This window comes from Talpa europaea (genome assembly GCF_964194135.1).
Source record: "Talpa europaea genome assembly, chromosome: 1".
Classification (NCBI taxonomy): Eukaryota; Metazoa; Chordata; class Mammalia; order Eulipotyphla; family Talpidae; genus Talpa; species Talpa europaea.
In genome coordinates, this window is record NC_140073.1 from 12723511 (window position 1) to 13300226 (window position 576716).

Below are 576716 nucleotides of genomic sequence, written 5' to 3' on the forward strand. Positions count from 1 at the left end.
AGTTAGCATCATTTTGTAGGGGACATATTTAGGAATGAAGTTACTGGGTAGAAGGAGGTAAATGGCACCATACTGTTTTCCAATATGTATCTTATATTTAATCTCCCATCATTGGGAGGATTCCTTTAGATTTTCTATTAAGGTCTGACTCCTCTACAGTACACTGTTGTTATTTCACAGGGTTTGTGGGGATTTGGGAGAGAAGTCTTAATGAAAGCTCCACTTCCTTTAATAAATGTTAGAATTCAGTCTTTTTTTTTTTAGAAGGTTTCCATTTTTATTTTTTTTTAAGATTTTTTATTTATTTATACAAGAGCTGGGGTACAGGTCAGAGGCATGCAAGAGTGAGAGGATTCACCAGAGACAGAGACAGGATCAGAACAGGCAGATGGACCGAAAGCACTGCTAAGGGGAGCAGCGGGCGAGACAGAAGTCTGCCTTGCCATTTGGGTATCTCCCTGGCCAGCTGGGAATTAAACCTGCGCTGCAGAGGCTGCATACAGCGTCACAACGCTGTGCTCAACGTGCTGCGCCACTGTAGAGGCCAAGAATTCAGTCTTTGAGTATATAACTTTCCCTTCATTGCTGTGGAAAAAAGGTGTAAAGAAAGAGACAGACTTTGAACCTTAGAGTGATGTCACTGCCTACTAGTTTTGTTGTTTCTTGCAAGTTACTTAATCTTTGTGAGCCTAGTATACTAAGTGGGGAGAATATCTTTCTCTCATGTAGTTGTTATTAGTACAAAGTGAATCAATTTGTTTAATTGATTTAATATGCACAGTGCATGATTCATAGTGTCTACTATCAAGGTATACATTCATTAAATATTTATCCATGATATATTTTATTTTAATCCAGGACTGGGAATGGAGATAAGCAAGATCTCTTCTTTATCATTTATATTTAGAATATCGAGAAATTGGGAAAAATCTAAATGTTCACTGTTAGGATTGGCAATCATGATATTTTGGTGTAGTAGAGTGCTATTCGAATAGCGCTCATGTAATAAAATATGAAGAATGTGACTATGTAAGAAAGTGATTGTGAGAGAATTATTCCTGTCTTTTTTGTTTTGTTTTGTTTTCCTGTCTTTTTTGATCTAATTTATATGCTGTATGTGCGTTGGGAAAACTCTAGAAGAAGCCAGGTGCATCTGCACTTTATTGTTCCTGACGGTGAAATGACACTGCATTCCTTATGCATTTTCTGTACTTTCCAGATTTTCTGCAGTTAACATACTATTTTTATAAACAGGAAAAAAGATGTCATCTAATAGCATAAAGTGATTAAAAATATTGACTATAAACCTTACTAACTAAAAAATGGTTTAAACTTTATAAAGAAATATTTTGTTCAGGGACTTAATTTTTTACTTTATTGTATAAACATTATGACTAGAGTTGTATTTGGCAGAATAAGGTAGAGAATTAGGTAGTATTGAGATTCTTCCATGCTGATTTTTTTCTAAAAGAAATTTCAGGTTAATAGTTGAAAGCATGACTTTGAAACTCTCTTCCCGGCCTTAATTTAAAAGGCTCAGCTCTAGTTTTATTCTAGTTTTATCATATATCTAAAAGTTTCCATTTGGGGAAATGTATCAGCAGCATTTAAAAAAATAAGAATATACCCTTGACTTGGACTTTTTGATGGACTTTGTTTTCTTTTACTTTTAAAATGTTCTTTTGATGGAATTAAATGTGCCTCTGACCAAAGAATGAGCTGTTTTGCTCTTGTTGGTGCATGGGTGATAAAATAATAATCTCAGGAAAGTCATTTTGTCTTATGACACTGTTTGATTGCTAGAGTTAATAGGTATTGATTTTTATCTGACTAAGAATTACTCTTAATTCTCTAGAGACTCTGGAAGCACAATGGGAGATGACAGTGAGTGGCTGAAGCTGCCAGTTGATCAGAAATGTGAACACAAGGTAAGACTTTTCCTGGGACTCAAATTTCAGACTCATTGGTTTATTTTGTCAGCAGTAAGACTTGTATTATAGAGTTTCCTAAAGGTGACACAGTACAACTGAAAAACAGTCTAGAGTTTGGACAGTTTCAGCAGGATGATTTCTCATGTTTGAATTATTGCATCTTTAATGCCAAATTATAAAGAATCAGTAACTAATACTTGGACACAAAGTGACATATATTTAGAGTGGCCTATTACCAATTCTAGATGGTGTTGGCAAAATATAAATCTTAAGTACTTACAAGGAATAGTTTATTAACTAGTTTTTCTTAAAAACAACCTGAATTTCTTAAGCTCCTTTTTTTGTTTCTGATCATGTGCCCTTTGTTTATTATCTGGCATAGTGTTTTCATCTCCCCCAATTGAGAGTTAATACTAATAATATCATTACATTTTGTTTTGTTTCAAAATACTTTTCTTTTAGCTGTGGAAAGCAAGGCTGAGTGGATATGAAGAGGCCCTAAAGATCTTCCAGAAAATAAAGGATGAAAAGAGCCCAGAATGGTCCAAATTTTTAGGATTGATCAAAAAATTTGTGACTGATTCCAATGCTGTGGTTCAGTTGAAAGGATTAGAAGCTGCACTTGTTTATGTTGAAAATGCCCATGTAGCAGGAAAGTAAGTAGTTTCCAACTATTGTGGTAAAAATCCCTGTCTGGTGCTCCATGGATTAATTCACGTTTATTTATGGATCACTGTCTTTAGTTACTAGCAATTTTAAAGGTACTAATCTTTTGACTTTTATAGCTGCTTAATACTTGTTTTTCATTCACTCTTTATCTGTTCTCAGTCTAAAGTGTATGTGATTCTAAAGAGGAACAAATTGGCAATCAAATCTTGAGTTTTTACCTTGGAATTTATTGAGGAAATGATTTTCTTTCGGCCCTTTTGTATAGGAATTAAGAGGCAAGATCTTTAGTAACTTTTAGAAAAGAAACTGAGGCTATGAAACTAATTACTAACATTTCACTGAAGACATTTGAGCACTGCAAAAAACTTCTACAAGAAAATCTGTGGTCATTAGACATTTTTATCTCTTGGGAGAGGTGATGGTAACTAAACAACCTCTCTTCTTCCCAGTCTGTTTGACTTGAGCTATAGATGATAGAGGTTTCTAGTCACCCTACCGTCCCCTACCTCATAAACCTGATTTTTCTAACTTTTTTTTATAGAGGACTTCCCTGAAAGACACTCTATTAATAAGAATAAAAAGGAACCCTTGGCTTAATTGCACAAATACTTGAAAAAAAATTAAAAAGCCAAAAAGAAACCAAACTAAAACAAAAATATGTATTTGACTTCTTTGGAGATTATAGCAATAAAGATAACCATTAATTTGTCAGTTTTATTAATTGGCATTGAATTACCCTTGCCCCTAGTGAATCTGTTGCTTTTTAGATTTTATTTTCCTTCTGATACCAGAAACTGTTTTGACAAATACTGAATGTAATCCCAACCTACACAGTTATTCTAATTTCTAGTAGTACAGGTTTTATTTAATTTAAAAGAAACTGAAAACAAGTTAATATCAAGTCTTACCAAGAGTCAGAAAGTCTCTTCTATTAAAAATAACATATCCATTTTCTCTGTGAAGAAATTCTTACGTCCTAAGAAGTGTTTGAAGTGATTTAAAAAAAAAAAATCAAAAAGGCCAGAACTTGGGCCTCCCCTGGTGGCGCAGCAGTTGAGCGCTGGGCTGCGAAGCTGCCCACAGCCTCTGCAGCGGCCACTGGCGAGGGGCCAACATGGTGCGACAGACCTCTCCTGCAGTGCCCGCTGCTCCCCTCAGCAGTATATTTTGTCAGTCTGCCTGTTCTGTTCCCTTCTCTGGCTCTGGTGAATTTCTCTCACCCTCCCACGCTTCCGACTGTACCCAGTGCTTGTATAAATAAATTAAAAAAAAAAAAAAGGCCAGAACTTTATAATGCTACTGTTGTAAAATAGATCACCTATGTGCTTAGAAAGGTTTGGAAGAATGGGTACCCAAAAGTTGAAACTAATTTTCTCTGGGTAGTGGGATTTCAAGGAATTTTTGGCTTTCTTGTTTGAATTTTTTACATTTCTAAACAGAAACTTTGGTTCCTCATCATTGTCTGGTGTGATATGTCTTAAACCTTTATGGTTTACATAAGCTTTTTTTTTTTAATATTCTTGATCATAAATTTAAACACTTGGACACTCATTTACTGAATTTGTAAGCTTTTTTTAAAGTGCTTATTCGTCCTCCTCCTACACCCCAGAGCTTTCCCCAGCTCTTTCTGGTAAAGTATTTGGTGTGGTTTTTCACAATCTGTATTACAGAACCACAGGAGAAGTTGTGTCTGGTGTTGTAAGTAAAGTGTTCAACCAACCCAAAGCCAAAGCCAAGGAGCTAGGCATCGAGATTTGTCTAATGTACGTAGAAATTGAGAAAGCAGAAGCTGTGCAAGAAGAACTCCTGAAAGGCCTGGACAATAAGAACCCCAAGATCATTGTGGCCTGTATAGAGACTCTGAGGAAAGCCTTAAGGTGAGACTTTCTCTTTTTACTTTACTTTTCTTAATTAGAAGTAATTACTTTACTTCTCTTAATCTTTACTTCTCTCAACTCACAGTTGAATTTGGGCTCCTGGTTTAAACAGAAACAAAAGCTGCCGAACTTGACTTGGCATGCCCCACCAACCAGAAAGTGACCTGGAAAAGCCAGTCATTCCTCAAGTGTGACACTTTGTTTGAAGTAATTTAGCCTTCAAGTGTGTTGCCTATTTATCTAAATCCCTTTCTAAGGAAGGTTGAGCAGGGTGTATTTCTGACATCACCCCTGCCGCGGACCAGCACAGCAGTAAACGATGAGGCCACCTCAGGGTTGAGAGAAGCGTGCAGGGTAGGGTGGTCAGGGCGTCGGCGAAAGAAATGACACACAGACACACTTCAAGAGTGAAAATCTGAGTGTAATTTTCTTTAAGTTTGTGACTAGTATATATATGTTTTCTAAAAGCACAGGAATGAATATCAAAGAAATTAGCTTGCTCGCTGGCTCAGTCTATCACTATCAGGGAGGTGATCTACATAACAAGCAATGACCATTATAGAAGAAAGAAGGAAGTTTAGAAAGACAAATAAGGGATTAAAGTTTGTAGTTATAGGAAGAGGGATAAGATTTTTAGCATTCTTGTAGTGGTTCTTGGTGGTCTGGTGGTCGTTATCGTTTGATAAGCTTCTGCCTTTTCAGGGAACTTCCCCTGCACTTTCTCTGCTTCAGGCTGTTCTCCCCCCCCCCCCCCCCCCCCCCCCCCCCCCCCCGCGCGCGCGCTGGTTGCCCAGCCGGATCTAGGGACCGTGGCGAAAGCCATTCCTAAAGATCACTGCGGGGGGAGGTGCAGCAGGTAGGGTTTTGCTGTTCTCCCCCTGCGCGCTGGTTGCCCAGCCGGACCTAGGGACGGTTAGCCCTAAAGGTCACTGCAGGGGGAGGTGCAGCACACCCCATATTAATAAATTGGCCTTTTTATGGAAAAGCTCTCGATAAGGTATTTAAGCAGCTCCTTTTTTCTATCAGTATCCTCAAGCATAAATTAATGTACTTCGAAATGTTAGCTAAAGATACCATTTGTTGGCTAAAGCAAACCTTTCATAGGTGCCTTTTTAGTAAAATAGAAGCAAATGCTGCAGGCCTTTAAACAGAAGCACAGTAATAGCAAATAGAAAATAACTTTTACTCTTATGTAATGTTATTTTCAACCCTAGAATTTCTTCTTGTTTGGCAGTGAAGTTTTTCATGAATGGGATCTCATTCAGGACAAGTAGCTGTAATTTGCTATGGAAATCTGAATTAGACAAACCACTAGTTTGTTCTGACTTGGCAGTCTTTCTAATCTGATATCCTGTCCCCAATACTATCCACATGAGATGCTTTAGAAAGCAGCTCTAGTGAAATCCTAAATGTATGTCCTATACAAGTGAAGATCTTTCCAACTCAAATCTCCTGTGATTGTATATGACCTACTTGTTGGTGAAAATGCTTCCTTTGGTGGCCAGCTCATGTGAAGTATCAAAGGTCTTATATTTTGTTAAATTATCCTCAGTTTATAAATCTTAAAATTTTAGATTATCTCTCACTTGATTTATAATGTTCTTTTATAAAATTTTACTTTCCCTTACATTCTTGTTTGATAAGTTTTTCCTTGTTTCTAGACTATTATAGTGTAGCAGATGTGGTGGGGTTTTTTTGGAGGGAGGACTTAATCACAATAGTCAGTTAGACCCATTTCTTTCCCCCTTTATTTGTAATAAAGTACCATGGTGTGTGTGTGTGTGTGTGTGTGTGTGTGCCAGTGTGTAAATTACATTAATTGGACTGGGTATCATTCCACGGGTTATTTTATTTTTTCCCACCATCATCCCTTCTGTCCTCTTGTCCCTTTCCCTCCCCCTCCCTATTAACCTCAGAGCCTCAGGATGTTTACCAGTGTCCACTGATTTTCAAAGGTGTTTTATATTTTATTTTGTCCCATCTTACTTGGTTCTTTCTTTATCCGAAACCATCTTAGAATCTATAATGGAGTCAGATAGCTCTGGGACCTTTGAGAACCTTGAAGTCAGAATGCTCGACCCTAGGCTCCAGAGTCTCCTCAAACTTTAGAGAACAAAAATATTCTATGGCCCCTAAAATGGACTTATTGAAGTCTTTTGTTTCTTCTGTAGTAATAGCGTTAGTATCAAAATTAGGTTTTGTTAAGGTATATATTTTCTATATGAACCAGCTCCATCTTTATATAGATATAGATACAGATGGATGTAGATATATTTCAGAGATAGTCCAGGATAGAGAAATACAAACATGAAATAATGTAATGTTGGGGAAAATGAGAGATCCCAAATGTTAGGTTCTTCAGGGACCATGATGAGTGCCCCTAAACAGATTGGTTTAGCATCACCATAACTTCTTTTCCTCCCGTCTTTAGCTAAACCAAGTTAAAGTGTACTTTTCTATTAAAGTAAAAAGGATTTAAAGGGAAATCTTGACTATCATCTAGTTTATTTTCATGTTATAATATATGTTTTTTAAACTGCTTACACAACCAGGTGTTTTGTTAAATATCACTTTCTAGGGAAAGGATATTCAGTTTCCTTCTTTAATCTCAGAATATGCCAGTAGTTTTTACTGAAAATCTCATTTATACACATGAGATAAATTTCTGCATATTAGATAATAGTTAAATAATTTTTACATGACTCCTATTGCAGAATATCAGTGTTTTTTCATAACTAAGTCCCTCTTGCTCCAGAATTTGTTATCCTAAATGTTAGCAGTAAGTCAGAAACCTAATTTGGGTGGTTGGGAACTTAAAAATATATGTGACAGAGTTATAAGGTTAAATGTACTACCTTATTAAAAGAAGCCAGAATGCAATTGTTTTCCCTATGGAGAACTGAAGCAAAGAGATTTGAGTTGCCTGGAGTTACAGTATAATAGCGTCAAAGTCAAGAATGAATACACACTACCAGGATTAATGATCTTTCAAGTTGCCACCTTAATTATCAGAACTATTAAAAGAGTTTATTAACACATTCAGTTTGCAGCAACATGGATGTAGCTAGAAGGGATCATGCTCAGCGAAATAAGTCAGAAAGAAAAGGAAAAATACCGGATGGTTTCACTCATAGCAGGAATTTAGAAAACCTAAATAAGGGACCAGGAAAAAGACTAATTAATACAAAGTAAGACTCAAAATCAGCAAGCAGCTATAAACCAGAGACACACTGCAGGGGGGGGGGGGGGGGGAGGACTAGCGTCAAAATAAGGGGGGGGTGCATTTTTATGGGGAATATAACCAAAATGAAAATGCATACATTGTGCAAAAATGAAAAATGATGTAAGAATTATATAAAATAAAATATTTTTAAAAGTTTATTAAAAATTTTCATTCATGTAAGTATTTATACTCATTTGTTTATATTTTTAAGCTTTTACATATATGTAAGTATTTACATACACATATATAAATATTACCCAAGTGTTGCTCCTTTATAGATTTGCATTATTCCTTGTCTGGTTACCTGGAAAGTTAGTTTTAAAATAATAATGTTATTTTGGACCCTAGATATTGAGTAATAGTATTAGAAGAATGATATTTACACATAGATGTGATTATTAAGTTCCCCCTTTTTTCTGTCTTAAAAATAACTTATATTATCCCTTTTTTGTATAGGTTTGGAATTCTGAGTGAAAGCTAACACTTTTACTCCCCAATCATTTTGCATGTTGACACTTTTTCCCCAATTTTTACCTATAGTGAATTTGGCTCCAAAATCATCTTGCTTAAGCCAATTATCAAAGTTTTGCCAAAACTCTTCGAGTCCCGAGAGAAGGCTGTTCGAGATGAAGCCAAACTAATTGCTGTGGAGATTTATAGATGGATTCGAGATGCTCTAAGACCCCCATTACAAAATATCAACTCTGTCCAGGTGAGACATATATTTGTTTTGGTTGTCTTTGTATAAGACTAAGATGAAAATATTTTCTTCCTGCCTTTGTAGTTGATATTCTGCCCTCACAAGTAATTAGTGTTTTTTTATTCCTAATTATGAAATCGGTTGATTTTGCTGAGCATAATGAACTGTGTCTACTCTTACTTTGACCTCTCAATTTAAATATCATGCATGCATTTGGGGTGATGCTAATATATTAGTGTTGAATCAATTGAATTTTAAAAATCCATTTATTGTGCATGTGGCAGGACTTAATATCTGTTTAGACAAAATATATTCTCTATATATTTCTGTTATAATTGGTTTTGGAGACTTGTGCAAATATTCTGAATTCATGAATTTAGAGAGTGTCCTAAAAGGCAGATTTTATTCTTCTAAGTGCTTAGTCATATAAATTTTTTTTTTTAAGATTTTTTTTTTTAAATTTATTTATGCATACAAGAGCTGGGGTACAGGCCAGAGGTGTGTGTATGGGGCGGGGTGGCGAGAGGATTCACCACAGACAGAGTGGGGAACAGAACAGGCAGATTGACCGAAGTACACTGCTGAGGGGAGCAGTGGGAGAATCAGGAGATGTCTGCTGTGCCTTGTGGGTTGCTCCCTGGCTGGCCAGGGATCGAACTCATGCTGCAGATGCTGTGGACAGCTTCACAGGTTACGTTTTAACCCCTTGTACCACCAGGGAGGCCCTTGGTCATATAAATCTTCATGAGTAAATATCAATTTGACATATAGTACAAAATGTATGTATTTTAAATTTATCTTCTCTTGTTAGAAATTGGGGTCTAATGTTAGCAAATGTAAATGTTAAGTATGTTCTCCTGTGGTAGAGATGGAGGCAGGCCTTAAAACATTTTATGATATTTGCAGTTGAAAGAATTAGAGGAAGAATGGATCAAACTGCCAACAGGTGCTCCTAAACCAACTAGGTTTCTACGTTCCCAACAAGAGTTAGAAGCTAAATTAGAACATCAACAGTCGACTGGTGGCGATGCTGAGGGAGGTAAGCTGCAAAAACCTATGTCCACTAGGCACATTCTGTAGGACTGCCATGGAATATAACAGATGTTGTTTGTAGAACTCGGATCCCTTCTGTATGAAGATTTCACCAGGGCTGTGAAAGAACTGGTAACTGTGGAGTAAAACCATCCATCCATTTTTTTTTTAAATTTTTTTTTTAATAGAGGCATGTTTTTCATTTGTTTGTTTGTTTGTTTGTTTGTTTGTTTTATACATGCACTGGGTACAGTCAGAAGCGCGGGAGGGTGAGAGAACTCACCAGAGCGGGGAGCAGAGCAGGCAGAAGGACCGAAGTACACTGCTGAGGGGAGCAGCGGGCGGCAGGAGAGGTCTGTGCACCATGTGGGACCCTCCTCCGGTGGCCGGGGAGCAGCCGGGAATCGAACCGGCGCTGCAGAGGCTGCAGGCAGTTTCGCTACCCAGCGCTCAACCACTGCGCCACCGGGGAGGCCCCCATCCATCCATTTTTACACTTTATTTTGTTTTTCTCCTGGAAGGTGGTGACGATGGTGATGAAGTGCCACAGATAGATGCTTATGAGCTTTTGGAAGCTGTAGAAATTCTTTCCAAACTTCCTAAAGACTTTTATGACAAAATTGTAAGTAAAAATAAATCATTTTCATTTAAATGAATATAATCAGAAAATGCTTTTTTGAGTCCTTTCCTGGTAGTGCACTCCCTCCTACCCAGATCTAGTAGACTGAATCAGTTTCTTCTTCCTCTTTCTTCCCTTTGTGTCTGTACCCATTATAGCACTTTTCTTTACATGATGTGCCAAAAACAAAAACAAAAAAACCACAAAAGACAAAAAAAAGTGCAATACATGTCTTGCCAAAAACCAGACTTTTTTTCTGACTTCTTCCTTTTCCTCATTATTTCTCCAATTTTATCTTAACATCTTTCTCAGATTCGTTCTCTTTTTTTTCATCCTACTGCTACTAGGATTTCTTGGCCTGTTGATATTTTTTGCCAGATAATTCTTTATTTTAGGCAGCTGTCCTGTTCATCATAAGATGTTTAACGTCTTGTCCTTTAACCACCAGATATTAGTAATACCATCACCCCCAAGTTAAGACAATCAAAAATATCAACAGACTTTGCCAAATGTACCTCAGGAGACAAAATTATCCCCAACTGAGAAACAGTCTTATCCCAGCCATCACCATCATCTCTTGCCTTGGTGTGACACAGTGGTCTTCATTCAAGCCTTCCTGTCTCTGCTCTTGCCTCCTTTCCATCATATTTCACAATATAATTAGAGGTGTCATTTTTGAAAATGTGAATCTTTCTATGTCATTACCTATTAAACCCTTCAGTGGCTTCCATGGGTTCTAAGATGATGTCTGAAATCATCCCGTGGCCATTTAGACTATCCATGGCACCTTTGAGTCTCCCACCTACCTTCTAGCCACATCTCTCATTGTTCTCACTCTCTGTGTTCCAATCAGACTGAACATGCCACACTTTTCTTTTTTTCTAAACTCTGGGCCTTAACATTTGCTCTTCTTTCTGCCTATAACATTCTCCCCTTCCTCCCCATTCCCCTCATAATACCTCTTCATCCCCTAGTATTTTAAGCATCACTTCTTAGGGGAGCCTATCTTTCAGCCTGAACTCGGTTCAGTCCTCTTACTGTATCACAAAAGCAGCCAATACTTCTCCTTTCATAGTGATCATGACCTGATAGTTATTCATTGAACATCTTCCTACCTCTGCTCTGAGCTCCTGGAGTATCCTGTGAACCTCTGTGACAAATAGATGTTCGATAAATTAAATAGAACTATAATCTCTTTCAGGGTGATAAGTCTCTTACCTTTTTTATATCCCTATTCAGTTCTTTTAGGTAGTGGCTATTCAAATCATTGAATGATTTGTGACCATAAAACAAAAGGATTATTTATACCCACAATCTGGAAAACTGATTTCCAAGATTAGAACAGTTTTGGTTGTTGGTTATATGATTGTTATTTTCTCATCTATTAAAGTTGCCACAAATGTGAAAAGCCCTCTCTCCGGTAGTTGTGCCACTGACATATACTAGAAACGCTTCCTAGCAATGTTTTCTGTTTAACAGCTACTTATAAACATTTGCCTAACAAATGAAAAGAAAAAGTCTATGGCATCTCATTCTGTTTACTTATTAGAGAACTTTAGGGCTATGAAATTTATGAAAAGATTTATTATATGAGTAAAATTTTTATGTATAAACAAAGCATTCTGAGTGGCAGCAGTTTTCCAGTTTTGTTTTTTAGCTAGCCTTAGAAAAAATTCTGAAAACAAAAAATTTATATCTTTGGGTTAGTAGCATGGAAGAAATAAACTTACTTTACTCTATTTTCTATTCTACAAGTGACTCAAGTTGTGTTTTGCAGGAGGCAAAAAAATGGCAAGAGAGAAAAGAAGCCCTGGAGGCGGTCGAAGTACTAGTGAAAAACCCCAAACTGGAAGCAGGCGATTATGCAGATTTAGTAAAAGCATTAAAGAAGGTAAATGTGGCACATTTCACCATTGGGATTCCAACAACAGATCTGGCCATTGAATTTATTTTCCTCAGTCCCTTTTTTTTTTTTAAAGATTTATTTTTATTTATTTATACAAGCACTGGGTACAGTCAGAAGCGCGGGAAGGTGAGAGAATTCACCAGAGCCAGAGCGGGGAGCAGAGCAGGCAGAAGGACCGAAGTACACTGCTGAGGGGGGCAGCGGGCGGCAGGAGAGGTCTGCATGCCATGTGGGACCCTCCTCAGGTGGCCAGGGAGCAGCCGGGAACCGGCACTGCAGAGGCTGCGGGCAGCTTCGCAACCCAGCGCTCAACCGCTGCGCCACCGGGGAGGCCCTCAGTCACTTTTTTTTTATCACAGTTACATTCCTTGTAAGGACCCACTGGTAATTGTTTGTTTTTGTTTTTCAGTTATGGGCATATATATATATATATATTTTTTTTTTTTTTTTAAAGATTTATTTATTTATACAAGCACTGGGTACAGTCAGAAGCACGGGAGGGTGAGAGAATTCACCAGAGCCAGAGCCGGGAGCAGAGCAGGCAGAAGGACTGAGTACACTGCTGAGGGGAGCAGCGGGCGGCAGGAGAGGTCTGTGCGCCATGTGGGACCTTCCTCTGGTGGCCGCTGCGCCACCAGGGAGGCCTATATAGGCATATATATTTTAAAGAATTGTTTAAATTGATTGTCCTAAGGTTAGTATGGAGGGATTGGTTTTCAGACTGCCTATTATCACTTTGCCTTTTATGTGTGCTATTTAATAATTCGTGCAAACCCCAAGAAAAAAAAAAGCATCTTGCTAACCTAGAACCAGATATTCCAATTTTATAATTCTGTAGGATGAGATATTAATTGGCCCTATTTAATGAGACTAACATAAAATATCAAGAATGTTTTTTCTTAGGTAGTAAGTGGATGTATCAGCACATAAAGCAAAAGATGTGGAGAGATGTGTGATCAATTATAAAGCAGTCAAGTACTAAATAAATATTTTTAGAAAACTCCTTTGGTATTGCTTAGTTTCAACCACATTGAATGTTGCTGGTAGATAGTTTTATATGTAGTGGCTCTTCATGGAAGCTGAAAGTATAGGTCAAAACTGTGACTATAGTTATGGAACTTAAGAACAAATTCTGAAGACATCTTGAATACAGCAAGGTTGAAAACTGTTTTGTTTGTTTCCTCAACCTGAAATTATAATGGACTAGAATGGTATGTGAAGCAGGGTTAATCTTTAATTATGTACATATGTAAGTACAGTAATTCTCATTGTTCATGGTTATGTTCTGTAAAGTCATCGTGAACACTGAATTAGCGAATACTGAACCACTACTCCAAGGGGAGATTCAGGGTTAGTGTCCTGGTCTAACCTTGATTTTCAAGTCTTGTGATTTGGTCACAAGATTTTCATCTGCCAACAGTATATAACGTGCTTTATTTTGACATCATTTTATTTAATATATATTATTGATTCATTAACGTTGAACTCACAGGCAAGAGCATTATAACTCATGCCTGGAGAAAACTTAGCTAACACACATTTTCTCTATAAAGCACATCTTAGTCTTTTTGCACTTAGGAACAGTAGACAGCTCTTCAGCACTGCACTTGGGGGCCATTTTAAACAGTGAAAGCACCAAAAGAAAAACATAAAATGAAAAAAAAAAAGCCACTAAAAAGATCATGAGAAAGCTGCTTGTTGACAGCATGAGAGCCGAAAGAAGCCAGGGTGTTGCTTTATTCAGTCTCAGCTAGGAATGTGCTCATCAGGCAGCTCAGCATTTTCACAGCTCTGTGCTAGTCTGTGAGTAACCAGAAAAGTGGCATGGTACTGATTAGGGGGTTAAAAATAAATTTTAACTAGAAGGTAAATTCACAAATATGAAATCCAGGAATGTGAGGATGGACTGTGTGTTGTCATAGTTGGCCTTCCTATGCTTTTGTCCAAGTGGGATTTGGAGAAGGATATGATTTGTCAGTCTTTATTCAGTCATCAGGCTTCCAGTTTGAAGAGCCACAGACCCAGGCAAGACTCATCAAGTGAGAATTACCCTGAAGGAAAAGATTTCATCAACCTGGAGTGTGGAAGGAAAGAGGAAGAGTAGAGTCCCTAGGAGTGGGGGAGAAACTGGTGACTTTGAAGAGAACTTCAAATTCTCTGTAAATTCTTCAAACAGAGAATTTTTATCAGGACTGTTATTGCTGTGTCACTGAATTCTCAATGCCTCAAATGCTTTTATTTTTCCATATTAATATTTAATTGGTGTTCTCTACATGCATTTTCTTAGGATATTAGCTTTTCAAATACCTGTGATTTCTATTGGCATATGGGTATAAATATAATCTCTCACTGTTCTACAGCGAACATCATGGATTTTATATTTGGGTAAACATAGGCAATGATTTCTCTGAGATCTAAGGTAGCAGGAGACACTTCTTTCCCTCTTCACATGGTAAGAGTCTGGTAAAGAAACTCTACAAACAAGTGTTAAAAAACTGGCTAAAATATTTAAAACAATGAAAAATTAACAAAACAAGCACTCTGAGCTGTATTAAAATACTAATGTCCAAGTCCCACCCCATATTCATTGAGCTGGGATTTCTTGGAATGGTGTCTGGCATGTTTTTGATTACCATCTCATAAAATCTAGCATCTAAAGAATACTTGACAGGGCCTCCCTGGTGGCGCAAGGGGTTGAGACACAGCCTATGAAGATATCCGCAGCCACTGCAACACAAGTTAGATCCCTGGCCAGGGAGCAACCCACATGGCGCAGCAGATCTTGCCTGTCTCGTCCGCTGCTCCCCTCAGTAGATCTTCCTGTTCTGCTCTCCACTCTGTTTCTGGTGAATCCTCTCACCCTTCCACCCCTGGCCTGTACCCCAGTTCTTGATGCATAAATAAATTAAAAAATCTTAAAAAAAAAAACTACTTGACATAATCTGCATATTTACACATGTCAATAGTTACTTCAATGTAGAATTGAATGGAATTTTTTTCTTTCCCAGACTTAGGGTAATAATTCGAGATTTAACAACATGTTTATTAGGACCCTGATCTCATCTTCTCATGAGAAAAATGTATTTGCCACAGCATAGAGTATGCTTTAGTAAAGAGAGCAAAAGCTTTGGAGTTAAAAGAGACCTACGTATAAATCATAGCACTAATATATGCTAACTCTGGGATCTTGAACAAGTTAATCTCTTTAATTTTTGAAATCTGTAAAATTGAGTACATCATAGGTCAGGAGTGAAAATTAAATAGGGATTATAAAACACCTGTAACATTATAGCATCTAATTTGTTTTTAATAAATGCTCATCTCTTTTCTTAATCCTTATTCTTTAGCACTTTGGAAGTAAGTGTAGGTGCCAACTAGAACTTCCTTGCTTGTTATGTGTTAAGTGTTGTTTAATTCAGGGGTTCTGGCATGAAGTATGCTACTTATGGAACTACAGATCTTACAGACTGGATGAAATTCATATTACTATGAAAGCATTACTTTTACCTGGGAAAAGAGTGAAATAGCAAGGGGACTTTAAAAAAGAGCACTTTTGGGCCTCCCCTGGTGGCGCAGGCAGTTGAGCGTGGCGCTGTGAAGTTGTCCGTGATGTCTGCAGCACCGGTTCGATCCCAGCCGCTGGTGAGGGTCCCACATGGCGCAGCAGACCTCTCCTGTCACACCCGCTGTTCCCCTCAGTGGTGTATTTCGTCAGTCTGCCTGTTTTATTCCCAGCTCTGTCTCTGGTGAATTCTCTCACCCTCCCGTGCATCTGGCCTGTACCCCAGTTCTTATATAAATAAATAAACAAACAAACAAACAAATAAATAAATCTTAATAAAAATTAAATAAAAAATAAAAAAGAGCACTTTTAACCCTGGCTGACCTGGCCGGTATACCACAGTAAAGTCTTAGCAGGAAGGAACCTGGGCATAGTCTGGCTTGTTAATTTGACACAGGTGTAGCTATTTAACCTGTGAGTTTAGATAAGTTCTGGGCTTTGTGTAATATAGTATAGGAGGGCAAGCATATAAACAATGCTGGAGAAGAATCTGCTAAGACTAAATGCAAACGTGGTGATCATTAGCTAAGATGGCAGCTGCGAGACCAGAAGTGCCCTCAAAGGAATGGCTGCAATGGCATTTGCAATTTAGAGTCCCAGTGGACTTCTTGAAGGTACTTCAGGGTACTTACAGCAGTTTTCCCTGGTGTTCCTTGATATATTAGAGCTGCTGCCCTGGTCTCTATCATAGATAAGTTGTCTTTTGACTTTCTCCTCCCCAAAACAAAGTCAGCAGGCCTCCATCTTCTCTGAGGTTATCAAAGTCACCTCATACACAGTCGTGCTAGGCTGACAGCCCAAATGGAGAGTTAGCAGTTTGAAGTTGTGGTTTTGCATGTATTTTATTGGTAGAACGTTAGGATAGGAGACTAAACATAATCAAGGGAAGCTCCCAAAGTTGGTATTATCAAAAAGAATTTTTCTTCCTCAGTAGGAAACAAAATTGGTTATCCATTGACTGAGTAGCTTTCAGAGTTCTTTTAAGAATAAATTTTCAGGGCCTCCCTGGTGGCACAGTGGTTAAGCGCTGGGTTGCGAAGCTGCCTGTAGCCTCTGTAGCACCGGTTCGATCCCTGGCTGCTCCCTGGCCACCGGAGGTGGGTCCCACATGGCGTGCAGACCTCTCCTGCCGCCCACTGCTCCCCTCAGTAGTGTACTTCGGTCCTTCTGCCTGCTCTGCTCCCCGCTCTGGCTTTGGTGAATTCTCTCACCCTCCCACACTTCTGACTGTACCCAGTGCTTGTATAAATAAAAAAATAAATCTTTAAAAAAAATAAATTTTCAGTTCTCTTCTATAGGGCTTTTATTAGTTTGTTTTCCTTTTGTTCTCCCTTTGTAGGTTGTTGGAAAGGATACCAATGTTATGTTGGTGGCTTTGGCAGCAAAATGTCTTACTGGCCTGGCAGTTGGACTAAGGAAGAAATTTGGGCAATATGCAGGACACGTAAGTAATACTCCTTTTTAGACACAAATCAATAACAGAAAATGGCAGTCTCCTTTGCTTTATACTTTAAAGCAACTCTTTGGCTAGGATCTTTATACATTGGGCAAGTAAATTTTTCACTTAAGTTTGATTAATATTCAGCATGATACCTCACAATATTTCACTATGTTGGTTGTAACTAAATTCATGAGCCTAATGTAGGAAATCATGCACTTGGCCTAAGGTATTACTTGAGTTGATTTGCTTATTATTTAACATCTTGCTTTGTTCTTACAACCTAATAGACAGTATAACAGGATAAAATATAACTTATGATAACCAGGACAGAATGAAAATGAGATTTAAGAAAGGCAATAAAAAATTGGAAGTGAGGCAGCTCTCTTGCCCACCTGTGACTATGCAGGTGCCTCTCTTCCTCCTTTTCCTAATAAACCTGTCCTTTTAAAATGTTAAAAAAAAACACACACACAAAACACTGGACATGAGATTGCTATCGTGTGTTTTATAGTGTTTTCCCTATTTAAAAAAATTAATAATTTACTTAGATTACATTATTGGTAATATATCAGTTTGATGTATTCTAAGAAAATCTGGAGACAATCATTGAATATAATATTGGTATCAGTTTCAACTGTTTGGTAACTTTTAGTTGATTGATATCTTTTCTTTAACTACAGCATCTGTCTTTTGTCCTTTAAATCTGGTACATAAATGGTTCAACATTCTGAATACTGACTTGACTGACTTTTAGGGCTTAACTTGCCAACCACTTGACCATTTCTGTAGATTGACTCAACAGTCTCCTAATAGTCCATAGTCATGTGTCAGTGTTATTTTATGAAGCTAATGTCTAATTGCATTTGCATTATGGTATTTGGAGCTTGCTTACTCATAGCATTAAAAATAATTTCAGAGAACTGAAAAAAAAGAAGACACTACCAAATAAAAATAAATCATGACTAGCTTGCTACCAGATAATAAAAACTAGGGGCCTATAAAACCCAGAGTGTTAGTGGTGGGTGCATTGTGGTAATGCCTGAGTGGGGAGATGCTATACTTTTAAAACACAAATGTTGTACACCAATGCTACCTCAATTGAAAAGAAATTTTTAATTAAAGGAAACCATAGACATGTAAATCATAAATTGGAGTAAAATTATAATCAATATTTTTATAGAATAGTATTATAAATTATCTGTGTGTAACTATAATACAGTGGCAATATATTAGCTTTTGGTCAGCTTTGTGTTACTTCATAGTAACACATATGTAACAGCATATTTTATATGGTAACACATAGTAACAGCATATTTTATACTTTTGTATTAGGAATAACTTTTTAAGTTAGAAAATGATTAAGACACATCTTAATAAATCTTAGTTGGATGATTATCTGTCCCTCTGATTTGTGATCTTATTCTGACTTTGTGACAGGTATAAACTGTCTTTTTGGCAGTATATATAAAAGAACTTTAGTTTTATATTCATTAAAATACTTTGATTTTCAAGTTTGTAACTAACTCCTGGCATTAAAATGTCTTTTATATTTTTCCATGGGAACCACATTCCTTCTTACCTGTACCACTTCTGAGAAATCTTGAAAATAAAAAAATTTTAGATGCCAGTGACCTTTGCTGTATCTTCCGGACCTTAAAAACAACTTTGATATGCCTGCTAACCACATTGCCTGGCACTCAGTATACATATTATGTATTCAATAAATATTTAATAAGTTAGTTTTTGCTTAAAAGATATAATTAAAAATATAAAAATTCTAACCACTGATTAAGAAAATATGTCTAATGAAAAAAAATGCTAAATTTCTGGTACTCTTTCTTTTTTCTTACTGTATTGAAGATGAGAATTATATACTGTACCTTCCCCCCATCCTAATTCCTAGTTGGAACCCTTTTGTCTAATAAGAGATGTTACTGATAGAAATGGTTATGTGGTTGCATATAAGGTATAAATGTAAAATAAAAAGGCTGAGAAGCACTGCTGTGGTGGAGTAGAATGAAAACCTTGATTGTTCCAGCATAAGATTCTTGTGCCTTTCAAGAAAGGAGGTGACTTTTTATTCAACTTAGATGTTATTTTTGCTTGCTTGTTTTGGTAGAGACAAACAGCTTTATTGAGGTATAACTTACATGCTGTAAAATTCACCCTTGTATATATTCATTTTTTTTGGCATCTTCACAAGGTTTATAGCTATGACCATGTTATCTAATTCCAGAATATTTTCATCACCCCAAAAAGAAACCCCAGTACTCATTAGCAGTCACTTCCCTATTCTCCCATCCCCTTAATCCCTGGCAATCATTATTCAACTTTCTAGTCCTTATGGATTAGACATACATATAAATGGAATCATACAGATATGGTCCTTTGTACCTGTTTTCTTTCACTTAGCATAATATTTTCATGCATCTTGTGGAATACATCAGTACTTCATTCCTTTTTGTTGCTGAATAATATTCCAGTTGTTCACTTTTGCAGGTTGTGCCAACCATTTTGGAGAAATTCAAAGAAAAGAAGCCACAAGTAGTACAAGCCCTGCAGGAGGCAATTGATGCAATCTTCCTTACTGTAAGTTGACAACAGAGTTTGTGGTTTGTCTCTAAAGTTTTGTCAGTGTAATATTTTAGTTGTTCTTTACAGCTGAGAAAAGCTTACTGACCACCTTTTCTTTTTACAGACCACACTCCAGAACATCAGTGAGGATATTTTAGCAGTAATGGATAATAAAAATCCAACCATCAAGCAACAGACATCTCTTTTTATTGCACGAAGCTTCCGCCACTGTACTGCTTCTACCCTACCAAAGAGCTTGCTAAAGCCATTTTGTGCTGCTCTACTCAAGGTATATACTGTCTTTGAAATTGGGGGGGAAATTTATACGAAGGCAAGATTGTATTTCTTATTATTTTGACTCTATATTGGTGTTCAACTGGATCTGGCCAAGTGTAGGTATCCAGTTTGGATTCTTTGAAGATCATTTGTGTGAGGCTTATTTTAGGTGGCAGGAGGAAACCTGCTGAGTGGAACACCAGAGGTTTCCTTAACCCAAAAAGAATTTGTGAAAGTGCAACTGTTAATTGGCACAAGAAAAGTTACACTTCAATGAATTGTCAAAAGCAAGTTCTTTATCCAGCAAGCATCAGTCTGAATTAAAATCAGTATTATTTAAAGGACTTGTATTAAGATTATTTTGCTTATTTCTGGATTATAGCACATCAACGATTCTGCCCCTGAAGTCAGAGATGCTGCATTTGAAGCATTGGGCACTGCTTTGAAGGTGGTTGGTGAGAAAGCAGTAAACCCATTCTTAGCTGATGTGGACAAACTTAAGCTTGATAAGGTAGGTTAGTAATGGGTTATAATGAAACTAGACAACAGTCCTGCCTCTGCATTATGGTTTTTCTCTTGAAAATTAAAGAGTATTGGTTTCCTTTTGGTCAGAATTTCTCAAGTAAAATAACATTTTTTTAATAAAGCTCAGTGACCAATCTGTAGAGGGGTATAAACAGTGCTGTGATATAAAATTGCTTCTGATATAAGACACACATTTGCTTCTGATATAAGATAGACATTAATGTGTATCTGCTGCCAAGAAAGCCTGGAAAAATTATCTTTTTTTTTTTTTTTTAAGATTTATTTATTTATTTATTTATTGATTTATTGATTTATTGATTTATTTATACAAACACTGGGTATAGTCAGAAGCGCAGGAGGGTGAGAGAATTCACCAGAGCCAGAGCAGGGAACAGAGCAGCAGACGGACAAAATACACTGCTGAGGGGAGCAGCAGGCACAGCAGGAGAGGTCTATGCGCCATGTGGGACCTTCGCTGGTGGCAGGGGATCGAACTGGCACTGCAGACACTGCGGGCAGCTTCACAGCTCAGTGCTCAACTGCTGCGCCACCAGGGGAGGCCCTGGAAAATTTATCTTTGTTGAAAAAGAAGCTACTCTGAATTCTCTTGTAGTTGTGGTTTAGAAGTGACTTCTTAATAATGTAGTGGCGACATTTCAAAGTTGGGCTTAATGATATTTATCTCAATTTTATTCTTCAGATCAAAGAATGCTCAGAAAAAGTTGAGCTCGTACATGGTAAGAAAACTGGTCTAGCTGCTGATAAGAAGGAACCCAAGCCTTTGCCTGGAAGGACTGCTGCTTCAGGAGTTGCAGGAGATAAGGACACAAAAGACAGTGCAGCACCCAAACCAGGACCCTTAAAAAAGGCACCTGCCACTAAGGTTAATAGATGACTTGGAAAGTAAAGTTTAAATATAGAATTCATTAAGGTATAGGGTCTGAATCTCGGGCTCATGGTTATTTCAATATTATACCATGTGATATGACCTCATTACCACATTCAAAATACAATAGACTGTCTCTTAATAGAGTACTCCAACAATCCATTTGGATATTTGAAACTTTAATAGAGGTAGAAATGTATAGGAGTATATTTTAAGGTATCAGAAACTATCATTAAATAATGAAGTAAAATGTAGCATCAACTCGGTTGTTCTGCTAATAATGTGCTGAATCATGTCACTGAGGCGCCATTATCCAGTCCAGGTCTTATCCCCGCTGTACAATGTGAAAGAAGGGAAAATGCCCAAGGGCTAATTTGGCTTTTCAACAACTTGTCCTGTGCACTATCTAAAGCTTGAAGTTATCTTACCCAGATGCCAAAAGTTTCATTCTCTTTCACTACTCTGAATCCCAGCCTGGATTTTTATCAGTTTTTACACGTGAAACATTTTACTACATAATCTTATTTAAGCATCATAACAACCATTGAGATAAGTGTTTTGTGACCCCCTTTTTCCAGAAAAAGGAACTAAGACTCATAAGGTTAAGTGTCCTGCACATGCTGTTACATTTACTCTGATATTGTTATTGTTTACTTTGTCTCCCCACACTGTGTTATAAACTTTAAAGGATAGTGATCCTGTCACTGCTTGATCATCAGTGCATAGAAGAGTTTCTGGCATATAGCAGGAGCACACCATACATTTATTGAACGACTAGTGTTGCAGAACTGGGATGTGGACTAGCCACAGTGTCTAGCCACAGAGGCTGTACACTGTCATTCATATTGTGCTGTCTCTGCGGCACTCTGTCCACAGTGCAGGGAGTTGGCAGCTGTTTTTTCCTTTCTCACTAGTCCCGCCTCTCTGTCCAGATTTTTCTGCCAAACTCCATTTTCTTCTTATCTTGCTGACCCCTTCCATGTTAGCTGGCGTTCTCTTATTTGAATTCTTACTAGGAATTCTTTAAAAAAAAAAAAAAAGAAGAAGACAACCTGCTTAAATTACTATTTTGAAAAGATAAATAGAACAGTAACAGCTTCTAACCTACTGAGCCAATAAACATGTCTTTAAAAAAAAATTAATTGACGTATCTCTTACACTACACAAGAGTGCTATTGAGGAAAAGGTCCAGAGTATAGAATTTTCTATTTTCAAAGTTAGAAAACAATTAAATCTCTCTTCATGAGTTTATTTTAAATCAACAAAAAATTACATTGCTGATATAAACCAACCAATGGATAATATTAAAGGTTTCCATTTGATTAAAAACTGGCATCTCAGTTTTCCTTATCAAACCTTAAAATCTCAGAATATGCTCAGGGCAACATTGATTACAGAGCAAATCTGGATGTTGAAGACTAATTTGTAGTCTAGAGTTTGTAGTGCAGATACTTGCTTAACGAGTATCCAAAATAAGTAGAAAGAATGACATTGAACAGTGATATATGTTACCATGCTGTTGTGACTGCTGTTGACTGTGTACTGTGTGATAAACAATTTTTCTTATAACCTTTCAAAACCAGGGTGAAATAATGTTTAAATCAAGATATTTAAGTAGAATATTAGCAGGTGGAATCCACTTGGACACAATGAAACTGAACAAATAAGTTTATTCCAAGTTTGCAAGGAAAAAAAAGATTGCAAGATGGGTCATTATTAATATTAAAAAATTTATTAAGGGATATATCAAAAGAAATTTGATTCCAGACATGGAAAAGGAATATGGTAATTTCAGCATATCTCCTTGCTGATAATTCTTCATTGTTTTTGTTGTTTTATTAATCTTAGCCACATAAAATGATGTATAACATAATTAAATATACAGAGAGATAAGAGCTACAGATAGCAGTGGACATAGCAAACCAAACGTGAGCATTTTGCTTTATAATTATGAAATACTAGAAATTCAAAGTGTGAAATAAAGTGAGAAATGCTACCATGAATACTGTTCTACGGTTAGACAAAAGAATAATGAAGTGTAAGATCCATCAACTTTGAAAACCCAAGCAAATCAGTTAAAAAACTACTTGTAGAACAGTAAAAAGTTTCTTTTATAGAACAATAAAAAGTTATCTTCAGCATGACTAGAACACTCAGAGATGGCCGTGTCAGCTGCTCTTTTCCTTCACAAATGTGTCCTACAGTGCACCATAATATGTTCTGTTATTGGGGTAGATGTGTATTGAGTGCATGTCATTACTTAGAAACTGTCTTGATACAGGAAAGATTTAGGGATCCTTAAAAGCATAAGGACTTAATTTCTCAAATTAACCTGTAACTGTAGTATAACTTCAGTTCATCTTTTTAAATTTCTGTCATTAACTCATTCTGGTTAGAGGTTCTTTAATAGGACATCTGCAGCAGCACTCCTTCTGCCCACCTGTGCCTATGCAGGTACTTCTTTTCATCAACTCTCTCCCTCCGCAGGGCAGCAGCTTCTTGCCTGCCTGTGACCTGTACCCTGCCGGGACTTCTCTTTACTGACCTCCTTCTCAAAGGCCACTCTCCTTAAGGCCGCCTGCCTGCAACCATGCAGGCCTCTCTTAGCAGACCTATCCCTTTCTGAGCAGCTCTTCTGCCCGCTGGTGTCTATGCATGTGTCCTATATTCTTTTGTCCCTTTCCCTAATAAACCTGCCCTTTAAATATTAAAAAATATATAATAATAGGACATCTGCAGATTCCTGGATAATGGTCTAGAGGGAAACTGTCTGCCTTTAAAACTGCTAAATTCTGTGGACATAAAAAAAGTATTTTCTAAACAAAATTTTAAGATGTCTCTGAGCTGAAAAAAGTTTAAGAACCTCTGTCCTAAATCCTTAAATGGTTTTGTTTGTTTGGTTTTTTTAATTGGTTTTAGGCTGGCGGGCCACCTAAGAAGGGGAAACCAGCTGCACCAGGAGGTGCAGGGAGCACTGGAACTAAGAACAAGAAAGGATTGGAGACCAAAGAAATAGTAGAACCTGAGCTCTCGGTCAGTAGTTACAGTATGCCTCCAACTCACAAGCTGCGGAAATTTGATAACTCTGGGAAGATTGAGTTTGTTGTTTGCTGAGTTCTACCACATATAGTGAATAGATAACAGTTACTGAAACTGTGCCTTTATGGTGGCATGATGGAAGCCTAATGTTTTGTATCTTACAGCTAGAAGTATGTGAGGAAAAAGCGTCAGCTGTCCTTCCCGCTACCTGTATACCACTTCTAGACAGCAGCAACTGGAAGGAAAGGCTGGCTTGTATGGAAGAGTTCCAAAAGGTGAGTGTAGAGGGATGACTTGAGTGTGAAAAAAATTAGAAACAATTAAATCGGTCAATGAAGGAATTGTCCTAATTGCTGTGTTTTATAACCAGTGAACAGCATCCTGTGTAGCCCTCATTTCCACTCCCTCCCTCTTTCAGAGGTAGCCATTTATTTGACTTAGGTGTATACCATCCCCGTGGAATTAATCATTAACCCTGTAATTCTCTTATCCTCTTGTTTTACTTCAAGGCTGTTGAACTGATGGAGCGAATGGAAATGCCATGCCAGGCATTAGTGAGAATGCTGGCCAAGAAACCTGGATGGAAAGAAACTAACTTTCAGGTATTTTTATTTATTTATTAAGATGGGGTTTTTTTTTTTTATTTATTTTATGCATATACAATAACTGGAGAGTAGGCCAGAGGTGCAGGGGGGTGAAAGGATTCACCATAGACAGAGTGGGGAACAGAACAGGCAGATCTACTGAAAAACACTGCTGAAATACATGCAACCCTTTGCACCACCAAGGAGGCCCTGTGTGTGGCTTTTGAAGATTTTATTTTTGTGTAGAAGAACTGGGGTGCAGGCCAGAGATGCAGGGGGTGAGAGGATTCACCAGAGACAGAGTGGGGAGCAGAGCACACAGATCTACTGAAATACACTGTTGAAGGGAGCAGAGGACAAGCCAGGAGACATCTGCTGGGCCATGTGTGGGTTAGTTTCCTGGCTGAAGATTGAACTCAGGTCGTAATGGTGATAGCACCAAGACCCCATGCTGTATTTTATTTACCAACTCACCAGTTGATTTGTGTCATTTCCACTTTTTGGGATATTGTGAATAATGTTGCTGTGAAAATTTGTGCATAAGTTTTCATGTGAACACATTTCAGTTATTACTAGGTCAGATGGTAATTTTATGCTTAACTTTTTGAGGAACTGCTAAACTGATTTCCAATGTGATGGCATCATTTTATTTTTCCACCAGTAGTGCATGAGAGTTCCAATTTGTCTACCTGTTCACCAACACTTACTATTTAAATATTCAACAGGACAAAGGGAAATATTCACTGGCAAAGAAAACCCCAGTCCTATATGTCTGCCATTGTCACATTACATACATATCAGAATTTTTGATTCATAAACTTTCCATGTGTTAACATTGAAAATATTTGAAAACATTAAATGGTTTGTTTTATTTTCTCTCTTCACTGTCAATTATATAATTTAATTACTATCAATTAAAGGATAAAAATTATTTTGCTTCTTTAATATTCTGATTTTAGTTTGGTTGTATTCTTAGCTATTCCTGTTGTATCTTCAGGCTGTTATAAAAAAATAAGTAAAAAAAAATAAGCATCTTTGGCTTACTTATAACTTATACTTATTCTTGTTTCAGGTGATGCAAATGAAGCTTCACATAGTTGCTTTGATCGCCCAGAAGGGAAATTTTTCTAAAACTTCAGCTCAGATAGTTTTAGATGGCCTTGTAGACAAGATTGGAGATGTGAAGTGTGGGAACAATGCAAAAGAAGCTATGACAGCAATAGCCGAAGCTTGTCTGTTGCCATGGACAGCAGAACAGGTTAGTCACACAACTTTTTAAATTTTTCCCAAATTTTTATTTACACTTCCTAATTGAACTTTAGTTCTCATCTTCTCAAGTAAATCATTTTTGATACTTTTTTATTTTTACCTTTAATAATATACTGTTGCTTGATAATAAAAATTTATCTTAGTCGAGTATATTCTATTAAACATGAGAATAATATTCTCGTAAGATATTTTCGTCTATAGGCTCAGATGAAAAGTTGTAAAATAGTCCAGAAAGTTTTAATACTATTGTCTGTTACCTCATTTTCTGATGTAAGTGAAATATTTTATTTCTAAGACATTCTTGCAATTGTTTCAGCATCAGAAAAACCATGCTTATCTGCTTCTGTCTAATTTCATGCTGAAAAATATGAGAGATAACACTGATCTGTTGTGCTTTTGCTCCTGCTGCAGGTTATGTCAATGGCCTTCTCACAGAAGAATCCTAAGAATCAATCAGAAACTCTGAATTGGCTATCAAATGCAATAAAAGAATTTGGTTTTTCTGGGTAAGTCAAAAATAAATCAAGTACAGAATAATTTACTGTTTACCAGTCTCTAATTGGTGATTATATTTGTCAGCCTTCTCTGCTTATTTCTGAGATGCCAGAGTTGGGCTAATGTATGTAAAATAAAACCATTTTGTTTCAAAAGTCTTTATTGGCTTGTGCATCCGCATTTTGATATCCACTAATACTATGAGTTGCTTTTCCTCAAGTGTTAATAACTGCCCCCGTAGAAAAACCAACTCCAAGGATTTCTAGTCAGATGAAAATTACTACATATAATCACATTTGTATAGACTCCTTTAGTATACATAGGTGAATTAAAGATTCTCAGAGACCCTGCATAGAGAAGATTTTTTAATTTTGTTTAACTCACCGTTTCCCTAACTTACTTACATATTGAACACATTTGTTTATTTCGTTCAATAAAATTTTACAGTGCTAACTTTATGCTAGGCACTTGCTAGATAATAATTCATTTGATGAGTTCTCATAAAACCTATTCTCATTTTATAGATGAGGAACTAGGGAACCAAAGCTGAAGTAATCTGCCTAAATCGGAGCTTGGAAAAAAGAAAAACCAAGATTTAATTCCAGGCATTCTGGTTCCAAGAGAAAATACTAAAACTGCTATACTGTACTGTTCCACACATGCTGCTGCGTTTTACAATGTCCTTTAATATCTTGTAAAAATGTTTGAGTTTTACCAAATGAAGAACTACTATTCTAGAAAACTAGTTATTATCTGTGGTGTACATAGTTGAGAGTATGGTTATAAATCTCTTCTTGATTGTATAGTTTTTGACGTAAAACCAATCTCTTGGCATGACCTAAGCCAGGTGAAGAATATTTTCCTTTTGAATAAGTTGGAAACCATTCAAGAATTTTTCTTTAAAGATTTATTTATTTTTATATAAGAACTGGGGTACAGGCCAGATGCACGGGAGGGTGAGAGGATTCACCGGAGACAGAGCGGGGAACAGAACAGGCAGACTGAAGAAATACACTGCTGAAGGGAGCAGCGGGCGAGACAGGAGAGGTCTGCTGTGCTATGTGGAATTCTCGCTGGCCGGCCAGGATCGAACCCGCACTGCAGAGGCTACAGACAGCTTCACAGTGCAGTGCTCAACCGCCTGCGACACCAGGGAGTCCCCCCATTCAAGAATTTTGAGCAGAAGAGTAATAGGATTGTTCCGACTATAGTTAAAACAGATAGTGAATGTCCAGGATAGAAGCAGGGAGACCAACTAGAATAGCCTATTGGGGGCCTCCCCTGTGGAGCAGTGGTTGAGCGCTGGGTTGCGAAGCTGCCCGCAGCCTCTGCAGCGCTGGTTCAATCCCCGGCTGCTCCCTGGCCACCAGAGGAGGTCCCGCATGGCGCTCAGACCTCTCCTGCCGCCCGCTGCTCCCCTCAGCAGTGTACTTCGGCCCTTCTGCCTGCTCTGCTCCCTGCTCTGGCTCTGGTGAATTTTCTCACCCTCCCGTGCTTCTGACTGTACCCAGTGTTTGTATAAATAAATCAATAAATCTTTAAAAAAAAAAATAGCCTATTGGAATAATACTGTCAAGAATGTGTATTTTTGAAAGTAGACTAACTAGGATATTGGACATAAGAAAGCAATTAGAATGATATGAGGCTTTACTAAAGTAGGGGAAATTGTGGGAAGAATATGTTTTGGGTTGGATGTGGACTATCAGGAATTTGATTTTGACAGATGTAGGACATATATTTGACATACAAATGCAAGTGTCAGAGAGGCAATTGAGTATAGGAACCTGGAACTCAGGAGAGAGATCATCACTGGATTTAGAAGTAGTTAGCATATTGATAGTATGTATTTTAAAGCACATTTTACATGAGTATTGAAAGAGAATAGATAAATTCCAGGGGAGCCAATTCCAGACTGTGGCTTTATAAAATTCTATGAAGTGTTTGGTAGGGTTCTTTTGTTTTTAATTCTGAATGTTATTTCTTCTAGATTGAATGTAAAAGCTTTCATTAGCAATGTGAAGACAGCTCTTGCTGCAACAAACCCAGTGAGTATATACAGCATATATATAGGAACAGGACAGTCATCTTTGTGGTTCTGTTTTGATTTAGAAAGTTCTTTTTGTTCTGACAGGCTGTGAGAACTTCTGCTATCACTCTGCTTGGTGTGATGTATCTGTATGTTGGTCCGTCTTTGCGAATGTTCTTTGAGGATGAAAAGCCTGCCCTCCTTTCCCAGATAGATGCAGAATTTGAGAAGGTAAAGATTCCAGAATGTACAATCCATTGATGAACTTGGAAATACTCATATATTAGTTAAACCTTTAACCCTTTGGAATAAAGAATATGTATTTGCTTTTATAGCACTGGAAAGAGTACATAAGAAATCGATAGTTGTCTGAGAAAGAAAACTGGGCAGCTATGGCAGCTATATAGGACAGGAGATTTTCTGCCTTACATCCTTTTGTACCTTTGGGATGTCAAATATTTTGAATATATTACCTATTCAAAAAGTATATTCAACATAACATTTTTCAAAATTTAAAATAAAGGAACTTGACCCTCCTTGAATAAACTTCCTAGTCAGAATTGCTAAGTGTTAGCATAAGCCTTTAATTGTGTTGGACATACAAATCAAAACACAAATTCATAATTGAGAAGTCATAGTCTAATGTATAAAAATACCTTTTGCCATGTAGTCTCAAAATTGGAATCTAAGTGGGAATTAAATTGTTTACGCTCTAAATATTTTTTTTTTAAGATTTATTTATGCAAACAACTGGGGGTACAGGGCAGAGGTGTGAGGGGAGGGTGGGAGGATTCACCAGAGACAGAGCGGGAACAGAGCAGGCAGAGTCACTGAAAGACACTGCTGAGGGGAGCAGCGGGCGAGACAGGAAAGTTCTGCTGCGCCATGTGGGTAGCTCCCCAGCTGGGGATCGAACTCATGCTGCAGTGGCTGTGGACAGCTTCATAGGTTGCGTCTTAACCCCTTGCGCCACCAGGGAGGCCCCTAAATATTAAATATTATGAAGGAATATGGACATTTGGTACAAGCACCTTTCTCTAGCTTGTTTCCGCTCATATTTGTCAAAGTCATTGGCCTCACTGATTTATTTGTTCTTATGTAGATGCAGGGACAGAGCCCACCAGCTCCAACCAGAGGGATTTCAAAGCACAGCACAAGTGGTACAGAAGAAGGAGAAGATGGGGATGAACCAGATGATGTGGGCAATGATGTTGTTGATCTTCTGCCAAGGACAGAAATCAGGTAGGTTTTGACCTGTGAAATGATTTATTGTACTGAATTCTTAGGTACCTTCTCAAGAGTAACCGCATTCTTTTAGGATCTGAAATAAAGGGTTCTTTCTTCTGGTTTTTGTTTTGTTTGTTTAGTGATAAAATCACTTCAGAGTTGGTGTCTAAGATTGGAGACAAGAATTGGAAGATCAGGAAAGAAGGCCTAGATGAAGTGGCAGCCATTATCAATGAAGCAAAATTTATCCAGCCAAATATAGGCGAACTTCCAACTGCCTTGAAGGGTCGACTCAATGATTCCAATAAAATCTTGGTACATATAGTATATGCCTTTTCTTTTTCTCACTCCTCTCCTCACTGCAGAAAATTCTTTTTCAATGTCATCCTCACTAGCAAAAAAAAAAGTGTACTTTATTTATTTTATTTACCTTGAACTAGAAATAACTGCCTTTAATTTCTTAAATGTACATCAAGATAGACGGCAGGTTTATTAATCAAATTTTCATGAATCTCAAATTTGCTCTTTTCAGAAATCCAATATTAAATATATTTACATAAAACCACTTGTAAAGCGCATGCCTGACTTCTGATTTTTCAATTTAGATTTTTATGTCAGGATTTTTCTAAACCAGATTTTACCTTATAAAATTGTGAAGCAGTATAACCTCTGGTTTAGAATTTTAATACTCCAGTTTTATTAGAATAGCATCATGACATACTCCTCTGTCTCTTAACTGCCTAATGCCTTGACTACATAGCAGTAAACTTGAAAAACATTGACCACAGCTTGCTCATGGGGCTAATGTAAACCTTTTTACCCTTCCCATTCAGGTGCAACAGACTTTGAATATCCTGCAGCAATTGGCAGTAGCCATGGGCCCCAACATCAAGCAGCATGTGAAGAATTTAGGCATCCCTATCATCACAGTACTTGGAGACAGCAAGGTAAGCCTCTTTTCACCACAGCTCCATTCTGGAATAGGCCACCATTCTTGGGCTGTGGTTTCTATGCTGATTATGACATCATTGTTTAAAGTATTGATATAAAGGGTGAATATAAGGGCCTCCCTGATGGGGCAAAGGGTTAAGACGCAACCTATGAAGCTGTCCACAGCCTCTGCAGCACAAGTTCGATCCCCAGCCAGCTAGGGAGCAACCTACATGGCACAGCAGGCCTCTCCTGACTCGCCCCCTGCTCCACTCAGCAGTGTACTTCAGTCAATCTGCCTGTTCTGTTCCCCACTGTCTCTGGTGAATCCTCTCACCCCCTGCACCTCTGGCCTGTACCCCAGCTCTTGTATGCATAAATTAAAAAAAAAAATCTTGGAAAAAAAAAATAAAGGGTGAATATAAATATCTGAATTTGGGGTCATGTATTTATTTTTTCCCTGAACTATAGTATCAGGGTATTGCAGGTTCTTCTAGTAATTCAGTAAGATATTTGCAGTTTTACAGTTGTAAGCCCTGGACTTACTATTTGAATATCTCTTTACTTTGGCATAAATTCTTTAATTTAAGGAATTAGGATATGTTAACTTTTTTGTGTGTCAAATTGTGCTCATTTATGAATGCAAATTGATATAAAAACATACATGTTCAAATCCTAACATATAAGATTATATTCTTTAGCAGATAACCACAGACATAAAACCCCTCAGAGACTCATGAAACAAAGCCTAATAGTTTATTCACTGTACTTGATATTTTATGCCCAAGTTACTGTTTTGCCCATTTAACTGAGTACAAGTGCCTTACAAGCAGAGTTTTATGTTTCTACTTTTTTTTTTTAATCTATGATTTTTTTTTTTTAATAGAGGCATGTTTATTTATTTATTTGTTTGTTTGTTTGTTTGTTTTGTTTACACATGCACTGGGTACAGCCAGAAGCACGGGAGGGTGAGAGAATTCACCAGAGCCAGAGCGGGGAGCAGAGCAGGCAGAAGGACCGGAGTACACTGCTGAGGGGAGCAGCGGGCGGCAGGAGAGGTCTGCGCGCCATGTGGGACCCTCCTCCGGCGGCTGGGGAGCAGCCGGGGATCGAACCAGCGCCGCAGAGGCCGCGGGCAGGTTCGCAACCCAGCGCTCAACCACTGCGCCACCAGGGAGGCCCACTACTTTATTTTTGAGTTAGAGAACTAGCTTCTCTTCAGAGAAGATGGTGCCAAGTAGGTTCATGTGAACCACAAAGAAATTTCCATTGTTTACAAATTAATAAGCTTTTCACTCCCTACCTGTAAGCCATAGTTGATGTTATTTTTTACTAATTTTCTTCTCCATTCAGAACAATGTTCGAGCTGCTGCCCTAGCAACTGTGAATGCTTGGGCAGAACAGACTGGCATGAAGGAATGGCTGGAGGGAGAAGATCTTTCTGAAGAGCTCAAAAGAGAAAATCCTTTCTTAAGGCAAGAGGTCAGTAGTACAAATACCATAGAAGCCCATGCTTCACTCCTGCATTTACCTTCACAGAGGCTTGACCTACTTAATAAATACACATGTACAAATAGGATAAGTTCATTATAAAACAGTTAATAAAATAAAACAATTTCCTGGAGCTTTTGTTATTCACATGCTTCTTTTTTCCTTTCATGTGCTTTTTTTTAATTTATTTTTTTTTTATTTTTATATTCCCCATACAATTGCAACCCCCTGATTTGACCCCAATCCCTCGTTTCCCTCCTTTCATGTGCTTTTTTAATAGACTTTTTAAAGGACTAAACTTTTGGTGGAATTTTCTCTTTCATGAGATCTTAAACAGTAAAATAATAGGTTTTAATCAAAATATAAATGTAGAGTTCAACTTTAGAAACCTATTAGTGTAGTCCAGCTTGCCAGCAGGCTAAACAAGAAAAAATCATTCCATTTCAGTTGACAATGAAGTTGGATTTGAGAAAAACGAACACCTATTCATGATTAAAACTCTCAACAAGTTAGTAGTAGAATTAGCTCAACTTGACAAAGAACATCTACCAAAAATTCTACAAATAATATAATACTTAATGGTAAAAATAAAGCTTTCCCCCAAGACTGAAAATAAGGGAAAGATACCTACTTTCACTAGTATTGCTTAGCACTACAGTAGTGAAAGTTCTAGTCACTACAGTAAGGCAAGAAAAAGAAATGAAAGGCACATTCTTTGGGAAAAGAATAAATAAAACTATCTTAAAATTGCAATAACCTGACTATTTGTATAGAAAAATCCCAATCTGTAAATAAGCTCCTAGAACTAATAAATGAGTTCAGTAGGACTGCGGGCTACAAAATCAATATACAAAGATCAGTGTCATCTCTTTATAATATAATGAACATGCAGAAGCCAGAATTTAAAACACAATACAATTAACCACCAAACCAAAGAAAGTGAAATTCTTAGATATACACTAAAACAAATATGGAATATTGTAGAATGCTAATGAAAGAATTCAAGGAAGACCTAAATAAATGGAGAGACATGTTCTTGGATTGGAAGATTCAACATAATAGAGATGTTAACTCTCACTAAATTGATCATTAAATTTAATGTAAATCCTATCAAAATTCCAGCAAGTTTTTATAGACAAAGACAAACTTACTCTAAAAATCTCTTTGGAAAGACATGGGCCCTAGAAAAGCTAAGAAAAAGTAAGCAGCCTATCATATATTATGATGTTGCTCATATGATCAAGACACTGATGTGGCAGGGGCAAGATAGACCTACAGCCCATGGGGACAGAAGGGAGAACCAGAAATTGACCCACAAAAATAGGACCAACTAGTTTTGTTGTTTTTGTTTTTTTTTTTTCTTTTAGTGATAAAATTATGAACAACTAGTTTTTGACAATGTTAAATTCACTGGAGGAAGGACAGTCTTTTCAACAAATGATTCTGGACAATTGAATATTCATAGACAAAAAAATAAACTTTGGTCTAAACCTCACATCTTATTCAAAAATTAACTCAAAAGCAATCATGGACTTAAATGTAGACTATGAAAGTATAGACCTTTTAAAGGGTAACAGGAGAAAATCTTCAGGCAATAGAGGTAGCTAGCAAAGAATTCTTAAAACTTGACTCAAAAACTACAGTTCATAAAAGCAAAAATTAACAAATTATGCCTCATCAAAATTAATAACTTACAGTACAAAAGACCATGTGAAAAAGATGAGAAGATAGTCTACAAAGTGGGAGAAAATATTTACATATGATACAGGACTAGTATCTAAACTATATAAAGAACTCTTAAAAACTCAACAGTAAAAAAGATCTAGTTAGAAAATAAACAAAAATATGAACAGGTATTTCATTAAAAGGTAATATGCAGATGGTAAATAAGCCCATGAAAGATGATCCAACATTATTTGTCAGGGAAATGAGATATCACTACACAACTACCTGAATTGCTAAAAAAAAGGTGTCAGCACCAAATGCTAGATATGGGGAAACTTGAGCATTTTGCCAATAGAAAATGTAAAATTGTACAGCCCTCTAATAAACAGTTTGACAGCTTATTATTAAAACTAAACATGGGCCTTGCTGGTGGCGCAGCAGTTGAGCACTGGGCTGCGAAGCTGTCCACAGCTTCTGCAGCGCCGGTTTGATCCCAGGCGGCCAGTGAGGGTCCCAAATGGCACGCAGACCTCTCCTGCCACACCTGCTGCTCCCCTCAGCAGTGTATTCTGTCAGTCTGCCTGTTCTGCTCCCCACTCTGGCTCTGGTGGATTCTCTCACCCTCTTGTGTTTCTGACTGTACCCAGTGCTTGTATAAAATAAATAAATAAATCTTTAAAAAAAAAAAAACTAAACCTGAAGTTTCATGAAGAATGACCCAACAGTTGCAATCTTGAGGTATTTCTTCTAGAAAAATAAAAATGAAGGTACACGTTAGGAATGATTATACAGAAACTCACAGCAATTTCATTCAGAATAGTTGAAAACAGGAAACAGCAGAGATACCCTTTGACAAGTAAGTGTTACACAAACTGTTGTATGTCTGTGTATATAATACTAGTTAGTAATAAAGGAAATGCATTGTTGTTTGATACATGCAACTATTTAGAGAAATCTCTAAGGAATAATGAATTATGCAGAGTGACAAAAACCAAACCCAAACACTTATATACTGTGTGATCCCATTTATATATTAACATGTTTGAAATGACTAAACTTTAGAAATGGATAACAGATTAGTAGTTACTAGGGATTGGGATGGGATGGAGGATCAGGGAGGTAGCTGTGGCCATAAAAAGTATGCCAGACAGTGTCTTGTGATAGAACTATTCAGAATCTTGGTTATGGTGGCTATTGTACTAACACATGATAAAAATTGTATAGAACTGAATACACATATTTACACAAATAAGAACAAGTTAAGCTGAGGTAGTCTGAATAAGATCAGAGAAATGTGATGTTTGTACCCTGGTTGGGATACTATAGTATAGTTCCTAAAGTGCTGCTGTTGGAGGAAATTGAGTGTGCCTGCAGTCTCTGCATTATTTCTTATAATTGTTTGTGAATCGACAATCATCCCAATAAAAATTTCGATTAAAAAATAAAATTAAGGGGCCTCCCCGGTGGCGCAGCGGTTGAGCGCTGGGTTGCCCGCGGCCCGCGGCCTCTGCGGGGCCGGTTCGATCCCCGGCTGCTCCCCGGCCACCGGAGGAGGGTCCCACATGGCGCGCAGACCTTTCCTGCCGCTCGCTGCTCCCCTCAGCAGTGTCCTTCGGTCCTTCTGCCTGCTCCGCTCCCCGCTCTGGATCTGGTGAATTCTCTCACCCTCCCGCGCTTCTGACTGTACCCAGTGCATGTATAAACAAAACAAACAAACAAACAAACAAATAAATAAAAACATGCCTCTAGAAAAATAAAAAAAAAAATTTTTTTAATTAAGAATTCTTTTAGGGGGATGGGGAAAAAATGTAGGGTTAAAAACAGAACTGGTAGAATTTGTTATTTTCCAATCAAATAAATGTTTTGGGTTTTTTCTCATTGAATAGTTCTTAGAATTAAAAAAAAAGTAAAAAGTAGGTGAAAATTTTTCATATTTAAAATCATTAAGAACTATTAGAGCTTTATAATTTATTACCCAAATGTGATCCAAAGAACTATGTCTTTGTCTTAAAGATGATTGTCATTGCATATTTATTTAAATATAGTTCGTTTTTGTGGTTGAGCGGGCACAGTTCTTGAATAATGGAAATTACTGACTTTGTATAGGAAAGTTGTAGTGTAACAGCAAATTACTGTTTCGTACTGATAAAATTATTAAACCTGAGATCAATGTCAGTATCCACTTGAACTGTGTAACTCGTCTCTATTTCTTTTGGCAGCTTTTGGGCTGGCTGGCTGAGAAACTACCCACTCTGCGTTCCACCCCCACAGACCTGATCCTTTGTGTTCCTCATCTCTACTCCTGCCTGGAGGATCGTAATGGAGACGTGCGGAAGAAGGCCCAGGACGCCTTGCCATTCTTCATGATGCATTTAGGATATGAGAAAATGGCCAAGGCTACTGGGAAACTAAAGGTACTACTTGCTGCTGCTGCTAAATGGCTAAAGACCATTTAGAAAAATACTTAACATAAATTTATATAGACAAAAGAGCGTATTACTTTGTATGACTTTCACGTTGAAATCCCAATGAAAGCAAAAATAAAATATTAAGCAGTAGAGAGCTTCTAAAGAATCTACCGACTGTGCAGGGATTAAAAACTGTGACCTTCTAGAATGGTAGCTAATTTAGTGTGACTTCATAATGTATGTTACCTCTCTTCTACTGGGTGCTGCCTCCCTTCATTGGTATTTCAAAGTAGGAGCTCAATGATTTGTTTGACAGCAGATCTCTTTGTGAACACAGCATCAGTGTATCATTTATGTGGCTTATTCTGTTATATTGTCTCCCTAGCCAACTTCTAAAGATCAGGTGTTGGCCATGCTAGAGAAAGCCAAAGCTAACATGCCAGCCAAGCCTGCTGCACCTGCTAAAGCAAGTTCCAAACCAATGGGAGGGTCATCTTCAGCCAAATTCCAGCCTGCCTCAGGTAACTCTATTTCAAGGGGGTTAAAGGGGAAGGATATAGCCCAAGGGAATTCTAAAAAGAAATCCAGTTTTCATTTTTTATCATAATTCCTCACCACTTATATCCAAAGCCCTCCTTCCTACTCTTCTTCCTTACCCTTCGTTTACAAACATTTGTCAAGTACCTGTTTTTTGCCAGGTACCTTGCTGATGATTGATTTGGTTTCCAAGTCCAAAAAGGAGTTTGGAGTAGCACATTGAAATGCTCCTGAAAGCAAGTGTTCCGTTCTTATTTTTAAGGTTTCCACAACTATTTTCTGCTATTGGATATTACAGTTTGCAGGGAACTGAGGCCCTCCAGCTTAATCCCCTTTATTAACATATGAGCGCATCCATAAAGGTTAGTTGACTTGCACAAGGCCAAATAGCCAGCCAGTGCCTGAATCAGCACAGAATCCAACTTACTCAATCACAAATGAGTTGTCTTCTCTTCTAGACTTAGAACTTACATACATTCTGTTTGGTGGGATAGAAATAGCCAATGTAAACTTAGAAATTTTACGTGGTAAAACTGTTGATATCAAAATATATATTCAATTGTAACATTTATTAGAATCTTGCTATGTAGTTAATACTGAGTATCAAAGATGACAGGCCCTGTCCTTAAGGAAGTATCAATCTAGGTTTATTTAACTTCTATTTAGAAAATTGTTTTAAAATAGCAGTTTAAATGTTGAAAAAAAGGAAAAGTAGCTTTATTGAATTAATTTTTTGAGGTTATTCTTATAGAGAAATTCTGGGAGAAAAAAACAATAAAACGCTATAAATTGATACACTTAAGATTGCAGGGTTTTTTAATCATTATATACTTACCTGCCCAGAATATGGTATTTGAGTTTATATTTATATTCCATGCTTTTTATCTCAAAGCACCTGTTGAAGATTCCGTTTCCAGCACTGTAGAATCCAAGCCTGATCCGAAAAAGACCAAAGCTCTAGGAGTTTCCTCTAAAGCAAAGGTACAGTAATTCTGCATACTTGGATTTTATGCAGTGAGTTATTCTATTGGGAAAGACATATTATGTATGAAAGAGCATTCCTACTCTTGATATTATAAATTATTAAAGTTTCTGTGGCTCATTTTTAATAAGGCCCTCAACATAGACACACCTGCTCTCAGGAGCTGCTGTCATAGTATGTGTCATGCAGATCTTTCATGAAAATTTGCAGGAGTGAAGAGAAGGAAATCATTTAGCTCTGGCAGAAGAATCATTGAGGCTGATTGTGATTTGAGGAAAGGCAGATGATAATTTTCTTCAAATCTGTCTGTTTAGTTGTCATACTAGCAGGATCTGACTAGTCTGCAAGGAAATACCTTCTGTCCCAGCACCAGCAGGATTGACTTTAATGCATCACCAATCTTTTTAGCCCTTATGGAGAGTTAGACAATTTAAAGAAATGTTTTCTATACTTAACTTTAAATAACCCCTGGGTATTTTTTTTATTTTAATTAAGGTTTGAATCACTTCAAATTTTCAGTTTTCTTTCCATCTGATACACAGACATTCTAAATCTTGGGTTATTTTTAAAACCCACTTTAGTAACTTAAGCATTTTAAATGTTTCTAGCAACTTTCTTTAGAAATGGGTTCAAAGGGTCTCTAGGTATAGTGATAAATATACATTTATATATGGAAAGATAAACTTTCTCAACTAAGTGGTATGAAAATTGTGAATGCCATTCACAAATGTTATTAATATGGAAAGCTAGAAATAACAGAGGATTTCAGGAAAGAAAAGAACTATCCAATAAACAAAAATAGTCTGTGACCCAGAGCAAAGGTAGAAAATAGTGGCTTTTCCAACTATAGTACCAGTACAAGGACTAACCAGCAGCTACTTTAAGAGTGTTACGAGGGGGCCTCCCCTGGCGCAGCGCTTGAACGCTGGGTTGCAAAGCTGCCCGCAGCCTCTGCAGCGCCGGTTCAATCCCCGGCTGCTCCCCGGCCACCGGAGGAGGGTCCCACATGGTGCGCAGGCCTCTCCTGCCGCCCTCTGCTCCCCTCAGCAGTGTACTTCGGTCCTTCTGCCTGTTCTGCTCCCTGCTCTGGCTCTGGTGAATTCTCTCACCCTCCTGCGCTTCTGACTGTACCCAGTGTTTGTATAAATAAATAAATATCTTTAAAATAAATAAACCAATGTATCCCCTTTTAAAAAAAAAATGAATGTTACGAGAATTCCTAGAAAACCTGTACAAAAGCATAAACAGAACATATGCAAGATTCTAGGCCCCATCTATTTCTTTCATGTGGAAAGTGTAGAGAGGTGTTGCTGGCTTATATAGGGCCCTATTATTAGGCATCACCATCACCTTGATGAGGAGACGTAGCCTCACTAATTGATCTTCCCGAACCTTGGTTGTAGAGTGCACAGGGGAAGAAAGTGCCGAGCAAAACCAGCTTAAAGGATGATGAGGATAAGTCCGGTCCTATTTTTATTGTTGTTCCCAATGGAAAGGAGCAAAGGATGAAAGATGAGAAAGGATTAAAGGTAAGGAAAGAGTTAAAAGTCTTCAGGAGCTTTTTTGCTTGTTCTGTTAATCAAAAATAATTTTGCTACCTGAAATTCATATCACAGTGAAATATCTGATAATTAACTGAACCTTTTGTTTTTCAGTTGTCTTACTATTTCACTAACTACTTTATAAGAACACTGTTTCCTACAAAAGACACTATAGAATGGAGCTATTGCCTGTTTTAATCCAAAGAGATTAAAAGGTTTTTTTGTAATTTAAATATTAAAGAATGGAAAGTATTAATCTTTATCAACTATACATATGTAATAGGCTACTTCTTTATTCCTTCTTGTATCTGATATCTTAAAGACAGATTTGGTGACTGTTTGCCTTGTTCAATCATTTCTCTTAGGATATTTTGGTTTTTTAGGTAAAGTATTTTTACAAAATATATACAAACAGTACAAAAAGTGTAGAGTATAGTATGAAAAGCCTGTCTCCCATTCCAGTCTCCTTCCATGAGGAAGATCATATTACCAGTTCTTTTGTGTGTATGACTCCAGAAATACTAATATTCCATACTGATACAGTCATGTATGTATAAACATATAGACCATCTTTTATGCAAATGGAAACATGCCCTAATCTTTATTCTCTATCTTTACTTTTCTCTTTCAATGGTATGTGAAATACCTTAAAAATCATTCCATATCTGCATGTATATGTGCATTCATTCTTTTTTTTTTTTTTTTTAAATAAATTTTATTGTTATATTCCCCATACAATTGCAGCCCCCCCATTCTGACCCCAATCCCTCCCCTCCCGCCCCCCTAAAAGTGTCTCTGGTTCATAGTTTTTTGTTGATTTTGATTTTCACTATCTTATAGTTATTCATTTTCCTGGTCCCTTATTTAAGTTTTCTAGATTCCTGCTATGAGTGAGACCATCCGGTATTTTTCTTTTTCTTTTTGGCTTATTTCGCTGAGCATGATCCCTTCCAGCGCCATCCATGTTGCTGCAAATTGCATGTGTTTATCTTTTTTGAATGCTGAGTAATATTCCATGGTATATATGTACCACATCTTCTTGATCCAGTCATCTATTTTTGGGCATTTGGGTTGTTTCCAAAGCTTAGCTATTGTAAACAGTGCTGCTATAAACATAGGGGTGCAGGTGTTCTTTGGAATTGATGTTTCTGTGTCCTTTGGGTAAATACCTAGGAGTGGAATTGCTGGATCATATGGAAGCTCTATGTTTAGTAGGTCCAGAAATCTCCACACAGCTTTCCACAGTGGTTGGACCAGTTTGCACTCCCACCAACAGTGCAGAAGAGTTCCTTTTTCTCCACACCCTCGCCAACATTTGTTGTTGCTAGTTTTTTTAACATGTGCCATTCTCACTGGTGTAAGATGGTATCTCATGGTAGTTTTGATTTGCATTTCCCTGATGACAAGTGATGTTGAACATTTTTTCATATGCCTGTTGGCCATTTGCATTTCCTCTTCAGAGAAGTTTCTTTTAAGCTCTTCTGCCCATTTTTTGACTGGATTATTTTCTTTGTTGTTGTTGAGTCTCATCAGCTCTTTGCAGATTTTTGTGATCAGTCCTTTATCATTAGTGTTGGGTGCAAAAATGTTCTCCCAGTTGGTGGGGTTTCTCTTTGTTTTTGTTATTGTCTCTTTTGCTGTGCAGAAGCTCTTTAATTTGATGTAGTCCCAGCTGTTTATCTTTGCCTTCACTATCACTGCTTTGGGTGATGTGTCTGTAAAGATGTCTTTGATGTGCAAATCACGTAGTGTTTCGCCTATATTTCCTTCTATATATTTTATGGTTTCAGGTCTTATGTCTAGTTCTTTAATCCATTTTGAGTTGATTTTTTTTTTTTTTTAAGGTTTTTTTTTTTTTTTTTTTTTAAATAAATTTTATTGTTATATTCCCCATACAATTGCAGCCCCCCCATTCTGACCCCAATCCCTCCCCTCCCGCCCCCCTAAAAGTGTCTCTGGTTCATAGTTTTTTGTTGATTTTGATTTTCACTATCTTATAGTTATTCATTTTCCTGGTCCCTTATTTAAGTTTTCTAGATTCCTGCTATGAGTGAGACCATCCGGTATTTTTCTTTTTCTTTTTGGCTTATTTCGCTGAGCATGATCCCTTCCAGCGCCATCCATGTTGCTGCAAATTGCATGTGTTTATCTTTTTTGAATGCTGAGTAATATTCCATGGTATATATGTACCACATCTTCTTGATCCAGTCATCTATTTTTGGGCATTTGGGTTGTTTCCAAAGCTTAGCTATTGTAAACAGTGCTGCTATAAACATAGGGGTGCAGGTGTTCTTTGGAATTGATGTTTCTGTGTCCTTTGGGTAAATACCTAGGAGTGGAATTGCTGGATCATATGGAAGCTCTATGTTTAGTAGGTCCAGAAATCTCCACACAGCTTTCCACAGTGGTTGGACCAGTTTGCACTCCCACCAACAGTGCAGAAGAGTTCCTTTTTCTCCACACCCTCGCCAACATTTGTTGTTGCTAGTTTTTTTAACATGTGCCATTCTCACTGGTGTAAGATGGTATCTCATGGTAGTTTTGATTTGCATTTCCCTGATGACAAGTGATGTTGAACATTTTTTCATATGCCTGTTGGCCATTTGCATTTCCTCTTCAGAGAAGTTTCTTTTAAGCTCTTCTGCCCATTTTTTGACTGGATTATTTTCTTTGTTGTTGTTGAGTCTCATCAGCTCTTTGCAGATTTTTGTGATCAGTCCTTTATCATTAGTGTTGGGTGCAAAAATGTTCTCCCAGTTGGTGGGGTTTCTCTTTGTTTTTGTTATTGTCTCTTTTGCTGTGCAGAAGCTCTTTAATTTGATGTAGTCCCAGCTGTTTATCTTTGCCTTCACTATCACTGCTTTGGGTGATGTGTCTGTAAAGATGTCTTTGATGTGCAAATCACGTAGTGTTTCGCCTATATTTCCTTCTATATATTTTATGGTTTCAGGTCTTATGTCTAGTTCTTTAATCCATTTTGAGTTGATTTTTGTGTATGGTGTGAGGTGGTGGTCAAGCTTCATTCTTTTGCATGTAGCGACCCAGTTTTCCCAGCACCATTTATTGAACAAACTTTCTTTGCTCCAATGCATATTCTTTGCTCCTTTGTCAAAGATTAGTTGACCATAAATCTGTGGGTTTATTTCTGGATTTTCTATTCGATTCCATTGGTCTGTATGTCTGTTCTTGTTCCAATACCATGCAGTTTTGATGATTATGGCTTTGTAGTATAGTTTGAAGTCTGGGAGTCTGATGCCTCCATTCCCTTCTTTTTTTTTCAGGAGAGCTTTGGCTATTCGGGGTTTTTTGTGATTCCATATGAATTTCATCAATAATTGTTCTATTTCTTTGAAGAATGACATTGAAATTTTGATTGGAATAGCATTGAATCTGTATATTGCTTTTGGAAGGATGGCCATTTTAATAATGTTTATTCTTCCAATCCATGAGCAGGGGATGTCTCTCCATTTCTTTGTGTCTTCTTCTATTTCTTTTAACAGTGTTTTATAGTTTTCTTTGTATAGGTCCTTTACCTCTTTTGTTAGATTTATTCCCAAATATTTGATTTTTTTTGTTTCAATAACAAAAGGGATGGTCTTTTTGATTTCTTCTTCTTCAGATTTATTGTTTGTGTATAGGAAGGCTACTGACTTTTGCGTGTTGATTTTGTATCCTGCCACTTTACTGAACTGATTGATGAGTTGAATTAGCTTTTCTGTGGAGTTTTTGGGGTTCTCTATGTATAATATCATATCGTCTGCAAATAGTGATAGTTTGACTTCTTCTTTTCCTATTTGGATTCCTTGGATGTCTTTCTCTTGTCTTATTGCCCTGGCTAGGACTTCCAGTATTATATTGAAAAGCAATGGTGAGAGTGGACATCCTTGTCTTGTTCCAGATCTTAATGGAATTGCTTTCAGCTTTTCACCATTGAGAATGATACTGGCTGTTGGCTTGTCATAGATGGCCTTTATGATGTTGAGGTATGTTCCTTGTATCCCAAGAATTTCAAGGGCTTTTATCATGAATGGGTGTTGCACTTTGTCGAAAGCTTTCTCAGCATCTATTGATATTATCATATGGTTTTTATATTTCTTTTTGTTGATGTGTTGGATAACGTTGATTGATTTTCGGATGTTAAACCATCCTTGTGCCCCTGGAATGAATCCAACTTGGTCGTGGTGAATTATCTTATGGATACATTGTTGGATTCTGATAGCTAAAATTTTATTGAGGATTTTTGCATCAGTGTTCATTAGGGAGATTGGCCTGTAGTTTTCCTTTTTTGTGTTGTCCTTGTTCGGTTTTGGTATTAGTGTAATGTTGGCTTCATAAAACGTGTTTGGTATTGTCCCTTCCTTCTCAATTTTTTGGAAGAGTTTGTGAAGGATAGGCACTAATTCGTCTCTGAATGTTTGGTAGAATTCATTTGTAAATCCATCAGGTCCTGGGCTTTTGTTTTTGGGGAGGTTTTTTATTACCATTTCAATTTCGCTAATTGTAATTGGTCTGTTTAGGTGTTCTATTTCTTCTTTATCTAGCTTTGGGTGATTGTAGAGTTGTAGGAATTTGTCCATCTCCTCTAGATTGTTGAACTTGTTTCCATATAACTGTTCATAGTAGTTACTGATTATTCTTTTGATTTCTGCTGTGTCCGTTGTGATTTCTCCTCTTTCATTGATGATCCTGTTTATTTGTGCTTTCTCCCTTTTTTCCTTTGTGAGCCTGGCTAGGGGTTTGTCTATTTTATTGATTTTTTCAAAGAACCAGCTCTTGGTTTCATTGATCTTTTGGATTGTTTTTTTAGTTTCAATTTCATTTATTTCTGCTTTGGTTTTTATTATTTCTTTTCTTCTACTGGTTTTGGGGTTTTTTTGTTGTTCTTTTTCTAGATCTTTGAGCTTCGAGATTAGGTTGTTTCTTTGCGTTCTTTCTTGTTTCTTGATGTGAGCTTCTATTGCTATATATTTTCCTCTTATTACTGCTTTTGCTGCATCCCATACATTTAGGATATTGGTGTCCTCCTTGTCGTTCAATTCAAAAAATTTTTTAATTTCTTCTTTGATCTCCTCATTAGTCCAATGGTCTTCCAGTAGTGTGGTTTTTAATCTCCATGAGGTAGGAAAGTTCCTTGCCTTCTTTTTATGGTTTATTTCTAGTTTGATGCCTTCATGGTCAGAAAAGATGGTTGATATGATTTCAATCTTGGTGTATCTGTTGATGTTTGTCTTGTGCCCCAGTATGTGATCGATCCTGGAGAATGATCCGTGTGCGCTTGAGAAAAATGTGTACTCCATTTTTTTGGGGTTTAGTGTTCTATAGATGTCTGTTAAGCCCAATTGCTCTAGGTCTTTATTTAGAGCTTTGGTTTCTTTACTTATTTTTTGTCTTGTTGATCTATCCATTGTTGATAGTGGTGTGTTGAAGTCTCCCACTACGTATGTGTTTTCTCTGATGTCTGTTTTCAGAGAGGACAACAGTTGTCTGATATATTTTGGTGCTCCTTCGTTTGGTGAGTATATGTTAATGAGTGTTATTTCTTCTTGAAGTATTGTCCCCTTGATCATAATGTAGTGACCCTTGGGGTCTCTTTTTATCTTTTTGAGTTTGAAATCTGTTTTATCTGATATAAGTATAGCTGTTCCTGCTTTCTTTTTTGGTCCATTTGCTTGTAGGATTGTTTTCCATCCTTTAACTTTGAGCCTATTTTTATCTTTTGTAGCTAAATGTGTTTCCTGGAGACAGCAAAAGTTTGGGTTTTGTTTCTTAATCCAGGCTGCAACTCTGTGTCTTTTTATTGAAGAGTTTAGTCCATTTACATTCAGAGTTATTATTGATATGTTAACATCTGTATTTGCCATTGTGTTTGTCTTTCCTTTGATTTTATTTATTTATTCTTTTAATAACTTTTTTTTTTGGCCTTCTTTCATTGTTATTCGTCCCTCTGAGGTTCTGACTTTAGGACTCCTTGTAGTATTTTTTGGAGTGGGGGTTTAGTTGCAATGAAATTCCGGAGTTTCTGTTTGTCTGGAAAGGTCCATATTCTTTCTTCAAAGAGGAAGGAGAGCTTTGCGGGATAGAGTATTCTTGGTTGGCATCTGTTTTCTTGGAGTCTGTTGACTATGTCCCTCCACTCTCTCCTTGCCCGTAGTGTTTCTTCGGAGAAGTCTGATGTCAGCCTGATTGGTTTTCCTTTGAATGTTATCTGTTTCTTCCCTCTTGCCAGCTTCATTATTTTTTCCTTGTCCTGGATTCTTGGGAGCTTTACTATTATGTGTCTTGCTGTATTTTTCCTTTCGTCGTGGAAGTTTGGTGTTCTTCTTGCTTCTTGTATATCAATTTTCAGCTCCTTCTTCACATTTGGGAAGTTCTCTTCAATTATCTCTTTGAATATTTTCTCGGTTCCTACATCTCTCTCCTCTCCTTCTGGTATTCCTATAACTCTTATATTTCCTTTCCTCATGGAGTCAGATAGTTCCCGAAGTCTTTCTTCGTTCTTTTTCCTTCGTACTTCTCTTTCCTTTTCTGTTTTGGTTCTTTTTATTTCTATGTCTTCAAGATTACTTATTCGTTCTTCCATTTCATCTATTCTGCTTTCATTGCTTTTCCCAGAATTCTTTAGTTCTTCCATTAATTCTTTGATCTCCTGCATTTCTTTTACTTCCCTCTTTAGGGACTCAATTTCTTTCTTCTGACCATTGTTTTCCCTCTCTAGGGACTCAATTGCATTCTTCTGATCGTTGATTATTTTTCCCTTATCATTGTTTTCCTTTATGACTTCTGTTAGTTTTTTAATCACGGCAATTTTAAATTCTCTTTCTGGAAGGCTCAGAAATTCTTCCAAGTTATTGTCTTTGCAATCTGGGGGCTGGCTTTCTTTTTGTGGTGTGCTTTTTCTCTGGAGAGTTGCTAGGTTGCGTGTGGTTCTTCTCTTCCCTACTGTCTGTTTTCTAATTTGCCGTATGCGTTGGGACACTGTGTAGTTGGGACTGGCCGGCATCTTGGGTGGGCTTCTCTGTTCCCCTCTGGTTCTTCCAGGAGTCATCTGTCAGTTTCAAGCAGTCTTTACTGGAGAAAGGTCCCTGTTCTAAAATGCCGATGTGGGGACACACTCCCCTGTGCGCCTGGTCTGCCCCGGCGGTGGGTTCCTGCTCCCCTCTGGGCTTGGACTGCAGGCCAGAGGGGGTCTGGCGTGGGCGAACTTCCCCCGCTCACCTCTGGCTCCTGAGGAAGCCTTCTGCAGGTAGTCTTTACTGAAGAAATGTCCCTGTTCTAAAATGGTGATGTGGGACACACTCCCTGCGTGTCTGGTCTCAGGCACACTCTTCTGCGCATCTGGTCTGCCCCGGCTGTGGGTGCTCGCTCTCCCTGTGGGCTCAGACTACTTGTTCGGAAGGGGCCCGGTGTGGGCAAACTCCCCAGCTGGCCACTAGCTCCTTCAGGAGCCTCTGCTGGCTTCAAGTCGCTAGGTGGTGCCAGAGATCTCTCCTAGAGCCCTTGGGGAGCTGTTTTTCCACCCCGTGGGACAGGGAGCAGAGCGGGGATGGTAGGGTACACCTCAACGGCTTTGGGGTGCTGTGTCTGCCTTGTGCCCCACCGTCGTGGGGAACCCACGCCCCTAATTTCGTGCCCCGGGTCTCTGTTCCAAAGCCCTCAGTTCCAGGACGCGGGCTGTAGCCCAGATCAGTGGGGCGGGAATGGCGCCTTTTGAATCCTGCTCCCCTGCCTGGGCGCCTTGTTCCTGCTCACTCAGGATGGGCCTCCGCCGTCTCCCCCTAATTTCGTGCCCGGGTCTCAGTTCCAAAGCCCTCAGTTCCAGGATGCGGGCTGTAGCCCAGATCAGTGGCGCGGGAATGGCGCCTTTTGAGTCCAGCTCCCTTGCCTGGGCGCCTTGTTCCTGCTCACTCAGGGAGGGCCTCCGCAGTCTTCCCCTAATTTCGTGCCCCGGGTCTCAGTTCCAAAGCCCTCAGTTCCAGGACGCAGGCTGTAGCCCAGATCAGTGGCGCGGGAATGGCGCCTTTTGAATCCAGCTCCCTTGCCTGGGCGCCTTGTTCCTGCTCACTCAGGGAGGGCCTCCGCAGTCTCCCCCTAATTTCGTGCCCGGGTCTCAGTTCCAAAGCCCTCAGTTCCAGGACGCGGGCTGTAGCCCAGATCAGTGGCGCGGGAATGGCGCCTTTTGAATCCAGCTCCCTTGCCTGGGCGCCTTGTTCCTGCTCACTCAGGGAGGGCCTCCGCCGTCTCCCCCTAATTTCGTGCCCCGGGTCTCAGTTCCAAAGCCCTCAGTTCCAGGACGCGGGCTGTAGCCCAGATCAGTGGCGCGGGAATGGCGCCTTTTGAATCCAGCTCCCTTGCCTGGGCGCCTTGTTCCTGCTCACTCAGGGAGGGCCTCCGCCGTCTCCCCCTAATTTCGTGCCCCGGGTCTCAGTTCCAAAGCCCTCAGTTCCAGGACGCGGGCTGTAGCCCAGATCAGTGGCGCGGGAATGGCGCCTTTTGAATCCCGCTCCCCTGCCTGGGCGCCTTGTTCCTGCTCACTCAGGGAGGGCCTCTGCCCTCTCCCCGCAAGCCTAGGTCGCAGGCGCGGGGACCTGGGCAGCTGCGATCTGGTCCGGATCCGCGCCGCTTTCCGCACGCAACCTTACCGGGCGGCCGGGGCTGTGTGCTGGTGCTGGTCTCCTCCTGGGGGGCGTGGCTCTCTTTAATGGCGCCTGGAGCTCACCTCCGCGGCGGATCCTGCAGGGTTCGCCTCTCCCATTCACGGGGTGTGGTGGCTGCAATAGTTCCTTTCCACTCACAGTCCCACTTGCTGCGTCCGTTTTTCTTGTTGGCCGTTTTGGTTTGTTGTTTCCCTCCTTTCTGCCGGTCGGAGAGTGCCGACTTTGTGGGCGGGGGAGGGGAGCAGGGTTCTGCGCTTCCCTCCCTTCTCGTCCTCTTTTATGGCAACTTTCTTCTTCGGGCAGTTTGCTGGAGTAGTCCGTTTATCTTCCGTGTCCCAGTTCTCACTGGGACCTGCCGCTTTTCCTCCCTATTAACTTTTTTTAATGGGAGATCTTACTCGCAGAGTCTCCTCGCCGCCATGTTGCTCCGCCCCCTCCCATTCATTCTTTTTATTTTTACATTATGTATGTGTACCTTTCTCATCCCAACCCACTGTATGTTGATCATTTAAGTTGCTTCTGGTCTTTCACCATTATGAACTGTATTGCCATAAGCATCTCAGAATGTAGTTTCTATGCACGTATGTGAGTAAATTTACTTTAAATTCCCAGAATGGTATGTACATTTTAAATTCTTCCTTTATTAGAAGTGTACCAACAGTGCCCACCATGTTATACAATAAACTAGCATTGGTTTTTCTAGTAAGAATTGCTGTTCCTAGATTTTTGGAGTTATAGCTTGAGAGTACATTTTGCATTCATATTTAATTACAAATTAACCTTTAATTTTAAAATAGCCTATGAAATTAATTCCTGCCACTGCTTGAAATAGAGTTCTCTACCTCATTTCAGTTGAACACTTTACAGCCCCTTTTCAAACTGGCATTTTTCAGGTGCTGAAATGGAATTTTACTACTCCACGGGATGAATACATTGAGCAACTAAAAACCCAGATGTCTAGCTGTGTGGCAAAATGGTTACAAGATGAGATGTTTCACTCTGACTTTCAGCATCATAACAAAGCCCTTGCTGTCATGGTTGATGTAAGTTTGCAATAGAATATGTATATATCTCAGGCAAGTGAAATTGCTGAGCCAATGAAATAATTAGAAGTTTGCATGACTTGAGAAGGAACTGGAATACACCAATTCTCTTTTTTCAGAGCAATTTTGCTATTACAGAATCAAGACTGTGTATCTATACTTTCAGGTCTTAAATGAAGGTTTAAAAATCTCATTTTCTTGGGGCCTCCCCGGTGGCGCAGCGGTTGAGCGCTGGGTTGCGAAGCTGCCCGCAGCCTCTGCAGCGCCGGTTCGATTCCCGGCTGCTCCCCGGCCACCGGAGGAGGGTCCCACATGGTGCGCAGACCTCTCCTGCCGCCCGCTGCTCCCCTCAGCAGTGTACTTCGGTCCTTCTGCCTGCTCTGCTCCCCGCTCTGGCTCTGGTGAATTCTCTCACTCTCCCGCGCTTCTGACTGTACCCAGTGCATGTATAAACAAAACAAACGAACAAACAAACAAATAAATAAATAAAACATGCCTCTATAAAAAGAAAAAGAAAAAAATAAATAAATAAAATTATTTAAAAAAATCTCATTTTCTTTATGACACTAGTAAAATTCAAAAAGTAGTTGCCTAATAGAACTTAAATTTTCATAGTCATTTGTCGATTTTTCTTGTTTTGTTTTAAGCATTTGGAGAGTGAAAAAGAGGGTGTCATTGGTTGCCTGGATCTTATCTTAAAGTGGCTTACCCTGCGGTTCTTTGACACCAACACAAGTGTTCTAATGAAAGCTCTCGAATATTTAAAATTGCTCTTCACCCTGCTAAGTGAGGAAGAGTATCATCTCACTGAAAATGAAGCCTCTTCCTTCATCCCCTATCTCATCCTCAAGGTAATGTGGTATTCGTATCCTGGAAGGCTGCTTAAATTTCCAGCTGACCTTAGTTCTTACACTTTTGTTCCTCTCCTCTTTGATTTATTATAGGATGATACCTCCCCCTGCTCAGTCCCATGCCCCTTTTCTTTCAAGATGTAGTGATAACATGGAGTGGGGAGAGAAGAGGGAGGGGAAGGGGTTGCTATTCAGAAAATGCCTTACTCTTCATTATTTTCCTGTTGGCTAGGTTGGAGAACCAAAGGATGTCATTCGTAAAGATGTCCGTGCCATCCTGAACCGGATGTGCCTTGTCTACCCAGCCAGCAAGATGTTCCCCTTCATCATGGAAGGAACCAAATCCAAAAACTCCAAGCAGAGAGCAGGTGAAGCAACAATTTAAACTGAGTCTCTGCAGCAGTGACCTCTAAAAGAAAGTGTCTGTATGAATGAGGAAATGTCTACAGTGTCTATGTGGTTGATTCAAACTTTCTCATTTGGACTGTGAGAGTGATGAGTTGCACACTGGTGGAGCCACAGTATCAGGTGATACAGGCATCACTCAGTACCACCCTGGTGACAAAATCAAGTGCACAGGGGCCATCTGACTCACAGGCATCCTACTCTTCCAAGAGCGCTTGTTTTAATATCATTGTTTCATTGTATGCTTTGTAAGAAGATAGTAAACTAGGAAAAAATCTAGACAGAATCAGAACAAGCCTTTTGAGTTCTTCTTGTGTACCCAGGGAAATGTATCTAGTGAAGATAATTCTCTATACCAAATGTGTGTTGAGTCTCATTGACCCAGCATTTTTCCCCCATCAGAGTGCCTGGAAGAGTTGGGTTGTCTGGTTGAATCTTATGGCATGAATGTTTGCCAGCCAACCCCAGGAAAAGCCTTAAAGGAGATAGCAATTCATATAGGAGACCGTGACAACGCTGTACGCAACGCCGCCCTCAACACCATCGTCACGGTGTACAATGTGCATGGCGATCAGGTGTTCAAGCTGATTGGAAACGTAAGTGACTTTCCTTGAGCAGTGTCAGCATATTGTAAAAAGAACTGCAGGATTGTGAAGGTTTCGGGTTTCTTCCCACTCCGCTCAAGCTAAATTTTTACTACTTTTTGTTAAACTCAACCCATCAGTGTGTCATAGAATCCAGATAAACCCTTGAGGGTGTATGACATTCTGTGTTTTACTGGAAATCAGATTTTCTTTACTGAGCATTCTATCCATCAATTTGCTTTAGAAATGAGCTATTTTTGAATCAAGAAATCTGAGCTAGTCTAGGATTTAAATTCTGCCTGACAATGTACTCTGTGAGTTTTAATACGTTTTAGTTTTAGTGAACAAGTACTTACTTGTATATGAGCAATACTGGTTCCAGTCAGGTCAAGAGAGTCTTGAGCTACAGCCATGAGCCAGATTGTGCAGGCACATGAGATCTCAGTTTCTGCTTCTCACATTATGAGAATCAGTCACATTAGGGCTGCTCAGTTCTTTACTTCAGTTACCTCTTAGTAGCACACATATTTAGAGTGTGCTTGAATACTTTGATTGTATTCGTGTGATTAATTGTTGCTGCAGGCTGGTGAAGGAGATCAAACAGAGGGGGACTTGACAGATGAACAAAAGTGAACCTTCTTGCCCATAGTCACACAGCTAGTTAGCGGCAACATAGCAGAACTGGGAAAGCTTCCTTTAATGTTTAAATTTTTTTTCTGTAGCCGGGCATGCTAATAAATTAAATGTGGCCTCTTTTTACAGCTTTCTGAAAAGGATATGAGCATGCTGGAGGAGAGGATTAAGAGATCAGCAAAGAGGCCTTCTGCTGCACCAATAAAACAGGTGGAAGAGAAACCTCAGCGCGCACAGAGCGTAAACTCCAACACCAACATGCTTCGCAAGGGCCTGGCTGAAGACATGTCTTCCAAACTCAAGTATGTAGATGGAGATAGTTATCTGAAAGCATTTTTTTTGGACTTTGCCTTGGGTGCTCAGAGCTTATCCTGTAACGTCTTGAGTTCCTGTAGCCATTATCATGCATGACAAAGTGTCTGGGTAAATGTCTTGTAACCAGGTGTTTAATCCTTCAGTCTTCATTGTCTTTGTCTTTGTCTCAAAGCCACTTCTAAATAGTCTTGTGCCTTCTTTCACTGCTTTTCCGTGGACAGAATTATGTATCGCACTTATAGGATGTAAGTACTGCCTGCTAATTTCTCATTAGCAGGGCTCTTATATCTTTCTAACTTCTGACTCGGATTCATCCCCTCTGGAGGGTGACTGTTTCAGTTTATAACCAGGGTAGATGGTGTCCATGCTACGAATCAAACCTTCACAAGAGTCCACTGGCTAGCAGAAATGGCAGTTCAGTGTCACATGGCTAAAATACTGGTTCACCTTCTTCCCTGTGTTATATTTGGATTTCCTGTTTTTCAGATAAGGCTAAGTAAAAGGCATGCAGCCCAAATTGACTTAGGAACTCAAAATACTGCCTTTTGAGCAACACAGCTCTGTTTTGGGTTGTATCATGAATATAATTGTAACCAATTTGGATTTGGAAACTTTTAAAGTAATTGGGTGCAGTGCTTTCCTTGGTCTGTCAAGAGTGACTATTCCTATATAGAGGTGACTGACTGTCCCTCAAAGTATAAAATGTACCGTATATTGCATGGAATGATGCTTATGATTTAAAAAAAAAAAAAGTAAACACTGGTTAATTTAATGGAAAAGAGCTAGCCAGTCAAGATTTTTCTTAAAATTTGGACCAGAAGTAGTGAGCTTTGAGTCAATGTAAGTTTGCTTTATTAAGTAATTTTCTGCCCTGTCTAGAGTGGCAGCACAAAGTTTATTGTCTCTTTAATAAACTAGAGAGAATACTTATCACTTGGCAGGTACTGTAGACACAAGTTAGAGTTATCTGCTCGCTCAGGTACCAGTGTTTCATGAACCAGTGCTGTTGCCCGTTGAAGGCACTTGCTTAGATGCAAGGATTTAAATCTCTCAGGGGGGCTGAAACCAGAAGTTGTACATCTGTCTTAAAGCTTGGGGGCAGTTGGCAGTGCTCCTCTTGCCCTTTGGTTACGAAGTCTCTCCTAGTTCAAGAGCCTCTTTTTGCTTCCCCTAGTCAAGCCCGAAGCATGAGTGGGCATCCTGAAGCAGCCCAAATGGTTCGCAGAGAATTCCAGCTGGATCTTGATGAGATTGAGAATGACAACGGCACAGTGCGGTGTGAAATGCCAGAACTTGTTCAGCACAAACTGGATGACATTTTTGAGCCAGTCCTTATTCCTGAACCCAAGTGAGTGAACCTCTATAAGCGGTGTATGACCATCAGAGTGCATATGTGGAAGGAGTGTGCTGTGCAGTTAGAACTCTTCAGAATGTTTCCGGTCTAACTGACAGCAGTTAGGCCTAGATCTAGTGGAGAACTGCATGACTCCTACTGCTGGGTGTTTGTGATAAAGACTGAATTTTCTCCTTTACTATGTGATCTAGGATCCGGGCTGTTTCTCCACACTTTGATGATATGCACAGCAACACAGCATCCACAATCAATTTCATTATCTCCCAAGTAGCCAGTGGTGACATCAACACAAGCATCCAAGCGCTGACACAGGTAATGGGGGTGCTCCTCAGGATTGTAGTTCCATCGGTGATTCCATCCACCAGTGTAGTTCCATCCACCGATGTAGTTCCATCAGTGGAGACAGAGGCTGCTGAAGTGATGGTGATGGGCTGCATACAGGTCCTAGGATTCAGGATGCCAGGCAGCACTGAGCACTGTCCTGACTGACAAAGTGTACAAGGGTAAGTCACAGTCATCATTTGCCTCGTAAGACATAGCTCTAAAGAGCCTGGCTTTTTTATAATTGCATGGATTCACCAGAGGCCAGAGATAATAGCAGGGAGTAAGCAGGGACCAAATTTCCTGGAATTCATTTAGAGTTTGCTGGGTAGAGAGAAATAAGTGAATGAGAAGATATCAGGTATTAATAACTACTATGTAAATATAGCTCGAGTGGGATTATGGGAGAGAGGAACTGAATAGTTACTCAAATTGGTAGGCAGACCTACAAAGGCTCTAGGGTAGGAAATGAGCCCATTCTAGGAAACAGCACAAGGCCCATGTGCCTGGGACATTGTGGGCAAGGGAGAGATTGGTACAAAGATTTGAGAGTTAGAGACCAGATCGTGTAGAGCATTAAAAACCCCAAGGTCAGTGGTTTGAATTTTAAGTGTTAGGGGTACCATTTGAGGTTTTTAAGCAAAGAGAAAGAAGTCACTTGTTTTTTAAAAATCATTTTCTTCCCCTTCTCTTCCTACTGGTCCAGTCCTAAAGCCAGTAGGTAGGTAGAGTAAGGTAGGCATCCATTTCATGGCATGGGAGTGGGGAGCTTTAGCAAGATATAATGTGATGGTCTCAGCGCCCAAGGAGGATGAACAGGATGTCTGTGCAGCTCTCAGTCTGGTGTGGTAGTCAGACCCAGCCAGGGTGATGTCCACATGTGCTGGAGGGGGTGCAGTGGCAAGTCGGAGTCTCAAATTGGGAATCAAAGCCCAAGCAGAAGTGGGCATATGCATGGAGAGGGGCTGGTGGCAAAGATGGGAGATTAGTTACATAAGAGGGATGGAACAAATAAAAGGAAAAACAGGAGCCAGATTTCTCACTGTCAGAGGAAGGTATTATAAATATGGAAGGAAAGCAAAACAGAATGAACTCTGGTGTTGGGCCAGAATTAAACAGGTCAGTCAGTATGAACTCATGGTTTACAATATGTAGATGTAGAACTTAGTATCAGAGAGAGAGAGAGAGAGAGAGAGAGTGTGTCTAAATGTATATTATAGGCCGTATATTATATATAGGTATATAATATACATATACTCCCTTGTTCTTTTCACTGAGAGAACCTGAAAACAGTGACAAGTAGTCCCAGATTCTTGGCTTCTGAATAACCAAAGTCCCTTATTGACCTTATTAGAGAGCGAAAATATAAATAAGAATGAGACAGGAACCAGTATAGCTGTGGAATACATTTGCATCCCATGTTTCTGATAAAAGAATAACACCTACAGTAGGGCCTCCCTGGTGGTGGGAGGGGTTAAGATGCAGCACTATGAAGCTATCAGCAGCCACTGCAGCACGAGTTCGATCCCTGGCCAGGGAGGTGACTCCCATGGCACAGCAGACCTCCTGTCTCGCCCGCTGCTCCCCTCAGCAGTGTAGTTCAGTCATTCCTCCTCTTCTGTTCCCCACTCTGCCTCTGGTGAATCCTCTCTCTCACACACACACACAGCCCCAGTTCTTGTGTGGAGTTCTTATTCACTCTTGAGAAAGAGAAGCCAATGGAAAAATGACCAAAGGAGAGGAATAGTCATATCACAGAAGATATCCAGATGACCTCTAAATACATAAAAAGATGTCCTGCACACAGAAGTGCAAATTTTAGTAACAGTATCACTTTCAAACCATCAGAGTAGCAGAAAGTAAAAACTGTAATAAATATACAGGTGGAAGAGAGGCCGGGACAACAGTGCTGTCATACATTAAAAATGAATTATTAGTGCTTTTTAAGCAAAAGCAGTATAGCCAAAATACCAATATAGGACTTCCCTGGTGGCGCAAGGGGTTAAGACACAACCTGTGAAGCTATCCGCAGCCACTGCAGCAGGAGTTCAATCCTTGGCCAGGGAGAAACCCACATGGCTCAGCAGACCTCTCCTGTCTCTCCCGCTGCTCCCCTCAGCAGTGTATTTCGGTCCTTCTGCCTGTTCTGCTCCCTGCTCTGTCTGGTAGATACGCTCACCCTCCCACCCCTCTGGCCTGAACCCCAGTGCTTGTATAAATAAATCAAACTTTAAAAAACGGAGTTTTAAAAAAATCAATAAATAAAAATAGAACTAGGCCTTCCTGGTGGCGCAGCGGGTTGAGCACAGTGCTGTGAAGCTATCTGCAGCCTCTGCAGTGCGGGTTCGATTCCCAGCCAGCCAGGGAAATTGCCACATGGCAGGGCAGACCTCTCCTGTTGCACCCACTGTTCCCCTCAGCAGTGCTTTTGGCCAGTCTACCTGTTATGCTCCCCATTCTGTCTCTGGTGAATCCTCTCACCCTCCCACGCCTCTGGCCTGTACCCCAGCTATTGTATAAATAAAAAATAAATCTTTAAAAAATAATTAAAAAATAAAAATAGGTCTATTCCTCTTGACTATAGGACTTTTCATAAATTTATGTGGAATTAGAATAGCTAATGCAAAGAAGTGTATATACTGTAATCTTGTAGAAGGAATAATACCACATATGTAATTATATGCAGTCTATGAAAATTAAAGAATATATACCAGGTTGTTAATTACCTTGGGAAAAGCGGAATACGCTCATACACACACACACACACACACACACACACCCCAAAACACGTTTTTCCCCTGGTGTGTGTATTGAAATAGCATTGTTAAATAGTTCTTGTTATATGAAAGTGAATGTGTTTATTGAGTATACATGCATAAGGGGGTAAATGAAGTAAGACCACTGGCTTCCCCAACACCAGGGGGTACCATTCACATTGTAGTCTATATAAGTGGTGCCTCCTAGAGGTGACTGTTGTGAGCCCAGCATGAAAGGATGGGTTGACCTGGTTGTCTTAGGCTGTTATTTTATGAAGATTGACCTGGTTGTCTCCTGGTATAATTTTATGTAATCATAAAAACAAAGATCGTTTTATGTAGTAAATACAAAATGCATGTTTTTCCCATAGTGATATCTAACCATTAGAGGACAACCAATGTACCAAACTAAAAAGAACACTGGACCAGGATGTGGGAAACCTGAGTCTTGCATTTGGACTATTTTCTGGTCTTTCTCAGCCTTGTTTTTCTCATTTGGTAAATGGAGATCTTACTCTCAACCCTGTCTACCTCTCAGAGCTGCTGGAATGATCAGTCATATGATGTTATTTTTAAAAAAAAAAAACTTTTTAGTAAATTGGACATCCAAATATGGGGATGATTATTCTCTAAACTAGACAGTGAGCCTCTTAAAATAGGATTTGCAGGTAATTCACCTAAACCATATCTTACCAGAAAACATTGGTTGAATGATTGAATCCGTGAGGACTCGCATTTTATGTACAGTGACTGGACTTGTTTCAAGATGAGATATTGGAAGTGCTTTGCCTGTAAATATAAATGGTATCCTTTTAGTGCCTTCTGCTACTTAGAAAATACGTTGAATTTTTCCCTATCAGATTGATGAGGTCCTGAGGCAGGAGGACAAGGCTGAAGCGATGTCTGGTCATATTGATCAGTTTCTCATAGCCACGTTCATGCAGCTGAGACTCGTGTACAACACACACATGGCAGATGAGAAATTGGAGAAGGATGAGATCATCAAGCTGTACAGCTGTATAATCGGCAACATGATTTCGGTAAGGCGCCTCTGCAGATCATGAGTTCTTTCAGTCCCCCCTGCCCCGCCCGACTCCCCCCAAGACTCTAAAGCCTGAGTCAGTGCAGGTGTTCCCGTGAGTCCCATGTCACTGTGGAATTTTTACACGCAAGCTGCTGACCACTTCCACTGGATATTGGGCAACACTCTGGCTTACTTTACTGTTAGGGAAAATGTAGGATGCGTACAAACTACCTAGAAGTTTGTTTCCTCTCAGTTTCTCCATTGGGCAAGATACGCCCTCGCTGGCTTTTCACAAATAACTGCTCAAACTAAAAGTACTTGTATAACAGTGGGCCTCCCCAGTGGCGCAGGGTTGAGCGCTGGGTTGCGAAGCTGCCTGCAGCCTCTGCAGTGCCGGTTCGATCCCCGGCCGCCGGGCGAGGGTCCCACATGGCGTGCAGACCTCTCCTGCTGCCCACTGCTCCCCTCAGCAGTGTACTTCATCACTCTGCCTGTTCTGCTCTCCGCTCTGACTCTGGTGAATTCTCTCACCCTCCCTGTGCCTCTGACTGTAGCCAGTGCTTGTGTAAATAAATAAATAAATCTTTAAAAGAAAAAAAAAAGTACTTGTATAACAGGTAGGAAGAACACCATTTAATTTGGGCTGTTGCTCAGGGTTTGTGGCAGTAAGGTGATTTTTATTTTTACTAATCCTCTGAATTTTTTTAATACAAAATAAATACTGCTGAGTAGAATATGCTGCCTAAGTTTTCTTCCTTGCTCTATTAAGTTTCATACTCTCTAACACAGTTCTGATTGGATAGCTGTTTCAGATTGAGAGCCTGGCCCGGGAGGCCTCCACTGGGGTCCTGAAAGACCTGATGCATGGCCTCATCACCTTAATGCTGGACTCTCGAATTGAAGATCTGGAGGAAGGACAACAGGTGATCCGCTCTGTGAACCTCTTGGTGGTGAAAGTTCTGGAGAAGTCAGACCAGACCAACATCCTGAGGTATACCTGTATTCTCCACATTAGCACCTAGACAGCCTCTTTTTTTCTACCCATAGAACCAGAAGTTACTAGATCAGTTGTAACTTCAGATTTGACTAAATTTGATTTATTATTCTCTTTCTCATGAGCTAAAGTCATTGCAGCCTGAGGTAGCAGCTAAGCCTGATAACTCAATAAGCCAGCCAATATTAAGAATTTTCTAAAATGGGACTATATAAAGTTTGTCAGTTTCTTCCTCTTCTATGTGCATTTCAGATACATTTCTTTCAAAACTATCAGAAACAATGAAAAACAGAGTGGCAAGTCTTATCATTTACCAAGTGGTAACTTAATGAAGCTTGAATGATATTTGTATTCTTAATAACTGAATGCAAGTAATCAGAAACAATTCCTGATCCATGAGCTCTCAATTTATTATATGGAAGGAAAATATTTACAGTTGACCTTTTAGAAATACAGGTTTAAACCTTATTAATGCCATTGATTTGGGTTTGTTTTTCCTAGTGCCCTACTTGTTTTGCTCCAAGACAGCCTACTAGCAACAGCCAGTTCTCCCAAATTCTCAGAGCTTGTTATGAAGGTGAAGTTGAAATGATTTGTTCTTTTTTCAAGGATGCAATACTTTGTTACAGTATGGGGGGAGAGAAGTTGGGTCTAAGACAGATTCACATCAACCTGTGAAATAAGGTTGGTCTCTTTTCCCTTCTTGCATTTATATCCCAAGCTCAGGCCTAAACGGTTCCTGGCCTCCAACAGTGAAAAGGAAGGGCTGCTTTGTAAATATTCACCAATTCCCTAGACTCTACATCAAAGAAAATAAATAAATCTTTTTAAAAAAAAAAAAAAGTTTTGATAAGACAAATTGCTTTTTGGGAAAAAAGTATGTATAGCCCTACAATATTTTGGTCTCTGTGCAAGGCCCCAAATGAACATATCTATACTCCTACATGTTACTACACTGTGGTAGTATAATATTTTCTCTTTGGTTTGGTTAAACAGTGTGAACTACTCTACTCTCAGGTACCAAGCGAGCCCAAGAAACAATTTCCAAATGTCCGCATCCTTTAAAGCCCTGGTCCCTAGAGAATGTGAAGGAGTGGAAATTAGATGGATTAATTGTCATACTTTAACCAGTGACATGGTTGAAGTGAGTAAAATTATTCATGTTTTAGCAGCTGAACTTGAAAGATAGGGTGTGCCACGTTTATATCCCTGACTACCTTTTAGAAATGCTTAGGGAACATGAATAGAGACAGAAATTGTCCTTACTCTTCAGTTACCCCTTCTAACTTTTGTTTCTTTTTTCAATAGTGTCTCTGGAGAATGGTTCGACTATTGCCTGATACCATCAATAGCATTAATCTAGATCGAATTCTTCTAGATATACACATTTTCATGAAGGTCTTCCCCAAAGAGAAACTGAAGCAATGCAAAAGTGAATTCCCCATAAGGACCCTAAAGACGCTGCTGCACACTTTATGCAAACTAAAAGGGCCCAAGGTGAGTAAGAACTACAACTAATCCCTGCGGGAGCTTGAGAGAACACCGTGGAAATGGCCTTGCTGTTATTTGAATGCGCATGTGTCTCCTTCAGATCCTAGACCACCTAACAATGATTGACAATAAGAACGAGTCTGAGCTGGAAGCCCACCTCTGCCGGATGATGAAGCACAGTATGGACCAGACTGGGAGCAAATCTGATAAGGAAACGGAAAAGGGAGCTTCTCGAATAGTGAGTCCTGACCTGAGAAAGTTTGAGGAAAGTGAGGTTGCCTGGAAGTGGTCTTGTGGAAGGTGTAAGCCACCGGGGCCTTTCTCAGGACCTGAGGTGAAGGCTCTGGGTGGGTGTAATCACTGTCCTGTGGTGGTGCTGTAACATTTCCACCCCGAAATTTTCAGATACAAATTAGTTATAACAAGGTGCTTCTTGGTCCCTAAGGACAGCTTCTGCATCCATGCCTAAGTCACTGATCACCAGCTAATCTACTCTGGGCTTTATTTAATCAGGGAGGAAGGGGCCAGGTCCTGCCTCACCGCGTTTAGTTGCAAACCTGAGACTGCAGGAGTCGATCTTTCCACTCGAGAGCCTGCAGCGTTGTTGCTTCTCTGCTGTTGTAACAGACCAGTTAGGTCTGGATTTTGAGATTATTTTCAGTTCTTACCCAACTTTTGGTCCCCAATTAACAGTTCAAGTCTAACCAGCCAATCCTTCCTTGTCTTTCAACTTTTTTCAGGATGAAAAATCATCAAAAGCCAAAGTGAATGATTTCTTGGCTGAGATTTTTAAGAAGATTGGCTCTAAAGAGAACACCAAAGAGGTGAGGAGGAAAAGGTTGCGCCAAATAGGACTCGCTCTATGGAATAAGGTCTCTAACATCCACCCCGATCTCTTTTTCTTGTTAACCAGGGCCTAGCAGAATTATATGAATATAAGAAGAAATATTCAGATGCTGACATTGAACCGTTTTTGAAAAATTCCTCACAGTTCTTCCAGAGCTATGTTGAGAGAGGCCTTCGAGTGATCGAGATGGAGAGGGAGGGAAAAGGCCGTATTCCCACTTCATCAGGTATGATTTCTTCCAGTAGCTCTGGGAGTAAGCACCAGTTTCCAGTCAGTGGGGAGGGCCTGATTGGTTTAGTCTATGTCAGTGCACTTCGGTGGTACATGGTGATCATCAGTGGTGTTCACACTGGTGTAGACAAATGGTCAGCTCCTAGCCATCTGACTTGACCCATCTTCAGTGATGAACAGCGGTTCACACTGCCCTTGGGACAGTTTCTTCGCCTCACTCTCAGGTGCCTCCTCCCTCCTGGTTGTTCCTTCTTGGTCTCTGACTGAGTCCTTCCCCTGAACTTTTAATGCCAGGGTCCCCTAGGGGTCAGTCTGTGATTTTCCTTTCTCACCTCATTCCTCTAACTGGTCTATCTACTCTCACCACTTTAAAGATTTATTTATTTATGCATACAAGAATTGGGGCACAGGCTAGAGATGTGGGGGGTGAGAGGACCCACTAGAGACAGAGTGGGGAACAGAACAGGCAGAGCAACTGAAATACACTGCTGAGGGGAGCAGCAGGCGAGTCAGGAGAGGTCTGCTGCGCCATGTGGGTAGCTCCCTGGCCAGGGATCGAACTTGTGCTTCAGTGGCTATGGATAGCTTCATAGCTTGTGTCTTAACCCCTTGTGCCACCAGGGAGGCCCTACTCTCACCACTTTAAATACCATCTGCATGCCAGCAAGGCCCATTTTTGTTTTATCTCTAACTCAGGCTTCCTTCCTGATCAGCAACTAATAAATTCTGGATGACACTTCCACTTGGGTTTCCAGTAGGCATTGTAAATGCCACATGTCAAAAAAGGAAGCTCCTGACACTCCCATTCTTCTCCATCTCAGTGGATGGCACAAATCCTCCCAGTTTGCTCTCACCCAGAGTTTTTGGTCTTTCCTCTCTGTCAGAGAATCCTTTTGGCTCTAGCTGCTAACTCAGTGCAGAATCCACCCACACTCCTTCCCTTGCCACTGCCCTCCTGTCTGACCACTCCACTTCTATTCTGACCTATGGTAAAACTTCTCAAATATTTTCCAAAGGATCTTCCTTCGACTCAGCGAAAACAAAAGGCTTTGCAGAGGTCTGTGAGGTCGTCCACACCCTGAGACCTCTGAATCTCATCACCTCCAGCCCCACCAGCCCCCTTGCTGTTCTGGGACACACTGGGCATGCGCCCTTTCTGGGCCTTCACGTTGGTGGCTTCTTGTGTGGTTTGCTCTTCCCCAAGAGAGCCTGTGACCAGCCCCATTTACCTTCCTCAGATTGTTGTTCAGATACCACTGTCTCAGTGAGACCTGCCTTTAAAACTTACAACCTACATCTCAAACCACTGCCCCCCGTACCCTAGTACCCACCACCCCTAACATACCATGTAATAAAAACCTCGAATGTATTAGGTTAATTGTCTATACCTGTCTCCACTAGAATTTAAAATTCCCACAGATAAAGGCTTTTGTCTCTTTTGTTGCCTAGTTCATAGACACTCAGTTGGTATTTGTTGAATGATAGGAATGAGTAAATGTCCTAACATTAAGCTGAAATGTTACTGTCCCCACAGTGAAAAAGCCAGTGTCTGAGACTCACTGCTCACAGGACCTAGAGACAAAAGGAAGATTTAGGTGCCAGTTATAGAAAATAGCTGTCCAGTGCCTGAAACCCCCACCCCCCCCAAAAAAAAGACTCAACTACAGAAGTTGCCTCTCACTGCACAGACCAGGGTGCTCACTTCTCCTGCATTTGGCTCCAAGTTCAGTGACACTCACTCACCCTCATGCCCTAGAATTTGTTTTCCAGTAAAACTGCCTTTGTGGCTGTCAGATTCTAATCATTTTCTTTCTCACAATGTGCCTTGCTGGGCTGAAGCTTTAGTTGAGTTCTTTCGTTTGCATTTAACACCTTCCTGAAGTGCAGGACACACCAAGGGGTCTCCTTTTATCGGTCCCAGAGGCCTTTTTGGTGATGTCCACAATTTAATTGTCATCTTTTGGCCTAAGCAGTACATTTGAAACCCGAGCATCTGACCCTCCTGGTTATTGACGGACGTCATGCCGCAGGATATCCGAGCATCTCTTACTGCTGACTTTTGTATCATTCCTTTTCCATCCTGACTGTTGTACTCATTCTTACATTAAAAATGGAATTTTTATGTAGAGTAGCCATTTTACTTTTCTGTTTACCATAAGGGAGTTTTTCTTTCCAATAGCTTATCTTTTTGGTCTATGTATTGTATTTTCATTAATATCAAATTGGGTACTTTAAGTACTTGGTTTTTTAATTGTTTTTTTTCTCAGAAACTTTGAAACTGTGATGGATTTGTTTGGTTTGGTTTTGCCTTGGCCCTCTCCCACTGGAAATGTGGTTCTTCACACGGAGGGCTGCAGGCACTCCAGCTCCCGGAGTGTTCTTGGGTGTTGGTTGGACACCTCTTTCCCACACTTCTTCATGTAGCCTTGAGCTCCATGTTCCTCCCTGATCCCAACCTGCTCTCACTCTCAAAGATATTTAAGTCCTTCAGTTCTTCAACTGGGTGGCTATAGGTGCAACGGAGGCTTTTGAATATCCAGGCCAGGGTGGCTGGAACACAACCCCGGCACAGCCCACAGCCATGGGGGTGGGTAACCCAGTGCACCTTCTGCTCTGCTGCAGCAGTGCTTGAAGCCCACACTCAGCTTACCCTGTATAGTTAGAGCACCCTTTGGCATCAACTCCAGATGGGTTCTTTGGATTTTTTAGTTCTCAGGTACAGTGGCAGATGAATCAGGACTGTCTAGAAGTAGTGTGTTGGAGCACATATATCTGACTGTTCTTTTTCTGTGTCCTGTCTAGGCATCTCCCCTCAGATGGAGGTAACGTGTGTACCTCCTCCCACAAGCACAGTGTCCGCCATAGGGAACACAAACGGAGAAGAGGTGGGACCCTCTGTTTACCTGGAAAGGCTAAAAATCCTCCGACAGCGATGTGGTCTGGATAATACAAAGGTACTGACTGCTCCTTCCCTTCTGTGTGCTCAGGGAGGGCGAGACAAGCCAGGCAGGGGCTGAGTGGCCTCTTGACCTGCTTCAACGGTGTCTCTTCTTCTCTCAACAGCAAGACGACAGACCTCCACTGACCTCTTTACTCTCCAAACCAGCAGTTCCTCCCGTTGCCTCCTCCACAGACATGCTGCACAGCAAGCTCTCCCAGCTCCGGGAGTCGCGGGAGCAGCACCAGCATTCAGACCTGGATTCTAACCAGACTCACTCTTCAGGAACCATGACCACCTCTTCCTCCTCCACAGCTAACATTGATGACTTGAAAAAAAGACTGGAGAGAATAAAGAGCAGTCGCAAATGAAGCTGCCTGTCCCCCCAGCACCCTGCAGCTTTAGTTTACTAAACTAGAAGTCCTCATAGTTTAAAGCGGCCCGGGCGGCCTAGTGTACACAACTGGTTGTATGTATCATACCGCGGATCTGGGGGAGGAGTCGCTGTGGCACAAGTACTTGTACATACTCCGCTTCTCCGTCCGCATCCTGCTCTAGAAGACTGTCAGTGTATTAGTGTAGTGTACAGACTTGTAAACAGCTGCACTCCTCTCAGCCCAGACTAGTCTCCATATCCTTTTTCTTTTTAATTGTTCATTTGTAAAGTTGTCTTAATCTTTCCTAGCTTTTAACTATTAGAAACTCTTAATAGTTTTCCTTTGAGTTTGTGAGCTCTTCTTCCTGTAGCCCTGGAGGGTCACTGTATTCTGTATGAATGCATGGCATGATACAACTAATTTAAGAGTCTTTTATAAATAAAGTTTGCATTAACTATAACTGTCTCTTAAGACGCTCCATAACTGGGCCTGCTCGGCGGCACTTTGTCATCTGTTCTCGGGTCCAGCTGGGGATTGAGCCAGTAGAGACAGGCTTGCCGCTGCGTAAGAAGCGCCCCCCTTTCTTGGCTCAGACTTGCTTTCTCTCCTTGGAACAGGAGGAACTGGCTTTCCCTGTTCTCCACGTGCAGCTTCTAGGGAACAAAGAAATCTCACGCTGCCCCGCCTTGAGGTTTTGGTCATGACTTCCCTCCGAGCATCATGAGGGCTCTAAGGAGCACTTAGGCTTCCAGGGGCTCACTGGGTCACCGTGGCTCTCACACCACGAGTGGATGTGGGGTCATTTGCTATAGATAGTATGGAAGAGCGTAGGCGCTTCCTGCCTGTTAGCACAATCACGAGTCCGCACCAATGGTCTGAGAGGACCTAACAGCTGAGGTGCCACCTCTGGAATAAACTCCACAGGCAGGAAGACCTGTCCGTACTAAGAGGCAGCCATTCGGTCTTCACTCTTCCCCTCCAGCCTCACGATGAGATGCCTCACCACATCCACTTACGTGCGTTCGAGGTTTCATTTCTTAGTAAAACATATTGCTCAGGCCTGCTAGCTGCTATATGCATAGAAATTCCAGGAAGCAACAACCCACTGATAGGCTGCTTGCCGGAGCCACAATTGGGAAGTGGCGAAGAACTGGTGACATGCCAGGAAGCAGAATAAAAAGAGCAGTGATGCACAGAGAGTTTACCTGGTTACGGCGCATTTTGCTAATTTAATCCTCAAAGTCAGATTAGGTAAGCCATATCATTGTATCCCTCTTACATAAGGAAAGCAATTTGGAGAGAGCAGGTGACTTGACCACAGTTCTCTTATGGTTGGAGCCAGAATATGAACCAGGTGGTCTGATGCTCAGGCCCACATCCTAACCACTATACGCACAATATTCTCAAATGAGGGCATTGAATATACCAGGCCTTTGGGGGACATAAATCTGATGTCACTTTTGGGACATGAGGCAGGACGCAGGAAGGTATGAAGTAAGTTTGAGGAAAGAGAACGTGGTATTACTCACTCTCTAGCTGCCCTCCTGACTTGTCTGCTCCTGGGAAAGCTCCTGACCGCCCTGGCCGCACAGTCACTGAAAGGCACAGGCCTCAGAATCTCCCAAATTCTACTTTGACTCTTCTTAGCTATATGGCCTTGAGCAAGGTAGCTCTCCAGGGCCAGTTCATCCACCTGCCTCTTTTAAGGATTACGTGAGCTCATCCGTTAAAGCCCAAGTCTGGAATATTTTCAACATTCATAAATTCAGGCTGCCGTTGGCCATCTTCCCTACTCTGTGCTAGGGGTGGTGTATTCTCCTAAATCCTGTTTCTCCAGTAGAACTACCTCTTCCTGAGTGGCCCATGAATAGCACTGGGAGCATGGAGGCTCAGTGATTGGGTCACTTTTATTGCGAACTCTAGTTTCAGGCATAAAACAAAAATAATAATTTCACTGCATTAGTTTCTGTGATTTTACAGTGAGGAGGCTAAAACATGAGGAGGCCCCCCTAACTTCCAAACCGATCGATGACCTTCTGTATCCACTTCTTCAGGCGGAACACATGTGTGTAGAAGCCATATTTTCCATCCCTGTCACAGCCTTCACCCCATGAGACGATGCCCATTTGATACCAGCGGTTGTTAAAGGGGCTCTGAGGAAGAAACATGGGGTTTCCGACAAAGTTCAAGGTCATGTCAGTATAATCCTGTCAGGCAGCAGTTTCTGAAAACAATTCCCTTCTCGTGCCCCTCCTCACCCCAGACATACCCACCAGCTCCTGGCCTGTGAGAAGCTTACCTTCATGACAAAGGGTCCCCCACTGTCACCTTCACAAGAATCCCCTCTTTTCTCTTCGCCAGGTTTATAACCTTGAGAGAGAACAGCAGTACTCAGGAGCACAGCTCGCACTCCAGCTGTGAGTGTCCACTTGACCCTTCTAGTCATCCCTGACTCTTCTCATTTCCTCGCTCATAGTCAGTCCTTCAACACATCACATAAGCTTTGTCAACGTGCACCCCAAATCCAACCACTTCTATCCCCTGCCACGTCAATATACTCCTTCCCTGACAACTAGTTTCCCCAATTCTACTTTTTTCCACTAACAATCCATTCTGTATCCAAGAAGCAGACTGTCTTTTAAAAAATACATTAGACTTAATCGGTAGTTGAGTATCATGGCCACTGTCTTCATCCAAATTAACATATACTGCACAAAATACAGAAACTCAGAACAACAAAAAAGCTATACACAGAGAAAAACCACATCTTCAGAACTAGAACTGTCAAACTTCAATTTAATATATTTAACTATACATTTAATACTAAACTGTGGAGATGAGAGTGGAACAATATAGATAAAAGAAGTAGTGTGACTGAATTGGGAATCCTGTAAATAACCCCAAATGTACAAAACGAAAAGATGGAAACTAAACAGGTCCATACAACGATACTATAGGAAAACAAAACAAAAGATTAAGAACACACCTCAGCACTATGAAACTATCTGCAGCCACTGCAGTACAAGTTCGATCACCACCCAGGGAGCAACCCACATGGCGCAGCAGACCTCTCCCGACTCGCCAGCTGCTCCCCTCAGCAGTGTATTTCAGTAGCTCTGCCGGTTCTGCTCCCCACTCTGACTCTGGTGAATCCTCTCACCCCCCGCATCTCTGGCCTGTACCCTAGTTCTTGTATACATAAATAATTTTTTTTTTTAAATTCCTGCTTGATGACTGAACCAAGGAGCCTTCCCTACACCTGGTCTCTTTTGGTCACCTGAGCTCATGGGTATTGACAACTTAACCAGTGCCTCACACCAGGCCTAATGTTGCCTATGCAAGAGCCCATCTAACCCCTACATGACGTCGGAAGAGAGGCTTTCAGCTCCGTTTTCAGGGGAAGAAACGGTGCCCACAGTCAGTGGCCTCCAAGTGACTGGAGTCAGGACTCACTCGCCTCAATCCCCTCAACCCAGAGTCCCTCTGCTTCCCTGCTGCCCTCGCAACCCCCGCCAAGCAGCACCAGGGGACTTGCCAGCACAGAACATGTTGTCCGTGATGCGGATCCGGGTGGAGGCCTTGCAGGTCGGCCGGTCCACGATGGGCAGGTTGACCACCTGCAGGACTTTGGGCTGCAGTTCCCCAGGGTTCGTTGTCCAGGTCTCCTTCAGGTTGCCCCAGCCTGTCACCCTCCCTTTGTATCCACTCTGGAGCAATCTTTGGGGAAAGAAGGCCCTGGTTAAGAACCCACCCCTCTGGGAGTCTCCCTTAGGTGAATCTAAAACCCCAGTGCAAAGAGAACTTTGGGGTGCACTTCATGAAGCCAAGGCCTGGCATGGGGTAAGAACTTCGGCCAGGCTCTCCAGGGTCAGAGTCAAGCCCAGAACCCTGCCCAGCCTCCTACCCCCACACCTGTTTGCTGTCTCCTTGTCCGGCAGGCACACAGGGTGGATGTAGTCGCTGAAGGTGATGGGCTTCTTGAGCTTCAGCAGAGCGATGTCCCGGTCCAGGTTCTCCCTCCAGTTGTACCGGGGGTGGATGATGAGCCTCTCCAGCATGGAGATCTTTTCAAAGCCTCGCTCATACCTGTGCAGACCCCAACAGGGAAGCTGGGAAGCTGTAGGCCCACCCAGTGCAAGGCAGCCAGGTCCCTGAGGGAGGAAACCACCTGCTGTTGGGGTCTGGGAATTAGGGTGAAATAACCAGTGGGTCACCAGTGAGGGGAGAGAGCTGGCTCTTGCCTTGGCAGCCCCCTGGCATCTTCTTCCTGGGCTGAACTTGCACAGGGCTTTGGAATCAACCCCTCAGGCAGATGGGGGAGGGACACAGGCTGTAGCCTGGCGCAAAAAGCCTCCACTCAGAGGTTACACCTGGGTGGGGAGCCGGGCAGGGAGCGAGGAGCACACCTGGGTCAAGACATGGCCAATTGGGCTTTCCAGTATCAAATGCTGTGTTTTCTACTGTGGGAGAAGTACAGATGAATCCCAAGTGTCTGGAGCCACCAGAGGTCCTCATGGTAACCCTGGGGGGCTGGGCCCCTGCCAGACACCCAAGGTTTTATACCTGGTGCGGGAGTGTTTGCCAATGCGCACCAGAAGATCATCTACAGTGAAGTTCTTGTCCCAAGGAGGGTACAGGAGGCAGTGGGCAGCCGTGAGGACCCAACGGTCACTAATGAGGCTGGCCCCACACAGCAGCTCTTGGGGATTCTTCCGGAAAAGCATCACCTGCCTGGGATGGGGAGCAGGAAGCATTAGGAGCTGGGAGACCACCCCGCCATCTGATCCAGCAGTAGAAAGTCTCAGGGCTAACAACAAATGAGACAGCTCTGCCTCCCGGGTCCAGGCCCAGTTTGACCTGGCCACCCTTGGGTCAAGACATGGAGAGGCTGGTTCCTACATTTTGCACCCGCAACCCCACCTCTGTCCCTCACCCCCAGCTTCTTGCAATCCAGAGTTTGCACAGCTGAACACAACTCTAGGCTCAGATGAACTGGATTCTAGTTCTGCGGTGCAACCCATTAGCCATGTCATTTAGGCAAGTCACTTAAACTGCCCGAGCTTCAGCGACGCCATCTGCACATGAGAAGTGATAACCCTAATCTCATCAGGTGATGTGAGGATTCAAGGTGATATGGGAGCCCAGGGGCGCAGCGCGCACCCCCACCCACCAGGGCGCTATGCCAGTCTCTGCATCCCAACCATGCACGATGCGCCCTTCAATGTAAGAGTCGAGAAGCTCCTGTTGTGTCTGGTCCTCCACTGACTTCTTCTCAAACAGAGGCCGTAGCCCACAGTCTGCAGAGGAAGCGGCACATGAGCCCAATGCAGCCCCCTCCCCTCCCCACCCCTCGCTCCAGGGCGGCCCTGGCGTGCCTGTCTGTGCTCACCTGCCTCCCCACTGCCGAAGGTCTTCTCATTGAAGAAGGGCTGAAACTCCTCCAAGGCGGTGCGTCCCTCTATGGCCGTTTCCGGTTCGGGGGCCAGAATGTCCTCCATCTCCTCCAAGGGCTCCTCTACGGGGAGCCGAGCACAGGCGGGAGCTGGGCTAAGCCACTCCCCACCCTAGACCTCCCCCAGCCCCCTGTGGGCCTTGGAGGCCAATTCTTGTAAAGGGCACAAGCGCATTCCTTGTGAAGAGCACAAGGCCATTTCTTGTAAAGGGTTACTAGCAAAGGCAACCTCCCCGGCCTCAGTTTACTCATCTGTAAAATGGGAAGGAAACCTGCCCTGGCTGTTTAATGGCAGGGTGGCATGAGCGCACGCGCATGCACACAGGCTAAGCCAGCACTCAGCAGAAGGCTCTGCTCTCCCCACCAAGCTTGGCCCTGCCCAGCCCTTCCCTCTCACCGCAGTAGTTGAGATCACAGTACTCGAAGTCGCCAGGCTGCCCCGCCACGTAGCACCATGCGCCCTCCTGGTCCCCGTCCGGGTTGCGGCAGAAGTTCTCCTCCAGCGGCACATCCGACCTGAAGTCCTGGTCCTTGCTCAGGGTCTTGGCCTGCGCACTGGCCCAGGGCAGGCAGGGCGTCCCGTGTGTGGTCACTGCCAGGCGGCCCTGGTAGTACCGGCCTCGCTGAGGCACGCATGGCTCCGATGACGGTGACTGCTTCACCGTGGGGTCTCTGGAGCGTGGGGTGAACTCCACAGTTACGCCCCCCTGGCCTGGTGGGTGAGGAGGCAGGTAAGCAGAGTGGGCGGCACCCGAGGAGGATCCAGAGGGAGCTGAGGCGCTGCCTTGCTGCCTTTCTCCCATCTGACCCCCTAACAAGCTCCCCAACTTCAGTTTACTTTTGCCCGTGAAAGAGTAATGTTTACTAAAGCTCTTCTTATGGGGTTGTTGAGAGATTTGAACCAAATATACACCTTATAGGGCCTCTCTGGTGGTGCAAGGGGTTAAGCATCACACTATGAAGCAATCCGCAGCCTCTGCATCATGAGTTCGATCTCTGGATAGCCAGGGAGCAACCCATATGGCACAGCAGACCTCTCCTGTCTCGCCCGCTGCTCCCCTCAGCAGTGTACTTCAGTCAGTCTGCCTGTTCTGCTCCCCACTCTGTCTCTGGTGAATCCTCTCACCCCCCACATCTCTGGCCTGTACCTCAGCTCTTATATGCATAAATAAATAAATCTTATAGGCCAGATATGGTAACCGGGTTTCACCTCCAGCACCACGGGTAGTGACTGCCTGCCTATTTAAAGAGGACGCTTTGTTTTTTACGGGGCGTGGCAGGAATGGTAGCTGAGGATGTCTACACTGACAGGGGAGACCCCGGCAATATAGCCACCGCCCTGAGTGTGGAGGGGGAGGGCCTGGTAGATGCCAACCGGTGCTGTGAGGACTGGTAACTTGCTCTAAGACAAGTCCCAGGGTGAAGCAAGGGACCAGTAGGGTGGGTGAAGGAGAAAGAACCAGCCTGATGTGTGGTAGGTTGGGGGTGGCACGGATTCTTTACCCCGCCTGGATCTGTATCCTTTGCAGACAAAGATGTGCTTCTGTACCTGCTGGCTTTGGCCTTGATCATGTTCAGTGGGTGGCGGGCAGAGTTGGCTGCCTATTCGCAGACAAGGCCTCAAAACACGCTGTGTGTTTCCGCTCATGTCATGCTGCCGCCGTTGCGCATTCAGCCTCCACATGTGGACCCCACCCGCAGAAGGCCCCAAGCTCTCCCGGGCCCATCAATTGAAACAGTCACCAGCCAGGCCCAGCCTACATTAGGGGACCCCACAGACACATGTGCAGGTGCAGCTGAGATCAGCTGAGCCCCCCTCCGCGAGTCGACCCTCAGACACATGAGAAATAAATGCTAGTTGGTATGTGCCCTGAACTGACACATCATGGGAAATAATAATCACAGAATCATGTGGGGGACGCTGGTTCCGAAGTGCTCAGAAAAGGTCTCATGGACTAAAATGGCTACTGGGCTTTCTGGAGGGAGGGATGCCTGGAACAGAAAGGGAAGTATCCAGGAATGTTCCCAATGGCTCCCAGGACTACAGTCTAGATCACAGGAGGAGACTTGAAGTCAGCTCCCTCTGGTCACCTGGGCTCACTGGCAAACAAGCCCGAAGGTGTCATGAAAAACCACGTCCTATTTGAACAGGGCTAGGGTCTTGCTCATCCCAGGCTGCTAGGCCCCGTGAAGACCCCTGGCTTTGGCCATGGACCTCTGGTCCCCTGCTCACCACACAGAGGCACGCTGCACTCCTCCCTTCGCACGGTGGGGTCTGTGGTGTAACACCAGGGCCCGGTGGGGCTGCTGTCTGGGTTACGGCAGAAGTTCTCCCGCAAGTCCGCCCCAGGGTGGGTGGTGGAGTTGACTCTGGAATAGGAAAGTGCTCCACAGGAGGCCATCCCCCGCCCCCCACCCCAGTGTCTCCTTACCCCCTCATCTCCACCTGCCAGCAGAGGGGCCTGCCCACACTCACTCAGGCTTGTGTGGGTAGCGACTCTTCCACAGCTGGCACTCGATGCCTGACCGGGTGAAGCTCACGTTCCCTTGGTAGTTAGCACCCAGACCTTCCACACAGCTACCTGCAGAGACCCCAGCCCAGGTCTTTTATCCTGAAAATTTGTCCCCTTCGGATTTCCAGCAGAGCTCTGTCTTCCCACCACTCCCCTCCAAGCTACCTCTGGCCCATCACCCTTAACATGCATTTACTGAGCCTCTCCTCTGCCCCAGTAGTTCTAGTTCTGGGATCCACTTAACAGCAGCCACCAAATAATCACTAAGTGCCAACCAGGTGAGAGGCATGAGCAAAACAAGACCATCACACGCTCAAAGTAAATCTCCTGGCTGGTGGGCCTCCCCGGTGGCGCAGCGGTTGAGCGCTGGGTTCCGAAGCTTCCCGCAGCCTCTGCAGCGCCGGTTCGATCCCCGGCTGCTCCCCGGCCACCGGAGGAGGGTCCCACATGGCGCGCAGACCTCTCCTGCCGCCCGCTGCTCCCCTCAGCAGTGTACCTCGGTCCTTCTGCCTGCTCTGCTCCCCGCTCTGGCTCTGGTGAATTCTCTCACCCTCCCCCGCTTCTGACTGTACCCAGTGCTTGTATAAATAAATAAATAAATAAATATTAAAGGGAAAAAAAGATGGCGAGCATTTAAAAAAATAAATAAATAAATAAATCTCCTGGCTGGAAAGGTGAAAAAGTGAACAAGATTCCTCTAATCTTGTCTCCCTATCCTGTTATCTTAATTCCTCATGCCTCAGGGCCTTTGCACATGCTGTTTCCTTTGCCTAAAATACTCTCCTGTTAGTTCATCAGCACATCCCACAAATCCAGGTCTACCTCTTTGGGGGGCTGTGGTCCCTGATTCTGTGGATAAACTAAATGCTGCTTCTGTGTTTTTGCGGCACCTTAAACAGAACTTTCTAGCCATAACTTTGTTTTGTATTTTCTATGAGATTGTGAGCTCCTTGACCTTCTCGAAATCCCTGGCGCTCACTCAGCACATTGCTTGGCATACAGCAGGGGTTTGGTAAAATATCTGTTGAATGAGTTATTTGACAAATAAAAGAGTGGCTGGTGATCAGAGTTCCATGTCGAGTGCCCATTCTCAAACTAAAGTTGGATTCAGACACTGTAGAAGAGGGAGATGTAGGGAGGGGCTCCTTGGAGGCTCAGTGCAGGTGGTGGCACACAGTGGTGGTTGCTCCAGGGGAATATGGCAGTGTGAGCAAGGGCCAGGAAGGAAAAAGAAACATGTAGGTGTGTTCAGAGAGGAGTTTGCTGTCAGAGTAGCTGGGGGGTTGGCTTCACAGTTAGTGCAATGGGAGGGGAAGGCAAGGCCACAGCTTGCAAGTTTGCCAGGTTTATTCCATGGGCTGTGGAGAAGCCTGTGCTTTATTCCAGGAGCAATGGGGAGCCCCTCGTGGTTTTGGAAAATGAGTGCAACATCATCAGAGCTCTGCCCTGGGGACAGAGGAAGGCCAGCTGGCTGGAGCAGGGACTTGGATGAGAAGGAGGTCTTACACGTGAATTCATCGTCCCTTCATTCATTCGTTCCTCCAACAAGAATCATCTTGCTGACGGCCAGGCGCCAGGCAGAAGACGCAGACGCGCCGGCAGGAACAGAAGCCAGCGGTCTCCAGCCCCGCACCACACCCCCAGCCCTCCCCGACTCGACTCCTTTCCCAGGCTGCCCTCGCGGCCTCCCTCCGCAGCCCCACATCAGCGCCTCACCTTCCATACATCTGTCGTGCTTTTCTCGAGGTTTCCTCACTGGCTCACAAGCTGGAAAAGATGCAGACACACCTTTCAGCGGGGAGTAGGCAGAGGATGGGCTGGGGTACAGGGTGGGCAGGAACAAAGGTGGAGAAGCAGGTGGAGACAGAGGGAGGGAGGGAGGAGGCTGGGGTGGATAACTGGATAGGCCAGAAGAGTCTCTGGCGTGGGTCATTCTCTACCTGGGGTCCCCAGGGCTGCCTTCCTGGAGCAAACCCCTCCCCGCGCTCACCTGTGTACTTGCCCCAGAACACATCCTGAAAAACAAGGGCGGAGCGTGAGACTGGGACTGGGCGCCGTTTTGTTTTGTTTTCCAGAGCACTTCAAGTCTTATGCCTTCTTCTTCCCCTCACCTGGCACACAGGGGACAGGTTCTGGGGAGGTTTGTGGCAGTTTCCTAGTTTTGTTTCCAAAAGCCTAGGCCCACTTAGGAGAAGAATATTTGAGGAGAGGGGAATTCCCTCCCTTGCCCCAAGACGGAGAGGGATTCCCCTGGGTGGGGTCGCCTGGAGAAGAGGGGGCATGGGACCCCGGCAGTGGGACCCAGGCAGAGCGCCAGGAAAGGGAAAGATGGTAGACCAGAACCCCACACCCCAGGGAAGAACAGAAGTAGCAAAAAAGCTGAAGCTGAGAGGCCAGGTGGCCAGAGAGCCAAGAGAGCAGATGTCCGAAGACAGCGGATGCCTCCTGGTGTCCTGGAGCCTCGCCTGAATCTGGGGCCTCGATGAAGCCCGGGCACTGGGGTGGCTTGGTCCTGCCACTGGGTGAGATGGGCCCAGAGTTGAAAGTATCAACAGATAAGTAGCTGTGAGGTTCCCCGGGCCTCGCTGATGACCCTAGAATTAGGTCCACTCCCAGGCCCTGGCCTCGCTCTAAGCAGCCAAGCCTTACCGTGGCGGTGGAAGACTCCAGGGCCTCGAAGGCCTCCTCCTTGCTGCACACCTCCTCCAGGCACTCCCGCTCCAGGTTGCCCTGGCGTACCTCCTCCAGGAAGCCGCTGTTGGCGCGTCGGACCCGGGCCCGCTGGAGCAGCGACAGGGCTTGCTGAGGGCCCAGGAACACTGCAGTAGGAGGGGCAGGGGACAGTGGCCTCAGGGAGCCAGGCTGTCTTGGCCTTCATGGGGGCAGGGAGCAAAGCTGGCCTGCCCGGCTGGCTTCCAAAAGGAACTGGCTGGGCTGGCAGCAGGACCCAAGAGGCTGCCAGCAGTAACCCACAAGCTCCCCTCTTTTCATGGGTCCCCTCCAGCCCACTGCACACAGTATAAGAGAAGCCGTGATTGTCCATCCAGCCCTGTGCACCCAGCTTCTAGCCTCAATGGCAACATAAGGCCCATGGTCTCTGGTGAGAGCCCAGCCCCTGGTGCCCTAGCACAGTCCACCAGCCGGTCCCAGCTTCCGAGCCCCCCTTACCATGCTGGCCATGCACAAGGCAAGAGAGGGTGGCCAGGGCCAGGCAGCCGGACAGCCACAGGCCACAGACGTGCGCCATAGTGTGTCAGCTCTGGGAACTCTGAGGGCTTGTCCTGATGCCTCTAAGTTAATATTTAATGAACATGAAGAAATCAGTTGAGAAGGAGAGGTCATTGGGTCAGGGCCATCAGGGACAAGTGGATAAATAGCCCACCCCCAACATCCGGGAGGACAGGTCCTCCTGGGACAGGGAGGGACAGGGAGAAAGTCACCAAGGAAAGGCCTGTTTGGCCCCCTCCCTGAGCCCATCCTTCCCTGAGACCTGGACCAGCTGGCCTGGTGGGGCCCAGGAGCTCTGCCTGAGGCGCCTCCCAGTCCTAACACAAAGTGGAGGAGGGTGGGCTGCTTTGATCTGTCTGCCTCCCTTTGCGCATCTGTGCAATGGCAATAGAGCTTTCTAGTGAAGACAAAGGTTATGACTGTAAAGTCCGTGAAATAGAGTAGATGCTTAACAATCGGTAGCTATGTGGATGTAAACTAACGGAGGTAGGTGTGAGCCCAATACACAGAGCTGGTAACAGAGGTGAGGGTGTGGCCAACATGACAGCCTCTCAGCCCCCGCCCCCCCCCTCCTCTGGGAGCTTGGAGGTGTGTTTGTGTAGCAGCCGCCTGGGAGGAGGAGCCAGGACCAGGCCTCTTGGGCATTTGTTCTACCTTTTCTCCTAGGTCCTTCTGCTGGACTGGGAATAGGGGCCTCCCCAAATCCCCGGGTCTCCAGGGCTAGGCCCTCATGCTCCTCCATCTGCCTGCCCTGGGCCAGGCCTAGAGTGGCCACTGGTCCCTCACACTCCTCGCCCAGCCCTGCTCCTGCCCCTCCCCCGTTTCCTATTTGCAGTGTGCAAGGTAAATATTAGTCCTGGGACTAATTAGAACAGAGGGACAAAGAGCAGGAACACAGTGAGCACAGGGTCTTGTCTGGCCATCCTTCGAGGTCTGGACTGCTGTCATGGAACATCACAGGAGGGCCTGTGCATGGGAGCGGAAGAGGGCGGACGGAGCCCTGGCACCAGCACCCCATGGAGCGGCTTCGGTCCTGGGCCCCATTCCTATGCTTGTATTTGTATTTATTTTATACATGTATTATATATATTTCTATTTTCTTTCTATGTTTTAATTTTTTTAAGATTTATTTATTTATGCATATAAGAGCTGGGGTGCAGGCCAGAGGTGTGGGGGGGTGAGAGGATTCACCAGAGACAGAGTGGGGAGCAGAACAGATGAATCTACTGAAATACACTGCTGAAAGGAGCAGCAGGTGAGTCAGGAGAGGTCTGCTGTGCCATGTGGGTAGCTCCCTGGCCAGGGATCGAACTCATGCTGCAGTGGCTGCGGATAGCTTCATAGTGCTACATCTTAACCCTTGCGCCACCAGGGAGGCCCTCCTCCATATGTTTTTAAATTGAATTTCAGCACTGGAATGGGAGGTCAGTCCTTGGGTTTGCCTTCTGTGGAATCAGAATCATGACTATATTCACCTCACAAGATTTTGAAAAACTTACCTAAGATCCGGGCCTCCCCCGGTGGCGCAGCGGTTGAGCGCTGGGTTGCGAAGCTGCCCGCAGCCTCTGCAGCGCCAGTTCGATCCCCGGCTGCTCCCCGGCCACTGGAGGAGGGTCCCACATGGCGCGCAGACCTCTCCTGCCGCCCGCTGCTCCCCTCAGCAGTGTACTTCGGTCCTTCTGCCTGCTCTGCTCCCCGCTCTGGCTCTGGTGAATTCTCTCACCCTCCCGCGCTTCTGACTGTACCCAGTGCATGTATAAACAAAAAAACAAACAAACAAACCAGCAAACAAATAAAAAAAAAAATCTTACCTAAGATCCTACTGGCCTCTTTGGAGACCCTTAATCAGGGTTGGGAACTTGCTGCATCCCTGGCTTGCTGGACAAGGCCGTTAACAGGCAAGGCCTGAGCCCGTGTCTTTAAGCTGTGTGCAGACATGTTCCAAAGCAGAAACTCAGTTTTCTGAACACTGGGAAGGTGAGGTTTGGTTATAAGTCTGCTTTCCTGGATTCCTGTGTGAGGGTGACAAACACACACCAGAATATTAATGGCAGCAAGTCTTTTTAGGGGAGACCTTTGCCAATGAGCGCTTCATTTTGAAGAATATGGGAGCCCACATGGACAAGGTAAATGCTGGACCCAACCAAAGGGCTCCTATTTTGTCATGTGCATGGCTGAGACCGATGGCTGGTGGTAGGCATGAGCGGTGACAGGAAGGAAGCGAGCAATGGCAAGGCCAGCAGGAAGACTCTAGGCCATTCTGACAAATTTGATTTTGTTTTTTCTCTTTTTTTTTTTTTTTTTTAATTATTTATTTATTTATACAAGCACTGGGTACAGTCAGAAGCGTGGGAGGGTGAGAGAATTCACCAGAGCCAGAGCAGGGAGCAGAGCAGGCAGAAGGACTGAAGCACACTGCTGAGGGGAGCAGCGGTTGGCATGTGGGACCCTCGACTGGTGGCCGGGGATCGAACCGGCGCCGCCAGAGGCTGCAGGCAGCTTTGTAACCAAGCGCTCAACCGCTGCGCCACCGGGGAGGCCCCTCTTTTTTTTTTTTTTAAGAGGCATGCTTTATTTATTTGTTTGCTGGTTTGTTTGTTTGTTTTGTTTATACATGCACTGGGTACAGTCAGAAGTGCGGGAGGGTGAGAGAATTCACCAGAGCCAGAGCGGGGAGCAGAGCAGGCAGAAGGACCAAAGTACACTGCTGAGGGGAGCAGCGGGCGGCAGGAGAGGTCTGCGCGCCATGTGGGACCCTCCTCTGGTGGCCGGGGAGCAGCCGGGGATCGAACCGGCGCCGCAGAGGCTGCGGGCAGCTTCGCAACCCAGCGCTCAACCGCTGCGCCACTGGGGAGGCCCTGTTTTTTCTCTTATCCTCACCTTTTGTGCCTGTGAGGAAGCATCTCAGAACACACCTGTGTTCTCTCTTGCTGCCATTCTTTGGATTCTATTTATCCCTTGTCTCCTTCAAGGTCTAACTTAATTTAGGGTTCTAAGTTTAGTGCTATGAAATAAAGCCTAAACTAGCCCCCCCATAAAATGTTTATAAGGTATCACGATACCTGCCACATAAGCACGTGATCCGCCGTACTGTTACATGAACGTGATTCAACTGAAACCTAACGTCCCCCATGAAGGGCCCTTCCTAACAGGCGCGCTGGTCAGAATGCTGCCACAGGAATGAGGGGCATTCAATAGTTCCATCCCCGCTCAGGGAGCTGACCCACATGGCACAGCAGACCTCTCCTGCCTCACCCCTTGCTCCCCTCAGCAGTGTATTTCAGTCAGTCTGCCGGTTCTGCTCCCCACTCTGTCTCTGGTGAGTCCTCTTATCCCTCATACCTCTGGCCTACACCCCAGTTTTTCCACGCAAAAAAATGAAAATTAAAAAAGACTTGAATAAAAACCCTGAAACTATAAACATATAGAAGAAAACATAGATGATAAGCTCTTTGACATGGACCTTAGAGAATGGCTTTGTGGCTTTGTCTCTAACAGCAAGGGAAATAAAAGCAGAAATAAACAAAAGGGACCAAAACAAACTAAAAAGCTTCTGTACAACAAAAGAAAACATTATTAAAAAAATAAGACAACCTATTGAATGGGCAACAGTATTTGCAAACCATAGATCAGACAAAAGGTGTAAGGCTCCATCTTGGACCTGTGGCCAAGAGTTGCCCTTCCTGGGAAGGTGGCCAGCTTCCCCGGTGTTTCTTTCATGAGCATTAACCTGTACTCGTGATCCATACAAAGATCTGTTGATCTTGGTAGAACAAAGATTGGTGTGACACGTAACCCTTCCTGCCCCCCAACATCTAGAGTCTTTAGACTCACACGAGAACAATCACACGTACCCTGTCAGGGTGGAGGGATGGGTCCTGCCGCCACCTTAAGTCCCACCAGACTTTCCAGTAAGTTGCTGCATTTTATTTTAGCTGCAAGAGCACTGACCTAAGCATCCGAAGAGCTGGTCTCAGTCCTGGTTCTCACATCATTTTCACTTGTGTTATCCCAGAAGCTTGGACAACGCTGCCCACGTCCATTGCCATGTCAGCCGGCAGCGCTGTCAGGCAGAAGCCCCACTAGTGCCTTTGAATATTCTGGCTTGATTCTGACCTGCACTGACAGCCTGATGGGGAGAAAAGTTCTCCAGCTACATGGCAGAGAAGCAAGTGGGTGGGAGCGCGCCAGGTTTGGGCTGGAGGATGGTTGTGGGGTGTCCCTAGGTCTCCCCAGCAACCCAAAGCATCCCCACGTCCCTGCACAGTTCTATATCAAGCAATGAGTAATTCCCTTGGGCACCTAACACTGGGTAGACATCGCCAAGAGGTCACCTGAGTTGAAATGACCCTGCCTAGAATAGGAGCTAGAAAAGAACCTTCCAGGCCTCATGCAGGTTCCAAAACAGGGCTGGCTGGCTCCAAAATAATGACAGTGGTGGTTTTTCAAGTTTTTTTTGTGATGTGGCTTTCTCGCCACTGAGGACCAGTTTCCTGCTGTTCTCCCTCAACTTGGACATTTTCAGAATGCCGCCTTTGCTGTTATTCAGCTAGGGCGGGCATCTGGCTCGTGCCAGTGGTAAAGCGGGAGACATGGGGCTGCTCATGGCACCATGCCCCGGTGCTGGATGCCAGAAAACGACACATTTCAATCCTGGCTTTGCCCACTGCATGGTCTCGGCCAGTTACTTATCTGCTCCCACCCTTAGTTGCCTCTTCTCTGAAGCAGGGACCACGGCACCCATTTTGCAGAACAGATGAAGGTTGGAAACAGAATGTACATTCTTCCACCCACTCCTCAAACTAATCCCATCTGGTTTCCAACTAATAGAAGTCAGCTCGCCAGTGACTTCCACACACTTACACCCTCTCAACAGCAATGGACACCGCGGCCCAGTTCCTCCTTGTTGAAACACTCTCATTGGCTCCTGCAGATTTTCTATTTTAATGGATGCTGAGTCTCCCTGAGCCTTCTTCCTCTCAGTGACTCTGCAGGGCCTCCTCCCCTACCACACAGCTTCTCACGAGTAATGCCTATTTCCAGCAGCTGACTTGACATTTCACCCAGAGCCACTTCAATTCAGCCCAAACCAAAATCATTGCTCCCCTCCCACCCCCATTACCTAGCTGGCTAAATCAGAAACCAGGAGGATTGTCTACCCTCCCACATGATGTAACAGCACAGAGCAGATCCGTGACTACTGCCTCCCTAACTATCCATCAGGAAGTGCTGGAGGAATATTTGTTGGATGAAATTTCTCCACACTTCTGCTGCTACCACCTCCTAACTGATTAACCCAAAGCTGCACCTCGTGTGCCAATGCACGGGCCGCTGGGCTCCTCAGACTTCAGTCTGATGGGGTCACTCCCCTGCTCAAGGCCCTTCAGTGCTCCTCAATGTCCTGAGAATACAGCCCAACTCTTGAAGGTAGGTCTGTGCCGTGTACCCCTGAACCTCTCCTCTCATTGTCGGCAAACGTGCTGATGCCCACCAGGTTCTCGACACAGGGCTCCCCACACCCCTTCCTCGACTGCTTCATCCATCAAGTCAGGCAGAAACAAGGGACAGTGGAGTGTTGAGGCTACATGGGTCTGCAGCTCAGCTCTGCCACTCAGTAGCTTAGTCACCTTGGCAGGATAAAGTTTTGTGCTCAGTCTCCTCGTTTGTAAAGTAAGACTAATGCTCCCCACCCAACAGGGTTGCTGTGAGGATTATATAGTCACATGGAGAGGCCTACAGTAAGAGCCAAGTGTTTATTATAATTATTCCTCATGGGTGGCTTCCTGATGGCTCAGGCCAAGTTACATGAGCCCATTAGTCACGTCCCCGGCACCCAGGCCTCTTCTCCAAACACTCATCTGGTGCAGTCTCTCCCAGAGACTGTGAACTCAGTGGGGGGCATCGCCTCTGACTGTTTTGGTCCCAGCTGCATCCCCAGCACTTCGGCAGTCCCAGCCAGCTGGGGTGCAAAACACAGGTGAATTTCCCACCCCTCCCCTCAGCAGCCTTTGGGCCCAGCACACGGATGGCTGGTGTCCTTTAGCGCAGAATGAAAATCAACCTCGCAGCTCTCAGGTGGTGAGAAAAGCTGCCAAAATAACCTACAGCCTGAATCAGAGATAAAGGAGCTGTGAGCTGAGCTCAGCGTCTGGCTTTTTAACACTCAAGTCACTCGTTTTGATTTTAGGGAGAGGAGCTTGTGGCTCAGGGAAACTGCCGGCAGTGGCCAGCCTCACACTAAGCAGGTGCAGGGCGGTAGCCAGTGACCCTCTTCCTCCCACGTGAAGGGTCACCCCCACTCTGTACGAACAGGCACCTGGGGGAGCGTCTAAGGAAGGAGACAGATCAAGCTCTCCTGGAAATCAATAAAAAGATCTCAAATCTGGGCCTCCCTGGTGGCTTAAGGGTTAAGTAGTCCCAGATCTGCTATCACTGTGAAGGCCTGAGGAAGGATTCTGCCAGGGAGCTACCCACATGGTGCAACAGACCTCCCCTGACTCACCCACTGTCCCCTTAGCAGTGTATTTCAGTGGATCCACCTGTTCTGCTCCCCACTCTGACTCTGGTGAATCCTGTTACACTCCCCCCACACTCCTCCCCGACCCAGTACCTCTGGCTTATTTTCCAATCTAGAAAAGGTTGACCCTTAGTGTCTTGGGAAACACTGTGGTGCTCCCTAAGCAGGAAGGGAGTCCTTTACCTGCTCCTCTTAAGAGACTCCTGACTCTACTAGGCAACGCAGACAGAAAAAAGAGGCAACCAGGCAGGAGCTGGAAAACACTAGTGTTTATACAGAGGGTGTCAGGGGCCCGTCTCCACCTCCACCACTTCTGCCCAGGTGCTGAAGCCCACGTCCTTCTGGATGAGCACCAAGCTGTGGGAGGGGCCTGGCTCCTCTGGCACTACAAAGCATTTCTCCTGACTCTCTGAGATGGCGACTGCAAAGACGTCCTGCACCGGGGAGCCATCCTGCTCACTGCCTGTGTCCAGCAGCTCTGGCTCGGTCTGCAGTAGCACCACGGTAGGCTCAGAAGCCGCAGGCGGCACATGGGACGGGCTGGACAGCAGCCCAGGTTGGTGACTGAGTTGGTGTCGCTTGAGGCTTTGGGGGAGGCTGTAGCCCATGCCACAGGTAGGGCAGCGATAAGGCTTGTCTGCCAGGTGGGATTTGAGGTGGCGCCTCAGCTTCGTAGCCAGCGTGTAAGCGCGGTCACACTGGGGGCACGGGAAGGGCCTCTCCCCCGAGTGCAGGCGCTCGTGAGCACGCAGGGTATGTGGGTCTCGGAGGGCCTTCCCACACACCGGGCACAAGTGGGCCTCCCCGGTGTGGGAGATGAGGTGGCGCCGCAGTTCAGGCAGCTGGGGGAAGGCATCAGCACAGTGCGGGCAGCGGTAGGGACGCTCCCCTGTGTGCAGCCGCAAATGCCCACGCAGATTGCCCCGCTGGCGGAATGCCCGGCCACAGTGTGGGCATAGGAAGGGCTTCTCCCCCGTGTGGAGCCGCATGTGGTTCCGCAGGGAGCCCTGGTTGGCCAGGGGACGTCCACACACAGGGCATGGGCACAAGGCGGGGGCAGCTGGCACCTGGTGGGTCTTTCGATGCAGCCGCAGGGAAGGCCGGCGGGCAAAGGCCTTGCCACACTGGTCACAAGCAAAGGGCCGGGCACCTGAATGAACCACCTGGTGCTCTCTGAGGTCCCGCCGGGTGCCATAGGCCTTGTCACACTGAGGGCAGGGGAAGGGCCGCACCCCACGGTGGCCCAGCATGTGGGCTTTGAAACTCTCCTCTGAGCTATAGCTCTTGCCACACTCAGTGCAAAGGAAGGGCTTGTGGCCCGTGTGCACGAAGGCATGCTTCTTCAGGTGGCACAGCTGCAGGAACGCTTTGCCACATTCCCCACATCGGTACCGGCGCCCCTGTTTTGGGGAGCTTTCCGTCAGGCCTGGAGAGTTCTGCAAGCATGCAGGGAAGCCGGGGTGCTGGTGTTCTCCAGCCTGCAGGGCCTCGGGCTCTGAGGGGGGGCCCTGCTCATCAGAGCTACACAGACTCTTAGTCAGATAAGGTGGTTGGGCAGAAGAGGAGGAACTGGCCTCAGGGCACTCTGGGCCCTGCTGCTCTGAGGTAGCCAAGCTGCTCGGAGGGTCAGGCGGCATCTGTGTCTCGGGTCGGTCCTCCTCGTCTGTGCTGTCATCCTGAGGCAATGGACCGAGGGGGTGGCTCTCCTTGGAAAGCAGGTCCCAGGTTTGGGTGTTACGTTCAGGGCTGACTGTGCTCTCTACCTGGGTGCTGGGGGTAGGCTGGTGACCAATATCTGCAAAGCAAGCGCAGGACATGGGTAAGCAGCGCTTGTAGCAGGTGGTGACAGCAGTGTCAGCAGGACATTACAGGAAGGCATCTTCTCCTCAGGCCCCGGATTCAGCACAGCAGTGACGAGATCTCTTCCCTGGAGCCTGAGCCCCACCATCTGTTTCTCCTCCTGGGGAAGCGCTCCCGGGAACCAAGTGCCCCAGACATCTCGTTGATCCCTAAAGCAGGGCCGCCCTGGAGTTCTCTTGTTTTCTCTCTGGAGACAGGCACGGAAGACGACCTGACACCACCACCTTCTCACCTTAGCTCATCTGTACGATAAAGGAAGCCCCATTCCCACACTGGGGAGAGGACACACGAGACTGGAAACCTAGTGCACAGCTCATTCCCTTCATCAACACAACCTCACTACTCTAAGAAACACACTAGGAAGGTAACAGTTACAGATCTCTCTCCTAGGAAGTACCTGTTCAAATAACATTTCAACAGTTGCAAGTTTCAAATAACCCTCAACAGGAAAGAACAAAGGGCCAAAACTCTCCTGCCTGAAAATTCTACCCTTGCTATGTCCACCCACCCTAAACTATTAGACATCATGATCTTTAGTCAAGCCTAACCAAGCCCCACCCCCACCCCCCACTGAAGATCCATCCTACACCAGACTTCAAATGGTCAATATTTGCCCCTCCCACTCAGAAAAGCTATTAAGATAGTAACATTCACTAATATCTTCTCGAGGAAGTGTAAGTGGTGAGTGAGGTCAGGGGGCAGGATCACTGCTTGCAGATGGTGGGAGCTCTTTTACCATTGCTGCTGGGCCAATCTCGGAAACGAACCAGCATGCAAAACAAATCCAGGATCCCCCCCTGAGTGTGGGGCCAACATTTTCATCCAGCAACTGGACCCAGATTGATGAGAACCTACTTTATGATAACTTCAGTGCTTCTGGGATCGCCTTACAAACCCCAAAGATTATGAGGGGACCCTGACACAGGCAACTCCAAAGGTTATGCCTTTATTAACTGTTTCATTTGCTGCTTCAGATGCAGCAATTGAGGCCATGCATGGGCAGTATCTCTGTACCCGCCCTACCACTGTGTCCTGTGGCTTCAAGGACTCCCAGGGTGAGTGCCATGGCTCAGCAGTCGAGCAACTTCTGGCAGCACAGAACCCACTCTCTGATTGCCGTCATCAGCTGTTTCCAGAAGCTCTTCCTCCACCCTTTGCTCCCAATCCTGTGGTGCCATTACTAGGATCTGCGCTTCCTCTAGCAGGCATGCGTCTTCCTGGCAACTTCCCACTCCCAGTGCTGCCTCCTAGAGCCCTTATAGCAGGGATACCCCCAGCCATGCCCCTACCACCTATACCTCCTCGGGCTGGAAAACATGGACCCCTACCAGGGACTGGACACCCCGGACATGGACCTTCATTCCTTGCCCATTCCCACTGGGGGAAATGCCCCATCCAGGAGTGTCCCAGATGCAGCTGGCCCATAATGGTGCTCATGGCTTAGGACACCCTTGCCGGGCCCCAAGCTCTGAGGGATAGCCACCATCCCAATCACTACCTGGAATGCCTCATCTTAGACCTCCTCCAATGGGCATGGTCCCTGGGGGCCCCCCGTTTGGATCGCTCATGGGTCACCCAGGGCCTGTGCCTCCACATGGTATGTGTGGACCTCCTCCACTAATGCCACCTCATGGATACATGACCCTCACCCTCTGGCTACCAGCACGAGCCTTTCCCTCTACCCAGACACACTCCCTGGCCTCCAGGTGCCCTTTGTGGCCCACTCAAAGGCCCTCTCTCTTATTATCTTTCCTCCTGTTATATTTTCCCACATGCTGCAGCAGACCTCTCCCACCTCCCCGCTACTCCCCTCACCAGTGTATTTCAGTCAATCTGCCTATTCTACTCCCCATTGTCTCTGGTGAATCCTCTCACCACCACCACCGGCCCTGTACCTCTGGCCTGTACCCCAGCTCTTGTATGCATAATAAATAAACCTTTAAAAAAAATCAAAAACAAATGCAGAGAAGGTAAAACTAAACTCTTCCTTTAAAAAAAAAAAAAAAAAAAGGGCCTCCTCGGTGGCGCAGCAGTTGAGCGCTGGGTTGCGAAGCTGCCCGCAGCCTCTGCAGCACCGGTTCGATCCCCGGCTGCTCCCCGGCCACCGGAGGAGGGTCCCACATGGCGCGCAGACCTCTCCTGCTGCCCGCTGCCACCCTCAGCAGTGTACTTCCGTCCTTCTGCCTGTTCTGCTCCCCGCTCTGGCTCTGGTGAATTCTCTCACCCTCTTGCGCTTCTGACTGTACCCAGTGCTTGTATAAATAAATAAAAATAAATCTTAAATAAATAAATAAACTTAAAAAAAAAAAAAAAGACTGGCTTTGTCTTATCAATAGGCTGTTGTGGTGCTAACTTGGGAATACAGCATTTATGACACACACCTGTGCAAGGTTCTGCTGCGTCCTCCCCAGGAGAGGCCACTTCCTGTTGTATAGCTGACTCCACTTCAGTCACCACAGCCATGGCTGCCTCCTTCTCTAGCTTGGGTTGGATGGGGCTCAGGTGTGCAGAAGGGGGCCCAGGCCGCAGAAGTAGTTCAAAGCCTGGCAGCACGGCCCAGCACACCTGCAAGTGGAGCCTTCCACTGATTCGCACAGGAGCCACGTTTCCCTCCTCCTCCAGCCTGCCCCGCTGCACCAAACTGCAAAGCAGAGAAAGAGTTAAGTCGGGAGACCCACTCCAACTGTCCCACCCCACTCTGAAAATCCCAGCTCGTGGGCACTCTGAGTCCTAAAAGATCCCATGCCTTTGGAACACTTAGTGCAAAAGATCTGGGTGGGGATCATACTCAGCTCCAGGTTCCATCTCAAGCCACAACAGAAAGCCTCAAAGGAGCATCGCTACTTCATACTCTCCTGTAACTTACCTGGTCCAACCCGAACTCTGCTCACAAGCACGCACGTCTCCCCATGGGCCTAGTGACGCGTCCTGAAATAAAACAAAACAAGTCCTTCTCCCATATGTTTCAGGGGGCAAAAATGGAGGAAAACAGAAAACAGATGAGACAGTCTGTCTGGTTCTGCCTCTACAGGGTTGTACTGTTTGATTTTTAATTCAGTTAAGACCAAATGACTGTCCCCTTCTTTCCCTCCTAAGGGTGTGGAAAATTATGACATCAAATACATTATTGCCTTCCCGTGAGTACTGAAAGGAGTAAGAAGGACATACAATATTTTTGGTACTTATGGAAAGAAATCCTTTACTGCATTATTTTACCTATTCCTCCAATCAATCCTGGAGGATTAAAATAAAAGAAACTGCAATGGTCGTTAAACTTTTGTTTAACACATGAGTTAAATGGGACCTTTTAACTGGTTAGGTGACCACTCTGGGATTTGAGCCCATGGATTTTGAATTCCAAAAAGTTTCTTTTCTCCTGACAATATACTAATCCAGCTTCTAGCACCTCAATGCCTAACGACTGCAAGTGAGGGGAACAGAGAGACCCCGAGAGAAGGGAAAGTCATCTTCCAGTACTTGAAAGACCCTGCTTTTTCTAACAAATTGAAGAGATACACGGAATGTTGCAAACTTCCAGAAGAGACAAAGGCCTCAATACCTCCTCCTGCTGTCTGCTCACTCCCTCGCCCTCCTGCTGCGAGGCAGCCTCCTCTTCCAGCGGCCCCCAGAGCACTCCGGGCTGCAAGGGTTCCCCGACACACCAGACCCCCAAGCGCTGTTTCTTCGCGAGGGAGGGACCCAGAGCCAAGCCCCGGGGAAGGCTCTTTAGAGCGAGAATGGCTCGGGTCGGCCCTGGGAGGAAATCTTTGAGGTCCTGTGCACCGCCTTCTCCGGAAGGGCTCCATCCTGAGTCCGGCCCCTGGAGCGGGTCGGGGGCTGCAGGGAGACAAAAAGACAGTAAGATCGGTCCAAGCGGTCGGAGGGTGGGGAAAGGTACAGGAGGAAACACTGGGTCCGACGAGGCCTCGTGAGTCGGAGGCATTTGCAAGGGCTCTAACCGAGTCCCTGAGAGGGCTGAGGGGCTCTTAAGAAGCCCCAGACATTCTGCGGGCATCGGGAGGAGGACCCCGGGCTCAGAAGGAAAGGGTCAGAGGAGTAAGCTGACCAGAGAGCGTCAGCGCTATATAACCCAGAGCCAAGGATCCGAGACCACGCAGGTCGCTCACCCAACTGCTGTCTCGCTGCCTGCAAGAACAGCTCCTCCGCCTCCTCCATCCCGGGTCAGCAGGCCTCCCCCCGCCGGAAGTGAGCGTCGCCTTCTCAGCTCCTCCCGGAAACAATCATTAACTTTCAAATTTCCCCTCAGGAACGAAACCTCCAAGTCAGACCTCATTAAGGGACAGAACCGGGAGTTTGTGAGTACCGGGGAGACGAAACTCTACCTGAGAACAATAAGAACCCAGGATTCCGGGGGTCAGTTAGAGAACCGAGTAGCCGGGAAAGCGGAACTAATAGTTCCAGGCGCCTCCGTCGGTAGAACTTCGAGTCGGACATTTCGGGTCGCCTTCCTCCAGCCGGGTACTGAGGCAGGCACGTGCGGAGAATTGGGCGGGGCTCCTGGAAAGGCCCCGTTTGGACGGGGCAGCGTCCCGGAAGTGGGTTGGAGGTGTGGCGGAAGTGGTTGTGGAGTAAAGCAACTGGGAGGGGGCGGTTCCCGTTCCTCCGGGGAGCCGGATGTTAGCTGAGCTTTGACAGGCGTGGCAGAGGGAGCAGTGCCGGACCTTGGTGAGCTGCGGGGCGAGGGGTCTCCCCGGGTTTGGGGGGTTCGGGGGGCGGGCAGGGAAAGGACTGGTCAGGTCGTCTGAAGGCACGGGGTCCGGTGGGGAGTACCTGCGCAGACCCGAGGAAGGGAGCTGGCTTGGGATGGCGCAGAGGAGCCTGGTCTTCCCCCTGTGGGGATACTGCCCCACTCCGGGTCTGCAGCGAGAGGACTGTTCTCCTTCGCTGCCTTTCTCCTACCTTCCCCGGAGCAGAACCCAGGTTATATCACTGTCGTCGAGCAGACCCTTGGAAAGGGGAAGTATCTGGCGTAGCGCTAATAACAAAAAATTGGGTGGAAGTGGTCTACCCTGCTACTTATTAGGCCACGGTTTCATCTCTGTTTCTTAGTCTGTGAAATGGAATGATTGTATCTAATCCGGGTTTTGTAAACCATGAAAGGCTATGCAAATGTGATTGTAGTTGAAGGTTTGGCAGTAGTGTTGTGGGATTTCCGTCCTAGGATCCTGAAAGGTTTGGCGCGGTAAAGAAAAGGAGAGCCAGGCTACATTTCTCAAAGGGAGAAAAAGTTTATTGCGCCCCGGGCGGACCTCACAGACCCAAGGTGGGGGTCAGTGAAGCCGCGCACGTTGTTAGGGGGAAGCAGGGTTTTATAGGGCGAGGAGAGGTCAGGTGGGTAGTTGGGCTCGTACGGCGGGAAAAGTTTGTAGGGCAGGTAGAGGTTCTTTGAGACGAGACTCCTAGGGGGAGGGGGGAGGCTCATTGTCTGAGTCCTCCAGACAGGTATCCGCATTCCTGCCCCCCTGGTGGGCTTCCTGGTTGGCTCCTGCATTCCGGCCTGCTGCATGGACCTTTCAGATCCCACCTCCAGAAAAACATACTTTCAAATTGTTTTCTGAGTTCTTTACTGGAGAGATTAGAGGAGAGGCTTTACTTTGTCCGTTTGTAGCACTTCTCTGAACCTTGCATATCTCAACAGTGACAGTCATTTTAAAAGTGTTGAGGGTTGACCTTAGATGTGGTTTAAAATTTTGACTCAGCTGTGTAGTAAGCAACTAGCTTATTTTCTCTCACTCTCCTCAAATTTGTAAAATGGACTTCATAATGCATGTTTCATTCGTGCTGTGATAAAGTTAAGAGATAATTTGTATTCAGCTAATGTCGCTGTATAGGCCCTTGACAAATGTTGGTTCCCTTCTTCACTCAGGAGATGAAATCATTCATTCATTCAACAAATGACTGACACCAATATGCTGAATAGATGAGAGGTCCTTAAACAGGGATTCCCAGAGGAATCCTGTGAACCCTAAAATTGCATGCAAGATTTCACGCATTTTGGGGAAAAGTTTATAAATTTCATCAGAATTTCAATGAGGTTCAGGATTTCTCAAAGTCAAGACCTCTGCCTACAAAGATTTTTAAAGGTAGATATTTTACCTACCAAGAAGGGAAAGATGAATCTCTGAATAGAGTATATTGCAGAGACTAGAGCAAGGTTTGTAGGTGCCTGGAGTCTTAGGCAGTCAGGATTCTTCATTTTCACACCTTTATGTTAGAATTTCCCTTATCCTCCCACTGTATGGGAGCTAAGCTTCTGAACTCATAGCAGGTGACCACTGTTGGATTGGAAGATGGTGAGAAGCTAGTCTGACTGGAAGGTGGAAATGACTGTGATAGTTACACTTTTAAAAGGAGGTAATAGAGCAGGAGGAGGGGTCAGTTCTGGAAGAACTGACACAATAGAGTTGCTACTGGAAAAGGGGAGGATTTCACGTTGTGCTCCCTTTTAGACAGTGATCCTCTCCCTCATACATATATCCTTCAGCTCTAGTTGCTCCTTCTAACCCTGTTCACTTCTGCACAAATTTTTTTTTAAAGATTTATGTGTATTCATGCATACAAGAACTGGGGTGTAGGCCAGAGGTGAAGGGGGTGAGAAGATTCACCAGGGACAGAGTGGCGAGCAGAACAGGTGGATTGACTGAAATACACTGCTGAAGGCAGCAGCGGGCGAGATAGGAGAGGTCTGCTGCGCCATGTGGGTCAGCTACCTGGCTGGGGATCAAACTCATGCCGAAGTGGCTGGTGATAGCTTGCTTAATGGCACTGAGACTTTAACCCCTGCACCACCAGGGAGGCCCTCTGCACAGATATTTTTGACTTCTGGAGAAGGGCATTCCTGGGAGGAGCCTTGGCTCTATAAGTGAGGAAATGTAGGTCGAGATAGAAAAAGGACTTGCTCACTTGGCTCTGGCAAGACTGTAATTCTGTTGTCTGAATACCTTGCCCTGTGCCAGTTTTCACTGCATCAGGCCTCCAGTGTGTGCAGAAAGACTTCTCTGAGATGGCTGTGGCAGGGCTGAAGGAGCATTTGCTGCCTGGGCAGTGACAGAACAGAAGGGACAGGGAGAGAAGGCTCCAGCCTGGAAATGATTCCTTCGAACTGAATTATGTGCCTGTTCCCTGCTGGAGGCCTCTTTGGGGAAACCCTCCTAGACTCCTGGTTGAATTGGGGGAGGAGCATGTAAATAAATCTGGGGTGGATCCCTCTAGAGGGAGAGAGGTTTGCCTGCATTGGAGGGATGGTTGAAGACCGGTGGGCGAGCAGGGGTGGGAGCCCAGCAGCTCTCACTGAGAGAAATGTATTCCAAAATAGGACAGGATCATTTTTCTGTGTTCTTGGGAAGGGATTTAAGTTTTGGTGGTAAGCAGGGATGGTGAATAAGGGTAGCAGATGAGACCAGAGGAGAGGAAAAGGTAGGGGATTTTTTGTGAGTATTTGGCTGCTTGGCTTTGGCTCAGTTGCTTGAGACAGCCTTTGCCACAGAATCAGTGTGGTTGCTCTGGCAACAGGGCGGTTGTTGCTAGGCACAGAGCGCTAGTTTACCATCCAGAGACTGCTGCTGTGACATGTACAGGAGGTTGTCACATTGCCTCAGAGCTCTGAGGTGTTCAGGGTCTGGATCCCAGCTGGCAGCTCTCCCCTCTTCTCCGCACCAGTTCTGGGTCTCGTCTGCACTCCTTATCTGCCCTGCCAATTCTCTGACCATATATGTCATTTTTGGGGCCCTAGGAATGCAGCCGACTTAGAGCAGCCTCTTCTCTGGAGTTGGATTGAGTAGATTGAATTGCAGCTCCCCCCACTTCACCCAGATAGCTTGTGATAGGAGAGGGCCCTGCTTCGGTCGGGCTGAGAGCAGAAGCTGCTGCCCCGGGCTCAGAAGGCCACATCCTTGAGGCCAGACCTCAGACCTGGGCAGACCAGTTTCAGAGCTGGGTCTTCTCCCCTCCCCGTCCTGCTGTAGCTGCTGGTCCCTTTCCCACCTCCTGGTTCTCAGCACTCTGCATGTCATGGAATTCCCCTCGCCCATGTGTGCCCCTCAATCTTTAGGGCAGTCTGTTTGCTTTCCCACCTTGTAATCAGCATCAGGAACTCCCACAGATTAGAGTGGGTGGGAGGCCTGAGGAGCCTACAGATTTTCCGCTGTCACTAGCAGGCAGATTCCATCCCCTGCTTCTGGTTCCTATCCTGTGGCAAACCCAGCGGGTTCCCTGGCCACGGCCTTTTTTTCTGGGCTCCTGTGGTCCCTAATGCCTCCTCTTCCCCAGGCCAGGAATCAGAGATGGAATAAGCTGGGGGCCATGGCTGACCTTTTGCAAGAACAGGTATTGGAGCATCGCGTGCTCCTTAGATTCTCGAAGCCTCTCTGCCCTGTTACTGCTGGGGCCTGGGGAGCTGCTGTGCTCTGTGACCACTGGGAAGACCCCTGTGACCACTCTACCTTCTGCATCAGGGACTGCATGGCTGAACCAGCTGGGTGGTGGGCATTGGGGGCCTGGCACAGCTCTTCCCTATCCAGCTGGGGGACCTAAAGACAGGCTTGAGCTGTGCCATCCTCTGCCCCAGCTGCCATTCCTGGCAACTTGCCAGAAAACTGTGGAGCCAGGAGAGTCGGAGCTTCATGAAACTCTTGGCAGAGATGAGAATTGTTGAGGAACAGGGGTGAGGCGGGGCTGGTAGCAGAAGGGCTTATTGAAGAAGTTAGAGGGGAAAAAGGTGTCACTGACCTGCCACCCCTACCCATCTCCCAGGTTTCTCTTCAGGTTGTGTGGGGTGAGGCTGTGGGGGACAAGTTTGAAAAATGGACCCGCTCTCAGAACTGCAGGACGATTTGACTCTGGATGACACCAGCCAGGCCCTGAACCAGCTGAAGTTGGCTTCCATCGATGAGAAGAACTGGCCCTCAGACGAAATGCCCGACTTTCCCAAGTCAGGTGGGCACTGCCAGACCTCAGGCAGCCCCAGGCACCTTCAAGTGGGAGACCCCCTTCCTGCTGAAGGGGCACACCGAGAAGGGAGGATGAGGGCCAGCAGACCAGCCCTGGGGTGGGGCTGGGAGCAGAAGGGGGGAGGATCAAGAGCACAATTCTCAGGGAGAACTGAGGGCCAAGGCCCCCAGATTATCCCCCTACTTTGCCCTATTCTTCAGATGACTCCAAAAGCAGCTCGCCAGAACCCATCACGCACCTCAAGTGGGATGACCCTTACTATGACATCGCCCGGCACCAGATCGTGGAGGTGGCAGGTGAGCACGGCCAGGGCCTCACCTTTTTCTTCACTTTCTTCACTCCTGGCTTAAGGAAGCCAGCCCCTCAGGCCGAAGGGGACGGGACTGGAAGCGGGTGGCGCCCTCTCTGTGGTCTGACCCCGACCCTGGGGCTCCTGAGCACTTGCACCATTCTTTAAAAATGACAGACTTGATTGTGAGGGCCACTTGGTCTGTCCCGCTGCAGCCACATTCTGACATGTGACTCATTGTCTTCGCTGGCTGATGCTATGTGGGAAGAGGCCGGCCTAGTGGCTTTGAGGTCAGCAAGCCCTGGGTTTGATTTCCAGCTCTGCTCTCTCAACTCATTTCCTCCACGCTGGGTGGTTAATTGTATTACACTAGTGATTGATATGTCGGGCTTAGCCCGGAGGTGGAACATAGCTGGCCCCGAATATGTGGTTATTTGCCTCCCTTCTCTTTGCCTTGATGTCACCTTTTCCAGTCCATCAGTAACCTGGGAGCAGGGAGATGCCAGTCCCTCCTGGGAAACCCCACCTCCAAGAAGGTCTGGAATGGCACGCCTCCTTCTGGCAGATGAGCTACCCTGCTGAGAAGGGGTGCAGAACCTCCCTCCCACTTCAGGTCACCCTCTCAGGAAGCTCCCACCCTTCTATCCACAGCGCAGGACCCAGAAGACTCCAGCAGCAGGGGAGGCAGCAAAGATGTTGATAACCTGGTTTCTACCCTTAGGCGCCTACTGCAGGAAAAGGAAACTGGAATGATAAGATCCTGGGTCTTTCCCCTAATGTTTGTCTGAGCCCAGGCAGCTGTAAGCAAGGGTCATCGCAGACGCACTGGGGTGAGCAAGGGGAACTAGGTAGCATATGACCCTGGAGCCCTGTGTGGTGTCGGCAGAGGTGAGCGTGGAGGCATCTGGCAACAGGAGAGCAACGGGGAGAGCCGCCTCTCCTGAATGTGATCTCAGAGTGGGGGGGGGGGGGGCAGGTGTGAGGGTTGCTCGAACAAAAGGGGTTTCCATGGCATCTGTGTCCCTGGCACCTTAGCTAGACCTCTCTCACCCTACAGAAGCAAGGGTTAGAGTTCTTTCTTGGTCTGACCCTGGCCTGGGCACAGGAGAGTCTCCTGTAGGTTCAGAACCTTCTCTCTCCAGAGATGGACCTGATTGGGGTGTGGGGGTGTCTGATGTGAAGGAAACTATCGTGATATCCTTCTGGTCCATGTGGCCAAATCACAAGGCCAAGCAGGAAAGGCTGCTCCTGGCCCCATGGGTCTCCTCTCAGCTGCAACATGTTTCTGTTTCCCCAGGGTGTGATGAGCCTGAGGGGGCCCAGCCAGGTAGGTGTGTCCATCCTGGCTCTCTGCACTTGGCCTCTCTGGGCTGTGAATCAGGAAGGGTTCTCGGTGGAGGCCCGGTGGGGCCAGCTTAATTGCAGCCCCACTCCCGGGAGTCGGGAACTGCAGTGCCTGGGAACCAGAAGAAGCAAGGATTTGTAGGAGATTCGATTGGCTGGAGATTCATCCAGAGCCCGAAGGAAAAGGAGCTCCAAGTAAGGGTGGGACCTTGTCCTTAGGGAGCAGAGGGAGCTGTGGGCTGGCCTGCATGTTGGCACCTCTATCCCGAGGTGAGGCCTGTTTCTGGGTCCCATGGCTGTGCCTCGCTGGTGAGAGGCGTTTGAATTGGCACCGCCAGAGTCGAGGCTGTTTGGTAAGACCGTGGTGACTGGGAGGCCAGAGAAAGAGCCCATGTTGAAAGGGCGGATGTCCCCAGCTCCTCTGCAGCCCCTGTTTCCCTTGCTGTGGCGGCTGTCTTGCCCCTTGGTCCAAGTTCTACCCAGTCCAAGTGGGTTCTTCCTAGCGTTATGCTGGTAAACATTTCACAGTTGGCCCTCTGGAAAGAAAAGCAAAGACATTTATTTGTAGATTCGTGATTTCTTCCACAGATTTCAAGCTACTGACGTGATGTCAGCGGGCTTGCAGAATTTCTGACAATTTAACAAATGTGTGAGCCTACTGGAGCATGGGGGCTCAGTCCCCTCCCCCTTCTCCTTGGTCAGCAGGTCGTGGGTGGGGCTGCTTCCCAGAATGCCTGCTGTTGCTGATTAACTCCCGGGCCCCTGGGAGAGTTCCCGAGCTCCTGATCCGTATCTGGGGAATGCACAGGCTTCATTCTCAGGCGGCTGGTCTTTTCCTGGTGCTTTCCACAGATGCTCCCCCCTCCTCCTCACTGAGCCCTTTCCCCGTGCTCTGGGGACTTCGGAGCTGCCAGCTACTCTCTTCCTGCAGTCTCCAGGGAGAGCAGGAGGGGAGTTGGCGTCCTGGTACATGCGCCCTCTGTAGCAGCACTCATCTGCCTGTTGTCAAATGCCCGAACCACCCCAGGACTTGGGCTTTGGGACTCCACTCCATCGAGGGCAGGGCAGTGCCTCAACCATAGGCCTGCCACGGCTCATTCGTCCTGTCTGGGAATCTCGCCAACAGACTCTCGCTGGCCCCCGCCCTGTCCTGGCTTCTTTCCACTTGCACGTATAGAACACTGTTCTGGAGTGAGGCCCGCAGTCAGCATTGAGGACTCAGTGAGGGAAAACACTCTCCTTCAGGGAACTTACAGCCAGTGAAGTGGTGCTCAGACCCGGTCCGAGTCTCTCTGAGAGTGTGAAATGTGGCCCTTTCAGCCTAGAAAAAATGTGCGTGTGTTTGTAATATTTTTCATGTACCATCATGGTACTGGGGGGTTTCTCATGCATATGGGGAGCCCTTGTTGAAAGCCCAGGTTTTGCCTTTACCAGGTGCCACAGCTGAGAATTGGAGCCACGGGCCCTGGCCCTCCCCAGCTGCCAGTTCCCTGTTCTGTAAATACCAGAGCTGTATGAGCTTAGAATTTCTGCTCTGCCAAGGTCCTTAAGCTACCCACAACGAGGGTGGTGAAGGTCAAGGGACAGGGATGCAAAGAACCTTTTGGAGTCCCACATGCTCCTCCGGCACTTCCCCCGCATCCTGGGTATTTCCCCTCCTCCAGGGGCACAGGCAGATGATGTCCCTCCCCTCACAGGCTGCTGGTAGTAACCCAGGGGTTTCTGAAACTCCAGATTATACATGAAGCTGAACTGGCCAGTCTCACCCTTTGTCGCTGCCCCCTGCCAGTGTGTGTTTCTCAACGGGGTCCGAGCCTATGGGTGAATCAGAGCAGGCCCCAGAGCCACACTGAGCTGGCGTGAGAGGAACCTGGGACATCAGAATCTAGGCTAGGGTATGAAGAAAAGCTTGTGGCACCTGCTCCTTCAAAATAGACCCACTGCTGGATGGAGCTGCACCTCACACAGCCTTGCACAGGGTCCTCCGCCTGGAAGTCTGGTGGAATTCTGTGCAAGGCTCTGGGAAACACTGTCTTAAGTAGTCTCATAACCTAGATGTCACACACACAGTGCCGACCTGTGGCCTGTGCAGGTTGCCGACACTTGTTAAATAACAAGACAGGTGCTGGATTCTGGGCCAGCACAGAGAGTCGAAGATGGAGAAGACCGAGTCTCTGCCCTCGAGGTGCTCTCAGCCAGTAGAGGAGACAGACTCAGGCCCAGAAGCAGCTACACAGGAGAGTCGCATGTCATGACGCAGATGGCTAGTGGTGTGTGCTGGCGGCCATGGAAAGGGGACTCGTAACCTGTCTAGGGAAAGGAGAGGACACAGCTTCTGCAAGGCAATTTTACCAGAGGTGTTATCCTAGAGAGGTGGGGAGCAGAATTGTCTACAGAAAACCCTATTGCATGAGAACCAGCAGAGGCTCGCTGGTCTAGACAGCACTGCAAGTGCCTCTGTTGGAGGTGTGCATGGAGAGTCAGCCTGGAGAGTGCCAGGAGCCATTCCAAGGAACAGGATTGGGGCCTGAGAATATATCTGGGATGCAGTGCAGGAGGGGGAGAGGAGTCAAGGAAGGACAGGCGGGTGTTTATAAATCTCCAGGGCTAGAAGTTGGAGTACTTTAGGATAAGAAAACAGAACCTTCTGGGATGTTGGGCCAGACCTCAAACCTTGGAGGAAATTCTTGGAGGGTCCTGGCTAGGCCCTGTCAAGGGCCAATAGAGGGTGGGCAGTGTTTTGGGTGGAGATGGGAGAGTTGGAGGGGCTGATTGAGAAGCTGGACATCAGATGGCTGGGAATAAGGTGCTATGTCAGGCCAGAGCACTGGCCAGGCTGCTCTCGGGGACTGGGCCTCCCTGCCCACACTCCAGAAGCCCCCTCCCCAGCCCAAGAACAAAGGGCCAGAGCCTTTGCAATCTCTTTGGAAGATTGCAAATTCTTGGGTGAAGCCGCCAAGAAGGATTATCAAAATCAGGGCCTGTTAAATATGGAGGAGACACTCAGCCAGCATGGGGGCTTCCCGGTCCTCAGAGGGGATGGAGGCAGACTCACCACATCTCCTGGGTCGTATCAGTGGGCTTTTTATTTGCCTGTGAAGCAGTGAGGATTTGGCAAGTGTGTGGTTTGGTTTCTGGAGAGGTGTGAAGGTGGAGATGAAGGATGTCTCTAGGCCATGGGAGTAAGGACCAAGCCTTGTCCCCATTGAGCTTTGCTTGGGGTCCCTGATCCATGCTGGCCCTCAACGGACATCTCCCATTGAGAGAGAAGTCACCTATGTCTTAGGAGCTCCCCAGCCTCATGACAAAGCCACATGGTGAGACCATCAAACAGTAGCTAGTTTTCCACAAACATCCCGAGGATCCTACACCCAGATGAGCATCTTCCCAAAGCACTACCAACTCCTCTGAACTCCATGTTCTTTAGAAAACCCCTAATGAGAAGGAATATAATTTTCAGAAATGTTCAGAAGTCATTTAGAGCCAAATGTGGTCAGAAATTTTAATAATAAAACCAGAAGATGTCGTCAGTGGTCAAAAATGAGGAGTGACTGTTAAGTTATCAGGCTGGTTTCCTCAATGCCCTCAGACTTGCTGAGAAGCTTTGAGAAACTTTTCAAACACATGCCACTCAGGAGGAGTGCTTCTAGAGTAAGCTCGGACTTTCAAGATGACGGGCAAGATAACTGGTTTAGTGGGTGTGGCTTTTTTTTTTTTTTCTCAAAGTGAAATTTACAAAACATAAAATTAGCCTTTTAAAAGTGTACAGTTCAGGGGTGTTTGTACATTCACAGTGTTGTGAAATCACTACTTCTCTCTAGTCCCAAAATTTCATCCATACCCACACCAAATCCCATATCCACAAGCCCTCAGTCCCCATTCTGCCTCTAGCGGCACCTGGCAACCAACCACTCATTTGCTTACCGTCTTCATGGGTTTGCCTGTTTTCTACAGCTCATGCAAATGGAACCATACTATATATGCCTTTTGTGCCAACTTCCTTCACTTCCCATGATGTTTTCACATTCACTCATGTGGCGTACTTCATCCCTTTGTGTAACTGACAAGGTCCCACTGCATGGGCCATTTTAATTTTTTTGAAGACTTATTAATGCATACAAGATCTGGGGTGCAGGCCAGAGATGCGGGGGGTGAGAGGATTCACCAGAGACAGAGCGGGGAACAGAACAGGCAGACTGACTGAAATACACTGCTGAGGGGAGCAGTGGGCAAGACAGGAGAGGTCTGCCTCACCATGTGGGTTGCTCCCTGCCCAGCCGGGGATCGAACTCATGCTGCAGAGGCTGTGGATTGCTTCATAGTGCTGTGCTCAACCTTTTGCGCCATCAGGGAGGCCCTCCACATTTTCTTGATCCATCCCTCCAGAGATGGGCATTTGGGCTGTTTCCATCGAAGGTGGTTTTTTAAAACTTACGTTATTTTTCATACCCCAGCTTGGTTAGCCCTGGGAACAACTGTCCTTCTGTCTTTAGGGACGTACCCTTGAGTGCATGTGACTGCCCTGAGGTCTGGCTGCATAGGCTGCTCTGACCCTGGACTGGACAGCGCGGCCTCCAGACCTAGCACCCATCAGTTCCTCAGCCCACTCTCTGCTCTCATCTTCTACCCACTGTGCTCCACCTTTCTCCACACCCAGGAGATGACAAGTATGGACGGAAGATCATTGTGTTCAGTGCCTGCCGAATGCCCCCGAGCCACCAGCTGGACCACAGCAAGCTCCTGGGGTGAGTGCCCATGGAGAAGCTTGGGGGGTCTGTGCCAGATCCGATAGAGCCTGATGGTTTTCCTCACCACCCCTCCTGCCTACGGCTACCAGGCCACCTCCCTCTCTGTCTCCTCTCTTCCCCAGCGGGAACTATTTACATTTGGAGGAGCTTACTGGGCTGGGGTTAGACCTGGTTTTCAGTCCTGCAACTTCTGTGTGACCTTGGCAGGTGTCTTGTGTCTTCATCGTAAGCCTCTTTTTTGTCCCCATGGGTGACAATAATACGGTGAGATACTAAGAAAATGCTTGGAAAAGTATAATAAACATGGTCTAAGTGTGATGATTAAAATGATAGGGTGCACCTGCTGTGATGCTGCTGATAATCATTTCATGAGTAATTAGTGCAATCTTATTTTCTGACAAACTTGGTGCCTGCCAGTGACTTCTACACCTATCTGGGTTCCATCAGCCAAATATACCTAATAGCTGTGGTTGATCTAGAAATTGCCTGCTGCCAGGTCAAAGGCTGATTGAAAGCAGAAGTTTGAGAGATAAGAGTTCCTCAGTGAGCCAGGCTTGGACCCAAGTCATAAATGGGACCTCCACAGAGGCCGAGCTGTAACCAGCTTCCTCTTCCCACTTCTCAGCATGCACAGTTCCCATCATGCCCTGGCCGGTTTAACACACTCCCTGAAATTGAAAATGTCCACTCTGCCCACATCAGCCTTTTAGGGTCCTGAATGGTTGTGGGGGAGAGGGATCAGAGACAGGCCAAGGGAGCAGCAGTAGGGAAGGGCCCAAGGGCTGAGTCTGTTGCCTTGTATGAGTTCTTTCTCTTTGGCCTCCTGAACCCTCTTCCTGCCACTCCTCAGCTAGGCAGGCAGAGGCTTGTCTAGGACCATCACGTGGCCCAGCCCAGAATAGTCCAAGGAGCCAGCCTGAGGGTGCCTGAGTCACATGCCCTCCCCTCTGACTAGGCAGGTGACAAACACCACATAGATAATAGTCTGAATGGGAGGAATTCAGGGGATGGGGATGGGAAGGCACCCAGTCTTTAGGAAAGAGCCTATGGAGGAGACTGCACCCACACTCTGGGACTTCCTCAGGCTTCAGGGAGCCCGCTGCATCTGCCCTGTCTGTCCCCCAGCCCTTCCCGGAGGCTCTGCCTCCCCCACAGGGCCTCCCCGTGTCCAGAGCAGGGGTCATCTCCTTTTGGATCTGCCCTGTCCTCTTGTTTTCAGTCAGGTTATGTCAGACTTGGCTTTTCCCAGCTGATGCACCCTGATCCGGGGGTTTGATTTTAAAAGTGCCTGAAGCTTGGATTCAGAAGACCCAAAAACTTCAGCTCTCTTACCAGTGGTGTGTTCGGAGACAGGTCTTTTCCGAACCCTAAAAAAATAGAAACTGTGACCATTTCAAAGGGTTGTTGTGGGCATTAGGGATGAGAACATACATCAAATGTCACCATGTGCATTTGTAGAGGATTGTAAATTCCAAGGAAAGTGACAGTATCGGTAACTATAAAAAACAGACTCCCGCAAATCCACCACCCAGAGAGAAAAGCGCTGTTAAGATTTTAGTTACACACGTCCCTTCTTTTTCTGTAGCATATATAGAACTCCCTGGCCAGTTTTCAACCTTATATAACATTATTATCTTCTGAGCATTAAACACTCTTCAAGGACATCCTTTAAAAACACCTTAACATATACTGTGTCTACAGAAATGTGATCAAATGTCTGCCACTTGAATTTTCAAAAATTGATCACACCCATATCACCTACACCCACAACTTCCCTTTGTTCTTCCAGTCACTACCCCAATGGGTAGGCGCTGTTCTGACATCTAACTTCACAGATCAGTTTTGTCTGCAGAAACATCCTGTGAGGTGGTCTATTTATAGACATCCTTTGATTTATTTAACCAGCTCCCAGTTGTTGGACAGTTTGCTCGCTGCTCAATTTTTTTTTTTTCCGTTATAAAACAAGCTACACTGAACAGCCTAGAATACAAACATTGTCTACTCACTTCTGATTCTTTCCTTAGGATAAATTGCTGAATATATGATTTTATAAGGTCAAAGATCATGAACTGTGAACCCTTTAAAGCTTCTGATAAGCCTCATTTTATTGCCCTCCAAAAGGCCATGACCGTATCTTCACAACAGGCTTTGCTGTTTTGTAGTTGCAAAGTACCATCTTTTGATATGATAGCTCTTTGCAAATTGTAACATGCTCAATGTGTATAAGTGATAAATAGTTGCACAGTTGGTAACAATTGGAACCATCATCATAACCCAGCATTAGCCGCTCCACATGCCCAGCCCAGACCCCACAGCCCACGTGTCTAGGTTGCCCTCTCTGGGTTAGGTCCGTGTGCATGTGGGTACTTAGTCAAATCCTTAGGCATTTCCCCAGGCTCCTGCCCAACCTCCCCTTAGAAGCCCTTAGCATTCCTGCTGCCTCGCCTCCCAGCCTGGAGTGCTAATCCGGTGGGCCTGCGAGATGTTGGCCAGAGGTAAAGAGGGTTTTCCGGACTCCCCTCCCTTCCTGAAATCCCAGCTCACGCCCTTCATACTTCTCCACTTCACATGGGCTCTCACCACCTCTGTGTGTGTGTCGGGATGGTTGGTTGTTGCAAGCAGGGGGAACCTGAGGTGTGGCTCTTTAGTTCAGAAAAAGCCCAGTGATTGGAGAAGAGGAGAGGACCCTCTGGCCACCCTGGTCCCCTCTCACGGACACAATGTTTTACAGTCTGTGCCTGGAGTTCAAGTGTAAAAGGCAGAGTGGACCCATGGTCAAGAATACAGGCTGTGGACTTAGTTCACTCAGTCTCCACCACCAGCTGTGTGACCTTGGATAAACGCTTGGCCCTCATTGCCTCACCTGTACAAGGAAAGCAAGAGATAGTTATGCAAAGAGCTTGGCAGATGCTAAAAGCTCAATATTGATAAGTGATGACTATATGGAAGGGAAATATTTCCTTTTTTTTTTTTTTAAAAAAAGATTTATTTTTTATTTATACAATAGCTGGGGTACAGGCCAGAGGTGCGGAAGGGTGAGAAGATTCACCAGAGACAAAGTGGGGAGCAGAACAGGCAGACCGACTGAAATACACTGCTGAGGGGAGCAGCGGGTGTGACCGGAGAGGTCTGCCACACCATGTGGGAATCTCCGTGGCTGGCTGGGAATCGAACCCACGCTACAGAGGCTGAGGACAGCTTCACAGTGCTGCGCTCAACCCTCTGCGCCACTGGGGAGGCCCCAGAAATATTCCCATTTTCACTGTAGGAATGTGAGGGCTCCAGTGAGAGTCCTGAGTCCTGGTCTGCTGACTTCTAGTCGGTGCTCAGAATTGATAGTTGTTGATGCTGCTATTCCCCTGCCCAGCCACAGCCCCAAACCTCCTCTACAGCATAAGACTGATTATGAAGCTGAATAGTCAGCCCAGGGGAGGAGAGTGGGGAAGGGCTGTGGAGTAAGCAGATTCCAGGGGCTCTGGGGTCTGTCTTAATGGGCCACACTTGTGTACGGGTGGGCTTGACAGGCTGACCTTGCCCCCTGAAGGTACCTGAAGCACACCCTGGACCAGTATGTGGAGAGCGACTACACGCTGCTCTACCTGCACCACGGCTTGACCAGCGACAACAAGCCCTCCCTCAGCTGGCTCCGAGATGCCTACCGGGAGTTTGACCGCAAGTGGGTTGGGCCTGGGGTGGGGCGCTTCAGGGCCTGAGGCAGGTGGCTCTGGAGCCAGCAGCTCTGCCAGGTTCTGGGCTCTTCTGCTTGGGTGGGAGCTCATTCCATGAGGCTGATGCCTCTGCCTGGGGAATCAAAAAGAATCTGAAGTCGAATGGCCTGGGACGAACTCCCGGTTTCTCTGCTGCTCGCTCCGTGACCTGTCAGGTTACCTAACTTCTGAGCCTCCATTTCCTAATCTGTAAAATGGGACCCCAGAGGCACTGTCACCACCCAGTCTTGCTGGGTTGTCAAATCAGAAAAGATACATTCGGAACCTGGCTCTGGGCTTCCCTACCTCCCTCACCCCTGAGTTCCATTCTGCCTCTGCAGGTATAAGAAGAATATCAAGGCCCTGTACATTGTGCACCCCACTATGTTCATCAAGACCCTGCTCATCCTCTTTAAGCCCATCATCAGGTGTGTAGGCTTGCCGCCCCTGCGACTCTGAAGCCAGTGCCTGGGGAGGCCAAGCAACTTGGGGACAGCCCAGGTTGGGGCTAAGGCTTCTGTTTGACTTGGGTAGGCTGCTGGGGGGAATGCAGGCCTACCCCCAACCCATGCCCTTGCCTCCATCGGCAGCTTCAAGTTTGGGCAGAAGATCTTTTACGTGAACTACCTGAGTGAGCTGAGTGAGCATGTGAAGCTGGAGCAACTGGGGATCCCTCGCCAAGTGCTCAAGTGAGACTGGGGTGGTGTGTGCCCAGGGACATACATGAACACGTGCATATTTGTTGGGGCAGGAAGGCTGAGAACCCCTGGGTAAACAGAGGAAGACAATACAATGACGAGAGATGGCGTATGGGTGAGAAGAACAAGTTCAAATCTCACTCCAGCCACTTAAAAGCTCTATGAACGCCCCTTGCTGAAGTGCTTGCTTTCTTGTCTGTAAGAACAGGGCTGCTAGGAGGAGGGAATGGCGTGCCTGTGTGTAAAACAGCAGTGAGTTCCTGACAAACAGGAGTAACAGTGACTACGGAACAGCCAGAAGGCCTGACCTTCCTTCTGTCCTCAGGCATGACGACTTCCTGAAATCCACACAGAAGAGCCCCGCCACAGCCCCCAAGCCCATGCCACCACGCCCCCCCCTTCCCAACCAGCAGTTTGGGGTCTCATTGCAGCAGTGAGTATGGAAAGGCGGCAGACCTGGGGCTGGCTGCTGGGTGCCGGGAAGGGCTGCGGCCTGGCTCACTGCTCTTGTTCCCACAGCCTCCAGGAGAAGAACCCAGAGCAGGAGCCCATTCCACTCGTGCTCCGGGAGACCGTCGCCTTCCTGCAGGCCCACGGTGCGTGCAGGGCCCTGCAGCGCCGTCAGCCGCCTCCCTTGCTGGCCTCCTGCCCCCTTAGCTGGTTTTCCCCTTCCCCGGGAACCCGCTGGGCAGCTGAGAGAGGGCCCACATGTACCAGCACCCACAGAGACCATTACTGGAACCCCCAGACAGAGACTGGGTTAGGGAGTTGACACAGTAGCCCAAAGCGCCAAGACTCACCAGCCCCACTGTTTCCCAGCTCTCACCACTGAGGGGATTTTCCGGAGGTCTGCCAACACCCAAGTTGTAAAAGAGGTGCAGCAGAAGTACAACATGGGTGAGTGGGCCAGGGCTGTGCCCAGTCCCCAAGGCCGGTTAAGACCCACGGGTGGGGGTGGTGTGGTGTGTGTGTGTATGTGTGTGTGCACGCATGCTTGTCACAGCAGAACTGGGGGCACGTGCTTGACTCTTAGGGCTTCTCTACCCTCTGCCCTGTGAACCAAGTGTCCCAGGCCTGCTGCCTCATCAGTTAGGCTCCCGGGGCCTGGGCACAGGTTCATTTGGAGTCAAGCAGTGACTGTGGCATGACTGGGGGGGGCTCACTCCACCCAGATAGCTTGAACCTGCATCCCTGTGTCACAGAGGAGGGGAAGAAGTCCAGTGCAAGAGGGGGCTCCCTGGGAGGAGAGGGCTTAGACCGGAGCTGAGGGTGAAGCCGGGCAGTGGGAGCTGCTGGCCTGCAGGCTGGTCCGGCTCCTCTCCACCCTCCTCCTCCCGCCCTCTCCCCAGGCATGCCTGTGGACTTCGACCAGTACAACGAGTTGCACCTGCCTGCGGTCATCCTCAAGACCTTCCTCCGGGAGCTTCCTGAACCCCTGCTCACCTTTGACCTCTACCCGCATGTAGTGGGCTTCCTCAGTGAGTGCCCCTCACCTCCCTCCTCAGCTCTGTGCTTCTGCTGGGTCGGGGCTGGACTCAGAGCAGGCGGGTTTGGCCTGGCTTCCAAGAGAAGCCTGGTTGGGGTGTCCCTGCTGGCCTCGGGTCAGGGCTTCCCAAACAGCGCGGCCCAGGGCCCCTGTAACCTGGGCCCCATTCGTCACAGACATCGATGAGAGCCAGAGAGTGGAGGTGACGCTGCAGGTCCTCCGGACGCTGCCCGAGGAGAACTACCAGGTGCTTCGCTTCCTGACTGCCTTCCTGGTGCAGGTGAGACCTGGGCCTCAGCCTCCACTGCTCACCTGCGGGACAGAGGAGGAGCTGCCACACTTGCTACTCCCCAGTGGTTGCTGGGCTTCCTGATGCAACCCCGATTTCCTCCACAGATTTCTGCCCACTGTGACCAGAATAAGATGACCAACACCAACCTGGCTGTCGTCTTCGGCCCTAACCTGCTGTGGGCCAAGGATGCCGCCATCACCCTCAAGGCCATTAATCCCATCAACACCTTTACCAAGTTCCTCCTGGATCATCAAGGGGAGTTGTTCCCTAGCCCTGACTCCCAGGGCCGCTGAGTGCAGCCCCTGCCCCTCAGCCCCCTTCTGATAGCCCCAGTTTGGATGCCCTCCTGGCTTCAGCCTAACAGGAGCCCGGGGCTCCTGCCATGAAGGGGCCATGAGGCCCCTGGGAGATAAAAACAGGAGCCAGCCAACAGTGCAGCTCCGCCTCCCCTTTCTGTCAGCCCACCTCTGGCCCTGGAGGCCTCGCTGTTACAAGACATTCCCTCGCCTTAGACTTCTCACTGCCTTCGTAGTTCCCTGCTCCTGCGGGCTCTCCAGAGCTGGCCTTGACTCGGCAGGAGGAGGACCAGCCCCAGCACCTGGTCTTCCGCTCTCTCCTGCCTCTCCCTGGCAACTGCAGATGCCAAAATCACTGCCGGCTGGGCTGGTAGCTGGGGCTGGGCCTCCCCCTCCTGACTGCTGGGGAAGGAAAGGCTGAGCTGGCTTGGGCTGGCCCTGCTGAGGGTACGTCTTGTCTGGGTGAACACCCAATGCCAGCACCACTTCTGTCCTCTTCCACCGCTCAGCCTTGGGATTTCCATGTCTAAGGAGTGCCAAGGCTGGAGTCTGCTTCCTATTTCTGACTCTTCCACTTGGCCTGGGTCAGCCTTTTACAAGTGGTCCTGGCCTCAGGTGTCCTAGCCTGCGGTTCTGCTAGGACTGGCAGCTTGGATGAAGCAGTGAGTCTCAGCAACCCTCCCCACAGGTGTCTGCTCTGACCTGTGACAAGCAGTTTCAGTTCCCCTAGACCTCGCCTCCCTCCCGCTTGGACAGCTCCTGGGCTTCAGGCTCTTGTGGACATGTCTGTGGTGGTCACACTGGTCCCAGCTCTGGCCTGATTCAGTGCCTCTGGATCTGTGGTGGCCCCTTTCTCCAGCTGGGGGCTCCTGGAGGGGCTGGCAGAGACTTCGCTAATGCCATCGGCCCCTGCCAAGTATGTTCCCACCACCTCCCCAGGGGCCAGGGAGCTCTAGGGCCTTGTCTTTCAGAAAACCCACCCCCAAGAATGAATGATATTCCTTCCTGGTGAATCCTGGGGACCTCCACTTCCAGTGACCTTGTCCCCTGGCCGCAGAGAAGTATCTGCACAGTGGCCCTGCCCCCACTGCCTTGCCAGAGCCTGCAGGGAGTGGGGGGAGCCCCTGCTGACCAGCCCGGGCTGAGTCCACCTCACTGGGCTCTCCCCCCAGGGCACTGGCTTGTCAGGACTCCTGGGCCCTGAAGGGGCTGCTGTCCTGTCAGTTCCTGTCTGTGGCCCTGGCCAGGCCTTTCTGCCCTCCTTTGTATATCAGGTGTTGCTCCCAGCCTCTTTACTGGGGATTCTCATGGGTCGTTGGTCTTCTGTCCCCCTGCCCCACGGGCCTGTGTACCTGGGGGAGGGTTGGTACTGTGAATCAAGTGTTCACACTCACTGACTTCCTTGGCACCAATCATGTACTTCACCTTTGCACTTTTTGTATTTCAATAAAAATGGAGATGGAGAAGTGGGCGTGGAGGTCCAGAACTGGGAGGGAAGGATGCTGAGGTGGTTGAAGAGCACACGGGCTGGGGCTGAGTGGGCAGAGGTTTTGGGTCATCTTCCATGCTTACAAGTGGGAGCAGTCACCATCCATTTTTGCACCCCAGCATTCTAGCTGGCCACCATGTGCTGAACCCCAAGACCAGGCCCTCCTCTGTTCCCAAGTGAGTGTGCTGTGGGCAACACTGTATGCCCAGGGTTGGAATCCTTCACCAGCTCAACCTGGTAGCAGTCACGTCACTGCCTAGATTGCTTAGCTTCTCTGAGGATCAGAACTAGCGTGTGTGAGGCACTCAACAGTGGCCAATAGTTGGGCAAAGTGATGGTCCCGGCCTCACGGAGCAGATCCTCCCCCTCCCCCCGAGAACCTGGGCTGTTTCCACCTGCTACCTTGTCATAGGAGGCTATGAAAGACCCTCTCCCTTCCCTCTTTCAAGCAGCTTTGCCTTAAAGGTTGAGGTGATTAAGTTTTTTTGTGTATTTTACCATAATTTAAAGAAGAAATGGGTTGTCACTGGGAGGGCAGGCCACTTGGCACAGAGAAGGTCGAGCTCCAGCTGCTGCTGCTGGCCCGTTGACTGCAGCCAGGAGGGTATGGTGGCCTGATGCGGGCCTGTTCTTTTTTTATCCTCATGATTCTTTTTCTCCTCAAGCAGTATTGTGAAGACGTGGTTATAAACAGTCTACAACAGTGGCCTTCATCCGGGTAGCATGAACAGAAGCCACCGGGAGCCTGGTTCTGCTCAGCACTAAGCTGGGCGATTGTTTTGAAGCGCGCAGCAGTGACCCAGGAAAAGCAAGTAGGGAGCAAGGGGAGCCGGAGACTGGAAAAGCTGTTTACTTGGGCTGGGCTTCTGGCAGGGCTTCTGCTGAGTGACTCAAAAGTCAGTTTTCCCCGGCCTTAGCAACAGCAGTCTCTGGGGTGGGGGGAGTGGAGGGAGATGTTTTAAAGGGGTAGTACATTCTTGTCAGATTTGGGGCAACTGAATTTAATTTTAAGGGGATGCCAACTGAAGGTGGGGACATCAGGAACAATCTTCACCACTTCTGACCCAGGGGCAGCGGCTCTCCTGACTGGCTGCATGGTCAGGTATCATGGGCAATGTCAAGCAGTTTACTAATAAGCAAGCGCTCCCAGGGCCCTGGTGTGGGCTGAGTTCTAGAATTTTCTAACTGGCCCCTTTCTGTCCTGGCACCTGGTTTCAGTCCAAAAGTGGGGAGGTCAACCAGCCAGCAGTTGCCTGGGTCTGTCAGGCAGTTAGTCTCCTGCCTCTAGAACTGACCCTGCCTCTGGGACATAGGCTCCCTTCCCGCCACTTTCAACACAAACCAGGAGGCAGGGACTTGAGTTGCCAGGACTGAGATATCTGCACTGAAGTCCCTGGGACCAGGCTGGAATAGCCTCTGGGGGCTCTTCTACTTTTCAGAGACTGCCCCAAGCCCTGGCTGTGTGACAGATCAGGGCAGCTAAACAAACTTGCATGGGCTCCTTCCTGCTGCTCACTCAATTAGCAGATGCCATGCAGCTCAGGAAGCCCCATACTCCCAGCCCAGTTTCTGCTAGAACATGGCAGACAGAGGGATAGAGAGTGGATGACGAAGGCCTACTTTTTTATGGAGACTTTTCTGTGGGAAGACACATGCACAACAACTTCATATACACTAGCTCACTGCATGTTCACATACAAGCCCCAGAAATGGCAACATTACAGCTCTCACAGGCTTCTGGACCAGACCAAGGAGAGGTGCACAGCCGGTGAGCAGCCAAGCTCCCAAATTCCAAAGGGCCTGATGCCACACCTCCCCTTCCAGGGAGCCTGCTGCTCCGGACCTATACAGAAGTGGGAGTGGGCCAGGGTATTAGACAACTTGCAGGACAGAAAGCTGTAAAGTACAGAAAAAATTTATTGGAAATCTCTTAATACATTGTAAAGTATAGCTCAATATTTCCAAACAAGGTAGGCTGGAGGACAGGGGACTCTGCCATCTGGAGACAGAAGGCTGGCCCCAGCCCTGTCCGGGGGTGCTGCAGGAGTCAGCCTAGGCCTCACACCTTTTATTGTAAGGGTTGAGGGGCAGGGCTGGCCTTGACAGTTGCTCTGCTCCTCCCAGGCTCAGCTCAAAGTCAGGGCTCAGCCTCCCTTGTCCTTTCACTGGCGGGGTCCTGAGAAAGGCTGCGGCCTGCAGGGGCCAACAGGTAGGGGTCAAGGAGAACTGTTTTGGACAATGGCTAACAAGCCTTTCCATGCAAGGCCTTGGAAGGAGGGCAGTGGCTGAGAGATTGGGGGGCAGTCGATCAGCAACCTACCCGGGGCCTTGGGGCTAAGTTTGGATTGGTTTTGCAGGCCATGGGTATGCTCCGGCCCAAAACTAGGAGGAGGCCATTTGGACACCACTGCTGGGAACATTTCTTTGTGACAGCAGAAGGCATGCACAGGCGGCTGAGCCAGCATCTGCGCCCGATCCCGCCCCTGGGTCAGCCTTGTAGGTGGGAACAGTGTCACATGCAGTTTATTAACAAGCAGCTGGGGCCGCCTGCTCTACTCAAGACCAGCTGCTGCCAAGGAGTGCCCCATGGGCCAGGAGAGATGGGCAGGCGGGCCTCATGTGCCTTGGCAGGACTACCATGTAGGTAGTCCCCTGGAGAGGGGCTGACGATCGGTGGGGAGGCTAGGCACTTGACTTATTCAAGTACAAGACCTGGAGACTAAGTCAGCGTAGGCCCAGCTCTGGTTTCTCAATAAGGAACCAATCCGACCAGTAAACCTCAGGGCAGGGGACAGACCTGGGAGTGAGGGACGATGGTGGCAGGTGCAGGTTGAAGAAGGAAACAGCCCATAACCCAGCCTGGAGAAACAGAACAGGTGCCCCAGAGGCGAAGCCAGTCTGGCCTCTCCAGGTGAGTTGGGGAGGGGTCACATTTAGCACCCAGGACTTCCCGGGCTGCCAGAACAGAGTCGATCACTTGGCAGAAGCTGAAGATTCAAGGTTCTCACCAAGAATATATAGGTGTCCAAGGTAAAGCCTGTTGTCAGTTCAAACGCAGTGGCCTGGGTGGTTCTGTTGCCCTCAGCCAGCCCATTCTTGGACAACGCCTTATACATATGGGAAGGAAGCTCCTCAGAGCAGCAACCCGGAACCTGACGAACCTCCACTGGAGGAGGCGCCGCCCCAGGAAGAGGCCCTCCACCTTCCCCAAATGAAAAACAGCTAGCCTCAAACATATTTTCTCTATAAAATATCTGATTTCTCTGAAAGTAATAAATATTTACTTGTTCTAGAACCAAGGAGCAGCAATAGGAGAGAGGAAAAAGAAGATTTGCTGTGACTCCCAACAACACAGGATTCTGCTGCGCGTGGCTGAGGAGCTGAGCACAGGCAGCCACCAGGGCCGCACGGCCCTCTGTCAAGGGACGGGCTGACAACCATCACAGGTGGGAACGGCCGACTGTGGAGTTCTCGTCACCTAGGGCAGGAGGCCTGTCACACTGCCAAAGATGCAGACACAGGCGCAGAGAGAGGAAAGAAGATACCAGAGCTAAAGTTAGAGACGACGCAGAGAGCCTTCCTTCCTCCTTCCAGCATGGTCTCCTTCCTCTTTCTGCCGCCATGCCTCTGGCCACCAGCTGGAATGTTGCGTGGTTGATGGTATGGCAGGCAAGAGAGGGGCCGGTGGTAAGGCAGACCCGGCCAGGAGGCTGGCAGCAGGACGAGCGATGACAGCCCATGTGGAGCAGCTGATGATGGCGCTGGAAGCAGATGGCCTGGCTGAGGGCCCTTTTGTTAGAAAGGGGCTTCCCATCTCCAAGGCCAGAGGGTGAGTTCTCTCAGGTGCTACTGGGCTTGGCTGCGGTCATGGAGTCTCCAGGAGGTGCAAGAGCGGGACTTCTAGGTCCCCATGGGGGAAACCAGTCTCCCTTCCACCCAGCTGGGAGCAGGATGAGGGATGGAAGCAGCTGATGAGAGGGAGGCTGTCTCCCGGGATCACAAAAAGGGGATGCTGCTGGTACTGGAGGACACCAACTTTACTGCAGGGTTTCTACAAAGGCATCAAATTCTCGGACATTCTTCTCGTGCACAGCCAGTTTCTCTGGTAGTGAGTCCTGCATGGGGAGGGAGAGAGGAGCTGCTTATTCAGGGAGGGGCCTGGAAGAGACTGCCCGCTCGGCCACCCTGAGCTGGCAAAGGAGCAAAGAGCTGGGCTCAGCAGTACTGGGCTGGGAGAGCAGAATGCAGGGCGCTGAGCAGCCGCCACACCTTCAGCTTCTAGGGGAGCCCAAGGGGAAAGAGGCTATTGACAGAACTCCTCATGCACCCAAGGGGGTCACCCACTTCGGTGAGAAAGAAAAGGACCCCACCACCACCAGGATGACAAAGCGGAGTTGAAGGTTCAATGTCTTTGGCACAGATCTCAGTGACACCAGAATAAAACAGTAAGTGTAGTGCTCTATTAATTAAGTTTACAAAAGGTCTGCACACCCCGAGCTGGGCCTCAGAATCCCCTGGGGCCCATGACCAAGGCATTTGCAGCCATTATCCCTCCCCCACCCCCACATGGGTTAGAGGAGATAAAAGAGAACAGTGAAAAACAGAAGAAACCAGAACCATGAGGAGTAAATTTAACTGTTCTCAATAACCAACTATTAATATAAATTTGCGTCTAGCCAGTCTAAAAGGAGGAAGAAAGCTCTCCATCCGCTGATGAATAACCAATACCAACTGCACCTGAAGAGTGCACCCATCCTGGAAGCTTTCCAGACAGGCACCAGGCAATGGGGAGAGGTGGGAAGCCCTCCTGCCTCAGCAACTATCAAGTGGCCCAGACACCCTGGACAGCCCTGGAGGCGCAGCGGCCCCGGCGTCACCTGCACTGGCTGTGGAGGCGCTGATGGTCACCTGTCCCAGCACATGCCAAGTGCGAGGCAAGGGAGTCAGCAGTTACGAGTCCAGACTCTCTCAGACACAGGCTCTCAGTCCAGACTCTCTCAGATCAGAGCTTTGTGTTGCCAGCTCCGTGTGCCCATGGGCACGGTATTTGTTCAGTGTCGGATTTCTCCTCTGTAAACTCAGATAATAAGGTACCGAGAACGCCTTGGTAAAGGTCACAATGACATTACTGCAGTTTTTATTGCTGAGCGTGCATCTCTGGTTAAAGCAAACCAAGGGCAGCTGTTCCCAGATCCCTGATTCCTGGAGCTATTCCTCGTATCTCAAAGTGAGAGGGGACATCCTCCGCCAGTGCATAGGGATCCTGACATCTTGTGGCACTGGGCACCCAGAATGTTTGGCCAAGCAGGGCACTCCTCTGCCGCCGAAGGCAGGAGTGGGAGATGGAGGCAGGATTAAGTTATCTAGCTAACCATGAGAACCGCAGCTGAGGGGATGAGCTCTGCTGGGAAAGGAAAGACCGGCATGGCTGGGGACCTTCCATGTCTTCTGCTCTGCACCACTGGCCTCTGCCTGGCAAGAGCTGCAGAAACCGACTGGCTCAGTGGCATCAGCAAGCAGAGGGCATCAGGCACAGAGCCACGGGAGTATGTAAACAATCTGCAGAGAGGACAAGGAAGTGAGCACACGCAGACTCACAGCAATGACTACCAGGCACCATGCAAATCTGGAGCATAATCGAAAGATGACAGTGGTCTCAGGGAGTCTCTTTTCTGTTACAGGGAAATGGAGGGTGTGGGAGTGAGTAAAGAAACAGGAAGAATTTTCTAGGCCTGTGGAGTAGGAATAACCAAGCGGGGAGGGAAGTCAAAGACGAGCAAGGTGGGGGAGTGTCCATACCAAGTCCTCAGCCATGGACTGTGCGCCGATATCTATCGAGAGACTGCTCAGTTGAGGAGGGTTCTGAAATTCACGATAGAAGGTCCCCAAGTCCATTGGAAGAATGTCGTCTTTAGAAAAAGCCGGTTTCTTCAAAAACAAGACAGATTCAGTTTAGCTTGCCTTGGAAAGAGGCAAACAGAAGCTATGATTAAGCCCTTTTCCTTCCAGGGATTATCCAAGAAAAGGCCCCCCAGGCTGACCTTCAGGAGAGAACCTGCCCCTTCATTACACCTGCCCCTTCTGAGCAACTAACTTCGAATCGTTCCTCTCCCCACTAGGTACATGTCCCCTTCCTTCAAAGGCCTTTTCTTCGCAAAGGGCCATCCATTTAGGCATGACTAGGACCGACATGACTACCACTAGGAAAGCCCAGGTGGAGCTGGATTTCACCCAAAGACAAGGCTAAATGCCTCGCTGCTCTGCTGGCAGACAACCTGGGCAGCTTCTCCACACAGAAACACAGCGCCACCCTATGCCCTATTGGCGCCAGCCCACGGGATCCCCATGAAGGAAGTCCTGTGGCACACAGTGGATCCCTCCAGGTTTTTTTTCCCCTTGGGGTGGTACAGGTCTCGGAGGTGATGGAACTTACCAAGTCAATCATGACGAAATCATCATGAGAACTGCCATTGCTGCCCCTGCTGGAGCCATTGGAGTGCAGGCTCCCCTGGAGAGGAGAGTCAGTCTCTGGGGAGTCGGGTGGATTCACCTGTTTCAGAAGAAGGCAGAGGGAGGGCCTGATACTGTGCACTGGGTGCAAGTGACTTATCATCAAAGGTTCTGTAAGGGACCATTGCTGGCTGCAAATCCAGGAGCCAAGGGACGTGGCTGGCCCCGCCAGGAAGGACGACCACTTACTGCACGGAGACTTTAGTCAGTGGTGGGCTCACCATGGGATCTGCATCCTCCAGCTCCAAATTCTTGGGAGCGAACATGGCAAACGGTACATCCAAACTGGTCAGGGTCACCTGAAGAGGCACAGGAGGAAGCATTTGTCCCACCCCGTCCGAGCTCAAGTGACTCCTGAGAAGCTGCCAGAAGCCTGAAACACCCAGAAGATCATGCTGCCCCCCAACTCCTGTCTTGTTGGAGGCCCCATTAAAGCTCACAGCACAAACAGGAGCTAGTTTCCCCAGCCTGAGAATTCAGCCTGGAAGCCTGATGCACAGTGATTCAATAACAACTGTGCTTCACTGGCGGGGCTGAGGAAGGACTTCCTGTAACAAGCCAGGCTGAGGGAATGGAGCTTCAGGTCAATGTGTTTGTACTAAGTGACGTCTAGTCGCTCTGCTGTGGAGGCTCACAAGATCATAGAATAGTTCATAACTTTTTCTGGAGAGACATCATGGGTTATTAACCCTATGCACAGAAAAACTCTCACTCACTCGTGTGCCCGCATACACACACTTTGCATGCAGTTCCAGTGGTGTCACAGGTTAGTAACCCTGAGTGTAGGACGTCACTACAAGGGCTCAGATATTTCCACAGCGACAGAAAAAAATCACCTGGTTGATGGGTTTGTTGACAAAAGCCCCTACTTTTCGGACAAAGATGGTCTCCAAGACATCATGGGGGGAGGCGCGTCCCTCGCTGCTGTTTGATACAGTTTCCGTGTCCTCGCTGGAGAAGAAAGGGGATGTTGGCACTCATTCTCAAACCAAAAAGGAGTCCTGAGGGGCTGCGGCCTACAGCAGGGGTTGCCACCCACCAGCCCACCCACATGGGAAGGGCCATATGTGGGGTGGCAGCATCGTCACCCTCCCCCCCTTTTTTTTAATAATAAATTTTATTGTTATATTCCCCATACAATTGCAGCCCCCCCATTCTGACCCCAATCCCTCCCCTCCCGCCCCCGCCCCCCTAAAAGTGTCTCTGGTTCATAGTTTTTTGTTGATTTTGATTTTCACTTTCTTATAGTAATTCATTTTCCTGGTCCCTTATTTAAGTTTTCTAGATTCCTGCGATGAGTGAGACCATCCGGTATTTTTCTTTTTCTTTCTGGCTTATTTCGCTGAGCACCCTCCCCTTTTGAATTCATAGCAGAGGACTACATTTCGTGGAACCACGTATTATTCACATGTGAGTGAAATTTAGTGTTACAATTGTGTGAAGCTTACGTAAAATTTATCTGAAATTACACTAAGCGCCATTTACCATGCATTTAGCACTCATATGTACAGGCAAGCTCTAGTAAACAACTCAAACTTTCATTATTCATCTACTACCTAGACAGACTTAAGAGTTCAGCTTCCTTTCTTTTTTTGTTCTGTTACTACAGTATAATGTAAAATTTAAGCCTTATCTGACGTAGGACATCACCATTATCCCAAGTCAATAGTCGCGCATTGATTCTTGCACAGTCAGGACTTCCCCTGCCCTGACTCGCTACCTGGGCCAAGGCTGCCTGTGCTCTGCACCATGTTACGTCTCCTTGGCCCCTCATCCCTCTCTCCCCAAGGTCTCTGAACCGCGTGTTCAGTCAGGCTGCTCTCCCTTCGTCCCTCCCTTCCAGCCCTCAAGACTGACTTAGAGTCCTGGAAGGGGGCTCCAAGGAGCACAAATGGGCCCATATACCGTGGCTGCCAGGCTAGCAGTCACCCCTTGCAAACAGCAGGCTACAGGAAGGGTCTTCTGGCCGAAACCAGGGGTTCAAGGTGAGAAGGTGGACTGTGCCATCCAAGTGACCAACCTCTGGACTCCTAAGACCTGCACTGAGGTAAGGCCGTATACTTCAGAACGCCCTACATCAGCTCCTCTGTTGATAGCTACTCTAACATGCCCTCGGGGTCAAGGCTCAGAAAATGAGAGTGTAAAATGACTAACAGATCTTCCTTTGATGATCCAACAGGGTGAGAGATGACAGGATGGAAATCTGGGAAGCCAGGAATGAAAGTAATTATTATTCCTGATGGACATCACAGAAAGATTTTCCCAAATGAGTCCCCTCCCACCACTCCACCGTGGGAATGAGAAAAGACTACCAGGAATTTCTATTATCCAAAAGTTCATTTAGGATGTGGTGGGGCAATCAACGTCATTATCTCTGGGGAGGGCAGGTCAGGTGAGGTCAAGACAGCCTCAGCTTCCCACGGGAGGACTCTGGGTGTAATGGAAAGAGAGTGCAGGCTTTCCATTCGGGGAACTAGTGTGTGCCCAGCTCTGGGGCAAGTTACTTAATCCTTCTAAGATCCTCTCATCTTTTACAAGGTGGTAACAGTGGCGATTTGTACAGGGTGAGGATAAAAGAACTGTCTATGTAATCCATGTTGCTATAATTTGAATTTAAAGACTGTATCATTTCTATAATCAGAAAAGACAAAGATTTAATGTAAAACATTTTTTACTGAGGGACAATAGTTGTTTCTCAAGGTTCTCCATGAGGCTGTTACATGGATGAAAAAATCAATCCTAACTACCGCCAGAGATACACTGAGGCCCCAGACTGCAGGGCTATGGTAAACACCCTATCCCTGTCCTCAGGAAACACTGAGGACCAATCGACTTGAAAGGAATAAATCTTGGGACAAGAGAAAAACATCTGAAAATGCCTTCACAAGACAACAGTGATGAGAGCCAAGCCCCCATGTTTGCTGTTAGCTGTGCAGCCCCAGGCCAGCGTCCTTACATACCAGCTGTGACCTAAGATTCTTATCAGGAATGTCAAGGATTCCACATTTTGGGTGTAAATGCCAAACCCGAGCCAATGCTGAAAGCTCCTTTTGTTGATACCAAATAAGCACATATGTCAGGGAGGCCAGGCCCTGGCTGGCCAGAGCAGCAACAGAACCGAGAGGCGAGCTCACCTGCTGGAAGGTGTGGCAGCACAATGGGCCCCATCGGAAGGGGTGTAGGTTGCCAGTCTCTCTTGGTCAGCCTGGGCACCGTGGGCAGGCTGGTTGGGAGCAAGGGGTACCCCACCTTCCTTCCCAGGAACCATTAGCTTTGGGGGAAAATGGAAAAATACAGTGAATCATGGCAGCATCAGGCAGGAGGGAAGCTCACGGCCTAGCATGATGGTATCCGCTTACACATTTTTCCATCACCAATGCTGCCACCAAGTGGGCAGGAAACCCAGGAGCTTTACCTTCTCTGGGACTCATTTCCTGAGAAACATGCGTGGCAATGACTATAGAGAGAAAGGAAAGAGGGAGAAGATCCCCGGGAAGCTCTTCTTTCCACTCTGAAGGGGAAGAGGTCCCTTCTGCACAGAGTCGCATCAGTCCTCCAAAGTTATGCAAGAGTTTTTAGCTTGAGAATACTTAGAAAACTACTGAGGTCACAAGAGGCCCCTCAGCTGCCTCAGGGCAGGGGAGGCAGCACAGAAAACCCCCTGGATTCTCCCCTTCTTTAAAGATACCTGGTGAGGGTGGGTGGCATTTAGGCCAGCAGCAAACACTACTGGATAAGCCAGGTCAGCTGATCCAACGCCCAGGGCAGCAGGCTGATAGGAAAGGCGAGAGCTTGAGAGCTAAGCAAGAGAAAAACAAAGAGGGGCAAAGGAAAGGAGGAGGAAAAACTAGGCAATCCTAGAGCATGACTAACGATCAAGGTCAGTGGAGGTAAGGGATAAGCCCAGCCCACATCCTCATGGGGCTGGGGGCCTGATGGAAGAGTTAATTAAAGACAGACCAGGCCGCGACATTTTACATAAGAAAATAGAGACTTATTTGTGGTGGGACAGATTCCCAGCTCTGGAGTCTCTCAGTCGCCTCAAAATGAATCCCCCCCCCCCTTTTCCCAGGGACTCAGCTAACTGTTTCAGTTTCTGGCCCAGCAGGTCTATAGCACACAAGCCCAGACAGAACTTTGAGTCCAAGTCATTGGTGTTTCCCAGGTCATTCTATTTTCTCCTCTGTCCTTCAAGTCCCTTTGAAATGGGTTTCTCTGATCACACCCTCCACCACTCCTGGGTATGGGAGGGTTCCTATTTATTTTAAAAAAGAAATACCACTCTTGGATTGTTTATTTGGAAAGAGATATAAATAACTCCATGTATGTTTCACATCAATGGGAGGAGGAGGAACAAATGAAAATTACTCTTTGGGGCTGCTGTGCTATGGCGTGTCCTGTTAAAAATCAATGACCAAGCCTCAGAATAACCCCCAGAACACTTGGGGACATTGAGATAGTGAAACCCGTTACTTTATTTACAGTGTTTAAATTAAAAATGCCATCTGACTACATCCCCGTCTTCCCATTGTGGACTCACTTGATGGGAAAAGGCCAGTCCTGCCATGGGGACCCTCAGGGTGTCCGTCACCACAGGAGTAGGGGTCTGAAAATGTGCCTTTGTGACAGTAAACACACACTGTGCACAGACACACACAGAGACAGGAGAAAGAAAAGAAGAAAAAAAGGGACTTGAGAAAGAAGTGAAAAAACTCTGGACGGGGCAGTAGCAACAGAGGCTGAAACGCACAAAGGTAAGTCAGGAGAGAAAGCCGCGCGGCCTTCCTGAAAGGACAACCGGGAAGGGTCTGAAGAAGAGATGTTTAGCCCAGGACGCTCCGCTACCTGCCTGTCCCCCTGATGAGCAGGTAGAAAACACAGCTGAGTCAAACTGGCATGACTTGCAAAACAGAAACCCGAAACAAGCATTAGTCTGTCTTGAATCAACAAAGCGTGGAAGGATGCTTGAGAATAGCCTCCAACAGTCAGGGCCTGAGAGCAGATGCTCAGTGTGCTGAGGATGAATGAGGACAAGGCTGCTAAGCTCATGTCAGACTGAAGACCTTTTTCTGGGGACCCAGAGTCTGCAGGGACAGGTTTAAACAGTTGACATTTGTTGGTTGGGACTGCAAAATGCTCAGGTATGTCTTCCTCTATCATCCCAGGGAAGATGAATGGGTATGTGCACTGTGCAGCCACAGGCACAGAGAATGTGTGTGTGTCCATACTCTATCCCAGATGGTGCAAGACAACTGAAGGGATAAAAACTGTTTGAAAGCGTACTTTCAAAACTTTTATGATCTCCAAGTTAATTATGGGCATGATGGTGATTCTGGGTCTTGCTGTTAATCTTTAAGACTAAGTAGTGAATTCATGCTTAGAATTAGAGATACAACCTTAAGTCACAGTAGCAGGTTAAAGGTCACATCTATGTCTTGATTCAAACTCTGTGTCCAAAAGATACAATGACCCTTATTTTCTTGGCAAAACAACATCACTTTAACATGTATTTACTGGACTCTAGCAAAAGCTCAAATAGAAGTTGTTGAACAATTATGCAAGTGCCTAGGTTAAACCAAAGGACTATTTCAACATTTACTGGAACAAGCAGACCTGATGGCTAGTGATTTTCCCCCTCTGTTCTATCCTCAAGGTTTAAAATGAGTATTTCTGCACCAAACTGTACCAGGCTTGCTCAGAGGTGCTCAGGGAGTACTGACAGGACTCAAGGGTACTCAATATTCATAAGATCTTGGTGTGAGCTACTTTTAAATCTCAAATGGCAAGTAATAGCATGAAAAAGACTCCCTTTACATAGGTTAAAAGACTTATGCAAACATCAGGTGTAGAAAATGCTTAACTTGCCTTTACTTTTGGTGTTGGGTCAAATTTCCACTGTCTCAGAGAAGAGCAACTGATTAATTAAAGCCCAGCCTTACCACCTCTCGTTTCTCCCAAGTCACAACTTTTTATGTTGCTTATGAATTGTCACTTGTAAAACAAAATAAAACTGCTTAATGAACATTAAATTCAAAATAGTCATTTTTATTGTCAAAAAAATCTACTCCCATTAATGTGCACTAGTAAGGAAGTGAGCTCCTCTCCCCCTCTTTGGAGCAGTGTTTCTTTATGTCAGTAAGTGTACTGGATGCTACCCCTCCCACAACAATGGTAACACTCAGGCCTAATGTACTTGTGGGGAGAAGGGAATAACCATTTTCACAATACCAAATCAAACTGTTTAACAATCTTTTTTAATACAGTATCTCAGAACAACCCAGGATGGAATGAATTCAAATTTTTTCTTCATTGAAAAACACATAATAAAAACTTATGAAAAGCTAGTTTGTTGGGTGCCCTAAATATGATGGTGAAAAGGAACCATGTGAGGTAATTTAATGGGAACAGAACTGAGCTAGGTCTAGAAGAAACTATCCAATGTGAAAGTCAAAGAGGGCCAGGCTGGACATGGTGAGCAGGATCTGCAGGCAATGAGGTAGAAGATGAATGACTCGGGTAAGAGATGTGCCCTGAAATTCAGTCAACTGTCAAAAATGACTGTCAGCTGAAGCCATCTGAGTATCATGTATGTTATACAAGACCACATTACTTCCTCCCTGGAAGTGGAGAACATTTTTCTGGAACCTCTTCACTATTGAAACTGGATTTGACACTAAAGATTGACTCAAGCGGAAAAGTTAATGGTTAAAAATATTCAAATAGAGAATAAAGATAGCAGAAATCTGTGTCAACAACTAAGAAAAACTGCCTTACTGTATGCTTGCTGGCATTTTATGCTAAATAATTATTGGTTCCTTCTGTGCTCCTTCCATTAGCAGGAATGGTATTTACCTCTTCAAAAAAGAGGGAGCTAGCAAGTTAACAAGTATAGGTCAGCGGGCCTCCCTGATAGCAGAATGCATCTGAAATTCTGTGACTGATTTTCCAGGAAATTTTAAGATGTCCCTAGGAATGTAAAGGTAACGTGTAATCTTGTGGATGAAGACTAGTTACAAACTAGATATACTGCAATTTACCTGATGGAGAAGACTCCCTCTCAGCACTTACAAGAACCTCCTGGAAATGGAGTGGTTGTGGAAACTACCACTCCCACCAAGAGACTGTATCTAAATTCTGATACCATTTTATAGGCTCCATATATGTACCAAATAATTATAGCCACCCCCTCCCAACCTGTTTCCTCCTACCTGTGATGGCGGAGAGGTGGAAAAAGAGGTGGTACACACTTCTTGAGAGTCTTCCACAGAAGGGTAAGTTACTCCAGTGTCCTCACCAGCAGTTCTAACGTGAAAGAAAAAAAACCCATAAATTTTCTGGTGATGGCAATCAGTTTCTGAAGGGATAACAAAGGCAGGTTAGATTAAAAAAGCAGTATGACAAGAATTGTTTCAGGTAGACTTCATAATGGCAAGAGGATATGTTAAGTCCTTGACGATTTTAAACATTTCCAGAAGAGCATCATCTTGGGGTATGACAACAGGCTTTTTAAAAACAAAACATCTTACATACTATGTGAGAAAGTATTGGCCAGTGCTGGGGGCCAGACTTAGGATCTCGAAGAATTGTTAACAAACAAAGTGCAGACTCTAAACACATGCCCATCCAACTTCACAAGTCCTCACATAAAGGTGGTATCTTTTCTGAATACACACTGACCCCAACCTCTAGAGAATTCTGTTTTCTGGGACCTAGGCCCAGAGACATTTGATTCTGATGTATAGCTGAACTGCGTGAGATGAAAACAATTTATTTTGCAAGAACATGCCACAAATCACTGTCACTCTTGTTGTCTCTAAGTAATCTGCCACTAAGAAAAGTCAAATCACTACTGTCAAAATGCAAAATGGGGTCTCCCCAGTGGCGCAGCGGGTTGAGCACAGCACTGTGTAGCTGTCCGCAGCCTCTGCAGCACGGGTTCGATTCCCATGCAGCCAGAGAGATTCCCATATGGTGTGGCAGACATTTCCTGTCTCGCCTGCCAGTTCTGCTCCCTGCTTTGTCTCTGGTGAATCCTGTCACCCTCCCTCGCCTCTGGCCTGTACCCCAGCTATTGTATAAATAAAAAAATAAATCTTAAAAAAAAAAAAGGAAACTATAAAAAAAAAATCTTAAAAAAAAAAAAAAAGATGCAAAATGTCCAAGAATTTCCTGAGACATTCTGTATACCCCAAATCTTGATGTACCTAACAGGCAGCAGCAAGAAGGGAAGCTAATTACTTCATTTCTTTCCATGTGGGGTATCCCCCCTTGCTACCCTCTGCCCACTTTTTCTTTTCCTTGCTATGGTTTAGAGGAGTGTCCTTACTATTCCTCACCTGTAATTGCAGGGATGCATGGGTGAGGAGCTGGGGTAGGGACGATCCACAAAATGATCAATGATAATGCCCATGATAGGTGGGGTCCTCTCAAACTGCCTGTAATACAAAAAGCAGATTACAGTATTGGTTAGACTGCCTTGCTAGCACCCCCTCACAAGTCCTCAGAGACCCCTGACCTTTTTATCTGTTGGCAGGAGCCAACAGAGCCTTGACTACTACATCCCTAACCGTAAACCAAGAACTCTATGTTCTGGACAAATTGGTTTGGAGACATGCAGATTCTCCAATCTGGAAACCACTTTTTCTTGATTTTATTCTTCTGAAGGGGGCTGATTTCAGCAGTGGCAAAGATGAATTATAGGCTGCACTTTGGGGTTTGTGGGGGAAAACCTTTAGAACAGTTCCTTTGAATTCCAAGGCTCTTCCTCACCTGGTGGACATGAATGCCAAGTTAATTCTGTAAGCACAAGAAAGAGTGATGGTGCCCACCGGTGTGCCCACTGTTCCAACACGAACTGTCTGGAAACCTAGGAGAAGAGATAAATTATTAGCTTTTTCCTAGAGAATACTGACAAGCCCCACACCACCATCCTCAGTCTGTCTTTCTCTAAATCAGTCTATTGTATAACCTCTAGCATTACCAACTTAGCAACTGAAGTGCAGCAACCTCAATTTCATATATACACACACACACATTTTTTCTTTCAATTAATACTATATTGACCTTATATTTCCACATAAAACTGCCTTCAAAGAGGTAAAACAACTGTTAATCCTAAAGCTTGCACAAGTCCTGCCCAGATGTGTCGCATGTCCAAAGAGACAGGGAAGGGGCACTAGGAGTCTGTCATACAAACATCTCAAGAAACAGCACTCCCACCCAAGCTGCCACCTCAGAACTAAGTTTAGAAAAGAGCCAGGGCCTTGCAGGTAATACTTCCAGCAAGCTCTCCTGGTTTTCCCCAGCCTCATTTCCAATTTTTCAAACATGTTGATGCTCAACATAAATGTGTAACAATCATTGTAGAAAATAAGAAGAACAGACAATTATATAAAAAGAAAGAATATTGAGTTATTGGAACTTCAGGAATCATTTAGATGTTCCCTGGCAGTTCTCTAGATCACTTACCTACCTTATATTTTCCTTACTTATAGTATAAATATTAAGGATATAAGTTACATGTCACTACAGGCATCATCCAAGTCCATCTGTAAAGACAGGAGAGCTCTTAACACTACAAATGATTTTCAGCCTTGATTCATACCTTCTCCTAAGCCGTTTAGCTGAACTTCCCCAAAATATATCCTATAGGGAAAAAAGAATAAATGTTACCTTTTTATTTTAAGGGCCTCCATAGTCAAAACACCTAGAAACAAAATAAACCAACCAACCCTCTTCCCTTATCTGCGTGAACACCTCCCCTAACGGCGTGATGATGACACTACTTCAGTTAAGCTTCAGGCAAGGGCATATATATGAAGATGATTAAAAAGTGAGGAAAATAATAATTAAGTGGAAACTGCTATTTAAGTTTCTTCCTCCTGGCTCCTGAAATGTGTTTTAATAGAACACCTACTGGGAAATAAGAATATATACATAAAATTAGTAAATGGATCTGGGAATACTATTAGAAAAAACTAAATTGTGAAGAGAGGTCTTTGACTATCTCTATGCTTACAACCAGTCATCCCAAAGGAAACTGGTTTAGAAATTTAAAAAATCTTGCCCATCATAAAGTTAGAGGCAAGACGATCTTGAATATATGAAAATATAAACATAGGAACCTTCTCATGAGCTCTCTGGGAAGACCAATCTACATTAGCAAAAAGTCTGAATTAAAAAATACTTAAAATGTATTTTTATGTTTTTTAAGTAACAGTTAAAAATTAACTACATATATGGGTTTATTAGATAAATAATAAGCTCCAGCAATGTACAAAGTCTTATGGTTAGATGTTAGGGAGGATATAAAGACAAATTAAGGTGAGATTCAGGATAGATCTTAATCTGAGGTCCCACATTTTACAGTCTGATGTGGAAGAAAAGGCATGTATAAAATATCTGAAATATACTCATACAAACAACTGAAAGCAGGGGTTGGCAAACTTTTAAAAGAGAACCATGTAGTAAATACTTCAGGCTTGAGGCTACACAATTACTGAGCTTTGCTGCTGTATTGCAAAAGTAGTCATAGATGGACACATAAGAGAATGGGGTGGCTGTGTTTTAAATAACTTTATAAAAACAAGTGAGGGCCTCCCTGGTGGCACAAGGGGTTAAGTCTCAGCACCATGAAGCTATCAACAGCCACAGCAGCATGAGTTCAATCCCCGAGCAGGGAGCTAACCCACATGGTGCAGTAGACCTCTCAGTCTCACCACTGCTCCCCTCAGCAGTGCATTTCAATAGATCTGCCTGTTCTGCTCCCCACTCTGTCTCTGGTGAATTCTCTCACCCCCTGCACCTCTGGCCTGCACCCCAGTTCTTGTATGCATAAATAAATCTTAAAAAAAAAAAAAAAGTAGGTGATCTGCTGACCACAGTGTACAGTCTTCAGCCACAGAGTGATTCAGGATTGATGTTAATAATGTGTTGCCAATCTGGTGAATTCTCTCGCCCTCCCGTGCTTCTGACTGTACCCAGTGCATGTATAAACAAACAAACAAATAAATAAAACATGCCTCTATTAAAAAAAAAAAAACTTAAAAAAAAAAATGTGTTGCCAAGAGAGAATCTACTAGGTATGGTACTTGAAATTAATTATGCTAAACATTTCCTTGGCTATACTCTGCATGCTAGGCAGGGGCTAGGCAAAAGTTTTCTTCAGAGAGAGTAAACAATAAAGTTTTAATTGTCTTGATGATCAAAAAAAATCATGAGTTTTCAAAGGAATATAATTCTACTGTGACATGATCAAATCTATACAATCCGGGGGAAAAAAGATCATACAGGTTAAAAGACAATATTATTCTTTAATGTTAACCTGTTAGAGCAAATCACTCTCTGGGGTCATCCACTCTGCTATGGTTTAACCTAGTTATTTGTACCTAAAAGCACTCCTAAATGATAAAACAGTGAATATTATAGTACTCTAGAGATACAAGATTTAAACACTAATATAAAAATAGACTAGGAATCCTAGTTAACTGAGCTGATGACTAGTCGTGCAGTATGGCTACTTATAAAAGAGCTTAAGTGAAGAGGACTTGGCATAGTAAATGAGATGAGTTAGAAAGTAACCTTTCTATTATATCTAAATAAAAGTCTAGTAATTTTCAAATGGAATACTCATCTTAAACCTAGGAAAATTAAAAGAGAATGTATTAAAGTCCTGGAAAATGCCTATCTTTCCATGCTCTAGTCTCACGTTTTCTGCTGTGTCCTCTAGCCACACTCAGTCTCTTTGACAACCAAAGCACAGCTCTTTCCCTACTCCCCCATTCTGGGCCTTGCCATCTGCAGCGCGCCTCACCTGCAAGGATCACTCTCCCTCAGTTCTACCTGCACTCTGCTGCAGGGTCTAGCTTGAATGTTACTTCCTCTATGAAGCCGACCTTATTTGTCTCTCCCATAACACACTTTCCCTTCCTGTATTCTACCAGTGCCTTTTCCCTGATACTGTTATGCAGTTCTCAGATCTTGCTTTTTATTATAATTAAACATGTACCAAACTGTTCCCCCCATCAGGTTAGAATCATTAGTGTCTCTGTCTAGTTCTTCCTTGCGCCTAGCACAATGCATGCATTAAAAAGGCACACAATATGTATGTGCTGAGGTGAAATACTCTGAGGAGAATATTTAAAGAACTACTGATCAGGGCCTCCCCGGTGGCGCAGCGGTTGAGCGCTGGGTTGCGAAGCTGCCCGCGGTCTCTGCGGCGCCGGTTCGATCCCCGGCTGCTCCCCGGCCACCGGAGGAGGGTCCCACATGGCGCGCCGACCTCTCCTGCCGCCCGCTGCTCCCCTCAGCTGTGTACTTCGGTCCTTCTGCCTGTTCTGCTCCCCGCTCTGGCTCTGGTGAATTCTCTCACCCTCCCGTGCTTCTGACTGTACCCAGTGCATGTATAAACAAACAAAATAAAGAAAGAAAGAAAACATGCCTCTATAAAAAATAAATAAATAAATAAAAATAATAAGAACTACTGATCAATTCTTTATGCCACAGATAATTAGTTAAAAACTGAAATTGAATTAGCTGTTAGAGAGAAGTTTTAACATTGGAACATAGAAGGCTATGGAATTCTCCCAAGAGAGTCTGTATTTTTGTGTCTTAAACTCCTTTTCCAGTTTTCAGTTATAAATCCGCTCCCCAGGAATCATGACTGTATCAATAAAAGATGATGAACTTGGTGGTTTTGGAAAGCCAAGACTCATAAGGGAGGATGGATAGCGACGCGAAGTAAAGCTATAGAATCAACTGTTTAACCAACCATCTGTCCATGAATTAATCAAGAACATCGGAATGCGGTCAGTGCAGGGTGATGTGGCTGATGAGTGAATCAAGAAGGTAAGCAGCTAGTTACCTGTACAATATGACATATTCGTGCCCCTGTTTTCTGGAGAGTCTATAGGCTGGGGTCACTCTAGTTATAGCAAGGAGGGACTTCAGCAGCAATGACAGTCTGTTGTACACCGTGTAGGAAACTTTAATTTCTTTATCACACCTGTGGAGCAAAAGACACTATCAGCATTTTCCTATTCAACTAACATAAAACAAAGAACAGAAATCAATGGGTATAGAAATATTTTAATGTTGCATGTAGTACCTGAGATTAATTTGGTAACATTATTCATGAATTCAAATAGAATATAATTTGCTTTGTAGTCCAACTATATCATTTAGAGACTATTACAGTCAACAGAGACAGTGGTATATGCAACACTAGAATGGTACGAAATTAAATTTATCAATAGAACATGTTCTGAACTAAAGGTTCAGATTGTCAGTTTATCAAAAGACTGTTGAAGGTAACCAAAGTTTCACTTTCTCAATCATTACACAAAGGCAGGTGACATCAGGACACCCAATAAGTTTTCTAGTTTTGAAGCAGTTACCTTTCTAGGAAATTAAGCAGCACACTAGAAAATAGTATTGCATATTGCAATTATATTACTGAACATGCAAACATAATTTGAATCAATGTGCTATCTTACTAAGATTGATCTCTAAACATCTAGCAGGAAATATGCAGAAAAGTCTGGTCTAAAATTTTGGACATATTCTGGCAATTAATTGTTTCCTATTTAAGAAAGAAAAATAATGCCCACACCTCACACTTATTACTGTTTGGTTTTTTGATGTGTTGCTATTTCTTTAATTTTCCTATAGACACTTTGAAAACTGAAACTTAAGGCAGGAAATAAGCTAATCTCTCTTGAAAGAAGAAAATAGAGAGGAAAATAACATGCATTTCCAATCCATGTCCAACCAAGTATGTGAAAAAAGAAGCAGTGAGGGGAAATCTTATTGGATGTCTGCCACCCAGAACAGACAAAACAGAGTCGTCATGTTACAAGAGTTCACAAGGGATTTAATCAGAGAACTATCTGTACTCTGGGAAAACAACAAATCCTTTTCAGCTCGCTCTCTATTCCTCTCCCTGTGGTGTCTGAGTCTCTCTCTGGACTGACACTCCCTCTGAAGGTCATCTCTGTGACTCTGCTGGAAGTGCAGCAGGAAGAAAATTATAGCAAAGACATCTTGGCTTTGTTAAGTGGTCAGTACACCCCCTGTCCTCCCAAACCCCCCGCCGCCCCACACCCCATGCTGATAACAAAGCCCTGCTTTTCACACAGCATCATATGCTTTACCCTCAGCCTCCCCGAGCAAGGACCCTAAGACAGAGCACTTACTTTTCATTCATTTCAAGACACCAAATCTCTAGCTCCATGGAATCTCCCTGTAGATGGGACAATTAAAAGATTTTTTTTTAGTATTTAAAAAAAAAAAAATCCTCTTTTTTCTTATGACACAGCACTACACAGTCAATATATTGGAAAGTATAAATAGCAAAAAGAAAAACGCAAGACATCTAATTATAATTCACTTCAATACAATCTGCTTTCTAAATAGCAGGAAGATCATATCATATATACTAATTTTGTCACCTATCTTTTTCTTAATATACAAAACATGGGGCCTCCACCAAACATGGTGGTGCAGGCGGTTGAGTGCTGTGCTGTGAAGCTGTCCGCAGCCTCTGCAGAGCCAGTTCAATCCTGGCTGGCCGGCGAGGGCCCCACATGGCGGGCAGACCTCTCCTGTCATGCCCGCTGCTCCCCTCAGCAGTGTATTTTGTCAGTCTGCCTGTTCTGTTCCCTGCTCTGTCTCTGGCGAATCCTCTCACCCTCCCACGCATGTGGCCTGTACCCCGGTTTTTGTATAAAAATAAATAAATAAACCTTTAAAAAAATATATACAAAACATGGATTTTCCTTATAATTGTTTTTGATGGTTGCATAGTATTTCATCATGTGACCATCAAATTATCCAGCTGATCCCCCATTGTTTTTTTAAAGATTTATTTATTTAAGGCAAATTTCCAGCATTAGAATTGCTAGTTCAAAAAGTACACGTTTCTAAGACTTTTAATACATATTTCCAAATTGCTCCTCAGCAAGGCCGACACTTTAAATGATGAACAGTTTTTCCCTCCAATTCTAATAAGATTATTTTTGGGTGACACCCACAGTTAAGACATACCTTAACTAGTTTCTCACTCAAAAGTTTTTTAGTTGTTTGATGTTTTTAGACAAGCTGTTCAGCCTCTTTATGTGTTACTCTAGACAGATTAGTGTTTATCATGTGGTAATGACAGTCATACTTCTGCATACCAGAAAGCTTTTTACTTATCAGTGGGAACAGGGTTATTCTTTTAGGTTTAGGAGTAAGCTTGAGTTAGCTTGTGGAGTAGAGAACTCTTACTTATTCTAGATCAAATTTAGATATGTGTCCTGAATCTAGATCTTTTTTATCATATTGCCATTTTTTAATGATATAATGAATTTTTAATTTCCTCCCAAAAAATCAAGGGATGACTGGGTGTTATGATATGTTCAAATTGGTGTGGTTTCTCCAGGACAAAAAGAACAATTTATAGTCAGATTTCATAGATGCATGGGAGAAGAAAGAGTTCTTTTCTGGGGATTCTTTTTGAACTCCTATGGATCACTACAGAATTCATATATCAACTGGCAATTCAATAAAAATGAATATGAAATTTTGTTTTATTTGTTAGTAAGGGTTTCATGGAATGAGCACTGACATCAATTATTCAACAAAATTCATGGAGGGCCTACGACATGCCATCCCAGGCACTGTGTCAGGCACTGAGGATGGTGAGATGATTATTTATATCTTCCCTCATTTCAAAAGGAAGCTGAAGAATTACAAAGATAAATCAGCTGTGGTATAACTGCTCACCTCAAGCGTAAAAGAGGTCAGAATATGAACAGGTAATGACTGCCTACTGTAACAATACATGCCTCCATTCTCACATGGAATATGGTAGAACAAAAAACATTTAAAAATCACAGTAAGTAATACTCTAGAAACATATAAACAAAGCACATAGGAAGTCTAAAGATAGTAGTTATCTCTAGATTTTCTAGAGATAAGAGATGAACAAAGTTATATCATCTATAGATGATATGTCTAAAGATGAAGCGAGGGGCCTCCCCGGTGGCGCAGCGGTTGAGCGCTGGGTTGCGAAGCTGCCCGCAGCCTCTGCAGCGCCGGTTCAATTCCCGGCTGCTCCCCGGCCACCGGAGGAGGGTCCCACATGGTGCGCAGACCTCTCCTGCCGCCCGCTGCTCCCCTCAGCAGTGTACTTCGGTCCTTCTGCCTGCTCTGCTCCCTGCTCTGGCTCTGGTGAATTCTCTCACCCTCCCGCGCTTCTGACTGTACCCAGTGCATGTATAAACGAAACAGACGAACAAACAAATAAATAAATAAAACATGCCTCTATAAAAGAAAAAAAAAAAATTTAAAGATGAAGCGAGAGTCTATTCCAAGTGGTTGGAATAATAAGTACAAAACCCATAACCTTCTCAAAGAAAGATGAGAAGTTCAAAGAGGGAAAAGGCAGGAAAAAGGCTGAGTTGGGGGCCTCCCTGGTGGTGCAAGGGGTTAAGCTTCAGCAAAGCAATCCACAGCTACTGCAGCCCGGGTTTGAGTCCCGGCCGGCCAGGGAGATACCCACATGGCACAGCAGACCTCTCCTGTCTCGCCCGCTGCTCCCCTCAGCAGTGTATTTCAGTGGATCCACCTGTTTTGTTCCCCACTCTGTCACTGGTGAGTCCTCTCATCCCCCGCACCTTTGGCCCACAGCTCTTATATGCATAAATAAATAAATTGAAAAGAAAAGAAAAAGGCTGAGTCAGACCACAGTGTGAAGAGCCTGGTGTGCCAAGCTAATGTCATCCTGGCCATAACCTTACCTCAGAAGTCTTGAGAGAGATCTCCACACACATAGACCTCCCGACAGCAGGGAGCTGCCCTGCCAGTGCCTTCTTAGCTTCATGTGTAACCTCGGGGATGTCTTTGATTGCCAAATTGAACTAGAAAACAAAAGGGACTTGTGTTAACCAATTTACAAGGAACATTATGGAAAATTAAAGTATGTTGTAAGACTGTGTATTGGGTAACCCAGGTATTGCTTGGACTCATTAAGGACATTCATTCACTTCTCTCTTCCTCTTAAGAGAGAGCCTGATCAAAGCTCCAAATTTCAGGTTGAAGAAAGCTAATTTTTTTTACCTATTACAAAGATAACAATGTGAGGCCTCCCCAGTGGCGCAGAGGGTTGAACGCAGTGCTGTGAAGCTGTCCGCAGCCTCTGCAGCACGGGTTTGATTCCCAGCTGGCCAGGGCGAGTCCCACATGGCGCGGCAGACCTCTCCTGTCTTGCCCGCTGCTCCCCTCAGCAGTGTATTTCAGTCTGCCTATTTTATTTCCCAGTCTGTCCCTGGTGAATCCTTTTACACACACACACCCACATCTCTGGCCTGTACCCCAGCTCTTGTATAAAAATAAGTAAATCTTTAAAAAAAAAAAAACACAAAGATAACAATGCTTTCTAAAGACCAAATTTTTTCACCTATCACAGCAGAAAGCCAGGAACCAAATGAACCAGGACCAGCGTTCGATAAAGAAGTTTCCAGGTAAATGGATCAAATGGAATTCAATAATTTAATGTTATAATTTAGTAATATCATAAAGTGTATCCCTTAATAAGGCACCTGTGATTTCTTGTAACAAATACCACAGTATTCCCTTTAGCAACGAACAGGAAATTTACCCAATCTGAACCTGTTGGGGAGGAAGATGAATGCGTACAAATCTTCTCACCAAGTCGAGCCTGGACGATCACTTGGACAGTCTAAAAAAAGAAAAACAAGAAAGCAAGGATGAAAAGGTTTAAGCTGATTTGTCTCCCGATCAAGTTAAAACCCTCCCAGCGCAGGATTTAAAAGATGCCAGTTATTACTATACTTCAGGAAAGGGCAGAATTTGAAACATGTAAGAACAGAGTGGAAAAACACTACACAAATCTATAACACGACAGACTTTCCTGAGGGTGTCGTGTCAACCAATTAGAGGACTTATAGTTTGAAGCTTGGGCTCTGTAATATTTTCACATGGCAGCAGGGAAATGACACATGGTAGCTTTGAGTTCCATAAAGAAATAAGTCCAACCGTAGGTTTAAATATTCACTGCCATCCACTTATATAATCATAGTAGACTTAAAGCTAAGCAATTATTCATGTGATTTGGTCCAAATGGCAAAAGTCTTCCAATTAATTTTACAACCAGAATCTACTGAACGGATTTTTTTCGCACTGTGTAAGTTGAGAGGAAGGAATGATAGGAGTGGAAATGATTTTTAGATTCAGGAAAATAAAACTTCTAATCATTCAAAATTCAGTTTTAATTTTTCATTACCCAGAAGGGAACAATAAATGAAAGCAAGACATCTCAGAGTCAGTTGATGCTTCAGGAAAGATGCCCAAAATGCTGTCCATTCCAGTCCACAGTCTTTGTTCCCATCTCAAGAGAACATTCTGTGCCAATAACCTGGCATAATAGCTTGACATTTCTGCAAACAGCCTTGCAAAAAAATTTTTTTGAACAAGTAGCTGTGGAAAATTGGAAGTTACTTTTTAGTTACACCCCCAGTACCGCCCCCAAACTTCACAGTTTAGTTTACAACAGACAGAAGTATCCCTTAAAATGGGCAAGCTGCAAGCTGTTATGCTATATTTCCAAAAAGAGAGAAGCAAGGAAGTTATTTCTAACAGTTTTAAGCTCAAGAGAATGGATATATTACCTTGAGGGCAAAAAATTTAATGAACTTGTCCAGGTCCTTTCTGTCCTGGGAATTGAGATCAGTTTCCATTGCCTATAGGAATCTAAAAAGGGGGGGGGGGGGGAAATGTTGAGAAAAATGTGACCAGTGTCTTTTAAAAGAGATTGCTACATCAAAATACACAGAGATGGTATTGTCTACTATCTGCATGGATAGTCATGTGGGAGAGGAAAAAAAAATTCCCCGACTAAAGATACCCAAGTGAAAAATATTAAGACACTATCTGAGGAAAATAAATTCCACCACACAAGGAGCTAAATCTAGGAAACAAAGACTGGATAACACATTTTAACCTGAATCTCAAACTATGAGCTTTAAATACAACGTACCTATTAAAAAAATTTTATTACCCAGTATATTGCAGACTAAGTTTTAACAAGGCAAAAATGGCAAAAACACAAAATCAGTTGGCTTATCAACCTTTAAAAGACCACTAAGTAAATATAACATTTGGGGGTTTATGAAACCCAGTTGAGAATCTAGTGATTTCGAGTCTCCAGAAAAATGCACATAGATAGAAACAGTGGATAACTTTAGGGGGGTTATGGATTTCATAAAGCACATCACAACCCCCCTGCAGACTGAAGCTGTTAGATGGGGCTGGTATGAGGAAGAAAGCATTTAGGGGGAGAAGAGCATGAACAGAGGGCTAATGGATTTGGAACTATTAAATGTTCTGGTTTTCCAAAGGACTGTATCTGGAGGGGGGAGGAGTAAGTCAAGCCAGACGAGAACCCTGAATGCAGTGTTAGAGCCTGATCTGCATCTAGTATCAGGAAATAGGGATCTCCCTCCCTCAAGGTTTTTGAGAGGAAGTAACACAGCCAGAATGCTAGCATCTCATGACTGGTGCTTTAGGCAGATTATCTTTGGTGGTATGAAGTAGAATAGTTCTGAATATGAAAAGCAAGCTGGGAAACCAATTAGATACCTGGCAATAAATTAGGCTTGTGATTAAGGTTAAAACTAGAACAGACATGATTTGAAAACAGCATGGATGGGAAATACTTTAAAGGAAGAGTTGACATGATTTAAGGACTTTTGGCAGAAAAAATGTAAAGGGGTGCCAGGGTTTTTAACTTGGGTACCTTGGAACCAAGTTTAATAGTGTTTCAATTAACAAAAACAGGGACCCAGAGGGAGATCTAGCTTTAAGAAAAGGTATGAACAGAAGGAGAGCGCTGAAACAGGAAATAATGCGTACAAGTTAAAAAAAACAACAACTTACTGTTCTTTATTGAGGTATAATTTACATGTAGTGAAATACACAAATCTTGAGTGTACAGTTCTATGTAAATACCAATACGACCACAATCTAGATTAGGTTACAGTCCATTTCCAAGAATCTAAAAGGCTTTGTATCTCCTCAGCTAATAACCCCTCTAAAAGTTAACCATTACTTTGACCCCATCACCAAAGATTCATTTTGTCTGTTTTGAATTTCTTATAAATAAAATCAAATAGTATTAACTCTTTTGTGTGCAGGCTGTAAGATTATCTATATTGCTGCAGGTGGTAGTTTATTCTTTTTCATTGCTACATAACACTCCATGTCCTCAATACAGTCATTCCTCACTTAACAATACTTCAGTTAACAAGGGATTACATATATGAACAAGACCCCAATAGACTATCATATCACCTAGGTGTGTAGTTGGTTATATCATATGGGTTTGTGTAATTACACTCTATGATGTTTGCATGGCAAAATCACCTAAGGACATATTTCTCAGATGTATCCCCATTGTTAATCAACAGTGAATGTATATCACACTGAAAAACTGAACTGTTGATAGACATTTGGGCTGTTTCCTCTAAATAGCTGTTATGTTCTTGCACAAGTCTTGGTGGACATAAACTGCTTATCAGAGGTAAATCCAGGAGTGTTAATATTGGATCATAGTTTACATATGTTTAGCTTTATAGACACTGCCAAATAGTTTTCCAGATTTACACTCATGCCAGCAGCATATGAGAGTTCCACCTGCTCCACATCTACACCACCACTTGGGAATGCTAATTCTTTCATTTTAGAGGTATGATAGTTATCTCATCTAATCTGCATTAAATGATTAAATGCTGACTGCATTTTCCCTATTTGCACCTTTTCATGTTTATTAGCTCTTTGGATATCTTCTTTTGTGAAGTACTAGGTTCAAGTTTTTTGCACATTTTACAACTTGGATTGTCTTTCTTACTGAATTGTAGGAGCTTAATGAGTATTAGATATAAACACTTTGTGGTGTATCTATTGCAAATATCTTTTCTCAGATTGTAGCTTGACTTCCTTTTGGAATCTGTTTATTTTCATGGGAGACTGAATATACTGACAGACAATGCCAGACAACATATATAAAAGAGAGCTCTAGGCAGCACTCCGTCTGCCCACCTGTGACTATGCAGGTGCTTCCTTTCACCAACTCTCTCCTGCAGGGCAGCAGCTTCCTGCCTGTCCATGACCTGTACCATGCCAGGACTTCCCTTCACTGACCTCCCTCAGCGGAGGCAGCTCTCCTCAAGGCCACCCTCCTGTAACCATGCAGGCCTCTCTCAGCAAACCTGTCCCTTTTGGGGCAGCTCTTCCTGCCTGCTTGTGTCTATGCAAGTGTCTTTTACTGTCCTATCCCTTTTCTAATAAACCTGCTCTTTAAATATTAAAAAACAAAAACAAAAAACCAGAGCTCTAACACAAGTTACAGAAGCCAGCCCAGGAAATAACTATTCTAGCTATTTACTAATATCTCCAGTAATTAGCTTAAGAAGCAAAACTACTAGTTATAGGCTGCCTACAGGTTTCCCATAGTAGAAGTACACATCTTCCAATCAGGAGATACCTGAAAGCCTCCCCTTTTTCCTATTATAAGGCTTACCACTGGTCTACCTGCTTTCCTTTGAGTCTCTGCCAAGTGGTGGTGGCTAATTCTCCCAACTATTAAAAGATCTGAACAAATGGCCTTTGCCTCTTCTCATTTGGGTGGTCTTTGTTTATTATTATATTAAAAACATCTTTATTAAGGTACAACTAACAATAAACAACAAATTGGAAGTGTGAAAACTAATAAGTTTTGACACATGTATGTAACTGTAAACCACCACCACAAAATAGTAAACATATTCAACACTCTCCAAAAATTTCCTCATGTTTCTTGGTAATTCCCCCTCCACCTTTCACGCCTGAGCAGCCTGCGAGATGCTTTCTACCACTACAGAGTTTCGTGTACATTTTCTAGTTTTATAAAAATTAAATCACACAAAATATACTCTGCTTTCTTTCGCTCAGCATAATTATTTTGATATTCAACTATGTGTGTTCTATGTTGATAACTCATTTCTTTTTATTGCTAAACACTGTCCTCTTATGGAGTCTTTTGATGAGAGGTTCTCAATTTTAATAAATCCAAATTATCAACCTTTTTTTATGGTTATTATTACTATGCTGTGTAAAAAAAAATTTTTTTTGCTGACCTCAAAGACATGAAAATATTTTACATTTTCTTTTAGAAGCATTGTTTACCCTTAACATTTAGATTCATTACCTAAAATTAAATTTTATATATGGTGTAAGATTAGGATTGAGGTTCATTATTTTTAGCCAATTGGTCCAGTTTATTTAATAGATCCAAGTCTGAAACTAATGGAAAAAGTAAAGGCTGATGTTAAAGTTGGAGACAGAGTGAATAATTTCAAAAAAGAAGAGTTAAAAAGCTATAGCAGTAGGTTAAATCATTGAGGGAATTAGAAAAAAGAAAACAATAAAGACCCTAATAAAATATCTGCATAAAAGAATCATAAATAGAAATGTTAGAACAAGTCAAAGTGATTTCTGAGCAGTTTTCATTGAAATCCAGGAGAAATAAAAGTTTCAAGACAGAAGAAAAAGACAGACAATGTAAAATTTGTGCAGAGGAAGCAAAACTTTTCCCCTACCCATTTTAGGATTTCAACTTTTGTTAATTTTTCTAATAGAAAGACAAATTAACAAAAGATAAAATGTTTCTTAACACTTGCAACATTTAATCACGCACTTAGGAGAAACCTCAATGAAAAGTAACTCAAAGTTCAGGTTTAGAACTGCAGGTTATATGGGGTTTCCAATAAAGAACAACAAATTTGTAGAGGAATGACAGGACAAAGGAAAGAAGTTTTAGGGACCCAAGAGCAGCAAATTATGGGAAGGTAAATACATGGGAAGAAACTAATGGAGTAAGGTTTGTTTGCAGATTCTTCTCTGGGCTGATAAAGAGTCTCAAGTAAAAGGAGACTCCAGTAAAGGAAGAATTTATATCCTGCCCTCCGGAAGAAAAGGGAGGGTAGAGAGGTTCTGCATTTGCTGCTTCTTAATTGCCTTCAGCTCTAAATAAGTCAAAGAGACATATTTGGGGATGACATATTCTGGTTTCCTTCATTCTCAGGAGGTGAGAAAAAGGCCACTGGGCTTGGCATTATGTTGCTAATGACTGTGAAGAGTATGGTTTCTCAGAGTGATAGTGAGGAATGGATTCAGTTACTTATGGGAAGAATTTAGGAAAAGCTCTCAAGCTGTTCTGTTAAAAGGATTTTCCCTGTAAAATAGGGATAAAAGAGCAAATTGATGGGGTTATGGGAGTGGGGATAGAAAACAATGAAAGAGAAATAAAACACCTGAGAGAAGAAATAACTGAATAAGATGCCACAGGAGAGTCCCTGTGATCAAGAATAAGTTAAAGCCTAAAGTGATCCAAATTATAAAGGACTGCTCTTCTGGGGCCTATTGTTTGAAATGTATACCCACCTTCAGACCTTCCTAATTTAGGTTAAAAGGAACACTAACTAATGAATGTTAAAATCAAGATAAAAAAGACCTTTTAAAAGGGTTAACCAATTCAAGGCCCTGAAGCAACACAACAGAGCTAAGAGTTGCTGGAGGACTGTAATGCCCTTATTTTACACTCAAGTGGGGAATTATGTTCCCACCACCAAAGCACCTACCAATGCAAACATTATAATGGCACAATGACTCGTGACTTTTTCTACCACTAGAAGCACTAAAAGGATTATGTAACCACAGTTATTTATTGAGCTAAAAAGGGTGAGGTCTCCAATTGGGAAAAAGTTCTCTCAGGCATCAGTGCTTGCTGTTCCCTTAGGCTAGTCCATCAATCAGTTAATTCATCTTTTACAATGTAAATGCAATATAAAGTTTACCCTATGCTTTGCTCTTTGCAAATTCCTTCTTTGAATGCACCAAGGAATAGAAAGGGAAATTTGATGCAAACATTAAAAAGTGATTTATGGGCCTCCTGGTGGCCCAGGGGTTAGTCTCAGCACTGTGAAGCTATAGGCAGCCACTGCACAGCTAGCTATAGGCAGCTCCCTGGCCAGGGAGCTAACCCACAAGGCACAGCAGCCCTCTCCTGTCTCGCCGGCTGCTCCCCTCAGCAGTGACTTTCAGTAGATCTGCCTGTTCTGCTCCCCACTCTGTCTCTGGCGAATCCTCTCACAGCCCTGAACCCCGCACCTCTGGCCTATACCCCAGTTCTTGTATGCATAAATAAATAAAAAATAAATTTTAAAAAAGTGATTTACAAATTTACAAATTCTTCTCTGTTTTCTGTCTGTACTGTACTAGGCAGTTACTAATCCTTGGAACTCTTTTTCTACAAAATCCTTTACATTTGCTTCATTTTCATTTCCATAAATACCACTGTATCCCTGTCTCATTTTTTATCTGGAAGAGACTCACTTGGTGAGTTACTTGATCTTTGCAGGGGATCAGGATATGGCATTCCAAAATATGCCACTTTGGCATGAAGATTATTTTAAGATGAAGACATTTGAGATTCAACAGATGTAGAAAGAAAACTTGAAGTTTTCTTTATCTAACTAAAAGGAAAAACTTCTGAGAAATGAGGACTACCATAAATTCCCATTTTGTGTTGGATTCTACTCCCAAGAGAGAGACCAGTAATAACCCATCATAAATGTCAGTCTTGAAGATGGAAAGACCATTGCACCTATATAAACAAATGCTAGCACAAACTTTCTTATCTCCCCTTGTTGTCTTAAAGACCCGTTTGTCTTTCCTAAAAAAAAAACCTATTTGTTCTTCCCATAAAGGTCTTATCTCCCCATTCCTTTCCCCCACTAAATTAGGCTTAATTCCTAAATTCTAACCACCATTTTGAATGCTCCTGTTGCAAATATTTTGCAGCCTTTAAAACACTCTCTTTAGTTATGCTAATCTGTCTTCAGTTTAATTCATAGGTGTCCCTCCCCCAGGTACTGAATTAAGAAGGTATAGGAAAGTTTTTCCCTCCCCAACACCTTCTTCTAAATCACACTGTTGGGCCTCCCGGGGGCGCAGCGGTTGAGCGCTGGGTTGCAAAGCTGCCCGCAGCCTCTGCAGCACGAGTTCAATCTCCCTGGCCACCCGGCGAGGGTGCCACATGGTACTGAATTAAGAAGGTATAGGAAAGTTTTTCCCTCCCCAACACCTTCTTCTAAATCACACTGTTGGGCCTCCCGGGGGCGCAGCGGTTGAGCGCTGGGTTGCAAAGCTGCCCGCAGCCTCTGCAGCACGAGTTCAATCTCCCTGGCCACCCGGCGAGGGTGCCACATGGTGCGCAGACCTCTCCTGCTGCCCGCTGCTCCCCTCAGCTGTATATTTCTCTCACCCTCCCTCCCGCGCTTGACTGTACCCAGTGCTTGTATGAATAAATAAATAAATCTTAAAAAAAAAAAAAAACACTGTAAACCTCAGGCAAACCACTGAAAGACTACTCTCTCTCTCTCTCTCTTTTTTTTTTTAGATTTTGTTTATTTATTTTTGCACAGAAGAACTGGGTGCAGGCTGGGGAGCGGGGGAGGATGAGAGGACCCACCAGAGACAGAATGGGGAGCAGATCAGACAGATCTACTGAAATACACTGCTGAGGGGAACAGCAGGCAAAACAGGAGAGGTCTGCTGAGCCATTTGGGCTAGCTCCCTGGCCGGGGATGGGACTCAGGCCATCACTGAGACTCAACCCCCACGCCACCAGGGAGGCCCTGAAAGACTAATCTTAATAAATAAAACATTATGTAATCACATTGCTCCTATGCTCCAGACCTTTCAGCAAACTCATTAATCTGAATTTTAATATTCCCCATGCAAAGTCAGCAGGATAAACAGGTGAACTTATTTTTGAAAAGTAACCAGAGGATTGCTGGTACTTTCCTTCAGGAAAGATCTTGGGCACTGAAATTGTAACAGGGTGGTCCCCAGGAAATGGGGAGGTTCCAGGTTTCCTGCCCAACCCAAGGAAGGGTGGAGATGAACAGGGAGAGAAGCTGCAGAGGAGACTGAGGAAGGAAGGAAGCAGGATGGAGCCAGAAGAGGACCTGCAGGAGGCACATGGAGCCGAGAGACACATGAAGAAACTGCGCTTGCCTTTTGGTCATGGACTGGGTGACACAGATGTAGGTGAGAGACCCGTGGGGAGGTGACAATGGCGGTTTTTGTCTTAATTTTGATTTTGCTCTTTTCCTTCCAGACTTGACTGGTTATTTCTGATCCTTTTCTGTGGGTCCCCACTGGAAGGTGCTTTAGACTTGTGGCAGGCTTTGGGGCCTTGCTCTGGGCCAATCCTGCTTGGGTGGACTTTTACCCACGAGGAGACAGGTAACTTTGGGTGCTTGATTTAGAAACTAGATTTGTTGTAGAGCAACCCCGATACAAAACGGGGTGCCTGACTGTGGGTCCTCACCCGCGCGCTTAAAAGGACTTATCAATGCTCCACTGCAGGCACACGTGAAAGGTTAATAAAAGGTTTATTTACAAGGGAAGGGGAAATGAGGAAATATACAGCTCTGGGAGAAAAGTGGGAGACAAAGTTTTAAATGAGTCCTACCCGATCCGCCGATCAGGAATCCCAAAATGGCGCTCTCAGAGTTGGCCGCCAGCCAGGAGCGGTGAAGCCAGGAGGTGAGCGATCGCGAGCCAGAGAGAGCCCAAGGCCCACATGTTTGGTTTTTATATCCAACCTGGCTACCCAACTCCACCCTCAGGTCCCAGCCACCCTCCCTTGGTGGTGACGGGATTTGTCTTTCCCAATGTCTTGAAGGCTTTAGTCTGGAGTGGGGGTGGGGTCCACAAAGCCTGTATGGGATTAGCTCAGGACATCATTTCCCCCTAACAGATTCTTTGTCTTTCTTGTATTGTTTACTAATTGTATTAAAGTTCCTTCCCATTAAAGTCTCATATGTTTTGTGTTGATGCAGCGGATGACAGAACCCATTTAGAGTAGGCAGGTTTGCACCCTCTCCTGTTTTGCACCCTGCTCCCCTCAGCAGGGAATTTCAGTCAATCTGCCTGTTCTGCTCCCCACTCTGTCACTGGTGAATCCTCTCACCCCCTGCACCTCTGGGCTGTACCCCAGTTCTTGTATGCATAAATAAATCTTAAAAAAAAAAATAGATGAAATTATGCAACCAAGAATCTACAGAGCTTCTATTCCAAGAACGTGCCAAAGAACAGACAATGCAAGTGCTGCAGGAGGCCCCAGATTGGGAGGCCATAGTGCTCTGGGGCTATGATTAAGTCCTGAAGCAAAGTCTGGTGGAGACAAGGACAAGAAGTGGATCCCTGTCACCGACCTGGACATGAAGATCAAGTCCCTAGAAGATATCTATCTCTTCCTTGCCCATCAAGGAATCTGAAATCATTGGTTTTTCACTCCCCACCCACCGCAGGGCCATCCTTTAAGGAGAAGGTTTTGAAGATTGCGCACCTGGCAAAGGCAGACCAGTGCTGAACAACAGATCAGGTTCAAGGCATTTATCATCATCAGGGACAACAGACAAGTTGGTCTCCATGTTAAGTGCTCCAAGGAGGTAGCCTTGGCCACCCAAGGGGCCATTATTCTAGCCTGGCTCTCTATTCTTCCTGTGTAGTTTGATCACTGGAGGAATGAGATCAGTAAACCCCACGCCATCCCCTGCAAGGTGACCAGTGCTGTTGCTCTATGCTGGCGGGTCTCCTCCCTGCCCTCTGGCACTGGCATAGCCTCAGTACAGTTATACCCAAGAAGCTGCCGCTCATGGCTGTACTGACTGCTACACCTCAATCAGGGCTGCACTGCCACCATGGCCAAAGTTGCCAAGACCACCTTTGATGCCATCTCCAAGATCTACAGCTACCGCACCCTGAACTCTGGAAAGGGACTATGTTCACAAAATCTCCCTATCATCTTATAAAGACCCACACCAGAATCTCCCAGCTATGGAACCAGGCTCCAGCCACCACATAGGTTTTATTCTTCCAACACATAGTTTTTATACAAGAGAAACAGGGAATTATATTTGGAGTTTTTTTTTTTTTTTTTTTTTTTAAGAAAAGGAATCTATAGGCCTTCTTCACTGACAATGTATGTACTTGACTTTCTTTGGACTCTGCAGAACCACTGCCCATATTAGCTACTGTCACCAGCATGTTATAATTATCAACATGACTGTCCATATTAAGGGTAGAGACTCCCTGATGGGGCAAGTGCATCAACTATGAGAAAACTAAGCCAAAGGAGGGTCTTTAAGGTCACCATTGAATTCAAGTCGAAGTCATTTTACCTCTGAGCATTCTAGTCTCTTAATTATGTTACAAACTCTTCCACAAGCCTTTAAATTTCTTGTCCTTTTCCTGATAATATGCTGAACATGTAAAATCAGAACTACGTACCTTCTTTATTAGTTATTTTTGCCCTTAGAGACATAACCCAATTACTATGTATAATTTCAGATATTTTTAGAAAATTCTATGTGGTTTCCACTCACATATGTTTGATTAAATTTATCAAGTGTCACCTTTTTCTAAAATGGCTTAATTAGGTCTAAGATATATTTATATATCTTAATGCTCCCACAAATACTGCTGTCCCTTCAAGCTTCATCAACACCTATTTTCGCAAGACTCACCACTTGTAGTTTTCCTCATTTGAGAAATAACCTCATTTAAGGCCTTTCTTCAAAACTAAAGGTATTTAATAAATAATGAAAACTATCTTGAATAGTAATTTCAATTTAGCAACATTCTCTGCATATCATTTTCATGAATAGAAATTTATAACAACAAATAACTGTTGTTGAGGTTCCAAATGTGTTTAGAACATGTACACTAAATGTATCACATTAAAGTGTTTGTAAACAATTATCTAAAAGTATAATAGGTAGGGCCTCCCTGGGGGCACAAGGGGTTAAGATGCAATCCACAAAGCAATCCACAGCCACTGCAGCACGAGTTCGATCCCCGGCCAGGAAGCAACTCACATGGCACAGCAGACCTCTCCTGTCTCGCCTGCTGCTCCCCTCAGCAGTGTATTTCAGTCTGCCTGTTCTGTTCCCCACTCTGTCTCTGGTGAATCCTCTCACCCCCTCCCATGCCTCTGGTCTGTACCCCAGTTCTTGTATGCATAAATAAATAAATCTTAAAAAAAATATATATATATATATAATAGGTAAGCAAAACTTAGTGCATATATACAATGGAATATTATTCAGCCTTAAAAAGGGAAGGAAATTCTGCCACATGAGATAACATGGGAATCTTGAAGACATTAAGCTAAGTGAAATAAGGTAATCACCAAACCACAAATACACTGATTCCATTTATGAGCTACTTAAGAGTAGTCAGATTCACAGAGACAGAAGTATAATGACAGGGACTGGGGGAAGAAAGCAAGGGGAGTTATTGCTTAATAGATGTTGTTTGTTTTACAAAATGAAAACTTCATGGACATCCGTGGTAGGGGAGGCTATACACCATGTATTAAATACAACTGAACTGTACTCTTAAAAATGGTTAAGAATAAATGAAAACATGGTTAAGATGGTAGATTTTATGTTGTTTGCATTTTAATGCCCACAAGCATACACAGGATACCATTAAATAAATAAATTGCTCTGTAATGGATATACTCACCAACACCCATATACCACACAGGAGATTCTACAAAACAATTCAAACATAAATGAGTAATCAACTAAGGGAAGCACTTAGCTGGAAGTAGATCTTGAATTTACTTTTACTGAAATGCTAATTTTAAATGAAAAAATTTTAAGAATCCTATTGAAATAGATAAAAACATTTATCTCTTCTACCCACACTAATAACCAAGGAGCCAGATGAAGAAGAACAGTATAGAGCATTTACATTTCCACACTGTAGTCTTCAGAAATCAGTGAAGTGATTAAATTCCAGCATTTGTCTTCCTCTGCCCATATTCAGCATCCACATTTCTTTACATTTTAGACCCACAACAAACTTGTGTTTAAGGAAAACAATTCTCACAGAGTAAAATTTGACTGCTTCCAGGGGTTCAAATACTGACTACTGTATTTTAAGGTTTATTTATTTATGCATACAAGATCTGGGGTACAGGCCAGAGGTGTGGGGAGCAAGAGAAATCATCAGAGACAGAGGGAACAGAATAGGCAGACTGACCGAAATACACTGTCAAGGGGAGCAGCAGGAGAGACAGAAGAGGTCTGCTGCGCCATGTGGGTAGCTCGCTGGCTGGGTATTGAACTGCTATAATGACTGGTGCTACAGTGGCTGGCTATAGCTTCACAATGCTGAGACTTAACCCCTTGCACCACCAGGGAGGACCCTGACTCTTGATTTTTTAGTGAAGTCAATTAAAAAAATATTCTCAACTATCTTTCCCAATCACCAATTAAAAGCACAGAAATATAAAAGCTATTAAACCCCAAAGGCAGAACACAAGAGGAAATAAGAAATGAAAGGTGTTGGGCCTCCCCGGTGGCGCAGCGGTTGAGCGCTGGGTTGCGAAGCTGCCCGCAGCCTCTGCAGCGCCAGTTCGATCCCCGGCTGCTCCCCGGCCACCAGAGGAGGGTCCCACATGGCGGCAGACCTAGTCCTTCTGCCTGCTCTGCTCCCCGCTCTGGCTCTGGTGAATTCTCTCACCCTCCTGCGCTTCTGAATGTACCCAGTGCATGTATAAACAAAACAAACAAACAAATAAATAAATAAAATAAAACATGCCTCTACTAAAAAAATTTAAAAAAAAAAAAAGAAATGAAAGGTGTTAACAAAATGTTAGGCAGGGAGGAGTGAATAGATTAAGCATGATAGTTTCAGTCCCCCCCCCCCATTCCTGAAAACATCATTTAAATGATAAAAAGGGGAGTCACTATAAAAAAATGTATAAACATATGAAGAACAGGCTCAGAGATAATAGCATCAAAAGAACAGATAACTGAATGACCAGAGCAGGACTGATAATACAAATCAGCAGTGGGAGTAACCTACACAAAGGAAGCTCTTCCAACCAAAGAACACAAGAAAAGCTTAGGAATTAGAGGGATCAGGTATCTGATCCCTCAGTTATCTCCTAAAGTAGAGAGACAGATGGAGCTGAAAACAGGAGGCCTGCTTGAAAATCCACAGAAGCAGCAATCAGACCCATTCATGGTCCTACACCCCTCTGTGACTCCCCTCAGGAAGAACTAAGTGTTCCTCCCTGAAGTTAGAACACTGGACTTCTGCTTTCTGGCAACACTGAATCAGTAAGATTATCAAAGTCTGCATGAGACATTCTCACTCTCAACTCCTGAGCAACTTCTTCCCTGGGCATGAAAACCACTGACAGTCATGTTAGAAGCTTACATCAAGAAAGTCTGGCTAGGGCCTCCCCGGTGGCGCAGCAGTTGAGCGCTGGGTTGCGAAGCTGCGCGGGGCCTCTGCGGCGCCGGTTCGATCCCCGGCTGCTCCCTGGCCACCTGAGGAGGGTCCCACATGGCGTGCAGACTTCTCCTGCCGCCCGCTGCTCCCCTCAGCAGTGTACCTCAGTCCTTCTGCCTGCTCTGCTCCCCGCTCTAGCTCTGGTGAATTCTCTCACCCTCCCGCGCTTCTGACTGTACCCAGTGCATGTATAAACAAAACAAACAAACAAACCAGCAAACAAATAAATAAAGCATGCCTCTAAAAAAAAAAAAAAAAAAAGAAATCTCTTAAAAAAAAAAAAAAAAAAAAAAAAAAAAAAAAGAAAGTCTGGCTACCCCATTCATACTTGAGCATGAGGGAACAAGTAGGGTACTTAGGGTACAAGAGTGAGGCTGGTAGTTAAAGGAAATCGGCCCTCCCCTTTATTTTTTCAACTGAAAAGAAACCTCAAGTGTCAATATACAGATTTTTTCCCCCAAGGACATTAAATTTCTCCAGTGAGGTCTCCAACCTCCCGCTGGGGATGAGATTTCAACTACTTTGGGTAAATACCAAAGGGTACAATTACTGGATCATATGGTGAGAGTATGTTTAAGAAATTTTTAAAGAGTCTTCCAAAAGTGCTATCCCATTTTGCCTTCCTACCAACAATGAAGGAGTTCCTGCTGCTCCACAGCCTTGCCATCCTCTGGTGTTGTTAAGGGTTTAGATTTTGGCCACTCTAGCGGGTGAGCAGTGGTATTTCACTGCATAGTTTCAATTTGCTTTTTTGCTCATGACATAGAAGGTAAGAATGTGCCATCTATCCATCTTTGGTGAGGTGTCTGTTAAGGTTTTATAATGGAGTTGTTTATTTTCTTGTTGTACTTTAAGAGCTTTTGCTTTAAGCAAATCACTAGTGGATGACAAAACCACTGGGTGAAAGTTTGTTGGCAAATGGGGTATTTATTTACACAATCATTCCTCAGATTACTTATTAATTACAAAGAGAAGACTGTGGACATAACACAGTGCTCAAAAATAACATAACAACACTTAAGAAATTGACTATATATATATATATATCCCTCTTGATGTGCGGTAGTAAGAGGGACCTATCACAGCTAAAACTGTAGCAGAAATCTAACTGTGAGGAAGCAAGCAAATGAGCTTAGGATATTCTGATAGATGAAGAGACAAGGTAATTTATAAAGCAATATGCCTGTACTCTTTAAAAAAATGCTATGAAGAAAAAAGTGAAGAACTGTCTCAGAATAAAGGCCAACACAAAGGTATGACAACTAAATACAATGCTTCATGCTGGATTTAAAAAAAAAAGTTCTATAAAGGACAGTATTAAAAAAAAAACTGGCAACACTGAATACCTAGTATATACTAGGTGACACTATTACATCAAGGTTAAATCTTCTTGAATCTGATACAATCACATTCTGTTCAATGATCTTGTTCTCAGGCAATGTATGTAACTTCTCTGAAGGCCTTAAGGCACCAGCAAAAAAAAAAAAGGATAAAAGTAGAACATACATATATTAATGAGTATATAACAGGAAGAAGTAGTGCAATGTGGAAAAGAGCCAACAAGGTGAATCTGAACAGTTCACTGTAATATCCTTGCAGTTTCCTGTAGATGTGACATTTTTCAAATTAGAAAAAAATTTAATCAACAAACAGAAAATCAGTTTTCATCAAATAGTCTACAACAATGTCGAGAACTTGGCTCATTATCACCCAGGATGGAAGTTTTCTAAACTTGGGTCTATCTCCTTGAACACTGACTTCAAAGAGAACGTTTCTAACATCTATATGATTGTTCTAAAAGTACTTCCAAGATCCCATCACGGGATATGCTTACCTTAGGGTGAAGTAGGCAGAATTCAATACACTGTGCCATGTAAACATGAATTTAAAACCTAAGGGGGGTCTCCTTGGTGGCACAGGGGTTAAAGACACAGCGCTATCCAGCTATCACCAGCCACTGCAACATGAGTTTGATCCCCAGCCAGGGGGGTGACCCACATGGCGCAGCAGACCTCTCCTGTCTTGCCCACAGCTCCCCTCAGCAGTGTGTTTCAATAGATCTACCTGCTCTGCTCCCCACTCTGTCTCTGGTGAATCCTCTCACCACCATCACCATCCCCCCACATACACCTCTGGCCTATACCCCAGTTCTTATATGTGTAAATAAATGAATCTTTTAAAAAAATCTCTTCAGCTCTTGTGTGGAGATTTCTGGACCTACTAAACATAGAGCTTCCATATGATCCAGCAATTCCACTCCTAGGTATTTACCCAAAGGACACAGAAACATCAATTCCAAAGAGCACCTGCACCCCTATGTTTATAGCAGCACTATTTACAATAGCTAAGCTTTGGAAACAGCCCAAATGCCCAAAAATAGATGACTGGATCAAGAAGATGTGGTCCATATACACCATGGAATATTACTCAGCATTCAAAAAAGATAAACAGCAACATGGATGGCACTGGAAGGGATCATGCTCAGTGAAATAAGCCAGAAAGAAAAAGAAAAATACCGGATGGTCTCACTCATAGCAGGAATCTAGAAAACTTAAATAAGGGACCAGGAAAATGAATAACTATAAGAAAGTGAAAATCAAAATCAACAAAAAACTATGAACCAGAGATACTCTATGGGGGGTGGGGGGCGGGGAGGGAAGGGATTGAGGTCAAAATAAGGGGATGCAATTGTATGGGGAATATAAAAATAAAATTTATTATAAAAAATAAATTAAGAATTACAAAGCAAAAAAAAAAATCTCTTCAGCTCTTATAGAAAAATAAAGTAGGTAAGTACAAACTGGTCAGGCTGCTAGGAATCATGAAAGTGAGCAAATGAGAGGCCAAATGTAGATTAGTATAGAGTAAATGCAGGTGAAGTGTGTAGGTAAAGATTTAGGGGCATTACTCTGAATATAGAGAAGGGGAAATAAAGTAAAGGGACTAGAAGCAGAGAGACCATTTAGGAAGCTATTGCAGTGATCCAGATGGGAAGGGGTGATAAAAATAGATTAAGGTAATAGTCAAAACAGAGAGAAAAAGGTAAATAATTTGAAAGAAAAAAATGAATAATATGGTAAAAGACTATATAAAATGACTCCCAATAGTATCTAACCCTTAAAACCTAAAAAACTGGGAAAAGATCACATCAATTACTGAAAAATATATATATGTTTTCAATTTTTTAAAAAGATTTTATTTATTTATGCATACAAGAGCTAGGGTGTAGGCCAGAGGTACAGGTTGGGGATGAGAAGACTCACCAGAGACAGAGTGAGGAGCAGAACAGGCAGACTGACTGAAATACACTGCTGAGGGGAGCAGTGGGTGGGACAGGAGAGGTCTGCTGCGCCATGTGGGTAGCTCCCTGGGCAGGGATCAAACTCACTTGTGCTGCAGTGGCTCCCAATAGCTACATAGTGCTAAAACTTAACCCCTTGCATCATCAGGGAGGCTCTATATTTTCAAATTTTCACAAAAGAACTTTTAAAAAAATGTTTTGAATTCAGTCTTAAGAGTTCAATACAGCAAATCAGGAATAAGAAAAAACAATTGAGTACAAGTTCAAATGCAAACAGAACAAAACAGTAAATTTCTCACTTTCAAGGCATCAGAGTTATTAAATTATAAAGATCCCTTTTTCCATTCAGAAAATTATTTTTAGCTAAATGAGAAACAGAAAAGTTAAAAAAAATTGTCTTCCTACCAAAGAGTTACAAAATTTGAAAATAAAGGAGTAATCAGAAATATACTCAGAGCTTTCGAAAAGATAGAAGAAAGCAGAAATGGCAATATTTATAACAGAATTCCAGGCCAAAAGAGATAAAATGAGATTAAAAGGAATATTATTGAGTAATGATAAAACAACGTATGAAAATACAATCGCTACAAACCTATACAAATAAGTTGCATACTAGTAAAATCTATGAATCAAAAATTCCTAGAGATACGAGGAGAGCTTCATAAAAGCAAATCTATACCTGAAGATTCAAAAGACCTCTTTAACAGGTGAAGTAGATATAAGTAAAAATATTAAAAATCTGAAGACTAAAACCAAGTGGTTTACAGGTATATATAGCATTTAATCTTTTTGTATTACATTCCTCATAAAATGGCGATAAACAATACCTACCCTACAAGGTTGTGGCAAGGATAAATAAATAAATAAATAAATAAAATACCTTCCACTCCCATTTGAGAAAAGAAAACTCTTAAGCTTAATAAGGTATTTAGAACTATACCTGAGCGGGCACAGCAAGTTCTAGAGTGGGTGCATTTGCTGAACAGTCAAAATTACCCTTGAAAAATTTCTTATATATTAGACTTGGGGCTTTGGAAACTCAAAAGTTAATGTTTTAGGCTTCTTTTTGCATTAAGGCTATGGACACTCTGCCCTGAGTCCTAAGTAAATGAAGTTAGATAGATAGGGGAAGGAAAGAAGATGGAAAAATAGAGATCTTGTCCCCACCTCCATACGGTAAATTCAGTATACTTATCAGCAGGAATCCACTGTGGCCAGTTGATTCTTAGTCTTTAAATAAAAGTATAGATGTGGAGTATAATTTTTCTTCAATTTTAATAACCACTATTGAGGAAAAAAATAGAAGAGTAGGTGGAAGTATGGTAGTGAAAGATCCAATGATTTGCAATTCTTATTAAAATTTGCCAGTCATTATTTTATATCTCTCAAAAGTTGCCATAGTCTTGCTATTTTACATCTAAAGGAGTACAATTTGAAAATGATGCATATAACTATATACATCCTATTATATAGATCAGTATATGTGACACTTGCTTAAGCACTTACTCATCACCCACTGTGTAATAAAAATATGGTTAAGACTTCAGATTTCATTCCACAAGCATTTGCTGAGCTGAAAAATGAAGTCCAAAGCAAAAAACAAAACAGAACAAAAAAATCCACCATGTAATTTAGTTGGAACCATAATATCTACGCAGGGTAAGGACTTAAAACAATACACAACGACCTGGAAGCTAATTTTTTTTTTTTTTTTTTTTTTTGTGGGACCCTCGCCGGTGGCCGGGGATCAAACTGGCGCTGCAGAGGCTGTGGGCAGCCTCGCAACCCAGCGCTCAACCGCTGCGCCACCAGGGGAAGCCCTGGAAGCTAATTTATGTAAAGGAAGGAACTATTTCTTATTTTTTAATGTCTCCCATTGAAAGTGTTTAATAAGTTCTAACTAATTTAAAATTAATTCTATTAATATTTAAATGAGTATAATGAGAAAAAACAGGTACTTTTTTTTTAAAAAATTCTCTCTTTGAGAAGGAAAAAATAGTAAAAGTGAAGGGTATGCAGAATTGACTAGGCTAGCTGAGAGAGTGAAAACTTGAGATGTTAGTGATAAACCCAAGAAGGTGCTTAGCCACTTACCCAGTGATTTATTTAATGAGAATGGATCGCAGATTTCCAGAGGTCCTTCCACGGCCAGTAATAGTCGTGAACCTTGGGTCCCTTTTTTCACTAGTCAACAGTCACCCTCACCTACACGCGGAGTACATATTTGGCACTCAACAAATCTTCATTGACTGAAAACCTACCTAACTCACATTGGTACCCAACCCGGAGTATGGCCCCACAAGTTACCTCCAAAAGGCCTTATGACAACCCAAAGAGCTGAGAGAAGTAGAGACGAAAGCTCTGAGGAGCTTTGTAAAGCCTGGGAACAAACAAGGACCAAAGGGGTCCACACCAACCCGACTCCCCAAAGAAAGCTCAGGGGACTTTAGCGTGGCTAGTCGGCTTTGACTTCAAAAGGAGGTACCCAACAGGCCGCAGATCCATAGCCTCCCACCCGGGGGCGCTGAGAAATCTGGGGGTATCCCCCCCAAAAGTTAGTACCTGCGAAGTTGCGACACAGAGAGTGACTCGGGACTCTCATTACGGAGGCTGGGGCCTGGGACGGGCCAGCTGCGCCTCCTGCCTGAGGGCTCCGCGCTCCGGGGCTGCAGTGACAGCACGGGTCGCAGATAGATACCTCAAGCCTCAGGAGGCTCCTGGTTGACAGATCCTGGTGTTTCGCTCCCAGGACTGCGCGAATTGTCCCACTCACGTCGACGCGAACCCAAGGATCCGCTTACAGTTCAAACGATCATTCCTGTCTTAAACGCAGCAGCCGGTCGCTTCCCGGCGCCGCCATCGTTAGTGTTTGTTTTCATCCGCTTCGGTGAAGGCGGGGGGAGCGGAGGGGGTATAAGGGAAACCCAATTGCCCAATATCATCCGCACTTTCGCGACACCAGGGACTCTTTATTTTTGACTCTTTGTTCTTCGAAATTTCAGTGAGTTTGAATTTATTTACACAAAAACCTTTCTCAACAATTTTTTCAAGAGTTTCAGCGGGAAAAACGTGTGTGAACGGGTCTTTGAAAGAACGACAACCTTTAAACTCTGTGTGGAATGTGCGTTGGCAAACCTCACGCCGCGGCGGCAGCGTCCGTGAGGACGCGGCGCTGGGCGGGCAGTGACGCAAAGGAGGCGGCGCCGCTGCTGGGCTCCGTGGCGGTTCGTGCGCTGCTGCGCGTACCGGAGGAGGGCCGGACCCGGCTGGGTGGGTGGCTGGGTGGGTGGGGAGTGAGGCTGGTTACCTGGCAGCCGAGGAGAGGTGGGTGACAGGCTTCGGCTGACTTTGAGTGACCGGCTCAGACGTCCGTATCCATTTCTAAAGCGCCTTTTCACAGGCGGCGGAGTCGCCTGAGAGTAGCTCTCTCAGGCTCTTCTTTCGTGCCCTTTCCAACCTGTCTGGTGCGTCTGGTCTTCACTACTTCTAGCTCTCAGCCTCACGTTTTGGATTTCTTGGGGTGAGGGGAAAGTCTGTTAGAACACATAATCTATGTCCATTAGGCTGGGTCGTGGACGGTTGTTTTTCTTTTGTCCCTCCCTTGTCAGACTGATTTAAGCACAACTTCCCTCCCCCCAAATACATATATTTGTCCCATATTTATCCGGTGGATCCAACGGGATCTAGGTGATAAAATTCGCTTTGACTAATCGCTTCCCTAGGTACTTATAGGACATGCAGCTGCTTTGTGACCTGTGTAGTTACGAGCAGATCTGTTTTACCCTGGCGTAATTTTCCCGTTGGTTCATTAGTCTTTGACTGTTGCTAGTCCAAATGCCAGGCACTGAGTGAGACTCTGACATTCATCTTCTGTTACCCTTCAAGCCCAAGCAAGCCTGTTGTACAGCCATGAGTTAGTAGAGAAAAGCCAAGTTAACAGGTGTAGCACCTTTTGCTTGAACAAAATGGAAATTTGAGGAAAAGAGTTGTAACCTTTGAGTCACTTTCAAGTCTTTGCTAGGTTTCTAATGTTTTTTTTTCTTTTAACCTTTACAGAGAGAAGATTATAAGTGCCAGAGCCAGTTAACTGATGGTTAGCTGCTGTTGAATTCTGACACTTCCTTAAATACCTTCTTGCACCAACATCTTCACTGGGAGGAATTCAGAAAAAATAGCAGAGGGAAGTAGAGACATCATTTACATGTACCATGGCTATACCAATAACAGTGCTTGACTGTGACCTCTTGCTGTATGGCCGAGGTCACCGGACATTGGACCGCTTTAAGCTGGATGATGTGACTGATGAATACTTGATGTCAGTGTATGGGTTTCCTCGACAGTTCATTTATTACTTGGTGGAACTCTTGGGAGCAAGTCTTTCTAGACCTACTCAGAGATCCAGGGCTATTAGCCCAGAGACACAGATCCTTGCGGCATTGGGCTTCTATACCTCAGGATCCTTTCAGACTCGGATGGGAGATGCTATTGGAATCAGTCAGGCCTCTATGAGTCGTTGTGTTACCAATGTGACCGAAGCCCTTGTGGAAAGAGCCTCCCAGTTCATTCACTTTCCAGCTGATGAAACATCCACGCAGGCTCTGAAGGATGAATTCTATGGGTTGGCTGGGATGCCTGGAGTGATAGGAGTGGTTGACTGTATCCATGTGGCAATCAAGGCACCAAATGCCGAAGACCTCTCCTATGTAAACCGCAAAGGTCTGCATTCATTAAACTGCCTAATGGTGTGTGACATCAGAGGGGCACTAATGACTGTGGAGACGAACTGGCCAGGCAGCCTGCAGGACTGTGCTGTGCTGCAGCAGTCTTCTCTCGGTACTCAGTTTGAAGCTGGAATGCACAAAGAGAGTTGGCTGCTTGGTAAGTTTGCAGTGTAAAAATATCTTTGTAGCCAAAGATAAATTGTTTAGCAGAGTAGAATAAAATAGGAGAGTCTGTAAACCTGAGTCTTAATCCTTTCCCTTTGCTGAGACTTTAGGTGAAAACTCTTAGAACCTAAATTTCTAAAAAGTCATTTGAAAAACATGTATTAGAATTTAAAGACCTAGTATTTGACCTAGATTCCAAGATGTGTAAATGAGAACCCATTCTGTTGCTTACATAAGAGGCGTGATTAAAAATAAATAAGTAAATTAATTAAATAAAAGAAAAAATTTGGCTTCGGGCCTCCCTGGTGGCGCAGGCGGTTGAACGCCACACCATAAATCTGTCCTCAGCCTCTGCAGCTCGGGTTCCACCCCGGCCAGCCCAGGAGAAACCCACATGGCGTGGCAGACCTCTCCTTTCTTGCCCCTCAGCAGTGTATTTCATCAGTCTGCCTGTTCTGTTTCCTGCTCTGTCTCTGGTGAATCCTCTCACCATCCTGTGCATTTGGCCTGTACCCAGTTCTTGTATAAATAAATAAAAAAAAACTTAAAAAAAATTTGGCCTCCCTGGTGATGCAAGAGGTAAAGTGTCAGCACTATGAAGCTATCCGCAGCCACTGCAGCATGAGTTCAATCCCCAGCCATGGCGCTAACCCACATGGCGCAGCAGACCTCTCCTGTCTTGCCCACTGCTCCCCTCAGCAGTGTATATCAGTACATCTGCCTATTCTGCTCCCCACTCTGTCTCTGGTGGATCTTCTCACTCCCCCCCCCACCTCTGGCTTGTGTGAGAGGATTCACCAGAGAAAGTGGGGAGCAGAACAGGCAGATCTACTGAAATACACTGCTGAGGGGAGCAGCTGGCAAGACAAAAGAGGTCTGCTGTGCCATGTGATTTAGCAACCTGGCCTGGGATCAAACTCAGGCCATAGAGGTGATAGCACTGAGACTTAACCCTTAGGACACCAGGGAGGTCCATAAAGTAACTTTTTTAGTTGTTTACAGAGTACAGTTGATAATAAGTAAAAACTCTTGACAAATTTTTGTATGCTTTTCTGATTCCTCTCCCTACAAAATGGGTGGAAGTGGGTGGAAGTACTTGGAAAAGATGACTATTGAAGCCACATTTAACAAATACTAAGACCAGTTTTGGGGTGCTGGGCCACATGCTAGGTAGGCACTCATGATTTGGGGGAAGTATACCCAAGGGAATCATGATGTGGAAATTGATTCCCTTAGTACTGTCAGTTCTTGAAAATACCCTCTAGGAAAATTTCCAGAAATTCTAACAGGAAAGAAATCTAGTTTAAAGATCCCTGAACTAGAACAGTATTTCACAATTTTTCAGATCAAAAGAGCCATTGGGGGAATTTATTTTAAATGTTCAAACTACAGAAATGAGAAAAAAATCTAGACATCTGTTTTTGAAAGGTGCCCTAAATGATTCATACAAATAGGTAAGTTTGGAGAACACTGTTCTCTAAAGGATGTGTATACAACGGTGTGATTTGGGGAAGATTGGCAGGATTACGTGGAATAACAAAATGTGTAAAATAAAATGAATGGCTGATTGTATCTTAAGAACATTTGATTGGTAGAATACTTCTAGATTTACCAAAACTGGAACTAGCTGTGACTCCCTCTCCCCCACTTTTTTTTCTTAGCATATTTTCTCCTTGGGTTCATGTCTTCACTCTCATCTGTCCCTTCAGAGTGGGTTGACTTATTCCCTATTTCTAAATATACCTGCTCCTGCAAACAATTCTGCCTAAGTTCTTATTTCTTCAACTCTAACTAGTCCTGTTAAGCAGCTTAGGTAAGATGAGCAAGAACTACTTGTGGATGACTAATCATGTAAGCAATTGTAATCTGTTTAGCAATTCTGATCCTAATTCCCTCTTGAGTGTCTGTCTTCTTGTGGTGCTTGGATTATAACCACCTAATGATGGAACATTTTATAAAAGGTGTATGTTAACTAGCTTGTCCTATTATCTCCCTACTTATACTGTTTTTTTAGGAAAACATTTAACAAATAATTATCATTTAGTGTCTCTGTGTTTTGGCATTCATCTTAAATGTTTATTGTGTTCTCTTTTACAGCATTACACCATAGTCTTAGTGACGCTGAGTCTGACATTAGCATTTAGTGACTAACTCCTCCTCCTTGCTTTAGCTAACACATCAAAACATGACTGAAGTGTATTTTGATCTTCTCATTTGTAAAAGGAGTTCAATAACATCTAACCTGGTAGACTTGGGATTGGATAATAAGAGTGTTTTATTTCAAAGTGCCTAATGTACCTGCTACATAGTAGCATAGGTATTATTTATTATACATTATTTACAACATCAGTTTATTAAATTCAGTATTTGATGAGAATGAGTTCAGTTAAAATAGGTTGTACTTAGGAAGAAACAAATCAGCTATATCAAATAAATATAAATATAAAACTTGACAATTTAGTAAGAATTCTTAGATATTTGAAGTTAATTAGCTCTTTTTTTTTAAAGATTTATTTTATTTATTTATGCATACAAGAACTGGAGTGTAGACCAGAGGTGTGGGAGGGAGGGTGTGTATGTGAGAGGATTCATCAGAATCAGAGTGGGGAGCAGAACAGGCGAATCTGCTGAAATACACTGCTGAAGGGGAGCAGTGGGCAAAACAGGAGAGGTCTGCTGCGCCCTCTGGCTGGGGATCGAATTCATGCCACAGTGACTGGTGATAGCTTGAAAGTGCTGAGACTTAACCCCTTACACCACCAGGGAGGCCCTGAAGTTAATTAGTTCTTTTTTTTTTTTTTTTTTAGAGACTACTGACTTTTATTTTATTTTTATTTTTTTTAAAGATTTATTTATTTATTTATTTATTTATACAAGCACTGGGTATAGTCAGAAGTGCGGGAGGGTGAGAGAATTCTCCAGAACCAGAGCTGGGAGTAGAACAGGCAGAAGGACCGAAGTACACTGCTGAGGGGAGCAGCGGGCGGCAGGAGAGGTCTGCAAGCCATGTGGGACCCTCCTCCAGTGGCTGGGGAGTAGCCGGGGATCGAACCAGTGCTGCAGAGGCTGCAGGCAGCTTTGCAATCCAGCGCTCAACTGCTGCGCCACCAGGGAGGCCCAGAAGTTAATTAGTTCTTAAAATGTAAGCTCTTAAAAGAAAAAAGTCCTATATATTTGGAAGAGTGCCTAGCATCCTCACTGTCTATAACTATTTATTGAACTTGTTGGTGGGTCAGGAACACAGCAGTTGTGGGAGCTGGTACTCCTGTGGCCTAGTTGGCTCAGATTTTTAGAGCTTGTGCCTCTGGGAGACACTTTGTCTGTCAGATGTAGTGAGTCAGGACAATTAAACAATAGAAACACTGTATTGTTGTATTAGGACATTGTGTCTTTTTTTTTTAAATCACTTCCCATGATCATTTGGTAAGCCATTTATGAGAAATACCTAGTGTGTATTATTTTAATTAACTAAATGATTTTATTTCCAACTATTACTATTTGCATCATTGTGTTATGCTGTCCTTGTTAACATGAAATTCTACCAGTTCCTCTGTTACAAGGTGTGGTTCTAGGAAAGCAGAACACCTGACCTCTGTTCTCTCTGTAGATACTGGGACTTTTATTCTTAACACTGTTAAGGATGATTATTGTGCATGAAATACTCTGAAGTCTTTGATTGCACTTTCAGACCTGATGTTGTAAAGGTTAGGTTAGATGTTTACCTTACAAGTATTTTGAGATTTCCTGCAAAATCCCCTTTCTCTCCTCTACTCTTACGAGATTCTGAAGACTGGCTTGCTATGTGATAATTTCTTACTGATCTTTGAATTTAAGAGTTTTATTTCCACCAGTGCCTTCTGCTCCTTCCTGCATTCTTTCAGAATTGGCTTTGCTCAGCTATCAGCCTTTTCCTCTGTTAGTTTTTAACCAAAGATATTCCCAGTTAAAGATTCTTGTCTTCCTGCTCAGGACGCTGGCGTAATTTCTCTTACCACAGCATTTCCCTCTTGGTTTTTCTGGGACACATAGGTTCCAGAAGCTTTTGCATTTTCTTATCAATACTCAGTATATATTCCTGGCCTTCCCTTTTTGTTCGTATTCAACTTATAATCATCTATGATTTCTTTGGGCCTTCCCCACAGGTGACAGCTCCTTCTTTCTCCGTACCTGGCTCATGACCCCACTTCACATTCCTGAAACTCCAGCCGAATATCGCTATAACAGGGCTCTTTCTGCAACTCACAGTGTGATTGAGAAGACTTTCCGAACCCTCTGCTCCCGCTTCCGCTGCCTCGATGGATCCAAGGGGGCACTTCAGTATTCGCCAGAGAAGTCTAGCCACATCATCTTGGCTTGTTGTGTCCTCCACAACATCTCCCTGGAGCATGGGATGGACGTTTGGTCCTCTCCAATGACAGGCCCCATGGAGCAGCCTCCTGAGGAAGAGTATGAGCACATGGAATCCCTGGACCTAGATGCTGACCGAGTCCGTCAGGAGCTGATCCTCACTCATTTTAGCTAATGTGGAAAGTGGGGAGGAGGGAGGCTTTCCAGGAGTTGTGACAGACTCTCCCCCTTACTGCTCCCCACGTAGTTCCATTCTCTGGCATGATTGTGTGGACACTTGTCATAAATTAACATTTAATCTGCATTTTAGAAGGGTTGGGACTCTGCCAGAGCGTCTCTCTTCATTTGAAGGTTTATTTAACTAAATCAGAACTATGACAGCAGTTCCCAGCTAGCCGTTGAACTCTAGGTCAAGCACATTCATGTGAAAGCTCCCTTTTGCAGACATTCATGGTGGAGCCGACAAAGTGAAAGCAAAGAGGGAAGCAGCATCTAGTCAGACACTTTTTTTTTGTTTCACTTATCTGGACATTTCAAGGTTTATTTGTCCTGAATTATTTCTATAGGTATTTTAGCTTGTCTACCTTGCTGCCTACATAGGCATAACTCGAGGTGAGTATGAAGAGTAGATTTAAATTGGGGGATAGTTTTTTGACATAAGAAAATGGTTACTAATCTGAGTTTGCAGCTTTACATTTTTAAGAGGTTAGGAACAGTCAGAAGTTCCTTTAGTTTGTCTGTGATCATTGGACTGTGATTTGGACCTACCTCCTGGGGAGAACATCAGGACTCTAATCTCTTATTTCCAACTCTGAGTAAGAGTTAGAGGCTAAATAGGTTTGAAAGTCCAATCAGATTAAAGAAGACAAGTCAAATATAGATTAAACATCAAGCATACACTTTACAAAGGATCTAAAGGCCCAACAGATTGATGGGCAAAGTATATTCCACCAAGGTTAAACAATGTACCTCTGAATAGATTATATTTCTTATTATCACGATGTTAGAATATCTGTTTAGCCATTCTGCTTAGAAATTAATTGTACAGAAGGAAGAGTTGGGGAGTAAAGAAGGCATGTGAAAGTGTTAAAAAGAGAGATAAAAGTAAAATTTCTTCATTCGAAATTAATTTTGGAATCAGACCTACTTGAATATCTTTATGTGCAAAGTGATGGACAGAATTTCTCAGGAAGTAAATAATTCCCCACCCAGTCTTATTCTAAAATTATACTGATATAAAAATAACCTAATTGGAATAATGAAAGTGTGAATTAGGTTTGCACATTGGTGCCTTTGCTGGAACAAAAAAGAGGCTTTCCTGAGGATTTTCTTGTTTCCAGTTTCTCAGCGACTTACCACGTGCCACCTCTGAACTGTCCTCTTGGATCATTTCCTACCTGCCTTTGGCAGTGTTAATCTGGTGATTTTAAAAGTAAAGAAATGAACAGCTGATGAGAGAAGAAATTTGGAAATCAACTGAGGGTGACTCACCCTGAAGATTAAAAACAATTAAGGATTATTATCTGTTGTTTATTTCTACTCTAAATGCTATTTCCCATCATCCTCCTACTCCATAAAGACGGGTCCATTTTGCAGGAGGTTGAACTTAATATGGACAATGGTGTCATTGAGATGAGAGTGGACAATGAAGAGGTGACTGTCACTCTATACCTGTGCAATTGAGGTGCCCTGTTACATTTATTTCCTTTTTAAAGTTTAACTTCAGACCCAAGCTTGCTTTGTCTACCTCATAAGGCATTGTTTTAATTCTCACAGTTTCCGACTCTCCTGAGAATGGGCATTTTCCCTACAGAGTTCTGGTTCTGAAAATTGCATGGGGATGGACTACTGCCACCCATGTATCATAAATGGTAAGGTAGAATGTGGTTATACAAAGTGCCTAGCATTTTAGTCTTAAAAACCTACAGTAAAGGAAAATTGTTTTTCCCCCACAATTTAATTCACTAGATGGTAACATGAAGCCTGAGGGGGAATTACAGTCTTGTATTTCAGAAGCAACTTGAAGTTTATCACTTGCACACCAAAGATAATTTCTAAGTACTGAATTCACCAAACATTGTCTGGCAATGATAAATTCTAGAGTCTTAAAATGTTCATACTTTTCAGTCCTTTGATATAGTTCACCACTGGAAATTTATCTTATGTAAAAAATTTCAAAGAAGAAAGAGCTCCTATCATTCTACTGTGAAGAATGACCTGCTGTTCTCAAATATCTCTCCTTCTGGGGTTCTATAGTGCTATACTGCTTCCGCCTTTACCATAAAAGCCCTATGTATGTACATTACTCCATGGTGTCATGAGATGAAAAGTCAGTAGAACTGCAACTGCCAAACCTACAACTGGCTCATCATTTTGGCTGCTCAAGGCCTAACTCTTCTTCCTGGACTTACTAATAAGATGACTCATGGTAGTGATACAGAGTTATCTCAGCCTAGGTTTCTATCCCCAGACTGCAGAAGACTTTTCTCCTAGCCCAGAGCCAAGATAAAGAACAGTCTCTTTCTCCTCTCTTGTTTTCCCTCCCTCTTTTGCCCTCTGTCCCAGGAAGTTTCCTCAGACCAGCATGTTTCAAAACTTCTTTTCCAGGTTTAGTCTTTCCAGATTCTTTCCATATGATTGACAATGGTCAGGTCTGTTCATAGAGTGACCAACCATTCTGGTTTGCTCCAGAGCCTTGAATTTTTACTACTGAAAGTCCTTTGTCCTGGAAAACCCCTTAGTTCTGCGCCAAGAGGGACAGTTGGTCACGCTACTTCAGAGGAAGCATCATTTTCCCTTCAAAAGAGTGTCTTCCCCTACCCCCTCAGAGAATCCTATGAGAATACAGTAATCAGGGCCTCCCCGGTGGTGGTGCAGCAGTTGAGCGCTGGGTCGCAAAGCTGCCCTCAGCCTCTGCAGCGCCGGTTCCATCTCTGGCCACTGGGCGAGGGTCCCACATTGCGCCGCAGACCTCTCCAGCCGCCCACTGCTCCCCTCAGCAGTGTACTTTGTCAGTCTGCCTGCTCTGCTCTCCCCTCTGGCTCTAGTGAATTCTCTAACCCTCCCGTGCTTCTGACTGTACCCAGTGCTTGTATAAATAAAAAAAAGAAAAATAGAAAAAAAAATACAGTAATCAACAATCAACACAGTCAGACTTACCACCAATAGTAGAATATCAGTCATACAGTCCAGGGTAAACTTTAGTTCTGCCAGCCTGGTTTCTTTTTCTTTTTTTGTTTTCTCCAGTGTGAGGATTCATGTAGGTTGGATGGAGGGTTTCAGTTCTTGATCTCTTGTGATCTACAGTTCTATCCAGAAAAACAAGCAGTAGCTTACTGTTACACTGAAGTTTAAATCCACCTTTGAAACACTTCTCTAAAGAAATTTATCTGTAGAGATGCACCTGTGGTTTCAGGTGGTTTCAGAGCAGTCCAATCTCTGCTTCTCAAATATCTCCATTTTCAGATGATTTTGGATTTATATTTGCATAAATTCCAGGTATTTTTCCCCAATACAAGTCTCCAGCATTTGAAAAACTGAAAACTTTATATAGCCTCAAAATTAGTTTCTTTAGTTTTTCTCATGGAGATCAAGTTTTCAAAATAATGCCATTATTTAGGCCAAATTTGAATGAGGACTGTAGACACTTAGGCTTCACAAGTCTCTCTCCTAGAGGGCAGTTTCACTAAAACATGTATTATAGGAGTAGAAACTCAGCTCTGGGATGACTGTAAAGAAAGAGTCTTTACCTGACCCTGATCTGGCTCCAGGAATGTGGCAGAGACTGTTTATTTACTTGTCACCAGTATCCATTTACCCCTAATTCTTACTGGACACATGGCTGTTCAGGATAAAGACTAATTCCCAGTTAGGTGTGGCTATTTGACTAAATCCTAGCCAGTGGAATATAAGTGGAAATGTCCTGTGCTATTTTCAAGATTATCCTGTTAGCTAGGAGACATGACTCTTCCCTTTCAGCTTCCTGCTGGTTAGAAAGCAGATATGATGGCTGAAACTTGAGCAGCTGTCTTAGATCCGGGATGAAAGCCACTTATGGAAGATGGCAAAGCAGTGAGCTAGAAGTCTGGTTCCCACACCTTAGCCTAGGCTGTATACCTCTGGATTTCATTTATATGACAGAGAAATAAAACACCTTGCTTCTTTAGTCTTTTTGTTTATGTGTGATAGTTTTAATCATAAATAATGAGGTTATAATTGCCTTTTCCCAGGAACAGTAATATCTATTACACAGAAAATGTTTGGAAGCAACAAACATATTCAGCAGTAGGGAGCATGGTCAATATATTCTCTTAGTGGAATATTGTGCAAATTTTAAAAATAACAATTAAAGACTTTAATGGGCAAACAATACAATGCAAAAACAATAACAATTGTATTTCAGCTTAAATTAACTTTAAAATGATAGTAAGATATTTCCAAATTCTGCATGGGAACATGGACAAATTAAGACTTTGTATTTGGGAAGCAGATTATTAATTAAATTCTTTTTTTTTTTTAGACTTTCATAGATGTTGCTATAATGTTTAGATCTTTAAAAAGTCCACTAACGGTGGTAAACAACAAAAGTCCTGTGTTTCGTCCTTCTATTTTGGATGCTGGTCTTACCCTGTATTATATATGAGTTGTTCCTAAAATATTTTCCCTGACTTAAAGGAGATTTTTAAAAAAATTACAATAAAATGTAGATACAGTTAATCTTCATAGGATGTGGTCTTTCACTTTAATCAAATTATACACTCTGTATCTGAGACTATCATCTCCTTTGCTGTTCAAGTCTGTGCCTTTCTTAGAAGAAAATAGGGTAGGCTGTTTTGTTGCTCAAATAACAAGTAATTCTTATTTGTAGTGATTTATTGAATTGTATTTAGGATGTACATATTAATCCATATTTGTGCTGAAAGTATTAATTTGTTTCTTGAGACGTCAAGAAACAGGCTATTGCCATGATAGAGGCTATTGAAAGAAAGAGGCTATTGCCATGATAAAAATGTCAACAAACTTTGTCTCAGCTTCTAAATCCAAAGAGACATTTGCTCATTATTCCTGTGGTTCTGAGCCTTTGTAAGAAACTAAAAGAGAAAAGCAGTAGTTGTTTTCTTCTGCTTTGAGGCCAGAGTAGACAATTCTGAATTTTCCCAGCATCTCTTTGCTATGCTTATGGAAACTAGGAGTTTTAGTATTCGCTTTGTCTCTCATCTTGAATTCTCCCCTATTCTCTCTCTGCCTCCCCCACCCCGTCCCGTGTTGTGTGTGTGTGTGTGTACATAGATGACAGGCACATATATAATACATGTACGTATATACCTATCTTTTATTAACTTCACTCTTATGTGAGGAAACTAACGATCATTTTGCTCAACTGAAATTCAATCAGTTGAAAGTGCTGGGAGTCCATAAGGTCGTCGACGAACTACAGACAACAAGTGTCGCGACGACTTAATCGTCAACACCCAAGAAAACTTCCACTTCTCCAAACACCTTTAAACAGTCCGCAACCGACACAGAAAATGGCAGAATAGGCTATTTTATTCCCAGGCTTAAGATCTGGGTTTGTTTATTTATGCCTGGGACGGGCCCCCGGTCTCGAGTTGGCGTGGAGCTGTTTTTCGGCGCTCGATTGCAATTCCTTGAACGACCGCTCGGGCGCTCTTGCTGTGCTGTCTGGGCTGTTCGCGTACTCGGTGATCTTCTGCGCCGTCTTCTTGCTTGATGTCTCCCGAGCGGCGGCGGCGCCGGGTCGAAGGCTGACTTCTCCGCGAGGCCCCGCGCTCAGGCTGCCTCCTCCCGCCGGTGGGGAGAACGGACCCTTTGCTTCCTTCTCGCCTCTGCTCCCTGTCCGTGGCTGCGTCCACCCGCTGGGCTGCACACCGACCCCCGCCCGCCGTGCAGGTAGGCCCGGGAGCGCCTGGGAGGCCCGGCTCGGCATCCTTCCGCCGGGGGTGAGGAGACCTTGGCGCGGGCGGGTGGGCGAGCGGGCGGGCCGCGGGGACCTGGCCGGAGGGGGAGTTGGTTGGCGGCTTTCGGGGGCGCGGTCGGAGAGGCGGCAGGGACCTGGGGGGGAAACCGGAAGGAGGTTGAGATGTTGGGGTTGCCGGGTGGGAATCCGTGGGGAGGGGGTGCGGGGTCTAGGGCGGGTGTTGGCACCCCAGGTGTGTGGGGGAAATCGCTTTCCAGGAACGGATCGCTTGGCTCGCGTTGACCCGCCTCCCTTTCCCCTCCCCTTCGCCCCAAGGCTCCGGGTGTCGTGACTCAGTTGCACTGGTGACCCTAAGTCCAGCCTTAGAGGGGACCCTTGAGTAGTTGGAGGCGTGTGGAACTAGGCCCTCTGGCTTCCTGGAGTGAAGGGTCGTGTTCTCTCCTTTTTTGGGTAGGGAAATTGAGGCTGAGATCTGGGACGTGACCTCTCCCCGCATCCCGGACAGATCTTTAAACACACCGTAAGTCATTTTTTTTTTTTTTTTGTCATTTACCGGCTCACTTATTTCCCCTTCCATTTTACCGGTCCGTTTATGCACACGGGGATTTGTCGTTTGCGATCCCTGCTTCCTGGGGATATAGATTATAGATTCTGTCACTGGCGACTTCAGAAGTAAAGAAACAGTGCAATCTTTTGGGAGGTTTTGCTTTCCAAAATCTGTGTCATTTCATCCAGAGTAGCAAAAACAGTTTTCTTTCTGTTTCTTGACGGATAATTTTGTTTGCTGTCAGTTTGCTTTCTAGTTGATACCTATTTCTTTACGTTCCCCTCAGTGGAAACCTTTCAACAGTAGTGTGAAGAGGTTAATGTCCAACAGCGAATGGTCAAGATTTTAAGTCAGATAATTGTCCTGGGAGACTTTGCTTTCTAGGAAGGATTCAAAGGAAACCCAACGACTCTTTTGGAACAGTTTTGTTATAACTGAGTAGTGATTTAGTTACTGCGTATACTAGCTTTTAAAAGACTGTGAGTAGGAATCATTTAAATACTGAAGTATTTAAATTGGAAGTTAACATTTTGGGAGCACCATTATGTTTTTTCTCTTTCCCAGCTTGGAAACTTTGGGGACTAAGTGTTCATATTCTTTTTATTTTCACTACATTCAGTTTCATCCTAATTTTTGTAACTTCTTTGTTGAAAAAAATAATTAGCCTAGAGGTCATTCTGGATTGTTTACGTAGAGTATAGAATCAATAAGAGAATGGTTTAAAGGGAGAGCAGACTAAATTCTTAGTCCTTGGATGCTATCTGTGCAGTCTATTAACAGTAGACTTAACAATTTTAGTATTCTCATATGAGTTTTGGAAAGATTATTCCTCCTCTAACTTATTTTTGGAGGGGGTGAGGTCAGCAAGGTTTAAATGAAGGGCCCTTGATCATGAGTGATTTTCTAGTTACCAGGACCTCAGTGTTCCCAGAAAGGGATTAATGAGTCTACGTAGGGAATTAGGCTAAGAATGTATGTTCTTTTTTTTCTTGAAGATTTATTTACTTATGCATACAAGAACTGGGGTACATGCCAGAGGCGTGGGGTGGGGTGAGAGGATTCACCAGAGACAGAGTGGGGAACAGAACAGGTAGATCTACTGAAATACACTGCTGAGGGGAGCAGTGGGTGAGACAGGAGAGGTCTGCTGTGCCATGTGGGTAGCTCCCTGGCCTGGGATCAAACTCATGCTGCAGCGGCTGCTGATAGCTTCTTAGTGCTGCATCTTAACCCCTTGCATCACCAGGGAGGCCCTAAGAATGTATGTTCTATGAAAAAGATTTTATTGTAAAAGGGAATTTATATCAGAGGAGAGAATTTAGAGAAGGAGATAGCATTGTCTCCCGGGGACTGATAGGTTCTGCATAGAATTTAGAGTTAGTATAGTAGCTCAGTGGCCTCTAATGAATGCTAAATAATAAATGGAGGTTGCTATGAGTAAACAAATAAATGTTCAGAACATTTTGTTATATTTCTGTAGGAAGTAATTAGCAGAGGCCTAATTTGAATTGAGGAGGACAAGAAATTTGGTTGTGGTGTAGTGAGGTCACAGGGATGGATCTTATCAACTTCTCCCCTGCTCTGTGATAGAAATTCACTCAACTTTTACCTTTTCTTAGTTAAATCTTATGTTCTGTCACTGTCAGATCAGATCAATCTCTTTTCTGGTATTTCCTTTAAGAAATATATGCAGGTTCAGAATATGTCTGAATTATTCGTCTTCTCTTTTATTAAGAAAGTTTGTGGGGATTGGGCTTCCCTGGTGGCTCAAGGGGTTAAGCACAGCATTGTGAAGCTATCTGCAGCCATTGCAGCACCAGTTTGATCCCCGGCTAGGGAGCTACCCACAGAGCGCAGCAGACCTCTCCCGACTCGCCAGCTGCTCCCCTCAGCAGTGTATTTCAGTCAGTCTGCCTATTCTGTTCTCCACTCTGTCTCTGGTGAATCCTCTCACCCCTTGCATCTCTGGTCTGTACCCTCATTCTTCTATGCATAAAATAAATAATTAAAAAAAATATTTATTTTTATACAAGAGCTGGGGTATAGGCCAGAGGCATGGAAGGGTGAGAGGATTCACCAGAGACAGAGCCGGGAGCAGAACAGGCAGACTGACCGAAATACACTGCTGAGGGGAGCAGCGGGTGCGAAAGGAGAGGTCTGCGGCGTCATGTGGGAATCTCCCTGGACAGCCAGGAATCAAACCGGCGCTGCAAAGGCTGCAGACAGCTTCCAGTGCGCCACCAGGGAGGCCCTAAAATAAATAAATCTTTTTTAAAAAAAGAAAGTTTGTGGGGATTATGGAAGATGTAAGCTTCTTTTTATTTCTTCTAGAACTTGTCTTGGAAAGAGTTATGTATATCACTTAAAAAAGAATAATTATGTAGATCATTTGAAAACAAATGATTATTTCTATTATTATTTTTTATTTTTATTAACAGTAATAACTTTGTTTTATACTGTGTAATTTTCAAAATATTTTCAGCATGTATTAGGGAACTTATAAAACTTGTATTCTTTTGATGTTCCTTTATGCATTTTGTTTATACTGAATCCAAACATTTATAGTGTTCAAGGATCTTCATGAATGTTGGCAATAACAAAAGATAAATCTTTTGTTAAAAGATATATCTCACCCTTGATGGAGTTATTTTGGAATGGGATGCAGTTTTTTTGCCCAGTGGTTTGGCTTACCAAAAACAAAACAAAACTCCATAAGTTCCTTTAATCATAGTCATTCTTGTTTCTTTTTCCAATTGTTCCTCATAAACCCAGAGAGAACTTTTTGTTTCTTGTCATAATTTTTGTTTGTACAGAAGTGCTATGGTACAACCTGTCCTGTGGTTTGGGGGTAATTCATATTTTATATTTTCAAATGCCTTCTCCCCATAAGTTAATCAGATCTATTATTTTTCTTTTTTTTTTTTTCTTTTTTTAAAGATTTATTTATTTATTTATACAAGCACTGGGTACAGTCAGAAGCATGGGAGGGTGAGAGAATTCACCAGAGCTGGGAACAGAACAGGCAGAGTGACGAAATACACTGTTGAGGGGATCAGCGGGCGAGGCAGGAGAGGTCTGTCGTGCCATGTGGGACCCTCGCTGGTGGCCAGGAATCGAACCAGCGCTGCAGAGGCTGCAGACAGCTTCGCAATCCAGCGCTCAACCGCTGCGCCACCAGGGAGGCCCTCTATTATTTTTCTTTTAACGAAGGTGAAATACGTTACCAATATATCAAAATTTTGTGATCAGTTATTGTCAGGTTGTATTTCTGTGCCCAGTAGTATGTGGCAGCCTGCCCAGTAATGTGATGTGGTGGTAGAAGCAGATTAAGGAATCAGGAGACCTGGGTTTAAGTCTTGGGTTTACCAGTTTACTAGCTGAGAGATCTTTGTTTTTTTTTTAAAGATTTATTTTATTTATTTATGCATACAGGAGCTGGGGTATAGGCTAGAGGTGCAGGAGGGCTGAGAGGATTCACCAGAGACAGTGAGGAGCAGAACAGGCAGACTGATTGAAATACACTGCTGAGGGGAGCAGTGGGGGAGACAGGAGAGGTCTGCTGCACCATGTGGGTAGCTCCCTGGTGCAGTGACTGCTGATAGCTTCATGGTGCTGAGACTTAACCCCTTGCACTACCAGGGAGGCCCCAAGAGAAGAATCTTGTACAAATTATTTAAGGATACCATAAGGAAGGTTACTCTCCTTTTTAGAGCATTTACTGTGTCATGTTCTTTACTGTGTTACTTCATTTAATACTTGTTAACAGTACGTTAAGTTAGGTATTATTTTCCCTATGCATACACAATTCAGAAAGAAAATTGACCAGGATCACACAGCAAGTATGTGGCAAGGCTGGGATTCAAATTTAAGACTTTGATGCTTTACTGAGTATACATTTAAAGAATGTGAAAGATAATACTTTTGTCATAATTCTTCTGTTGAGAAAAATTATATGAAACTACTTTAAAAAGATAAAGTGCTCTTAGAATATTAAAATCTATGTGAGTGATAGATGAATTTTAGGTGCTGCAAGTTTAGATGGAATGAAACTAAGGATATTTAACCCTTCCCTTCCTGTTAGTCCTAGTTTATGTGTCTGTAGATTGGTGTAGTATCTTTGCTCTCCGCCTCTTCATTTGTTGGTAAGAGTTGATAATCTCCACTTCTCCACTTAAACTTTTTCCTTTCTTTGTTGAGTATTGTGCTTTTAACTGAGGTGTGAAATACTTCTGTCAGACCTTTTGGAACTATTTCTTGATTGTGACTTTGCTTCATCCCTTAACTGTTCATGCTTTTGTTCATATAGCAACTATTTATTGAATGCTCATTAGATGCTAATACATAGGTAAGCATTAGTGTTCTTGCTCTGGCAGAGTTTATTCCAGTGGGGAGCAGAATTGTCTAGGTACCTAATAAATACTGAAATTCAGCCAGTGGTCTGAAGGAAACAAACAAGGATAGAGAAGGAGGAGGGGGCTGTGGGGCAAAGATAAGCCAACTACTGGGTGTTTGCAGGGATTATCATTTTCATCATGATTTCCTTAATCCATCTAAAAAGTTGCAATTGCAACATGCCATGATTCAGTGAATTAAAGTTCCCTCATTGCCATCACAGTGGGGAGTCTTCATTTGAGATTGCTACATATAGTGTTGTTACTTCATGTATGGTGACACTGGATTTGGCATAGTAAAGGATACCTATGACTTACAAATATCCAACATGTTTGACTAATGAGTTTAATTCTTTATTTCTAATGTGACCTGAATTAAATTAGTTCTCATTTATTAAGTTTTTCCAAATTAACTATTCTTTGGAAATTAACTTTGATGAATTTGAACATTGAATAAATGCCTTCAGGTACTCTTGTAGCAGGGAATATGCTGAAGTGCTTAGTTTATATAAAAGGAGAGACTTTGGAGAATTGTCCTGAAATTAAGAAAGGGAGAAGGCAGGCTGCTAAATGTGTATGTAATAATAACTGCAATTGTGTTTTGTACCTCTTTCCCAATAAATTAAAACTATTTTGTGAACATTTTTACTGCTGCTTATTGGGATTCTATTTCTTTTTTTTCTTTTTTTTTAAGATTTATTTATTTATGCATACAACAGCTGGGGTAAAGGCCAGAGATGTGGGGGGTGAGAGGATTCGCCAGAGACAGTACCGGGAACAGAACAGGTAGACTGACCGAAATACACTGCTGAGGGGAGCAGTGGGCAAGACAGGAAAGGTTTGCCTTTCCGTGTGGGTTGTTCCCTGGCCGGCTGGGGGTTGAACTCCTGCTGCAGAGGCTGCGGATTGCTTCATAATTGCGGTGCTTAACCCCTTGCGCCACCAGGGAGGCCCTGGGATTCTATTTCTGTCTGTAATATTAACTGAGGAAAATTTCACGTTTCATGATTTCATCATTTACTACTGGCTTCCCAATACAGAACCAAAATTATTTTGTTTTAGGGTTATATGCCAATGAAGTTCTGTTAAGTTGGAGAGAATGTTTGATTTGGGCAGAGAATTGGAGTATTTCAGTTGCTCAGTGAAACAAGATAGAAAAATATATTCCCAAACCCTTGAATAACAGCATAGTGGCACTGAATGTGGAGCCAGGCTGTTTGGGTTCAAATTTCAGTGCTGTCATTTACTAGCTCTGTGACTTAGACAAATTACTTCACCTCTCTGTGCCTCTCCTAATTTGTACAACATCATATAGTTGTGAGAATTAAATGAGTTAGTATATGTAAAGTATTTAAAACAGTAGATAGCATCATATGTGCCTGCTATTAATTATTATTAATATTATGACATGGTAAAGATTGTATCTTCTTTAAAAAGGAAATAAATAATTATGCTTAGATTGAAGTTTAGGGTCTTTTGAGAAAATTTGAATAGGAAGTAGGAAATTAAAGCAGAGTATTTGTCCCCCCTGCCTTTCAGCTCTTTTTAAATTAAAGTAAGAGGACGAGTCTTTACAGGGGAAGAGAAACCTAGAAAGCAACAGTGCCTGAAAGAGTTCCAAGTATAACATAGATGGCAAAATTTTGAGGATTTTGTAATAATATGCAGCAAAACAGCTATTTTAGGAACAGAAAAATTCAGTGCAAAGCAGGTAGAAAATGTCTAAGCTTGCATCTGAATTTTACTAGCTATTTGAACTGTAATTGATGCTTGAGGGATTTTGAAGAAGTTGATTAAAGGCAAGGAAAAGAATGATATTTAGGGAAAAGTCAAAGCTACCAAAATCACCTTTGGTCAACTTCTGGAAGAGTGAATATATTTTTTGCATAGTGGTAAAGGTTAGGAATGCAGTATGTTGGGGTTTTTTTTTTTGGTTTTTTTTTTTTTGTCTCTTAATTCTTCATGTCTTTATAAATTTTGAGTTGCTTCAGTCTTTGTCATGTTTCTATTTTCCTTTCTAAATCTCTAATATTCTTGCTCTGTCATTTAAAAAAAACTGTTTAATGATCATAGTGAAGCCTGAATTTTTCAATCATTTTCATTCAGTAAATTTTTACTGAATGTCTACCTCTGTGGCAGGTGGTAAAGATACCATAATAAGACTAATCATTACCAATACTTATTGGAGTGCTTTGTGCCAGGCATTGCACTGAGTGCTCTGTGTTTGATTCTTTTAATTCTTTTTTTTTTTTTAAAGATTTATTTATTTAATTATTTATTTGTTTATTTATTTATTTATACAAGCACTGGGTACAGTCAAAAGCGCGGGAGGGTGAGAGAATTCACCAGAGCCAGAGCAGGGAGCAGAGCAGGCAGAAGGACCGAAGTACACTGCTGAGGGGAGCAGCGGGCGGCAGGAGAGGTCTGTGCGCCATGCGGGACCCTCTTCTGGTGGCCGGGGAGCAGCCGGGGAATGAACCGGCGCCGCAGAGGCCACGGGCAGCTTCGCAACCCAGTGCTCAACCGCTGCGCCACCGGGGAGGCCCGATTCTTTTAATTCTTATAACAACCTTATGATGTAGGTGTTTTTTTTTTTTTTTAATAGAGGCATGTTTTATTTATTTGTTTGTTTATTTGTTTTGTTTATACATGCACTGGGTACAGTCAGAAGCGCGGGAGGGTGAGAGAATTCACCAGAGCCAGAGCAGGGAGCAGAGCAGGCAGAAGGACTGAAGCACACTGCTGAGGGGAGCAGCGGGCGGCAGGAGAGGTCTGCGCGCCATGTGGGACCCTCCTCCGGTGGCCGGGGAGCAGCCGGGGAATGAACCGGCGCCACTGAGGCCGCGGGCAGCTTCGCAACCCAGCGCTCAACCGCTGCGCCACCGGGGAGGCCCATGATGTAGGTGTTTTAATTCTACCCATTTTATAGATGTGGAAATTGTGGCACAGAGAAGTGAAGGAGTTTGCCCAAGGTCATAAAGCGAGTGTGTGTCTGAAATAGGATTTGAACCCAGACAACCAGACTCCATAGTCCCCTGCTCATAATACCTAAGTTATACTGATTTTTTAAAATAAAGATTTATTTATTTATGAATACAAGAACTTAGTACAGGCCAGTGGTATGGGGGAGGGTGGGCGGGGTGAGAGGATTCACCAGAGACAGAGTAGGGAACAGAACAGGCAGATTGACCAAAACACACTGCTGATGGGAACAGCGGGTGAGCCAGGAGAGGTCTCCTGTGTCATGTGGGTCAGCTCTCTTGCTGGGGATTGAACTTGTGCTGCAGTGGCTGTGGACAGCTCCATAGGTTGTGTCCTAACCCCTTGCGTCACCATGGAGGCCCAAGTGTACTGATTCTAAACTACCTTGAACAGTTCCAAATCCTCTGAAACTATTGCCACTATACTAGACTAGAGTGAAAAAAAAAAAAAAAGATGTTTTCCATGATCTCGTAGAGATTATAGTCCAGAGGAGAGACTGTAAACAAGAAATAAAACAATAAACGTGTAATTGTAAAGTGTGTAAAGTCTAGGGAACCTGAGTTATATTGGAGCTCTGGAGAGGATTTCTCTGAAGGAGCTGCGACTATTAGGATGAAAGGGTAAATTAAAAGGAATAGCATATATGAAAGCCTGGAGGTTGGAAACACCTTGGCACATTTGAGGTTCTGAAAGATTGGTGTGGCTGGAATACAGTGAGCAGCAAGAGAAGGAGATGGTCATATGATGAGGATAAAGACTTATCCCTGGTGGTGTAGGGGTTAAAGTCTCAGCACCATCAAGCTGTCGCCAGCCACTGGGGCTTGAGTTCAGTTGCTAACCCACTTGACACACAGCGGCATAGCAGAACTCGCCTTTCTCGCCCACTGCTCCCCTCAGCGGTGTATTTCAGTATATTTGCCTGTTTTGCTCCCCACTCTGTCTCTGGTGAATCCTCTCACCCCCCCCCCCCGTACCTTTGGCCAGTTCTTGTATGCATAAATAAATAAAACTAAATCTTAAAAAAAAAAAAAAAGACTTAGGCAGAATTGAGTCAATGGTTTTGGATTTTTTTCCCTAAGTACAGTTGGGAGCCTTTAAAGGTTTTAAGAAGTGTTGTGACCTAACATGATTTAAAAGATTACTCTGGCTACATTGTATACACTTTTTTAAATTTGTGAAAAAAATTAGAAAAGGTGAAAAGTTTGGAAAGAAGTGGAAGAGGTCTTATCTAGTAGTCCTAGTAAAAGATGGTGATGGTTTGGATTAGGCTGTAGGCAGGGGCAAAGTGGGGGGGGAAGTAGGAAGTTTCAGTAGATATTTCAGAATTAGGGCAGGCTGATGGATTGGATCTGTGGGGGGAGGGAGGTGTCAAGTCTGATCCCAGATTTCTGTCATGAGCATCTGGGTAGATGAAGTTGCCATTTCTGAGAGGGAAACATTGGAGAAGGAGCAGAATTTGACTACATTTGGGGAGTGGAATGAAGACCTCAATTTTAGTCGTGCTAAGTATGAGATGTCTGTGAAAACATACAAGTGGAGACATCAAGTAAGCAGGCTTTGATTTAATGCTCAAAAATGACGCTGGAAATAAATCTGGATGCGCCTAGCATATAAGTGGTATTTGCCACCCAAGGAAAACAAATGGGACCTCCTAAAGAAAAGGTGTGTTAAGTACTAGGAGGACAGTGCTCAGGAGCCAACTGCAAGGATGTAAGAGAAAACTTCAGAAACTGAGAGAGGAGCATGTTTCAAGAAGGAAGTGATCACCTGTATTTTGTTGGATTTAGCAATGGGGTGGGGAGACTACATGATCATAGCAACAATAATGTTCGAGGAATGTGGGGTCAGAGTAAAGGGTTTAATAAGTAGAAGTGGAGGAAATGGAGATGATCCATGTATTTTGATTATTAGCACTTCTTATTCTTCCCATCAGAAGTAATACTTGAAGTAAATAATACTTTAAAGCAATGCTTTAAGAAGTAATACTGGGGGCCTCCCTGGTGGCGCAGCGGTTGAGCACTGGGTTGCGAAGCTGCCCGCAGCCTCTGCAGCGCCGGTTCGATACCCGGCTGCTGTTCCCTGGCCACCGGAGGAGGGTCCCACATGGCGCGCAGACCTCTCCTGCCGCCTGCTGCTCCCCTCAGCAGTGTGCTTCGATCCTTCTGCCTGCTCTGCTCCCCGATCTGGCTCTGGTGAATTCTCTCACCCTCCCGCGCTTCTGACTGTACCCAGTGCTTGTATGTATGTATATATCAATCAATCAATCTTTAAAAAAAAAAAAAGACGTAATACTGGGCCTCCCCTGGTGGCGCAGTGTTTGAGCGCTGGGTTGCGAAGCTGCCCACAGCCTCTGCAGCACCAGTTTGATCCCTGGCCACCGGCGAGGGTCCCACATGGCACGACAGACCTCTCCTGCCGTGCCCGCTGCTCCCCTCAGCAGTGTATTTCGTCAGTCTGCCTGTTCTGTTCCCCGCTCTGACTCTGGTGAATTGTCTCACCCTCCCGTGCTCTGACTGTACCCAGTGCTTGTATGAATAAATAAATAGATCTTTAAAAAAAAAAAAAGTAATACTATAAGGTCTGCGAAGGGAGGAACAGTCCCTTTTCATTTTTGTGTCCTTGGCTGCTTAGACTTGGTGTCTCTTACCAGTAGGTTGTATTAAAGGAGAAAAGGGCAGCGTACTTTTTTCAGCATTGCTTTTCTGTCTTTTCCTCCTTACTTCATTGCTCTTTGTATTTTTGCAGTATTGGGTTTTGAACTTCATTCCTTACCTTCATTTTTTTCTTACTGCTTTCCTATGGCCATTGTTGCTATAGCTAATTAGCTGAGGTGCTTGATTTCTTTATCTCTTTATTTACTCACTTAAATTTTCATATAGAATATGGTATAATTTTGAGAAAGCTCAAGACTTTATTTTGGTTTCTGTTTTTTTTCTCATTTATATATTATTTGCCCAGAGTCTAATTGGCCACATTGAGATAATATTAAACATTTGGCTACCATTCTACCTAGTATTTCATGCAGCGATTTTTTTTGGGTAGTGCTAATCATTTTACGAATATTGTTCCCATTAGTTCTGCTGCTTTTCTTTTTTTAAGATAGTTTTTTGAGGTAAAATTCACATAACACAAAATTAACAATTTTAAGATGAAGTTATTTGTTATTTTTTAAAAAGATTTATTTATTTATACAAGCACTGGGTACAGTCAGAAGTGCGGGAGGGTAAGAGAATTCGCCAGAGTCAGAGCGGAGAGTAGAGCAGGCAGACTGATGGAGTACACTGCTGAGGGGAGCAGCAGGTGCAGGAGAGGTCTGCGTGCCATGTGGGACCTTCACCTGGTGGCTGGGGATTGAACCGGTGCTGCAGAGGCTGTGGGCAGCTTCTCAACCCAGCACTCAACCGCTGCGCCACTGGGGAGGCCCCTATTTCCCTATTTGTTATTTTGTATGTTCACAGTGTTGCACAATCATCACATCTGTCTAGTTCTAAACCTTTCTGTTATTCCAAAGTAAAACCTCAAGCGGTTTCTCATTATTCCCTTCTTCCAGCCTTTGGAAACCACCAATCTGAGTTCTCTCTGAAGGGATTGATATTCTGGATATTTGATATAAATGGAAACATAAAATGTATAATAACCTTTTATGTCTGACTCCTTTCACTTAGCATAATGTTTTGTAGGTTTATCTATATTGCAGAATGTACTGGTATTTCATTACTTTTCATGCCCAAATAATATTCTATTGTATGTATATATGATATGTTTATCCATTCATTCCTTGACGGTCACTTATACTGTTTTCACCTTTTGGATATCAGTCATAGTGCTACTGTGAGCATGTGTATACTTATACTTGTTCTCAGTATCAACCTAGGTGTGGAATTACAGAGCCCTACAGCAATGTATTATCGGTCTGATTTCTATGCTGAAGGAATCAAAACCAACATCTGCAGCTTCCATAGAGTGTATGATTTGTTCACTGGGCTTAGATTGGGATTGAGAATCTCTTTTCAGTATGTTTAAATTTTTGAGAAACTGAATTCTCCTAACATGCTGGCCCTATTTACATTTTACTGATGGGGTAATTGAGGTATTGCATCTGCGTGGTTTTAACTTACATCATTTTTCAGAACAAGTCAGTGATAAAACTGGGAATTTAAGAATCTTAATTATGTTTTTTGTCCAAGGTGACCCATTTAAAGCCATGTTGCATTTACATGAAGCTGTATGAAATGGACTTCCTATATTTCATAATCTCTTGAAGGAAGATTGTTCAGGTGGTGTAAAGCAGATGTTCTATTCCATTGAGGATGAGACAAGGGGGAATGTGTCTTAATTGCAACAGAAAGGCTATACGATTACAAATTAGAAAGACCTTCCTGACTACAGGATACTGAAATGTTACCAAGGGAGGTTGTGAAATCTTCCTCAAAGACTTAGTTAATATATTCTGGGATGATATAGATGCAGGCTTGTTTAGAAATTATGGAGATCACAGAGATGATTAAATGAGTTCCTGGTAAGCCCAGGACATAGTTGCTTGATGGTTAATCTAAAACAGTACCTCTGGCATTTTAATGAGTGTATTTTCATTTTCCTTACGAAGAAATAATAGCGTGTAGGTGAATTGCTTGAGGTTTCCTGGTAAAATAGGAAGCATTCTGAATCTACTTGACTGCCATGTTGAATGCTCAGTGATGTTTTTCTTATCTTTCATGGCTGTATGATGCATTATTTTTAAGATTCTTCCTAATTGTAGGGATCAAAGCCAACATCTGCTGCTTCCATAAAGGATGTGATCTGAGAGTTATTTGGTAGACTTAGGTTGGGATTGGGATTCCTTTTCCTATAAAAGTTGGTTTGGTCTCTAGCTATACATGTAGAAATGGGAACACATCAAAAACAGATTAAGGTAATAGATTCCTAATGATTAGGAGGGACTGGGTTAAAATTGTTTCTTTGAAAAAGTGCACATGGCATACATATTTTTGGTTTGTGGTACCTGGAGAAATAGAAGCCCAAAAGATAGGCAAATGAACATTAGATACTGAACATTAGAAAAGGAACATAGTATTCATTAAATATAGTATTAAGTTACCAGTTTCAATGCTCAGCTCAGGCAATCAGAATAACATTAATTCATTTACTTTATACTCAGGGTCTGCATTAAGGTATCTCATAAATGATCCCTTTCCATTATCAAAATTGTGCTTTGAAGTCTCTGGGTCATTGACTGGGAAGCCAAGTTGGCAGGAAGCATTACCATTGGTATCTTTAATGAGGATTTATTAGGCTTATTTATTTTAGTTGAACTGTGGGAGCATTTGCCCTGTCTCTGCGACTGAAAATGTCATCAAAGATACTTATTCAACTCTTTTGAATTTGCAGCAACTGTTACCTTTGCAGGATAATGCTTAGCCACATGCTGAGAATTTTATATTTGTTCTTCCATGTAATATTCATAACAAACCTATAAAGTAGGTGGTGGTATTTGTATTGCAAAGGACAAGAAAAAGTGAACTCATTGTTTCTTGCCAGAAGTTATGCAGATGGTGAATGACAAAGCTGAGAAGAAGACAAAGTCTTCTGTTTTAAGCTAGTGTTTTTCTTTTTTTTTTTTTTTTTTTAAATAGAGGCATGCTTTATTTATTTGTTTGCTGGTTTGTTTGTTTTGTTTATACATGCACTGGGTACAGTCAGAAGCGCGGGAGGGTGAGAGAATTCACCAGAGCCAGAGCGGGGAGCAGAGCAGGCAGAAGGACCGAAGTACACTGCTGAGGGGAGCAGCGGGCGGCAGGAGAGGTCTGCGCGCCATGTGGGACCCTCCTCCGGTGGCCGGGGAGCAGCCGGGGATCGAACCGGCGCCGCAGAGGCCGTGCGCAGCTTCGCAACCCAGCGCTCAACCGCTGCGCCACCGGGGAGGCCCTAAGCTAGTGTTTTTCAAACTGTGTTCCTTGGCGGTGCCTAAGGAAGAAGTTTTGAATCTCCCACTATACTAAAACCAGAGCAGCTCAGTTGTTTTTTTTTTTTTATAGTTTAGTGTTTTCACGTAAAATATATGTATATGAACACACATATATAAGTAAATAACATTGTTCATTTTTGTACAGTGTGTGCTTTCTCCTCTTAGGTGTAATCCCCATACGATTCCCACCACCAAGACATTACCATAGTCTCTTGTGCTCTTTCCCCCCTCTGTTTTGATCCCTCTCCCTCCCCTCCCCCTCATGTTTACATATAAGATTTTACTTGGAAAAAGGGTTTTGCGCTAATAAAAAAAAACAAAAACCTGCAAAACACGGAAGAATCATGAAAGAAAATTAGTTAAAACAACCTGAAAATTGAAAAGACAGCTAAACTACATAACTACCAGTTAGGAGCTTGTGTGAGAGTTTGAAGTGACTGTGTCACAGTCACATGTGCAGTGCCTTTTTTCTGTCCTTAGCGGAGTATTGTATAATGGGAAGATCACGAGCTTCTAGCCCAGCTTCTGGGTAGCTGTGGCATTTGGGAATACTTCCTTAAACCTGGTAGCCATGAATGTACAATGGATGATAATACCTACTTCTCAAGAGTGGTTGTAAGGGTCAGAAATAACATGTAAAATGTCAGTTCGTAGAAGATGCCCCCAAATATTAGATATTGCTAAGGTGATAATGATATTGTTGATGGCAGTTTTTTAAGGGCATGTTGACATTTCCTTCTCAAATGCCTGCAAAGCTTCTGTCACCTCAAGCATAGGCAGTCCTTTACCTCTGTATGTATGTACCTCATCATGAGTGCATAGCATTGCTTTTAATTTAAACTGCAGTGAAAATTCGTCTTTAAGTACTGCATGATTATTCATGGATGCATTTGTCATTGATGAAAGAAGAAAATAGTTGAACTTCATTAAATTCGTTTTCATTGGACTTAAAAGAAAGCAGCAGCAGTGGAAAGGAACCTCATACTATAAGTAGAGAGACCTCGGCTTTTTGTCTGAAAACTTCACTTAGTGAGTCTTGTAACAATGCATGAGTGATTTCACTTTAAGATCCTGTGGTCAAAATGATGTCTGAGTCAGCTTTAACCCTGTACTTCCATGATTTTTTTTTCATTGCCAAAAACTCCAAAAATTACATCACTGTTTTTGGAGGAACTTTATGTTGATTTGAACTGGTAAGCTTCCCTTCACATTTACGGAGCATGTCTGGTGCACTGTTTCGTATAGAAAAACATAGTAGATCTTTTGGCCAGGGATCAAGAAGGGAAATACTGACTTGTAGAATATCAGAGAAGAATTGTAACTGCTCTGAACAGATATAAGGAAGCTAATGTGTGAGGTTATCATTTGCTTTTGGGAGGATAGCTGGATTCTCCAAACCATAGCACTTTTTACTTCCTTGAGGGAAACTCTTGCCACACATTTTAGTGCTATAATTACAGTTACAGTGTATTGCAGTTGCAGTCTCTCCACTAGGCTGAAAGCTCTTTGGGGTTGGAGGTCTTTCTGTTGTTTGTTTGTTTGTTTCCCCCACCTCTCTGCCCCTGACACAAGTAGGGCTTGCCATACAATATAGTTTCACCAAAATCTGCTAGATAGGGAAAAAATTTGAATCAAAGTCAGTGGGCATATTTAGAAAATGACTTGTGCCTAAACACTTGTTAAATTTGTTGACTCTAGAGTGTACAAAGAATTAGCACTTGAAAGTGATAGTAGCTATTTTTACAAATGGATGTTTAGAAAATTAGCAGTAATACATCTTGCACTTCCTCTGGAAGGAGGAGTCCATTTTCAGAGAGGTTTGTTTGCTATACCTTGAGTACATGAGAGAATTATCCCCTCTTTCAACTGTAGAGAAATCATTTAGTATTTCTTCCTCCATAGGACTACAGAATAGATCAAAGGGGGGAAACATAGAGGGGAGTGGGAAGATCTTGCATTTTTATAGATCTGTAGAATGTGATTTCTATACTGCACTTGCTCTCTTTTGTACTCAGTGAGTATGGTTGACTCAACTATTACACAGTATGTTAGTATGGAAAACATTTGCCAGGTTTGCCCCAGTGAGAAAATATTCTATACCTGCTATCCTATTTGGTGTTTAAGGGTTTTTTTTTTTTTTTTAAGATTTATTTATTTATACAAGAACCAGGGTACAGGCCAGATGTGCAGGAAGATGAGAGGAGTCACCGGAGACAGAGTAGGGAACAGAACAGGCAGACTGACCGAAATATACTGCTGAGGGGAGCAGTGGGTGAGACAGAAGTCTGCGCGACATGTGGGTTGCTCTGCAGCCAGCAGGGATTGAACCAGCACTGCAGAAGCTGTGGACAGCTTCACAGCACTGTGCTCAACTGCCTGCGCCACCAGGGAGGGCCCCTAAAGATTTTTCTTAAGCCTTCTATGATGTTACGGGTGGAGATGGTAGACTGCACAGTAATATATAGCTCATATCCCATTTTGATACATAAAATCAAATCTGTTATACACAGTAATGCATAGGGAGTTTGCATGCTTATCTCAGGGTGGGAGTTAGAGGAATTAGCAGGGAGACAGACTTTGCTTTACTTGTTACAAGGAGCATGTGTTACCTTTAGTTAACTTTTTATATCAGACAATTAGAGATTTACATGCAATTGTGAGAAATAAAATAAAGACCCTGTGCACGTTATACCCAATTTCCTCATATCATAACTTTTTTTAAAAGATTTTATTTATGCATGTATGCAAGAACTGGGGTATAAGCCAGAGGTGCTGGAGAGGAGTGAGAAGACTCACCAGAAATACAATGGGGAGCAGAACAGGTAGATCTACTGAAATACACTGCTGAGGGGAGCAGAGGGCGACACAGGAGAGGTCTGCTGCGCCATGTGGGTCAGATCCCTGGCCGGGGATTGAACTCATGCCTCAATGGCTGGCAGTAGCTTGTTAGTGCTGAGACTTAACCCCTGCACCACTAGGGAGGCACCATATCATAACATTTTACAAAACCATAGTATACTGTCACAACTAGAATATTGTCATTGATATGGTCAACATACAGAACGTTTCCATTACAACAAGGATCTCTCCTGATGCCCTTTGATAGCTGCTCTCATACCCCAAGTTACAATGATCAGACAATACAGTGGATAAAGTTGCAATAAGGCTTTGCCCAGAGATTCAAGGGAGGTGGCCCATTATCAATTCCTTCAGCCCCATCTGTGTACTCTGATAGCTACTAATACTCTTCCTTTGTCATTTCAAGAATGTTATATAAATAGAATCATATAATGTATAACCATTTGTATTGGCTTTTTTCACTCATCTTTTTTTTCTTTTTTTTTTTAATAGAGGCATGCTTTATTTATTTATTTGTTTGCTGGTTTGTTTGTTTGTTTGGTTTATACATGCACTGGGTACAGTCAGAAGCGCGGGAGGGTGAGAGAATTCACCAGAGCCAGAGCGGGGAGCAGAGCAGGCAGACGGACCGAAGTACACTGCTGAGGGGAGCAGCGGGCGGCAGGAGAGGTCTGCACGCCATGTGGGACCCTCCTCCGGTGGCCGGGGAGCAGCCGGGGATCGAACCGGTGCCGCAGAGGCCGTGGGCAGCTTCGCAACCCAGCGCTCAACCGCTGCGCCACCGGGGAGGCCCTTTTTCACTCATCTTAATTCCCTGAGGGCATAATTCCCTGGAGATTCATCCAAGTTACATATATAAATAATCCCCTTCTTTTTCATTGCTGAGTAATAGTCCATGGTTTGGATGTATCACAATTTGTTTATTCATCTGCTACCATCCCCCTAACCCCCAGTCCTTGGCTATTATGAATATATTTACTATGAACTTTTATGTACCTATTTTTGTATAAATGTAGGTTTTTCATTTCTCTGGAACAGATACCCACAAGTACAGTTGCTAGATTTGTGTAGTTTGTATTTCTCTGTATAGGAGAAAAAAAATTATGTGGTTCCTTTTCAGAGTACTCAAAAACCTTACATTCTCAGTGCACATAACTTATTTGCCTTGATTTCTGGTGCTTGCTCTGGCATCAAAGCAATAATAATAATACTACAGTTTTCGTCTCTTTTATCTGATGATCTGTCTCTATATTACAGATTTTAATTAACACTCACAACCCACTAGGAGGCAGGTAATGGTTAGTTCTGGTGAGGTTAGCTCCTTTACAGATAAGTAGGTTGAGGCATGGATATCATGGGATTTGCCTAAGATTATAGCATGAGTTATTGTGTTCTGGCTCAAGTTAAGTTAGATTTATTCATTGTTTCTCATTTTCCCTGTCTCCTGAATCAACTCTGTATAATTATGACATTCTAGTTATCAGAACAGGAAAGGATTTTTTTTCTGCATCTGAGGTTTAATGTCTGTTATATAGTATAGCATAGTATAGTATAGTGGTTAGAGCATGCACTTTGGTAATTGATTTGGTTTTTAATTTCTTCCATGTGGACAAATCATTTAGCCTTTTAAAGCCCCAGTTTTGTGATTTGTGAAATGGGGATAATGATTGTGTCCTGTGAGGCATATATGAAGATGTGTGGAAAAGTGTTTTGTACTGCCACGTATATAGGATATGTTTAATGAATGTTAGATGAAAGTATTGTTTTAAATATATTTTGTAGTCTTCCACTAGTCTTTTATCAGTTAGAAGATAAACAGATAAATATTGGGATTTTTTTAAAGATTTATTTATGCCTACAAGAACTGGGGTACAGGCCAGAGGTATGGGGGTGAGAGGATTCACCAGAGACAGAGTGAGGAGCAGAACAGGCAGATGTAAATGTACTGATATACACTGCTGAGAGGAGCAGCAGGAGAGGTCTGCTACTCCATGTGGGTCACTTCCTTGGCCGGGATTGAACTCATGGGTAGTGGCTGTGGATAGCTTCATAGTGCGGCATCTTAACTCCTTGTGCCACCAGGGAGGCCCCAATAAGGATACGTTTTTTGAATGTGATTTTAATTTCAGTCTTATATCAAAATATATCAACATAGAAAGTAATGTTGAATTATATTTATTGTACTATTAGTTTGTATGAAAATTTAAAGTTTCTTCTGAGTTAATTTTATTTTTTCAGGCTTATAGTCAGAGAAAAATAAGAAGTGATTATAAATTATTGCTGTCTCCCTTTATCCTGTGCCCTCCAAAGCATTACTTAATTCATTTTTTTAAAGATTTATTTATTTATGCATACAAGAACTGGGGTACAGGCCAGAGGTGTGAGGGGTGAGAGGATTCACCAGAGACAGAATGGGGAACAGAACAGGCAGATTGACTGAAATACACTGCTGAGGGGAGCAGTGGGCGAGTCAGGAAGGCCTGCTGTACCATGTGGCTAGTAGCTCCCTGGCTGGGAATTGAACTCATGCTGCAGAAGCTGTGGATAGCATCATAGGTTGCATCTTAACCCCTTGTGCCACCAGGGAGGCCCTACTTAATTCATTTAATATGACACTTAGTTGTCATAAAACAAGGAACATCATTTAATGTCTAGAATAACCAAGTGTCAGGGCTTAGAGATCATCTAGGGTAGTTCAGTCATTTGACTGATGGCAGAGTCCAGAGCAAGCAGGCGATGTAAGATCACAGAGGCAAAGCAGGAATGGGAACTCATATCCCCTGAATTTTTCTTTTTCTTTTTTTAAAGATTTATTCATTTTTGCATACAAGAGCTGGGATAGAGGCCAGAGGTGTGGGGGGTGAGAGGATTCACCAGAGACAGAGTGGGGAACAGAACAGGCAGACTGACTGAAATACACTGCTGAGGGGAGTAGCAGGCGAGACAGGAGAGGTCTGCTGTGCCGTGTGCGTTGCTCCCTGGCTGGGGAACGAACTTGTGCTGCAGTAGCTGTGGATTACTTCATGGATTGCATCTTAACCCCTTGCGCCACCAGGGAGGCCCATATCCCCTGAATTTCATCTGATAGCACTAAATATTTGATGGTGGATGAGTGAAACTGTTAGTGCCTGACTGAAGGGTACCCAGGAACTCCACACTGTTAAGGGGTGCACACAGCCATCTTCCCAGCCAAAGACAAAGGAAACAAACTCTTCATGTGAAATATTTTTAATAGAATTGGTGTGCCTAAAGAGAAAGAGAGAGAATAGAATTTCAAACACTAATTTCCCAGTAATACTCAAAAAATTGCCTGTACCATTATGGGCAAGTGCCCAGCTAAACAGGATTGGCCTAAAGTGGGGCTGCTGAGACCTGAAAGCTTGCCACAAGTCCAACATACCTCTGGCAAGGGTTAGGCAGAGAGCTGGGAGTTACCCACATGGTGCAGCAGTCCTTTCCTGACTCGCCCACTGCTTCCCCTCAGCAGTGTATTTCAGTCAGTCCACCTGTTCTGTACCCTACTCTGTTTCTGGTGTATCCTCTTACCCACCGCACTTCTGGCCTGGTCCCCGGTTCTTGTATGCGTGGATGAATAAATTTTTGAAAAAAAAATATGCCCACATAATTCACAATGAGTTCAAGATTGTGGCTGCATTGTCTCTGTGGGCCAGGAGCAGCCTCTCCACACATCTCTCACCCCTGTGTCTCTTCCAAGTGTTTCTACATGTCTCTCCTCCATGTGTCTACTCCCAGCAGTACTAGGGTACAAGCAAGAGAGTAGACCTGTCTGATTCCAGGTTACTTAGGTCCACCTGGTCCACCCCTAGTTCCTAGTAGCTACCCTATGCGCATGGAGGTCCAGTTCATGGCATATTGGAACTTGTAGTCAAAGGCAGCTGCATGTAAGTGGGGGTGGGGAAAATGGCGCTACTTCTCTGCCCCTGTTCCTTTCACTGAGTTGTATCTCTGACAGTTAAGTGGAACTCCCTACAGGTCATGGTTCTTCTAACTGGTCAACCAATAAGTGATTTCCACATTATGGAGCTATTCAGCTGAGGGAATCGAAGGGCAAAGAATTCACCAATGGAAACCTAGTTATTTATCTCTTTGGCCTGCTTGTGCAATGCCTTCTTGTACCTGTATCAGGAGAGCAGCTGCCCCTTGTCCTTGTGAAGCTCATGCTCATGCTCCATCTCATGCTCCTGGCTCTTGCTGAGCATCAAGTTCAGATTCTCTAGCATTTTGACCACCAGTGACATGAGTTCCTTGACCACCTCCTTGGCTTAGCACTGGGTGAGGTGCTCAAACTCATTGTAAATGGATTCTGCCAGGCTACACACCAGCTTTGACATCAGCACTACAGCCTGAACTGTAGTGATGCTAGCATATTGCGTGCTGCTGCCCTTGTCCGTCTGGATCTGCATCATTGCAGCCCATCACCTTTGTTGCAGTGGCTGCTGTTCCCCTCCCCCCCCCATTTTCTTCCTAGCACTTATCAGTACCTGAATGTATCATCAGTTTTTAATTACACAAATAACCATAGAAATAACCATAGGAATGTTATTGTACACTGTAATTTCTTCAGTGCCTAGAATAGTGCTGAGTACATAGCAAATGTTCATTAAATGCTTGGTGTATGTCTATCATTGATTATGCATCTTTCTCTTCCTTCTTAGCTGGGAAACATTACTGGCAGGGTAGAGGAGCATCTGGACCTTTGAACCAAAGTGCTCTGCATGTAATAATTTGACTTCTGAAGCCTTGAGGGAAATTTTTCCTTTTCCTATTCCAGTCAGCCAAGAACCTGACCTGGACTGACTCTAACACTGGAGAACACTGAACACAGTATCTACTGAACTCAGTAGTGAGAGTCAGGCTCTGATACTATGTGAAGGAAAACCTGAATTCAAATCCTGCTTTGGCTGCTGATTTCTTTGGCAAACCTAGATGAATTTTTTAACCTCTTCCATGTTTTGTTTTTCTTAAGTGTCTGGTGAATTATCTCTGATGTCCTGGTGCTTGTGAAGATTGCTGGGTTAATGTTCTCAAAACTTTTTAACAGTACTGTTGCTGGGTGTTGTAGGGGGTTTTCCAAGGACTATTGGGGGGAATGTGGTCCTCCCAAGGAGGAGAGTTGAACTCTTTGTCCTAAAGTCTGGAGATAATAGAAAGATGTGATCCTTCTGGCTCTGACTCCATATCAGCCTCCCCAGTACTGCTAGTGGATGAAAGGATGTTGCTGCCAAAATCATCAGGCCTGTTTGCCTGAGGCATCTGGGGTCACTTCCCACTTCTGGGGTTAAGCTGTTTTCTTCCATCCTAAGCTACTTTTATTCCTTTGCTTACTAGTAGAAAATCTCTTGCCGGTTTTGTGCATTTAAGGGTTGCCTTCCTGGATTCATTTCATAGCTTTGGACTCAGAAATTGAATTTCACTTTCTTCTTGGTCCAGCAGCTTCCTCCTTGTTCCTCTTTGAATTTTCAGGTGTTCTTATGTTCTCAGTGCACTGATTCCTCTCGAATAGTTTGCAGGTAAATTTAAATCTGTTAGCATACTGGGTGCCCAGGGACCCCCCCCAGAAATGGGGTGCACACTCTAAAAGGGATCTTGCTATCCACAGCATAAGGACAAAGGAAGCAGACCCTTAGTATAATAGATCTTTAATAGAATTGGTGTGCATGGAGAGAGAAGAAGAAAGGACATTCCAAAAAAAAAAAAAAAAAACTCCCAAATTACTTATTCCCTTGTGGGCAAATGCTCAGCCAAACAAAGTTGGCCTGAAATGGGGCCACTGAGGCCAAAGAACTTGCCATAAGTCTAATGTATCTTCTGGCAGGAAACCAGAGGAAAGGGATTCTGAAGCGGTCCCAGAAAGCTGGGATAAAAGGAGACACAAAAATATAAATCAAGATAACTGCTGCCGTTGTGAGCCTTCTTGCGTGCCTCTCACCCTGTGTCTCTTCATCTTTCTCCTCCGTGTGTCTCCTTTCCAGTAGTACCAGGGGACAAGTCAGGCAGCAGGGTGTGTTTGTCTGTCTGTATGTCTGCAGTAGAGGTGCAGGTTCTATCTATTAAACTAGCTTTCGTTTCTGGACTTTTTGCTTCTTATAAAGGGACTGTGTATAATTTTTATGGTATTGGAATTGATTGTATGAAATTATTTGCTTTCAGTTGGTCTGATGATTACTTAGAGGTACTCTCTGATTCTGCTTTCTAGTCACTGAAGTTTTCCTTGCACTTTCTTAGAACTGTAGGTGCCAGACATCTTTGTGTGAACTCCCATTTATTGTGTACACCAGTTATTCACAGTTAGTAATCCTGCCTTTAATATTTGTTTTTTGTAATCCATTTCTTCTCAAATACTCCAAGGACATTACTCCTTGAAGGTAGAAAGACGGTGTTACTACTTTCAGTTTATACATGGAGGAAAGCTTCAAATTCAGCAAGTGTCCAAGATTGTGGAACAACTCAGTGGTAAAAATCAGATATTGACAACTTCTTACCTCTTAGTCTTACCTGTACTCATTAAATCATATCATTTTTAATATCTTGAGAACTTCATCCTTGCTCTGAGACTATGTACTACCCCTGTACTTTGTTCTAAATATGCTGTTTCAAATAGGATTAAAAAAGTGTTGTTTCCATCTCTAAGGTATGTCTTTTTTAAAATTCTCCCTCTGCCTTCTATGGTAGTGATGGGAATGGATTTACCCATTGCATACTGTGTTGCTTCATGGTTAAAGACATTTGCATAATGAAATGACAGATTGAACTTAGGTTGATAATGATAAAGGGTTTTCTCCTTTTAAAGATTTGACTTATAGATCCTTTTCCAGTTCATAGGCATGATGATTGGGTGTTCACGCGGCTGTGTGAGATGTGCCTCCCTTAAACCTTATTACGACGTCAGCACATTACCCTTCTGATGTGGAAAAAAAAAAAGATTTGACTTATAGAAATTGAATTTATGACCTTGAACTCATCAGCACCACCCCATAACTGACCATATGTATTTTTTTATCTAGATGTTTCTGTTTGAATGTGGGGGTTGTTTTGAGTTTTCCTTGTAACTTTAAAATGTATACACATACTCATTATATTCTATGCTAGGTGCTGTGCTAGGTATTGGGACTATGACAGATATGGTTTTTGCCCTCACAGAGTGTATAGGCTAACAAGGAAAAAGAGTTCCAACAAGGAAAATGACACTAAATAATGTTTTAGTTATCTCTTGCTGTGCAAAATCAACCTTTAATGTGTGTTTTTTCTAATACTACCAAGCAAGTCTCCCAATTCTCAGCAGTGACTGCATTTCCCACAATCTAACTCAATTCTGACACTAACTAGAGATGGCATCAGATCCCACAGGCACACATGTACGTGTACACACATGCACACATGCATGCACAGACCTGGCTCAATTTGAGAGCCTTCACCTGTCCAGGTCGCCTATGCCTCTGATAGATAGCAGGTTCTTGAGACCTTTTCCTTGGGTATGATTACTTGGCTAGAATGGCTCAAACAGCATTTAACAGTTTATTTGAAAAGATACAGATGAATAGCCAGGTGAAGAGGCTCACAAGGTGAGATCTAGAAGGGTCCCAAACATAGAAACTTAGGTCGCCATGAAACTGGGTGCATCATCCTTCTGGAATGGTGCTCACCAACCGGGAACTTCATTGAATCTTGTTTAAAAGTTTTTATAGAGCTAAATCTGCAGGCTCCCCCAACTCCATTCCTTCTCAGGACAGTGGATGAGGCTGAAACATCCAACCCTCTAATCACTTGGTGATTAGATATCTGGTGACCACCCCTTCCTAAGACTATCAAGTGGTACCACCCCAATTCATCTCCTTAGCATAAATTCCAAAGGGGCTCTTGTAAAAGACAAAAGACTCCTCTGTTTGGTGATTTCAAGGGTTTTAGGAACTCTGCCAGCAATGAGGATGAAGACCAAATATATTTCTTATTATAAATCACAGTATCACCACCACCTCAAGATTTGTGGCTTAAAACAATAATTTTGACTTGTTTGGATGGTTCTCCTGCCCTAGGTCACATCTGTTGAGGTTCACTCTTTGTTGGCTTTCAGCTAGTGGCTGGGCTGAAAAGGTGCAACAAAGGTACAACTCATTGGTGTGGATTCTTTCTTGATAGTTTTCCATGTGACTTCTGTCTTTCTAGGTGATATCGTATTCATATATTAACCTCTACATGGTCACTCTATCCAGTAGGGCATCCTGAATTTCCTTACAGCCTGTTCACTGGCTTTTAAGAATGAAAGTGGAAGCTGCCAGGCCTTTCTTCCACCACATACTGTGATCACTAGAAGTCACAAAGTCAGCCCAGATCCAAGGGGAGAGAAATACATTCTTAACTCTTCATAGGTAGAGCAGCATGGGGATAGAGTAGGAAGGAATTGATGATGCTATCTTTGGAGAAAATCTGCTAGTGGCAGTTAAAGTAAGGTAATTGTAGAGAATTACTAATTTAGGACCAACTCTAGCAGTGCAAGGAGGTCACTAATAAATCTATCTGCCATGAGGATGAAACACTGTTGGCATGAGACTATATAGTCAAGTGTCGCTAAATGGCGTTTTAGTTACATATACAAAGGTGCTGTCAGTGGGCTATGCCATCCATATAACCTCGGTGTTTAGCAACCTATACTATCAGTGTGCTTCAGAATATTAGACAAGGCCAAAAGCAGGTTTACATCAGGAGTGAGAAAATGAAAGAGCTAATGTTAGTGGGCAGATGGAGTGGCATCCTGAGACCCCCAAACTTGCACACTCTCAAGGGATTCTGCCATCTGGCACATAAAGACAAAGCATACTGTTAGTGCATAAAACCTTCAGTAGAGAACTTCAGTAGAGAACTTAAACAGAATTAGTGTGCATAGAGAGAAGAGAAGAAAGGATAATAGTTTCTAATGACACACCCAAAGTTATCTCTCTCCTGTGGGTGAATGCCCAGCCAAACAAGTGTTGGCCCAAAGCAGGGCCACTGAGGCCCCAAAAATTGCCACAAGTCTAAGGCACCTTCTAGTGGGGACTCATAGGAAAGGGGCAGAAGGGGCAGGCAAGTCTGGAAGGAAAAGAGCAAAATCAAAGGACAAGTCATGATAAAGGCTGCCATTGTCAGCTTCCCCACAGGTCTCTCACCCATTTCTCTTCTGAGTGTTGGGAGAAGAATATGTCCTGAATGAACTCCACCCACTGATGTTTTATGGATTCCACTCATCTCCTGCCAGAGAAATCTCGGGGTCAGAGGACTGTGTATCCCATCAATGCCATGCATCTGGCATGACTCTTGACTTCCTGAAGGGAGAATTGCTGGGAGCTAATAGTGGAGTCAAGCAGCCAGGCTTGGTATAAAAACAACTTGTGGGCTTGTGCTATCCTAGTTTTTGCCTGCCTTCAGCATGCCCTTGGGGTCCCAGCTCAGCGGTTCCAGTAGGACACAACCACCAATTAATATCTCTCTCCCTGGGTTCTCCCTCTTTTCATTTCCCTTTGTAAATTACCTTTATATGTGTGCCTGCAGTTGGGTCTTGCTCTAGGGTTTTTTTTTTAAGTGCACAAGTGAGCTCCTGGTGCAAGTCCAAGGCTGAGAAGCAAGCGCAACTTATTCTTCACATGTCTTTCTACCCCATGTGTCTCCTCTAAGTCTCCTCTCCCAAGCTCCACCCTTCATTAGGTGGGGCAGGGAACATGGAACCTCCTCTTTTTGATTACACTGTTACACAAAAAGTCAGAAGGATAAGAAAATTTGTTGACCAGCTTTTGGCAGCGTTAGGGGGCAGGTGCCATGTTCTCTGCCCCCACTTAGTGCAGCTGCCTTTGACTAGCTAGTGGGAACCATGCGCAAAGCTAAGCAGCCAAATGGAGCTCTATAAGTGGAAGGAAGCTGGCTCTAGGAAGGACAACTCTTCCTTCTGTGCCTGACTTGCATCCTAGGAATGCTGGGAATGAGACATGGAAGAAGACGTGGAGGAGAGACACGTAGAGACAGATACTTGGGAGAGACCCATGGGTGAGAGACACTGACAAAGGCAGCAGTTAATCTTGATTTGTATTTTTGTGTCTCTCCTTTTGTCCCAGACTTGCCTGCCTCCGTTTACTCCCTTCCGTGGATCCATTTTGTGCCAACCTTGTTTGGCTGAGCATTATCCACAAGGGGATGGGTAATTTTGGGTGTTTTATTGGGACACTAATATCCTTTCTTCTCTTCTCTCTCTGTGTACACTAATTCTATTCAAGTTCTTTTACACTAAGAGTCTTTGTCTTTTTTTTTTTTTTAAAGAGTCTTTGTCTTTATGCAGCAATTGCAGGATCCCTTTTTAGAGTGTGCACCCTGTTGTTTGGGGTCCCTGGGTACCTCTCAGTCACCTGCTAACAGCAGGATGCCATCTGTCCTACCAGTAGATAGGCAAGACCATGGTGCAAGCAGAAACCACAAAAAATACAGTGACCAACCTGTATTCAGTCTTTTTTAAGGTCAACCTGGCAGCTCCACTTTGCCCATAGCTCTAAACAGCCCCTTTCAGGGAGTTGGGTGGAGTCTGGAAAACTCCACCTTTTACCACTGAGTTGGCTGTGAGTGCCACCCACCCCCTGGGAGGTTACCTCTCACTGTTCCTCTTACACCATGTCATTTGTATACCAGCAAAAATCATCTCATGAACATTTCTCAGAACAAATCCCCGTTGTTAAGCACACTTTATCTTCTCAGGTGTGTTTATGTCATATTTCCTGTTTGGCAAAGTATATGCACAGGTTTGACAGTATGCAAAATCACATTCTCTGTTGATTACAATTTTTAGATTCATTCACTTGTTTAGTGTACTCTTAGAGGTACTGCATGCAGTACCAGGTTGATGCATGGAGTGGATAGAGAAAGCTGTTCCAGCTCCTTGATCCAAAAATCCAATTAGAATGCTGTCCTTGGGTAGAGAACATATCAGATAGTAAACTGCTAAGAACACATACCGCACTTGATCTTAGCCAAAAGACCAGGAAGCAGTTAGATTTATGTTTTATTCTAGTTGCTAGACAAAAGTAAATTCACTGTGAGAGAACATAACAACCATACCTCCTGTTTCCTTGTAGATCATTTTTCTTATATTGATGGAATTGCACATATATAGGGTAAATAAAAGCTGAATTTCATGATATAATCTCTTTTTGGTACTCTTATCAAATTTAGAGTTATTTCGGGTTAAACGTTTGAAGTCCCTTTTTCTCTCAAAAACTGAACAAATGAGTTGCTGTTGTAGGGGCACAGAAAAGAGACCAAAAAACCAAAGGGAATTTAATAATAACGTGTGTTTCTTCTGTATACATGGGAGAAACCTAGTAAAACTGAGTTAGTTATTCACTTGGGTCACCATCTTAACTAACCTCAGCCAAGACAAAGGACTGGGGAAAAAGGGCAGGGGAGGAAGAAGTCAGTTCAGGGAGGTAGCAGTAAACAGGCACAGCTGGTAAGCAAATTTAGTTCTGTCTTCTGTATGGGTAAGAGTTGAGGTTAGATCTTCCCTAAACAGTGAAGGAGACTACCTTACAAGTAGAGATTTTCCTTTATACACATGTAAGTGTCTCTTACAAGAGCAACCTCTACTCAGCCTTCACAGTCCCTCCTAGGAAATAATACTTTTTCCATTTTGTGGTGGCAGATTTTTGTTCTCCCACCTTGTAAAGAAAGGAGTAAGATTTTGGTTGTTTTTTTTTTTTTTTCCATTTGTCCTCAGCATCATTTAATTTTTTAACATTTGAGGAAATGAACATTAAGAATGTAAGGCAGGCAGATTCCCTATTGAAACACTGATTGAGGGTCTAATACATGAAATCGTAGAGAGGGGGTATAGGAGGTTTTTATCTCAGGCATTAGGGAATTTTCTGAGTAATCTGATCCCGAAACTCTGGAACCAAACTGCTTGAATTGAATCCTGAATCTACCACTGATAGTGTGATTTATGTTCTCAGGGGCTCATGCACCTGATGGGTGACTGTGAGGATTCTAAATTATTTACTCTATGTGAAGGATTAAGGGCAGTACCTGTGATATGAAACATACTATAAAAGTGTTAGTTGTTAAAACAGACAATTATAAACCAGAGACATCTGCAGGGGAGGAGGAGGGAGAGGGATGAGAGGGAGGGAGGGAGGAGCACACAGGACTGTGGTGATGGTGCACTGGTGCCTTGGAGAAGGAAATTCTAATGGGGACCCAATATGAGGGGGTGGGGGGAAGCAAATATTGTCTAAAAAATGTAAAAATGATCAATGTTAAAATAAAAAATAATTTAAAAAATTAAACCAAAAAAATAGTGTTAGTTGTTAATTATCTTGTGGCTTTATTTCATTTTGTAAAGGTACTAGTGATAAGATCTTTTATATGAAATAGTTTGGAGAACTCTGCAGTGGGTGATGAAGGGGAACCACCCCAAAATAAGTCTTTGACATAAGCATTATTTTAGACTGGTTATTTTTGAGAAACAGCAGATTGGAAAAGCTCTAAAAACTGAATAGAAGTTACCCTTTTGTAAGAGTTATTTCTATGTATAACTTAATATGTAAGTGGAGGTAGCCACATCTGTTTATCTCTTATCAGTGGAGAAGACAGCAACCTTCTTAACAACCATACCCTTGTTTATCGTGCCTTTCCTGGTACCATTCTGTATCTGACCTTCGCGGTCTCCCTTAGTGCCCTTTCTCTTTAGCTGAGGGGCTATTTTGGCCAGTTACTCAGTTTTCCTGTGTTTCTCCCATTGATACAGGAGGTAGACATGTTTTAAAATTTTTGTTTTTCTTCTGCTAATTTGTCTTATTACAGGGGTGTCTTAGCCAAGAACTTAGAAGGGTGGAGGGAAAATTATTTTTTCCTCTCCTATGATAGCCTCATTTTGCTTAGAAAAATTTATCTTAAATTTGCCTGATTGTTTATAGAATTTTGTGACTTAGAAATTTTTATTTTTATTATTGCTGGGATTCAGTCAGCCAGTCTGATTGCAGGACCCATACACCACTATGTTGTGCTATCTCTAATTTAGAAATTATGGACTTAAAAAGTAAAACCAATATTACTTAAAATTTCTTTATCTAGACTTAACCACAGTTAGTGGTTTGACATATATCTTAAAAAACTGTCACTGGGTTAGAGCCTCCTTTACTGGTATGGGTCCAGTCACCTGCTGCTATCACTGGGGCAGCAGGGTGGGACAGAGGCCCGTTACTTCTGAGGTGGGGGAGTCTTCCCCTTTCCTTGGGAGGCTGAAGGCCCTCCAGTAGGAGGAATACTGTCTGCAGCAGCTCTAGATGACAAAGAGCAAATCCAGGAACATTATTCCCTATTAAAGTCTCCCAAAATAGAAGCTCATCTCCACCCCTTTCCTAGTAGTCCCTTTCCTCAGAATGTCAGGGGTGGAGTGCAGACCAAGGCACTGCAGGGGCACCCTCCCCTCTGGCTTGGGCAGTGTCAAGACGCCAGGGGGCAGAATTAGGCCCCTGGTCTACCCCCAGCCCCTCCAACGCTTGGATATCTATTTTTCTTTCTTTTTTCTTTTTTTAATTGAGCTAACATTTGTTTACCTCCATGTTTGTGTTTTAGAAGCATAAGATCTCCCCCTTCAGGTGGCGCCATACCGCACCCACCACCAAAGCACCCGCAGTCCTCTCCCTGTGCTCCCTCCCTGTGTTCTCACTACCCTCCCCCCAGCCTCAGTTCCCTGTTGTCCGCTGTCTAGGTGGTTTTTAGTTTGGCTTTATCTCACCCTTTGCTTGGGCTCTATTTTACAAATATACATGGCACCATCAGGTATTTGTTTTTCCCTCTGGCTTGTTTCACTTAGCATCATCTCTTCTAGCTCCATCTGCCTCCGCAAGAGTGTAGGATATTTTCTTTAGTAGTCTGAGGTTGATTCTAATCTAGGATCATGCAAGAAGAGTGGTATAAAGGCAGGTATGGTTGCTGGCTCTGGTGCTTACATTTTGTACTGGTATCATTTGAAATGTCCTGAAATGCCCTGAAATGCCCTACTGAAAGTCCTATTTAATGAAAACAAAGCCGCCAATTGTAGAAAACCTTGTGTGTTTACACCCACATGGAGTTTCTAAAGAGTACTGGGCCACTTTTAGGCCTCTAATTAAAGGCCTGACATTTTGTAGTTAATTTTCCCATTGGGAGAAATTTGCTGATACAAGTGATCCTAGGTTTAGTATTTTCTTTTCTTTTTTAAAGTTAATCTTGGGTTAAATTCTATATGTTATGGAATATATGTTGGTGTTACATAGTTAATTTGACTCTCATACTTTGACTGCATGGGCCTAATGAAGTAGGAGAGAGATGGTTATTCAAAAAAACAAGGGTTCAATTTTAGCAGTCCCTTCTAGGTCTGATAGTTTTCTGATTCACACCCCTGGAATGCTATTGGAAGGGAGAATTTAGGGACTGAATTATTAACCAGATTTCACATTTAGCTCTATATCTTTGGTTCTGGTTTTTTTATTCATTTTACTTATGTGTAGAGGTAGCCCAATCTCAGGTTATTTTGCCATACAAATACACTTTATTTTTTCCAAGTACTTTTACTTTGTTGTTGGGTAATACCCTTTGAAATGTTTCTTAGAAATCTGCTACTCTTGGGAATTATGGCATCATGGGTCTCTAGGGTTTTAATTGGCCATATTGTTTGGTAAAGAAAACCACCGTGAACCCCCAAGGGGTTTCATTAATAATGACAACCACAACAGCAAAACAATGTCAACACTCACCCTGTCTTTTCTAACTAGAGCCTCACAACTACCTGGATCAGATATTGTGATTCCTGTTTTATAGAGGAGTACTCTAAGTCTCAAAGAGGTTGAGTAACTCTAACTTGTCTAAAGTCATATATCTACGTAGAGTACACTTGGGGGTAGAAGATGATCAAATTACAAGGGAATCTGTAAATCTAACTTGTAGTTCCCACTGGGTGATGGTGTACTCTCTGGGTGATTTTTATTAGTAGTTGTTAAGTATAATTATAGCTCAGAGTTTAGCAGAGAAAATCTTTAAACATGATTATCTTCCCATATTTTTAGAGTGATCAGTCATATTATGGGGAGATGGGGTGCAAATGGGCAGAATCTTGCCAGTGTTGTTGTGCGTATGTTCCAATTGTGTCCTTGTGGTTCTACTTGTGTAAAACTTTTGGTGGTCGAGAATTGATTCAGGGGACTGTGTAATGGCATCACAAAGACTATTCTTGGCACCCTTTGTCTCAGTCTTTTAGGGCAGAGTGGGAAACTTGTTTCTTCTTCCTTTTAAAGAAGAGAAATGAAAAATACACTTGACTGGCACTTCCTCCTTTGTGTCAGGCCTGTCTGACTTCACTTTGGGTTCGCTCCTTTTGTTCCTTACAGAGAACAAAGTAAAAGTCTCTTTTTAGGTGACTGGCCCAGAGTTTATCAGGAGAGAAGTCCCTTATCTTTTTAAAGAAACAGAACAAATATTTTTCTTCAGACAAAAGAGATACTGTGCAGTTGTTTTGGTCCCTCTGACTTCTTGCCATGAGTCGGTCAAACTTTCTCTTGTTTGAACTTTTAGTGTGTTTAGGTTCTGGGGAATTGATCTACAAGCTCTTTGTTAACCTGAGCAAATAGTTTTTTAGCATTTTCGGATAACTTGTATTTGTAGCAGTTCTTTCCTCTTCTGACTTTGTAGGAACTTCAGGTTGCTTTACAGTTTCATATTTGTGACCTATATTTTCTTCTTTCTTAAGTTACACGGAGTCAGCAGGTCAGATTGTTGTTGTTTTCCTTAGGAATTGGGCTGCTACAGTTTCCACCCCGTGTTACAAGATTACAAATAATTTAAATGTATTTCTTGGAACATACTCTTATGTTGTGCTGTTAGGACAAGGGGCCCTCAATGCATGTTACTTCTGAACATCTCTGTATTAAGTAAAAGAGTTACAAGATAAAAATACTACAGATTCAATAAAAGGTCAAGGAACTATATTTCGGGCAACTTCCTGGTTGGTAATTGTTCAGTTGTGGCCATTTTACTAACAGACTTTTGATCCAAAACTTTAATGAGTTGTCAGGGTCACCAAGGATATTATTTCCTTCCAGTTAGTTCATTCTTAGTATCTTCAGGAATTTGGCCTGCAGCATGTTACATTACCGTCTAATGAGGGGTGAGAACTGTGGCTTTGTCACTCCTTAGGGCCGTTTTGTACATGTGACTAGGAACTTGGAGTATTGTCTAACTGTAGAATCTTTTTGACTTTTTACATTTTAATATCCTAGGGAGAAAACACATTTTCAACAAATGGCTATAAATATTTTCCTTCCCTCTGTATTTGGATACATCTTTTCAGATTGCAGCCTTTCATGACATATAAAGAGCCAATTGTTGCTTGACTTGTTACAGTATGCATTTATTACTTTTTAAATTTGAAAAGTGAAAAGAACACTCCTTCACTAATTATTAAGTCATTTGTAGTCCTACCACCCAAAGATGACAACCACGGTTAATACTTTTTTGTTTCTTTTGTATCATTTTTCCCAAGATCTTAAAACATAATTGGGAGTATACTGTGTATATAATTTTGTATTTTGCTTTTTTTAACTTAGCATATATTTTTTCCACATCAGTAAATATTTAAATGAATAAATTTTGAGTAGGCAACACATTTACTTATTTCAAAATTAAAGTGACATAAAAACATGGAGAAGTTTTGCTTCTTTTTCTTCTTTCATCTTGTCCTTTCAGTACCCAGTACGTCACTGTAATTTCTCCACTTATATAAACGGTAACATCACTGTATGCCTTGCTTTTTTCCCTCTTAACAATACATCTTGTTATCAGTATCCAGAGAATCTTTCTCACCATAGATGAGTCATGTATTCTCTTTAAGAGGGACACTTGGGTTGTCCCCAGTTTTTGCTATTACAAAACAATAAGGTGGAAGTAGTAATTAAAGGGAAAAATTAAGCATTGCCCTGCCTCAGTTATTAAGGGAAAGTTCTATTCAGAAAAATGCCAGCAAACAATTGTAGAAATAATGATGAAATTAGAAATCAACATTTTTCAGCTCCCAAATGAAATAACTCAAGAAGGAGTCAGTGAACACTAAACCATTAAGCAAAAGGTTGAAGAGGAACAGAATATTCACACAGTGCCAAATATTAGGTACAGATTGGAAATACACCTTTATATGGAGAGTTCTGAGTTTTACCAGCTCAATCAAGTGATCATATTTTGTCAAGTGATTATATAATTTACCAGGTCTCACTAAGAGGAGTGGTCCGAGGATATGTGCTCCTGATGTGCTGCCACATGTAGCCATCACGAGATACATAGCATGGCCTGTAAAGTATGCTTGTTAAAAGCATTTCACCTAAATCTAGTCAGGATTTTATATCTAACCTTCTGTTGCTTGGAAATACAGATAGAGGTGCAACTAACTGGTACTCTGAGGAAACAGTAAACAAAACTAGAATGTAAGACCTTCTATAAGCCAGCTGTCATGTTTTCTAAAAAAGCTAGTATCGTAAGTATATAAACACAAGTAATCAAAATAAAACCTGGAGACCATTTTGGAATAAGAGAGACTAAAGAACATAAAACATGCAAATTCATTGCTTGACCCTCGTTTGGATTTTTTAAAAGCCAACGATTAAAGATAATTTTGGGAGGCCCCCCTGGTGGCGCAAGGGGTTAAGTTTCAGCACTATGAAGCTATCCCTGTGGCATAAGTTCGACCCCTAGCCAAGGAACTGACCCACATGGCTTAAGTTTGACCCCCCCACCCCCACCCCCCCCCCAAGGAGGTGGGGGAGCAGCAGACCTCTCCTGTCTCACCCACTACTCCCCTCAGCAGTGTATTTCAGTAGATCTGCCTGTTCTGCTCCCCACTCCATCTCTGGTGAATCCTCTAACCCCCCCATACCTACACCCGAGCTCCTGTATGCATAAATAAAATAAATCTTAAAAAAAAAAAACAAACACACAACAAATTTGAACAGTCGGGGAAATTTGAATAAGGCCTGGGTATTAGATAATAGTAGGTGTGATGATGGTATTGTGGTTATTGGGCAAAATGTTCCTGGGAGGTACACAGCGAAGTTGTAGGGTTAGAATGTCTTGACGTCTACTGAAATGGCTCAGAAGAAAACAGAAAACAACCTATATATTTAGCCATATCTTCATCCACAGAGATAAAGCAAATTTAACAAATATAGTAATTTTTGAGTCTCAAGTAGTGAATAATGAAGCCATATGTTTATTTTAGTATTTTTCAACTTTGAGTTGAAGAAACTATGCTGAAATTTACAACATTTACATACATATTCTCTTAAACATTTTATTAAGCCACATATCCCATTGTATAGAGGAGCTGCAATTCTATTTGTATTTTACTGCTAGCTAATGTTTCAGTAGAATTTTTGTTTATTTTGGGATATAATTTTATTCTCTTAAGGCTTGGGTGGATAAGAAAAAGGACCTGAATTTCCCCCCCTTTCTCTTTCCTCCCCTCTGGAATGGAAAAAGAGTATTGGAATGTGGCCCTAAAGTTCTTAGGCACTTACTTTAGGTAGGATGTAGAATTGAAGCTGCTGTATAAGAGTCATACCTCTAGTAAGAACATTTTAAGTGGTTACCTGTCCTTCAGTTTGGAGGCTGCTTAAGTGAAAATGAGGGGTGCCAGCAACTAGGGAGGCCATGTAGCACAGAAGGGGGAAGGTAGGCATTTTGCTTTATTTCTGACAAGTTGTTTAGAGCTTTCTTTTAGTAGCAGAAGTTCTTCTGCCTGGTAAAGCAACAGTAATAGAATGATCACTTTAGAGAGTGGTCTGTTTTTTCATACGAAGCTGAGCTATGGAGGATGTGAGAGTTTTGGAAGAAGGGTCTTTTCTGAGAAAATATCATTAAATATGGAAAGAATGCTTTCTTCTTTGAGCTAGAATGACATTTGCAGTAGAAGCTTTTCTAATTGCAGAATAGATATTCTTTGACATATTACTCTCTGTACCTTAGATTTCCATGAGGACAGCTTACAAGGACGTGAATGGCCTCAGTTTAGCTGTATTGGTGTGCGGAGCTATTGTTTGCTCCTTCTTTTCCTGTGACTGGTGTGACAGTGGCCCCTGAACACTATGAAGGTTGTTCCAGAGAAGAATGCTGTCCGGATACTCTGGGGACGAGAAAGGGGCACTCGGGCCTTTGGAGCTCAGCGTCTTCTGCAGGAGTTGGTGGAAGATAAAACCCGGTGGATGAAATGGGAGGGCAAGGTAAGAAAAATGTTTTGTTTAAAACAAACAAAAATCAGAGACATCCTGCAGGGGAGGAGGAGGCAGAGGGTTTAGATGGAGGGCGGGAGGAGCATAGGGGACTGTGGTGATGGTGCACGGGTGCATTGGTGAAGGAAATTCAATGGGGACTACACCTAGGTGGTGGTAGGGATGCAAATATTGTTTTAAAATGAACAATAATTAAAAAATAAAAAAAAGAAATGGTTTGTTTTTTCTTTTGACGTAGGATTTGTAGGGGTTATAGTAGAATGGGTCTCAGAATGGGTTAATGACATAGAATTTGGCATGTAACTTACTTTGTGTAGGACAAGATAAATCTAACTTGGGAAATACTTCATAAATGTGGAAGAATTTATGGGCTAGAGGTATCTTTTTCCTAAAGGTAATTTAGATTTGTCTCTCTCAAGTTGTAAGTTAGTCATTGTCTCCAATTTTTAAGCTTACACTATGAATACTAATCCAGAATAGTTTGTATCTTTTGAGAGATCTTTTGAACCATAGTTTATAAATAATGTATTTAACTATTTTCTTTTCCTGCTAGAGAGTAGAACTGCCGGATAGTCCACGATCTACCTTTTTACTGGCCTTCAGCCCAGACAGGTACCTACTACTCATATATAACTTGACCTAAGACTTGTGACAACATTACTTTCTGTAATTAGGCCTAGCTTAATCTTGTAGTTAGATCCCTAAAGACTCTTTAAGTCACCATGTGTGAACTTTGTCAGTGTTTCAAAAAAGGAGAGAACTAATGGGAATAAGTAAAGGAAATTATGAACATTGAAGATCAAAACTTGTAGTTTTTTTTTTTTTTTTTTAAGAAGAACTGGGGTGTAGAGGTGTGGGGGTGAGAGGATTTACCAGAGACAGAGTGGGGAGCAGAACAGGCAGATCTACTAAAATATACTGCTGAAGGGAGCAGCGGGCGAGACAGGAGAGGTCTGCTGCACCATGTGGGTTAGCTCCCTGGCCAGGGATTGAACTCAAGCTGTAGCAGTGATAGCGAGAGACTTAACCCCTAGGTCACCAGGGAGGCCCTAAAACTTACAGTTTTTAAATAATAATCGTTTACCTGTGTAATATAGGCCATCAGTGGTGTGATAGTTTTTCCAGTTGGAAAAAATAAATCTCTGAAGGTGATATGGGGGATAGAGTGGAGAATCCAATAGCTTTTAGTGGCTTGTAGATATGCTGCCTAATACCCAAGGTATAGTTTCTTTCATGCTGGGATGGGGAATCAATTTTCTATGTCGTGAAAAACGGAATAAGTATGTTATCCTCTCACATGCTTCATAGTCACTTCATACCCTTTGATTCCATAGGACTCTCTTGGCCTCCACGCATGTGAATCATAATATCTATATCACGGAGGTGAAGACTGGCAAGTGTGTTCATTCTTTGATTGGACACCGCCGTACTCCATGGTGTGTCACTTTTCATCCCACCATCTCAGGCCTTATTGCTTCTGGCTGCCTAGATGGAGAGGTTAGGATTTGGGATTTACATGTAAGTATTTTTTTTCTTTGGTATTCAGAAGCAGAGACTTGTTTATCAATGCCTTCTTAACTCTGAAGGAGAAACTAGTCAGGTTCATAGGACTACATCTGGGTAATGGTAGTCTTTGCCCACTGAACTGATAGGAAATCTAGCCAGCAATCCTTTATTCTAAGAGGAGCACCCTGTTGAACTATCCTCCACCTGCACATTGTGACAGAGTACAGGAAGCTCTCAGATATGTTCAGAATGGGGTTCTGTTCTCTTAGAGCAAGGACTATATTATCCTCTAAGCATGATGCTTCTGGAACTGGTGACTGGCTAGTGGGTTGTTGTGCACTGCACCATGTCATGCACCACTTGTGAGGCTTCACAGACTTCAGCAACAGGAACTGTGCAGATAGATGCTCATTGCTTATGAGTTGTAGATGACTTGGAGAATTAGCTGACAGTAATATTTTTCCTATGAATTGGTGATTCATGCAGATCACTGATCTTCAGCATCACTTTACAGAGGACTTATTTAAGTATGCCCTACAAGAAGTCAGTTTCCCTTAAAATTGACATCCCAGCCTTCTGGCAGCTTGTAACTGGAGAATATTTGGGATTGGTTCATTTGTAGGGTGGCAGTGAAAGCTGGTTCACAGATAGCAACAATGCCATTGCTTCTCTGGCTTTCCACCCTACGGCTCAGCTCCTGCTGATTGCCACTGCCAACGAGATCCACTTCTGGGATTGGAGTCGGCGGGAGCCCTTTGCTGTGGTGAAGACAGCTAGTGAGATGGAACGGGTCCGGTGAGTGCTCTGCCCAACAGTCTTATCTGGCGTAGGACTAACATCTGAGGACACTTACACCTGCTGTCACCTCAGGAGATAGATTGTTATCCTGCCCAGGATAGGTGGTTGCCTCTAAGGCTTTTTCTACTTTTTAAATAGCTGAGCAGTCAGCTGGGAAACAGTTCATTGTGTTTATTTTAGCTGTTCCTTACTGACCTCATCTTTGTTCTCTGTAAGTCAGGGTTATTAGAACCTTTTTTAGGTTCAAAGCTATCTGGGTCTGGAATAGAACACTTTTGGGAAACCTGAAAGGTGTTCAGGTGGTATTTTAAATAACTTGGTAGATGATTGCTCATCCCTGGTTGTCTGTATTTAACAAACTAGAAGATGGAGAGGTAAGTATGTATCAGACTGGCTAATTGATACTTACCTAGCTGGCAAGATCCAAAACACACCTTGCCTGAATTTCAGTCAGTGCGTTATCAACTCTTGGTCTTGTAGTTGGATATAAGTAAATTTTCTAGTCTCACTCAGTATCACTTGATGCTGAGACCATTTGCTGTCACTAGAACTCATGCTTCTTGCTAGTGCAGCCACTTACGTGACAGAGTATCTAACCTGTGGAGAGTATGGGCACGTCCTGTGCTTCCCTGTTAGGATGGGCTCCTTGAGGTGAGCAGAGATTTGCTTAAATGTAGCTGCTTCCTGGAGTGGAAGTTTAGGTGTTTTTTGACATTACTGTATTTCTGATACATATTCCCTTGTTCTGGCAGTTGGAGGTAAGGAGATAATAAGAATTATGGAGCCTTGTTATTTTAATCTCTGAAAGTTTGAAAGGCTCTAGCATGAGTGAGTACCTGAGTAATCTCACAATTACTAGTAACGATTGCTATAAATTTTAACACAGGTTTCTTCTTCTCAGTTAACATAATTTCTCTATATGTTTCCTTGTCTCTTCTTTGTTTACAGTCTGGTGAGATTTGATCCTCTTGGACACTACTTACTCACAGCAATTGTTAACCCCTCCAATCAGCAGGTAAGTTAGCCAGCAGTTCAACTCCACCTAAACTGTGAGTTCTTTTCTAAACTGGTGCTTTAATTCAGATTATATTGCACTTTAATTCTCAATGCCCAAGTATTTCTTTCCAGTCAAGATTTAAAACTGACTTCAGACTGTATTCAGAGTTCCAGCAATAATTTTGACAGGGCAGTTAATTTTGAACCTTCCCTCACACCCAGCCCCCAGTGATGATCTCATTAGAAGTAACCAGGGAATGGTGGATAGCTTGTCATTCCGTGTGCCTCTGGCTGGTTGACATTTTGCTTCCCCTCACTGGCTTCATGTTGTGGAGATGCCGTTTCTAAGAGAATTGGTTTGCCAGCTGTACACATTTAGAAATGCTGCTAATTGGAAGTGAATAATTTTTTTTTTTTAAAGATTATGGTTTTTCTTTTGCTGTTCTTTTTTTTTTTTTTTTTTAAGATTTTATTTTATTTATTTATACAAGCACTGGGGTACAGTCAGAAGCGGGTGGGGGAGGGTGAGAGAATTTACCAGAGCCAGAGCGGAGAGCAGAACAGCCAGACTGACGAAGTACACTGCTGAGGGGAGCAGCGGGTGGCAGGAGAGGTTTGCGCGCCAGGAAGTGAATAATTTAGTACCATATGATGATTCTGAATCTAGCCAGTTTTCAGTGCTTCAGGGGTAGGTAGTTATTACCTATCTCTATAGGTTGTTTTCCTTGGATGATTATAAGAAGTTAGTTTGTCTTGATTTACCTGGAATTTCTACTTAACTGCCTTGCTCCCTGCTTCACCTTGGTCCACGTTACAGGGTGATGACGAACCAGAGATCCCCATAGATGGAACAGAATTATCCCACTATCGTCAGCGTGCCCTCCTGCAATCACAGCCAGTTCGCCGGACGCCTCTTCTTCACAATTTCCTGCACATGCTGTCCTCCCGCTCCTCTGGCATCCAGGTGGGAGAGCAAAGCACAGTGCAAGATTCTGCTACCCCCTCACCCCCACCGCCTCCCCCTCAGCCCTCCACGGAGCGCCCCAGGACTTCCGCTTACATCAGGCTCCGACAGCGGGTCAGTTACCCCACAGCTGAGTGCTGCCAGCACCTTGGGATCCTGTGCCTTTGCAGCCGCTGCTCTGGCACTCGAGTTCCTTCCCTCTTGCCACACCAGGACAGTGTCCCCCCTGCTTCTGCCAGGGCTACTACCCCTTCCTTTTCTTTTGTACAGACCGAGCCCTTCCATCCCCCGGAGCAGGCCTCATCAACGCAGCAGGACCAGGGCCTCCTGAACCGGCCGTCTGCCTTCAGTACAGTCCAGAGCAGCACTGCCGGCAACACGCTCCGCAACCTCAGTCTAGGTCCCACCCGCCGCTCTTTGGGAGGCCCTCTGTCTAGCCACCCTTCTAGATATCACCGAGAAATAGCTCCTGGACTGACAGGATCTGAGTGGACCCGGACAGTGCTCAGTCTGAACTCCCGCTCTGAGGCGGAATCCATGCCCCCACCCAGGACCAGTGCCTCTTCGGTGAGTCTGCTGTCTGTGCTAAGACAGCAGGAAGGTGGCTCTCAAGCATCTGTGTACACTTCAGCCACAGAAGGGAGAGGTTTTCCAACTTCAGGGTTGGTGGCTGAGTCAGATGGAGGGAATAGTTCCAGCCAAAACAACTCAGGCAGCATTCGCCATGAGCTTCAATGTGACCTAAGGCGCTTCTTTTTGGAGTATGACCGACTTCAGGAACTGGACCAGAGTCTGAGTGGGGAGGCCCCCCAGACCCAGCAGGCCCAGGAAATGCTCAACAATAACATTGAATCTGAGAGGCCAGGCCCTTCCCACCAACCCACCCCACACAGCAGTGAGAACAATTCTAACCTGTCGCGTGGCCACCTGAACCGTTGCCGTGCTTGCCACAATCTGCTGACTTTCAACAATGATACCCTGCGCTGGGAAAGAACCACACCTAGCTACTCCTCTGGTGAGGCCAGCTCCTCCTGGCAAGTGCCCAGTACCTTTGAGGGCATGCCATCAAGTGGCAGTCAGTTGCCACCTCTTGAGCGGACTGAGGGCCAAGCACCCAGCTCCAGCAGGCTGGAGCTGAGCAGCTCTGCTAGTCCGCAGGAGGAGAGGACTGTGGGGGTGGCCTTCAACCAGGAGACAGGCCACTGGGAAAGAATTTACACCCAGTCCAGCAGATCTGGAACTATATCACAGGAGGCCTTACATCAGGATATGCCTGAGGACAGCTCTGAGGAAGATTCACTCAGGAGGTAAGCAGGAGTTTTCCTGTCTTCTCCTGCACCCTTACTTTTCTCCTTAAATCTTTCCCTTCAAACCTATCAATGCTGAGGCTGTATCTGGAATCTCTGGGACCCATACATCTGGTTCTGACCTCCCTAATTTTGGTCGCATCTTCTTGGAAAATCTTGTTCTGGTGGCAGAGACGGAATAGGGTTAAGAGTGTGAGTTTTGGCTCTGCTAGTTCCTTTTCTGGTTAGCTCATGGGACCTTTAACCTTAAAGAAGAATGTACATTAGATTAGAGAGGCATGAGGAGGTAGAGCTACTGACTTCCTCTGTCCTGCTTTTTGACCTCTTGGAAGGATTGGTATGTACAGGCCTTATTGTGAAACATGAAAATATCCCAGAGTGCCTCAAAATAAGTAGTGAAAGAGGACCCTTCTTGGAACAGATTAGTATGATTCTTCTTTGATTGTGTTGCTTTGAACAACTATGACTATGTTCACCTCTTAAACCTTATGTTTTATGACATTGTGGCTTGACAAAGGGAAAAGCAAAAAAGTACATATATATGTATGTGTATCAAAGAAAGTCCTTTTTTTTTTTTTAAGACATGTAATTTTGGACAGCAAGTTATTTGCTACATGAAGATTCTTTGAGTGAATCTTCCAGATGGACTTTCACCCTGGGGTGGAGAAGAAGAATTCATAGAAGGAAGGCCTCTCCATACACGGATTGGCATACCAGGCAACTCTTTCATGGAAGCAACAGAGTGGGTGTAGCTAATCGCCCACCACATGTTCCATGTATGGCTGTGTGCGCATCTATCTTGATTTATTAGGGACTTCTTTCTGTAATTTTGTAAAGGTCAAATCTAGCGTAATCACCAACTCCCAGAATATGCCTGTTGGATCCAAACAGCATATTGCTCTGCATTACATCCTCTGCTGAAGCAACTGAAATTTCTCTGACATAAGCTTCTAACAAGGGTGGGAATATGGATTGTGCACATAATGTACTTGTTATTTTGGGAGGATGCTTTAGAGAGTTACCCAGTTAATAAATATTTGTTGAATGGTTATAATTTTTCCAGCACTGCCCTAGGCACTGTGGGGAATAAAGAATAAGCATGGTACCTGGTCTTTACCCACTGGGAAGATACTGTTATTGTAGAGACAAGGCTTATTTACATGAAATTATGTCAAAAATGTAGATGACCAAATGCTTCCTTGTATGGTACTGAGAAAATGAAATCTAATTTTAGAGAAAGGGAAGTATCAAAGAAGGCTTTGCAAAATTAAGTCTTGAAAGATGAGTCTTTGGAGAGAGAGAGGGGAGAACTTTTTATTTTAGGAGAAGAGCACATACTCAGGGAGAAAGGGCAGGATGGATGTGAGCTAGTAGGCAGTTGCTGAGGAGAATGGAGGAGAACTTGGTTGGAGGTGAAAGATAGAAGTGTACTGTAGGTTGTTAACTTTGCCCATGTGATTGAACCCAGTTCTGGATTAACATCTCCTAAAGTCCTGGCCTTGGAATATTTTGCCTCCTAGAAAGCCCACCTCAGAAGCCTGGGACTCTGTTCTGCCTCTTTGTCAAGAGCGGTGAGAAGGCAGCAAGCACAGAGCCTAACGTGCAGTAGGCATTCAAAGTTTATTAAAAGCAGCCATAAAAGGATTGTCATCAATTACTACTCTAGAAGCGTACCAGTGCCTGTTTCCATAGTATCAGTGGACTTCAGTTTAGCTTTTGTCCATCCAGTTCTAGCAATACTTCCTGTGTGCTATTCTGAGACACCTGAGTGGTTTAAAATAAATTCTTTTTGATAATAATTACAGGTAACAACTATTGAGGGCCTGTTATATGTCAATAACCATGTTCTTGCTTTGCATTATTTATTTCCATGCAAGGCACAATTTCCCATTTTATTTTTTTTAAAGATTTATTTATTTATGCATACAAGAACTGGGGTGTAGGCCAGAGGTGCGGGTTGGTGGGGGAGAAGGGGCGGCGAGAGGATTCACCAGAGACAGAGTGGGGAGTAGAACAAGCGGATCTACTGAAATACACTGCTGAGGGAAGTAGTGGGCGAAACAGGAGAGGTCTGCTGCGCCCTGTGGGTTAGTTAGCTCCCTGGCTGGGGATAGAATTCATGCTGCAGTGGCTGGCAATAGCTTGATATTACTGAGACTTTAACCCCTGTGCTACCAGGAGGCACACAATTTCCCATTTTAACAGTTAAGGAAAGTGAGACTCAGATGTTTTCTTGTCAAAGGTTCCATAGTAGGTTACTGATTGGGTATTTTAACTGTTCCTGCAGGACTAAAGATTTTTGCAAGCCACTGTCCATGGTGTATTTCTCAATGCAATAACCTTGTTTTTTAGGTGAACCATTTGCATTTATTGTTTTTCTTTAAACTTTTTATTATGGTCATCTTCAAGCATATAAAAATGAAAAGGATGATAAAGGACTCTTATATCACCTGACTTCAAAGGTTATCAGCATTTATGTAGCCAGCTGCCTTTTGTCTCTATCCCTTATCCACTCTTACCATCCAGCCATCATATCATTTCATCTGAAATACTCCAGTATGTTTTTCTAAAGCAGTGATAGAAATGTTCTGTATCCTATCCTATAAAGTAGCCTCTAGCCACAAGGGGATTAAGTATTTGAAATGTAGCTAGTGTGATCTGAGAAAGTTTTAATTTTTTTTTAGTTTTAGTTAATTTAGATGTAGTCACTTCTTAATAAAGTAGACCATTTAAAACCCAGAAATTATTAAAGATTCTACCAAAAAAATTATAGACCAAAAGTATGTGTTTCTAATTTAAAGTGCAAACATTTAAAGATGTGTATTGTAGAAAATGAAGTCCCTTGTCATCTAGATGTAAAATTTTATGTGTTTTTTTTCTTTTAAAATATACAAATGGGCCTCCCCGGTGGCACAGCTGGTTGAGCGCTGTGCTGTGAAGCTGTCCTCAGCCTTTGCAGCATGGGTTTAATTCCTGGCCGGCCAGGGAGATTCCCACGTGGCATGGCAGACCTTTCCTGTCTCACCCAGTGCTCCCCTCAGCAGTGTCTTCCGTCCATCTGCCTGTTCTGCTCCCCTCTTTCTCTGAATTCTCTCACCCTCCTGCGCCTCTGACCTGTACCCCAGTTCTTGTATAAATAAATAAATCTTTTAAAAAAATATACAAATTACATATGTTTCATTATAAAGTGGTATGTTAAAATAATTATTTATGGAGTCACTTTCAGATCAGTTAGGATGTGGTATACTGTGAGAAATGACAGACCTTTCAAAAATGAGGTATGTTGTAAAATATTCACAATACATACCCTTTAAAGAAGACCCATCACCACATCCTAGTGTAAGTTGCTAATACAGACAGGTGCTAGTCCCCATCTTCTACCTTCTAAGGCCCCTGTTCTCTTGCCTGTGAGCCAGCTCTTGCTTAGATTTGCCCAGCAGGTGTCACTATTGGGCTGTTGCCGCCACAGTGCGAGACTGGCAGGGAAGAAAAGGTGTCATTAGTGTACGTGTAGTCTACTCTTAGGGAGAGGGTTTGTTTTATTGGCCTTGTTGTGGGAGATAGACTAAGGAGGCATGTTTTGATACCTGGTACTGCTGATATAATTACTAGTGTTTGCAAATAGCATATTAAGCACAAGTGAGTATTTCCGTATAGCTCTGTGTTGCCTAGGGGTAGTAATCAGAACACAGTTTGTCTCCTTTTGCCTGTGGGCAATGGAGGGTGAGCTGTCTGTGTAGTCTGATTCCAGCTGACAATTTTTAACTTGGCTGGCAGACTCTGCTTTACCACGAGAAACTTCTTTTTAGGGTTTGATATCCCAGGACCTAGCAGAAAAAGATCAACATATTGTAACTCCTAAAAGCAGGAGTCCCTGTAGCTTTGAAAGGTTGGTATTAGGAAAAAGAGAAACTTTTTTAAATGACATCTTCAAAGTGGAGAAAACCTAGCGTTTACTTAGTTCAGTCTCTCTCTCACTCTCTCTCTCTCTCTTTAAAAAAAAAATAGATGAGAAACCTCAGATACAGAGAGAGGTGCATATAGCAAAGGTCAAATTGAAACCCTGGATCCTAAAGAGGTTGCCCTTTTCTTCACTTCATTTGAAATTAGTACTTTTATGCAGTAGTTTTCTCCATGCAAACCTCTGCTGCTCCTATAGGTCTTAACTTAGAGGGCTTTTTGTCTTCAGGCAATTTGTAAGAGATTGGAGGTCTGATAGACTGTTTTCTCTGGGTAAAACTGTAACCAGCACAGTATTTTTAGGGAAACAGGAGAAATGCTCTTTTGGTTATTTGTCCATAAAATGGAATTGATTAGTCCTTTTAAAGTGATTCCAGTTAGGGAAGTTCACTGTTAAGATCCCAACAACGTATAACTCAAAATTGGACTTAATCTTTCGTAATTGAAATGTTTCTGCACTCCTTCTCGAGATAGGTAAAGACCTTGGACTTGAGGTATTCAAGTAAGACTGAGTGTGTTGTGAGAACTGGTGTCTTCTGATCTTTACCTTCCTGTTATAGTTGATGAAGATTGGGGAACATGTTTACAGTGATAGCATAAAATTTGGCCCAAAATGTCAAAGGTTAGAGTTAGAACCCTCATTAGAATTCTGAGAGTGAGCAAGTGAGTGTGTGTGTGTGTGTGTGTGTGTATGTGTGTGTGTATGTGAATTTCTTTGGAGTCTGAAGCACTCTGAAGCCTCTTCAGACTTTGTAGGCCAACAAACTTACATAGAGATTCTTCAGGGATTTCTGAGCAGAAACATCAATGGAGTCAAATAAATGGATATGTCTGCAGAGCTTGTCCTAGGTCCACAAGAGGGAGAAAGCAACCTAAAAGTTTGGGAAATACCAGTCTTCTCAGCTTGATCATCATAAGATTTTATATATCTGAATCCCACCCAGTTTCTTTGGGGAGGGGATTATACCCAATTTATTCAAAATGTAGTAGCGCTATCCCCTTTCCTATTTGCCCAAATAATTACTTCCTCTTCTTTGCTGCATATGTACTAAATATAGATACTTCCTTGTGATATTGCACCCAGGACACAAAAGTACTTGTTTCCTGTCCTAGTTGGTGAGCTCCCTGAGGGCAGTGTCTCTGTATCCCTAGTGTAACCTTGAATACTGCCTAACATACAGTAGATGCTCAGTGTTAGTTGAATTGAACAAGTGGAATTGAAATGATATCCCTTGCAATTTTCAGTTTGCAATGTAAATCCTTTTTGGCTTTTTTAGTAAAAAAGGAAAAAAGACTCATTATATCACATCCTTTAGTCTAAGGGAGAGTCTAAGGGAATAAGTACTTGTTGAATTAATGAAGTAGCATTACCTAGAGTTGGATGTAGAAAACACCACCATAACTTGAGCTCATGTCACCTAGAATTTTTTTCTCTAATGTGTTGTCTGTCACTAACTTCTGTATTGGTTGTCCTGTAGCCAGTAGTAAGTCTTATGCACCTGGTCACCTGTCCTTAATAATAACTTGGATGACTTAGGGTCTGCACATTCCTTAAATGTTCTGGCATCATGTATCGTCTCCTCTTGAGACCATTTTGTTGGTCTTTGGCTTGCATCTCAGTGACACTAATATCTTTGCCAGTCAGTGCTGTTGTTTTTTTCCCTTCCTTAATGACTCTGAATCTGAATGATGGTGTACTTGGTCTTGGTAAAGTCCAAATTTGATGTTAATAAATCAGATTAAATGGGATGATTCTGTTTGCTGTTGGTACCTTATGTTTCTTTTTGTTTCTGAGGAAGGCTTTCATGGAATTTGCTTGATACAAGTAGGATGTTTGGGATTTAAGAAAGTGGATGTTCTTTTCTTTTTTCATTTTGGGGTCTGAGCATTGCTAGATTGCATCTTTTTTTCCATTTTGGGATAGTTTTAGGTTCTTTTTTTCCCTGGGCAGGAGGCAGTATTCCTATATTAAGAGGGTTTTGCTTTACCTCTAGTTAATTTTGCACTTAAACAAGTGGTAGAATTGTTAATTCTGTTCTTACTAAGCAGTTTAGTATTTGAGGACAAAGAATGAAGAAGAATCCTTCATAGGAGAATCTGTGGTCAGGGCAGATCAGGATTTATTCCTCCTGGGAAAAGAGAAACCCAGGTATTGAGAAATCAAAAAAAGGAGATAAAGCTGATGGTAGAATTAAGTCAGTTAGTTCTAAGAGAGGGTAAGGGAAGCTGGAACCCAGAGCGGGAACCAAGGAGTTTGTAGATGGGCTGCCCCATGCGTGGCTCTTAATTATAACCCTGGGAACTGGGTTTGTGAAATTACCACTGTGCCCAATTCATTCATTCATTCATTCATTCATTCATTCGCTTGACAAATATTTACCAATCACCTACTGTGTACCAAATACTATTTAAGCACCAGCAATAAGTCTCTCATTCTAATGGAAGAGAGAAAACAAATCAATAAAATAATTCACTATGCTAGGGGGTGCTGGGTGGAAGTATGCAGTGTTAAATAAGGTTATCAAAGGAAATCTAATAAGGTGACATTGGAGCAGAGACCTGAAGGAAGTAAACCCTGTAGACATTGGGGGCAAGGGCATTCTTGCATCTTGAGAAAGGCAAATGCAAAATCCCTGATACACTTGACTGGAGCACAGCATAGGATGGAGTGATAAAAGATGAAGCTAGAGGGGTAATTGGAACCAGATTATGCAAGCCCTTCTAAGCCATTTAAGGGATTTTACCTCTTATTCTGAGTGATTGGGAAGCCATCCGAAATGGAGTAGCATGATTTCTTATATTTTAAAAGGATCACTGTGGCTGCTAATTGAGAATAGACAAAAGAGGCTCAGCTAAATAGGGTAAATTAAACTAAGGGCAACATCACACATTTTTAGATTAATTTGTGTCTTGAGTCTGGTGAAAACCAGAAGGGAGAGAGTCAGTGATTGTGTCAGAATTAGAAAGGCCCTAAGTATTTGGATGAACAGTTGCTAAATAAATAAAGAAATCTTAGCAGATGTATCTGTAACAAAGGCTTCCCTTGCTCCCCTTCACCAAATATGATTGCATGTTATTGAAATTGAGGGAGTGTCTAGTCCAAAAATTGTATAGTGAACAAGGCATCATAAATGAAAATTTTGAAATGCCTATTTGTTTCCTACTTACAAATTCATTTATAAAAAAATCAAACTTGGCCTCCCCTGGTGGTGCAGGCAGTTGAGCGCAGCACTATGAAGCTGTCCGCAGCCTCTGCAGCGCCTGTTCAATCCTGGCCAGCCGTCTGCGCCCGCTGCTCCCCTCAGCAGTGTATTTCAATCAGTCTGCCTGTTCTGTTCCCCACTCTGTCTCTGGTGAATCCTCTTACCCTCCCGCGCATCTGGCCTGTACCCTGGTTCTTGTATGCATGAATAAATAAATCCTAAAAAAAATCAAACTTTACAGAGATGTGTGATATAGAAAGTGAATATCTTATGCAGTGCTAACCATTGTCAACATTTTGTACTAACTCCAGGATTGTCTTTGCAAATGAAAATAATTTTTCTTTATTTGTAAAAATGGAATCATGCTAAATGCAGTATTTTATTTTTTACATATTTCACTTAATAGGTCATGGACATTTTCCTATGTTGGTGTGTATAGATCTGCTGCATTCTTTAAAACAATGGCTTAAATGACCAAAACCAGCAGTTGGGTGCACCATAATTAATCAATACCTTGTTGATAGAATCTGGATTGTTTATGTTTTTTTGCTTTCACAAACAATGCTATATCATAATCTTTGTGTACTTGTGCAGGTGTTTCTATAGGATGAAATTTAGAAGTGCAGTTGATGGAGCTGAAGAGTATAAACACTGTTAATGGTAAATGAAAATGTATCATGCTTCTTATCACTAATTTATGAAATATAAAGTGCTATTGTTAGGCCTCCCTGGTAGCCTAAGGGTTAAATCTCAGTGTTATCACCGCTACAGCCTGAGTTCTATCCTTGGCCAGGGAGCTGACCCACAGGGCGCAGCAGACCTCCCTTGTCTCGCCTGCCGCTCCCCTTAGCAGTGTATATCAGTAAATCCACTGTTCTGTTCCCCACTCTTCTCTCTGGTGAATCCTCTCACCCCTTGCACCTCTGGCCTACGCCCAAGTCCTTGCATGCATACATAAATACATAAATAAAATATTATTTTCTAGTTCCCATTTTATTTTAGTGAACATAATTTTATAAATATTTACACTTTGATGGATTGGGACTCTTAATCCTATTTTCCCCCATAAGGTCTTAAGTTTCTCAGTGGTAAATTCTACCACTGGGTTTTTTAGGATCCTACTCCTCAATATTGAGCACTTCTTTTTTATTAATTCTAAATACCTGCTACCTAGAGGTGTTTATATGCTTTTATTCTCCCACAACATTGTATGAGGGAAACATGACCTTGTTCTATCTTTGACATTCACTCGCTCTTGTCTTTGGGTCACTTAGTCTTCCAGGACTTGTTAAAGGATTAGGAGAACTGGGCATCTCTTGTCCCATTGTAAGGCAGTAACATTTAGATATTGCTTTGCCTTCAGGAGTAGTAAGCTGCCATTTCTCTTCGGCAATGTAGAGATGAGGATGAGGTGGAGAAGTACTACTGCTGTTAATCTTTTATTAACCTTCGCCGCTCACCTTTCCAATTAGGTCACTGTATTTGAAAAGCCTCCTAGACTTCTGAGTGATCCTTTCTGTATGTATACTTTAAATTAGGGCTTGGCATACTTTTTCTATAAAGGGTAGATAATAAATATTTAGGCCATAAAGTCTCTGTTGGAACTGTTGAACTTTGCTTAGCATGAAAGCTGCCATAGACAATATGTGAGCGTGTGTCTGTGTGTCAGTAAAACTTTACTTATAGACACAGATGTGATTTTCATGTAATATGAAATAGTCTTCTTTTGGTGTTTTTCAGCTATTTAAAAAAAAAATTCTCGGGCCTCCCCGGTGGCGCAGCGGTTGAGCGCTGGGTTGCGAAGCTGCCCGCAGCCTCTGCAGCGCCGGTTCGATCCCTGGCTGCTCCCTGGCCACCAGAGGAGGGTCCCACATGGCGCGCAGACCTCTCCTGCCGCCCGCTGCTCCCCTCAGCAGTGTACTTAGGTCCTTCTGCCTGCTCTGCTCCCCGCTCTGGCTCTGGTGAATTCTTTCACCCTCCCGCGCTTCTGATTGTACCTAGTGCTTGCATAAATAAATAATAAATAAATAAATCCTTTAAAAAAAATAAATAATAAAAAATAAATTCTCAACTCGTGCCCATATTTGGGCAGCATGCCAAATGTGGCCACTAAGCCATGGTTTGCCATTCCCTGCTTTATGTCAACATGATTTGGATGAGAGTCAGGTGCTGCAGTAACAGAAACCAATATGATAATGAAGGCCTGGAAGAGGTGTGTGTGTGTGTGTGGGGGGGGGGGCTCCTGCCCTTGCTCTCTCTCTACTTTGGATTAGATGTCTTATTGATTCTTATGGCTGCACAGAGTTACCAGTTTCCTGCATATGTGCCCCGAAGCAGGGTTTTCCAGGCTCACTCTATATGTGTCTCGGGAATTATTTGCCAGTGTGGAGGCTAGCCTTATGTAGGGAAGGATGTGTCTCCAGGTCCTCTAGGCAGTGTGCTTGACTTACAGCACTTCCCCCATTGCAGGTCAGATGAGCACCTGTTAGGCTGATCTAAATTATCCCCCATATCCTCTCTCGGGGACTGAATGCTGTAGAGCAGGCTGTGTGCAATGTATACACATTGAAACCTTGAAAAGATGTAATCTCTTCTGTCAGCTCTCCATGCTGGAGTGCTACAGGGACTACACTGGGATCTATATATGTGCTGTAAATACATTGGGAGCAATTTCCCATGTGTTCATTGTTCCCCCTTCAGATCCCCTCTTTCCTGTTTCTGTTCAGAGTAGCGCTCTACAGGGTGCGTTGGAGGTTTTGCTAAGACAATAACACCAGGTGTATGGGGTTCTGTTTGCATAATACATTTTGCTTATTGTAATCGGTCCTAGCCCATTAGAGCTGTGCAGGTAGCTTCTCTTCTTCCTGGATTTCTTATATATTTATGGGAAGGAGGAGTATCTACCGCATCTCATTTCTGCTCCTCCTTGGGAACACTCCTGGGAATGTGTTCACGAGTGAACTTGACTTTTATGGCTGGGCTTGTTAGATTAGCCTGAAAATCGCAAAGTAGCCCTTAGGTACCTTTATTTGGTCTTCACAGTGTTTACAGACATTTCAACTTTTTTCCACATAAATCCAGATTTCTGGATTCTATTAGGAACATGATAAGATCTACCTTGTATTCCCACCTAATAACAACTGGCAAGAGTTGAGTGATTTTTGCCGCTTTATTAAGAGCATGGACTTTCTTTGTGTTTTTGTCTGGATTGGCTTGTTTTGCCCATTTATATTCCCTGTATAATTCCAATTTTATGTTGGTGACCATGATGATAGGTCAAGCAAAATGTGTTGATTATATGTAGACAAGGATTTCCTCAGTGCCCTTACCACTTGTCTCCACCAAGGGTGACAGTGGACAGTGCAGTACCCTCTGCTCCACCCCACCCATTCTGCCTAATTCACCCAAGGGGGGGCTCCCCTGCTGGCTGTATGCTGACAAGCTGACTGCCCCCTCACCTGAGGAACTGCCTGACTTTTTAATAGCAACAATTAACAGACTCCTGTTTCCAAAGAAGGAAAGTGAGGGTGCCAAGCTTATTTGCTGGCTGGGGCACACTGTAGGGAGCAGATCTTTGCTATGTCAGGTATTGCAGTACGAAAGCAACTTTCCTTTAATGATGGACTGCATAAAATCTTGGAGAAGGTCCACACGTCTCCCTGTGAACAGAATACCATGGATAAAGGGTGGGTTCTGTGAAAAGGCTGCTTGACTTGTGTGTCACCTGCCAGGAAATTAAAATCAAGGTAGAACAGGAGTAACAAGTTGTAATAATACAGAAATCAAAGGCTGAAAGTATGACTTTGTCATAGAGAATTGCAGCTTGTTAACATTATGCCCTTTTCCTTTGCTGCATCAGAGGACATGAGAGTGAATCTTTCTTGCTGCTTTTACGTTTTTCCTCCCCTATACATATTCACATACCTCTCTCAGTTTCCTCTGTTTCCCTACTGTCTCTTTGGATCTACCTCAGCAAGGTGACTTTTGTCCTTTCATTTCTTTGTTTTGATGGCAAATGTAGCAAACCTCCCCTACCTCCCCCTTGAGGAGGTTCTTTTCCTTATGTGAATTAAAAAAAAAAAAACCACAAAAAAAAAATGCAAACATATAAATTTCTCCTCTTAACAGATTTTATGCCACACTACTGTTAGTATATACATAGTTGTACAACAGATCTCTAGAATGTCTTACATGAGTAAAACTATATTCACTGAACAGTTCCCTGTCTTCCCCTTTCTTCATCCTCTGGCAGCCATCATTCTATTTTCTATTTTTATAAATTTGATTACTTTAGATACTGTATATAAGTCGAATCATGCAATATTTTTCTTTTTACAATTGGCTTATTTCACTTTGCATAATGTCCTTAAGGTTCATTCATGTTGTGGATTTTCTTTTTGCAGGCTGAATAATATTCCATTTTATGTATATACTTCATTTTATTTATCAAACATTTAGTTTGCTTTTACATTTGGGATATTGTGAATAATTCTGCAGTAAACATGGTTTTACAAATATCTCTCTGAGATCCTGCCTTCAATTCTTTTGGATCTATACTCAGAAGTGAGATTGCTGATGCATGTGGTATAGTTTTTAGTTTTTATGAGGAATCTCTGTACTGCTTTCCATAGTGACTGCACACTTTTTTTAATCCCACAAACAGTGCCCAAGGATTAGGTTTATCCACATTCTTGCCAACATGGTTATTTTCTTTCTTTTATTTTAATAAAATAACTGAGACAGAAACTAAGAAGCAATCCTATTTATATTATAATCAAAAAGAATGGAAAACTTAGGAATCAACTTAACCAAGAAGGTGAAAGACATATACTAAAAACTGCAAGATACTGCTGAAAGAAATTAAAGACAAAAATATATAGAAAGGCATCTGTATTATTTTAATAGGGATGAGTTGTTCTCTCTCTCTTTTTTTAAAGATTTATCTATTTATGCATACAAGAGCTGGGGTACAGGCCAGAGATGCAGGGGGTGAGAGGATTCACCAGAGACAGTGGGGAACAGAACAGGCAGACTGACTGAAATACACTGCTGAGGGGAGCAGCGGGTGAGACAGGAGAGGTCTGCTTCACCATGTGGGTTTCTCTTTGGCTGGCCAGGGATCGAACTCCTGCTGCAGAGGCTGTGGATTGCTTCATAGTGCTGTGCTTTACCCCTTGCACCACCAGGGAGACCTATGTTCTCTCTTTGTGTTTGGATTTGCAGTTCCCTGATGACAAGTGTTGTTGAACATCCTTTCATTTGCTTGTTGGTCATTCATCTATCTTCTTTGGATACATGCCTGTTTAAATCCCTTGCTCATTTTTCTAATTTTTTTTGTTGTTGTTCATGAGTTGTAAGAGTTTTTATATACATATATATATATTCTGGATGTTAACCCCTTATCTGATAGTTTGCAATTATTTCCTCCTCTTATATAGATTCCCTTTTCATTCTGTTGATTGTTTACTTTGTTGCTTATAAATTTTTTAAGTTTGATTTAGTCCCATTTGTCTATTTTTGCTTTTGTTGCCTGACTCTTGACATCCTATCTAAGAAATTATTGCCCATTGATCATGAAGCTTTCCCTGTGTTTGCTTCTAGAAGTTTTGTTATTTTGGATCTTACATTTAGTTCTTTAATCCATTTTGAGTTGATTTTCTTTTTTTTTTTTTTAAGAGCATGTAATATTTCATTTTTTTTAAAGATTTATTTATTTATTTTTACAAGCACTGGGTACAGTCTGAAGTGCGGGAAGGTGAGAGAATCCACCAGAGCCAGAGCAGGGAGCAGAGCAGGCAGAAGGACCGAAGTACACTGCTGAGAGGAGCAGCAGGTGACAGGAGAGGTCTGCGTGCCATGCGGGACCCTCCTCCGGTGGCCGGGGAGCAGCCGGGGATTGAACCGGCGCCACAGAGGCTGCGGGCAGCTTCGCAATCCAGCACTCAACCGCTGCACCACCGGGGAGGCCCTGATTTTCATATATAGCATGAGATAAGGGCCCCTGTTCATTCTTTTGCATGTGGATATCCAATTTTCTCAGCACTGTTGAACAGAGTACCCTTTCCCCATATATAATCTTGGTACCCTTATCAAAGAACATTTGACCACATATATGTGAGGGTTTATTTCTGCATTCTCTTCTGTTCCATTGGTCTGTATGTCTGTCTTTATGCCATTACCAAACTGTTTGGATTACAGTGGCTTTGTAATATGTTTTAAAATCAGGAACTGTCAGACCTCCAGCCTCATTCATCTTTCTTAAAATTGTTTTGGTTATTGGGGGCCCTTTGAGAATCCGTGTAAATGCTAGGATTTTTTTTTTTTTCTGTCTGCAAAAAATGCCATTGGGATTTTGATAGGGATTGCATTTAATCTGAATATCGCTTTGGGTGTAATACAGACATTTTTTCACAATATTAAATCTTTTACTCTGTGAACACATGTCTTTCTATGTATTTGTATCTTTAATTTCTTTCAGCAGTGTTTTGTAGTTTTTAATATATGTCACCACCTTGGTTAAGTTGATTCATAAGTATTCTATTCTTTTTGATGATAATATAAATGGGTTTGTTTCTTAATTTCCTTTTCAGCAAATGTAACCCTTTTAAAATGTAACCCTTTTAAAACAAGAGGAACTTTTTCTTTGAACTTTTCCAATCTAGTGTCTTCCAGAATTCAACACTCTTTTTTCTCTACCTGCTTTTATTTCTTTTTACATGTTTGTTTGTTTGTTTTTTAAGATTTATTTATTTATTTATTTGGGCCTCCCTGGTAGCGCAAGGGATTAAGCACTGTAGTACATAGCAATCCGCAGCCTCTGCAGCATAAGTTCGATCCCCAGCCAGCCAGGGCACAACACACACGGCACAGCAGACATCTCCTGTCTTGCCCGCTGCTCCCCTCAGCAGTGTATTTCAATCACTCTGCCTGTTCTGTTCCCTACTTTGTCTCTGGTGAATCCTGTCACCCCCCACATCTCTGGCCTGTACCCCAGCTCTTGTATGCATACATAAAATCTTTTAAAAAAAAAAGACTTATTTATGCATATAAGAACTGGGGTATAAGCCAGAGGTGTAGGGGGTGAGAGGATTCACCAGAGACAGAGTGGGGAGCAGAACAGGCAGATCTACTGAAACACTGTTGAGGGGAGCAGCTGGCGAGACAGGAGAGGTCTGCTGCGCCATGTGGGTTAGCTCCCTGGGCAGCTGGGGATCTACTGAATCAGAAACTTGGGGTAGGGGGGCACATAATCTGCATTTTTGACAAGCTCTCCTGGTGATTTTGGTGGACACTAAATTAGAGCACACTGTTTTAAATCCTCTAGAAATGCTTTTCAACACAACTGTCACTTTCTCTCAGAATCTCTGTAGGTTCCTTTTCCATTACCTTTACTTTTTCTTTTGTTCCTGTTTTCATGTGATGTCATACTCTTTTAACCCTCATCATCTCTTTAGGTTCCCTTGCTTTTCTATTCTTGTATTCTCATAGAAAGATGTGGCATTGAGCAAGACTGGATTCAAATCCTGACTCTACTATATGATCTTGGGCAGGTTAAGTAGCTTCTTTTAACCTCAATTTTCTCAGTTGTAACGTTGTATTGAAAGTTCAACAAGTTAAATATCAGTTACTTTCACAAGTTTTGGGGCTCAAGTAATGCCAGTTCTTTTCTCCCTTTTGCCATCATTACTCTTAAAAAAGAGAAGAAAAATTCCTTCCATGATCTATTTCCTGCAGGTCATAAAAAAGTGAGGTGTCTTGTAAAGAGAAGAAATGACTGGTTGTGATAGGGCTGGTGCCAGTTTCTTCAGTTAGTCACATGAAGCAGACACAATGAGGTTCTGTTTTATAAAGTTCAATAATACAGGAAGTAGTTTGGTCCATAGCAAAAGAATGGGATGTTAATGTTTATTTTCCATCACTTTTTTTATAGTGATTTGTGTAGGCAAAACTAGTCCTGCATCTTGATAAAGAAGGAGGCACAAATAGACTTAATTTCCCAAATTTGAGGCCACCTTCTACTTTGGGAGGGAGCCATCCGGACCAGAACTGAGCTTAAAATAAAAAAGAGAGACCAATTGGAATAGGCAGGAAAGAGTAGCAGTTCTTTCTAAATTGACATTCACCCTTTGGCCAATACTGAGACCTCATGTTTTGGACATAGTAGACAAGTTCATACCAAATTTTGTAAGGTCTGTTTTCAAATATCTTGTTTGGTGCTTTGTTTTGAAAACCATGCTTCCTTTGAGTGCAGATGTGGTTACTATATGGTTATAACCAAACTTCATGGATTTAATTCTAATGGTGCTGTTGTGACTAGCTTGAAAATTCTACAAGATCAGTAACTCTCATTCATTATACACTTGCAATTGGTGACTTAAAGTAACAATTTTATTCTCTTTCATGGTTCTTTGAAACCATGAAGAGAGATTGGGCTCAGTTGGAAAATGAGCTTAGTTAGGAAATTCTTCTGTTGACCTTGTTTGGGCTTTTTCTAGAGTCATTTGGTTGCTCAGTTGGGACAGCTAAACCTCTCTCCCTCTCCGTGTAGTCTTAGAGATAGCTGTCTCCACATGACCTCCTTTGCAGAGCAACCAGACTTTACATAGCAGCTTACGGCTTTCAAAATTGACAGTTCCAGGAGGAAGGACTTGGAAGCTGTCTGTACTCCCTAAAGACTAGACCCAGAACTGGCACAGCTTGCCACACTCTTGGTTAAAGCAAGTAACAGACTGTTCTAGATTCAAATGTGGAAAGAGACCACACAAAGCAAGAATATCAAGAGAATGGTTCTTTGGGGTCTAGCTTCAAAAACGGGTTATTACTGGGCCTCCCCAGTGGCACAGCGGTTGAACGCTGGGTTGTGAAGCTGCCCGCAGCCTCTGTGGCACCGGTTCGATTCCCGGCCACCGGGTGAGGGTCCCACATGGCGCGCAGACCTCTCCTGCTGCCCGCTGCTCCCCTCAGTAGTGTACTTCATCAGTCTGCCTGCTCTGCTCTCCCCTCTGGCTCTGATGAATTCTCTCACCCTCCCGTACTTCTGAGTGTACCCAGTGCTTGTATAAATAAATAAATAAATCTTTTAAAAAAATGGATTATTACAGGGACCATATTTCTATTTTATATAATAATATATATTCAACAGTAGACTTTCAATACCTATTTGTGGTTTAAAGAATCAGTGGTTGTATGGACCAGTGTACTGACTGGTGGGTATATGATTGACTGCTCTTGTTTATTTGGTTGGGGGTCCTGATTCTTAGGGCTCAAGTACCCGTGTTTGTGTCTTTACAGTCCTCATCCTCCTTCAACACATGTCTTTCTGTTCTGGGTGGCCAGTTCTTCATGTTCCCAGCGGACACTTTGGGAGTTGTAAATCCAAAGAAGAAAATAATAATGGCTATTTATTGGACTGTGCTGTCTACTTATGTTCTTACTTAATCATAGCAACCTTTCTCTGAAATAGGGATTTCCTCTAAATTTGGAAGCTGAACATAATGAACTTGTCCAAGGTCACATAGCTAATAAGTGACAAATGATGATGAATTTAAACCACAGTCTGATTTTAAAGCGAAAGCACTAACTTGTCTCACATATTAATAAATCAGAATTTCCCTTGATTAGTCTCAGCTATTATGATATTTCAGAGTGTTTCTCAATGCAACGCCAGTTACATTTGTGGCTGGCTAATTCTTTATTGTGGGAAGATACCCTATGCATTGCAGGATGTGCAGTACCTACCGTATTTGCCCATTACTTACTAGCTGCCAGTAGCCATCTCCCCACCCCGTTGCAACAACCAAAAATGTCTCCAGACATTACCATTTGTCCCTGGAGGAAACCCCCTTCCTGTTGAAAACCACTGATAAATTATTTCATTATTTGCTGTACTTTGATCTTGCTGTTTTTGAAATAATTTATCTCAAACTCGCAGCGACTTCAAGCCCTCTCGTTGTAGTAGTACTGCCTGGTTCTGATGGTCTAGAGTTATGTTTTTCTCTCATTGCCTCTCTCCTCTTTTGCCTTGTCTTTTTGCTTTTGTCTGTGATTCCCCTAAATAAAATGCAGCTGAATAAAGCAGGGTTTGTAAGAACTTTTCACACAGGTATTGATTCAGCAGGCAATCACATCTCTGAGATTATAAGCATCGGTGCTAGTGAATAGAAGGTAGTTTACATCTTCTAATATAGTGGAGGGGGGAAATGCATATTATTTAGCAAAGTGGAAATTAAATGGCTTCCAGGGTCCACAGAATTAATCTTCTTTGGGGTAGTATTGATTGACATGCCGGAGGACGTTAATGTGCAAGTCTTTTGGGGAACGGGGGAGGAGAGTGGAAATTGCAGTTTCTCTGCTAATTGTACTTTAGGTGTAGTTTTTGACAATTTCATGTTGTCTAGACAGGAGGGAAGTGGTGGAGAAATTATTCCAGTGGAGTTAAATGCTGAGTCCAAAAGGAACCAAGGTTATGGAAGTCAGGAAGGGCAAGTAGTATACCCACAGATGTGAATCAGTGAAAATCAAATGTCACTAAGAGAAGCAGTTCAGAATGAACCCAGGATATAAGAAAAGTGATTGTACTCTGAGCTTTGTGCTAGCTCAGGGGCTAACAGTGGATTGTTTGGGGGCCCAGCTGGAGTCTCTGCCCTCTTGTCTATTTCTGTAGACTGCAGAAACCTCATTACTTCAACAGTCATGAGCCAGGAAGGCTGCCTCTTTCTTTGCCTGTGGTTAATAAGTGCCCCAGCCCACTGTGCATTTCTTTTTCCTCATTCTCTTGTAAGGCTTCATTTACTAGCGCTCTTTGCCCTCCCGACGTTGGCCCTAAGGTTTTACTTCATGATACATAGTTTGCAGTATACCAGGGTCTGTGGCCTGTCACTTAAGAATGACTTAGTTAAGGGTATTTTAAAATCTCATGTTGGGAATATGATTGTGAAAAATCATCTAAAAAAATTGTACAGGTTTGCTGTTATTGAAGTAGTATCCTACCATTATATTTGTAGAATTAATGGGTCTAGAGATAGACTTTTTTTGGAATTGTCTGATTCTGAATAAAAGGTGAGATTCAGGATTGTTGAATTCTGTAAATCTCTTCTTGATTTTGAGGGGAAACCAGTCAAACTGCACTGCCTCTTATTTAAAGTGTAAACCTGTATATCACACCTGCAGCTTATGGAAGTGTGTTCATGTGCGTTTCAGAACTAGCTATGGAACTTGTTTCCGTCTGACTGCCCTTACTCACCCTTTAGTGAAAAGTCTATGATCTAAATTCCTGGTTAAAAAGTCTGTGGTCTGTGAGCAGACCTCCCAAGTCTTCCAGGGAAAATGGATTTGGTTATAGAGTAAACCTGTCCATGTAGATCAACTTATACCTTTGAGTTCAAATGCAAACAGAGGTTTTTATTATAAATTGAAGTTTCATAACTATAGTGTAATGTGTTGAGGATGTGGATGTGTATATGTATATCCTCAGCATTCATATTTATACATATATATTAAGCATAGTGCTAGCCCATCATTGTACAATATTATTGAAAATGACCAACCATCAGTTAGCAGGGGGTCAGGTGTTCCCAGAGGACTCTGACTTTTCAGGTAGGACTTTTGTATAGCTAGATACACAATTGCATACAAATTTGTTTCTAGTGTCTTCCTTTTTGGTGTCTGTGATTATCTTGTACTCTGATGTTGTAGCACCTGTGGATCACTGCACAGAAACATTGAGGAGTATGTTAATGTTTTGTAAAGATGTTTTAAAACTTTCCTGGTGAAAGAAATTGTTTTGAGCCCCAACTATTTTCTGTGCTCAATGATAGTAAAATAAGGCTGGCCCATACAACAGGCATGGTAAGCTCTTTCTGTACTATGTCTTTTTCCCTGAGACTAGCCTTTTAGTAGTGCCACCTTGCCTCGGTCCACTCCACAGCAGGGGCAGGAATTTCCTGCCAGGCTCTGCTAGCAACTGAATCATGTGCTATAAGTGCACCCCTAGAGCTAGGGGGCCCTGCAGCGATCAGATGAGTGCCTATCGTTGGATAACTTAAACGATAATTGCCAGTGTGTGAAATGGGGAGGCTTGGATGCCTCCGCTTTAAAGCAGAGATGTCAATTTGGAAATCATAATAGAGGTGTCGTTTCAGAACACACAATTATTTTTTACAAAGAATAAGGGCTTGTCATCTCCTAGCCCAGGCATGCGCCAAGGCAGAGATCTGGGGCTTGCAGAGCAAGATTCAGAAGAAGGCAGTGGTGCATCCAAGTTTCTTTGGCTTCCTGCCCTTTTATACCCTTAAAAATATTGTCCTTTTTACCCTGTGAGGTCTCTTTTGGCAATATACCATCCAGGAGCATTAGTGATAGTTTCCCAGGCAAATAGCCAACCTCTGACTTTATGATTTAATGAGTCTCCCAGGGACTAAGCTGTACTGCATGTATCAGGACAACTATGTCAGCACTTTAACCTGAGCAGCTTAAGTCACCAGAGGGATGAAGAGTGATGTAAGCAGTTTCTGAAACGCTTGTTCCTTCAGGAGTATTGGTGTGGGTTTTTGAACATCTGGCAACCTTGTCTGAAAGTCATTGAGTTATTGGGGGGCAATCAGCTATGTCTTCTTGCTTATTTCTTTCAATTCTTACTTAGACCTGCTGATTCATGTAGATATTTTTTGGTCTCCTTGTAGTCCAATAGCAGAGATGAGACATACAAGTAACAAGTACCAGGTGGTTTGGGAGAGATGTTTTAAAATGCTAGATAAACTTCTTGATGGAGGAGTCAAGTATTTGAACTTTCTAGGAATTGGGGAAGAACTTTTACAGAATTGGGGAAGAACTTTGCAGAAAGAAGAAATGGTCAACCTGAATACATAGGAGAAATAGTGAGGGTGTTTTTAGTTTAGCTAGAACAATGGTTCTGAAAGTGTGATGCGAATCACTGAAGTAAAAAACTGTAATAACACTCCACTATTCATTCTCTTATAGTAAACAGTGGAGTTTTCTGGAGACTGTGTGACATGTATTGAGGTTATCACTCTGATGGCTAATGGAATTTGTGCTTGTGTATGCAAAATTTATTTTTTATTTTGAAATATAAATATTGACAGGTAAAAACCCTGTCATATATAAACATAAACTCTTTGGGGTTCTCAGTAGTTTTCAGAGTGTTACAGGAGTTCTGACGCCAAAATATCTGAAAGCCACTAGACCAGAACATATAGAAAGAATGAGAAATTTTGGCTGCAAAACTTTGGATGCCACACTTGAATTTGGATTTTATTTCCTAGGCAGAAAGGAGTTATTTGTTTGGGTTTGACTGCTCCCCTGAACTAGCAGATGCCACCCACACATCAGAACCAGGCTAGGGCATTGCTCTTTAGGTGTGGGGTACTAGTAGCATCTTAGCTTCCAGGAGCAGGTTTTCCATATCAGTACTTGGAATTCTGTGCCTTGCACAGAATATTCATCAGGGAAGGAAAAATGGTTGTATTCATTTAAAATTTTAGGAATTTTACAGCTTGAATTGTGTTCCGTTGATTTATGATTTTGGCAGGGCTTAATATTAATTTTAGAGCAGGGGTGAGTAAATTTTTTCTACAAAGGCGAGGTAGTAAATATTTTTAGGTCTGTCTCTTACCAGGTTTGCCAGCTCTGCCTTGCTGGCCCCAAAATAACTGCAGATGGTATGTAAATGAATGGATGTGACTGTGTTTGGATAAAACTTTATTTACAAAAACAAGCATATATACTTGTGATTATTACATTCTTTTATATAATTGAATTTTCTTAAAGTAGTATGCAGATTTGATAGAGCAGTGAATTTCAGACAGAAAAACAATGTATCTTTAGAAAAAGAATTTGATATAATGCTCATGTGTGTTGTTCATTATAAATCAAAGGTTCTAGTATTTTCTTTCTGAACTCCAGTGGTATGCCTCTCTTTGATACTACTGGCCTGTTACAAAAGGAGTTTTGTTTTGGTCAGAGCTTCAGTGGCTCTTGAAAACATTTCTAATAGGTCAGATTGAAATGGTAACTTCAGGCTTTAACAAGTACATGAGCCCTTTCTAAAGCCCTCCCTGATTTCACATGATCGAATTGCATGATAGATCATTGTGAAGTCATTTTGTATTAGCCAGAGCAGCGGCTGACAGCTGCTCTCCCATTACATTTTCTTGTACCATTTCCCCTAGTGATGGCTTTTTGCAAGAAGCTAACTGTAGGAGAGAAAGATCTTTCTTTGAGGTTCCTAGGAGTGGTGGTGGTATTTGTCTATTAACTCTATCTAGTTCTTTATTCAACAACAGTGGGAGACGTCTTTTGTTCCTTCAGATCGGTACTTGTGATTGTAGAGAACTTCATTTTTCATCAGTGATGTATGTGGTGGTGCTATTTATAGTGACCGGCTCTAATGATTTTGTGTATTAGTTGTTAAAATGTTATATAGATATAGCTTGCCAGTCCACTCTGTTGCTGGGCAAGCAAATGATGCCTGTAGACTCTAGTAAGTAGGCATAGGGGATGCATGTTCCAAAAGAACCTCATCAGCAGTGTATTTCATCAGTCTGCCTGTTGTGTTTCCTGCTCTGTCTCTGGTGAATCCTCTCCCCCTCCCGTGCATCTGGCATCTGGCCTGTACCCCGGTTCTTGTATAAATAAATAAATAAATCTTTTTTTTTTTTTAAATCCCAATAAAAACAACTAAAGCTAAAAAAAAAAAAAAAAAGGAACCTCATCAGCAACTCTCCCGAGACAAAGCTTAACTTAGTTTCAGTTTTACTCTGATTTAAAGAAGTCTTCTTAATTAAGAAAGGAAATTAGGGTGGAAGGTAGACTTAGCAAGATTATAAAATTATTAAAATTATCTCATCCAAACACATCTAGTTCAAGAGTCTCCTTTACAGCCTCCCTAAAAAGTCATCTTGTCCTTGGGCCTCCCTGATGGCGCAAGGGGTTAATAAGCACAGCACTATGAAGCAATCCTTAGCCTCTGCAGTAGCATTTTCATCCCTGGCCAGCCAGGGAGCAACCCACATGGCTCAGTAGACCTCTCCTGATTCGCCCACTGCTCCCCTCAGCAGTGTGTTTCAGTCTGCCTGTTCTGTTCCCCACTCTGACTCTGGTGAATCCTCTCACACATGCACACACCCCACACCTCTGGCCTGTACCCCAGCTCTTGTATGCATAAATAAGTAAACCTTAAAAAAAAAAATCTTAAAAAAAAAAGTCATCTTGTCTTTCTGAATACGGTCACTGCCTTGGCATCATAGGGGGTAATATTGGCCTCCTGACTTACCAGGATCCTTTTCTAGGCAAAAGTACTTAAGGAGGATAAATGTTGGTCACTGGAGAATGCTGCTTGTCTATGGGTCTCTACTTACTACTTACTAAGCAGCAGTTTGGAGAGTGACACAATAGGGCTCAAGGGTTATTCAGGTCTAACCCCAGTGCCCTTTGGGATGTAACATGCTCTGGGTATTCCAGGGCAGTCAGCTGCTCCTAGATCCTGCTTCCATTCTTAACTTCCACCCTATTCCTATAGAACTAATTTATTTGTAATGAAAAAGTAATAAATTCATAATGAATAAAATGGCATAAATTCCCTGAATACGCTTCTTAAAATTTCATTTTTTTTCTTTCTCTTGTGAGCCATACCTCTTACAAGCATTCGTTTTAAAGATTCAAAGGTGTCATTTTTTATGTGCCCATATGAAAGAAAGAAAATCCTGCGAATTAAACTGTCACACAGTTGTAAGTTGCACCCCAAGTTTAGACACATTAAGGTGTATGTATGTGTATATGTATGTATGTATATGTGTGTGTTTGTGCATGTTTGTCTTGTAATTGATGAAATACCATTTCTGTGTGGTAAATATAATGCTATAATTGAAGATTAAGGCTTCAACCTAAGAGGATATGTAATTTATCCCTTTCTTCTCTTTGTCATTGGTTACATGGTATTCTTTATCTTCAGTGTCTTGAACGTGGAGGTTATAGGCCTTGTCTATATAGAAAATATCATTTGGCATCATTTAAGTAGTCCTGGGGAGGAAAGGTAACAGGCCAAGTTGACAAGGCCTCTGCTGTATCTCTTCCCCGGGCTGTTGGGAGAAATGTTTCCGTGGACCAATTGCTGGGATAAAGTGACTGCACATGACTATACCTAAAGCCAGCTGGTTTTAATAACAGTGAATTGAATTAACTCAATTGGAAAAGATTGGTAGCTGCTGTCCTCATCCTGCAGATCTGCTCTAAAGGAGAGTCTGGCAGAGAGCCGGAGACCTGTTCCTGGGAAAGGGGAAGATGCTGCCGGAGAGGAACAATATGCATTTCTTTCTGAGTCCATTTCCTTTTAAACATTTTCTATGGCAGAAGTTTAATTGACTGCCAAGGCACATTTGAATTGGGAAGCAGTGTGGCGGATGGGGCGGGGGCATTCCCCATTTATTAGATGTGTTTTAACTGGCTCTTGTACAGGAAAGTGGGGGGAAAAAATGTTTGAGCTAAAATTAGAAATTTCATGTAAAAATTCAGGTTTCTGGTTTCTCTTAAAAATCAGGAAAATCCATCAATATTGACCCACATTCTAGCTCACAGTGGGTACATACACAGTTGGCACCTGCTTGGGTACCAGGAAGGTCTGGCAGAATAGATAGCACAGTGGTTTGAATCCTTTTGGAGTTGACAAACCCTTATGGGAATCCTGGTGCCATCACTGAAAACTGTTTGCCTCAGGCTGATATACTTCTAGGCCCAGTGAACTCATGTGTAGAGTAATGTCTGTCTCTCCAGGTTGTGGTGACCTTTAAATAAAGAAATATATGTGAAATGCCTAGTACTTGCCTGGTACTAAAAAATGCGCTCAAGAAAATGTGTGTATATCAGTTATGATCATTGGAATTTATGATTGGGTTAGATTATATAAGTGAAGATTTTTGTCAGTTGTTAAAGAGCTGGAGGAGTACAAAAAGGGGTGTGTGCAGAGCAGAATGAGGAGAAGATAAGGGGATGAAGAGTAGGGGGACATGAAGGAACTGAACACTAAGTAAGTGTTGGCACCACATGATGATCTCTGGGTGTGCCTAATTTCCCCTCCTGTGTTGGTCCTAACCTATCTTTCTATTGGCGGTACCGCAAATAGAAATAAGATTGTCTCCGAAGCACTATTCATTTCTCACGGAAGAGCATTATTCAGCATACTGCAGTGACCATATCTCGTGGGAGCTCTGTAGTTCATTTGTGTCTCTTAAGTACTTAGCTTGTAGAAAAGGTGTGACTGAAGATAATAGGTGTTAGCTAGCTGCAAAGGGGGATGTTATTTATCTCTCCCCCCCATTTTTCCTTATGAATGACCTCTGAGTTGGTAATTGACAGGGATTATTGCCATTTTTTTAATCTCTGATAGGAGGCTGCTGGAGTCTTCCCTCATTTCATTATCCCGTTATGATGGAGCAGGATCCAGAGAGCACCCAATATACCCAGACCCAGCGAGGTAAGGCCAAAGTGAGAAATGGCACTAAGTGGGGGGAGGGCGCCCTCGGGTTGCCAAGCCGTTGGAAGCCCCGTTCTGTGCCTCTCTGGCCCTGGTGCTCTTTTACTCTTCAGTTACAGTTTTGAGACAGGTGATTCAGGTGATTGGGAAGTGTTGCAGGTAAGTGAACAGAACCTCTGGTGACAGAGCTCTTGTCCTTTAGGGCACATTTCCAGAGGAGTGATCTGAAAAGGCCACTGGCAGAGTCACATTATATTCTTTTTCTGCTGATTGTCAGACAGGCTGTTGCCATTCAGAGGGACAGTCAAAAGGGAAACAAGTTTATTGAGATTACATACAAATTCAAACAAACAAAAAGTACTACTTGTTCTCATTTGAGAGAGAATTTAGAAGCTATATCAAAAGGCAAAAACTGAGTTATTCAGATGTTGAATTTTTAGAGACAACCTTAAGGAAGAGATAACTGACAAAAGGACCACTGAATAAAAAACAAGTGGACATTTTATTAAAGTGTATGCCTTCTTCCTGTTAGAAAACAGTTGAAAAGTTCTTGAAGAGATTAAAAAAGAATCAGATAAGTTCAAGGCCTATCTTTACTTGATCCTGGAACCAAGGACTGGTTGTTGAGTTGATGAATAACATTTATCTGTAGAGAGCAGCCAGTTGGGATAGTCTCAGTGGAACTTAACTGATTCTATTAATGATCTGAAAAAGGGATGACTTGGACATTATTTAAACAATAACATCGTGCATTGTGAGTGTTTGCCAAAAGGGTAATTTACAATGGTGTGTCTGGCAAGTTAATAATATAGGCTGGATAAAGCTAAATGAATGTTGCTCTAGATTAAGAATTTCAGGTCTTGAAAACTTTTGGACTGAGTTGATTCCAGAGATTTTGAGTGATTTTCTTGTTGCCACAGTTATGTCCCTTCTGAGAACACAAGGGAAAAGATTCCCCTTTATCTTCTTCCTTTTCCATACTCCAGAAAAGGCAAATCTGAGGATCAGGGAACATGGGGACTGATGACTTTGAAACAGGTGTGCAGTTAGATGATGACCGAAGCCAAGAGGTTTATGTTAGTCTCTAATCATATTTGAGGGTTACAAGCCCCAAATGAGAGGAGATTTTTCACATCAATCATATACTTGAAACACTGAGACAGAACTTGCTGTAAAGCAGTGTGTTTTAGTACAGCAATGGGTGTCTCATCCCCACAGTTTTTAACCTAACAGAGTTAAACAGTGATTCTTAAAGACATTATTTGTCCTCCTTTCTTGTATTAAATATATTATTTATTTCTACTCACATCTCTTTATCACAGAAAGTGTCCTACTTTATGGTGCTGGTATTTTTGGATTTCCTCTTTGAACATACTTTGTTTTTTGGGAGGGGAGATATTCTACCTTGAAGAAAAGTTGAGGGTTTATTTAAACATTCAAAATTTTCACTTGGAACACTTTAGAGTTTGATAATTATCCAGCTCTTCAGTAGGAGGATGATCGTTACCTCATTACTGGCTGTTAACTTTCTTGTTCCTATTACACTTCACCCTACACAGTATGTATAGGTCAAATCCTTTGTTAGACATCTCAGCATTCAGATCCTTAGCTTCCCTCTGGATACCTAAAAAGATAAGGCTGGGATGTACTTATATTTAACAATTATTCCAGGAATCTTTTTTTTTTTAACCATTGATGCATCGTTTTGTAGCATAGAGAATTTCTTTGCTATAGTAAAATTAAACATTGGGGTTGCCTAGTGCAAAAACTGTGCCCCTACATAATTAGTAATCTTCATTATCATCAGCATCAACCTTATTTCTATTTCTGTCACCTACTACAATTTTTCCATTAGGGTAGGCTAGCAACCCCAAACCGAGCGTACTTATGGTCACTTTTCATAATCAGTTCCCAAAAAAGGAATATTCATTCTCTTCTTGAAACTTCGGTTATATAATTTTCTAGTCTGATTGACTTGAGAATTTAACCAACAATGGTTGATTTCTGCTGGAAGATTCCTGTATATTTGGTAGATACAGAAACAACTTGAGTATTGACGTCTGGCTGTTGAAAATTTAGGATTCTGTGATTCATCCTTGTAAAATGCATGGGAACAGGGCCCAAGCGGATAATGAAAGTCCCACCAGGGGAACCTTTTAAGAACTGCTTCTCGTGCTCTAATGATCTTGGCCAAGGCAACTGCAGATCCCATACCCACTTGCTTTACAAAGATAGTTTGGATTCAGGGGGCCCAAATACAGCCTATTGTTCTGTAACACAGATTTTTGAGTTTCAAAGTTTGTCAGCTGGTCTGCTTAGGAATTCCATTTGATGGTTGACTAGAAGGGATACCTCCTGATATAAGGCATTTCAGAGACAGTCTTGTTTCCTACAGCAATTGTGTCAGCTTTCCTGTGGCCTAAAGGAATAGGCTTACCTGAGGCTTTGCCCAGAGACTTTGTGTAGGAGTAATGAAAAGATCAGGTGGCAAGATGTTTGTAAATACTTCCCCTACCATATGCATATAACTATTTCTATTCTCAATCAGTTTTTACAGATTTTCATTAAAAAATATAACAAAAGATAAACGCTTTTCTCCTGTTATATTCCAACATTTAAGTTAAGATCCCCAGAAATCCTCATTAGGATTGTTGTTTCCTTACCTTTTTCCTACTTGTAATGTGTACAAATCATTCTTTAATTTCCCCCCAATTAAACATTTATTTTAGAGAATTTTTCTTGTGTATATAGCATTAATTTCAACTTAATAGCTACATAGTGTTTCTTTGTATGAATTTAGTTTACTTAATCAGTTGATGAACATTTGGGGTGTTTCCCAGTGTTTCACTAATGCCAACAATGTTGCAAATGAAATTCATGTATATGTATGTGTGTGTACATATACATATCTTCATATCCTTGTATGTGTCTGTAGGACAAAATTCTTAGTGGCATTGTTGAGGAAGTGTATGTGCCTCAGGCAGGTTTTAAGTTTGGAAATCTCTTAGTAGTCCACTTAATATTATCATATAAGCTTTTTTCTGTTATTGTTCTTCTCTCACTTTCTCAATTCACAGCCTCAAATTATTTAAGTGTTTCGAAAGATAGATGAAAAACTTGAGAAAGAAGGAAATTTGGCAAATTGTATAGGACAGTAGATATTTTCACAGAGTATCAAGCCACCGAGCCATAGTTGCAAGAACATAGGTTTAGACTAACCTTTTATTAAGAATAGTCATAGTAAGTGAGAAGACACAGGGATGGTCATTACTCTCAAAATGGCGCAGTGCTCATGTAGCCTCAGATCTGTGTAAGAAATAGAAAAATCTTATTTTCCTGTTAGGTTTTCTGTTCTCCCAAGTATTTTTTACTCTCACTCTTTATCCTGAATATTTTGTGTTTCTAACATCCATGAGTAATCTGGAAGGGAGAACTAAGAGAGTCAAAGAGATGATTTTAAGGAACTAGGACAAATCTAAAGCAATGTATATTTGCTGGAAAATAAAGGAGTTCCGGTGAAGATGCTGCCTGTCTCTGCCTTCTTTAATCACCTCAGATTTACTGTCTCCTGGTCTGTTTTCTCATCATAAAATGGAAGAAGAGATGAACTTTAGATAGAGGATTGCTTACATTCCCTTTCTTTCCTTACGTTTGAGTATGGATGATTAAGAAAAGCTGTGAATCTGTATGAAGGGCACCCTGAAAAATTGAAAGGAGTCCCTTATGAAACTAAAAAGAAAGGCCCTGTGTTTTCCTCTCTGAAGGGGGCAGCTGTTGATCAGATGATGACTGATTAAACAACTTCTTTGCCTTATCTCAAAACAGAAACACTGGGGATAGTCTGATAAGCATTTTGTGCTGTACAGACCTCCCAGTGAGTTAAATGCCCTTTATTTTTCATGTCTCCAGAGTTTGCCTCAGCAGGGAGATACCATGGGAGAGCTGGATTTAACTGTCTTTCACAGTATTGCCCATATTAGCTCTAGTTTGTGTTTATCCATCTCTGTCTCTCTCAGATTATCTCCTGCTGCATACTACGCCCAGAGAATGATCCAGTATCTCTCACGGAGAGACAGTATTCGCCAGCGCTCCATGCGCTACCAACAGAACCGGCTCCGTTCTTCCACCTCCTCCTCTTCCTCAGACAACCAGGGTCCGTCAGTAGAGGGAACCGACTTGGAATTTGAGGACTTTGAGTAAGTATATGATCAGCTTGTTTTCTTCCCTCTCCCTGCCAAGCTATGAGTTCTTCCAGGTTGGCCACCGAGCAGCAGTGGTTGATATTCTTGCTTCAAACCCCAAGGTTATTATTTATGAGTAATGGGATGGGGTGAAGGGCAGAGGGTTAATATGCCCAAGGCACTCCCACCTCTGGCAGTCACCCTTCTGATTCCTGGGTGCCTGAAGGAAGAGACAGCCCACTGGGCCCCAGGCCAGACTGGGAAAGGATGGCTGCTCTTCGGGTGACATTTTTATTTCCCTTTTGTGTGAACAGTGACTGTGGAAATGCTTCTCATAGACTGTCTTCACAACATTTGGAAGGCAGGAGGGTTGGTATTTTTTCTCTTAAGCAGGGTAGGTATAGAAATTTAAAAGAAAGTACTCAAATTTCCCCAAAAGGCAGATTTCTCTTTATACCCTTGTTAGACTGATTATTTGAGGTCCTTTCCCCAACCTATACTTTCTCACTCTCCTTCAGCCCCCAGTCAGGATTCTTTGAAAGTTTTCTGTCAAATTAATGTGTTGGGTTGATTGTCTATTCCTTCCTCTTCTGGTCTTTTTGGGTGCTGGGGAGACCTTTCTAGCCGTTCATTTTGATTCTTTCCATCTTGAAAATGAACTTCCATGGCTTGCATCAAGTTGGATGTTTGGCTCTTATTTTGATTACTGTATTTTGATACCCTCAAATATACAAAATGAGAGAAAGAGTCCCCCTACCCCCACCCCTTTTTTTTTTTTCTTTTTGCTGGCAGTACTGGAATAGGAGAGTCTACTAGTCGTTTCCCTTTGATCGCTCTCCACCATGATATAGCCTCAGGGCTGGGGTCTTAAGTGTTCTTGCCTCCCTCCACTTCTTTCTTTTCCTGGAGCTGAAGGGATAATTCCTCAGGACCCTCTTTGCAGCAGAGCTTTATAAGGAAAAATAATTTCTCAAATGGGAAATCTCTTTGCCAGAGAGGACTGAGAAGGTGGGAACAACCTTTGTACCAATTTGCCTTCCTGATGTAATCCTTAAATACACTAGCAGTTGCGTACTTGGAAGCAGTGGGAAGCCTAGCTGGGAGGCTCATTTGTCTGAGGAAGATGTAAATGTGAAGGAGATGCATGGATGCCCCGAAGTTGCTGTGCTGATTTCTAGTGAAGTAGGGGTGGTGGTCCTCCACTCTCACTCTCAGCACCTGTCGGCCTCCCTCAGTCCTCTCGGGGAAGGTGCATGAAGGCTGTGAAGGCAAAGAGTCTGTTTCCTTCGCCAAATAGACACCTGTAGTGAAATATGTTCCCCTGCAGATATGATTATTCTTCCAGCACCGGAGTCTATCCAGAGAAGCAGTTTCAATGCACATACCGAGGCTGCCAGTATGTAGTGCTGCTGAAAAACCTCAGTAATCCTGTGGGGCTCTGGGAGTCAGTGCCGACTGCTTGGCCCTCTCTCCATGTGTTGGGAGGGCTGTTATCTCTTTGCATTGGTGAAATGTGGGGCTTATGCCTTTGAGCTGTATCTTGCCTCGTGACTTGTCCTTCACAATGGAGTTCTGGGTTAGTTTAAAATGTTCTGTTCTCATCTTACCTTCTCTTTCTTCTGCTACCACCTCCTCCCTTTCCCCTTCCTTCCCCCTCGATTTTCCTGTGTCAGACTGCCTCCTCCTTGTGCGCCCCACAGCCCACCTGTGCTTTTTACCTCCCCCCTGGCTTCAGCACGACCTGAATTTACATTGCCTTCTTCACCTTTCATGCACTGACTTGCCATTGTTTTTCTTAGGGGTCTGTTATTGCTCCCTAGTTAGTAACAATGGGCTAATTTTTCTAATGGCCCTCCAGTAGTCCCTCCCCTGGGTGTTTGCCTTTGTCTTTGGGCTGATGCAGGCTGTAATCTTGTTTTTAATAGCAACTGTGGATTAGTCACCTCCATATTAGTAGTCCAGGTCTTCCAGTGAAGGATGTTGCTGGCTGGTTGATGCAGTTACACTCTGTTCATTCCTTCTCAGTCTCCTTCCCTGCCCTCTTCCCCACATTGTAAACTCAATGTTGCCCATGGCTGCTCCTCTTCATTTAATTTCTAGGTTCTCTAAGGAGTGGGAGTGAAAAATTAGGCACTGTAGCAGCCCATTTTAACTTCCCTACCCTGGTCTTTTTCCTTAGTTTTGATAACTAGAAGGAAAGATAAAGGCTGTACAGTCATGATTTGTAGTTCTTTCAGATACAGAGAAGTCAGTCAGTCTAGATGTGGTAAGAATCTAAACACTGAGGGAGACTGTTCTACAGGGTTTCCTAACCCTCACAGCATATCACACTCCTGCTTTGCCACCCTACTTCGGGCCTTGTTACTCACCAACCATTTGTTAAGTCCTGGAACATTTTGCCATTCTCTAGCTTGTCCCCTGCAGGTGTGTAGAGTCCCCGGAAAACAAAGGGAAACATTGCCTAGATCCCAGGTTTTTTTGATTTTCTTCCATTATCCATTAAACGAACGATGTCAGTTATAATAGTATTGTTAATATCTATTACTAGTTTATAGCATATAAAACATTTATAATACATAACTATTGTTATACATAATGTATATGGATATATATATGCATGCTTAATCTTTAATCCTTACAATACCCAGTGAAACAGTTATTTATTCCATTGTGTTGTTTTTCTAAATGAGCGTACAGAGACTTGACCAAAACCAGATATATCTAAAATTAGAGAACAGGGATAAACATATTGTCTGTTGACCTGCCTTTAAAATTTATGTACAGCCATATTCAAGCCCTTGCTTCATGAACTTGCTGTGCAATAAAACTACCTAGAGTTATTTCTCTGGAAGATGTCTTTGAAATTTGGTCATCATCAGGTTAAATTTTCTGGGGTTTTTTTTGTGGTCTGGATTAATGACCATCTTCCCAAGCAAGCTTCTTCTCCTGCCATTTATGTTGGTCTGTGGCAAGGATTGAGACTGTAGGGTCCCTATGTTTATCAAAATGCACAAACAGGACATCCAGAAACCTGCTGTCAGCAAGTCTGTCTAGAGCCCTCAGCTTCTAGCTTTGCATAAAGATGTTCACAAGCAGGGTAAAGGTGTCAGTGCCCCTGACGTTGCTGTCTGCCTGCTTTTGAGCCCAGACCACCTCCTAGAATATAGATGGCAAATAAGCATAAGGAATATTTCCATTTTCATTTTCACCATCCCTTTGACAAGAGGGGGGAGGCCTTTGTGAATCCCAGGTTAAGTACTTTATCCTAGCAGTTGCTGAGTCCTGGGAAAGAGGTGGTGTATGTGATTTTTGATTATTGTTCCAGCTATCTTCCCCCCTTCCTCATTTTATGTATTATTCTAAATGTAACTATAAAATTTGCGGCCATTTACAGTTTATTCTGGTGTCTTTTTGTAACTGCTTTACCTTCCAATGCAAAAGGAAACCCTGACCTAGTGTCTGAGAACTAGAGGAGCCTCAGATTCAACCAGCCACACATATCACTTATCTCCAGCATACATACCAGCCGCTGGGTAATCGTATTCAACTTTGTAAGCATTGCTGCGAGCACAGAAGTGAACAGTCCTTTTTTCACTGTTGTGACACTGGATTACTTTGGGAAAACATATTAGTTAGAATTCTAGTCTTTTAGCTTTAAAGTGCGGTTTCTTTAGATCTACATTTATTTTCTTAACTCTTGTAATTTATCTAAGTGTCCTTGGGTTTCCCTTTATCCAGAAATCCATATTGTGACCAAATATGCAAAAATGTATCTCTGTGAGTGCGACAGTCATTTCTGGGTGCTCCCTGGATCCTGAGTTTGGCATGATATGTTCTGGCAATACTGCATACACATAGGAGCTTTTCTTTTTACGGGCTCCTTTACTTGACACCTTCTGCAAGAAAGTCACTGAAAGGTCTTCTTGGCATATGGTGTAACTGAGGAGAAGCTGAAAGCTGTCACTCAGCTCTACCATCTGATTAGAGGTGACATAGGGGAAATATCTTACCTTTACTTCAGATTTAATATTCTTCACCTGCCCTTTTACCATAACTGAAATTTGGTTGAGTCATAGCGAAGAAAATGTGTTAGAAACCTGATATCTAGTGGCAAAATTCTGACAACTTTGTGAGACTCATATACTTACTTCATGTTCTTGTGACTAGAAATTCTAATAGAGTGAAGCTGCTTGTCATTGGTAGTACTTGCTCCTCTTCTATGCTTGGAATTTCCAGGACTACTGTGAATTTCCATTGACTACTGATAACAAATTCATATCTTGTAGCCAACAAAAAGAAGGGTAAATCTCTGGGGGACCATTTTGAAATGAGCTGCATTTGTCTCTTCCTTTGGCTTACAAACCATAGACTCTGATAATGGAAGTGCAAGAGACATTGAGAAAACACATTGTAGTTATTCTGTTTTCAGAATGGAGCCTGCTAACACAGTCAGGAATTAGGTAGTCGATCCATTTGTTGAGGAGTAGTGTTGTGCAGTAGTTATTTTTTTTTTTTTAAAAGATTTATTTATTTATTTATACAAGCACTGGGTACAGTCAGAAGCATGGGAGGGCAAGAGAATTCACCAGAGCCAGAGCGGGGAATAGAAGAGGCAGACTTGACAAAATACACTGCTGAGGGGAGCAGTGGGCGCGGCAGGAGAGGTCTGCGTGCCATGTGGGACCCTCACCAGTGGTCGGGGATCGAACCTGCGCTACAGAGGCTGCGGGCAGCTTCCCAGCCCAGCGTTCAACTGCTGCACCACCAGGGGAGGCCCTGTGCAGTAGTTCTTAAAGTGGGATGAGACAAGACACAGTTCTCATCCTTTTTGCTACAGAGTTTTAAATAATTTCATGTACTTGATTTTTGTAGTGATTGATTTGTTTTTACAAGATAGGCTTGTAAAAGAGAAAGTTTAATTCTTTAAGTCAGACCTTTCTCCAGGTCTGCTTAGGAAAAGGGCAAATAAATAGTCATAGAAACATGAAGCAGAATGGAGTATTTCGGGAATTTCCCTGTTGATGAGTATGTTGAGACAGTGAAATCCAAGGTCTGTGGCCTGTTTCTAAGTGTTCCTTGGGAGTGAGCTGCCTGAGAGCTCAGACAACTCACATCTGCCTCCAAATAAAATGTTCCCCAAGTCCATTTTTACTCTTACTGGAACCAATTTTGAACCTTAAGTTTATAAAATAGCAGATGATTCCTAGAACAACTGTGATTTGAAGTAGGATCACTTTTCAGTGGCCTTTAGCCCCCTCAGTCTTGCAGTAGTAAAATTCTAGGATCTTTGTTAAAGCTACCTTAGAAGAATTTCCCTTGTACTAAACAGAGGTAGAATAATCAAGTCTTAGAAAAGTGAGGCGATTTCCTGAGATTAGGAATAAGATAGCGAGTGCTGGAATTGAAGATCCCCACCATACTTCTAAAATACACACCTACCTGAGTGCTCTTTACCAAGGATTTTGAGCCCATTGCTTAGAAATATAATATTGCTTGGCAACTTTATAATTAGTACTTTTTCTGGGCAAGTAAAATACATATGAATATTTATTATGAGGAATGTAGAAGAGGGAACATGTCTAGATTGTGCTTAGACTTGGAATGGGAAAGAAACAATCAGGAGCGGGGGAGGGGAAAGGAAGACATAGCCACTTAGATACATACATTTGTTAACATAAAATGCACAATAGGAATATGGATTTGTATAATGTATGCAAATGAAATTAAAGGTAAAATAAGGGAGGAGAGAAACTTATAAATGGTAATTATATTATTTTTCCTTGGAGAAAAATTAAGGCTCTGCTGCTCCAAGAAGCTGTGCGATTAGGTAGCCCCTGTGAATGATAGCAGCTGGGTCTGTGATTCCTCCTAGAAGTCTCGACCCTTAGATGTTTGCACAGTCTTCCCCCCTCCCCCCCCTGAAGATTTATTTATTTATTTATACCAGCACTGGGTACAGTCAGAAGTGCGGGAGGGTGAGAGAATTCACCAGAGCCAGAGCGGGGAACAGAGCAGGCAGACTGACGAAGTACACTGCTCAGGGGAGCAGCAGGCGGCAGGAGAGGTCTGCGCGCCATGTGGGACCCTTGCCCTGTGGCCGGGGATCGAACTGGTGCTGCAGAGGCTGCAGGCAGCTTCGCAACCCAGGGCTCAACCAGCTGCGCCACCAGGGAGGCCTGTTTGCACAGTCTTTGGAAGTAGAGACTGGGGCCTCAGTTTCTAACAGTAGTACTCAATTTAGGGTCACTGTGGTACCCAGGTAGGTCTTCTGTTGTCCAGAGATTGAATAGAAACAGAAGAACGTAGGGAAACCAGTGCTTTTTAATAGTCTAATTTTCAGCAAAGTCAACCAAGTATTTTCAAGAGGGCAATGGTCTTTTGAGCTTTTTGCAGCAAGAGCTTCATTTGTGAAGGCCCAAGTTGGAGTTGTTGTCACTGAGGAGTAATGTCGTCCTCACTGTCTGGTCAGGACTCAGACAGCAACTGTAGGTGTGTTTTTCATTCTTTTAAATTATAGCCTCTTTCTGCGGCAATTAATCCCAGGCATTTAGTGAGAGTTGCTGCTGTGTTTTTCCCTTGTTCCAGAAATGCATTTTCTTGTATTTGGCACTTGTCTTGGATACTTGATTGTTTGAAGGGTGTTTTTTCCCTACAAAATCTTCTACAAGAAAATCTTATTTCCCCCCCTCTTCCCAACTATCCCTCTGAGAGTTAATCAGAGATGCACAGAGTTCAACAACTGGAAGAGCCATTAATAACTCAGCCAGCCTCTATCCTGCTGTCTTACAGGCAGCTTCTGGCTGATGAAAATGATGAGGATTTCTCTGGTATTTCCCTGAGAAGTATTCTGGTGAGAAAAAGTCATCCTGTGATGGTGGAGCACCACCAGCATATTTGCATAGTCTGGGCTAAACTGGTTTGTTGTTGTTTAGTCCCCCCCATTGAAAAGGGCATAAGCTATGTTCTCTTAGGCCCCATTATTTACCCCTTTCCCTATTCCCAAGGAAAACTCTCTGGGTCTACCTTTCTGCCACTGCTAGGCAGACATCTTCTAGTCCACTCCTATCTGGTCATATTTGATTTTGCTTCTTTCAACTCATGCTGCCTTGCTTCGTGTTGCTCTTATAACAGCACTGAAGTGAATGGCAGAGTCTGCATAGTTTTCTAAAATTATTATTTTTGAACACTTAAAATTCCTTTGCCCTTTTCTAACCACTCTTTCTCTTCTTACTTCTACCTCCTCCCTCCAGTGGCCTTCACACTGAAATTAGTGTTCCCTACCTCAACTCCATTCTTTGTAGACCAGAGAATCTTGAGAGACATCACTTGTTCTTTTCACCTCAGCTTATACAGATCTATGCCTTTGGTCTGGGATTTTTGTATGCCAGTACTAAAATCCAGGGCCTTCTCCCCACTTCTCGTCTAAGTTATTCTTTGGTGGACATTCCAACTTGAGACACTGTGCCTATTCCTGTTTTCAAGTTTTTTTCTGATCAGGAATATTTTAGATTTTTTTTTTTTTTAACAGACTATTTTTTTTCCTCTCTTTTCTCCCATAGGCAGTATCTCATTTGTGTTTTTACCACCTCTCACATTTTTTTTGATCATTCTGGGTTCCAGTCTGTCAGTTCTCCTCTGCTAGAGTTCTCAACAGTTTCAATTTGAAGTCTTCTCTGCATGCCTCCTACTTCCCCATCATTAGTCAAGATGTTATGCTAAGGACCAACAGATACATCTGCCTCACTTAATATATTGCCTTTTTTTTTTTTTTAAGATTTTCTGCCTCACTTAATATATTGCCTTTTTTTTTTTTAAAGATTTATTTATTTATGCATACAAGAGCTGGGGCACAGGCCAGAGATGCGGGGGGATGACAGGATTCATCAGAGACAGAGTGGGGAACAGAACAGGCAGACTGACTGAAATACACTGCTAAGGAGAAAGCGGGCGAGACAGGAGAGGTCTGCTTCGCCATGTGGGTTGCTCCCTGGCTGGAGAATGAACTCGTGCTGCAGAGGCTGCAGATTGCTTCTAGTGCGGTGCTTAACCCCTTGCACCACCAGGGAGGCCAAATATATTGCCTTTTCAATGGTGCCTAATGTACCACCAGTTTGAGACTTTGCTTGTATCTAAGACAGCTCGTCTCATTCTCATCTTCCTATAGGTACCCTCCAGGAAACTCTATATAAAGTTATTGTCTCTGGCCATGTTTCACCTCTCCGTGCCCCTCCTTTTTAAGTGGAGGAAGTAACTGGATTAGAAAGGAGTTGATTGTCTTTTAGAGTTTAATAACAACAAAAAGAAGCTTGTGAAATATGTCTTAGGAGCCCTAACTTTCCCCCGGTCCTGAGTTTGTCCATTTTTTGAGTTGTCCGCTTGTGCCCTTTCACCAAACACTGTCATCTCCGGGCACTACCAACTGCTTATTAGTACTACCTGGTGCATTGGCTTCCCCTTTCCTGCCTTTCAACTCTGCTTACACCAGATACCTTACTGTTTGTTGTTCTGAGAGAGGGGGATCTTTGCACCTTGCAGAAGCAAATTGTCATTTCTATGGTGTAATTCTGGGAAGGCCAACTCGCTCACATAGCTATAGAATAAATAATTGAATTTGTCCCATTGTGTTTCTTTCTGTTCTTAGTTTTAACCTTTTTGAGGTTTAGGATCTTTTTATTTCTTTTTTTTCTTAGGATACTTTTTAACTTCAAAATATCTTTAATTCCTCTCATGATAATTAATTGTACTTTTAGTCCTTGTTGATAAGTAAAATATGCTATTATGAAATGTTACCATGAATTCATTTGTTCTTTTAAATGAATTGGCACTTTAACTGATCACAGTTTGATTCTGCATATATTTGAAAAATTCTAATATGCTTTATTTGAGATTTCTTTTGTTTGATATTCAGATATTCAGGACTCCTTGTGTCCATGTGACCATTAAGACCTTATAATAATTTGTAGGCTCCCCAGGAACTACAGTGTGCTGGTCAGGAACTTCTGGTCTCGTTCTTTTTTCACCCCCTTTTAACCCCCTATATGGTCTTATTTCTCTCTACCTCATCCCTTCATCAGAAAAGTTTCTGTTCAAAAGAATGATATATTAAGGAAAACAATGGAATTTCTTTCTCTTTGGGAAAATAAAATGCAAGTCCTGACTTTTAATGGATTGACTTCCAGTATCCCTGGTACTGATTTGTCTCTTTAATGCTCAATATCCAGTTCCACCAAGATATAAAAATGTGCATAGACTTTTATCTGTCTTGTAAAGCTCCTTGAGGTCCATGTGAAAGTCAGTGTTAACTTTGGTCCCGGGGACAGTTTGAAGATTTTCACATTCAGTTGAAGATAATCCAAAGGGAGAATTTAGAAAATATCCCAGATCAGGCTCTCATGGGTTCATTTATTTTGTGGAGTTGGTTAAGTGACTAATTAATTAACTGCTCTGTCCAGCCAGTGCCCTTTGGCTTTTTGTTCCTTAATTGTACTCCAAACTAGGCCTGTCAAGTCCCTGTGCTCTTTTTTTCAAGTAGGAAGCAGTGAAGTGTAGTGGAAAGAGCAAGGACTTCGGAGCCAGTAATTCTTCCTTGAATCCTGCTTCAACTTACTAGTTGTGTAACTTTAGGCATTTGCCTCTCTGGTCCTTGGTGTCTTATCTGTAAAATATAGCTGTTAATACCCCCATTGGGTAGTTAGCAGGGTTAAATAGGTTAGTATATCAATAACTTTTGATTGGAACATACTAGATATTTTATTTTTTTTTAATTTTATTTTTATATTCCCCATACAATTGCAACCTCCTTATTTTGACCCCAATCTCTCCTTTCCCCACCCCCCACCCTCCATAGTGTGTCTCTGGTTCATAGTTGTTTGTTGATTTTGATTTTTTCTTTCTTATAGTTACTTTTTTTCCTGGTCCCTTATTTAGGTTTTCTAGATTCCTGCTATGAGTGAGACCATCCGGTATTTTTCTTTTTCTTTCGGGCTTATTTTGCTGAGCATGATCCCTTCCAGCTCCATCCATGTTGCTGCAAATTGCATGGAACATACTAGATATTTTATTAAGTGGTGGTTATTACTGTTGTTTAAACAATCCATAAAGAAAACACATAGACTTTTTTCTTTTTGCTCAGATGAGCTAGTTAAGGATTTTATTTTCTAATATTCTTCATGTTTGTCAGTTTTTCAGTCTCTAAAAAGAAAAAAACTGCCTAGTCTTTTTCTTGCATCTGTCTTTCATTTATCAATGATGTTTTTATATCACAGACCTACCTACTCAGATTCATTTAAAGATGACCATTGATGGAGGAATTTTTCTTTCTTCAAGATCCCTTAATACCGGAGTTTCTCTAAAACTCTTAGTCTAGAAAAAATTGTTTGTATATCTCCATCCCAGATCCATTAAAAGAACTAAACTTGGCTTCAATTTCAGAAGCTATAGGGTTCAGAGATCACATTAACTCAAGAAAAATCATCTTCCTTCTCATTGAACTGTTAATATGTGCTCATACATCTTTTAGTTGGGGTACTCCAGAAATGCAGTATATTAATACTCTCAGATTAGCAAGCAACTGAAAAAAGTTTTTCTGGGGTCTTTTCCTAAGTGTAGGAATTTAGCTTGGGACACTTTTATTGTTTGGGCTGGTGGCTGATTCTGTTTAAATGACTCTTACATGTAGTTTTGTTTTTTTCTTTAGAGACAATGGTGATAGATCCAGGCACCGAGCTCCACGAAATGCCCGGATGTCTGCACCTTCACTAGGACGCTTTGTCCCAAGGTAAGAACTGGATAGGCAGTGTTTGTAAGATATGTTTAAGAGGGCACTTTATGAGAGCCTGGGATTTAGTTTTTAAGTGTACTTTCTGTTCTTTGGAGCATCCATATCTGGAATCATTTCCTAAGGAGCCTGTAGTCCAGCCCTGCCTGTCTAAAGACTTGACAGGAAATGATTGATCACAATAAAAAGAGATGGAAAAGTGGCATTGGGTGTATTCCATTCAAAATTCAAGCACTGGGAAACTTTAGAAGAAAGATCAGGAAGGAGACACAAACATCTCTATTCTAGGCTTCTACAGCTTCCTAGGCCTAGTAGTTCCATAACTTTGATTGTGCATAAGCAAATAGTTTTCTCTCCTTTCACATTGATCCGTAGTTCGCTTTTCACGCATGATTCCTTCTTGCAGACGTTTCTTGCTGCCTGAGTATTTGCCTTATGCTGGGATTTTTCATGAACGTGGACAGCCTGGCTTGGCTACTCACTCTTCTGTTAACAGGGTCCTTGCAGGTAAGGAAATGTTTCTTTGGATTTTGACATTTTAAAGGGGCAAGGAGCTTTTCCTTCCTTGGCCTGTGTTCATGGGATGGTATCTTGCTGGCTGAAACCTCTACTTTGAAGTATTATACTCAATTCTTTACTTAAAGGATTGACGAAAACTATTTTCTTCCCCATTCCTGCTTCATACATACATCTTTAAAACTTTTTTTTTATTGTTTAAATCATTTGTTTCTTAATCCAGCAGTTAGTCTGGCTATTTTAATGTAATGATAAAGGCATCTTGCTCATATTTAAGTTGGTGAAACGCTCATGAACCAGATCCTGTAATTTAATTAGGAGCTTAATGCACACCTCTCCAACTCTTGCTCCTCTTAGCACTTGGAGTTTCCAGGCACTGTAGAACCCTTGGGGAAGAAGGAGGGGGCGAGACTCATGGAACTGGCTCATCTCCACAGAACAGAAATGGGCTCGACAAACCCAGCTGAGGCAGTTTTATGGTGGCTAAATAGCTTAGTGACCAGCTGGGGGCTAAGATACATTTTGTGACCAGCCTGAGAGCCACAGCATGTGCTGTTGCTTCTAGGCAGTGTCTATAAAAGGAAACAAAGCAGAATTTTTTTTCTGACTCAAGTTGTTTCCCTATAATACACCTCCCCCCCACCTCCATTGCTAACTTGTAAATTTGTATATGTGAAGTAATAAAAGGTATAAAAATCAAGCCATGTATGTATATCTTTAATGAGCATCTTTATTAAAGTTTTTTAAATGACACTATGTTTGGAAAATCTGGACCATGTGATGATGAAAGGTAGGGAGGGATCTGTGTGAAGCAGTGACACTATCAGGGTGGGAGAATGTGATTTCTAACTAAACTGCTGTAACAGCTGGCAGGCCATAGGATCTGGCCTTCCCTAAGCAGCATTATCCTCAACCTAGCATCAGGCCACGAAATCCCAGAAACCTCAGTAAATTCTTCACTGGACACCATAATTTTGTAGGCATAGGCTTGACTGGGGAACACACTTACATGGTTTCCTGAAACAGCCTTGGCCCTCCTTGGTAAACAGACCCTATGGCTCTGTGCCTCTCCTTGTTTGGTGCTTCGGTGTGGCTTGGCTTGGCTGTTCCTTACTGGCAGATAATCACTGGCTGCCAGGCAGTATACAGAACTCTTCGCCACCCTTCTTTGTTTAAGACATCTGCCTCTACCACCCCACACAGCACCTCCTGCTCCTCCACTGCTGGGAAATGTTTCCTTGGTGTTTAGATTTTTGGAACAGCTGTATGTTGGCTTTTTTCCTCTTTTGATCTAATAACTCTTATCTCCATTTCCTGGTCTGTCCCTTATGCCCAAAAGTCTAATCCAGTCTGGTCCAACTGTACTTAGGAATACCTTTGAATGTAAGAGTTGTGTTCCAGCAGGCAGTTGTTTACAGATAGGTAGTCTGAGAAAAGTTCTGCCAGTTTCCCCAAGATACATGTTACAGAGTGCCTGTTGATCTTTTCTTAAAAGACCTCATCATTTGTAGATATTTGGATGTCCCTCCAGATTCCCTTGACACTTGTATTATTTTTTTTCCATCTCTTGAGAAAATTTCAATAATAATTACAGCTTCCCCCCCAAAGGTGAATGTTTATTGAGCACTTACTATGTGCCAGGGAGCGTTTTAAGTGCTTTTCCTCAGTCATATTTCATTTCTCTCTGGCAGTAATCCTTTGAGATTGTTACTATCTAATTGCCTATGGTGAAAACTGAAGCCCAAAAGACTAACTTATCCAGAGAAATGAAGCTGGAAGTAGAGGAGTCAGGCTAACCACGCAGTAGGACTCCAGAGTTTCCTAGTCTGCCACCCCCCCATTCTTTTAAAGGACAAAGTATCCAAGTAGTATTCTTCTACTAGGACCTTAATCTAGAAGAAAAGAATGCTCTGGAAACGTGGCTGATCTTCAGAGCTTTTCTTATTTGTTTTAATTCCTCTATTTTAAATGGTTTCTAGACAGCGTTTTATGACCCAGTGGTACTTGCTAAGGAAAAATCTTGTCATAGAATAGCCCTTTCCCCAGCCTTCTTGCCCTGTTGGCAAAGATGTTTTGCTTTTTATGAAACTTACTTGTGATCATCTAATAGAGCTGCTGCAATAATATCTGACCAAATGAAAGACAAATTGGCCTTTTAGCAGTTAAGTACTCCAACTTTCCTGGAAGGCTACTTTCTCTCATATGATTGGAATGATGTTGTAATGGCCTCAGAATAATTACATTCAGCAGATATTTGGTGCACACCTGTGTATGTATCAGGCATGTTCTAGGCTACCAGAGTGAATAAAGTGAATGTGGTCCCTGCCTTCCTGTAGCTCCAGGTAAGTATACTCGGCCACACCTCAATCTTGCTGTTTGGTTCTAGCTCCAAACATAATACAGAACCCTTTGGTATAGTGAATGGCTTTTGCTTGGAATCTTGGCAGACCTGGAGGGACAAAGCATAGATCTACCTGCAATATTAGGAGGCATCACCAGCGCTGTGGTGACAAATGAGTCTCCAGTGGACCCTAGCCAAAGCCCTTCAGAGTCATCAACAAAAATGGATTTGTAGAAAATTGAGATCCATTCTGCCCACTTCCTCCCATAAGAGCCTGAGAAGGATAATAGGAAACAGAAGCTACTACAGAGAAATGTCTTGATAGTCTGTTAATCTTCATCTCTTCCGCATTATCTTGGTACATTGCCCACAAGTCTGTAGGTTCCTGGTGGCCTCCATCTACCTATGTTCTGCCTCTGCAGTGACACACAGTCTGAACCTATACTTACAGTATTATAAATACATTTAAAGCTGCAGCTCTACCAGGTATATTTTGGGGGAAACACAAAAGTCTGGGGAGCTCCCCCTGCTGACTTTTTAGCAAACAGCTCTAGCGCTGTGTAGTAACAGCACTTTGGATAAAAAAGGAAATGAAGTTTATGACTGCCTATTGTGAACCAGACACTGTCCTCAGTGCTTTCCCATACATTATGTCCATTAATCATTGTGACATCCCTGTAAGGCAGGGAAAAAAGAAAATTGGGGTTTGGAGAAGTTGTTAATTACCCAGTCTTAACTTTAAACCAGGGCTGTCTCCCTGACTCACAATCACTCTATTCTGTCTTCTGTGTCATGTTTCGCTTGAGTTCAAGCAGGGAGTATCTGCCAAAAGGTTCTTAAGCTTATAATATTTTTCTGCATGTTTGAGATCTCATAAAAGTGAAATGAGAAGCCCTTTGCATGGCATTTGATGTCCTCCTGGGAATTATTGAAAACAAAAAATCTTGTGAGGGATAGGACCTGGGTAATGTAGGGTATTAGTTATCTGTCCTGCCTAATCTTTTTGACTTTCATCCTAACGAGCATCTGCTCTCAGCAGATGTGGGCCTGATGTACTTAATTTACTATTTTTATTAAAATCAATGGGAAGTGCTTTGATTTTCTTGTTCCTAGCCACAGGTCATTGGGGGCTGGGTGCGTATCTGGAACTAGTGATGGCTTTGTGCCCGGTCATCTTAATTTCTGTCAGGATTTCTTCCTTGACCCATTGATCGTTAAAAGAGGTTGTTCTTCAACTTTCACATATTTGTGAATTTCCTGAATTTTTTCTGTTGTTGGTGGTCTAAGAAAATAGTTTGCATGATGTCAGTGATTTTAAATGTATTGAAATTTGTTTTATGACTTAGCGTATCATCTGCCCTGGAGAAGAGCAAGCACTGTGCTTAAGAAGAATATGTATTCTTCATTGTTGCATGGAGTGCACTGTAGATGCCAGGGATATCTACTTGCTTGTTAGTATTGTTCATGTTCTTTATATTCTTGCTGATTTTCTTTCTAGTTCTACCTATTTTTAAGAGTGAGTATTGAAATTTCTAACTATTATCGCTAAGTTGTGTATTTCTCCCTTAAGTTTTGTCAGTTTTTGCTCCTTATTTTTTGGAATCTTGTCATTAAGTACATGTATTTTTGTAATTGTTACAACTCCCTGATGTATTAACTCCTTATTATTATAAAACATCCCTCTGTCTCTAGTAATATTGGCTTTTAGTTTGTTAAATATTAGTATTGTTATTCCAGCTCTTTTATTGTTGGTTGTATGTTGTATCTTTTCCATCTGCACTAAACCTATTTATATCTAAATTTCATCTTTTATAGACAAAAGATAGTTGGATCTTGTTTCTTAATCCAACCTGACAATCTCTGTCTTTTGTTTATATTACTTAGTTCATTCACATTTAATGTTGTTGATACAGTTGGGTTTTTGTCTGCCATTTTGCTGTTTATTTTCTGTGTTTCTAATGTCTGTTTTTGTTTCTCTGTTTCTCCTTTATTCAGTTTTTGTTTTAAGTGGCTATCCTCTAATCTCCCACTTTAATTCCTTTATTGGTTTTTAAACTATATTTTATTAGAATCTACTTAAAACTTACATAGAATTAGTTCAACTATAATAATAGGTAGAACTAGACAAAGAACTTTGTTCCACTGTAGCTCTCTTCCCTTCCCCATCTTCTGTGCTATTATTGTCATATATATTATAAACCCAACAATAGAGTGTTATAATTATTGCTTTATAGTATCTCATGTCCTAGCCACTCCTCTGTTTATTACCTGTTGTGGGTAATATAGAGCTACCCCTTTTGCAAGAATTTACTTTTCTTCTTCTTGCTAATTTTATTTTTGGTTGTATTTTATAACACCCCCAATCTCTTTTTTCATTATTCATCTATTTGATTTCAATCCCCATGACTCAGCCTTTCCTGTCTTTTTTTTTAAGATGGCTAATTAGTGATTGATTGATTTTAAAATAACAGAATTAGAATCCCTTCTACTCTTGCTTCTACCCTCTACCCTCTTCTCCTCCAGTAACCTTAGTTCTGTGGTCAAAATCCACTGATATATTTTTATTTTGTTTTGTCTGTTCTTCAGGTTTGTTTCCTTAAACTTCTCATATAGGTGAAATCATCCAATATTTGTCTTTCTCCTGATTTATTTCATTTTGCATCATCTCCTTAGGTTCCTTTTATTTTGCTGTAAATGGCAAAATTTCATTTTTTTTAAAGATTTTATTTATTTATGCATACAAGAGCTGGGGTACAGGCCAGAGGTGCAGGAGGTGAGAGGATTCACCAGACAGAGTGGGGAACAGAAGAGGTAGACTGAGTGAAATACACTGCTGAGGGGAGCAGCGGGTGAGCCAGGAGAGGTCTACTGCACCATGTGGGTTGCTTCCTGGCCAGGGATCGAGCTTGTGCTGCCCAGACTGTGGATTGCTTCATAGTGCGATGCTTAACCCCTTGCACCACCAGGGAGGCCCCAAAATTTCATCTTCTTTCATCTTTTTTAATAACCGAATAGTATCCCATTGTGTATCTATGCCACGGCTTCATTATCCCATCATTTATCAGTGAGCACTTAGGTTATTTCCATATCTTAGTATTGTAAATAATGCTGCAATAAACATTGTTGTGCATATAACTCTTCAAGTTAATGATTTCCTCTTCAGATAGATACCCAGAAGTGGGATTGCTGGATCATATAGTAGATCTATTTTTAATGTTTTGAGATATCGCCATACTATTTCCAAAATGGTCCCACCAATTTACATTCTTATCGGTGGTATACAAGAATTCCTTTTTCCAACTCTCCCCAACACTTATTGTTATTAGTCTGTTTGATGTGAGCCATTCTCCCAGATAGGAGATGATATCTCATTGTGGTTTTGATTTGCACTTCCCTAATAATAAGTGATGAGGACCATTTTTTCATTGCCTGTGGCCATATGTATGCCCTCTTTGGAGAAATGTCTACCTAGATCTTCTGCCCATTTTTTGATTGGGTTTTGTTGTCGTTGTTAATGAGTTGCATGAGTTCTTTATCTACCTTGGATATTAACCCCTTACTGGATGTATGAAGTACAAGTATCTGCTCCCATTTAGTAGGCTGTCTTTCCTTTCTGCTAATGTTTTCTTTCACTTTGCAGAAGTTTTTTAATTTGATGCAGTCCCATTTATTTTTGTGTTCATCTCCCTTGCCGCAGGGTTAAGTCCCCAAAGGCATCTTTAACGTTATTATCATGGTATGTTTTCTTCTACATATTTTATGGTTGTGGGTCTTACATTTAAGTTTTTAAACCATTTTGAACATGTGATATGGATGTCCAATTTCCCCAACACCTTTTGTTGAAGAGATTGTCCTTTCTCAATTGTGTGGTTGTGACTCCTTTGTCATAGTTTGATTCAGTACGTTTTGTTTATTTCTGGCTTCTTGATCATATTCCATTGAACCATTGTGTCTATTTTTACTCCATTACCATACTATTTACTGTGACTTAGTATTCAAGTTTGAATTCAGATTAACATGGTACCTCAATTTTTCTTTTTCCTCAAGATGGCTTTAACTGGTTCCATAGGAGTTTTAGTATTTTTAAGCAAATTTAAAACAAAATCAACAAACTTTATTTTGGCACAAAGAAATGAAGAGAGAAAACGCTAATAACTAGAATCCAAAATGAAAGAGGAAAAATTAGGGCTTCCCTGGTGGCACAAGGGGTTGATAAGCACCACACTGTGAAGCAATTCTCAGCCTCTGCAGCATCCAGAGTTAGATCCCTGGCCAGCCAGGGAGTAACCCACATAGCGCAGCAGACCTCTCCTGGCTCGCCTGCTACTCCCCTCAGCAGTGTATTTCAGTTGGTCTGCCTGTTCTGCTCCCCACTCTGTCTCTGGTGAATCTTCTCACCCCCCGTACCCCGGCTCTTACATGCATAAATAAATAAATAAATCTTTTTTTTTTTAAAAGAAAGAAAGAGGAAATATTATAACAGAATTACAAAAAATACAAAAGATCATAAAACTATTAAGAACAACTACATAAATTGTAGTTGCCAATAAATTTCCAATAAATTTGATAATCTAGAAGAAATAGATAAAATTTTAGGACAATACAGTCTACCAAGATTGAACAGGAAAAAACTGAAAAATTGAATAGAATGATCACAAGCATAGAAATTGAAACAGTAGTCAAAAATCTTCCAAAAAACACAAAAGTCCAGCACTGGATAAATGGTTTTACTATTGAATTCTACTAAGCCTTTAAAGAAGAATTTACACCTGTTTTTCTCAAACTCTTCAAAAAACTGATTAAGAGAGAATACATATTTTATCAAGTCAGCATAACCATGATATCAAAGCCAGAAAAAGACACCACCAAAAAAGAAAATTATCGATCAATATCTCTGATGAAAATTGATCAAAAATTCTCATCAAAATACTAGCAAACTGAATTCAACAGTACAGTGAAAAAATCATATACCATGACCAAGGGGAATTTATTTTAGGGATGCAAGGCTGACTCAACATACACTAATCAATTAAAGTAATATGCCACAGGGCCTCCCTGGTGGCGCAGGCAGTTGAGCGCAGTGCTGTGAAGCTGTCTGCAGCCTCTACAGTGCCAGTTTGAACCCTGCCGGCCTCGGAGCAACCCACATGGTGAGCAGACTTCTCCTGGCTCGCCTGCTGCTCGCCTCAGCAGTGTATTTCATCAATCTGCCTGTTCTGTTCCCCACTCTGTCTCTGGTGAATCCTCTCACCCTCCCGTGCATCTGGCCTATACCCCAGTTCTTGTATAAATAAAATAAATCTTTAAAAAAAAATAAAGTAATATGCCACAGTACCCATTTATGATAAAAACTAAATAAAATGGGCATAGAAGGCACATACCTCAACATAATAAAGGCCATCTACTATAAACCCACAGCTAATAGCATACTTAATAGTGAAAAACTGAAAGCTATTTCTTTAAAATCAGGAATAAGGTAGTTCACGCTTACCCCTTTGATTTAATTTAGTATGTAAGGTCTTAGCCAACAAGAAGTAAAAGGAATCCAGATTAGGAGAGAAGTGAAACTATCACTATTTGCAGATGATAAAATATATAGGAAAGCCCTAAAGATGATAAAATATATATGGGAATGCCATAAAGATTACACTTAAAAACTATTAGAAACAAAAATGAGTACAGTAAAGTGAGTATATTGCCCTAAATCTGTTGCATTCCTAATTGCAAACAATGAGCAAAATGAAAAAGAAAGTCTCATGTCTTATAAAAACACTTTAGTCCTCTGTCTTAGATGCCCCTCACTTGTTTGGTACCTTAGGGAATTATTTTCCTAGGCCTCTCTAGGGTAGTTTAGCCAACTGGAGTGGCCAGTAGGGGCCTTGGGCTTGCTTGCTTTTAGAGATTAGTCTGATTTCTCAACCTGCTATAGCTCTCTATTACAACAAATTGGCTTGGCAGAGCTTCACTTGAATTAGCAAATCTGGAAAAGATGAATAATAGTGAATACAGTTGGGGACCATCATGGCATACTTGAGTGTGTATGAACAGAAACAAGTAATAATTCAGTTGAACCCTTTATCTCCTTGGCTGGATCCTTTATCTCCATGTCCTATACCTCTCTGATACCCAGTAGCCAGGCGAACAGAGTGAGTGGCACATTCCAGCTCAACATCAATTAAGATGGCTGTTTATAAACCTCAGATAAATGGACAATTAGTGGTGGTGGTACTAGCTAGTGCTGCTTTAATAATTAACCCAATTACCTTTCATTCTGCTCCAGTGATAAAAGTGAAGGCGATAAGGAACTGGCTTGGTTGCCTGGGAAAAAGAGAAATAAATGCAGCCAGAGAACCCTGCCCTCCCAGAGAACCCAGCCTTCCCAAAAGCCTTACACCCAGGACGTTCTACTTATTTGGTGTCCTCTCTACCCCAGCGCACCTCATACCATTAGTGAGATATGTGTTTATTGAGAACCCAGTTTCTAAGCTCAATTGCCTGTGCTTTTTCTACTTCTTTCTTTCTTTCCTTCCTTCCTTCCTTCCTTCCTTCCTTCCTTCCTTCCTTCCTTCCTTCCTTCCTTCCTTCCTTCCTTCCTTCCTTCCTTCCTTCCTTCCTTCCTTCCTTCCTTCCTTCCTTCCTTCCTTCCTTCCTTCCTTCCTTCCTTCTCTTTCTTTCTTTCTTTCTTTCTTTCTTTTCTTTCTTTCAGATTTGTTTATTTATTTATACAAGCACTGGGTACAGTCAGAAGCGCGGGAGGGTGAGCGAATTCACCAGAGCCAGAGCGGGGAGCAGAGCAGGCAGAAGGACCGGGGTACACTGCTGAGGGGAGCAGCGGGCGGCAGGAGAGGTCTGCGCGCCACGCGGGACCCTCCTCCGGTGGCCCTGGAGCAGCCGGGGATCGAACCGGCGTTGCAGAGGCTGCGGGCAGCTGCGCAACCCAGCGCTCAACCACTGCGCCACCGGGGAGGCCCTCTACTTCTTTAGAGGAAAATATTGAACCTTTGTAAATGAACTTTTCTGTTCTTTTATTTTATATCTCGAGTTTTTCTGTGTGTCTGTGTCTCCCTCTCTCTTCCCCCCCCCCCTTCCCCCAGGAAATTTCCTCTTGATGTTCCCCACTGAAGTTTTACCCCCGTGCCCTTTCTGTACCGTCACTTTAAATGCTCCTTGTACATTCTAAATGCTTAGCATTTTCCAGGGCACTTTGGGTTTTATAAAATAATTAAATGGTTCTGCCCTTAGGGAATATACAGTCTAGCTCAGGGAGTGGCCTGATTTTCTATGTTTTGTTTTGAATCTGTCGCTAAAAATTTAATGACTCCCTTGGCACTTTTAACTGCCAATCCTGATAGATTAGCTAAGGGGAGTGCAGCTCAAACCTGGGCTTGGACCAAAGATTTATGGCTTTTGGTACAGTTTGAAGAAACTCTGAATGTGTCCCCATTCATCTTTTGAGTTGGTCTGTGAACATGAGTGACTGGAACTTGGAAAGACAACTGCCTTTTGCATTGTGTACGTGAGAGGCAGTATGGCAGAATGTGTGGGATTTTGGACTCTGGAGTCAGACTGTTTAGGTTCCAATATTTACTCTGCTATTTCCTAGGAGTGTAATCTTGGATAATTTATTTTACCTTTTTGTGGGGCTCAGTTTCTTCATCTGTAAAACATAAGAATTAGCACCTAGCTCAGAGTGTTGTTTTGAGAATTAAATGAGTTAATATATGTGACACACTCAAAATAGTAATTTTGGGCAGACAGTAAGTGATAGATTTTAACTATTATCATTATTTTAATTTTTTTATTATGGATTTAAGGGGCTATGCTATGTCTATGCTCTGCTAGTCTCATTGTTTACAACCTTGTTGATCTCTCACTATTCTTTTGCCTTCTTTTCTAAAGGTGCTCTTCTTGGATCTCAAGTAGGATTTTCTCCCCTTTGCTGTGGTCAGTAAATTAAAGAATCTGGGGCCTTGTCCTGAGGGTCCTTGTGTTGATAATTGGACATTCTAGTGTGTCCACCATTGTAGGCCTGCCACCCAAGCCAGTAAAGAAACCACATAGCTTGCATTTGAATACACCATTCTGTCCTCCATCAGGACCTGTGCTGATGAAATAAGCATCTACTCAGCAGACCAAGTGGATTGCTACTATGTAACCATGGCAACATGTGATCCTCAAAGTAGTTCCTGAAACAATAGCAAGCAGTAACATCACTTGGGAACTTGTTACAAATGCAAATTCTTGGCCCCTACCCCACACCCACTGAATCAGAAAAAACTAGTTGTAGGGCCAAGGAATTTGTGTTTTAAAGAGTCTTCTAGGTGATCCTGGTACACTTTAAAAATTCTAGATTAATTCGTTATCTAGGAACAAGCAGAGGTATGGGAAGAGATGACTTGGTAATATATTAAAGGGTGGTGACACCTGGAACCCAAGATGAACTGGTGCTGGTAAAGCCCATGATGTATAACTCTTCTCGTTCTGAAGCTGTTAGTAATTGGGGAAAATAAATGAATTTGTAATTACCTACAGAGTGCTTAGCTGGTATAAACGTTTATTGAGCTCCTCTTATTTGCATGGTATAATAGTAGGTCTAGGCCAGTACCGGGATGAACCATGACATGATCTCTGCTTCCAAAAGTTTACCTTCTACTGAGTAAATAGCTATAGGATATGGGACTCCCCGGTCACGCAGCAGTTGAGCGCTGGGTTGCGAAGCTGCCCGCAGCCTCTGCAGTGCTGGTTCGATCCCCGGCTGCTCCCCGGCCACCAGAGGAGGGTCCCACATGGTGCGCAGACCGCTCCTGCCACCCGCTGCTCCCCTCAGCAGTGTACTTCGGTCCTTCTGCCTGCTCTGCTCCCCGCTCTGGTGAATTCTCTCACCCTCCCGCACTTCTGACTGTACCCAGTGGTTGCATTAAAAATAAAAAAAAAGATAAATAAATAAATAAATCTTTTTAAAAAATAGCTATAGGATAGGGTATTGTGTGGAAGGAGAAATATAAGCAGAAAGCTGGCTGTGAACACTCAGCACTAAGTGGCATTTTTTTAATAGCAGAAAATAAAGACCATTAAGTTTTTTTAATGTTTTATTTATTTTTTTTCATTTAAATTTTATTTTTATATTCCCCATACAATTACAACTCCCTTATTTTGACCCCGATCCCTCCTTCCCTGGCCCCCATCCCCCATAGAGTATCTCTGGTTCATAGTTGTTTGTTGATTTTGATATTTTCTTTCTTATAGTTATTCTTTTTCCTGGTCCCTTATTTAAGTTTTCTAGATTCCTGCTATGAGTGAGACCATCCGGTATTTTTCTTTTTCTTTCTGGCTTATTTTTGCTGAGCATGATCCCTTCTAGTTCCATCCATGTTGCTGCAAATTGCATGTGTTTATCTTTTTTGAATGCTGAGTAATATTCCATGGTGTATATGGACCACATCTTCTTGATCCAGTCATCTATTTTGGGGCATTTGGGTTGTTTCCAAAGCTTAGCTATTGTAAATAGTGCTGCTATAAACTTAGGGGTGCAGGTGCTCTTTGGAATTGATGTTTCTTTGTCCTTTGGGTAAATACCTAGGAGTGGAATTGCTGGATCATATGGAAGCTCTATGTTTAGTAGGTCAAGAAATCTCCACACAGCTCTCCATAGTGGTTGGACCAGTTTGCACTCCCACCAACAATGCAGAAGAGTTCCTTTTTCTCCACACCCTCGCCAACATTTGTTGTTGCTAGTTTTTTTGATATGTGCCATTCTCACTGGTGTAAGATGGTATCTCATGGTAGTTTTGATTTGCATTTCCCTGATTACAAGTGATGTTGAACATTTTTTCATATGCCTGTTGGCCATTTGCATTTCCTCTTCAGAGAAGTTTCTTTTTAGCTCTTCTGCCCATTTTTTGACTCGATTATTTTCTTTGTTTTTGTTGAGTCTCATCAGCTCTTTGTAGATTTATGTGATCAGTCCTTTATCATTAGTGTTGTGTGCAAAAATGTTCTCCCAGTCGATGGGGTTTCTCTTTGTGTTATTGTCTCTTTTGCTGTGCAGAAGCTCTTTAATTTGATATAGTCCCAGCTGTTTATCTTTGCCTTCACTCTCACTGCTTTGGGTGATGTGTCTATAAAGATGAAAGACCATTAAGTTTTTGTGCCCTTACAAACAGGTCCTTTTCAGCTCTGTTAGGAGGTTCATTTCCAGGGGAAATTAACCTATACCCTCTCTTCCAACGTATTGCCCAATTTATTTCCTCTTGAAACAGAAATGTTAGTGTCAACATGTCTGGATTGAGATGTTACTATTTACTTTAACTTCTCTGTACTTTGGACTTTCTTAGACTTGGAGTGATCTCAAAGTTTAAGTCCTGTGGTGTGTATGCCTTAGAAATACCACTCGTTTTGTAGATGTCAGCTGAAGATGCCTTCTGATCTTTAATGACCCACTCTAATGTCAGAACCCCTTAATTCTCTCTTCTTAAGTTAGGATTGGTGTGTGCTTTGGCATATTTTGTAGCCCCTTAGTACAAAGATATAATAATACAGAAATCTGCAGAAAAGCTGTAAGGAAAGATGTTAAATGTGAGGTCAAAGCCTGTATTTCCAACGGACGCAACAGCTATACAGTCTCTAAGATTAATGATCTCCTAGAAAGATGTGGAATCATCTTTTTTGCTGTCCCATCTACTCTCAGCTACCCACGTCATCATAAATGCTAAAAGCTAATAATACATATTAACCTAGCTCCTCCTCCTTTTTAAAACCCTGAGCTCACTTAGCCTTTCTTTCTCTTTCCCTTTTCATGTGCTCAAACTTCATTTATTGCAAACTGGCTGGAAATGCCATAGGAACTGGCAGACAGCATCTCTCAGCCTCTCCACCAAAGTAGAACCAACCTTTGGGTGTTAATTTCTTTTCTTTAACACCTGCTGATCTATGAGGCCAGCTCTTCCCCTGGGGTCCTTGTGCCACCCATTTGGAAGCCAAGAGTAAGCATGGGTATCTTGCTATAAGCCATAAGGTGGAAAGAGCATTTAAGGTATGTTACCAGGGACCTTTTGGAATGTTGAGACTCCCTGATGGTGGTTCTTTTGGCCAAGTGTTGAGTGTCACCCTAGAGTCAGATAGTTATACTTTAGGCACAGTCTCTTACATTATATGCATACTAAGATGAGTCCCCTGGGTTTCCTAAGCCCAGCTCACTGCGGTAGGGGCCCATCTTCCCTCCTACTGTCTTGAGCTTGGGAATTATATATTTAGGGACTGTCTGGCAAACAGACTCATGATTTTTATTCTTGTGACTCATGACTGGCAAAGCACAAGCCAAAAAATATTCCTCCCTAAGCAAAGGGTTTAACTGGTGGAGGCTACAAAGTAACAGAGGGAAAGCTGGACCACAGGTTGAGGTCAGAGTTCCCATGGGTATAAGATACTTATTATTCAGGGAGGTGGGTATACTGTAGACTATGAAGAAAACATTTATTTTCATAAATAAATCTGGTGATTTTTCTCTAGAATCTGCCATATTGCCAATGGCTGCTTTTGGTAATACTGATTTTCACAACAGCAAGATTTCATAATTATCTCTTTATTATAGTTTCCCTTGAACTGGTTACATAAATGAAAGGAATTACATGGAAATATAGAGCCACTCCTGCCTATTAGAATGGACTTTCACCCAAGCAAATAGCTCAGGGACTGGTAGTTCTTTAGTAGCATTTAAAATGATTCAACACATTGCCCCTCATGCTGCACTGGCAAAAGAGGTTGTGGGGCGGGGGAGAACACAGTCATTCAAGCTTAGACTTGGCCCATGAGCTAGTGTTAGATCGTATTTGCATAATGTAGCAGCTATGGATGGTGCTTCAAATGTGCTAAAAAAAAAAAAACCTGAAAATATTTCCTATACGCTCAATACTGTTTTAAGCACTTCTCATACATTAATTCACTTTATCTTCATAATATTCCAGTGATGTCCTGTTATTACTCATTTTTACAAATAAGAAACTGAGGCATAAAGAGATGAAATGATTTACTCAGGACTACAGCTAACACTTAAGTGTAGAAATTAAAATCAAGCAGTCTAGCTTTAGATTGGGACTTTTTAGCAGAACCATCATGGCTATTGGTGATTTCTTGGTGGAAAAACAGTGTGAAATCTAAACTCTGGCTTTACTTTAAGAGAACAAAAATAATTCTGCTCACAAGACTGCTGCTGGGGAGGGGGCTACGAATTCTGTTATATTCTTGTTGCAGCTTCTTTCCCCTGGAAAGAGGGCCCTGTAGAAGAATTACAGTCCCAAACAATGAATCCTGAAGAGGTAATTACACTGTTGCCATCCCATTGGGAAGAGGCTGGGGCGGTGATTACATTCCAAAACAAAGCTGTTTGGGTATAATTGCACTGTGCTGCTCTTATCAGTCTGGGGAAGGCAGGCCTCTGGTCTCCATCCTCACTTGTTTTTGAGATGGAATCCGAATAGCATTCAATTAATAGGCAGGGCCCAGGCACAGGGAAGTCAGCCAAAAGAACCAAGAGGACATTAACTTGCTATTGGCATTTTCCTTCTGCAGTTTTCCAGACCTCTAAGTATCAGCATATGTGAAGGAGAACCCATTTGAGAAAATGTTTTTGGCTAATGAAGGGTTAGAGACCCCTGCTTAGAGTCTGGCCCCAAAATTGCCGTGGATCTTTATCTGTAGAGAAGAAATGGTTGGGTGGCAGTGAAATTTCCTTCTTTCATCACCAGCTTTTGCATTATCAAAAGATGGCTCTTCTTTCAAACCCTTGCCTTAGATTTCTAGTATTTCTATGTAGCTTCAAATATGTAGCTTAACAATGGCTCAAAAAGCCTGGTTGTGGTTCTGTTAATTAAGGCTGGCTTTGGTTAAATTTCAGTAGTGTTTAGCTATAAACTGGAAGAAGAAATAAATTTCATCATTTTGCTTTATGATTCATGGAAAAGAAAACTCGCAGTGATTTCTTAGTCTTGCCCATTGAACTTGGGCAGAGTAGAGGAAAAGATCCATGTTATTGGGCTAAATATTGCTGAGATCCCTTGGAAGTGGTAGAGCCTTGGTCAATGTATTAGTTAGCTTGTACTGCCTCACGAACCACCCCCAAATTTACTAACACATAGCAGCATTTATTGTTTCTCCCAAGTCTGTAGGTCAGTGTGCAGTTCGTCTAGTCTGGGCCAACTTTGCTGCTCTCTGTGGTTAGTTGGGACTTTGGCTGCTTTGGATGGTCTTGGTTGGTATGGTAGACAGAATACTGGCTTGCAGAAATCTCTACACCAAAATCCCTGGAACCTCTGAATATGTTACTTTGTGTCGCAGAAGGAACCTTGCAGGTGTGATTAAGGTTACATATTTTGAGATGGGGAGATTATCCTGAATTATCTGGGTGGATTCAGAACAATCACACAAGCCCTTAAAAGTGGAAGAGAAAGGCAAAAGATCAGTTTAAGAGACAGTGATAGAAGATGGGAATGGCCTCATATTAGAAACAAAGACCCCAGCCCTACAACATTAGAAATTGAATTCTGCCAACAGCTCAAATGAGCAAGGAAACAGAAACTCCAGAAAAGAACACAGCCCTTCCAGCACCTTTAATTCTAGCCCCCTGAGACTTGTATTGCTCTTCCAATCTGCAGAATTGGAAGATAGTATATCTACATTAAGCTACTATGTTTGTGGTTATTTATTATGGTAACCATAGAAAATGAATACAGGTGATTTGACACGCATGCCTGGCTGTTGGCAACCTGGTTGGCCTTAGTTGGGATGATTTGTTCTCTTTTCTGTTCTGTAAGCTAATTTGTGCTTCACATAGAGAGGACTCTGTGAGGGCATAGACACAGAAAGGGTTGACTCATTAGGGGCCATAACATTCTGTCACACTAAATAGATTGTTGAGATCTGAGATAGTCTAGTAGCTTACCCTAAATAGTTTTTTATGAACATGAAAGTTTCAGCATACTAAAGGATATAGATGTATAGGTTTGGGACTTCCAAGAAACATCTTGTCTTAGATCATTACATGGATTATTTAGACAGAAGTGAATTTAGAAATTACATCTAAATAGAAAGCTAGATCCTGGTATTCTAGACATAGCGTTCAGAGAAACTACCTTTCTTTTTCTTGGGTGTTTTCTGGGATATAGCCCTCTATTTCTGTGTGCTTGCTGGAGGGTAAAAAGATGTGCAAAAGAGCTCTGTGGGTGGTTGGGCCCCTCAGGGCCACATGTATTTCTGTGTAGGAGTAAAACTGACAGAATTAACTGTGCAAGCACTTACTAAATTGGCTGTAAGTGAACCTGTACCCATGGTATCATTTATAATCTGCAGCTCCTTTAACAGAAGCAACTTGTAAGGATAGTTCCTAAAAGCTAAAGCAGGGGATCTGTGTGTGCCCAGTCACTGTGGCATTTCAGTCTTTCTTACACAATGGTTGGAAGAAGCTATTCAATAGACATTAAATTCTTCTCAAGCACAATACTAAGCTTTTTCTTGACCTTATTTATGAGAAAGGTAAAAAATTATAACGTTCTCAAGTAAATGCATGGATTGGGCCTTAGGGCAGTTGAGACAAATTCAACATTATTGAATAGTCATTCATTTAGGACTTTGATATTTTTTCAGAGTCATTTCAATGACTGGTGGGATGTTCAGCAAGACATCCAATGGATTAGTGTGCTACTAAACCATTCTGTGCCCTGTCCTTGTGTAATGACCATGAGGCAGAAAGGGAACTGCTGCCACAGCTTGAAATGTGTAGGTGTGGCCATGTTTACTACTGGAAAGTAAAGAGAAGTAACATACCTCAGCTTGACCTGGGATGGGGGAAATGTGGATTCCACTTCTAAGAGAGGGTAGAGGCTGGGTTGTGCCTTGGGAAGAGAGAAGGGTCCTGAGAATGGAAACCAAGACTGTTGAATTAATTGCCTGCTAAAAGGTTAGAGTTTATGGTGATGAGAGTTAGCCTGCCTCCTTCCTTTCTTCTGCCTAGTCACATTCCCTCCTACCTTTCTTTTCCCTTATCATGGGTCTCAGAAGTGGAATTGATTTTCTTTAAGGCAAGACAACATAAGCCAATCGAGAGCCTAAAAAAGCCACACAATGTTTTCTTTCTTTCTTTTTTTTTTTTCCTTCACAGAGTTGTTTTCTTGGTGTAAGTATTTTCATTGATTCTGCTGAAGTGAGGTGATTGGGGAAAAGTAACATGGTAACATGTTATATTGTTTATTAGGTAAATTAACTAAAATAGAAAATATCAGTGCAGAGCTGAAATGACTTGTTTCATTTGACTGATTTCTCCACTCCCATGTTCTAGATGTAGAAGCTACCTGGATAGTTTAGAAACCCCTCCTCTGAAGATGTTTTCAGCTATTTTGATCTTTGTTTCCCTAGGAAGAATTCAACGTCCTATGGGATAGAAGCAGCCTCAATACCAAAGGTTAGCTTGGGAATCTTTCAATACCTCTCTATCACTTATTGTCAAACTCTAAGCCATCCCTAAAAATATATCATCTGAGTCAAAACAACATGTTCTGCTGGCAGCTTCAAGACCTGACTTGCCCCCACCCACTCATTAAACTGCCAACATTAAGACTTTTATAGAAGACCCAAGCTGCCACTGGGTAGAGGTAACAAAGCAACTGGCCATAGACTTGGGGGAAAGATTGACAGACAAATTCATGTGTACTTTTTATTCCTTTCTACCATTATTTCCAAGTACTCTGTTTTGGATTTGATTAGCGTGGACTTATTAGTCTTTGTTTTCAGGCACCAGGTTGAGTGTCCCACCTTTCCTTTGTGATACTAGTGTCTTACTACATGGAGTAGCAGAAGGCTTTTTCTGAAGGCTAATGCAGCCATCTTCAGATAGTGCTCTTTTCTGACACGGAGAAAAAACTGAGTTTAGAAATCCTGAAAATAGTCATCTTAGTCTTGATATTTTGAAATACCCTTTATTAAAAGCTGCCTTTCTTGCCTTCCTTATTTTGAATGCTACAGTTACCTATTCTACCTCGCTCTGGATCATAGACGTTAAAGTAAAAGTAAAAAGTATATACTGGCAAGAAATTATGAAATTCTTATGGAAAGAAGTAAGTAATACTGGCCCTCCCTGGTGGCGCAGTGGTTAAAGTTTCATCACTATCAAGCTATCTCCAGCCACTGCAGCATGAGTTCCACCCCAGCCAGGGAGGTGACCCACATGGCGCAGCAGACCTCTCCTGTCTCTCCCTCTGCTCCCCTCAGCAGTGTATTTCAGTCGACCCACCTGTTCTGCTCCCCACTCTGTCTCTGGTGAATTTTCTCATCCCCTGCACTTCTGGCCTACACTCCAGTTCTTGTATGCCTAAATAAAATAAATCTTAAAAAAAGAAAAAGAAGTAATACTGGTTACAATTAGACTATTTTTCAGTTTTACATGACTCCTAACTTTTGTGTAGGGAGTATAGCTGAAACAAACTATTAAACTGAGAATGACCAGGGGGTCCCAATCTAAAGGAAAATGTTGAAATTTTTAGTCCTTGGGCCTTCTAATTTTGACAGATTGAATAATCCTCATAGCTCCTCTTATATCTTCCTTTTTTCCTTTCTTAATTGGGCAGTGTGTGATGGGGGAAAATTTTATATCCCTAAATAGATTGAGTCAAAGAATACTGCAGACTAATACAGTTGGGATTAAGGTTCCATCTCCCTCCCAGAGAAATTCATTCTTCCCTGTTCCTTTTTCTAAGACCCAGCAAATAAGATGTTGAATTTTTCTCTTACATTCTCCTTTGGCTTTGATGTTCTTAAATGTTGGACATTAGGAAATATCAAGGAGTCAGGACATAGCTGCCTTTGAGAAACCAAAGATTTGTGAATTCTTTTAATCGTGGTTAATCCTTTATATTGCAAATCATACTGGGCATTGGGCCCTGGAGACTGCCTGGCAGCTAGGTTGACTAAGGTTTAAAGTTAGCTGGGTTACTATACCACTTTGCAGAAGGACCTAAAATACTTTATTTTTTATTTACTTTTTAAAATTGTGTGCTGCCAATAAAACCTCCTTCTTTTTTAAAAAGGCATTTTGTCTGCCCCACTCGTTTTAGCTTCTCCTCCAGGTACTCAGGTTAATCCTATGGGAGCATAGAATACTTGTCCTATCAAAGGACAAGTTGCAAAAATGCAAGTTTTTCCTCGTCTCTCTAGTTTTCCTGTGTCTATTAACCTCTCCTGAATGTCCTACTACTGAAGCCAAATTCACACAGCCTTCTTTTCCTTCATCATGCTTTCGTGGGGAGGTACACTGTCTTCCACAGTTTGGCTTCCTTAGATGAGAGTAGTTGTCTCTTCCTGGCTATCATGGAGGCTGTCTGTCATCTGTTATGATAGAGGAGGCTACAGTCCTTAATGAGCGGTTGTGCGTTGGGTTGCGAAGCTGCTGCAGCCTCTGCAGCACTGGTTCAATTCCCAGCTGCTCCCCGGCCACCGGGAGGAGGGTCCCACATGGTGCGCAGACCTCTCCTGCCGCCCGCTGCTCCCCTCAGCAGTGTACTTCGGTCCTTCTCCCTGCTCTGTTCCCTGCTCTGGCTCTGGTGAATTCTCTCGCCCTCCCGCGCTTCTGACTATACCCAGTGCTTGTATAAATAAATAAAAATAAATCTTTAAAAAAAAAAAAAGAGGTGACCTCTTAACTGAGGAGGCAGCTTTGATTTCCTGAGGGAAACTGACTTTTCTTACACTACCTAGCATACTGGTTTTGATCCGTATATAAAATACACTTTTGCTCAAACTTTTACTGTGAGATGAGGTTGACTTTGGGACTGAGGAATTCACATACTATATTCTACATCAGGATACAAATTGATAGGAGTAAGAGGTAAGACCCAAAGAGTGAGCTTGTATTCCTAGAGCTTGGGAGAAGTTACCTGGTGAGTATAGTCAGAGCAGGAGAACAATCCTGCTCATTGACGTAGTACCAAAGGCCACCAGTGGAGGCTGTGGGACATTCTTGTTGTAATAGTGACTATATTTTTATTTTTGCTGAGTTTATTTTTGTTTTGTCTCTAATCTCTTCAAAATCTGTGCCCAATAAGCTAGTGTCCAAATGTGTATTGTGAGCACAAAAAGATTCAGAACGACTGATCATGTGTGTTAGAAATTGAATTAGAAGTTGACAGCCAGATTGGTTTCATTCTAGCACCTTCAGTATTATGCTATATAATTTGAGTTAGTCATTAATCTTTGTCCACTTGACAAGGTAAGGATGTGGTGCTTACCTCTGTGTTCCTTCCAAGGAGCAAGCAGGAAAAAATGGTAAAGCACTCCAACTCCATTTGAAAAAGATAGTCTCTGAACTCAAAAGAAATAAAAGTAGATATGTATCTTAGCACCTAGGTTAATTGCAGTACCTGAACTACTTGAGACAAGCTAAGATTGCCAACTTTAGATGTGCCAGTGACAGGAACACCTCAATGCTAAGAGACAGGCTCAGGTGGCTGAAAAGAAACCATCTCAGCTTAATAAAAGGAGTCGCTAAAGAACATCTGAGTCGTGCTAGGCACCCTTGGGACATAAAATAAATAATTCTTGATGAGCTAAATAAGCTCACAGCAGCAATACAGAAGAGATAAGACTTGTCCAGGGGTTGTGCACAATCTTCTCACAGGCTGAATATAGTTTATGAAGTGTCCCTTGGACTGTCTCTGGCTAATTATTTTGATCACGTCACCTTCTTAAAGAATGTGATGTTATCCAAAGATCGTCTGTCATCTACTACTCCTAATGTTAATGTGGTATGTGAAGTGAGAAAACAAATACTGATATTCCTTAACCCCTTCGGGAGATTAAAAATGCCAACATAATCTTGAAGAAATATCTGCTAAAGCAAACCTTTGTAACAATTTAGTACTGACTTGGGGAAAGGCTATACAATTTAATTGTCCACCTGAATTCAAATTTCATCTCACCTCTTACTAACTAGGTAAGAGGTAACCATGGGGATGTTGTTTAACACTTCTGAACCTCAGTTTCTCATCTGTAAAGTGGGGATACAGTAAAACCTCTCAGTGACTACCCTAGTTAACATTGCCATCCCTTCATCTCTCGAACTTTCTGTTCCTCTTCTGTATTTTCTATTTCTCTACAATACTTAATGTGGTTTAACATGCTGTCTGGTGAATTCATTTCTTTGTAATCTTTCTCCTCCTTCCCCCAGAATGTAATTTCCATGAAGACAGGAATTTTTGTCTATATTGTTCATTGTCTGGCATGTAGTAGGCACTCAGTAATATTAGGATAATTGAGAAGATAGCATGAGAACTTTTATTGAATGAAAAATTATTATGGTCCTTGGTATATAATAAGCATTTTGAAAATGGTAGCAATTAAGAAGTTTTCATTGGCTCTTAAGAAGATAATATGACTTACTTTTATCACTGGTTGTATATAAAGTATCTTGCTACGTGTTTGTGAAAAAGGAGCATAAATTCCAGTGCTCTTTATATCAGAATATTAGGTATGACTATTAGGTGAGTGTAACTTTAAAAAATGAAGTCTATGTTGCCATGTCTTATTTGTAGATTTATTTTACTCTCAAGATAACTGTCAAATTGTACATAGGATGTATAATGTATTTACAGTGTTCTTCCTTGTATTCTCATATTTGTGTACATATTTTTTCTTTCTCATTACATTATTAGCTTCCTCAAGTTAGAAACCTGTATTTCTTCATGTTTCTAATCCCCGATGCTTTTGTTGTAGCCTATTTTGCTAAAATTCAAGGGTTACATTCCTGAGACATCCAGAGTAATAAAAAAAAAATTCTGTAATAAAAACGGTGATTTCATTTGAGGAAGGAGAATTAAAAGCTAGAGAGTTCACCATACAACAATACATTTTACCTAGGGCAATTTCAAGATATATTACAGCTGTATGTTATGTAAGTATAAAGTATGAACAACAAGATCTAACATTTGGTTACATCTTCCTTTTCCTTTCCAGTGATGCATTGGGTCTTCTTTCCTTTTTTAATAACTACCAGCACACACGGCTTACTGCACATTCTTATCATCCGTGTCACCTCTTGTCCTTAGAATGTATGGAACCACTCAAAGAAGGTGGCACTTTTGCTTGACAACATTCCTTCATTCAACAAATGTCTAAGGGCTTCCTGTGTACCTTGCACCATCCTGTGCCCTGTGGGATATAGCAATCATGTTTTCTAAGTAAACTGAATGTTCCAGGTTTGAGATAAAATTCCTGTTGCCTAATTAATTGATTCAATTTAGGTTTTAAAAATTTGCATTTAGGATAAGTTCCTGTACTTACACATGATTACCCAACACATATTTATTGAATTAATTAAGAACAGACAAAAATCTTTTCTCCATTCCTTACTTAGGTGATTTTGGAACTGGCTCAAATTCCTGTGACAGACAGTTGAAGAATACATAGTTTAGTGTTTTTAAAATAAAAAATTATTTTTCTCTAGACTGTATTAGCATGCTCTCAACTTCATCTATAAGAATGATCTCATTTTTTTACTTCACAGTGACTTACCATCTAAACCAGACATTTTTTTCAGTCCTCATTCATTTTCTATGACTTTTTTTGTGATATAATTCATATATAAAATTCACCCTTTCAAAGTGTATAATTCAGTGATTTTTAGAATATTCACAGAGTTGTGCAACTATCACCAATATGTAATTCCATCACCCCCCGAAAGAAACCCACCTCCTCTTAGCATTCACTTACTAACCCTCTCCTTTCACCTCTTCCTTGGCAACTACTTTCTATCTCTGTATATTTGCCCCTGTGGGATATTTCAGTAAATCAGATAATATGTGTCCTTTTTGTCTGCTGCTTTCACTTACAGTGTTTTCAAGATCCATTCATGTTGTCAATACAACATGAATTTTTATGGCTGAATAATACTCCATTGTATGTGTGTTACATTTTATTTATCCATTCTTCAGTTAGTGGACGTTTGATCTATTTCCATTCTATTATGAAAATGCATGTATAAGTTTTTGTGTGGACATAGTGATTTTAGTCATCTTGGGACTATATCTAGGAGTGGAATTGGTGATTACATTAGTAACTTTAAATTTTTGAAGAATTGTTTTCGCAAACACTTTTTTGAAAAGCTTTTCTGGCTTCCCTTTTTTCTGTCTCTCAGCTCCACTCCAGCTCTTCTGTTTATGTTGGTCTTCTTCAGTTTTCTGAGTTGTCACTTTTATGGAAATAATTTAGACATTTTTATAAATTTTTTTCCACTTTGGATGATCCACAGCCATTTTATATTTAACACATCAAAAACAAACTTTTCTGTAATATTCCCTTTCTCCTTGTTTTTTACTAGTCCTGTCAACATTCTTGCTGACCCACCGGCCTTTATCTTCTTAATGGGTTATTACTCCTCCCAAGCTACCCTATATTCTGTTCTCTGCCGTTTTCAGGTGGTTCATCTCTAATGGAATCTCTCCATTGTTGCTTCCTTTATTTTGTTATTCTAACCCTGATTCTGGCCATTATCATGTTGTAGCTGTCCCTTGACTGGTGCCTTCGCACTTCCAGACTTCCCACCTCTAAAATACTTGTCAGTTTACTCTTCATAAACCAGAGCATATGTGTCCCAAATCCCCTCCAAATGACAGTAAAGGAGTGTGTGTGTACTGTCTAAAGAAAATTTGAAAAGGAAGGTGATGACTAGCAAGTGATAAGATTTCTCCAAAAGAAACAAAATTGTGTATGAAAAGACATGTAAATTTATCTGCTATTCCTGTATGCTGTCGATATTGGATATGGTTGTAAATAATTAACATTTTAATCTCAAATGTTATATAACTATTTTCAAAGGATGGGGGAGAAAAGAGGTTAGGAGAAATCTACCATCATAGGAAAGTGGTAGATAACGTTGAAATTTAAAAAGTAGTAACAGTAGAAATGTGACAGCTAATTATCAGAAGAAAACCAGTTAAAAGATTCGAAGAGTAATTGCTTCTGGAGAACAGAAATCAAGGGACCAGGTCAGGCAAGAGGCTACTGTTTAACTTCATTAGCCTTGTAATACTCTTTTCACTTAGAATTATGTGTATGTAGTACTTTGATAAAATTTAAATTTAAAAATTTTCCACTTTGTAATTCCCTTACTCAAAAAATTTCAAAGGGATTTCTATTTCCTCTCACATAAATGGCAGATTTCTTTTTTCAGCCTGTTTTTTGTATTCTTTGTATACGCCTTTGCTTCCCACTGAACTGTATTAACCCTTGAACCCTGAGTCATCTTTAGCCTCTTTCTGCCCTGCATCATTCTCTTCCTCTCCTCCTCTCCAAAACCTTCCTCTAAGCCCTAGCTCCTGTTTCTTTCCAAACCTTTCCTGGTCTCCCCTCCCTGAGCCAGTGACCCCTCATAAATGGCTCTAGTTGTCTGTACCGCTTATTAGACACTTGCATTGCCTTTCCTTGTTTGTGATGTTTTGGATGTCAGTCTTATCTCCCCAACTGGATTATAGGCCCTCACAAGCAAGAAGAACATCTTATTACCATCTTTATACATCTTTCACAGTGCTATGTTTGATAGATATCTGTTTAATATTCAGTTATCTCTCAGCCATCAAAAAGCTTTCTGTTTTGAGATCACTGCTTTTTATTCTAGGCATGTCTCAAGACTCCTTTGAGTACTTTGGTCTAAAGATCTTCTATCTTTGTCAGACTTGGTGAGGTTGAAAGGCCAAGACTTTATCTGTATGATGGTGATACAGTTGTTGGTTGGCAAAGTTGTATTTACAGAACATAATATGGACAATATCTAGCTTCCCAATGCCTGTGGATGTTTAAGCATTTCAAAAGTTTTGGATTATTTGAGAGAAATGTTAATTTATTGTTAGCAACTCCACTATGGGGATTTATGGACCTGCCTTTGCATGTGCCCTGGAGAGTCTGCATCGGTTGTACGTATATACTTGCCCACTGAGCTAGAACCCCAGTGCGATCTTAAATCTTTAGGGCCCTAGTTCTTTATCTCTGAGCAGTGACTGAATTCTATGAAAAGGTGTGTTAAAGTCTTAGATTCTAACCTCAGAAAAAAAACATGTGCTCATGACTGCTTTAAAGTTTACCCAGGATTTGGGTTTTATTCAGATACAGTAAGGTGAACAGATGAAGAGATGATTCCATTGAACAGAAACTGTGTTGCTTGGAGTTCCCAAGCATAGAGGGACACATCATACCACACAGGACAGCAGGGGAAAGTGCCAGTGTAGGTTGGGAGGCATGAGAGTTCAAGGGAAGGAGCCCTTGTTGGGGATTTAGGCGAAGGAATGGGTGAGGTAGGTAGGTGTGCTGAGTAGCTTTGTAATTAAATAGTTTGAATAGGTCTGTGAGGTCATCCCTAATTGTCTCTACTTCTTGGGTAACTTAGGCCAGAGGAAAATTGGTTTGATATCTGAGAGCTGGATAAAGAAAATGACTGGGGGTATGGTCATTGTCTCTGGGTTGGTGGTTTGCTTGCTTGCAGGCAGTTTATTTACTATGTCTAGGAATTAGCTAATCTCAGAAGGGGCAGTCCATGGAGGCCCCAAAATTGTCAAAATGGAGCAGGGTAGTCCCCAGGAAAGGGGGAGGTTCCAGGTTTCCTGCCCCACCCAAAAGGAGGGTGGAGCTGAACAGGGAGAGAATGAGCTGCAGAGGAGACTGAGGAACAAAGGAAGCAGGATGGAGCCAGGAGGAGACCTGGAAGAGGCACATGGAGCCGAGAGACACATGAAGAAGCTGTGCTTGCCTTTTGGTCATTGTCTGGGTGACACAGATATGGGTGAGACTCATGGGGAGGTGACAGTGGCGGGTTTTGTCTTGATTTTGACTTTGCTCTTTTCCTCCCAGACTTGTCTGGTTGTTTCTGATCCTTTTCTGTGGGTCCCACTAGAAGGTGCTTTAGACTTGGGGCAGGCTTTGGCGCCTTGCTCTGGGCCAGTCCATTTTGGGTGGACTTTTATCCACGAGGGGATGGGTGACTTTGGTGCTTGATTTAGAAACTATATTCTTTGCCTTTCCTTTATTGTTTACTAATTATATTAAAGTTCCTTTTCATTAAAGTCTCCTATGTTTTGTGTTGATGTGGCGGATGGCAGAAACTACTTAGAGCAGGCAGGTTTCCGGGGTCTGGGGTACCCCTCTCCCTGCCTTGTAACAGATTCACCATAAAATACAGAAGACAAAATACAGTAACACACAGTTTTATTGGCTTCTCCAGTGGGCTCTTGAAACTTCTGAAGCCTCTCTGTAGGCCCAAGGTTAAAAACCCATGATGGGCTCTGGGAACTCTGTGCCTTTCAATGCAATATTTGAGTTTACCTCTTTATAAGAAAGTCTGTAGTTAGTTTCTCTATTAAGCTAAGAGAATGCAGCATATGCTCAATTTTTTATGATAAAGCTTTTCTTTCTTTTGTCTTTTATAGTAGGAGCTTATTTGTGGGTATTTTGTGCCAAGAGGGATAAGCCTGCATTCCCTAATTGCTGCATCAAGTCTGTGCTCACAGGGCGTCCTGATGACATTTTAAATACATGGAAATTTTTGAATGCATGAAAACGTCTGGTGCTGATTCTCTGCTGCATTTTTGCTCTGGCACCTGCTCCTCTCTTCTTGGAGTTTATCCCATTGCCTAATTCTGTACATTGTCTCCAACCCTTTCATTAAGCATTGTTGGAAATTTTGCTTTTTAACCTCAGCATCCCCGCTTGTGTTTTGAACAGAAACAGAACCATCCCTGACTACTAGGCATTTCCTCGAATGAAAAGCTTCCTATCTCGCCTTTTCTGACTTTTGAGAGCATGAAATGGCTGTGCTAATCCTGTTGGCCTCAAGGCAAGAACCTTGCAGAGGCAGACAAAGGGGAGGGCTGCTCCCAGCTGGGATCCTCCAGAACACAGAGGGAGAAACTTTTTAACATTTATACCAACATGTACTAGAAAATCTGCCCACCCCTGCTTTGTTTTGGCTATAGTTACGAAGGAAGTAAATTCTTGGAGTGTTGCCTTTTCCTGAAATTTTAGTCCCTCAAGTAGTGTACTGGGTAGATTCCCAGATGGAGGTACTGTCCTAGAGTTTCAGAAAACAAATAGAAAGGGTTTTAGGAATTCTGGAAATGTCCTCCTGCTGATTGAATAGATATATCTCAAGGTCAAACATACTCTGTCTCCAAGTCAACAAATGAGTTGTAACTACTTTGTGCAAGGTGTTCTTTAGGGCATAAGTACTGGGAGGTAGTTACCCGTCTTAGAGGGGTTTAAGACTGTCCTTTCTCACATTCAAGTAACCCTTTGTTTCTGTGTTTATCTAATGTGGAGTTACTGCATACATTCTGTGGCAGAGCATCAAAACCTTTCATGTAAACATGATAAAATCATGTTTGTCCTTCCTGTCAAAAGAACCTATTTATAATGTACTGTGGGACTCAGGTTCAAGGAAAGTGCAGAATGGCAATAGAGTAAGTATACTTGGCATATAGGTTTTGATTTGGACCTCTGGTGGACTGAAGTCGGTGCCTGGAGTGAATAATGGTAGAGAATCCTGTCTGGACAGAAGGGCGAGAGAGAACAGAAGGAATATTACAGACTGAGAGAGAGAAAATGTTATGGGACTTCCAAAAAGTAGGTGTTATCAGGTGAGTTAGATCAGAAAAAAACTTGGAAAAAACCATTGAGGGAGCCCTTGAACAAAAATAGGGGACTGGGGAACTTTAGTAAGCCTTTACTAAAGGAGAGAAGCAGGAGTCTAGATAGAAGGACAGGTATGAACAAGACTATGAAAGTGGGGATATAGTGAAAATATATTTACAAAGCAATGTGGAGAATGCACCAAGGGAAATGAGCACACAGAGGTAGGATACAGGCAGATTGCTGAGGGCCTTGAACAGCAAACCAAGTACTCTAGTTCCATGTAGGCAGTGAGGAACCATTAAAGCTTTTTCAGCCAATGAGCAACACAATCAAGACTCTGCTTTTAAAAATAATCAATCTGGCATTGAAAGATGGATTGGAGCAAGGAGAGTAGAGTGGAAGGTAGTTGATTTAGTAAGGAACAAGGACCCGTCACTTAGTGTTAACTGCAAGATTATTTTATGGTGTCACCCTCACCCCCAAGGAATTACAGAGCAGTCTGCAGATATCCCTGCATTCCTTATGGCCAGCAACAGAGTTACTGTGAAAAAGGAGTGTACGCCACCATACTCACTGGCTGCAGACATGATAGCAGGGGCAGGTCCAGGGTTTTCTGAGAAGTACATATAAACAGCTCTGTTTTGGCAAAAGGGAAGAGTCTAAAACATAATCTCCTCTTGCTTTTCCTTGTGAAACAGCTCTTTTAAAAACTAGAATTTTGCTACAGGCCTTTCTCAGAAATGTCTCTAACCTGACATCAAAAATAAGCCTTTCTGGGCCTCCCTGGTGGCGCAAGGGGTTAAGACACAACCTATGAAGCTGTCCGCAGCCTCTGCATCATGAGTTCGATCTCCGGTGAGGGAGATACATACATGGTGCAGCAGATCTACCTCTCCTGACTCACCTGCTGCTCCCCTCAGCAGTGTATTTCAGTCATTCCTCCTGTTCTGTATTCCACTCTGTCTCTGGTGAATCTTCTCACCCCCCACACTTCTGGCCTGTACCCCAGTTCTTGTTTGCATAGATAAATAAATCTTTAAAAAAAAAAATAAGCCTTTCTGGTCTTCAAGGAAAGATGTCAAGGCATCAAGATGGCATCTAAGAGAAAAGCTTGGGGCAGGACATCTGTTTGTACGTTTCATCTATGCAGACAGACTGTTCCTAGCATGAACCCAGGAAGCCCATGGCCTTAAGAGTCTCCAGTTTTCTGCAGACCATATGCCATTCATAGATGCCTGCTGGATGGTTTCACAGTGCAGTAGCTCATCCTTGATCATCAAGACTCAGGACATGTTTCTATGGGCAAAATCCCCCAGTCAAGAATTCCAAGTAAATGGAATGTATCTGCATAATTTAGTAGAATGCCATACCCCAGGGTATTTCACGCTAGCTAATTACTGCCTCTTCCATAACAATGTGCATGGCTTAAGTTGTGGGAAAGCTTTTAATGGTCTTTCCTTTGTGTCTCCCTTTGCTTGCCTACTTCCTTCCTGCCTCTGCCCCCTTCAATTGAGTGAGAATTTTTTTAATACTAAAGAGCATAACTATATATAATATAAGCATATATATTTAAGTTTGCCCTATTTGCATCAATTTATTTTCATTTATTTATGCATACAAGAACTGGGGTATAGGCCAGAGGTGTTGGGCAGTGAGAGGATTCACCAGAGATAGTGGGGAGCAGAACAGGCAGATCTACTGAAATACACTGCTGAGGGGAGCAGAGTGGGAGACAGGAGAGGTCTGCTGTGCCTTGTGGGTTAGCTACCTGGTTGGGGATCGAATTCATGCCACAGTGGCTGGTGATAGCTTGAAAGCTCTGAGACTTTAATCCCTGCACCACTAGGGAGGACCCTGGCTCAATTTTTAAGAAACAAATCACTTCAGAAGAAGTTGAAGTTCTCTCTGAAATCCTTAAATATATTTCCGGCTCTATATGGAGATAATTCCTATCATGAATTTGGTTTATATAATTGTATCCATTCTTAATGTTATTAGTAAAATATCACTGTTTTGCTTTTTATGAGTTGTATTTATATGAATATGTCAAAGAAAGTTCAAGGAATGCCGCAATACTAAAAATCTAAGTTTAATGTTCATCACTAAGGCAACAGTGAGGATGTACAAATGAATATTAGAATACTATGAACAATTAAAATGACAAAATCAAAATTAAATTATGTCAATGTGAGTTGGTAAAAAGATAGCATTGAGTTTTAAAAGATATAAAATATATATATAATATATATTAGTATTATTTTACATCTTTTATTTTATTTTACATCTTATAGATTATTTTACACCTTTTAAAACTTAGTGATGAACATTAAACATAGATTTTCAGTATGTGGCATTCCTTGAACTTTCTTTGACATATCTCCTGTGTAAATATGTAGTGTAATCTCTAAGCTATGTACCAAGAGTTGGAATTGTTGTAACTCATTTTTAGTCACATTGCACAGATTTATTGGCTACCAAAGACATAATCCTCTTCATAGATGTCTGAAGATCATCTCGGGGTTGAAATTCTGACTGCCACTGAGAATTCCACTCAGTGAAAATGGAAACTTGAAGTTTGTAAATTATATTGCAAACCTAGGACCAAGGAGTTTTTCTCAAGTCCACCAACTAGTTAGCCTCATGAAATAAATAAATGTGTATGTTGAATAAGGGAATATTAAATAGTAAAATGTATAATTTTAATTGGTTGTTATAAAGGTAATTACTCAGGGCCTCCCTGGTGGTGCAGGAGTTAAAGTCTCAGCGCTATCAAACTGTCACCAGCCACTGTGGCATGAATTCTATTCCCAGCCAGGGAGCTAACCCACATGGCGCAGCAGACCTCTCCTGTCTCAACTGCTGCTCCCCTCAGCAGTGTATTTCAGTCAAGCCGCCTGTTCTGCTCTCCACTCTGTCTCTAGTGAATCCTCTCACCCCCCACATCTCTGGCCTACACCCCAGTTCTTGTATGCATAAATAAATCTTTGTGGGAAAAAAGGCAATTACTCATTCTTTCTGTCATTCCTTTTGAAATTTGTAAAATAATACAGTGTCATCATAAATAATCCAGATAATAAAACAATACGCACTATGAAAAGTTTAAATCTCTCCTTTATCACTCATTCCCATTGCCATTCCTCAAGGGTTTATTGGTTTGGAATGGCTCTTTCCTGAATTTTTTCAATGCATAAGCAAACACATATGTCTAATTTACACCTATGTATTTTTCTTCATTTTGTTTTTTAATAGAAGTGGGGTCATATAGAATAATATACCAAGTACATCTTTATCTATGACTGGTGTTCCATAGGTAATTTGGACATAGTTTATTTGACTGTCTTCTTTTTGATGGTTTGTCTACAATTAAAGACAAGTTTAGATTTGTCTACAATTAAAGAAAAGCTCCTTTTGCAAACTTTAGTTTCTTAGTTCTGTTCCTGCATGTATATATCTTACTGGAAATTCCCATAACATATAATTTGATCCTTTATAATTCAAGCTGTACCAATAACAGATATTGCTAATAAAGACTGTCTGGGATATATCTTCTCACTTGTAGAAGGAACAGTTTATATAAGGCTGGCAATGACACTCCTTGCAGTTTCTATTAGTGCACCTTACCCTTGTATATTTTTACTGTGTGCCTACAGTTTCTAAGGCTCATGACTGTATAGTATTTAAAATATGAGTGAACTGTCTCTGGTGAATCCTCTCACCCTCTCGCGCCTCTGGCCTGTACCCCAGCTATTGTATAAATAATAAATAAATCTTAAAAAAAAAAAATGAGTGAAAACCTGGCCCCTTCTCTCAAGGAGTTTGTTATCTTAAAGAAGAAAAGGCTATGCAGGGCCTCCTGGTGGCGCAGGGGTTTGGGACGCAACCTATGAAGCTATCAGCAGCCACTGAATATGAGTTCGATCTCCTGCCAGCCAGGGAGCAACCCACATGGCACAGCAGACCTCTCCTGACTCGCCCACTGCTCCCCTCAGCAGTGTACTTCCCTCAATGTACCTGTTCTGTTCCTCATCCTGTCTCTAATGAATCCTCTCACTCTCCACACCTCTGGCCTATACCCCAGTTCTTGTATACATAAATAAATAAATCTTTAAAAAAAAAAAAAAAGGCTATGCAGTACCAGCTGAAAATTGATGGCTAATTATATAAAGAAATATAAACATGTGAAAATCAGAACAAACTTTATGACTTGGATAGCCAGGTAACCTAAGAGATAGCAAATGTTTTGTGGTATGAAAATAACTAATATTGTGTGGGCAAGGATTTCTCTCTAATTCAGAAAAGCTTCCTGGAGGAGGTGAGTTTTTTTTGTTTTTGTTTTTTTTTAAAGACTAGAAAGTCTAGATTTCTGTCTAGCTTCCAGGTGCGTCCTTTTAGCAGTGTCTCAATATAGGACTCATTAACAATGCTTTTCACTCTGTGCCTAGTATTAATATCTGAACAGTGGATTTGAATGAGAAACTATTTCAAATTAGCTATGTGACAAGTGTTCTCAGAGCCCACCACATTTATGTAGCTCTGGGGATTACCCAAGGTTTTTGAGCAGTTTGTGGTCTGAAACATCCATTCACCATGCTCCCTTCTACTTTTTTTAGCTACATATTTTCCACTAGTTGGTACCTGTATTTAGAAGGAGGATCTGGAATCTGTTTCTTCCATCTCAGGGTCTAAAGAAAATAGCCTGGCTAGGCTAGTAGAACAGAGATCTTTTTGAATGTCTTAAAAGATGTGGTTACTAAGATTTTTGTCAGAGCAGGATCAGAATGTGGTCTTTTAAATTTCCAACCATCTTATAAGCAGCTGCCACCACATGTATTAGCAATTGCTAACTTCTTGACCTTAGTCAAAAAGTCTTAGTGTTTTTACAAAAAACAAATTGAACTTTATCTTAATGTCACAAGTGCCAAAACACACAGTATTTTCCTGTGTCTACTGGAGGGAAGCCTATGAGAATGACCATCTCATAAATGAATTCCAAAATGAATGTAAACTGGGGGCCTCCCTGGTGGTGCAAGGGGTTAAGACAGCACTATGAAGCTATCCGCAGCCACTGCAGCACGAGTTTGATCCCTGGCCAGGGAGGTGACCTATGTGGCGCAGCAGACCTCTCCTGTCTCTCCCGCTGCTCCCCTCAGCAATGTATTTCGGTAGATCTGCCTGTTCTGCTCCCCACTCTGTCTCTGGTAAATCCTTTCACCCACTGCTTCTCTGGCCTGCACCCCAGCTCTTGTATGCATGAATAAATAAATCTTTTTTTAAAAAATGAATGTAAACTTAGTAGTCAGGACTGAGTAGTGTATTCTGTAGTCCACTTTCTAATCTGACTTCTCCTTTGCCCTCCAAGCCCAAGGAGGCTTCTTTTTTGGCCGTCAGCGCTTAGCCTTTCTGTCCCTGAGTAGATAGTAATGCAGCAATGATTGCAGTGAGGTGACACCAAGCTGTCCTTGGAACATCAAAGTCTTGTTTAAGCAGAATGAGCCTGACAGGGTTGGGGTTCCGTGCTGTCCCCTCTGGGAGCAGGCCTGGCCTCTTTCCTAAACGTTGGCCCCATCTGACTCAGCTGGGTAATACTGTACCCTGAAGTGTACAGGTGTGATTTGACAGGAGCTTTTCACCCTTTACAAACTGGGCCCCCTAATGAGAATGTAGGCTCATAGAGCAATAATTCACGTGTAGGTGGCCTGTAAGGAAAGTTTTAACAAAAGAGTTGGTTAAGAAGCTGATTTATTTTCTTGCTTTAACTCTCTTGTCATGTGCTGAGTGGGGGCGGAAGAGGAGGGGAGGGTGGGGAATGGTGCTGCTGAAAGCATTTATCTTCATTTCTGCCATCTCCCAGTGTTTATTACTCTGTGATCGACAGATGAGGAAAGCTGCCAGTCAAACCCACGTTCAGCACATTTCCATTTCCCTTCACTGCAGAATTTAAGCTTTTGAAATCTGCATCCTCTTTGCAGCAATAAAGGTCGTTTCCCTCCTGCTGCTGACAAGCCCAGGACCCTCTGGTCCAATTCCACTCACTCATGCTTCCACCAAACAATAAAAACTGCAGGAGTCTCAGCAATTTAAGACAAGTGATTGGTGAGAGCTGTTCGATGTTTGAGTCAGTCAGTCGCTCTCTTTTCTTTCTCTCTTTACCTCTTCCTCTCTTAGTCCTTTCCCCACCTTTTCCCCTCTCTCTACCCATCCTTATGCTGCTGAGGCACCCCATCAAGCAGCTCCATCTTGCAACAGTGAGAGGATACTTCTTTCCTGGCTTCACCTGGGGCCTGCCCAAGCCAGTGACCTCCCAACAACAGAGGTTGATGCGACCCAAATATTGGACATGCCGGGTTGTGGGGGATGTGGAAGTAGAGGTAGATTTTGTCTTCATGCTCTTATCTACCTGCATGTCTTCCATCAGCGGTAGAGGCTTTGAGGAAATCCCAGCCTGGTGGGAGTGAATGCAAGGGGTTTTTTTTTTTGTTTTGTTTGTTTTTATTTGGGGTTTATTTTTTCCCTCCATTTTTTCCCCTGAATTCTGTGGGTTTGGGGATGCTGTTCCTAATAATTTTTCAGTAGCATGTGTTCTTGTGAGCTTATTTGTTTTTGTCTTAAATAATGTTTGTGGGTGGAAAAAGGGTAATGATATTCATTTCTTTGAAAATGGATGTTCTGCTTTCAAATTACTTGTCCCAATTAAATCATTAGTCTAAGTGTAGATAATTGCTTCATTAGGACATATATATTGAAGAAGGACAGGTCTACAGAATTATGATGAAAGTGGGCCTCAGCCCCCTTCATCTACCCACAGAGGAACAGCTTAGTCTGACTAGAGTTAGAGGATACCAGTGCCCTTCCCAACAGTCAAGATTAATCCTGGGTGGGAGGAAGGAATGAGGACCCAGTAAAGAGCCACTGGCTCCCTTTGCTTCAGCATGGTGATATATTGATATTACTGAACTCCAGGTGACACTGGTATGTTCAATGCTGTGTGATTGAATCATTGGTGACCTCCGAATCAGAAAGCACAGTAGTCTTATGGCAGCTTTACCATCCTCAGGCTTTCTGAAGCTCACTAGATATAATGGTGTGAGCCCTATGCTCTCTTTGACCTTTTCAAATGACTTTCTAAGGGCAAAAGGCTGTGCCTGCCTAGAGGTTACATTCTCACATCAGGCCTAACTCTTTTTCCTGCAGATTAGAATATGACTCTGATTCATGTCTACGAATGACTTTGTGTGCATGCTATCTAGTTACATCTCTTCTTTCAAGACATGTTAAAAACTAATATCCATAGTGCAAGCTTCTACCTTATGAAACATCTAAAGTAGTCAGTTTCATAGAAAGAGAAAGTAGAATTGTAGTTACCAAGGGCTGGGGATTGAGGGGTAAAATGGGAGTTGTTATTTAATGGGTGTCAAGGTTCAGATTTGCAAGGTGAAAAAGTTCTGGAGATCTGTTTCATAAAAAAGTGATTTTTTTTTTTAAGATTTATTTATGCATACAAGAGCCAGAGTACAGGCCAGAGGTTGGGGGGGGTGGGTGGGGGTGAGAGAATTCACCAGAGACAGAATGAAGAACACAACAGTCAGACTGACTGAAATACACTGCTGAGGGGAGCAGCGGGCAAGACAGGAGAGGTCTGCTGTGCCATGTGGGTAGCTCCCTGGCCGCCTAGGGATCGAACTTGTGCCGCAGAAGCTGCGGATAGCTTCATAGTGCTGTGCTTAACCCCTTGCACCACCAGGGAGGCCCAAAAATGTGAATATATTTTAATGCTAACAAATTGAGTGCTTAAAAAATGGTCAAGATGGTAAATTTTATGTTTTGTGCTTTCTATCACAATTTTTAGAAGGCTGATACCAGATTCTTTGGACTTACTACCCTGATAGGAACAGTATAGTCACTGCTGGCCCTAATGAACATCAGGTTAATTCCTCTTCCTCTTCTTGGTCTCTTAAAAAGCTTACTCTGTGGTTGCCATCTAATCCTGTTTTGAATTGTTTTGAGAAAATTTTTAATGAAGTTGTGATATATAGAAATATTTATTTCATAACTGTTTCTTTTCCCTGGCTTGCACACAATTTTGTATTCCAGGCTTTTCTAATTTCCTTGTTGAGTTCTCAGACTCGTTTGTTTTGTCTGCCTTATCCAATGCTTTTGACCTCAACGATATCTTAAAGTTCATGATTTGTATGTAAACTAATGCTACACTTGCTCTTCAGAGCAGGAACTTTGGAGCCTCTAGCTTATTGGACAATAAAATTACCTTGGTTTAGGGGCCCAAATTCTGTTAGGGACACAGAGTCGTTCATGTCTATATCTACAAAATATTTACCCTTTAATTTATGTTAAATATATTTCAAACTTACATTGTATAATGATTGTTCTAGATATCAGTTTAAGTAACCAGTAGAGCAGTTATTAAATAATCTCAATCTAATAGACTGCACACTTTATTCAGAACATTTTCTATATCAGAATAAATAGACACCCTTTTGGTACCTGTTTGGGGTTTTGTTCTTTGTATTTTTACAGAAAATGATGTCCCCTTCATAGTGCTCTTGCCTTTTGTTTTAGTCTCAGGAAAAAGTGAAGACTTGATTTCAGCTATAGGTAATGCTCACAATTGATTTTTGAAAACTTTTTTCCTTCCAGAAGAAAGAGTTCTGTGTCCCAGACAGTTTTATGATTGCTGGGTTCCATGCAATTATTTTTCTATAAGTGGAAACTATTATTCTTATATAAGCCTATGGTTCAGTTATTAACATACAATGGAACATTATATAGTCATTAAAAGGAATTGAAATCTGATATATGCTACAACATGAATGAACTTTGAAAACATTGTATAGTAAATGAAAGAAACCAGGCACAAACAGCCTTCCACCTATTGTGTGAACTTCCAGGAGAAGCAAAACAAGAGACAATGAATAGATTAGCTGTTACCCAGGACTAGGGAGGGGGTAGAACAAAATGGAAGGGTATTGGGGGAGGAGTGATGAAATGCTCTACAATTAGAGAATAGTGATGGTTATTGTAAAGCTGAATTTAATAACAGTTGCACAATTATGTGAATGTACAAAAACCATTGAATTGTATATTTTAAGTAGGTGAGTCTTATGGTGTGTGAATTATGTCTCAATAAAGCTTTTACTTTTAAGCAAATAAACTATATATAGTGTGGTCATCTTCTTCTATGTCAAAACCCTAAATGGAAACTGAGAGAAACTTGGCATGCTTCTATCCTTGGAGAAAATCTTGTTATATGTCATCAGGGAATCTTACCAATCCGTAGGCTATAGAATAATTGACTGTGAACTTAGATGAGATTTTTTTAAAATGGTGATAAGTTGACAAAGTGAGTATGACAAAGTGCTTAGTTCACACCCCCTTCTTAGAACAAATTTAAAGACTGCATTTGAATGAAGCTTTCTGGAAAGTATTCTTCCTAGGATGCCATTCAGTATACAGTTAGAGAAGAAGGATACTTTTTATATCCAAATAATTCTGCATTATATTGCTCTCAGAATTAGTTTTCTCAAGGGGTGACACAAGGGGTTAAGCATCAGCTTTATGAAGCAATCTGCAGCTACTACAGCACGAGTTCAATCCCTGGCCAGGGAGTGACCCACATGGCACAGCAGACCTGTCTTGGCCCGCTGCTCTCCTCAGCAGTGTATTTCAATCTGCCTGTTCTCCCGACTATGTCTCTGGTGTATCCTCTCACCCCAACACACCTCTGGCCTATACCCCAGTTCTTGTCTGCATAAATAAATAAATCTTTTAAAAAATTCAGTTTTTGGGCCTCCCTGGTGGTGCAGCAGTTGAGTGCTGGGCTGCAAAGCTGCCCGCAGCCTCTGCAGTGCCGGTTCGATCCCCGGTTGCAGGCGAGGGTCCCTCATGGCATGCAGACCTCTCCTGCCGCAGCCTCTGCTCCCCTTAGTAGTGTACTTCATCAGTCTGCCTGTTCTGTTCCCTGCTCTGTCTCTGGTGAATTCTCTCACCCTTCTGCGCTTCTGACTGTATCCAGTGCTTGTATAAATAAATTAATTAAAAAAAAATTTTTGTTTTCTCAGTTCAGCTTATTAATTTACAAAGAGCTCAGACAATGGTAAGCAAAAAACTTAACCACACATAAAAATACATATAAGATGTGGGTAGCCAGTGCACACTAAAAAAGAGTGTATCAGTAAACAAAAAATGCATATCAGTACCAAAAAGTAGATGCTGTTTTTTCACAAATTTACCAAAATTTATGTTGAATAGTATTTTTTTTTAAGATTTATTTATGCATACAAGAGCTGGGGTACAGGCCAGAGGTGTGGGGGGTGTCGTGAGAGGATTCACCAGAGACAGTGGGGAACAGAACAGGCAAATTGACGGAAGTACACTGCTGAGGGGAGCAGTGGGCAAGCCAGGAGAGGTCTGCTCCACCTTGTGGGTTGCTCCCTGGCCGGGACAGTGGCTGCGGACAGCCTCATAGGTTGCGTCTTAACTCCTTGCGCCACAAGGGAGGCCCGAATAGTATTTCTTAAAAATAGTTGTATTGAGATATAACTCTCATACCTGTAGTTCACCTATTAAAGTATAAAATGACTTTTAATATATAGAGCTATATGACCATTGCCACTGTGTATTTCAAAACATTTTTATTACCTTCTAAAGATTCTCATACTTTTAGCAGTCACTTCCCCCATTCTCTTTCCATTCCCTGTCCCTCTCTAGCCCTAGGCAATTAGTCGTGTATGTTTTTGTTTGTTTTGCCAGTCTAGACATTTCATGTAAATGGCATCACATGTGGTCTTTTGTGACTACCTTAGAAAATTTTCCAAAAGTTGATAAGTTTTTGGTTGGACCTGCCCTGTAGTTTCTAGTCTCAGTTCTCCTGGCCAGCTGGTTCTTGGTTCTGGACTATGGGTATGTGCATCCCCAGTCCCATTCTCGTTGTATCTTCCCCATAGCTGCAGAGCAGAGATGGCCATTCTGAATTAAGCAGCCTTAAATGGAACAGATTTTATAGGACTGAAATATAATTTAATCGTTTCCTTCTTTGTAACTTGCCCTCTTTTACCCTCCCAAATTAGCTTTTCTGATAGATTTGCTAATGATTCCCATTGTTCTGTATTTTCACTGTACTGTTGAATCATACTCTTCATTTTCCTGCTCCTAGAACAGATCTTAGAGTCTAAAAAACTGTTTTAGATTAATTCTCTTTTCTAAGTAACAAAAGAGAGGAATCTGAGAGAAGCAGAGGCAGAAAGATGCATGTAGGCTATCACCTTGGAAGAACTACCATGTATCTGTCGTGACTAAGGTTTTATCCTTAGGCTCATTCTTGAGACTTCTGGCCTACAAGTTGACCTGATTCCAAGAATATTACTTGACAGCTTGGTTTTGTCGTTGTTTTCTAGTAATTGATCAGTCATTAAATTTAACTTTCTTTTCACCCCTGCCCCTTGTTTTGTCTCTCCTCAGAATAATCCTTCTTGACTCTTTCGCTCTGATCAGAGCAAAAAAAAAAAAAAAAAAGATTGATTCTTTGATTAGAAATCGAACTGCAGTCATTTTCTACTGTTTCCACATGAGTGAGGATCTTGGTGTGTCTTTTTCCCTTTCTCTCTTAAATTAATAGATTTTTTTTAAAAGATTTATTTATGCATACAAGAACTGGGGTACAGGCCAGAGGTTTGGGCAGTGAGAGGATCCACGAGAGAGAGTGGGGAGCAGAGCAGGCAGATCTGCTGAAATACACTGCTGAGGGGAGCAGCAAGCGAGACAGGAGAGGTCTGCTGTGCCATGTGGGTTGCTCCTCTGCCGGCCAGGAATCAAACTCGTGTTGCAGTGGCTTCCAATAGCTTGATAGCGCTGTCCTTAACTCCTGCACCACCAGGGAGGCCCCAGATGTTTTATTTTAGAACAGTATTAGGTTTACAGAAAAATTTTAAAAAGGTACAGAGAATTCTCATATACTTCTTCCTCTCCATACTTGCTCCAATCTATAGCTCCCTCTTCATCAGTGAGGGAGCTGCACTAACAATGACACATCATTATAACTCAAAGTCCATAGTTTACATTAGGATTCTCTCGGTGATGTAAATTCTGTGAGTTTTAACAAATACATGATGACATGTATTTACCATTTTAGTGTCATACAAAACAGTTTCACTTCCCCAAAAAGTCTTTCTGTATTCTATCTGAACATTCTTCCTCCCCTTCACCCCCTAGCTCCCCAGCCCGTAGCACCCACTAATCTTTTCATTGTGTCCATACTTTTGCCTTTTCTAGAATGACGTATACAGTTGGAATCTGTAGCTTTTTTTTTTTTTTTTTTGGAATATGTAGCTTTTTGCTTCTTTTGTTTAGTCGTATGCATTTCTGTTTTTTTCCATGTCTTGATTGTTCATTTCTTTTTAGAGTTGAATAATATTCCATTGTGTGGATGTACCATAGTTTATTTACCCTTTCTTCCACTAAGGGACATCTTGTTTGCTTCCAAATTTTGGCACTTATGAATAAATCTTCTATCAACATCTGTGTGTAGGTTTTTGTGTGGACATACACTTTCAGTTTACTTGGGTAAATACCAAGGAGCATGATTGCTGCATCATATGGTAAGAGTATGTTTAATTTTGCAAGAAACTGCCAAGTTGTCTTTCACAGTGGCTGTACCATTTTGCATTCCCAACAATGAATGAGAGTTCTGCCTGTTGTCTCACACCCTCTTCAACATTTGGTCTCATCAGTGTTTTGGATTTTAGCCATTCTGATAAGCGTGTACTGGTTTCTCATTATTGTTCTAATTTGCAGTTCCCTAATGAGGAAGGATGTTGAGTATCTTTTCATGTTTGTTTGCCATCTGTGTATCTTTAGTGAAATGTCTGTTCAGATCCTTTGCCCATTTTTTAATCAAATTGTTTTCTTACTGTTGATTTTAAGAGTTCTTTATATATTTTGGAAACCATTTATTTATCAGATAAGAATTTTGCAGAGATTTTCTCAGTTTTTTTTTTTAAAGATTTATTTATTCATGCATACAAGAACTGGGGTACAGGCCAGGGGTATGGGGGTGGGGGTGAGAGGATTCACCAGAAACAAGAGTGGGGAACAGAACAGGCAGATTGACTGAAGTACACTGTTGAGGGGAGCAGTGGACAAGACAAGAGAGGTCTGCTGTGCCATGGTGGGTAGCTCCCTGGCCGTGATCAAACTCGTGCTGCAGTGGCTGCGGATAGCTTCATAGTACTGAGACTTCACCTTAGCCACCAGGGAGATCCACTTTTTTTTTTTTTTAAATACTTTTTTTTTTAATAGAGGCATGTTTTATTTATTTATTTGTTTGTTTGTTTTGTTTATACATGCACTGGGTACAGTCAGAAGCGCGGGAGGGTGAGAAAATTCACCAGAGCCAGAGCGGGGAGCAGAGCAGGCAGAAGGACCGAAGTACACTGCTGAGGGGAGCAGCGGGCGGCAGGAGAGGTCTGCGCGCCATGTGGGACCCTCCTCCAGTGGTCGGGGAGCAGCCAGGGATCGAACCGTCGCTGCAGAGGCTGCGGGCAGCTTCGCAACCCAGCGCTCAACCACTGCGCCACCGGGGAGGCCCTTTTTTTTTTTTTTTTTTTTAAGATTGATTTATCTATGCATACAAGAACTGGGGTATAGGCCAGAGGTGTGGGGAGTGAGAGGACCCACCAGAGACAGAGTGGGGAGCAGAACAGGCAGACTGACTGAAACACTGCTGGGGGGAACAGCGGGCAAGTCAGGAGAGGTCTACTGCACCATGTGAGTAGCTCCCTGGCCTGCTGGGGCTCGAACTCGTGTTGCAGAGGCTTCTAGATAACTTCATAGTGCTGTGCTTAACCCCTTGTGCCACCAGGGAGGTCCAAGGTCCACTTTTCTAATACATTATTGGACTTGCTAATATTTTGCTAATGCTTCTATTTTTGTAAGAGAAATTCTGTAGGTTTTCTTTCTTCAAAGTGTCTTTGTTTTAGTATTGGGATAATGCTGAATTAGGAAGTAGTTCTGTTTCTCTTTTTTAGAAGAGGTTGTAGAGAATTGCTGTAATTTCTTCCTTAGCTGTTTCGTAGATTTGACCAGTGAACCTTCATAGGCCTGGTGCTTTCTGTCCTGGGAGGTTATTGTTCACTCTCTTTTTTTCTTACTTAGGCTGACTACAAGCTTATTGATTTTATAGATCTTTTTCAAAGGACCAGTTTTTTATTTCAATGATTTTCCCCCCTCTGTTGACTTTCTGCTTTCAATTTCATTGATTCTGCCCAATTGTTTTTTATTACTTCTTTTCTAACTTTGGACTTAATTTGTTCTTTTTCTTGTTTCCTAAAGTGGGAATTTAAACTACTGATTTTTAGATCATTCTTCTTTTCTAATATTTGCATTCAGGGTGGTATATTTCTTTCTAAGCACTGCTTATCTGCATCCCACAAAATTTAATAAATCATACTTTCATTTTTATCTAGTTCAAAATATTTTAGAATTTCTCTTCAGATACCTTCTTTTTTTTTTTTTTTTAAGATTTTATTTATTTATTTATACAAGCCATGGGTACAGTCAGAAGCGCGGGAGGGTGAGAGAATTCACCAGAGCCAGAGCGGGGAGCAGAGCAGGCAGAAGGACCAAAGGACACTGCTGAGGGGAGCAGCGGGCGGCAGGAGAGGTCTGCGCGCCATGTGGGACCCTCCTCCGGTGGCCGGGGAGCAGCTGGGGATCGAACCAGCGCTTCAGAGGCTGCGGGCAGCTTCGCAACCCAGCGCTCAACCGCTGCACCACCGGGGAGGCCCTCTTCAGATACTTTCTTTTATTTAGAAGTATGTTGCTTTATCTCCAGGTATTTTGGAATTATCAAGTTATCTGATTTCTAGTTTGTCTTGTGAGCTCAGTATATTTTATATGATTTCACTTCTTTTTAAAATTTGTTACAGTGTATTTTGTGGCCCAGAATGTAGTCTATCATGTCCTAGAATGTTTTTCAAGGAGAAAGTTATCAAAAAGTCTAGGACCTAGACATTTGACCTTTAATTCTAAAATTAAGTACTCTCTCGGTCCTATCATATTTTTTGGATCAGGCTCTTAGATTATAGAGCTGTACATATAGAGAAAAAAAAAGTATTACAGAGATTAAGTGATTTAAATGATTTTCATAATGGTCAATAGATACTATTTGCCAACATTTTACATTTTTTCTTTAGTAGGTTCTCCAAATAATCCTGTAAGTTCTAGATATTATTATAATACCCTTCTTAAAGATAGGAAACTACATTTCAGAGAGATTAATTTATATAAAATCATACTACCATATGTACCAGTAGGACATTCAAAATCAGGCCCATCTGATTCCATTCTTATGTTCTCAGGAACCATGCAGAAAACAGACAGTAAGCCATAACATCCCAGTTCAAGCTAAACAGGAAAACTAGAAGTTTGCTAAGAGAACATAATATTGGGCCTCCCCAGTGGCGCAACGGGTTGAGCATTGCACTGAGAAGCTGTCCACAGCCTCTGCAGTGCAGGTTCAATTCCCGGCCAGCCAGGGAGAAACATACATGGCGTGGCAGACCTCTCCTGCCTCGCCCACTGCTCCCCTGAGCAGTGTCTTCCGTCCATCTGCCTGTTCTGCTTTCCGCTCTCTGGTGAATTCTCTCGCTCTCTGGCGCTTCTGACCTATACCCCAATTCTTGTATAAATAAATAAATCTTTAAAAAAAAAACAAAACAAAACATGATGCTGTGCCATTGATTAGATTCTTTGCAGAATCAGTGTCAGTGATGTTTTGGTGCCTTTAGCAGCAGGTATTACATTAGTTGTGCTTTCTAAGAGCTCCCATCTTGGAGTTAAAATACAGGCTATGTTTATCTAACTGGGAGCTGCCCACCCAGGGTTTCTGATCTCTGGGGAACATTGGGCAATGTCTGGAGACATTTTTGGTTGTCACAGCTGGGTCAGGAGGTATTGTGCATCTAGTGAGTAGAGGCCAGAGATGCTACTAAACAGCCTATAATGCACAAGGCCCACCCTACCCCCTAAACAAAGAATTATCTGAACCAAAATATTAATAGTGAAGGCTGAGTCTAGTGTGTTTCAGTCTCTTATTACTGAGAAAACCTTGATGCATTAGAAATCTCTCAGGATTTGGTTTTTGAGGCTAAGTGCCTCCCATGAAAATACTCTGTAGCTCAGTCCATTAACACATTCTGGCACATTTCTATACCTACAACTTAAGCCTACTAAATGGATGGTTTTTTTTTTTAAATTGGAGTGGTACCTTTTCTTCCGGATGTTTCCGAGAAACAGGCAGAGCTAGCCTGCAGTTCTTGCAGAGGAGAACCTGGTGACAGTGCTGTAGTCTGTTGCTGGCATCTTTAGCTCCCTAATCTATATTTACATAGTACTGAAAACTGACTTTCCCTGGAACCAGGCTCCATTCCTCCTCAGCACTCTGGCACCACTGGCAGAGAACACCTCCCCAGTCTCTTCCACACAGTGAGACCATACATGCAATATTTTATTGCACAGCTGTTCCCAGAAGACATTTCTAGAGGCATGGGCTGTGCAGATGCTTCTGGAGCTGTGGGTTGGAGTCTTAATCATTTGTGCTCCCAGTTGCAGATCCACAGCACTCTTAAAGTATCTGGTATTTTCCTTAACTGTTTTTCTGTTTGTGGTATTCATCTTCTTTCCCAGATTTTAAGCTCCTAGAATATGGGGTTGTTTCTTCTATTTTTCACCCTCTCAGCAACTAGCATTTTGTTTATCATGTACTGAAAAAAATCAATTTGCCTTCTTCCATTTTGGGTAATAATGCTTTTCTGTTAAGTTAGAGCAAATGATAAAGACCTAAAGTAATTTAAGAGAAACTAGTAGTCAAAGGTGATGTCAACCATCTAGATAAGCAAGCCAGGGGAATAATTCATAAGCTCAGTGGAAGTGAGCCTGGATCTGAGTGAAATGGAATAATTATTTCCAGGGAAGTGGCAGGCCTGGAATTAAAAAATGATTTTCATTATTATTGAAGCCTAGAAACATCAAGAAAGTTTCCATTAAGAAAATTTTATACTAGTTACCCTTCTCATAACTGCAAGGTTCAGCCAAATTTCCCAAATCAGATGTAATTATTATAAATTTTTCTTCAAAAATTAAAGCATAATTTTGCCTCATGTCACAGGACCCTCATTACCCACAAATGCTATCTTTCCCAGACCTTCAGGGAGATCTGGGTGGAGGATGGAAATGTGACTTCGAATCTGCAAAGATTTTTTTGGTGGTAATGATATTTCTCAACCTTTGTTTCATTATTACCTTCCTAAAGTAATAGGTTATTTTTTTTCTAATTGCCCCCTCCCATGAAATTTTAATATCACAGATGATGCTGTATATCTTTTTATATGCTCTGATAATTTGGAGGGAGCTGTCAATGGTACTATCTAAGATCTCCCCATGCACCCCCACCAACCAGTTTTTGCCCCATGTTGAGAATATATTATTGAGAAGTATCATGGCCTTGGAAATGAACTGTTATTTCTACTTCCCTTTACAAAATGAACTGGGGGGCCTCCCTGGTGGTATAGGGGTTATATCTCAGAACTATCACCATTACAGCCTGAGTTCAATCCCCAGCTAGGGAGCTGACCCACATGCACAGCAGACCTATCCTATCTTGCCCGCTGCTCCCCTTAGCAGTGTATTTCAGTAGATCTACCTGTTCTGCTCCCCACTGTCTCTAGTAATCCCCTCACCCCTCCCCCTGCACTTCTGGCCTACACCCCAGTTCTTCTGTGAAAAAATAAATTAAAAAGTAATTGAAAAAATAAATTTGGGATAAAGACACTATCAATAAACTCATATTTAAAAGATCTATCTGATGCAGTGGCCTGGAGAAGAATGGAAAGTGTTATTGTCTTTTTTCCTAGCTTTTCTGGAGGACATTTTCTTCTGAACTGTCTTTTGACCAACTGAGGAGAGAATAGGGAAACACCAAGAGTAGCAGAGCAATAAATGGGGCTCTCTAAGGGTGGTCAGAGGGTGGGAGAAATGACCAGACCTTCTTGTAGTGATATGCAGAGGAAGAAGATGGTGATACTGAGAATTAGGTATAAAATTGTGCATTGTTCCTCAGCTAGTAAGCACTAACAAGTTCAGTTTCTCAAAGTAGGAGTTGATTTGCAGCAGAGAATACCATTTAGGTTGTCTAGCATACAAGAATGTTCTATTCTCCCAAGAGGGTTTGGCTCTGTCTGATCGGAAGGGTGGTTGTGTATGAAATGCACCTCGGAAGGAGGAGGAGGAAATGACATGTTCATGTAAATGAAATACAACTGCAAATTAAAGTGTCACCCTGTTAAAAAAAATCCATTTTTTATTTAATTGGTTACCAAGGGGAAAATGTCATACAGAAGTGTATATCTTAGGGAAAGTTAAACTGTGAGATGTTACAAGTGAATCTGGATTAAAGGAAGTTCCCAGGGGGTGGGCTCATGCAGGGGGGTGAGGGGGGTTTTTGAGGGGGGGACATTATAAAATATCATCTTAATAAAAGTTTTCTGATGTTGAAAAGCTAGGTACATAAATTTCTGCTGTGTTACGTGCCAGGGGTCCAGAAAAATTAACAGATATTACCTCATTTTTTTCTTTATTATCTCTATCCAGTCAGCTGTATGCTAGCTGCCTTTTCCCTGGAGGACAGCTCCTTTTGAGATGTTTTATTAAGAGGAAGATCATATAGAAAAGAAGAGACACATGGGCCTCCCCTGTTGGCAGAGGTGGTTGAGCGCCGCGCTGTGAAGCTGTCAGTAGCCTCTGCAGCGCCGGTTCAATCCTGGCCGGCCAGCGAGGGTCCCACATAGCGCAGTAGACCTCTCCTGTCTCGCCCCCTGCTCCCCTCAGCAGTGTATTTCAGTCAGTCTGCCTGTTCTGCTCCCCCCTCTGTCTCTGGTGAATTCTCTCACCCTCCTGCGCTTCAGACTGTACCCAGTGCTTGTATAAATAAATAAATCTTTAAAAAAAAAAAGAAGAGACACTTTCTCCCAATGAGTGTTACTTACTATAAAGACATCTAGAGACTGAAATGCTATTTTGTGTTAATGGTTTCCTCCCATCTTTTACTTGTCTAGCCCCAATTTTAATGAAAAGTCATCTATTTCTATAGATTGCGAGCCCACCAGACAGCACCAGACAGCAAATATGTTTTACCTGCCACATTGTTGGTACCACGTAAATGTTAAGTAATTATGGGAGGGGTTGACGAGATGATATTTACCCATAGAATTCTTCTTGAGAAACATATCCGGTTTCTCTTTGAGATAGGGACTTGACAGATGGTACCCATCAGCTTTCTTTTACCTAGTTGTGTTTCTTCCTCTTCTCACTTTCCTCCTAATTCATCTATTAATTTATGTTAGCAATGGAAGCATATAAATAAATCCCATAATGTGCTCTCTTGTCTTCTCCATCAGGGGCAGTGATTGGTGATGGACAGTCTGCTGTGGCCAGTAATATTGCTAATACTACCTACCGGCTCCAGTGGTGGGACTTCACGAAGTTTGACCTCCCAGAAATCAGTAATGGTAAGCTAAATTGGAACTAGGGGTACTTGTGGAAAGGGTAAACAACTCAGTAACTTGTGTAGCAGTGGGTTTTTTTTTCCATCATCTTGTTGAGCAGCTTATTGCCATTTGCCATTTTTGCAATTCTCTGTCAAGCAATTCAGCAAGCAAACATGCATTGTGCACCCATCCTGAGCAGCAAGCACTGCTAGGTACAGTGGTAAGGCAATGCTAAATTGGACACAAAAGGACGCCATCTCTGCCCCTCAGTTTACTGACTGGTAGTTCATTGTTCTAACCTAAAAGTTGAGGTGGAACAGAGAAAAGAGAAGGGACTTTAGGAACTGTGAGCTTTACTTTTAACCCTTGAGAAAAGACTATCATGATGTTAAACTCTTGTAGAGCCTTGTCTTCATGAAGTGATGTCATGGCTGATATGTGTGCTTCATAATCATGTCTAGCAGTCCATTTTCCCAGCTTCTGGGGAAGGCTTCCATTGTCCCAGTTATTCTTTGTAATCACAGCATGTTAGATACTCGTTTTACTTTCTATCCAATGATGAACACATTCCTGAGAAGTAGCAGTTCAGCCTCTTTACTTCTAGTGATGTCACACTGTCTGATAAGATGGCCTAATCCATCTCCCCTAAATTCCTGTTAAAGCATTCTTTCTTGGGGGCCTCCCTGGTGGTGCAGGGGGTTAAGTTTCAGCACAATGAAGCTGTCTAGCAGCCATTGCAGCACAAGTTCAATCCCCAGCCAGGGAACTAACCCACATGGCGCTGCAGTCCTCTCCTATCTCACCTGCTGCTCCCCTCAGCAATCTGCCTGTTCTGCTCCCCACTTTGTCTCTGATGAATCATCTCACCCCTTCCCCCTGCACCTCTGGCCTATACCCCAGCTTGTGTATGCATAAATAAAATAAATCTTAAAAAAATTATTTCTTGTACCATTTTTCTTGATACTACTTCTTCCACACGTCCCATTTCTTATGGTGCCTCTTTTAAGTCACAGCTCTCTAGCTTCCTTAGCTTCCTTTTACTGATCTGGTGTCCAGATCCTTGACAGTTCTGCTCATCTTCCCTTTTAACTTTGGGGATGCCAGAACAGAGTAGAAAAGTCCAGATGAGAGCTGTCTAATTCATGGTGCAGTAGGGCTTTGGGCAGTGTAAATTTAGCATAAGATTTCAGCAACTTTTTCTGAAGCTATTATTAAGTTTTCAGTCACTTAAAATTCCTTGATAATTGTTAATAAACTAGAACTGTCTCTACCATTCTGTACTTACTTCCTTAGCTTGAATCTTAAAATCCAAAGCAGGTTTGTTTATATTTGTTTCAGTGAAATTTTAGCAAGTGTCAATTTCAGGTCCTATTATTGCCTCTCGATATCTTTTTGAACTTACTTTTTTTTTTTTAAGATTTATTTATTTATGCATACAAGAACTGGGGTATAGGCCAAGAGGTGTGGGGAGTGAGAGGACCCACCAGAGACAGAGTGAGGAACAGAACAGGCAGATTGACCAAAATACACTGCTGAGGGGAGCAGTGGGAGGGTCAGGAGAGGTCTGCTGTGCCATGTGGGCAGCCCCATGGCTGGGGATCAAACTTGTGCTGCTGCGGCTGCAGATAACCCCACAGGCTGTAGCCCAACCCCTGCGCCATCAGGGAGGCCCTCTTTTTGAACTTTGATTCATTCCTTTTTTCTGTCTCACATTGTCTATTGATTTGATAAACATGCTTTCCCTGTCTTCCTTCGGATTTCTGGGAAAAGTAGAGAATCAGTCAAGACATAGCACTAAACCCTGTAGTATATTATTGTGGACTTCCTTTGTGTTGATTGTGATTCATGAATTAGCACTCTAGGCTTGGTTGTTCTCGCCTGAAACCCATGTTTTCCTCTCTTATCTTAGGGTATTGTAAGAGTTTGTCAGAGGCCTTTAAATAACAAAATAATCAAGATATATTCTCTGTCTCTGGTATTTCCTGATATGACAGTCTTGGTATCCTTCTCAGTGAAAATGAAGTTAATTTTTCATGTCTTGTTCTTAGTGAAACCTTAGTAGCAATCATTTATTTCTTTCTAAATATTTATAAGCCACAAGTTCAATAATCTGTTCTTTAACTCTGTTAGGAATCAACTACAGTCCACCTTTTCCTTTATTAAAAACTGAGTTTGCTTGTTCGACTCTAAATATCTGGCCCAGATCTTATTTACCATCATTTATTTTCATTTATTTTGTTTCTTTATTGTTCACTTTGTTATAATTTGAAATTTTTAATATGAAATACATTTGCCACTCAAAATTTTTTTAACTATAAAAAGATAAATATATATATAAAGATGATAAATATATATAAATATATATATAAAGATAAATATATATATAAAGTCTCCCAAACCTGCTGCCAGCCACCTCCTCCCCATAGGCAACAACTAATAGTGTCTTGTTTATCTTTTCAAGGATATTATATGTGTAGATAAGCAAATGCAAATTTGTTTTCCCACCTTCTATTGAACCTAAATGGTAGCATATTATACAACTCTAACCCACATAGTGCATAACCCACATAGTGCAGCAGACCTCACCTGTCTCGCTTGCTGCTCCCCTCAGCAGTGTGTTTCAGTAGATCTGCCTGTTCTGCTCCCCACTCTTTCTGGTGAATCCTCTCACCCCCCCGCACCTCTGGCTTACATCCCAGTTCTTGTATACATAAATAAATAAATCTTTTTTAAAAAAAAGTTCTTGGATATTTGCAAAGCTGAGAGATAAAAAAATAGTATGTGGTTATTTCAAATTTGTATTTCTCATATTGAAAACCAGGTTGTATGCCTCTCTCTATATACACTGAGCCATGTGTGTTGCCTTTTCTTGACCTAAATGTGTTTTATCTATTTTTCTTTTGTGATGCTGGTTTTTTCTTACCAGTTCTATAGGAGTTCTGTATAAATCAAAAAATTAACTTATAATAGGATTTTCCTAGTTGTCATTTGTCTCTTGCCTTTGCTGAAGGTTATTTTTGTCATAGAACTTATTTTTAGTTGTCAAAATTATCCAACTTTCCTCTTAGGTTTCATGGGTTTTGCATTTAGTATTTTTACATTTTAGCTTTTACCTTTAAATCTTTGACCCACTAGGAAATTTGACATAGTGTCAAATAAGCAGAATATCATCCAGCTTTCCCCCACAAATGGCTGCTTATTTGTCCCAAACAATTTACAGAATAGTGCATCTGTCCCATTGATTTGGGATGTCACTTTCGTCTTTCCTATGTGTATTTATATGCATTTGTAAACTGTTCTGTCTCAATGATCTGTCTGATTATTCATGTGAGAGAACCACATGGGTTTAATTTTTTATGTTTTAAAATCTGGTAGGACTATTCTCCTCTTAAAAATTTTAAATCTAGAATTTCCTGCTTGCTCATTCATTTTCTTTTTCTCTATGGACAAAATTTACTTGCTTTTCCCTTCACTCCCCTGAAAAGTTCCTGTTAAGTGCGATTATGATTGCACTAAATTCATAAACTGAGGGAGATTTAATATCACTGAAATACCTTCTTATGTAACAACTTAGTATAATCTTAAGGCTTTTGTTTTCTTAGAAATGTTTTACGGTTTTCTTCAATATAGATCCTGCTTACATATATAAAGATTTATTACCCAGAATTTGCCTTATGTGAATGGGCAGACTGGGTTTCTTGAGTAAGAGCCTTAACTGTTAACCACAAGAAGAATTTCTTCCTCGGAGAAAGTCTCAATTCCACCTTTCAACTGATTGAACCGGGCCCACCCAGGGATCCTCTGCATCTCTTAAGTTTATTATAAGCTTGTTCTCTAAATCTTACTATCTTACTGAATTTGTTTACTAATTATAGTTGTTATTCAGTTGAATCTTCTGGGTTTTCTGGATACATAATCTGTGAATTATGGTAATGTTAACTCCCCCAGTCCAAATTTTACACCTGTGATTTCCTTGTCTAAATACTGTGGCTGCTGCCCTCCTAAACAATGTTTTAAAAAATAGTGGGTGACCTTTTATTGTTCCTGACTTTAGTGGGAAAATTTATGGCTTTTGCCTACCAAACATATTACTGACTTTTAGGTGGAACTAGAACTATTTTATCATTGTAAGGAAGTTGTCTATTTTTTGTTGAAATTTTTTAAAAGATTTATTTATTTATGCATACAAGAACTGGGGTGCATGCCAGAGGTACGGGGAGGGGGGGGAGAAGATTCACTAGAGACAGAGTGGGGAACAGAACAAGGCAGATCAATAGAAATACACTGCTGAGGGGAGCAGCAGGCGAGTCAGGAGAGGTCTGCTGTGCCATGTGGGTTGCTCTCTCACCAGGGATGGAACTTGAGCTGCAGTGGCTGCGGCTAGCTTCATAGGTTGCATCTTAACCCCTGGGCCACTGGGGAGGCCCCTATTTTTTGTTGAATTGTTATCAAAAATAGATACTAAATTTTATCATGCCTTTGCAGTATCTATGAAGATAATCATGTTTTATTCTCATCTTTGATCTGAAAATATGACTGTTAATAGATTCTATGATATTGACCCCATCCTTACATTCCTTGACTAAACCCCACCTGCTTTACATGTTCTTTAATAGTAAATTCCTTTCATGTGATTTGTTAGTAATTTCCTTAGAGTTTTTTTCACTGATATTTATAAGTAAAACAGTTCTGTGCTTCCCTACTTTGTAAAATGTATAGATTTTATGCCTGTGCTATTTGGAAGTTTTCCTTTTTCTATGTATAAAACAGTTTAAACAGTATTAGAATTGCTTACATTTTTTTCTATTTTAAAGGTTTGGGCCCATTGTTGTGCAGCCATCCCAGGCCAGGCACTTTCACTATTGATTCAGAAAAATGGGGAAAAATTCTTGGAACTTTAGATATATCGGACATACCTTTAATGCTGACATGCTTTTAAGTGGGGAACCAGATCCACAGGCAGGCCAGCAGGCAGAGGCAAGCAGGTAGCAACCAAACCTCCTAGAACCCATGACCTTGGGCATCTCAGCCCAGGTGTCCTTATTTATAGGTGCATGTGTCCCATGCTCATGCTTCTAAGCTCTTTCTTACAGTAACACGGTATCACCTATGGGTAGGGGAGCCTGGGAGGATAGCAAAGCTACAGAAGCTGGTGGAAGGGAGGCAAAAAAGAACCTGAGTTACTACTCCATGTTTCTTATACCCATGCTTTTTTTTTGTCCCCTCTTGTTACAACATAGAGAGGTAGTTCTGCTGCTTTTTTTCTGTCAATTGTCCTATGATGATTAAGTACATGAACTCTTGAGCTACACTATACAGGTTCAGATCCTAGCTCAGCCACCTTCCAGCCATGGTTACTTAATCACTCTACTCCTTAGTTTCTGTGTCTCTAAAATAAGGATTATAAGACTGCAAACCTCATAGGGTTGTTATGAGAATTAAATTAGATAATACATGTCAAACACTTTACAGTCTCCTGGTACTTACTATAGTAAATGATCAGTATTAGCTCTTTTTATCATGCCTTTTCTTGGAAATTGCACCATTTTTCTTTGAGAGTATTGGCCATAATTCTGAAGTCACACCTTGCCCCCATTTTCAGAGTTACATATTTTCCGTCTTTGGAGAGTGGTACTCATTCAAATAAGCTATCTGCTCTCTTAACCTACTGCCTTTTAAGCCCTGTAAGCCTTCTTAAGCATGGTGTTCTACCCAGTTGGAGATCATATTTTCTTGATAGAAAAGCAAATATTCTGAATACCAGCATTGGATGTGCTGCTAACATAGCTGAGAAGACCATGGTTAACTTTTTTTTTTTTAAAAAACAAGTCTCAAGTTGTACCAACTGCAACTCCCTATCAGTCTTCTGTGTTCCTGCTTCCATCTTTTGATCATGGCTCTTGTAAAACCTGAGCTGATCAGAGAGTGTTGTGTGCAACCAGAATGACTCATTTAATTTGGCTCATTTTCTCCCCCATTTATGTGGTGTTAGAATACTGCTTTTTAAAAGTGCCCTACATTGGCTTTGGGGAAAATCCAACTTTCTAGGAGGTTAGGGCACATATGTATGATGATAGTCAGTGTTCCTTTCCATGGTGTAATTCTCTAGAAAGACTCTCACTCTAACCTGAGGTTCCTGTCATTAGTTCTTAACCCTTTCCTGGTTGGGCTGAATAAAGACTACTTACAGATTTATTCTTAACTATAATCTCTCAATAGATTGATTCAGTGGTTAACAGAGTAAGCTGGAAATCTTTTTTGTTGAAAGATTTGTTGCTGAATGTCACTGTTGTGCAACTGTCCCAGGCCAGGTAGAAAATTTTGGAGCCCTCAGTATCATTTTACAGGCCTTTAATGCTGAATCAGGGAACAGACCAGCAGGCGGGAAGATAGCAGCTGAGCCCCCTAGCCTCAGAGTGATGCTGTAGCGGTTAGCCCTCGCTGCTGGGCACAGGTGTCCATATTTGCATATGCACACGCCCCGGTGTCTGTAACCATGGGCCATGCCTCTCGGGCATGGGCATCTGCAACCTAGGAGGCATGCAAGACCATAGGTGCCAGAAGGAGAGATTAGCTGCGGAAGGTGGAAAAAAGGCCTAATTTAACTCCATTTTCCCTATAGTCACCTACTTCCCAGAGGAGAACCTTTGGCTTGCCTAAAGCTGGAATTTTTTGGTCCTGGGTTTTACTCACTGTGTTCAGCAGCCACTAACAGCACTGTGTTTCTGGTCTTTAACCCTTTTCTACAGTTAGCCTTAAGATTCTTGCCACCTATTTCAGTCAGGATGCAGAATTAGTGAATTAACTATTTGTAAGGACTTTAAAAGCTTGAGAATAAGTCTTCATACACAGATAATTTTGAAACCTGTTTCAAGAAGAAATAGTGCATTATATTTACTGAAGTTTTTAAGAGTAAACTGTTCGGTGAATAGCTCTGGTCACTAGGGTGTCCTGCCAGAACACACCTTAAGAAACCCAAAGAATTAGTGCCAGCATGCACAGGGCAAGTTCACTGTCAATTCAGGCAGTCCTGGAGCCCTCAAAGATTATTGGTTTCATCTGTACCTGGTACACAGGCACACCAGGCTGGCATGCAAGGAGGTAGACACAGGCCAGGCAGTGGGGCTGGGAGGAAGACAGGCAACTGAGTCCTGCACAAATCTTGGCGCTTTTTATCTGGTGTTCTCAGTCTTGTGTTGTCTCGGGGTTCTCGCCTCAGAGTGGGCCTCCTGCTGTCCTGCGCTGCTGCCATCATCCCTCACCTCTAGGCATAGGTATGAGCATTTGCACAGGTGCACACCAGTGCTCTTTGGGCCCAAGTGTCCATAATTACAGGTGGCGTGCCCCATGCTCATGTTCTCAAGCTCCTTTTGCATATACTTCAAGTAATGGCTGTAGATGCTAGCAACGGGAAGATGGAAAAATGCCTGACCATGCCATCTACCCTACAGTGGTGTGGGGCAACTGAATCACAAGGGACATGGTGAATGGTGCTTTTGGGGAATGCTTAGAGTGTCATCTGGAACTCTGTGCAGAAGGTCTTATTCTAATATCTGAGGTGCTCAGAGACAGCCAAAAGGAAACTTTCCTGCTGATTTAAACCCCTTAGGATTTTCCAAATCAGTATCTAATGCATTTGCAAAACACTCCCATAAATTGCTCTGGCCAGCCAGCAACAGGCTACCAATCAATCTTTGTACTAGGTGTTTGTTTATAATTTATGGAGTAGATAGGAAGGCAGAGCCATCTGCTCCTCCAGGCATCAGTATTTCTAATCCCTCCCATTCCCTGCTAGGGCATTTTTTACTTGGAAATCATTTATAATTAGGAGATTACATTGCAGTCTGGAACATGGCTTCCTGCTGCCTTTTGCATCGTTTTTTCTCTCTCTGGAGCTGCCCCATGAAGCCCTTAAGCAGTTTTGATTTAAAAGGTCCTTTCTTAGCTGTTATTCCTATCTTAGCTGCCCAGTTAACTGCCCCATCATCTTTCCCATGTGTGTTTTGCCTTTAAGTGCAGAGCAGGTTGCTAGAGCTACAGCTCAGAGATCATGGACTATTTGGAAAGGCAGCAGTTTTCAAGTATAGTCCCAGACCAGTAGCATCAGACAAGCCTGGAACTGGTTAGAAATGCAAATTATCAGCCCTCACCCTAACATTGTGTTTTAATAAGCCTTCCAGGTGATTCAGATGTGTGCTAATATTTGAGAACCTCTGTGACGGTAAGCAAGGCAGCGACAGAATAAACTACTAGTGGTGTGTGGATTGCCAGAACCATAGCTACTTTCACTTTACTTTTTTTCTCTATCTTTTTTATATTATTGTTGAATAATTTAAGCTGTCCGCAGCCTCTTCAGGCTGTGGCCAGCCAGGGAACTACCGGTCAAGGAGCTACCACATGGCGTGGCAAACCTCTCCTGTCTCGCCCGCTGCTCCCCTCAGCAGTGTCTTCAGTCCCTCTGCCTGTTCTGTTCCCTGCTCTGTCTCTGGTGAATTTTCTCACCCTCCCACATCTCTGACCTATACCCCAGTTCTTGTATAAATAAATAAATCTTTTTAAAAAATGGTTTGCCCTTGTCATTAGTGCATTACTCCCCTATGGCCCAAAAAAACAAGTAACAGAGATCCAAGAAATCTTTCTCTGTACAAATCGGCTTTGAGAAGCTGCTACACAAGTGAATTGAAGCAATGACCACTCACATTGTAAGTGAGCGTTTCCATTTCCATGTGGGAAATTAATAGACAACAAGCAGCAAATCTGAGTTGCTAATTGGAGCTTTGAAATAAAAATGAAACTGTAAACACACCACCCAGGGCTCACTGAAAGGAAGCTACCAGATCACTCTGCGCCTACCACATCACCTTCCTCAGGCTAGAAGTGAAGCCCTAGATCTCTAGCTTCAAAAGATCTAAAGCCGAATATGCTGCTGCAGCAGCTCTGTTTTAGTTTGTAGCATGCTCTTTTCATTTGCCATTTCATTTGCCTGTCATAAACTCACCGCAATAACTGGGGCAGATGGGAATTGGGTGGAGTGGTGGGAGGAGACACCATTTGAAAGATGGCCACTGACTTGGGATCATCATAATATAATGCACACACAAACACAGTGACTTGGATTTGAGGCTGACAAAATAGTTTTGTCTATATGCCCAGTTTTTAAGGAGCTTACAGCTAAGCTTTCCAGAAGTAGGAAAACCTTGCTTTTACTCTCCTTCCCGCCCCAAGCTTTCCTTACTCCCCTTAGAAATTAATCTGGGCAGTAAGCAGTTATCGTGTTATGGTGTTGGTTGTTGGTTTTGAGGGTCATTATAGGGGTCTGTATGTCTGAATGACATGAAACACATGATCTATCTAGTTTTATATAATGTACCATAGGAAAAAACCTTACTATGATAAAATATCCACCAAGCATTTTGAGCATTAAATGTGGGTAAATGTTAATTCTGCAAAACTGTCTTAAAGTCCAGAGTCCCATCTCCTTCCCTGCTTATTTTCATCTCTTAATTTTTCTGATCACTTAATTTTCTTTTTCTCCCCGCCTTTGGTGGCTACAGTTTACATTGTCAGTTGCTTTTTGTCTTCCTGAGGGTTGTACCCGCCTCAGGGTTAGAAAACCAAGATGGACTCACTCCCTCAGCTTCCCTCAGTTCCTTTGGTTCTGTATCCCCAACTGGAATCATGTGTCGTTCCAGGGGAGGAGGAAGAGATTGTCATCTTTTTGGCAACAGGCCTGGGACCCTGAGTAAGGAGCAGACGGTCCCAGTGCTAAGTAGATAAATCTAGCCGTACAGGCTAGAGCAGATGGTGGGTTGGAAGTTGAACAGTACAGAGCCCTAATGGTGATAGCAACGAGTGTTTGGATGTCATTATTTTATTAGTTAGCAAACAGAACCATCCTTGTGGTCCCTCCTCGGTTTTATGTGTAATAGTGCTGTAGGTGTCATCCCCCGAGAGTTGGCACAATAGCCTAATCAATGTGTTCTGATGTCTTTTTTGGTCTACTCTGTCATCTGTGTGGCTTCATTAACAACACATATAGGGAAAGGGGGGATGAATATAGAGTTTTAGAAATCACTCTGAGTCCTTGATCCCGTAAGCCTAAAGGCCCTTGAAAAGCAATTCTTTGTTTTCCTTAAGTACTTTCTTGTGGAAACCTCATAGGGTTGACCTCCCGGGTCTTACCTTTTGGCTTACTGGAGTAGATCTCCCCGACTCTGTGGAAGGCAGCTCAACTGGCCATTTCTCCCTTTTTTCTGTTTCGCATAATGCCTCTGACAATGGAAATCCAAGTAATAGCCTTCAAACTAGAGTAAAATGTCTCTTTGCATAAGCACATGAAGTTGATGTAAATGAGACAAAGCCCAGAGGAACTTGGTCCCTTTGGATGTGCCGTGCTGTTCTGCTTAAGCCCATGATGTGTTTAAGCCCACTTCTCCTGGCAGGAAATTGTACTGTGGACCTCATAGAGGGATTCAAGGGAACTTGAAACAAAGCATGCAAGCACAGTGCTGGTGCTGGCCACCATCTCTCATTAGTCCCATCGCATGGAGCAGATTCTCCCCACCAAGAGACATTCCTTCATTACTGCCTTTACAGAACCTGCTGCCTGGCTGGCCCTGTACTTTATTCTCATTAACAGCTAAATGCAAACTGCAGCTGCCCACGGACACTGGCTTATGGTTTGAATGAGGTACAAAGCATAGAGCATAATGGGAAATAAAAAGAGCCCAGCCATCCAGCCAGGCCTGGGCTTTGCTCCTCTTTATCCTCTCCTTGTAGAGTTAGGGATTGGTGTTAGCAAGGAGCTATCCAGAAGATTGAGTCCCTAAATGTTGCAGTCTCTTAAATGAGAAAGACACAAATTTTTGAAATGACTTCATTCTCTAAGATCACATAGCAGCAGGTGTGGAGTAACATTCTTGCTCCCAGAGCTATTTACCTGTATCACCTTTTTCTAGAATCAGTTGACATTTTCATTCATCTTGCTTTTGATCTTTCGGACAGTAATAGCTGTTGAGTGGCTCTCCAGGAGCAATTTTTAATAATTTTTCCTTATCTCATCTCTCAAATGATGTTTCCTAAGCGTGAACTAGAACTCAGCAGGTGGTTGTAGTTATATTGACTATCTGTAGTTTCCTATTAAAGTGGTAGACGAGATGTATCATTCCTGCTCTTGTGTTTCTTGTTCCATGACATTTTAATTTGATTGACAAGGCAGCCTTTAGCATGTCTGCAGAGCATTCAGGTCCTTAGGAAGGCCCCTGAATTTCTTTGTTGTCCCAGAATTTTTCATAATCATCTCCAAACATTTTTACCCTCTTTTCTTTCTTTGATGCAGCCTCCGTGAATGTGCTGGTGCAGAACTGCAAGATCTACAATGATGCCAGCTGTGATATTTCTGCAGATGGCCAGCTCCTGGCAGCTTTCATCCCTAGCAGCCAAAGGGGTTTTCCCGATGAAGGCATCCTGGCAGTATACTCCTTGGCCCCCCATAATCTGGGTGAAATGCTCTACACCAAGCGATTTGGTAAGGGATAGGAAGCCCAGCTAGTGACAGAGGAATGCTGGTACCTTGGCAATGGGCATCCCTAGGTGAGGCATGGCTTAGGTGGGAGTGATGGGCATACCACCCTGGCTTCACTGGACACAGGCCTAAGGAAGATTGCTTTACAAGGGTCTTGACCAGTAGCACTGTAGAAGACTCTCACAGTATGAGTCCTCCCTACCACTATAGCATCATGAACATGTTTCTGGTGTGACAGCCAGGAATAAGGGAGATGCTTTGGTCATGGCTTGAGGGGGTGGGCACAGTCACACACTGTAAGGCAAAATATATGTTCTCTTTGATCCAGCAATGCCACTTTTCTTAAGAAATAATCAGAAAACTCTACAAAGATTGATTATACAAGGATGTTCACAGCAGTGTTATTTATCAGAAAAAAATACCAAATTGTAGAGTTGCTTAAATAAATGATGGTGTGCATTGATAAGAAGATACTATTTGGCTTTAAAGCATGCCTAGAAAAATATTTAATGATAGAAGAATGTTCATAATGTATAAAGTAAAAAGATAGGTTTCAAAATAGTAATTATGGCATATCACTTTATCACATACTTTCTACATACCAACATAATACTCAATACTTTACATGCCTTCTCAATTTACTTCTCACTACAGTCCTGTAAGATAATCCCAGAGTGACAAATGAAGGTAAAGATTGGGGGGGTGGGGAGAAAAGATTAAGAATGAAAATTATTTCCTTGGAATGGCAAGAACTCTGGATGATGTCTCTCTGTCCTGTTGGCCCTCAGGTCCCAATGCCATTTCAGTGAGCCTGTCCCCAATGGGCCGATACGTAATGGTGGGTCTAGCCTCACGAAGGATCCTGCTGCACCCCTCCACGGAGCACATGGTGGCCCAGGTCTTCAGGCTGCAGCAGGCCCACGGCGGTGAGACCTCTATGAGGGTGAGTGCCACTATTTGTGCCCCCACTGTTGGGCAGCTTTCCTGGCTTGGCAGAGTAATGAAGGACAACGATCTTATCTCCCAGCCAGGACCAGAGATCGTCATGCTATAAGGAATGAGGAGAAACTCCAGTCCAGCCTATCCACAGCCAGCAGGCTTCACTTGGGGAAGTTCTGGACTACTGGAAGGCAGTGGCTTCTCATACCCTAGATCATGAACTGAGTTCTCTAGAGGCCTGAAAATGTCTTTGGCCAAAAACCAAACTGAATGTTTCTTTTCCACAACATAAGACCTTTAGTCTGGAGATACATAATGAACCCAGTGAAATATTTATGCTTAAAAATATATCTTTTGAGGGGGTCTCCCTGGTGGCGCAGGGGTTAAAGACACAGCACTATCAAGCTGCTACCAGCCACTACAGCCTAAGTTCGATCCCAGGCCAGTCAGGGAGCTGACCCACATGGCACAGCAGACCTCTCCTGTTTTACCCGCTCCTTTGCAGGTGTATTTCAGTAGATCTGCGTGTTCTGCTCCCAACTCTGTCTCTGGTAAATCCTCTCACCCTTGAACCTCTGGCCTATACCCCAGTTCGTGTATGCATAAATAAATAAACCTTTAAAAAAATACATCTTTTGAGGAAGCTATAAAAAGCAACAAATAGTATATATAAAATGTTCTCTGTGGGTTGTGTTGTGATGAAAGATGAGGACTTTGGGCAGCTCTTCTCTCTTAACCGTCTTGTCGTTACCTCAGCAGAGAAAGGTCCTTGTAGGATATTCTCATGGCAAAGGCTTTCCTCTCTGGCACTGCCATAAAGCGTTCTGGGTACTGTGGGGTTCGTGACCTCTGGACTCGACCAGACCGGGGCCTAACTAAGCTTCCCGCATCCCATGGGGCCTCATTTGGCAAGGATTTGTCAAGGAGAGTCAAACGTTTGAACAGTTCTCTAATTAAATGGTATTTAAGGTCTGTCTCAAACTAAGAACCTGTGAATTCCCTTAGCACTTTGTGTAGCCTGTGCCATTTATAGTTTTATGCACTTGTTTATGTGTTGTCTTTTCTTTAGCTGTGTGGTGTGTATATTTAATCCCCACAATTAGGTTTGGTGTAAGTTCTTTAGGGGCCTATCCCCCAGGGCCCCTCTTTTAGTGCTCGGCATGTAGGTATTTGTTGAATTCCTAGAATGGGAAGTATTTGTTTTAAAGAAAAATCTAGGGATAAGACCCATTATGTACAAAGCAATAGAAAGTTGGTGGCCTGGTGTGGTCTCTCTAGCCTATTCTCCCCTGCTCTCTCCTACAAGGACTCTCTCTCTAACGCTTCTGAGCCATTTTTTAAGCACCCTCAATTCAGTATCTTTCCTGCTAGTGTGCCTTTACCTTGACTGCCTCCTCCCCCTCATCCCCAGCTGCCCACAAGCTCGTCCCCTGCTGTGGAATCTTCCTAGACTGATTGGTTACTCCCTCCTTATGCTGCCACTATTCCTCATACACAAGCTTGTGTTAACACTCACCACACCCAGCTGCAGTCATGTCGTTCTCCTCTCTTGGGCTCTGAGCTCCTTAAGACCAGAGACTGTGACTATGTAATCTTTCTGAAGTATAAGTACCTGATAGGGAACATGGCATTTAGGAGAAGCTGAATGAGTGAAAGAAAGTCTCAGGAAAAGCACCCTCCTTGTATTTCTAGGTGGTGATTAGCAGAACCATTGATGGTTGACATCGTGTCCCACCAAGCCTCTGAAAGGGTAGAAACAAGGCATTCTCTGCTCTTGATGTCATAATGACAGGAACATTCCGATTCTTGAATTCTATATGACTTTGGAAATATTTGACATTGAGTGATTAGGAGAGGACTTCGTGGGACATTCATTAAACCTATTTTTTTTTTCCAGATATTTGAGGGTAGAAGTTGAATTTTAGTTTACACATTCTTATTTTGCTTATCTTAAGCAGATTTGGGTGGTAAAAAGTACCTGTTTTCTGCTTTTCACCACCTAGAATCCTGGCCTAACAGCTGTTCTTCTATCCCTCCTGCATAATTGTGTATAATTGTTTATAATCATTAATAGAGAGGATCTGATTTTGACAACACTAATGGACATATCCAGCCTTTTCCGGAAGCCAGGACCTCTGCCCAACTTCTGGGCACGGCCAACCAGTCCTCCATCCTAGCAAGGTTCCTCTTTTCCATAAGTAGCCAGAAACATCTGGCTAATGACAAATAGCTACAAAGCAAAAGCCAAGATGCTGTCACATATGGGGCTGGCAGCTCTGGGAATGCAGTTGGAGGAGTCTGCTGAGGCGATGTGGCAGTCCATTGCTGCCCTGCTAAGGGCTCACGGCAGCTAGCCAGCTGCTCCATGCCTCATGACAAGAGCAATTTCTCAGGCCTCCCAGTGAGGCTTTTTTGATTCTCAACAGGCACCATCTGCCACTTAGGAGAGGGCACTGAAGTAACTGGAAAGCTCCCGTTTGGGACGTATTCTCTCACCCAAGAAACAGGCCAAAGTCTCTCTAGGTTTTACTCATCTTGTGTCCCCTCAGGCCACCTTTAAAACCCCGAAAGGTTTTAAAGGTTTCTAGTTTCCCAGGTGTCAGTTGCCCCTTATGTCCAAAGGCACCAAAGCACTCAACAAAATGTCCTTGAATTCAGTCATTGGTGGAAGGGAAGACACCACTTTTTTTTTGGGTAGCTGCGCTGTATGAACCCTTTAAGGCAAGAAGTGCATTTTTGTCTGAGATCGGGGAGCAAGGGGCAGTAAAGCATCTCCCTCTTTGCACAGGTAAGTGTAGGTGGGTGTCTCCATCTTAATGTCAAGCCCTGTCCTTAATGGGATGCTTTTGCTGGTGATGGGCCTGTCTGAAAGCTTCTCTACCCAGAATTCTCTTCTCTTTGGTGTCATCTCTTGGAATTCACTGTGGTGATTTTCAGAGCAGAAAACTTGGGCCAATAGACATTCCCCAGGAGACCATCCTCCAGAGTATTAACTTGCCTTAATTTAATTCCCACTAAGTGACATCTCTCCCCAAGAGATGATCTCTTACACAATCCCCTATGAAAACTCTTCTGAAAATGAATTGCTAATTGCTATTAGCCTTGGCATACTTATTCTAAAGCAGTTCTTCAGACTTCTGAATCAGTGCATCGCAAACTGCCCGCTGGACAACCTGCTTTGGAATACTGGGGTCCTTGTCAAAATACAGACTCCACTTCAGAACTAAAATCAGAATAAGCATGGGGTGAGAAGGGGCCCAGGTATTTGTATTTGGAAAACAAGCTTTCCAGGTGAAGCTTGTAAGACACTTGAGTTTGAGGACTGCTGTTCTTAATGATTATTTTCTTCATTTTAGGTTTCTGCCCTCAGCCTCTGCAACAAGGCAGAGACAAGGTCTTCAGTTTACTTCTGGTTGCTTTGACCCTCTGCTACTTCTGTTGCAGGCACAATGGTGTGCTCTATTTCCTACCAGACTCTCAGCTGCTTGCCTGCCTGTGCTTCACCTCCCATCTCTTCTCAGCATTGCTGCTTTCCAGGGCTCTCCCTTGAATGTCTGTCTGCTGGGTTCCTTTCTTCCCTGTGTTGAGTCATTTTCATTTTTGTCCTTGTTTCTAGGATCCTTTTTTGATATTTCCCTTCTGAGGCTAAGCTTAGTCTTCCCAATTTTAAGATGACTGGAGAATCAGGAAAAAACAAGACTGGGCACATATTTTATCTCCCCCTTCCCTCCGTCCATCTGAAGCGCCTTCAGGCTGGTCATGCTGCTGTATGACGCAGGGGCTTGTTTTCTGCCTGACTCCCTTATACTTGAGCCAGGGAAAGCTTTATGTTAATTTCTGTTTTATTTTTTAAGTTAAGCATTTAAGGATTGCTGAAGTGAAGTTTTGCTGAATTCTCAGAACTCGAAACTGCCTGTGTTCCCTCTCTGCTTTCATTTTCTAATTGGAACAAGGCACAATATTGTAAAAGAGACCAGCAATTACTTTTCTAAAATAGTGGCAACTTGCACATTTTAACTTCAGTTGTAACCAAGTGAAAGCATAATAACAAAAATACAAAATTACTAATGAAGCCAGAAATAGTCATATACCAAACTGTTCTTTCAATTATATCAGTAATAAATGCTATTTTACCTAGAAATGGGGCAAAAGTCGGTACCCAGAGTTGGGGGTGACATGCCAAGGCATTTTGAGCTAGAAAACAAGGACTAAGATCAGAGATTTCAACACAAGAATAGATGGTGTATACGCTTTCTCCCAGATGCATAGACTAACCCCCCCGCCAGCAGGTGGGGATTGTAAGTCCGTATGTGGTATCAGAGCAGGCAAGGAGCCTCAGCATGCTAACCCCTACAGATCCCAGAGGTACTAGTTGCTTGGTTCTCACCACTGCCTGTTTGTCTTCGCTGGTTATCTTGGCAAAAGGGTAAATGAAATAATCAGGCTTTTTATGCCACTGGCCTCTGTGGCTATCACCTAAGACCTTGATCATGTTGATGCAGGAGGCACTTGGGAGTGTGGGCTCGGGGCACACGTACCTGATGGTGGACACCTGGAGTATGGGTGTGGGCATGCGTAAGTGTGTACACTTGAGCCTAGAGACAAGGGATATAAGGGCGGCGTCACGCAGAGGCAGAGGATGGCTGCGAAAGGATGAGTGACTGCAGAGGGGGCGAGGCCATGAGAGAATGCCAGAGAGAGCCTAGGGAAAAGAAATCTCCTAGATTCTCTCACAGATGTTCTTGGGGGGCTTGCCAGCATCCCTGCCTGTGTACCTGATTCCCTGAGAGAGCATTGAGGGTTCTGGGACTCTCCTTTGTCTACCCTGTACCTGCTTGTACAGCAGACCCCTTCATTTGACTTGGGTGAGGGAAAGACGTTCCAAGACAGACAGCAGTTTAGTTCTTTTACCTTGGAATGGCGTTCTGTGCTCTAAGGCAAAGACTCAAAACTGGAGTCAATTTTATTGAAAGCTTTTTCTTTGTGCCTCTGCACTGAAACAGTTTCAAGGGTTGAGGGGCCAAACACTACTTTGGGGGGGGGGTGTTGGGAAAAGCCTGTCCCTCTCTCATTCCCCCTCTTCTCTCTCCCTCTTCTATTTTTCTCTTACTCCGCTTCGACAGTTTCCTGACCCTGAGAGTACTGCTCAGTGATGCACTATCCTGTATACTTTGTACAGCGTTAGAGCTCTAACCTAGAGGTACGCATCCCTCTCATCCGCGGCAGGTCCTAGGGAGCAGGGAAGGAAGCGGTTCTGTTGCCGTGTTTTACGACCTACTTTAACTGGGCAGTACTCAGTGTGTAGCTTTATTAACATCACAGAGAATTTAACAAATGTAGACTTGCTGAATCAGAAACTCTGTGGGTGGAGGCCCAGCTATACTTGTTTGACCAGATTTCCAGATGACTGCACTCGCGCAAGATTGAGAATCCGTCACTGAATGCATGGAGAGTCTAGGTGGACCTTAACAGTCAATATAGCTGTTACTCTTTTCCTCTGTGCTCTCAACGCATCTCTTGCTATAATCTCACTTGGTTTACGTCTGTGACTCCTATTAACCAAGTTTTTCACATACTCAGGAAGTTGAGAAACTGAGTATTTGGATCATACTGCTAGCATCCTAGTGATGCTACTCAGCAGACGTTAATGGCTAGTGCAGTGAGACCTTTGCCAGTTCTGATTAAATCCTCTGCCTTCCACAGCTGACTTTGCTTTGCCTATGTGCTATAGAATACCATGAAGCTTTGGCTTAAAAAGTGAGAAGCAATAGTTTTCTTTCTTCCCAGACCCTTCCACATCTGAAGGCATATTTCTTGAATTCCTTTTTCCAATACTCAACTCACTATTATCCTTGGATGGAGGACATCACTGCGATGCTTTTTAATGGATAGCTTATTGTCAACCCAGCTATAAGGAAACATTAGTTGACTTTCATACCATTTCACAGCCATCTTTACAGATCCCAGTGATAGTGATTTTTCTTTTAAATTTGTAAAAATGGGGCCTCCCGGGTGGCGCAGTGATTGAACGCTGGGTTGCGAAGCTGCCCGCAGCCTCTGCAGCGCCAGTTCGATCCCCGGCCACCAGGTGAGGGCCCCACATGGCACAGACCTCTCCTGCCGCTCACTGCTCCCCTCAGCAGTGTACTTCGTCGTTCTGCCTGTTCTGTTCCCTGCTCTGTCTCTGGTGATTTCTCTCACCCTCCTGCGCTTCTGACTGTGTCCAATACTTGTATAAATAAATAAATCTTTTTTTAAAAATTAAATAAATTTGTAAAATTGAGCCATAGGAAATATCCAGAATGCTCTAATTAGTCATAACAGTTACTGCTTAGGTCCTGGTCATGATGGGTATCCAATGCTGTCAGCACTGACCAGCAAGTGTGTAACTTCACCCCTACAGGCTCTTTTAGCCTGTCCTAGCTGAATTCTTCAATATGTAATCTTCACTATGGCTGCCTGCCTGCCCTCAATTTAGCCTGTGATATAATCCAGTCAGTCACCTATACTTTCCTAGTTTCTAAAAATTTTATTTTCAAAAGTGACCTAGAACTCGAGTTCAATCCATAGTCTCCAGAAATTGAAGGCAACTGAGCTTCTTCTTAATCTTGTCTGGCCTTGGGAGTGGCAAATGCCAAAAATAAAGATATTTTATTTTTGTATCCTGGAAGGGTACCATTTCTTCAAGGGGAGATTGGGATAAAAGAGAGACAGCTTTGTTGTCAGAAATGATTTACTCCTTCCTAAGATTTTGTCCTCATTAATTTTCTTAAAGCTGCCTGTCAGTTGATTAAAAGCTGCTTCCGCTGCAATTATCTTAAAGTTGACTTCTGAGATGTGGTACAAAGCTTCTATCCTCAAAAAGTTCCTTTCTTCAGCACATTGTAGAAAAGGGGAGGGGGCATGGGCGAAGTCAGGGGTGTCTCTGATGTGATTTGTCAGAGAAGGGAGGGGGCAAGATAAAACTTAAAAATAACAGAGCTGCAGTCAGAGCCATTAGTTTAGGCAAATTTTTCCATGACAGATTCCTCCAATTCTCAAACTTTCCTCTATGGCCTTTAAGTAAAGTCTGTGCTGCATTTTACTATTTCAGCTCAACAACATTTTACTGAGCCCCTACCACGGGCCAGCTACTTTGCTCGGGCTGAAAAGACAGCCGTGAATAGATGAACCTGGTCCCTGCACGTGTGTTACTAACAGGCTGACTTTTTTTTTTATTATTAAAGATTTATTTATGCACACAAGAGCTGGGGTACAGGCCAGAGATGCGGGGAGGAATGAGAGGATTCACCAGAGACAGAGTGGGGAACAGAACACGCAGATCCACTGAAATACACTGCTGAGGGGAGCAGTGGGAGAGAAAGGAGAGGTCTGCTGCGCCCTGTGGGTTGCTCCCTGGCCAGCCCGGGATCAAACTTGTGCTGCAGAGGCCGTGGATTGCTTCATAGTGCGGAACTTAACCCCTTGCGCCACCAGGGAGGCCCCAATAGGCTGACTTTTTGATTGGCCTTTTCACCCCTGTATCCCCAGGCTCCACTGTGCATTGCACATAGCAAACACTTGGCATTTTTTCCCAGAATGTGTATCACTTTGAAACCTTGTGTACCGTGTATTTCCTACCCACAGGTGAACAAATACCTCTGCTTGTCACCTCCATCAGTGTGCCTAGCCTGTTGCCCAGTAAATAGTACTTGAAGGAAAGTTTTTTAATAAGATAATCCTGAAAATCAGGACTGTCCTATAAGTCTGCCTGGTGTCAGTGAGTCCTCAGGTTTCTTGCTGCAGCACTGAAACAGGGTGAGAGATTCTTAGTGAAGAATTTCAAAAGTGAAAAGCATAACATTTTGGGTGCCCTCCCCCCAGCCCAAGAATTTGTAGGAGAATCAATTCTTGCATTTGTAGTAGCTGAAAGTAGGAACTTTCGCCTTCCCAAAACTATGGATCATCTATTGAAAGACTGTTATCCTAGGTGAATATCTACAGCAGCTTCATTTGGCTGCCCTTTGACATTTAGAGAGCCAAGGAAGTTTGAGAAATTGTGCTCAAAGATGTGGGAATATGGGGAAGTGATCATTTGAATTTTGAGGGCCTGAAGTGCCTGCATACTCCATCCAGCACAGAAGTAAATCCCTCAGCTGAATTAATCTCTGTTTTGATCCTAATGGCCAGGAATGACCTTTGGAAAGCATTAGGCCAATTGAAAAACAAAAATCTTGTCCTCTGACTCTCCTTGGGATCTCTTTGAGCAAGATACATGAGTATGACAAAATTTATAGGTCTCAACAGGTTGCAGGAATTTGGCTCAAAATGACTGCAAGGCAGCCAATTATCAAATGAACTCCAAAGGGTTACTAAAAGGAGTTAATTTGCTCTTCTTGTTGTGGGAGGTTTGGTTTGCATGCGTGATCTAGGCAGAGTTGTTCCTGTTGCAGTTGAATAACGGGGAGAGTGAGGTGACTTGATATTCTGATTCTTGTTTTAAAATATAACCACTTTAAAACTTACATCAACATTCTATGAGCTTTAAACTCCAAAGTAGAAGATAAAGAGACTTGGAGACAGTGAAAGAGTTTGTGAAAAACCATCAGATTATCCTAGGAATGAAGGAACTAATAATTCATGAATCTAAGCAAATCAGCAGCTTGAAAGAAGATGATTGTAGAGTCCCTCCAGTGCCTGCTCTGGGAGTGTGCATTTCTCAGTCTGTGACAAGATGTGTAGCCATCCATTCCAGTAAAAAGGTCAGCTGTCTCTTAGTATCTGCCTTTCATTGATTTTTCCCTGTTCCCAGAGAGCTGATTCTTTTCTAGTATCCGACCCTCTCTAGCAGCTTAAACGCCTCCCGTGATTCCCATCGCTACCCGGAAGGCGTATCTCCACACATTTCCCTTCTTCCTCAAAGCACCTGGGTTGCGTTTTCTCCCGTGGTCCTGCCAACCTCAGATTCCAAGTGTCCCCTGCCTCCACCTGGCTTCCATAGTCTTAGTTACAACAAGGAATGTCTGCTGGCTGCTCTCGGCCTCTTGTCACCAAGACCGGGTTCCAGCCTTATAAATGATATGCTCCAATCTAAACAAGAGAACCACAAAATTTTTTCTTTTAGCTTCTTATCTGACTGATCTGAGCATTGCCGTTTGCTGCTTGGACTAATGGCTTGAGCTTTATTGACACGAGATGGAAAAGAAGCTTCTTGTTGAGGGCAACAATACTTTTTTTGCTCTAAATTTTAAAAGGATGGAGAGGAAGGTTTCCCACTGAGCTCCTCTGGTTGCCTCTCATTCTTTTTCTGTCTGTCTTTGAACAAGAAACAAGACTCCTTTGATTTTGATCTGAGAACTGTTTTCTTTTGCTCCTGCTTCCTATTAGAGCTTGAGGGACGGAAGGGTAAGCAGTACAAGAGATTGTCTTGGCCCCCAGAGGTGGAGGAATCATTATCTTCTCCCACTCCCTTAGCACCATAAAGATCTTGGTGACCTGACTCACTCCCTATTGACGTGCTAAGACTGCACTGAATCTAGAAAATGTTTTCCTTCTAGCATATTGATTCCAATTCCCTTCATAGATGTTAGACAGAAATGAGAAGTTTGCCTTGGGGAGGGGGGTTGCTGTCAGCATTTGTCATATACCAAGGAACAGCTGCAGCGGAGACAGGTGAAGCCAGGGTTCTGCAAACATGAATCAGCAGCTGGGTTTTATATCCAACCCTGCAAAGGGTCTGCAGGTTCTGATAATCCTCCTCCCGCACAATGGAATTTGGTGCTGTAGCTTTATGGGGTGTCACTTTTGTCAGAAAGCAAGAGGGATTTGGGGCAGGGCCATCCAGCTTTGTCCTTAATATCCCATGATGCGCTTCAGGGCGCCTGACTAGTATAAAGGAAACCTTTACTTGGGATACATTTGGGGTGCCTCTATGTGAAGGCCAGAGTGGTCCTTTACCCCATCTCTTCTTGCCTGCGCTGATGAACTTTGGGCTCACAGAGCCAGTCTCCACTGAAATCTGTGAGGAGGCTCACAGATCTCCCAGTCACTGAGTTGAAAAGACGAAAACCATAAACGGTTAGGAGGTAGACGGAGCTCTAGAACCATCTTTCAACAGCAGGGAACTTGCTGCCTAGGTATTCTCTCATCTCTGGGACTGATTGTATCCAGTATTTCCCCTCAGTGAGGCGCTTTGAGGGCTATCAAACCCCCACTGGAAAAAGGAGTGGAAACTGCACCCCTTGGGGTGGGGGTTGTTTCACAGTGGGCCTCATTTTTTATTCCTCCATGATGCTTTCGTTTCAAGCATATGTGAAATAACTATTTGACCAGGTGACCTTCACAATCTGTAAATCAGCACTTAACCACCCCACCCCATCCTGTACCTTTTGCCCTCATCTCCCTCTGCCGGCCTCCACATTAAAGTGATAGAAGCAAGTGCTTATCAGGGATCCTGGAGGCTGCTGATCTTCACGTGGCATTTTCTGGCTTTCTGCCACAAAGCAGGATTTAGCCTAATATCCAAACATTGGAGGAGATGGGCACTGGGGAGCTGCCCTTTCAACACTGTTTGAGGACTGGTAGGGGGCGGGGGCTGCCATAGCCAAAGGACAAATCGATGCCCCATGACTCCTTAGCCATGAGGTTGTGAATATCTGTGCAGCAAGACCTGAAGGGTCTCCATCTTTAATTACTTCTCTGCAATCCCTCTGACCTTGTCTCACCTAAGCTGGGTCATCCATCATACTGGCCTTTTGAAGGCTTTGTCCCCAAAGAGAGTTCCTATACTTAGAAGCAAACTGATAGTATTTGCTTGTTAATCTCTCTGCAGCAAGAGTATAAAAGTAAATTTGTGAGACATGTGAAAGGCTTATTTGCTTCTTTCTTGGTCTGGAACATTTCTAGAAAAGAGTTTATTCATTCCTTTGAGACCATGTCAAAAAACTCAGCACAACCTTCAAGCATCTGATTTACTAATCTTATTATCTTCCTTGTTGGAAGGTTGCTTTCGCTAGCACTTTGCCCACTCCCTGCAATTATGGACGACTGTGACTTTAGGGGAGATTGTTGTAAGGTCCATGCAGAGCTCTCACAGGCCAAAACCAAGGCTCCCTTATCCAGCACACTGAAATTAACACCCATCCCGTCTTAACTCTGGGTATATCCCACTCACACCACCATCTGGTCTTTGGGAGAAGGAAAGTTAAACAGATGAAGTGATCCCAGCCACATTATCTGAGCACAACCACTTTGTCCTTTCAATGTGTCTACCAAGTCATATTGAACTGTGTAGCCTGTAGGTTGAACAGAAACCACTAGTAATCTTCTGAGAAGATGAAAGCCTCTGTGGAAAGGAAGAAGGCACCATACCCCATCCCCTGATATGAAGAAAGTGAGTTGACTAGGTGCAGAGGGAAAGTGGTATTTCTGTCTCCCTGGATAGTTAGCCAGTGAAACTGGTGGAGAGTAGCAGCCGTGAATTTGGTCAAGGCTCCTGGCAGGTATGTATACATGCAAAGAAGAGATGATCCAGAAGTCAAGCAACCATGTTTTAGATGACTGGTTTAGAAATTCATAGAATGCATTGGGCTTTTGGTTAGTAGTCTCCTCAGTTAAAACAAAGACTTAGGGAGCCCTGACTGCTATCACATTTAGATGTGAGTCAGACAGAAGAAGGCATGGGAGGCTCTGAATGCAGCAGCCACGGAGTAGTGAGCCGTCTGCCTTAAAACAATTCCGTATGTGTAGGACACAGCATCCTGAGGGCCGTAGCGGGCCTTCTGGCAGTGTGTATGAGCCCGCCTGGGCACCGTTGCTCAGTACCTCAAAACCTGGAGGGTGGTTCACAGTGCATCCTGCACGCCGACGTGTTGAGCAAGTGTGCTGCTGCCTTCTCCATTCCAGAGACGGTCCCAGAGCAGGCCTCTCGGGCAGATGCCCAAGTATGCCAACAGTGTCCTCAAATCCAGGGCTTTCAGAGATGCAATGGGTTTGATTGGAGTGGCTCCTTAGCTCAAGTTTTACTTTTCCTTTTTTTTCCCCAAGTCTCAGCACGATAACCAGAAAAATAATTATACCACCCTAATTTCCCTTTTTAATATTATTCTCTAAATCACATTCTTGTTCTCGGTTTTTTTTTTCTTAATTCTTCAAGAAGGTAAAGGCAGATAAGCTCATCCTTGTTTTATTGACTTAAATCTAAGGAGGCTAAAAGGGAAAAAAAAAGCATTGAATAGATAAGTTCTACCATATAGATTCTCAGCTGTGTGTCCTTTTCATAGCCCTGATGACCTTTTTGAAAGCCCCAGATGCAGTTCCTAGTAATAACAACAGTTACCATCTACGATTTGGGACCATTGCTGTTATTTTATATACATCATTTCTTTTAATCTCCCCAATTATTTCAGTGTTTAGTGCTGTCTCTTTTTAAAGTGGGATCTAGAGAAGTTATGCAGTAACATCAGGACTTAAATCCAGGTCTTCTAACTCAAGAGTCCATGTTCATCTTCCACTGCCATGCCCCTACCTCTGGCTGATGTGGCTTCTGGAGCATGTGTAGGTCAGACTCGGAGGTTCTCTTTCACCTTCAGGCCAAACCCTTGGCTTAGCTAAGCTGCCCCCTGAGAAAATAGTAGCTTCGGAAAGCTGTAGACTGTTGAAAAGAGACACTGTCTCTGCCTTGGAGAAATGGAAATTATCTATTAAATGGCGATTTATATAAGCTGGAAAGAAATCCTGTACCTGTGTGTTCGAATTTCCCCTCTGCCCTGCTTCCTACATCTTATTGCACCTTTTAGGTTTCCTTAACAATAGCAGTTTTAACATTGCTTTTAATTAGATGAATTAAGAATGTTCTCTGATGTTATCACCCCCTCCCGCCCCCCTATCACCTTCAGTTCCCCCATTGCTGTGAGTGCTGTGATTTCCATGGTAACAGGACTACCATCTGAGCTTGGCTTTCACTGGTTAGTCTGGCCAGAGAAAAGTTAAGGGCAGTTCTTCCTGGTGAGCTGGGCACTGCATGGGGCTTTCCAAAGGGTGACTTAAATGCAGTGAAGTGAGAAGTGCTAAAAGGCTTTAAGAAGAACGCAGCTAAGCTTCATGCAGAAAAATCCAAGGGCACCCCAAGACCTAGCCCTTAGGTCTCTTAGTAAGAGGGCCCACCTCCCCTTTGCTACCCCAAGCTCTGAAGTACATGTTGAAAGTCATTCCATTCTCAGCCTAACCATCTCCTTTCCTCCCTGCGGTTAACTTGCTTCAGGCCATAGAAGGAATTTAATTTCTCCTTGTATTTTGTTATTCTTGGTAACATATTGTTTCTCTTATTTCTCCTCTTCCCTCTTTCTCTCCCACCCAGAGAGTTTTCAACGTCCTTTACCCCATGCCTGCGGACCAGCGGAGACACGTCAGCATCAACTCTGCCCGCTGGCTGCCAGAGCCAGGGCTCGGCCTGGCCTATGGTACCAACAAAGGAGACCTAGTGATCTGCCGCCCAGAGTGAGTGGTACAAGGCTGGTGAAGGGGCTGGGCAGGTACTCAGGCAGAAGACCGGAGTGATTAGCATTCACCATGAATGTGGTAACCCTGCTAGAGCCTCCTCAGCATCGCTCCTCATGGGGCCCTTTTCACTTAGGGGATGGTGGGGGTAGCTCTCTCTGCCAGATAGCTTCAAAAGTTCCATTTAGTTACTATGTCTTTTTAAATTTAAGGCAGTATTTTTTCCCTTTGTTTTCCCTTGTTCTCTGGTCTCCTAGTGATAGTAAAGTTTCCCTGCAGGCAAAAGCATAGAAATCAAAGATGCTTTTCTAAACCCTTTTTGAAAAATTCAACAGGTGGTCTTGGGTTTGTGTAAATGTCATTGACATCAACTTAAGAAATAAAATGGGAAACAGTATTGTTAAACCCTGATTTGTCATGCAGCCAATCTCTAGCAGCCTGGCTCTGTCTGTGTCCTGCCTGTTTTCCTTTCTCCTTGGGGTTCTGGCTTATAATAGTGAAGACAGATTGAAAAGCTCAATTTTATTTATTTGTTTAGGATTTATTTATTTATTTATACAAGCACTGGGTATAGTCAGAAGCGCGGGAGGATGAGAGAATTCACCAGAGCCAGAGCGGGGAGCAGAGCAGGCAGAAGGACCGAAGTACACTGCTGAGGGGAGCAGCGGGCGGCAGGAGAGGTCTGCGCGCCATGCGGGACCTTCCTCCGGTGGCCGGGGAGCAGCCGGGGATTGAACCAGCACTGCAGAGGCTGCGGGCAGCTTCGCAACCCAGCACTCAACCGCTGCGCCACCGGGGAGGCCCGAAAAGCTCAATTTTAAATCAAAATGATTATTCTCTGGTCTTAAAGTAGGAGGTGGGAGGGCTCAGAAGACTAAAGCATTTCTGTCTTAAGTCCTGATGACACCCCTTCTTCTTCCTCTGACTTTTCGCAGGATAGGGGTCTATCCAGGCATGCTTTCACTCAGGCCCCTGGGGCTCAGCCAGGGCTGTCATCAATTTCCAGACCCAGCCAGGTGGGGAGTGTGAAGCTCTATGCTTCACTTTGATCAGACTGATTGCTGCGTGGGTTGCTGCAGAGTTCCAGCTGACTAAATGCCACTTCTGCCTCCAGGCCATCCTGACACTAGCTCTGCACTTAGTGCAGTCCCCTCCAAGGGTATTCTGCAGCTCAGAGTACGGTGTGGTTGGTCTGGTAGTCTCTGGCTGTTGGGGGCGTCCACGTTGCCTTTTGATAAGGCCTTTGGTGATTTTTGCCTGGAGTACGTGTTTGGGTCACTTCTTGTGACCTGGTCGGTGAGCAGGGAATGATCCCTTGTCAGCCGAGTTAGGCTTGTGGCCCAGGAGAATGAAACCTGGTTCTAAGAGCAGCTCTTTTTTTCCATCTTGAATCCCTCCCCAAGAGAGGCAGCTGTCTGAGCCCGACCTCATCAAGCTGCTCTGGGAGCTGGGAAACTGCCTGGCTGTGCCCACACACTCTCTTTAGGGTCTGTGTCCAGCGAGCCTCTTTCACTAGCTCCTGTGCCTTCTCAGAACATAGCTTGTCCCTTTCCCCAGCTGTGCTACTGGTAGCCCAGGTGCTGGGTCTGTGAGTTGCTGCCTTAGGACAACACTGGCCAAGGATCAGTCTGTCTTGAAATGTTTTTCCCCAAAGCACATGAGACTAATTATATTGTCTCTTCTTTAGGAATTCATATGAGGAATTCTAGTGGGCACCTTTTCCACAACTGACACACAACTCTGGGCCATCATTTCATGAATACTGTAGCCTTCCTCAGCACGGTGGACTTGTCTATGACTCCAGCCACTAACCTTTGTCCCACCCAAACGCCCAGCCCTGTCCCTTGCAGAAAGTGATGTGCTCTTACAGAGGCAGCATCTCTACCCCAGTTTGCATGGCCCCACAAAGGCTCTTATGTCTGAAACCCCAGCCTACATACGTGATGTGAGTCACGGACACCTCAGCCAAACATGAAGCTGGCTTTGGCCTCTATTTTCTCTTTTCTCCCCATATGTTGTCTTCAGCATCCAGAGTCTCAGCAGGCTTAAGCCATCTTGGGCTGCCTGGGGAGAACTCTCTCGCCCACCAGCAATTCAGGCCTCTTCCATGAGCACGATGGCACTAGCACTTGACGCAGCAAACAACATCCCATCACAGGCCCCACTGTGTTGGACTGAGAGAGAACTAGTTCAGCCTGCCTTTCTTTTTTTTGGTGATGCTGTTTCTCCTGATTTCTTGGGTCAGGTTGGGAAATGCCCCAAACCTTTGGACCAGATTTATGGGGGTGCTTTGGGAATTAAGAATGATAGAACTTTGTCCCAAGTTGTTCAAAGCTTCTCCAGTTGCCAGTCGCCTTCAAGTCTAGATGTTTGTTTGTTTGTGGTTTTTTTGCTTTAGGCAGAGAAGACTATAAATAGTATACATGAAAGGAAGTTGAGATTCACCCAAGGCCTCCCACCAAAGCAATGACAGAATAAGGTTTCCTGACTTTACAACACAGCTTTTCCTCTTAGCTATTCTTAACCATTTTTTTAATCAAAAACCCTTTTAGAGGGGAGACAACCAAAAAAAAAATTTTAAAATTCTGATGAAAGTGTTTTCTCTCCCAGAGAAAATGTATCTCAAGAGCACACATACACCATTTCATAACTCTCCTCAGAACTCAGGTAGAGAATGCAGCTCTAGATCACGTGAGGCAGTTAAGCAGGTCAGGTGACTGATGCAGTGGAAAATGAGAGAGGATAAGTGAGAACGTTTGCATCTTTTGAACAGTCTGTGATTGGTCTCTGGCCTAGAATGAGGAGAACAAATAAATGGGGAAGTAGGAGCTCAGGGTTGTTGTCTCTTCAGGAGGCAGCTGCCTAAGGCTTGCTGCCTGTCCCTGTGTGACGCAGCTCCCTGGCACACCCATTCCCAAGGGCACAGAATCCAGCCAGCCAGCTGGGCCAAGATTATAGCCCTTCCTCCAAAACAGGTGGTTGTCTGCCTTTGTCCCAAGCACAGGCAGCTGCACCTCATTTTGTGCTCTCAATCCTGCTCTTGATTTCTCCTCCATTGTCTTCTCTCAGCATTCTCTGTAAGCACAAAGACAGAGGTAACAAGCTCCTTAGGCATCTCTTAGTGGTACTGAAAACTTGACACTTGACAGTAGCAAAGGCTTAAGGAAATATTCCACCTTTCCAGGGAAAGAAATTCCCAGGACAGGTGAGGGGATGAACAGCCCCAGCAGAGCCATTATGGTGACTGAGAGCCCCATCGCTCCTCTTCTGTAATGAGGTGCACCTTCTTCCTTTGCTTTGTTTCCCTATCCACCACTCCTCCCAAGCTGCCACTGTGCCTCTGGCTGAACGCCAGCCCAGCCATCATCCCCAAGGATAACCATAGTGGGTGTGAAGTACCAGATTGAGTCGAGCGGGTGCTTGCTCTCTTCTGGCTTTCTGGATCAGCTCTACAAATAGTGGAGTGGTGTTGCTGGGAAGACCACTGCTTCTCAGGGTCCGTGCAGAAGAATTGAAAGACTCATGTCAGAAGCAAAATCGGCTGGGATTGTGGGGCATCTGGCCCTTTGGCTAAATGTAGGGCTCCTGCTAAGGCCCCAGCTCTATCCCTTAACAGGGAGCTACTGCTGTAAACAGTGATTATAATCAAGCATCTTTGACCAAGGAGGGGAGAAGCACGCCTCTGAATCAAAAGGGGAGCCACAGAGACTATCTTTCAGGCTGTCCCCAAGAGCCAGGTGCCAACCATTCCTGGCATCACAGAGACTGGGGACTGTGCGGGTCTTCTTGGAAACAGGCCTTCTTTCCAAGGAGACAGCCTATGGTCCAAGCCTCTGCAGCCAAGAAACTGATAGAGGAAAGAAGAATGTTCTCCAAAGGAATATCCCCTAGAAGTTGGGAAGTTCAGAGCAAGAATTCTGTGTAAAAGTGTTGTCATCACCGGAGGCCAGGTTGACTCTTAGCTGTGCTGTGTTCAGGGTGTCCTGAAGGTCCCACCACCAGGGAGCCCAGAAACACAGCTTGCAGCTGCTGCTGAAGGGAGCCAGATGTTGAGCGAAGTCTGTTTGAATAGGTTGATCATGCTTGGCCTTCCTACTCTTCATCCTTTTGTATGTTTGCTCTAGGTTCTTCCTGGAAGCTAGACAAACAGTGACTCATTCATGCTCACTAAGACCCAAGGAGGAAGGAGAAGCTTGGAGCCATTCTTTAGCACAGAGATCAGTGATTTGGGGTATCAAAGGCTAAGTGTTTCCCAGATACCCAGAGAGGGGGTCTCCAACTGTTCTTGGTACAGTGCCAGAATTTCAACCAGATTCAGAAGCTTGTAGTAGTCTAGATGCTCCGACCACAGAAAGTGAAACAAATGAGAACTAGAGGCAGACTTGTTGGTGAGGGGCAGAAAGGTGGGGGGAATGAGGGTGCGTCTTATAGCACAGCTGAACCAGCCTCCACAGCCCCGTTCTGTTTGGTAGTTGGCATTGTCAGTAAATGGCCAGAATTTACAGCTCCTAGCTTCCGACATTGCTGCTGATGGAAAGTGTTTCAGGCGATCCTGTGGCTGTCAGAGCTGACAGTCCCAGTTCAAAGAGTGGGCACTGGGGCAGCCACTGCTATGATAGGAAGGAAGGTTCCTGGCCCCACGGTACATGGCTTGGTGTAGGTTCAGCGGGAAGTTTGTCGTCACTAACCAACCCTGGCTAGCAAGAATTACAGAGGAAGGATTTGGCAAGAACCCACGTGGTATTGCCACCTGTCAATAAATCCTGACAAGTTTGTAAATCAGAGGCTCCCTGGCATCTGGCTTCATGTGGGGCCCCATGCAACCAGAACTGACTCATCACAACTTGCAGTAAGGACTTAGTTTCTGCAAGCCTTTGCCGTTGACTTCCGGCTGCTAGACCCTTCCTTAATGTGACCTCCTCTCCTGCTTGCCCTCCACTGCCCCTTTTGTTCTCAGTCAAAAACAGCTCAGTGTTTGGAAGGTGTAAAGGAGCTGGAACGGGAAAGCACTTTTGTTTGCCTGTGGCCCTTCCCCTTCAAAGATACTAGTGTGCCCTCAGGTGCAGCCTGATACCCAGAATCATAGTGACCTTCTCAAGACAGATTTGGGGGGCTCGGTGTGGAGGCCGCTTTGCTTTCTCCTATAGTAGCACATCCTCCTGATGCAGTCCTTCCCCCTGCCAGCTTTGTCAGGTCTGCCCTACATCATCCTTGGGCTTCGGAAGGAGGCACTCACATTTTCCTGGTCCGTCTTACAGCCCGTTGACCGTTTGTTCTTTGCTGCCGTTCTCTTGCCGCAGCAGAGTGGCTGGGCCTCTCAGTTAGAAGGCTGGCTTTTGCTGGAGCTTGTCTTAGACTACTTGGACTACTCAGAAAACTACAGATTGTGGGGCTTAACAGAAGTTTATTTCTCTGGAGACTAGAGTCCTAGCAGGTGCCAGCGTAGTCAGGTTCTGGTGGAGACCCGTGGCTTGCAGATGGCACCCGCTCACTGTGTCCTCTCATGGTGAACAAGAAGGGTTTCTCACCCTCCCCTTAGAAGGCCACAATCCTATTCAGTCAGGGCCTTGCTCTTAGGATCTCCTAAATACCCTATCTTCAGATAGACACATTGGGGTACAAGGTTTCCACATACAAGTTTGGGGTGTAGGGAGAGCAGCTGAGCCCATAACAGCTCTTCCAGCCCGTACCTATCCTGTTCAGGCACAGAGTCTGCTGTTTTGAGTATCGCTTAGACCTCTACATGGAGAGTGGGGTTGCAATCAGAGGACTCGGAAATACCTCTTCCCCAATTCCTGCCCCGCTTCCCCACCAGGACCCCACCCTCAACCATAATGACTGGCTCTAGGTAGCACCCTTCCAGGCCTGAATCTTACAGAGGCGCTGTCTTGTGTTTAATGACCCGTCACTGGCAGCCAGGATCGCCACCTGAGGTGACAGATCAGTACAGAAAGATGCAAGGCCATCGCTTCCCTTCTGGTCACTGTGCGTGGGAGCGCTCGGCAGCCTAGAACACAACAGGTGGAAACACTTCTCTGCCATCGGCAGACCAGCCACGTCTTTCCTTCCTAGCCCCAAAAGAAGTTGTGAGCACTGCAAGGGCATCTTCACCTCTGGGGCACTTTCCAGTTGTTTGTCCAGCCTACCCTGGCGAAGGAGACCTGGGCTGTCCTGACTCAGGGCTTTTTCCTGGTGAGACTTAGGAGGTCCAGGCAAATTAAGATTGTGAAGGTACCCTTGTTTTCGCTCCTCCCCCACCTGCCATGGCAGCAGGCAAGATCCTGTGGTGAGTGAGAACCCGCGCTCTGTCTGAAGCCTCTTCTGAGCAGTCAGCATAGCATACCTTCAGGCAGGCTCCCCAGGGCCTCTCAGGTGCCATCTCAGCCCCTTTCTCTGTCTGCAGAACACTCAGAACCTCTGCCTGCTCCTAGTGTGGCTGTCTCTTAGCACTCTTGTAATCCCAAGGAGGCATCAGTCAGGTTTTGTCTGGGGGATGAAAAATGCTAAAACCACCTTAGTGCACCATAGGCTCTTGGGCTGTTGGGGATTTGGCTGAACTGCTCCAGCACTGAGCATCCCCATGAAGGGGCCCCTCTAATCACCTCAGCCCAGCCCCGGGAGAGAGAAGGACAGTTACCAAATTACAGTCCCCAAAACGCAGACATCATAAGGCATCCTCACCACTCCCTCTCTCATGCCTTTCTCGTTCTCCTTCAACTCATTTTCAGGGCTTTAAACTCCGGTGTGGAGTACTACTGGGACCAGCTGAACGAGACCGTCTTCACTGTCCACTCCAGCAGCCGGAGCAGTGAAAGGCCTGGGTGAGTTTTCAAAGGAGGCACAGCTGACTGGGGCCTGTCCCTTCCTCCCGCTCTGATGGGTGCTCGAGCAGTGCCCTCAGACTGGCTCCAGGCTCTCTCAGTAACCCCTCAGCCAGAGCAGTGACCTTCCACCTGCTTTGTTCCATGACTCAGAGACCGAGACCTCTGCTCTCAGACTCCTTCTAGAACACCCCTGGCCCTCTTCCATCTCAACCATGGTGTCTGGGCACCCTGGGGTGAGGAGAGAAGACAGAACTTGGAGAGTGAAACTGTCTTAGGAGCCATGCTCAGGGAGACTCTGTGGACCATCTTCCAGATGACTGGGACCCCAGGGACCACACTGTCCAGACCTGCAGCTGGGGACCCACCCATGGCCAGCTAGAGAGTAGGCCCCTGGTGCTCGTCCTATCACTTAATTTATCAATGAGTTATTTATTAATTTTAAGAAAATGAAGTGCTGGCCGGGCCAGGTAAACCCAAGGCAGTCAGTGCTTCCTAGAGGACTCGCAAGGCAGGGCACAACGGGAGGAATAGTCCCCATAAGTAGCCAGAAATAGGAGTGGCTGGTGACTGTCTCAGAAGTCCTGGGCTCCCTCTGCTGCCAGCTCTAGCTATCCCAAGAGTCAATGCCTGCAAAATGCCCAAGGAAAGGGGTGTTGCCTTGGGCCTGGGCTTGCTCACAGGGCAGCTTGTGCTCCCTCCCTGCCGCCTCTGTCTGCAGAAGGCACTGAAGGAAGCTGTCAGCACAGCTCATCGGAGTTCTGGTGTTACCGCTCCTCAGTGTTTTGGCCAAAATCAAGTGTAGAGTTCCTGCGCTTTTCCTCTAAATGGAAATCCAGCGGAAGTTTAGGACTTTAAACTGGAATCTTCTCAGCATGTGGTTGGAAGGAAGGAGAAGTAAAGAGAGAAAGATCATCTTCCACTGCTCCCCCTTTGTCCCATAGAGCTCAGCGAGTGGCTTCCTGGATCTTACAAATAAGAGCCCTCTAAGCTCAGCCATGTGCACCTCCCCAGATGCCCTCTCTGCTGAAGGGACTGAACCAGCTGGGCTTCCAGAAATGATGGTTCTGCGGCTCCTCTTGTTAGCCCAGAGGACTGACCAGTCTGGCCAAGAAGGAACGCAGACGCATTGACTGCCATGGCCGGCGGGGGCGCTGTGGGAGCATAGGGCCCCTCCTCAGCCTGTAGGCCCTGGTCCAGGCTGTGCCCTGTGGGTCAGCGTGGAGCTGTTGGAGCTCAAGGGGTGCTGTCCTGCCTGACTGCCCTCTCCGTTTCTCTCCCTAGAACCAGCAGAGCTACATGGAGGACAGACAGAGACATGGGTCTGATGAATGCAATTGGGCTGCAGCCCCGGAACCCCACCACCTCAGTAACATCTCAGGGCACCCAGACTCTGGCCCTTCAGCTGCAGAATGCCGAAACACAGACGGAAAGGGAGATGCAGGAGCCAGGGGCGGCAGCTTCAGGGCCTGGCGAAGGTGGGAGCCTTGTGTCGATTGTAGCTGGGGGAGCTAGGGCAAATCTTTCCTCCCGCCCCTGCCCTCCCCTCCCGCCCCCGCCAGGAGACAGCCTGAGGCTCCAGGCCATCCTCCAAACAGGTGGTGCCGAGGGAGTCCTCCCATGACTGGGCAGTGTCAACCTGGTGGCATTAAGAGCTCTCACAGGCAGGGACACTGTTGTCCTCATGCTCGGTCAGCTGCTCTGATAAGCTTTGCCTAGCTCCCAAGTACGCTGACCTCCCCTGCCGCTAAAACTCGGAGGAGCCAGGCTGTTCCTCTAAGGAGAGAGCACAGAAAGTACTCACCACGGAAAAGCCTGAGAGTCCCGGCTGCAAACTCTCGCTCTAGACACATGCACCCCAGGCCTCGGGCTTCCGGGTCCACCCCACAAGGTAGCTTGTCTTCCCCCTGCAAGGCTGGTGGTTTGGGGCCGGCTGCCGTAAGGCCCTCTTGTGCTCCTATTGACCCCATGGTTGGCTGCTGTTTTGGCTGCAGCCTGGCACACCATCAGCCTCTTCTCTCACCTATTCAGGTGTGGCTGGGCAGCCTCTGCCTGGGCTCTCTGCACTGGCCTCACACTTCTAAGAGTCATTTAGCACTTCCCAGCAGGAGAGCCCGCGCGTCTGTCGGTAGGTAGTAGCGGCAGCCCCGCTGTAGTGACAGGCTCCGTCACTCTCCTTACCCCGGTCCCAGCTTCTAGCAAGGCAGCGTCTGATAGACCTGCATTTTCTAGGTCAGTGTTGGGCCATTTTCTCCGAAGAGCCAGCCCTCGAGAGAAGGCGCAGTGCGCATCAGGCAGAGGGTAACAGATTCCCCTGAAGACTCCCCTGTCACCTCCATAGCACAGTTTGCTCTCCTGCAGTCCCCTCACAGGCCACTGTCCCTCTTGCTGCCATGAACTGAAATTTTTAAAAGCCAAATCCCTGTTTAGTCTGTGGCCTAGGCCACCTGCTACATCTGCGGCCCATAGCTCTTTGTTGGCATGGACTACGTGCTGGCTACAGCTGCCAGTGGCAGCTTCGGGCCTCAGGGAGGAGTTGAAAGCTCCTCCAGCCATCCCCAGGTGCAAGTCTCTTAGGCAGACATCTTAGTCCTGAGCAGCCCAGGATGGGTTCCAGGAACTCTTGGAGCTGCTGAGTTTTGAGTAGAGGATGGACTTAACCCAGAACTCAATGGATCGGAGCTGATTAGAGTGGTAGTAGCAGGAGCCTGAAGACTTGGTGCAGAGAGATGAGAAGCAGGAAGACCAGTTAGGAATTATGACCTATGAGAGGTGCCACAACTGGAGCCACGTGGTCGGCGAGGGCACCAGGCCTCTCTGGGCCTGGCAGTGGCAGCTGCCTGTGGGTCCCAAGGCCACCCTGCCCGGCCCCTAGAAGTGATCTCAGTAAAAAGAGCAGATAGTTCACAAGGCACAGAGCCCAGCACGGTGAGCTGCAATGCCAGCAGGCCTCAGGCCAGCCCCGCTGCACAGCCCAGAGGCTGGGGAAGCCCTCTGGGCATAGAGCTCCTGGAAAGCCGTGGGAGTGGCGGTGAGTGCAGGGAAGTCTCTGGGGCCTCCCCAGGCTGTCCTTTTGGCTCACTGGGCCGAAGCCACGCTGACACCAAGGCCCTCTGTTGCCCTGTCCTCTTACCCTCTGCCCCATTTTTTCCCTGGGAAAAATACTGGGAGAAATACTCAGCCCCTCAGAGTCTCTTTCCTTCTGTCTGGGAGTTGATGCTGAGCTGCCTGAGAGGGAAGTGTGGAAGGGCAGCTGCCTTGAGGGATCTGGGATAGGGGCAGGAGGTGGAAGGGCAGTGCAGGGAGAACTCTCACTGAGCCCCCTGGAGGGTCCTTCAGTGCCACTAAGCCATGGAACTGGCTGGCCCCAGAAATCTGCTCAAACACATGAGCAGAGAGAAGCGGCTAGGTGGGGAGGGAGCAAAGAGAGTCCTGGAAAAATGACCATTGACAACAAGTAACAACCCCCGCCCCGCTACACACACACACACACACACACCCCACCCAGAAACACCTCACCTTCAAGGCCCCCAGACTGCAAAATCCTAAGCTGGTCAGCAAGAGGCCAGAGGAGGCAAATTAGCAGTTGAGCAGGGCCGGCCTGGCAGCCTTGCTCCTGGCTGCCCACGGGCTTGGCCTGCATTTCAGCCGCCGGGGAAAGGTCCCTCAGCATCGATCTCCACTCTGCACCCCGCTGACTGAGTGCCCGCGTGTGCCAGGCGCTTGACTGGCTTTCTCTTGGGCTCTGCCCGGCGCTGTGCAAGCCGCGTGTCTCCATCCCTCTCCCCCACATTAGGAAACTGAGGAATGTGGACGTGAAGGCTCGAACCGAAGCCGCATCGGTTCCAGCCCAAGGGAATGCCAGGTCTCTGGGGAAGGACTGGTATCTCCTCTTCCTCCCTGGAATGCTGGCTCTGGCCCCGGGCCTGAGCAGCCGGCTGTCTCCAGGCCTAGATGAGGGTTCGGGCATCCAGCCCCAGGAGGCAGTATGTGGGCATCCACTTGGGGAAGTCGGTGAAGAGGACCGGGGGACAAACGCCTTCTGGGGAGACGTCCTCGAGGACTGCTAGGAAATAACTTGCAGACAGCACTGAGGAAAGACAGCACAGCTTGGCAGGGAAGCAGAACAAACCATTTGCCTTTGTGCCACACCCTGCAGGGGCCCCTCTTTTTCCAAAGACCCAGGTCACCCCACATGGGGAGCAGGCAAAGAAAGCAAAGCCCTACCCCTCAGCCTCCTCGTCGTTTGGTGACTAACGTGCCACTGGCGCCAAAGCGGTTAATTAAAGCCACACAGCTGCCCATTCACCTGCCCTGCCTCCTGGCTGCGCAGCCCTGGCCCCCTCCTGCCACCCGGGGGCCTCCATTTCCCAGTCGGTACAACGTACAACGGAAGTAGAAACTTTGATCATCCGGGGAGTCTGGTTTCATGTGTCTGATCATGATTCTCAGCATGAGCGAGTCAGGCCGCCTCTTGTTCCAGGTTTTAGCCTGATGTCCCCCAACTCCTTCTAGAAGTTGCCCCCTCCCCCACCCCTGCCCAGAGGCCCAGGCCAGCAGCTCATGCCCTCTCTGCTTCGCACCTTCTAGGTGAGGGCTCAGAGTACGGTGCGGGCGGGGAGGACGCGCTCAGCAGGATCCAGCGGCTGATGGCCGAAGGGGGCATGACGGCCGTGGTGCAGCGGGAGCAGAGCACCACCATGGCCTCCATGGGCGGCTTCGGCAACAACATCATCGTCAGCCACCGCATCCACCGCAGCTCCCAGACGGGCGCGGAGCCGGGCGCCGCCCGCGCTGCCTCGCCCCAGCCCTCCACCTCTCGGGGACTGCTCCTGGAGCCCGGGCACCTGGCAGAGCGGGGCCTCAGCCCCCGGACAGCCTCCTGGGACCAGCCTGGGACCCCTGGGCGGGAGCCAGTCTTGCCCCCGTCTTCCCCGGTCCCTATTCCCGTCCCCCCTCCCAACACTGAGGAACCAACCCTGCCCTGTGAGCTGACCGACAGCAGCCGCCTTCCTGACGGAGGTGGCAGCAGCCGGGGGGGTGCTGCAGGCCCCAGCGGGGAGCCACGGAACAGGTAGAGACAAACGTGTGCACTGGCGCCTCCCCTCGAACCGCTGAGCAGAAACGACCTCACAGCTGACTGGGAACCGAACACATGGAAGAGCTGCTGGCTGCATCAGGGAGCAGGAACAGGGTGGGGGGCCAAGAGGAATCAGTCAGCGGGTATGAGGCAGTCAGATGGGCAAGACTTGCCCCAGGGGACTAGAGCCTTCCAGGATCTGGTGCCCAGGGGAACCACACTGCTGTGCCCGGTGCGAATGGAAGAGCGCGTGGGTATCCCTGCCATGAAACCCCCCTTTCTCCTAGAGATGTGGCTCCAGGGACTCAGCCCTGGGCAGGGAACTCCAGAAGGGTGAACAGTCTTCCAGGTCTGGGCCAAATCATCCTTGACAGTGGCCAATGGGGCAGCTTTGCCCTGTCCACCTGTGGCCTGAGCAAAGCCACTAGAAGCCCAAGAGCAGGAGAGGTAGCCTGGCTCCCAGAAACCACCTCCATCTCTGAGCCTGCCAGAGCTTCAGCCTCTCTGTACCATCTTACCCCACGGGGACCCCAGTCAGGGGCCAGGCCAGGCTCCCAGATGCCCAAGGACGGGGACTTCCTGCACTTACTAAGGGGGACAACCCTGGTGTGAAGGGGACAGACAGCCCGCTTGCCTGATACAAGTGTGGGGTCAAGAAACGGTGGGCAGGTCCTCACTCAGGAGTGGGGGGTGTATGCTGGCCAGCCCCTGGGGCTTGTCTACCAGTCTCCTCTCCGCCCCACCCCCAGGCCCTCAGAGCAGCACCTGTGGGTGACAGTATTACCTGAGCCTAGGCCAAAGCCAACCCAAGGCTGAGGGAGGGGATGAGACTCCAGGTCAGAATGTGAGGTCTTGGTCTGTGATTTAAGGTGTTGCATGTGGAATCTTGAACTGTACGTGTAGTTTCTAGTGGAGAAATCAAGGCTCTGATTATTTTGTTTTTAGTATGAAAATGTGATTTCTTTTCTGTTTGTAACTCATCATAGAAACATTGTGGTGGGAGGAGAGGGGATAGTCTGACTGCTAATGAGGGAAACACCAAAGATCTATATCATTAAAATGATGACATGCCCCTCACTAGGCTCGGCTCTGTCTGTGTCCAGGGAGGAGGGAGTGGGGGAGGCGGGGGGTGGGGTGGGGGGTGCCATCAAGCTGAACCAGGCACTGGCCGGGGCTGTGGTCTAGGTGGGGACGCCTCAGCGGAAGCCCCTCAGGTCAGGGCTGCCCCCTCTGCGTCATGCCATGCTTCTCTGTCCTACCACCTCCGTCCCTGGGGGCCTATTACAGGTCGGGGCGACCTTGAAAGTGATGGCTGGGTGGGTCGGAATGAAGAAGGCCATTCATCTCGAATGCTTCCTGCCCAGGATGATGGCCAAAAGCTGAATCGCCTCCAGTTCTGGGAAACCCCCCATACAGGGTGTCTGGGCTGGCTGGGGAGCACGGTCTTCCCTGCAAGCGTCCCCCAAAGACCATTAACCAGCTGCTCGACTCCACATCTCTCTGCTTTGGGTCCTCCGTACAGTGGCTGAAGGACTTGCTCTATTCCTGGGCCGTGAGCCACTTCGGGTTTCAAGAAAGTGGGAGAAGGATTTTTGCCCCAACTCTAATGGGGGTGCGCAGGGACACCGGTCCCCCAGGGCTGGCTGCCAGTAATAAGTGCTCGACTTGCTCTTTCGTGTGCCTCTATCCGCCCCAGGTGCCATGGGACAGGCAGAATTTAGCTTCTGCAACGGAGACGAAAAGATGGGCAAGTAATAGAAGAGGGAAGAGTTTCTGTAATTAGAAAAAAAAATTTCTAGAAAGTATAATGGCAGACTCGACTGAAAAACACATGCGCTTGTTTTGTGACCTTGGCAAACCACTTGCCTTTTTTCTGCTTCGCTCTCCTCCCTTGTAGCGGGAAGCAAGGCTTGTTCTGCAGGGCCCTTCGGGTGGCTTCCGGCTCTCTCCAGTCTTGAGTCTTTCGAACCCAGCTCTGCCGTGGCGAGGGCAGGCTCCCAAGGAGGTGGGCTCTGAGCTCTGGGCCTTGATGGCTGCAATTCCTGTCCTCCCCCCCGCCCCCCACGTGGCAGGAAGGACTCTCGCCATAAAACCATGTGCCAAGGACTCGATGTGTGTTACAGCTCAGTCATCACAGAAAAAGCCCTCTGAGGTGGGTGCTGGTTTCACCCCAGACCACACGACTAACTGGTGGGGCCAGTTGCTTTAGAGGAAGGGGTATGAGAACTTGTGGATGAGATGATCCAAATTTGGCCTGGCCTGGCCTGGCCGGTACCGTCTCTGGCCAGGAATGGACCCAGCCCTACGTGTTGGGGGCCCCTGTCTTCACCTTCCGACCCCACATAGTCCCTTTAGAAAGCGCTGCCTGGGGGATAGAACCGCGCCCGTGTTAAAGGCTTTGCAGGCTATTTGCATGTCATGACAAGGGCCTGACAAGGGGGGGCGGGAGGGCAGAGGTGGGCGAGCTCAATTTGGAGAGGAGGGAGAAGGTTCAGACAAGTTCTGTGGATCCAACTGGCTCAAAAGCGAGCAGACTTAAAGCCCACGTCTCCTGGTTCCCAACTTGGCTCTCCACAGTTCCACTGTGCGTTCTGGGGTCCGGGGCAGGAGGAGGCCAGAAACCCACCCCACTGGGGTTTCTGGAGAAACTGGAGCAGTCAAGTCTCAGCACTGCAGCTTCGCCTGAAGCACTCGAAGCAGCTAAGACATTTCTGGCTCCTGTGGCCTCCAGCCCTTGGTTTTGCTTGTTTGCTCACCTGGCTTGTGCTTGGCCTCCTCGCCTGTGCCTCCCCCCACCCCCATACAGTTAAACCTTCCCAGCACCGCCCCGGAGGAGGCACGCAGCAGAGTGGAGCAGGTCCCGGCGGTCACCTAACGTCATGTGAGCGGAGTGTTTCCCCCGTGTGAAGTGCGGGCAGAAACAACAGCGCTCCCTGCACCCCCGGTGGCGAGGACCCTGGGCGCCCAGGTCACCCCCATAGGGAACCGTGGCCTCCCTCTCCGGCCCAGCCGGCCGCGGCCCTGATGCTCAGACGCTCTGGGAACCCGCCCTGCTGGGGGTTCAGCACGGAGAGAGCCCCAAACCACGAGCCTGGCAGCGCTGGCATTTGCCGGCGTTCCCGCCCTTCTCTGGCAGCTCCTGACACCTCCAGTGTGGTCCCCGCCTCCCCCCACCCCCAAAATCCCCCGCCCAGCCCGAGGGGAAGGCGGAGAAGGAACGGGACTTGAGTTTACACTGAGAAGGAACTAACCGTCTTCAGGTGTTTTGCGCTCAGAGTTTGGGGTGACAGGCCTCCAGCCCCCGCGTGGCGGCGCGGGGGGCGCGGGGGGCGCGTCCGACCCGGGCCCACCCGGGCAGCGGCCGCGGCCGAGGAAGGCAGAAGCGCGGAGCCGCGGGCGCGGGGCGGAGTCGGCGGACCCCGGGCCCGGGAGCTCTCCGAGGTGCTGAAGCCGCCCCGCTGCCGGCCCCGCGGGCGCCCCGGCCGGAGACTTTCAGGTGCTCCCGCGTCTCCAGCCAGGGCTCCGAGCCCCGAGGCTCCCGGCACGGCAGCTCCCCGAGACCTCGAGAGACCAGCAGTTCGACCTCCGGGGTCCAGCTCCGGGCTTCGCCCCAGGTGACCTTGGACTTGCCCTCACAGGCTCTGCGCGCTCTCCGAGGCCGCGCTCATGGGCGGCCCGTCCCCCCGCGGAACTGAGAAAGCGGGTGCGCACCCCTTCCACGCCCGGGACAGCGGAAGCGGGGAGCCCGCTGGGGGAGGGGGCGGGCGGAGGGTGTGTGCGCTGGGGGGGCGCCTCTTCCTCTGGCCAGCCACCGCGTTCTGCTCCGGTTCCTCCCGGGCCCCGACGGCGCGCCCCTTCTCGGGCTGCCGGGCCAGCCGCAGCCCCGAGGCTGGAAACTGCCGGAGCTCGGCCCTGGGCTCCGACTGAGCCGTGGAGAGTGTCCGCCCCCCCCATAACCTCCTCGTGGGGTCAAGCACTCGCGCCTCTACGGCCCAACCGAGAGCGTGGCGGGGCGGGAGCGACGTCCCGGGGGGCGCGAGTCCTCCCGGCCCGGGCCCGGGCGCCTGGTCAGGGCGGAGGCGGGGAGCGCAGCCAGACGGTGCTGCCAGCTCCTTCCCCAGCCCGCGAGGGGGCGCCGCGTCCCCATGACAACGCGGACACCCCACCCCACCCCACCCCCAGTCTCCCGGGAGGGCAGCGCCCCTCGCACTGCAGCCCAGGCGGCTGTGGGCGGCGGCCCCACGGTGCCCAGGTGGGAGCTGTCTGCCGTTCCCACGGAGGGGCGCTGGCAGCTGCGTCCCCGACGCCCCGGGGGGTGCCCCTCGCGCGCCCCGTTGGGTGGCCGGCCCGGGGAGGGTGGCGCGGCCCCTCCGGGATTGGCTGCTTCCCCGTGACATCACGCGGCTCGGGGAAAAGTGCGAGCGTGAGCGCGAGTCGGAGCCACAGCGCCGGGAGCTGCGGGCGGAGCAGGGGCCGCCCCTCGGCACCCGGTCCCCGCCCCCGGCCCGCGGACCGGCCACCCCCCCACGCCGGCCCGCCGGGCCGCCCACCCGTCCCCGCCGTCTGTCCCTGTCTGGTGCGAGGGGAGCGGGCGGAGGTGTCTGGTAAGTGGCTCCGCGGGCGCGCGGGGGCGGGGGACTCCTGGGAGGGAAGGCGCGGGGCTCCCGGACCCCCCGAGGCTCCCCGGAGGCGGGTCCGATGGGCTCAGCCCCGGGCTTGCTCAGGGCGGGCTGCGGCGCCGGGAGCCGCGGAGGGCCAGGAGGTGAGAGGCCCCGCCGGGGAAAGGCTCGGGGACTCTGCGAGCGCCTCCAGGTGCGCCCCGGGAGGGAACGGACATCGGAGGGTGTGTGCGCCCGCCCACAGCGCCAGGAGCCGGGGCAGCCGTCGGGGGCGGGACTCCAACCCTCCCTCCCGCGGCTCTGCAGGGCGCCGGGCTCCGGAGCCCCGAGGAGCCTATTTCCCGCCCGTCTCCCCGCCCCCTGGCGCTGCCAGCCCACTCTGGCCCGTGGAGTCCTCCGCCGGCGACCTTGACCCCGACGGGCAGCACCCCTGCCCTCGCCCGGCACCCCTCCCCCACCCCGAGAGTCCCCTCCCCGGCGGCCCCGGCTCCCCGCGGCGGTTCAGCGCCAAGATCCTCTTCGGAGGAGTCCGGCGCGGCGCCCGTGCCACGTTCCCGGCGCCCTTCTCCCTCCGGAGCGCTCCCGAGTCGCCTCTTCCACCCCGGGGGCGCACCCGGGACCACAGCCTTCCGGGAGTCCTCGAGCGAAAGCCTACCAAGCCAGGACCCACACCCCAAGCCACCCCCCAACCTCCACCCCCGCCCAGGCGTCCAGAGCTCGCGCTGGGGTCCTCCGGGAAAGGGTGGGGGGCGCTGGAGGATCCGGGAAGCTCGGTGCCCGGTGCCCACGCCCAGAGGCTGCAGTAACTGCGTGCTAGGGGCTTGGGGGAGGGCAGGACACTGGAGAGCCAGGGCCCTACCCACCAGGACAGAGATGGGGGGCGCCCCCAAATGGGCTGGCCCCTCCACACCAGTCCCAAAACGGACAAAACGGGGTGCCTGCACTGGCTGCTGGGGCAAAGGGTGCCTCTCCAGGGCCACGCAGGAGCAAGGGGGTGCGGGGGAAGGTGGAATCTTTGACTCACCTGACCCAAGCCTGGGCTGGACCTGGACCTCTTGGTTATGGGTTATGGGCCGTGCTGCCCACGGCCTCCCAGTGACACACGGGGCACCCACGCACAACGAGGAGCAGCGTGCACGCTGAACAGAGCTGGGTGTCCCATAAGGCCAAGTTGGGGGACTCAAGCAGCTGTCCCTCAACACAAGTCAGAGGCTAGGACTCGGCTCCTTGGCTGTGGGGGGAGAACACCAATGGGTGCTCTGCCAAGAAGAGTCCCCAAGGTCAGGGGACCTCTGAAGCCCACAGGGTCCTGCCCTCAACCCTTCCTGGCCCACAGGCGGGCGCCATCCCCTGCCCGCTCCTGGCCCGACCTCCCCTGTGCAGCCTCCTGGCAGGGTATTTGGAACGTGAGGGGCGATGGGTTCCTGGTGTCCACCCCGCATTTGTCCATGTACCCCAGCTCCCAGGTACGGGCACACCGACTGTGCGCATCCTGCCGGCCCGCACACCCCAGACATGCACACGCATGTACACGCACGTGTGCACACGCTCCCAGCACACGGGTGCCCTGGTATCCAGGCGTGGCTGTGCGCACAACGCACATGCAGACAGCTACTAGCTTCTACGCGCGCTCCCTGCAGTCACACACAAACAGAACTTGCACTTGCCTTCCCGCCCACACGTTCCTCCATAGGGTACCGGCTGGAATCTGGGCACCCTTCATTTTCCCACCACTCACTGAACCCCTGAGCGCAGCCTGGAGAACCCCCCCACCACCCCCTCTTCCCCCCACATCCCTCTCCTGGGAGGCCCAGCCTCAGGCCTCCGCAGCTGGCGCTCGGTGCACTTGGAGCTGGGCGCGGGTGAGCCGTGGCCCCTGCTCCCGTCCGAGGCTGGCACCGGGGACCGACATTGCCACCTAGCGGTGCACCGGGCCTCGGGCGGCCGCGGCTCTGCTCGCCCGATCCCAAGCTGACCTGGGCCCCGGAGCAGCCAGCCTGAGGGGGCGGTGGTCAGGTCTGCGGGTGGCCCTGAGGGATTCAGAGATGGTGGTGCTGGAGGGCCCAGCGGAGCAAGGCCGCGTGCTTGCAGCCTGCGGCTGGCACCTTCCCCGGACTGCCCGGCGCGGACTCCACCTCTGCGGAGACAGGTCGTCTCTGACAGAGACCAGAGGTCTCTCCTCTTGGAGAAAGCTCGGCGGGGGAGCCGACAGGGGATGAGGGGGCCCTACCCAGGCCTCACCTGACCCATCCACCCCTTGCTGAGGGCTTTGAGGGGAGGGAGGTGGCGCGGAGGCAGGACGCTCCGAGGGATCTTCGGGGTGGCTCCTGGGTGAATCCCACCCCCGCCCCTGCTTAGAAGCTGGACGACTCTGAGCAAGTGAGTTGGCGCGACCCTGCGCTCCGCCGGGGTCGGGGGACACGAGGAGACGAGGCCGCTGGTGCAGGCCGCGGTGAGGATGAGTCCCGAGAACCTGCCTGAGAGCGCTCGGAGGGCCCCTGACTCGGAGGCCCCCTGACTCGGAGCTAACGCTCAAAGCCGGGAGCCGTTGTCGTCTCCATAGTCGGCACCTCCCGCCCCACTCGGAGCCCACTGGCCCGTGTCCCGGCCGCGGGGGTCACGGAGACTTTCCCGGGCCAGCTCCCGAGCCCTCCCGGGTGAGCCGAGGCCGGCGGCGGCCCGCGGGGCTCCTGCCCGCTCAGTTCGGAGAGTCACGCCCGAGGCTCCACTTCAGAGGCCCCCAGAGCCCGAAGGGGCCCTAAGATGGGCGCCTCTGGCCTTTGCCCTTGACTCAGCCGTGACCTTGGGGGAGGGCGTCGCGGCTCTGAGCCTCTCCTGGGAGCAAAAGAGGTGGGAGGGGCGGGCTTGACCCGCCAGGCCCAGAAGCTGGGTCTGTGTCTGTGACGGAGGATTAGGGGCCAGGCTTGGTGGGGGAGGGGGAGTCCCCTGGGCTCCAGCCTCCAGGGCTTTCTCGGGCTGGGGCTGGGATTTGGTTGTGGATCCACAGCAGCTGCTCGGGAGGTGCCGCAGGGTGGGGGTCCCTTCTATTTTGCAAATGAGAGAGGTGAGGGCGCAGCAGGTGGCTCTCTGAGGTCACCAGCCCGTCCCCTCCGCCTGCAGCCCAGGCTGCGGGTGAGCGTCCCCGCCTCCACCCCCCGCTGCCTCTCCCTCTCTTTCTCTCACAAACAGACGCACAGGATTGCGTAGACGACAGCGTGCTGCGGGCTGGCAGGGCTGTGATGGGCCCGTGTGCGTGTGTAATGGGGCCCGTGTTGGCGGGTGTGAAGGAGGCTGGGCTGAGCACCGAGCGCAGGGGCGTGGGCCTCCCTCACTGGCATGGGAGAGGAAGAGGGGAGGGCGGAGGCAGGGGGGCCGGGTGGGTGGGAGGGAGTGCAGGCTCCCAGGAGGGGCTTTGTGCAGGGTCCCCAGGTGAGGCACCCCCAGGTGTGTCCCGGTGGGCCAAGGGGTGCCCACCTGCAGGGGCTGACCCAGGCGCCCTCTGCAGCCGCTCCTCTCTCTCTGGGGACCCTCTTGTCACCTTTTGGGTCCCCAGTCAGGCCGTGGGGCTGGCCCGGCCCTTGGGAAGCCGTGCGTGTCCTTCCTCAGCTGATGGCCCCTTGCTTCTGTGTCCTCACCGGCAGGGCTGAGTCCCTGGATGCCTACAGGCCCCAGCTCCCCACCACACCCTGTTCCTCCACCATGTCCTGGGCTGGGGTGGGGGCTTAGGTTGGGGATGCTGCAGCGGCATGTACCTCCCTAAGCCTCTCCGCATGGCCCCCTCACCCTCGGGTTCTCATTTCCTTGTCATGTCCTCCTGTCTGGGATGTGGGGGACCGTCCCCAGCTGGCGTCACTGGCTCCTATGGCTCTCTGGCCTCTTTGCAAGAACCCTCAGCTCCAGGACAGCAACTTGGCCTCAATTTGCTGCAGAACTGTGACCAGGTTATTTAACATCTCTGTGCCTCAGTCTCCTCGTCTGTCAGTACCGAAAAATAACAGTAACTCGTAGGGCTGTTGTGAGGATGAAATGAGTTAATACAAAAATTGTAAAAAGTGCTTGGCACTTAGGAGACAGGAAGTGTAGCTGCTAACTAGCCAACTCTTGCCTCTGCCCCAGAGCCTTCTGTAGGGACCCCCTCCCCCCCCCATCCCGGGCTGTTTTGTTTTTTTTTTTAAGATTATGCACACAACAGCTGGGGTACAGGCCAGAGGTGTGGGGGGTGAGAGGATTCACCAGAGACAGAGCGGGGAACAGAACAGGCAGACTGACTGAAATACACTGCTGAGGGGAGCAGCGGGCGAGACAGGAGAGGTCTGCCGCGCCATGTGGGTTGCTCCCTGACTGACCAGGGATGTACTCGTGCTGCAGTGGCTGTGGACAGCTTCATAGTGCGGTGCTTAACCCTCAGGCCACCAGGGAGGTCCCCCAGGGCTGTTTTGGTTAAGAAACTCAGAGGGGGAGAATGAATGAATGATGCTTCTCAAGAGCATCCCATGTTGACCTCTAAGACCCCTGGCCCCCTCTCGGTCCCCACTGCCCCCCCCAGCCCTTGGCCCACACTGGCCTCTGAGTCCCAGGCAGGCTTCCTTTCGCCCTCTGTTCGGCGTAGCTGCCTCCTTATCATCCAGACCACCTGCCTCCTAGGAGACTCTGTCACTGATCACCCAGCGAGGAACCATCGAGATCTGCCTTCTGACTCACTAAACCATCACCCGGCCTTGTTTTCCTTCCAGCACTTTTTTTGTCGTTGTTGCTCACGGGTTTGCGTGTCTCCCATGAGAGTGGGAGCCGAGTATCTCGTTCACTTCTGTAACCCCCAGCCCTGGAATAGCGCTTGCGCATAGTAGGCCCTCCGAGAATGGCAAATCGTATGCAGGCAAGGGAACTCCTGGGCCGGAGTTCACGGAGACGCTGCGGGGTGGTGTTCCTCCATCACCTTGGCTTCAGTTTACCTCACGTTACCCCTCGCATCCTCTTCAGTATTTCACCTCTTCCGTCTCTCCTTCCTCTTCAGCCGCCGCCCGCCCACACCTGCTAACCAAAATGGCGAACTTCACACCCGTCAACGGCAGCTCGAGCAACCAGTCTGTGCGTCTGGTCACAGCCACCCATAACCGCTACGAGACCGTGGAGATGGTGTTCATCGCCACGGTGACAGGCTCGCTGAGCCTGGTGACTGTCGTGGGTAACATCCTGGTGATGCTGTCCATCAAGGTCAACAGGCAGCTGCAGACGGTCAACAACTACTTCCTCTTCAGCCTGGCGTGCGCCGACCTCATCATCGGCGCGTTCTCCATGAACCTCTACACCGTGTACATCATCAAGGGCTACTGGCCCCTGGGCGCCGTGGTCTGCGACCTGTGGCTGGCCCTGGACTACGTAGTGAGCAATGCATCTGTCATGAACCTCCTCATCATCAGCTTTGACCGGTACTTCTGCGTCACCAAGCCCCTCACCTACCCAGCCAGGCGCACCACCAAGATGGCGGGCCTCATGATCGCCGCCGCCTGGGTGCTATCCTTCGTGCTCTGGGCGCCTGCCATCTTGTTCTGGCAGTTTGTGGTGGGCAAGCGGACGGTGCCGGACAACCAGTGCTTCATCCAGTTCCTGTCCAACCCGGTGGTGACCTTCGGCACGGCCATCGCGGCCTTCTACCTGCCCGTGGTCATCATGACGGTGCTGTACATTCACATCTCCCTGGCCAGTCGCAGCCGAGTCCACAAGCACCGGCCCGAAGGCCCCAAGGAGAAGAAGGCCAAGACCTTGGCCTTCATCAAGAGCCCCCTGATGAAGCAGAGTGTCAAGAAGCCCCCGCCCGGAGCAGCCGCCCGGGAGGAGCTGCGCAACGGGAAGCTGGAGGAGGCCCCGCCACCAGTCCTGCCCCCTCCGCCACGCCCGGTGGCCGACAAGGACACCTCCAACGAGTCCAGCTCGGGCAGTGCCACCCAAAACACCAAGGAACGGCCACCCACAGAGCTGTCCACCACAGAGGCCACCACGCCCGCCACGCCTGCCCCTTCCCTACAGCCTCGGGCCCTCAACCCAGCCTCCAAATGGTCCAAGATCCAGATTGTGACGAAGCAGACGGGCAACGAGTGTGTGACAGCCATTGAGATCGTGCCTGCCACGCCAGCTGGCATGCGTCCGGCGGCCAACGTCGCCCGTAAGTTTGCCAGCATTGCCCGCAACCAGGTGCGCAAGAAGCGGCAGATGGCGGCCCGGGAACGCAAGGTGACGCGGACCATCTTTGCCATCCTGCTGGCCTTCATCCTCACCTGGACGCCCTACAACGTCATGGTCCTGGTGAGCACCTTCTGCCAGAGCTGCATCCCTGACACGGTGTGGTCCATCGGCTACTGGCTCTGCTACGTCAACAGCACCATCAACCCCGCCTGCTATGCCCTCTGCAACGCCACCTTTAAAAAGACCTTCAGACACCTGCTGCTCTGCCAGTATCGAAACATCGGCACTGCCAGGTAGGCAGGCAGGAGTGCCACAGGAGGTGCTGCCGGCCCCGTGTGTGTGCTGGGGGGCCACATGGCTCGGCTGCTGTGGGGGAGACTTGGAGGCACCGCCGGTGTTCACGTGTGCTGGAGAGAACTGAGGTCCTTGAGGCCCCGTGAGGCTCGGGAGGAGGCGCTGACTGGATTCGGAGGCCGGATCTCTGCTCAGGCCTTAGAGGGTCAGTCTCAGGAAGCGCCTGCGTCAGGACCGCCTGACCCGTCTGTTGCCCCGCCTCAGGGAGCTGGGGGCACTGGCCTGCATGGGTACCTGTCCCACCGGGACCGACCAGCATGGCCTAAAGGACGCACATCTACAGGGGAGCAGAAACCCAGGATCCCCTTGGGAGGAGCAAAGGGGTCAAATGCTTGGACCCAGGAAGGGAATGGATGGGTAGGGTCCCCCATTCTGTGTAATTGGTGCTTTCTGCTCCCCTGCACCCTGCATGTAGGCTCAGCCCCTCCTCCTAAATCCCCCTTCAGGGGCAGAACTCTCCCCTTGCTGCAGCTACTCAGGCAGGCTCTGGTTGGGTGGGCAGGCAGGCACATGGGAGCGCTGGCAGGGTGCCCCCCACCCCCACCTGCCTAGGTCCTGTTCAGGACAGACCAGCTGAGGTCAGGGATTCACACCCTGCACCTGAGGTGTGGCTCCCGTGGGGGCCCACCTTATTCTGCAGTGAACCCCGCCTCACCCAAAAGGAAAGTTTGTCTCAGGTCACAGGAGGGTGGGGCTGGGGCCTGTGCCGTCTGGTCCCTGCAGCTTGGCCCGTGGATGGGTCCTCAGGAAGAACGGGGGTGGGCGTGACCCACAGACTTCCGTGACGGGGAGAGGCAGGCCAACCACCCCACATATTCTCCCAGTGGGGAGAAGCTTCCTGAATGGCAATGGCAAAGAGAACTTTGACTAGGTGAGGCTGATGGGAGTGTCATTTCTAGCGAACCTCCCAGGTTCCCTACCCCGGCCGGAGACCTCTGGAGAGAAGGGGACTGAGCGGCTTAGGGGACTTGTTGGGGGTGGGGGGGCACCCTTCCAAGGGTTAGTAGGGGACCTGGAAGAAACCTTCATAAATGCTCTGCTATTTCCATGAGCTCTGGGGAGCACTCACCGCCAAGCGCCCAAACCCCAATTCCCTCCACCTTTCTTTGCTCCACACTCTCCCACCCCCCCCAACAAATGACCACAGCGAACTCCCTGGGAAGGGCTTTTATATATTAAAAGAAAAGCTTTTATTGGGAAAAAAGAAACACACTTCGGATTATTTCTTTCTTAGTAATGGCATCATTGTGGGGAAGAGCAAAAGGGGGGGCCGGGGAATCAAATCCCTTTGTGGGGAGGCCCAAGCTTCCCAGAAAACCCCCCCGCTCCCCCCCCAACTCTGGGCACGGGGGCAGGGAGTGAGCGGGAGCCGCAGGGCATGATTGATAAAGCTACGTGAGCAGACAGAAGGCACTGGTGGGCTTGCCCGGCCGGGGCTCCAGGCGTCCAGCTGGGGCTAGTCCTTCCCCTTCCCCTTCTTGGCTGTAAAACAAGAAAGACCAGGTGAGCGGGGCTGAGGGGACCCGGCAGAACCCCCTCCTCTCATCGGGGAAAATAAAATTCTGCCCCCTAGTGGTTTTCCATCATCTGACCCAGAGGCGGCCGGGGTGGGGGTGGGGGTGGGGGTGGGGGCAGCGGGCCTCCCCCGCGGCGGGGAGTCGGAATGAGCCCCCGGGACAGGGAGGCAGGGGCGAGGCGCCCCCCACCGTGCAGGAAAGCGCCGTCCCGGCTGGACACACGAAGCCGCCCTCCCAGGACAACCTGCCTGGACCCTAAGCCCAGCGCTCCAGCAGCACGTTGTGCCAGCCCCAGAGCAGGGCCAGAGGGGTTCTCCATCTCCCGAGCACCTTTGGGGGCCCCCCGAGTAAGTGCCCGTCGGAGGGGTGCAGAGACGTCAAGAAGAAACTGGTCAGGGTCCAAACTTCAGGCTAACCATCCCCCTCACTGGAAAGGGGGGGGTCAGGGTCCTGCAACAGCCTCCCCCCCTCACTGACCTTTGGCCTTGGTTTTGGTTTTGGGGGTGCAGGGCTTGGTCACACGGATGGTCTCCTGGCACTGGGCATTGTACCGCGCCTTCTTCAGGGTGCCTTGGCGCGCTTTGGTGCCTGTGCCCCCATCACACGCTCCCCAACTCTCAAACTTGTACTTGCAGTCGGCTGCGGGGAGAGCGCGCGGTCATGGGGGCGCCCCCGGGCCGCCCCCTTCGGCGAGGCTGTGCCCCGGGGCCTGCCCTCCGCCTGCGCCCCGCCTCACCTCCGAACTCCTTCTTCCAGTTGCAGGGCACTCTGCACCGGACGCGCTGGGTCTGGGCCCCGCAGGTGCCCTCGCGGAAGCCCACGCCGCAGTCCTTGCTGCTGGGGGTGCAGGGTCCCCAGGTCCACTCCGCGCACTCGGCCCCCGGGCCGCCCTTCTTCACTTTGTCTACAACGCGCGGGGAACAGAGTTCAGGGCCGGGGCGCGGTCTCCCTCGGGGCCCCCTTCCTGGGGCCCGGGCGCCTTAGGGTGCCGCGGCCCCCGCCGAGGTCGCGGGGCTCCACTGCCAGCCTCCAGCCCGGCTTCGCGCTTGCACCCCCGCGCCCCCACCCCCTTCACCTTTCTTTTTGGCCACAGCGGAGGTGAGCGCCAGCAGGGCGAGCGCGAGGAGGAGGGCGCCTCGGAGCTGCATCCTGCGGAGAGCGCGGGTCAGACCCCCCGCCCGGGCCTTCCCCCGAGGGCCGCGCGCTCGGGCCGGCCGCCCCCCCCATTTTCCCGGCGCAAAGGGCCGGCCCCTAAGGTGGCGGCCGCACGCCTCGAGGGGTCGGTCCCCCGCCGGCCCGGGCGCCCCCAGGCGTCACTGCGGGGATGCCCGGCCCGGGCCGCGGCTCAGACCCCCACCCCCGACCCCACCCGCGCGCCGACAGCGGCCCCACGGCCCGCCCCGGCCCCGCGCCCCCCGCGCCCCGGCCCCGCGCGCTCACTCGCTCGCTGCCCGCGGTGCTCCGCTCCCTCCCGCGCCGGGCCCGTCCCGTCCCGCTCCGGCCGCCGCGGCCCCTTTTGTCTCCAGAACCGGTCTGAGCCGGTCACATGGGCCCCCGCCCCCCCGAGGAAGGGCCGCCCCGCCCCCTCCCCTCGAACCCGCACCGCCCCCAGACCCGGGCGTCCCCGCCTCCGCCCCCGCCCCGCGCCCCAGCCTCTCCGCCCCGCGTCCCTGGGCCCCCGCCCCGAGTCCCCGCGCTCCCCCCGGGCCGCGAGCCTGTCCCGCCGCGGGACCCCCAGCCCTGGCCCCGACTAAGGGTTCCCTGGGCCGCGGCCCCAGCTCTCCGCCCCCGCGGGCTGCCCTTCCCCCCGGGGCGCCCCCCTCCCCTCCCCTCCTGGCCGCGGGGCCTCGGGGCGGCGGAGCCCGCGGCGGGGTCACTGTCCCGGCGCCCCGCGCGGGGCCCGCGTGCGCAGCCCGTGGGCGGCTCCGGCCCTCGAGCCCGGGTGCGCTTTAGCCCCGTCGAGGCCCGGCCCCTCCCCCGGGGCGGCGCGGCCTCTGCGCCCCCCGCGCCGCCCCCCGCCGGCCACCGCACCTCGTGCGCGGGCCGCGGCGCAGCGCCGTGCCGGGGAGCCGGGGAGCCGGAGCCCGAAGAGGCGCGCCGGGCCGGGCCGGGCCGGGGGCGGGGGGGGAGGGGCCCGCGGGCCGGGCTTGGTGGTTTGGATCGACCGGCGCCGTCTGAGGCGCTCCAGGCCCGTCCCGAGCCCCGCTGCAGTTACCCGCCCCTCGTGACCCCGGGGCCGCGGCCCCGGGGGCCCCGCGCCGGACGCCCCACAGCGGAGCGAGTGAGGCCTGCGGGAGGGGCCGGGCCGGGCCCCGGGGCCGAGGGGCGCGAGAGCCGCTTAGCCCCCCGCCCCCCTCTTTCGCTTTCATTGTTGCCGTCCCGGCGGGAGGCGGGAGGCGGGAAGCGGAGGACGCCGGCTCCTCCCCTGCCACGCGGAGCCGGAGCGCGGGCCAGAGGTCAGGCTGCGGGCAGGCCTCGCTCAACCCCGGGACCGGGCCCGGGTCGGCAGATCGAGCCCCGACGGCGCCGGCCGACCCTGCGGCATCTGGAAGAACCTCGGCCCTGCCCCCCCCCCAGCCCCACAGAAAAGAAAAGCACAAAGGAAAAAAATCCACTTTACTGAGTCATACCCAGCTGTAAACATCTCACCGCGCGCCCCACCCCAGTCCCCGGGCCACAAAGTCCCCAATGAAATGACTGGGTGCAGGGGAAGGGTCACGCGGTCGGTGCCAAGCAGGTCAGCGGGCAGCGAGTGCAGCGGCCCCGCGTCTCCCGGAGGAAGCCCTGGGCGGGTGGGGTCAGGGCAGCCCGGGGCCGCGGCTCCCGGGACCCCAGCAGGGCTCGGGAGGCCTGGGTGGCTTGGAGGCTGTCCCGCCGGCCTCCGGCCCTCCCCCGGGGCCCTCATCTCCCGGGAGGGCAGTCTCTCCGGTGAGGGTGAGGGTGAGGGTGAGGGCCACCCAGAGTGACCCAGTCTCAGCCCCTGAAAATCCTGCCCAGCCCAGTTCAGTTTCCTGTTCCCCTGTGAGCCACCAGGTCAGGTTGGGGCCTCCCGTGCAGGTGAGACACCCCAGCTCCTCAGAGTCCAGCCTGGGCGGCTCCGTAGCGGGCGACACGGGGCTCCTTCCCTGGGGCATGGGTCCCCCCGTGGCTGTCCCACTGGAATGTGGCAGTGAGATGGGCAAGAAGGGGGCTCATCCTCCGGCCAGCCCAGGCCCCCTGCTGCCCCAGCTTTGGCCCCACAGCTACACAGCTGTCTCCTGGTCCTCCCGCTGGATCATCTGGTAGTGCTGCCGGTTCTCCAGGTAGGCGGCCAGCTCCGTGTCCTGAGCCTTCTCAGCCCGCTGCCTGGGAGTGTCACCCTGCAACAGGGAGGAGCAGGGATCAGGCTTAGAGGCCGGGCTGCCTTCGGGAAGGGCGGGCCTTGCTGGCCTGGGCAGCCCCACCCCTGCCAGCTCAGGTTTCTCAGGGTCTGGACTGCGTCTGTGCGACAGCTTGGAACCCCCAGAGGGGGCCCCTGCGAGAGTGGGAAGGGGCTGGTGTGTGTCTGCGAGGACTCCCCGCCGGCCCTGCTAGTCTGCTCACCTGCTGGTCCGTCTTCATGAGCGAGGCCCCGGCCTCCACGATGTAGTGGCAGATGGTGCGCTGGCCCAGGGCCGCGGCCTGGTGCAGACAGGTCTCCCCGCTGGGGGAACAGGCATGGCTGTGGGCCCCAGCCAGTCCTCTGGGCCCTCTGCCTGTCTCCCCCGAGGGTCATCGATGGGAAAGGGCAGGAAGTTTGGGGCCCTGGGGCAAGAGGGGTGGCCCAGAGGATGACCGATGTGGCCAGGAAGGGTGCACGGGATGTGACCGGGCCAAACGAAAGGGGCCATATGGAGACAGGCAGTTTCCGGGATCACTAGGGCTCCCCAAGGCCCAGTTACTCACTTTTCCTCCACAGCATCAAGGATCTCCGAGGGCGCTGGAGGAGAGGGGAGGGGAGGTCAGAGGCGGGCGGCCTCCCCTCCGCCCGCCTCGGCCCTGGCTCGGGGCCCCAGCTCACCGTGGTCCAGCAGGTAGCGGACCACGTCCTTGCTGCCGGCGCTGACAGCGTGGTGCAGGAGGGTGCGGCTCCGCTCATCCCGGTGCATGAGGTCCCCCCCGGCTCGGTGCAGCTCCTGGAGCTGAGGGGCAGCAGGCAGAGCAGGGCTGGGGTTCCACAGGGCTGCCCTCCTTCCAGTCACACTTGCCCCCCAACTCACAACCCAGGCCCCAGGCCTAGCAGCAGCCTGCCCCCATCCTCTGTCCCTAAGGGGCCTGTGGTGGCCACTCTGGAGTGTCAGGGGACGATGGGTCTCCCCCACCCCAGCAACACGGAGTCTCCGGGATCCCTGCCAACCAAGCCCTGCAGCCTGTGGTTCCTCCAGGACTTACTCCTTTCTGAACACTGGGGACAGGCCGAGGGAGCCGGGAAGCGCCCACAAAGGGACAGATGTGGGCTGGACAGGGACAGGGCAAGGCAGAACGGGACAGTCACCATGGAGGTCCCGCAAGAGCAGACCCACAGACAGCTGCTGCCAAAGTGATCAGCTCTCGGCCCAACCCGGAGGCCTGTCTCCCCAGTGTTTGGGGGCTGCCTGGAGGAAGATGCTGGGAACCCCGGTGCTAGTCCCATACAGAAATCTCTAGTACCTTACAGAAGTCGTTCCTCTTGGCAGCCTCAATCAGCTCTTCACCTGCACGGAACACCTGCCCATTACTCTCTGGGATGGAGGCCGTGCTTGTGTGGGTGCATGAACACGCGCAATGCACCAGTGCAGGGGGGCAGGCTGCGGGGCATGTGTTCCAGGGTCTGGTGGTGGTGAATGGGGCTGTGTGGACTTTGACAGCTAGGCTCCACCCTGCCCCACCCACCCAGCTTCACTCCTAGGACCCGGGAGAAAGGAGGGGTCCTGCAGGGAGAGGCCTCACCTTTAGGGGGTGCAGCATCCCCTGGCAGTGACCTGCAAACAGAGCAGGGTGAGATGGGGCCCAGCTGCAGCACAGGCCCAGCTTGTCGCCCTCCCAGCCCCAATAGGGGGGCACCCTTGGTTCTTTCAACAGTTTATTGAGTGCCTACGACATCTCCAGTGCCGTCTGGGGCGCTGGCCATACAGCAGTGAGCAGGACAGATGAGGACTGGCCCTCATGGAGCTTACATTCTAGACAGGGAGACAGGTGAGCAAATAAATAAGGTGTTTCCAGAGAGCAGGCGGGACTAGGAAGACGAGACAGGAGAGGGTACTGTAGTGCAGCTTCAGACAGGGGCCCAGGAGGACACCCAAGCCGAGACTTGAGTGTGTGTGGGGGCCTCTGTGGAGGTGGGGAAGGGTGTTTAGGCAGCAAGGACAAGTCCAGAGCTGGCAAATTTGAGGACTCAGAGAACCAGGGTCAAGTGGGGCTGCAGGGGAGGGAGGCCGCTGAGGCCCCAGACCACAGGCTGCAAATGAGGGTACATGACTGTGGTGGGGGGGGTAGAATGGGGGGGTGAGGGCTGGAGGCCGTGGGTGTGGGGGGCTTGGGTGGGTGGTATGCTTGGACGTTGGGGGGAAGCTGACAGACCCGCTGAAGGTGGAGGTCGTAGGGTGGGAGCAGAGAAGTCACGGAGAAGCCCAGACCTTCAGCAGCGGCGTAGCCTCTGGGCCGGAGGGCTGCTGCGCTGGGCTTTGGTCATGTTCAGTTTGCTGCCAGGGAGTCCGTGGGCAGGCAGCCCAAGGGATATGGGTGTCTGGCACGCAGGGAAGGGGCTGGCACTGAAGGAGATCCAGGCGCTACGGCTTACGGAGGGGCTTAAGCCAGTGGGCTGGCGAGGGTGAGGGACTCACCGGGGTGTGGGTGAGCAGGGTGAGGTGGGGAGGGGGGATGTGGGGGTTGGGAGGTCAGGCCGGGCCGATGCCCCCAGCAGCTCGGGGTCCAGGATGTAGATCTCGTCCTGGGCGATCTCGGTCACATAGTTGAGGTGCTCCTGCGGACGGGAAGGCAGGGCCAGGGGTCAGGGCCTCTCGGGACAGCCCGTGGGGGCAGCGAGGCCGGCAGAGCTGGAGAAGCCCCTGCCATGAGCCTGCATGCCGACAGGAGGCAGCCAGGTGCGCGGCCCTGCCAGTCCCTTCTTCCCGCTTAGCTCCTCTCCTTTCTGGCTGCCCCAAGCCCAGCCCCTGCCCCTGCACGTGGCACCCAGCAGCTTGCCAGCCTCTCCCCACTGCTAAGCCTTAACTCGGGGGGCCTGGCCATTGGCAAAACGTGCCTTTTTTTTCTGTGTCTCCCTGGATGGCACCTGGGCTTCAAAAACCTGGCCCCCAACCCCCATCAGCCTTTCTGGGATACGCCAGCTCCTTTTCATCTTGGCACATCCCTGAGTACTCCAGCCCGGAGGACCAGGCCTCCTCCAGAGACACGGAGAGTGTGTGTGCGCTAGCGGATCTGAGGACAGGGTGAGCCTGTCTGTGGAGGGGGGACTAACAGGGATGACTTCCCAGGAGTGGGGACCCCCAGTGCCCCGGAACCAGCCCTGGCTGGAGCAGGACTGTGAGGCTCACCTGGGCCCGGTCAATCCTGTAGAAGCGACTGGCAGTGGTGGCTGTGGGGAGACAGTTAGTTGGCTGAGGATGAAGGAGGCCCTTGTCCAGGCCCAGGTCTTCTGCTGCCCCAGCCCAGGGAGGGGCAGGACTCGGCCTGGGGCTGCCACGAGCTGGCCTTTAGGGCCACTCACCATCCAGGAAGCACCACTTAGGAGACAGTTTCTGGCATGTTGGGGACTTGGCTCCAGCACCTTCCGGCTCCTGTGGAGAGAAGCAAAGGCCGGGGCTGGGAGAGAACAAAACCTGGGCCGGTGAGAGCCGCGCAGGGCAGGCTCCTGACCCCCAGCCTCACCTGCTGCAGCCTCTCGATGTGGGTGCGGCAGTGCTCCAGGTCGCTGTCTCCTGGAACCACCACAGTGCCCAGTGGCACAGCTGGAGGACAGAGCAGGCTCTCAGCAGGGGCTGAATCCCCCTGCCTTGCCCTCAGGGAATTCCACAGCCTCAGCACCGCCCCTGGCCCCTCAGCCCTGCTCGCCACTCACAGGCCTCCTTGAGCTGCTCCTTGTCGTAGTGCAGGGCCTCGTAGTCGTGCATGCTGACTCTGCTCACCTGGATGCGCAGCTGCTCAGGCACCGGCTGCTGGCTGAGGGGCGGGAGCAGTGCGAGGGGACTCAGCCGGGGACTCAGCCTGCCCCTGCCAGTCCCTGGCCAGGCTCCAAACCAGGCGTGCCTCCCAGCTGCCCTGGGCGGAGGGACTTTCCAGCGGGGGAACGAAGCCTGCCTTGTGGCCAGGGCAGAACGTACTCGCTGTGCAGGGGCGCGGCGCTGCGCCGCTTGGCCTTCTGCACCATGGTGGCTTGGTTGCGCAGGGCAATGCGGATGCGGGAGGCGGCCAGCTTGCAGGGCTCGCCGTCCACCTGCACCGGGATGGCCTTGGACGTGGTGAGCACCACCTCTCGGCACTGGGTCAGCCGCTCCCCGTGCCCTCCCACCTGCAGCGCTGCCTGCGGGCGCAGAAGGTGTAGGTCAGTGGCCAGGGTGGTGGGGCCCCAGACTCTGCTACTCTGCTCCTTCCTGAGGCGCACTGGCCGGAGGACAAGACACGGGAGACCCCCAGATGGAGAGCAGGGGGCGTGTGATCCCCTACTCAGAGGGGGCTGATGAAGGTGTCCCCCTGGGGATGCACGGGGAGAAGTCGAGTCACTCTTAAAGCATAGCAGGGAGGAAACGGTAAGCTCGGGGCCAGAGAAGGGAGGTGAGGGTAAATTCCCACACCCCGGCCAACAAGGGAGATGTGGGTGATCCCCCTGCTGTCTAGGGGTGGGCACAGCACAGCTGGGGCCACGCGCGGGCTCACTCACCAGGGATGTCATGGTGAAGCCAATGACCTCGAGGTAGCCATCATCATGTCGCTGGGGCTCAAAGTCGTGGTGCTCGCCAGGGTGGCCCCAGGGCATGGTGCCTGCACAGTACCTGGGGTGGGGAAGGACAGGCTTCAGCGGCCAGTATGGGGCCATGGAGACAGCAGGCCCCCCGCCCCCCGCCCCCCGCCCCCGGCCCCGGAAACCACTGCTCCTCACCTGGGGATGTTCAGGAAAACAATGCACTGGGGTTTCAGGTCCTGAATCTTGGGGGTCAGGTCCATCCCGTCACACTGGAGGCAGGGACAGGGGAGAGGGTTGAGGCATTCCTGCCAAAGTGGGCCTGTCTTTGCTGGGCCTGCCCACTCTGGGTGGCCCCACTCACCACCACGCGGATGTGCTTTGCCAAGTCCTTGGAGCTGCCCATCAGGAAGTCAGAGAAGGCTGTCTGTGAGAGAGAGGAGGTCACCATCTGTGGCAGGGGCTTTCCCTCACCGCTGCTAGGCAGGGGTCTCCCGGCCTGCCAGGCACAGGAGGGGGCGGGGGCAGGGACGGCAGAATAGCGGGAGGGAGCAGGCGGACCCGAGGCTCACCCCGGCATAGAACATCTTGTTCCGAAAGCGGCTGTTGAATTTCTCTGGGTTGGCCTCTGGGTGGTGACAAGAAATGAGGGACAGTCACTCTGGGTCTGCTGGGGCTCCCTAGGCCGGGGTAGGGAGGGTGGGCTGGGAAGGAAGGCCTTGTACTCGGTGGGGCAAGGATGACCCTCTGGGGAACAGCTAGTCTCCGTCCCTCCCCGGCCTCCTCAGCCAGAGGCTGCCAACCTCGTGACTCGTGAAACTCCAGGGTGACGTGGGCGTCAAAGCCCAGGCTGAAGTAGTTGTTGAAGACGTCCAGGGGCAGCTGGAAAAAGGCAAGGGCTGGCATGAGACATGGTCCTCAGACACCCCCTGCTCCGGGCGGCCCGTCCCAGGCCTCACAGCCGCTCGGCCCGTGCGTTTCCAGAGGCCTTTCCCACACGGTGCGCAGAATACACCAGAAAGCTCCTCCCCAGCTCTCCTGCCATGTCAGGGCCTGCCCTGCGCGGACCCCTTGGCTCCCTGAGAGGCTCCATGAGGCGCCCTGGACACCCCTCGCCCGGCTGACGCTCTCTTCCCCGGCCTAATGCCCCCGTGGCCCTCCTTCCTGCATGGAGTTCCCTGCGGGGCTCCGCGGGCCGGGGCTCCTGCTTGGACCCGGGTGGCGGGCAGCAGGCGCAAGCTCAATCCAGGCCGAGCGGCTGAGTCGCAGCTCTCCCGGGGGGCGAGCGCCATGATCCCACCGCACGGACTGGGGAAACAGAGACCCGCCCAAGGTCCCAGAGGCGTGAGCGGGAAGCAGGGCCCAGCCCCAGTCACCTGGGGAGCCCAGACACGAGGCCCCCAAGCCCTTGGACCCTCCCCAGCCGACCCACCCGGTCCGTGGCTCCCTCGTCTCGCTCCTCGGGCCCTGCCTCCGGGTTGGGCTCAGCGCGGAGGTCCCAGCGGTCCAGCTGCACCACGTTCCCCTCCTCCACGTGGGAGAGGATCTTGGACACGGGCTCATCTGTGTAGCCCTGGCGGGAGGAGGCAGGGGCTGAGCTCCTCCTGGGGAGAGGCCCTGCCACCCCCAGAGCCATGCGTCCTCCTGTGGGCGCTTACCCCACCCCAGTTGAGGGTGCGGGCCAAGTCATTGCCGGTGCCCAGGGGCAGGATGGCAACAGGGGGCGGTGGTTTTAAGCGCAGCTGGTCCAGGGTGGAGAGGATCCAGCCGACCTGCGGAGCAGAGCAGGGGAGGCCAGGTGAGGCGGTGGGCCAGGGCCAGGGCCCAGGCCAGGGAGAGGTGAGGGGTGGGGGAGAGTGGGGGGCAGGGAATCCCCTGGACGTACTGTGCCGTCGCCCCCGCACGCCAGGATCCGCAGGTTGTGCACTTTGCGGTACATCTCCAGCCTGGGGTCAGAAGACAGGAAGGAAGTCGGGGTGTGGGTACTGTACCCCAAGGGCCAGGTAAGCCGCCCCCATGCCCCCCCCCAGAGCCTTGGCAAATACTTACGCCTCCTTGGGCCCTCCCTGGCTCAGGTCAAAGACTTGTCGGGGATTGAGATACCACAGGAAGGACTGGATGATCTTAGCGCCCTGGGGGGGTCAAGGGAGAGGGCTCAGGGGCGGGGAGCTGAGGTGGGGAGAAGCAGGGAGAAGGATGTGGCTGTGGGAACCAGGCTCAATAAGGGGTGAGGGGCAGAGACAGGATGGGGTTTTCTCAGGATCCCTGGGGAAGGCGGGTGGAGCGGAAGCCTACAACAGGACTTGGGAACAGTTGCGGGGCTCAGTGGAGAGGGGAGGCTGGCCGTACCTGGTTGCCCCCACTCTTGGGGTTCACAAACACCAGCAGGGGCTTCATGAGGGGGGACGGGGTGGGCCTGATGATGAAGGGTCTCCAGCGGCCCTCCTTGGAGACACAGAGTACCTGTAAGGCTCCATTCTGTCCTGGAGGGCCCTGCCCATCCTCAGTGGTGCTCTTGGGCAGCCCCTCGTATGCCACCTCTGGGCCTGACCTTACAGTGGGCCTGGCCACAGAGAGGTTGCTCAGATCTGATCTCCCCCCTCCCCAGGGTCACAGCCCAGGCTGCCCCACTGAAGGCTGATCTGGCAGCATCAGCCCCGGGGCTTGGTATTCCAAGAACCAGACCGCTCTCTGCCCCGCTCTAGTTGCCCATCCGCCCAGGTCTAACCTCAGGCCCTTTCTTGCTAGATTTCCTCTTGAAGGATGCCCTCTTTTTCTTCTTGCTCGCCTTGAGGGTATTCTGTCAGGGAAGGAGGGGTGTTATTGGTGATAGAAGTGCGTAGGCCGGGGTGGCTGCCAGACCCCAACTGGGTAGGGGCATCAAAGGTGTGGGCAGGACTCACCTGGGGCCTGCGGGCACGGAGGATCCAGGTTGGCGGGATGACCACTGCGGCGTGGACCCCCAGGGAGCACGGCTCCTCGATCTGCTGCAGCATGAAGCAGGACACCTTGCTGTGGTACTAGAGGGGAGGGGGGCGTGCTGAGCTGGGCTAGTTGAGACCTGGGGCCCTACTCAGCGCGGTGGCGGCAGCGCGGGGTCAGCCTGCAGGGCGGGGCACCACTCACAGCTTGCTTGCACCAGGAGCAGCTGATGGCCACGATCTCCTTGCTGTGGAAGGTGAACTTCTGCTGGAAGCCCTAGGGGGGCACAGGGAGGTTGCAGCACCCAGGGCCAGGCCCTCTTCTGTTGTCAACCTCGTTCCGTCCACAGAAATGGAGCACATTTTTAAAAATAAATCAACTCTAAAATAAGCCCCTAGAGCCGGAGGCCTAGTCAGGGGCCTGTGACTCTGAGGTTAACGGTGCAGCACTGGGTGCTCAAGACTGCTCTGCTGGAGCTGCCACAGCGCACTCCTGACTCACAGCCCCGCCTACCTGACCTCGCACCCCGCCAGGCCCCCACACAGTCCTTTCTGCTTCTCCTAGCACCTGCCACAGTCACTGTCCACACTGACTGAGGAAGTCCTGGGTGCCAGGCACTGTGCTGGGCACTACAAATAAATACAGAAAAAAGCAACAGGTCCATAAACCTTTCAGTGCCCACCTTTCAGACAGGAAGCAAACAACCATTCAGTGAACGAAACCACTTTGGGCAGTGCTGAGTAGGCCGCCTCAGAGTCTCTAGGAACCACACTGTCCTCCGGGAGCCCCTGCCCAGCTCTGAGCTCCCGACCCAACGGGTGCTCTGTAAATACTGGTTCAGTTATCGAAGGATTAGTCTGTGAGACTCTCAAAGGGCTCCCTCCCACTGCCCAGCAGTCCAGAAACTCTCCTCCCGGCTCCCTGCTCAGTCCAGAGACCAAGCGCAGGGTCAGGGTGCCTGGGAACTGACTGGGCGCCACGGCCGGGCAGAGCGCGAGCCCTGGACTCTGCACTCCAGGGATGCGGTGAAACCACACTGGACATACAGCAGGGGGGTGGGGGGCCCCAAGGGGTGGGGCTGGTGGGCGGCAGAGCCTCTCACCTTCCCACAGTGCCGACACTTGCCATCCTGGCGTCGCCTGTGTACCCAGTGGTGCCGCACGAAGGTTGGCTGATGGAGGAGAAAGAAGTATCAGTGGAGTGAGTTAGGGGTGGGGGTGGGGGGGCACCAGCCCTGAGCCCTGCGCTCCTCAATAGATCAACAATGAAGGATGGGGCTGTTTAACCCTCTCTTGGGCTCAGCTCAGCCCTACACGCCAGGGCAGCCGAGAGCCCCCTGGTGGCACTCTGGAGACACTGCAGAGAGGCCCCTCAGGAAACCCAACCACTGGCCACCAACCACCCTGAGCAATTACCTCACGAACATTCCTGGAGCCCGATTCCCGGAAGGATGGCTTGCAGCGGAAATTTATCTGCGAAACATGGCAGTGACCACCAAAACATCAGTCTCTCTCTTCAGGGTCAGGCACATGGCCACCCCCAGCAGGAAAGGGTCATTCAGACCCATCCTCACAAGGTTGGAGGCCCCAAATCTTCCCAGGAGCCCTCAGAACATGACACATGCTCCTTTCAGAAGGCCTCCTGCTCACTAGTCAGAGGAATCTTTCTCTGGCAGTATTCTGGGAGTTTGGCATCCCTCTCCCCCCTGAAATGGCACCATGGTGTCTTCACCCTCTATTTCCCATCAGCCTCCTGCAGTCACAGCCTAGACACATGCAGGAAACCTGATCCTGTTTGCAGTCTGGTACTGATTGGTGCTGAAGCCCTTCGGGTACTTAGTTGAACCCCGGTTTGATTTTCACCTTAACCTGTAATGCTGCGTCTCCAATGCTGGGGGCTACATGTGTTTCTCTCCTCCTAATTGTCCTGGCTTGAGCCTTAGCAAAATTGTAGGGAAGCCTCACTCTGTGTCAGGGCTGGGGAGCAGCCCTTCTTAGCCTTGCGCATTGACTCCTCGTCCTATAGGCCTTCCCCATGCTGACAGGGGTTTCTGCTGCCTGGGAAATCAGGATGGGGGTAACAGCCCTCTGAGCCTCTGCCTGGACCCGCCCGCCCAGCATTCTCTCCATCTCCCTCTGCCCAGACACGCTCGTGGCTGCAGACATGCTGTGGGCACTGCTCCTGGGGAAAGGTCTCTACAGGGGCAGTGTGCAGGGCACACAGCCAGGATTTGCAACAAGGGACTGGCCTAGCCACACTGAGTGATGAGGCTTCAGCAAGGCCAGGCCGTCTCTAAGTGTCAACCTGGGTACTGACAAAATGTCACGGCTACTGCGTTAATTCATCCCCCTGAGTTAATGGTGCATGAGCCCCACTCCATGCCGGGCTTGATCTGGGAGGTTGGGGTAGAGCAGTTAATACAGGGGGAGGTGTGATTCAAATGCAGGCCTTTCAGCTCCCGGATCCATGCCTCTTCACCACCGCGGGCACTAGGGCACCCGTGGCAGGTGGCACTCAGGTAACATGAGTCTCTGTGTGCGGACAGGTGTGTGTGCCGAGAGGGGAGGGGCAGGAAGGGCTGAGCACCACACTCACCTTTTCCAGCTGCTCAATGCAGGGAGTATGCACCACAATCTTGCAGGCGGCACACTTTCTCCGGGACACTGACTTCTGCTGCAGGGAAGGAGGAGGGGTCCCTGAGGCACCAGGAAACTCCATATCCAGGATGCTGCCCCAGGGCAGGCAGAGAAATCCATGCATCTGCCCCAGGTGCACCGGGGCCCTCTGTGTACAGTGGGAACCCCGAGTCTCGACTCCTGGCCTCAGGACGCAGCGCCCTCGCCTCTGCTCAGGTCAGCCTTGCTCCCCCAGACCCAGGAAGAGTCGCAGCTGCCCGCCCGCCGGCTTCGGGCCTCAGGCTGCAACCTGCGGTTCCACCACCAGGGGGCAGCACGCGGCAGCGTTCACTCACCAGCATCTTAGCTACACAATACTGCTCCCCAACATAGCAGAAGTCCCCCGACACGTTGGTCTCGAACCAGATGTGCTCCCCATACGTCGCTGATTCCTAGATGATGGGATGCGCGTGCTCAGCCCACCACTGCTGCCCAACCCCCGAGCCAGCCGGCCCCGCCGGCCCTGCCTCTCCCCAGACAGACCTGCTCGGCCACCACAACCCCGACTGCTCTCCCCACCCGCCCTCCTCAGCTCAGCTCCGACCGGCCACCCCAGGAGGCCTCCTCAGACCCCACAGGCCCATGGAACCTCCACCCCCAACTGCTACTGCGGCCCAGAGCCCAGCAGGGGCCGAGCCCTCCGCCCCCAGCACCCGCCACTCACGCTCCAGTCCACGGTGCTCCGGATCTGCCGCTCTGGCTCGCCGCACGGCGCTCCTGGGGCGGGAGGAGGGGGTGCCAGGTGCGGGAGGCCCGACTTGGCGATGGCTTTCCTGCAGAAGAGGAGACGGCTGAGGCCAGCTGCACCCATGTTGACTCCGCCTCCTTCCCCCTCACCTGGGATCGCTGCCCTCGCTGTGGCCACAACCCGGGGCCAAGACACGAAGCAAAAGGAAGAGCAGCGGCCGACAGCAGCCCAAGGGGCTCAAGAACCCGTGCGGGAGACTCAGCCCTGCGCACAGCCGTGCTGGCGCGTCCTGGCTTCTGGACACCACCCAGGGCTGTTCCCAAGCAGAGCGCCCTCCAGCCAGGCAGAACCTCGAGCCCTCGTCCAGACAGCCCCCTGGAGGCCGCACCACTCGCCCTGCGGGCCGCAGCTATACCTACGCAAGCAGGGCGCTCCAGGCCTGGGGTCCCGGCGACTTGCGCCGCAGCGCTACCTGCCGCCGGCGGGAGAGCGGCCGCATGCGGGCAGGCATCGCGGCGCCGGCCGTGGTGCCCGAGGCTCTTCGGCCCCCAGGGCCAGGGTGCTGGCCCAAGGGCCGCTGCTGGCTGAGGCGCCGATAGTAGCCGTGCAGGCCCCAGAGGGTGGGATCGCACACCACGTCTGCCGGGAGCAGGTGGGAGGAGGCGCGGCGCCGGCGCAGGCAACGAGGCACGGGCAGCAGGGGCCGGGCAGCATGGTCGGGGGGCGGCCCGGCTCTCTCGGTGCCCAGCTGCGCAGCTCCTAATGCCACAGCTGGCACATCCTCCCCCTGGGGCCCCTTCTTCTCCTCCTCCTCCTCCTCCATGCCCACCAGCCCGGCCAACAGCAGGGGTGAGCTCAGAAGTTGGGCCCCTATGTTGGCCGACTGTGTGGGGGACACCTCATCTACGATGAACCGGGGGTTGTGGGCAGGAGGAACGGTGCTGGAGCGCCGGCGACTGGAGCCCCAGGTCCCCATGCCGCAGCTCAGGAGGCAGCCCTGCAGCTGTGCACTGGAGCGGCGCCGTTGGACCAACGAGGCAGAGGCCTGCCCAGCAGGGGAACGGCGCCGGGCCTTGCCCGTGGGCAGCCCCACGCCACTGGACCTCCGCTGCCCCTCTCCGGGACCTGGGGCCTTCCGCTGGAAGTGTCTCTTAAAGAAGGTATCCATGGCAGGGGCACGCAGGTGGCTGTTGGGCACAGAGACCAGGCGCATCAGGAGCCAGGTCAGGTCATGGCCCATCCTATGCCCAGGAGCCCATTCACAGCCTCTGCCCACTGAGCAGAGAAGGGGCACTTGGGAGGAAGGGCGTGTCTATGGCTTCTGACCTCTGTATGTGAGGTGCTTGACGGTAGCAAAGAATCCTTGGGGGGCCCACATTTATAACCCTTAGAAGTACTGATGCCGTCCCCAGTTACACCGCAGGAGTGATGGGTGGTGGTGGGGGGGCCTCCCGCTACACCTCCCGCTTCCCCTGTCCAGGCACCATTATCCGCAAAGCCCTGGCCTGAAGAACTTAGACTCGCTTGCCTGAAGCTGATGAAAGGAAAAGAAAAGGAAGCTGGAAGCTGGGGTTCTGGATGCCAGTTAGGAACTGCCTAGACAGACAGGGCCGGGACAAGGCTTCCTCTCTTGTCACCCATAAGAAGCAGGTTAGGGGGCCTCCCCGGTGGCGCAGCGGTTGAGCGCTGGGTTGTGAAGCTGCCCGCAGCCTCTGCAGTGCCAGTTCGATCCCCGGCTGCTCCCCGGCCACTGGAGAAGGGTCCCACATGGCACGCAGACCTCTCCTGCCGCCCGCTGCTCCCCTCAGCAGTGTACTTCGGTCCTTCTGCCTGCTCTGCTCCCGGCTCTGGCTCTGGTGAATTCTCTCACCCTCCCGTGCTTCTGACTGTACCCAGTGCTTGTATGCATGTATGTATAAATCAATCAAGCAATAAATAAATAAATCTTTAAAAAAATATTTAAAAAAAAAAAAAAAAGCAGGTTAGGGTTATTAGGTGCCCTCGGGGACGTGGCATGAACTAACCCATTACAATAAATGAGGCTCTCTGAAGAAAACTAAGGACACCCCTACACCCCCAGCCACTGAACAGGGCCTGGCTGAGCATGGCACCTAGACACGGAGAGGGTCTGAAGTCCAGTTCAGGGATTCAAGGACTCTGGGAATGAGGCCCTCAGAACTGGAGGTGCAGCTGCAAGGGAGTCTTCACCCAGGACTCAGTATGGGAGGCCACGAGAGGCTTAAGTCAAGACCAGAGCCCTCTGGATTCTGAGTGCGCGTGCATCTGAAGCTCAGGGGCTGACAGTAAAGACCGTTCCAGCACCAGATGCCCTCTCGCTCCCTTCTAAAGAGGCAGGTGTGCACATCCCACGTGTGGAAGTCCTCGGTGAGGTCTGAAAACCCCTCCAGCTCTGCCAGCGAGGGGCCTGCAGCTTTCCTTGGAGCCATCCTAGAAACCCCAATGCTCAAAGTCTAAACACTGAGCTGCCCAGAGCATCCCCCGCAGGCCTGCTGGTGACCATCCTTGCTCGAGCCATCTGCTCTTGGCCTGTCTGACCCCAGGCCTTCCTTCACCCCTTCACCTACTCCTGCTGTCCCTACTTAACACGCTGGGGGCATCTGACCCCTCACCGCTCCCTAGCAGTGGGGGAAGGGCAGGAAGCCCTCTATGCTTCCAGGGGGCAGGGGAGGCCAGTGTCCCGCCTTCAAGTGCTCTCCTGTGCCCTGGCGCCACAGGCAGGCCCAAGTCAGGGACATCTGCTTGGAGAAACACTTCCACTTGCAGGTCTGGCAGAGGTCAGGGTGGTGGCTGGGATAGAATGGGGCTTGAGGGGCCAGACCAGCCTGCATGTCTGGGGCCTGCCCATTTGCTGCTGCCCTCTGGGTCCTGGCAGACAGTGTTGGGCTGCAGCCCTGATGGGCGCAGGGGGACCGAGAAGGAAGATGAGTGGTGGCCATGGCGTCTGAGCTGCTGTGACCAGGGAGCATCAGAGGCAGCCATCCTGGGAGGCAGTGTTGGAGACTCACAGGCTCCTGGTCTCGGCCTGTCACAGACCCCGCCCATGCAGGTGACAGGGAGAGGGGGAGGGGGTGAGCTCCGGGCAGGGGAGCAGGTACGGGCAGAGCTCTTGGCTTCCTCTTAACATCACTATCATTGTGCTGACACTGACCGACTGCCCCCCACCCCCTATCGCCCCGGGTTCACCGGCTGCGCCGAGCCCTTCACAAACGTGTCATCATTTTATAAACCACAATACCCTAAGGAATGGGCATTGCGTCATGCCGCGTCCCTGAAGGGAAACTGAGGCACAGAGAGGTAACTTGCCCAGAGTGCACAGCTAGCTCGTCTGGACACGGTCCATGCTGGAGCCGAGCGTCTCTGAAGGCCAGGCTGAGCCCGAGACACAGTGGAGAGTAGCCTGCGACGGGGCAGGGAAGAGAACTACGATGACCATCACGGCTGCATGTGCCGCACGCCTCCTGTGCCCCGGGCTCTGCGCCGTCACCTGTCCTCTCATGCCCTGTGAGGCAGGCAGGACCAGTGGCTCCATTACTGAGCTGAGGAAAGCGAGGCTTGGAGTACAGCGACAAGGTCACCGGGCCGGTCAGAGACAGAACTGGGGCCTGGACGCAGGTGTGCCCGCCTCAGTCTCCTCGGTGTCCCAGGCCTGAGCCCGGAGGCCTGGCTGCCCATGGCTGCCAGGCACTGGCCTGCCAGCTCTCTGCAGGGTGTCGGTTTTCTCCGCCCGTCTGGTCAGGCCGTCCTGTGACAGCTGCCCAGCCTGGAGGAGATTAGTCACCCGGACACACCGCCTGATGCTAGTGTCACCCAGAAAACAAAAGGCCACAGTCAGTGGGGGGAGGTGCTGCAGAAGCGCTGCGGGTGGCGGTGAGGGCTGGGCCCTGCCTGCTGTCCCAGACCCACGCCAAGAGGGACCCGGGGAAAAGGCCACTTGCTCGCCTGTCTCATGACACGGGGCAACCTGCAGGTGCCCCACAGTGCCCTGGCCCGGTGACTCTGCTGGGTAGCCCCAAATAAACATCTGTCCAGGAGTCTCCGTGGTTGTCTGAGGGGCAGTCGCTTTGAGTGGGGAGCAAGGCAGGCTAGGGCAGTCCCCTCACGGGCCTGCTGCCTGTTTGTCCCAGGAGCTTATGAGACTGGCTGATGCGACATTTGCGACACACTCTCTCCCAGGCACCCATGCCTCTGCCTCCCCTGGCCCCCTCCCACCAGCCCCCTTGCTTCCTGTTCCTCTGGTCGCCATAGAAACATCTGTCCTCTGGTCAGCAACTGCCTGACTTCTGACTTCCTATCTCTGTGCAGGCTTCTCCTGGGTCTGGTCAAAAGCTCAGGCAGGCTCAGGTCTGCTGCAGCCTTTCCTCTGCCCGAGCCCGGGGCTTTTGCTCACAGCAGATCTGCGCGGCGGCTTCTTCTCACCTCACGCTCCCTCACCTATGACACACCACACAGTCTGTGCATCTAAAGGTCACTGACGAGGCCCCACAGGTTCTGACACCAAGAGCAGAGCAAAATGGCTGCCCCTCAGCCTTCTGGTGGGGGGCTTGGGGAAAGGCTGTCCCTCCCAAAGGGGACAGGGTGGGAAAGGACTCATGGGCCCCAGCCAAGCCCACTGCCTGCCAGGGCCTGGGGAGGTCCGAGGTGCCACGGATGAGACCAGCTCAGCGCTGTCTGGCCACACACCTTGGGTGGACCGACCGAGTGGGGTGAGCGGGCATGAGGGCGCCTGCTGGAAAGGACAGGACAGGAGTCCCGCCTCCTGGCCCACACTCTCACACCCAGGGGGGTTTTCAAATGGAAAGACCAAGGGTTCTAGAATGCTGCATCTGCCATCGCTTCCCTGAGCTCATCAAGGCACCTGAGTCTATTTTCTCATCTGCAAAATGCGGGTGATGCTACCTAGTTCAGAGGTTCTGATGAGATGATGGTATAAAGTACCTGATGGTACCTGGCAGAGCAGGGGCATGGCAGGGCCCAAAGCCACAGCAGACCCCGGGATGTGTGGATCGTGCCACCACCTGGAGTTTGTCTCTGCCTGTGGTGGGGGGGTGGGGACCCAGAAAGGGAAGCAGGAGTGCCCAGGGTGGTCACCACCCCACCACATGAGGAACAGAACCCTGTAGCAGGAGCCACCTGGGTGTCTGCTCATGCTGGGAGGAATGCCCTCTGCCCTGGTACCAGGCTTGTCCCCGGGAACCCCGCTGCTCCAGAAGGGCTCACCAGGACACCCCATGGCTCTCGTCCAGAGTGCCCACCCTTCGCTATGCATAAGGCCCCACAGCCGTTCCCGCTGCGGAGGCTGGGAAAGCTGCCCCACTTCCAGCAGCCCCAGAGCAAGGGCCTGGAGCTGCCTCCCCAGGGGGCTGCTCTGCTCCCACAGCCCCTGGGTCAGAGGGAAGGAGGCAGGGACAGCTGCAAGGGAGGCCTGCCCGGGGGGCTGGTGACTAAGGGGATCTTGCCCAGAACAAAACAAACACAAATGCAGAGCAGGAATGGGGGCAGGCCAGACTGCATGGTAAGGAGGTGCCAAGCCAGGGGCTGCCCTGGCTTAGGAGGCAGGGGCTCCACCTCCACCTTCCCATTCCTTTCCATCAGCCTCAGGAGCCTGGCAGAGGAGGACCCTCCTCTAGGGAGAGTGGTGCCTGGAGCCACCCTGATCTACCCCTCCCCAGACCCACCTAGTTAGATACAGGAGGGAGGAAGCAGAAGGTAAGGAAGGGTTGGGGGAAGCCCCTTTTGACCTGATCTGGAAGGTGGGCGAGCAGGTGGGGGCTGGGGTCCCCTTGGGCAGATGAGAGCCCCGGCTCTGGCTCCAGCTCCTGGCTGCCGGCTGGAGGCCCAGCAAGTCCTAGTTTGGAGAGCGAGCGGCTGTGGCTGCTCCTCTGCCCCCTCCCCCCGCACTCTCCTCCCCCCGCCTGAGAGCCGTTATGAAAATAACCCAATTGGTAACCGACTGCACTTCCTCTCCCAGCGGCGGCTCCCGGCCCTGCAGCGAGCCGACAACGAGGGTGGGCGGAACGCACCCCAGCTTTGCCTCCTGGCTTCTCTCCCCCAAGTCCCCAGGGCGGGCCAGGCAGGCTGAGCCCAGGAGCCTCCCCTCCACGTGCCTGTCACAGCACAGCTCCTGCCTCGGATCCCCACACGCTTGGGGAGGGAGAAGTGGGGGGCAGGCTGGCTCCCTTCCCTGGAGCTACCTGCGCCCTCTGGCACCCACAGGGCAGGCTTTCAGGGATTTAGGGAAAGCCTCTGAGACAGCTAAGCACTGGCTCCAGACAGAATGACCACAAAAATAAATATCTGCTGAGTGTTTCACAACTTACAAAGCACTTTTCTACAAGCATTATCAGACGGGAGCCTCGTCATTGCTCGAACCAGGGGCAGCGGGAGCCCGAGGAGGCTGGCACGGAGGCCCACGGCTCAGCAGTGGTGGAGCCGGGGCTCTCAGTCAGGTCTCCTGGCTCGGCCAAGGGGCCCTGCCAGAGTCTCCCTGGTTGGTGTCCAAGAAAGGTTGACCCGGGGGACACATGCCCGCTTATAACGCACCCCTCGCCCACACTCCTGGCTCCCGAGGCGCTCAAGTGGCAGCTCTCAGACGTCCCCATCCCAGGACCCCTTTATAGTCTTCAATCTGAAGACTATAAATTGAAAATCTCAAAGAGGTTTTATTCATGGAGACTATAGCTATTAATGCCTGCCATATTAGAAATTAAAATGAGAAACGTTAAAAAATGTTTATTCATTCTTTTCAAAGCAATAAGCCCACCACACATGAACATACATCATTTTATGGGGAAAAATTACTTAAAATGTGAAAAACCACCAAGAAGAGTGGCATTGTTTTAACTTTGGCCAATCTCTTTCACGTTAGCTGAAGAGAAGAGAGCTGGAGCTCGTACCTGCCTCTTCAGTCAAGCTGTTGCAAGAAGTTGTTTGGTTGAGGTATGCGAAGAAAATCTCATCTCACACTGACATGTAGATAGGGAAGGAAAGAAAGATTTTAATAACCTCTCAGGCAGTTATAAACATTCTTCTGTGCTCCTTCACCAAAGTATGACAAGTGGTAGTTTCTGAAAGGTTAGTGGAGCAATGTGGAGCCTGAAACCTTATCAATGAACTTTGCATTATCTTGCATTTTTAGAATTTTGCAACATCAAACATCAGGCTTTGGAAAACACTGGTTTACTGAGTAATGAAAATCTTCCAAGTATGGACACATTTCCTTCCACAACATCAAAAAATCACTTTTGCTGGTATTACCACTGTTCTCCTCCGACCAGTCTTGACATCCTGGGAAACTGGCAGGCTCCAGAGGATACGATTTTCACTCAAAAGTCCAGTTTATCATTAGCAACAAACAGGGATAGTGTTTTTTGAAGTGGCAAATTCATGTCACTCATTTTTTGAGAAAATAGCTGCCACACACCCACATCTGCACAGACCGTCAGTACTTTTGTGTTAAAGATGCTCTTTTAAACGAGACCTGAGTGCAGGGTGCCAGCCCTGAAGGGCTCCCCAAGCCACAGCCCAGCCCCTCTGCAGCAGCAGTGCCTTACATCGCACAGGATATTTAAAAAAACATATACTCAAAGGCCTCGGCTTTACAATTATTTTTACCACATCTTTGTTGTTCTCATGAGTGCGAAGAATACAACAGCTCCTGCTTAAAAGGGTCACTGCCTCTGCCTGTGCTAAGGTAGCAGATCCACTCCCCGCCCCCCACCCCCCCTTTTTTTTTAGCACCATCAGTAAAAACATTAGCATGGGGAAAAGGGGCACGAACCAGGGCAGTTATAAAAGTGTTATTACGATCTTACCAATCAATGCCCTCAAGGGTCTAGGGTACCCCAGGACCATGCTTTGTGAACCACTGATTCCGAAAGCTTTCCAATCCTCCAGCCTGGCAAATGAGGCTTTTGCAAGGTGGTCCTAACCCAACCTTGCAGTCATTGACGCAGACCCTTGTTCTAGCCACGCCAACCTATTTTCTGTCCCCCAGCGTGGTGGTGCCAAGCCCACTGCTGTGCCCCTGCATGTGGCACACCTTCTGCCCGGAATACTGGCCTCCTTCCCCACTTGTATCAAAATCCCACCTGCTCACAGCTGCCCTAGCCAAGAACACATCACTCCCACTGATAACTGCACATCACCCATTGGCTCTCCTGCCCCGGACTCCGGGAAGTCCTGATTCTTTCAAATCCATATGCCTCATTCCCCCTCCACACCCCCCAGCAGACCACAGGTTCCCAAGGGTCCAGGACCAGAGCTAGTGCAGCTGGCCATGCCCTGCACAGCCCAGGCCGCGATCCAGTGTTTACTGTCCATCACCCGGGAAGGAACAGGGAATTCCATGGGGGATGGGCTAGCGCCTTGGGGGAAGAGAATGGCTTCCTCCACCTCGGGTACCGCACCCAAGGGCTGACCACAAGGCCCAGGCTGGCCCAGGCCACTTCTTCTTGTTGGGCACAAGGGACGGCAATAGCCCGTTTTAGCAGCCCCCTTCCTCTCGGCTCCAGAAGACCTGAGGAGTGACAGCTGAGGCCCCTTTTCTGGGCTGGGTGCCATCGCCCACTCCATGCTCTCCACGGCTGTCCTTATGAGACCTGGACAGCCTGATTTGGCGACATGAAGTCACATGGGAGGGTGGTTGGCAGGGGGAGGGGTGGCCTGAGACCCTTGGGGGCTGGGCGAGGATCACAGCTCAGAGCTCTGCACTGAAACACCCCCAGTTTCTCCTTTGTGTGCCGAGTCCCAGGGTCTGGTTCCTGGTAGCCCCTGGAGAAATGTGTGCAGAATGACTGAGGGACTGACTGATTCCTTTGAGCCTCTCTTCCAAGCTATTCTCCCACTGCCCCCAGATTTCATTCGGAAGTACCCACTTGCCCTGCCTGGCTTGCACTGTCAGCTGAGCAAAAGGCGAAGACGGTGGCTGGCCTCCTCCCGCATCTCTTTCACACTTCTTACACGTTACTTGACAGATGCTAGTTCACCTCGGGCTCAGGGCCAGGACACTGTTTTGAGTGTTTCACAAATATTAACTCATGTAATTTTCACACAAAGTATTATCCCTGTCTTACCGATGAGGAAACTGAAGCGCAAAGATAAAGTCATTTGCCCGCAGTCATGCATCTGGTCAGTGGCCACCCAGGAGTCTGCTCGGGACCCATGCTCTCAGCTCCCCCTCACCCCTGCCAGCAAAGCACGGGGCAGCCTGGTACACTGGCTGGTACACTATATGCCCCTCCTCTGCGCAGTGAGCCCTCCTTCATCTTTTTCCTCTCATCTTTTCAGAGTTGGCTCAGACATTGGCTCTGCTGGAAAGTTCTCCCTAGCCTCCTCTCCCGGGGGGTTAGCTGCTCCCACGCTTGTACACACACCTCCCCACACACCCCCCCCCCCGTTACTCTGGGCTATCACACTGGTTGATGAGTTGTATCCCCCAGCAGACTGTGAGCCCCTGGGACCACGTATTGCTGGTAATTGCATCCCCAGTGTCTAGAAGCGCTGGGCGTGCCCGAAGGAGTGAGTGGAGGGAAAAGCGAAGGGTCCGGTTTCAGCCTCCTGGAGTGGATCAAGCTGAAAGTGAAGGGCTTCCGGCCGGCCGGCGCAGAGGTCCAGAGGCTGGTCGGCTCCTGAGGCCTTCCTGCCAGCACTGGTTGGGCAAGTTGCTGGTCTCAGCACAAGGGCTGACTCTCCTGTCCCAGAGGCACAGGCTGAAACCGATCCCAGATGGGAATTCTGATATGTCTCCCTCCAGGTCTCCCTAGAGGGCCCCTTTGCTACATACCCCTGCTGGCCTCCACGTCCCTCTTCTCTTGTGACCGGTCCCTCCCGTGGCCGTCTCCTGTCTGCCGCAGGCCTCCACTCCCCATCTGCCGGGACCAGCATTCCCCCTTTATCTCCTCATTCAAAATTTAACTCCCCCTCTGAACATAATGCTCCCTTCCCAGCTCCCAGATCTTTGCAGAATCAGCCATCAGCCCCCAGGTCCCACCCCCTCTCCAAGCTTCCATGTACCCCACACAGGAGGTTTTTCCTGCCTTTGAAACAGAAACCTTGCCCAGCAGCTCCCTGACACATCACAGGGGACGCAGGTCTTTCCCGTGGACTTGGGCTCAAAGGTCCGGAGAGGTTCTGCTTCTGACCATCCCTCTGACCTCAAGCCGAGTCTCTTAAGGGTCTGAGCCTTAATTTTCTCATCAGACAAATGGGATAACACCCACTTTCTCTGCCTCACGCTTGAAAGAGGAAGAGTTTGTGGATGGTAACCCATTCCTCAGCTCACCAAAACTTTAAAGAGAGAAAAATAACCCCAGGAGCCAAAAAATTAGACAACCATTTTGGAGCACAATTCAGCAACACCCATGTACGCTGAAGACAAATGGCCCATGACCACACAGTGTGGACAGAACACACAGAAAGGCCCCCTCCGAGGACCTGCTTGCTGTGCCAAGAAACTACCAACCACTTAAAAGTGCATCACCAGGGCCTCCCCGGTGGCGCAGCGGTTGAGCGCTGGGCTGCGAAGCTGCCTGAAGCCTCCACGGCTCAGGTTCGATCCCCGGCTGCTCCCTGGCCACCAGAGGAGGGTCCCGCATGGCGCGCAGACCTCTCCTGCCGCCCGCTGCTCCCCTCAGCAGTGTCCTTCGGTCCTTCTGCCTGCTCTGCTCCCCGCTCTGGCTCTGGTGGATTCTCTCACCCTCCTGCGCTTCTGACTGTACCCAGTGCTTGTATAGACAGGAACAAACAAACAAATAAAATAGATAAATAGATAAAACATGCTTCTAAAAAAAAAAAGTGCATCACCAGGAGACCGGGCAGTAGCTGCCACACAGCTACAAAATGGCCCGTGGCAGCTAAAATGGGTTCACAAGACCTGGTGTTTCAAGATGGTTAAATCTCCCAAACAGTGTGGAAGGGAAAATCGAACAGTATACTGTTCAAATCAAGCACAAAGCCATACCGAGCAGTGTTACAGGCAGCTGTGGGTACATACCTGGGTAGGAAAAATTTAAAATCAGGCATGGGAACACCAACATCAAAGCCAGGATGATGGTTACCTCTGGAGAGGGAGCCACCGGGCCTGTCTCTAAAGCATTTTCTCTAAAGCAATTATGGCGTAATGGGAGACTCCACCAAGCTCGGTGCTGGGCGCTGTGTTACTCTGTATACTTTTCTAATTGCAACCTGTTTTATGCTTTTAAAACAGTTTTTAAATAACTTTTTAAAAAGACCCCCCCCCAGAGGAAGAACAGCTCCTGGGGGGAGGAGGGACTGGGTCCTCCATGGGCGGGTTTTAGCATGGATCCCAGAGGATGTTCCTTACACTGTCTTAAAGTAGGAGCCCCATGCCTGTGGGGCCGGAAAGAAGGTCTCCCCCACAAGGGTTGCCTCCCAGGGGATAGTGAGTGGGTGGTGGGCTGTCTGTGGGGTGTCTGCGTGGGCTGGGGAGCAGGAACCAGCTTGCCCCCTTTCACAACCACCCCCGCCTCAGTAAAATGTCAGCAAGCTGGGGGGGGGGGGAGGGCGGAGAGACAGGCAAGCTGTTAACCCGCACGATGCCAGGGCGTGGGTGGCACAGGCCCAGGCTCCCAGACAGCTATTTCGGCATGTGCTGTGATGGGGCTCAGCCCTAACCGGGGAGAGGCTTCTCTGTGGGAGCTCTGCACTGGCGCTCTGCCAGGGCAAGGGGACGAGGTATCCGAATGTGGAGGGTGCAGGCTCTGGGGCCCTCCCTCTTTCTTCAGAACTCTCACCCAAGGAGTCTGGGCACAAAAGAGGCCACCTCTGCTGCGCTGTGCTCTGCCTCTGAGGGCTCTCCCCAGGCCCAGGCCACCTGCTGACCCCAGGGTGGTTTTGAAAGCATCCGTGCACTTTGTAAACAAGATAAAAGGTCACAGCCTTGCCCCTACATGCCAGATCCAGCCCGGGAAGCACAAGGCTACGCTCACCCCCCAGCCTCCCTCCCAAGGGTCTCCCCCTGAAGCTCCTGGGGTCCAGCAGCAGAGCAGCTCACGGGTCTCACTGTGCTCCAACTCCACCTCACGGAGCACTCAAACCCTTCTCAGCTTACCCAAGGGGACTGAAAGGCAAGAGCAGAAGAATAAGCAGGGCAGCCTGGCGGCATGAGTAGCTCCGCCGGGCTCCAGGGCGAGCACTGTGATCCTGAGCCAGGACCCTGACCTTCCTGTGCCTTGTCTCCTCATCTGGAAAGCGGGAATAAAACCAACTACAAGGCTGTTGTGAGGAAGTTGTGAAAATGATGGATTTACAAGCTCTGACAACTGTTAATCCCTGGCGCACCACTCATCTGGACGCAGAGAAGGGTAGGCGCACCTCCTCGGGCCACGGAGCCCTTGGTCTCTCTCAGACCTGCCCTCTAATACCTTGCCTCAGCCAAGGAAGGGGTGAGAAGGAAGAGGGCAGAATGGCAGCTCCTCAAAGACATTCAGGTAGGCTCTGGCCTACCCTTCCCAGGGGAAACCGCCCCCCAGAGCTCTCCCTTGTGACCACATGCTAGCCAGGCCCTGGGCTGAGAACCATGGGGATGAAGGATTGCACGCAGGCCCTCTGTGCGCATGGCACGCTAATGATTTCAGAACATGGGGCAGTAGTCAGCTCACTGCCCCCCCAAGGCTGACCTACAGAGCTGCTGGGGTGGCAACAGAAACCTGGAGGGGGCGGGGCGCAGGAGAAGGAGGAGGCATCTGGCAGCTTGGAAGGTGCCAGATGAGGGTTTCTCAGAAAGCAGGAAAGCTTCTTTGGGTTCCTGTGATGTGGCACAAACTGACATGGCTTAAGAGTTAGGGGACTAGCCTTGGGAGCTGTAAGAACCTGGTTTGGTCAAGGCAACTCATTGGGCCTCCAACTCCAGGAGGAGGGAGTTGTGCCAGATGCTACAGCCGTGCACACTGAGCCTGCTTTCTGCTGCCTTCTGCGTGGCTCCACCCTGTCAGAGGACCGCTCACCAGTAGGAAGTGTCTCGGGGTCCACTCACAGCAGGTCTCTGGGGCAAGTGGACTGGCCAGAGGAGACTGCACTCCCTGCTGTGGTAGTTGTCTCCCCCTTGTGTCGTTTTAGCAATATTACCTGGCAAGTTCCTGGGTCAGCTGGGACCTTGAACCTCTCGCCTCTGAGGGGTATAAGGGACCCAACCTCTGCTTCTCCTGGGGAACAGCACAGGCCAAGTCTCAGGGCCAGCATGCCCCCTCCTCTGCCTGGGAGATGAGTGGTGACTTCTGGAGAGGGCTCCAGGAAGTCGAGGAGGGCAGGCCTGTTTCTCTCACTGCCCCCTGCTCCCCGCTGCCAGGGGCCTGGGCTTGCCCCCACCTCCCTCTGCCACATGGGCCACTCCCAGTGTTAACCTGAGTAAGAAGAACCACTCAAAGAAGCTCCGTTTATTCCCAGACATCCAGGAGCCTCAGACAGGGCTTACCTCTGAGCGTTCGGCATCCCTCACTCAACACGTCTGTCTCCAATCATTGCAAAACCAACTCAAACTGGGGGTGCTTGCACTCAGGCTGCCCAGCTGCCAGCCCGGACTTTGTGACCATGTTCCCTTGGGACCATGTGGCGTCACCTCTAAATGGGACCTATTGTCTCAAACTTGTTCCACAGGTGCATTTCCTGCCCTCTGGCATCTAATGACTTTGAACGCTAGTGAAGGGCAGGGGTGGCAGTCACCACGCAGGCTCCCAGGGGCTCCTTATGTCGTGAGGTGTGAGGTGCCAGGTAATTTCTGATGCCTCGGAGCTCAAGCCCAGCTAATCCACAAGCTCGCGACCTTCTCAGGGTCAGACCACTGGGCCCAGGCCAGAGGATAAGAATCTTTCTTCTCTCCAGGTGGGCCTGGGAGGGGAAGGAGGAGACAATCACTGTTCCACTGTTCCACCCACTTCTGGCTGACCACCCCTTGGGCCAACAGAACCTGCAGGGTCAGTGGAGAGGCCCAGCTGCCCTGGCACTAGGCAGGGGCATGCCTCCTCTTCTGAGAGGGGGCTGGTGGCTCCCAGCAAGGAGAAGTGAGGTGGAAGGGAGCTGCGGAGGACAGAGCTCAGCCTCGTGTCTTACTGGGCTCAAAAGGGGGGATGGCAGACGGCTCCTCAGATTCCAGGAAGGTGAAGCCAATTGTGGCGGGGGCGGGTGTGCATGTGAGGGGGTTTTAAGGAAAAGCCTCTTTAAGGAAGATACCAAAATGGATACCATCCAGAGACTGTTCTGATTGGATCAGGGATGGCAAACAGGCCACCCACAGACCATGGCTACCCTCCCCAGTCCACAGCAAACAGTGCTACTTGATTAAAGAACGCCAGCGCCCAGCCAAGACTGGAAGGCAGAATTCTCAACCTAACTGCAGCAGCCACCGCCAATCTATTCGCTATCCTTGACCCCACCCCCCTTTCCAGTCACTTATCGGGCTCCTCAGTCCCCAGGTTTGAGGTACCTGGGGGAGGGAAAGGAGCAGGATGGGGGAAACGCAGAGGGCGAATGAAACCCAATGGGAAGAGCCAGGTTAACAGTAAGATGGTTTTAGTGGAGGGACCTGAGATTGACAACCAGCGAAAGTGGCAGGACCAAATAACACAAAAGGGACAATGCCCAGGGTCTGTCTGTCCCTGCTGCTCCCAATCACAGCAGGTAAGGAGAGAGAGGTCAGTCCCAGTGGGCATCCGAGCCCCTGAGCTCCCAGGCCTGACTGGGGAAAGTCTTCTCCTCAGGCATCTTCCTCCGACTCTGCTGACTCTTCCCAGTGTGCTCATCCCTCCAGGCCCCACTGCCCTGCTCAGTGCTGCTAGGCGGGGACACTCCTTGCACGCTTGCAGAGGGGGCTTTGCGTTCCCTCTCACTAAGCATCCCATTAGATGACTTAGTGACCCCAGAGCGACGTGCTACTGTGGTTTGCAGACTTGGTAGCACATTAGAGTCATTCGGGAAGCTGAAAAAATGCCCAGGCTCCACCTCCCGACCCCATGAATCAAAAGTACCAAGGCTTTAAGATCTAGGAACCGGTACCCCCCTAAAACGCCCTGGCTCACCATGATGTCCTACTTGAGAACACGGGACTTAGCGAGGGATGTGGGCTTTAGAATCAGACTAGAGTTCAAATTTTATCTCTGCTTCTTCCTTGCTATGTGACTGTTTATCTCTGTGTTTCCCTCATCTACAAAAACAGAAAATACCTATCCTGCTTATTTTAGGGTTATATAAAGATACTTGGCTCTCTTTTTATTCTTCCTTCTAAATGTGCTGGAGGCTCATCCCTCCACGCACAAACCTGTGCCTTTCAGAAGGGGCACAGCCCGGAGTCAGAATAGCACAACACTTGGTACCTGTGGGCAGGGACAGGAAGCCTCTGGCGGAGCCCCTCCCTCCCCCTGCGGAGCCTGTGAACGCTGGAGGCTACATCCTGCAGAGCTGAGTGTAAAATGCTCCATCTTGCAGGGCTGTGGGTGACAAAACAGAGGTACTGGATGCTTAGCTCCCTGCCCAGTTTTAAATGACATTGAAGCCTGCGTGGCTTCACAAGAGCTCGCGGTGCTCCATCTGCCAGTGTGAGAATCCAGATCTCTGGGTGTGCTTGGCGACACGGAGCAGGTGCACAGAGCAGGGCCCCGGCTAGAGTAAGGCAGGCGGAGCACAGGTCAGCGTTACAGAGATGCCGACCGCAGAAAAGGAGAAAACCGCCCACGTTATTGGTGGGTAAAGTCTACCCTCTGGGAAGCGACAGGGCAAAGTTCAGGGGGGCTGACTACCACAAAGCCTGACTGGCAACAGGACACAAGTGAGAGGGAAGGTTGGGCAGACTCCAAGTGGTCAGAGTCCAGCCTGAGTCGGTTCTGGGGTCCTTCAATGATTGGCTGCAAGCTCCATGGTCACTGGAGAAGGGCAGCGGTCAGTCAGGAAAAGGCACAGGGAGCCAGGTGGGGTACTCGTGGGGCTCCACCTCCCCTCCCCTTACACCAGGGCTGTGCCCAAAGGAAGCGGCTCCCAGCTAAGATCAGCACACAGGCCATGAGGTGCCTGCGCTTGATCTTTCCACACCCTCCCCCCAGCTCCTCACCAGAGTCCCGGCGCCAAAGCCCTGTCTTGAGAGCACCAGACAGTGACATTTGGAGAGCTGGGGTAGGGGGGCAAAAAGGAGCTTAAGGCAGCTGATTCCACCCCATGCCTTTCCCGGTCAGGACTAGAAGCGGGGAAGGGAGATGCTGACAGTGCAGAAGTGGAAGTTGGGGGTCTCCTGGCTGATCAAGAGAAACTAGAACAGGTGGCCAGGCACCCCAAGCCCAAGGGTAGGCAGAAAATGCCGAGCGATTCCATCAGTGACCGGTGCTCCAAGACGGGCATGTGTCATGACAGTACCCGCGAGGCCATGTTCTGCAGATGCCCGGCAGCGGCGGCAGGCGACCCGCCCCAGAGACCCCGGAGGGCAGCACGACCTCCCCCCTTCTTGTCGAGGGCCAGGAGGCTCAGCGGGTGCCCTGTCCTAACGCTGTCCCAAGGGTGAATGGCCCGTCGTGGGAGTCCTACCTACCGGCGCCAGGGGGAGGAGGCGACGGTCTCCCTGCTGGAGGGCTGGAAGCTGCCCCTGCCTCGGCCCCAGAGGAGGCGCCAGGGAAGGTCCCCCGCTCGGCGCCGGCGCCCCGACCGCTGGGGAGTGTCCCCCACGAGGTGCCCGCGCCCGGACGGCGCGGACGCCCGCCGGCGCCCCGGGGAGCGCCCCGCTCGGTGCCAGCGCGGGGCGGCCGAGCACCGCCTCCCGCGCCCCGCTCACCTGTGCCCGAAGAGCCGCAGCCCCGGGAAGCGCCGCTTGCTGAAGCGCCGCGGCGCCTTGTCCGGCGCGGGACCCGCGTCGTGCTCGGAGCCGCTGGACGAGGCGGAGGCCGACTCGGAGTCGCTGCTCCGGGCCTCGGGGCTGCCGTCCCGCGGCTCCATCCGACCCTAGCCCCGGCCGGCGGCGGGCCCGCGGGAGACGCCCATGCCGGGCCGGCGGCCGGGCTCAGCACGCCGGCTCCGCGCCGCCCGCCGCGGCCATGGCGCGCGCTCGCTCCGCCCGCCCCGCGCCGCGCCGCGCGCCCCCGCGCCCCACGCCCAGGTGCCCGGGAAGCGGCCGCCGCCGCTCCAGGAAGTGCCGCCAGCCTCGGCCGCAGGACCCCGCATAGCTGGCCGGGCCGCTGCCTGCCCGCCGCCGAGCACGCCCCCTCCGCGGCGCCGAGGCGCCGACCTCCGGCGCCCTCTGCCGGCCGCCGGCCGCGCCGCCAGCCGCCTTCCTTGGCCGCCCGGAGGGGGCGGGGCGGAAGGGAGGGGCGGGGCGAGAGAGGCCCCGCCCCCGGCCCGCCCCGGCCCGCCCCGCCGCCGGGCCGCGCGCTGCACACCCGCACTGCGGGCTCCCGGCGCGGCCCCGGCCTCCCCCGGCCCTCTCCCTGCGAGCAGCCTGCACGCTCACAAGTGAGCACTCGCGAAGGGGCTGTCACCACCTCCCCTCCCACAGCCGCGCGGAGCAGGCACCTCTCTCACACAGCCTGTGCCCGCGCGCAGCCCTCCCACGAGCTCCACCCTTCCCCCCCCTTGGCTCCCCCAAATCACACCCACGGGAACAGAAGTCACACAGTGCTCCCCAGACGCCAGGAGAGGCACGCCGCTCACACACAAGCATGCACACTCATTACCCAAGTGCTTCCCCACCCCAGCTTCTCACACTCAGAGAGGAATACCAGGACCGAAGGCTCCTGATGGTCCTTGCACACCCCAACACAGAACAGACAGGGCTATTACACCAATTCGTTTTTACACAGCGATACACAGTTGTGTCCAACCCTCTCACACATTCTTAACACATAGCATTCCCAACAGCCAATGAAAGCTGCAGGTCATATTCGGAAGCACACACCTCTTACACACTCATAAATACATACACGGAATAAGGACCACCCTCGTTTACTAAGGTACACACGCACACAGAACACACACGTCTTTTTTTCCTGTGCACAAATACCTCCCCAGACCATGGTTACAGTGTCTTATCCCTTTTACACATATTATCACCCACAGAAGTGTACCTCGCACACGAACACACCCCCGCAAACACACCCCCGCGGGCAGCAGAGGTGGTTCCCCTCCAGAGATGGGAAAAGCAAATTGCAAGCGGAGCGGTCACCAGTTTTGGCACAGCCATCACCCTTGCTAGGCAGTCAGCAGCTCCCGCAGCCTGGGATGGCCCCTGCAGGGCTGACAAAGGGAGACCAGGAAGCCCGAGAGCATAGTCTTCTCATTCCCAAACCCTGCCGCCCTGGTGCCCATATCAGCTGCCTGCTGTTTCTGTTAGCACTCCTCTCTGCAAAGCCACATCCTGTGTCACCTTCACTTTCACCCTCTCCTCTGGGGTGCTGGCAGCCCTTTTTCCAGCCTTAGCCATTCATATAAAGCCAGTGCTTTGGGCTGTGACCGGTTGGTAAGCCGGTGGTTTTGAGAAGCAGCCAACACCCAGAAGTTCAGTCCTCCCAGCTTCCTTCAAGTTTCCAGAGGACCTGGAGAAGGTCTGACCGTGGAGGTGGGACTCTAACCCGCAACCATCAGCTGGTGCCAGGGTGGTCAAGAGGAGAGCAGTGAAACCCCTAGTGGGCCTGCCATGGTCCTTCTGGGGTGCATGGGTTTGTAGGGGGGAGTTTCCCAGTGGTTCTTGTCATCAGCTCTGAGATCAGAGGCAGCTGAAGACTTCACTGAGTTTGCACAGGGCCTGACAACTTCCAACACCAAACTCTTCTGACGGATCCCCTTCCCAGATGCCCCTGTCGTTAGTGACCTCAGCTCTTAACCGCTGTGAGCTCAGCTCTCCACCACACTGACTCCCAACAATTCAAACATCAGAGCTTCCCTCCCCCTACCAAGAACTTTTAAGTCCTTTTCTGGTTGGAAAACCCACTTTTGTCACCACCCCCCTCCAGCTCCAGATAAAAGATTCATGGAGGACTGGAGATCCCTGTGCAAATTCCCGGGCCACCCAAGTACCTACTGTGTCTGGGGGGCCTCGGCTGGGATCTGTGGCACGTCCCAGGAGCGGTAGCGCCACATCTGCCTCAGTGCCCAGGGCCGGTCCCCGTCTTCTGAGCCCAGCGCCTCCGCGGGGCCCTGAGCTGCCGCCTCATTGCAGCTTCCCCCAGTACTGTGGCCGGCCCCCCGGGCGCTCATCCTGCCCGGCGACTCTCTTCCTCTTTCGGCACTTCCTGACCCGGGGGCCCTGCAAGAAGCCAGAGGACTGCCCCAGTAGAGGACCATAGGTCCCATAGGCGCCTTCCGCTGGCTGGGGCTGGAGGCTGACTGGGAAGAACTGCTGCAAGGGAGGGCGGGAGGCAGGTGGGGACAAGCCCAGCCTAGCAGCCAGGAGTCAGCCGCGAGAGTCAAAGGCTGCCAGGCAGCCACCAGGCCTGCTCAGGCTGGAATCCGAATCTCACTCCCTGTCTGGCCCTCTCCATTTAACCTTTCTGATAGTTACCCCTTGATCCTGCTGAGATTTCCTACCGCATCATGATGACCGGGTACACTGGAGGTGCCGAACCTACACACAGTCTCTCCTTAACGCCTCTGTGAGCCTCATACCATGTAACACAAGGTGGGTACCCTGTGTTACACAGGACAGTGGCAGAGTGGAAAGAGCAACCAGGGTGGAGCCAGATGTGGCGCATGTCCTGTTTTGCACCAGCTGTGTGACTCGGTCAGGCTACAGACCTGAGTCACCCGAGATCCTTTTTGGAATTAGGTGGCATGTAAATAAATAACCTGATGAATCCCTGTCTCAGTTAGCTTTCCTGAGCCTGTTTTCTCACCTTTGAAAGGGAAGGAGGCAATAGTAGTAACTGAGCTCAGGGGGTTTATGAAGCTTCAACTAGGGCTGAAAGGGTTTACAGACGCATTTGCTCACTAGATATTTGTTAGTGCCTTTCTAGGTATCAGGCTGCCTCAGAGTATTAACAGTGAGCAAGAAAGCAGGACCCTAACCTCATAGGGGAAGATACTTAGGCAAGAAATAATCAGTATATGAAATGTCAGGTAATGAGATGTACTTTAGAGAGAAATGGAGCTTAAACGAAGGGGGAAGAGACAGATATCCTGATGGGGGTGCTACTTAGGTAGAGAATCGGGTGAGGCCTCTGAGGAGGTGACATTTGAGAACAGACTAGAGTGAATCCAGAGAGTAAACTATGTGACTAGTTGGAGGAACAGCATTCTAGGTGGAAGGAACGGTAAGAGCAAGGAGTGTTCTGTGTGTGTCTGAAGAATAGCAAAAGGGCCAGACCGTGCTGAACTTTGAGGCCACCGTGAGGACTTGGGAAAGAAAGGCTGAGACAAGCACTTACTCTTTATTATTAGGGCTGGTTCTGGGACGGGAATTGTACCTTCCTCAAGCGCTCTTTAATCACACTGCTCTATAATTAGTTCTTTAGCTGTTTGTTACCCTGGAAAGGCTGTAAATTTCTCGAGGACAGAAATGGTGTCAGTTCACTTCAGTTCAATAAACATTTATGCCGTAGAACCTGCAGATGTGGGGATGTACACGATGATCTCTCAACCCTTAGAAACCTCCATCTGGTGCTGTAATCACTTTTGTGTCCCTGATGACTGGAACATAATATTTCTCAACAAATATTTGTTTAATATATCATGCTATATCATGAATAATTAATACTCATTAATAATAAAACAATAGCAAATATTTCTTGCATACATCCGTGCCAGAACCCTTTGAATCCGCATGACCCTCAGAGGTAGATTCTGTTATTTTCCTCCCTTTACAGAGACTGAGGCACAGAGAGGGCAGGTTCTTTTGTCCATGGTGACCTGGCTGGTAAGTGGTAGAAGTAACACTCTATTCCCAGAGTCTGTGCCCTTAAATAAGACATCTCATTGCCCTGCTTAAGTTGGGGACTTAGCGAGGTGATGCCCCTAAGGCTTGGCACCTCCTTTGCCACAGACTCTCCTCCATTATCTCTGAACCCCTCAAAGAGGCTCCTGTATGCTGTGATCCATCAGAGACGGCCAGCCAGGCAAAGGCCTATTCTAGAAGGAGCCCGAGCAGGGCCGTGTCCACCTCTCCCAGGGACTCTGCAAGTAGCCTGAACAGTTAAACAGAGGAAATGGGGCTGGGCTTGTTTTCCATCTGTGGCTTCTGGCAGCCCTGGAGCAGTAGCGGACAGGAAATGTGGCTCCTGAAAGGGAAGCGGGACAGGCTGGCGGCTCTGAGAGGCAGTCCTGACCCTGGTACTGGGCCCTCTCAGCCTAGTCCTCCTCCAAGTTGTCAGTGCTTTCCAGGTGGGGCGGGGCGGACAAGGCTGAAAGAGACAGGTGCACAGCGCTGGGGAGGATGCCCTTGGCAGTTCCTAGGACAACATGTGCCAGCACTGGGGAGCTGGGGACCCCTCAGAATCCACCAAGATACTCACAGGAAGAAGAATCTGGGTAAGAAAATTATTCTGGGCTTTTTTTTGAGGCCCCAGAGGGTGCGGTGTTCTACTTTCCGTGGCCTGGATGAGCAAGTGGGAGCTGGGGAAAAGAAATGTACCAGGGCACCAAACACTCAGCCCACGACCTGGACACCTTCTGCTCTCAAAACCAGCCAAGCCAGCATCCTTGGCCTGACCTTCAAGGCTTCTTATGCTCCTTTCCCTGTTCTTTTTGCTTCTTCTTGCAGGCTTTCCCTATGGAGAGCTTTACTCAGGCCACACATGCTGGTGTCTGCCTCGCAGCTGGTGCTCACTCAACATTTCTTGCCTCTTTTTCCACGCTTTTTTTTTTTTAACATGCCACCCTCACCCCTGCCTTTCATTCTGTTTTCGATGCTCTCTTTTTTAAAAAAAAAAAAAAGATTCATTTTTATTTATTATGCATAGAAGAACTGGGGCGTAGACCAGAGGTGCAGGGGTGAGAGGAAACAGAGTGGGGAGCAAAACAGGCAGATCTACTGAAACACACTGCTGAGGGGAGCAGCAGGCGAGATAGGAGAGGTCTGCTGCGCCCTGTGGGTCAGCTCCCTGGCTGGGGATCAAACTCATGTTGCAGTGGCTGGTGATAGCTTGATAGTGCTGAAACTTTAGCCCTTTTGCCACCAGGAAGGCCCTACGCTGCTCTCTTTGACCTGTCTGCCCTTCAGGTTTGGCCAACCAACACCTCCATCCTTCAAACCCCAGCCCAAGAAGCAAAAAGGTAGGAAGGTGGATAGACCCCCAGACACAGAGTTTAACCCAGGCCCTTGCTGTGTGATTCTGGGCACATCACATCTCTGGATTGCACCAGATGATTTCAAAATTCTCATCTAGCTCTGATAGTTTCATTCAAATCTCTTCCCCCAATCTGCAGAAGCTTGCCCGCTCATTTGTTATTTCATGCAAATACCTGCTCCATGTCAAACCCCACTCCAGGGCCAGGACTCTCGCCCCACTGATTTATCTAACTGGCATTTTTGTTCCCAACTAGATTCCCTTATCATGTAACCTTTTGTGCACACAAGCCTTGTCTCCTTACAAGATTCTTGAACCTTCTGTTGATCCTAGCTCTGTGTTGGATGCACAGACATGTGCTCAGTAACTTCCTAGAGAAGTTGAAATGAATGTAGGTGTCTGACAAGTTGAGCAGAAGCATGGAAACTGACTTCCGGTTTGCGTGAGTGGCTGTGGGGAGACATGGGGAGTCTAAGTTCCTCCCAGCAGCTAAGCCTGTGATCCAGGTACATATTGAAGCCTTTGGGAGCAAGACCAGAGCCCATGATCACCTGCTGTTTGTTGGCCCCTGCCCAGGAGCTGGGCCTCTGACCCCCCAGAGGGGACAGATGTACTGGCCTTGGGTTGCAGGTGCCGCTGGCTAATGACAGCTGGAAATTTGATTAGGCTCCTTCTGGGCAGCCTCATGAAATTGCTGAGCAGGAAGAAATCTGGAGGAGGAGCTGGCGACCCTTTCCCACTGGAACAAGAGAACTGTGGGTATCGCGAGTGCAGTCAAATGTGGTCCCCCCAACCACCATCTCTTTTGGAAACTGTCCTTTGGCATGTCCCAGGCAGGAGGTGAGAGGAAACTGGGTGGCTGTGCCCTCACTCTGGGTCAGCTGGATCTACCTAAAAGAGCTTCCTTTTGCCCCAGCCTGGACTACAGCACCAAGCCCACGGGCGGGCGGGACTGCGCACAAGCCTCCAGCCAGCCAAGCCTTGCACCACCATCTGTTGGCTCATAAGTTCTGACTGCAGAGTCACTTTGAGTCCCCACACCCCCTGAATTATTACCCTTTCCAGGAATATTTATGCTCTTAGTACAGAGTCAAAGGAAACAGTCCTTAAGGATGAAAGTCCAGCCCCTTGAAAGCCAGATAGAGTAAAAAGGACTTTGGAGTGAAACTAATCTAGATCCTGGCGCTACCAGTTACTGGCTGTGTGATCTTAGCTAACTGCTTAACTTCTCTGAGGCTCAGTCTCTTATCATCACTAAGATGCTATCCAGTGGCCGTCAGTCCCTATCTACTCTATGGTAATCTTCCTTCCCCCAAACATCTGTTGGCCAAGAGCCCTGGTCAAGCATAGCGGAGTCCAGCAGAAGCCAAATCTAGTCCCAGTACCTACCCCCTTGTGTCTTCCCCAGCCTGTGCTCACCCTTGGGATCTGGACACTTGAGAGCCCTCTCTCAATGTTCTGCTATGAAATTGCACCAAATGAGGCAAAAATGAGGCTCTATCTCAGGCTTGCTGATGCCAGGTTCATGGACTGCATTTTGAGCAGCAAGCCAGAGCAAGATCCTGTTCACTGCCTCTATTCTGAATAGTCCAGCTGGCTCCCTTCCAAAATGCCCAAATGGCTTGTGCTGCCCTGGTGTGATGGGCTGGGAGCCATGTCCCAAGAATCCCTGGTCATGGCAAAACAGGGCCAGATAAGCCCCTCTCCCTGGGCTCTCAGTCGCTGTCTGGCTGCCTTCAGGAGGAGCCCAGCCCCACCTCTAGCACTGCCCTCCTCGGCCTTTGACTCACTTGTCAGCAAGAACCTCGGGTCCCTGAGGGGAAGAAGGAGTTCCGGGCTGGGCCTGGGCCCCGCCCTTGCCAAAGGAAGGAAAATGGACAGACCCCCAACTTCCGGCTTCCTCTGGCAGCTGGCCCCCTCCTCCAGCTCTAGCTCAGCTCTCTGCCCCCGGTTTTTGCATTTTTAATTCAGGACAGAATGTGATCTCTTGCAGCTCCTAGCTTTATCCTGTTGCTATTTAAATTACAAATCGGCCCCATCTCCCTGTCACTCTTGGGCTATTTTTAGCTTCTGGTAAATAGCAGCAGGGAGAGTAGGATCAGGTGCCCCTCCCTCGAGGAGCTGTGTACCCATAGCTGCGTGCCCGCAGCAGGGGGCACCCTCCCCTGCCAGTTGGCAGTCCAGATCTCTTTCCCCAGGCCCTCTGTGGGGGTGCAGGGAGGGGGGCAGGGGATGGCTACACACTGCTAGTCTCTTGAAGTCTGCCACCCCCAAATCTCACCACCCATTCATTGCTCAGGGTGAACCTCCTTCAGGGGGATTACTGGGCCCTCCCAACCCAGATCAAGGGCCACACATAGAGGCCTGAGACAAACAGCTGGGAGTCAGGGAACTTTACATAGCCTATCTTCTTTAATCTTACCAGTGTCCCTCCAGTAAGCAGGTATTATTGTTCCCATTTTCCATATGAGGAAATTGGGTCAGAGGTGAAAAAGACTTACCCAGTTAAGAAAGAGCAGGGCTGGAATTTGAACCTGGGTCTCACTGACCTGGAGGCCTGTGTGCTTGTGCATTGCACCACCACTGAGGGTGGAAGGCAGCTCTCACCTGCCGGATACCCACCACTGGCTGTCTTTCCCATGCGTTGGTCCAGTGTCATCTACTGGATCAGGGGGTGGCGATCGATGACCAGAGGGCCACCTTAAGCCTGCTGTGTATAGTTATGTGGTTGTGAGCTAAGGGGGGTTTTGACAATTTTAAATCGTTGGGAGAAAGGCAAAAGAATAATATTTGTGACAGTGGAAATGATATGAAATTTAAAGTTCAGTGGCTATAAATAAAGTTTTACTGGAACTCAGCCAAGCCATTCGTTTACATATTGTCTATGGCTACAATGGCAGAGTAGTTGCGACAGAGGCCACGTGACTGCAAAGCCTAAAATATCTGGCTCTGTACTGGATCATAATTTTGTCAAGAGAAGGGACCATGTCCCATGCTTCCACTACATACAGTTCCTGGCCCAGGGCCAGAACTCCAGACAGAGATGCTGGTCCTCCTTCAAGGTCTCCATTGATGAACCCTTCTGGGGACACACCACCACCCAGCAGAGGGACCCCCCCCCCACTGCCCACCAAAACCCAGTTATTTCACTCACATTCTACCCTTTCTTGCTCCCCTGTGGCTTCTTCACAGGTGAAACCAGTGGCTTCCGAACCTGTTTGACTATCGCAACTATGTGGCAGAGGTTTTTAAAATTGAGATTCCCCAGGCCCAACTCCAGACACCAGAATCTCAAGGGACAGGATTGAGAATGATTTTAGAAGAGGTCCCCAGGAGATCTGGTTTGGGGCCCCCTGGGTTTAGCTACAGAGGTCAAAGTTCTGCATCTTATATCTATCTGGTCCTTTCAGAGCAAACCCAGCATCCCTCCAGGCCTTCTGACTGATCCCAGGCTGGAGGCTGCCCCACAAAGGCCATTGAACTCAATTCTGAGCTTTGAGGCCGTTCTCTAGCATGAGGGGGATACCTTTCCTCATCCGCAGATGCAGACACAAGATGTCCATTCTCTCCCCTACCCCTGCCAAGTTTCTCCTGGCACAGACCGGCCACCCCTTCATCTAACTAAAGCAATTTCCCCAACTACTTCCAGCACATGCTGAGGCTTTTAATGGGGAAGGGAACCTGTTTCTCAGAAACCCCCACACCCCTAAAAGCTTCTACAGTCCTGCTGAAAGCCCTGGTCCTCACTTACGTCAGAGGCAGCCAAGCCTTAATCCAGCTTCCGCTTCCACCCCTAGCCCTCAGATTTTTTTGCCCCCGCATTATCTCTGTCTAAAAGCCTTTTCTCTCCATGAAGGGCTTTCAAATGCTTTTCTTAGCAACTCTTCACAGCAGGGTGGGAGGTTTAGCTGCTGAGCCAGAGCTGCCTGGATCTGTGGTAGGCAGAGGATGTGAAGGGGCCATCGTGGGCCTGAGCTCCTGCCATCCCCCAGGGGCCTGCACGGGGAAGCACGCATCGGCCATCAGCCCACTCAAACTACAGCCCCATGGGAGGCTGAGCCAGAAACCACAGCTTGTTCCACAGGTGTCCCCTGGACCTCGACAGGCTTCTGAGGGCTGTTCTTTCTGGGGGCTTCCTCTGCCCTCTATCTACCCAAGGAGCTCTGTTTGCCTTGGTCCTTTGCCCAGCCCTAGTGAGAGGACTGGGCTCCTGGCCTAGCCCTGGGGAGGGGCGGGGAGGAAGGAGTCTCCCCATTCATCCAGGATGCCAGCTGGATGCCAAGGTGCCAGGGTGCTGTCTTCTGCTGCCTTCACATGTGACCTGAGCTCTCCAGCACCCTTCACAACCCACTGCCTTGAGTTTGGGCTGTTGGAGGGGTCTCCATTGATGAACTACACTGGGGGAACCCCAGTCTGGCAGCGGCCTCTGTGCGTGCTTGAACGTATCTTCCGTCTCAGCGCTTTAAGTAGCCTCTGCCCCCTCTCTTCTAAGCCTCTACCCCACTCTGGCCTCCTTTCCAGTTATAGATGCTATTTGTCCCTGACTGACAACCAAGGAAAATCTTGGGGTCACCTCCTTATGTTGCAGGTGAAGAACTAATGTCCAGAGAGAGAGACTATCTAGCTCAAGGACACTCAGCAAATCCCTGGCAGAAATGGAATACAAGCCAAGTCTCCCAGCCCCTAGACTAATATTTCTTCCTGGATTTTACTTCCTATTCTCCATCCCTGTCTGCAAGCTCCCCTCTTCCAGGGGAATCGCAGGGACTCCTTTATCTGCAGCCAAAAGGCAGCACGTTCTGGAAGGACTTTGGTATTGGAGCCCAGCGTACCCCTGACCCCTTGCATACCTCCCAAAGTAAAGGTGGGGAGCCAGGGAACCTATCTTCTTCCCATTTCTCCTTAACTTATTTCATGATGGTGGAAAAGCCTCTTCCTCTTCTCTCCCAACCTCCCCCACACAATGGAAGCTGATGGTCCTATAACCATTAAGAATATGGGGTCCCTTTAAGTTCTCAGGGCTAGGCCACATTTATGAAACATCTTCCCTGAAGCCCAGAGAGCAGTCTCAGGCACACCCGTCTCCACCAGGCAGCGGCTTTCAGGACTCGATGTCCCGATGCCCCACTCTCCCTGCTGGACCCTCCAAAGGTCACTCTGGGCCAGAGATTTTGGAGGGGCAGCAAGTTCACGTCGTTGCCCGTGGGCTGGAAAAGGATGAGGAAGGTGAGGGATGCCGCTGCCCTGCCTCCACCCTCTTTGGATTCCCTCTCTTTGAAACTTACCACCCTGTTTGAGGGACAACCTTCCCTCACCCTATCCCAGGCCATAAAAATGGTCTCTGGGGTCCACTCCAGCTGGTTCTTCCAGGGACCCCCTGGGCAGAGGTGGTAGCACCGGGGAGGTGTGACTCTTTCACAGGTTTAATTAAGAAGATTTGGGTGGAGGTGCCAGTGAGGGTGTGAATGCCAGTGAGGGCCCGCTGGGAGAAGGGTCCGGAAGGGGATTCCTTTTCCCATCTCTAGGCAACAGGGTTTCGGCTTTTCTCAGTCACCTCCAAAGGCCAGTGCCCAGCATAGGGTCACCCACAGACAAGTTCAGGTAAGCCTGCTGAATGAATAGGGGACCCCTCTTTTCTCCAGAAGAATGGGCAGTGCGTGTCTGCCAACTTTCCCAGACGGGTGGAGATTGGGAAGGATCATGTCTTGGTTAGTTTTCCCCTCACAGCCCACTACAGTGCCTGGTACACAGTCGGCCTCTGCAATTCCATGTTGAATGAACGGGTTTCTCACAGTTCTTGTAGAGAAGGGGTCCCGGGAAGCTCCCCCTTCCTCCTGCGCTCAGAGGGCAGAGTCCCCTTGGTGGTCATTTCTAAACGCCCAGGGCTCAGGGGGGCCAGGCAAGCAGCAAGTGTTCAAACAACGCTTGGGGCATATTGCCTGAAAAGGGGGTGGGGCCCAAGCTTTGCGCTCCCCTCTCATCCCATTCTCCTTACCTGTAGGATACCTGTTTTCGCAGGTGCATCTGACGGAACCGCTCCTCCACCGGGGGCCCGGCCGCGGTGCCGTGGGGTCCCTGGGGCCACAGCTGCGGCACCTCCTGGCCCCGCCGGCAGCGCCGCCGCACCACCTCCTCCTCGGCTCCCCGGCTGCCCCCGGCCCCGTCCCCGCGGGGCCCCCCTGCCCCAGGCCCCTCGGCCATCCTCGCCGCCCTCTTGCTGCGGCTCTCGCGGCCTTTCGGGGTTCCCAGCTACGGTTCAGGCGCCCCTCCTCGCGGGCTGGGGAGCGCGAGCCCGGGGGGCGCAGGTCCCGCGCGTCCCTCCCGACGCCGGCGCTCAGACGGCGGGAGCCGAGAGCCGCCGGGCGCTGCGCCCGCAAAGGCCGGCGGGATCCTCGCGCGCCCCTGGGGGTGACGGGGGCGGGGTCCGGGTGGGTGCCGGGGTGCGGTGTCGGGCGCGCCGGGCGCCCCCCGGACGGCTGCAGCGGGAGCCGGAGCGGAGCCGGAGCCCGGGCGCCGAGCGCGCTCCTGCAGCCGCCGCGCCGCGCCCGGAGTGTCACCTGGAGACGCCCGCCGGCCGCGGGGTCCGCAGGGGAGGCGCTGCCCGCCCCCCCGCCAGCCGCGCTCGGGGTACGCAGGGAGCAGCCCGCGCGGCCGGTGACAGCACCGGCCCTGCCCGGGCGTGAGGCCCGGGGTGTGGGGCGCCCGCCCAGAGCCCACTCCAGGTTTCCAGCCGCCCCCCAACCCCCGGCAGCTGCCAATCACTGCCCGCCTGTCACTCAGCCGCTGTAATGCGGCGTCCCGCCCCCTCCCTCCCCCTGCACCCCCTCTTCCTCTCCCCCCAAGCCCGGCTAGTCCAGCGCAGCTGCCGGCAGGTGGGGTGGAGGGTGGAGGCGGTGACTTGAACTGGCTTTAACCCCGTCGGTGCCGCGGGCAATTTAAAGGCCACGTCTTCGATGTGGGGAAGGGGCTCGGGAACAGGAACATACTCAGGGGCACCTTGAATTTGGGGGTGGACCTTGGGCCTAGAGACCTTCTGGATGCTGCTGGGAGAAGGACCCAGCGGGGAGCGGGGATGGGCTGGAGAGCTTCCCGACCCTGGCCCTGGTCACGCCGCTGGCCACCTAGGACCTGCCTCTCTGAGCTCCTCGCCTCCCCGGTCAGGAGCGCCTGATGCTGGAGGGGACACCAAGGTGGGCAGGGAGGACTGGAGGTCCATCTTGGATCACCCCCTGTACTTTTCCTCCAAACCCCTTGGCTACTCTGGCTGCCGGGGGCCTCTTGTCTGTGGGGTGCTCATCATCTGCAGGACGGGGGACCCTGGTGAGCTGCTCAGATGCAGGGCCTCCTGCATATGGACCGACACTTCTCTTTCTGAAGCTGACCTTTTGTAACAGGGTGGTCCCCAGGAAAGGGGGAGTTTCCCTGCCCCACCCAAGGGAGGGTGGAGCTGAGCAGGAAGAGGAGAAGCTGCAGAAGAGACTGAGGAAGGAAGCAGGATGGAGCCAGGAGACCTGGAGGAGGCGCATGGAGCCTAGAGACACGTGAAGAAACTGCGCTTATCTTTTGGTCGTGGACGGGGTGACACAGATGTGGCTGAGACCCGTGGGGAGGTGACCATGGCAGCTTTTATCTTGATGTTGATTTTGCTCTTTTCCTTCTGGGCTTGTCTGGTTGTTTCTGACCCTTTTCTGTGGGTTCCCACTGGAAGATGCTTTAGACTTGTGGCAGGTTTTGGGGACTTGCTCTGGGCCATTCCCATTTGGATGGACTTTTACCCACGAGGGGACGGGTAACTCTGGATGCTTCATTTAGAAACTAGACTCTTTGCCTTACCTGTATTGTTTCCTAGTTTTATTAAAGTTCCTTCCCATTAAAGTCTCCTATGTTTTGTGTTGATGCGGCGGATGGCAGAACCCATTTAGAATAGGCAGGTTTGCGGGGGTTTGGGCTGCCCCTCTCCCTGTCCTATAACACTTTGACCACAGCATCTACTCTCCCCACTGCAGTATGTAATGGCTCCCCCTAGCTTGCCCTTTAGCCCAGCATTCACCTCTGCCTGGATCTTCCCACATCCCATTCTCTGGTTCCATTCATTTCCTGCTACTTATCTGCACCTTATTCTGGAAACTGGCATCCGGCCTGAGCAGCATTATTCAGACTATCCTCTCCATCTGAAATCTTGTTGACATACTTCAAATCCTGAGGCATCTTTCAAATGCCTCCTTCTCTTCCAGGAAATCTCCTTGGGTGGAGGTAGCTGAAAAGCACGCTCCTTCTTCCCAGCCCCATAGCCCTGGGCACCAGAAATCTAGTCTAGTCATTGTTATCTTACCCCTCTGATTGTGAGCCGGATAAGGTGGGCGGGACCAAACCCGCAGAGGGTCAGAAGGGCTAAGAAGGGGACAGCCAGCCCTACCTCTGGCTGTCCTGCTCCCTACCTCTGCTCAGGTGTTCCCTTTGCCTGGAGCACCCACCCCCTTCTCTGGAAATCCTGTCCCTTGGCCAAGGTCATTCTCAAGTGCCACATTTCCCACAAAGCCCTCCCTGAAAGTCTCCTTCAGCCCCATAAACCATTTCCTGGGCCTCCTCTTGACACTCTAACAATAATTAACATCTCATTTGATTCTCACCGCAACCCTGGGTGGTAGATATTATCACTTCCTCCATGTTACAGATGAGGACACTGAGGTGTCATTCAAGTGATTTATTTGCTCAAGATGGCACAGGCAGTGACTGGGGGAGCAAGGATTTCAGTCAGGTCTTCTGATCCTGAGCCCATGCCCTTTCCACTGTTCCAGACTGTCGGTTCTGCAGGGGCAGCCTAAGGTTCCCTCACGTCTGTCTGCTGCAGAGCTCAGGAACAGATCTGCATCAGCTCTGCCCCCCACCTCTCCAGCCCCTCAGTTCCACTTTGGATGAATGGAATTGCATTCAACTTGCTGGCCACTGGGAATTTCCTCCCTATGGTCAAGTTCTAAAGAAGCCCAGCTGCCCTAGAGGGAGCGGCAGAGCACTTGGGAGCCCCCCACCCCCAGATGCCCTTGGGATTGGCTTCCAGGATTCTTGGCTCCTATTTCCAAGCAGCCTGGCCCAGGGTAGCCTCCTACACCATGAATTATGGTAGTTCTGGCAGGGCTTGACATTCCCTTGCCAGCTGCCTAGCTGTTGGGTTTCCAGGTTGGTTTTTTGTTCAATTCTTTCCTGCCGAGCTCTCCCCACTCAATCCTTTTTAAAGTAAAGCTTCTCCTCTCTGTCCTCACACCTCCCCCACTTAGGACCAGCTGCTGGCTGCCTTAACTTTTAGCTGTGACTCCACCTTCTTCCCAGTAATCCTAGGGGAGAAAGGAGGCTCCACCGCCTTCTGCAGCCTCTCCCAGTTCCGGCTTGCCCCTCTGAGCATCTCCAGTCTATCAGTGTCTGTGCTCAGAAAATAATAACTTAAATGCCTTTGGAGTGCTGACCGTACCACTGATCTCCTGCTAAGAGCTTCACCCACGGACTTGTATACTTAAAGCTCACAGCAACTTTAGGAGAGATGGATGCTATTTTACATATGGGGACACCGAGGCTCTGAGCGAACTTAAGTAGTGCCCAGGCCACACACTCCAGTGCAGTAGGAACATCATCATCATCCATGCTCTTGACTGTGGTGCCCATGACAAAGCGACTCAGGCGCCTTTGGATGTGAGTCCCCATCCTGTCCCTTCCCCCCACCTCTGAAGTCACCCAAGGGGCACCTGTTAGCTCTGATAGGTGCCCAGTTTGGCCAGATGGCTCCTGGCATCATCCAATCCTCTGGAATTGGATCCTTGCCCAGCCCATCCCATCATACGCAGCTGCTCTCCCTGCTCCCAGGGCTGCATTTCCAGGTGTCGCAAAGGGTTTGTTGTGGCAATCTGAGCAGGATGCTGGCACCGCGGAAGCCATCACATGCGTGTGCAGCAAAGGCAGCTGCCAGGGCTGATAATAGCATGTGCAGGCTGCAGGAGGGAAGACTTCCTTGGATGGACAGGCAGAGGGTGGTGATCACAGATGAGCAAGCAGCTCACCAAGTTCTGGGCTCTTCTCTCGGCTAGCTGCTCGAGGAAGCCCGATTGTTCTTGGATCTGGGTGATAAACACAAAACCGGGCTGGGGTAACACATCTAGAGGTGAGAAGAAAGGGTGCCGGCATGAGAGACAGGGAGCTGGAGGGGTATTGTGAGCTCTGAAATCAAACAGACCCTGTGCATATACCAACTTGGCCACTTTGTTTTAGGTGCATGACCTTGGTCAAGTCATTTCACCTCTTAGGATCCGGCTTCCTTCTTCTGAAACAATAACCATCCCTGAGGATTATTTTGATTCCTAGTTGGGATACGTGAAGTTCTCAGTCCATTGATTGCCTGGCACATGGTAACTACTGAATAATGGGAGAAAGCTAGATTTCAAGCACTTTGATGTCAGGAACTGGACTTGTGCTCAATAGCTCAATAGTGTCTGCTATGTTAAATGAATGAGTGAATAGTGAGTGGTCATTGCAACAGTCAGCTTTGTCTCTCTGAGTCGTTATGTTAGGGGGAAAGGATGTCCTGAGATAATCTCATACAGGCTTTGTGGACTCCACCCCCACTCCAGACTAAAGCCATCAAGACTCTGGGAAAGACAAATCCCATCACCACCAAGGGAGGGTGGCTGGGACCTGAGGGTGGAGTTGGGCAGCCAGGTTGGATATAAAAACCAAACACGTGGGCCTTGCTGGCTCTCTGGCTCGCGATCGCTCGCCTCCTGGCTTCACCGCTCCTGGCTGGCGGCCAACTCTGAGAGCGCCATTTTGGGATTCCTAATCGGCGGATCCGGTAGGACTCATTTAAAACTTTGTCTCCCACTTTTCTCCCTGAGCTGTACATTTCCTCATTTCCCCTTCCCTTTGTAAATAAACCTTTTATTAACCTTTCACGTGTGCCTGCAGTAGAGCATTGATAAGTCCTTTTAAGCGCGCGGGTGAGGACCCACAGTCAGGCACCCCGTTTTGTATCGGGGTTGCTCTACAACAGTTATTTTAAACTTCCCTCTGGCTCCTCACTTCAACTCCCATGCCAACTCTCCCTACTTGATGGGGATCTCTTGCTAGCTGCTGTTTCAATGACTAGAAAGTGCAGATCTCTGCAGGGTACCCCAGGAGCGACCTCATCACCACAATGCTGGTCCTGAGATTTCATGGCTCTAAGGAAGGTTCCTTCACTTTTCAGTCTCCATACATGCCACGCCCAGACTGCCTCCCCTTTCTGTTTAGGCTCCTCTGGTCCAAGATGGGACCTCTCTGCCCACTGCCTGGGTTCCTTCCCTACACCCTCAGGCACCATCTTCCCTCATCCTGGTTTCCGCTTTCTGTCCATCCCTCCTGTTCTCACCCCCACCCCACCCCCATCATGTCTCTTCTGCTTCAGCTCTGCCCCAGCTGCTTCCACTGGCGACCTCCTCACTGGCAAGGACAATGGACACTTGGTCTTCTTGTCTTTCCTGACCTCCTCGATGGCACCTGTCACCTGGAAACTCTCCTCATCAGTTTCTAGGACATTCACCTCTCCTGGTTTTTCTCCCCTCTCCTGCCATTCCTTCTCAGCTGTCTCCACCTCTCTCCCTCCTCTGACTCTTAATGTCCATCTGGAGTTCTGCCCTCATTTGTCTTCTTTTTATGCAGACTCAAGACTTTATTTTTTTAATTTTTTAAGAAATATTTATTTATTTATACAAGCACTGGGCACAGTCAGAAGCGCGGGAGGGTGAGAGAATTCACCAGAGCCAGAGCGGGGAGCAGAGCAGGCAGAAGGACCGAAGTACACTGCTGAGGGGAGCAGCAGGCGGCAGGAGAGGTCTGCACGCCATGTGGGACCCTCTCCGGGCAGCCGGGGATTGAACTGGTGCTACAGAGGCTGCTGGCAGCTTCGCAACACAATGTTCAACTGCTGCACCGCCGGGGAGGCCCAGACTCAAGACTTTAAAGCACCAGCTGGATGACAATTTCCTAACCTCCATTGGGGATCCTTGTCTCCCAAGCCCTGGACTTAAATCTTTTTTTTTTTTTTATAAAAGATTTATTTATTTATCCATACAAGAACTGGGGTAAAGGCCAGAGGTACAGGGGGTGAGAGGATTCACCAGAGAGAGTGGGGAGCAGAACGGGCAGATCTAGAAATACACTGCTGAGGGGAGCAGCGGGTGAGACAGGAGAGGTCTGCTGTGCCATGTGGGTCAGCTCCCTGGCCAGGGATGGAATTCATGTTGCAGTGGCTGCAGATAGCTTCATAGTGCTGAGACTTAACCCCTTGTGCCACCAGGGAGGCCCCTAGACTTAGATCTTAATGCAAACAATCTACAGGCAACTCAATTGCAAGATGTGCTCAAAAGAATTTTCTTTTTCATCAAACCAGCTTTTCTTGCCATACTCCCTGTCCCAGTGAACTGGCTCATCATCCACCCAGGCCTCCAAGCCAGACACTGAAATGTCATCCTGCTCCACTCTTGCTCTTGCACCCCACAGCCAATCTGATGGCAAATCCTGTTGATAATTCCTTCTAATTATCTCCTGCATCTGTCTCATCCTTGACATACCCCATGCAGAGCCCCAGAACAGGCAAATCTGATTATCTCACTCACTGATTTAAAATATTCCGTGACTCCTCATCACCTTCAGGGTAAAGTGTTTTCTTTTGATCCCCGAGAGGGCTCTGCTTTAACCAGGGCTGGGACAAGAGTGAAGCAAGCTGGGAATCTAAGGCGCAGGATTGAAGGAAGTTTTCATTCTTGGGGTGTACCAATGCCTCTTTGAAATTGGTACCCCAGGAGCGACCTCATCACCGCAATGCTGGTCCTGATTTCATGGCTCCGTGCCTTTGCAACTGCCATCCTGTCCACCCCAAACAATTTTATTTCTTCTCTAACTTACCACTCCTAGCTAGCAAGGAATGGTATTGGTTCAAGGGCTGCCTTCTCTGAATTATCTTCCTGGACCCACCAAATCTGAATTGCACAACTCTTTTGTGTCCCCTTAAGAACATGTCTACCCTCCACCAACATGGCCCATAGCTGGTTTACTGCCCACTAGGCTGGGAGTCACTACCAGCATGCCAGTTTGTTGAATGACTAATAGAGGTAACAAATGAATCAATCAGGAAAAGAGGTGTGCTAAAAGTTATTGTTAATAATAAAAAGAGTTTGGGCTCCAGAACTCAGTCTTGAATGTCTTGCTGCAAAGGTCTGCACTTTCAATAGCAATTAAGACTGGTGCCCCGCCACTTTCAACCAGGTCCCCATCAAGTGCTCAAGCTGACTGAGCGAGGAAGAGGCTTTAGAGGTTGGGTCCTAATGGCCAGTTTCGAGGTTCCATAATGCTGTCTGGCTTGTCCAGTTTTCCTCTGGTGGGCAGCAGACACAGGCACTATCTTCCACTGTGCCCTGCTTCTAAGTATGAAAGCACAGTGCCTGCAGAATAAAGTACAAATGACTGCACAGGCATTCGAGTCCTCTCTAGATATGGCTTCCGTCATCCTCCAGCCTTGCCTTCTACCTTCCAAATTTCGAATGACTTCGCTTTTCTTGATATTTTCTTGCTCTTCTCCCATGGAGGCCTCTGCCTAGGCAGTTCCCTCTTTCTGGAATGCCTCTTTCCTCTCTCTTGCCTATTTCTAACCATCCTTCACATCACTTCCTCCAGGAAGCCCTCACTGCTCATGCCTGAGAAAGGCACCCTCTCTGCTGCTATGATAGCTTCTCTTGCCTGGGCTGTAGCACACGGTATGACATAGATGCACAGCTTATCTCTCTCAGAGCTCATGAGGTGCTGGGCTCTATTCTGATCACTTCTATTACCTCCTCAACTCCCCACCACAACCTCATGTTATTTCCTCATTTTACAACTTAAGAAAGGGTGGCTCAGAGAATTCAGGTGAGAGCAGTTTAGTTTCCTATGTTGCAGGGCAGCTGACCACAAACTCACGGCACGTGGAGGTCTTATCTTCCGCGGAAGTGCAGAGCGTGGGCCCGGCTTAGCTGGGTCTATTTTAGCTTCTCATTAGGCTGCAGCCCAGGTATTGGCTGGGCTGAGTTCCTCCAGAGTAGGAGTCTTCCAAGCTTGCTCAGGTTGCTGACAAAATTCAGAGCTCTGTTCCTCTAGTACCAAGACCCTAAGCTCCTGGGGAGGTGTGTGTGGAGGGGTCTCCTTTCCAAACTATTAGCAACACGGCTGTTTGATTCTTTTTTTTTTAAAAAAAAGATTTATTTGTTTTATATAAGCACTGGGTACATTCAGAAGCGCGGGAGGTTGAGAGAATCCACCAGAGCCAGAGCAGGGAGCAGAACAGACAGACTGATGAAATACACTGCTGAGGGGAGCAGCGGGTGCGGCAGGAGAGGTGTGCGTGCCATGTGGGACCCTCCCCAGTGGCCAGGGATGGAAACAACCGATGCTGCAGAAGCTGCGGACAGCTTCCCAGGCCAGCGCCCAACCGCTGCGCCACCGGTGAGACCCTGTTTGCTTCTTCCAGGCCAGCAGGGGACGCTCTTTGGCTTCAGGAAGTCCCAGGCCCCTTTTGCATGGCTTTCACCTGATTAATCCAGACCTACCCACCAGGATGACCTCCCTTTATTAAGTCAAAACCAACTTATTTGGGTCCCTAATCTCTACGTGGCCCAGGAAAGGTCATCCGGTTCTGGGTGTGACATGCCCTCCCATTCACAGGCCCCTCCTAATTGAGGGGAGAGTTAAACAGGGCATGTAGGCCAAGGGGCAGGAGGAACCCGGGCAGTTATATTAGAATTCCATCTTCCACGTGCAGCTGGTGGCTGCTCCAGTAGCAGATAGTTCTTCCTGCGCTGAAGTCAGCGCCTTTAGTCTAGCTGAGGCAAAGGGACACAGACACTGGCAGGTCTCTGGGGAACACTCGGCTCTGCGCTTGAAGTGCCTAACACAGCACCCGGCCCATGGTGGGGGCCTGATACTTGCAGTCTCCACCCCTGAAGTCCAACAGGGTGCTTTTGTGCTTCCCTGCTTCTGGACTCAGCAATGGGAGGCACTTGGGCGGGGGTAGTGCTGGGGAGGGAAATGGCAGAATTCTTTGTTTAGTTCAAATTCTGTACCTGACTGAAAGAGGAAACCCAATAGAAACGACTTCTGACACCCCCGCACCCTAAACCCTAGCCCTTACCAGAAGAGAAACTCACCCTTCTCACACTCCTCTCCCCCCAGGAAGAAAGGCACAGAGTCAGGATTTGATGCTGCATCTTTTTTTTTTTTTTTACTTTTGCCTTCTCAAAGCATGTGCTGAGCTGATGGACAAAGCGGTTTGGCAATTAAAAAGGCCCAGCGGCTGGGCGGCAGCAGGGGGCGGCCGGGCAAGAGGAGAGCCCTCTCCCCTGGGCCAGGGAGCAGCGAAGCCCGCACTAACTTCATAAAATACAAAACAAGGGAGTGGTGAAGGTAGGAGGGAGACTTGTAAAATACAATATCTTAGGGGACTGGCAATAATAAAAAATAAGGTTCATTATTTACAAACAATTTCTGTTCTTGGTCTCTGTACAGTGGGGGGTGGGGTGGTGTGTGTGTGTGTGTGTGCGCGCATGTGGTGTGTGTGTGCGTGCATGTTGAGGTGTCTGTTTGTGTGTGTATGGGGGGGCCAGGGAGGCAGTGGTCATGTTGGTTGTTGTGAGAAAGGATGGGGTAGCCCAGTGAGTGGTTTGTTTGAGAAGGTTGATGGTTGTGGAGGGAGGGGTGAGACGGAGTGGTCAGCCCAAATGTTAGGGGGAGGGAGTGGAGTTGGAGGAATGGAGCCAAGATCTGGGGTAAAGAAGGGCTGGGGAGAAGTGGAACCCTTTCTCCTGAGATGGGACCTCAGGGAGCAGGGGTACAAGCCGGATCCGGGTTAGTGAGCAAGACGACTCCTCTTCTTGGTGCCGAGGGTTCATCCTGTGTCCTGGGTCTTGGCAACGGCCTAGGAGAGTTTGATGGTGGTGTTGGGGCCCAGATCCCTGGAGAGAGAAGAGAAATCAGAAGTGATTCTGTCCACTGAGCAGAGGATCCTCTGCCCCCTCTGCAAACTGCATCTGGCCCCTGGTGGGTGGAGCCCTGGGAGGCGTGGCTGACATGGAACCAGGGGTGGGCAGGGGGCAGGTGGAGCTTGGGACCCCTGGAAGGGGAGGGGCCACCCACCTTTCATGGAACCACTCCTTGAGATGGGAGAAGTCGGGGCCGGTGCCGTTTTCCCCGATGTCTTTTGGCCAGGCCTCGCTCAGGTACTTGGTGGTCTCATGGGTGCTGTCCAGGTGGTCGTGCTGCAGGTGGTCCTGTGGCTGCTGCTCCGCTGGCCCTCCGGGCTTGATTTCCCAGGCCTCCGGAGGCTCCACAGGCAGCAGGGCGCTGCGGCCATCCTCCCAGGAGCCTGCCCCCTCATCATAGAACAGGAGACTGCGGGAGGGCACTGGAGAGGGGCCTGGGATGAGCCACACTGCCAAGAGGCCCCCTTCTGCATCCCTGCCATCTTGGCACATTCACTGCCCTGGAATCTTCCAGGCTGGAAGGTGGGGCTGGAGCCCCAGCTCTAACCTCCCCAGCTGTGTGACCTCAGGTAGGTCTTGCCCTTCTTTTACTTTTCTGGGCCTCAGTTGGCTGATCTGTAAAATAGGGATACTGGCACCAACCACATATAGATGTGAGGTTTAAGGGAGGTGATCCCGGGCAGGTGCCTGGAGCCCTGGTCAGTGAGCCTTCTGAGAATGTTAGCTCTTGCTAGGCGGAGAGGAGCTGGTGGGGCATTAGACCTGTGCCCCTCACTCTCTGTGAGGCCTTGAATAAACCTCTTTCCCATTCTAGGCCTTAGTTTGCCCTTTGGGGTAATGAAGGGAAGGAAGACACACTTTGGGCTATCCACGACGTGCCAGACACTGTACGAAGGTCTTTCACCCACAGCAAGCCACCAACATCTCACAGAAAAACTCTTGGGAGGAAGCTATTTTTAGCCCCATTTCACAGGGCAGGCAACTGTGGCTGCGGGTTATCAGGGACATTGTCCCACACCTGTTGCCCTGAAGCAGGGATGCAAACCCAGGTGGCCTGCTCCAGGCCTGGGCCGGCCCTCCCTGGGATGGCCTGATGCACCAGCTCTGGAAGCCAGGCTGCTTCCAGCCACTTCCTACCACAGCTGCGTCTCCCGCCCGCCCAGACACAGGGTCTGACCCCCACCGCCTGCACTCAGAGGGGTCAGGGTCAAAGCCTTGGGCTCTGGCTTTGTCCATCCCCGCCCCTGCTCCCAGCTTCTAGTCCTTCCTCTCTGCAGGCTCCTCTACATCCAAACAGGTCACTTGGTCTTGGGAAAACGGACGCGAGGTTCTCAAGACCTTCCTGTCCCTGCCGCCCACCTCCCGAAGCCGCTGCCCCGTTCCCTCCCTCCCTAGCCCGCCCCCGGTGCAGGGAGGGGTTCGCACTCCGCCTCCGCTTCCTCTTCCCCGCCCCCGCCCCGCGGCTTCCTCCCCCCAGGCCCTGAAGGTCTCTGGTCCTCCAGCAGCATCCCTCCTTCTGCAGCTCAGGCCTCCCTTCTCTCTCCCTCCTCCACTCTATTTCCTCTTCCTCCTCCTGCCCGCCCAGCCTGAAAACTCGCCTCTCAAATGGGGAAGGACAAGCAGGAAGCCCCCCCCTGGGGCCGCCGGGTATCCTGCCCCTGGAAACCATGCTGGTCTTGGCTGTGCCCTCCACCGGTTCTCCCCCTGGCCACCCCTGGGCATCTTGCCTCTCCTGGGGGGGGGGGGGGGGAGGGGGCTCTTCCAGGAGGGAGTAATTGGGCTCGTTTAGGAAGTGCCAGCTCTGCAGCAGTCACCATGCCAAGAGCGCACCTGCACCTTTTCACTCAGTCTTCACAGCCACCATGCTCAGTAAATAAATGTGGCATTGAACGCCCACGTTTCAGATGAAGAAACAAAGCACAGGGAGCTTAAGACACAGGCCCAAGGTCACACTGCAGCTATGACTGACTGAACTCCACCCTCCTCACCACTGCACTCACCACCCCCTGTGGGATGGGAAATCCCCCGAGCCCACCACTAGCCCTCCTCCATCCACAGGAGACTCAGCAGTGACTGTGACACGCCTGTGGATCCTGCTCGGTGCCTCCGAATTCTTAACACAGCTTCAGGCAGCTGCCGCCATCTTATTAGAAGTGGCCCTTGAGCTACACCTCACTTGTTATTCACTCACAAAATACTGATGCTGGTTTGCAGATGCCCATAACTATGGGCACCATGACACATGAGGGCTAGGATCAGAGCATTCCTGTTATCCCTTAAACCTTCCTACCCACACCACTCCTGGGTGGCCTGAGAATCAGGAGTTCTGCATTGTGGAGTTCTGCATTCTACAACGAACAGCAAGCAGGTATAGGCCCTATTTGGGCCATCAGTTTTTCCATCTGCAAAACAAACGTGGCTCCTCTCTCATGACTGGCTTCCACCTAGAAGCTGGGGCTGGGGGAGGGCAGCCCAGCTAGGGCACTCACTCTGACTGGCCGTGTAGACGCTGTCAGTGGCTGTGGGGTCTTCCTTCACAGTCTGGGAGCTGGAGGAGAACTCAGGGAGGCAGGGCACAAGGGAGCCCAGCACCAGCACGAAGCACAAGGCTGCCACCTGTCATGTAGAGAGAACGGTGGTCAGATCCGGGCGGGGAAGGGCTGCAACCCTGGCCACCCTCAAATTTTCCTCCTAAAACCAAGGAGGGGTAGCAGAGAGCTCAGTAATTTTTCAAGAAAACTCCTCCCAGAGTCAGCCACCTGTAGACAGGACTCTCCCACCCTCTCTGAGAAGGTGGAGGAGGCTGCTCAGGCCATTCCCATGCATGGCAGGGGGCATCCTAGGCAGCGCCAGCAAAAAGAGACGTGGCCAGTGTGGTGGTCACCTATGGGGTGCAGGAGTCAGGAAAGGAAGGAGGGGGAGGTGGTCTGGGGCCAGGGAGGGGGGCATATTATCAGCAGATTCTCAGTGGGCGCTAAGGGGTACACAGCCCAAACCAGCCCCACCCATACCACAGCTCTGCTGCCTGGCGGAGACTGCAGAGGCCTGGGAAACGGTCAGCCAGGAGGCAGCAGGCTGTTCCTTTCCGGGAGAGGGTAGAAGAACGTCTGGCAGAGGCCTGTGCACCACCTTAGGGACTCTGGAATGATTTCTAATGATTTGCTCAGTCTTTCCCCACCATTCCTTCCAGAAAGAACCACACTCCCCTGAGATTCCCCATCCTTCACTCTGCTGGGCCTCTGGAAGCCACCTCCTCACAGGACTTGCCCTGCCATCCCCTAGCTGGATTCACGTGAGTCATAACGCATCCACACAATGTTAGACCTGGTCAGGGAACATCATTTTCTAGAAGCTTCCATGGGCTTAGTGAAGGAGACTAGGCTCCACTGGAGCTTGTCTGTGACCAGGCACTGGGATAGTTTACCCTACAGACATTGCCCACAACATTGCTTTTTCCTCATAGCTCAGAACTGGCCTGGGGAAGACTTATCCTTCTGTAACCCTATGGTGAGGAAACAGCACCTACCATGAGGCAGGTCCCAGTCTGGGTGGCAGCCATCTTGTAAGGTCTGGAGATCTTGTTGGTGACCAGAGTCTGTAGTTTTTGCAGCTGCTGGAGAAGGGTCCTGAGGAGAGCACAGCAGTCACCAGCAGGCTCTGGCCCAGCAGGCATCACTGCCTCCTGGAGCTCTCCAGGGAGGACCAGGGCTGGCTCTGCACTTGATATCCACACCAGGTGCTCATATCAGTCAGGACAGAAAAGGTCACCTCCTGCTTGTCTCCTCTGTGGTGCAGCTTGGGCACTTAGAACCTGCCTGGTGGTGAATTTCTGGGAGCTTCCACCCTATGGGAGCTTAGGGGTGTCCTGTCACACTACTGGCCAAAGTGGGGATTGGAGGAGGGCCCTGCCCCACCTGGTCTGAGAAATTCCCACCTGCTTTTTCTTTCCTTTTTTAAAAAAGGTTTTATTTATTTTTACATAGAAGAACTGGGGCCAGAGATCCGGAGGGGTGAGAGGATTCACCAAAGACAGAGTGGGGAGCAGAACAGGCAAATCTACTGAAATACAATGCTGAGGGGAACAGTGGGCAAGACAGGAGAGGTCTGCTGTGCCATGTGGGCCAGCTCCTTGGCCAGAGATCGAATTTGTGCTGTAGTGGCTGTGGATAGCTTCATAGTGCCGAGACTTAGCCCCTTGCGTCACCAGGGAGGCCCCCACCTGCTTTTTCTTATCCCACACCAACTGCAGCTAAACTGGCCTTCCCCACCACACCCTGGGCTAAGATGGACATGTCCAGTAGTTGTCAAGTACGTACCGAGTAGCCGGTAAATGGTAGCTATCATTTTTGCTTATTTCATTGCTGGTTTTGCATTTATCACAGTACCCGACACTACGTTAATTTACGGATTTCCATGTCAGTCATCATTGCTAACGTGGACCCTCTGGGGCTGAGGACCCAGTCCCACCCAGTGTGGAATCGTCCCACTACCAGGAGGTGCACAGCCCTGGCTTGGTGAACAAATCTTTAATCATCTTTTCTCCACCCAGCTGCAGTTCCCAGAATGTACAGCAGGTGGCGAGATAGCTCCAAGGGCCAGGCCCTGTTTTGGACCAGAGAGGAATCTGGGGGAGAGGTACAAGGGTCAGGGGTGAGGGATCCTGCTCCCCTCCCTGTGTGGGGGGCTTTCTGCAGGTCAGTCAGGGAAGTGGCTGCATCCCACTGGAGAAGCTGAGGGAGAAGGAAGGAAAGAGGGAAAAAGCCTTCTGTTGAGCACCTGCTACATACTAGACTGTTGTTATTTTAACATGTTTTTGAAATTAATCCCAGAAAATAATTATTAAAAATGTACTGTGGGTTCATGGCTGGGCATTATCAAGGATTTGGAATATTGACAGTAAAAAAGAAGCAAAGCTAACAGGAATTGAGCATTCTGAAACGCCAAGGCACTGTTTCGTTATGCATGAGTCCCGGGAAATAGCGTGTCTGTCACCTCTATTCAGACAAAGAAATTGGGGCCCAGAGAGGTTTAGCAGTTTTCCTGGAGTCACAAAAATGGCTGAGTCTGATAAGAACCCAGAGCTGTGACTCTGTGTAGCGACTTCTTGCCAGGTGCTATCCGGGCTCTATGCTGTTTCTCCAACTTAATTATACATGTGAATTACCCAAGGATCTTGTTGACATACAGATTTGGGTTCTGTAAGTCTGGGGACAGTCCTGAGATTCTGCACCTCCAACAAGCCCCCAGGAGATGCTGAGGCTGCGGGCCCCAGAAACCCACTCTGCGTAGCCAGGATCTATGCCAGCGGCCTGCAGTTAGGGGCCACTGGGGTTACCTAATGGTTTATCAGAATGGTTTGCTCCTGGCTTAGTACTCAGGCTTGAGGCCTGAAGAAAAGCATCTAAAAAGTCCTAGGATGGCTGCTGCTGCTGTGGGCCACACTTTGAAAAACCACTGCTCTGGACCTTTTCTTTTTAGTGTCTCACTGGTACTATGGGGGTCTCAGTTATATGCAGCTGAAGAAGGGTGGGAAGCCAGGGTTTCGGGGTTTCCTGTCATTTGGAGACAGGGAGGGGGCCTGGGTTACTGCAGAAGGCAGGGGGCCCGGTGAGATGCAGGTGATCCCACCCACCTGTTGGCGGTCTCCAGGGTCTCCACCTTCTTCCACAGTTCGTTGTTCTCTGATGTAAATGTCTCCACCCTGTGGGGTCAATCAGGTATTGGCTCAGGGGCTGCCCCCAGATTCCTTGCTGCCCCCTCAGCTCTGCATCTCACTCCTGTGCCCCTGTCCACTCCCTGAATCCCATGTCCCCTGCCGCCAGCGCCCTGTGAGAGAGGGGAGAGCAGGGTAGGATGGGGGCTGGGGTCCAGGTCCCTCCCCCCCAGGACCCTTACTTCTTTTCTAGACACTCCACATACTCCTTCTTCTTACGACGGCTCTCCTGGGCCGAGATCTAGAGGAGGAAGCCCCCACACAGGGGTTACCATGGCCACACTTTCAGGGCTGACATCACCAGAGGAGCCCCCCGCCCCCTTCCAGGAAGCCCCATGGCATAGCCACATCTGGTTCTTGCTTTACCTTGTTCTTGATTTTTCTCCGGACCCTCTTCAAGGCCTTCTCCTCGGCTTTGGTGAGGGGGAGTTTTGTGGGGACGGGGTAGCCCTCGGCAATCAGGGTACGCTTCTCCTCCTCTGTCAGGAGCAGTGGCCCTGACGTCCCCTGTAATTTCTGTGGGAAGGAGGACAGGGTGGTGAGGAGCTAGACAGCCTGGGCTTGCGCTGATGCTCTGCTGTGGACTCAGTCTGACCTGGTCAAGGCAGTCTCTGAGCCCGTTTCCTTATCTGAAAAAGGGGTGCATCTGAATTCAATTCGGCAGTCTCTATCTTGTGCGTAGGTCTGCTGGGAGCCTCACAGTTTGGGCACTCAGCACTCTGTTGGGGTGGGAGCTCCCTAGATCCTATCCCTGGATCCAAGCCCTCCAAGCTCACTGGCCCAGGGTTCCCTAAACAGCAACCCCTCATGGCCCTCCCAGGGTTTCTTGTTCCCTGGGGGACCCTGGGCCTCCTGAGCACTGTTCCCCAAACACTGCCCCTGGGCCGTCCGCCTGGAGGTCAGCAGTGTCAAGTCCTGGATCTGCTACAGTGGAGGTCCAGCAGCCTCTCTGGCCTCCGTTTCCTGTTTTCTGAGAGGCAGGATCCAAAGATCTTCCTTCCCATTTGCCAGGGGGGCACCTCTCTGAATTCTGATGGGGGTGAGGATCAGGCTTAGGGCTCCCCAGAATGTTCCCCACTGGTCATGTGCTGGGGTGGACTGACTCAACTCCCGGCCTCCAGGGTCAGCCCACCCCAGCTGCTTACGTGAGGGGCGGTGAGGAGGGGGGAAGTGGAGATGGCCGTGGAGGAGCGGGCCATGGGCCGGACAGGGCTGGAGGGGGGCAGAGAGCGGGGACTCTGGGAGCCATCACTGTCGCTGCCGTGGCTGCTGGGGGGCGTCGGAGGCATCTGCACCAGGTCCTCTGGGGAGAGTGGGAGAGCTAGGTTAGTAGGGTTGCACCCCAGCTCTGCTTGGGCATCAGAGTGGGGCCTCCCATGGGCCTAAGCCAAACCCTGGTATCATGGGGGACAGACTGCTGAGGCTTGGAGGAGCCGGGATATCAGAAGGCCCTCTGCTGTGTCGCAAAGGTGAGCTGACATCCCAGTTGATTTCTGAGTGCTGCCTCAGTCCTGACGCCCCATGGAGGTCCGGCTTCTTGGCGTGGATGTCAAGGAGGCTGGATTCTTAGAATTGCCTCTCCCATCTGACTTTACAGGGGCCAAGATCTGTAAGCCTCCAGGCAGTCCCAGGGGGTGTCTGGAATCTGCCCTAAGCTAGATGCAAGGGGATCAGGCTGGGTAAGCCCCAGCCTCTGTCTTCCTTCCTTTCACCCCAAGCTGTTTAACCATAACTACCCTAGGCTTTCCACCCTCAACTTCAGGGTAGCGAGAAGGTAGGCACCGGCTTTTAGCCAGGAGCACTGCTCTCCTCACCCACCCCCTCCATGCTGTGGCCGCAGCACCTGGAAGATGGGCCCTCTGCAGGAGGTCAGGAAGAGTCTGGGCAGAGCAAGAGAATAGGATCCTAGCTGCAGGGAGAGCTCCCTGGACAGCACAGAATGTCCAGATCATTCCAGGTGCGGAAACCTGGAACACTGCTGAAGGAGGAGGAATTGCCTCCTCCCCAGGCAGGACACCAGGCTGCCTCCTGCAGGGGTTCTCTCTCCCTTTTTTGGTGACTCTTAGTCACTCCTGAACTTGGAGCCAGAGACCTGAGTTCAAGTCCAGCCAGTAGGTTGTACCGCTCAGTAATTTGACCTGTGGTTACATTTATTTAACCTCTCCTAACCTTACTTCCCTGCTGAGTGGGGTGAACTGCCTCCTGCTTGGAGCTGCAAGGATGCAATGAGCATAATGTACCTGACAATGCTTTCCAAACTGAAGGGCACTCTTCTCATAAAGTACTTTCAGGCTGGTCCCTTCCTACTCTGTGTATCTGGCTTCTCTCGAGGCAGTGAAAACCTGGGCCTTGTTCATCTTTCTACACCTGTGGCACTGAGCCCAGGACCTGATACACAGTAGATAACGTAATCAGTGTCTGATGAGTTGAAATCGGAAAGATTCAGTTCGCCCTTTTCCTTTTGGCCTACTTGGTCCTTTCTATTTCTGGCCAATGCTAGAAGCTTCCTTTGTTCCCTTTCCCCCTGTCAGGTCTGGGATACCTTCTCAAGGCTCCCTGGGCATCCTTGGCATGATGTACCACCATGTCTCTGCGGTGTAATTGGTGGTTTGTTGGTGCCTCTTACTACTCTGTGACCTATTTGGGTACAGGGACTGTCTTCTCTCTTGCTGCTTCCCCAGCTCCTGGGATGGGAGAGGCCCAGGGCTCTGTTGTTGGATGGATGAATGGATAGAGATGGGTGACTGGCTAGATAGACAGACGGTCAGATGGATAGATGGGACAAGAGAATGAACAAATGGTTATAAAGTGGGCTTAAAGTTAGTGAATAATGGGTAGGGGACTAGCAGAGAGGGTTGGAAGGAATTGATAATGGCAATGTCAGTGGTAGATTAGGTAAGAAGGGGATAAAGGATGGAGGATGGACAGGGCAGGGGGGAGAGGACATTCTGGGGAGAGGTAGAGGCTACTGAGGGCGATGGGTGGGCTTGACCAAGGCTGGAGAGGAGTCCCTCCCTGGACACACTTACCTGGTGTCACTTTGAGGAACTGGTTCACCTCCTGGGGCTCTGCTTTGATCACTGGCAGTTGAGTCATTTCTCCTGGGGCCTGAAAAACAGGCCCAGCTCTATGAGCCACCCCTGGGGCTGTCCCCAACACGCCAGCCACCCCACCTCCCTCCCTGAGGTTGGTGGTCTCCCTCACATTGGGAGGCTGGGCTTAGGGTTCTGGGGAAGGCTCACAGGGAGCAAAGGCAAGTTCTGGAACTTGGAAAAGCCAAGTCACACCTGAGAGAAGAGAATGGTGGTCGAGTAGCATAGTTTAGGCCTTCAGCTCTGAGAAGGAGGGTTTCCTGTGGCCTCCAAGGTGCTGAGGAGGCGCTGGGCCAGTCTTGGAGATGGTCACAAAAGAGCCTCCACATTGGAACCCACCCTTGATCGTCAGGTCATTGGGGAGCTAGAATGGAGCTGACCTTCTAGACTTTGGCCACGTAATTCTGATCAACTGAGCTGAGTAGTCCACAGGGGCAGGGGCAGCTGAGTAGTCCTCAGGGGCAGGGGCAGCCACTCCCTGACTCTGGGGATTTTATTTTATTATTTTATTTTATTTTTTTCCAAAGATTTATTTACTTATGCATACCAGAGCTGGGGTACAGGCCAGAGATATGGGGAGGGGGTGGGTGAGAGAATTCGCCAGAGACAGAATGGGGAGCAGAACAGGCAGACTGACTAAAATACACTGCTGAGGGGAGCATCGGGCGCGGCAGGAGAGGTCTGTGTACCATGTGGGTAGCTCCCTGGCTGGGGCTGGGGATTGAACTCGTGCTGCAGAGGCTGCGGATTGCTTAACCCCGTGCGCTACCAGGGAGGCCTGTCTCTGGGGATTTTAGATAATCCTGTTATGGGAGACTCTTAGAGCCAGACCCTTGTGCAGGTGGTTCCTGCTCGCATTCTGCAGAGAAGGAAACTGAGGGAGGAAGATTCAGGAAGATGAGGTGCTCAGATCATGAGCAAGAGCTGAGCTGGGGCCTAGGCAGGGCCTCTCCGGGGGCCAGAGGTCTGGGTCTGACATTTCCAGAAGGGCTTTTCCACTTCAATTTTTGGCCTGGAGCTAAATGTGATTGTCTATATATTCACGGGGAGGGGGTGCTGGATGAGAATGTGGGCTAAAAATATTAATCTCATGAATGTAAACAGTGAACCTCTAGCACAGTTTTTGTCTTTTCATTGCGATCATTCTTCCTTTTTAAAAATCCTGATGTTTCAAGAAAAGCAAGCGGCCTGGGCTGCCCATCTCTAAGACCTTGGACAGCAGGGCCCCTGACCCCCAACCCTGTCTGGGACCCTGTAAGTTTTCTTCCACACACTGTGAGGACCCCAGTTTACGCCAAGGGTCTTCTGGGATGGTGAAGGGGCAGGCAGCCCAAGGGGAGGCAGAGGCCTGGTCTGGAGTCCTGACCCTCAGTACGGAGGGCCACGCTGCTGCCTGTTCACAGGACCCCAGGGTGCTTTGGAAACCGCTTGCCATAGAGACCCACCATCCCTCTTCCCCCCTCAGCCCCCACAAGCAGCCCTCAGGCTCACCTGGTGGGGAATGGGCAGCCTGGAGAGGGGGCTGAGGCCCAGCAGCGGGGTGGCCATGGCGGCAGCAGCGGCCATGGCTGAGGAGGCGGCCAGAGGGTCCACGGGCAGCTCCGGGATCTGCTCCTGCTTCACCATGACGGAGCACAGTTTGTGTCCCAGCACCCATGCTCCTTGTTCTACATCTGGGGGGAGGGGGGCAGGACCCAGGCTCAGGGGACTCCCAAAGCAGAGGGCTCAGCCCTTCTCCTCCCCCCTTGGAGCTGCTCTGGACTGGACTGAGGAGAGAGGCTAGGGTATATGAGGCAGGCAGGAAAGGGCAGGGGCAGGAGGGGGCACTTATGAGGTGGAAGGGCAGAGGAAGCTGGGGCCAGAAGAGGCGGGGGCATCTTCTTCACTTCGCTCTTTCCAGGGTGGACTTGGATAATAGACCTGGACCTCTCCTGACTGGCTGGGTGACCTTAGGCAAGTTGCTTAACCTCTCTGATCCTTAGTTTCTGCAACGTGAACGTGTCTGACAAGAATTATAACTTTGACAAATGGTAGTTATAGTTGCACATGATTGTTATTCAGTCACTTTGCAGAGCACTGCAAGGTGCTGGGGATCTAGTGAGGGTCACGAGTAGTCAAGAGTAGCTGGAATGAGAAGAGAAGGGGAAGGTGGGGTCAGAGAGGCCAGCAGCGCAGGATGGCCAGGCCTTGGAAGCTGGGCTTAGCTGTGGCTTGGTAATGGGTAATGGGGAGGTGCTGGGGAGTTTCAAGCATGCTCAAATCTGTAATGTTAAAAAAGGTCACTCTGTGGCAAGCCAGATGGAGACAGGGTGGCCTTCAGAAGGCTTTGAAATCGTCCAGCGAGAAGACAAGGCCTGAACCAAGGCAGCCACTGCAGGGGAGGAGCTCAAGGGGACTATGGACTTTGGGGGCCCCGGGCTGTGGGTGGGGTGAGGGATTAGCAGCAGCTTGATTCCACCTTGGAGGCTGGCCACACCCTGCTGGGAGTCTGTGTGCCCTAGCTCTGGGCCACAGGCCGCCCCAGGGTTCTAGGAACACCCACAATCTTCCCAAATTACAGGGCCAGCCCATGGGCCTCCGGGAAGCTGCCCCCTGCAAAGGGCCCACAGGCAAATTGCCCTAAAAATAGACTGGGGGTGGCTGAAGAGCTTTTGGGCTGACCCAGGGGGGGGTGGATGGGAGAACCTGCCTTGGTAGGGAGGCCACCCCACACCCTGCCCTTCCCAGGGCTGGGGCAGAGACCTCAGTAGCCACAAGCCCTGGAGCCACTTAAAACCTCACAAGATGTCCCTGTCCTCACAGAGGTGGGTCAGGGAGGGGGCACAAAGGCCTGTGTGTGTGTGGGGGGGGGTGTGAGGAAGCCTTGAACAGCCTAAACCTATGAATTCATTAATCCCTCCCAACAATCCTATGGGGCAGGTGCTACCACTCCCCAGACAGCAGTGCCCCTCTCTGCCTCCTCACTAATTATTCTCATGAATATATGAGAATTTGAAGAGACTCACTCAAGACCATTGTCTTCTGAAGGGAAAGGGAATAAGAACCCTGTTCATTGTTCTAGCCACCGCAGAACTATTAGAACTTTAATATGCACAATGAAAATAGTCACGAATTACTGGTATACATTATATGCTGGGCACATTATGTGCTGATGGCACATTATGTGCTGGTATACATTATGTGCTGATGACTTTATACACACACACACACACACAAACACACACAAATAGATATATATACACAAAATCCCGGCCAGATTTTTCTGGTACATATTATCTTCACTTTATAATTGAGGAAATAGAAACCCAGAGAGGTTAAGTAATTTGCTTAAGGTCACATAGCAGATGGTAGAAGCTCCAGGATGCACCCCAAGGCTGGCAAATGTGGTGCTGGCATGGTGTAAAGTTTAAAATTAGGGGGCTTGCTTGCTCTCAAGTCCCTGCTTTGTGTTTTACTGTGTATGTGACCTCAGCTTTCCTGAACTCTCACTTTCCTCATTGGTCAAAACGAGGATCAAAATGGTTCTTGCCCCACCAGTGAGTCATGAGAAATGAGATAATGAAATGGAGGCACTTTGTAAACTGGAGAGAGCTGCAGAAACGATTATTGTTATGCCCATTTGTAGATGAAGAAACTGAGGCTTATAAAAACCAAGAGATGTGTCCATGATCACCCAGCCAAGGGCTACCTATATTTGTGGAAATTAGGGCACAGCCTTGATTACCTGAGGAAGGGCTCAAAGGAAACTTCACATCTAAGAGATGGAGGATGGGGTGCAGAAGTCTCCCCCAGGTAATATCTCATAGAATATGAACATGTGAAAGGTTCTAGAGTCTTGGTGACTTGTCCACATTTATTATTTTAACCTCCCCCACCCCTGTTTCCTCTAAGTCAGTGATTCTCAATCTAACCAGTGTATCAGAGTCAGCTGGAAGGCTGGGCCCTCCCCAGCAGGTCTGGGCCTGAGAATCTGTATTTCTAACAAGTCCCCAGGTGATGCTGACTTTGCAAAATAAGTCAGCAAAAAATCCCTTTTGAGAAGTACCCACATGGGTTTGATTTGAGGGAGAACAAAATGGCAGGGGTAGTTTGCCCTGACAGGTGTTTGTGGAGGAGTCTTGACCTGCGGGACACCCCTCTGGCCCCTCAGAAGCTTCCTCCCCTCCTGGGCCTGGGCTGCCCCTTTCTTACCTTGAGCGGTCTCCTCCATTTTGATGGGCACCAGGGGGCTCTGAGGCGCCGAGTCCCCACTCAGAGAGTAGCTGTGCTCCGCCTGGATGCCTGGTGTGGGGGAGTCCAGTTCCATGTCCAGGAGAGGGCTCTTCTCATCCAGCACGGGGTCATCGAAGAAACTGCTGAATAGGTCGTTGGAGAAGTCCTCCATGTTCTCTGCGAAGTGGTCCAGGTGCTCAGGGAAGTGCTGGAGAGGAGCAGGGAGTCAGCTTGGCCGGGAGCAGGCTGCACATACTGCTGTGGTAGTGTCCCCAGTCCTGCAGGGCCGCACTGTCCTGAGGACCCCCACCCCCAGGCTCTTCCCACCCTCATTTCCACCTCCATCAGCAGCAGCCTCCCACTACTCACATCACCAGTACTATCATTCCTGCCACTGCTGTCACCTCCACTCTCAAGGTCATTGTCCTCAAGAGGGAGCTGTGGCTGGTGTGTAGAACTCCTGGACTAAAAGGCAGGACGCTGGACTCTAGTTGTGACTCTGTGACCTTGGTCAAACCACTTCAATTGCCTGAATCTGCTTCTCCGTCTACCCTACTGCCTACAGAGGAAGACTAAGTAAAAGCAACTGTTGATGCGGAGGGTTTGCATGCCGGAGGTAACGTTTGTTAGTTAACTTCTGTATTCTTTCTGCTGGGGTGCAGGGCGGTGGGATTATCAAGGCCTCCATTCCCCTCCATAGCACGGCCCCCATCTGGCCTCAGGCCTCCCTTATCCCCCTTTGCTAAGCCATTCCTTGCGCCAAGAGATTAGGCTCTGGTTCCAGGCTACTTGGGTTCGAATCCTGGCCTCAATCCTAGCTGTGACTCAGTGCTGTTCAAACCGTGGGTGGTGACTCATTAATGGGTTGTGAAATCAATTTAGTAGGTCACGACCAGAATTTAAGACAAAATAAAACAGACTAAAATAGAGTAGAAAATATCAGAGTGCACTGAACATAGTGAAGTTAAATATATGATGATATTTTTATCTCAGTCATGTGTATGTATGTACTTGGTAATGATGTAAAATATAATTCTTAGAAACAAAAAAGTCTGAAAAATAATGGTCTCTGGGATCTTGAGAAAGCTAATTAACCTCTGTATGTTTCATTTCCTCCTTGGTACCATTGGGGATGATAGTCATTCCTATTTGCTAGGATTGTGGTGAGAATTAAGCAAGCCAGTACATGTAACAGTCCTGGGTACATAGTAATTACCCAACGAACGGTACCTCTTATTAAAAAGTACCCAGTGGCTGGTACACAGTTGGCGATTATTTTTATCTCTCCAAAGGATTATAAACATGTAAGGAAATGCTACCGCTGTTCATTCATTGTTTACTGACTTGATGAATTTGCAGGGTGGGCGGGGGGTGTTGAAGGAGATATGGGGGGTGATTTGCTTCAGGTTCTGGGGTTCCAGGTGAGTGAGTAAGGACTGGTTACTAAGGGATTGGTTTAAGGATTAGGTTGTTGGCTCTTTCGGGCTTGGAATATTTGGAGCTTGACCCAGTCTAGGAGGGATGAGCAGAAAAGTCCCCTGAGAATAAGAACCAGAGCCCCACGAGCATCTGTCTCAGGAAACAGGGGGACAAACACAAGGTCTGCAGTCAGAAAACTTGCTTTCGAATCTTCCCTCCACTACTGGCTTTGTTACTTTGCTTCTCTGTGCTTCAGATTCCTCCTTCCTTAGGGGAGATAATAGTTCCTACCTTATAGTGTCATGAAGATCAGTGATTTGTTAGGTGCTTTCATGAGGATGAAATGAGCTAATACATAAAACATGTATACAGACGATATGTCTGTAAACACATACAACACTTAGAACAGTGCCTAGTATGTAATGAGTGCTCAATAATTATTAGCCTTTATTATGAAAACTGCAGCTCATGAAAGTTTAACTCTGCATTTGAGCTGAGATCAGAGCCAGTGGGGGAAGGTGGTTTGGCCTTTCCCTCAAAGAAAGCATGATCAGAGAATCCAGAGTAAAATGAGCTCAGAAATCCTGCTGACTTAGGTACTTCCCCCTCTTCCCAGTTGGCTAGAAATTACCATCACCATCCTACTTTTTTGTTGTGGTTTTGACCTTCCGAAGTGCTTTCATAGACATCATTTTATTTAATCCTCACAATTACCTAATGAGATAAAGAAGCTGCATAGCTGTATTTGAGAGGGACACCCAATGCAGAGGCCAGCTGGGAAGTCACAGCCCCTCACTGCCCAGTCCTTCCTCAGCTGCAGCAGACATTCCCCTGGGCTGGAACTGCCTGTTGGCCCAACTGTAAACTCCCTGAGGCAGGCTTTGTGTCTTGTTCATGTGCTGGATCACAGTAATGGTCCTTGATAACCACTGATGGAAGGACAGGGTTTGTACTCCAGAGGGCAGTGCCATGCACATGTCCATCAGAGACCTCAGCTGAATAGTCTTAAGAATAACTGTGATGGCTGATGAAGGCCGTTTAAGCTGTAACTCCAACACCCCCCCCCCCCCCCCCCCGCCAGTTACAGTTAGGGCTGGGATAGCTACATCCTCCAGAGAGCCCTGGCCAGTCCAGCTGGGGGTACTTAACCCCTGTTCTTTCTCTCAAAGTCTTTCCAAGCTTGGTGTGGGGCCCAGTGGGAGGGGGTTGTGAAGAGAGGGAAGGCAGTGAGTCAGCCCCTAAGGTATTTTCTCTAGCAGCTGTTCCTCAGGCGATAAGCCTTTGCCAAGGCCTTTTCCAGGGCCTGGGAGAGGAGAGACCCTTCCTCCAGGCTGGGCTGGGGTCCCTGAAGGTCTTGGCTCTATGCAGATGAGCCAGGTCCTTCTAAGAGACCTTATTTGTGGGGGGGAGGCCATAGGAACTTACTGAAGTTGCTCAGTGAGCCCCCTTTGGTGAGCAGCCCCCACCCCACCTGCGGGAAACTGCAGTTTAGTTCAGCAGGATGGAGCTTCCAGAGGGTGGGAGCCAAGTTGAAGCGGAGGGCAGCCAAGAAGCAGGCAGGGTGGGAGTGGAAGCCACTCAGAAAACCTGGTGCTCCTCCTTCGGAGCTTCCCAGTGTGCTGGGCGGACCCCTGGTGGCAAAGATGGGCATATTGCATCACCCCCAGTACCATCTCCCGCTGGCTCGCCAGAAGAAGCTATGCTAGAGAGCTTCGAAGCCCTCCTTCTACCTGGGGCCTGGTGGAAGGGCAGTTTGTAAAACCTAAGTTTCTATCATCAATTTAGAAGCAGAAGTAACTGTGGTGGGGGGCGGGTAATAAACAATGGGGGGGTCATGGGTCATCGTTCTGTGGGGACAGGACTCTATTGGGGGTGAGCTGTCCAAGGGGGTGCCTTTCCAGGCAACGGGGGTGGGAAGCCAGAGAGGGAAATATTATGATTTGTTTCCCTCCTCGTTAAAGACTTTTTCCTACAGTCATGCCAACATAAGCTCCTTCTCGGCTGCCACAAGCAGCCGGCGCCGGTTCCACTCTTTGGGAGGAGAGCTCCAGGGCTCTCCAGGCTGCAGCCCCACGCACCCCTCCCCTGCCCTCCCCTGCACCCCCTCGGGGAGCCGGGTCTCCAGCGCCGGCCCTTTAAATTTCGAGAAGGGCGGGGCTCCCGCCTGCCCTGCGCGGCCCGGGGGCGGGGAGCGCCGGCCCTTGGGACCGCCCCTTGCCGAAATGGGGCCCGCTCATTGGTGGGACCGTGGCGCTCCTGGCCAATGGGAGGAGGCTGCGAGGAGCCGGCTGGGCGGCGGGGAGAGCGCGGGAGCCGAGCGGCCCGGCGCGGAGGAGGGTCTCGGGGCTCGGCTGGGGCGCGGGCGCGGGGCGGGCGCGGGGCGGGCGCGGGGCGGGCGCGGGGCGGGCGCGGGGCGGGCGGCGGGGCCGGCTCCCGGCGTGGGGTCCCGCCTGCGCCGGGGCAGAGGTGGATTTGAACCCGTGGCGCTCCGCGGCGCTCGAGATCTCTTCGGCAGCGCCGTCCCGACCCCACCCCCGGAGCCGGAGACGTGGAGAGACGTCCTCGGACGCCCCCGGCTTGAAAGGGGGGGCACGCCCCGTACTGAAGTCCCTGTGCTCAGCTTTTCCTGCATCTTCGAATAATACCGCCGCTCAGCTTGGAGAGGGGATACTCTTGGGGTGGTTGTAGGGGCATCTCGAGCTCCTCCCGGATCCCCTGTCATGCCTCCATTGGGGTCCGTGCAGGGAGAAGGGAAGGCTCTGGGGGCGCAGCTGGCAGCTGAGGGGGTGTGTGAAGGTCTCCCCCGTCCCAGGGCAGCCTCAGTGGCCCCGTTCCTCAGCCCCTGGCCCACCCCTGGCTTCTGCCCCTCCCCGGCCCGGGCTGATTCAGTCTGTGCTTGGGGACACGAGGGCTGAGCTGTGGGCTGAGGAGCGGGGGGAATCCCCAGCCCGGACATTCCTTCCGAGAGACTGAGCTCTGAGGAGAGATGGGAGGAGAGTCTCACATTTCCCCCTTCTCCCACCATTCCCAGGCCTGGCCCACAGACACCCCCATGCACACATTGACCCATGCATTCCAGGACGGTTACTTGCCTCGTGGTCACTAGAAAATTGCCCCCATTTCAAACTGAAGGGCCACCAGTGTGAGTCAGTGCTGTGCTGTGTGTGTGTGTGTTTTTAGATCAAGAGACAGCAGGCTCAGGGGAGGAGAGGAGGGCTCCCTGGGAACCCAGAGGTCTTTAAGCATCACCATCCAGGCATTTAGGGGTCACCTTCCAGAGTTAGGCTGGAAGACAGTTCTGACTCAGATCAGGAGACCCCAGTTCAAGACCGGCTGTGCTCAGAGAAGGGGCAGGGGCAGGTGGTGTCTCCTCTCTAGGCTGTTTCCCACCCATGACAGTCTGTGTTCCTGTTGAGGCAGGGCTGGCAGGGACAGGGTGAAGTGAACCCCTGCCCAGAAAGTGGGCTCATTTCCTCTACCCCTACCCCGGTCTCTGGGGGACAGGAGCGGGTTGGAACCAGCCTCTTCCCGAGCCTTCCTGGCAGGGCATGGGACAAAGGGGAGCACACTGTTCCAACCTCCAACCTCACTCTCATCCCCCAGTCCCCACAGGCCCAGGGAAGGAGGCTGCTGTGGTTTCATATTTTCTCCCCTCCTGAACGATTCACCACAGAACCCAAGTCCAAATAAGCAGAAATGTGTGAGTGTGTACATGCTACACAGATGTGGGCTGTGGTTCCTTCTTACAGAGAGGCCCACCACCTCTCTGACACAAGGTCAGAGCCACTGCCATGGCCGTGTTCAGACCCCTCCAGAGGCAGCCTGGCACAGGTGCTATTGCACAGGCTCACTCATGGGTGCACACAGGCTGACGCTGGCAGGCACACGCCCAGCAAGGACATGCTCCTCAGATGTGATCAGACAGACGCACGTGCACACACAGTCACCCGGACCCGGTCACAGACGTCATGTACACGCTCACGTGAACATACACCATGTCTTGCAGGACCCACAGAGCTAAACACTGACTGCGCCAAGTCATGTGCCTGAGGTGACTGAGTCATGTGACCCCCCCCAAGTGAGGTGGTTGGGGGGGACCTCGGGAGTCTCAGACTGGCCTAGGACTGGGACAGTGAGGACTGGCGCTGAAGGAGGGGCAATGTGGGCATTGAATTTTTCTCTGTGTTCACATGTGTGATGGAGAAAGGGAGGGAGAGGAAAGAGTAGGGTGCGGGGTGGGCCCTGAGGAGAAGTGCATTTTGTGTAGCGTCCGGCCTGGCTAGTCTGGCCCTCCTATCCCCTTCCTGACACTGGCCAGGTCACAGGTCTCTCAGGAGTATGGAGAGCTGGCTGGTAGTTTTCTGGCCAGCTCCTGGCATCTTCTGACCAGGCGGCCCATGTGCTGTGGCCCAGCCCTGGGGCGGGTGCCAGGTACTGTCTGGGCAGGAGGAAGCAGTGGCAGTGAATGCCACCGCCCAGGGCTGGGATTAACTGTGACTGGCACCACTAAGGGCACAGCAGCCCACGTTCTGGCTGCCGGAGATGTTGGGCCATAGGCGGTAGCCAGAGGATCCCTGTGGGGCGGCTCGGGACACTAGAGACTAAGTGGCCACTAGAGAATAAAAGCATCCAGTCACATCCATTTATTCATCACTCTGGCATTTATCCAGTACTACTGAACCCATGGTGTGCCTGGCCCTGAGGGTACATGGATGAACAAGGCCCGATCCCTTGCTAGCAGTGTGACTATTTAGGAAGGTAGGTCCAAGGTTTGAACTCTGATCTGTATCTAGAGCATTCACCATCTTCCATCAAGTGGGATCTTCTAACACAGCTGTGACTATGTCACTCCCCTGCTCAATAACCATTGTTGGCTCCCTTCTGCCCTTAGGGTATTTTCTTAGTGCCTCAGTATAGCAGTGATCCACTATGTCTTTTCTGTGTCCATTTCTCACCTGTATCTCTAAATCTAGCATTGGTCCTAGCATACAGGAGGTGCCCAAATGTTTGCTGACTGACTGACTGACTGACTGACTGGGTGGGTGAATGCAGGCATGTGCCAGAGAGCAAATGGACTGAGGCCTTTTTGCTGCAGCTGATCCTCCAGGAATGACTGCCCTGAATTCCTCTCCGATGTCAGCTTGCTCCTGCTCCAGGCAGAGTTTCCATGCATTTGGACTCCATCCCTCAGCTCCTCCCTAGTGGGGGCTGGCTATGCCCATTCTCTAGGTTGTTCTTCCCGAAGGCCTTTTTGTTCTTAAGTCCCAGCCAGACCAGGTACCTGGGGAGCACTGCTCCCCAGTCAATGCTGGAAGAGTGGACCCCAAGCTACGGCCAGGCCCAAGAGTATAAACAGAGCCCAGTGGCCAATGGGCCGGGCTGCTCTCCTGGCCCCTGGCCAGCTGGAAGGCCCTTCTCGGTTGGAGCCTGCCACCCAACTCTGGCTGGGATTCCCTTGGCTTCTTCCCACTCAGCATTCGGCCTCTGGCTTCCTCAGCCATCCCGGCCTGTCTGAGTTGTCCTCAGGTTTTATTTTTGGAAGAAGTTGCATTCTCTCTCCTTATTTACTCCCTTCCTTCAGGGAAGGGGGTAGGACCCCTGGGCTCAGCCGGGGATCAGGCTGTGACTCCAGCCTCTGGGGTCTGGCCCTCTGGGGTGCCAAGGGAGGGGACCGCCAAAGACTCCTGATCCATCAGATTCTTCAAAGCCAACTGCCCGCTGCCCTCTTCCCCCACCCAGTGTGTGACTAATGCCTGCCCCTGCCCTTCTTGAAGAGTCCCACGATAGCCAAAAGCAATCACTACAATTTTAGAGCTGAAGGGAAGTCTGGTATCATTAGGTGTGCCCTCCCCCCTCATTTGCAGAGGTGGTGCAGTTCAGTAGCTAGATTAAGGGAGGCAGACAGACCCCATTCTGATCCTAGCTCTGCTACCTGCTGTGTAGCCTTGGACTAGTTACTTCCTAACCGCTGGGAGCATCTCAGCTAGAAAATAGAGTACTTGCATACTTCAATAAGATAATATTTGCAAAGTGCTTTACACAATGCAGGACATGTAGAAAGACCCTTCTTACATGTAGCTGTTATTTCAGGTGAGGAAAACGGTCAGGGAAGGGAGTGACTTGCCCAGGACCACACAGCTCAAGGACGCAGCCATTTCCAGAGTCTCTCCTCCCGTCCCTCTCTTCCAAGGAGAAGGGAGAGGGCTGGCTTTCGCCCAGAGGAGGAATCTCCTAGAGTTGGTCACGTGGGCAAACCCCGGGCTCCAGGTTGAGCCTGCCTCCTACCACCAGGATCTCCTGGAGGCCGGAGTTTCTTCTATCGCCCCAGGGACCTCTTTCTCACTCGGTGAGGGCCAGGAGTCCAGGGAGGTGATCCAAGCACACAGCCCCAAGGTGGCCCCCAGGCCAGTAGAACTCTGAAAGGAGGGGGAATGCTGGGTCCTGACATCACAGACCAGAGAAGCTGGAGCCACAGCGAGGAGGCCAGCTGGGGCCCTTCCAGCTCGTCCAGATGTCTCAGGAATGTGCTGAGCTGGGAACTACCTCGTTCCTTCCCTCACCACCCCCAACCCCTCATCCCCTCATCTGCTTGCTCAAGCTCTGCCTGTGCCCCACCCCCTCTACCCTTCCCCTGTCTTCTTTCTCTGGGAGGGCTTTGCAGCCACTGTCCCTCGAGCACCTTGCAGCGTCCAGTGCCCTCTTGGACCTCAGAAGGGCTGGCTGAAGACAGGAGCCCTGTCCTGCAGACCCCCACTGGCTGACCATGTGGGGTAAAGGGAGAGGGGAGCCTGAGCAAACTGGGAGGGGAATGTTCTGAGCAGATAGTACATGCCAGATCCCAAATGTGGAACTGATTTGCAGCCCTGGGAGAGAAAGGGGTGAAGGCTCTGGGGCGGCAGAGGGCAGGGCTGGGCCTCCTCTCTGGGAGAATGATGAAAAGGGCTCTGGGCATCTTGTCCTCGCTGATGGTTGGGAGGCCAAGGAGGTGAGGAGCCAGGCTGGGCTGGGCTTAGAAGGGCTCAGATTCTTCTAGGTCACTGGGGCCATCAGGCATGAGTGTTGCCTGGTAGCAGAGGGTCCTGAGTTGTAGAAGGGGGTAGGGGAACCCTGTTAGGGTTGCAGGGTTGTACCAGGAACTAGAACATGGTTCAGGCTGGAGCTCTCAACCCCAAAGGGGACAGTCTATTCCTCTGCAAGGGTGGAGTTCCCTAGGTCAGCCTGGCCCTGAGTGCTGGGGATGACAACCAGAAGGGAACTGGTACTCCTGGTCCAGTGAGAGTCACGCCAGGGCATGCAATGGAAGGCAGAGGAGGGAAGGGACCTGGGGTCAGCTGCTGTCTCAGGATGCCCTGGGTTTCCTGGGAGTGGGTGGGCGGGGGGCTCAGTCCTCTTTCCCTTGGAGAAGGTACCCTTGTTATCCAGACCAACTGAACTGACAATCCACCTAAAGGACACAAGAAGCTTCTACCACAAGACAGTTTAGAGGAGCTAGAGCTGCCACCTTGTCTAGCTGGGAACTATCAGTGGCTCCCTCTGGCCTGCTGAAAAAACTCCTGGCGCCTAAACATGGCATTCAAGGTCTGTCATAAAATAATCTTAACTTACCACTATCATCGGAGCCCCTCATTTTTCTCTCTCTCCAACCTAGTCGGATCACACTCCACTGCTACAGGGCTTTGCATGTACCATTCCCTGTGCCTGGAATGCCTTTGCCCTTGACCTCCTCATCCCAACCTTGTGGTCCTTTAAGGCCCAAATGCCACTTCCTCCAGGCAACATTCCTTGATCACCTACATTGCAGCATCCTTGCCCAACAGCACTAAATAGACTCTTAGGTCACTGGTTAATATCATGCCCTGAATTCTAATTATGCTCCAGGAGACCCATCTTTCTTTCTAAACTTCACCTTTCTGGAGGGCAGGTTCTAGGCTGGGTTTCATCCTTGCACTCTTGGCGGGGCCTAGCATGCCATATGCTGAGTGGTAATAATATTAATAATAGTAAGGGCTGACAGTTATGTGCCAGGCACTATTCTAGCTCCTTCCACTCTGTATCTCATTTAAGTTCTGGAAGATTAATACCACCATTTATGGTTGAGGAAAGGGAGGCACAGAGAAGTAAGGTAGTTTACCCGGGTTTATTCCATTAGTAAGGGGTTGAACTGGGATGTGAACCCAAGCTCCAACTGCAGTGCTCAAGCTGGTAAGGACACAAAACAACACTGGTTGTTGAAGGATGCATTTCCCACTGTCTGTCCAGCACCCAATAGCGGGCCAGATACAAGGTGTGGGCCCCTGATTCCATACTTGGCGTCCTCACCTGGGGCCCTGGTTTTGCTTCATCCCTCGTCATCCTTCTGATGCCCAGAAAGAGCCCTGAGAAAGGGCCTGGGGCCTTTTGACTTTACCCAAAAGAGGCTTCCCATTCCGCAAAGGTCAGAAAGATAAGAAAATAAAATCCCCATGATCAGGCTCAGCAGAGAGATGGACAAGGGAGAACATTCCTCCAAGGACCATCCAAGGCTAGGAACCTTCCTTCTGGCAATGTCAGGGCACATCGGAGTAAAAATAGCAGCAACCGCTGCTGTCTGCAGAGGGCTTCCTGTGTGCCATGCGCTGTTGTGGCTCTCTGCACAACTTATGGAGGGCCTGGATCCTCATAAGAACTCTATGTTCTGTGGTTATCCCTACTTTGTGGTTGAGGGAAATAAGCTCAGGGAGGTTAAGGCATTTGTCCAAGTTCACACAGATGACAAATGGTGAGAAGCAGGGTTTGCTCCCAAGTCTGAGCTGTGCTAAAAAGCTAACTTTAATGACCCCCCCCCACACACACACACTTCTGGAATGGCTAGGTTCCCAGGTGATTGTCAAGGTATCTGCCATCTGACCTGTGGACTCACGGTCTGGGCAGGTCTGGGAGGAGGCACCCGGACTCAGGACTTTCCTGTTTAGAATCTGCCCAGAGTGGAGTGGATCACGGTCTAGAGCCACCTCTTATACAAACTCATGTGGCTTTGAGAGACCAAGATATTCAGAGCTGGGTCTAAGTCTTCAGCTGGGTTGTGAGTACCCAGGTATCCATTTTCTTGTATGTCATAACTCATCTATAGTCTCTCATGTGCACAATATATTTCATAATAGAAGGCCCATCATGATAAAAGTGAAAGCTAGATATGGGGTTTGGGATAAGACTCACTCCTTGAATAAACGGATCAAATCTACTTTTAAAAAAACCTTAAGTTAGAAGTGTCCTTTCTTCCACAATCCACCTACTCACCTGTTCATTCACTTATCATCCCCTTTCCACTCCACTCTCCCTTCTACCCATCCACCTTCACATTCATCCATCCGCCATCTCTCCCCACGCCTTCCTTTGCTCCAGGAATTTCCCAAGCACTCGCTCCTTATAGCTATAACGAGGAAACAGATAAAAATAATGGACTAATTTTCTCTGCCCTCAAAGAACTCATGATCTTATTCAGCAATGAGGAAGCTAAAGCCTAGAAAGGGCAAGTGATTTGCCCAAGGTCATGCAGCAAATTAGGGAGCTCAGGTATGGGGAGGGGCGCACAACCCAGGCAGAAGGGGAGCAAAGGAGCAGAGCCTCAAGCCTGTCCACCTCCTAAGTAAACCCCTCAGTTGTCCTTTTAAACTTGTCTTCTGGCTCGTCACAAGGGTCTGAAGAGCCTAACACCCCTGCTGCTTTCATTTTTGTTGATCTTTTGGAAGGGGAAGAGGGGACAGCTGCTGCTGCCCAGCTGTTAGCTCCGACCACACATCCCAGCCCAGATGTGTCAGCTTCTCTGTGATGGGTGACATGGCTCCTGGGTCAAAAGCCAGGGGCCAAGTATGCCGCAGGGAGAACTCTGTCCTGGGAGAGTTGGGAGAGGCGGCACATTGAACCCGGGAGCAGGGAGGCCCCTTCTTGTGCTAGTAGTCAAAGTTGGACTCATTCATGATAGTGTGTCCGGGCCATGGGATCAGGATCTTTGACACTCCAAGGAAGTCGATATCTTTGGACATATTTTCACCGATGATCAGAGTTCTGTGTGGTATCTCGCCCCTCCCGACTTCTGAACCGGACACTTTCGTTCTTACCAGTTCTGGTCAAAGGTCCTGCCACTTACTCTGGCCTCTCCTAGTCTGGTAAAGGGGTTTACACAGTGTTCTAGCCGGAGCAGTGCTCATGGTCTTGACTTAACTCCACCCAAATCTTCCTCCTCCATCCTGCCCCCTGGAGCGCTGAGACTTCCAGAAGAACAACTTGTTCTTTAGCATCTGGAGCTAGTTTCTTGAGAGAGGTTCAGGGGCAAGCCAGGTCCCAGAGAAGGATGCTCACAGGAGGCATATGATAAAGAGAGAGGAAGAGACAAGGGGGGTGTCTTCATCCCCCGTCTCCTGGCACAGTGGCCAGGCCAGGTCAGACTAAACAGACCTCCCTGGGGAATTTTGGGAGCAACAGAAAGCAAAGATCTGAGTTCCCAGGCAGGCTTGGGGGGGAGGGGGTGAGTTTGAGGAGAAGGCACAGGCTGGGATAGTGGCTTCTCCTGTCCCAGCTCAGGCAACCTGCTGGCTGTGCCCCACAGGGCCCTAAGGACTGACTGAGTGAGGATGAAGGCAGTGCTCCCTAATATTAAGACCCCAAACTTTCTTTGTCTAGAAGGCAATGTTCAAACCAGAGTCAGAGTTGGGGAGATGATAGTTCTCTCCCCTTCTTGCAGACTCTGGAGGCCCCCAGCTGCAATGTCCCAGGCTTAAAATATATTCCCTCCTCTCTGCGTCTGAGTTCTGAGTACTGGCCTCAGAGGACAGTGATGCCTTTACTGCTCAGCAGAAGGCACACAGCCCCAGCTCCCCACTGAACGCTTTCCAGTAACTCCTTTATCAATAGGGGAGGGAACAGTCACCTTCTCTGAGAACCTGTGATCTCTAGCTTGGCTGGAAATGACCCTCCTCTGGCTTCCAGCACGCACCACTCCATCATGGCACCCACATGTGGCTAATATTCTTTCCCTTTCTGTCTCTCTTATTCAGATGAGGGTGGCTGGAGGACCAGGAGTTGTTCTTCATCAGGTGCTTCTTCAGTGCCCAGTTGTTAAAGGATCAGATGTGGGCATTAAAAAAAAACAAGGACCATGTAAACCCCTATATGGTCTGAGGAAGTTAGAAAGACCTCATAGAATATTGGGGCACAGGCAGCATTTGTAGGATCCAGTATCCCTATCACGCCCAAGGTCAGGATTCTGAGAAAGTAGGGGCAATTCTGGAATTATCCATCCACTTCTTAAATACTCAGCCCTGTCTTTTTAAAACATTCTTCCCTTCCCGTACAGGGATTGGCCCAGTCTAAAGTAATGTTCTCTACAAATATAGTAAATCCTTGAGGTGGAACAAAATCCACTACAGTGTGACCCAACCTTAACTTTTGTCCTATTCCTGGGATCTATGTCAAACAAAGATGGACGAAACTTATCATTGTGTGCTTGGTGAGGAAGTGACTGTCTTGGGTTCCTTTAGAACTTCTCAGTTTGGTCTCCCATGTGCAATAAGATGTCACAATTTTTCTTTTCTTTTCTTTTTTTTTTGTTTTGTTTCTGGTGATTGCATAGACCAACTGAAAATTATGACTAAACCTCCAATATCATAAGTGCTGGGCCTCCCTGGTGGTGGAGGGGTTAAAGAGAGCACTGTGAAGCTCTCACCAATATCGTAACTGCACATTTTACGTGATTAAAACGTTTAGACTCAGTTGGTTGCATTCTGGTGGAGCTTTACTACAATGAGCACTTATTTTGTGCCGTGTTACTTTGCTACACTTATGACAATGCACAAAACTGACATGGTCTCTGCTTTTGTGGAACTTGCTCTCTCAAGGAGGAAATGAACCATAAGCTAATAAAATAACTGCAAACTTGGATAAGGGCTATGAAGAAGTCAAAGGACTGAAACAGAAAATAACAGGGTGGGGGGGGTGTCCCACTTCAGGTGGTCAGGTAGGCTCCTCTAAAGAGGTGACATTTGAATCAGGAAGGATGAGATGAAGAAAAGTGGAGGAAAAGCATTCTAGATGGCAGAGATAGTATGTGCAAAGGCCCTGGGGCATGGCTGGCAAAGATTTAGGTTTAAGCTGCATGAGTATAGATTCAGGAGTCCCAGACTAATCAGAAAAGAAAACTAGGGAAGAAGGAGGCCTAGAGTCAATGCTGAAGGGTAAGGCCTAAGCCACAAATTCAGGTCTGCTGAAGGTCAGCCAGTTGCAGGCTGTTCTAGACCAGGAGCTGCATGGGTCTGTGCCATAGGATGGGGATGGCTCAAAGCAATGACAACTCAGTGGAAACCATGGAGAGCCTTCCTGATTCTCAGAAACAGTGCAGCCTGCAGGACCCTTAAAGAACATGGACCTGGGCCCCCTCCCACTCATTCAACAATGTTTGGGTTTGAAACCTAGTATTTGCCAAGCACTATGTTAGGCACTGGAGATAGAGCCTGGACAAGACAGATAAGGCTTTGTGTCCCAGTGAGGGAACAAAAATAAAATAGAAGTTGCTGCCGCAAGCAAACAAAGGTTTTGGATGAGGACTAGAATTCAGGGGGGGTCTCCCTTCCTGAATAGGATTCCTGAGACTTGGGTTCCTCCATTAGTTTTTCTCCATTAGTTCTTCTCTGGTGAATTTTATTCGGAGACTAGAACACTTTGGTCTTGGGTTCTCTTTCTAATTGGTAAGAATTTAAAGAGAAACATACACACACCTCCTGTTTTAAGGGCTGTTAAAGGCCCACACACAGACACAGGAACACCCAAACACACAGACTTCTCTAATCTCCCTAAATCCCCTCAAGGCTGGGGTAGTGGTGGTTCTCTGTTACCCCAGTTAACTCATGAGAAGCTAGGCTGGGGACCTGGGGAGCAGTGATCAGGCTGAACCCTGCACCCCTCTGTCCCTGGGCTGGTCCCTGGGTCCGGTTGTGCCCATACCTGGCCTCCCCAGCTGCTGGGAGGTGATTGAGTGTGCTGGGCAAACATCCTTGCAGCTTCCTGCTGCTCCCCTCTGAGCCAACAAAACTCCTCTTCCTTCTCTCCCTCCTCCCTACACCCTCCCAGCTGGGGCTTCTCTGGGATCCAAAGCCATTTCCCTCCAGAGAAACCAGAGTCATCCCTTCCCCTGAGCCCGAAGAAGGAGGCAGGAGGGCTGCAGGCATGTGTCTCTGTCTGGAGACAGCCTGTTCTCCCTCTGGCAGCAGACCTCATACCTGCCCAGGGGCTGGAGGATCAAGAGTTCAAGGGAAGAGAGCCTAAGGACACATTAGGAACTGCAGGAGAGTGGGGAGAGGAAGAGGGGAGAAACGCCCAGACCTGGCAGGAAGGGCAGCCTGACGGTTCTAAAAACAAGGCCCCACTTACCTCTCCCAGGCACACCTGACTGCATTGCGTGTTCATTCTCCTGTGTCTGTCTGAGCAAATGTACCCTCTTCCATGGTTATATTCAGGGTGAGCGTGCTTTTTGCTTTTTGCACCGAGTAACAGAGCACACACATTTTCCATGGACAGTTTGGTCTTTATCTGGATTTTTAAGGCAGACTGTGACTATGTTGCTGTGCAACTTCCAGACTCAGAAACACACAGACTCTATCCCTTTCCAACCTTAGCCCTGGAAACACTTTCCTATGCTCATGCAGAATGAAGAGAGAGTTGGGGGTGGGGTTGGTATGGCATCTACTTGGAAGGGACCTTAGACATCTGAACAGAGGCCTTAGAGAAGAGAAGTGACTTGCTCAAGGTCGCACAGCTACTCCTCAGAGTATTCCTCCCTAGCACCCCATCTAGCAGAAGGCTACCTGTGAAATCCTACCTGTCATGCACGGTGCTGGTATTAATCTATACATTCATTTTCTCTAACTAAATCCCTACAATCACACCAGGGGAAGGTTCTACATCTCTGTTTTTCAGATGAGGAAACCAAGGTCCAGAGGAAGAAAAGTCACTGGCTGGTGGCAGAAGCACAGCTAAGAATGAAATTTCCTGATTCCCAGCCCAGAAGTTCTCTCTCTTTCCCCTTAGAAACCTCTGCCTTGCTGGCCCTGGCTTAGGCTCCAGGTCAGGAGGCTTCCCCACAGGGCTTTCCCTCCTGACTCCCAGTGCTGGATACCACTGTCTGATTGAGCCTCCTTTCCTGCCCTGGATGCTGGCCCAGATGAGCAGCTGGGGCTGCAAGGCTGAATGGAGCAGCAGGAAGAGGCTGTAGGCGGCAGAGTTCATTCAGAAGAAAGCCCAACACAGAGCTGCAGAGCAAAGCTTACTGCCCCCCTTGGCTGAAAGAGTACAGCTCCATCAACACCGTCTCCTACCCGACCGGTATCCGTTACCAGTTACGGGAAGAGTGGATAAAACCCCAGATCCTTGCCTGCAACTTTAGACCATCCTTAGAAAGACTTGAGCCAGCTTTTTCTCCGAAGAAACAGGCCCAGGGAGGAGAGCCAGTGGTGTGGGACAGACTCGCAGAGGGAGGCAGGACTAGAACCCAGGTTTTTCTATGACCAGTGCAAGCCCTTGATCCTCCTCCGCCTGCCTGCGTGCTGAAGTGTGCTCTTCCCCACCAGGGACTGGGGCTGGGACGGGCCCTTTCGCTGGGAGTGACCTGGATCTGCTGCCTAATGGAGACTTCACACCCCATGCCTCCCTGGCTCAGGTTCCTGTCCTCTGATTTGTTTCCCTGACATCAACGGTGGCCTGGGACAGTTTAGGTAGAAGTTCAGGATGCCCAATTTTTTAAGTCCCTGCATACTTGGCTCTTGAGCTGCCAAGTTTATATTAGTCCCAGGAGGCAGAGACCAGCAGGTAGAGGTAGAGTCCCCTGAGATGATCAGTGTGTGTGTGTGTGTGTGTGTGTGTGTGTGAGAGAGAGAGAGAGAGACAGTGAGTCTGGTGGTTCATTGCATGGGGTGTGTGTATGTGTGTGGGGGTGCCTATTAGATTTGTCCACATTTTAACTGGGCAGTCCCTTCTGAACCCAGATATTTTCTCCCTTACTGAGACCATGCCCCTCCCCCAGGCAGAGCTGTAGGGTTGAGCCTGAGAGAGGAAGGGAGAGAGAGAGGGAAGCCACGTTTCCTTAGGGAGGGAGGGGAAGAGAGAGGAAGAGTAGAAGGACAAGCCCAGAGACAGACACAGGGAGAGAGACAGAGAAAGTCAGGGAGACACGAGGGACAAAGCAATAGCTCTGGAGACACAGAGGTGGGGAGAAAGTCCTCCCTCCCTCCTCTCCAGTCCTACCCTGTGCTGCCCTGACCCCTGACCTGATGAGCATCAGGTCAGCTGGGGGGATGTCAGGCCCGACTCCCCGGGAGGCCACTGTGACACCTCAAAATGTCTGGGTTTGGCTCTGGCTACCTAGGGGTGTCAGGTCCCTAGTCCTCAGAAAGTGTCTGTGCGGCAGCCTCCCCAGTGGAGCACCAGCGGCTGAGGAGCCTAGGCCCTAAAGGGGGCTCAAGAAAGGGCGCAGACACTTTGCCCCCAATGCAGCAGGGGAACCCTGGGGTATTTGAAGAAAACTAGAAGATTGGGGGCGGGGGGTGGGGTGTCAGGATTGGTGTCTCCGGAGCTCGCATACCCAAGGATCACACAGCCCCGACCCTCAAAACCCCCCTCCCCTGGAAAGCCGAGGTCCAGGTATACACAGATGGAACCCCCAGAGGGGCGCACGCTGGCGCTAGCTCCGGGGATCGAGGCTCGCTCCAGATCTAGGGAGGTGTCGAGGGATCTAGTCACCAAATCTCAGAGCTCTTAAAAGCACGTGTTCCTCCAGGGAACCCTACACCAGAACCCCCTCCCCAGCTTGGACCGGGCGATGTGCAGTCGGGTCCTGCCGGGAGGACCGCGAGAGCAGGGGCGCGGCAAAGAGGGGCGCGGAATGGTGGAAGGGGTCGTAGACCCTTGATCTTACCGCGTTGTTGAGGAAATCCGACTCGTTCAGATCCCCCAAGTCCAGGAAGCTGGATCCGGGGAACAGCCTGTCGGCTGGGAAGGGCTCCAGGACGGCGTCCATCGCGGCGGGCTCGGGAGACCCCCTTCTGCTGGGCTCCCTCACTCCAGGGCGGCGGCGCGCCCTGCCCCGAGCTCCTGCCTGAGCGCTGGCAAACTGGGGGAGGCAGGTCCCGGGCGCAGCCCCGGTCGCAGGCGGCGCGGCCCCGGGTGCGGGGCGCGAGGGGCGCGCGGCCCTTAGGACAGCAGCGCAGAGCGGGCTGGGCTCAGGGCACCCGGGCACACAGCGGGCATCTAGCCGACTCCTCCTCCTGCTCCTCCGGGGACACAGCTGGCGTCCATGGGGAGCCCGGGAGCAGGGGTGCGGGCGTGAGGCGCCCCCCCCGACAGGGTGGGAGCCGGGGGCGGGGGAGCAGAGCGCTCCCCCGAGACTGGGTGACGGCCGGGCGCTCCGCGCTCTCTGCGTCTCCCTCTGCACAGCTTCTGTCACTTTCCTCTCTGTGAAACCGGGAACCCCTGCCTGGTCAGCCCAGCTGGCCGAGGCGCCACGCCCCCACATCAATATTCACAATAATTTCATATTAATGAGAAGAGGGTGGGGCCCGATGAAGCCGCCCTCCTCTTTTAAAGAGACATCTGCAAGAGCCTCTTTCTTGCCTGTCTGTTTCCTGAAAGCTCAAGCCAGGGGCTGGACGCACGAGCCTCCTGCAGCCAAAGTCTCTGGAGGCGACCGTGCTCCTCTACGTCCATGAGGGAGCCTTAGACTCCTTGAGGGAGCCTTAGACTAGGGCCTGAGCCAAATTTAAGGCTGGGAAATTCCATCTCTCAGGCCCCTCAACATACCTCCTCTAAAAGCCCGGAGATTTTCACTTGCCTCCTCTGGAAGCTGGCCCTGGCCCCACAGGACATTGTGTGCTGATCTTCACTAGGGCATTACTGTGGCATTGTCGTTTGCTCGCGTGCCTTTGACCTCAACTGGACTCAGCTCCCTGTGGGCAAGAGTGGCATCCAGCTTTCCTATGCATGAAAGGGTCGGGTGTAAGAAGAGATGAAACAAGGACCCCCTCTTTTCATCAATCACCAATCCCCCCTAATGGTATGAACAGGCAGAAGTTGGAAAGGGTGGCCATGGTGTTTTCCTGTCCACCGGTCACTCCCAGCCCCCCATCATGACCTAAGTGGCCCTCTTCTGAGTGCAGCTTAATCTCTTGAAAGGGCTGATAAACAATCAGCAGGCACCTGAACAAATGGAGGTGGCTCAGATAGGCACACCCTCAGAGGGCTGGGCACGCTGTTTCCTGCCCAGAAGTCATTAATAGGATTAAGTGTGTCCTCCTTGTCTGGGGCTTTTCATTAACTCAGGAACCACAAGTCCTGTAAGAAGCAGAGATGTCATTACAGCTAAGCCAGGGATGTCACTGAAATTGCTTGCTCAGTGCCAAGGTAGAAGGGTAACCACCTATCGAGGTCAGGGAGCTGCTGTTTGTTTGCCTAGAGCAGGCTGGCAGGCAGGTGGCTTTCCCCACCTCATGACCCAGTTGACACAGTTCTGGAGAATGAAGTTCTGACCCTCCAGCTTGTCACATGACTATTAGCTCTCAGGCCTCCTGGAGAGTTTGCTCTAGAGAAGCTGGGATTAGGGCTTGTGCTCTGGGGACCGGTTCACCAGCAAATCCCAGAAGTTAGGCTGAGCCAAAAAGAACTGAGTTTGCTGTCAAAACAGTGGCTGGTACCATTAGTGTTCCCGGATCATGGTTACTTCCCCCAAATATGTCACATCTGGCCAATTCGGGAACATTCAAGCACTGGGAAGGTGTCTGATCCTTTCCTGGGGGGAGGAGCAGCCCCTGGCTGGGAGGACAATCTAGTATGTGGTGGATGAGCTGGAAGCAGCAGGTGTCTGGGGTCCTGGCTCCTGAGCTGGAATCCTTGCAGGTCCCCAAGAGGAACAAAAACCCCTCTGCCTGAGGTTGGCTGGAAGTGGTGCCCGAGTTCCTCCCAACCTGCTCTGTAATTAGAGACACAGGCACCATTTAAGTGATTGGAGAAGATTATATAGTTTTAGATAAATAGGATTAGAGTGTCCTCTTTCCTGATTCTTACCCAGGTGAACACCCCAGGAAACCATTGAAAATAATCCTGGGGAGATATTCTGGTTCCGGCACCTCCTGTGGAGTCTGAGCGAGAAAAGTCCTGGGGGGAAGGGGTGGGGAGGGCAAGAAGAGGGGAGCGTGGAGCCTGACTGCAGCAGAGTATAAACCCCCCCAGCCCCTGGATGAAGGAGATGGCAGAGACCAGCAAAGAGTGTGATATGGCTGTGTGGGTGGGGAAGTCCTCTCTGAAGAGTTGACTGGAGTCATTTATGGAACAAAATGGAGGGAAAAGCATTTTAGACAGAGGGAACAGCAAGCAGAAGAGAAAAAAGAGAGACAGGCCTTATGGAAGGGAGAGGCAGTGACATGGGAATAAGATGATGAAGAAACCTAGTCCTTCTGCTCATACTGAGGCTCTCAGCTCTATTCTATAAAAGTTCTGAAATGAGTTGTGCCAAGTCAGATTAGAGGTTCCACTGAAACCTTCTGTAGCAACACACCCCTTTAAGATCATCTTTTAAAGATTGTTTTCAGGCGAAGAAATTAGATGGCTCACCAGGTCTGAAGTCTGGCTCCTGATCCAGTGGGAGGGTCTGCTCCCTCCCTGAGTGTGGTTCCACCACTCAGGGCACCCCCTACCCCCAACCCAAGGGCACTTCTCTACAGCTGAAGAGGTCAGGGGAGGGATGCCTAGATTGCTCTACAAACACCCCTAAATACCCAAACTGTCATCCCTCCTTTTATGAGCTCAGGAACATCTGGTTGTTGCTCTCCAGCAGCTGCTCCAGCTGTGAAGCGCAATGCATAAAGACATCCCAGCCCAGGTAGTGACGCACAGGAGAGAAAGGACAGAGATAAGCTTCCTGCCAATCCCAGACATTTAAGGTCATGTGGAGATAGGCTCCTACCAGGCTGAGCTGTGAAAGTCATGGTGCTGGAGTGAGAGTGTGTGTGTAAGGATGGGGGGCTTGGTTGGGGTCTGCCATACTTTAATCCCCCTGAAAAGTTACTGGCCTTCTCCGGTCTCAGTTTTCATATCTATAAACTGGGAGAGGTGTTGATGACCCTTAGGGCTCTGTCCTCTCCAGGGACATTCCAAATGTGCCCTTTCCAGGCTGGGGACTAGCAGAGAGTTGGGAGGTGGGGTAAAGGGCCTGGCACCCCAAATTTCCAGGTCCTTCCTGAGCCTCCTGGGAGGTACAAAGCTGAGTGTTGACATTCAGCAGGCAGGCCCTGGGTGGCAGTGAGGAGGTCGCCCAAAGTAAACCTGCCTTGTTTGCCTGGATTGTAAAGGGAAAAACGCTTTGGCACACTCCAACAGGAACTTCTGAGAAATGAAAACATATTCATCCTGGAGATTAGACTGACTTCCGGGGCACAGATGGAGCCCTTTGTTCTCTGTGGTTCCCTAAAATGGGGTGCATGGCTGCTCTCCCAGGTGCCCCCCGCTGGGCTAGAACATCAAGTCTCTGGGGTGGCACCCTGCCGGGAAGGGAGGTGGGCTCAGATCCTGGCTCTCACTCTTCTCTATCCCCTTAGCCTGTGCTCTCTGCTCTGCCCTGAACCATAAAACGACCTGACATTTATTGAGTACTTGCTTTGTGCCAGGCACTAAATACTTATATTATCTCATCTAATTCTTGGAATAAGCTCTTGAGATCCATATCATAGTCAGTGATTCTGAGATGCATGTATTAACATCCCTGAAATCAGAAAGCGTGTTCTAGTCCATGCTATGTTCTAGTCTGAAGGATAGCATTTTTTCCTTCTTAATGTGTGTTAATAATGGTGCCAACTTTGATTCGATGAAACACATTATCATTATCATCTCCAATCTGCAGATGAGAAAACTGAGGCCCAGAGAGTTTATATCACTTACTATTCCTTTGTTTATTAAAAAGAATTTTTTTTTTTTGCTGGAAACCAAGGATTAGGCCCATAAGAATCTTGCTTTAGGTCAACCAACTTCGATGGGGCAGGGATAGGATGGAAATCCTGGTCTTCAGGCTCCTCACCTAGGGCCCTTTTCCACTCACCCCAGATGAACCGGGTTTGCTCACTAGGGAGAGCCAGGAGCCGAGGGGAGGGCATTCTAGGCCTTTCTTAGTAGCTAGTGAATCACCAGCCATCCGGCTGGAGAAGGGCCTTAAAGATAGTTTTTTTCTTTTTCCAAATTCTTTGAAGACTGACGTTCCTTAAGGACTAAGAAAACACTTGCCTCCCTTCCAGCTCCTTTTCTTGGTAGTCATTTTAGCTTTTTTTCCCTGAATTTCAGCTCTACGGTCCCATCTTTGCACTGGAGGCAGGCCCGCCCCTTGGCCCTCTGTCCACCCACCGCCTGGGGAACAGCTCCACCCTCTTCCTGCTTTGCTCTCAGTCCTGCTCCAAACTCAACCATTTTTCTTCCAACTCCAATCACCTGCACCGACAGAGCTTCTAGATGTCTCTAACTCAGGCTGCTGGCTCCAGTCCTGAAGATATACATTCGGCCAGAGAGTCCTCTATTTCTCTTGCTCTCTAAGTCAAAAGTAAAGGGAGAAAGAATCAACAAAGCTGGTCTTTTCTCTTGCCTCAGTGAGTCCTTGTGGGTAGGGGACACTCCCCTGCAAGTTCTGCCCCACCTAGGACTGGCAGAGCTAGAACTAAGGGGAAAGGCAGGGGCATGGAAAGTCAGAGGCTTGCCCTGCCTCTGATGGATGGCACTTGCCAAGTGCCTTCCTCAGCTACCCTGTGACTTGATTTCCCTGAAGTAGCTCATCACCAGGACGCAGGGAAGCAGCACTGGGCATATAAATTATCAGAGGCTTTCATGCAATGCAACCAGACACGGTTCAGTTTAGGGGGAACTGATAACAGTCAAGGTTAAGCAAGGACCTGAGATTCTTCACAGTAAAATGAGGGTTTTGGACAGGATCATTTCTCAAATTCCATCTTAACAGTGCTGAACTGGTATGATTCTGGCTCCTTTGTCCCAGAAAGCAAATGTGGGCCTTGGGTGTGTTCTTTGGGCATTGATTAGCCAGGCACTGATTAGCAAATGTGCATGCACACACCTCTCAGGGGGAGATCTAGTGCTTGAAGGTGTGGACTCACCTATGGGGCTGCTGCTACGTGCACATGTGTGAGCCTCTGGAGGAGAAAGTGCCAGCTCACACCTAGCGGTGGGCCCTCCCCTCTGTGCAAATCCCTGCCAGTGCGTGCGGCTGCAAATCTGGTTTCCATCTTCTTCCAATAGGCAGCAGGGCTGGGGGAGACTGAGTGGAATATTAATTGTACTTTTGCACGTGGCCGAGCTCCATGAATGTGGTGGTCGGAGGGAGCAGCCTGAAGCTATGTAGGGAATGAGGGGCAAGCCACAGGAGTGGGGTTCCCTGGGGTTTATAGGCTTGCTTGGGAGGAGGCAGAGCCCTGAGACCCACAATGAGTAGGAGGTAGGGAGTGAGAGGGTTTCTGAGACTGAGGATCTGGGGACAGCAGGGTTGACACCAGCCAAGTTTAGGGTGATTTCCATGTTTGCTTCGCCCAGAACCTGGCACATAGTAGGGGTTCAGTAAGTGGTTGCTAAATGATTGCTTGAGTGCTCAAAAGATGTTATATGTTCCTTCTCTGGGAGCAGACAGGACAGAGCAGGAGGAAGGAAGGGACGAGGCATGAGCTGGCCACTCTGAAGGTCACTGTTGGGCATTTTATTTCATTTCAAGCACACAAGGGCCCTGGAGATAGTTTCACTCCCACTGCACACACATTGCCCTCTGCTCCTACTTGCTCTTTTTGGAAGGTTCAGGGGAGAATTTTTTCTTTGACTCAGTGCCCAGAAAAACTGATGACTTCTGAGCAGTGGGTCTATTTTTAATCTGCTGGACACGGGATTTTGTTGCTCGTTGCATTTCCTCGTTTACTTGGGCTGCCAGGAAGCTCAGAGATGAATTTATTGAGGCCCACCTTTTGCCACATGACACAGAGGTGCATTTACCAAGATGAATGCATCCCTGGCCTCATCTTCGATTTTGACCCCCCTTTCTCCATATCCTTTTTCCTCTATTAAAAACCATCTAATTTCATTATCTGTAGGGTTTCTCAAATACCTTCCATATACCCTGAAGGGAGACAGGGTTTAAATACATAACTATTTTTGCTTTATAATAGATGAAGAAGTTAAGGCTGGGAAAGTTTGTGTTATTTTTCCAAGAAGCAAGATAGTTGGGAATTTGATGGCGGGTCTGTTTGTCTTAATCTTTTTGCTGCACCAGACTCCAGGACTGGACAAGTTGCAGTTATCACAGTGCTTTCCAGGGAGTGGGGAGGAGCTGGGGCTTTTTGCAGACCCAGCCTTAACTCCTACCCGCCCTCATCCAGGCGCCCGTTCTCCAGGAGCAGGTCCAGGTGGGAGCTGCACCCCGTGTCAGACACAGAGAAGGGGCCCTTGGGGCCTTGGGCACCCCCATCCTCAGGAACTAGCCTCCACCCCATGGCTGAGCAGGACAAATAGAAAACCAGAAGAGCTTGCCTTGGCACTCACCAGTTAAAGCAAATATATATTCCAGATGCTCTAAGGGATGTTTCTGGAGCCTCCAGATCTGAAGGGCGGACCAATTCCCTGGAGAAAATGAATGGATGTTGGCCCAGGGGTGTCACATTTTCCCCTAGTTCTACGGCAAATAAGCACCAAGGTTCCAAGGATCAGAGTGAGGGTCACCTCAATCCCTCACTTTATCCTTTCGGACCTGCCCATCAGGAGTCTGTCTCCCCTGGGGAGCCCCTGGATGAAGAGTTAGGGTTCCCCAGGCTAGAACTTACATATGCCCAGTGGTGAACTCATTCCTCACAGCAGTTACTACCACCATATGCCCCACAAACTGGGGTACCCCTTGGAAAGGCACAAAGAATGGAGCGGGTGTTGCTATTCTGAGTTGCAGAAAGATAAACAGGGGACGCCAACAGAGAGGCCCAGCGACACAGAGCCAGTGAGTAAAGGCTTTGTTCCCGGGGGCTGTCCGGATGAGCCCCGGGGGCACCCAGGTGGGACGCTTGCAGTCACCAGCACACAGAGCCTGGAGGAAAATAATCATAGAAATAATGATTTTTACAAACTGCCATTTATCGTGGCCTGTTGCCCTTCAGTGCTCTGTCAGCTTACAGTGCGCAGCTCAATCTTCTGACTCTCTAAAGAGTGCCTATAAATCAATAAGACAAAGACCAACAATCCAATAAAAATACTGGCAAAGAATATGAACACTGAGTCTGCTACATTTATGCAATAACATTTATCATGTCCCAGGATCTATGCTAAGCACTTCTTATATGTTTTCTCATTCAAGTCTCCTACAGCCCTTGGTGGCAGATACTATGATGACCCTGTTTTCCTGAGGCTCAGAGAGGTGATGTCTCTTGCCCAAGGTCATAGAGCAACTTGGTCTGACTTTATAGATCATGCACTTCAGGTATGAGTTGGGGGGACAGCCACCATTTACTGAGACTCAAAGTCTCAGGAAAACCTCAGGGGCAGGAGAGTGAAAGCAAGGTGGGGGAGGTTGGGGAGGTGGGTGTGTGTTTGGGGGGGGCCGTGAGGGGGTGGAAGGGTTGGGGGTGGCTGCGGTGGTGGGGTGGGGAGGGTATCCAGCTGAGGCACTTGGGGAGTTGCCAGCAACTTGTGAAGAAGGCTAGAACCTCCAATATCTAGGTAGAGGGTTTTTTGGGGTCTTTTTAAAGATGATGCATCACATGTTTTTTTTTAAAAAAAGGCATACAACAAAAAAAAGTAACCCTCCGTCCTCTATCCTATCTCCTAACCACTAAGTTTCCACCCTTCAACCAACATATAATCAATTTTATTACTTTCTTGAGCATCCTTTTATGGTGTGTGTGTGTGTGTGTGTGTGTGTGTGTATGTGTGTACATATTTCTCTCTCTTTTTTTTTTAACTGAAAACGAACGTATTATATATACTGTTCTGCAATTTTTTTATCCCTTTACCTTTATCTGGTTTGGAGATCTTCCCATATTAGTACATAAAGAACTTCCTCCTTTTTTCCCCTAATAGCTGCATAGCTACCCATTGTATGAATGTCTCATAATTTATTTACCTGTCCCCAAGTGATGGGCATTTGGATCACTTCCACTTTTACTGTAACAAACAGCACTGTAATGATAGCCTAGTGCAAGCACTGAATATCCATAGGATAAATACTCAGAAGTGGCATTGCTGTGTCAGAGAGAGTGTGCATTTGCAATGTTGATAGATAATGTCAAATATTTTCTACCAAGTTACACCCTCACCAGTGACATATGGTATTATGAATTTATCTACAGTCTTTCAAACAGAGAATATTATCATATTTTGGAATGGTTTCCAGTGTTTCCCTAGCTTAGGTAGCTCTTATTATTAGTTGGGTGAGAGTCTTTTTAGATGTGCTAGAACAATTTGTTTCTTTTTCTGTAAATTCTGTTTATATTCTTTGACCTTTGAAAATGGTAGTTTGTCTCATCTTATTGATTTCTAGAAGCTCTTTATATGCTAGGGAGATTTTGATATGATTTGTAAGTATAGTGGGGCAACAATTGGCATTCTATCTGGGGAAAACTATTGAGGTAGATTCTTTCCCACACCTCCCACTCTCTCATCCAAACCCTATCATTTATTCCATGAGCATTTATTAAGTACCTCATGAGCCTGGCTCCATGGTTGGGCACCTGAGACCAGAGGTGAACACACGAAGCTCTTAGGTTGCTCCAAGTCCAGTGGGGTACCAGATCTGTATTCAGACAAGTTGAAGTCCATTGTGAGATGAACTGTAGCTCAGGGATTCAGAATGAGCTACAGGACCATGGGGGAGGAAGCAACAGCCTCTGTCTGTCCCAATAGACTATGACATCTGTCCCCACCTGGGCTGACTCAGAGCTACCGAGGCTTTATCTGCCTCCCCCTCTGCTCCCCTCCCCTCTCCCTGTGGGTTCAGTCCTCGGACTGATTGCAGAAGTGCTCTGCTCCAGGAAGATGCTCCCTCAGTACGTATTTACAGAGGCCTTGGCACATACCAGTCTCCATGAGTGCATTAGCTCTGCCCCCACGTGGCCTTCCTCTCTGCACCTGTCCTCACTGTCGATTCTGCCCTGTCTCATGTTGCTTTCCACTTGTTCCCAGCGTGACTTCCTCCACTGCACAGAGGATGTAATCTCCTTGAGGGCAGGAAGGGAAACTTTCTTCTGTGTCCCCTCCCCTTGGTGTTTCGCATCTGGCAACACTTGAGAGGGCTTATTGGATGATTGCTTATGAGAAGGCTTGTGGATTTTGAGGAAGCTGGAAACCATGGTTCACCCAAATTGGGGTGTGTGTGGAGAGATGGTGAGAAGGCACCCATTAAGCATGGGAATGGGTGGTATGCTGTCTCCAGAGCCCAGCCAGGAGAGAGTTAATCTGGCCAGAGTTTTGTATATGAAGTGGCACCAGAAAAAAAAAATGTTCAGACTAGCAATTGAGCCCTGTCTCATCCTGGTTCAAATGACATTGTCTGAGCTTCCCCAGGCTCGCCTTCTGCACTAATTACAGACCTTCCCTGGGGATGAAGACTGGGCCAGGAGGTCCTCATTACAGGCTCCCTTGCTGGAGGGAGCAAACCCCAATGACCAAACCAATGGTCAAAGTCTCTTGAAGGGAGGCCCAGGGCTGCACTGATGAGCTTCTCTACTGCTGCCCAGCTGGGAAAGTGTTAAGAAGTAGGCATGACTGGAGGGAAAAGCCAGAGTGAAATGGGGGGCCCAGATCCAGGCTAAATTATCCCTCCCAGCTCGACTTGCTCAGGCCCCTTTCTCTTTTCTTGCTCCCCAAGATGGCTGCTGTCAGGACTCTCAGAATCTCCCCTTTGTGGTTGCCTGCCGGCTGCCTCTCCCTGTGGCCTGTGGAGACCTTGCCTTCTTTAATCTTCCATTTATCTCAAGGCCTCACCCCTCTGAGATTGGCTTTGATGTGGGGCCTGCCCAGGGGGGAAATCAAGGGTTTCTGAGCCTGGTCTGGACTCTGCCCACTGCCCCTAGCCCAGGCGGTGCCCTGAGGTCTCCTGGACATCAGGGCTAGCCCCTGAGGGTGGCCTCAGCAGAGCGTAAGAGCCTTGGGTCCTGATTTTCAGGCAGATGCAAGGGCTGCGCCCATGTCCCAAAGTGGAGGCGGGGCCCAAGAGGAAGAGCTTTTATCACAGTATATTTTTTCCTGTTCACCTCTGTCTTCCCCATGAGTCTGTGAGCATGATGATGATGATAAATGAAATAGTAATAACAACAATTCAGCACATTGCTGATATCAGTATCAGGCATTAAGACCTTTTCTACTGGTCTGGGGTGTGAAAGGGTTTGGGACAGTGTGAAGTGTCAGGAAAGATTCTGCTGCCTGACTCCTTGCTCCCAGGACAGCTCTTGTCATGACTGTCTGAGGGACAGTCCTCGTGGCTCTCTGCTCTGGGGCAAGGTGTGCTCGTGTCCCCTGATCCGGGTAGGTGTGTGCCTGTGTTGGTACCTATTTGCCTGTGTTGGCAGCACCTACAGGGCAGCTGCCATGGCCTGGTAGTCTGTGGGACCTTCCCCTGCAGGGCTTGGGGAGGGGGAGTGGCGGCACAGAAGCAGTGACTTCCTCTCTACCGCCATCCCGAGTAAGAGCCTCAGCGGGTAGAGCTCAGGGGTAGAGAATTTGACTGCAGAATAAGAGCCCCAGAATTCCAGTAGCTCTTGTTGGACTAACCCTAACCCTAACCCTAACCCTAACCCTAACCCTACCCTAACCCTAACCCTAACCCCTAACCCCTAACCCTAACCCTAACCCTAACCCTAACCCATTCATAGTGAAAGTTATGGAGTTGTCTGTGTCCCTGAATTCTCAACTACCTGCCCGTGGACTCCTGAGGGTCAAGGCCACTCCAAGTTCCTTGCACCCCAGAGAGCAATACGGTGTTCTGTGTCTGATGGGTGCTTTGAAAGTAATGGATGCCTGAATGAATGGTCCATAATCCTGGAACCAGAGGGGCCTGAAGTTACAGGGCTTCTCAACTTTACTTTAGCCAAGTGACTGCTCCTGTGCGGGACTCAGTTTGCCCTTCTATAGATGGGGCTTTTGTCGTCATTCATTTACAATTGTATCTTAAGAATGTTCTTAGGGCACTGTGATATGTTCTGAGGTTACAAAAGTTAATTAGAATCGGTGCTGCCCTCAAGAAGCTGAAAGGGGTCACAGACATGGATAGCAGTAATGGCGATGTCAAGTGCTAAGTGTCTTTCTGGAGGTGCCTGCGTGGCTCAGAAAAGGGGGTGGCCTGTTGTATACAAGGGGAAGGATAGGAAGATTTCTCTCTGAAGGGGGTTGATGTGGGTCTTGGGAGATGAGTAGGTGCTTGCTTTCTGGGCAAAGGGAGCAACATGGTAGAAAGATCTGGAGGTGGATCAGATCTGGTGCCTGGGGGACACAGCTAACATTTGGGTATGGTTGAAACTTAACAAGGCAAGAGGGCGTGGTGAGAGGGTATCCCAGGGCATCATAGACCCCCAAAGGATTTTTTTTTAAAGGATTTATTTATTTATTTATACAAGCACTGGGTACAGTCAGAAGCATGGGAGGGTGAATGAATTCACCAGAGCCAGAGCGGGGAACAGAACAGGCAGAATGACGAAATACACTGCTGAGGGGAGCAGCAGGCGCTGCAGGAGAGATCTGTCACACCATGCGGGACCCTCACCCAGTGGCCCGGGATTGAACCGGCGGGCGCTGCAGAGGCTGCGGGCAGCTTCACAGCCCAGCACTCAACCGCTGCACCACCAGGGGAGGCCTGACCCCCAAAGGATTTTAAATGCTATCCTGAAGGCAAATGGGAGCCCCTGGCAAGTTTTATGGAGGAAAGTAATATGATCAGGATTGCATTTTTGATAAACCACTTTGCTACGGTGTGGACAATAGGCTGGAGGTGAGCAAGACTGCAATCAGTGAGTGGAGTTACAAGGCTGTGACTCAGGTGGGATATGATAAGGGCCTGAACACACATTAACAAGTGCTAACAGTTACCCAGCACTTGCTGTGTGCCGGCCATGCTCCACGTCAAACATTTACAGATATTTTCATGTTCATTCTCATAGCCACCCTGTGAGTAGAAGCTCTTGTGACCATCGCCTATTATTGTGATATTACAGATGGGGGCACAGGGGCTCAGTGACACGGCTAGTAAGTGGCAGAAGAAAGACTTGACTCCACCCAGTGTTCTCTAGCTGTGGAAGGCGGTGGCTGGAGACAAGGGCTTGGAGTCCAGAGCTGGTTAGGAGGTGGGCCCACCAGGACATCAGTCAAATAAATGAGCAAATAAGTGAGCGTGTTTGAGCGCCCTTGCAGCTATAGGACTGCAGTTTTGGAACAGTGTCCAGGTTTAGGAAGATGCCAGTGTGTTGCTGTACTATCACAACTCTGTGGCAGCCAGGTCATCTCTGCCTTTACCCTTTTCCCTGAAGGAGTTTTGATTCTACCCCCACCCCCAGTCCCCAGCTCAGGCCCTGGAGAACATTTTGGCAGTTTCCCCTGTCTTCCCGGGACCCTGCCCCTCACAGAGGGCACTGTCAGTGTGTGCACACTGGCAGGTGGATGAGCTAGCCACGGTCATCTCTGGGCCAGGCCTGGCCTTCACTTGCCTGAGGGTGAGCCTGGGGTTGCCCTTTTCTTTGGACCCTGCAACCCCCCATACCAGAATGAGACAGAGTCTCCTGAAGGAGTCTGAACCTTGGGCAAGAGCTAAGAAAATAGAATCTGCTTTCTATTAAGCGGTTTCCAACCGGCAGTGTGGATTCTGTTTGTGTTTCCTCTCCTGGGCCACAGTTTGAGATGCTGGCCTCCCTACTCACCTCTGTGGACTTTTCCAGGCCTGGAGCTGGCTGGGCCAGCTGATGTCTGGAGGCCAATGGACCGCGAGCTGCTGATTCACCTCCGAGCAGTAGATGCCACAGCTTCCACCTGGAGCTTCGGTTAGAACTTCACAGGTCAGGGTTTTCTTTTTTTAATAAATAAAGCTGAACTTGACTCACAACTCAAGAGAGGCTGTTCCTTGCTCAGAGCCATCAGCATCACCATGGCAACGGCGCCATCCATGAGCACTTGAAAATGGAGTTATCAAAGCAACCCTGCATCTTCCTTCTCACTTCACAGTAGTGCCGGCCTCCACTGCTCCAGGGCCCTTAGGCTGGCTGAATAACCATGGCTAGGCCTGGGCTCTCCTCCAAACAGGAAGTTGATTGTAGGGGTCTAATGTTGCTCATCTTACCTACCTGCCATTTGCACAAACTTCTGGAAGGAGCTGAAAAAATCTATTTCAAGCTGGGGCAGCTGCTAGGGGCCGATGTTAAGGCCACATTTTGGAGCTCCGAAATCCATGATTTCTATTGGGAGAATAAAATTGTGTGGTGGGTGCAGCTGCAGAGGTGGTCAGGGCTAGAACTAAAATGTAGGTAAGGATGTTGATAATAATAATAACAACAACAACAACAGTCATTTACTGACTGCCTACCACCATGAGTCAGGCCATGCATGAAAGGCTTTATATAACTTGTTTCTAGTTCCTTGCCGTAATTACTTCTCTAGAGGCAATTTTCATTAATAAATTAGCTTTAATTAATTTCATAATAATATCTAGCATTGATTGAGTGCCAGATACTCTACTAAGCACTGTTTATGTTAACATGGGAAGCACTATGATTATCCCCAATTTACAGATGGGAAAATTGAGGCTTGGAGAGGTGGATGAATTTTCTTCAGGTCATTCAGCTAGTGCAGGATGGAGCTGAGGTTGGGCTGTGACAGGGGTCCTCATTATTTTATGGTAGCCTAAGCTTCAATGGAGCAGAAAGAAGAGATAGGGCATCCAGGTTTATTTGGTTTAAGAGACTACCTCCAACGACCTTGACTGATATTTGTCCCCTCAAATGGCTCCTGATCATTGGGAAACACTGAAATAAATGCAGCCTAGGCCCACCAACATCCATTGCATCAGATTTTTTTGGTGGAGGATCTGCGGATTCTGTATTATAGGCAACTGTTGAGATTGAAGTCTAACATTTGAAAAATTGAAGTGGCTGACCTCCCAGAGAGAAGGGACTATGGCTTCTTTGAGATAATACCCCAGGGCCTGACACAAAGCATGGCCCTGAGTGTGGACTTAGAAAGTATTTGTTGAACTAGAATGAAGAATGAATTGGGTTTCATGGTGTCCTCCATGCTTCTCCATGGCCAGTCCTCCTCTGGTTCCTAAGAGTCTGTGGTCTCCTCCTACTCACCCTCACCTCATGTTCCTACCCCTCAACCCTAGATAGAACTGCCCACTCCAGTGCTTTCCCCTACAATGGGAGCAGTGGCAGACATCTGTTGCCTCAATGCTCCATTTGTTAGCAGAAATAAACTCAGTACCGTAAGCCAGCTTTCAAGGCAGATTCTACCTGAATTCCCCAGCAAAATGGGCACCCATCAGCTATGGAGGAAAGCTTGGGATCTTTCCCTCTGACAAGCCCTGGCCATAGAAGAGGCTTATAACTAGAGCAAAACACCCAACTATCAAGTAATAAGACATTGAATTTATAAGCAGTACTACTTTCATATTATGGAATGTTAAGCAACCATTCAAAATAAACAATTTTAATTTAGTGATATGGGAAAATGTTCACCAAAAAGAAAAAGAAAAAAAGCAGCATACAAAGCTATATGCTCCAGAAAGACATGTATGATATGTTGCAGAGAAGCCAGTCACCTCCCAATATCTGTTCTCCTCTTATGCCATAATAAATAGAATTCCTATTTAGATAATATCCTTTCCCAGGGGCTGGAGGACTCAGTCCTGGCTGCTGGGCTGTGAACACAAGTGCTGCATGTGAGTTCCAGGATGTGTCCTTTGAGGAGAAGCAGGTCTCTTTTTGCTTCTTTCTCCCAGAGCAGCCTCCTGGGGTCACAGAGGAAGGGGCGCCCTGAGGACAGAGAATTCCTTTGAGGAGTCTAGATCCCTGGTGGTCAGGGAGAGCTGGCCCAGCTGGGCTGCTTCCCTCTGGCCATCATTTACTAGATAGAGAAATGAACATTTAAGCATTTTACTTTGGATTTTCTGAAATGTGTAGTTGAAACATTCCGAATTAATATAAGACATATTGTTAAGTAAAGAAAAAAAATGCAAGTAAAAATAGCACGAACCATATGATTCCTATTTTTAAATGTGTGTTTAGAGCCTCCCTGGTGGCACAAGGGGTTAAGATGCACCCTATGAAGCTCACTGCAGCCACTACAGCATGAGTTCGATCGCCGGCCAGGGAGCTACCCACGTGGTGCAGCAGACCTCTCCTGACTCACCTGCTGCTCCCCTCAGAAGTGTATTTCCGTTGATCTGCCTGTTCTGTTCCCTACTCTGTCTCTGGTGAATCCTCTGACCACCCCCCCCCCTCTAGCCTGTACCCCAGTTCTTGTGTGCATAAATAAATAAATCTTTAAAAAAATGTGTGTTTATATTTATTTACATGTGCACATAGAAAACTGGAGAGGAAGGTTAAAAAGTGAAATGTTAGCAGAGGCTATTTCAGGGTGGTGAGGCTACGAGGATTTCACATATTTTTCTTTGTTTCTCTGTATATGCTCCAACAAAAGTGTATCATTTTTTCTTCTATTAATTTTATTATTTTTTAATAATTCATTTTTTATGTATATCTTTTATATCATTGTATATTCCCGGTAAAATTCCCACCACCAGTTCACCCGTGAACCAATCACCATAGTCCCTTGTGCTCTGCTCTCCCCTGTTTTGATCCCCTTTCCTCCCCGACCCTCACAGAAAGTCTCTTATTTATGGTTGCCTGCTAGTTTTGTTTTATTATTATTTTTAATTTTTTTAAGATTTATTTATTTATGCACACAAGAACTGGGGTACAGGCTAGAGGGGGGGGGGTAAGAGGATTCACCAGAGATAGAGTGGGGAACAGAACAGGCAGATCAACGGAAACACACTGCTGAGGGGAGCAGTGGGCGAGTCAGGAGAGGTCTGCTGCACCACGTGGGTAGCTCCCTGGCCGGGGATCGAACTCGTACTGCAGTGGCTGCGGATAGCTTCATAGGTTGCGTCTTAACCCCTTGTGCCACCAGGGAGGCCCTATTATTATTGTTGTTGTTGTTATTTTTTTCCCCTGATCCCTTATTTGCTTCCCCTATATTCCTCCTGTAAGTGAAACCATTTGATGTTTTTCTTTTTCCTTATTTCACTGAGCATGATCCCTTCAAGCTCCCTCCAAGTTGCTACGAATGGCATGAGTTTATCTTTTTTGATTGCTGAATAATATTCCATTGCGTATATATACCACATCTTGATCCAGTCATCTACTTTTGGGCATTTGGGTTGTCTCCATATCTTACCTATTATGAATAGTGTATTATTTTTTGAATATGAAAAAGGTATAAAAGTTATAAGTGGTATGATTCTAGTGGGGTCTATAGGAATTCCAATTATAAAAAATAGAACCTCTTCATGATTATATGGAAGCGATGGTAAAGACACACAGTAATTATTAACATTTAAAGACACGGGAAACTGTTCAAAATATTAAGGGGAAAGGAAGTTATTAAAAATATGATTCTATTTTTTTCCCTAAAAATAGTGAAACAACATAAATGTTAGAAAAAGGACCAGAAGGAGAGAAACCAATGTATAAATGTTCTGATTCCAAAGCATTCTGGTGATTATTTTCCTTTTTCTGTTTTGATATTTTCTAGATTTTTTTCCCCCAATAAACCTGTATTCATCTTATTAAAAAAATTTTTTAGAGAAAATTTAACAATACAGATGTTACAAAGAACAATAAAACACATTGCCACTGTCTGGAATTAAAGTGACTTGTATTTTGTTGTGTTTAATGCCAGTCTTTATTTTTAAGAAACAAACTGTAATAGCAAAGTCCTCTTTATGTATGTCACTCAAAAAAATTAAATTAGAGCTTGCCCAGTCTGGGCCAGCGACGGTGCTGCAGGAGGACCCAGGGACTTTGGACTTCCTTCCACCTCCAGCAAAGGTTTGGCTACAAGTGCCTATTTCCAGGATGGCAGTGGCCCAGATACAGGGTGCCAGATGTGCGCGGTGCCCCCCCCCCCCCCCCCCCAGGAATATACTGCCACAGGCAGGGCTGGAAGAGGAGGGTCCCGGGACAGCACTTCCCTCCGGAGGTCATTTGGTGCCCAACTGGTGTTTACAAAGAGGGTGGTGCCCATAGTCGCCAGGCTCTGAGGCCTTTGCTCTCGGTGGAGCTGGCCCATGGCAGGCCACAAGCGAAGGGTGGCGAAACCACTGTCTCCTGCGAGGCTTGGAGGCCAGGCCGCAGCCTGGGAGGATTCTGGGAAGTGAGGACCCGCAGCTAGGTGGTGAAGTGGTCAGGGGGGTTAGGGAGATCCAGAAGGAGGAAGGACAGAAGGAAGAGGCAGGCGCACTCACCTATGGGCAGTTATCGCTATGGCTTTACAGATGAGGAGACTGAGGCTCAGAAGGGCTGGGTCGCTGTTCCAGACCTTACAGCTCCTGTGCAGAGATTGAGATGACCTCAAGGCTCATGCTCCTCACTCCGTACCAGGTTGAGACCCCCTGGGGCTATTATGAAGGAGCCATTCTGCACTGCTTTGTGGTCTAAGGCCTATCAACTTCCAACGGGCTTGGCGGCTTGAGAAGCTCAAGTCTGAGCTGATTTTGGAAGAGTTTTTCTTCTTGACTTTGTGGAGAGCAAGGGCTTCTGAGCCCACAGTCAGCTCTCCAGGAAAATATTAGAGCATCTCCTAGAAACTGAGAGAGGAGAGTGGAAACCACCAGCCCTCCCACCTCACCTGCCAAATGCACAGTCCTTCAGTGTCCTCTTCTGGGCCATGGTGGAGATCAGGCAGTGGTGTGTGTGTGGTGCTCAAGCATCTGCAGGGGCAACCTCCTAGCAGACCACCTTTTTCAGACCTCCTACTCATCTCTAACACCTGGCTCATATCCGAAAGGTAGCACAGGCCTGCAGGCCCATGTTGGATCATGGACAGGCTCTTTCCTATTTCCTTAACTCAAATACCAGGACCAGTGTCGTGCTGATGCCAGAGTCGTGGGCACAGAGCACCACACGTGAATGCCTCCTGGGGAGGCTGGAGATTTCCACTGGACGGAGCTGGTTGAAATTCAGGCTCTAGCTCATTCTGGCTGTGTGACCTTGGCAGTTTCCTTAACCTCCCTGAGGCTCAAAGCCTTTATAAAATGGGGATGTTATGGATGGGGATGGTAACAGATAGGTACCTCTTCTAGAGGCTGGAGGAGCACCCAACTGTGCATAGAAAGGGTCACTGTGTTTCCCACAGAGCCTGGCACAAAGCACATGCCTGTGGTGGCTCCCGATGCTTCTGGAACTCTGCCTCTCCCACCCAGCCCTGCTTAGGGAACCAGTTTTCACTTTGACCTGGCAGGAAGGCACAAACCCTCTCCCTTCTCAGGAATTGAATATTCCCTGCTAGGGACTGTGTTAGTTGTAATGTCTGAGGACCAGCCAGAGGAGGAATTGTGCTGAGTCTGAGATGCCAGGGAAATGAGTGCCCATCTTGGGTGCGGGGAAACCAGCAGGTGAGCCCTTCATGCAGAACCCCAAATCCTGCCACTTCCTGGTTTGACTGCTCCACACTGAGCCCCCCACCCCCCGATCTTTTCTCCCCTACTCTCTGAAGGCCTCTACAGACAGGTCACCCATTCCTCCAGTGCTATTATTATTGTTAACAATAATGATGACTACTGTTCCCTTTCCCTGACCCCTGACTTTGTGCCTGGCACTGCAAGGCATTATATGATTTCATTTTCCCAGTAATCTTTTTTTTTTCTTTTTATTATTATTTTTTTAATAAATTTTATTTTTATATTCCCCATACAATTGCAACCCCCTTATTTTGACCCCAATCCCTCCCCTCCTGCCCTCTACCCCCCATAGAGTGTCTCTGGGTCATATTTTTTTTGTTGATTTTGATTTTCACTTTCTTATAGTTATTCATTTTCCTGGTCCCTTATTTAAGTTTTCTAGATTCCTGCTATGACTGAGACCATCTGGTATTTTTCTTTTTCTTTCTGGATTATTTTGCTGAGCATGATCCATTCCAGCACCATCCATGTTGCTGCAAATTGCATGTGTTTATCTTTTTTGAATGCTGAGTAATATTCCATGGTGTATATGTACCACATCTTCTTGATCCAGTCATCTATTTTTGGGTTTCCCAGTAATCTTGACAGAGAGGCGGTGTGATGTTTTCCTCACAGTGCAGATGAGGACACTAAGGTCCAAAGGGGTCAAGTGACTCGCTAAGGTCACTTGGGAAGAAGTGGTCCAGCTGGGATTGCACTGAGGCTCCCTACCTGTTTCTCAGCCAGACTGACCTCTGGTTTCATTTGGCAGGACAATGTCATGACAACCCAGGGATTTCTCTTCTGTTTGGGGGGCAAGTAGTCTAGTAGCCAATCAAAAAGTTGCTTGTGCTTAGCAACAATAATATTACAGAATTTGGGGACTTCCATGCTTGAAAAAATTTCAAACAGAGCCCCAGATGGTGAACTTCAGAAGATGCCTTCTGTCAGACCACAGTTAGTTGAGGCAGGAGCCCAAAGAGACCTTTCCAGAGACTGCACGTTGTTAGAGCTGGAGTGCATTGTCAGTGCAAATGCAGGATTTCTTCAGAACTGTGGGACTTCAGGGCTGGAAGGGACTTGGGACATTTCTGCTGGAAGTGTATCCCTTTCAACCTTTCAACTGTCTGTGTGACTGGCCAGTGGGTAGGTCTGGAAAGAATTTTCGTGAGGTTCATGTGGCTACCTCAGTGTTTAGGAGGGGTTGGGGGCAGAAGAGAGAAAGAGAAATGTGAGGTAGTCATAACTAGTGGGAGAAGACAAATAGTGATGGGACATTCATTTCACGTATACGTGTTGACCCCTTCTGTGCTGGGCACAGCAGGGCTAGGAAGAGGAGTGACAGACACACTGTGAGGTGAAAGTGTGACAGAAATCCAGCTCAAGCTGGCTTAAATGAAAGGACATTTATTGGTTCATAAGGACACAATTGTGCCCCTCTCTTCATTTCATATGTTAAATGGAGCCTTGAGTCCCAACGTGACTGTATTTGGAGACAGCACCTTTAAGGAGGTAATTAAGCTTAAAAGAAGTCTTTAGGGTGGAGCTCTAATCTAACAGGACTGGTATTCTCATAAGAAGAGGCAGAGACACCTGAGCTTGCCCTCTTCCCTTCGCACACACAAGACAAGCCCATGTGAGGATGCAGTGAGAATTTGACTGTTCATAAGCCAGGAAGAGAGACCTCGCTGGAAACTAACCCCGACAGCGCCTTGAATTGGACTTCTAGACTCCAGAACTGTGAGAAAACCCCCTTTTGTTATTCGGGCTACCTTGTCTGTGGTGTTTGGTTATGGCAGCCTGAGTGGGCTGAGCTAGGCTGAGACAGGGGGCTTCAGTGTGGGTTAGTCCAGAAAGCCCGCTGCATCTCCCTGTGATTCTCTTAGCTCTCTTCCTCTGTGGTAGCCCCAGTCTCGGGGCTGTAGCAGGAGGCCTGCCATCATTCCAAGGTCCAGAGGAAGTAAAGAAAGAAGGCTGCTTCATGATCTCTTTCCTAAAACCAAGAAAGCTCTTTCCTAGAAACCCTATCAATCTGCCCTGTTTCCCAGCTGGTCCTAACTAGGTCCCGTGCCTCCTCCTGAGCCCATCCCTGAGGGCTGGAGATGCCAGGCCCTGTCCACTTGGTCAAGTACTAAAGAAGATGCTGTAACAAAGAAACTTCAAACATAGAAGTGTAAGCAAATTAGCAATGTATGTCTTTTTCATATCAGGGTTAAGAAAAAAGCTGTCCAAGATTGGTAGGAGGGTTCCACCATCTGTCCCCCAAATGTGCTTCCCTCTCTAAGTCCCACCTCAATGCTTATCATCACCAGTCAGGGCAAGGACCGGGGGAGGACCAGAGAAGCAGACACACATTCCTTCTGAGGGCACAGCTTATATGTGGAGCTTTTTGTTTCTGCTCACAGTCCATTGCTGAGGATTCATAGCCACAGTAAGCTGCAAGTGAGGCTGGGAAATGTAGTCCTATTGAGGCGGCCATCTAGCTGGCCCAAAATCAGGAGTTCTATTGTTCAAGAAGAGGAGAGCGGCTGTGAGTGAGCCAGAGAAGTCTCGACCTCCCGCTAACTAGTTTAGGCCCAGGTTCCTGTACCGATTCTTTGGAAGTGTGTCGCTCACCCTGGAGCAGGGCAAGGGGTCAGCTTTCACTGAGGACCATGTGAGGCACATGCTTAAGCCTCTGTACCCCCAGCCTGTTTGTTACTGCAGCTTAGGCTGTACTCTAAGATCCTGTGCCTGGCATTGCTTTGGCTTCTCTAGGGATTCAGGATGGGTGAGTTGGGTCATTAACCAGCAGTCTCCACTGCCTTACCTGCCTTTGAGGCCCTCAGACTGGGCAAAGGTACAGATTTAAAGAGATAACTAGGGGTCAATGTGACAAATAGGGCACTAGTAGCAATAGACAAATCCTAACAAAAACAGAGGGAAGAATTAAGAGACTTATAAGGAGGACTTGAAGAGTACAATGAGTTCATTTTGTCTGGGTCTTAAAGGATGTGTGGGAATTCCCTAAAGGACTCGGGTTGGGGAAGGGCACTTCAGACAAAGAGAAGAGCAGGATTGCAGAGCTCTGAAGGCCCTGGGGGGTGTGGCTCATAGGCAGGGGTGATAAGAGAAGGGGAGGCTGCTTTGGGCCAGATAAGGAAGGGCCCTTGGCAGCTCTAGGAAGGGAGCAGCCTCTCTGGCAAGCTTCTGGGAGCCAGGCAGGATTTAAGCCAGCAGAGACAGAGTCAGATCCATGTCTTTCTCTGAGGTAGAGACTGGAGGATGACTCGTTAGGAAGCTATTTCACTAATTTGGCTGAGTAATGAAGAAAGCCTGCCTCAGGGCTGTGGTGGCGGGAATGGGGACAAGATCTTCTGCAGAGAGATTTTGGTGGTAGAACTGACAGAACTTGGGAACTGGGTGACTGAGGGAGATTGAGCAAGGATCAGAGGGGGAGGAGGACTGGGTGGGGATTAAATATGGTTAAATATGATCCTTAGTTTATAGGCTTGTGCTGGAAGCCCGGAGAAGTATAAGAGAAGTGAGTTTTGGGGACAAGAGGAGAAAATTCCTTCCCACCCTTCTAAGTCTGGGCCATCACAGGATTCTTTGGGTTCCTTAAGAGTACAACATTCTCTCTTCACTCAGAGATTCTGAATACTGTGTCAACTCCACAAACACTGCCTCACTCTCAACTCTCCAATGATCTAATTCCTCATCTCCTCCAACAGCCTTTTGTGACCCTCTAGCCGAGGTGAGGAACCCTGTTCTCTTTTCTTATCAGTATCCGTTTCTTTTTTCCCAGGCCTCTCTCTCTGGGTTGTTTAATGCCCATCTTCCCTCACTCTGCCTGTCATTCCCATGAGGGCAAGGATCATGTCTGCCTTGTTTGCTGCTTCAGTCTTGATGCTTCTATAGTTTCTGGCACACAGTAGTACTCATACTGGGGTTCAAGTATTCCACAGCTGCCGTTGGAAACAGGAGTTGGTGAAAAATTTTGATCAGGTCCATTCAGATCTAATTCGGGTCAATGAAGCCACCATGGGGACAAGTGAGGTGACACTTTTATAGGGCTGAATCATTTTATATTAGTGGTTCTCAACCAGGGCTGACTTTGCCTCCTGAGAACATTTGGCATGCCTGGAGACATTTTTGATAGTTATGTCTCGTTTGTGTGTGTGTGTGTGTGTGTGTGTGTGTGTGAGAGAGAGAGAGAGAGAGAGAGAGAGAGAGAGAGAGAGAGAGAGAGAAGAGAGACTAGCATCTTAGAAAGTAGAGGCCAGAGATGTTGTTAAACCTACTACAATGTCCAGGACAGGCCCCCACAACAAAGAATTATCCAGCCCAGTGTGACTTTAGTGCCAAAGTTGAGAAACTCTGCTCTAAAAATGGACAAGCCAACTGACTGGCTAAGGTCCCTTTAGGTCTGCAGGTTGCTATGGCCCAACCAAGTAATAGGAAGAGACGTGTGAGGTATTATAAGAAATATGGAATCATGATGTCCAGCCAGGAGCCACCTTGGATGGGAGCACAAAGGCCCCAATACCTTCGGTAGTTTCCCCTTAACTGAACTCCAGGCCATGGGCCAGGCTGGCCTAGCCTGAGACTCGCCTCTCTGTGACTCACTCCATCGGTTTCTCTCACTCTTTGGGGGAATCGGCCACCACACTCTCTTCCCACCCCATCTGCCTCGCTGATTATTTTCAGCTTGGCTCACAGAGGCCCAACGCTGCAATTACACCCCAACCTCAATGGCTCCTTCTGAAAATAACATTTGGGTCGAAGAAAACCTCAGTCTGGTGGGCTGGATTTTATACTAAACAGTTAAAGAGTGGGTGTGGGCGGGGGGTGGTGGGGGACAGGGAGTGGCACAATGGTACAATTAAGAGAAGAATCTGGAAGAAGGAGAAGGAAATGGAAGTGAAGAGTGGGAAGGTGGCCGGAAGGGCTGTTGCAGAAAGCAAATATATCTATTGGGCAGGGGTCAGCATCCTTTAGAAGTTTTATGCCAAGTCTTCATTTATGTCTCTAATTGAAGGTTTTGTTTGCTGAAATAACCCACCCCCATCACTGAGACCTGGGACATTCATGTCTGCCTGGGTCCAGAAGACTTAGTCTATGAGCATACCAATCTTTGTCCAAGCTAGTGACCAGATTTTCCAACCCCCAAATAGGAGCCACATGATTTGACATAGGGCTTCTGTTCTCTTTCCAGGTGAGAATGGCAGTGTGGGAAATGTAGTTTCCATGTGAGTCAGAGGAACTTCCCAGTGGTTCCATGGTTGATGGAGAAGAGTAGATAGGATGTTCAAAATGGATATTTTACGGACATCAGAGATCAAGAGGTTACTTTAGTTCAGAGAAGAGAAGGAATCATTAGAAATGAAATCCTTTGTCCTACCCATAGGGAAGGGGCAGGGGAACACAAGGGGCGAAGGAATACTTGAAAGTATTGGATTTGGATTCCAAAGAAGGTAGACCGAGATTAAAAGGCTGTATTAGGTGAGGTTTGCAAAAATAAGAAAAATAGGTAGGAAAGCTTTCCACACACTAAAAACTCAGTTGGCAGGACGTGGGTTCAAACGTAGACTGAATGAACTCCTGGGTGATCTCCAAAACCAGAACTCACCCTCTTTGAACCTCCATTTCCTCATCTGTTAAAAAAGAAACAGTGCTAGGGCCTCCCTGGTGGCGCAAGGGGTTAAGCAGTGCACTGTCAAGCCATCCACAGCCCCTGCAGCATGAGTTCAATCCCTGGCCAGCCAGGGAGAAGCCCACATGGCGAGGCAGACCTCTCCTATCTTGCCCACTGCTCCCCTCAGCAGTGTATTTCATCAGTCTGCCTGTTCTGCTCCCTGCTCTGTCTCTGGTGAATCCTCTCACTGACCGCCCCCCCCATCTCTGGCCTGTACCCCAGCTCTGGTATACATAAATAAATAAATCTTTAAAAAACAAACAAAAAAAGAAACAGTGCTAGACCCCACCCTCTAGACCTGATGTGGGAATGCCCTGAGATGAAGTTTCAGATTGCAAGACAGAGCTTCTCAGTGTGGCCCCTGGAGTGACGGCTCAGTGCTGAGGACAGGGGTGAGGTGGGTCTGGAGAGCCATTCCCTGCCCTACTCAGTATTTCTGCCTTTTCTGTGTCAACGCAACTAGGCCTGTGGAGGCTCCTCCTGTGGGCCATGTACCCCTGTGGCCAGCTGTTATAGATTGTGCCCTCAGGAGGAGACTGTGAGGAGGCAAGTAGGTCCTTCTGCCTCTGTGTGGGTATCTCCATTCCTCTGGAGCTGGAAGTACAAGGCATCCTTCTATTCAGTGTCCACTTTGCTTTTGCTTAACATGTTTTGAAATGTACCAACATGGGCCAGCCTTTGAGGTAGGCCCTGGAGACTCAGCAGTGAGCAAGACACTGGCTTTGTGCTCAGGTTGCTTCCTGTCTAGGGGGAGAACCAGGTAATGATAATCCCTTGCTATTAAGTGCCAAGTGCCAGACAGCACTGGGAAGGGATCCACCCAGGCTTGGAAGTTGAGTTGGCCCAAGGAAGGGTATGTGAAGAAATGATTACTGTGCTCATTCTGTAGATGAGGAAACTAAAGGGCTCAGCTCATACAGTTAGTAATGTCAGAATTAGTATTCGAATCTTGGTGGATCTTTTCTCACACCCCTCTGCTCCACTCACCTTCTAGTAGGTCTTTACTCCAGCCCTGACATCTGAGCTTGTTCTTGAAAAAAAAAGGATAGGATTTGGACAAATCCTCGGGTCCTCCTCGGATAGGCTCAGCAGTGAGGCTGGTGGAATTTATATCCTGGCTCTGTGATCTTAGGCAAGCTCACTTCTCTCCTCCGTAAAATGTAAACAATACCCTCCTCCTAAGGTGTCTTAAGGCTTCAGAATACCTAAAATGTTTTTAGAACAGAGCTTGGGCATTGGCAATCGCTCAACATATGTAAGCTATTATTATTATTACCTTGGCGTTTTTCTCCAAATGTAGTGGGCAAAAAATTTTTAGCTAACATAGACATTTTTTATTTGAACAGTTATGAATTTATTTCCAAGTGTATGAAAATATATGACTGGTTGTGGTTTCCCTAATGTTGTTGCTTAGGGCAAGGCTATGTAGAGAAAGGGAATCGATTTAAAGTTAATTTAAATAAGGAAAGTTAATAAAATACAAGTCAATTAAAATATATATGATAGCTGGAAGGTGGCTATGGAAGAAAATCATGCAGGAACTGAGTGGCTGAAAATTTTTGGGAAATAGTCCACGATGCTATTTTCCCTTCTGCTAATATAATCCGCTAAGGTACATGGGTGGAGAAAAGAGGCCGTCAGAACTTTGCTTTCTTGCCCCTGTAAGCACTGATTTTTCCCTTCTTCAGAAGTCGGGTCCAGACTAGCCAGGCCTTGTGCCTCCGGGAGCTTTGAACACCCGGGCCCTCCACCACATTCGAGGATGGAGGATCCAGGCAAAGGTGACAGTCGGCAAACAAACACCCACATCTGGGAGCTGCCAGCTATAACTCCCCAACTTTTCTCTCCCATCGCGGTTAGGGCGATTCGGGCCTCGCTGGGTTTTTTTTGGATCACTGGGTCAATCAGTCAGCCAATGCCTCGGGAGAAGTTTAATTAAGCTCAGATCGCCAGCGCGAGCTGCCAAAGGTTGTCGCTGCCCGCCCCACCCCCAGCACATCTGGTGAAAAGCTTCTCCCGCCCAGCCGGGGCCGGGCCGCAGCCCGCGCATGCGCGCCAGCAGCGCGCCCAGCGCCCCCGGCAGGCTCGGCTCCCAGAACGGCGTTGCAAACTGTTGCATCAGACAGCAGGCAGCCGCGCGGGCCGCCAGGGTTTCTAGGAAGATAGGAAGGGGTTGAGATCCTCTGTGGTCGCATGGGAGCGCTGGCCGTCACTCTCGGTGTTTACACAGTGGTAACACGATTCCCAGAAATCTCAGTCCTGAGCCAGTCGGGGGAAGGCCTTTGCTGCAGGTGAAAGGGCTGAGCACCCCGGCTCCGGCCCTCACCCCCACCCCACGCCCCGGGCTCGACCCACTGAACTGGACTCGGGCTGCTTTATTCATGGCAAGGGCTCTGAAGGAATGAGCTGGGTTTGATTTCTCTTCCCCAGTACAAGAATGCCCCTGAGGAATTTCTCACTCTGTGAAAGTGCAAAACTAATTTCCCCAGACAAGCTCCGTTGCTGGTTCCCAAAAGGGCTTGGAAAGATCCCAGCAGGAATGTTCAGTGGTTTCCACATCTCTTCACCCCAGCAGCTGGACAAGCAGACACTGACCACCAAGAACTTCTCAGTGGGTGGACACACGGCCTGCACAGATAGGCCTTTTTTAAAACTTCTTGGCATACCTCAGGCCCCGGTGTCATGGAGACTTTGGACATTAGCCAGGGCGCGCACAGCCACAAACTCAGGCTGACAGAGCACACAGAGAGAGTTCTCTAGACCCAAATGACTGCGGCTCAGGTAAGGACAAGTCGTCCCCTGTGCTCTTCCTCATTCTGGTCTCTGGGGGGCACTTGCCTTCCTCGAGGAGAGAGAAACTGTGCAGTATCTAGGGGGGATGGGTTATTTGAGAAGAAAAAGAGTATTTATTGGGAATGTATTTCTAAAGGGGATTTCCAGGGACATAGTCTGAATATTATGGTTCAATCAGTTTTATTTGGGGAGGCTTGGGGGGGGTGGGTGGGGGGAGAGGATCATTCAGTATTAATGAATTTTCCAAAAAGAGAAAAACTGGCAATTACCTTAAGCAGTCTGTCTTTTTTAGGGTGTTGATGGTAAACAACTATCCCATTTCCCCTTGAGAAGAATCTCGACAGCCAAAACAGGCCTGGTAGTCTTCCTTCCCCCCCATTATTGTGAATCACTCATTCCCACGATTCAACAACAATAAAATGATTCCAAAGACCTGTCTGCATTATCCAACATGTCCCTTTGCCAGGCAATCGCTGTTGTTTAAGTGAACATTTTCCTTTGAGCAGTAGGGTATTATGATACTATTTTATTTTATTTTAGGAGTTGAACTATTTTATTTTTAAAAAAGATTTATTTATTTATACATACAAGAACTGGGGTACAGTTCAGCGAGGATTCACCAGAGACAGAGCAGGGAACAGAACAGGCGGACTGACTGAAATACACTGCTGAGGGGAGCAGCAGGCGAAACAGGAGAGGTCTGCTGCGCCATGTGGGTATCTCCCTGGCTGGAGATTGAACTCATGCTGCAGTAGCTGCGGATAGCTTCGTAGGTTGTGTCTTAACCCCTTGCGCCACCAGGGAGGCCTGGGTTGAGCTATTTCAGTCACTGAGAGTGATCTTATGAATTGAAGGAATGACAACTAGAGAAAGATGGGAAGATGTATGGGCAAGTGCTGGGGGGGGGCACTTCTGGGGTATGTGAGCACCTAAAGTTGCTAAATGGGTGTCAATGTCACCAAGGTGGTGTCCTGGGGTCAGGGGTTGTAGTCTCAGGTTGTTGCCAGAAAGTCAGGCAAGTCGGAGCAACAGTCCTCACCCAGAGAATGAAGCCATTTACTATTGTAGGGCCTCTGCAGTTATGAAAGTTGGAACCATGAAGTCAGAAGCCAGGTGGGAATGGGAGAAAGTGAGCTCATGTTAGGTTCTCTGCTGCTCCCCCAGCATCTAAATATAGTCGTTTCTCCCTATGTTTGTAAAATGAAGGCAGTGAATGAGGGAAAGAAGCAGGGAGAGGAAAAGTCAAAGAAGTCCAAGAATTTTGCAAGAGGCAGCTTGGGATGTCTAGGGGCTCACCTGTTTTGGGGCAAGAGTCCGGATCATTAAGTGATAAATCTCATGAGGTCCCTTGGCCTTGGTTTCTCAGTTTGGAAAAGCCTCCAGTTGGGATTCCAGAGTTGAGCACTCGCTCTGATTAACCAAGCCTAATGACATCATCAAGGATTGACTCACCTGGACTGAATTCCCAAAGCAAACTCTGGAAAGTAAGGGATCTGCAGGAGAGTACGTGACAGATCCAGAAGACAGGAAAATCCCCCAGAAGCCACTTTAAAACCACAAGCAAAGTGGCTGTCCAGATGGCTAGAGAATGCAGACATACACTAAAAGTGTGATTTGTTTTTCCATATTTATTGGGCACGTACAGTTTCTAGACACTATACCGAGCCCAAACCCAGACAAAGCTCTCGTTCTAAAAGGCTTATGATCTAAATTCCTTGTGGAAAGTCTGTCTTGGAAATGTTTAAGGCACCTCATTTAATCCTTATTTCCACTTCAAGTCATGTACATCCTTCCTGAGAACCCCACCACATGTGAAGTGTGTAGCTGGCCTTCCCTCAGTTTTTGCTGTTTACATGCCAATTGAAAGGGTGGAGAGAGTCACATTAATTTTAAAATAAAACACAAATAGCAAAATGAAGCTTGGTTCAAGTAAAAACCACAGAAGGGATTTTTCCCCCCCTGTCATACATTTCAGATTTTCCTAGAACCACCTTTATTTCCTCAGAGCCCAGACACAGAAAGCGAGGAGGTCTCTCAGGAGGCTCTTCCAGGCAAAAGCTAACAGCCTCTTTCCTGTTCTCCTCGGATGGCACCTCCAGGCTTTCTTTTTCTGTTTTTAGACAAAAGAGGCCCAAATTGGGGCTCAGAAAGCTATTGAAGCCCCTAATTCACGTGTAGTATTTTAAAGCACTGTTGGAGCAGATTTTAGGTTTTTTTTTTTTTTTTGTTTTTGTTTTTGTTTTTTTGGTGTATATGTGGTTTGCATCTTAATCTCTTCAGTTCAGCCGCATCAGCTCATCCATTCTGGGTGTGGGGACATAGTTTTAAATTCAAATACTCCTGGTGGATTTCCAGCCTTGCCTCATCTGTCAGAGGAGAATAATGATGCACACCCTCCGGGCTGGAGTGAGGATTCAGGAGTCAAGATACAGAAAGGCTCAGAACAAAACAAACACTGTAGCTTTTTATGAAAATAGAGCCTTAACTCTAGCCACCCCTGCATCAGCCAATCATCGCCACCTATTTTGGAGAAGGAGAGAGAACATTACTTATCTATTCCAAGTGGATGATTTAACCCCATTTTACATCGCCAAAGGGCCCAGGAGAAGGGGAGTCAAGGTCGAGTTTGATTTGTAAACACCTCGGCCTTTAAAAAGGGGTGGTTTCAGCGTTCCTGCCTGTCAGCAGAGGTAACCCAGCAGCGGTGCAGGGGTGGAGGAAGCTTGCAGGCCGATGCAGGGTGGCGGGAGCACGGAGGATGAGGAAGGGTGCTCAGGAACAGGAGCCCCCGAGGGCTGAGGTGAGGGGCCAGAGGGGTGCCAGCCAAGCCACCAGCCTCGGAAGGTTCCCGCTTGGGTGCTCTGCGTCTCGCCCTCTGCAGGGCCGCCCGCCCCCGGGCATGGTGCCCGCGGGGCCCGAGGCGCGTGCGGCAGCGCCCTCTGCCGGCCGCCCGGGGCACGCCGCCAGCCCCCGCGCGGTCCCCGCTTTGCAGGTGGGACCCGGGATCCCTCCCGCAGCCTCCGCCCCCGCTCTGCCTTCCAGACATCCGCGCGCCGGATCCCCGCTGGATTCCGGGAGTCGCGGCTCGATCTGACGCCTGCGGGCTGAGCAGAGACGATGATGAGCGGAAACTACCGTGTCACCTGGGGATCGGAGGCCGCGGGAATCCGCCCAAACCCCGCAGAGGCCGCGCCTCTTGGGACCTGGGGCCAAAACCTGCTGGGCTGTCGGAGGTGGTTTGGAAGTGGCATCGCCTATGGCCAGGACCGCGTTCTGCGGACAGAGAGAGAGAGGAGCCCGGGGTTCGCTTTCTGCCTCATCCATTTTCCAGCTAGGTGACCTTGGGCAAGGTACTTAAATTTCCATGTGCCTTAGTTTCCCCATCTTTACGATGGAGAGAATGATCCCGCCTGCAGTGGGGTGCCATGAGGAGTTCCTGGGGTCAGACCGCCTGGGTTGGAATTCTGGCACTGACATCAGAAAGCTGTGCGCCCGGGGCAGGTTGCTTAGCCTCTCTGTGCCCCGCTTTCCTGCAAAAACAGGGAGCATAACGGTACTTACCTCCGAGGGCTGCTGCCTGCACGGCGCTGAGCGCAGTGCCCGGCACCGAGTGCGCGCTCAATAAATGCTGGCTATGGTGGTGGTTGTCGTTATTATTGTTCCTAAGAGCGCTGAGCACGCGAGAAGAACTCTGGCTGGCGGCTATTATTAGTCTCTTTCTTGGGTCCGGTTATTTCTTTCCGGGCATTGTTAAAATCTTTTACCATGCGCGCGCGTCCTTATCAGTAGCCCAAGGACAGCCGGCCTTCCCGAGCTTGGGAAATCTAGGTTCCCCTGGAGGAGGGCCAAGGACGCGGCCCGGGCTGCAAGGTCCGGGGCTGCAAGGTCCGGGACCTGGGTGGGGGGGTGCTGGGGGGGCCGCCCCCCACGCCGCCGCCGGCGCCCCAGCCTCCATGAGCGCGCGTCAGAGCCGCAGTGACGTCGCCAGGGCCGCGGGGGTGGGGTGGGGAGGCGCGGGGAGGTGCGGCCTGGACTCGCGGGGAGCCCGGGTGGCGTGGATGGCCCGGCCTGCCCGGCCACCTGAGGGAGGCGTCCGGGGCCGCGCGGTGCCCGGCGCTGCGCAGCCGCCGCGGCCCGAGGAGCGCGAGGAGGCCCTCGCCTGGCTCGGCTCTGCAGCGCCTGACAGCGCCGGGCTCACTCGGGCCCGCCTGGCGCCCCGCGGGGAGGCCGGAGATGCCCGCGCCGCCCCGCACGCGCCCCGGGCCCGCCCAGCCGCGCGCGCGGGGGTGACCTCCCCAAGGCAGCTGCGCGTCTGCGTGGTCCTTCCCCTCCTGGCCTTTTCTTCCCTTCCACCCGCCCAATTCCTTCCCGGCACCCGCTCAGTTTCTTCTTCCTCTGCGCTTCCTGTGGACCCACTCTTGCGGGAGAGGTTGGGCACCACTCGCGGGAGGTGCGTCTCTCGCCCAGCTCTGCAGCCCCTGGCGCGCCCATGCCTTTGCCTGCCATGGGCCGGACGGTTCGTTTCCACTTGGCTTGCAGAGCACGCACCCCCGGCTGGCCGGAACTCGCTTGCCCTATTATTGTTTATCTTGGTGATGGCACGCCCGCCCGCCTCACCTACCCTCCTGAACACCTCTTTACGCACTCTCGACTTCTTCATTTCAGCCATTCAGTGGGTGCTCCTCCCCCTTTCGCTATTAACATATGTCCCCCCCAAAGATCGCTCCCTGGCCTCATTCAGTTCCAACCCGCACACACCGCTCCAGCCAGCTGCCCCTGACCCATGTCTGGCCATGCCTACTTTGGTTAAGGCTGCCCAGGCTGGGGCCCCAAGCACTGCCCATCTTCACCGACACTCTCATCTGCCATTTTCTATTTAACACCTTGGGAGCTCGTACTGGGTGTTGGATCCTATCCAGGGAATTTACACCTCACTCCCCCACCTCCTGCAATTGGCTGCCTCTTACTCATTCTCCAAAACTCAAATGTGACTCACCTCTTTAAACCGCCTTCCCTGTTCTGATCTCTGGCTGAGTGACACGCGTCTCTGGGCCCCCAAAGCTCTCCCTTTCTGCCTCTTTAGTCATATTCAGCATAAAGTCCTGACCTTTCAACATGGCCTGTTATCGCCACGACCTGTGTACCATTCCCAACCCCCCACTCCAGTCCCTTCCTCCCTGTGCTCTGGCCACCCTCTGGGGTCTTAGTTCCCAGTCTCTGTTCACTCCCCTACCCCTGGGTCTTTGCACAACCTGTTTCCTCTGCCTGGTACGCCTTTCTGCACTTCCTCACCTACTGAGAATTGACTCCCATCCTAAGTAAGCATCATTTCCTCAGAGAAGCCTTCCTCACCCCTTTACCCCAACTCAATCAAATCCTTCTTTGATAGATCAAAGTGAAATTTAAAAAGAGAACATTTAAAGTCCCCCCCCCCCATTCATGTCACTAACACCTGTTTATTCTGTGCCCTTTCCCGGCCTCCCCTCCTTGTCAAAGCTTAACAATTGCCATATTTTCTTCATTTTTTCCCTCCCCTCTTCAATATATATTTTTTGAGGCTGTAACAGATTACAAATCTAGGTGGAGCCCCCCAAACCATTTCTGTGCCTCCCGTAAGGTAACCACTGCACTTGGAGTTGATCACTCCCATGCATGTTTGGTATTTTTACTGCATACATTTGTGGCTGTAAACCCTTTATCCAATAGTTTGGCCTGTCTGTAAACTTTGAAGAAATGGAATTCTACTGAATGTAGCATTGTGCCATTTGCTTTTTTCACTCAGCCTTATGATTTTGAAATGTATCCATCCTGATACAAACAGCTATAAATTGGACATCTTCGCCGTTGGCTAGGGGCCATTGTCCAAGGTCACCACACTTCATTACCATCTTCTTCTGGAGGACATTCAGGTTCTTTTCACAAGTTTTGCCTCTGGAAACAATGCTGCAATTAATATATTTTTTGTACCTTCCACTTGTGTGAAATTGACACTTGGGTGTGAAATCGCTGGCCACAGGTCATGCAAATTGGCTGCTGTGTTCTGCTCAACAGTTTTCCGAAGTGGTAGTACCCATTTTCACTCTGAGAGCAATCCGTGAGAGTTCCCGGGTGTGGCATCCTCAGCCACACTTGGTAATGTCAGACACTAAAAGTTTTGCCAAGTTGATGGGTGCGAAATGGTATTTCAATGTTTAAATTTGCAATTCCCTGTTTTCAAGAGAGACGGAGCATACTGTCATCCTTTGTTTATTGGCCATTTGCCTTTCTTCTCTTTAAAATTATTTGACAGTGCTTCTGTTGGATTATCTCTTATTGTGTGTAGGAGTTCTTTATATATTCTGGATACTAATTCTTTGTCAGGTTGTAGCCCATCTGGTGTCTTTTCCTCCATTCGATTTTATTTATTTATTTTTTGGTTTTTATACTTTTATTGGGGGGTCTCTGGAGAGGGGGCTCCTCTCTGTCCATGGAGGCACTCACAATTTCTTCAGCCACTCCAAGTTGCAGCTCTGGAGGTCTTTGGGGTGTCTGGGCATGTTGGGCATATCCTATCATCTTGGAGGGGCTCTGGGTGGTTGTAGGATGCGACCTGGTGCAGGGACTGAGGGTGGAAGGACAGAGAGGTCCCTAATGGTGAAGGACTTGGCCAGACCAGCTCCTCGGTCCAGGCCTTCTTGAGAAAGGTGGCCAGCCTCTCTCCAGCTTGGGCTCAGTGGCAAGGAGGGCACCAGGCCTCAATTACAATTTTCAATCTGAGTGATTATTTGACCAATGTCTGATTTTCCCCCTAGAAAAAAAGTGCCAAGAGAAGAAAGACCAATCCCTGTAACTTACACAGCTTCTAACACACACCAGGAACTCAACAACACACCTGGGCTGAACTGTATTGACATTATTTGTCATTTTACACGTTCTCCTCAGCCCTCACCTGCCAAGATCCCCATGTCTATAAATTCCTTGAGATCAGGAATTGGATGAAATTTCATTCATTAACCCCATAACACAGCACCTCTGGCACGGGGCATACATCTAATCATTTTTGCTCAGTCAATGTCTTTTGAACTTTCTCTTTCTTTTCTTTCCTTTCTCTTCAACCCACCTTCTATCTCTAAGTCCAGGAGTGTTTGTGAAAATCACACAATATAATGGAAGCGGAACAGTGCTTAGCACAGAGCTGGTGCATAGAAGTGGTGACTTTTGTTATTCCCACAACAAGCATTTTGGTGACTAAAGATACGCTGTTTAATTTTAACAAAGTTCTTTCAGAGAGAGAATAAAAGTGAACTTTGTGAAGATCTGGTGAGCTGGGTTTTTTTTGTCTTTATTGGCATTTGACCCATTCTCACAGGCTCCGTCCCGACACCACCTCTGAATAGCATCAAATATCATTCTTCTCCTTTTCTTTTATAAATTCCAGACATATCAAAGGCATAGGAACCATACATAGAATTCAGACCTTTAAGTGGAAACATGTAAAGGGCAATTCCTCGTCTTTGACCAGAAGTCAGAGAGCAGAAAGGAGGTCTGTCCAGAATGGGGGGGGTGGAATCTGGTTGCTGTCATCGGGGACAAAAGTAGAGTTCTTACATCTGTTTCCTACATCTGCCATTGATTGTGTGACCTTTGATCTATTTATAAAATGAAGATAATAATTCTTGCTTTTTCTGAGGTTGGACTTCATTCATGCCTCATTTTCAAATGCTTTGAGACCTTCACCATAAAAAGCATTTTGACTTAATTTAAAGAGTGCCCCCCAGACGTAAATGACCCAGCAACACCTGTCCTTCCAATGTAGGAATATAATCTCCATTTTACCCGAAAGTGAGGCCCAGAAAGGAGGATTTGTTGGCCCAGAGTTGTAAGTTGCTGACGCATGCGGGGAAACCCCCTTCTCTGGCTGGTCCAGGCTTGCAGGAGCGAGAAAGCTCAGAGCAGCCGGGTTGGTGAAGCTGTAACAGCCCACAGAGCCAGTCATCGCTAGGCTGCTGCTGGGCCAGGGAAAGCAGGTGGCCACTCTGGGCCCACTGCACCACGTGAGCCCACCAGGGAGCACAATCAGAGTCCCATTGAGCTGGGAGCCCTCTCTCCCCAGAAGAGGCCCAAAGGAACTTTGAGAGGGGTGACAGGAGAAGGTGGGCTGGACCCAGAAAGAGACAACTGCAGCATGGCCAGGGACCCTCTGAAGCTGACCTTCTCCTCAACTCTGAGATCTGGCAACCGGACCTAAAGCAATGGAGATCTCTCTCTGACACCTCTGGGGAGCAGCACCTGAAGGTTAAGTTGGTCCTGCTGAGGCTGCAGGGCTGCTGGGATCTGTAACAACCACTTGCCAGGGGTTCCAAGAGCTCTCTGAGGAGCCAGAAGACTGGGCTTTGAATTCCAGCTGCAAAACTCACCAGTTGTGCCCTCTGGCCAGGAAACCTCTGAGCTTCAGCCTCTCAACTGCGGATGGGGATAATAACAACACCAGCCATCATGGCTGTTAGGAAGTTTCAATAAGAACCGGCAGGTGACTGCCCTGGGCTGGTGGAAGGGGATCAATCAATACTCGTTGGAAAGATTAAAACTTTAATAACTGAGACTGAGCAGAGATCACTCTCTTAAGGAAAAATTTCTATTTCTCTTTATTCTAAAAGTAATAATTGTATGTGATAAAAAAAAAAAACAACCAAGAAATTAAGAGTATGAAAGAGGATGCAAAGGAAAACTCTTGTCACTCATTACTCCTCCCTGGTGGCAATAAATATTGCCAGGTTCTGGTGTGTGGCCCAGGTTCTGGTGTCTGGTATTCTTTGTATGTGTAAGGATCTATGTGGATTTTAAACTGGGTCTGTCTTCTACACAGATAACATGCTGTATGCACTCTACTTGTATTTTGCATTTTTTTTTTTACTAAATAATATATCATGAATCTAATTCTATCAGTGTATAGAGAGGTAGTTCATTCTTTTTAAGACTGTGTGGTTTTGTACTGCGTTATAGGTTTGTATTCGTTTTCATGGCTGCTGTAATAAGTTTCCCTGAAAAGTGGTTTAAACAACACAGATCTATTATCTTACAGTTGTGTAAATTTACAAGTTCAAAATGGGTCTTCCTGAGCTGAATCAAGTTGTGGGTAAGATTGCATTCCCCTCCTGAGACTCTAGGAGAGTCTTGGCCTTTCTAGTTGCTGGGGGCCCCTGCATTCCTTAGTTTGTGTCCTCTTCCTCCATCCTTAATGCCAGCAAATTTTTCTGAAATCACATTTATTGAATTCTCCTTTTCTGCTTCCCTCACTCACTTTTCAGGACCCTTGTGATTCCATTGTGCTGAACTGGGTAATCCAGAATAATCTCACTATTTTTTTTTTAAAGATTGATTTATTTATGCATACAAGAGGTGGGGTACATGCCAGAGGCATGGGAGGGTGAGAGGATTCACCAGAGACAGTAGGGAACAGAACAGGCAGACTGACTGAAATACACTGCTGAGGGGAGCAGTGGGCGAGTCAGGAGAGGTCTGCTGCGCCATGTGGGTATCTCCCTGGCTGGCCAGAATTGAACTCCTGCTGCAGTGGCTGCGGATTCTTCATAGGTTGCATCTTAACCCTTGCGCCACCAGGGAGGCCCCCATCTCACTATTTTAAAATGAGCTGTTTAGTAATCTTAACTCCATCTGTGATTTTTATTCCCTTTTACCATGCTTAGGTTCCAGGCACTAGGTTGTGGGAATTTTGGGGGTTTGTTATTCTGACTACAAGATTATTTCCTGCCTTTTGCTGTTACAGACAGAACTGATGAATGTCCTCTGTAAGTGTCATTTCCTACCTGTCACACATGCACACACACATGCACACATATTTGTGAAACCTGAGAAGTGAACTGTTTATGTAAAAAAGACATGTTTTAAAAAGTTTTGGAAATTACACTCCAAAGGAATTATATCAGTTTACATGCCTACCACATATTAGTGCCAGGACATATTAGTGCCAGGTTTTTTTTTTAGAGTTGCCTTTATTTATTTATTTATTTATTTTTTAAAGATTTATTTATTTTATGCAAGAACTGGGGTACAGGTCAGACGTGCGGGAGGGTAAGAGAATTCACCAGAGCCAGAGCGGGGAGCAGAAAATGGAGCGAAGACACTGCTGAGGGGAGCAGCAGGCGAGGCAGGAGAGGTCTGCTGCGCCATATAGGGTTCTCCCTGGCTGGCTGGGAATCGAACCGGCGCAGCAGAGGCTGCAGACAGTCTCGCAGCACGGTGCTCAACCCTGTGCCAGCGGGGAGACCCTGTCTTTATTTTTTTAATGCAAGAAAACACAATAGTTTCATTGCCCTAAAAGTCCTTTGTCCTCCACCTATTTATCCCTCCTCTCTGCCCCAGCCCCCTAAAGAACACTAATATTTTTACTGTCTCCATAGTTTTGCTTTTTCCAGAATGTCCTGTTGTTGGACTCATACTGTACATAGCCTTTGAGGTTGGCTTCTTTCATCTGGCGACATGTATTTAAGATCCCTTTATGTCTTTTTGTGGTTTGATAGTTCATTTCTTTTTTACTGCTAAGTAATATTCCACTATATGGCGGTACCACAGTTTGTTTATCCATTCACCTCCTGAAGGACAACTTGGTTGTTGCCAAGATTTGACAGTTATGAATAAGGCCCCTGTAAACATCTGTGTACAGGTTTTTGTGTGGACAGAAGTTTTTCAAACTGCCAAGTTTTTCATATCTTTAAACATGCAGTATTTTAGCAAGCTTTTCCTCCTTGGCTAATCTGATAGATGAAAAATGGTATGTAGTTGTTGTCTTAGTGTCCATTTCTTTAAGAGTGAGCTTGACAACTTTTCATATTTGGCTCTCCTCTACACCCTCCACAAAAATGGTCTGTTCATGTTTATTTTTCTATTGCTTGTGCTTGCTTTTACTTAGTAATACATACAATGTTTTTGTACAACAAGAAAATTGGAAACTTGTGTTATATTTTTACAAATATTTTGTCCAGTTGATTGTCTTTTAATATTTTCCATGTAGAAATTTAAAGCATTGACAAGTCGAATTTATGCCTTATTTTTCTTTTGATTCCTTTGTGTTTTACCTTTCCCACTCTGAGATTTTAAAAAATTCTTCTGTTTAATTATCATGCTTTTATGGTTTCACTTTGTACATTTGTCTTTGATGCATCTGGATATATTTATTTTATTTTTATTTTTATTTTTTTTAAAGATTTGTTTATTTATTTATTTATACAAGCACTGGGTACAGTCAGAAGCGCGGGAGGGTGAGAGAACCCACCAGAGCCAGAGCGGGGAGCAGAGCAGGCAGAAGGACCGAAGTACACTGCTGAGGGGAGCAGCGGGCGGCAGGAGGGGTCTGCGCGCCATGTGGGACCCTCCTCCGGTGTCCGGGGAGCAGCCGGGGATCGAACTGGCGCTGCAGATGCTGCGGGCAGCCTCGCAACCCAGCGCTCAACCGCTACGCCACCGGGGAGGCCCCATCTGGATATATTTAGGTGAAAGGAGCAAGGTAAGCTTCCAAGTGCTACCCTCCCCTCACTGTTGACCCACTAAAGAATGTTGTGCTGGTAGCATTTTCAGAATTATCCATCCTTCCTGGGATTGAAAATGCCACTTTGACTATATGCTAAATTCTAGTGGGTAATTATATCCTGGTTTTTTGAGCTGTTTTTGCTTGCTAAGATTTTATTTTGTTTTTAAGTAACAGCCTCATTGAGATATAATTCACATTCTATAAAATTCACCCCTGTAAGTATATATTCTTTGTTTTTTAATATATTCACAGAATTTTGTAACCACCCCTGCTATCTAATTGCACTACATTTTCATCACCCCACAAACTCTGTATGCATTAGCAGTCACTCTCTACTCCCTCCTGCCCCAGCAACCATTAATCTGCTTTTGGTTTCCATGGGTTTGCTTATTCAGGACGTTTCATAAAAATAAAATTATTTGAAATGTAGACTTTTGTGACTGACTTCTTTCATTTTGCATGATGTTTTTGGGGTTCACCTATGTTGTATCATGTAATACTTCATTTATTCTTCATTGCTGTATAATATTCCAGAGTATGGCTATACCACATTTTATCAATTCACTAATTGATAGACATTTGGATTATCTCCAATTTTGGTTTATTGTGCATGAAATGCTGGGTCATATAATAACTAAATCTAAAATTTTGATGAATTGTTGGAATGTTTTCCAAAGTGGCCAAAATCATTTTACATTCTTAACAGCAGAGTATGATGGTTCAAATTTCTCCACACCCTCTACAACACTTGTTAATGTTTGTCTTTTTGTTTATAGCCATCCTTATGGGTATGAAGTGGTTCCTCTTGGTTTTAATCTTGATTTCCTTAATCACTAATAGTGCTGGGAATCTTTTCCTGTGCTTATTGCCCATCTCTGTATATCTGATTTGGATAAAAGTCTATTCAAATCATTTGCCTATTTTAAAATCTGGTTGTCTTTTTGTATTGGCTTGTAAGTTCTTTATATATTCTGGCACTAGTTCCTTATCAGAGATTGATTTACAAATACTCCCATTCCATGACACTTTTTTTTTATTTTATTTTATTTTTTTTGTGGGACCCTCGCTGGTGGCCTGGGAATGAACCGGTGCTGCAGAGGGTGGCAGGCAGCCTCACAGCCCAGCGCTCAACCGCTGCGCCACCAGGGGAGGCCCTCCATGACACTCACTTAATGGTGTCCTTTGAAGTGGAAAGGTTTTTAATTTTGATATAGTCCAGTTTATCTATTTTTCCCTTTTGTTGTTGTTGGTTTGGGTGTCATATCTAAAAACTGCATTTTGATGTTATCTTTTAGTCTTTCTAAGATAATTTGTGTGTGTGATAAGTATTCTATTTTGAAGGAATTCTAGATTCACATAAAAGTTACAAAAATAATACAGAACTTTCCTTTGTGTCTTTAACTCATTTTCACTAATGTTCACATATTATATACCAGTGAATATTAGCCAAAGTTAAGAAATTTATCTTTTTTATATATATATTTTTTAAAGATTTATTCATTTGTTTATTTATTTATTTGTTTGTTTGTTTATACAAGCACTGGGTACAGTCAGAAGCGCGGGAGGGTGAGAGAATTCACCAGAGCCAGAGTGGAGAGCAGAACAGGCAGAGTGATGAAATACACTGCTGAGGGGAGCAGCGGGCGGCAGGAGAGGTCTGCGCGCCATGCGGGACCCTCCTCTGGTGGCCGGGGAGCAGCCAGGGATCGAACCGGAGCTGCAGAGGCTGCGGGCAGCTTCGCAACCCAGCGCTCAACCGCTGCACCACCAGGGAGGCCCAGAAATTTATCTTAAGAATTCTACACTTAAATGAACTAAAGATTCTATCCAGATCTTAACCATTTTCCCACAAATGTTCCTTTCTGTTCTAATATTTAATCCATGATATCATCACAATGCATGATTCATATGTTATCCTCTTCTCCAGTCTGTGATAATTTCTCACTTTCTCATGAGTTTTCATAATTTTTGACACTTTTGAGGAGTACTTACTATTTGGGCATTTTGTAGAATGGTTCTCAAGTTGGTCATATGAATTTTCTCATGATTAGACTGGGGTGGTGTCTTGGGGAAGAATTCCATAAAGAAGTACATCTTATTGCATCTTATCAGTAGGTCCATCACCTGATTAATGTAGTGTCAGCTAGGTTTCTCTACTACAAAGTCACTATATTTTCCTTTTGAGACATTATTATGTGGAAACAAGTCACGAAGTACAACCCACAATCAAAATGGGGAAATTAAATTCCATCTTCTATGTAGTGTAGTAATTGCACCTTTTGCAATTGTTCTTGAGTGAATGTTTGTTTTCTCGCCTCCATTTGTTTATTTCCCCAATCTTGTCTTGTAGTGGGGATGCATAGAGCTCAATGTAGTTTTGAATTGCATTTCCCTGATGATTAGTGATATTGAGTATCTTCTCAAGAACCTGTTGACCATCTGTATTTCCTCTTTTGAAAAATGTCCATTTATAGTTTCTACCCATTTTTAAATGGATTTTTCTCTTTTTTTTCTTTTTTAAAGATTTATTTATGCATACAAGAACTGGGGTACAGGCCAGATGTGTGGGGAGTGAGAGGATTCACCAGAGATAGAGTGGGGAACAGAACAGGCAGATTGACTGAAATACACCGCTGAGGGGAGCAGCGGCTAAGTCAGGAGAGGTCTGCTGAACTGTGTGAGTTGCTCCCTAGCTGGCTGGAAATGGAACTTGTGCTGCAGTGGCTGCAAATAGCTTCACAGGTTGCATCTTAACCCCTTGCGCCACCAGGGAGGCCCTAAATTGTTTTTTTTTTTTCCTATTGAAATGTATATTTTGAATATTAACCTTTTATCAGATATATGATTTGCAAATATTTTCTCCTATTCAGAAGGTTGCCTTTTCATTTTGTTGATGGTTTCTTGATATTACTGTCCAGTAACTGGATGTTAATGTCCAGTAAGAAATCTATTCTTATTGTCTTATTTATTTATTTTCAGATTTTTTCCAGATGATTCTTGCATGTTTATTTTTCCATATGAGCTTTAGAACAGGTCCAACTTGTTCCAAAAGCAATTCTTTTAGTAAAATTTAAAAATTGGAATCACTATAAATATGATTTGTGAGAACTGACATCTTTACAATAGTTTATCTTCCTATTGAGACACAAGATATAGATTTACATTTATTCAGATTATTAAGACCCTCATTAGCATTCTAAAGTGTTCTTCTGATAGATTTAGCCTGTTTGCAATAATTGTGTTTTGTGTTGTTGTTTCTATGAATGGAATCTTTTCTTGTATTTTCTAATTGGTTGCTGATTGTCTATAAGAAGTCTACTCACTTTTCTATATTAGTCATATAACAACAATCATCTTATCTTACAGAGAATTCATATTGAATGATTTTATTGGTAATTCCTCAGTGAATTATCTTGTGTTTTCAAGGTTTACTGTCATATCATCTAAAAATAATGATAATTTTGCTTTCTCCTCTCCCATTTTCATAGTTCTTGCTTCCTTCTGTTGTATAATTGTATAGGACAACACTTCCAGGACAATCTTAAATAATGATGGTGTTGGTGGAAATCTTTATTTTAATACTGACTCTCCCAGTGTTTATAGTCTGCAAAGAAGCAGCTTCTAGTGTCTCTTTTGGAGTCTTTCTTTTTTTGTATTCTCTTTGTCAGGTTTCATATAGTGTTACCCTGACTTCATAAAAAGAGTTTGGAAGTTTTCCTGCTTTCTCTTTTCTCTGGAACAATTTAAATAGCAGGTAGAATTCCCCCATGAAACCACCTGAACCTGACACTGTTTTTTGGGTATAGCTCTTTGAAAACATTCTCAATTTATTCTACAGTATATTTCAGGTTTTTTTTTTTTTTTTTTTAGGATATTAAAAAAAAAAAAAACTCTTCTGGAATTACTTGTAATAGTTTTTGCTTTCCTAGAAAAATCACCTATTCTCTCCAAGGTTTTAAACACTTTTTTTTTTTTTGGTCTAGGTTAACCAACTTAAATGCTTTTGATCCTATTAAGTAGCTCCATGTCTATGGTAATTTCTTACCTCTTATTTTTTATTTGGTGTATTTTATTGTTAAAAAGCTGGTGCAACATGCAAGACTGCCTGCTTATATTGCCAGTCTAAGGAGGATGGCTCCTGATCCTGAAATCCCCCAGTGCCTGGTCAATTTCGTTTGCGGTGACATAGGACAGACATTCATTCCTGGACTGGCTTTAGCTGTGATCAGTTGAGTGTTTGCCATGTGCCAGACACTGGGCTTTCATTTTCTCACTTAATTCTCACACAATCCCACGAGATAGGTAGTATTGCATTATTCCTATTTTACCAATGAGGAAAAAGAGATTCAGAGAGATTAACTTGCCCAAGGTCCCAGGGTGAGTTGTTGGCAGCAGGCCTGGTCTGTCTGCCTTAGGACCCAGTCTAAGGACAGGGCCTTCTGCCTCAACCACTGGGGTGAGCCCTTCTTCTTCCCTTCCCTGGTGTCAGCAGACTGACACAGCCAAGCCTGGTAGACTTCTAATTCAGGTCTGTGTTTTCTGCACCTCTGAGGTGCCTCAGAGTAGGACCCCCTGCATGTCTTAGAATATTTTTTGAGAGCTTGTTTGTGCCAGCCATAGATGCAGGGAAAACAGCTCTCAGACATAATGCTTCTCATCCTGTGGGGAAGGGGCTGTGTCACCAGCCCAGTTAAGATTCTCATTTAAATAGCAGAACAACCACAACAATGAACCCTTAAAACAAACAACCATCAAATGAGCAAGTCACCCCCCATGAAGCGGCCCCCAAATTTCCTTCTCAGGTCCTCCTCATCAAAATAATTTATTTCATTCATTAATTCAGCCAGTGTGTCCTGAGCACACTTACTCGGCCAGGCACGGTGTCCCTGGGGATGGGGTACCACCAGGCTCAATAAGATGCCAACGGGGGACTAGGCTTTCTTAGTAAGCAGTGCTCTGGAGCCCAGGTGGGTAGCTGATCATAGGGCTCATCCAACTTTCTATTCTGTCCTTCTGGGACTAAGAGGAGGGCCAGGCAGGGCAGGTGTTTTTGGAGAAGCCATATGGAATAGGGGCTGATGTACAGGCTGTGGGGTCAGTGTTGGGCCAGCTTTTTCACTTTCTAGCTGTGCGACCTTAGGTCAATAACCTTTCTGAGCCTCAGGAGCCTTATCTATAAAATGAGAGTGATGATATTTCCTATCTCAAAGGATTGTTGTGAGGCTTGAATGAAACACAGTGTGTAAGGCACTCAGTTCAGTGCATGATACAGAATAAACAACTCTTTCCTTGCTTTCTCCCTTCCTGTCTCTTCTTCTCTCCCTCCTCCCATCCTTTTCGACACTCACTCCTTCCAGGACTACTCCCCAGTTTACTCGCTGTACCTGAGAAGCAAAAACTACCAGTGCAGGAATCCCTTGGCCAGACCTTCCTACTTTCACTTGGAGGTTGGCATAGAAACGGAATAAATTGGCCTCTCCTATTGCTGGCCTTTGCTGTGGCTCCCATCCTTGCTAGAAGTTTCTGCTGTCCATCTGCCATGGTTTCCCAGCAGCCAAAGGCCCCAAGCAGGACATTCTCCTTTAGCAGGCAGGGTAGACATGGAACCCAAGGGCCTAGGAAAATGTCTGCGATCTGGACAGAGTTACTGATTCCAAAATATGAAAAGGAAAGTGTAAAATCAAGAAAGTTTAGTTAAAAATCTATCAATATAATATTTCATTAACTATTAACATTTACTGTCTCTTTATGTGTGAAAACAATTCTTGGTAGGTTGCATTTTTCTCGCTTTGCAAGAGTTCCCAAATATGCACAATAGTTACTAAGAAATTATAGCCAATTGTAAATTAAGGGAGCTGTTCACCAGTTGTGAATTAAATGAGTAGGTTTAGCCAAATGCAATAGCAGAAGTATCAAAAGCCTTTTCAACAATTTTACAGTTAAAAAATCTTTATATGGAATATTTTAAAGTATTTTGCACAATATAAGTTCTCCCTCGGGCCCAGGAAAGTTTTTAAGATGCCTCATGCTCTGCTTGGAGGACTATTTTTTTCTAACCCTCTTTTTGTTCTTCTGGCTTTCCTCTGCTCCACCCCTCCACCCCCATTGTTGTTTTTTCTAGCCCTTTGTAAGATTCCGAATATTTAGAATTTGTAATCATTTTTGAAAATATTCATAATGTAATAAAAAACATTGCAGGATATTAAACTATGGATCAGTTTGATCTCAGTAGTTAAAAAATTTCACATATGCATTTAAAAAAAGACTGGAAAGATATACACTAAAATGTTAACAGACTCTCTAGGTAGAACATGCATAATTATCTTTTCTTTTTGATCGTTTTCAGGCTTTCCAAATTTTCTACAATGAAAATACACTACAATCAGAAAAACAATTTTTGGTAATCTATTTTTTTTCTTACTACTAAAAGTAATTTATGCTCATTATAGAAAAATCACAAAATACATATAAGCATAAGGGAGGAAAAGAAACATGCAAATTCCACCCACCCAGAGACAACCACTGGGTCCTTCCAGACCTTTTTATGCATACATAAACATTTATATTTTTATCACAAACGGGATCATTCTGTACATAGTACTGTTTTGAAACCTGCTTCTTTGCCTCCCAATGTATGTTGAGAACATTTTTTTAATGTCAACAGCACATTTCTACAAGATGATTTTAATGGCAGCATACCACATTTTGAGGATGAACCATAATTTATTTAACCCTTAGTTATTTAGACATATATGTTGTTTCCCAGTTTTCACTATTACAAATAGTACTATAATGAAAATATATGAAAGCACTTAAGGAGCTTTGTTTTTACAAAATGGACATTTATTTTTGAGTGATGCCAGACTCTAAGGACTCAGAAAATGGGGAATCTTGCTCTGGAGCGGGCAGACAATGGCAGGGGTCATGAACTCTGCCTGAAAAAGCTGGGACTTGAGGACTGTATAGGAGTTCACTAAATAGACAGGGTGAGGCAAGCAAGGAGACTTCCAGGTTACAGAGACCGGGACAGGGGAAGACGGGAAGCAGCATTTATTCAGAGCCTGTGATGTGGTGGGTACTATCACGTATGTTCTCATTTCCTCCTCACATCAACTTTACAAAGGAACTGTTATTGTTTCTTTTTGCTAAAGGTAGAGGCAAGTTCTGGACCCAGGTCTCCCTCTAAAGTTTAAGCTTTCCCCTCTTTCCTCTAATAGTAGCAGAGGCAGGTCTACCCTCCCAGGGCAGGCTAACCCTTGTGAAACTGGATGAAGACAGGGGCCTGTCATTCTGATCACCAGAGCAGAGTCCAACTTCTGAAACATAATCCACTGTCAACAGATATTACTTGCTGATATTTATTGTTAAGGATAGATTACTATATGTAATATTACATTTAATATACATTATTGTAATTATATGAATGCTATTATGCTAATATTAATGATTAAAGGAGGACGAGATGGCATGGGGGTGGAATAAAAGAAATGTTTCTGAATTCGAATTGCAGTATTTGGCAACAACATGTGAGTAAGGGAGGATTCTGGGTGGATGAGTTGGTTTCCAGGTGGTGAGCAGCAGGATGGTAGTTAACGAAGCTCCTGTACAGGAGAAAAGGAATGTGGAAGAGAGTTGCCTTTGGGTCCTATTAACTTGAGGGGCCTCTGAGCCTTAGTCCTGGCCTTGAAGAACCCCTCCCATGCAAATCATATAAAGCTTATTCTGGTTTTGATAGCAAAACTAACAGGTTTACAAACTTCTCACATGCTAATTAAGAAACTAATTAAAACCCATCAGTTCTAAAAGGCATATGGTTTATTTAAGGTTGATCCAAGATTGATGTTCGGTTAAACAATGTCTTAATACATCATAAAATGAATTGGCGCTAATAATACTAGTATATGTTTTTTTAATTCACTGGATTTGTTTTACAATCTTTTTGTTAGTTTGTTTGAAAGAAATTAAATGAGATAGTGTATTTAAAAACGCCCAATGCCTCATGATCATTTAAAATGAGTTTCTTTCTCCTTGAAGCCTGTAACAATTCTGTGGAGTAAGTGGGTCTTTATCCCCATTTTAGAGATAAGGAAACAGAGGTTAAAGGGCACATACAAGATGCTTTCCCAAGTGTTGGCTTCAAACAAAAAGCAACTTCAAACAAAAACAAACAAAAAGTGGTTATTCCACTAAAAAAACGAGGTTAACTTGGAAATAACATCACAAAGAAATTTGGCAAATACAGTCTCAGAACGAGACACACAGGCACTCCCCACCCATCCCAGGGCCAGCACCCCCTTATAGCACATGTCCTTTGGGTGGGGGGTGCCTTCTTCTTTCCCCTGTGGTGCAGGAGCAACATAGTTGCTCCTGGAAAGGCAAGGTGCATTGCCCACCCCCCCCCACCGCGGTTGCTGATTGTACATGCGTGGGAGCTCTCTTCTGTCCTCCCAGCTTCATTTCTATGGGATTTCTGTATATTAATTTCTACACGAGGAAGTAGATGGGGCAGTACGTGTTAGTAGAAAATATGGTATAGGTCGCCACAGAGAAGACAGTGTGTATCATCTCACATAAGCGAAGGGGAATTCAGGAGTAGCTTGGCTGGGGGTTCTGGCCTGGGGGTCTCTCTGGAGGTGCCCCGCAAGCTGCTGGCAGAGATTACAATCCCCCCAGGCTTGACCCAGACGGGAGGGTGGGGGGGAAGGACACTCCATTTTCCAGCTTGCTTGTGTGGCTTCTGGCAGGAGGTTTCAGTTCCTTGCCATGGGGGTCTGCCTGGAGAGATGCTCAGGTCATGGCTGTACCCAGACGAGTGATCTGAAAGACGAGGAGTCAAATAAAGAGCAAAAATCAAAGTGGAAGTCTTCTTGTCACCTAATCTCAGAAGAAACGTCCCATCCATTCTTCCACATTCTGTTCCTTCCAAGTGGGTCACTAGGTCAGCCTGCACTCCGGAGGAGGGGACGGCACAGGGCCGTGAATGCCAAGAGGCAGGTATCTTCCGAGCCTGCCTACTGCGGACACCTTCCCACTCCTCACACACATCTTGTAGATATTTTTTTTTCTCTTTGTGTTACCCTCCTCCAGTCCTTTGCCCCAAGCCCCCAACAGAAATACTTAATGAATTTCATACAGTTGCAATGTGAACAGTTTGGGGTGATCTATGTCTTCTGTAGACAACAGCACTGAGCTACTCAGCAAACCAAGAAGTGGACAGTGATTCTGAACGAATCCGATCACTTTCCTTGCCAAGGCTGTGTAAAATGCAACATGTAAAACCGGACTTAATTGGTGAAAAATTAATTAGACAATTAGACTTATTTCTGCCTAAATACATTTAGGTGTTAATTGGTAATCTGACTTGAGGTTTATTTTAAGGTGGATTTATTATCTTGAGTTTGTCCTCTAAGAAATGAGCTCTGTTTAATATGCCACAAACACTCCTGGTCTTGCTGCGAAACCATGTCTAGTTCACTGCCAGGTTCTCCTCCAGATGGGATGGATCAGGGTCAGACTGGCCCAGAGGGCAAAAAGGCATTTGCTTTGGAAGCCCCATCAAGAGGAAAATCTTTCTACTGCCTGAGGGGCTTTTCTGGGGAGACCGAATGTTGGCGGGAAAGGCACAGGGTCACAAGTGGAAAACACAGGGACTCCGTACCTGGGTGTGCTCTGTGACTTTGGCAAGATACTTATGCTGTCTGGATTTTGTTCTTTATAATTGAAAAATGTGGTGGTGAGAGTAGATAATGTCTGTGTTCACTTCATCCATAAAATTCCATCATTGTCAGGTACAGTGGCCTCACTACAGGAAATACCCTGCAAGGATTTTCTTTTTCTTTAGAAAAAAAATTTGAGCCTGATTTGTTTGCCTTAAATAGTTTCACAGGGTATCTTAGTTTCTGCGTAAATATAGTGGGTTGAATGTATTTATTTACCAGCATGCTCTCTTAAAATGCCATTTAAATATAAGGACAAACAATGAGCAAAGGGACATCAATGGACAAGAGATGGGAAGGAAGCAGCAGAAATTGCAGTTTCAGAGAAGTGAAATGACCTGCGCAGAGCAATTTACACTAGATGGTTGTGGAGCCAGAATTCAGTCTATCATTTGTTCCTCCACTCAATAAATATGTGTTGAGTTTACTCTGTCAGATATTATTCCAGTGACTAGAGTGAACTTAGCAGATGCTCTGCCCTCGAGGAGGTTACATTCCATTGGGGGAGATCATCAATAAACCACACATATGTGAGATATGTTAGCAAATCATAAGGACAAACAAAATAGGCTAAGAGGATAGAGGGTGATGGGCTGCTCTTTTAGACAGGGGTCAGGGAAGGCCTCTGAAGGGGGGACCCTTGCATCCAGGCAGAAGGGAAAGAGAGTGTTAAGTCCTGGAGGCTTGTTATGGAATAAAGAGGATCAGTAAGGCTGGAGTAGGGTAAATGGGGAAGTTCAGTGTTAAGGAGGGAGAGGGGAAAAAAAAAAGGAAAATCATGGAAAATCAAAATGATAAAATATAAAAATATCATATATAGTCAAGATAACCAAATTCCAGAACCTACTCTTCAAGGACTTTTGAATGCAAATCTATCTAGACAATGCAGTGGTAGAGAATGCCAGTTTCCTTACTTCCTGTTCATAGTGCTCTCAAAAAAAACAAAAGACTGGGCCTGCAGAGGGAGATGCCTTCAAGAAGCCAAAAACACTTTCGCCTTTCAGGATTCCAGAGAGGCCCAGGAATTTCAGGAAAATAAACTGAGGAAAAGTAAGTGAAGTCTAGATAAGTAAATGGTGACATCTCCCTCACCCCTAGATCTCTTTTCTCTATCACCACCTCCTGAAAGTCTGGAAAAACCAAACAGTCCCAGACTTGTTGCTTCCTGATCACCTGACAGTGAATTGCACCAGTTGACAAGCCCCAGTCACACAGCCAGAACTTCTCATCAGCTTTTAGCCTCTGTCTCAACATGAGTGCTCAGCTGCAGATCCCCAGAGATCCCCAGGAGAGAGTGACCAAAAAAGATGGACAAAAGGACAAGAGAAAGAGACAATGCAAGGAACAAAGGAAAAGTAAAATAATTTCCCCCAGATACACAAGAAGAAACTCAAATTTCCGGTCGAATGTCACTTCATCAGAGAGGACACGCACTGCAAAATAATATCTTTCATTACTCTGTATCCTTTCACTCTGCCTAATTTCCAGAAAGCGAGAACAAAGAAATGAAGGTATTATGATTTATTTTTATTTATGCATACAAGAACTGGGGTATAGGTCAGAGGTGCAGGGGGTGAAAGGATTCACCAGAGATAGAGTGGGGAGCAGAACAGGCAGATCTACTGAAACATACTGCTGAGGGAAGCAGTGGGCAAGATAGGAGAGATCTGCTGTGCCATGTGGATCAGCTCTCTGGCCAGGGATTGAACTTGTGTTGCAGTGTTGCAGTGGCTGGCGATAGCTTGATAGTGCTGAGATTTAACCCCTGCACCACCCGGGAGGCCCCATGAAAGTCATTAAAATAAGTGATATGAGTACATTTTCCTGGAACTGAAGGGTATGGAGTTTCCAGTTTTGTTTTGTTTTTTTAAAGATTTTTTTTTTTTAAAGAATTTGTTTTATTTTATTTAATTTATTATTTTTTTTTGTGGGACCCTCGCTGGCGGCCGGGGAACGAACCAGCGCTGCACAGGTGGCAGGCAGTCTGGCAGCCCAGTGCTCAACCGCTGCACCACCAGGGGAGGCCCTATTTTTTTTTTTTTTTATTTACACAAGAGCCGGGGAACAGAACAGGCAGACTGACAAAATACACTGCTGAGGGGAGCAGCGGGTGAGACAGGAGAGGTCTGCTTGCTATGTGGGTTGCTCCGAGGCCAGCAGGGGATCGAACCAGCACTGCAGAGGCTGCTGCGGACAGCTTCACAGCGCTGCACTCAACCACCTGCAGGGAGGCCCTGGAGTTTCCAGTTTGACAGAGTTCATAGGATGCAAAGCATAGCAACAGACAAAAGACCCCACTAAGGCACGTCACTGTGAAATTTCAGCACCTCAGAGATGAAGAACAGATCCAAAAAGCTTCCTGAGAGACAAAGTAGGCTTTTACAAAGTATCGGCAATCAAAATGGCCTCAGACGGCTCAATAAAAACATCAGAAACTAGAAGAAAATAGAGCAAGGTATCAGAATTCTGAGGGAAAATGATTCCAACCTATAATTCTGTATTCAGTTCAATTATCAAGTGTTGAAAGGGAGTAAATATGTCTTTAGATACACACGTTTATTTTTCTTGAAATAAACTAAGAAAGGAGGTGACTGGGATCCTAATCAGAAATATGGCAAAGGAAGCATCAAGGATGGTGGAATATGAAAGCATCCATTGCAAATGGAAGAAGGACAGAAGATTCCAGGAGGGGGCTCTGGGAGAAAAAAATGGAATGGGTAGATTATCTGAATTGTTTGGTTGGTGGAAATATTAAAAGGCTGTTGAAAGGTCTAAGAAAAATTGCTGCTAGGTATCCAAATGAAAAAAAGAAAGGAACTAATGATTAACTTCAGGGTAAACAAAAAGTTGTCCAAGAAGAAAAGCATATCTTGGGTACACTAGCTCAAGAGCATAAGATCATATAATTGTAATAAAGTCAACATTAAGTGGTAACTTGAGCAGGAGGTTTATGTAACTAAATTGAGCAGAAGAGGGGTTCAGGCAGTGCTTTTAAAACCTTGCATGCCATAGTCAGCAGTGGAGGATGGACAACCTCGATTTATGGAGACAGGGGCATCTGGGCTTGTTCAGACCCATGGAACTGAAGATACCAGAAAGAGATCTACAAAAGAGTGATTGTGCTGTCTTTGGGCAAAGAGAACTGTTATTTGTTAAAGGTGTAGTGCAATTTGACTTCTTAAGCTAGAGCAGTTGTTACTTTGAGAAAGATAAAGATGAAATTCAAAGAGTCTGCATCTCACGTGAACCCCTTCACCTTCAGCCAGTGTGAACAGAATAGAATCGCTGTTAGCAGTAAGACCTCACAGCATTCCACTGCTCCCCGAGTTTGGTTTGAGGAGCCCTGGAAAGGTTGTCCTGCCCGCAAATCTTGCCCACACCAATGACAGATGTCCTTCTGTTCTGTGGTGTCTGTGGGCCTAGAGAGTTATGGGCAGGTGTTAAAGGATTTGAGTTTAGTTTCTGCCCACATAGTAATTGAGTGTGTTGGGAAACTAACAAGTCTCAGGTATTCCCTGAACACCGCCCCCCCGCCGCCCCCAACCAGGACTGCTGTAAGACATTAGGGATATACATCCCTGTCTTTGAAGAGATGAGGAGGAGGTGAGTTGGTGTCCTCATAGAGAAAAATGAGAATTCATCAATTCACTTATTCAACAGGTACATAATGAGCCACTACTGTGTGCGGGAGTCTGGCACTGAGCTGGGACAGACGGCAGGACAGCTTGGTCCCTGTGTAAGAGCAGGCAAGTGGCCAGGTCTTGGGCTCAGGGTCCTTAGACGTGCAGAGCACAAGGAGGCCTTCAGCATAAAGAGAGGCCTGGCAGCAGCAGGGAGGAGCCAAGGAGCAAGGCCCAGATCCTTGCCTTGGGGAGAATGGCTGGCAGGACCCAGGATTCTGTTCCATCCTTCCCTGACTGAGGGGGCCATTCTATTTTTCCCTCTTTGGGCTATCTTCAGAGAGCTGGGCATTCAGGATTTTCAGAGGTGAGAACCTTAAAACTAATCTCTGCCACTCATTTCTATACTTTTGCAATTCATAAAACAGTAACATCCCCAAACTGATTTAGTGAGCCAACGGGGAGTTAGGAACTTCTTATTTGTTAAATCAAGACAAAAGAGAAACATCAGGGTAAAAGCTGAAGCTACTGGCTACCGTCATTTCACCAAAGAAAGGAAGCCTCAGTATTCAAAAAGGAGGCGAAACATGCTCTCAGGACAGAGGACGGTTCTGACTTTGCGTAAAGTTAACTTGGGTCATGAGAGACATGCTTCCTGCTTTTTCTCATTATACTGCAGGCTTGTGAAACCTGTGTTCCACACTGACCCAAGGCCAGCTTCACCCTTTTCTCACCAGCGCCTTCATGCTGTAGGTCAAGAGGTCAAAGGTCAAGCCTGAATCAGATGTCTGGGATTACAACAAAGCCAGGATTGAGGGCCTGGTGGGCCGTCGATTCCTCAACCTGGCTGCCCCCAGGTGTGCCCTCCCACGGGCTGTGAAGAGTGAACTGCTGACTATCTCTTGCCAACATGGAAAGAGAGAGAAGAAATTGGGGAGGATGACTTCCATGGGGGCCCGTGCCCTCTCTCACACTTTCCCACACCACAAACTGCCTGCCAGATAAGTGTATACCCTTCCCCCTCCTACTTCTCCATCTCCCTGGCTTTCCTCTCCAGAGAACTTGTCCTGAGGCCTGCTCCGCCATAGTCCTTCATGGCTCAAGTGGCCTTGGAAGCACTTGATGCTGCTGACCATTGTCCATCCTGGAGCCTCTTGATCATCTGCACTGGCACCGATTTGTGTTTATTATTTCCTTTTTCTGTCTTAATAATTGTAGTTCCCCCCAGAGTTTATTCCTCATCCCTCCTGCCCTTCAGTGATCTCATTCTTCATCACTTACATTCAGAAAAGATCTAAACTTTTATCCCCAGTGCCATCCTCTCTTCCAAGCTTCAGAGTCAGGTTGTTAATAGATATGTTGACATCTCCACCTGGAACACTGGAAGGCACCCAAATGCACATGCTGCATACAGGAAGCTCTGTTTGTCTTCTAAATCTGGTCCTCTTTCTCTTTTCCCTGTCTGGCTAATGCTATCACCCTCCATGCTACCTCTAACATTAGACACCTTGAAGACAAACTTGACATCGTTCCCTTCCTTCCTGCCAGTTTTAGATCAGTCACAAATCCAGCCCAACCTTTCTTAGAAATATCTTTCTAATCTTAAATGTCTTCTAAACCTATCCACACTGCCTGGCTGTGTCATTTCTTTCCTGTCATAGTGCAACATTTTCCTAACTGATCTCCACACGCCTCTACCTTCTTACCTCTCTATCATCTAACACACAAACTTGAGCATGCTGCTGTCTTTCTTATGAAGCTCCTGTTAGAATGAAAATAAAAATGGGGAGAATTTTTAAAAGTGTAATCCTCAGTGCTGATGAGGATGCTGTGAAACAGGTGATCTCGTTTATTGCCATTAGCAATGAATGGAATACATAAGAACTTAAATATAATCAGTCTTTGACTCAATAATTCCATTCCTGAGAAGCTAAGGAAATACCCCATCTATGAAAAAACGTCATGCACGCAGATTTATTACCTCATTATTTACATAACATTGGAAATAACCTAACTATATTACAATAGAAGTAAAATATGATAGTGGGTGGCCTATTATACAATCATTAAAAATGACATTTGCTCATGGAAAAAAGACAAAATGAAGTACACTAAAATGTCAGTAACAATTACTTCTAACTGGTAGGATTATGGATGATTTTAATTTTCTTCTTTATAATTTTCTCTCTTTTCCAAAGTTTCTACCATAAATAACTATTATAATTAGATAAGAAATTTATTTTTAAATAATGCTTAGAATAAGTTTATGATAGCTGGCAAAAAAGCAGCACAAATTGTATATAAAACATAATCTAATACAAACAGAAACAAGAGTGTAAGAAATACAACAAACCATTTATACTGATTGCTTCTAGGTGATAGCACTGCAGGGGATTTTTTGTTGATTTTACCTTCCTGATTTTTCAAGTATAGGAAAGAAGAGCTTGTGTGTGCATGCACTCGAGTGTGTGTATGTGTGTGTGTGTACACACTCCTCTAAGAAACTCTCTATTGCCTACAGAATTTAATACTAAGAGATGTGAGTCCCCAAGCCTGGCCCCTATACCACTGGGACCCCAGATGGCATTTTAAAAGATAAGAGCTATAATGCACATAAAGTTCACATATTAGTTTTAACAACAGTGGTTTCTAGTATATTTGCAAAGTTGTACAACATTCACAATCTGATTCCAGAATATTTTTAGCAACTCACAAAGAAACCTGAGCCAATTAGTAGTCACTCCTCATTTCTCCCTTCTCCCAGCCTCTGTCAACAGTTTCTATGAACTTGCCTCTTCTGGCCATTTCATAAAAATAGAATCATACAATGGGTGTCCTTCTGTGTTTGGTTCTTTTGCTTAGCATAATGTTTCATGGTCTATTCATGTTGTGGTTTGTATCAACACTACATTCTTTTTCACTGCCTACTAATATTTCATTGTATGGATATACCACATTTTGTTTATTCTTTCATCAATTGGTAGACATTTTGGTTGTTTTTGCTATTGGGTTCATGCTGATAGAAAGATTTGTATGTGTCTTTACGTGGGCGTCTATTTCATTTCTCTTGGTGATATGCACATATAGGTGTGGGATTGCTGGGTCACATGCTAACATGCTATGTTTTACTTCCTGAAGAACTGTTTTCCAAAGCAGTCGTACTATTTTGCATTCTCACCAGCAGTGCATGAGGGTCCCAATTTCTCCACATCCTCATAACACTTATTATCTTTTTTATTGTAGTCATCCTAGTGGTCATGAAGGGGCATCTCACTGTGGTTTTGACTTGCATTTTCCCAACAACTAATTATGTCAGGCATTATATATATCTTCTTTGGAGAAATATCTATTTAAATCCTTTGCCCATTTTAAAATGAGGTTGTCTTTTTGTTGAGTTGTAAGTGTTCTTTCCATATTCCAAACAGTAATTCTTTATTAGATATACAATTTGCAAATACTTTCCCCATCCTATAGACTGTCTTTTACTTTCTTGATGGTCTCTTCAGTGTTCTGAAGTTCAGTTTATCTATTTTTTCTTTTGTTGTTTGCACTGCTGATATCAAAGCACATAAACCATGTCTAATCTCTCCAGTTCCAGAGAACCAGATTTATTTGTTCAAGAATTTTTAAAACACCTATTATGTGCCAGGCATTTAATTGGAAGCTGTGAAAAATGTGGTGAACACAAACTGATAGCATCCTTACCCTTTCTGGTGTATACACAGTTGTGGGTGAAATCAACATTAACCAAATCATCATATAAACATGAAAAATATGAGCATCATCAAACCCTCTTACATGCTCTCCATCTCCATTCTGGTCATGTGTTTATTGATAGCTAGACTGCCCGGCTCACTGACTTTCTCTGTACTCCCATGCCTGCCACTATCCATGGTGACTTTAAGGTGCAGGTATAGATGACCATCCACTACCCTGCCTTTCTTGTCTTGATGCCTCACTGTCATGACGCCCCTCCCCACTTTACCTTAGTCATAGTCACACACAGACCTTGTCATCACTGCAGTCCCTCTGAAGTTTCCACTCCAACCCAGTCAAATCACCAGAGATTTACCCACCGCGGTGGCTCTAGGATCCCATTCTGACCTATTAAGATCTTCAGTCCACTGCCCCTCTACCATCTCTTTTTGCTATCTTTTATCCCTCCTGATCCAGGCCTTCTTTCCTTTCCAACCCAGCTCCATGGCCTGGTGTTATAGTTGCCTTGTAACTCCCTCGCTCTGCTGTGTCCACCTACCAAAAATCCCAGTCCTGGTGAAAGCCGGTGGGGCATCTCCTTTGTACCTGCAACTGGCTGTTGGGACATGGCTGGAGAAAACACCCACAACTGCTTGGACACAACTGCTTGTTTGACATTCAAGCCCATGGGCTGCCTCAGCACCGTCCATCTACGCCTCTGAACTGCTAGTCACTCTGCCCCTCTCCCAGGCGGCGATTGGTATCCTTTCTTTTCTCCATTATCCTTCTCCTGTCTGCTTCTCAGCTGATCATCTCGTCTTCCTAATCACTGAGAAAATAGAGGCCTGAGAAAATAGAGGACATCGGGATGCTCAGTACCACTGAACTCGCTGGACTTCTGCATCGATATGTGCTCTCTCTGTTCTCTCTGCTGATGCAAATGGCAAACTGTCCCCGCGCCCACCTAATGCCAGGTTCTCCGCTGGGCTCGCATCCCATTCTCCCTCACCTACTTGAGGACTGACCGCAATGATCTCTCTCGTGAATCACGGATTTCTCCTCTCTCTACTGGAGCATTTCTTTCCCATACAAATGTGCTGTCTTAAAAAGAAAAAATAAGAAACAAACAAAACAGTAACACCCTGCGTAGAGCTCATGTGCTCCCTTGGCTCCTGCCCTATTTCTCTGCTTCTCATTGTAGCAATGTTCCTCAAAAGACTTGTTTAAAGGTCTCCCTGGCACAGGGGTTAAAGTCTCAGCACTCTTAAGCTATCAGCAGTCATGGTAGCATGAGTTCGATACCTGCCCAGGGAGGTGACCCACATGGCACAGCAGACCTCTCCTGGCTTGCCTGCTGCTCCCCTCAGCAGTGTATTTCGGTAGATTTGCTTGTTCTGCTCCCCACTCTGTCTCTGGTAAATCCTTTCACCCTCAGCACCTCTGACCTACACCCCAGTTCTTTTTTTTTTTTAAAGATTGATTTATTTATTTATACAAGCACTGGGTACAGTCAGAAGCGCAGGAGGGTGAGAGAATTCGCCAGAGCCAGAGCAGGGAGCAGAACAGGCAGACTGACGAAATACACTGCTGAGGGGAGCAGCGGGTGAGACAGGAGGGGTCTGTTGCGCCATGTGGGACCCTCACTGGTGGCCGGGGATCGAACCGGCGCTACAGAGGCTGCGGGCAGCTTCACAGCCCAGCGCTCAACTGTTGCGCCACCGGGGGAGGCCCTACACCCCAGTTCTTGTATGCATAAATAAATAAAATAAATTCATAAAAAAAGACTTGTCTACATGTCCACAAACCTGGTTTAGTACTTTCCCAATTTGCTCTCTTAACTTGAGTCATGCTGATTTCTTTGATATTATCAAATTCATTTCTGCCCCAGGGCCTTTGCCCTTGCTTTTCCTTCTAGCTGGAATCATCTTTCTACACCCTTTGCATGGTTTCCTTCCTCATTTCATTGAGGTCTGTGTTTAAATGTCATCTGCTCAGAAAGGCTTTCTCTGCTGCCCTTATCTGAAAGGGTCACCATGCCCCCCACCCCCCGCCTCCAGCTTTATTTTCCTAGACAGCACTTACCACTGCCTGACATTCTATTATACATGTATGTGTTTATTCCCCAGGGGAGGAGAATGGGGTGGATTGAGGATGGACAAGGATGGTCAAAGACTCTGTTTAATCAATGCTAGAAATAAATGTGCCCCCCTCGCCCCCAGGAATACACATGAGGATACTAAAATCGTGTCTTTCCCTGAATCTGCTGGGGAAGTGGGCAGAGGCCTGTTTGGCCTTTCAAATGGACTGGCAGATCTTGCAGAAGTCTTTCCAGAAGTCTCCTGGAAAAAAGCAAGAATAGAGGATGACTTTCTGGGCAATGACTGTGGAGAATGGTCAGAGTGGGGAAGGCAGAGGGAACTCTGGGGACCAGGGAATTTATGGCAGTCAGCCGTCAGAACTGGGGACATCAGTGAGTCATGGTCTTTCCCTTTGGTCTTAGTAATTGGCATCATTTGGCTGGGAAATAAAAGTCTGAGAAGTGATTTTATAACTGCTTCCTAGCAGGGAGAAGGTTTTTCCTTTGGAAGTTGGTCTTGAGCTCTTTTCAAGCCCAACCCTTAAGAGGGGAAAGCAGTTCATATCCAGGGTGGGTGTAGATTTCAAGCACCTTTTAGTTTAACTAGAAGAATTGCCTGGCTCTGAGGGCTCAGGAAGACTCCAGAGTGTGCTGGGGTCTGCATATGAGGCTTTGGAGTTGGGGATCCCATGGGAGGTGTGTTGTCCTGCTCCCCAAAGTCTCCTCCTCCAGGTTCTGGGGTAGCAGTGGGTTGTGCTCCCCCCCCCCAGTACCTGCCCACAGCCCTCAGTGCTCTGGATGGAGCCTCAGCCAGTAAACCCCACCTCTCCACCCAAGAGAACAGGAGAGTACTAGCTCTGCTCCCTTTCTCCTTATGAGGTTATGTCTAGAAATCTCTCAGTGGTTCTGACAGTACTCTAACAATTTTCAGGGGGGTGGGAGGACAGTTGGTACTTTAAGGTCCCTGTGCCCCAAGGCTTTTGCTCTCCACCATTCCATCATTCATATTACACTCACCCAGCATCTGTTCTGTGAAGGTCACTCACCTGGACCCTGGGAGGGAGACAAAAGTGGCCACTTACAGCCTCAGGGGCTGCCTCCATGTGTCAGGAGGCAGTAGGTTCAAGTTTCGTGAGGACTACAGCTTGTACATTTTGAGGGTAACTCTCTTTAAAAAGATAACAGAACAAAAGACCTGTGTCCTGTTGAATTGAGGAAAAGTATTATGGAAGGGAAGTGGGAAGAGACAGTAGTCTTAACTGATTATTCCTGGGCGATTTTACAAAACTGGACACATTTTACAAACACGCACAACCATGTAAACTCCGGGTAGGGCCCCTCTGAGGTGCTGGAAGAGGCTTGTGTAATTGTGTGCGTGTGTGTGTGTGTGTGTGTGTTTTGGGGGTGGGGAGCATCCTGAAGTTTCATTAGCCTAGGGTTAATTCCCTTTGCACTCTGCACATTCATGATTTCATTGAATCTGTACAATGTTCCATGAGATGCTGTTCTTTCTCCATTTCCAGAAGAAAAGACTAAGGCTTGGGAAAGTTGGGGATTGTACAATTAGGGCAGGGGGTTTGAGCCAGGTCATCTGGACTCCAGAGCTTGCCTCTGTGACCACTATTCCCCACTTCCTCCTCTTAGCCTCCTGGAGAATGGCATTTCCCAGAGAAGTCAAGCGCATATAAATAGTCCCCTAACTTCCTCCCAGACTCTGCTTAAATGTCACCTCATCAAAAAGAGGGGGTAAACCAGCGGAGGTTGGGAGGGACAAAGGTTCCAGAGAAAAGGAGCGTGCAATGGTCCTGGGGCTGGAACGAGTGTGGTGAATTCAACAAACAGAGATAATGAGAGGGGGCTGGTGTGTGAACAGGAATCAGGTCTCACTGTCTTCCTGCATAGACTAAGCCACCCCCATTCCCACTGCGGATCCAGTTTCCTCCATTGCACGTTTCATCAATTGACAGACACTCTATTTAGCTCTGTCTCCCTCCCCTCCTGTTAGAACATGAGCTTCGTGAGGGCAAAGACCTCACCTGTTTTAGTCATTGGTGTGTGTCCAGGCTTAGGATGCTGTCTGGCCACGTAAAAGCCTTCAGTGTGTATTTATTGAACCACCCAATTAAGAACCAGACTGTTTTTCGTAAATGCCTGAAGAATGTTAGAGCCAACAGGTGTTTCAGTGGTTAAAAGTCTGAAAAACATTTCAAACCAGGGGATTGTCAGAGAGGGTTCCAAGAGGGGGCTGGCTGGCGAGGGATGGCTAAGCTAATATATGTCTATTTGGGCGGCAAGGGCTGGGAAAGAGATGGGATGGGTAGCGTCCAGCAAGCTGCTTGGCAGGCCTCCCAGCCTCCTCCAGCCTCCTTGGATGTGGGCCTCTGTGCTATATTCACACATCAGCTAAGTGGGTTGTGAAACACAGGCACTAGCTACCGAGGGATGCCATGGTTTCTCTTTCCTTGGAGATCTTTAAAAATAGGAATAAGCAATCGACTGTCCTAAATTCTTTAGGAAAGGAAGCACTCACATTGTTGGCTCCTGTAGTGTAATCAAGCAGTTTATCTTTTGATACAGGCATCTCAAGAACCGGTGAGGCTGAAACTGTTATTATTAGCCCCATTTCACAGATGAGGAAAATGAGGCTCAGGGATGGTAGGTGATTGTCCAAGGTCACGCACCTGCTGTGAGACTGAACTGACAGTAGAGCCCATGGAGCTCTCACTGCCCTCAGAGACCTTCTCCTGTGGCTTGTCTCCGGAGGAGGCCCATATTCCGTATTAAAAGAGCACATGGAGCTTCATAAGCACATATAGTTTCCTCACTTCCTCCCAGTCTCTGTTCAAATGTCGGCTCATCAAAAAGAGGGGGTTAACCAGGTGAGGCAGGGAGGAAAAGAAACAAATCGCTCTCATTATCTCAGTTTGTTGAATTCACCACACTCCTACCAGCCCCAGGGCCTTTGCACATCCCTTTTCTCTGGAACCTTTGTCCCTCCCAACCTCAGCTGGTTTACCCCCTCCTTTAGATGTGGTGACATTTGAGCAGAGTCTGGGAGGAAGTGAGAGGACTATTTATATGTGCTTGACTTCTCTGGGAAATGCCATTCTCCCGGAGGATAAGAGAAGGCAGTGGAGAATAGTGGTTAGAGAGGCAAACTTTGGAGTCGGGATGACCTGGTTCAAATCCTGGTGGCCAGTAGGCTTGTGATCACAGGGATGACACAGGTGACTCCTGTCTCATGATGTAATGATGTTGATTTTAGGGCAGCCTTGCTTTTCTGGTGTGAGTATCTTATTTGTCTTACTAGTGTGGGGAATATGGATTAAATTCATCCCTGAATGACCCATGTGGGTACCCATGGTAGAGATATAATTACTTTCATTCAGGGATGTAGATGATACCTTTATGGTTAGAGACACAGAAGTGAGGATTTTATAGGGAAGAAGCAGATGGCAGGGAAGGAAAAGTCAGGACTTGGAAGTCACATGAGCTCTACCCCTTAGGCATGTCTTTGGGGAAGTGGCATGGGCCTTTGACATCAGACAGTCCTCGCTCTGCCACTAACTAGCTGGGCAGTCTAGGGTGAGTCAGGGAACATTTCTCTGTCTGCCAGTCAGTAGTCTTTAGTTACATGGGGTAGGAGCCAACAGTGGCTGCCATGAGCTGGGGAAGCTCACAGAATGGACAGAAAAGCTTAAACCCTTACCTCAGAGAGGCTGTTGGATGAGCTCCTCAGAGCAACACATCACTGGTCTGAGTTTTACTCCAGGTGGCTGAGGATTACAGGGGACGACTGTGTCCCACACGCTGCTCTGGACACGTGGGCTGGATGCTTTGACTGTTGGTTTCATCACCACTGTGTCAATGGTGGGGGTGCTCCCTGCAGCAGAAGTGGGACAGAAGCATTGGATAGTCACTACTGCCTCTGAGTTTATTCATCTGTGAAATGCGGATAATGATACCTGCCCTGCAGAGGCTTGTTGCAAGGATTCAAGTTAATATATCTAGGCTGGTTTGTACACACACAAAAATCCTTCCCAGTAAACAGTAGTATTGGTATAATATACTGAAATTTTTATTATCTCTTTTGCAAATTGTCCATGATAACTTGTTAATTCTAGCATGTATCTTTAACAGAAGAGGAACATATCCCTGCATAGCTAAAACATCAGTATCACAGTTGACGCAAGAGTAATTTCTTTATAGCATCAAATATGTCCATATTCAGATTTCTTTGGTGACTTTTAAATCTAACCTGATGACTGCTTCGCACAGCAGGTTCTCTGTGGGCTCGTGGAGGATAAGCTCATTGTAATATTCTCCTAAGCCAAACTGAATGGGAAAGGTACATCTGTTACAAGAAAAAAATCATGTACTGTATTTCAAGACTAAATAGAGTTGATCTGGGATTTCCCTCTGTTTTGGTGTATTCAGGTCACCACTCCCCCTCATTAGTACCGACTGTATTTAACACTGCCACAGTTAATGAAAGCTTTAGTAGTTAAACACGTACATGAAATCCCCTATTACTCCAGGGTGCATGTCCAAGTCGTCCAGTGCAATTCAACAAACATTTGTTGAGTGCTTACTAGATGCAAGAGATTTCTCCTTTAACCACTCTTGTAGAGTTCTCCAATCCAAAGTAAGGTGTTTTATTTTCCAGTAAATTTCATACATTAAGAATCAGATTTGGCTGTCCAGAGTGGGAGAGAAGGAGCAGTCACATTACAGAATGGCTTGTCTATGATTTTTAAGATCCACTAAAAGGAACTGTCCCAGTTCCTCTGGGGACAAATATTTCATAAAATAAGTGTTTAAAAAATCAACCATGATTTTATTTTTAAAAATTTGCCTGTTTTTCACCCAGCAATGGTCTCTCCCAACTGAGACCAGAGCAAAACGATTTTCAAAAGCAGGGTTTCCTACCAAATCTAGGAAACCACAGCCTTTGGGGCTTTGTTGAAGCAGGAAAGACAGCAATTCCCAGTTTGGAGTCTTCCCTAAAGACTGCTGTTTCCAGTTCCTTGAGCCAGAACTCGCTGCCTTCAAGACAGCAAAAAGAGAAAGCAAAGTTCTGAGCCAGGGTTAAAAAGGTACGAAATATAGTGCTTTATAAGACCGGATGTGAGCAATGATGTGGGGAAATGGGCCCTCTTAGACGCTGCTGGCAGGAACGTAAGTAGATACAGCCTTTCTGGAGGGCAATTTGGAAATACCATCAAAAGCCTTCAAAATGATCGTGCTCTTGGAATTGATCCCAAGGAAATAAATAGGACTATACTCAAAGATTTATCCATAGGGATAGTCATCGCAATGTTGTTTATAATAGTGTAAAATTGGAAATAATCTAAATGTCCAACCATCGGGGACTGATTTAGGTTGGTTCGATAACTCTTAGGGCGTCCTTCCATGATGGAATATTATTCAGGTTGTAGAACCGGGGCTTTCAGTTAGGGTTCATGGTTGAGGGAATCTCTGAAAGTATATGCAGTAATGTGTGTGGGGGTGTGTGTATGCACGCACGTATTTTGGTGGAGAGTGAAGAGGATGCTTATGGATCCTCAAATAGGTGCATGACCCAAAAGAATTTAAAAAAGAAATCACCATTGTAGAAAGATTTTGACAACATATTATTAGACAAGAGAGTGAAGGATAGGTTAAAAGCAAAAATAGGACCTCCCCTAGTGGCGTAGGTGGTTGAGCGCCACACTGTGAAGCTGTCCGCAGCCTCTGCAGCGTGGGTTCGATCCCGGCTGGCCAGCGAGGGTCCCACATGGCGCTGCAGACCTCTCCTGTCTTGCCCGCTGCTCCCCCAGCAGTGTATTTTGTCAATCTGCCTGTTCCGTTCCCTGCTCTGTTTCTGGTGAATCCTCTCACCCTCCCGCACATCTGGCCTATACTCCGGTTCTTGTATAATAAATAAATAAATCTTTAAAAAAATAAAGCAAAAATAATATAATCTCATTTTTGTAAAAAATGTGTGTGTGTGTGTGCACATAGGAAAAAGATTAAAAAGTTATCTACCAAAATGATAATTATGGTTATCTCAGCATGTTAAAAATATCGGTATGTTTTCTCCTTTGTTGTATTTTCTAAAATTGTTACCATGAATGTATTTACTGTATATTAAAAAGAAACCTTTTTTTGGTAAACCTAAAAGCATGGACCCGGTCAGCTAGAACCACACTACCGGGGTCCTGACTTGCCAGGAGTCCACAGTGAATTTCTTAATTTCTTTAGGTCTTAATTTCCTAATATTTGAAATAGGGATGACAGTAGTTCATATTAATAGCTATAAAACACCAGGTGGGCACAAGGTAAGTATGCAGTGAAGTCTGACTACGGTTAGTAAAACAAAGGCAAGGCAGTGTGCTATGTGCATGAGACTTGGAGACCACACAAGTATACTCTTCCTCAGCTAGTAATCCCTTTGTATAAACCTTACTTTTCCCATCTGTAAAATGGATACAATAAAACCAACTTTGCTAGTAGGGTTGATTTCAGCCATAGAGAAATGAATGTACCTAATGCTTAGTGGGGCTCAGAGAAGTAGAATTGTGTCACTGAAGTAGAATTGTATCCTACAGGAATTGACCATTCATGTTTAGAGAACTAATCCTTTTGCTTTCTCCCCACACACTTAGCACAAATCTCTTTTACTTCAGGCTGAAAGCACTAAAGAGGCTGGTCTAGCTTTGGAAAAATATAATATCCTGCCAGTCTGACTAATATGACATTGTGATGACTAAATAAGTGTTACCTATGGCGTTATTATTACATACTGGTCTGGGAATGAATCATTCTTGATTTACTCTTTTCCTACTCCATTTATCTCTTCTTTCCAGAAATGAGCTGCTGACCACAGAAAACACTGCCTGTAAAAGAGGATTTATCAGAGTTGACTAGAGCTTGACCATCACCTCCTTTTGAGCTCCCTGTCTGTCCCACTCTCTGCCTCCCAAGTTATCTAATTAAGATATTAATTACCTTGTCAAGAACTATCACCTTTTCAGATTTTATGAGATTTTGGTGTTGGCTGGATATCCAATACGTGCTTGGCATCGTGCGATGTCTTTGTCATGCATTGTCTTATCTAAGCTGTAGGATGAATCTTCTCATGCCCTTGTAGTCCACGTCCAATGTGCTGGCAATTTCTGTTGCTTCTTCTTTCAAAATATATCCAGGATCCAACTACCTCTCTCTCCTCCCCACCTCCCACTCTTAATAGCTACCACTCTTATCCAAGCCATAACCATCTCTTACCTGGATTTTTTTTAATGGACTTAATTTTCAGAGCATTTTAATAGCTTCAAGGCAAAATTGAGTGGAAGGTTCTGAGAGTTTCCATGTATCCCTTGTCCACCTCCCTCTCCCCCAACTATCAACATCCCCACATACCCTTAAAGAACAGTATTTTAATTATAACTGATGAATGTACATAGACATACTATTACCATCTCAAATCCATAGTTTTACATCAGGGTTCACTAGTGTGTTTATGTTCTCAGCAGTTGTGACAAACGTATAATGACACAAATCCACCATTGTAGTGTCATGTGGAATTGACTCTTTGCCCTAAAATTTCTCCGTGCTCTGCCTCTTCATCCCTCTCTCTCCTGAAGCCCTGGCTGAAGCCACTGGACATTTTACAGTGTCCATAATTTTGCCTTTTCCAGAATGTTAGACTCATACAGTAGGTAGCCTCCTCAGATTGGTTTCTTTTCATTTAGTCATAGGTATTTAAAGTTCCTCCATATCTTACTAGATAATTTCTTTTTAGTGCTGAATAACATTCCAGTGCCTGAATATATCAGTGACTATTTATCCATTCACCTATTGAAGAGCATCTTTGTTGCTTCCATGCTTTGGCAGTTACGAATAAAGCTGCTCTAAACATCTGTGTGCAGGTATTTGTGTGGACATACATTTTCAATTCCTTTGGGTAAAACCAAGGAGCGTGATTGCTGGATCATATGGTAAGAGTATGTTTAACTTATAGGAAAGCACCAAAAAGTCTTCCAAAATGGCTTTGTCATTTGCATTTCCACCAACAGTGAATGAGAGTTCCTGTTGCTCCACATCCTTGCCAGCATTTAAATGCAATGTAATTATTTTGGAGAGCTTTAAATTTTTTTCTTTTCATAGGAGTCTTGTTTTAGATCTAAGGGGGGAATCCTAATTAGCATGAATTGCAGCTCTAAATAGACAACTCAGAGTGCTGTCGTCTCATTATTGAAAGGATGAATTTTTGTCAGTGGTATAAAAAAAACCAGTGTTCTGAATTTGATCACTGTAATAGGTGTGTATATCATTGTTTTAATTTGACATATGATGTCATAATGACATGACAGCGAGCATCTTTTCATGTGCTTGTTGCCATCTGGATATCTGTTTTGGAGAGGGGTCTTTTAAGATCTTTGGCACACTTTTTAATTGGGCTGTTCATTTTCTTATTGTTGGGTTTTAAAAACTCTTTGTATATTTTGGAAAGCAGCCCTTTATCAGATATGCATTTTGCAAATATTTTCTCCTGGATTGTGGCTTCCCTTCTCTTTCTCTTCAGAGTGTCTTTCTCAGAGCAGAAGTTTTTTATTATAATGAAGACTAACTTGTCAATTATTTCTTTCATGGATCATGGTGTATCTAAAAAGTCATCACAAACCCAAGATTATCCATTCCATGTAACACAATACCAATTCACTTTCAAATAACACACTTCCATTTCATGGGTTGTGCAAGTACTTTATAATAACAACATAATCCTAACTTTCCCCTCATGTCTCTTGTATCATTGATGTCTTTCCTTTCACTTTTACTTAAGCAACAGAGACACATTGAATACATTGTTGCTATTATTATCTAGAACACTCTTATCTTTTAAATCAAGAATAAGAAAAATAAATTAGATAAACAGATATTTTAATAACGAATTTTAGCATTACTTATTCCTTTTTCAATTATACTTCCTGTCTTGATGTAAATCCATGTTTTGGACCTGTATCATTTTTTCTTCTCTTTAAGAACTTCTTTTAACATCCCCTTCAAAGAGAACTTCTTTTAACATCCCCTTACAAAGGCTTGCTAGCAGCAAGCCTTCTCAGTTTTTGTTTGTGAAATTCTTCATTTCTTCCTTACTTTTGAAGGACAATTTCATGGGATATAGAATTCTAGGTTGGTATATTTTTCCCTCAAACAATTTAAATATTTCACTCTACTCTTTTCTTCCTTGCATGATTTCTTAGAAGAAGTTGGGTGTGTGTCTTATCTTTGTTCCTCAACAGCTAAGGTATTTTTTCTTCTGGCTTCTTTTAAGACTTTTTTAAAAAAAAATTTGTTTATGTATACAAGAGCTTGTGTACAGGCCAGAGGTGTGGGGAGTGAGAGGATTCACCAGAGACAGAGCGGGGAACAGAACAGGCAGGTTAACAGAAGTACACTGCTGAGGGGAGCAGTAGGCGAGACAGGAGAGGTCTGCTGCACCATGTGGGTAGCTCCCTGGCCGGCCAGGGGATCGAACTTGTGCTGCAGAGGCTGCAGATTGCTTCATAGGTTGTGTGAGACCTTTTTTGATTTTCTGCATTTTGAATAAAATATTCCTAAGTGTAATTTAGTGGGTGGGTTTTTGTTTGTTTTCATATTTATCCTGCTGGATATTCTCTGAGTTTCCTGAATCTGTGGTTTGGTGTCTGACATTAATTTGGGGAAGTATTTCCTCTCTTCTTTTCTCTTTCTTTCTCCTTTTGGTATTCCCATTACATACATATACGCTATACCTTTTGTAGTTGTACCCCAGTTCTTAGATGTTCTGTTCTGTTGGGTTTTTTTCCCTCTGTCTTTTTTCTCTATACTTTTCAGTTTTGGATGTTTCTATTAAGATATCCTCAAGCTCAGAGATTCTTTCCTCAGCTTTGTGCCATCTATGAATGATCCCATCAAAAAAATTCTTCAATTTTGTTACAGTGCTTTTGACCTCTAGGATTTCTTTTTGATTCATTCTTAGAATTTCCATTTCTCTGCTTTCATTGCCCATCTGTTCTTGCATGCTGTCTACTTCATTTATTAGATTCCTTAGCATATGAATCATACCTGCTCTAAGTTCCTAGTCTGATAATTCTAGCATCACTGCCATCTCTGAGTCTGGTTATCTCTTAGGCCCTTTTTTTTTTTTTTGCCTTTTAGTATGCCTTGTAATTTTTTTCCTGATAACCAGGCAGAATGTACTGGGTAAAGGGAACTATGGTAAATAGGCTTTTGGTAATACTGGGCAAGGTGAGGGGAAAAGAAACACGTCCTATAGTTGTATGATTATCTCCTAGTCTTTTATTGAGTCTCTACCTCAGGAATGTGAATTTCACAAGTGAGTCTCTGTCCCTCCCTAAAATAGGGTGACTAGAGAGGGCTGGCGTTGGGTATTTTCCTTCCTTTATGTTGGTTAGGCTCTGGAAAATCCCCAATAATTTAGGCTCTAGTAAAATAGTTTCTCTTGAAAGTAAGCCTTGTTAAGAAGAACAGACTGCCCTGACATATTTCTAAGTGGTTCCTTTCCTTTATTCGTGCCAGAAACGGGAAGGGTTCTTTCTCTGATATTCACTGTGAGAACCTGGTTGAGCTCTTAGAGGTAAAACCTACACAAAAGTGTGGATGCTTCTCACTGACAGGGTCATTCACTCTCAGACTTGCCCACATCGAGCCTTCAGCAGTTTGTCAATCACTGTTTGGGTTTTCCTACCCCAGAACTGCTTCCCACAGAGATTTTTGCATGGTCTCCACTCTGGTAAGTTGTGATTTTACATATTTTCCTGTCTCCAAATTATGGCAGCCAGGACACCTCACTTCTCTCATGAGTCTAGGAAGGGCTGTTACCTTTTCACTTAGTTCAACTTTTTACTTGTTGTTAGGACAAAATAACAACTTCTCAGCTCCTTACATGCTGGACCAGAGACTAGAAGTCTCACCTGGAGTTTTTCTACTGTCTCCTAACTGGTTTCCTTTTTCTGCCCTTGCGCACAACACAATAGCTCAAAATAGCCTTTAAAATGTGAATTAGGGGCCTCCCTGGTGGCGCAGGGGGTTGGGACACAACTTACGAGGCTGCCTACAACCTCTGAAGCACGAGTTCGATCCCCCTACCAGCCAGGGAGCAGCCCACATGGCTCAGCAAACCTCTCCTGACTCGCCCGCTGCTCCCCTCAGCAGTGTACTTCAGTCAATCTGCCTGTTCTGTTCCCCACTATGACTCTAGTGGATCCTCTCACCCCTCCACACCTCTAGCTTGTACCCCAGCTCTTGTATGCATAAATAAATATTCAGAAAAAAATAAAATAAAATGTGAATTATGTGAATTATGGTACTTTTCTCAAAACCCTCTAGTGGCCGCCTTTCTCACTCAGAGGAAAAGCCATGTACTGGACCCGTTCGGCCTATGTGTCGGTCCCATCGCCAGCGGCTCTCTGAGCTCCATCTTTTCTCCCCCTACAATGTCCTCTCCACCATCCTGGCTGCTTTGTTCCTTAACTTCAGATATGTTCTCATCAGCGGGTCTTTGTCCTTGCTGTCCCCGCGGCCTGAATAGTCTTCCTCCAGACATCTGCACGGCCCAACCCTCCCCTTCTTCCAACTCTTAGTTCCAATGTCATCATCATAGTGAAGCTTCTAACTACCCTATAGATTCTAGTAGCTCTTCTTCAATCACCCCACTGACTACCTACCTTTCCTGCTTTATTTTGTGCAGACTAGGTATCCCTAGCTGATATACCATATATTTTACCTCCCCCCCACCCCTGTTTATTTACTTTCTTCACTTTACTAGAATGTAAAGTCCATGAGGGCAGGAGTTTTGAATCTGTATTGTGTCACCAGTGCCTAAATTAAGATCAGGCACGGAATACATCCTCCATAAATATTTGTGGAATGATGATAGTGTGCAATGATATCCTACTCAGATAGACGAGGCAAGGGATATGCGTCTGGAGTTCAAACTCAGGTCTTCATGACGCCAAGCCTGTGTTCTGAACGACTATGCTACATTGCCACTCAATTTCTGTGTTGAATATTGAATATCTGATGTGTTCTTCCAAATGGCTATTTCCTACACCCTGGCAGTTTTCTATTTCTTGGCTCTCACTGGAGTTGATTTTTCTGAGTTAGTAAGAACTCTCTATGAACTGCATCCTGATATTTCCTCAAGATCATTGCATTGCAAAATAGGCTGAAATAAGACTGCCCACTGCATCACCTGCAGGGCTCACTCTCCTTCATCTCATTTCACTGCAGCCTGTCTGCCAGCTAAGGTCAGAGCCGCACTGCTTCTGCCCAAATGCAATCTCAGGTGAAGTGGTCAATATGATGCCATCTGTAAAATAAATTAAAAAAACCCAAACAGGCCAATAATAGTCCCTCACGTCTGCGTGTTTTACCACCTTCCAAGTACCTTCAAACACATTATCTATTTTGATGATTATCTTGACCTGCTCAGTGGATCACTGAGTACGCCATTGCTTAATGAAGAAACATGATTAGTAGCAGTGTTGGGACTAGAATTTGGGTCTTTTGACCCTAAAAGCCCACTTTCTGCTCAAACCAAGTGTCCTTCAGCTGACTTCAATACTGTTTATCACCAGTTTTAGATAGCATTTTCATCAACATTTCATAGACAGCACCTAGAAGCTTGGTGGTTAAACCGAATTGTGTAAGTGGGGGAGAAACTGGGGATGTTTGGGAGAGGCATAGCTTTTGGGTGGCGATGATCCTGCTCCCATCTTTGGTAATGGCCCCAATTTCAGTTTTGCACAATTAGCTCTGCCCCACTGGTCGCTTTCTTAGACTGTCATTCAAAGTGGCAAAGGAGGGGGCATTGCATTCAAGGTGAGCCAGTCAGATTTGAGGACTTGGGCTCTTAAACAAAATGGCAGAAAGGTAGAATGAGGCTGTGCGAGAAGAGGCATCCTAACAAGATGGTTCATTAGCTCCTTTTCCAGGATGTCTTGGCTGTCATTTTTCCCAGCTCTCCCAGTCTCATTTTCAGCAGTCTCTTGATTTTCTGAACTGGCACTGTCCTGCCAATACATCCTTTTGTTTCAGTTAGCCAGGGTTTATTTCTGTTGCTTGCAACCAAAGAATCCTGCCTGAGTAGGGAAGAATTATGGGAAGGCTGGCCTCTTTTGCAAGACTGAGGTGAGGGAGGGCTTGGGGGTACTGTCCTTGGTCAGTGGATCAGTGTGTTCTGGTTTGCTGCCTTCTTACCTGAGACCTCACAGCCTGTCTTGGATGTGGTACCTGTCTAGGCCCTTATGCAAGTAAGACAAAGGGACAGGTTGAGGAATATGTGAATGGAATGGGCCTTTGTGCTGCTCTTCAAGCACATGGGAGAAGAGAACAGGAGCTCAGGGAGTCCTACGAGAACTGAAGGAATAGTCCAGAGAGGAAGAATGAATCCTGAACTTGGGAAATAACTTGCTTTGCTGACAAACTTTTGTGAAGGCCAAGGATTCAATGTTATCTTCTCCTATTTTAAGCTAAAAGGCAAAATTTTTGGACAGTTAGGATAGAATGAGTGGTGCTGGGGTAATTTGTTGCTGCCACTCCCAGCACAGAGAATAGTCCCTTTTCTCCCAGTCACCACCCCCCTCCTTTTTCCACCCTCCCTGCTGGCTTCCATGCCCCCAACTTTCTCTGCTATAGACAAAGTATGTTAGTTTCCCTTTGCTCATTCTCATGGGTCAGGTTTAAAGCTCCAAATTCTCCTTCCAGGCACTCCTTGCTATTTGTTGGGGGTCAGTGTACTCTGAGAGACCCCAGGGTGCCAGGCATGGCAGTTCACGTTTTCCTGTTGCGTATCTGAGCACATTTAATTCTCACAGCAATTTTGTGAGGTAGAATTTCCTTTCTGAGGTAACATTGGTTCACAATATTGGATATGATTTAGAAGTACGGGAACACCCCCTTCACACCACATCCATCACCAAGGCACCCATAGTCGTCCACATGAGCTAGAGTATTACCACCATTTACAGATGAAGAAGTTGACTTGTGCTTGTATGACTTGTCTGAGCCAGACCACTTAACTTACAAGTGGTAGAGTCTGACCTGGAACCCAGATTTGACCAATTCTAAAGATCTTCAGGAATCCTGGCGTTTATTCCTCACATGACCACTTTCCAGCTGTGGTACAGCTTTTGCAAAGAAATCTCATCGGTCCTGGGGTCATTATCAGTCAACCCATGGAAGAGGTAAGGACATGGAGGTTGGTTTCACATCCTGTGTCAACTCTGGTTAATTGGTTAATGGCTTTCAGGAGGGCTGTGCTGATTTGGAGGCTAAGGTCCTTAGGAAAGAGTTCTGTTGTTACTTGGTCATCTCTGCCATAGGTCACAAGTGAGAAGGTTGGCTTTCATGTCACTTGTTAGCCATTGGGGGTGGTCATGGCCTCCCAGCGTTATGGCCATTGCAATACTATGATTATAATATCATGCAATATTATGATTATAATATTACGCAATATTATGATTCCTTGATTTTAACATCCTGAAATTTTAATAAGCCCACCCTGACTGTTCTTTCCTGTCCTCCTTGTCTTTTTTCTCTGCTTACATCCTCTCTGTCTTCTGTTGCTTATGTTCTTTCCATCTTCTGTAAATGCCCAAAGCTCATCATCATGGATTAATTGACCCAGTGGCTAACAGACCTCCTCCCCTTAGCCTAGGCAGCCTGAGTATATACATTCCCTAATGCCATGTAACCAGCCATGCCAAAGCCTAATGGATTAAGAAAAAAAAAAAACTGATTTATTTCCTCTGATTCAGTGGCCTGGCTGATGTGTTTCTATCCATGTTCAGTGGACGACTTGGCTGGGGCACTTTGGATCTCCACATGTGGCCTTGTGCCTCTCCAGTGGTGGATGTCCCCCTCCAGCAACAGAGCTTGGATTTTTCTTCCCAAATGGCAGTTGTGTTCCAGGAGGGACAATCCAAGAGGAAAAACCCTGATTTGCAAGCTCTTGTCAAGTCTCTGCTTTGGTCACTTGCTGTTCTCCAAGGTTCTGGAAAAGAAGAGAGCCAGTGTGACATTGCAGTGAAGGTATAAATACCTGAAGACTTGATTTACTGGGGGCTGCCATGTAGCAGCCTACCAGATAAGTAATTTCAAACATTCTCAGAACTTCCTACCATACATTTAAGTAGCCATGAAGCACTATTAATGTTGAGATGCTGACTTATAACAGGTGTAAGACAGGACCCCTATCTTTGTGGGGTTTCCAGTTCAGTAGATAATACAGAACATTCTCTGAAAGAATGAAATGATAAATGTGAATGGAAATAAATTCCAACATATGGTTCTATGTTTAAAAATTTTACTATGGATCAATTGTTTGGAATTTTTTTTTTACTTAAACAAAATGGTTGACTCATAAAAAGCTATTTAGCTCATAATATAGATAATTATGGTAGGGTTTGCTAAACTTCACATATTTATGCACCAAGCTCATGATTTTTTCCATTAACAGGATATAGGCCTGTTATTTAATACTTTCCTTTGATTTAACTTAATTTTTAAAACACATTTTTATGTTAAAATAAAATTTTATATCAATGCTATCAAAGCAAAAATAGCATCATTTATCATAATTTTAAGATATGTTATATAAAGTAATACAATTTTAATATAAACAAATTCTGTTAAAATGAAAAATAGTGATAACACCAAATGCTGGTGATGATTTGGAGAAACTGGATCACTTCTATATTTCTGGCACAACTGTAAAACCATGGAGCCACTCTGGAAAATATTTTGGCCTTTCCTTTAAAAAATAAACATGGACTTAACATACATATCAGTAATTATATTCTTGGGCATTTATTCCAGGAAAAAAGGAAGACTTATTTTCACTCAGGAATTTGTGTACAAATATAGATGCTTTGTTTGTAATAGCCAAAACCTTGAAAACTACCCAATGTCATTCAATAGGTGAATAGAACATCCTTGCCAGGGAATACTACTCAGTTGAAAAAATGGATGAATTAATACACACAATGATTTGGATGAACCTGAAGGAAATTCTGCTGAGTGAAAAAAAGCCAATCCCCAAAGGTTATGTACTGTATGATTCCACCGATATGACATTTTTGAAAAGATAAAATTTTAGAAATGGAAAACAGAATTTAGGGACGGGGAACATGTGAGTGACTATAAGAGGGTAACAAAGGAATCTTGAGGTTATGCTACAGTAGAGTATCTTGATTCGGAGGTGGATGCAAGGCTGTATGTATTGCTAGAATTGCATGCAACCACACACACACACACGCGCGCGCACATATGAGTGCATATAAAACTGATGAAATTGAAATTAGTTCCATGGATTATACCAATACCAATTTCTTGGTTTTGATATAGTCCTATTGTTGTGTAAGATGTTAACAATAAAGAAAATTGGGAGTAAGCTGATAGAATTTCTTTGTTCATTTACTTGCAACCTCTTGTGAATCTAAGATTACTACAAAATAAAAAATTAATTCAGGACAGTTAAAATAAAAGATGTTTGTAGACTACCCAAAATACTTAGACTACCTAAAATACTTAAAATCACCTCAAATATCACCAATATTACATACTCCCAAATGGAAGAATCTGTTCTATGGATGTAATAGAACTAATGAGGTTTAAGAAATGAGGGCAGGAATACTACATGGTATTGAAGAGGTAATCACCGCCATCACTTCCATCATCACCACCATCATCATCATCATTATCATCATCATCACCATCATTACCATCATCATCACCATCATCACCTCCATCATCACCATCATCATCATCACCACCATCATCATCATCATCACCACCATCATCATCACCATCATCATCATCACCATCATCATCATCACCACCATCATCATCACCATCATCATCACCATCATCATCATCACATCATCACTTACACAGTGCTTAAACAGTGTAAGCACTGTACATCATTACTTACATAGTGTACCAGCCGCTATTCAAACCCACTGCAAACATTTATTCTTGTAATTTCTGTGTGAAAGTGTTGGGTTCCATGGGAAACAGACATTTGCTTGTTGGAGGTGGGAATGGTCTCAGGAACAACTCCTGTGAAGGGTGAGGGACACCAGATTTTGCAGAAGGAGCTGAACTGGTAAGCAGTTTCAAGACATCTCAGCAGATTCCATGGGCAGGTCTGGAGTTACAATGGACCTTCAGAGTTGTCTCAATTAAAGCAAGGGGCTGCAACTCTTTCACCTACTCCTTAGTGAGCCATTGGATGCAACTGCTTCTAGGGAGAGGGCATAAACTTGGGCAGGTTTCTTTGACTTCTAATGCTTGTAATAACTGTGAGTTATTAGCAACCAAATACTTCTGGAAGTTGGGCGGAAGAGAAAACCAACTCTGCAGGGGGGACGGGGCATGTATGCAGAACACCACAGCATCCACTGTATTCCACCCATGTGCTCTGATCCATATGCTTATGGATCCATATGCTTATGGATCAGTAAGTTTGCCTCATATGAGGCTGCTCCAAGATACTTTTTCTGGGGAACCTTAGAAGGTAGTAGGATAAACAATTGCCCCAACTGTCCAGGTTACTCACTGTCATCTCTGAACTGTCTAGATTCTCTTCATTTTCATGACCTCTGCTTGGTCTCAGCCTGTAGTTGCTGCATTTATCCATTTACTGTCAATATCAGACAGATTTTAAAGAGATGCCCCAGTGGATCATCTACTGTCAAATGTATTTTTCTTTGCTCCTTTCCATAACAGCAGTCTTACCTCCTTCTGATGATGGAGGCCAGTTGTCCTGGCCAGGATGATGTCTCCTTTCCATGCCTGCGAGTCTCTTGGCACAAGAGACATGCTGTCTCCGGACCTAAAAAGGTCCACCAGGATGTAGTAGACAGACTATAGGATGGTCCCCAATGACACCTGCCTACTGACATTTACTCCCTCATGTGCTCTTCTCTCCTAGAGGAGACCATCTCCTTTTAGAGTAGGTCTAGAGTTTGGTCTAGACCTGGTAGCTGCTTCTAATGAATAGAAAATGGCAGATGAGATGGGATAGCACTTCCAAGACTAGGGTACAAAAGACTGGCTCTGTCTTGAAGGACTCTCTCCCTCCTTCTCCACCCTCTTCCTGTAAGATTCTGTCCACCAACTGCTGTGTTGTTTCGATACTCAGGACACATGGGGAGGTAGCAGGTCTTCCAGGAACCACAGCAATGAGCTTGGAAATGAATCTTCTAAAGCCTGTAAAAGCCATAAGAGCAAGCTTGGAAGCTACTGCTCCAGTCTTAGCTGAACCTTGAGATGACTGCAGCCCTGACCAAGACTTTGACTACAGCCTCATGAGTATCTCAGGCTTCCTTCCCATCAGGTCCCTGACCTTGGATTAGCAGATCTGCTGGAGTAGAGAATTCAATCTTCTCTGGAGTCCTGTTCCTCTTATAATTAAGTTCTGGGGCTGATCCTTAGTTTTCTCTGCCTTTTTGTTTAGGAGATGAGAATCTCTTTATATGCTGTCAAAGATACCCTCAAGCAGTACACTTAGCCTTCTATCGGTGATTAATCATTCTGGGCTTTTTCTTGTCTTCCGCCAATGAATCAATCCTTTTGCCATCTCCCAGTCACAGCCTTTCATTCTAGTCTTCACAAACCATACTTACTAGAACCTCTCAAATACTTCACCTCCATGCATTAACCTGAGTCCCATCTCAGTTCACCATGAGAGAAAGTTTTAGCACTTGCACACCCAAAACATGTCAGAGGGACTCAGTGTTCCACCCACCACTAGTTAAGGGTTCCCTAATGCCAGCCAGACAGCCAGTGATACTGCTCCAAAAGTCCATTTCTGAGGCCGCTCTCTTAGACCAACCAACTGTTGTAGGTCAGGTTTCCTGGGAAACAGACCCTGAAGCTGAGAGTGGCATGTAGCTGTTCTTTGGGGAGTGGTTTTGGGAACAACACCTGTGAAGGGAAGGAAAAGAAGCCGGATTGGGAAGACAGAGGAGTGGGGCTCTGATGTGGTCACAACAGGGGTCTCAGTAGATTTTATGGGGAGATCAGAAGCTGAGATGGCCCTTTAGAATGGCCTGAGGCCTGGAGAGCAGGTGTAGGACCTGCTACTTACCCATTACTGGATGTAGACTGCCCGGAGGAGGCATAATCTCGGGCAGTGCAGCTTCCTTTGGTTGACGGCAATTGCTGGAAGGGACGTAGTGTGAGCAGTCAGCAGCCAACACTTCTCAGTCCGGAACGGTTGGGGGTCATCGTGGCACACCAGCACATCCACCCCAGGGGTGCTAGTACTACCCTCCCCCTTTTACAGAGGAGTAAAACGGAGGCGCAGAGAAGTAAGTAGCTTGCCCAGCCAGGAAGTAACAGAGCCAGAGCCCATACTCTTAACCATCATGCTCTAATGCTTCTCTAGAAGGAGGAGGAGGGAATCCTTTCCCCATTCCTGGGATCATGGCCAAGTCAAGGAACGAGTTAGAAATGCAAAGTCGGCTTGTGATTTTCCCCAATCTCCATTTTGGTGCCCTTCTCTCACTTCTGAGAGTCTCTTTCCCAGATCTGGAAGACACGAGGAGAGCATTCCAGGCTTGGGAGCAGAGGAAATGTTGTTGTGTGGGTGGGTGTAAATATGACCATTGTGGGGGCAATGCATTGACTGATTTGGCTGCAAAAAAAAAAAAGTTTGTAAAGACAAGTAGAGAGATAAAGTGGCAGGGCGCGGCTAAGGTCAACTCCAGAGGTCAAACTAGCACTCCAAGGATGAACCAGCAGAAACAGAGACCTGCCACGGGGAAATCTGCTAGTAGACTGTTGCAACAGTCCAAGAGGATAGATGAAGCAGAGATAGTGGGGATGCAAAAAAAGAACGATGGCATACCTGCGCCTTGTGAAGGCAGGGCCTCATGAGTTCACACACATAAAGGTTATCATCTCAGAAGATTTCAGCAAGGACGACAGGCCTTCAAGTGTGCTAAGCAAAGGATCTAAGAGCAAAGCTTCATAAAAATGAAATTTCTCAAAGGCTTTCCATTGAAAAGACCCCTGAAACTCCTTTCCCACCATGGAAGTCCACACACCCACAGGACAGCTAAGACCAGGAGTGCCGGAGGGCGTGTGGGCACACCAGCGTGTATTTGTCAATCCGGGTCAGGATTTTATTTAACAACAGTGATGCCGGACTTGCTGAGTGCTGGGCACTCCTCTCCTTGTAATTATCTACTCAATTACTTATTGTCATATTGAGGTAGGAGCTGTAACTAGCTCCATTTTATAGAGCAGAAAACTGAGGCACAGAGAATTTGAGAAATTTGCCCTGGTCTACCCGGTAAGTGGAGAAATCAGGATTTGGAGCCTGCACGTCCCATGCTAATAACCGCTGCACTGTGCTCATAACATTTTGTGATGAACCAAATAAAAATTTAAATGTGACCAAAAAAGATAATCACCAATGTTTTGATATGTCTAACTATACTTTAAAAATCCCCAGGATTTCTCCTTTTTATTTTAAAGCCATCTGCTTCCCCACTTTTACCCCCGACCTCATTTTACCTTTTTCCTTGAATCTTCCATTCATAAATACCTTTTGGGAAGCCACACCCATTACTGTGCCTCAGGTTAGATAGATCATAAGCCAGGACATCCTGAAATACTCTCATACATCAGCAGTGACCGGAGATGGTGTAGCCTCCTTAGCTTAGTTACAATTGTCATTTATTCTTTAAGTGCCTCATTCATTCATAAAGAATCAACTGCCCAGTACCTAGTCTGGTCAGGTAGGGGCTGCAGGTCAGAACTATGGAGGTGAATAAGGCCTGGCCCCTGCCCTTGAGGGGTTTGAAGTCTTCTACTGCTTTCTTTTTTTAAAGATTTATTTATTTATTTATACAAGCACTGGGTACAGTCAGAAGCGCGGGAGGGTGAGAGAATTCACCAGAGCCAGAGAGGGGAGCAGAGCAGGCAGAAGGACCAAAGTACACTACTGAGGGGAGCAGCGGGTGGCAGGAGAGGCCTGCGCGCCATGTGGGACCCTCCTCCGGTGGCCGGGGAGCAGCCGGGGATCGAACTGGTGCTGCAGAGGCTGCAGGCAGATTCGCAACCCAGCGCTCAACTGCTGCGCCACCGGGGAGGCCCTTCTACTGCTTTCTTGAGGCTCCCCAACCCAGAACTCTAGGAGCAACCAACATCTGGGGATGCAGAAGAAGATCCTGTGGCTGTCGGAAGGAGTTAGGGGTGGGGGCTTGCTGGATGGATATAAGGAGACTGGAGCAGTTACTCCAGAAGGGTGAATAATGCTGCTGATTTAACACCTTATCTTGATATCTTTCTTTTCAACCTCACCCTCAAATGCTTATCAGCTAAGCATTGGAAGAAGCTCAGGAGGCCCTATTTTACTGATATTTTGATATACCAATGAAAGAGTTAGGCAGCTCCATGTGCGTAGACTTCTCTGTCCTTCAATTTCATCAACTTCATTTCTATCTTTAAAAATGTCTGATAGATAAAGGTACATATAGGTATATATCAAAGTATAAAGCATAATAATAAAATGAACATTTATAAACTGCCCAACTTAATAACATCTCCAATTCTGTCAGCTAACTATAAACTCCTCCCGAATCCCAACCCTTGCTTACTCCCCAGAGAGACTGACTGTCTTGAATTTTATGTTGATCGTACCCTTATTGTTTAGGATAGTTTCATCACATGTGTCCCTAAACTCTGTAGTATTTAGCCTTGTTGTTTTTTTCAGCTTTTTAAAAATGGTTTTGTTCAGTATAGAGTCAACTGTGATTTGCTCTGTCCACTCCACATGGTATTTCTAAGATTCATCCAAATTGCTCTATGTTGCTATAGTTCACTTTCACAGCTGTTTATTAATTCATTCAATAAACATTGATTGGACCCCTGTAATATTCTATTAGGTGAATATATCATAATTTACTTGTTTAGCTTCCTATTGATGGATGTTGGGTTGTTTTCCTTTTCTTTTTTTGGCTTTATGAATAATGCTATTGAGAATATGCTTTTACTTGACTCCTGACACACACATGCAGTAATTTCTCAAGAACACTGACTTTTCAACTGGGATTCATAGTCTTTAGTGGACTGTGAAATCAATAAGAGATTCAACCAGGAGTTCTTTAAAAAAAGGAAGCAGAGTAATAACTACCTAGTGCATTTCATGTAGAAATGGTTAAGTATTACTTTGTGAAACTTTCATTTCAGTCATGATCATGTGTCCTGGGCTGTGATGTGAAGAGTTTTTCTTACTGTGGGTTTTAGAGACGTTTGAAAGCCCTTGTTCCTGCATGTGCTTCTTGAACTCTCTGTGGGTGAATTTAAAAAATTTTCCAATCTGTCACAGACTGATACTTTTTGTAAAATATCATAAACATGAATTACTTGGAAAATGACATTTTAAAAAATCCAAGAGACATCCCAAATAAAAAACTTCAATTCTGGGCCTCCCCGGTGGCGCAGCGGTTGAGCGCTAGGCTGCGAAGCTGCCCACAGCCTCTGCAGCGCCAACGGTTCGATCCCCGGCCACCGGAGGAGGGGCCCACATGGCACGCAGACCTCTCCTGCCGCCCGCTGCTCCCCTCAGCAGTGTGCTTCGGTCCTTCTGCCTGCTCTGCTCCCTGCTCTGACTCTGGGGAATTCTCTCACCCTCCTGACTGTACCCAGTGCTTGTATAAATAAATAAATAAAATCTTTAAAAAAACCAAAAAACTTCAATTCTGAACTACTATATTCAACCGACATAAATTATATTTCAATAAACATAGTATGGTAATTACTGACAATAGACAACAGGTAGAAGTAACCCAAGTGTTCGTGGATGAACAAATGGATAAACAAAATGTGGTCTGTATGCTCAATGGAATATTATTTAGCCGTGAAAAGGGAATTCTGCCACATGCTACAACATGGATGAACCTCAAAGGCATTATGCTAAGTGAAATAAACCAGTCACAAGAGGACAAATTCTATGATTCCACTCATATTAGGTACCTAGAGTAGTCAAATTTGTAGATACAGAAAGTAGAATGGTTGCCAGGAGCTGAGGGGGCTGGGGCAATAGTTATTTAATGGAAATGGTGTTTCAGTTTGGGAAGATGAAAAATGTTGTAGTGTGGGATGATGGTGACAATTACACAACAATATGAATGTCCTTAATGCCACTGAACTATATGGTTAAAATGGTCATTTTTTAATGTTATATATCCTTTAGACCATGATAAAAAATGGTCTAAAAAATAATAACTATAGGGTGGCACTATCGAATTGCTGTGAAATTTTCTAAATGCTTGCTTTAAATTGTTGTACTTACACATGGTGGCTTGTAGCAGGTCATTTAGATACAGAGCACTGCAGCTGGCACTTGTCTGTGGACCACACTTTGAGGGGTATTACTCCAGGGTGTAAACGTAAGGACAGATAAGCTGATATTCAGGCTAGGCACATGTGCACCTAATCCCAAATTGTTTTCTAAAGAGGGAAACAATTTACACTCCCACCAGCAGTTTCCTGTGTTCTTCATCCTTGCCAAAATTTAGTATCGCCAGAATCCTTAATGTTTGCCAATCTGGTGGGTGTAAAATAGTATCTCGTTTTGGTCTGAATTTGCATTTTCCTGATGATTAAATAAATCAAGCATCTTTTTATGTGTTTATTGACCAGTGATTTTTTTTTTCTTTTCTTCTTTGAAATGCCTGTTTGAGCCTTCTTTTGCTCACTTTTCAACTGGGTTGTTGGTGTTTTTATTATTGATCGGTAGGAATGTGTTTAGTCGACAAATATTTATTGAGCACCTGTTAGTACCAGGAGCTCTTCTATATGCTTTGTTCACAGCAGTGAACAAAATAGACTACAATTCCTGGTCTCATTTTAGAGTTCCTAGTCTACTGGGGGAGGAGGGGGAAACAGGCAATTGAATTATTTAGTTCCATATATAGTATTTATGGTAATGATAAGTGTTGTGGCTAAAAATGAGGCAGGAAAGGGCAATAGGCAGGGCAAGGAGTGGTGGTGAGCTTGCAATTTTTAAAACAGTGGTCAGAGAAGGTTTTTATTAAAAAATGACATTTGAGACTAGGTTCTGAAAGAGACAAGGAAATGAGCATGCAGACAGTTGTAGGAAAAGTTTCTTGTATAGTCATCTGTCAGTTATGTGCATTCCAGAGAATTCCTCTCCCACTATGTGCTTGCCTTCTCACTTTCTTTAAGATGTATTTTGATGAAAGAAGTTCTTATTTTTATTACAGCTGAATATATTAGCACATTTTATACCTTTTAGAAGAAATCCTCTCTCCTGATAGCATAAAGAGGTTCTATATTTTCATCTAAAAATTTTAAAGTATTGCATTTTGCTTTTAATTCACACAGAAACTGACTTTTGGATAGGGTGTGAGATAGGGATCCATCTTTTCTCAGCCCCCTGTAATAACGAATTCTGGGCACCATTTATTGGATAATCTATCCTTTCTCTGGTGATCTGCTGGGCCATCGCTGTCATAAAGCAGATTTCCATATATTTGTATGGAAATTCTATTCAATTCCATTGGCCAATTTGTCCCTGTATCTACTCTATTATTTAATATGCCATTATATTATATATTATTTAATATACTTGGTTATATATACATATTTATATATAATCATATAAATGATTATATATAAACTATATATATATAAATATATATAAATATATATAAAGTTATTCCACCTTGGTTTTTCTTTGCAGGAATAGCTTGGTTACTCTTATCTTGGTTACTCTTAGGATTCTAAACTATCCTTCCATATAAATTTTTTTAAAGATTTATATTTACTTTTATACAAGAGCTGGGGTTCAGGCCAGAGGTGCAGGAGGGTGAGAGGATTCACCAGAGACAGAGCAGGGAGCAAAACAGGCAGACAGACCAAAGACACTGCTGAGGCGAGAAGCGGCCACGACAGGAGAGGTCTGCCACGCCATGTGGGAATCTCCCTGGCCGGCCTGCAATCGAACCTGCGCTGCAGAGGCTGCGGACAGCTGCACAGCACTGCGCTCAACCTGCTGCGCCACCAGGGAGGCCCTCCTTCCATATGAATTTTTAAATTAACTTTTCAAGTTACTTGAAAATTCCTGTTGAAATAGAGACTTGAGTTGAGATGACTCTATAGATAAATATGAAGAGAATTGACATTATTTCATATTTTGACACTTTATCCACACATATGCTAATATTTTCACTTAAGTCTTATGTAATGTCTTTCCAAAAATCTATTTTTTATAAGTCTTTCATAGCTGATAGCATGTTTATTACTAAGAACTTCAATTTTTATCACTAATGTCTGTTGTTTAATTTTTGTTGGTATTTTTAAATTGTGTCTTTTAAAACTGGGCTTTCTGTTTATTGGAGGAGTATAGAAATGTTATTTAAATTATCCACCAATCTTGTTAAGCTTTTATTTTCTTTTATTTTATATATTTTACATCATTTTTCATTTTTGCACAATGTATGCATTTTCATCTTGGTTATATTCCCCATACAATTCCCACCCGCCTTATTTTGACCCTAATTCCTCCTCCCTTCTCCCCACAGTGGGCTTTCTGTTTATTGGAGGAGTATAGAAATGCAATTTAAATTATCCACCAATCTTGCTAAGCTTTAAAAATTAATTCCAGGGCCTCCCCGGTGGCGCAGCGGTTGAGCGCTGGGTTGCGAGGCTGCTCGCAGTCTATGCAGCGCCAGTTCGATCCCTGGCTGCTCCCCGGCTGCTCCCCGGCCACCGGAGGAGAGTCCCACATGGCGCGCAGACCTCTCCTGCTGCCCGCTGCTCCCCTCAGCGGTGTACTTCGGTCCTTCTGCCTGCTCTGCTCCCCGCTCTGGCTCTGGTGAATTCTCTCACCCCCCAGCGTTTCTAACTGTACCCAGTGCTTATATAAATAAATAAATCTTAAAAAAAAATTAATTCCAGCAATTTATCCACAATATATTTTGTGTTTTCTAAGTAAACAATTCTTTTATCTATAATGATGTCAGTCTTGTTTCATCCTTTCTCAAACTTCTACATTTTATTTCTTTTCTTATTGCACTGGATATAACATCAAGTCCAATGCTGAATAGGTTGATGTGGACATTTTTGTCTTGTTCCTGACTTTAAAATGGATGTTTCTAGTATTTCACTTTGAAGAATGATATTTGCTGTAATTTCATAATAAAAACTCTATCAGATGGAAAGTTTCTTTATGAATTGTTGGTAAATTTTAGTAAATGCCATATTCAACAATTATTTGGATACTCAAATTTGTTATTATCTTGATAAAGAGTTTCTCCTTTGCCTTTTAATATGGTGGATTATATTAATAGTTTTCCTAATGTTAAATCACTCCTATATTCTTAGGACAACCCAATTGGAGCATGAAGTGGCATCTTTTTTATACATTGCTGAATTCAATTGCTATAAGTTTTGTATCCATGAGAATGGATGAGACTGGCCTCTAATTTTCTCAATTTCTTTACCTTCCTTCAAGAGACGTGTCACTATGGCGAAGCACAGATTATCTCCAATTTAGAAGACTGTTTTTGCCACCAAATGGCCTTTCCATTCTGCCTTTACCTCCTAAATTCGTGTCGCTAAAGCCTGCATACCAGCCGCCATAGATGCCAAACACAGCCCCTGCAGCTAATAGTCAGACTAAGAAGCTGAGTGCCTGGGGTCTCACTGACAGTCACTGCACATTCCTTTTCTCTCACTCTAAACTCACTTTGTCAAAGCAGCTCTTCTTGATTACCAGCCTGTGATCTACCTGTGGGCAACTCCAGCTTTACATCTCTCTATCCCCAGGGTCTAACATAAAGCCTGCACAGAATAGTTACTCATACATTTCGTGGAACAGAGTTTATCTAATGCAATTTTTATTTTATTAATTTTAAAACCTTTTATTGAAATAACAGTGATTTAAACATTGTGTAGTTTTCAGGTGTGTAGCGTTATAGATGCTATGTATTTATGTATTTATGTATGTATTTATGTATTTATTGAAATAACAGTGATTTAAACATTGTGTAGTTTTCAGGTGTGTAGCGTTACAGATGCTATGTCCAGCATCTGTAAGTTCATCACTGAAGGTCTAATTTCTATCTTTCACCATATAATTGAGCCCATAGCCCAAATTACCCACCCTATCCCTCCTCTCCATCCGATAACCACTGTTTTATTCTTATAGTAAAAGAGTTTGTTTTTGTTTTGTTTTGCCTGCTCATTAGTTTTGTTTGTTGGTCTTTCACATAGGAGTGAAATTGTATGGTGTTTGTTTTTCTCTGTCTGACTTACCTCACTTAGCATAATCCCCTCCAGTTCCATCCATGTTGTTGCAATGGCAGGATTTCATCTTTTTAAAAAATATATAGCTGTGGGCCTCCTTGGTGGCGCAGGCAGTTGAGTGCTGCACTGTGAGGCTGTCCACGGCCTCTGCAGCGTGGGTTCTATCCCCGCCAGCCGGCGAGAATCCCACATGGTGCGGCAGACCTCTCATGTCTCGCCCGCTGCTCCCCTCAGCAGTGTGTTTTGTCAGTCTGCCTGTTCTTCTCCCTGCTCTGTCTCTGGTGAATCCTCTCACCCTCCCGCGCATCTAGCCTGTACCCAGTCCTTGTATAAATAAATAAATCTTTAAAAAAATATATAGCTGAATAGTATTCCATTGTGTATATGTACCACATCTTTAGCTGGTCAACTGATGATGGGCACTTAGGTGGTTCCTACTCATGGCTATTGTGAATAACGCTGTAATGAACACGGAGGAGTCTATTTTGCTTTGAATTCGTGTTTTTGTATTCTTCTGGTTGACACCCTGAGGCTACCCAATCCAAGTCTGAGCACTTCTTGGCTCAGTTGATGCTGATTTTTAAAATTGTTTCTTCAAAATGGTCTCGAGTTCTTTTTTTGCGTGCTTGACATACATCTGCTCTATCACACGAGACAGATAGTGATTGCCCTGCTGAGAATTGTGTCTACTGAGGAGTTTCTCTTGACTTTCAGTGTCAGAAGAAACCATAGTCATCAGCTCATAGTCCCTTTGGAGACTTGTGCTGCTGAGTTTTCATCCATACCCCTCCGCCCACAGTGAACACTCTAGGTGGTCCCTGCTCCTTCGTTTGCCACACCTTTGCTCTTGCTGCGGCCTTCTCCAGGCAAGCCCTGGCTCCAGCCCCTCTCTCAGCCATGAACCCCTCTCTTTCCTACCTTGTCCTCAAACTTCAAATCCTTGGCAAAGCCTCTTTCTTCCTTCCCTTTTCGCCCCTCAAAGTCAGTCTAAACCCTCTGTGCTCTACAGGTGTCATATACATTTCCTTCTAAAAGAAAAAAAGGACAACCTTTTTTAAACCCTGAAATACTTCACTGCATATTTCCTAAGACTAGAACATTCCCGTACAGAGCTATAGTACAGTTGTCAAAATCAGGATGTTTAACATGGAAACAAATACATTTTCTAATCCACAATTCATTGAAAGATCTTCATCCATCATCCCTTTCTTTTACATAATTGTAACAATTGTCATGTTGTATTGATAACTTTTCATGCATTGCTGCTTTCTGTGCTCACATGTACATGATAATCCTGAGTCTGGGCTTATATCTTCTATTCCCAGTTCCAGTAAGGTGTCTTGTAAGTTTTGTCGTGTGTGTGTGTGTGTGTGTGTGTGTCTGTGATTTTGTGTGTTTAATTAGTTAACGAAGCTCTATGACTTGTCTTGGGTTCCACTAATCTTGCTTGCACTGCCTTCCCCTCCTCACGGATTATGCACCCTAGTCGGTAGATCCAGGCTCTCTTACCCCTCTCTCTACCCTTACTCTAACCTCACTTCTGAGTATTCATTTATGCTAATTAGTAAATGACCTCTGGTGGCTTGCTATGTCCTTCCCAGGGGTAGATACAGAGGAATAGGGGGAAAAAAAAAAAAAAGAATACTACACTATACCCTTTCTGCCCATAAGGTTCCATTTCTAGTGTCTACCTTCTTGTTTCTCCCCCAAAGGCCAGCACTGGGCCCTGCCCCCACTCTATGCTTGATGACTATTGGTTTGGTGAATGAATGCAAGCATGGCGAGGTGCAGGCATGGCAAGGTGGCCCCTGAAATGAAGATCCAGGGGTTCATCCACTCTCTGGCAGGACCTCTTGCCCCACATAGTCAATGGTTGCCCGCAATGTTCCAAACCAAGGGTACTGTGTCCCTTCCCTTTATTTAAAGCAAACAGCCCACTGAGAAGCATGTCAGACTCCAAACTTGGACTGCCTATTTTATGAAGCAAAAAGAAAAATCACTAAGAGACGGAGGAGAGCAATAGAAAAAGAACTGAAACACACCTCACGGGGATTGTCACTATTTCAAAATATTTGACTTCTTAGCTGGTGTCATTTATCCCTTAAATACCTGTAGCTCTATGGGGAGAAAATTCCATGACATTTGTAGACCGATTCCCTGCCCTCAATAAGCTTCTAGTTTGTGCCATGCACTTGGCTTGCTTGCTGGGACCTCCCCTATCTGCTGAGCTTTCTGCTCTTCCCTATTCCTCTGTTGATTTCATTGCCCTGTCAAGACAAACCTTTGCCGGGCACCAGGCACCAATCGTATGCATAACAATGTATGAAACTTGGAATGAGGTCCCCCAGGGCTTATAACACAAGCTCCACTAGGTTTTTTATGTTTTTCTATCTCTCTGTTGCTTTTGTTCCCCACCTTGGGCGTGTGGTGCAGAAGGGGCTTCCATTCACCCACCTCCTTCAAACCCCTTTCTAAATCCTAGGCCCTTCCTAAACCCATTGTTGAACCTTTGACCTCTCTTCCCACCTGTCCCCTTTTCCTGCAGGAGGTAGGTCAGGATAGGAGCCCATTCTGCACAGGTTGGGCCAAATGGTTTGCTCCCAGTTGAAAGCGGACAGAAACCCGCCTTTCTCAGCCTCTTCTGCGCCACAGGGCCCAGGGCACTCCTGAGGCATTTTCAGGGGTTTCTAAAACACCAGGCACAGGCAGAAGAGGACTCCAGGGGGGCTGAAAGGCCAAAAACCCTGCCAAATCCCCCCTTCCTCCACCTGCAGTGCTGGGGAAGCCCTCGCGTGCCGGGAGTTAATCCTGTGACAGCTGGTTTTGGATAAATAAGCTTGGGTCACCCGATCCCCCGCGGGGCTCCAGGGAAAGGTTGTGAGGGGCTGCTGTGTCCCCAAGATCCTTCTGCCGTGGGACCGGCTTCTGGGGGATAATTAGTGCTCCTCCGCCGCGGCCCTGAATCAAACCCAGCCGGGCTTGTGTTATGACACCTTGTGATATTTGTTGACACGGTTTTCCGCCTCGAATTGCCATCCTGTCTTCCTGGGGGGAAGGGGAGGCGGAGAGAGAGGTGTGGAAGCAGCGAGAGGAGGCGGGGAGAAGACGCAGGTCACGTCTCGCTCTCGTGGGCCCAGAGCCGGGCTGCTCCCTTTTCTGACGTGGGATGCAACTGGGGGTGGGATGCAACCCCACCCCCGGGGGTTCTGGCCGCTGCTCCCCGGGAAGTGATTTTTCACCGTGAGTCCGCTTGTCCCTGACTTTCAGCTTTGAGCACTCTCTTAATTCCAGCCATTGTTTCACTTTTAAATGCACATTAATAGCCCATCTTTCTCCTTGATTCCTTTCACCTTGCTGGTGTTTGTAGATGGAGTGATCGTCCTTGATTTATGAGTTAGCCAAGCTGTGCGTAATTATTTCTTCATCTTTACTCACGGAGCCTTCCCTCCCTTAATCACTCTTGTTTTTCCCTAAACTGTCACTTTCTCTACATTTGTCTGGTAATGAGGCAGCCTCTGCTGTGTCCAGTTCCTGTCCTGGGGACAGAGAGCCTCAGAGGGTAGTTAATGTGTTCGGGACCCGCCCCTGCCCCGTCGCATTGTGAATCAGCTTGTCCCTGGTCGTTCGCCACTTAACACTTTCATAATTTCAGCCATCGTGTTTATTGAAAGTGCATCCACCATGGAATAGCGTGGTGTTCTGTCTCTCTCTCTCTCTCTCTCTCTCTCTCTCTCTCTCTCTCTCTCTCTCTCTCTCTCTGATAGAAGGGTTTCTTTTTATGCTTATTGAGATTAAATTGATTTACAACACTGTCTGTTTTAGAGGTATAGGATCACACCTCTACAGATGTAGGTTACCACCCCACCCCCATGCCACCCCCAATGCCCGGATAATCCTCCACCACTGAACCTCCCACTCTTTGCTCCCCCTTCTCCCCAGCACTCCTGGTAGCCAAGGGTGGGCAGATTTCAGGGGTTTGTTTTGGTTTTGGTTTTGTCTGTTCCTTTGCTTGGATTTTTATGGAAGGGTTGGTTGTTCTTTCTCTATCATTTCGCGGTGGCTTCTGAGTTAGAATACACTTATTTCAATTTTAGATACTTTTTCTGAATCTCCCATTGTGTGTAGGGATTCAGGACTAGGTATTGTAGGGTAGAGAAGGGGGCTCTGGGTAACAGCCTGGGTTCAGAGCCCAGCCTTTCTCTTCGGCCTTTCCGACTGAAGGGCCTTGGGCAAGTCGCTGAGCCTCTAGATGTCCTCTTGCCCCCTGTGTGTCCTGGAGAGAATGAGCAGAGGGGGAGCAAATAGCCAGTTCATAGACATTTCTTCCAGCTTCTGCACTTGGCTCCTTTTCTAGGTGATTCGCAGACCTTTTGGCGTTTGCAAACTAGGAAAATCACAAACTCCACTTTGATGAGTTCAAATCTGCCAACTTTTCATTTTGCCAAGTAAGAACATCACATAAAACCAAACCAAACATTATTGACCTCCATTTTTATTTTCACTCAATTTCATTAAGGAATATTTGAAAACCAAAAATTAGGAGTGTGTCATTTTAGAGTTAAAAATGGAATACGTTTACTTTTAGAGAAGCCTCTCCAGATAGTCCTTATTTATCTTATCTCACTAGGGATGGGTGAAAATTTGCTTCACAGATCAGCATTTGGGAACTGTAGGCTCATTGACAACTCAGATGGGCTTTCCGATTAGCCTTTCCTCTGTAGACACCTCGCCCCCAGGTGGGGAGGGGAGGCCAGGAGCATGAAGAGCTGTGCATTTTTCAGTGTTAAGTTTAAAGAACAGCTGGGACCTTGGGCTGATTAGAGATGAGAGCAGGGGTGAGAAGTCAGTGTGCACCATATAAAGTATGTGAAGAGAGCAGAGGCAGAACAGGTCTCAGGCTGAGTTCACAAATAATGGCTGTATTCGCATTTTGACTTTTTGAAAAAAGACAACAGGCAAACAGGCCTCATCTGTAACCCAAGTGTGTCCAGATTCATGTTGATTTCACTTGGACCCTGATCAGAGTCACTAGTGGTTCTGCAGACATATACACCCACAAATCTACTTTGGGGCTGAAACAGTCCCTATCTCATCGAAGGAGAGCAGCGAATTGTTTTTGAGAAGTTAACGCTGCTCAGTGGGCTTTGCTAAGGTGAGTGTGGAAAAAATTGTTCCATGTTAGAAGAAAATGTACAAACAGGTACACACCCCAGCTGGGGGTTCTTTTAAAGTTGGGTATGGGGTAAGGTATATATAGGTCGCTACCCTAGACCTGGGTAGAGGTTGGCCAGGTGGGAAATCTGGGGGGACAAACTTTGAACTGCAGTGACTGGTCTGATGTCTGGGAGCAAGCACAGTCAGCCTGCTTGTCTCTGTCCACCTGGGGGCACACTGCCTGCGCTGCTGCACCCAGGGCCGGGGGCTGTTCCTGAACCCCAAGCACTGCTGACTTTGCAGAATAAAACTTACAGCCACTCACCATGTGCTGGGTACTCTGCGAAGCACCTCACTGTTATTGTCCTGTTTAATCCTCATATAACTCTTTGAGCTAAGCACTATTAGAAGGCCCGTTTTACAGATGAGGAAACTGGGGCTTACAGAACTTTAGGCAAAATTGTCCAAAGTTGTACCAGAGCTCTGTGGGAACTGGGCTGTCGCTGCTGGTGGTGCCAGGACGTTGGCACTCACCCTTAGCGAGGTAATTTCAGGGCAGTCAACGATTATAAATTGCCTTGATGTAAACATCTGCCCACTGGCCCGGGCAGTGAGGCACACCACTTTTTGGGAGGGTGTTCTTTTATTTTTTCTAATTTTAAATATATTTTATATCATTCTTGTACAATGTATGCCTTCTCCTCTCAGGGGTAGTCCCCGTGAAATTCCCACCATCGATTCACCTGTGTCCATCACCATAGACCCTTGTGCTCTTCCCACCCCTGTCCTGATCCCTTTCCCTCCTCCTCCCCTGCAGAACGTCTCTGATTTACAGTTTAAGCACCCCATTTTTTGCCAAATTCCATCAGGGAATGTTCCGTGTGGGTCTCATCTAACCTGTTATAGTCCTTTCCCGCACCTCAGCAAGCAGACATGTCACAAGGCACCCCCAGTCTCAGGGCTGCTGGATACAGCAGACCCACCCATTGTATCTGCAACCTGCATTCTCTCCAAGCCCAGACCCTGTGCTGGGCTGATTCAGCCTGGGGGATCCCTTCTCCCCTCCAGCAGTGAGTTGAGGATGTAGAGGGGCATGAATCAAAATCAGAATTAGAATCTCTAGTGGGAGGGGAGAGAGGATGGAAAGGGCCCTGCTTTCTTCCCTAAGAACACCTGCCTCCGGGAAGTGCATTCCTCCCTGCACACTTTCTCCCTGGGGTTGTTTTTTTGCAATCTGGATCCAGTTTTGTTGTTCTCTTTTAATCAACTTTCTTAAGGTCTCATCGACATACAATAAGACAGACCCATTTTAAGTACATAGCTTGAAGAGTTGACAAATGTATAAATCCATGAAATCACTAACCACATTCAAGATATAGAACTTTTTTGTCACCCCAGAAAATGTCCCTTGAGCCCCTTTGTGGCTGGTCTTTCCCACTGTGGCTGGTCTTTCCCACTGGGTCTTTCCCCACCATAGGCAGTGGTTAATTTTCTACCCCTATATATTAGTTTTACCTGTTCTAGTATTTCATATAAACAAAATCCTTGAATGCACTCTGTGAGTATGGCTTCTTTCACTCAGCATATTTTTGAAATGCTTCTCTATATTAATAGTTCATTTCTTTTCATTGCTGAGCAGTATTTCATTGTCTGAATAGACCACAATTCACCTGTTAATGGGCATTTGGATTGTTCTAGTTTGGGGCTATTATAAATAAAACTGCTGTGAACACTCAATACTAGGGTTTTGGTGAACATGCTTTTATTTCTCCAGAATTGTCAGTCCCAGGTGGAAAGTGTATATTGAATTTTATAGAAAGATCCTAACAGTTTTCTAAGGCTGATAAGACATGGGGAATTTTGGTCTAAATCCTTTCACTAGTCTTGTCTAAGTTCTAGCTTCTGCCCTTTTAAAACTCATATGAGGGCCTCCCCTGGTGGTGCTGCGGTTGAGCACTGGGCTGCGAAGCTGCCCGCAGACTCTGCAGCACCGCCGGTTCGATCCCCGGCCTCCGGCGACGGTCCTATATGGCGCTACAGACCTCGCCTGCTGCGCCCGCTGCTCCCCTCAGCAGTGCATTTCAGTACATCTGCCTGTTCTGTTCCCCACTCTGGCTCTGGTGAATTCTCTCACCCTCCTGTGATTCTGACTGTACCCAGTGCTTGTATAAATAAATAAATAAATAAATAAATAATCTTAAAATAAATAAATAAAACTCATATGAAATCATCAAATAATTAAACCCATTTATATATTCTCAAGGATATTCTCTATACTGTTTTTGGAAATAGTGGGGGGATGCTCCAAGTATCAAAACTAGTAGACTGCTAATTCTGGGACTAGGACTGGAAATACACAAGGAAAGCCTATAACATCTTGTAGTGCCAGAAAGCAAGGAAGTACTCAAAGCACACAAACACAAGACTGAACAATCATGGGCCTGTGTCGAAGAGACACAGAAGCCACAGAAAGTGCTCCCAATGGCTCAATGTGGAACAACTTGAAGAACAAAGTAGTATTGGATGAAAATGCAAAGTATAAAATACATATCCATGAGTCCACACTGATGTGTGTTTGAAGAAATAAATAAATGGAGAAGAGACAAATCTCCCACACAGAAGAATTTCAAAAATGTAGATAGATACTCTACCCTCCAGGAGGAGGAACATAACCCCCCACTGCAGAAGTGTGGGTTTCATGTAATGAATGACTTCCAAAGACTACAGCATGGAAAAGGGGCAGAGGATTAACTTTACAATGGAGAAAATGACAAGTACTCTCCCCAGTCAGGGGCTCAAGGTCAACATCAATAGTGATAAGTCATGTTGATAGTAGGTACCCTTGATATGATGGGATAAAAAGGCAGTTTACACCTGTGGTTTTCCACCCTCCAAACATATAACCGCAGTCTAATCATAAGAAGAGCATCAGACAAGTTCCATTTGAGAGGCATTCTACAAAATATCAGACTGGTGCTCCTCAAAGCTGCAAAGGTCATCAAGATCAAGGAAGGTCTGAGAAGCTATCTGTCAAGAGGTCCCAAACGTGGAAATGATGGCTAAGTGTGATGAGGTGTCCTGGATAGAATCTTGAACAGAAAAAGGACATTAGGTAAAAGGCAAAGAAATGAGAATAAAATATCAACCTTAGTGAATAATGATGTACCAATATAAGTTCATTAGATATAACAAATGTGCCATCTCAATGTAAGATGTTAGTAAGAAGGAAGGGTCTCCCTGGTGGCACAGGGGTTAAGTCTCAGTGCTCTCAAGCTATCACGCTATTGCCAGTCACTGCAGCATGAGTTCTATCCCTGGCCAGGGAGCTGACTCACATGGTGCAGCAGACCTCGCTTGTCTGGGCTGCTGCTCCCCTCAGCAGTGTATTTCAGTACATCTGCCTGTTCTGCTCCCCACTCTGGTGAATCCTCTCACACCCCGCACCTCTGGCTTAGACCCCAATTCTTGTATGTATAAATAAATAAAAATAAATAAATCTTTAAAAAGAAATTAATCTTTAAAAACATATAAATAGGGCCTCCCTAGTGGCGCAGCGGTTGAGCGCTGGATTGCAAAGCTGCCCGCAGCCTCTGCGGTGCTGGTTCGATCCCCGGCTGCTCCCCGGCCACCAGAGGAGGGTCCCACATGGCGCGCAGACCTCTCCTGCCGCCTGCTGCTCCCCTCAGCAGTGTGCTTCGGTCCTTCTGCCTGCTCTGCTCCCCGCTCTGGCTCTGGTGAATTCTCTCACCCTCCCGTGCTTCTGAGCCCAGTGCTTGTATAAACAAACAAACAAATAAATAAATAAATCTTTAAAAAAATAAAAATAAAAATATATAAATATATAAAAATTAGGAACCCTAAGGATTATGCTAGCTCACAGTCTTCACTAGACTATGAGTATGATCCCTCTTTTCCCCCCAAAAAATTAGAAGGGAATATTAGAGGTATATGGGAACTCTCTGTACTGTAGTCCCAATTTTTCTATAAATCTAAAACTGCACAAAAATAAAAAAGTTTATGTAAACTACCCCCTCCAAATAGTAGCTTTATAAAATAGAAGACACTGGGGACTCCCTGGTGGCACAAGGGGTTAAGACGCAACCTGTGAAGCTCGCTGCAGACACTGCAGCATGAGTTTGATCCCCCAGCTGGCCAGGGAGCAACCCACATGGAGCAGCAGACCTCTCCTGACTCACACATTGCTCTCCTCAGCAGTATATTTCTGTTGATCTGCCTGTTCTGATCCCCACTCTGTCTCTGGTGAATCCTCTCACCTCCCCACAACTCTGGCCTGTACCCCAGTTCTTGTATATATAAATAAAAAAATCTTTAAAAAAAGTAGAATACACTGTAGCTTTTGAAGTGGATGCAATAGATATTTGTGTGTTACTGTAGAGAGTTATTTTCAAAACAGTTTTAAGTGAAAAAAAAGGTAGCAGAATAGTATGTTGCAATCTCACTTGAAAAATATATATTCAGGCCTCCCCGGTGGCGCAGCGGTTGAGCGCTGGGTTGCGAAGCTGCCCGCAGCCTCTGCGGTGCTGGTTCAATACCCGGCTACTCCCCGGCCACCGGAGGAGGATCCCACATGGCGCGCAGACCTCTCCTGCCGCCCACTGCTTCCCTCAGCAGTGTACTTCGGTCCTTCTGCCTGCTCTGCTCCTCGCTCTGGCTCTGATGAATTCTCTCACCCTCCCGCGCTTCTGACTGTACCCAGTGCTTGTATAAACAAAACAAACAAACAAATAGATAAATAAAAGCATGCCTCTATAAAAAAAAAAGTTATAAAAAAAAAGAAAAATATATATTCATATGGGAACAGCAATAAAGTTCAGAGAGGTTATCTGTAGGTGGTAGTGTTTGCAATTATTTAATTTATTTTTCTTTTTGCTCACCTGTATTTTCTAATTTATCTATGGTGACCCAGTGTAATACATACGGTATGACAGGCAGAATGCTAAATGACTCCAGTGACCTTGGTCCAGTCCCTCCCCTGAGTGTGGGTGGCACGCATGGATAGGAGGGCTTCTTTAATAGGTTATATTATATGGCAAAGGTGAGATTTTTGAAGATGTAGTACAAGTTCCTAATCAGTTGACTTGGAGTTAATCAAATGGAAGAGGATCCTAGGTAGGCCTGGCCTAAGCAGGTAAGCCCTTTAAAAGTGAGTTTAGACCTTCACTGTAAGAAGCAAGTTGCAAGGAAGTGGATTCCGTCAATACCCAAACAATTCTGGAAGATGATCTTGAGCTAGAGATGAGACTGCAGCCTTGGCTCTGCCTACTTACAGCCCGTGAGACCCTGCACCAGGGACTGAACTAAGCTGTGCCCAGATTTGTGACCCACAGAAACTGAGATCTTATATGAATGGGCATTGTTTAAGCCACTAAGTTTGAGTAATTTGTCATACCTCAATAGAAAAATAATAGAAATGATAAAAAACAATAATAGACGAAGGAAAGGCAACATAGGAAAGATAGAAGGAGATCGTTTCATTTCTAAACAAACACAAAATGCCATTTTTATCCAGCTTTGGGGACCTATTTGCTGGGCTTTTGTCCCTCCTGATATTCATGGCTCCTGACACCAGTCTTCCCAGCCATGTAGGTAAAGTTGTTTCTATTTTATGCCAATGAATTAATCATACCAAATGCAATGGATTTAAAAAAAAAAAAAACACAACAAAACAACTCTCTGTAGCAAATAGGAACTAACTGAGCTGTAAAGAATGAAGGCAGAGAAAGCATTTAGAAAGTCTGTTCATTTTTTCCTTCCCAAATAGATAAATTTCTATTTTTTATAACATATGATCTTTATTTTAAAAAATCTAACAATACAAAATGAGATTTTTGTCTTCTAGGAAATTCAGTCTTAGAAAGAGATCATTTTGGGGGGAGTTGTGTGAGGAGAAACTATTTTATGTGAAGGGGGGGAGAAAACCCTGTACAGGTGTTACACACGCTGTTTCCCGCGGTAGCACTGCCGTCGTTATTAAACACATGCCTTTTATGTCCCCAAGGTCCTCCTGTTAAGCTCCTGTACAGCAGAGATGGGAGTTTGAGAGGAATGAAGGGAGAAGCCAATGGTCCCAGAGGTGACTGTGCCTGCAGCCAGGCTTACAGCAACTGGGCTTCTCTGCTCTGTGACCTGGGCAGGTGTGAGGCTAGTCCAGATGGGGAGGGAAAACCCCCCCACACCCCCCCCACAGGAGTCATCAAAGTATGGGAGTGTCCTTTTGACTTTAGAAGGAGTAAAAAAGGGAACTGCCTCCAAGGTGTGATTTGGAAGTTGGAAATAAAAGTCTGAGCCCAAAAATATTTCAATGATTACACTGGTGGTGAAGTCCAGGTACTGAGCAAGCCGTGGCCACTTGGAATAAGCTTTTGAAGAGGTCGTTTTCAGATGTAGGATGTGAAATGAGTTGGGGATCCAGGATTCAGAGTTTTGATAATATAATCCACCACCTGAATGGTGTTTGTGATACAATATCATCTTATTTAATCCTCATAAGACCCAGTGAATGCGCCCATTAAACAGATAGGTAAGCAAAGGCACAACTAGTGCATGGGAACAGGATCTCCATTTGATCTTCTATCACTGAGCTCATATTCTTTCTACCACCCCCACCAAGCCTGGCTCAGGTCTAGCTGTCACACATCTATCTGAGGGCGGTATTAGTAGAATAATCGTGCAAAAGTAAATACCTCTGCAATATAACTCCATCCCCCATTACTTATCTCTGAGACAACCTGAGTGGACTCATCATCAGTAATCCCCACATTCCTGAATTCCATGAACATTAAAACCCAACACTTCTTGAATAGATGTTTTGTTTTAAGAATGCAAACCATTCCAAAGAATCCAGAGTAAAAGTAAGCCTTTTTCATCTATTCTCAGAAACCCTACACCACTTTCTTTTTTTTTTTTTAAACACTTTTTTTTAAAAAAAAGATTTGTTTTTATTTATTTATACAAGCACTGGGTACAGTCAGAAGCGCGGGAGGGTGAGAGAATTCACCAGAGCCAGAGCGGGGAACAGAACAGGCAGACTGACAAAATACACTGCTGAGGGGAGCAGCAGGCGGCAGGAGAGGTCTGCGTGCCATGTGGGACCCTCCTCCGGTGGCCGGGGAGCAGCTGGGGATTGAACCGGTGCTGCAGAGGCTGCGGGCAGCTTCGCAACCCAGCGCTCAACCGCTGCGCCACCACCACTTTCAAGGTTAATCATTGTTAACAATTTGCTAGCTATCCTTCCAGATAGTTTTATATGCATTTATATCTATATAAATTTAAATATGCAAATATACAGCTTTATATATATCATCTGCAACTTACCTTTTCATTTCATCATGTCTTGGGGAGCTTTCCATTTAAGTGTAGATAAACTTAAATTATTTTTTAAAACTGCTGCCCAATATTCAATAGTACGAACCATTGTTTTCTTTCTACCAAAGGACATTTATGGTAGCAGTTTTTCAGTTTTACAAACTGCTGCTGTGAACAGTATTGTAATCACAACCTCTTGCACATGGGTATTTCCCTAGCATAGATCCCTAGAAGAGAAATTGCTGGGTTAAAGGGTGTATGGAGTTTATATTTTGATAGATGCTGCCAAGACAACCCAAAAACTTAGTTCCATTACATTTCCACCAACACGGTGTGACAGCAACCCTTCCCCCTCTCTTTGCCCACACTAAATATTATTAATCTCAACAATCTTTACCATCTGGTGATGGAACAGTGATATCTTATTGTTTAAATTTGTATTTCCCTGATTATTAGTGAGATTGAGCAGTAGGTATTTAGAAAAATTCTTCATCTCACGCTCAACAATTGTTGATACACTCCCTAAAATTGTCCCTTTCTTTGGCTTCCGTGACAACTCACTCCACTGGCCACCACTCTCTCTCAGACCGTGTTCTCAACTCCTTCTCCATCTGGCTTTAAATATCAATGTTCCTTAAGGCTTGGTCTTAGTCTCCTCTCCCCAAAACACACAGATCTCTCACTCAACATAACGTGTCCAGATAGTCTCATTCAGGTCCACTCAAGCTTCAAATATTGTCTATACACAAATGACTGCAAAATTTTATCTCCCTCCTACCCTCTCCTCTTGCTCCAGACCTGTCTATTCGGCACATCTATTTGGATGTCTCAAAAGTATCTAAAAACTCACCTTCCAAGACCGAACCCAAAAGTCTATTCCCCCAAACTAGTTTTGTTTATGGTTCCCAACTCAATGACTGTCTCGCCAACCTCTGACTTGGGGTCTAGGAGTCCTTCTTGATGGTTTTCTGGTCATAATTCTGGTACCCAATCCATTACAAGCCCTGTTGACTCTGTGTCCTAAATAGCTCAGGAAAGTGTCTATTTCTTTTTATCTGCATAAGCCCTGTCTTCTCAGAACTTTTGCAATGGCTTTTGAAGTCATGCATGCCCCTGGCCACCCTCTACAATATGAACAAAGTGATTTTCAAAAAGCAAATCTGATCATGTCACTCTCCTACACAAAGATATAGCAACAAACTTGTTAAACACAAAATTGTTTGTAATTATTGAAAGATTTAAGAAAGGGAGAGAAAAAAAGAGAGAGAAAGGATCAACAATAACAGATTGGTTGAACACATTTATATCATCCACTTGATGGGACAACATGTAGTTATTAAGAAAACAGTGTAATGCTAGCAAACATGAAGGATCAGATAATTTCTATTATTTCAAAATTTAGAGTAGTGTTATCTGATAGAAATCGAATATGAGCCTCATGTATTTAAAAATATTCTAGTAACAAGAAGAAAGGAAAAGGAAACTGGCAAAATTAATTTTAATAATGTATTTTATTTAATCCAATATAACCAAAATATCAATGTAATCAATATAAAGATTATTAATAGGATATTTTACATTTTTCACACCACTTTCAAACTCCAGTGTGTCTTTTACATGTACAGCACATCTCAATTTAGACACTAAATTTTCATCAGAAATCTATTTGCTTTTTGAAAATCACTTTGTTTATATTGTAAATTGTAACTGTAAAATATGCAGTTGAAAAATAGGTGCACTTATTGACATTGCTCAAACATGCTTAAAAGTTTCCCAGTGACTGAATTGAGGGTCAGTTTTGAAATTTAAATGTAAGTTAATTTAAATTAAATTAAATTAGAAATTTACATCCTCAGTTGCAGTAACCACATTTTAAGTGCTCAGTTACTGCATGAAGCTAGTGGCTACTGTATTGAATAACATGGTTCTAGGGTAAGGTAAAGATTGTAGTTTCCCTGATTCATTTATAAACGTTGCAAACTTTATTATGGAAATCTTTCAAAGGATAAAAATATTATATCACAACCTCTCTTGGGAATAAATGCTAAATAAAATAATCAAAAATTGAATCAAGTGATATTTTAAAAGAATCATAACTAAATAGGGCATATTTAAGGAATGCAAGAAAGGTCCTTCTTTAACTTTCCTTTGGTATAAAAGATCCCAGTCACAACTGGCTTGAAAAGTAAAATGCTTACAAATAAACTGAGCAAAAATAAGGATTTATGAAGAAACAATAAAACCTGTCTAAAGGACATAAAAGACATCTTGAAAAATGGAGGGAGATACTCAATGATTCTGGAAGGAAAAACTAAACATTGGTAAAGATGTGACATCTTCTAAAATTTATCTATAATTTTAATATAATGCCAACCCAAATGCCAAGAGAGAACGTCAGCTGGAGGAAGAAAGGGGAGGTTAGTTCAATTAATTCTAAATTTTATACAGAAGCATAAACAAATGGAAAATAATAATAAAAAAGAATAACTTGTTCTATGTGATATAAAAATGACATAGAGATTAAAACATTGTGGTGTAGGAAGTCAGCTAATGGGATAGCCCCATGAATATAGGTGAATATTTTTTTTTAATAGAGGCATGTTTTTATTTATTTATTTGTTTGTTTGTTTGTTTTGTTTATACATGCACTGGGTACAGTCAGAAGCGCGGGAGGGTGAGAGAATTCACCAGAGCCAGAGCGGGGAGCAGAGCAGGCAGAAGGACCGAAGTACACTGCTGAGGGGAGCAGCGGGCAGCAGGAGAGGTCTGCGCGCCATGTGGGACCCTCCTCTGGTGGCTGGGGAGCAGCCGGGGATCGAACCGGGATTGAACCGGCACCGCAGAGGCTGCGGGCTTCTTTGCAACCCAGTGCTCAACTGCTGTGCCAACAGGGAGGCCCAAATATAGGTGAATTTGGTATGTAATAAGGACAGTATTCCAACTTGATGAGGGAAAGTTTGATTATATAATAAAAGCTATTGTATCACTAAATAACCTTAGGGAAAAAAGTAAAGTTATCACAAACCATAACACTAAGAAAATAAAGATCTGGAAATTAACAAAAAGAAACTAGCAAAAAACTTCAAAGTTCAAGAAGATAATACTAGAATATATTTTAAAAGAATTTGGGTGTGTGTGTGAAGGTTCTTTGGTAAGATGATACTAAACCCCAAATTGTAAAGGACATAATTGCCATATTTGCCTATTTTGGCAGTCACTATTGGTTTCCAATGAGATGTAAATGAAAATCTCTGGGAACTACTGGGAAAGATATTCCTTCCTGATAATATAATAAATCTGATAAATGAGAAACAATGTTTGTCCTCATCCTTTTCCTTCCTTTGGAATATGAGGTGTAGTATCTGGAGTTGTAGCAGTGCTCTCATCTTACAAGGGGAGACACTGTGAACACATTATAGATGGCAAATCTAAAAGAAGTAAGGAGACTGAGCCACCATCTCTGAACCACCTAACCAATTCTAGGACCACCTCTGGATTTCAGGTTAATTAACAGTTAATATTTTATGGCTTAAGCCCCTGTCACTTGACTTTCTCTTATCTAGGAGAGATACAAATATATAGGGAAAAAATACTTTCTATGGCAAAAGACATAATGAACTATGTGAGACATAATTTCAAGATAGATGTCACAGCTAGTAGCCTTAATATATAAAGGTCTTTTACTAACCAATAAGGAAAGAAGAATAAAGAGTTGATTAGGCAAAGAACATAAAAAAATAATTCATAAATTAACTTCAACTGACGTAGATATAAAAGCAAGCGCAATCTCACCAATAATCAAAAACGTACAGACTCAAAGACTTACAATGAAATATCATTTTTCAGTCATCATACTGACAAAGATAAAAAAAAGAGTGATAGTGGCCAATGCTGCATATGATGTGAAGAATCATCTTATCTCATGCATGTCGGTGAAATGTAAATTGGGACTATTTTCTAGAGAATCATTTATTAATATGAATCAAATTTTAAAAGATGTATCTTGTTATTTCTCAACAATTCTCCTTTTAGGAATTTTTTTCAAAGAGAATAATCAGACATATGACAAGGACGTATATTTAATGGTTAGTGCAGCATCACTATAATAGTCAAAAAATCACTAATAATAGTAAAAAAATTGGAACTAACTCAAATATTCCCAACAACAGGTCATTAAATAAATTATGCTATGTTAATTCAATGGAATGAAATCTGTGTAGTTATTAAGAAGGATGGTGCATTATATATATCAACATGGAAAGATATCCCTGATCTAGTGATGAGTAGGGAACACGTCGTAAAACACCATGTTATGATTCTGGGTTTATGTAAATGTATATTTATATAGACATAACAACTTGCAGGATTTAAAAATAATAGTGGTTATCTTGCGTAAGTGGGATTATGAGGGAACTTTTACTTCTCTGTTTTGGTTGACTATTTTATACATCAGAAAAACAAAGTTGATTCCAGTTTGGGAACTAAAATGTTTCCAGAATAATTTTCAATGATGTGAAAAGATACATGCAATATATTGCTAAATTAAAAAAAAAAAAAGGAATCGAGTCAACAATACAGTACAGTTATTTTCAGAGTGGAACTAATTTTATTGAAATTTACCTGAAAAGTTGTACACTACAAATGTTAACAGCAATTATCTCTTCAGGGAAGGGGTTGCATGGGAATTTGAATGATTTTTATTACTGTGCTGTTTAAAAATTTAAAAAATGTTTTTGTATCACATTGTAGAATAATGTCACTCTTAAAAAAATAAAGAAAGCAAGAATGTAAGCAAGAAGAAAGAGGAAAAAAGAAGGAAGGAAGGAGAGACAAATCAAGCTCACTTGGACCAACCCTATTGGAGGATAGCTAGGATCCTGTAAAATCCAAAAGATGTAGGTTGATCTAATGACATTATATACAAACCCTGGTATCTATTTACTTTTTTTTTTTTTGATCTTTTGTCCTGCCACAAAGAAGTTGAGGCAACTCAAAAGAAAAGAGATGACAAGACAGAAAGCTACAAATAAAAAGAAGCTATGAGGATCACAAGGAACACAACATGTACTGGAAAGCCAAGCTTGGGGTAAAGGCCAGTCATCGGCAGCTCTGAAGCTGAACAGCAAGGTGAGCTCCCCCAGGATCCCACAGTCCCTGGCCCTCTGCTCTCCCAACTGGAGACTTGCAATATCCTGGCATCTGCACAGGGTGAGCTGAAAGAAGAGGACATCTTAGAAGATACCCTGGGGTCTTTGGGTCTATCCAACTCAAACCAACCCTTCTTCTCCTGCCTCCCAAAGGGGGCTCGTGTATAACTGTCAGCTGTGCCTGCCGGAATCTCTGGCCCAAGTGGAGCCCAGCAGTTTCTCCCACAGATATTCTGGACTGGACCTAAGAGCAGGTCAGCATGTGGGTGGCCATTGGGGTGGCTCCACAGTTCAGAGAGCCCTCTTTCTTGGGACCTGAGAACCCACTTCTCTTTGGTGAGTCTCCTGGTGCATTAAGAAATAAAGAAACAAAGTTTATAAAAAAAAAAGATGGTATGTTTTTAATGTTTATATTGAACAAATTAATGCTTTTAACACTAAAAAATATAGTGCCACAAAAATGTTCTGTACACAAGATAATTACAGGATTTATTAAAAATATTAATTCATGGTGCACTACAGGCGGTGTGGTCCAGAGCCAAGAGGGCCTGTGCCAACCTCCTGCTCCCCTCCTGCCACGTGCCCCCAGGCTGTGAACTAGGGCTGAACTTCCAGGACTGAATTCAAATGCAATTCTGGCTGCAGCAGACCTGGGAAGGGGATTTCATGGGGCTCTTGGCTCTCCCCCCTTCCCAGGGTTGGGGGCCGGGTCCTGCTGAGGCCCACTGACCCGGCCTCAGACTATACCCTGATGTCCTACCGCAGGATTCTTCATTCACTCACTGCTCTTGGCATCCAGAAGAACTTCTACCAGAACTTGCAGACATCCCAGATTCTTTATTTCTCCAGAAGTGTGTTTTCTCACTTGCGACCAATTCCCCTCCTAGGGAGAAAGGGAATTTTCAGCGTCCCTAGCCCGAGTCAGCTGTGAGTTCATGCGTGCGTGTTCTCCCAAGGTGGGGGAGGATTGTTTAAAAGATGCTGAGTGGCAGGGAGAAGAATGTCACCTCAACATCCCTCCGCCAAGCCTGGCGAGGTTTGGCTGTGTCTCAAGGACACAGGTTCAGACAAGGGCAGGCGGTGCTGCCTTCCTGCCAGCCAGAGTTGGGCCCTGGTGCTGGGGGATGTTGGGGAGCCTTGAGGTCCTGCCTCAAGGCCTCACCGCCAGTGGGTTGTTCTTAAAACTGGTTTCTGAGGTGGGGTTGGGGATGGGGAAAGGGGAGGAGGCTACCTGTCTTCTTAGGTTTCCTGGCTGACTGCATGGTGGAAAAATAGAACCGTAGTAGCTGGTTACACTAAGCAATCTTATTTCTCTGCTGTTCCCATGGTGCCTAGCAGTGAGCCTTAAATGAAGCAGACAGGCAGGCTGTCTGGCCCCCAGTGCACGGTAATACACAGCCTTTGACCTCTGCTCTTGGCCCTGGCAGCTCCAGGAAAATGTTCGGGGACTGTCCTTCTCTTCCCTGCAATGCTAACGTCATCCATTCACTTAACCAGCAAAGATTTCCTGAGCACCTACTTTGTGCTAGTCCCCTTCTAGGTCCTGGGAACCCAGGGGTGATGGGCAAGAGGTGGATCTTTCTGGGAACTTACACCTTTCCATACCATCTTTCACACCCCCTCCCCAAATAGTCATAAAATAAAAACACAAAAACAAGACAGAATCATGCCTTATTTCTTTTACTTCATCAAAGAATACCAAGCATGGAGAGAGAGAGAGAGAGAGAGAGAGAGAGAGAGAGAGAGAGTCACTGGAGAGAAAACTCCCAGTTTTGTGGTAGTTTCCCAGAACAAGGGACCCATTTTTGTCATCCCTTGTTCAAAAATCCCATGTCCCCCACTCAATGCACACACACATACATATGTTACTTGCACAGTTTACATTCATAACATGTACAGCTGGAGAGCAGCAAAGTCTGCCTCCCACATTATACAGAACGGATTGGCAGCTGGGACTGAAGGCGATAGAAATAAGCTATTGATCAAGGGTTATAAAAGTACCGCCACTGGGATCCTGTGATGCTTGCAAGCTGAGGGCAGCAGTAAAGTGCTACACAAATGCAATAACATTTATAACCTGAGGGCAAGTGCTTTTTACATGAAAATAAAAAGCTGATCCTCTGTTTAATTCTTTCCCCCTCCTTGGGCTGGGCTGGCCTTTTGAGAGGGCAGGACAGGAGAGCCACTGTGTCTGTTGGGGCTGGTCTCTTACTCTTTGGGCAAGGGACAGGGTTTCTTTCCCCCTGCCGGTGCCTTCTGGCGGTGTGTGGGGTATCCTACACTTTGGAGGCTGCTGTGGGAGGAAGGGGGATGCAGCCATGTCCTGCCACCCCAAAAGGCCCAAGAATGCCTTGGCCCTGTGGGCCTTCCTTGGTTTGCTTTGTGGATGTTCCTTCATCCTGTCGGGAGCTGAACTTTTCACTTGAGTGGATGCTGAAAATTGCTCTTTAGAGCTTCGTTCTGTGACATTTGTAAAAAGGAGAAGCCCTGTTTGGGGGAGAAATTAATGGAGAAGAGAGATGCTTTGGAGTTACTACAAAATGCATTGTGACGACCGAGTGGAGGAACCCAGATTTTTTTCCCCAAAAGTCACCAGTCCAGTGCCTGTTCCTAGGAACACCAGTCCTGTGAGATGCTTCATTCAAAAAAAAAAAAAAAAAAAAAAAAAAAAAAAGAAAGAAAGAAAGAAAAGAAAAAAGGAGTCTAGAGTCTCAAATAAATTGGAGATTCCTATGTATCTTGGCATTTTAAACACCACAGAAAAGTCCTGCAGTAAGGAAACGGTTTAACTTTGCTTAATAGCATCTCCCAGACTTATTTGACCACCAACCATATCCTCACTTAAAATTTTTTCATCTTTTTTATTACCAAGTGTCTACTGACAGCACACTTTGGGAAACGCTGCCAAGGCTCCTCCATATTTTTGCCTGCCATGTGTTGTATGCCTGCCCTGCTGGACACATTTTGCCTGGCTTATTTCTCCACCAAAACAATCCTGCAAGTATTACTATCGCTATTTCACAGAGGAGAAAAAGGGGGCTAAGAGCAGATAAAGAACCCTTCGAGGGCCCTCAGCAAAATGGTGACTTGGCCCAGATTCCCACCAGGCCTTTCTGATCCCAGACGCTACTGTTTCCTCTGTACGTCGTGGCTCCCTACTTGGGATAGAGACTTCCTTCATTTTTTGCCAAAGAGAAGGTGAGTTGCTCTTCTCGGAGACCCTTTTCTCGGAGTCCATTCATTCTTCTTAAAGCCTCGCCTGATTCATCTCTTAGCCTGGCACTGCCCCACATCTCCTTCCTTGTGGCTCATGGGAATTCCCATTAGAAAGCAGAACCTGAATCTAAGTGGCCGTGGGCAGGAATCCCAGTTTTGCCATTTACTATTTATGTGACTTTAGGCAATTTACTTAACCCCTCTGTATCTCAGTTTTCTTATCTATAAAATTTTAAGTATGTACAAAACATCTGGCCCAGAATGCTTAGTAAATGGCAGCTGTTATTTTCAATGTTAATAATTAACAGTACATCTTCATGGGGGGGAAATGCATTGGGAAAATTTTAGGAATCCCTGTTTTAAATCCCTTGACTATCCTGGTATGAGAAGATACAGATATTTTTGTGTTGAAGATGAGAAAACTGAAGTCTGTTAAACCAGTGATTTTTCAGGTATACCACTAGCAAATAGCAGAACAGGGACCTGGATTCCCAGTTCACAGAAATTTAAGACACCCTGATGTGTCAAAAAGCTAAATGCAACTGAGGAAGGCGGCGAAATTTAGATTTAAAGCTTTGGGAGCTATTTCCAATAGACATACAATCAGCAATGAGGATAAAATTTCTCTGAAATTATATTTGGTTAAAAAAATGAGAAACTTTAATTTAAAAAATTAGATCTAAAATTAGATTGGAAGCAGGGCCCATTTGTATGACCTATTGTTTGCTTGCTTACCTGCCTTTTCTAGTTATTCACAATTACTCAGGTCAAAACATTTTTCCTTAAAATAACATTTTTTGTAAATTGACTTAGGCTCCAATAACAGATGAACATAAAATCTCTGCGTTAATGTTGTCATACTCTCAGTTGGTTTTGCTCTGTGATCTTTTTGGTTTGGCCTAGGCTGCTGAGGCGAGGACACTCTAGGATGAAATGAGCTGTGTTTAGGCACAGTTAGTCACAAAGCTTAGGCTGGAGCATTTCAGTTTGGAATGGGTCTGTTCCCATCAACCCACTGACGTTTATCAAAAGAAATGTAATATTCATCCAGACTGGAATTGGAATGAGTTTTTCTTTTCTATTAGATGAACAGCGACAACACAAATGTACTTGGAAAAATAGTAAGTTTGTGCTTATGCTAATTGAGGAAGTAGTATTAAAATAAAGTGTTTGTGGCTCTGAGACTCATAACCCCTGCACCTTTGGGGAGTCAAAAGTCCCCAAGTGGCTACTGAAAAACGCTCTTGTTTTTAAATTCTCACTCTCAATAAGTTAGGAGAACATAATGTAGTTTCAGATCCTTGCCTCTCTGTTATCTCCATATCCACCAATGTAATTCTTTGCCTCAAGTCCCTCATCCACTACCATGCCACTACTAAACGAAGTTTCCCTCACCAACCCAGATGGTGAGATGGTGGAAACAGTGTTAAGTTAAAATTTACATGTAAAAAAAAATTACATGTAATGAATTTCTCTTTCTTTCACTTACGGCACGTGTTTTCAATGAACTCAACCTTCTCACAACTTCTATTTCTCATCAGTCCTCTGCAGACAAAGAGACAGAAACGGGTGGTATGGTGTGTCCATTTTACAGATTATATCCAAATGTGGTAAGAGACCTCACTCCCACCTTGTGAATATAATAGTGCAGGCAAGATTTGGTTTATTTATATAATGCAGCGTCAAACACAAATGATCGACCTCTCTTTGCACTGGGGAGTAATAAGATTTTCATCAAAGAGGGCTGTGGCTATAGAAATAATGCTTGAGGGCCTCCCCGGTGGCGCAGCAGTTGAGCGCTGGGTTGCGAAGCTGCCCGCAGCCTCTGCAGCGCCGGTTCGATCCCCGCTGCTCCCCAGCCACTGGAGGAGGGTCCCACATGGCGTGCAGACCTCTCCTGCCGCCCGCTGCTCCCCTCAGCAGTGTACTTCGGTCCTTCTGCCTGCTCTGCTCCCCGCTCTGGCTCTGGTGAATTCTCTCACCCTCCTGCGCTTCTGACTGTACCCAGTGCTTGTATAAATAAATAAATAAATCTTTAAAAAAAAAAAAGAAATAATGCTTGAGTCAAAGTTTTTGGGCGATGAGACCCTTGAAAACATTTATTAATTTGCTAGTTCTAACGTTGCCACCGATGGAAAAATAACATTCCATTTTAGAGATGAAGTCGAGAAAGCTAAAGAAAAAAGTAGATTGGCTGGATTTAAAAGGAGGGAATAAAATCTAGGCTTTCTGCCTTTTCCCTCCCACCTCGTTGGGGTGTGGTTCTCCACGTGTTCTAGCCGGGCTGCAATGACTGATTAGTTTAACACTAAAGGGTGTCGGGTTCATCTAGAGAGCATGACCTCAGTATGTAAATTATTCAGCAATGAGGCTGATGTGACTATTTATAGGTCATAAATCAGTTATAAACTCAGAAATATGAGAACAGGTCCCTAAAAAGAAAGGCAATTGTTACCTATGCAGGCTTAATTTAAGTATGTAGGGTTGCACTCAGTCAAATTTCACATCTGAGTCCCTTAACAGTGAACTTTTGGAGAAGTGGATAGGACAGGTGCATTAATTATAGCAAGGGATGAGGAGCAAGCTCAGGTCTAACAAAATGGATTTCTACCACGCACAAGTTCCAAACAGTTGGTCACGGCCGCCCTATGCACTGTGTCTGAGGTCAAGTTCAGCTTCCGGGAAATTCACAGGTTACAGATGTGCCATCCTGGTTTGGTTATGTCATCTGCTTTATCCATCAGCGACAGATGTTTCATGAAAGTGAATTCACTGGTTCACATGTCTTCAAAATTGTCCTGCTGAATCTCACACACTGATACATCTCCTGCAACCGATCAAGGAAAAAGAAACCAAAATTGCCTCCTTTCCAAGATTCTCAGAGCAATGATAAGTCATTTACAAGACTGAGATGATGAAGAAGAAATAAGAATACCCTGAAGTCCAGCTGTGACAAATCAGGTTGTTGACTGGATTTGGGGTAACTCCTGTGGCTCTCCTCTAGAGGGGGGAGTTCTCTGCTATGTCTAGGTTCTGAGACTCAGTCTGTACCCGTTCTTTTTTCTTTCGTAGTATCTCTTTCACTCAGGATCCAGATGATTCAAGTGCATGTCTTATTTCACATCTTTCAGTGTGAAGAAATAACGGGTCTGAAGATATCCATTTGAGGTCATTTCTAAGTAATATGGTGGCCCAGTTCCTAGGTCTTTGGATAAAGCCCTAAACGAGTCCCCTTCCTTCAGGGCACAGCCCTTTCAAGGCTCTGACCGCTGCGATTATGAATCCTGCCGCTGTTTCTTCTCTCGTTCCTCTCTCTACATCCACATCAAACAAACAATCACTCCTAGACCTTCCTCTGGTCTCTGAAAAATCAGGTCATGTCCAGTTTGGATGCCAGGCACACCCCCATGGCTCTCTGTTCAGAACTGCACTCTCTTTACAGCTCCTTGGTTCATCATCCTACCTGCCACCTCCAGGTACACTCCCTTCAGGCTTCATTCTCTAGCTAGTACCATAAACAGCCCTCCCACTCTTCTGGCTGGTCCTGGGAGCACAGACAGCGCCCCCCTTAGGTATTCTGATCCAGCTCAGAGGGCACCATTTCCTTTTTTTTTTTTTTTTTTTTTTTGGTGGGACCCTCACAGGAGGCCGGGGATTGAACTGGCGCTGCAGAGGCTCAACTGCTGCGCCACCAGGGGAGGCCCACCATTTCCCTTTTTTCTAAAAGAATTCTTGCAGTCTCCATGGTGTCTTTCCTCTTGCCCTTGGGTCTCATCTAAATGAGCGATAATTTACGTTTACTGAGAATTCATGTGCTAGAACCCATCCAAACCCCTACAAGTGTTATTGCATTAAATCCGAATCACAATTACCTTACTATCCCCATTTTACAGATGGGAAGATTGAGGCACTCCGAGTAATTGTCCAAAACCAGGTGGCAGATGGTGATTTGATTTTGGCAATCAGATTGTAATTTGTCATTTGATAAGTCAAAACCACATTTGCACAGCAAAAGCAGTTGCTATCTTGTCTGGGAAGTCTCCATTATTTACTTTCAAGTGCATGACAACCTTTTTTAATCCCCCTAATGATAAAAAAAAATGTTGATTACAGAATTCTCTTTAAAAACAGCCTATGATTGCAGAGCGTGTTTGCTTTGTGAAAACTGACATGTACACCTGTGATGTGTGCACTTCTCTGTGTGAATGTTGCACTTTAAAAGTTTATGTAAGAGAAACCCCCAAGCCCCTTATTCGTATTTTAACTGAGAAAACACACCCCTGCATTACAATTTCCCAAGACTTTTGGGGGACATTAAATTTTGCAACAGTACCTGGTCAGATTTAAATGTTGGGGACTAGACATATATTGTGCTAGCCAGGCATGCTGTGCTTGACCCCGTGTGCTTTATGTGATACAGAGGTTGTAAAAAAACTTATTAGAACATTATTTCAATAAGGGGAGGAGAAGTTTATGTTATTGCAACCAACCTGCACCCTAACCGATTTAACTTGGAAGGTAGCGGGTTGCATACTACAGTTTAATGTTATTTTCATTGGGCTGGAATCCGAGATGTAATATGTTTATAACAAGGTTTCACTCATATAGGTATACTAATTAGTTCTTCAGATTCCCAGTTTTCAAAGGTCACAGAAAAGAATAATAAAATGATATGTATTTGTCCAATGTAATGCAATTTACTAAAGGCCAGTACTAACATTTATCCAGCATGTATGACATACATGATCTCATTTAACCTCCATGACAATTCTATGAAGTCATATGATCATTTCTGCACTTTGCACATCAGGAAGCTGTGGCTTACAATAGTGCATCTTTTGTCCAAGGTCAACCCAGGACTCCATGACCCGTGTTCCTGATTTCTCAAGAATAAGCCCCGCTACCTCTCATTAACAGCTTGGGCCCTGTAACAATCCAGTGGATTAAGCGTTAACTGTTTTCCCCATTTTGAAGAAGGAAATAGGCCCAGAGAGATAAAGTGATTAGCTAGACATTTGCAGAGCCCAGACCCAAGCTCAGGTTCTCAGACTCCAAATCTGTATTGCCTTCCACTAGATAACAGCATTGCTTGGGCCCACAGTACAATTTATTTATGTTGATAATAGATAAACTAAAGGTGGAAATAACAAGATGATAAAATTCTTTCAACATCCCCAGTCTTGGAGGATCTCCCTGTGATAATTTTAGCAACTCAGCAGCCTGAAGGCAGACATTTCTAGGGCTCTAATTGTAACCAACTTAGTTTTTAACAACGGGGCCAGCCTGGCAGCCCCCCATCTAAGCCAGTTACTTTTGGGAAAGGAATTAGCATCTGCTCCTGTGGTCTGTGGTGCACAGAGTCACACACAAGCAAATACACGCCTAAATCTAGCCACGGTGTTCGGTCGAGTCCAGCGGTTCTGAAAATTCTGAAACCCTCCCTCCATCCGTCACGCCATTTTACTTTCCTGCTCCCTGCCCCCACCTCGCGGAAGATATTTTGGCAATGTTTGGAGATATTTTTGGTTGTCACACTGTGGAGATGATGCCATTGTGGGCAGAGGCCAGCGACGCTGCTAACCAACATCCTGCATGCACTCCTTCCACCCCCAGCCCCTGCAACAAAAAGTCACCTGGTCCAAAATGTCGACGGTGCCAAGGTTGAGAAGCTTACGTCTAGTTAATTCTATTAAACACACACACCTGAAGTTGTTTAGGATTAAACTGACCTTGGAGATTATGGCCAAGCAATGAAACCTAACGTATACTCCAGAGAGTCAGCAGCTAATTCACAGTATTTATCTATTTGGAAGCTATACCGGACCCATTTCCAATGATGATTTTGGCTTACCATTAATGCACACACAAGACAGTGAAAGTGAAGAATTTTAAGAGATCAGTAACTATTGAGACAGTGGGGAGAAAGAACGTACATTCAACTTCCGCTAGTCACTGGGGATTTTCGGTCATAATTCTTTAAAAATCACATTGATTTGGGGCCTCCCCGGTGGCGCAGCGGTTGAGCGCTGGGTTGCGAAGCTGCCCGCAGCCTCTGCGGCGCCGGTTCGATCCCCGGCTGCTCCCCGGCCACCTGAGGAGGGTCCCACATGGCGCGCAGACCTCTCCTGCCGCCCGCTGCTCCCCTCAGCAGTGTACTTCGGTCCTTCTGCCTGTTCTGCTCCCCGCCCTGGCTCTGGTGAATTCTCTCACCCTCCCGTGCTTCTGACTGTACCCAGCGCTTGTATAAATAAATAAATAAATAAATCTTTTAAAAAAAAAAAATGCAGACTTTAAAAAAAAAAAATCACATTGATTTGTCCCCTCTACTCATTTAAACACTGTTTTGGTACAAGCCAGGTTTTCATTTATTCCAGACCAACAAGAATTGGAACAGAAGACTTGAGAAACTCCAGTGGTGACCTCCCTGCCTTCATGGAGAGGTAGGACCCTCAGGTTTTCAGAGTTCAAACCTTCTTAAGGTTGACCTTTTAAGAGACAAAGAGATTCCTTTTCAGTCTGAAGTAGGAAAAACATAGCGCGATTGAGCAAAGGAAGGGTGAGGGGGACTGAATAAGAAAGTTGCTCAATTAGTCCTTTGAGGGGAGGTGTTTCATTACTTTGTTTGAAATACTGCCCGATTCCAGAGCTTCATTCATAATCCTATACAAATGCAAGTGCAAAAATCCCTTGACACCCATGGATGTGGTGTGTGCCATGCTACCACAAAACTGTCAAATAAGAAAACTCAGAAGAAACATTTTTATGTAGTCTCTACTATAATATATAATACCTCCATATAATACTACATTATGTAATAGCTCTATGATAAATTTCCCATATTCACAGTATCTGCACACTGCTCACAGGGAGCTAGATGATTTTTTCTCATTTTTTTTTTTTAAAATTGAGATATAATTGATGTATTTAATATTAGTTTCAGATGTACAACATGATTTGACCGTTTTGTCATTTTGAATGACTTTGTACATTATCCAATAGACCGTCAACGTTAATTGAATATCTAGACTCCAACCTCTCATCTTACACCAAAATAAAAACTATAGATGGTCCACTAGGTAAAGGTAAAACATAGAAACCGCAAAAATACAAGAAGAAAATTGTAGGTCTATTTCTGATCTTGGTCTTCTTAAAGCACGGGAGGCAGGGATACATAGGAAAACACTGATAGGTGTGACTACTTTTATAAAATTTCTCTCTCCAATAGAATCTGACTTTCCCCTTTGCTTGACAGGGTTTTGATGGCTGTTGAATGTGGTTTTTGTTTGTTTGTTTTTTTATAGCTAGGTAGTAGGGGAGAAAATTCTAAGCTATTATGTACCTGCTATTATCAGTGTGTAATTTATGTCCAAAAGTTGAAGATTTACTTCGAAAGCACTTCTGATGGTAAACTTCCAATTCTTCGACTTATTTCTGGGATTTTCACTAATTCATAATTTTTTTTTTTCTTTAGCACTTATGCCACTTAGCCTTTTCAACAATCACACCACGTATTTTCTGTATGTGTGAGAAAAACACCAGGGTTCAGAAAGCCCAAGTGCCTTGTCCAAGGCCACACAATTAGTGTCTGTGGACACGGGACATCGATGTGTACAGCTTGAGAAAGACCCATCAAAATATATCACCTATCAGCCCCCACAACCTTGAATTACCCAGCGACATCTTGGATCCTATATTTTACATCTGCATGGACAAGATGCTAGGACCCCAAGTATTTCCTTTTTTCAGAGTTTCCTCAGAAAATGAGTTTGCGGGTTATAAGACTCCCTTTACTCGGTCCATGTGCCAGGCACCGGGACAAAGGCTTTGCAGGAATTCTCTCCGTCTTCTCAACTGCCCTACAAAGTAGGTATTAACACCTACTCTCGCAAAATAGGAAACTGAGGTTCTGAGAGATTATGAAACCGAGGCCCAAGGTGCCTCAGTTGAAAAGGTGTGACGTTTCTTAGGTGTCAGACTCCAGGTGGGTTTGGCTCTACCCCTCTCCACGGTTTGAGAGAGCGGAGGAGGCCAGAAGTGGAAACGTGGCCTATCAGTGAATCATAAGCTAGAGTGCTCTTCGTAATGTTTGATGGCTACGGATGGATATGAGACGATTCATTTGGTTAAAGTATTTTAATTTTACATAAATATCAAAAACATGATTTTGAATGTCGCCGATTTTGATTTATAAACATTTTAACAACCGAGCACCTCCTGGCACAAGAAGTTCAGTGACTCCTCAGCTTTGGGCTTCTAAAAGCTGGGGTCAGCAAATGACAGCCCAGTGTCCAATCCTGTCCACCTCCTGGTTCTGGGAGGCCTATGAGCTAAGCCTGTTTTCCCATTTTTCTAATGGTGGAATAAAAATCAAAAGGATATTTTTGTGACACATGAAAAGTACATGGAATTCAAATGTCAAGGCCCATACATAACAGCCGTATGAGAACACAGCCAGGCTCATTTATTTACATATTGTCTGTGACTGCTTTTGTGCTATAGCTGCATAGCTGAGAAGTGGTGACAGAGAACTGTAGGGTCTACAAGGCTAAGATATTTAACTATCTGGGCTTCCCTAGGAAAAAGTTTGCTGACCCCTCTTCTATAGCATTGACACATTCAGGCACCATCTAAGCTGCTAAATTTTTTTCCTACAAAATTCTGGAAAAATTTTTACTCCCCGCCCCCAGATAGAACACAAAAAGAAAAAGAAAAAATAAATATATATATATATTGCTCTGGGGGGAAAAAAAAAATTTAACAGGCTGGGCACAACCGCAATGGTTGCAGCGCCTAGTCAGTCGGGCTTGAAATGCTGCCTTCCCCACTCATCTTTTTAAATACATTAGAGTTATCTCTCAGATGGTTAAAGCTGGGTCTTGCTACCCAAGTTGTCCTTCCCTTATTCATCTTGACTGCGTTATGGGTTTAGTTTCACAACATTATGAGTTCATCCAGGCTTCTTGAATCATTTATAGGGATTTTCATTTCGCTCTCAAAACTCTTACACACTTTCTCCGCCGTGAATTTTTTTTTTTTTAACATAAAGCTCAGAGCACTAAATGGCCTACACATGTAAAACAAAGCCCATACTTTAAAAATTTTTTAAAGCTACTAGAAACCAGAATTTCTAAAAATTGGTTCTTCTTGAGAAACGCAACTTAATTTTGCAGGTCGCAGAAGTAAGAAAACCCCTTCATGGCTAATGATCTCAAAGCACCTCTGGTGGAAATACATAACAAGGTAAAAAAGAACGTCTATTTATATTTTTTAAATATCGTTTGTTTCTTGTCGGAAACACTATTTAATGGAAAAGATGTGACTAGTAACAAATAAAAGAGTCCAAGGCTATTTCTGGTTCTGCCAATGACTCACTTTGACTTTGGGCAAATCATCTCACCACTGTTGCTTTTTATCTGCAAAAACTGGACTTCATGCCTATGGGAGTTGCATGGCTAATCAATGCCTGAAAAATGCGTAGTGGCAGATGCTACAAAAGTGCTGAGCCTTAAAAACAAGACCACCCCCACCCCCCATTTGTATTCAGTCGAGGTTGGGGTTTATTGTTATTTAACATTCGAAGGCCGACACGACGTTAAGTCCAGCGGGCTGCACAGAACAGATAATATCACTGTCCAGTAGGGATTGAAAAAGGGAAAAATTTAGGATTTTGGACTTTTCTTTATTGTGGCTGGGGGGTTATTTGACAGCCCACTAGGACCTCCGTACAAAAACATGAGCCTTTAAGTTGAAAACTACAAGAATTAAAAAAAAAAAAATCTAAATAATCCCCCTCCCCCCCCCAATTAAATAAATAAATAAAAGAGAGGCCCTCCCCCGCCCCGCTAAGAAATGTCTCCAAACAAGAATTCTTCTGATGTTTTTTTTTTTTTTTTTTTTCCTCTCTCTCCCTCCCTCTTTCCTCTCTGCAGTTCTCCATGTTCCAGTCCTCGGAGGTAGAATAGGCATAAAATACTTTCACTAATAAAATATGACAAACCGCCGGCTTCTACGTGGCCGATTCCCAGCGCCTGCCCTGCTACACAAAGCAGAAAAGTAAATGCCATCATCCCCCTTAGAACAAAAGAATTTAGGAATAAAAAACATGGAGAGGGGGGCGAGAAAGCGGCAATAAATAAAAGGTGAGCGAAGGACCCGGCCCCCCGCCCCTCCCCGGCGCGAGTGAGGGACTCAGTGCGGCTAATAAAGTGGTTCCAGGGTAGTTATTTGGCAGGGGGCGGGGTGCGGGGCGCGGGGGGCGGCGCGAGCGCGGGGCCGGGATTGCATGTTGCACCCGACTTGAGGCTGCATCCTGCTCCCGTTGCCTGGACCACGCTCCCCCATTGCAGTGCTGCCCGCGGCCGCTCTCCGCTCGCGCCCGCCCGCCCGCCCGCCCGCCCGCGCGGCTCCGCTCGGCCCCTGCGAACTGCTGTGGCACCGGAGGGAGTTGGGGCCGCTCCGGAGCCCCCCGCGCGGCGCCCGCCGGCGGGAGGGGGCCGCGGGCGCGGGCCGCGGAGTTGGCGTGGGGGGGGCCGGGGGGGCCCCCGCCGCGGCCCCGGCCTCGCCTCGGCCGCGGCCCCCGGGGCGCCGAGCTGCGGCGCGGCCCGGGCCCGTCACTGCGGCGGCCCCGGAGTTCGGCGGCCGCCGCAGCCGCCGCCGCTCCGGGCTCGGCCCCGTCCCCGCGCCGCCGCGGCCGCGGCGCTGGAGTTTGGCTGGCGCTGCCCTACTTCACTCTAGTTTAGTTTCACTCACTTTACATCCGGGTTTTTTCCCTAGGCAATGGGCGCCGCAGCACACCCCGTTCCTTAGGCAAAGTGAAATAAATTCGCCGCACCGACACGTCAAGTAGTCCGCCCGCCCGAGCGCCGCCGCGGGCCCCCGCCGCCCCCCCCCGCCGCCGCCCCGCCGCCCCCGGGGGGGCCCCCCGGGCGCCCCGCGAGGCGCGGGAGGCGGCGCGGGGGCCCGGGCCGGCCGCCGTACAACTCCGCCCGGCGGGCCCCCCCCACCTCCTCTCCTCTCCCCTCCCCTCCCCGCCGAGCCCCTCTACCCCGGCGCCTCCCCGCTCCCCTCCCGCGTCCCCGCTTCCCCAGCCCCAGTCCCCCTCGCCCGGCTCGCGGGAGCGGCGGGGGCGCGCACGGCGGCGGCGGCGGCGGGCCGGCGGGGCCGCGCGGCGGGCTCCCGCGCGGGCGAGTGTGTCTGGGCCTGGGCGGAGGGATCCCCGGGCTGAGGCGGCGGAGGTGCTGCGGCCCGGGGCCGGGTGGTGAATGGGCTGGCGGTGCTCGCTGCTGCTGCCGAGAGGAGGAGGAGGAGGAGGATGAAGAGTTGGGCTTGTTTGTCTCCCACAGTTTCTCTCCTGCTGCTCTGAGCCGCCCCCCCCGCTCCGGCCCGGGGCCTGTGTGTGTCTCTCCCGGAGGAGGAGGAGGACCCGGGCCTCCCCCCACCCCTCCTCCCCGCCCCCCCTTGCCTGGGGAAGAGGAGGAAAGAAACAGCCCAGAGAGAGAGAGTGAGTGAGAGAGAGAGAGAGAGAGAGAGAGAGAGAGAGGAGAGGAGAGAGCGCGAGGGAGCGGGAGACGCGGGGGAGCGCGAGGAGGAGGAGGAGGAGGGAGAGGGACAACCTACCATCTTAACACACTAATATCTAAAAAGTGCGAGAGGCCCAGAGCAGCAGCAGAAGCAGCAGCAGCAGCTCCAGCGCCTTCCCTCCCTCCCCATGAAGAAGAGTTCCCTCCTCCTCCTCCTCCTGCTTCTCCTGCTCAGAGTTCCTGCCTCCAGCTGCCAGGGGGGACAGCCAGCCAGCAGCAGGAGGGTGCAGTATCCCAGCTTTTCCGTTCTCTCTTCTCACTCTCTCTCTCCCTCTCTCTCTTTTTCTGGAGTAGCTCCCTCTCCCCTCCCTCCCTCCCTCTGTCTTGTCTCTGGTGTTTGTCTCGGGGAGGACCCGGGGCTGCCTGCTCGGAGTTTGTTGTGGGGGGAGGTAGGGGGAGGGGAGGGGTGTGTGGGAGGGAGGAGGGACCGGGGGGTGCTCTTGTCAGGACCCCGCAGTCAACTTGAGATTTGAGCAATAACTTCCCCTTCGGGGCGCCCCCCTGCGTGCCCTTCCTCGGCCTCCCCCCCTGAGAAAAAGACAATGGAGAAAGCTCGTCTCCCCCCTTCCGCCCCTCTGCCCTCGCCCCTCCCCGCGGTAAATTGGAAGTAAGTTTAGGAGCAGCCCCGGGAGCCTGGACGCGGCGCGCGGCCCGCGGGTGACAGGGCGGCGCGCCGGGGGCGGCGGGAGGGGGCGGCGCAGCGGCCCGGCGGGGGGCCGGGGCCGGGCGGGGGCGGGGGCCGCGGCCCGGCCGCCCCCCCCACCCCGCGGCCCCCCTCGGCCCGGGCGCGGCGCCGGGGCTGCTGCCCCCCTCCCCCCGGGATGCTGTCGGGGGGAAGTTTTCATTATGATTATTTATTAATTTTTTTTTTTTTTTTTGGAAAACCATCTTGTTTGGTGACTGAGGGATCTGGTTAAAAAAAAAAAAAAAAAAAAAGCTGCGGCTGCTGACGCTGCCGGGCCGAGCGAGCGAGCGTGTGTGTGTGTGTGTGTGTGTGTGTGTGTGTGTGTGTGTGTTGGTGCATTTGTCTTGGGTGGCCAGAGCGGCGTTGGGGAAATTCCGCTTATTCTTCTTCTTCTGCAACTTGTTATTCCGGAGAGTCAGCCTGCACCCCTCACCCCGGGGCCGGCCCTCCCGCGCCCGCCCCCGCCGCCGCCGGCCGGCCGGGGGGCGCCCCCGGGACCCCGCGCGGGCCGGGCCGGCCAGGCCGCTCCGAGGGGGCCGCCGCCCCTCCCCCGCCCGCGCCCCCGCCGGGGAGGGGGAGGGGCGCGCGGAGTGGGACTCTTTCCGTTTGGTCCAGCCCCGCCGTGCACGCAGTTCCCAACACTTCTCGTCATCCCCTCCCGGCTCTTTATTCTGCCGAGCGCCGCTGTTAGGATTTCTTTTTTCCCCCTGACCACGTTCGCGATGGTGGGTAGCGGCGAGGTGGCCCCGGCAGGGGAGGGGTGGAGACCGAGATGGGGCCCCCGGGGGCAGCCTGTCTCCTTTCAACTTTGTCTGTGGCTTGCACCCCCACCCCACCCCCCCGGAGAAGGCCACACGCCGGTTGTGGGGTGCAGATGTGCCGGGAGTGATTTCTAAGTAGTTGAGTTGTGAAGATGAGGGCAGCGGCTCGGGGGAGGCAGGTTTTGTTTTCATTGGTGAATCTGGTGTCATCATATTCCGGTCATATGTTGAAATATTCTTTGTTTAGGTCTTGAAGTAGAGGATCTCACTCTGCACGTCCACATTGTGTTGTTTTTAAATGATGTCTCTGCAAGTATGGCTTTCTAGAATTCCTAATGGGAGTTAAGGTCCGGGCGAGTGTGGGCCTCAGCACTGGCCTTGACAGTGAACTTTGTGGCTGTGTTTTGGGTTTCAAAGATTTGCCCCATAGCGAGGTGGTTGGGGGGCGGGGGGAGGCGGGTCGAGCTGTGCATTTTTGTTAGTACGAGGTGTCAGGAGTGTAGATGCTGGAGCTGGGCATGTTAGAGAGGGAAGAACATTTATATATAAATAACTGATAGCTGAATATTAGAACCAGATTAATTTGGGCTGGTGAAAGTTTTTTTTTTTTTAAAGCAGTTTTTTTTTTTTTTTAAAGCAGCACTCTAGGAAGAAAGCCTTTTCCTTTTCGTAACACTTTATAGGGGTTCTTTAGGGCTGGGAGCTGGACTTTCCTTTTGGAGAGAGGGTGCTCATCAACATCTGTAGCTTCATTGAGGGCTTGATTTGGGGACTGAAATTGGGGTTAAGGCATCTGAGCGTGCTTTTCAGTGTTTGTGTTGTTTGTTTTCATCTGGTGTTCACTTACTTTTGGGGCAGTAGAAAGAAATAGGTCAACTTTTCTTTTGAATTTTGAAGACTAGCCCCTTCCCCTTTTTTTTTTTAAGTTTCACAATTTACTTGGTTTCACAGCATTGTAGGAAACTGTTAACTACATTTTTACTGGAAATACTGTTACTCATTTTGATTTTGGTAAGTTCCATTCTCTTTTTTTCAGTCTTCGCTTGCATATGGAATCTACATTGTTGACTTAAAAGGAGCTTATTTGGGGTCATTTAAAATGTCTGAAGAATGCACTTTAAAATCTCAGGACATGTCTTTTGAGGGCAAAGTAGTAATTTTTGTGTGCAATCACATTCATGTTTATGAATTTTTTTTTCTGTACTTAAAATTCTGTAGATGCATAATTATCTAAAGTGGAGAGCATAGTAATAGTGCAGAAAATTCTCAAAGCAAACTTCTGCAGAAAGTGTTAAAAAATATTCCAGATACTTTTTCTGTCAGACTTTTGCTTTTGTTAACATAATAGTGTTTGCAATATGACTGACATGGCTTGGATGGAAAAATATTTTGCTTGAATGCGTTTGAGGGCTTTTTAATTTAGCTTTTAGATAATTTTGCAAGCTTTACACACACTGCACTTTAGACTAAGGCAGGTCTTTATGGAACTGGAGGAGTAAGAGATTAAAAAGACTTCTACCTATGCCAGATTTTTATTTTTAAGAGGCACAAGTGATGGATGGGGCTCTATTTCTTTTAGCTTTGAAGGGTCAGTCCTTTTTTTCTATTCAATCATCTGGAAGGAGCTGCCTCAGAAATACTCTTCTTCTGCTTACATGAAGAGCTCTAAATGCTATCCAGCAGGAGGTGCTACAACTAGATAAAGCAAATCTCTGAATTTTGAGGGTTGTTTGTTACAGCTCTACTTAGCTTCAGCTAAGCAACAGGATTAACAACTTAAAAGTTCCAGAAAGATTTTCAGTAAGTCCATTTAAAAATTCCATTAATGAATTGCTTTGCTGTTTGAAATCTTTGACTGCTATACAAAGTAGATTTGTTATGTGGATAGCTTTTCAGAATGCTATGCTAAGGTATAGAGGGTTGTTACTTTATTTTTAAGGGGAGTTAGTCTAGTATTGGTAAATGGGGTATTAAACATTTTTAAAAATTATGTTTAATGACTATAAACAAGAGTAGTTTGTATGGTTTGGGACTTTAGATTTTGTGATCATTCCCATAACATTAATACAAATAGTATATAGAGTACTTGAGATTTTGGAAAGGGAGCTATTGTATGGAAAACATTTGACTTTTTTTTTTTTTTCCTTGAGTCTGTGGACAATAATCCTAATGGATAAATTCTTAGGCACTCGGCTTTATAAATACGTACATGACCTCCTGCAAGACTAGGATTCTTGAACTATGGAGTAAAGTTATATCTGTGGTTACAGGTCATTGCTGATCTATCCATTAGTAATACTTAACAATAACTGCATAAAGATGAAAGTAGTTTCATGGCATTTACAGCACATGGTCCTTTGAAACTCTGTTAGTGTTAGGTGAATTGATTTATTTCTGGAAATACGCTACTGTGGTGGCTTGTAAAGATTTATATCAAAGTTTTAAAACATAGGATTGAGTAGAAATTATGGTGAATCTGCTATGAGTTTTCTCAGCAAAATACTGTACTTTTTTCTCTATTAAGATCAAATGAGATAATACATATTCTTTGTAAATTGTCAAGCCATGCAAATGTCAAGTTGTTGCGCTAAGTATCTAATTAATACATGGACAGAAGCTTCTATCTCTAAAAATTTAACTTTCTTCATGTGATTTGCTAAATGGATGCTCTAAGTGTTTACCCTGAAATATCTTTTTTAGTATAGATATGTCTGTGGTTACCAAAAGCTTTGTTACAGTTGTAAAGCTTTGTTAAAAAAAATGCTGCCTAGGCAGTTTCTCATAATTAAAAAAAGTATATCATTTTTCCTTTTATAGATCCTGTGAAATGTGTACCCTTTATTAAAGTTTTTGTATAATTCCGTGAATGTGATAGTGGTTGAATTTAGTGAATATTTAGCTTCTCAGATACTTCTGTACATTCTTATTAACATACAGAGTAAGAGATGTCACAGTTAAGGTTTTGATTGAGCCTGCTAACTTTCTGAAAAATTCTAACTGACTGAAGCTTTCAAACTTGTTTCAGAGTGAAAAAGATGTATATCTGTATGCATTAATGTTAGGTGTGCGTGTATATCATTTTGTTCTGTTTTAGAGAGATGCACAAGGAAATGACTACTCAAATCTAGAGGAGTAGACTGAAATATTTTTGTGTAAAAATAACCCCAAAGTTTAAAACTTGTGGCCTTCTTAATAGACTTTACTCACAAATTTGGACTAGAAAACTTAAAAAAAAAAAAAAAAAAGAATGGGAGACCTTACGTTCATGAACATGTCGGAAGATGTAGTATCTTGAATTTGATTGTTGTTTGTGATATAGCCCCAATTAGAAATTAAATATAGGAACTTTGTTCTGTGAAGAGTGAGAACATTTTAACTGTTCAGATAAAAAACGAAACGAAACCTCTCAGGGCAATACAAACTTTTTTCATCCCATAGACACAGCTTTTTTTTTTTTTTTTTTTTTTTTTTTTGGAGGAAATATTGAAGTTAAGGTTGTTTGAGTGTGCTTTTAGATTTTGTATCCTTTATTATTGTATTGCTTAAGACTTGTTTTTAATTACTATTCAAAGGGAGAAAGGAAGGGATTAATGTTTTGAGTCTTTAACCTTTGACAGAATTCTTTTATATCTATGGTCAGAGCTGATTTCTTGAAACATGTTTGAATTTTCATATTAAAATTTGTGCTGGGAAATATTACTCACTTATATTGACTTCTCATGAACTTTTGTACATGGACTTTTTTGTAGGCCCTAAGAATTCTTTGGGACCATAGCAGTTTGTTTTGATCACTCTTAACTACCAGATGTGTATTATTGCTGTTTTGAGATTATGTTAAAAGTGGTAATATGTTACACTACATGAAATTCATTGTAGATGTTATCTTCTTTGTATGTTTGTATATATGATGGCACGATTTTGAAGGCTTTCTTGTAATTCTTGTGTGTTAAATTTTGAACAGTCACCTTTTTTGAGAAAGTTGAAATAGACTTCTAAAAATAACTTGTCGATTACTTGTCATTCAGGTCAGTCTTAAACTGTGGCGGTGGTGAACTTTGACCTTTTACAGATAATATATGTGGTTCACTCATCCTTTGGGCCTTTTTCTAAAGCAACTTTCTGTACTTGTTTGGCAGTTTGAATACACCCTCCACTCCACTGCAAAACTACCCTTTTTTCAAAAATAAAAAATAGTTTGCAGGTTCTTGGTTAAAGGAAACTATTCTTTCCTATATTTTAGAATCATGTATGGAAATGTTTTTCTGCTTTTTAAGTAGACAAAAAAGCGAACTGATGATTGGAGAGAGGAAGGGGATGGGGCCTAACAGGTTGGTGATCTAGGCTTTATTTTGACTCTCTGGGCCTAGGGGAGAAAAATAACTTAAACACAGAAGCCAAAAAAGATGGGTTTTGTTTTATTGTTTTGGCTGCATTGAGAATACAAACTGTCAGTACTTGAGGAGAAGGAGCAGCAGAAAGGAATTGATTTTTCTGCTGCAGATCCAAGTATTGTTAACCATGTGCATCTCTAAAGCAGCATGCTTACAAATCTAACAGTACTTGATTCTTTTCACTCAATTAACAGTCAGGACCCTAACCTGTGTTTTTTTTTTTTTTTTTTTTTTTTTTTAATATTAAGTACCAAAAACTTCAGAGTAATGACAATAATTTCCTGATAAAAGTGGGTGATAGTAACCATGGCAACTGCTATCTCTGGCCTTATGGACAGAATGTTGTATTGATGAAGCTTCAGATTCTGTAGTAGCCTGTCACTTTTATGGTGAAATGTAGTAGCATGTGTTGCAGGTGATTTTTAGCTGGATTGTGTTAAATTTGTATGCCAGCTTATCTTTCCTTGTTAGGAATTTCTTGGACTGTATTCCATAGCATCTTTGTGAAGGTGCTGTTGCCTGAAAATAACCCACCACCTGTGTTAGGCCTCCTGATGCAGATTGCACTTAGTTCTTTCCCAGTCTCCTTCCTCAGTCTTGCAGAAAATAGGGGTGTGTGTGGAAACTGCATATGCATAAATTAAATCTCAAAGTTAACTATTTGGGTTTGGATGTTATTGATGGCTTTTAAAAATATCTCTTAAGTTTTTAGAAGAGGTTAGTGGATGAGAAAAATGGGTCTTTATTTGGAATATTTTCCCCCCCCCAGTGTTCATCCCAGAACTGTGTGTGTGAAATGAGGGATGAGAAATGCAGGGCTTAAATATTGAGTGAAGACTTAAGTATTACTGTTTTGTTTTGTTTTTCTTTTTTTGTTGTGATGATCTGTTATGTGTCTGTAAAACTACAAGAATATATTTCCTAGTTGGCAGTATTAAAATGTGGTATATGTTTTCTTAGGAGAATTTTCTTTGAGAAAAAATATAAAATACAACTTGCAAGACTGGTAAATGAATAACTACTTTTTTTTTTTTGGTGGCGGGGGGAATAGAGTTTTGAAACTGAGTCAGCCAACCTTAAAAGATTATTTTAAGAATGATGGTTATAAGTATAATTTTAAAATGTGCCAAATATTTTTGCTTTTAAGCACTTTTTAAAATGCTTATCCTGTATGAGTATTTCCTAATGTGAAATGCTACTCTAAATTTTAATTGATATTTTTCCAATATGTGCTAAAGAAACTATTCCAGGACAGAGAACACAACAAATTAGATCTGAATTTGATTAGGCTCTGATAATAATTCATACTGTGTTAGATAGTTCAGACTTTTTGAAACTTAACTGTGATAGGGTGAAGTGGTTTACTTACTACAAGTCCCAGAATGCATTGTGGTTTTTGCTTAACTTCAGATTAGAATGTTGCATGCTGGGACCTGTAGTTGATTTAAACAGTACAGGGAACCCTTCCCTCTTGTCTACTCCATTTTATACACAGCTTCCCAACCTCTAAGAACTTTCTGCTAAGTAAAGTTTGATTACTAATATCATGATTTTTATACTGCTGATATTCTGAAGTGTGTCTTCAGACACAACCTGGAGTTTTAGTTTACCTTAGATTAGTTTATTGCTTTTTTTATCAGCTGCTATAAAATTTACATGTAAAGAAACACATATGTATATATGTGTGTATGTATATATGTAAATATATATTCAGAGCTTGACTTTCCAATTGTAAATTATTTTTGTCTATGGTAATATTGTCTCTTTATAACTACAGCATCATTAGTTGTTGGTATTGGCATTTAGAAGCCTGTTAGCAAAGGTCTGATGTATATGTGCATTCTCTTTTGTGATTGGGGACAACTAACTCAGTAGTTAAAGTTAAATAGAAAGTTTCTCGGTGCTGGTATTTGAGTTCAGAGTTCTTTGATTCTTTGTAATAATTTCTAAAGTCTTGAATCTTAGTATTTTTTTTTTTAAATGGAATACAGAGTCCAGAAAGTAAATGGGGTTTTAGTGTAAGTTGAATCCTCAAAGATGTAGTTTGAAAGCTAGAGAAAAAGGTAGGTTTTTTTTTTTTTAATACTTTCTTCATGGTTTCATTTGTAAAATTTAAATTTCTGTTACTTTAGGGTCCCATACTTTTACTTTATTAACTAATGTCAGAGTGTTGTTGCAAGGATTAATGTTAAAATCTGTGAGTGTGCTTAGCACTGTTCCTGGCATGTAATAAAGGCTCAGTAAATGTTTAGAATTAGTAGCAGCAGCAGTAGTGGCTATTGTTATTTTTAAAAAAAAACAGCATACTTACATTTTTCCCTCTTTTTTCATTGTTATTTGGTCAGGAACCCAGGCTGTTCTAACAAGATCTTGAGATTTTTTAGCCGATGGTAATGATGTGGCAATTCCTTAGAATTTTTTCCTGCATGTAAAATGCCTTTATACCTAGTTTCTTCCTAAGTGATATATTCCTGAAGTCAGAAAGCCAGCTGATGGTGGAATTTTAGCCAGGATCCAGCCTTACCTACCCAGTACTCTTCTCCATTGTATCATAGCCTTTGGTTGATTTTGGAAAGCTCAAAAGATAATGAAAATTTTCTTCGTTTAGAATGTTTACACTGGTAGACTATCCCACCTAGTTAATTAATGAAAATAAGATGCTGCAAAAATGTACCTTGTGTCTCAGTGTATGTAACCTTGGAAAAATTCTTTTATGTTTAGAAGTGTGAACTAGTCCATGACTACAGTTCACAGTGTTACAAGATTGATGTACTGGAGGCCAGTCAGCAACTTGGGGGTGGGGGGGTGGCGGCGAGGAAGCTGCTTCGGGTTCTGGGTTGGGTTTAAAATGTTAGGCTCAAAAGACATTGTAAGTTTTACACTCTTTTTTTTCTTTAGGACACTTGTAGCATATTATTACCTGTGTGACTGGTCCCTTTTTTGGTTTTTGTGAAGGGAAAGGAACACATGGGAATATTGAAAAATTTAAGCCTAAATTGCATTGTACACATGTAACATGACTTACGTTATGTGCAGATTTAGCGAAGTGTCTTTCTTACCTGCTTGGCCAATTTTCAACTTTTTCCCTTGTGTAGATTTCCTGGAATATTATTGCTGTGGGCTGCTGTGTTTATTTAAGCAAACGCTGTCTTTAGTAGTAATTATTTAAGTACTTGTTTATACAACAAACCCACTATAATACTAATCTTTATTTTCTCCTCATAAATGTAAACTACAATTTGTTAATGTTTGTTTATTAGACATTAGATAATTTAGATACATCAGAAATGTATGGAATCTGATCTGATAAGCTTTCACATTCTGAATGGTTTCATTTATTTTATATGAACTTATCTTTTCAAAAACTAACATTTGTGTGTGTGTGTGTGTGTTTCACAATTGAGGAAACATCGGTTTATAACACTGTTTATCTATTAGGAGTAAAGGTTCACATTTCTTCAAATGTACATTACCACACCATACCCATTACCAGAGTACAGGTAACCCCCTACCATAGCCACTGGACCCCCTCCAACCTTTGCTCCTCTGCCCAGTAAGCCCAGTTCTGTAGTCAGATTCCAGAGGTTGTTTTGGCTTAATCTTCTCTGTTCCTTTGCTTTTGTTTCTTTGTATTCCACATATGAGTACTTTCACCCAGTATTTGTCTTCCATTTTCTGACGTATTTTGCTTAGCATTAATCCTCTCCAGTTCCATTCATGTTGTTGCAAATGGCAAGGTTTCATTTTTTATAATAGTTGAGTAATACTCCAATCCATATAGATATATACCACATCGTCTTTATCCAGACACCCATCCTTGGTCACTTAGATTGTTTCATGTCTTAGTTATTATAAACAGTGCTGCAGTGAACATATGAGTGCATATTATCTTTTTGAACAAGAGGGATTGCTGGATCATATGGCAGTTGTATTTTTAATATTTTGAGAAGCCTCCATACTGTTTTCCTTAGAGATTGGACCAGTTACATTCCCAACAACAATGTACAACAAGAGGGTACCTTTTTTTTAACCACACCCGTACCAGCACTTTTTTGGTTATTGATCTTTTTCATATAAGCCGTTGCTACAGATGTGAGGTAACATTTCATTGTGGTTTTGATTTGCAGTTCCCAGATAATAAATGATGTTGCACATTTTTTTCATGTGCCTGTTGACTGTATGTCTTTGGAGAAGTGTCTGTTCAGATCTTCTGCCCATTTTGATTGGGTTGTTAGTATTTTTATTATTGAGTTGCATGAGTTGTTTATAAATCTTGGCTGTTCACCCAACTTGTTGCATGTATGATATGCAAATATTTTTCCCACTCACTAGGATGTCTTTTCATTTTAATGATAGTTTCTTCCTCTGTGTAGAAGTTTTTTAGTTTGATATCATCCCATTTGTTAAATTTTGCTTTTGTTTCCCTTACTGTTTTAGTTGAGCCCTTGAGACATCACTGAGGCCTGTGTCCTAGAGCATCTGGCCTATGTTTTCTTCTATGTATTTTATGGTTGCACTTCCACATCCAAGTCTTTAATCCATTTTGAATTAATTTTTATGAATGATGTGAGATACTGGTCAAGATACACTATTAAAACGAAATACTCATTGGTTACCTAGAAGTTAATACAAAGGGCTAAATATAAGGGGGAGGGGAGAGGAATGGTTTCTGGTATTAATTGACCAGTGCAGGAAATACCCAGCTTGGTATCATCCTTATCTACGTTATATAGTTATACTCACTTAATTCCTGAAACACTAACTTTTGGAGTAAGGGGAGGAAATAGGAAGAGTTAATAAATGGGCAGCTGTGTGTCGTTTCCTATAGAGTCCTCTGACATCCCTAAATTATTGAACACAGCTTTCTTTTTTCTTATGTCTCAGACCAAGGTAGCAATAGTGTTAGTAACCTGACTTTAAAGCCAGTCCTGGCACTAGTGCATTTTGGGAAATTCAACCTTGCTGGTCTACAGACTTGTAGAAGTCTGTTTCACTGTTCTCTTAAAAAGATTAGATGAGATGATACTCATAAATGTCTTTTATAGACTACATCTTGAAGTTTTTCTTTTTTTATTGTGCTAAAAGTCATACTATTTAACATCTTAACCATTTTAAAATGTGTATTCTTATAGTCACAGTGTTGTGTAGCCATTACCTCCATTCATCCTCATAACTTCTCCATCCTGTAAATCAGAGATTTTATGCTTGTTAAACAACTTCCCATTCTCCTTTCCCTGCCTTGCCACCACCATTATTTATTTTGTCTTTATGGTTTAGGCTATTCTAAGTACCTCATATGAGTGGAATCATGTGGCATTTGTCTTTTGTCAGTGAGGTTCATCCTTGCTGTAGTTTGTACCAGAATTTCTTTACTTTTTAACACTGAACAATACTCCAGTTATGAATATACCATGTTCTGATTATTCATTCATCAGTTGGTAGACCCTTGGGTTTCTTTCATGTTTTATTGATTGTAAATAATACTGCTATGAACATGGGTACATAATGACCTGGTCACAACTTTGCTTTCAGTTCTTTTGGGTGTATACCCAGAAGTAGAATTGTGTCATATAATTCTATTTTAATTTTTTGATGAACCCCGATACTGTTTTCTACAGCAGCTGTACCATTTTACATTTCTAGTACCTGTGCATGAGGTTTTCAGTTTATCTAGATCCAGCACATTGTTTTCTTTTTTTAATGTTGTTTTCTTTTATCCTTGATAATAGCCATTAAATTGAATTACTAACTTTTTAATCACTAATATATGCTTGGATTTTAAGTTATTTGTTTATGTTGTGTTAATGCTGTTGTGTTTGCAGCATAGTTCTTGACAGTATATATTGTTGCATCTGTGGGGTGTGTTATATAATTTACATATTATCTATATCACAAATGTACTGTTGTGTTGTCATGGTAATTAAAAGTTTAATTGTGGGCTTTTATGTAGAAAATATTTTTGTGTTAATATACAAAGTTAAATATGTATGTGTGTATGTTTATATATATGTATACTTTTGTATGCATATTTGTATTTATAGAGAAATGGTGTAGATCTAAGACTTTAAATCTTTGGCAAGTTATGAGTAGATTTTGTACCTTAGGGTTGTCTGTTGCTGTAATATTACTGATACTGTTATTTCTATTGTTAGCAATATGTGTTGTTTATATTGTTATTAACATAGTTTTTATTATGAATATTGCTAAGCCTTTTATATATAGGAGCTCATTTAATTTTAAACTGCACAGCAATATTCTGAGGATTTCCTATTATCCTACCCCTATATTAAACATGAGGTAAAGAGGACTTTCTTAGTCACATAGGTAGCAAAGGATACAACCTGAATTCAAGCCCAGTTTGATCCCTGAGTTCCTCTTCTTAAGGGATCATAATAATGTACTAAAGCATGTAATTTTCATGGAAACCTAGAAAATGAGTTACTAGAGAAGTATTCTGTTTGTTCAAATGTCTTTAGCTATGATGTATCATTTTGAGAATGTTGAATGTTGATTTTAGTTGGATTAGCTTGAATATTTGAAGTAGTAAGCACTATGCAATGGAAATGAGGGCATTTGGGTTGGTGCTTGTGCTGTTTATCATTGCATGCCCATTGCCAAGCATGGAGTTCTGAGTGGAGTGGAGTCTAATACCTATTTCTTAAAGTTGAAAGTTGGGCTCTTTAGCATGCTGGGTTATTTTATATATAAGCAGGTGCAGATAGTTTAGATGTGCTGTTTAAATTAGTTCTAGAGTTTGATGATGTGTCCTTTCTTTTAAGAAATATTACAAAGGTAGTGCCTCTGAGTTGTAAAAGTAATTCCAGCAATATATATGTATAAAATAGAATTAAAGTGCTCTCCTCCTTATTTCTACTTGAAGATTTTTTGTGCATTTGAATATGTGTTTTTAAATTTATTTATAAAATTTTAAAAATAGAATTATACCATACTACTCTATTAAAGTTTAATTATTTTTTTTAGATAGGTATTTAAAAAACTTTCCTTTCTTGAAAATAAGTCTCAGATGGGAAGTGAGACTGGTTGGAAGGAGAGAGGTAGGTAAGATTTATACATTAAGTTTATAAACCTAATGCCCTAGGCTCATTATTCCTACCAGGCAAAAAGCATTTTAAATTCTTTTTGCTGGTACCTGATGCCTTGGATAGAATAATGGTCACCGTTACTTTTAAAACTTTAAAAAATATGAACCAATTAAAAATAACAGCTTTGTTTTCTGTCCTGCACGAATAATTTAGGAGGCATCATTACAGAATTAAGTTCAACTAGTTCATTCTGGTAAATACTTACAAAAGGATCAGTTGTGACTTCAGATCACTTTTTAAAATACTGATGATCTCTTCTTGGTTTTTAGAAGGCATTCAGTCAACATTTATAAGGTAAATGGGGTTTTAAAACCAAGAAATACTTGTACTATTTTAATTAATAGAAAATCAAACCAATACTGCTTAAGTGACATAGAGATAACCTGCATAGGAGTTAGTCCTGGTTATTTACATCTTCTTTGTGAGTGATGTGGATTGACCTCACTCCCATTCCTGTTCTACTCAACAACCACTAAATGCTGTACTAGTAACTCAGCTTTTTTTTAAGTACTAAAAATAGGAAAAAAGGTATGTTTGAGAGTCATTTGTTTTTTGGCATTATATTAAAAAGAGATAATCAAGGCCTTATTTACATTAAATACAATTTTTTGATTCTGGCTTTGAGAGTTTTAACTTAGGATTGTTAGTCAGAATTCACTGTGGTGATTTTTAAATTTTTATTTTGTAGGTAGTAAGTTTTTTTATTACAGGAGTGTCCTTTTTTTTTCCCCCCAGTCTTTCCATTCTTGGAATGCACTTGTTGCATTTAAGGTACTTTATGATTCTTTAGACCTGCATTTAAAGTGCTGAAGCCTGGCCTTAAAATTTGAAGAATTGGATGTGATAGGGCTAGATAGCCTATTTACCCTGTAGTAATAGTCGGTGTTTTAACGAGCAAGTTAAGAGAAATCCTCATTGGTAGCATTCATGTGTACTTTTCATTTTGTATGATTCAGACTGTGCCCTAGAAGTATTGTATTATTACACATAATGGTCTTATAAGTGTACAAAGGCTCAGAACTTGTTGTGGATGTTAAAACTGAGGCAGAGGCAAAAATTTGAGTAAGTTAATGCAAGAACCTAATTTTTTTGGCTCATTGTAATTTTGGGCTTTTGAACCTGTATTCTCTACCAATAAATGTGTATATATATTTAAAATATATATATGTAATTTTATGAACCTAGTATTTTTTTTTAAAGATTTATTTATTTATACAAGAATGGGGTACAGGCCAGATGCGCGGGAGGGTGAGAGGATTCACCAGAGACAGTGGGGAAGAGAACAGGCAGACTGACTGAAATACACTGCTTAGGGGAGCAGCGGGCACTACAAGAGAGGTCTGGCTGCGCCACGCGGGACCCTCTCCGGCTGGCTGGGATCGAACCTATGCTGCAGAGGCTGTGGACAGCTTCACAGCACGGCACTCAACCGCCTGCGCCACCAGGGGAGGCCCTGAACCTAGTATTTTATGTATGTCATAAAATGTACTGGGAAGTTGAAATTTTAAAAAGGTTGAGATTTAAAAATACAAGTTGCAATGATTTTTCCCTTGGCCCCCTTCCTTGCCCAGGGTGGGGGGGCATCCATTTGGACACAAATGCTCTAGGTAGGCCATTCTTCTGCAGAAGAGGCAGCCTGGGGACACCTGGAGGACAGTTGGTACAAGGTGTGGGGCTTTTAAGTTGGAGTGATCTTTTGCAGCTCTTTAATTTTAAAGAAACATCCTTCTTTCCTGTGAAAGGCTGAAAGAGTGAAGGCCTTGAAGGAGGTGAGCTTAAAAGAGACAGAAAATAAAAGCCTTATTTGTTTCCTTCATAGTTGACCATAGGGAAAAGGCTGCCTACCCTGACAGCTCCTACTCCCACTATGGAGATGGCAGTGCCTTTTTCTGTTGTTGTTAGGCAGTTTATAGAACGCAGGATAGCTTGATAAGCGTCTTCTCTGTGCCTGATATGACGTAACATTGTGGAGTATGCAGCATGCATGTTAAGTACAAGTGGTTGTATTTGGCTTGTTGCTGCAGCATTTTTGAGGCTGTCTTTTTAAAAAGCAATTATTACTCCATAGAGTTGGATATGTGCAAATTACTGAAATCATCATTTCATGGAGACCAAACTTTGTAACTTGCATTATTCTATTTAGTATTTGTTTACTCACCTTCCCCCTCATGCCCACCCCCACCTCAATACCTCAGAGCAGAATTCCCTTTTTGAAAGAAACAGATGCTGTTAAGTTATCAGGACCTGATACTAAAAAGCCTACAAAAATCTTTGTTCTGCTTATTTTCTTTATTTAATCTATATGCAAAGCATATTGTAATTATTGCTGTTAGAGGGTTTTAAGTTGATGGTTTCTCCCTACCCTTTTTTGTGCTCAGGGGAGATGGATTAGAATGCTAAATTGACAACTTGGTATAAAGAAATAATGACCATTGAAATAAAACAGGAGTTCAAACAAAAAGCAAACCAGATACAAATGTAGAATGAAAATATCTTTTAGTAAAATGTTAGCATGCTGTACTTGGAACAGATGCCACATTAATTCAAAAGAGAGCCCAGAAAATGTGGCAACTTTACGATGTCAATGGAGGGAGCTGCATTAGTTCCTGTTTTCATTGTGTCAAGTTTTCTCAGTACCTCCAGGTCCCGTCCTAGTCTTCTGAATCTGTATATATTTCAGGTTAATATACAAGAATTAAATCCATGCTTAATATTTTATGTAATTAAGTACATTGTCATACTAGTGGATATTAGGATTAAAAGCCCAATAACTTGAAATGCAGAAGTAGTGAGTCTTCTTTTAAGTGTGTTTATCAGGATGTGTGAATCAGAGGCAAAAAATTTGACTTTTCTCTGTACCCTTCAATGCACATTTATGAGTCTTTCAAAGAGGCCAAGTGCTTTTGAATGTAGAATTTGGATAAGTTACAAAACTATGAGAATTTTGCATTTTTTTCTCATTTAAATTTATAGTTATCATTGGACATTTGTTATGATTTTTAAGTAGCTTAGATTCATTCATTCCTTTTGCACTGTTTTTATGGTGTTTTGGAAGAAAGGGTGATGGAAAGGTATGCCACACACTTGGATATTTCCAGAGTGACATTCGTTTTATGGAATATTGCATGGGGACATCTCAGAATTGTTTCTTGCAGTGCATGGTTCATGTGGGTCTGAGTGTGGAGAGAGATGGGGGCTCTTAATCAGATTTACAGTGTGCCACTTCCTGAGCAGCGTAATATCTAATTGTCAGGGGCATATGCCTGTAAAGTAGTCTGGTGCACATGCTTAGAAAAACACTACTAGTTTTCTTGTTGAAGCATGAAGTCTTGAATTCAGTAATTCTGTTGAAAAGGGTAAAAGTTTTGTCTTACGCAGTTCAGATGAAGAGATATTTTCAGTATATGGCAAGAGAGCACAGGGATTACGATTATTGGCATAGGAGATGGGGCCCGTTTGTATTGGTCAAATCCTGGCTTTACCTTGAATTAGCTTTGTGATCATAGTCAGTCCTTTCACTTTCTAGGCCTCTGCCTCAGTTGCTTTCTCTGTCAACTATGAATAACTAATGGTATCCATCTTCTGAGAATGTTTCAAGGATTAAATGAATGAAAGTGTAAATTATGTGCCTGGCATATAATAAGCACTAACTAAATGGTAGCTTATTATTACACATTATTACTTAACCTGAATTCTTAACTCCTTTCTTCTGAAGGCCTGAAACAAATGTTGCATAGTGGAAAAAGAGCCTAAACGTTGGGGTCTGACCCTTGGATTGGAATATCTCAATACAACTCTTCAAGTTGAGTGAGTGACCTTGGAGTAATTATTTAAGCTTCCTTCAGCAAAGATCCATCCCATATTTGATGTACACCAACCGCTATCCTGCTCATTTGGGCTTCAGAAATTCAGTTGATCATACCAACTACCTAGAGATGATCATACCAACTACCTAGGATAGATGTGAAGATAAGGAGAAAACTTTAAGCCACTTGATACTCGATGGCCACTATTATCATAGTTACTGATATTGTTACAGTACCACTAGAAGTTTATGGGAAGAGAGTAAATATGGAACAGCTTAACTGGAATGGAGGGGTTTTGTCTGAAATGTCATAGTGACAAAAGTTTTTAATGTGGAAAGTGTATCTAATGAGTTCTTGTTTGTGAATACCTCTGGGAGAAATGGAAAGTAGATGTGAATATGTCAGATTTAACGGAGACTTATAAAAATATATCAGGATACTTTGTATTTATTAATATCCTTAGTGATAAAAACTTTCTAATACCAAGATATTGCTGGTCATTTAGCAGCAAATAAACAGTAGACTAGGCATTATAACTAAATAGTACAAAATATTAATAAGCTGGTCAGTCCTTTGGGTCTGTTGCTCAGGACAGTGTACTTAACCCTTGAGAACACACACACGGGTATAACAACTAATGAAGACAATTACAGAACCCCAGAGATGTAAAAGTAGCACACAAGTGCTTTCCAGTAATGATAGGCACAGTTTTTTTGCCCTCTGGTTTTGGACATTTTGTCTTTGTGAAATTTCTCTTTATCTTGTGTCTGAGCTTTTTTTATGATAATTATTAAATTAGCTCTATATTTAATAGTAATATATTACCTCTATAGTAAGCCTTGAAACCGGCCTGAGAACAAGTTGTGAGAAAAACCATCCTAAGTCTCTCCCTTACAGATATCTCAAAATTAAAGTGGGTTTTTTGGGGTAAAGAAATTGAATGTTTAATAAATGTATCCATTCACAATGAATATAGATAGGTGAATATAGATAGATAAGTAGATAAATTATCTATTTTCATACATTAAGTTGAAGTTGAACTTTGTTCTTCACTGTCAGTTTGGATCTGAAACTTTTGATCTTTGTAATTTTTTTCCCTGGGATTCAATAAATATATTTGCAATAGCTTACTAAAGCATTCTGAACCGCATATATGGTATCACTAGTGGCATTTGCATTAAAGTAGAATAATAACTTTTCCTAACTTTTTGTTCTCATTTACCCAGCTGCACCTTTTTGGCTGTTAAGTAGATAGAAATATTTACTACTTACTGCATTTTATTTTGTCCATGTTCCTAAAGCACTGTTTCTGTTTTCTGAGGAGAAATTCCAACAGGTTTGTTTTGAAAAATTGCTGTACTTTTTGCACAACAAATATTATAAATTAAGCAGTTTTATAGCAGACTATCAATTTTTTTCCCCAATTAAAAATTGTAATGTTACTTTATGGTAGCTAAGGTGGCCAGTAAGTAAAGCTTTGCAGTTTTAGAATTAGCATAGCATAAGTACAGTATTAAGTTTTCTTTACTTCAGTCTAGTGTAGGGCCTGTACCAGTTACTTCTCTTAAGTTGAATGGAATTGTAAAAAGTTCAGAAGTATATTTCATTTTAATAAATACAGAAGTAAGCAATAGATCCAGCAGCGTTTTGGGTTTGATTTAAAGAATTATACAGTTTTGAAATTAGTTTCTCCCTGATTTGTGGGGACATTTGTGACAAGGGTGAGCTCCTATTAACTGGGTAGGAACCTATCAGGTTGAGGGGGCTTTAGCTGCTTTGTGGGAAGGGACTAACATTGATCCTTCACACCTCCTCCATTGCTTGTCTCTCCCCCATCTTCTTTATTGTCTCTTCTCTGAGAAGCTGTCTCGTCTCTCTGCTGTCATCACTCCCTCCAAAACTACCACCATCTTACTCTATTTCTCTTAAAAACAAAACATCATTGTAATTATTAGTTTTTAAACAGAGAGAGCTGCTATCAAGACCTTAACACTTGAGCAGTTTGTGGACCTCCCCATTTTGGGCCCTCAGCCAGGAGTTGGGTAGCTTACAATCACTGAAGAAGTTAAGAGAAGACTGTGAAACATTGTATATCTTGATTAAGGGAGAGAATAGAAAAAAGACCTTTTACTTCAGAAATTGCTTTATTTTCTGGTTGGGGCTGAGTTGAGAGCAGTCGGGGAGGGTGGCCTTGTTACTTAGATAAGGGAAATAGGAAACATTAATTTATTAGATTGCCTTCTGTTGTCCCGTGGATCTAATTGGAGAAGAAAATGGAAATATTGGTGTTGCTGATTTTGAAAGTATTTTGATTTAGTAACTAGAGAAGGCTAGTAGGATTTCTTTGTAAAATGCCAAATATGGGTATGATGCTTTGTTATTACGTGTCGAACATTTACATTTCACTAGTTGGTAGATGCAAAACAGCAGATCTTTTCCTTTCTGAACTTTTCCTAGTGGCTTTGAACTGTTAACTGAATTGTTTTGGTAAGAAAAGTAAAACTTGGAAATTAGCTGAGTTACATGCTAAGTTGATGGCTATGTTAAATTTAAATTCAGTAGCTTCTAAGGTCTATACCAGGCATTTAATCCATTTTTAACTACACATACAGAAAAAACATATTTGAGACAAAAACCTTAACTTTATAGAGTTTTTAATAACTTCTCATAGAAATTGAAATGCTTAAGTTGAATGAAAAATAGTAATGAACCCCATTTTACCTGTTACCCAACTTCAATGCTTATCAGTATTTTGTGGATCTTCAAGGTGAAACATATCAGGAAAGTAATTTTTCAAAACATGCAGTACAAATAGATATGTTGGTATACCCAAAGGAACAACGTGTGCAAGAATGAGAAGAGTATATTTCATACATTATAAATTTAAAACTTGTAATAGCTTCTTATAATATTGCGTTCATTTATCTTTTAACTTATTGAAGATGTCTGAGCCTCTGAGCCACCACTAATTTTGGAGAACCACATTTGCTGAAAAGAGTTTAGTTTCCTGATTCTGTGTGTCTTTAGAAATTCAAGATTAAGTTTTGAGTTTACTGTCCTATCAGTTGCTTTTTATTTTATGTACATCTTCCAACCTGCAACTTTTATGTGGGCCACTAATAGAATGGTCATTTTCAGAATATGTAGGAGAGTGAGCAACTTAAACTTGCAAAAACTATTTAACCTTGCTCTGCACTTTTTTCCTTCTGCATTTTATTCCCATTTTACTCTAGTGTATATATTGGTCGACTTGATTGACAAGTAATATTTGTTATAGCTTGTAAAATAGTTTGTTGAGGAGGGAATTTTGACTTCCTTCTGTATCTGGAACTAGTAGCAGTGATTAGGAATGTACGATATTTTCTCTTTGTTCGCTCTTCTTTGACTAAGCAGTAAGTTGTACGTGAGCCTGTGGTTGTGGGGCATATTCATTACTACTTACTACAAGGTGATGGTAGTCTTATTTCTGAATTTCCTTGCTTTTATTAGTTTAAATTAGACTGATAGAGGTAATTATTCCACCCCAGTGTATGGGGAAGGATAGTCATTGGGAGTTCTGTATCTAAACCCCTCTGCCGTGCACTGAGAAGTTACCTTTAACCTTATGATGCTGTTTGTTGTATTTCGTTTAGTGCTAGGAATGTACTTTTTTAACAGTACCCTTAATAAGCTCCCTCTACACCAAAAGATATATTTTTAAAAATTATACTTAAGACAGCTTTGTAGTATTCCCCAGTAGAGTTCATCTAGAGCAGTAAAACCTTTCTAAAATAAAACTTATTCCTTTAACCGGTATTCATTTAAGTGGGTTCCTCTGTACTTGGTTTCCATGGAAATAGCGAATAGCTAACGTTATTTATAAGGTGGAAGTAAAATAGGGTGCCTAATGGGACCCCATGCTGCTCTGATGAAGAGACTTAGGAAAAAAAAATACATGCTCATGGGATTTTTTTTTTTTAACAAGGTTAATGGAAGCCCTGATTTCAGTCTTCTGAAACAGAACATATTTTTGGTTTTAAAGGCTAGCGTTAGTATCAAGCAAACTTCGTTTTTGGTCTGTATTGCTTTCACTTTCAAGTTTTAGGAGCACTTACTTATCAGCACGATTGAGGCTTTTGCTTCAGACTGTCTTTGTGGTTTCTGTTTCAAAAGTTAAAATCCCTGTCATATTGTAGCTGTTACAAATTCTCATTGACATATCAAAGTACAGATGAAAAGCTAAATGTTCATTAATGATAACAGTGATGATAAAGAATCAATATATTGCAGTATACAGATTTTTGAAAAAAATACACGAATGTTAAAGAACCATTTTTAGTGTTCAGGCTTAAGTCAGGATTCTTTTTTACTTGTGTTGTGGAGCTAACCTAAACGTGTATTTGGAAAGCAAAGATTCTAATTTTCTTTTGGTGATGCAAATGGGCGAACTCTCCATTTCTTCACTCTTTTCTTTTTTTAAAAAATGGATTGTTACCAAAGCCTTATAATTGAAGTATATGTTTATCCTTTAGTCTTTGAATGTGGACTTGGGGTAAACCTTGCTTTTTCCTTACTTCTTCAGTAAGGCCTACTCTTGGTTTTCTAGGCCTACAACAAAGCCTTGCCTTTCTTAAGCCCCTTTAAGTGAAAGAGTATCATTTCCTTTGTGTTTGTGGGGGGTGTGTGTGTGTGTGTGTGTGTGACTAATTTTTCTATAGCCTGAAAGGCACCTGCTCATTTTCCAGCCTGGTGAGTACAGCAGTGCTATATTGAGAAGTGAGGCAGTATGGAACACAATAAGGCGCTATAATTTTTATTTAGTTAGTTTTGGTCGTCTTTGGCAGCTTGTGATCATTATCCGTTTGTCTTTAAGCGCTCTGTGATTATTCCTGGCTATCAATACAGCAGGAGTTTGCTTCTGTGTTTTTAAAAGCAAGAATTGTAGTGTACTTAGGGCTCCATTGGGGAGGAGTTTTTGTTGTGTGTGTGTGTATTTGGACAAGCTGCTGACTGTAGTTGGGTTTACTGTGCTCTAATTTTTAAAAATTTGGTTGTTTTAATCAGCTTGATTATATTTTTGTCTAAGGCATTGTATTTCTAGTAATTCACTAGCTTATTCTGTACATATCGGTGCTATTTTATAAAATTTCCTTAGTGTGTTAATTGTTCTTTTAGTTTCAACTTTTTCTTTTATATTTTTTAATCAGGTGTTTACAAGTGACCTTCCTTAGTGACTTTTATTTGAATTATCTTTGTGCATTAGAGACATAGGAATTTGGGTCTATTATCCCATTTCTGAGAGAAGAACTCCCAGTAGTTGCAGTTAGCACACTAGAAAGGGTTTTCTCAGATGCAGTGTTGGGCATTGATCCTCCTCCTCGGTGCTTATGGTTTACGCCCAGAACTCCCATTAGTGTTAATAGGAGGCACTTGCTTAAATCCCTGTACACCAAGATCAACCCAAACTCTTTTGTAATGCCTTGTGGATACCTGAGTTGTTTTTTTGTTGTTGATGGCAAGAGTTTTGGTCTTGAGGTTAACTGATTATTAAGATAAGAGTTATCTTGGGATATGGGGTGATTTAACTAAGTCTGATCTGTAATTAAGAAGTTTATGTTATGATGATTAGACTCAGCTTTGTGAGCTTTGGAAGCTTGTGAATAAGTATTTTTGTACTTCCAGCATCACGAAGCAAGATTTCTTCTTACTGTTTATTTCTTCTAATACTCCTCAACTGCAAAGTAAATGATTTTACAAGTTTTTGTGCATATTGTAAGAAGACTTAATAAAAATATTTTTTTATTTGTAAGTCTTACCACAGTTACACTCTGGCCTCTCAGTCCTTTATCAGCTAGTGTTGATTACATTTTTCAACCTTATGGAAGCTAATTGTGTGCACTGTTGTAGAATTTGGACATTACAATCACTGGTCAAGTATCAGATAATCACAGTTTACTTACTTACACCTGTGTGCAAATTGGGGGATTTTACTACCTTCATTTCTTTATTCATAGTCTAATGAAAGAATTCCTGGATCAAAAGCAGTAAATCTGGGTTTTATGTTGAGTGTTGCCTCTTTTTATCCTTGTAGTTTTTGGCTGTTCATCCAGACTTCTTGGGCCACTGTTCCCCTGCGAAATGACAGTATGGATGAAGTGCTTTGGGGTATCCATGCTACCTTTACATTATTTGAAGGCCTACTTTCCTGGGTACTAAAGGAAACTACTCTAAGGCCCATGGTTCCTAATCCTGGCTACCCATTGGGATCATCTGGGAGATCTGTCTTCAAATCAGACATAATGAATCAGAATCTTTAAGGGTGGGGCCTGTGAATGAAAACACACACACACACACACACACACTCTCTTCAAATATTTTGAAGTTTTAGAAGTTATCTTGTTCTAGGTTTGAGAACTACTTGTACAAGGCATTGTTTTTAATCGTGTGTGTGCGTGTGTGTGTGTGTGTGTGTGTAGTCAGGAAGATAAGATGTAAAAGCTACAATGTGAGACAGTGTATAGTTGAATTCTAAGATGAACAAGATGATAAACATTCCAAAAATTCAAAAAAAGGGAGAAGTTGGGATACTTAGGAGAAGTCTCCATTAGTCATTGAGTGTTTATTTGGACCCTGATGCCTGGCCTGGGTAAGACTTGGATAGGCAGAGAGAAGGGAAATAGGTACTTTTATTTTTAAGATTTATTTTTTTATTTATGCATACAAGAGGTGGGTGTAGGTCAGAGATGTGGGGGGTGAGAGGAATCACCAGAGACAGAATGGGGAGCAGAAAAGGTCAATCTACTGACATGCACTGCTGAGGGGAACAGCGGATGAGATAGGAGAGGTCTGCTGCGCCATGTGGGTCACACCTCCCTGACCAGGGATCGAACTTCTGCTGCAGTGGCTGCAGATAGCTTCATAGTGCTGAGACTTAAATCCTTGCGCCACCAGGGAGGCCTGAAACAGGTATTCTTTTTTTTTTTTTTTTTAAGATTTATTCATTTTTGTACAAGAATTGGGGTATAGCCATAGATGGGGGGGGGGGTGAGAGGATTCACCAGAGACAGAGCGGGGAACAGAACAGGCAGACAGACCGAAGTACACTGCTGAGGGGAGCAGCAGGTGAGACAGGAGAGGTCTGTCCCGCCATGTGGGTTTTTCTCCCTGGTGGGCTAGGAATTGAACTCGTGCTGCGGTGGCTGCGGATTGCTTCATAGGTTGCAGCTTAACTCCTGTGCCACCAGGGAGGCCCAACAGGTATTCTTGATACAAGAAAGCATGAGTGAAAGCTGAGACTGAAGAATAGTTCTGATGACAGTTTCAGTCTTTATTTTAGTAACCTACTCTTGTAACTGCTCAAAATTTCCTAAATGTTTTGGGGGAGTGAGCCATGAAGATAATGGAAGATAGAATTCCAGCCAGAGGGAAAAGAAAGCAGAAGATCACTGAGAAAGGAACTTGTTTGGAATCTGAAGAACAGAAAAGAGGCCATTGTGACTGGGAGCAAAGTGAGCTGTGGGGCGAGGGGAGTGTTACAGGGCAGGGAGGGGGCAGCCCAAACCCCGCAAACCTGCCTATTCTAAATGGGTTCTGCCATCCGCCACATCAACACAAAACATATGAGACTTTAATGGGAAAGAACTTTAATAAAACTAGGAAACAATACAGGAAAGGTAAAGAGTCTAGTTTCTAAATGAAGCACCCAAAGTTACCCGTCCCCTCGTGGGTAAAAGTCCATCCAAATGGGATTGGCCCAGAACAAGGCCCCAAAGCCTGCCCCAAGTCTAAAGCATCTTCCAGTGGGGACCCACAGAAAAGGGTCAGAAACAACCAGACAAGCCCGGAAGGAAAAGAGCAAAATCAAAATCAAGATAAAAGCTGCCATTGTCACCTCCCCTTGGGTCTCTCACCCACATCTGTGTCACCCCGTCCACGACCAAAAGACAAGCGCAGTTTCTTCACGTGTCTGTAGGCTCCATGCGCCTCCTCCAGGTCTTCTTTTGGCTCCATCCTGCTTCCTTCCTTCCTCAGTCTCCTCTGCAGTCTCTTCTCTCCCTGCTTAGCTCCACCCTCCCTTGGGTGGGGCAGGGAACCTGGATCCTCCCCCTTTCCGGGGGACCACCCTGTTACAGGAGGAGAAGAGGTCTGAGGATAACAGGCTCAAGACACTTAGAGCCTTGATGGCCATTGTAAAGAACTTCTTTTTTTTCCCCCTCTGGATATGATGGGAAGCCATTGGAGAATTTTGAGCACAGGAGTGACAAGATCTGTCTTGGATTTTGTAGTGGCCATTCTTTTTTTTTTTTTTTAAAGATTTTATTTTTATTTATTTATACAAGCACTGGGTACAGTCAGAAGCGTGGGAGGGTGAGAGAATTCACCAGAGCCAGAGCAGGGAACAGAAGAGGCAGACTGACGAAATACACTGCTGAGGGGAGCAGTGGGCGCGGCAGGAGAGGTCTGTCGCGCCCGGTGGCCCGGGATCTAACCGGCGCTGCAGAGGCTGCTGGCAGCTTCTCAGCCCAGTGCTCAACCGTGCGCCACCTGGGGAAGTCTGAAGCGGCCATTCTTGCTGCTGAGAGAGCAGACTTTATCAGGACAAGGGTAGAAGCAAAGAGGCCATTAGGAGCTACTGCAGTAATATAGGTGAAAGATGATGGTGACTTGGACCAAGGAGGTAGTGGTCAGAGTATTTTGAAGGTAGATAGGATCTGGTTACTATTGAATTGGATGGAGGGTGTAGGGGGGAAAGAGTCAATGACTTTAAGGTTTGGCCTGAAAGGATGGCATAGACATTTATTGAGATGGAGATGAGTGAGGAGGAGGTTGGGGGAGGGGAGGAAGGTAGTTGAGTTTTGGACTTGAGCTTGAGATACCTATTTGACAGGATTTTTTTTTTTTTTATTGACAGTGTTGAGTGGGCATTGGGTATATGAGTTTGGAATTCAGGGGAAAGGTCTGGGCTGAAGATAAAAATTTGGGAGTCACCAGTGTACAGATCCTTTTATAGCCACAAGGCTGGTGAGATTACTTTATTGGAAGAGTTCCAATAACAGCCCTGGGGCTGTTCAGCATTTTGAGGCCTTGAGAGATGAGGAAGAACCAGCAGAAGAAATCTAGAAGAGTGGCTAGAGTGATTAGGAGGAAAATCAAGGGCAGGTGGTATCCTGGAAGTTGAGAAGAAAGGGTGTTAAGAAGGAAGGAATGATCAACTGGGTGAAGTAATTCTGATTGAACGAGGAAATGAGGGCTGAGACTTCACTACTGGATTTAGCAACAGGGAGGTCATTGGTGATCTTAACGTGGAAGCCGGCAAAACCCCTAATTGAGTGGATTCTGTAAAGAATAAGAGGAGGGGAACTAGAGGCAGTGAGTGGTTAACTCTTTCAGGCAGTTTGCCGTATCTGAAGCAAGACATGGTGCAGTAACTAATGGAATCAAAGAGGGCTTCTGTTTTTTTTTTCCCCCACGTTTTATTATTTTGCCAGTCATTTACATAATTATAATGCTTTTTCAAGATAGAGAATGACCCAGCAATGTGGAAAGAATTAATGCTGCTTGAGAGTGAGGGAAGAGATGCTAAAGGGATGTAGGGTAAGGATAGGGCCACCTAGATGATTATGCTATTGGGGCCTAAAGAACTAAATCTTGTTAAGCAGGATTCTTCTTTTTCTTCTAAGCCCTGATTTGCGTTTATTTCAAACTTACTGTGCTTTTTGTTGAAAGTTAGGAAGGAAGGAGAGATAAAAAGCAGTAAACCTTACTGTATATAAGATTAGTGTATCAGCTTCCTGTAGTAGAAGAGATTGAATCTTCTGCGTAAGGTGACATTTTAAAGTGTCTTTGAATGACAATTATCTGTGCTATTCTAGTCCCTTATCAGAATTTATGATTGAGCACAGACTATAAACTTAATCGCTTGAAATTTGTAGTGGGATGAATTTTAGCCTAATTTAAAACATGATCTAATGTTGAATTTTTTCACTGAAATTTGTTTATTGTTCAATATATTTTTCATATGCAAAGGTTTTAGATATTTTATAAAAGGTACTTAGGAAGTAGCTATTAATCATCTTTGATTTATTGATAGTATTTTAAACTTTACAACCACATCAGAAATCTGAATGATTTGTTCTTTACGAGATCTAACTAAAGCAGTTAGAACTACCTGTGAAGTTCTAGAGAGGGGAACAATCTTCAGTTTTCAAGAAATTGAAGTTATGTTAGCAAGATAATGTTTATCATTAAAAGCAAAAATTATTTACTACGACGTGTGTGTTGAGTTTATTTTTCAAGAAAAAAACCTTTATTTTTTTAAAATTTAAGCAGATATGATTAAAATGTTGAACTACCTTAGTAATAAGTGTAAAAATTTATGTGAGAAAAAAATTAAGTGTACTTTCAATAGGCTTAATGTTAGGAAATTTGCATACTTAAATGTGTTTTGCATATGGGTAATGTGAAACATATACGTATACATTTATATATAAGTATTTTTTGCAGCTTACTTGGTATCATTAAATTATAGAAATATTTTTTATATATAAGTATTTGCTTATCTTTCTTTACCAGTTTTCATATGGTGGTCTGTTATCAGTTATTTATCAGTCTTCAGAAGAAATACTTTGGTTGTTCTGATGCGCAGTATTTAAGAATCACTGTTCTAAAAATAATTTACTCTTTCTGAGTATCTGAATCTCTTTGGTAATCTTATTAAAACTGTGGATCCTCGTCCTGTAATTTTTGTACATACAGAATTTAGCCTATAGTATCATGGAATTGGCAAACCTCTCTGCAGCCTATTCATGGGATCTCTTGACATAAAGAATCTCAAGTTTTAAAACCTGCCTTAGATAGCTTGCTTATATGATTTTTCTTTAAAACTTTATATGTAGACTTTTCCCAAAAATATTTGCCACGTATTTATTGTAGTTTGTTTCTTGAAGAGTAACTACTGCAACTGATTAAGAGAAAGTGAGGTTCAGTGGAAAGGCCAGCTCAGTTAGAGGAACCTCAGTAAGCTCTTCCAGCTTCACCTCCAATGAACTGTTTGACCTTCCGGGGAGTCACTTAACCTCTCAGGCTTTGATTTCCTATGTAATTTCTGTAGTTGCTGTAATTGGTTTGTGAGCAGTTTTATGATATCACAGTTTTAGGATATCATGGTAAAATTCTTTATCAATTTGGAATTGACTCACTGATTTTTTGAGAAAATGCGCTGGAAATAAGGTGTGTAATCCATTGTATTCCCTTTTTACTGATGATGACTTTTTAGAAGATTTTATGTGACTATACTTTTTTAAAATGCTGTATAAGTAAAAGTTAAAATCCCAATCCTATTCTGATCACTTTGAGTTTCGATTTATTTTATATATATTCTGAGTATCTACCATTGTTGAATCTGTTGCATTCACCATCTCCAGTTCTGTGGCTTGCTTTTCCATCCTTTTATTTATTAATACTTTTTGATGGGGCCTCCTTGGTGGTGCAGCGGTTGAGCACTGGGTTGCGAAGCTGCACAGAGCCTCTGCAGCCCCAGTTTGATCCCCGGCTGCCGGGCAAGGGTCGCACATGGCACGCAGACCTCTGCTGCCGCCCGCTGCTCCCCTCAGCAGTGTATTTTGTCAGTCTGCCTGTTCTGCTCTCCGCTCTGGCTCTGGTGAATTCTCTCGCCCTCCCGCGCTTCTGACTGTACCCAGTGCTTGTATAAATAAATAAATAATACTTTTTGATGGACATAAGTTCTTAATTTTAGTTTAGTCCAATTTGTCTTTTCATTATATCTTAAAAATGGTAACATTTTAATTCCTAGTCAGCTGTTTCTAACCAAAGTCATTCTTTTAGCAAATAATGCTATGAGAGATTGATGCATAAGGAATTACCCCAGCCTGAAAGAACTACTAAGAAATACCTAATAGGGAAAATAAACCAGCAATAGGGTTTCAGTGTCACTCAGTTAATTCATTCATTTAACATTTATTGAACATTTACTTTGTGCCTGGTACTGGTTTAAGTGGTACAAAGTCCAGTAGCCCAGTAGGTATCTGTAATATTAAGAATCCATCTTTTTAAAATTGAGCTATTGATATATAAAACTATCCTTTTTAGGTGTACAACATTATGATTTGATATATGTATATATTATGAAGAGTACCACAATAAGTTTGGTTAGCACCCATTATCACATGTAGTTTTATCATTTTTTTCTTTGTGAGAATCCACTTTTGCATAGCCACATGATTCTGCAACTTTTTGCATGATTTTTCTTTCAGTTGGGAGTTATTCTAACCTTGGCAACAATTAAAATTGTCATTTATATAGGCTTGAGAGTTTTAAGTATTGCTACTAAAGGCAAGGCAGGATAAAACAGCAAATTAAATTTCTTTTTGAAAATAAATGTTAACTGCATAAATTGGTCCCTTTTAAAATTATTTTACTATATGTTTGATGTAACTGTACATGATTAAATAAAAATTTATAATATGAATGACATGAAGATTTTTAAAAATATCCCCTGAGAAAATGAGAACACATATTGGAGTAACATCAATCAAGGCATAGGGAAGAATTTATAGTTTTAGACCATGGTATATAGAGTTTAAATAATTTAATACTAAAATATTAGGGGAAAAGTTTTTGTTTATGAATTATTTTAATTTAAAAAGTTTGGGTCTGGAAGGAGTTACAAATCAACTGTATAGCCTGACTTTTCAGACATTGAAGTCAACTTAAAGAAACACAATTGGTAAAAGCATTATTGACCATTGGATTGGAATACCAAAGCCTTTTTCTTTGTGACTCTATCACACTAAATATGTATGTGATACAAGACAGGTCACTTCTGTGTTATGTAACTTATAAAAGTGGGGCAACTTTAAGAATATGAGTGAAAACTGTGACTATGCATTATGAAATGCTAAGAATTTCAAACCTTCTATAAGAAAGTCTATTCCAAAATTAATTTAAAAAAGGCCTTTTTATGTTGATCAAACTAAGGGTCAATGATGTTACCTTAGTTTGTTGATATAACAATAAACAGTGGCGTGGAGGTCATTTGTTGGGAATAAGAGTGTATTTCTGTTATGTAGATGAGGTGCAATTCTCTGCGTCTCTTAGGAAAGGGTAACAATCAACTACTTTACTTTACCTTGTCTTGAACATTCTGTGGAAAATTAGGGATTTAAACTGCCCTTGAATTCTTTACTTGGTGTAAAAACTACCTGTCTCTTCCTTTTTTTCCCTTTTGGATAGTAAAGCTTTATAGACTTTTGTGTGTTTTAGTTTTTCCTTAAAATCAGATGGAAAAGTTTTCCACTTTTTATGATTTGTCATAAATCTATGTTTGTTGTCTAATTCTTTGTTCCCCTTCTTTTGTTTCAGAGAGCAAGAGAACTGAAGGAGAGCCAGTTCCCCCAAAATTGGTAAGTACCTTTGCTGGGTAGGCATCGTGTTAGATGACTCAAATTATTCAGTGTTGTGTTTTGGTTTTTTTTATTCCCCTCAAAAAAAATCTTTCTCCCAAAAATGAGGCTTTGCTCTTTGCACTGAGTAAAAGTGAATTTTTGTCTGATTTCACATAGCCATATTTCAGATGCATTTGTGTTTCTAATAAATACTGCTAGACTTGCATGTTCCTGCATTTGATAACCTGTTAAAATGTAAAGGTCCCCTTTGCCAAAATGTCCTTAATGCAGTGGTTAGGACTGAAAATTCAAGTCAGGAGATTCAAAAGTTATGGTTCCCAATGTGTTTTATATTATTTAATATGCTGTTAAATTTGATGGCCTTAATATATATGTATGCAAAATGACTAGGTGAATGTAACTATGGGAATCTCAACTCTTAAGCATTTATTTTCTTAAACTAAATGTTGGATTGCCTTCATGTCTGATAATATATTTTTAGTGTGTGTTGTTTTGTATCATCCTCAAAGAGTAAAAACTAAAAAGAGAGAGAGAAAAATGTAGCAGTTTGAGGCATGTAGGCAAACTCATTTTTTCCTGAAGAGTTACTTCAGTATATATTCCAACAATTTGTAGATCATCCCAGCCAATCATTTCTTTGAATCTAATTCAAGATCACATATTGCACAGGACAGGTTAGTGACTAAGCATCAAACAGATATTAACCTCATTTAGAGAGCATGTCTTATGATAAAAAACTGAACTCAAGATAACTGGAATAGGTAGTCCCCTAATTTAAGCCAGCTCTTTTTTTTTAAATTCTCTCTCTCAAATGAATTAGTAGGTGAAGTAGATACTCGGTTAATACTTCTGTCTGATGACTTAACGTTCCTTGAGTTGTCTCTCTTACCTTTTAGGCATTGGGCTTTGAACATGAAAGAGAGGCATTTGGACTAGTCTTGGATATTTTACTACCTTTTTATTTTTTCTCATGGAACCTTTTAAAATAATGAAGAGCCTATAGCCCTCTACTGTGAGATGTAATAGAAGCATAGCATCTTAGAGAAGGGACCTTAAGGGCCTTCTTTTCCACCCTTTTACCCAGTCTGGCAATTTATTCTGTTTCCCTGACAGATTGTTATTTGGGTACATACTGAATACTATATTTTTAAAAAGTGTAGCTTATACTATTTTCTAGAATGTATTCTGAGGAACTCTAGTTCCACAGAAATGAATAAATATTACTGAGGTGGGGTGGGAGGGATGGGTAAAATATTCTGTGGTCAAATAATTTGGGAAATGCTGCATTAAATAAAGTTAAACAGGTTTCTTTACTGCAGGACTTCTCAGAACCTTTAATATGCTAATGTGCATTGTGAATCTCCAAGAGGGGGATATGATATGCAGCATTCTTGAATCCTTCTAATGACAGGGAGCTCACTACCTCATAAGGTAACCCATTCCTTTTTTGTACAGCTCTAATCCTTAGCTCTTCCTTGAATCGATCTGAAATCTAAATCCCATAACTTCCACTTCTATTAAGTACTTATTGGTTATGCTGACACCACCACACCTTCTTGTATATCCTTTGTATAATAAATATTTATACAATTCTGGCAAGGCTTGCCTGGACTAGGTTTTTTTTTTTTTTTTTTTTTGTCATTAAATAGCACTCTTGTAAATTTAACAACCAATTCTAAAATCTGAGCCTCATTGTCACAAAACTCTTACACACTGCTCTCCAACTTGCTTCATTTTGAATTTCTTTGAGTTTTAAATTTTCCTTCAATGTTCCTGTTGGGTGCAGTTGGCATGATTTTAGAAGTACTTTATTTCTGTAAAGAAAAGTGGGAAATAGAAGAATGTGTTTGTGCAGTCTAGGCTTGTGCCCAGGAGACTGAGGTAGAAACTGTATATTGAAATGAACACAGGTGGTAAGGAGAGGTGCAGCAGACTGTGAAGGAGAGGCTGCTGTGGAAACCCTGACTTGACCCAAGACACCACACCCTGTGTTGCAAGCATATGACCTGTGTAGACTTTTTTGTGTTGTTTTATTTTTAAATGAGAATCTGGCCTCCTCCCCTACAAAAATAAAAAGAAATAGGAAAGATACATGTATTTTACTGAAACACGTTCAGTCTTCATAAATCTACATGTGTGTGCACATTATACACATATATATGTATACATATATAAATTAAGTGCTTTGAAAATATCATCTCTGCCTAGCTGAGGTGATTTTTGTCAACAGTTCTTATACCATGATTTGAGCTTAGTAATCTTGCCAGATTCAAAGGGTAGCCTCTAAAATCAGAGTTGCCAAGTTCTTTGTGCATTAGCATTTTCTCTTGACCTGTGGAATGTCACCAGAGAAATAACACTATGAAAATAAGAAAACAAATTATATATATTATTAATATTTTCTTCTTTTGTTGTTGTAGTTTTCAATAAATAGTAAAATAATTATTATGTTTAGCATCAGTGATCATTGTTAGCACTGTTAGGTAAGTTAAAAGTCAAAGACACTATTTTATCCCCCTGCATATTGGATACAACACAAGAAGTATTTTGCATGAACTTTGAACCTGTATTTTATTAAGTACGTGACTGTAAAGCCTTTCTGCTGGCTCATATTTTAAAAAATTAATTCACTATTCTGAGAATACAGATCAAAAGCAGAGCCTTAACAACAAAGAAATATATTGTATAGAGCATATGGAGCTATCCATTTTTAGGGGATTCAGCATATTAAAGACTTATTGCTAAAGAAATTGTTGGTTGAGGAGTCAGGTTTTGATT

At 45.5% G+C, this 576716-nt stretch overlaps 11 protein-coding genes across 35 annotated transcripts; 5 read left to right on the forward strand and 6 right to left on the reverse strand.

The window, feature by feature from the left end:
* Positions 1–1871: 1871 nt before the first annotated feature.
* Positions 1872–64227, forward strand: CKAP5 (cytoskeleton associated protein 5; the record flags this gene model as incomplete). 3 transcript variants are annotated; one of them, XM_084243349.1, is made up of 43 exons in its annotated part: positions 1872–1928; positions 2394–2587; positions 4271–4477; positions 8241–8412; positions 9307–9439; positions 9954–10054; positions 11829–11942; positions 16859–16963; positions 19460–19549; positions 19659–19823; positions 20193–20321; positions 21036–21218; positions 24141–24258; positions 24429–24535; positions 24770–24862; positions 25917–26102; positions 26525–26619; positions 28596–28653; positions 28740–28865; positions 29737–29876; positions 30002–30176; positions 30695–30808; positions 32145–32273; positions 36167–36361; positions 36741–36876; positions 37785–37873; positions 39278–39403; positions 48963–49112; positions 49760–49963; positions 50196–50331; positions 50771–50964; positions 51715–51887; positions 53075–53248; positions 53446–53566; positions 57192–57371; positions 58159–58346; positions 58851–58926; positions 59658–59846; positions 59941–60078; positions 60581–60664; positions 60754–60913; positions 63721–63872; positions 63982–64227. In XM_084243349.1, 43 exons carry the CDS (start codon positions 1872–1874, stop codon positions 64225–64227), a joined length of 6102 nt encoding a protein of 2033 aa, XP_084099475.1. The 3 variants fall into 3 exon arrangements, with proteins under 3 accessions (XP_084099475.1, XP_084099476.1, XP_084099477.1); XM_084243350.1 differs by having other exon boundaries at positions 63784–63872; XM_084243351.1 differs by lacking the exon at positions 57192–57371.
* Positions 64228–66076: 1849 nt separating this feature from the next.
* On the reverse strand, positions 66077–75445 carry F2 (coagulation factor II, thrombin; the record flags this gene model as incomplete). Its single annotated transcript, XM_084231917.1, has 14 exons — positions 66077–66386; positions 66533–66603; positions 67757–67950; positions 68146–68319; positions 68797–68960; positions 69400–69530; positions 69623–69748; positions 70083–70397; positions 71919–72055; positions 72162–72267; positions 73915–73965; positions 74189–74213; positions 74848–75017; positions 75367–75445. The coding sequence occupies 14 exons, from the start codon at positions 75443–75445 to the stop codon at positions 66243–66245; spliced, it is 1887 nt and encodes a 628-aa protein (XP_084088043.1). The 3' UTR covers positions 66077–66242.
* Positions 75446–82227: 6782 nt separating this feature from the next.
* On the reverse strand, positions 82228–87979 carry ZNF408 (zinc finger protein 408; the record flags this gene model as incomplete). The annotated part of the gene is made up of 4 exons (XM_084235339.1): positions 82228–83738; positions 86185–86444; positions 87466–87640; positions 87931–87979. The coding sequence occupies 4 exons, from the start codon at positions 87977–87979 to the stop codon at positions 82228–82230; spliced, it is 1995 nt and encodes a 664-aa protein (XP_084091465.1).
* Positions 87980–92625: 4646 nt separating this feature from the next.
* On the forward strand, positions 92626–105630 carry ARHGAP1 (Rho GTPase activating protein 1; the record flags this gene model as incomplete). The annotated part of the gene is made up of 13 exons (XM_084235468.1): positions 92626–92758; positions 92974–93069; positions 94360–94389; positions 99064–99151; positions 102699–102830; positions 103203–103289; positions 103452–103550; positions 103885–103992; positions 104079–104155; positions 104379–104456; positions 104909–105037; positions 105222–105325; positions 105442–105630. The coding sequence occupies 13 exons, from the start codon at positions 92626–92628 to the stop codon at positions 105628–105630; spliced, it is 1350 nt and encodes a 449-aa protein (XP_084091594.1).
* Positions 105631–111159: 5529 nt separating this feature from the next.
* On the reverse strand, positions 111160–132369 carry ATG13 (autophagy related 13; the record flags this gene model as incomplete). 9 transcript variants are annotated; one of them, XM_084242192.1, is made up of 17 exons in its annotated part: positions 111160–111237; positions 112922–113050; positions 113556–113672; positions 113854–113931; positions 114469–114583; positions 116767–116903; positions 117321–117404; positions 118173–118271; positions 120841–120934; positions 121969–122067; positions 122402–122498; positions 123237–123277; positions 126495–126635; positions 127825–127871; positions 130411–130530; positions 131271–131351; positions 132301–132369. In XM_084242192.1, 17 exons carry the CDS (start codon positions 132367–132369, stop codon positions 111160–111162), a joined length of 1626 nt encoding a protein of 541 aa, XP_084098318.1. The 9 variants fall into 9 exon arrangements, with proteins under 9 accessions (XP_084098318.1, XP_084098317.1, XP_084098321.1 ...); XM_084242191.1 differs by having other exon boundaries at positions 117321–117431; XM_084242195.1 differs by lacking the exon at positions 118173–118271.
* A 19102-nt stretch (positions 132370–151471) lies between these two features.
* Positions 151472–157760, forward strand: HARBI1 (harbinger transposase derived 1; the record flags this gene model as incomplete). Its single annotated transcript, XM_084235594.1, has 3 exons — positions 151472–151622; positions 152613–153230; positions 157381–157760. 3 exons carry the CDS (start codon positions 151472–151474, stop codon positions 157758–157760), a joined length of 1149 nt encoding a protein of 382 aa, XP_084091720.1.
* A 41549-nt stretch (positions 157761–199309) lies between these two features.
* Positions 199310–330634, forward strand: AMBRA1 (autophagy and beclin 1 regulator 1; the record flags this gene model as incomplete). 5 transcript variants are annotated; one of them, XM_084240843.1, is made up of 18 exons in its annotated part: positions 199310–199547; positions 200110–200168; positions 200891–201074; positions 201685–201857; positions 202809–202875; positions 203674–203820; positions 204091–205127; positions 229689–229775; positions 233792–233971; positions 244653–244733; positions 245140–245240; positions 292707–292817; positions 304135–304323; positions 305109–305263; positions 318596–318735; positions 325464–325556; positions 326841–327034; positions 330147–330634. In XM_084240843.1, the coding sequence occupies exons 1-18, from the start codon at positions 199413–199415 to the stop codon at positions 330632–330634; spliced, it is 3621 nt and encodes a 1206-aa protein (XP_084096969.1). In that variant the 5' UTR covers positions 199310–199412. The 5 variants fall into 5 exon arrangements, with proteins under 5 accessions (XP_084096969.1, XP_084096967.1, XP_084096970.1 ...); XM_084240841.1 differs by having other exon boundaries at positions 203674–205127; XM_084240844.1 differs by lacking the exon at positions 229689–229775.
* A 9664-nt stretch (positions 330635–340298) lies between these two features.
* On the forward strand, positions 340299–341735 carry CHRM4 (cholinergic receptor muscarinic 4; the record flags this gene model as incomplete). The annotated part of the gene is made up of 1 exon (XM_084248714.1): positions 340299–341735. The coding sequence occupies one exon, from the start codon at positions 340299–340301 to the stop codon at positions 341733–341735; it is 1437 nt and encodes a 478-aa protein (XP_084104840.1).
* Positions 341736–343248: 1513 nt separating this feature from the next.
* MDK (midkine) lies at positions 343249–344457 on the reverse strand (the record flags this gene model as incomplete). 2 transcript variants are annotated; one of them, XM_084249321.1, is made up of 4 exons in its annotated part: positions 343249–343274; positions 343787–343948; positions 344046–344213; positions 344385–344457. In XM_084249321.1, the coding sequence occupies 4 exons, from the start codon at positions 344455–344457 to the stop codon at positions 343249–343251; spliced, it is 429 nt and encodes a 142-aa protein (XP_084105447.1). The 2 variants fall into 2 exon arrangements, with proteins under 2 accessions (XP_084105447.1, XP_084105448.1); XM_084249322.1 differs by lacking the exon at positions 344046–344213.
* Positions 344458–345908: 1451 nt separating this feature from the next.
* DGKZ (diacylglycerol kinase zeta) lies at positions 345909–385933 on the reverse strand (the record flags this gene model as incomplete). 8 transcript variants are annotated; one of them, XM_084244495.1, is made up of 32 exons in its annotated part: positions 345909–346668; positions 346892–346991; positions 347234–347267; positions 347349–347469; positions 347978–348021; positions 348257–348288; positions 349150–349289; positions 349861–349901; positions 350034–350103; positions 350195–350274; positions 350385–350485; positions 350647–350846; positions 351204–351315; positions 351423–351496; positions 351589–351651; positions 351797–351852; positions 352028–352106; positions 352657–352797; positions 352883–352996; positions 353110–353170; positions 353274–353356; positions 353574–353669; positions 353953–354024; positions 354128–354244; positions 354351–354422; positions 355249–355317; positions 355562–355618; positions 356742–356819; positions 357118–357213; positions 357486–357594; positions 357929–358696; positions 374296–374456. In XM_084244495.1, 32 exons carry the CDS (start codon positions 374454–374456, stop codon positions 346552–346554), a joined length of 3558 nt encoding a protein of 1185 aa, XP_084100621.1. In that variant the 3' UTR covers positions 345909–346551. The 8 variants fall into 8 exon arrangements, with proteins under 8 accessions (XP_084100621.1, XP_084100623.1, XP_084100624.1 ...); XM_084244497.1 differs by lacking the exons at positions 357929–358696; positions 374296–374456 and adding an exon at positions 385728–385933 and having other exon boundaries at positions 356742–356816; XM_084244498.1 differs by lacking the exons at positions 357929–358696; positions 374296–374456 and adding an exon at positions 376534–376709 and having other exon boundaries at positions 357118–357206; positions 357482–357594.
* A 9766-nt stretch (positions 385934–395699) lies between these two features.
* On the reverse strand, positions 395700–426404 carry CREB3L1 (cAMP responsive element binding protein 3 like 1; the record flags this gene model as incomplete). 3 transcript variants are annotated; one of them, XM_084244560.1, is made up of 12 exons in its annotated part: positions 426140–426404; positions 408760–408988; positions 406060–406235; positions 404506–404584; positions 402622–402779; positions 401843–401992; positions 401659–401717; positions 401396–401464; positions 399290–399389; positions 398253–398379; positions 395918–396185; positions 395700–395736 (listed from the first exon to the last, which is right to left on the reverse strand). In XM_084244560.1, the coding sequence occupies exons 1-12, from the start codon at positions 426239–426241 to the stop codon at positions 395700–395702; spliced, it is 1554 nt and encodes a 517-aa protein (XP_084100686.1). In that variant the 5' UTR covers positions 426242–426404. The 3 variants fall into 3 exon arrangements, with proteins under 3 accessions (XP_084100686.1, XP_084100685.1, XP_084100687.1); XM_084244559.1 differs by having other exon boundaries at positions 406060–406241; XM_084244561.1 differs by lacking the exons at positions 404506–404584; positions 406060–406235.
* Between the last annotated feature and the right edge of the window lie 150312 nt (positions 426405–576716).